At 33.5% G+C, this 532,731-nt stretch overlaps 9 protein-coding genes across 10 annotated transcripts; 5 read left to right on the forward strand and 4 right to left on the reverse strand.

Moving 5' to 3' along the window:
• Positions 1–252: 252 nt before the first annotated feature.
• On the reverse strand, positions 253–23,553 carry LOC149419494 (pyridoxal-dependent decarboxylase domain-containing protein 1). Its single transcript, XM_089638336.1, has 13 exons — positions 23,456–23,553; positions 22,990–23,351; positions 21,553–21,659; positions 18,567–18,701; positions 14,157–14,383; positions 12,366–12,437; positions 9,167–9,400; positions 7,763–7,834; positions 5,468–5,611; positions 4,091–4,500; positions 3,581–3,702; positions 3,133–3,322; positions 253–2,122 (listed from the first exon to the last, which is right to left on the reverse strand). The coding sequence occupies exons 1-13, from the start codon at positions 23,531–23,533 to the stop codon at positions 1,792–1,794; spliced, it is 2,484 nt and encodes an 827-aa protein (XP_089494462.1). The 5' UTR covers positions 23,534–23,553; the 3' UTR covers positions 253–1,791.
• A 177-nt stretch (positions 23,554–23,730) lies between these two features.
• not (ubiquitin carboxyl-terminal hydrolase nonstop) lies at positions 23,731–33,101 on the forward strand. 2 transcript variants are annotated; one of them, XM_089637856.1, is made up of 6 exons: positions 23,731–23,978; positions 24,272–24,507; positions 28,401–28,584; positions 29,659–29,775; positions 29,860–30,686; positions 30,769–33,101. In XM_089637856.1, the coding sequence occupies exons 1-6, from the start codon at positions 23,835–23,837 to the stop codon at positions 30,821–30,823; spliced, it is 1,563 nt and encodes a 520-aa protein (XP_089493982.1). In that variant the 5' UTR covers positions 23,731–23,834; the 3' UTR covers positions 30,824–33,101. The 2 variants fall into 2 exon arrangements, with proteins under 2 accessions (XP_089493982.1, XP_089493984.1); XM_089637858.1 differs by having other exon boundaries at positions 28,419–28,584; positions 30,769–33,100.
• A 384-nt stretch (positions 33,102–33,485) lies between these two features.
• Positions 33,486–34,385, reverse strand: LOC149419496 (uncharacterized). Its single transcript, XM_089637859.1, has 2 exons — positions 34,234–34,385; positions 33,486–34,033 (listed from the first exon to the last, which is right to left on the reverse strand). The coding sequence occupies exons 1-2, from the start codon at positions 34,287–34,289 to the stop codon at positions 33,631–33,633; spliced, it is 459 nt and encodes a 152-aa protein (XP_089493985.1). The 5' UTR covers positions 34,290–34,385; the 3' UTR covers positions 33,486–33,630.
• A 7,307-nt stretch (positions 34,386–41,692) lies between these two features.
• On the forward strand, positions 41,693–45,509 carry LOC149419497 (uncharacterized). The gene is made up of 3 exons (XM_089637860.1): positions 41,693–41,882; positions 43,545–43,711; positions 44,321–45,509. Exons 1-3 carry the CDS (start codon positions 41,710–41,712, stop codon positions 45,013–45,015), a joined length of 1,035 nt encoding a protein of 344 aa, XP_089493986.1. The 5' UTR covers positions 41,693–41,709; the 3' UTR covers positions 45,016–45,509.
• A 10,428-nt stretch (positions 45,510–55,937) lies between these two features.
• Csas (CMP-sialic acid synthase) lies at positions 55,938–67,315 on the forward strand. The gene is made up of 5 exons (XM_089637596.1): positions 55,938–56,125; positions 58,893–59,122; positions 63,888–64,095; positions 64,235–64,402; positions 67,195–67,315. Exons 1-5 carry the CDS (start codon positions 56,022–56,024, stop codon positions 67,313–67,315), a joined length of 831 nt encoding a protein of 276 aa, XP_089493722.1. The 5' UTR covers positions 55,938–56,021.
• Positions 67,316–71,584: 4,269 nt separating this feature from the next.
• Positions 71,585–89,534, forward strand: LOC149419499 (sorting nexin-8-like). Its single transcript, XM_089637597.1, has 9 exons — positions 71,585–71,591; positions 71,941–72,198; positions 75,941–76,211; positions 78,286–78,529; positions 80,664–80,766; positions 84,122–84,275; positions 85,560–85,776; positions 86,102–86,290; positions 87,794–89,534. Exons 1-9 carry the CDS (start codon positions 71,585–71,587, stop codon positions 87,875–87,877), a joined length of 1,527 nt encoding a protein of 508 aa, XP_089493723.1. The 3' UTR covers positions 87,878–89,534.
• Positions 89,535–94,552: 5,018 nt separating this feature from the next.
• mRpL36 (mitochondrial ribosomal protein L36) lies at positions 94,553–96,074 on the reverse strand. Its single transcript, XM_089637861.1, has 2 exons — positions 95,960–96,074; positions 94,553–95,851 (listed from the first exon to the last, which is right to left on the reverse strand). The coding sequence occupies exon 2, from the start codon at positions 95,843–95,845 to the stop codon at positions 95,438–95,440; it is 408 nt and encodes a 135-aa protein (XP_089493987.1). The 5' UTR covers positions 95,846–95,851; positions 95,960–96,074; the 3' UTR covers positions 94,553–95,437.
• A 163-nt stretch (positions 96,075–96,237) lies between these two features.
• Vps8 (vacuolar protein sorting 8) lies at positions 96,238–128,028 on the forward strand. Its single transcript, XM_089638337.1, has 12 exons — positions 96,238–96,388; positions 96,539–96,787; positions 104,760–104,946; positions 105,512–105,756; positions 108,176–108,418; positions 109,234–109,446; positions 115,808–116,023; positions 117,616–117,761; positions 118,303–118,519; positions 120,729–120,974; positions 123,266–123,493; positions 123,648–128,028. The coding sequence occupies exons 1-12, from the start codon at positions 96,299–96,301 to the stop codon at positions 125,043–125,045; spliced, it is 3,678 nt and encodes a 1,225-aa protein (XP_089494463.1). The 5' UTR covers positions 96,238–96,298; the 3' UTR covers positions 125,046–128,028.
• A 552-nt stretch (positions 128,029–128,580) lies between these two features.
• Ggamma30A (guanine nucleotide-binding protein subunit gamma-e) lies at positions 128,581–474,172 on the reverse strand. The gene is made up of 3 exons (XM_089638338.1): positions 474,010–474,172; positions 416,041–416,264; positions 128,581–133,623 (listed from the first exon to the last, which is right to left on the reverse strand). Exons 2-3 carry the CDS (start codon positions 416,151–416,153, stop codon positions 133,518–133,520), a joined length of 219 nt encoding a protein of 72 aa, XP_089494464.1. The 5' UTR covers positions 416,154–416,264; positions 474,010–474,172; the 3' UTR covers positions 128,581–133,517.
• Between the last annotated feature and the right edge of the window lie 58,559 nt (positions 474,173–532,731).

Here is a 532,731-nt window from a genome sequence, read left to right on the forward strand (position 1 = left end):
TGAAACAAAACTAGTTTAAATAGGTAAGTTTTTAGATTCTCACGGCCAAAAGCATTTTTATTGTTTGTTTTTGGGGTGTTATGCCGTGTTGCGCTAACTCCTTCTTTAGCCGACGTTTCGGACAGCGTTGCAGTGTCCATCATCAGGGCAGATCCGGTAGATCTTCGCACATCTTCGGATCTACCGGATCTGCCCTGATGATGGACACTGCAACGCTGTCCGAAACGTCGGCTAAAGAAGGAGTTTGCGCAACACGGCATAACACCCCAAAAACAAACAATAAAAATAGTTTAAATAGGTTTCATAGGTAACTATTTAACCTAGTTTTTGCTTCATCACTTTTCATGACTTTATATCACTTTTTGTAGGTGTGTTGAACTGACATTTTGATGAGATACCCGGTCACCATCTCTCTTACACTTGCCTGAGATTGCATAGAAACACAGTTTTGTATGGAAACATATGCGCAAATTGAGCTTGTATTTGGATCACGAAACAAGCCCATAAGGCACTTCTTGTGTTATTCTTTATTTTATGACATACAACCTTTTGAGAATCCTTTCTTTCCGCCATAAATTACAATATCTAATGGTTCATAAGAAAGTCACCAGATGTCAAAATACTTTAAGTAAGAATATAATCTAAACAAAACAATATTACATATTACTACTTTAGCCCTAGAATAGTACAAATCTTATATCACAACAAAATACACTAATATTGTTATAACTGATATCTCAGAAGCTGATTTTAAGAAAGAAACAAAATTTAATGGCAACAGTAAAAAGATCAAATGATGATGTTTTTAAATTGAAAACTTGTGCAATTTTGAAATATACAGGCCTTAATGAATGCAGTATAAAATTTGTAGCGTCTAAAAATTACACAATTTATTTTAGACAATAAAATGGCACTGAATATTTTTCTGAAATTTACACTTAATTTGACACTACGTTAAGTTTACCGTGAATTGGAATTTGAAATTTAATTTCAACACAATTTGCAATAAATTATTAATTGAATTGGTAGTAAATAAATAACTTATTATTTGTGACAAGGACGTTGGCATTGCTTTCGCAGTTATCGCCTTAAAATTTTAGTTGACTTCTAAACTCAGCTTTTAAACTCGCTTTAAAAAATTATTTCTGATTCGCAAACTACTAAAACTGGTATTAAGAAACTTCCATCAAACTGGTATCAATTACTTGAATGGCAGTTAAATAATCTAATTAATAACTAAAGGCTGCAAAAAATACAAAGTTTTTTAGTTTTAATAAAATAAAGACACTCGACAATTTCCATAAAATATAAAATTTACCCCAGAAATGTTAACGTACACAAATTCCACAATATTTAGGTACATGCATATTGTTTTTAACATATGGATTTAAGTGAAAAAGAGATGTCACAGACTAGACGGCCAATAGCACAGGGCCGCTCAAATCCCACAGAGAGTAATATGTAATAGGACTTATTCCTCCTTAGAACAGGCCCATACTATAAAGCAAACATTATAATATGAATAAATTATCTAGCTATTGAAATAAATTGATTTCAAATTTATTACAACAAAACTACTAAAGTTGGTCATCGGTGCGATAGCGAGCAAACAATTTTTTTAAAACCAATAAACATTGTATTATTGGTAAAGCGACCATCTTTGTAACAACTGCCGCGGCCATATTAATAATAAGACAAGACTACCGAGGCAAACAAACCCGGGCGATCTAAATTGGAGTCATCCACTTTTACAGGGATTGTCGTATCACATAATTTAGTTAAGAATTGCACTTAGGTTTTGCCCGCCACCTTTGGATCTTCAATAGCCACAGCGGACGTAGCTTTGCCCAGAGCAGCTGTTGAATTGCTCGTAGCAGCTGTTGAATTCGACAGAGGAGCGGGTGAATTGGCTACGGCAGCTGTGGAGTTGCCCGTGGCAGCTGTAGCATTGGGAGCGGGCGGCGCGGTGGCAGTGGAACTGTGACTGGAGTTGCGTGAGTGTGTGTGGTCCATGCTCTCGGGTAGCTTGACTCCCTCCCCGATGGGGGTTTGCACCATGGCTGGAGGCGGTGCTTTGGACACACCGTGAGGAATGGTTCCACTCGGTATCTGCATGTGGTATCTGAAACAAAATGACAAAATCTAAATATTTCCTTAAAACACTTCAATTTCATAACAATTAAAACAATTTGCATCTCCAGTGCGATAGATAAGTAATGCCATGATTTATTACCCGTTCTACGGGCTTAATATATTATACATTGAGGGTCCTAAGACAAAAGGACGTTAGGGACATTTCAGTGTAAATGCGTTGTTTGCAGCATTAGGTTCGCAGATTTCTTATAAATTTTAGAGTAACTTTTTTTTTGTAGAGCGTAACTGATCACTTTGGAATGCTAAAAGGGTTTTAGTGGTAATGTAATATTTCTACTTGACTAAATTTAATCACACTCAATCATCCTCTACTTGACACTGCCACTACACTCCTGCGGGGCGAACTAGCGTATGTGATGAGGCGGTGAGGCTCGGTTAGCAGTCACGTATACACGATTTCCGGAAACTCGTAATACAAGCGGGAAACTGGTGAATCTAATCATATTTGGAGCCGATTTTGTTTGGTTTGAGCTTTTAAGCGAGTCCGAAGTTGGAATTTTGGAAAAAATCACTGCATAAATAAAACCATCACGCCGTTTACCGCAGGGGTAGGCATAGAGGACGGACCGCCAAACATCTCGGTCTTGGCATACACTCCATGTTTCTTTCACATTCATACATACTCTTCGGTTATTCTGACTCTTGACACGGCCCGACTGAAGTTGGTTCACTTGATCATGCCATCATTTCCTCAGGTGTCCCTGACTTTTTTACAACTCACGTATGTGAACAACTCACGTATGTAGGAGTATTCCTTACACTCTTTTCTTTGTTCATTCGCTCTACATACCCAAACCATCTAAGCGTCCCTTCCTTAATCTTACTCATAACGCTTGCATCAGCCTTTCAATTTACGTGAATCTCCACATTTCTCACATGGTTTTACCACACATACACCTCAGGTATCTCATTTCTAAAAAAATATATCGGTCACTAGACACTGAATATGATATGCTGGACATGTGTAAGAATACTTACTTGTAGATGTTCTCGGTGGACTCGATGGTGCCCTGGCGCAGGTTGAGCGAGCGACCCTTGACCCCCGTGGCGGCGGGGGGCGACCACCAGTCCACCACGCGGCCCACCACGGGCACGTGACGCAGCAAGCCCTCCTGCCACAGGCGCTCGCTGGTCTCCCGCTGTAGGTCCAAGGTGGCAGCCTGGATTCCTGAACACCATACAAATTTAGTGAAATGTTCATATCACTCTGTACATATTTCAACATTAAAGCAGACAATCCTTATGTTGAGATAGACTCGTGAAAGGAGAGTTCAGGGTCATGAAATTTGCACAGCTTTAATTGTCTAAAATTGGTAGATCCATTTAACTACCAAAATAAGGCAACATTTCATTAATTATGTATGTATTACGATTTTTTCAAGAATTTATTTTTAGATATTATGAAGCTAGATTGGTGGTTTCTTACCCTTTTTAACAATTTCAGTCATAGATTCAAGCACTTTGCTGTTCTCTTCAAAGTCTTTCCCAACGGACACTACGAGGTTGAGCAGTTCTTCCACATCAGTGTCGGCCGTCACCATACCAAACCTGGCAAAGGGATTAAAAATTAACAATTTCAAAAGACCAACTTAACCAAAATGAATAAATACATCACAATTTGAAATACATATACTTAAGTATTAAAATTTACATGGTACATATCATTCAAACAATTAAACAAAACCAATTACAAAATATACGGAGAAATGCGTGTCAGGGGATTATATGGCTTGCAAGCAAATGGAAGAAGTAATCAAGGCGCCCTAGAAAGACTTGGCACACGATTGTGAATCAAATATTTGATTTCAGTCATGCCGAAGAGTCCTTATGAAGCATAAAGCAAGGCGTGTGTGCCTCGTCTCTGCCGATCCTCGATCCTATCTGCTAGGATTGGTTGAAGTGAACATTTAGTACATATATTTTAGGTAATACCAACCTGACGCAGGCCATTCCGTCTGTCCCCTCGCCCAGCGAGAAGGCGGCGTCAGTGGCTCTCAAGCTCTCCACCAGCGACATGTTGAGGGAGTTAAGCTCCTCTTTGGTCTGGTCCGTGAGCAGGGCCTCCCAACCCTGGGGCACGTAGCGAACCCCCCCCAGGCCCGCCCAACCGGGCATGTCTACCAGACGCAGTGTGGGACTGGCCTCCAACAGGCGCTGGAAGGTCTCCTTGTGCTGCACGGTGGCCATGAGAATATCGAGCTGCTGCTCCAGACAGAGAGAGAGGCCTTCGAGGCGCTCAGTCATGGCGGCGCGCTCCTCCTGCGCCCACACGTCAGCCGGTGCCTCCAGCCCGCAGTAACGCAGTACCACGCCGTATGTCTCCGACTCGCATATCTCTATCATTATCTGCAATTTGACACAACTTAGGTTAGTGCAGTGCAAGTGCCATGACAGTAAATTTAAATAAGCTTGGATAAGGTTTCAATTTACCCATCCGCTGTAAAATAATTAGTAAAACAGCAACAATTCATTCGGCGTTCGGTTAAATTATTAAACAATAAAAAAGTGGGAATTACCCTGTGTAGGAAACTAATTTGTAGCATGCTGTAGCCTATAGCTGGGTATAATATCCGTGCGTCTAGAGTGAGGAGCTAGCGCGGTGGCCATGGCAGGTGCTAGATATCAAACTTATGAATTCGCCAATTGCGTCCGCAGTGATTGCATTCACTAGAATGTGGCGGGGCGCAAGGAGCGATGGTTCTATAGCGCTCGTTGCGGCCACACTGACAGGCCTAGCTAGCGCGCAACATATCTCTACTGGCGGGGGAAACAAACCAGGTTGGTCTTGTCGCCTGGCGTATGCGCTCTTCCGATCAATAATGTCCATCAATATGCAAAATTTTTTATCTGGTTTAGGCAAACCTTTACTCAAAATGTAGTCAAATGTTGACACAGCCATCCAAGTATACTCGGAGAATTTGGTAGGATACAATCTTAGTTCTTTATATAAAGTAAAGAATTTACTTTTTAACTCTCTATTTTTATATATATCGTGCACACAATCTCGTGTATTTAACTCCTTCAAATGCAATAGCCGACTGTCGAATAAAATTAGCAAATCTTCATCCATGCTTTGCAACCACTGGGAACACATGGCTGAAACAACTGAACAACTGTGGCCAGCTACAAGCTCCCTCCACCGCGTCAGCACTCGCACAAGTCGCCGCACGTTCACTGTGGACGTGCACTAAGTTTTCCGTCTAGGATTCCTTTAGCATTTGTGTGACCGCAGTTGGATAGTATGCGAGCATTGGATAGTGTACATTGTACATGCACATGGAAAGGTATGCAATAAAGAGTGTGAATGTTTTACCTGATCAGTGTCACGTTGCAGTATTTGTCCCAACCAGGAGTTAAGCTTATCGTAGTAGGCGGGCACTCTTCCCAGAACCGTTCCCTCGGGCACTTCGGGAATAAATTGGAATACTACACAGGACACTGCTACTTCGAAAATCGTCTGAAATATAATAAATATTTGTAGAAATAGAAATCCTACAATTATTTTATGAAAGTGTTAGCGGTTGGTTTTATGGGTACATTTTTAGTTACTTTACCTACAGTTTGAATGAAAACTAAAATACAAACTATCAAGCCTTTTGCGGTGACTTGATCCTTGGGATACCTGACTGTGCGCTTGTTGACTTTATCCTAATTGCTCACTTGTTTTTATATAATTATCAAAATGGTTTGTTTATAGTAATAAGTGGTTTTCAAAGAATAGCTGACCAACAAGTTAACGGATGATGACATCAAGCAGAGGTGAGCAATAAGTGTAAAATCAAATATGTTTTGATTTCAACAGAAGATTTCAGCTCTGCAGCTCACAGATGAAAAGCACGCTCTTCTCAGCCTTCTATACTAACGTGTACACATTCAAGCTCTGGGCCAACTACACAACTAGAACCATGGAAAGGCTTCGGGTGCAATATAATAATATACTATAGTTACTATCATTACAGAACTTATTCTATCCAGAGATGTGCTTTATTTCAAATAAATCCATTTCAAATGGAAATGCAAAATGGGTATTTTCCATTTAGCATTTTAAATGCTTTTCTAAAAACCATTTTGCATTTTAAATGCTTTTCTCAATGCATTTTCCATTTTAAATGCTTTTTGAAACATTCTTCCTACTTTCTCCACTCATCTTTTTTTCATAAGCCCCAAATATCAGTCGGTCCTCAACCTCGCTATGAGAGATAATTTACATTTGTCAAGTTGCTCCCTGGTAGGAGCCCTGGCAATTGAGTGATACCATTACAAAAAAATACTGATTCAAATACTGAACACGGCCATGACGCTGTAATATTAAATGTTAGATAGCAGTTTCTATGTTTTTACGTTGGCAACATTAGTCCCGCGCAAATGTTTTGTGGTTTCATAATCTGTAGTCGTGGTGTTTTTGGATTCACCATCATGTAATATGTTCGACTTTGTTAAATGACAAAATTGTTTAAAAATTCTATAATTATTTTAATTGTTTGACCTAAGAAACCATTTTGCATTTTCAATGCATTTTGAAAATAGGTATTTTGCATTTGAAATGCTTTTCTAAAAACCATTTTGCATTTTCAATGCATTTTGAAAATAGGTATTTTGCATTTGAAATGCTTTTCTAAAAACCATTTTGCATTTTCAAATGGAAAAGTTTTGACCCATTTCCATTTTGCATTTCAAATGGTTTTGGGTACTCATTTTGCACATCTCTGATTCTATCACATTTAAGGTGTGAATAGCACAAAAACATGATGATTAAATTAATTGTACCTTATATTATCTTTAAATTGCTAATTTATTATTTTTTTAATTTCAGTTGTACGGTAACATTCCCTCATCCCTTTCCTCCCCCATCCCACTCCAACGCCAAAACCTATTTCCCACTCTATCCATCCTGTATATGTATTTATAAACACATTTTCTTGTATAATGCATTATATAGTTTTATTACATTTGCTCTACCTCCATTTTTATAGACTTGGTTACTTAGTTTGGCTTTTAAATTTGTTACTTAGTTCTGCTTTTTATATTTTAGTCATTCACTAAGTTGTATATTACGAATTCAACCATATGTGAACATTTATAATTGGTCTGTTTCTTTTCCATCCTCCGCTGTATATTAAATTAATATTGTTTATGTTCCTTAAAATAAATAAATGCACATTGCATGCTGTTTGGACTTGCTAGTGCCTCCTCTAGTTTGCGGAAGGATGAGTTTACGGATTTGCAGCCTTAATGCGAACAAGGGTTGCAGGAGTGAGGAAAAGGATCTATAACTGAACAATTACCATCATCATGAATGATCCCATCATAGTTCGGGGTCGAGTATTGAAGCAAATTGGAGACTGGTATTGGCCCCAATAATCTTCAATCTCATAAATCAATAGCGACAAAGATTAATGATTTCCTTATTTACATTTATTTCTATTTATAATATTAAGAAACCTTATGAAAATGTGATGCTGGATGACGTAAGGCTGCGCACGATTTGAATCCATCGTGCATGGTAAAGATGTAATTTCAGGCTTTGTAATTTAATACGGTTGTATAAAATAAGGTTATTTGGCACAACTCTGTTGTAGGTGTACGGGATCACTGAATAAGAAATTACCGTTGTGTTCAGAGGTTTGGTAGTCAGATCGGTGATGGAGTAGGCGCCTCCTTCCCCGCCAGGCTGTTTACTCTGCAAATAAAGTGCAACATTCAGATAATAATTCTAATAATATACATTATCTAGCATTTGAAATACCTTCCGTTATGAAAAATAATTATACACCCGAGCATGGCGGGCGAAAAATACATGAAAAATGTTCAACAACCGTTATTTATTAACACCCTTTTTAGGGGCTTTTACATATGAATACAATAGAACCACATTAATTAAAAAAACATGTAATTCGAAATTTTGGCCAAAAAAATATACGGGGAAAATATTTTAATTAGAAATATGTTAATTCATAATTCAAAATTTATAAATTTTTCGCCCATAAATTTTTTTCATGTAATTCAAAATAATTCAAGTTATGCGAAAATAAAAAATAAAATTTCGAATATCTGAATCTGAAAGCCGTGGCGGTAAAATGCAGAATCCTAATTAGTATCATTATTTTGTAAATCGATTTACACTGGAATGTTGTATTTCTTCCAATTTTCTTTCTAATATCCGAGTTTGAAGGACCGAGAAAATTTGTTTTACGAATTTACTCTAAATATCTGAATTTCGGTCGGTCGCGATGGAAATTGGCAGCGAACTATCGATTTACGCGTAAATATATTGTATTATTATGAATTTACTTTGAATAACTGAACTTGAAGGGCCAATCGCGGCAGTAATCGGCTGCGAAAATTCGATTTACACGGGAATAATTCGTATTATTACTTATTTGAAGGGGCAGCCGAGGGAACCCATTTTCGGCGTTTTTTTTTTTTCATTAAATTTTGAACTACGTGGGAATTTGTTAATAACGAGGTTCTACTGTAGTAAAAATTATACAGTATTTATTACACATAACTGAACTGCCTCAGTAACAACATTTTGTATTTGTTTAGTGATAAATGGAAGATGTCCACTGATTCAGTATAATTATTTCCCTCCATGAGTATTCTGGTCAAAAAGGAATACATATGGTAGTTAATCCTAGAGTTTATGCACTGGAATAAGGGCTTCTAGTATTACGTAGTGGAATCCGAAAGCTTATCAATGCAAGCAATTCTGGACTATCTAATGCATCATTTAGAATTTTATATAGAAATATCAAGTCCTTATATTTCAATGAATAGAAAAGAGAATTTGATGTAGTATCCATGTATTTTCTGCTTTATCTCGCCACGGATAAGCTAGTGAAAAGAAGCGAGGCGGCGCCGATCCAATGCGGAACTGATATTGGTGCAATAACTTTTACCTATCTTTTTTTTAATCATCTTGGTGTTCCTATTAAAAACAATTTTAACGATTGCAGCGTCCTTCATTTATTTGTAAGACCGTGAAATGATTTGATTATAATAGAATAGTTACCAATATCCTGATGCAGGGCATCTTGGCAACTTCATTCCAAACAAGCCAGACGCTATTGAAGGCGGCGGTGATGCGCGTGACAACGGCGTCTCGGCCCGCCGCCTTCAGGGCCGTCCACAGCGGCAGGGCGCCCAGCCGCCGCGCCGAGTGGTCCGACGTTAGCCCGGCCAGCAGCGGCAGGGCACCCTCCCGGCCCCGTGCACCCGCTCCCGAGTCCAGCAGGCGGTACAGGGTCTACTCGCTGGTTAAGGAGATATTGCATTGCTTGCAAACAGCACATTTTTATTCCATCAAAATTTAAAATAAGTTATTCTTTAAATGGTATAAAATATAGTCGCTATCATCATCTGTCTGTTTGTGCGCTTAGTTCTTTTAAACTATGCAACGGATTGTGATAGGGTTTTCCACTATTATTTAGAGAATTTCTTCCGGAAGGTTTATATATATATAATACATGCACATGTATTTTACTTATAGAAAGTAGAGAAAAGTCGATGTTTTGTGAACAAGTTGCAAAAAATATATTACGTATTAAGGAATTGTATATCTTGAAAAGGTCTACAGAGAAGTCTGTGATGGTGTATGTCTATCTCCTAAAGTTAACCTTGTATATCTTGAAAAGGTCTACAGAGAAGTCTGTGATGGTGTATGTCTATCTCCTAAAGTTAACCTTGTATATCTTGAAAAGGTCTACAGAGAAGTCTGTGATGGTGTATGTCTATCTCCTAAAGTTAACCTTGTATATCTTGAAAAGGTCTACAGAGAAGTCTGTGATGGTGTATGTCTATCTCCTAAAGTTAACCTTGTATATCTTGAAAAGGTCTACAGAGAAGTCTGTGATGGTGTATGTCTATCTCCTAAAGTTAACCTTGTATATCTTGAAAAGGTCTACAGAGAAGTCTGTGATGGTGTATGTCTATCTCCTAAAGTTAACCTTGTATATCTTGAAAAGGTCTACAGAGAAGTCTGTGATGGTGTATGTCTATCTCCTAAAGTTAACCTTGTATATCTTGAAAAGGTCTACAGAGAAGTCTGTGATGGTGTATGTCTATCTCCTAAAGTTAACCTTGTATATCTTGAAAAGGTCTACAGAGAAGTCTGTGATGGTGTATGTCTATCTCCTAAAGTTAACCTTGTATATCTTGAAAAGGTCTACAGAGAAGTCTGTGATGGTGTATGTCTATCTCCTAAAGTTAACCTTGTATATCTTGAAAAGGTCTACAGAGAAGTCTGTGATGGTGTATGTCTATCTCCTAAAGTTAACCTTGTATATCTTGAAAAGGTCTACAGAGAAGTCTGTGATGGTGTATGTCTATCTCCTAAAGTTAACCTTGTATATCTTGAAAAGGTCTACAGAGAAGTCTGTGATGGTGTATGTCTATCTCCTAAAGTTAACCTTGTATATCTTGAAAAGGTCTACAGAGAAGTCTGTGATGGTGTATGTCTATCTCCTAAAGTTAACCTTGTATATCTTGAAAAGGTCTACAGAGAAGTCTGTGATGGTGTATGTCTATCTCCTAAAGTTAACCTTGTATATCTTGAAAAGGTCTACAGAGAAGTCTGTGATGGTGTATGTCTATCTCCTAAAGTTAACCTTGTATATCTTGAAAAGGTCTACAGAGAAGTCTGTGATGGTGTATGTCTATCTCCTAAAGTTAACCTTGTATATCTTGAAAAGGTCTACAGAGAAGTCTGTGATGGTGTATGTCTATCTCCTAAAGTTAACCTTGTATATCTTGAAAAGGTCTACAGAGAAGTCTGTGATGGTGTATGTCTATCTCCTAAAGTTAACCTTGTATATCTTGAAAAGGTCTACAGAGAAGTCTGTGATGGTGTATGTCTATCTCCTAAAGTTAACCTTGTATATCTTGAAAAGGTCTACAGAGAAGTCTGTGATGGTGTATGTCTATCTCCTAAAGTTAACCTTGTATATCTTGAAAAGGTCTACAGAGAAGTCTGTGATGGTGTATGTCTATCTCCTAAAGTTAACCTTGTATATCTTGAAAAGGTCTACAGAGAAGTCTGTGATGGTGTATGTCTATCTCCTAAAGTTAACCTTGTATATCTTGAAAAGGTCTACAGAGAAGTCTGTGATGGTGTATGTCTATCTCCTAAAGTTAACCTTGTATATCTTGAAAAGGTCTACAGAGAAGTCTGTGATGGTGTATGTCTATCTCCTAAAGTTAACCTTGTATATCTTGAAAAGGTCTACAGAGAAGTCTGTGATGGTGTATGTCTATCTCCTAAAGTTAACCTTGTATATCTTGAAAAGGTCTACAGAGAAGTCTGTGATGGTGTATGTCTATCTCCTAAAGTTAACCTTGTATATCTTGAAAAGGTCTACAGAGAAGTCTGTGATGGTGTATGTCTATCTCCTAAAGTTAACCCCCAGCAACGCCAGGTACACATCAGTTAGTTTTTAATATATTTTTTTTTATTATTTTAATATAGATCATATGGGTTACATGAATACATACATATTTTGCAAAATATAATATTAAGGTTCATAATTGGTCATGTATACCTTATCAGAAAAGAGGAGCTCTTGTGCCTGATAAGGGAGCCACGATTCTTACTTAGATTCAATGTTATAATATTATGTTATGTGCATATAAAATTATAATATACTGGAAAACATTTAGGATGGTTTCACAGAATTTGAATAAATCATCAGATTATTTTGAAAAATAAATCAGTTCTGTGAAAGTCCAATTCAAGTTCTGTTATTAATTACTGTGAATGATGAATAATGGCCCATGATGAAATAATTGAGGACTTGAATAGCACTTTGACAGAACTTGAATTTTAACTTTAAAATTAAATGAATTCTGTGAAACAATCAGTTCTTAAAATATTTAAATTTGATCAAGATATTATATGCCTTTTATAGCTAAAAACAATAAGTAGGCATAAACATGGCAAGAGGCTGTTTCTCAGATATGTTTAGCAAGGACATCATTGGTGAAAGTGCATAGATATTTTACAATATCAGATATTTTTTTCCATTTTTCTATTGAAATTCTCCTAAGTCACATTCTTTTTCAAACATCAAGTTTAGTTTTAAACAAAAAAGAGATCGGTGCTGTGAGGCTTTGGCACAGTCTAGGTTCGCCCAAAGAACAGTACTGCTACCCATATTAAAGACGAACGTGTACACATATCTATTAAAATTTGTATTGAATTCTCATATAAAGGATACAACATTTGGAAGGCCAGGAATACCAAGCCACGTCCCCAGCGGCAATGTAACTGAGTCGGAAATTCTGGGAGGCTGAAAGAAACAAAAACATTTAAAATATTATTAAAAGAAACCTTAAAATAATTCAATACAAACTGAGTGAGCCGCTGTGTTAAAATTTTACTAAAATGCAAGATCACAGTGTCACCAACGAAAGCTGAACTGAAAAATTGCATGAAATCTACACAGTGCTAAGCGTTGAACTATCATTGTTACTTTGGATAGATTTTAGTATCAGCTGCACTTATGGTTGAGTCAAAATCATCAAGTATATAATGAAAATAGTTAGGGCCAGTTATGTGAATGACCGTCATATTTGACATTGTTGTAAATCAACTATCAGCGCCATTTTGAATATTTTGACTTTTGAGTCAAAAGTCTAAATTCAAATTAGCATTTGCCAAGTTTTGATGCTTGAAAGTGGCCTTTATAATATTTAAAGTTGTCAGAAGAAAAGCGTTAGGTGTGATTAAACATTCAACAAATGCGATCTTTAATTAAGAATGAATAAAGAATTAATTTCGTTGATGTGTACTTGGCACATTTAAAAAGCATTTCATAAAAGTGTATACAGGTTGATAACATAATAATGATATGATGACAATAAAAATGTCAAGCTATGTAAAATGAAAAGCATTATTTGCCAGTGCACTCTCATACATATTACATACTTATTCAATCTGCATTTCAAAATTGTGTATTTTCCTTGGTTATCTAAATCCAAAGTAATTCAACATCCAGTAATAGAAACAGTTTATCAGTGTAATGCGAAATTTACCCTTTCCATTATAAAAAAACTGAGAGTTCTGGTGTAAAAACAATAACACAAAAACTTCTGTTACAAAATTTGTGGTAAACCTAACTGATTTCAGCTCGTTCCACCACATGCAAAGGTGTGCATTCCTTATAGACATATAAGTACCGCCTACCTTACCTTACACAAGAAATAATATAAAAACGTTTTAATTAATTGCAATAAATCAATCTATCCTTTCAAAAATATGTGCCCAGTTCCATCTACGAATCTACGCGCTTCCGACCGCCTTACTATATAATATATCATGTCAAAAGCAGGAACTAAGTACGCAAAATGACGCATGTGTCATATTCAAATGTTGACTGTATTCTACACAAAAAAGTATGTGTGCGCGAAATGCACATTTAATGGGAAGACTCGTTTGTGTTAGTGTGGATAAAGGCTGTGCCTATTGGTACAAATCATAAATGTAGTAATAAGTGCCATCTGTTGTTACTTCTATTAATTAGTACAACTTTACAAACAAAATGACAATCTTATTATATTGGATTTCTATGGAAAAATGGAAATTTATATACCCTGATTAAAAACTATGTGAACGCCACTTTATATATCCTTTTAGCTGTAAAAAGAAATGCTACATTCAATAATAAAATACATTTCGAAAGAAATTCTTCCCCATAGGAAAAACTAAACCCTTCCACACACTTTTCCACAAATGATCATCTATCTTTCGTAATCCTATATGTATTTAAAATGACTGATTTTCGCATTTTTATATATAAATTCTTTGATAGATCTAATACGCCTAAATTTTGAATGAGGGAGCTAGGTATAATGCCAGTAGCCGAAATAACTATATTATTATTTCTATTTTGTGTTATTTTCTAGTGAGACAAACTGAAATGAATTGAATTCCTCCTATTTCCAATGATAGTGGAGATGGCTAGCAGAGAAATAAACCCATAATGCCGGGGTATGTAGTAATATCTTACAATAGTGGTATTTCCGTTGGTGATGGCGAGGGCGGCAAGCGTGTTGCCGCGCAGGTGCAGCCAGCAGTCGTGCAGGCGGCACAGGTCATGCAGGCGGGAGATGTTGTCGCAGTGGCCCACGATGGCTGTTCCTGCATCGGCCAGCACCATCAGCGGCATCCGCCCCGCCCCCACGTCCTCCGCAATCATACGCTGCAGGGCCGACACGTCCATCGTCTGGTTGGACCCTGAAATACCGATTATAATTACTAGACATTGGATTACAAAAAGAATTTGCGTTTTGCATATTTCAGCCATTTTATTCCTCTGAGCATAATTTTTTCAAGGTTCTGCAGTTTACTACCGTGTTAATCTTCGAAAATCAGCTAAACATGTATTCCCCGTGGGTTGGTGGTCATGATGGGAATTGCCAATTTTATTTTTCTGTATGCAACACCAACCTATCTAGAAATCAAAAAATTGGCAGAATTCAGCTGTAAACCAATTGCGGGGGTAACTAGAGAGGATCAAACGCAAGACAACTACTCTGTCTTGGCAAACACTCTTTCCTTTATTGATACAATGCTCTAGTGTTATTTCGTTACAAGTATATGATTCACTTGACGGTGCCATCATTTGCTAAAGATTAAATCTGAACAATAATTGTCCAATCTTTATATTTAAGTAAAAAAGAGTATCATGGAGTATTTTTTAGACAAATCCACAATTTTATTCCGAGATTGATGAAATTTTCAACAATTGACCTTGAAAACAAGATGAAGGTCAAAATAAGACAAAAATTACTGTCTGCAAACACTTTTAAAAACTTTGCGTAAAGCCCGAGCAATACCGGGAACTTAACTAGTTTGTATTAGTGATCGATGTCAGTATTAAGCAATGAGTCATGACTCATTTTATAAAGAGCTGGAGCCCCGGTACCAGCTCAATATTTTCGTATTGCTCAAAGGGTCGATTCAATTGAACGGGAGCTGTGAGCTCAGAGCGTATGAGCAATGAGCATACTGTACTCGCCGTTCCGGTACCGCTCCCACGATGCGGCTCGAAGCTCCCAGCATATGAATCTATACGCCACTCGAACCACAAGTAAAATAAGATGCTAGGTACATATGTCCAAGTCTATATGTTGGACTGTCAGACGTTGTTTACGTCTCTGAGCATGTAATATTGAATGGTGCTATTTTTCTAAAATATCTCGTGATAAAAAAGAGTAAACATTCAATTGAGCCATGATACGGTTTGGGAGTCGTACGAATAAGGCCTATCAAAAAGAGCTACTTCAATTGTGTGACTCGCTCCTGAACCTTTCATCACTAGTCAGTATGTCACCCAAAATATTTATTTAGTAAGGCATCTTCTAGTAAAATGTTTTGTAGCAACCAATGATAAAAGTATTATCATATAAGCACGCCATAAAACTGCTGTTTGCTTCTGACATTGTACCGATCAGATAAAGAGTATATTTATTGCAATATGTGTATTGTGTAACCAGATTAACATTGAAGCTAAAGCATCACACTTTGAGTTTCACTCTTCCAAATGTCTCATAGTCAATATCTACAGTTTAAACTGCTGTGTGTTTTAGATTAGGACAATATAACATTGACAGTGCGTGTAATATTGTTTGGATTGGGTTTTAATTATGAGTCATGAAGCAATACTGGTTTAGGTAATGTGACAGACACCACTTTATATGCAAAGGAGGCTGTTTCATTTCAAGCTAAGATAAGAATACATTATAAGTATGCTTCCTCATGGAATTATTACTATCAAGTTGATAAGCCCTGGTGTATATAGCACGGTCGATCGATTAAACCCTATATCAATATGATATTGACTAAATTCATCATCTATGGTCATTAAGCGATATTTGCGAGCACAGTCAGCATATGATCCAGAGAGTCGGTAGACAAAAGTCAGTTAAACTTCGGTTAACTGTCAATGTGCACAACTTTCTGAATAATATTGTTCGTTATGAAAAATAACTGGCTTATTGATGAATGGAGGTGAACTAACGAAGGTCTCACAAATGATTTCAATTGTATACGCTATCCATAGATTAAATTAATTTATCTAGGACGCGATCAATTGATTTCGTTTCAGCTTGGAGAAACGAAAGTTGTTAAAATATCCTCGTTATGACTAAACACTCCATTCCTTTGCCGTTTAGGAATGTCAATCCATAAACACATTGGCCAGTGTTGCTACCGTATAACAATTTCTTATTTATTTCATCACAATATCGGTTCTAGGTGATATATATTCTATAAATGACCGTGCTAGGGAAATCGATATAAAACCTTGGGTAGTTGAGCCTATCAATCCAATATTGTTAATTTCAATTTGATCATACTAGACCCCCCGGGGAAGTTTATAAAACTTTATTGCTTTTGACCTGAGTTAAATGTAGGAACTTATGTATGTGTGTTATTTCTCGGTGACCGGGTATCTCACCAAAATGACAATTCAACACACCTACACAAAGTGATATAAAGTCATGAAAAGTTATGAAACAAAAAGTTTATGTTTTATCACTTTTAATGAGTCTATATCACTTTCTAAAGGTGCGTTGAATTTTGATTTTGATGAAATATCATGGAACCGTTATTTCTCATACCATTTAAATGAAGAAATATAGTATCATACATATTTACAACTGATTCCAAGGAATCGACTCTCCAATAGCGATCAAGAGATATTCATTATGCGCCATCTACAAATGAAAAATTACCCGTCTTCTTGACAAACTTTGTCGAATATTTCATTTATGTGTATACTTGAATGTCGAAGATAGTTTGAAATGTCAAAAAAAAAAACAAAACAAAACATCACTGCATTATTTTTGTACACACCTTAGTTTCGACATCTAGAGCTGAAGAACAGGATGAGGGTGTTATGAATGGAGACACAATGACTTTGTTAAGCCTAAAATTCCTGAAAGTCTTGGTCTGTCAAATTAGCGAAAAAATCGAGCCTCTGGCGGAATGTTCTTGTTGGTCTCAAAGCAGCTGCTTCTATTGTGTATTGCAGCCAACATCGCCGGTAAATCAGTCATTATATGGGACCTTAAAACAAATTTGGTGTCGACTGGTTCAACCCACTCATTTTTTGCGTGGAATGACTTTTGACATTTGGTATGCATGTATCTTCGACAAGACTCGAGAATAAGAAAGTCGACCAACTTATATACTTTCGATGGTGATTGCGAGCGGCCTGATTGGAGAATCGAGCCCCCAAATAAAATGTTGAGAGATGTCTGGTGAGAGACCACCAATCAGATTCAAAAGTTGGATGAAATGGCTTATCCCTTTAGTGGGTATCAAAGATATTAGAAGAACGAGATATGCTATGTTGGCCGCCGGACCGTAGGCGGAGTACTACCTAATTAGGGTACTTTGAATACTATCGGGACGTGTACGCACAGAAATCTGTTCTATGTATTAGTGCGGATACCTTAGCGTAAGCGAAGGTGTGCAGTAGTGTTGGTGAACAAAACCGGCGACACTGGGCAAAACAATTCCACACAGTATGAACTGCTCATAGCACATCTCGTTCTTCTAATATCTTTGGTGGGTATAGATGACACTTATAATAATAATATTTGGCTGATTTATATAGTGTTGATTTTGTGAAAAATCAATAAAAAATTGGCTTCCAATTAAGATTTACAATTCAGAAACTTACATCGAAGTCTTATTGCTACTGACTTACGACGAAGACTTATAACTAATGACTTAAAACTAGTAACTTAATGACATACATATTTACAACTGTGGCTTAAAGTTAGAGACTTACAGCTTACATATTTACATTTAAACATAAATGTTTCGTGTTATCTCAATTTATAAAAAAAGCATAGAACATAGTCTAAGTATTGATATCTTAAGTGAATGAAATGTAATGAACTGAATGGATAAAAGTAATCGTCAATATTCACCGATTCATCGCTCAACATTAAACAGATTGAGGAGTTAGGAGGAGGCTCCCACTGACAACTGTCCATTGGTAGGTAAATCAATACCACTTTAAATTTATCAATTTTTCGAAGAAAATTTCTTCTGAAAGCTTCTCACTTAGTGATGTCATTATTTATTAGAATATTCTATTGAGTATTATTCTAATTAAATTTATCATGAGTAGTAGTGGGGAATTTTTTTGCGGACATCAACAATTAAAAAGTATATAAAAGGACAAAGAAAATACCAATGTGTGAGTAGAATTTATGGGAATAAATGTCTGAAAAGGTGAGTTTTTAGTTTGCATCTAAATTCTGTTGATTTGGTTATACATCTCAATTACACAGGAAGTTTATTCCAAGCCTCGGGGACGAATAATCAAAATTCACAATCACCAAACTGTGTTCTTCTGTTGGGTGTTCTGTGGGGTATTTAACTGTTATGCAATACTACTTACCAAAGACAGTGTTTACAAGAACTGGTCTGATGCAGGCCAGCGGCAACCCCAGCTGGCGGCACAGGTGCTGCACCACCCCCAGGGGGCTGCTCACCGAACTGTAGATGCACGGCAACTGGTTTAACAGGGCACCACCTGAAACACCAAACAACCGACAAACACATGACACAGGAGACTCTTAGATGATCATTCAAATAGACACAAGAGTGTATTGATTCTTGGCTCGTTTCAGCTATTGATCAAATGACAGCAAAATCGAGCCCATTCATAGACCTCCCAAGTAAAAGACTTGCCCTAACATAAAATCCTGGAATTATTTTGACGAGCTGGTGGCAAACCAAGTGACCATATTTTTGGCACCACAAGGGTTCAAGAATGCTTTCAACAAACTATGATGTCGTATGTTGACCGCCGAAGAACGCACATTGAAATAACTAGACCCTGAGCAGAAAAGAAAAGTTCCCTAAAGTAAGGCAACGGTTTGCAGCGCAGTCCATTGTGGGACTTTTATGCGCATTAACCGAACCGCCTACAAATCAGGTAGCGTAGCGACATGAAAATGAGTCTGGTGAGTAAATTATAACACATTTGTTAAAGTGTCTAACTAAACAGTTAGAATCTGCACATTTGATTTCTCCCTGATGGGATGGTCTATTAATTTGGGTGTCTATGAGCTCATTGTTAATTTAAATACAGAAAAGAAAAAAAATTTGGTTGTGACTGAGAATCCAACTTAAAACCTATTACTTGCAAGGGTTACCGCTCTACCGGTTGTGGTACAATCGGATAAGAGAATATTGGGAAAACGTCCCAACTGATGAAAAAAAATATAAGATGTGTTCAATAAAACTAACCATTGCATTAAAATGATGTTTACGAAAAAATTAAGTCTAAGAAACCAAAAGCACTTGGAAAATACGATATGCATAGATGTATTAGACGGAGCTGCAAAAGAATTAGCAAGCATAATGCATAATAAGCCGATTCTCAACAGTAATTATTGTTTACACGGCATAAAATTTGTGACTGAAAATATGATTATAGCCTTTTTTAATCAATAAACAAAGCTTATTCTAAGGAATCATTTTGCATTCTTTTCCATTGGGAGGTTAATATTTTAAGAAAGGCCATTAAATTTATGACACCATTAAGTGTTATCAGCAAAAATGGAAACGACAGGTTTTAACAGATATTCATTTTCGATTTGGTTTGCTAGTATTGTAAAATTAGTAAAAAAAAAAACCTTTTATACTGACAATTCTTTTTTAATATAAGCCTTCATCCATCCATCTTCCGATGAACCTGAACTGTCATTAAGTGCAAATGCCTACAACCACCTCCATCTTTATTAATACAGGCCGTGCTGTAGAAAATGAACTGACAGTTAAAAGAGACCTGTTTTTGGACTTTTGCACTGGGTTTAGCAGGGTTTGGTACTAATCCCTGCTACTAACCTATATTCTACAATATATACTAATCCAGATCAAAAATCCGAAAACAGGTCTCTTTAAAACCTAAGACAAACTACGCTATATGATTATTTGGGAGTGGCCATTGCAGATTATATGTTGAAGTGTCACACTATGCTATGATCTTCCACAAGGGAGAGGGTCAAATCAATTGGGGAACTGCCGTGGAATATCATTTCTTTGTATGAAATCTGTCAAAATGTCACCTTGACGGATGATAGCCGCACGATCACGGCTCTCCGTAAATTGATCTGACCTACGGCAGGAAAGGGGGTCGCATCATTTTTAAATATCGCCTGGGTAGCAGATTACGGCGTATCATCGTAGCCACACCCACACTTATAACGCATCAACTGTCAGGTGTTACAGGTCTGTATAGGATTGCATGGCGAGTGATATGGAGTTATATAAAACGCTTTGATGCGTAAAGCGTTATCTGTCGCCCTCATAACTTCAGTCATTTCATTTTCTACAGCACGGCCTTTATTAATAAAAGATGGCGGTGCTACAACTGATAATGTCTTCACAGCACATTTTTGACATTGTGTTCAGGTAGATCTTTAGCTAAGCTTGCTATGAAATAAAATAATTTAAATTAATTATTTTATAAGTTCTGAACCAAAAGTTTATATTTCGTTTATTATGAATACATATAATTTAAACTTTAAAAGAAATTGACGCATTACTCCTACGGAATGTACATCTTGACATGAAAAACTTTGCAGTCTATATTTAGCGCTAACATAATTTTCTATTTGGTTTCCGCAAATAATATTTTTTTTTTGTTAATGCCATAAAGCGATACAAATCAAAAAATTTGTGAAAAATGATTCACAAAACATTTTTCAATTTGCATTACAGACTTTGGAAATCAATAAAAAAGAACTGATGATTCCAGTGTTAGGAAGAGCCAGAGAAACAGTTTTTATTTTTTTCTTGCTTAGTGTTGATACTAAGCTAGGCTCATTATTTTTAATAAAACGGCAACACAGAACAACAAATAAAATAATAATAAATTATAAATAAGAGAACTTTTAACTCGTCAGGCTAATTTGTTCAGTTTTGGGAACAAACAGTTAGTACCCGTAGAATAAATTTGTTTGCTTTTTGAACAACTCATATGGTATCATAGAAATCATTGTCTCCCTTACCGTCATAGTTAGAAATATGAACTAAACAATGTTAAAAAGAGATAACACCAAGTTTTATTCAAATATGGAAGTTAACCACAGAAAATTCTGGGAATTATTTTGTACATTAAAATATGTGTTTTTGAGAAGTGGAAGTATACACAAATTCTGACAGGATCTTTAAGAATTATATCAGGCAATATTTCAGAGGCCTGAAAGGTTAAAGCAATGGACATCTTACAATGTAAAACAGAACCAACGCAAAATCAACAGCTTATTGAAATATTTTAAAGTTAAATGAGATGTGGCTTTTGTATATCATAGTTATCATCCGCACTGAGAGGGATTACTGTTTTCACATATATTAGAAAGATGAATAACTTTTACCTCCTTCTTCTAAATATCTTGGATATTTATAATGGAGCATCAGTCTCGTCACTTTGACTAATCCCTCCAGTTGGTCGTGGTGGTAGCAGGCATTGCAGTCTACGAACCTGAAAGATTAAAATGTACATTTTAATAACTTATTCAAATTCTCAACAATAAGGAAGTTGAGTGAAAAATATTTTGACTTATAAAAAATATGTTCATGTAGATCAAAAAATATCGATTCTAAATATATAAATATATTTCTATATTATTATTCTTACAATTAGTTAAACGTTCTTGAAAAAGCATTCAATAGCAATATACTGTATACGCTCCACGATTGGTCGAAAGAATTCTGTCGTCACATGTGTCGTGACTTGTACGTACAACGGAACACCTATGGTGCATCTCTTTCTATTACATGAGAGATGGTCGATTTAGATGAGAGAGGTGTATAGGCCAAAGGTTTATTTGGGTTTGTCAAATATATGTACGTATTTGTTATTATTATTATATGAAATGGATTTCTAAAGATACATATTCGTATAGTGCTTTATAATAATATGTTGTTTATTGCATAACTTAGATGTTTTTATTATTATACATGTCACAAAGCATGTGATACACTTCAGGCCGCCGGCCGCTCAGAAAAGTCTCACAGTGAACTGGGCTGTAAACCGTTATTTTACTTTTGGTCTCTACTTTTCTGCGCGGTGGTCCTGAATTCGCGCGGGGAACGTCAACAAGTAGCGACGGCGATACCGTACAAGTACCGTATCGGGCGTGAAAAGCAAATATTCTAACTTAAAATATTAATTTAACTATGAAATCTTAATCAATTTTCTTTTTTTTTTAATAACATCAATTATAATAGACGGTTAACATTGGTAAAAAATTACTGGAATTCCTTGTTGAAGAATTAAATTTTTTTCCATACATAATGCTTAAGCGACGTGGTTTTCACAGTTCTAATGACGTCACACTACACCCCGCCTGTTACCGCTCGGATTCCGCTCGTTTTGGCGGGCTTAATAAAATTTAAACTTTGAGAATTAATTTAACTATGAAAACAAACTTAAAAAAAAAAAAAAAAATACCAGTATTTAAGTTTGAATGCGAACATTGATAAAAAAAAAAAAAAAAAATATACTCAACTTCCTTATTCTATTATTATATTCAATTTAAAAACAAAAGCTTTTCATTTGAAAAGAAAGTGGATTACATAAATAATAAACTACCAATAAAATTAAAATAAATTTTTCACTATTATTTATTCAATAGTGCATGCCGCAAATACAATATTATGTTTAAACGGGGATATTGAAGTTTGTGATTGGTAAAGGCTAACAGGAAGATGTCAATGAATTATAATTAAACAATGTACGCAGACGTACACCATGTATAATGATTTACAAAAGTGAGAGAATTGTTGTTCAATGACAACAAGCAACGTACCTGAACAAATGACTGAGCCATCGCGTTGTGTCTGTATTGATGCGAGCACTTAACTTCTGGAGGTGACTTCTTTCCAGGCTACCGGCGTAGGCAGCTATGCTATGCGACATTACGGATATCTTGGCTATGTGGTTGAGAGTTGGGAGAGGCCAGGCGACATCTTCATCGTTGGGATCACTCCTGAAAATTAAGTCTTCGATTGTTTTGATGATGTCTTCCAGGGGCGTTTCTTCCGGGCCCAGAAAGCCGGTACTCTGTTTGCGCAGGGCCACCGGAGACCTCTCGCCCAAACCTGCCCCAGCTTCTAGCCTTTCTATCACCTGTGACACCTGAAATTCTATTTCACCGAGCGGCCGGCGCTCCTGCAACAAATTGACAAGGGTTAAAATAAACATTGATCATAACTTGTATATGCCGACGTAATAATAATTGTGCAATTGTTTATATTGTAAATTAGGTATCCTACCTTGTCTTTATCGCATTCGGAGGCGATATTTTCCATTATAAGCGTGTTTTTATTAGCTAAAACAGAATCCTCCGCCATCGTGGCAGTACTTGAAATTGTAAACGTCACTGAAAAGTGAAACCGAATGTTTGTCAAATAGTAAATAAAAGAAGAAAGAGAAAGATAGTGGGACGTGTGTCGGCTACATCAGCGCAAAGAATCAGCTGATTTTGTTCGACGGCCATTATGGCGTTGCCAACACAACAAGCGGAATATTCGCCTTTGTGTTTCTTGAAAGGACGGGAGCCGCAGCCGGTGTGCACTCGTTCCTAGCGTTATTGAGTTTCTGTCAGATTTCGCCCCGAGTTGGCGGAGCCCGTCCCGTCAACTTTGCACCCGTATGTTGCACAAAGAGCCGGAGAAGATGAACGACGCGGGCTGTTTACATCTAAACAATTTTAAGGCAGCTAAAGGCACCCAGCCTTATAAAATCGTGCATGCGTTCTTCGTAGCGTGTACATCCTACGAAGCGAGACGATATAAGGTAAAATCATTTATTTTTGTATTATTGTTTCTTGTTTTTTTGTGTTTTTCTCCAAAAAAATGTGCAATCTATCAAAATACGCAGGCGGATAGAAATTATTTTGAGTGAAAACGAGAGAATCTCGATATTTCGGAGCGCTTGCAATCGGGCCCGGAAAACAGCTGATGCGAATGTTTTGATGTGCGTCAATAGCGAGCAATCCCTGACATAATATTATTTTGGTGACCGTGACGATGTTACTGGATATTTAGATGATAAAGAGGGTTGATTAAAACGAGGGAATTTGTTTGTAGGCCACATCATGCATGTGCTTCACGTGCAACCAGTCGGGGCCGAGGCTGCACTCATGTCTCCATTGCATTTTCTTCGGTTGCTATGCCGGACACATTCAGGACCACTCTAAGCAGAAGAAGCATTTCCTCTACGTTGACCTGTCCCACGGGAACGTGTATTGCGCGCAATGCCAGGATTACATTTACGACAGGGAGCTGACAGAAATAGGCAATACGAATAAAGTTCAGGAGTCAAAGTAAGTAAATCTACCCTTGAAATTTGATTGATTTCTGATTCTGATTGCATCCTCCCGTCATTCATACTCGTGCAGCTTGTTTATTTGAATGATTACATGTTTTCGGCCGCGGATTTGTTTACAAAATAACTGTCATCATTTTATTATAATGTGTGAGGTGTTCAAAATTCAGTGATAAATATCCATATTGTACTAACAATTTATTTTTTTTGTAGCCCACTTCATAATAGTGAATTTACACGCCAATTCCGAAACTTATGTTTTTATATATTATATTGACATCATCTAAGTTTTTGATTGTTGTGTCAATTATTGAATTGAATTTGAATGTTTTGAATTGAATCATGTTTTTGCAACTTGAGCCATAATTTTGTGCAATAGTAATCAGTGACGGTTCGTGGTCTAAATCACTAAATCAGGGAGTTCAACATTAAAGCGATTTAAAAAAGCAAAGAAAATCAGCTTTTCACGAACAGCTTTTTTTCTTCATTGAATGTATGGAGTTACATCATTTTAAAAGACTACAGATCTTGGAGACTATATTATGAAAAGATTTAGTATATTTTATTTTAGCTTATTTGTTTAAGAAGTTTAAAAATAATCTAAAAAAATATCAGTAAGTGCCTACATTGGAGACTTGAAATAATATATCAATTGAACGGTTTGAGAATATGTGGCATTGAATAAAATAATTTAAAAAACGTTTACCTACTTGAAATCGGTGCAACAAATAATTGTTGAAAAGCAGAAAAAAGTATGTAAAATACATAATCATTTACTTGACAACAATAAAGCAGATATTGATATGCGCGTAAAGGTGAATATATATATCTGCGTAAGTTCCTATGTTCGAAGCCTAACAGAATGGATATTGTTCTATGTTCAAAGCCCACAGACGCAGAGGATAATATGTCACCCGAACGCATGTTTTCGTTAATGTTTGGTTCCATTTCGAGTCCAACAAAGCGATCGACGCACTCGAATAACATACTTTGGTCCTTAGATGCCTACCAGCACCGTTTGGAACAGACTTTATGTTGTATACCATAGGTTTTTAGCTTCCTTGTACGTTCTGGGCTCTGCATCAGGTTTCTCATTGGTGGATTTTTTTACTATGGAGTTGTGGCGGGGTGTTCATTCGTACAGGTGGATTTTTTTTTACTATGGAGTAGTGGCGCGCTGTTCAAATTGTAGTAATATTATAATCAATGTTAGTCTTGTTTGGCATTAGAGAAAACCGCCACTGATAGTAATTGAAAATTAATGTGAAAATTTTTTTAAAACTTTCCAATCTCAAGTGTATATATTATGTTTATAAGTGCTCAGTAAACTTTAGTTAAATTCGCGAAAGGCCAACCCGAAAAGCTTTTATTGTATCAATGTTTGCATGTTCTACTGCTTCCAATACAGTTTATTGTATTGTTTATATTCAAATTGAATATAGGGTGACCATACGTATCATTTTGCATGGTCAACTGATAGTTTTCACTGGATTCTTCAATTTATTTAAAATTAGCTTTTTTTGAGGATTTTTCTGTTTAGAATTAATTACCAGCAAATTTTTTCCAGAAGAAAAAAATTACTTTTTACATTAAGACAGTATGCATATGGAAAGTAATTTGTAAAACATTATGCAGCTTATAAACAGGCCAAAATTTCCACGAGCCTAGCCGCGAATTATGGAAGAGGATTGAATCAAATGGTGCAAAACAACGCTTGTGGTTGCTTTGTTCCATTTCTGTAATTCGTGGCTCAGCTCGTGGAAATTTTGTTCTGTTTATATGCACCCTTAGTAAGAAAAAATAAAGAAAATGTTTCTGGGATGACCTGTTCAAAATGTCGCATATTTTATTTTTAATTTTTGCAGTCTTGTGTAAAGTGAAAACTTATGTACCTTTGTGAGTAGGTAAACAACTATGGAAATTATTTTGGACGTGTAGATTCACAGAGTTTGAACAATTCTTTTAAAAAGAATCAAAAGTAAATTTTCAAGTTCTATTTAAGTTTGGTTAACATTTCTATTTTATAAAGCAACTTTCCCATAATTAAATAATAACAACTTGAATATAACTTCCACAGAACTTTGAAAAATTTACTATGAAATTTTATGAATTGTTCAAATTTTTTGAAACAACCCGTCCTAAGAAAACCTGAAGGACAGGTTGTTTTTCAGAATTTGAATAATTCATCTAATTTTAAAGTTGATATTAAAGTTCTGTGAAAATCCTTTTCAAGTTTTATTACTATCCATGTACATGTGACGAAATAAAAACAGAACTTGAAATTTGATGAATTGTTCAAATTCTGTGAAACAACCCGTCCTGAACGTTCCCGCCAAACTATTGAAAAACCAAACAAAAACCCTATACTATAAAAAAAAATAATAAGTTTACAAAAACAGTTTATTTAAACAAGTTCTGGTGTGTAATTATTATTACGCGTGTTAGCTGTTTGGCCTTCTATTTTATTTTATTTATTTGGGAAAACCAACAGATTTTTTCATTGTTAAATAATCAACTTATAAATAATACAAATAATATCTAATGATAGGTTTTCACACATAAAATTATACAATTTTTTTGGATGGCTTCAATGCGCTTTACTTAAATATTATATTGACGATTCCATATGGCAGAAGCAAATTCAAGATGACTGCGAACAGAAGAAAAATACAATATTTTAAGTGTTTGAATATTATTGAATTCTTTTCCAATAAGGAATAAGAATCCTAACATTCTAAGGGCTTTCTTCACAATCATATCAACATGCGCTTCGAATGACAAGCAGAAAACCTAGGTCACGAATTTGTGTAACCTTTTTAAGTACTTGGCTGGCTATGTAGTGGTTATTTTATTTTGTTTCTAGTGAAGATAATAACATAAGAAATTGAGGTGTTCATGTTGAGATGATTGATAATACAGTAGTCATCAAGTCTATAATCTTCTTGTAATTTATAACAGTCAATAATAGAATTAATAGGAAGGAATATTTTCATTTCGTCGGCGAAGAGTAGAATATTTGCATAATTAAAGCATTTTATAATGTCGTTGATGAAAATTGTAAACAGCAACGGTCCCAGGTGAGATCCTTGGGGCACACCTGAAGGTATATTTACAATCTCAGATATGAAGCCATTAATAGTTACTCCTTGAGTGCGCCCATTGAGGTAGGAGACCAACCATCGGTACAAATACAAAGCTAGTAGTTTAGATAAAAGAAGACTGTGATTTTGATGAATTTTATCAAATGCTTTAGAGAAGTCTCTATAGATTACGTCAACTTGGATTTGATCATCCATAGATTTAGAAATATTTTCAGTGAAAATTGCAAGATTAGAGACAACTGATTTTTTTTTACGAATCCATTTTGGTTAGCAATTATTACAGACTGAACACAGTCATACAGTTATTCATGAACAATTTTTTCAAATATCTTACTGAATATCGGTAATTTAGACATTGAACAATAGTTCCGGACTTCATTTTTTGCAACAAACTTAAATACTGGTGTAATATGAGCACAACACATTATCAAACTGCCTTCAGAAGGCCCAACAGCTGTCAGGCGTAATAATAATTACACAGCAGAACTTATTTATAAATTGAATAATATTATTGAATATATAAAGAAAAACTTAAAATTAAAATGAAGTTCTGCAAATTAAATTTGATGACGATAAATAAATAATAAAAAGGATTAATCTCACATGACAAACAATTTCTCTGCATGATTCCTTATGTTTTCTAATATTATTATTTTTTTTACATTGATATTTGTTCCATTATTTTGTACGACTATCCCTGTTTTTTTTTTACTTAAATATTTTAGAAATGGTCACCCTAAATTTGCTTTGTTTCCAACCCTGGGCGGAGTTAATTTCATCAGCGGAAAAGTGTATTGCAAATGTTCAGGTCCCTGGGAATGTGCGCCCCCTTCATGCCTTGGGTGCCCACGCCTGTGGAGGTGGCGGCCCTGCGCCGGCTCAGGAAGCGCCGCGTCATCAGCCCTGTCACCACTATAGGCCTACGCGGCCTGCAGAACCTCGGCTCCACCTGTTTCATGAACTGCATCGTTCAGGTACTCCCCTCCCTAACTAGTGTTTTTATCATTTAGATTAATTACCAAGCTTTGGTTAAATAGAACGTGGAGAAAGGATGTTTTTGAAAAATCCCATAGACATCCAAATTGATAGGCTCGCCATAACATGAAATCTGGGTATCAATTCGACAAGCTTAAGGCGAAGCACGTATCAATTCGACAAGCTTAAGGCAAAGCACGTATCAATTCGACAACCTTAAGGCAAAGCACTTGACCATATTTTTGGCACCAGGAGGGTTGGAGAATGCTTTGAATAAACTACGACAGCAGTCGTAAATTGACCACCGAAGATCGTACTTTGAAATAACGAAAACCCTGCGCAGAAAAGTAAAGTTCGCCAAAGAAAGGCAACGGTTTGTAGCGCACTCCATTGTAAGATTTTCCTGCAGGATTTGAATGTTTGTTTTCCAACTGAACCGCCTTCAAATCAGGTTGGGTAGCGTCGCTAAAAATGATTGAGGTGGGTAAATAATAACTCATTTGTAAAAGTAACAAATTATTCAGTTTTGGAAACAAAGCCGTATTTTAGTTAAGTTTTTTACGTAGCCAGCAATTTAGCAATTTGCGCGCCATTAATAGTGATATTACATTGCGAGATGCAGTATACTGTCAGATTCATTTATTGACAAATTACAGAAAGGGTAACGGTCACACCCCCTGCATGCTCCGCGCAACTTGGTTTGTTTACCCTTTCCTGATGGGCTAGTCTATCAATTTGGATGTATATGGAACAAGAATGTCGCCAACAACCACAAGGTATCGTGTTATTTTATTGCTAGATGAAGTAAGTTACCGAACGAACAACCCTAACAATGTCACGATTTAATTTCTCCATTCCAAAGTTGAATCATTCCTCAACTAAACAAATGAAGGCAAATTGAAGCCAATTAAACAAGCAACTTGCAAATATGAGGATTTCAAAGTATGCTTTTATTCAATGCCTATTGAAACATTTTTAATTGCCTTTTTGTACAAGTATAACCCTTTCAAGGAATATTTTCTGTAACATGTTTAAGTTTAGCAATAATGGTTTCTATTGTTGTACATTTTTAGGCTTTGATCCACACTCCCCTTCTTAGGGACTATTTCCTCGGTGAGAAACACAAGTGCAAAATTCCAGCCGGCGGACCGGGGAAGTGCTTAGTTTGCGAAGTTTCCAAGCTTTTCCAGGTAAATACTTGTCTTTCGTATGGCGACATTACTTCATATTATATGCTAATTAGTATTCTATTATTTTATTTTTCAACTTTTCAGGAATTTTATTCAGGCTCTAAGACTCCGTTGATTCTTCACCGTTTGCTTCACCTCATCTGGACTCACGCTCGCCACCTGGCGGGATATGAACAACAGGATGCTCACGAATTCTTCATCGCGACCTTGGACGTGTTGCACAGACATTGTCGCAACGGTATGGATGAACCCGTGCCAAAGAAAGAGGGTAACAATCGCTGTGACTGCATCATCGATCAGATCTTCACGGGAGGTTTACAAAGTGACGTGGTCTGCCAATCCTGCAGCGGCGTCTCCACGACCATCGATCCTTTCTGGGATATATCTCTGGATGTAGGCGGGCCCGGCTCCCTGCAGGGCTGTCTGGAGAGGTTCACGCGCGCGGAACATCTCGGCTCCGGTGCCAAGATCAAGTGCTCCAACTGCCGAGTTTACCAGGAGTCCACCAAACAACTGACTCTGGAGACTCTCCCCATCGTCGCTAGCTTTCACCTCAAACGCTTCGAGCATTCCAGCCAAATCGACAGAAAGATCTCCACTTTCATATCCTTCCCGGCCGAGCTGGACATGACTCCGTTCATGTCAAGTCACCGGCGACAGCAGGCGGCGGAGGTCAGAACTCGCCACCATAACAACAACAACAATGCTGAGAGTTCTGCCATCCAGGAGGCGGATCCGTCCCAAGAGTTCGCAGATAATCGATATTCACTGTTTGCCGTGGTGAACCATTTGGGCTCGCTGGATGCCGGACATTACACGGCCTACGTGAGACAGATGCAGGGGTGCTGGTTCAAGTGTGACGATCACATGATCACTCGTGCCTCACTAAGGGAGGTTCTAGATAGCGAAGGGTAAATTCATTATTCTTTTAAATGTTGTTACTGCTTATATAATATAATGATGCCATGTTGACACTATAACTTTTGTTTTCAGGTATCTCCTTTTCTACCACAAGACCGTCCTGGAATATGACTGTGATGTAGAGTAGACTGCGCCGATTGGCTTATGGTAGACCCGACTAGGAATCTCCCTAAAGGTATATTATTATCAGTGAAGGCGAATGAGCTTGTTCCACGCGGCTCTACTTCACTTACACTGATCACTATTGTTTCGTTGGATAGTAAAAATATTAATAAACGTGTACTATGTGTATTCCCCTTGTGCATATATTATCCCCACATATAAAGTTACTTGTATGTACATAAAACTAAGTATAAGTAATATGGTAAGATTCTAATCATATTCTGTATGTGATATAATGTTTTTTCTATTTGTTTCCGAGGATCACTTAATTTATTTTAATTCTTTGCGTATTTTTTTAATATTTCTTTTAGTTGATTCGCAGTCACTCGTACACAGTTGTACATATTACGAATACATAGTTTCTTTATTTTTCGATGACGACTGGTGACTGATGTCAATTTTATATGAATATTGAATCGTTTTCATTAGCTCTGACTGTTCTAATTTATGCGGAAGTGGCCATGTTCTCGGGTTGAGAAGTTCAGTATTAAAGGAGTGACAGTGACTGAGCGAATGTAGACAGGTTGAAATGATTACATATATATAAACTCTATTGGTAGTTGGTACGTATATCTATTAAGGATATGCTTTTGACGTAACGAGAGACGGATGCTGAATCGTTGATGATATTTTTTAATGTAGAAAGACTGCGAATAAGCCTTTGTAGAAAGCACCTCGTTTTATATCAGAGAAGGCATTACACCAGCGATGAGCATAATCCACATTTCCATCTTAAAGTGATGAAACATTTCAAGAATCGACACTGATGAATAGTTGTAACCTTTGAAGCTAACGATGCATAGTCAGTCAGTCAAAAGGTAGTCAGTGTCAGAATAAGTTCCCTAAACACAGTAAGGGAGATGTTTGGTGGCATATTAATTAGATTGTTGAAATGTTTGAAATCATCAATTTGTATTGTTTGTATTATGCTTGTCACTACATTAGACTGTTAATAATTTATAAATATAGTTTCACTGACTCTGTTGAATACATACATGGTATACATGGGCAGTGCTTTTATTTCTGTTGTGATGTTTTTATAAAGGCCGGTATTTAGTCGCTGGCTTTATATTGGACACAAAATGGTTCTGACAAATAGCTTTATGAAAAAGTGAGCGAGAGATTTGACACATTATTCTTGAAACATAATTTTGATCAAATATATGATAGCAAAATAATGTTTTCACATCTGTAAATTTGTGTAAAGTATTTTTTGTATGTGTGAAATAATACTAAGTATTCTTTAAGTTCCATAATATTATACTGTGTATTTTTTTCTTCCGTTTACTGTGATATAGATCTGATATCAAAATATGATTTCTTGTAATGAATGTAACATATTATATTCTTTTATTACACAAAAGACATTGTTTAAAGTTCCCCGATGTTGAATTGACGTTAACCGCACTTCTAACTTGCTGTATTACGTTAATGTTTACATATCCGACAGATTAATGTTGTAAAATAATAACTTCTTTCTTGCATCTTGCTATTCTACTGACTCCGGATACTTCTTTGTGACAAACTGCGCATATCGTTGTGTTGGTATATTATACGATACGCTGTGCAAAGGGAAATCTCATTCTTTTAATTGAATCAATGGTCATTATCCATCATTTTACTAAGATTTTTCATGAATCATTTATGCTTCAGCATTTGCTGTCTTAGTATGCCCGCATTATGTAAATTTTTTTGAGAATTTCAAAGAATATCGATATTATACTGGCAGCTAAATTGTAAAACTTTTTGAATAGTAGTAATATAATAAAGTTATGTTTTACTTTTTTTTTAAATTTTGGACTATGCATTGATCATTGGAATTATTATATTTATCATTTATAAGAAATCGCGGGCATGATTGATTTTACATCATTATGAAGCTGCAAAAGTAATCTAAATGTCAAAACCGTTGATTACAAATATTATATCATGATAGTATTATTTGAGACGGATTGTATGTTTGTTTACATGTCGGTGTATTGTCTTAACTTAACTAAATAAACCATAATCACCATTGGGATCAGTGTCTACAGATATATTCAACTTAACTCATGTATTTAAAACAATGAGCTTCACATAAAATTGGATGTTAATAAAAATATAAGCAGTGACATTCTTTGTTTTAATTTATCTCCTTGACAGTAAATTTGGATTTGTAGACAGTGTTTTTTTCCAATCCAGTTTTAATGCAATTCAGTCCCAAACTACAACACATTCCGAGTGCCATCATCATAGTGTTACTTTCCCCGATCCTTCACCATTCGCCTCCAATACTCAGGACTTCCATCCTGCTCCAACTCTCTTCCGCGCAGTCAGCTTCAAGTGAAAATTCCTCAAAATAACTAATTGCACCACAGTAACCTGACTTAGGAATGAAAGTCCAAAATGAAAACATTATTTTATATTATCTGTGCAAATCCAGCAGCATGAAAGTCATTCTAAAAAAGATGTGATAAAAAAATGGGGGCAATAGTTTCAGTCTAAAAGAAATTAAATCAGATTTTACAACATATGGGGATGGTCCTGCAACGATAATAGTGTGTAGTGTTTAGTATAATAAATTAATGGTGACCAATTACGACTTCTGTGGAGATGGATTTGCATAGACAATATATTGTTGTACATTATTTACTATACATTATTTTATTTCAAATAAACTTAAACAACTCGTTTTTTACAAAGAGTAATAAATAATACTACATAACTGTTACTTATAAAAAGTTAACGTTTTTGTCATTTTTAACTAAAATATACGTTAAAGTTGGGATCAATTTATTTCTTCAATTGATTAGGCACGACAGATACAGGGTTTTGCAATTCGTACTTTTCAATTTCCTTCAGTCTGGCTTCTAGATCTGTTGTGTCTAATCCATTTTCCTTGTTGTACTTATATGCGACGAGGATTGTGGACTTTTCTAATTGGGGGGCAGCGACGTACAATGGATTTCCGATCTTCTCGTCAAGGTCGTTTTCTTCGCGCAGGATGCAGAAGTATATCATGAAAATGGCAGTACTTAAGGAGACAACATAAGGCTGAAACCAAGGAATATCCTTATCTGGGCCTCTGCGATTATTTTCGGCCTTCCATTTCGAAGCTTCGCTGCCGATGTACTCTGGTGGCTTCTCATCTACTACAACCTTTGATGACATGTATCGCAGGGAGGCTACATTATTCCTAAAACAAAACACGAAAAGTATAAATCTAAATACCGCTGTGAACAGTGTGATAAACATTATGTAGACGCCTGGGGAGCTGTCAATGGTTGTGGTTGGTAGGTACGATTAAAATGTAGTTTCTATCTGATGCCTCAAGTTCATCCCCATCATATTACAAAACAATGATTGATGGTGAAGAATTATGTTTAGTTGTTTTACCTGAATGAAGAATTCAGACAACGTAGAATAACTTGGCCCGGCACTCTTAGAAGCATTTTTAATCAATTATATAAGAAAACTAGGGTAATAACAAGTTATTACGCGCCGATAATATCATTAACCTCTAATAAAAGTGACAGTTCTCGAGTTTTTGGTATTGACCATAGATAAATGGTTTTGGTTGAAAATCGCAAGGGCACCAACACTGCCAACGAATTTCATGGAAAATAAATAAAATACGTTTATTTATGTAAAATATGTACCTTAATGTGTCCGTCGTCCACCGTATCTACGGGAAAAATCATAACAAAAACAACATCATGTTTATTAATTCTGTCATTTTGGTAGTGAAAATAAGCAAATCAAGATTGATCTTAACAAATATATTTATGGAATAATGTCAATGACTAAAGAAAATTCCCTAAGAGACGTGATGTGGTAAATATACAAATGCATTGGACACATTAAATAATACTCATTTTAAGTAATAATATTTTTCACTGGCGTTCCTGATTGCCTGCCTAAGTAAATAAATCGTGTGTCTAGAATGTAATAAAAAATGTATAATCCCAATAATAAAGTAGGTAAGTACTCAATTTTCTATCCCCCCGAAAAATTTTAGTAGTTTGATACACGATCAAGGTCTAAACAGCCAGGTAATTTCCAAACTCCATCTCCTTCCTCTCCCCTCGTCCTTCAACCTCACAAAATCAGGAAGTTACAAAGCCACTGAATTCGGGCAGTTGGAATTGTAGGTAGGTACCTACCTTCTACCTACTAATAAGAAACTCTAATGAAATCATAGACATATGAATATTAGTAGACCTGCCCTAAGTGATTAAAAGCGTATTATCCCCACTCCCCATACCGGTTCCATTGGAGCCGGCTGTGCTCGCGTATGGCCTCAAGTGAAATTTGAAAACGTGACGTCATCATTCTTGTGCGAACTATGGTCGAGGCATCATCGGTTCATTTTACGAAATAACACGGCAAAATGTTGACTTGTACTATGAAAACTTGTAAAAATAGATGTGAAAAAGAGAATAAACCCAATTGTCGTATTACATTCCATATATAAGCATTATTTTACTTTATTTTAAGCATATTCACATCGTATAATATAGATCAGTTTTAGAAACATATACTATCACATCGAGAAACGTCTGGACGCGAAACACAAAGCTGGTTGGTTGCTGGGAAGTAAATTATGAACATTTATAAAAGTGTCTTAACTAAATACTTAAACGAAATATTCGACTCTGAAAATAGAACCGATTTTTTTTGCTGAATTTGGACTTCGCAAATTTGTTCATAACGTGGCGAGTAATTTGCGCTCCCATGTAAAAATGTCTATTCATTCAAAAGCAGGTTTTACTTTTAAGAAGTAAATGGTGATATTATAATGCGAGATGCCTATTTACTGTCAGATTGATTTATTGACGAATCACAGTCAGCCTTACTCCCTTCGTTCTTCAACAGTTGATTTTACCCCTCGCCATTATCTTCTCGTCTATTAATTCCTATGTCTGTGAATGAAATATATTATGGCATAAAAATATATTCATATGGATCAGTCTTTCTCAAAGTGGATGATAACACCCCACTGTGGGAGTTGGAGGCTTTTAGGGGAGCAGTAGAAGGGTGAAAGAAAATTAGGGGGCGTTAAGGAAATCTGCACGGGCGACGTCTGAAAACTATCCATAAACATTCGACGGATTCTAGCTGAATTAAATTAAAAACAGCTTGGTTTTACTTCCTTATAACAAAAAATTTGTTGGAACTGAGTATTCGCCACATTGTTAGTTAGTTTTTAAATTAAATAAAATACCAATGGTTCACCGTTATTGATTCCTCAAAGTTTATATGAAAAACAGTATCGGATTATCCACCATCAGATCGATATTAAAAAATGAAATTTGTTGGAATTTAAAAGATTTCATTGTTATTGTTTCACTTTGTTGACAGAATTGAAAAATAATTTAGGCTCGTAATAATTAAAACCTGATCGGAAAATTACGCAAATCGGTTACATTCGAAGTTATTCGGATAATCTTCCAATAGTTGACAAGTACAAGTTTTTTTGCGACTGGTTCGATTTGAAGAGGCCCGAAAAATTAAAACTTTGAAAATTATTTTTACTTTTAAAACTAAGTATAACGATAAAACAAATATACTAGTTATATATAGGTTAGAAGGACATTATTGTTTAAAATAAATAAAAATGGTTCGTAAAAAAATATATATAAATGTTCAAGAATAATATGTTCAAGAATTCTTTTTCTCTGCAACGAAGGGAATGTGAAAAAATGCAAATACTGCAAAATAAACCAACGCGAGTAATACTCAAGGACAACATATAGGTACACACGGATAAGAGACATGTCAAATGAGCTAAATTTTATTACGGTAAAACAAACTATATATTTTAATGTACTTATTTTTATACATAAAATTAAAATAGGGATGATGTCTAAGGAACTGAATAGAAAAATAGGTTCCATGATAACTCAACACAGTGACAATTCAACACACTTGAAAACACACGATGAAATTTTTTTTAACCTAACCTAACCTAATCTACATAACCCAGTAAATGAAGTTTTTGTTTCATCACTTTCCATGACTTTATATAACTTTTTAAAGATGTGATGAATTATAATTGTGATGATTTATCCGGTTACCGAAAAATAAATTACAACCACGAGATACACGGACAACGGACGAGAAATGCAAGGAAAATCAGATTGCCAACAAGAAAAAAATCAAACACCCAGAAATATCTCATGTACCAGGCCGTCCAACTGTATAATAAAATCCCGGATGAAGTTACTGAGATTGAGAATTGAGAAAACATATTTTAATCAAACATAGATTTTTTTTTTCTTTTTTGTGACATAATATATGCTTACATTTAATTATTTAAAGATCCATTGTTTGCCAATTACTGTAATTGTTTATGTTTCTAAAACTATTAGCACACACAACGATGTAAGCTATCTTAAGATTAATCAATAAATATTTTTTCTCGAGTGGAGTTCCTTATTTACGAACTTTACGAATGACTCGAACGATTCAAATCTCAAATGGAACGGACTAGTTTAGGTACTTACTTGTATCCATAAATAAACCATTCTCTCTATGCACATGTGTATATTTAAAATATCGATTCGTTGCTATGGGAATAATAACAACCCCAGTCAAATAAAATATTAATAATTTACTACCGGGTCGCTGCTTTAATAATTTTAACGAGAATATTATAAAAAAAATAATCTGTAGTTCAGAAAACTGGATAATGGACGAAAATGGATACATCGAGGCCCAGTGGCCGAGTAAAAGAATTGCCCAGGGGGGGCTATTTCATCAACCCATAGTTGAATACACGCCAGAGACACAGAAAATGTTGAAAGGTAAATAATGGTAGCCAAAGACGTTTCAACACATCATACTATAATATTGTAACATCATTCATGGTTCGCATAGAAGTGAATTCATTAATCTTGTCGAATTCCGCTGCACGCCTAATACGCAAAATATAAACAGCACTGGATTTTAACTCAATTACTACAAGAATTAACTATTTATGTGGTGGGAGATGGCAAAATTTTTTCTCAGGTTAATATTCGGGATCGCTGGCCACAACTAATACGAACTGTTTTTAAATAAAACCTTTTGATTCACCTTAATTACTATAAAAGGAATCTGATTGCATTTGGGAAATTTTTGATTTTAGCATTTTAATTTTAAATTAGGTAAAATGAAAATTCGCTTTCGTTGTATGGGTTGTTTTTTTAATGCAGTGGAGTTTGACAAGTTTGCCTATGGAATGGAGACAACTATTTAAGTCGAGTGTTTAAGGCGAAGCTTAATGCTAGGTCACTAGTTTGATTAATCTTTATAATGAATTGGTGTACATTATGAATACCAAAAACATGCTTTAGATAAATTAAAGGTTTTCCTATCGTTTCGCTTGAGTAGAATACAAATAAAATAATAAATTACGCAGCAAAAAATATAAATGTAAACTACTAAAAAAATTTTTTTTCAATAGAAATGTATGAACGCGTAAAGGAAACAACTTTAAAAAATACAGTATTCTAGCTAAGATTAGCTGTGACAGTTTCACTTGATTAACTTTTTTGCATTCTTATAAAATTATTTACAAAATAAATAAAAAAAAACAGTTTTTTGCTTGAAATCGAACGTTTCTAGACTCCGCACACTGGGGCCAAATACCAGAAGTTGATACAATAAACAGAAAAAAATAATTCAATAATACGATGTCGCTTCATTTGTTTTGAGGTACCTTGATAGTTGTAGCATTATTATATAGCAGGTAGAAACCCTTGACCATACCCTTCTACCTGTGACACCGCTCAGTAGAGAGCGAACACTCGTGCAGATAATACGCCGTTTACAAGTGCCAGCATAAACCTCAAGTTCAAGTATTTATTTCGGAAGACACCAATTACGAATCCGAAAAGTGAGTATGGAACCATCATGTTCAGGTATTTATCTTATTTTGTCACATTATATTTTGAACATTATTAATTATTTTGATAGATAAAATTGTATATCAAATATATACAAAAATATAGTAGTGATTTTTAGAAAAATGATATTCTTTTAGAGATTAGTTGAGCTCCGGGCACCTCCGGGCTATCATTCAAACACTTTTAGGACCAGTAACTATTGTTATTTACGAATCATTTTTAAACTTTTGCACATATGTACACTTTTTTAAGTAATGAATTATTTTAATGTGATCGGTAGCTATAATTAAAATGAACAGTTTTTTTTAAAACTCGATATCAGACAATTTAATATCATGTGAGTTACAAAACCTGTCAGAATAGAGATTTATTTCAAAATAATCATTACTGACATTCAATTTCCATTTTTTGGACGTAAGGTGGTAAAGTGTAACTCAAAGATAAAACTTCATGTCTCCCTTCCTAAAACTGTTTATACCACATATCTGGTCATAAAAGAACAAAGATAGAACGCGTTTTTTGAGAGACATTATGTCGTGTCAGTTGGTGACAGATATAGCACGACGCAATTCAGCGTTTTTTTATGCCTCGTGACAAATACAGCACTACGTGAACCGAGCGGAGAAATTTATTAATTTCCTTTTTTTCACACGGGTGTGAATTCTGATACCTTATTCATGACAAGACGACAATTATTCACAATAATGAAGAACTCTGGACACGTACACATTTGAGATCAGCTAAATTCGCTGCAAAAGGAAATGGAGTTGAGGACAGGATTCATCGGTGATCCCAGAAAACATATTTCGAGAAGGATAAATCGCCTCAAATCGGAACACTATTCACGATGGGTAGCAGCGCACCGGATTAAAGTAAGATTTCTGGAGAAAAATAAAACATTGCTGGATTCATCAATTTATTTTCCTAATCTTACATCAAAACACGGTGGTCCCGGTCGCCCGAAAATCACCTTTGATCAGAGTACAAAACGAAAGAAACGACAAAAGACTCTGGATTTGAGAAAGTCTACTCTTCAAACTGAATTAATTTATGCCACACAAATCGAACTTAGAACTACAGGACAAACAGGGGCGTCTTTAGCAATCACTGATATTTTATCTGATTCAACAAGTCCCAGTAAATATTTAAAAGCTTATAGAAATTCTCTTGAAACTGTTACTATGTCAGAAGAGGATGCTGTAGCACTCGTAGTGGAAGCGGAATTATCTCGACACCAATACAATGTAATAAGATCAAATGCTCCAAAACTTTACCCGTCTTTTAAAATTGTACAGGCCGCAAAAAGGGAATGTTACCCAGTGACTGCAAAAATCAATTTTAGATACTTCAGTTCATGTTGATTTGCAGACAATGCTCAATCTTACCATTAAGCGTTTGGTCTTCGCTCAGGGCGATGTAATGCGTACACTCAACTCTAAGGAATTATAAAATATGTTTTCAGTTTGTTGTTTTTGTCATCAGATCCTCTGATAACGAGCAAAAGGAAACAGCCATAAAAAAGTTGACCACACTCCCCATAGAAGCGGTAAAACTGCTAATGCTCCATCATTACAGCCGACAGGTGCAAATTATTCAAGTACTCAGGATGATGATGATGATAGTGACGATTACGATTATTATGATGATCGTGATGGTGATGATGATAGTGATTTTGACTCAAACAAGTCGGATAAAGAGAATTGATTTTTTTTGTTATTTTTTTATTTAAATCGTGTATATATAATATTTACACAATAAAGTTTATATATATTATGTATTTAAAATTTTTGTTTTTTTATACACTTCCTTTCCACATTCAAATTTTCTCTTAAAAACGTCCCTGTGAATAAAGGGCGTTTTTCATCAATCTTGCCCCAGTGTGCTCCGTTTGTCAAGCGATTTTAATGCCTATTATCTACAATATAAGGTATACCAAGAATATGCACATTTTTGGCTTGTAGCTTCCTCTTAAGTAAAGATACACAAAATAGGTTTCTAGGTTGTAAGTTTAGATTATTTTAATAATTTATGCGTATTTCCTAACAAATTATCTATTAATTCTATTCACCCCCGCCCAATCTATTGTTACAAATACTTTCTCAGTAAATCTGTTTAACCGGTAATAAATCATTTTAGACATAAAATTGAAATTGAAATAAAATCATATAGGTATATAAGTCGTCTCAACGTGGCCTAGCCACCGTTTGAACGCCGAAACAGCTGTCACGATAATAAAAAAAAACTAAATTACTTGCAGAACTTAATAATAACATTATTTAAATACTTTTTTATATACTTTCCCGCGATTTTTCATATGTTTGCGCTAGTTTAGTATAAATTATTTATTTAGGTACATTGGCTGATTTTTTCATCATATTGCTTTGTGCTAGAAGCCGACTGACATTGTTACTAAAAATACGGAAATATCGACCCATTATTTAATACTAGCTGTAGTCCCCGCCAATGCCCGGGCTTTCCGTAGAGTGCTTTGAAATCGGATGTAGACAGTAATAATCCTCTTATTGTGAACATCAAGTGTTTAAAATTTCATCTCGAAGTAGCTATCGAGATCTCATGTAGACAGTTACCTTCCTCTTTTTTTGAAGGTCAATGTGCATAAATCTCGGAATAAAACTGAAAATTTGTATACAAATCAAATCCACGATGTCCGCCCGCCACAGACGCTCTTCTTAATATAAATATATAATTTATTTTTATCATTTCATATGAATAATTAAAAAAAAATGAAGGACAGGGAAACAGATAGGACGACCGTATCTTTTTCTAATATTTCTGTTTCAATTTTCGTTTGGGAATCGCTAAAATTGTCTTCAATAATTCAATATTACAATTTGAAATTTTACTCATTAAGTTATTAAAAAAAATACAAACAATATATTATGGAGGTACATACCTGATAAAAATACAACATTCTTAATAATTTGATTGATCAGTGCTAATGGAAGAGGCAAAGCTAACTCTGATGCAGAGAAAGCAGATGGACTGGTGTTTGAGGTCCGGCAAATCCCTGGTGGATTTATCCAAGGAAGAGGAGAGAGGAAGGAGCGCGCAGAACCCTATACTCATCAGACCCAAAACCTCGCGAAGGAGGTCCTACTCAGTGATCAAGGACTCCGGGGACTTGGAAAGGGAAATGTAGGTTTGGTGGGGAAATCCACATTATTTTGTTTATAGGTATTCCTATTTCATTACAAGCAGAATCTTAGTTTGTGATGTCTGACCTGATCAAATCGTGGATCAGCACATTTATTTTTAATTTTAATCTGTAATACCCGTTGACCCGTTTCAGCCGTTGATCAATTTTTAACCAGTCGTCAGAATGACCGTTATGCTAGACGACTAAACAATTAATTTATTAGGTAGGTAGGTATGCAATATTTAACCAGTCGTCAGAATGACCGTTATGCTAGACGACTAAACGAATAATTTATTAGGTAGGTAGGTAGGTATGCAATTTTTAACCACTCGTCAGAATGACCGTTATGCTAGACGACTAAACGAATAATTTATTAGGTAGGTAGGTATGCAATTTTTAACCAGTCGTCAGAATGACCGTTATGCTAGACGACTAAACGAATAATTTATTAGGTAGGTAGGTATGCAATTTTTAACCAGTCGTCAGAATGACCGTTATGCTAAACGACTAAACGAATAATTTATTAGGTAGGTAGGTATGCAATTTTTAACCAGTTGTCAGAATGACCGTTATGCTAGACGAATAAACGAATAATTTATTAGGTAGGTACGTATGCAATTTTTAACCAGTCGTCAGAATGACCGTTATGCTAGACGACTAAACGAATAATTTATTAGGTAGGTAGGTATGCAATTTTTAACCAGTCGTCAGAATGACCGTTATGCTAGACAACTAAACAATTAATTTATTAGGTAGGTAGGTATGCAATTTTTAACCAGTCGTCAGAATGACCGTTATGCTAAACGACTAAACAATTAATTTATTAGGTAGGTAGGTATGCAATTTTGCAAATGCGAATAATTCAATGTCAACTTATAAACAGTCTTAAATTAATATCCGATTCCGATTGATTTTAGAACTTGCTAGCCTATTTTGTTTCAATTATTTATCACCTGATATCGTTTATAAAGAAAATGTAAATCTTACAGAAAGTACAAGATTTAGTCAAAGTGAAGGAATGCCATACCAATTACAAATTAAAATGGGCAACGAACATTCACTTATCTTGTATACCTACTATATTTAATACGATGCCAACGCATATAAAAAGCGAATCAAATTGCATCACTGAACTTAAAGAATGCTGAAAAAAATGTTTAGATCAAGATTTTTAAAATATTAATATTGTCTCTAAGCTCCTAAAGATTTATTAGGCTCTATTTATTTTATGTAGGTTTGTAATCTTATGGTACGTATACGTTTGCGAACCGAAACGCAAACCTAGACACGGAATACGGGAAAGGAACGAAGCAACTGCAAGCGGCGGCGTTTCGCGCCCTTTGCGGTCGCTTTGTTCCTTTCCTGTAAGTTTAGGTTCAGTTCGGCAGTTCGGCTCGCGTATTTGAGTATTTTTGAGTATGTCGTGTGATTTTGAATGTGTGTATGCCTATGAGTATGCTGGCTGTATTATATCTACTTTTCTGTGTATTTTATTGTATTGTAGTCACTTGTAATGTTATTTTTCCATCTCTATTTTCTATATTGTGGTTTGTCGTTATATTTGAAATTTTCCTGTTGACAAACTACTTTGGCAGAGTAGCGGGTGTATATAATGTTGAATTAAAAAAAACGATCTCTCCCAAATCAATATTTTTGCACAGATTTAGACCATCAATGAGGGCGGAAGATCGAGAAGTCGTCAAAAAGCATTTGCAGCATATTATGGAGTTCGGCAACGAAGATGGACGCCCTCCAACTGTCAAACTGAAGATATCAAAACCCGTCGAGAAAAACGAATTGCCAACAAAAATTGATATGTTACATGAACGTGAGTACCTACGGCACATGTACCTTATTTATTTGGTCATCGCTTATATCTACCTTAATATTAAACCTTTAGAATAGTTTTGCTATCGTGTAAGTACCTATATAAATTAGGATCTACAAACAGATCGTAAGTTGAATGTATTTGTCGAAAATATTGCAATGGTTTCAAAATACTTCTTACCTGGTCCTATTGTACTAAAATGGGTAATTTGAATATTTTCATCCACAATTTGATTTGAAAAACCGCACATTCTGAAACGGTTCCAACTGGCTACAACGTCATTATGTCATAGAATACTCCACTGGCTGGTAAGATGGTCGTCAAAAACGTTGCCCGGTGTCGCCGCCGAATTCACGAATAAAAAAACGAGCATGTCGTTTTTGCGGCAATTGCGGAAAATAATTTGCCAACACAAAAATAAAATAATAACACCTTAATTATCGTTTTTTACAGCACAAAAAAAGAGAAAAACCTCTATTATGGTGCAATGGGCCCTCATTTTTTAAACCTCTTGCTTACATGCTTTTTATTATTATTTTATATACCTACGATTTGCTTTATAATTGTGGGGTCTTCATTATGTATTTATAATATTTTTTTGTATTTCAGTTCTCACTCAAATCCAAGAACGTGAAGAGTGGCTGCGGGAAATGGAAGATCTCGGAGAAGGTGTCAAACATCGTGAAGTCATAAGTGATCAGATTGCGGAAAGAATAAGAAGAATTGAAGCCTTGAAAATCTTGGATATAAGAGAAGATGACACAGATAATAACGCAGAAAAGAATCGAGGAGAAGGAGATCACAAATCGGCATCATCTTCAATCAAAAACCAAACTAATCCACCGAGGAGACGGGAAACAAAAACTCCAAATAACCATGATTTCATCTCTGTAGGGACGAATTCAAATCATTCAGAAAATGTAACCGATTATCAAGGAAGGGTGAATAGCAACTATATCAACAAGCTCAGGTCTGCCGCTAATTCAGATAGATCAAAACAATCTGGAACGACCTCAAGTAAATCCAAATACTCTGCAAAAAATGTTAATAAATATAAAGTCGAGAACAAAATAGACGAAGAAACCAGAAAGGAAGAAATTAAAAATAGAGAATTAAAAATTGACAGATTGAAAGAAAAGATTGACAAGATGAACAAGGAAGATGGTTTAGGTGAACAACATCTGATAGGGTTCTCTCTGGACGGTTCCCCCTGCACGCCTTTGGAGCGCTGTATCAAGCCAAAGATTAATTCAGGAAGAATTCAGTCAAAAACTTCTAGTGCAAAAAATGAGAAAAGTAAATAGCGAAAATTTTTTGTCGAAATTTTGCTAGTCTTAAATTTTTAACTCTTTCTCGTACCCGCACGCTTATTTCCTTTTCCGTCTTCAATGGGAGGCAGTACTAGAGTTTATAAAGAGAATTAATCTAACAAACCTTTGTGAGTTTCAAGGCAGTACTCCCGTATTGCCTCCTATTGAACATGGAAAGGAATTACGCTACCCGCACTCGTTGGTACACAAACGCACCTTATTGGCTGATTCTGAAGCAAAATTGATATTATGTTAGTTGAATAATCGAAAACAATATTTTCATCTTCTTAATAGAGCATAAGGCCCCGGAATTGGTAGACACCCAATCAAAATAAATTTATTTATTTACAACATCAAATTGCCTACGTAGTGTGTTCAGTAAATATGTACATGTCGTAGTGCAAATGTGAAAAAAAGTAACGCGAAGATTGTAACAATATCTGGAAATTGGATTGTTGGATCAATTTATACAATTTTGTGTCGTTCAAGATGACTCCACAAAAAATGCCCCAGCTAAAAAGATCAGAGAGCAATCCATTCTAAGTCGTTACACAGATACATTTCCAAACGCTACAGAATTGGTTTGAAAGTTTTCTAAACTAGTTGCTAGTATTATTAGTATTTTTTATTTATTTTTCTAATCACTGAACATAAAACTGCTTTCTTTTATTTACATAATCTAATCAATCTTCTTTCACATTGTCTCGAATATCGAATAAAACATTTTACTACGAAACTATATATATATTGCTTTCTTTGATTTCCTGATAGTACGAATCCTGCCATGTAAAATGTAAACGTCTCCACAACATTGGAAAATATAATCGCTTGATATCTATGTCCAGATATCAATCAGAACATAACTAAAAAATAAAACAATTATGTTTGTATGTACATTTTTAACGTTTTTTTTTGTATTCTTCAATATATCTATGGTCAGATAAAATTATCGTTTATTTTGATATAAGTACCTACCGTGTTGAGAAGGGTTGAAAGTTGAGTGAGCAGCAGTATGTCGTGGAGATAGCTACTGCAGAGAGCACACAAGTTCTGTTGTAATGTACATTCAGGATACCTGACACCTGCCTAAAAAGAATGATTAAATAAATACTTTCCTATAGCAATATTATCAGAGATGTGCAAAATGGGTACCCAAAACCATTTGAAATGCAAAATGGAAATGGGTCAAAACTTTTCCATTTGAAAATGCAAAATGCAAAATGGTTTTTAGAAAAGCATTCAAATGCAAAATGCAAAATACCTATTTTCAAAATGCATTGAAAATGCAAAATGGTTTCTCAGGTCAAACTATTAAAATAGGTAATTATAGAATTTTTAAACAATTTCGTCATTTAATAATGGAAATCAATGTAGAACAAACATATTACACGATGGTAAATCCAAAAACACCACGACTACAGATTATGAAACCACAAAAAATTTGCGCGGGACTAATGTCGCCAACGTAAAAACATAGAAATCTTACATTTAATATTACAGCGTCATGGCCCCATGTTCAGTATTTGAATCAGTATTTTTTGTAATGGTATCACTCAATTGCCAGGGCTCCTACCAGGGAGCAACTTGACAAATGAAAATTATCTCTCATAGCGAGGTTGAGGACCGACTGATATTTGGGGCTTATGAAAAAAGATGAGTGGTGATAGTAGGAAGAATGTTGCAAAAACCCATTTAAAATGGAAAATGCACTGAGAAAAGCATTTAAAATGCAAAATGCAAAATGGTTTTTAGAAAAGCATTTAAAATGCAAAATGGAAAATACCCATTTTGCATTTTGCATTTCCATTTGAAATGGATTTATTTGAAATAAAGCACATCTCTGAATATTATAAATTTGTACTCGGCTTCAAAAGACAGACGTAAGAAATTAAATTTTTACGCAAAACTCGACAGTGAGAGTCAGTGGAATCTCAAATGAATGAGTTAATTAATTGAACGGCTGACAAATTACAAATGCAGATTTTAATGATAATAAAGAAATATAGAGCTTTTTTTCTAAGACTGGGTGGGTGGCGCAATACCCAATTTGCCATATTACACGACAGACAATTATGGTATATTAAAAAAAAAACAATAATATAAAATCTACCACAGTCCGCCTAAGAACAGAAATCCATAGTGAGAAGGACTGAAAAACTGTGACGTTATTCATAAACATATTTTCTTTATAAGATACACAACTTACTGTACCACTTATGTGCAAACGTAGCTTAAATAGAAACTAATTAAAAAAACTTCGATTCCAATGTCTACAAAACATCCCCCTACCCTATCCGGGAGACTTCAGGCGTCATCGAGCGTTATATTTTCTTCGCCTGAAAGTACCTATATCGAAGGAAGCTCCAACCGAGCTTGGTGCCTGTGATAGACGATAGACCATGCCATAATCTCGTGGCTTGGCACGCAATTTTCAATCCATGTCCATGTTCCTACCCGGCGATAAAGGTCAACTTTATACAACCATGAAAATGTAAATGTATTGATAAATAAATAAATGCACAAATTGTTTATAAATCATCAACTGCTGTAACCATACAAATTTCTATCCCCTTTTACCCCTATGAATTCTGTTGTCTTGTTATTATGTCTCTCTTGTTAGTATAGTAATAAAAAGACATGAATTAAAATTGTGAGACAGCTCAATAAATACTTCTAGAATTAAATGAAAAAAAAGAGTTTTGTGTAAATACGTGGCAATGATAAACCAAAACATTTTATGTGAAACGCATTTAAAAAAATACAAAAAACATTTGCCAAATCTGTCGAAAACAGCATGCCTGTTTGAAATTGATGTTGAGGCAAAAAATGTGTGCCCAGACCGAGTTATTTGGCGGTCCGTCCTCTCTGCTTACCCCTGCGGGGAAAAGGCGTGATGGTGAGTTAGTTAGTTAGTAAATCTATGCGAATCCCGAATTACGAGTCTTTGCAAGATATCTAAGTACCTACATACTTGTCTTTCAAACTTATCTATCATGAAAAACTGCTTACTAACTTTACTTTTATTTTCTTCTTATATAATTGTGTTCAACTTTATATATAGCGCCGTTTAGTGATTATGTTCTTCACCCCAATGTTTTTAACATCTCCTCTCCATCATAAAATTGTCATAATATATATTTTTTTGCATCTTAATTGTTTCTATGTAAACACTCGTTAATCAAAATCATTATTGTATGTATCACCTGTTTCATGTTTTACCTTCCGCTGAACTATCATAACACCTTCATACAAACGTTAATGTTCCTGAACGATTGTATCAGACGTAATCGTGTGACACACAAGACTGTAAATGGGGCCGGTGATCCCAATCTGTGGAGGCGTGAGATGTCGTCCTTCAGTGGCGTGGAGGGGTAGAACGGGGCCGTCTCTGTAGCCGCTGTAGAGCTGGTCCGATCGCTTGTCGCTTGTTCTTGAGCTGATTCCGAGTCTGGTCCGAAGGGGTAGGCAAGTCCGTGGTCCAGGGTGAGGCGGGGGTCAGAGTGAAAGAAGGCGAGTAGAAGCAGAAGTCGGAGCGAGGTAGAGGGCAGAGCAGAGAGAGAGTTGTAGAGCTGGTGGTGGTTTCTGGAGATCTCACGTTCGAGGGGGTGTTTCACGTTTTATAGGCCACCGGCGGGCGCACGACGCTCACAAGGGGCTCACTTTCTCTTTGATTCCTGGAATCCGTGAGCCGTTGCGACGCTATCGCGGCGCCCCGCCGGGCCGTCTACCGCCGCTCGGCCGGTAGTTTCGGGCCGTGGTCGAACGTGACCACGGCCTTCCTTTATTTGGGCACGATCCTCAGAAACGTGCCCGTGGGACGTAATGACGGCGTACCACCGGTCATTTGTGACGCCATGACGGCGCATGGCGCACGGCACGGCTTCCCACTACGTTTTGGCTCGGTTCTAACAATCGTGCCCGAATTAAAATATGATTATGATTTTACCAGCTCTCACAATACTTCTCTGCCCGTATACCTCTAGCCAAGCTCCGACGATTCGTTTATTGTTTTAACATTTTACATTACATTTTCATTTTTACATAATTTAGGGTTTACAGGTTAATTTTACATACATTTACAGGCAGTTTATTCAATTTAAGAACAGGCAAAGTTAAGGCAAATAGCCTTTAATAGATTTTTAGACAATAGATTTTAATATGGGGCGACCGCGTCCGATACCGGAGCAGTACGTCCGTTACAACGATATATAAATACACCGTATAAAAATATGGGTAAATAGGTACATACTTTTTACTTTTTTTGTTTACTATAGCTCCAAATGAAAATACCACGTAATCTTTGGAGATGCTTCGCAGGAGACCTAGACAAACCTGATTCCATGAACCCTGTCTCCCCTGCTAAGTCACCAAACATAGCAAACCACATGGGGTGACCTATGGTAGAGGTGTTGGTTCCCGGGGTGGCGGAACCCGCACCGCCTCCCAAATTGAATTATATAATCATAGATCAAACACTGATCAAAGGTGCAATGAAAAGATTTTCGTGGCACGCCGAGATTTATGGGTATTACATCATTCTATCATATAGCAACTGAGCGATGGGATATTCTATTAATAAAACAAGCATCAGTTCTATTGATTTATTACACCGTAGCACGCTGCAATATGATTGGCTGCATTTTCCGAAGTTTTCCGAGCGCACCCGAACGGGGAGTACTTTCGGCTCGATGTTTGCTCTAATCACGACCTTCAACCTTTCCATCCACCATCGACGCGGATTACACTAGATGAGTTTTCTAAATGAGAAGTAAATAAGTAGTTTCCGCTTCGTCTTAATTTGAAGGAGAAATTAGGAACCTTGAATGGACGATTCTCGATAAAAAGTGTTCCTTTTATATAGAGTTTTCCAATAAGAGGTGTTATTTTGAATAGCCCGTTATTTCGGTAGATGTTACTTTTGAAACTGTCATTTTTTAACATTTGACAAGTAGAAACTACGCCATTAATTAAAATGGAACGATACACGCTTCAACAACGCATTGAAATGAATAAAATTCACTTGAGTGAATAAAATGCAAATCATCTTGAGTGATGAGGCCCATTTCCACCTCGGTGGCTTCGTCAATTGTTGCTTCGTTTATTTTCAAAAAGACGGCGCTACGTGCCACACAAGCAACGAAGCCATTGATCTTTTACGATTGAATATCAAAATAACACCTCTTATTGGAAAACCCTGTAAATGTCTACATCTTCCGTGTCTTCATTCTCAATTAGTTGATAAATTCCGCTTAATTAATTCGTCGCTTTATTTAAAACGTCGAGTTGCGTCCGGTATCTTATTTTCTGAAACGTTGTTTTCAATATCTTTTCCCTCCACACTTCTTTCAGCCTTTAAATAAGGGCCACTGGGTGCGTATTTCCTCTTTCGTGTTCAAAAGGAGTCAGTACAAAAGTTTAGAAAGAGAATTAGCGTAACAAACCCGTGCGTGTTTCAAGGGTGCGGTACTGTCTCCTATTGAACACGCAAAAGGAAATATGCCCCTGGCAATACTGAGTTTTTAATGTTTCCGTTCCACGCGTGCCCTTAGGGTACGCGTAGAAAATGTGTATTGCTGATTTATTTAAAACGGGATTTCAGGCTGTTTCCTAATAAACTTTTGGTACATTCATAGTATTCATGCACCTGTTTTCTTAATAATATACAATGACGAAGTGCAAAAATATTGGAATTTTTTTATTAACACGTGTTTCGGCATCGCAATAACACATTCGTGTTTACTAAAAGTTTACTATTAAACCTATAAATTCACTCTTTAAAGGTCTGCAATCCCGTTTTTAACCGGAGTATGAATAATTTGAGAAGATTCTTAATAAACCAGGAACATATTTTACATCAGTAAGTTTTCACAGTGTAATAAACAGCTATATCCGAAATTGGGAACGCCGTAGTCACACTACAATAATGCATCATTGGCACAGATGTGATCAATATCATAGCGAGTTTGTCGGGGTTTCCAGGAAGGAAGTGCACGAGGCACGAGCCTGGGTGGGGTGGAGTGGGGTGGGGAGGGGTCAGGGCAGGGCCTTCATTGAGGCTTCTCTGACCCTGCCATTTCCGCACACTTCGGGGAAATAGATAGGGTGCATGTGGCATGATAAAAATAATGAATTAACCACCCCCTCCCCCACTGCTACCCAACCCCTCTGTTGTGCAACATTCTGTGACCTTTACGGAAGCACGTAACTATTTCATGGCAATGATAGATCAAATCCCTTCCTCTTTGGAAAATTTATTGAGTCCATCCGATGGAAATAAAAATAAATAAATCATATTGTAGAGATAGCTCATTCGTTAAGTTAGGTTAGGTTATTTATATAAATCAAATTATGCACGGAGAAAACTCTGTGATATGAAACAAAGTTAAAAATCTGGTAAATGTATTCGTATTCCGGTTAAAAACGGGACTGCAGGCCTTTAATCTGTGGAACGTCGATGGGTCTCGGGAGAACATTCGAGCATTCTAATATGATTCTTATTAGAATAATTTGCGATGCAATTTTGACCTTAATGCATCGAAAAATTTATGAAAACAAATCAGCATCGTTTGGGCTAATAAAAAGTTAGGTTCCACTAATATTTTTCTGTTTTATAAATAAAAATAGGTTAACAAGTGAATTGACAGATTTCCTAATATACTATCAGTAAAACACGAATGTGTTATGATGATGTCGGAACACGTGTTCATAATTTTTTTACTATTTTTCAGGATACGCGCAGCCGCTTTTTTTAAATTTTTTTTTTTATAGTGAATACCTCACAAGAGTCCCAACTGCTCCCGTCTGGAGCCAGTGAGACTATGGCATCCCCAATTGGGGGATGTTGTGAGGCTGTAGGTACGTGGGGAAGGGAAAGAGGAAGGTGGGGAAGTACCTGGCTATTCAGATCTAGTCACTAAACACGGCTAAAGCCATTTGGAGCAACGTTTCAATTCTGAATGGTGGTCTTACACCAGGGCGATACTGGTAGTATCTTCCACTCTGGAACGTGCCGCAAATATACTATATATTATTTTAATTAATTAATTGTGAAATAACACAAATTAATCAAATAAAATTTATTTGCGCACGCCGGGTTCGAACCCGCGACCTTCGGAATGGCAGTCCAATGCGTTACCACTGGACTATGCCGGCCGTCATTAATACGTGTTCCGATATATTCTGACCTTACTAATATTTTATTAGGAAATGGCCTGCCATCACATTTTTAATCGGATTTTAATAAATCAGCCACACTCATTTTTCTGTTCTCGCGTTGGTCTAATACCTACACACAATGTTTATATTTCATGAAAATAACATTGATATTTTCGAACAAAGGAAGTGACGTTGAGCCCTTACTTGAAATATTAATATTAGTAAGGTTTTATACAATATACATAAGTATTGGAGAAAAGCCTGTTTTATTAGATGAGTAAAAAACTGCCGCTTATGTTTTAAATAACCCCAAAACAATCACGTGTATTTCTTGAGATGTCCAGTAAAAATTACTTATTCGGTTGCATGACGAAATTACATTGGCGGAAATTACACATGCAAGCAATTACAAACCACACATTTAATCGTGTGAAAAAAATAAAACTAACATTCTACTATAACACATAAATACTTGTCACACTTAATCACAAACACGTTAACACCTCAGCACAGGTTCTCCTAGTGAGGTGTTCACGTAACATACAATATTACCCACACACAGTTTTACTTATATTAACCATTGATGTAAACCACCGTAATCATTTGTAAAATGTGTATTCAAGAATAGACATAAATAAATAATAAAATAAGAATATAACGAATAGATCTAAGCCATAAATCGCAAAAAAATCCAACATAATATGTAGCTTCGATACGCTAACATAAGTAGATATGCACGTTTTATGCAACATAACATGTAGCCTTGATACCCTAACATAAGAAGCTATACACTTTTATCTAACATAATATGTAGCCTTGATACCCTAACATACTCGTAAGTAGGTATACACTTTTATCTAACATAATAATGTAGCCTTGATACCCTAACATAAGTAGCTATACACTTTTATCAAACATAATATGTAGCCTTGATACCCTAAAATAAGTAGCTATACACTTTTATCAAACATAATATGTAGCCTTGATACCCTAACATAAGTAGCTATACACTTTTATCAAACATAACATGTAGCCTTGATACCCTAACATAAGTAGGTATACACTTTTATCTAACATAATAAGTAGCCTTGATACCCTAACATAAGTAGGTATACACTTTTATCTAACATAATATGTAGCCTTGATACCCTAACATACTCGTAAGTAGATATACACTTTTATCTAACATAATAATGTAGCCTTGATACCCTAACATAAAACCCTACCAAAAGTGTATACCTACTTACGATGGTAAGTGCTGTTTCACCCTGTATAATATTAAGCTTTGAGTGCGGCTCTGAACCAAACGACTGGTGCGAATACAATTTTGGCACCCCTGGTCAAAACTGGTTGATGCCTAGGTACTTGATCAATGTAATCAATAATTTTTGACTGATGTGAATTTTGTGTAGCGCCGTCTTTATAAAAAATAATCTCACGGGCTTTGTGTAAGGACTGTTAGGATGGGTTGTTTCGGAGAACTTGAACAATTCTTCAAATTTCAAAGTTAATTTTCAAGTTCTGTGAAAGATATTTTGAAGTTCTGTTTTTATTTCAGTTCTGTTAAGCAACTAGCCTATAATGATATAATAACAGAATTTGAATAGGACTTTCACAGAACCCGTAAATGAACGTTGAAATTTGATGAATTGTTCAAATTCTCCGAAACAACCCGTCCTAAGTTATTGTTATTGTTGAATAGATCCGGTCCTGTTGTTAACCTAACATAAGTAGGTGTATACATTTTTTATCGATTCCATGTTTAAAATTCGCTAATTATGAACATTTTACTTCAGTTGTCTCTCACAAACTTACATTGTACATTGATATAATCTATTTCATGAAATCCCATGCATTCAACAGGCAAGGCCTCTTCACTCGAAACTCGTGTAGGTACGTGTACAGAAAGTATAAACTACAGAGCAAAGCGTGTAACGAGTTGGTGTAATCGTTTGTAATCGTAGGGTCGATGGAGCGATATGGAGATTATATTATTATGTAAGTAGTTGCTCGTCAGTCGTTGAGTTTATTACTCACCGACATTTTATTTATAATTTGACATTTCCTCCACCCGTGTTACATTATGGTACGTATCCTTTTGCGAACCGAAACACGAACCGAGCCACGAATTACGGGAGGTTAAATTAAGTTGAGGTTCAGCTCGGCAGTTCGGCTCGCGTGTGTATACATAGCATAAATAATAAAATAATAGACAGCCCTGATTTATTAAGTCTAATTACCTTCCATATACCTGCAAGAACTAGTCGATCCAAAACTCTTTTAAACTGCAATTAAAATATCAGGACTGAGGCATTTAGATACTCGCTTGTACCTGTAATCTACTCTACCTAGATTGCATGCAGTTGGCAATGTTTTCTCAGAAGTAGTAGATGTGTTCAACTGCACGGAATATAGTTACAAGAAGGCTATAATAACATACCTCAGTAATAATAACAATTAAGTTTAGCATAATACAATTCTTCTGTATGGGTTCTGTATAATTTTAAATGCAAATTTTAATATTAATTACTGTTTCACTGAATTATTATGTTAATATTATCAAATGTTTGTAAAAGCTCTTATGGGCGTAAAATACATAAATAAAAATATATTTGATAAACCTTTGATAAAAGGTCCTATGGCTCCGCCGGACCATAAACCGCGCCGAACAGTCACGCGTTGAGGATAGAGAGGCTTTTCAACGATAACTCTTGGGTTTTACGAGCCCCAGATGCGACAATTTTGCTTGTTGACGAAGCCACCGAGGTGGAAATGGGCCTCATCACTCAAGATGATTTGCATTTGATTCAATCGAGTGAATTTGAATAATTTCAATACGTTGTTGAAGCCTGTATCGTTCCATTTTTATTAATGGCGTAGTTTCTACTTGCCAAATGTCAAAAAATGACAGCTTCAAAAGTAACATCTACCGAAATAGCGGGCTATTCAAAATAACACCTCTTATTGAAAAACCCTGTACGTAAAGTGACTATTATAAGTAGTAGGTATGTGTGCTCACCGTACTATCCTGTTTAGGGCTTGCAATCCCTCAATCCCGCAATCCCGCGGGATTTCAGCAATATTTGATCCCGCGGTTTTGCGGGATTTTCACGGGATATAAAACAATACGAAATTTGCACCAAAAAACATGTAATTCATCTAAGCCAAAATACGCTGAAACGATGCGGAAACTTCAAACCTGGAATTGATTTCGAAGAAAAAGATGTCGTGATTTTGTGTTTGTGTATTTTACCCTGAAATTGATTTTTAACCCACATATTTAGTAAATACAGTAATACTTTGAAGTCATAGAAAAATACTATGTGCATAGATTCATTCATTCACCGCTGAAGATAGTTTTCCTTTATTCTATGGATTCATAAGTCCAATATAGATCGAACCTGGCATGGAAAAACTCAGCTTGCAAATAACCCCTGGTCAAAGCGCAAGGCACGCTACTGATGCAAGTGGTAATTATACTATCCTATTTGACTGCCATTTTGTTTGATCTATGATGATATATAGTTAATATTTTGGTAATATAACATTATCCCAAACATATTTATGAATTTTACAAAATATCGTCACCAGTTATTCAAGAAAGTTGTGTGATTAGGTAAATCTCCATGACCACAGGGTTGGGCGCTATACAAATAACGGGTTTGACTTTGTTTAATCCACATCTATACATGTAATATTATATTCTTCCAACAATGTAACACACCTACGTCCGTTTAGTCCAATTCATTCGTCAGAAAAGTTTCGCCGACGAGTCGTTTAGAGTTCAGATAAGCTTGAAGTGATTTCAATTTTCAATATTAAATATTTATTCGAGTGGAATAAGAATGATTTGTGCAACCGGTGCATACATATTATGCATATTTATTTTGTTTCAAATAATAACTTGCGGATTCACTTTACTGAAAGTTTGCAGAACTGATGAGGAAAGGTATGAACACATTATTAAATATATAATATCTTCAAGTTGAAAATTTTTGGATTTCGAAATAATGAAATGTGAAATACATGAGGTGTTTCTTGGTACCTATCTACAGAATTTAAAGGTGGGAATTAAATTAGAAAATTTTGTTTTTATGTGATACTCGACTATTATAATTCATATTTAATAACGCTTCTACGACAACTCAAAAAATGACAATTACACACATCTTTTAAACGTGATATAAAGTCATTAACACGTAAACCTAACATATTTTATCTAGTTTTTGTTTCATCACTTTTCATAACTTTATATCACTTTTTAAAGGTGTGTTAATTTGTTATTTTGATGAGTTATCCGGTCACCTTTGATAATACAACTGAATACTTTTTGAAGTTTTCAGGAAAATGCCGATATTTTCTAAAAATACTGTACGCAGTTCACGAATATAAATGAGAATTGATAATTTATTAAGAATCTCCTAGTCATCTTGGTAAATTATTTGTAATCCGAATAAAAATGGGAATGCAGTCCGTTTCCTGATAAACTTTTAGTAAGTTCGTAATAATATCGGAACACGTATTCATGCGACATGCGAAAATGTTAGGATTTTTATGAACACGTGTTCCAACATCGTGACAATACATTGGCATTTTACTAAAAGTTTATCATTTATCAATTCATTCGTTAAGGGCCTGCAAGAGATGTGAAGAGATTATTAATAAATTAGAAATATTTTTTATCAGTAATTTTTCTTTGTGTTTCGTGATAATTAATATGTTTGCATGAGTAAGTACCTATATTATTTGAAGATTTATGTAAATAAAAACATCCAACAAGACTCTTGATAATATTATTTTTATTTTTTCTTTGATCTTTTTATTGCCCTTTGTCTTTATTACGAGAATGAATGGTAAAAACAAAATGTCAATCATAATATTAGAAATTCCGGAAGAGTCAGGGCCGGCCCTGGGCGGGCGGAACTGTCCGCTCCGGGCGCTGACTTGCCAAGGCGTCAAAGAGTATTTAAGGATTTTAAGGATTTTACTAGAGCCGGGCGCCGTTTGGCTCAGTGCCGGTCCCGGGAAGAACAAAATATAATATAGCATTCTCAAACTGACGTACATTTTACCTCGAATGTTAGCCAAAACTATAGTGTGAGTTTTTTAGAGTTGATTCATAATAAAACAGCGCCTTTGAGGTTTTTTTTCCACAAAAACGGCGCTATAGAAATCATCCAAATATTATTATTATTAAAAGGTATTTTAGATACCCGTTTTGGCATATATTTTTTAGTAACCACACATTAAATTAAAAAAAGGCAATTTTTTTCTTCATTTTATATTAAAAAAATCAACTATGAATGCCTTTTTATTTTTTTATTTTTTTATTAAGGTGAAAAAACAGATACAGATATCAATTGACAAAAATATATACGAAACATCAACTAGAGAATTCACCTGCATCCAAACTATTTCTCACGAATTAACTTAAACAGCAGAAAACATTTACAAATATTTTCACTTATAAATAGGGGAAAAATATATACATAAGAATATTATTTTACAAATAGAGATATGAAAGAAATAACATTGCAAAGGCAGATACTAATTATATGAAAGTGTTAAGGCCCCGTAGTAAGCGTTCAAAGATGGTTTGTAAGGTAGATAATATATGTAAATACGAATGTTAGAGGGAGCGTGCTAATGTAAAAAAAAACGATGATAATTAAGCAAAAATGGTGAAAATATTTAATAAAACAAGACTCGTTTGAAGTAGAGCAAAAATCTCTCGACAAATGCTTTAGTTGCATTTAAAGACACCTTGTTTTTTCATGCCTATAACATATTAAATAACAGAATAAAACGTGTTTTAAATAATTTTTGGAGCTTACTTTGCGATGTTTTTCTATCGAGGGAATTTCACGTAATTAACGTTTCGGCATAAAAATATATAGATATTATCTTAAAAAATAACACATTATTTTTTTGGAACTTATAAACTTAAAGAGTTAACGAGAAACTTGTTATAAATCGGTTTAAATTGAGTATGCGGGAGCTTAAGGCGAAGCTTAATGCCAAATCACTATTTTGATTAATCTTTATAACGAATTGGTATACATTATGAATACCAAAAAAATATGCTTATATAGATAAATTGAAGGTTTTCCTATCGTTTCGCTTGAGTAGAATACAAATAAAAAAAATTACTCTATAAAAAATATAAATGTCAACTACTAAAAAATATTTTTTTTTCTATAGAAATGTATAAACGCATAAAGGAATCTAATTTTTAAAAATAAGATATTATAGCTAAAATTATCTGTGACAGTTTCACATGATTATCTTTTATGCTTTCGTATAAAATTATTTTCAAAATAAATAAAAACCAGTTTTGTGCTTGAAATCGAACGTTTCTAGACTCCGTTTGTCAAGCGATTTTAATGCCTATTACCTACAATATAAGGTAGGTATACCAAGAATATACATATTTTTGGCTTGTAGCTTCCTCTTAAGCCATTATTTATTTATTTTAAAAGTTTTCACTTTTTGATAGCGGTCCATTCATTTAAAAAAAAAACTTAAATAACTGTGATTATTAAGCAACTATCACTAAAAATAGTCGGTACCTACCTACCATCAAAATTATAACTGAACTAGAGTGAACTTATATACTTCAATGCTTGTAATGATGATGCTTATGCAGATTTTTTTTAACACTTAAAATGAACATGATTAGAAATATAACTATATCGACTACAATAATTTGTTGACAGGTCGACTAATAAATCGCGGGAAAAGTGCTCCGGAGACTTGGCCGAACTTCACGTCGCTGCTTTGGTTCTGGCCAGGGGTGGCTCCAAGGGTATCACGCTGAAGAACATCGCCCGTGTGGGCGGAGTTCCCCTGCTTAGGCGTTCTCTAGACGCTATACACCAGGCCGAAGTTTTTGACTCCATTTGGGTTTCTACAGATCACGATTTGATTGCTGAGGAAGCAGAGAAGGGTAATGTTTTTTTTTAATATCTTAGTACATCTAATGTTGTTTTTACGTGAACACTAACTTACCCAGGTTTTTTCAACGTTTATTGTAAGGTAGGCATGTCTTTTTTTCGACTTTTCCGCGTGTTCTGTAATATCGATCTAGGTACACAAGTTATTTTCGTTTCATGACCACTCTCTCCGGTTTATTCCCGCAGCCCATTTTTACTTCACCCTTCACAATATCCTTCATCGATCCAGGGCCGGCCCTGAGCCAAGCGGCGCCTGGCGGTATTATCGGCGCCTTAGATCCTTGACTCCCTGGCGCCTTGGTAAGGCGGTGTTTGGAGCGAACTGTTCCAATTGCGCCTACACAGGGGCGGCCCTGCACCGATGGAGTAGCTACCGCGGAAGAAAGAATCTATTTTTCCTTATCCGCCTACACACCACACAATGTTGTTTTCTTAGAAATGTAGTTATTGTTCTTTTTAATGTAGAAAGTACACGAGTTCTCATGCTGTGTGATAAAGTCAACACAAACATAAATATTCTATTCTTATCACGTAGATGCACTCCATGTCACAATGTTGTTAATACTGAAAAATTGTTAGCAATGTGAAGGTACCTACCAGTACCTACATTGTGTTTACGTAGATATATATTCTAGTTGGATCTCATGAACGAAATGGTAGAATTTTTTATTATTAAATCTTAATGGTTGTAAGTAAACTTTTTTTGTGCAGTCGGTAGTGATATGAAAAATAGTTTTCTTGGATCTTTCGCCTGGGAATTGTAAGATAGTTGGAAATTTCTATAATGACAATGTTTAAATAATCTAGGAAAAGAAAAGCAAGAGTTTCAAAACTTTGTTAAAATGTTGTTCAATAAATAAATAATAATCGAATCTACTCCTTTCCTTGATTAACATCTATTTACAATAATGATTTACCTATACAGGGTGTCCGGGGGTAGGGTGCATAAACTTCGGGACATGAAAGTACAAATAAAAAAGATTAATACATTTTTAGAAATTTAAACATTTTAATGTAGTTTTCAGTTAGTTTTTACGAAAGTTGAATTGTTTGCATAGAGCAATTGATATTCTTCTATGGAAAAATATTTTTGTATAAAATAAAAACAAAAATACGATTTAAAAAAAAATCTTTTTCACTTCTACCATCATGTAGAATCACCCCCCGAAGTTTGTGTACTTTACCCCCGGACACACCCTATATACGGTTGAATTTCAATCCCTGAATGTTGAATAAATAACTAAAGAACAAGTTACGTACATACGGCCATTGAATTTTAATTATTGTGTCAAGGTAAGTAGAAAGGATAATTTATTTATTTATTTTAATATCAACGGTATAAAATATACCACATACAGTAAATTATAAACAGTGACATCAGAAAATACACAATTAACAGAAACTCTAGATTGATATAAAACGTTAGAGATACAAGTACATGCAAAACTTATAGGTAGACTAGGTTAGATTAGTATTGATTGAAATATATGATAGTATAGATACATGATATAATATATAACAATAGCTAAAATGTATGCATTCATATTCAGGTTTTGGTTGAATGTAGTTAAGTGCCAATCAAGCTGTTGGTTCACCTTATTGACTATGTTTATTGCCCCAAGTTTCCTCAGTTGCCCCAGGCAGTTAATTTTATATACATATTTATTTGACTTTTTACGTAAGTATGACAATGTATGATAATGCAGGTAACGATAACAACTAACAGTTAATTGATGTCCATGCCCCGGGTCCACATATTATGTATCATTTTACCGTATCTCGGTATACCGTATCGGGGTCCAGCCCAAAGAAATCGATAACTTTACGATATTGGATCGATAGGCGTAACTACCGATGATTTTATACCGATTTGCTGAGCATAGTCGCGATGATTGATATCCAGACCGATTTTGGTAACGTAATAAATCAGAATCGATATACACTGGCAACTGGCACATCTCTCTATGAATTGACGTGAGTGGAATTGACATTCCTATATAAGCGCATAAATCTGCCTAAGCGTCAGACTGCTATGTAAACGTTGAAAATACTAATATAAAACGTCGAATTGAAATATTAAATTCATTGGCAGTCCGCATGTATTTTTGACATTAAAAAGGAAAATAATTAGTTCATGATGTCATTAGCCATAACTAAGAATTTTTGTTTATCGAAGCTGGAACGGAATCAATTGATCGCCTCTTAGGTAAATTAATTTTTTTTTTTTTTTTTTTTTTTTTATTATCAATATAAAGTTTCTTTTACAGGTTTTTTTTTTCGATGTCTGTCTCACTAGGATAAACCTGTGTCGAGACAGACGTATTTGATACATTAAAAATGTTTACATATTTTTTGATACATTAAATATTTCACTACATTAAATGACATTGTGAAAAAGATAGAAAATAATAAATAATAATAATAAATGATACATTTGTTAATCAGCATCTAGTTGGAGTACATACTTATGTAGGGATTTTTATAAAAAAATTTATCATGGATCTGTCTTGGCTGATGATCCAAGATTTGATGTCTGTTTTATATTTCAGAAAAAATTCGTTCAGTCTAATGGCTAGTGGGAGAGCATTATATAGCCTTGTTGCAAAATATCTAAAATTTCTCTGGCCAAAAGTTGTTTTAGCGAAAGGGATTTGTAAGAAATTATGTCCTTTTGTTCTAGTATCACGAGCAGTTTGGATATTGTCAAAAGTAGTTTTGTGTTTGAAGAGGTATGTTAGTATGTTTTTGGCATAAAGTTGCCTAATGTCCATAACACAGATTTTCCTAAAGATTTCATCCGAACTGCTTGTGATTGGTAGTTTGAGGATAATCTTTATTATAAGTTTCTGAGCTTTAGATATTGGATCAATGGCGGCAGCGTTTGCTCCTCCCCATGCTATGATACCATACTCTATTAAAGATTGACAAAGTGCATAGTAGATTGTTTTGAGCTGGCTTAGGTTGAGAAAGTTGCGAGTTTGTCTAAAAAAATAAATGAATTTTCTAAGTTTGTTTGCTGTAGAGGTTATATGTTCTTTCCACTTTAAATTGCTATCAAAAATAATACCTAAGTATTTAATTTTAGTTACCTGTTCTAAATAAGGACAATCACATATTATCGGATTTGTCAGGTTGCAAGCACAAATTTTAATTTGATTTTCTGGGTTTCTTAAGGAAGGATTAATACTAAATTCAATGTATTTAGTTTTGGTCACATTCATTGTAAGTGTATTATTGTTTAACCATCTTTTAACCACAGTTATGCCCCTGTTAGCTTTTATGTATACATCATTCCAATTGCTTGATTTGAAGAGGAGAATCGTATCATCAGCGAAACTTACAATTTTGGCATCTATTTGAAGATTACATAATTCATTTATGTATATTAAGAACAGGGTAGGACCTAAAACACTTCCTTGAGGCACGCCGTAGCTAATTGGTAATTGATTGCTATTGCAGTTGTTGATTTTCACACTTTGCTTTCGGTTTGACAGGTAATCACTAATAATAGTAAGTTCATCACCATTTATACCAATATTAGATAGTTTTTGTAAAAGTTTAGAGTGAGAGATAGTATCGAATGCTTTGCACAGGTCTAAGAATATTGATATGCATTTTGATCCCTTGTCTAAGTTTTCATTTAGAAAATCGGTAACTGTTGCCAGGGCTTCGGAGGTGCCTTTATTTTTCCTGAATCCAAACTGGTTGAGTGATAGTATGTTATTTTGTTCAAGGTATTCAATTAGTTGATTATTAATAGTTTTTTCAAAGACTTTAGATAGTGAATTTAGTAATGTAATTGGACGATAGTTCGTTATGTCCGCTCTAGAGCCTCCTTTATGTATTGGGATTATGATTCCGTGTTTTAGATTGTCGGGAAATCGGCCTTTTAGGATGCTTAGGTTAATAAGATTTGTTAAGGGAGTGGCTATTTCTGATACAAGTTTTTTTAAGGCAATATTTGATATATCGTCCAAGCCAGTTGAAGACGATTATGTCTATGGATCGTGTAAACGACTTCTTTCAATTCTAAGAGCTTAGTTAGTTCACCCCCATTCATTAATAAGCCAGCTTTGCATAACGAACGACTTTATCCAAAAATTTGTGCAAATTGACAACTTAAATCCGATACCTTGGAGGCCGCGCTAAAGTAGTGACTTTTGTCAACCGACTGTCGGAATCATTATTCTGATTGTGCTCGAAAATATCGCTAACTGACCATAGATGTCATAATTCGTCAATATCGTATTGACATAGGGACTTTATTGATCGTTCTTGCTGGACCTCCAAATCACCGTAACCGTATCATGATCGTATCACCAAACGCGTATCATGATGGCAAGTGTGAATTATCAAAAAAGATACGGATAAAATGTAGGTATGACGGGTGTAGCGTTCACAACTTGACGCGGGGATTGACACGATACGGTGATACGATACGGCAAAGATATTAGAAGAACGAGATGTGCTATGAGCAGTTCATACTGAGCGGAATTGTTTTGCCCAATGTCGCCGGTTTTGTTCACCAATACTACTGCACACCTTCGCTTACGCTAAGGTATCCGCACTAATACATAGAACAGATTTCTGTGCGTACACGTCCCGATAGTATTCAAAGTTCCCTAATTAGGTAGTACTCCGCCTACGGTCCGGCGGCTAACATAGCATATCTCGTTCTTCTAATATCTTTGCGATACGGTGATCTGATACGTTAAAATGATACATAATATGTTGACCCAACTTTATAATACTATGAAGGTGGAGCGCTTGTCCACCGGCGTTCTCCTGAGAGCGCAACGGATACGGCGACTTCCATATTCGCGGTGCAGGAATTCCTCCATCACCACGGAGAAGTGGACATCCTAGCTCTAATTCAATGCACTTCTCCGTTCATCAAACACGATTATTTGAGGGCTGCCTACGAACTCATCAACACCAAAACACATTGCTCTTTTTCAGCCACAAGGTAAAAGTTATTATTTTAATGCCAAATTTTTAAATACATTTATTCGAATTTCCATTTACAAATGATACACACGAGTACGTCATGATTATGCAAAATATTAACTATGTCATTAAAAATTACCTAATAATATGTTTTTTAGAAGTTTTAAACTACGCTGGAAAGAGGTGGAGTCAGGAATCGTACCAATTAATTTTGATCCGACGCAGCGGCCGAGGCGCCAAGACTGGAGCGGAGAACTCATAGAGAGTGGAATGTTTTATTTTGCCAATGTTCAGCTGCTGGGTAGTGGATGTTTTCAAGATAACAGGTTCGTCATGGTGAATATATATATATATATTCTTTAAAACTAGGCATCTTGTTAAAGGACAAAATAGATACCTATTCAGTCATCACATTTTTTGTGATCGGTTTGTTCCATACACAAAATTTTTGCTATTCATAATTTCGAACACCCGAAACTAAAGGTACCCGAAATTGAGGTCGGCGGCAGATTGCAAACTGCAGTAGCAGAACGCAGACAGGGCCGGTCCTGTCCAGGTGCAATTGGGGCAGTCCGCTCCGGGCGCCGACTTGCCAAGGGGCTAAGGGCCAAGGTGCATAGGCGCTGATAATACCTATAACCTAACAAAGCGCCTTTGAGGTTTTTACCCGCAAAATAAATACTAATAATTATTATAACATTTAAAATTTAGTCTGCGATCTGTCGCTTCGCATTGTAGTCTGCCGCCGACCTCTGGAATCGTACATTAACTGCCTCACGTTGATACGCCAAAACACACGGTATCCGGAAACTCGCAGTACTAGCGCAAAACTGGTGAATCGACATATCCAATAGAGAACCCAAAAATATTTTTTTCTGTAATAGCATTTCAATTTTTTCGTCATCAATCATTTCATTTTCAATTAACCTCCTAGCGACAGATTTACTACGGACACGATTTACTTAAAAACGAAATCTCAAATCAAAATAGTTATGCTACATCGACTTCAAATGTGTTGAAAAATTCTCTAGATTTCTCGCTTGTACTTCGAATTTCCAGACACAGTGCATGTGTGTGCCAGGCATTCCCTCAAATATACCAGCGAGCTGGTATTTTTCTGGGTATTCTTTCAAATGCTTTGTAGAAGAGCCGGCTCTGTGCAGGCACAATTGGAGCAGTCCACTCCGGGCGCCGACTTGCCAAGGCGCCAAGACGCCAAGGCGCCAAGGAACCGATAATGTTTATCACCTAATACAGCGCCCTTGAGGTTTTTACTTGCGCCAGGCAGCCACCACGTGCCGTTGGCTTAGGGCCGGCCCTGGGTAGTAGGCAGGTACCATCAAATAATGTAAAACCTACTTACTAAACTCAAAACAACCGAATTTTTACTTGCCAGGATGCAGGGGCATTTAACTAAGCTTTGGCCTTGAAACTCATTTGAAACCGCCACGCCCACCTCAAAATTCTTATAGAAAACGAATAATATGGCTAAAAGCTTAGATCTCATTGGTGAGAACAGAACGATTGGTTTGATCTCTCGCTCTCTACCATAATGACTCGTGTAACAGAAAGAGATGACGGAATTTTGCCGTTTATCAGTTTCAAATCATTCAAACAAAATGAGAGTGGTTTATTTATACACGCGGGTTGTCATTTTCTGCCGAAATACTATCATTTCCGTCGAAAATATTGCGTGTTAAAGTTGTTCGTGATAAAAATACAATATAAGCCAGTATAGTGTTAGCGAGTTACAAACATATTATATTCAACCTACCTACGTAAGTTCAAGTTTAAAGTGAATTAACAGTTTTAGGTTATTCGTTCGGTTTTTTGAACAATGCTTGATACTTGACATATGTCTTCCTCCACAACGTATAAATGTTATTTATTATATCGATAAACTTATTCATGTTATTGATTAGTGTTATCCTGTATTATCTTATTGTTTTGGTGAAATTAAAGATTTTTAAACATATGTAACCATGAGTTCATGAGGCTGAAAAATGTCGGAATTTTTCGTCGTACTGTCGGACAATCATGTTTTGGAAATTTTCTTCAGTGTTTTTGCAAATTTCTTGTCATTTTGGGTTACTTCTTCTCAGATTAACAAGTTTCATCTTAAGGAAATGCACTGTAAAAGTTTATTTTCTTAGTCAGATGAACCTTGCCCTTGGAAAACATTTCGACATTTTTCTGCTTCAAGGACATTTTTATTTTTATAATAGTTTTTTTGGGCTAGTGAATGAATAGAGTAGGCTGAGAGCAATTATGTTGTCTATGGTCGCATCTTTTTTTAAATGGCCTTGAGTTTCCTCTACCTTGTCTACTGCTCTGCTCCGCACGGTAGGTACTGCTTGTATATCTGTGGTTAAGTACTGTATAATTCTGTTGGATACAAAAAGCCGGAAGATATCGATCTAGAGAGTGGTATATTTATGCCAGGATGGTAGCGGGAGTGCGATTGCGCAAGTGGTTTATTTATGATTGCGCAGTAAGTAATAAATAAACGTAGTAAGTACCTATGTATCCAAGTACCATCTAGGTACATAATGCAATATAAAGACAAATTAAATATTTGCTTGTCATTAACTTGTTTCTTCATTATAAACAGGTTATGGTTATAGAATAATAATGCAAAGTAGTTTATATACCTTTTGTTTTTAGTACTCTCGAGAATCGTGATTGAAGCACTTTATTTTTATTAGCTGAAAATAAAAAGGTGACCAATCCCTGAATAATACATTTCAAAATTTGACAGCTGTGCTTGTCAAAAATATCTACCTGAGGAAAAAACTCGAGAATCAAGAAGTTCTGTCAAATGCAAAAAAGTTCTTAATTACATAATCGAAAGCAGTGTTATCGCCGTATATGTAATGAAACCGAGCAAAAAATAACTGATAACCATTATTTCAAACAGTGACGTAAAACACTTGATTCCCGCCTCTATTCCTATTCCGATGAAAATGTCATCGCGTCATTTGTCCACATTCGTGCAATTCGTGTAGTAGTGCGCAAGCGAGCCGGGAGTGTTTAAAAACTATTCTCAACCGACTAAATCATGTAGTTTAGTTTCGAACTAGTTTTATGTTATCATTTGTGTTTGTTTATTGTTTTTAAGTTGTGGCTTCGTGGAGATTCCGACCCGAGACAGTTTGGAAGTGGACGACTATTTTGATTTGGAAGTGGCCAATACGATGTATGACGTTGCTTCTGGTTTAGCTGCCAAAAGTTCCCGCTAGCCGATACTAGTTACTTTGCTTCTAGACACTATACGACTTTCACAACAAAACAATGAGTACAGACATGACTGTAGGTTAGTATCGTAACTATCTTGTTTTTATCTAACTTTTTGTTTGCAAACAAATGCTAATTAAGCACAGATTATCACACTGATTTCAACTGTTTGTTGTCTGCTGACAACATTTTTAAAATACTAACTTTTGAATCTTTCCAAGGTTTAAAATTATATATAATTATTATCTCTCCTCAGCTTAGTGGTCTATGTGTTTGACTTTGAGTTTGGAGACTGTGGATTCCCGATCGATTCCCGCACATTGCCATCATGGTTTTTCAATTAATATTATTATAAATGCTGCCAGCTCTGGGTGTTGTATTGTTGATTGTAAGTTTTATGAATCTTCTCAACAGTAGACCTTGTGTCCAAAAAAGGATGTTTCTAATTTTCTCTATAAATAAAAACCCATGAAATTATGAAATCATAAAATTTGTAATTAGGTTCTTAAATACCTACTTACTTAATATTATAAACCATATATTTTTGCAGCGTTTAAAAAAATTCAAACAAATAATTACCTATACAATTTGTCAAAAAAAACTTCACAATCCTAATGAAAATTCTTTTTTTAATCTTTCTTCATGCAGGTAGGTACCATAATATTGAAAAAAATGCAAATACGAAAATCCAAATAAACCCAACAAGTTCACATTTGTAAAAAGAATCTTTACTGAACTAAATGACTGAGGGCCCGTTCCCACTTCCGTTTTCAAATCGGAGGCGGGTCCCGTTTTAAAAACGGACGGCCAATGGCCCTGTTCACACTACCGTTTTAAAAACGGATCCGTTTTAAAAACGGACCATACTCTACGAAAAAAAATAATTGTCGATTCAACAAAAACATGTTATTTGCTCATTATTCAGTAATGGTGCGCAATGGACGACGATGAAGCTCTTGTTGTCATGTGGTACTTATTAAATAGAAGGAAAAAAGTGAAAAGAAAATTTTGAGTACACCCAATCATAGCCGAATGATTTTCTGTAGGAATTTTCCAAGTGTTAATTGGTGAGTTAAGAAGTGATGAACTAAAGTTCTTTAATTATTTTAGAATAATAATGAATGGATTATTTATATAGCGCCGTTTTCACCATGAAAAATCACCTCAAGGGCGCTTAATGGCTTAAGAGAATGTCTATCACTTCCTTTAACCATCTACTGGAATGAGTTTCAGAGAGCTTAACATATCAAAATACAAAATTGAGAAAGTGCATTTGTCCTGAAGAAAGGCTATCGATATTTTAAAGTAAGAAAACAATAAACACTCAAATATTTTTTATTATGTGTTTATTTAACTAATACGCTCTTCCGTGCATCTCATTAAAGCTTTAAAATTTAAAAAAAAGTAAACTTAAATAAAATAAAATAAAAATTTTGATGTACAAAAGTTGTGTACACCAAGTGTTTTGTTTTTATTTAGTTAAAGATAAAATATTACCATACTCTTTCTTCGACCAGTGGTATTAAATTTTCGGGATTTATTTCCTTATCCATTATTGTAGTTTTGATTTATTTACTTAACAAAATAACCAAATACAAGCACGCAGCGTGCCTGCTTCCTTGCGACAGGGAGCGGGCGGGGAGGGGTCGGGGTTTGGCGGGGACTCTGCCGGAACGACTGGACGACAAGTGTGAACAGCTCCATACAACACTATGAGCGAGCGTGTGCCGACACGATTTGAAAACGGACGCGCTGCGTAGGCGAGCCATCCGACAAAAAATGTCGGATCCGTTTTCAAATCGTGTCGGACAAGTGTGAACAGCTCCATACATCCACTACAGCCACTAGGGCATCCGATTTTAAAACGGGACCTGCCCCCGATTTGAAAACGGAAGTGGGAACGGGCCCTGAGTGGTTTATTTATGGCCACCATCTTGAAACGGAAACGGAAAGTTATGCGATTATGGGCTTTCAAAAAAGTTACTTTTGAGCTTATATATCATAGCATTGGTTTGTCAGATGAAACATTGTTATTCCAAATGGATCCATATGCATTGTTGATTTAATTGTTTATTTTTAATGTTGCTAGAACACATTAATGTACGTCGCCTGGCATAAAATATTATTTTTTTAATAAAATCTTGTTTGATTCTTTTACACGTCACAATTAGGTTTATTCAAAGGACAAATTTTATTTCTATTTTAATTAACGCCATCCGCATTAGTAGTTGGCTAAATGTTTTGCCGGTGGACTGCTAGATGGATAGGTGTGACAATTTTATATCTGCCCACAAACCCCGTGTACCTCGTACTTCCTTACAGCAAGCTGGTGACAAAAGTCTTGTAGAAAATGTTCTTATTGCCATCTCCTCTCTTTTCTTACCTGCATAGTTTGATTGTTAAAATCAATGACATTACAAACTATAGACATGTTGAAGAAATCTCAAAAGTGGTAAGTGAAAGATATGTTAATTTTCGTACTTTCGATTTAGGGGTTTTAGTACTAAACTGTCACACGTAGCCTAGTAAAAGCCAAGGAATAACATTTCATTCGTAAATATGCACATATTATTTATTATTATAAATAATACAATTATTTCAACTGCTTCTTGAAAATTTTTAGCGTCATTAGAGAAAGTGTGATGGCGAACGTAGCAGCGCATATAACGAGAACGTAACGATACTGGCAGTAGGTCGTCTCATACACATCTTGTCATCTCAGTCACACCCGTGATGTAGAAGTATATTTTTTTAATGTCTTTCTTTGTCGTAAGTGAACAACTTTTGAATTAAGCATTAACTTGAAACGAAAGAGTGTTTCTTACGTGCCGTTGTCTTAATTTTTTGTCAAGTCAATAGCGGGTCTAGATGTATTGTAATGTCATTGGGTAAAAATGATCGTACGTGTCTAAAAAGCAAATATTAGTCCTGTATTTTGCATTGCTTGGTGTTCCCTGTATCATTGGTTCGTCCCAATACACGCAGAACATATTAATAACCGGTTTTATGATAAATAAGAAGGCACTCTTAGAGCATAATGGATTAATATTTTCTCAAGAACTTATGCATCCATTTTAATGTATTCTTAATTACAGTGTTATTCATTTTAAATTACAGTATTATCTCAAGTTTATTATATATATTTTTTCCTTAAGCATTCAAGCCGAATGAAAACATTGCTTGAAATTACTTTAGACATGTTTGGTGACCAGATCTGAATAGCCAGGTACTCCCCCACCTTCCTCTTCCCCATCTCCTTGCCCTCCCCACAACCCTCAGCCTCACAACATATCCAAGGTATCATGGAAAAACTTACAAAACTTATATATTTCTTTAAAAATCTAAGAAATGTGATAAATAAAAAGGACATGCAATATCTATTACGCCTTATGTCATTCTCATATTGAATATGGAATTATAGGATGGGGATCTGCTGTATCTAAGTATATACATAACCTTAACAGAATTTAAAAAGGAATCATAAAGACTATACTGAAAGTACGCATAAGAACGCCTTCAATGTTTTGATGTACCAAATGTGCAACAAATATATGCTAAAAATATACTATTGAAACTATTCAAAAATACCGAATCTTCTACAATACCGTGTATTCATCAAACAAGGTCAATCACAATGACATAAAAAATATTCCAGGTCATAAAACCACATTCGGAAAATGAAATTATATTTATTTTGCGACGAAACTCCACTACATCCTTCCCCCTGATATAAAGCGAATAGAAAATTTGAATGATTTCAAATTAAGAATAAAATCTTGCTGAAAGAGATTAATGAAAAAACCCTGAAAAAAAACATTAAAAACAACATAGAAAACTAATAATAAAACAGAAATGAATAACTTTAGTCCGCCTCAGCACAGGTCACCCTAGTGAGGAGGACTAAGAAACACAATTTACTGTACATATATTTAACATCATATTTTGTATGTATTTTAAATAGTCGCGATAATGAAAAAAAAAAAACATACCCCAATTGGGGATGCCATAGTCTCACTGGCTCACAGACAATTGGGAGCAGTTGGGGACTCTTGTGCAGTATTCATGTAAAAAAAAGAAAAAAAATTAAACCCTTTTATATAGATATATTTTATTTAGATGCTGGAGTTATTTTGCCGCCAACATTTGCATTTTTTACACCAATGGCGATGTTTTTAGCGACTGTATAATTGGCTAACCTTATTTTCTTAGAATACAACAAAGTTCATCAATCATTAAATTGTTTCTAAACCTTAACCTGATTTGTTCGCTAAATTATGACTCGTAAGCCACATTTGCATTTACTCACACGAGGAGAGTAAAAGCATTTTTGATGGCAAAAAGAGTTTTTGTTATTGGATTTGGCATTCGGTCATTCACACAGACGGTTGCCACTTTTTGTTACAAATTTATTACACTAAAAACTCCTTTTCTTATTGACGCTAGAAACTTCCAACTGCCTCTTAGTGCTTATCTTGAAATACTAACTACAATTGTACTCCGTACTTAAGACAGAATCCTGTTGCAGATAGTAGCAATAAAACATTTACGAGAAGTGGCTGACTGTGTTCACATCACATGAGTGGTCACATCATTTCTAATATCATAACACTATTTTTTATTGTTTGCATAGGTTCCGTGCCCTCGTACTACCGCGACATCTTCGACCTGTGCTCTCCGTCGGGGGCGGGGGTGTCGCGGGACGTGTTTCAAACGCTGCTGAGGCTGTCGGGGCTGGAGTCATCTGTTCTGGAGCGCATCTGGGAGCTGGCGGGGCCCGGTCATGGGCCCGTGTCGCGCCCTAATCTCTTCAAGTGCCTTGCGCTGGTGGCGTGGGCGCAACAAGGCAAGGACCCTTCCCGGAAACTGCTGGACAACTTTGCCGGACAAGGTTTTTATAATATATTGCTTAAGAATTTCAACTATCCGGAGCCATTGGGAGGTATTTTAGGTTCTAGATTGGGAGGTATCTAGAATATAGAACTTGAATTTTGTCTTAATTTCACAGTCTCTGTACGACAGGAATAAAGGAATGACTCAAAATAAGTTCCAATGAAATGAATAGACTCAACCTTACTGTGTTTTTCAAATATTTTATTGAATCTTTAATTTTATTATTTTATGTTTTATATTCGCATAAAATCTTTCCTTTCTTTTTGCACGTAGAAATGTGCATTATCGAAATTATGTACTATAGAACTTCATTGGCTCCGATATCAACATTTTACACATTATTACAAATTCTTGAAATGACTCGGAAACAGGTGGATAAGTTTCAATGTCTGTAAAATAAAATCGTGGCAATGATTTGAAATAGTTGCGTAAGATTGTTGTGTCTTCTATTTGACCCACTCTGTATTGCCAGAGTCAACCTCCTTACTTATTATCCCACACTAACTAAATTTCATAAAAAAGTAACAATATGCCCTAATGATTATGCCTCGATTCCATTACACGGCAAAAACTAGAAAAAGCCAAGAAATAACATTTCATTTGTAAATATATGCAAATATTTTATTATTATAAAAGAAAAGAAACGCAAGAGTGTTTTTTTACTTGCCACATTTTGTCTTAATTTTCTGAGTCAATAACAGGTCTAGATGTATTGTAATGTCATTGCTTTCAACAAGAAGAATTGTCTCAAAACGCCTTTTCAACCATAAAGCTAATGCTTCTTTACTTCTTACTAATTTCACATCTATGCATAAATAGGATTAAATTATTATAGTGCATATTTTCAATTTCAACAACAGATTTCGGGATAAGCCTTTATGTACCTTGCAAAAACATGTCAAAACATTTAAGCTTACAAATACATATTTTGCACAGTTTGTCTAGAAAATAGCATAAAAGTATTATGTATGAATGCTTGGCCTGCATTGGGACTTGTTTGCTTTATGTCTGAGTAATCTCACTGCTATTTATTCAGTTTGAAACAAAGTTGACTAATAACAACTACTTAAATACCTACCATTAAATGAAGGAGTGCATTTTCCAATAATTTTCTTTAACACTGTGTTTGTGGGTGTTTTTTTTTATCAATTCACTCCATAAAGCAGGTACGTTTCACAATGATAGATATTTTTTATGAAATTCCTAATATTATTAACGTCTTGGACCAAAGAATACCGCTACAACAGTGAAGAAATGTAAAGATGAAAATGAAATACATTTATATTATTGTATTTCAAGTGCATATTTGATGACCACAGTCTGCAAACCGGCAATAAGTCTACGAATTCAATAATGCAGTAATTCTAGAAATTGCCGAGTGCCTAGTAAACGTCTCACGAGATCTGGCACCTAATTTTTACTTCACAGAATAACAACACCTTTTGGCGCTTCCCACCGTCTAGCAATAGCACGAAAATAAAAAAAAAATGCTTTTAAGCGTCTCTTGCTCTGTGCCAACAGTACGCAAAAGATGTGTTTAAGCGTCTCTTGCTCTCTACCAACAGTGCGCAAAAGACGTGTTTAAGCGTCTCTTGCTCTCTACCAACAGTACGCAAAAGACGTGTTTAAGCGTCTCCTGCAAGCATTGTGTTAATAACTTTCCAACTAACATAATATTTCTCTACAAGTCTCTTCAATGACTTGTTCACATGGAATCATACAAAATGTATTTTGCTGTTATGTATTTGTAATTGTACTACAATTTTAATCTGTCATTTACACTATCCATCCTAACACCACATCTTTCAGTAAAAATTAAACCTGTAATTAAAGAATAATGCTTCATAACAGGTTTTTTTGGATAGCAGAATGCTACTGAGGCCTTTATGATTCATACATTCAGGTGATTTTTCACATAAAAATGGCATTAAAAAAATTAGATTCCAAATATTAATGTTACGCAAATAGATTGGCACTCTGAGGCTAAGGACGGGTTGTTTCATAGAATTTTAATAATTCATCAAATTTTGTAAAGTTCTGTGAAGGTCCTATTCAAGTTCTGTTATATCAGGGAGTTAATTTGCTTTTTGAACTGTTCATATTTCAAAGTTAATTTAATTTTGTTTTTGGACATTGATATATTGTACCATTTCACACCTAAATACAAGTAGTGGTGTTGAGCCGTGGTCGTTCTTATCATTGGGATGGCTATTAGGCCCTTTGTTGTGAATCTATTGCTTATGCTATCTACAGGGTGAATTTTATTGATAAAATATTCTTTATAAATTGATATAAGATGTTTTTTTTTATACAATTCTGTGATAGTTGGTCCATTAAATTCCCGAAATATCTCTAAAGTTGGGAAGTCGCATCCAAGTATGTACTGTGAAAATAATAACAGAACTTGAATTTTGACTTTAAATTTAATGAATAATTATTATAATCCATGTTGCTTGGTGATAGTGATTAATATTTATTGACATTTAGCTAGTAAAAAGAGGTAGATTAAGTCCAATATTATTAGCGTGATATTTATTTAAACATTTGAATAATGACTATCTCTAGTCTATAACTCATCCGGTGGTATTTACCGTGTTTGGTTTTCCTTAATGGCTATCTAATTAATTCCCTGTTGAATATTGCATAAAACGTGATCATGACCTATAATGTACTGCAATGGATACGGTGTGCTGCCCACTCATCATTCACTATCAGACTCAATTATAATAATATTAAATAAGAGAGTGATTAATACAATCACACTCACTTTTAAAACATTTCCACTGGAAAATATTATAAATACATTGTACGAAATTTGCAACAATCGAAAGTTCATGTTTCGAGTCAACTTTTCTATTCTTTTTTAGCTGAATCAATTCACCAGCTTATTCACTTCGCTGAACTTCGTGTTTCAGAATGAAACAAGTTGATTTCAATTGAAAAATATTTTATTGCTCTTTTTTGTAACTGTATAAGAGTTTTTGCTGCTCAGTCAAATAGACAGATCGATGGATTGAATATTTTTCTTACCCCCATTGTTTAGAGTTGATCTTCTCTGTATCGTCCTCGTGAATGATCCTTCTCGTTCGTCTATGTGTTTCGCCTCATATCATTCCTCAATATTGGGGTTTCACTAGACAGTTGATACTCTTTTGCGATTAACACATTTCAAGCTGTCAAATGTATTGAATATTGCAATGTTTTTATCATTAACTAAAGCGCAAACCAAAATAAACATGTCCCATTTTACAGATAAATAAAAATGTTTTGTCAAATTTGTAATTTGATAACGATGTTGTTGCTCTCCAACAAACATAATGAAAATGCCATTAGAAGAATAATTGATGTGATAAAAATGTGATTGCTAGAATCGCACTGAATTTAGTCTTGCTAAGGTAAAATGAAACATTCAAAAGACTCATACTGATGTAGGCTTAGCTATGAGATTAATTGAATTTAGTCTTGCTAAGGTAAAATGAAACATTCAAAAGACTCACCCTGATGTAGGCTTAGCTATGAGATTAATTGAATTTAGTCTTGCTAAGGTAAAATGAAACATTCAAAAGACTCACCCTGATGTAGGCTTAGCTATGAGATTAATTGAATTTAGTCTTGCTAAGGTAAAATGAAACATTCAAAAGACTCACCCTGATGTAGGCTTAGCTATAAGAGTAATTGAGGGGTCTTAATCGTCATAATGCTTAGTATTCTTACACATGGTTTGTTTCTCCCCATTCCAGAACTGCCGATTCCATCAATCTCCAACCTCTCAGTCATAAAGGACATGATGAAGACTCAAGCCAAATCGGACCCCACTAAACTGAATCTCACATACACAGAAATGAAGCAATTAGACACCATCTCTATAGACCTCGTTCCTGAGAGGATTGGCATCATACTGAAGCATTCTGAGTATCTGGTCACCTCGCAGAGGTTCAAAACCACAGTGAGAAGAAGATACAATGACTTTGTGGCGCTACACGAATTATTGCTTGCCAGGTTCCCCTATAGGTATGTTTTAAAGTTTTTATTTAATATTAATTCTCTTCTATCGAAGGTTGGTTATCATTAGGGCTTCCTTTGCCCTACAGGCTGCAACCCGAAACAACTCAGCGGAACTGCACTAGTACCAGAAACGTAGATTACCAACCCACTACACTGCCGTGGTAAGTAAAAATAAAATGTCGTCCTTGAGTGTATCAAGGAAGACACAGTGTTCTTACTTACCACGGAAGTACGGGTTTTTCTCTGTTTTATCATAATTATTGAAACACTTGGACAATTACTTATTAACCCATCGGCATACTAATTTTTATTTCTGACATCTGCGCATACTTGAGAAGGATTATTACTGTGCAGTATTGCACCCCATATTTCTCCAAATTAAACACTTTTATATAGATTATAATTTTATTGTGAATTATCTAAGTATTTGGGAAAAGTTTTAGTTGCCTTAATGAGATGGGCAATATGCCGATGCGAAAAAAGTGCAGCCCACCAATCGTGGCGGCAGGTATGCCGATGGGTTAAAAAATATGACTTCTTCAATAGACGCAAATGAACTTTGTGGCTTCATTTACATTTAATGAAAATAATATACTTTGTATACACCACTATAATCGACATGTTTTGAAACAAACGGTTTCTTCAATGGATTGTTTTTTGGTTAAAAATATGATGTTGATTTTTGTAGTTTGTACAGTTCTCAATAAATTATAATTTTTTTTTAATAGAATCCTCAGAGCATGTTATGTAAGCACGCAGTGTTATTTTTTTTACATGTTTTATGTTATTAAAAATTGTCAAAATTATATTATTCTAATAAATTTTATGGCATCTTCTAGCAAGATAGCATTCAGATAAAAATAGAAAAATGTAGGTTGTAGTTTTATGATAATACACATTATGTAATTGTTTTGGTAAAGAGAATTTATTTGTTGTAATTTGCCGCCATACTGACAAGTGAATTATGGAATTTGAGCCTGTTAAAATGTTTTTAATTTCATTGCAATAATAATAAATTGCAAAACTTTTGTTTTTGACACAATCCATAATAGAGTTCACTTTTGCCAAAAGAATGTAACGAATTTCCGCTTTCTTTAGCAAAAACAAGTCCGCGCGTAGACCGCCTAAAAAGTATATATTTTTTGTTGAAATTTTTCAATGCCAGTATGCAGTATGGGATTAATTTAATATATATAATGAAAGCTGTTATTTTGTTAAATCCTTTGGTACGTAAATTAACTAGTTGTCCAGTTACAATTTCCCTTTTCGATGTGTAAAGATTGACTATTGAGCGTGAAAATCTACTGGAGAAGTCACCAATTGATGAAGCCATTGGCAAGTTTGGTTAAATGCACTTTTTGTAGTGTTAAATAGTGTTAAAGGGAAAAAAATATAGAAAAGAGAGAAAACGAACAGGAGAAATGAATATTTGATCTTCTCGAAGTGTGGAGTTTGTGAATTAACTCTTAGGACGGGTTATTTCATAGAATATGAATAATTCATCAAATTTTTGTAAGTCCTATACAAGTTCTGTTACTATCCAAGTACTGTGAAACAACTAGCCGATGATGAAATAATATCAGAACTTTTCGGAACATGAGTTTTATGTTTGAAATTTGATGAATTGTTCAAATTATGTGAAACACCTTAGGACGGGTTGTTTCGGAGAATTTGAACAATTCATCAAATTTCAACGATCATTTTCAGGTTCTGTGAAAGTCCTTTTCAAGTTCTGTTATAGTATATTGTTATATATAGGCTATTTGCTTGAGAGAACTGAAATAATATTGAAAAAATCTTACACAGAACTTGAAAATTAACTGAATTGTTCAAATTCTCTGAAACAACCCGTCCTTAGAGTGCCGATGCAAAAATCTCACCGTCCGCCAGCTGATCGTAACAACTTATTTGTTTTTGTAAATATTACTGTCTTACCAGATAAGGTGTTTATATATTGATAAAAATAGTATAATAATAGTAATCTACCTTAAGTAATTTCCAAGGAATAGCTCAGAAAAACGATTTTTATTTTATTTTGCTGGCTGATGTTAAAAAGTGTTTGTTCATTGAATATTTGCAGATTAATCCCCCGCCTGCCCCCCAAGAAGATAATAGTGTCGGAGGACGCTCACTTCCTAGAGGCACGGCGCAAGGGGCTGCTGCGCTGGCTGTCCCTGGTGGCCCGCCACCCCGTAGTGTCTCGGGACGCACTGGTCTCGTACTTCCTGCGCGATCAGGGACACGACGTCCAGCACAAGATCCGAGAGCTGTTCCGGAGGGCACCGGATGAGTTCACCACCAGCGAGCTGGCGGCCCGAGCCAAGGTTTGTCACGTGTCTAGTAACTGAGAAACTTGTTTTTTCTAGTAAATATTTATATTGACTGGTTAGTAGCTGAGTTGTCCAAGGCATCTGGTTCCCACCCAGGCATTATGGGTTAAGTCATCTGCTAACTAAGTCTTCCATCATTGCACAAGGAATATTTTTTGTAGTGATTATAGTACAAGGGTATCTATTCCCCAGTCTCGATCGCTCGCAATTTCCGCCGAACGTACATACACTGGTAGAGTTTGTTATTCTTGAGTCTCACCGAAAGTACATACTACACGCCATACGTCAAAATTCATTCGACTTAAACAACGAGTGGGTCGAAGCAGTAGAGATCGGCAAAACTGTCAAAATCTCATTGCATCCTGGTGAATTGCCTTATACAAAAAAAAAAAAGATCATTTCCCGCGCGCAGATTTGCCAGACATCAACTCTGCGTCTGCACCAACCAGCTCTATTAAAAGATTTTTCTGGCATTTCGATATGTATCCACCACCGCCATTCATTTCAGAAAAAGTGCAGTAGCAAATAAAAACGTTGACAGAACGACGCGGCAACGGTTTGTTTTTGACATTTCAAATTAACTCCATAGAAACCTCAAACACATCAGAAACATAGAAAATATTTACAGGGTTGCCAACACAGTCATCTCTTCAACCGTGCGACACTCAAGAATGTATAAATATAGAACTTATGACAAAAGTCGTAGAGATTTTCGTTCGTAGATGGCGCATAGCGAGTAATTCGTGGTACAGACTCTGGAATAGATATCAAGGTCTTCAAATATTGTCAGGTTATTCATAACCTATCATCTTAATACATAAAATTCAGTCTGCGTATGTTTGTGCTTGCAAAACTCGAAGAGCAGTCGGCTGATATCGCCGAAAATTACAAAGATTATTGTTATTACTGACAGGAGTGTTTAACCTTTCCGGGAGTAAGTTACGTAATGCTGGCCGTGCTCTGGGGAGTGAGTTTTTTTTACATAAATAAAAAAATATATTTTTTGATAAAATTTTATTATAGTATGCAAAATAAATAACAGCCGATATCTCTGTCGATAATGATGTAAAATTGGTGTTAAGTTACAGGAATATGTCCATAGATGGTAATACGATGCATAGTTACAGAATATGCATCGAATATGAATATGCGACCCCTGTCGTCCATAGCCGTTCATACTCCTTTGGCGAAAGAGTGTACCGTCGTACATTAGCGTCCATACTCCCGGAAAGGTTAAAGATGTTTAAATGGTAGAAGAATTCGAGGACGCCCGAGGAATACTTAACGCAATATCTCTGCACCGTAATGAGAATCCATGTTGAAGTCGTATGGAATCGAATTGAAATGAAAAAATTACATTGGTGGAAGAAAAAAGACAGGATCCCCATATTGTATTATGTTGTGTGTGTTTGATAATTTGAATGAAATACTTGGTTCCTTGAACATTTTGGGAGCACGAATGTAGGTCAACACCAGAATTTTTAATTACAGCAAAACAAGAATTTTTATAATTTTATCATCTGATCTGATTCTAACATTAAAACCGTTATGAAATGTCTGTTTTTGAATAAGCAATTCTGCATTTTTCACTAATTTTATAAATAGTGTATGTGCTCATTAACAATCAAAACATGTGTTAATATAAATGTGTCACTGTAAAATAAACCTATAGCCAGTTGAACAATGGCTACCACCCATATTTATCTGCCTAAATTAAGACATTTGAAAACATAAATTATTTTGATATTCCTGCGAACAGCTCAATTATGAAACCTAAAAATATGGTATAAATTATGAAATATAGGTGAATTCATTGGCTTTAAACCACAGTAAGCAGTTTATTTGTTTCCATCTTAATATCGGAGGCATGATTTTTTTTTAATGAGCGTGACTGAAATCTAAACCGAATGCACGGAAATCTCTATCGCTTGTGGCATTTATCTTGTAAATACCCCATCACTCTAGTGAATAAAGCGAACATCTGATTATCTCAAGCATCAGCATCTCTGGATGTACTGTGATAACATTATTAGTTTATGTCAATTGATTGATAATGTGAACCTACTTAATTATCTTCTTTATAAAGTTTGCATAGTCACCATTTTCAAAAATATTTAATTTGTTACAGGAATTGGTTCCTGCAGAAACGAGTACAGAATTTTCATCAAGTAGAGAACAAATCAGAGTCATCTGCCTCGGGGTGTCTAAACTTAAACAAATATTTGATCTGGGTAAGTAATAATAAATATGTATAGACCTACCGCTGATAGATCCATTGTAACATCTCCTATTCTCATAAATGATTACGACCTCCGTGATCGAGGGGTGAGGCTCTGCAATTCGGAGACCGCGGGTTAAAATAGACCACCATTCAGAATTCAAACGTTGCTTGAAATGACTTTAGCCATGTTTGGTGACCAGATCCGAATAGCCATGTACTTCCCCACCGTCCTCTTCCCCATCTTCTTCCCCTCCCCAGTACCTTCAGCCTCACAACATACCCCAATTGGGGATGCTATAGTCTCACTGGCGCCCGACGGTTGGTAGCAGTCAGAACTTTCGTGCGGTATTCACATAAAATTTTTTTAAAAATGTACAGAAAATGGCTCGGGTCATGATAGCAATACGTTAAAAACCCTTTTCTCTAAATGCCATTTAATGGTACGTATATATTTGCGAACCGAAACGCGAACCGAGCCACGAATTACAAGAAAGGCGGCGTTTCGCGCCATTTGCGATTGATTCGTTCCTTTCCCATAAGTTGAGGTTCAGTTTGTCAGTTCGGCTCGCAAATTTATATGTAGAATTATACGCTTAAGTTTCTTTATTATTCTGAATGCTGCAATGCCTACAAGAATGTAAATGTTAATATTATTAGCCAATTCCATTATTTTCTCACTGAAATGTAGGTTATCTTGTGAATATGCACATGCCATTTAAAACCACTCACCTTGCATTGTAGTGCCGTTTGTGTCAATCTAGCATGTTTATTTGCTTTTGTTAGAGAATTTACTTATAGTTACTTGAATAAATTTGCACTTGTGACAATGTAACACCACTTTTTGGTCACCTTTCTCTAGAAATATCTCATTTTCATTAAAATCTATGCCTTCCCCTTTCAACATTACATTGGGATATTTCAACCTCTGATTGATGATCAAATCGACTAATGCCATTTTGATTTTTTTAAGGTCTTTTTAACAGTCAAATGTGGTTCCATGATAACTCAACACAGTGACAATTCAACACATCTTTAAAAAGTAATATAAAGTCATTAGAAACGATGAAAAAAAAAAAAAATTTAAACCTAACCTAACCTAACCTTCTTAACCCAGTTAATAAGGTTTTTGTTTCATCACTTTCCATTACTTTATATAACTTTTTAAAGATGTGATGAATTATGATTTTGATGATTTATCCGGTCACCGTCGAATTTAGATTCTCAGTCCATTTCAGTTTTTGATCAAATTGTGATTTTTTTTCCTGCAACCTATATTTTTTAAAATATTTCTATAATAATAATAATAATAAGATGACTTGTATAGTGCCATTTTTCTGCAAAATCACCTCAAGGGCGCTGTACAAATTTATAATACATTTCTACAGTAATCTATGTTATTACTAACTATTTATGGAGATAATATACATTACAATTCTTACCTGGTAGGTCATTTGAGATTAACACTTAATTAACATTATCTAATTGTTTATTGCTAATTTAATATTAACCGTTTCAGTTCCAAAAAAAATCATACAGTTGCTTGTAAAATGCCACCAAAAAAACATTATTTTTTATGAAACTATATATTTTTTTAAAACCCCATAAATTCTTTGAATTTTCAAGGATTTCGATGATTTTTTTGGTGTTTTATTAAAGAATATTGGTTTAGAATCACGCGGAGGAGGATCCCGAAGTCCAGGCGTTTCGAAAAAATGAGAATTTTACGTACCGACGTACGCGCGAATCAGAACACGACTGACGCAATCGACGGAAATCGACGATCGGCAATCTTCGTTAAAACACGAATCGACGAAAATCGACGATTGGCACTCAAACGGTTAATATTCTGTCAGAATTTGTGTGTATTTCCGCTTTTCGATATAATCAATACTTTTTTAAATGCATGCGACAGCTAAAAACTGTTTTTGAAAGGTGTTGAAACGAAATGAAAATATATTTTTTTAAATATAAATATTTTTAATGCAAACATAAAAAAAGTTTTAAAAATGCTCACCTTACGTTTTTTCATCTAAACACTGAATTAAAATTACTGATAATGGAAAAAAACACACATTTTATTGGACAAATGTATTATAAACATTATTTTCACCTTACTTTTTTTTTCTTGTTTCATATAAAAAGTTTTCAGAAGTTGCAGTTGGCATCTTTGGTTTCATAGAGGTGTACATTTTTATTCTTCTGTCGTTAAATATGAATATAAATTTTATTTATTCATGTATTTAACGCCCAGAGGGCTTTTACATGGTTGGTAGTATAATTTTAATTTGACAGATACTTTGAAACATAAAAAATAAGAATAAAATTACATTTGATAAAAGCTATGCAACAAGTCATACAAACAGAACATTACAGCTATTTGTAGGTTTACATGATGTGTTTAGGAGTATTGTTGAAATAAATGTTTTAAATGATCCACAAAACTTGCCAAGTTGGTATTGAATATGTCAACATCACCCAAGTAATGATTTCCCATGGTGTGAACTCGTTGTATCGGAGAGTGGGCAATGTAGTTACGCTTATGTGTGCTGCTGTATGTCGTGTTGTTACTGTGGGTGTATGTATGTTTATAAGTTGCAGGAGTTCACAACAGTCGAATTTAGAGTTAAGTATTTTGAATAAGAACGTTAAATCGTTTATTTTACGTCTATCTTCTAATGTATTTATTTTTAGAGTATTTAATAAGAAATTGTATTTTAAGTCTTCGACAGGGATATTTAATTTAAAATTTATAAAACGTAGAATTTTTTTGTATTCGTTCAATGTTGTTAATGTGAAATTTGTAAGATGGAGACCAAACTACTGAGTTATATTCAATTAAACTTCTTACTAGAGATACGTATACATAATAGTTTAATGGCTTGTAAAGAATTAAAGTTTTTAGTTGTTCTTAATACGAAGCCTAGTGTTTTCATACCTTTGTTCACAATTTGATGGATATGATTGGTGAAACTTAGTTTTTCATCCAAAATAATGGTCTAGACTTGAATATACATCTTTTGTTTTTTCTGTTTTCTTTTTCTAATACTGTTTCGATCATATTTCTGACCATGACAGTAAGCGAGGCACTTAGCCTGAACGATTATTGTAAGAAAGGTTTTAGGTGGTACGCCTGCTTTTTGAATGTGTAAGAGCGAGATGACAGATCGAGGTATAAAAGATGACGGATGCATCTGCTCGCTCTCTTTTCCCAACCGACAGCTCAGAAGATAGAAGTAGTCAATCCGTACTAAATTGTTAATAAACATTATATCCGAACACGCGTTCTATTATTGAGATCCTACAGTACCACCAAGTCTGTATATAACAGTTGCATTTCATGGTAAAATTTGCTCTTTATTTATTAGGTGCGGCAAGAAATGAGGCATACGCAGCGGACATGAAAGACCTGGGGGCGCAGCTGGCCGCGCTGGGAGGGGAGCCCCTCCCCCACTCTGACTGGGCATCGGGGGGCAACATGGTGTGGCAGCGAATCAAGCGAGGGTTCAATAATATTTCCAAGTAAGTTTACTTTTAATGCCTTGTGACTTTCGTGTGACGTAATCACGAGCAATGATCACCAGGCTTAGCAGGACCATATGAAAAACCAAGCTGTCAATGTTAGTTTAACAATATTGCTAGAACGCCCGTCATTGCTTAATATGTACATGTATCGATATTATTATCACGGACACATTTTACTTTTCGACCACTTACATATAATTTGTTTGTTGTGTCACGTCTGATGAGCATGGACCCTTGTCAATCACCAGGGCTATGATGGGGCTAAGGCAAGGAGGCAGAATGTGTGAAAGCATTGAAGAACCTTGATCATGTTGTCATGTCTGAAGGTGTTTGGAGAGTCCGCCAGCGGTGAGCAGGACGATAGGTCCCCGCGAAATCCGTATGAGTTAGCTCCGAGTAGAGATTCGTGGGAAGGAGTGCGCGAGGCAATCCTCAATTAATCAGCATCCATTGAACGTTTGGAAGGCTACGCTGGGACAATGATGATTCATCTTTGTGTCACCCCGACAGCATGCTTGGTAATCCAGTGTAGTCTCCAAGGAGTTACACTTCAAAAACACTCACAAATAAAACTATTTTATAATCCAAATAACTGATTTTATATTTTAATCTCACCAAACAACAACACTGGAACAAAAAACCGGCTGATCTCGCGCAGGAGTCAAAACGTTTGTTTTATGTTTGGTTAGTTTACACGGAAACTCTGTATCGTTCATTCTCCGAAGGTTCATGGTATCTGCGCTCTCTTTTTCATTTTTTGTCCTCTGTATTGTCACCCCGACCTTCCTACCCGCGTTATCTAGCCTGCCCCGTACCACCGATCGCAGGGCAGCCACTCAAAAAACTCTCAACAAAACAATAATCGGGCACTACCCTGGCAATCCAAACTTGCACAATTCTATAACGTTACAGTTGTTTTGAAAGAAACAGTTATTTTAAGCGTTTACTGATTGTCAATAACTTCCTGCACTGGTGTACCTTGCAAAACTTATTTTCTTTATCCCTTGTTTACTCTTATTTTAAATGTTATTAATTTTCTTCTGAATATTATTATGCATACAATTTGAATAAAAATCATCATTTTGTGTATTAACCTTATTCTTGCGGCTGTCGCTTATGTGATCCTTCAGCGGCTAACCCCGTACCCACATGATCAATGAAGATGTGGTGGGATAGATTCCGTTGGAAAGGCCAGCATTGAAAAGGTTTAACTAAATTCATAATACTATACATAACCTCATTCCTCAACAGCCTGCATAACTTTAAATGTTTCTTTTCCAGTGAGTTTTCGTCTCTGTCGTCCCGTGCGGCTCGTCACTCCGCCCTGTTTGAGGAGCGCGTGACGTCCTCGCTTGCGGGCATCTTGGACGTGCTGGGCGCTCACCAGGACATGTGTGACCGCCTCGAGCGGGGCGTGGTCAACGACCACCACACGGCGCTCAACAAGATGCTGGCGCTCAAGAAGCGGAGGATCAAGGGCGTCATAAGGGGACAAGATGTTAGATATTTTATTATTATTTCTTTTATTTGAGATGGGCTGGCGATTTGATGTGTGAAATGTAATCAGGGCTGGGCCTGTGCAGGTGCAATTGGCCGATTTTTCAAGGCACCAAAGAGCCAAGATGTGATAATACCTAACACAGCGCCTTTGAGGTTTTTACTAGCGCCAGGCGCGGTTTGGCTCAGGTCCGGCCCTATATCTAATTCACCATCACATACCTAAAGATTGCTGAATATATATTATGTTTATCAAAGGGACATTATAATTCCTGTGGTTTTCTAAACTTCTAACCTCTAAATGACTTAATAATTTAATCTCCCAGGCTGAGTCAGTGGACAGCCTGGAGCAGCGCATGCTGGAACAGGAGGCAGCGATATCTTCGCTGGAATTGCGCCATGCCTATAGTCTGTACTGCGCACAGCTGGAAACGCAACTGGTGCACCTTCATCTCACAGAGCTGGCTGCTGTCTTCAACGCCCTGGCCGCTGTCAACCTTCAAGCTCACACCGAGGTACGCATTACGCTATCATTTCCTCTTGGTCTCATAGTGCCGTTCTATCATTGCTGCATGCCTTTATATTAACTTTCATATCCATATAAATAAAAAAAGTTAATGTTCCTTTGTTCAAAATCTTAAATCTCCGAAAGTTCTTCAATGATTGCTTGCAAATTTTGACATAATGTTGCATTAGAATACGTGTGTGTTTTTAGGTAAAAACGGGCTTTTTTTTAAAACAGCGCCATCATTTCGACAAACATGCTTTTTTCCAAAAAACAGTGCCATTTATTGGACTTAAAAGCAACACTCGCTATTGTTTATCTATCTGCACAGACTGAGCCACAGCAATGCGTGGCGGGGTACAGCTAGTAATATATAAAAATGAATGTTTCTTTGTTAGTGTCATATAGACTCCAAAAACACCGGACCGATTTTGCTGTTAATTTGAAAGTTTGTTCTTATTAGTGCCAGGATTGTTTGACGCCCGAGGAAGACTTAACTCTTATTTCTGCACCGGAATGAGATGTGGAGTCAAATTATAGGCGATGTAATATAGTTTTTTAACTATAAAAATGTGGATTTCATGATATTACGTGAAGTGAACAGTAGAAAAGACACAAATCAAATAATTATTTGTGGTAAAATGAGGCGTACGTGATGAACGACGAAAGAGGTGTGAGAACAATGTATGACTTGAAAGTGAATGGTTGAAGAAGTCGAGGATGCCCAAGGAAGACATTTGAAAATAAATGTATTGGGACAGACATAGGAATTAATAGACGAGAAGATAATGGCGAGGAGTAAAATCAACTGTTGAAGAACGAAGGGCGTAAGACTGACTGTGATTCGTCAATAAATCAATCTGACAGTAAATAGGCATCTCGCATTATAATATCACCATTTACTTCTTAAAAGTAAAATCTGCTTTTGAATGAATAGACATTTTTACATGGGAGCGCAAATTACCCGCCACGTTATGAACAAATTTGCGAAGTCCAAATTCGGCAAAAAAATTCGGTTCTATTTTCAGAGTCGAATATTTCGTTTAAGTATTTAGTTAAGACACTTTTATAAATGTTCATAATTTACTTCCCAGCAACCAACCAGCTTTGTGTTTCGCGTCCAGACGTTTCTCGATGTGATAGTATATGTTTCTAAAACTGATCTATATTATACTATGTGAATATGCTTAAAATAAAGTAAAATAATGCTTATATATGGAATGTAATACGACAATTGGGTTTATTCTCTTTTTCACATCTATTTTTACAAGTTTTCATAGTACAAGTCAACATTTTGCCGTGTTATTTCGTAAAATGAACCGATGATGCCTCGACCATAGTTCGCACAAGAATGATGACGTCACGTTTTCAAATTTCACTTGAGGCCATACGCGAGCCCAGCCGGCTCCAATGGAACCGGTATGGGGAGTGGGGATAATACGCTTTTAATCACTTAGGGCAGGTCTACTAATATTCATATGTCTATGTTATTGAATTTTTTTTTGACCAACAGATGGCAGATATTTGGCGGCAGATTCAGCCCACGGTGGGCAAGTTCCTACCCGAGCAGTCCGACTCCACCAACGGAAACTCCTAGAAAATTGTCTCCTTTGAATCTTCATTCTCGCAATAATAATGTTATTGGTCATAATAAAATGGTGCGTAATAAAATTTAATATTTTAATTACATTTATAATACTAAGGAAGAAAAATCCTCATAACAATGATAAAAATTATTTGTTAAAGTTGTTTCCATAATATATTTTATTTAAGTTGTTTTTACATTTATAACATTGTCAGAAGTAATTGAATATTTATTAAAAATTATAAAACAATATTATCAATGACGTTACAATACATCTAGACTTGTTATTGTCTCACTAAATTAAGATAAAATGAGGCAAGTAAGAAACACTCTTACATTTCCAGTAAATGCTATATTTAAACATTGTTCATTTATGACGTAGAAACATTAAAAAAACAGATGTGTACGAACGAAATAAATGATTATGCGTGGAATACTACCTCAAGGTCAACTAGAGTACAGGCCTTGGTGCCTAACAGATTTTGAGGTGTCAAGTGATCAACTCAGTTCCACGCCATAATAGAGCAAAGACAGTTTGCAAATGGTGGCGATTGTTGATACACAATATTACTGCTATTGCATATTTACAGATCAAATGTTATTCCTTGGCTTTTAATAGTGTTTGCCAAGTAATTAAAACCCTTTCTCATCACACACGAGGGCATATTGGCAAGTTTTTAATGCTTTATAGAGAGAGCACACAACCTTACGCGACGCATGACAGTTTAGTACTAAAAGTACGAAATCGAAAACACTACAATAGACATACTTTTTGCTTGCCACTTTAAGATTTTTACAGCGCATCTTTATATATTGTAACGTCATTGGATATTATGTACATAGTTACCAAATGCTCAAAAGACATTTTGTAATATTTATGATGATTTTAGTGAATTTTATATTTTATGAAACCCATTTATTCATGTTTAATGTATTTTATAAGAGAACTGTAAAATTTATAACATTTCTAGTTTATTTGCGTGAAATTATTAAATACATAATGTATGTTATTTTTATGATTTTGACAGGGGTAAATGATTTTCATATAATTCCAAAACCACGGAAGTGTGCATTGAAGTATGGTCTGGTGTGCCCCAAGGGAAATGTAAAATGTTATCAAATTTTTCAAATGCATGTCAATATTCTTTCTTGAAGAGATTTTATTAGAAATGATTTATTTTTGGAATAATTTTACCTCAAATTGTAATATTTAATTATTGAAGACACAATATATTAAAAAAATATATATTCTAGACTTGCAGAAAAGTCAATAGATGTCACACATTAAAATAAAAATAGGATATATTTATCCAAGACACTACCTAGATTGCATTTAGCTCAAGATGAATCACAATCATACATAAAGATAGCAGCCATAAAAATGTGAATTGAGAAAATGAAGATAATGTTGGTAGTTCTTATTCTAAGTATGATACACATAAGTATGACCGAAGAAAATAGGGTTCCATTAGCTCAGTTGTTAAGCAGCGCTCTGGCAAGTCGAAGGTCCCGGGTACAAGTCCTAGATGTGAACACACCTTTTTCTGATTTTCTGTTTCAAATTTGCATGTAAAAATCGCCAATACTGTCTTCAGTAATTAGAAATGAATTAATTTATTTAGAAAATATATTTATTGCCTTGTCTGGGGAGTGGGAATCCAAAGGTTTTATGATATCAGTTTTCTTTCAAATTAGGTTTCATCGCACTTCTAGGGATTATCTGTCCAGTGCTCAAATCATATAATTTTTATGATGATTATGGGTAGTTTAAAATATGATTTTTTTGTATATTAAGGGAACTACATAAGTAATATATTAAGTTTATATAAAGGTGTCTGGGGTAAAGTGCACTAACTTCGGGAGGTAATTAAATATGATGGTAGAAGTTAAAAAGATTAAGAAATTTTATTGATTTTTTTTAATGCATACAATCCAACTTCTTTTATCTGAAAACTACCTTAAAATATTGGAATTCTAAAAAGTTTTTTTTTTTTTTACTTGTACATACTATCATGAAGAATAACTTACTAGGTAGTATTTCACCAACCTCTCGATAGGCTCAAGTCTTAAGTCAAAATAACTATCCATTTTAGTAAATAAATTCTCTCAACTGGTAGAAAACTCTGCTAATTTATCCGATGTATAGCTGCTACTCATATGTTCGAGTACCGAATGGTAAACTCGAACTTTATAAATAAATCGCAAGGGGGTATTTCATCATTCTCTTGATAGCTAGCATGCTTATTCATGGAAGAGTGTATATTTTCGATTTATTTATTTATAAAATCCGAGTTTACTATTCGGTACTCAAGACTATATATCGGATAAGTTACCCGGGTTTTCTACCTATTGCAAGTGTTGATTTGTTTATTTATTAATACATATACTTTATCCTATAGATAAGCTATCAAGAGAATGGTGAAACATCCCCTAAGTGCACTTTATCCCCGGACACCTTGAAGGCAATGTTCCCTCTAATTTTTTCATTGTATGTGCGGTCCATTACTTCATTTGTGCAAGATATCAAATAAAGAAAGAGGCAAGTGCGCAAATATGTATATTTGTGCGTAGAAAAAACTGTTTTCTTATAATAATGTTCTTTTATATTGGAGTCGAGTAGGTAGATACATTGTTATTAGTTAACAATGATTATTTGTGTAGTTACTGTTATATAATATTTATTTATTCCAGTTTATGTCGATTTCTCACTGGCGCGTGAGGGAGCGTGGTAATGCTAACAAACTTAGGCTGTTGAATTTTTCTTGTAATTATGTATCGCCTCGGAAGGATTTGCATTGTTTCTTAGGTTACACAACAATTAAACAATTGCAGCAAAAGAAAAAGTACCTCTGCATATACTTCTTCAAATAAAATAACACAAATACCTTCAAACAAACAAGGGATAATTCATCAAGTTTTTGTTCAAAAATACGCAACACATGGTGTGAACACTGCGAACCCATCATAAAATATCATTTATTTTTGTGTATACTTGCGCAAAACAAAACTCTGGTGAAATTCTCCTTTCTTAAAGATATATGCAGAAGATGAAAACATGTGTGCGGACAATTTTTAACAATGCGGCAGCACACACGTAAATCTTAGAGGGAACCATTGCTTGTAGGTGTATATTATTATCATTGAAGTTATTAATTTGTGAGATATTTTACTAAACATTCCAAACGGTGTATATTATTATCATTGAAGTTATTAATTTGTGAGATATTTTACTAAACATTCCAAACTTTGTGATTATAAGATATTAAAACAAATTTGTACAAAATATCCAGAACTGTTTAGAATAAATAGCTTTAAAAGCAGAATTGTCGCAATTGATTCTACTAATATTTAAATACATAAATATTGAATTTTTTACAAAATATTTCATCCCTTTTGTTTTTAATGTTTTATGGTTTGTTTTTAAGACCAATGAAGTGTTACGAATTTGAGTTGATATAATTGTATTACATACATCACATTTAGCTACAAATGAGAAGCCATAAATCAAAAGTACCATAATGTAAAGCCCACTAAAATGCAAAATGTTTTAAGAAAGCCATTGTTTAAAGTTATACTTTTTATGACAAAGTAAATTAGATATAAAAATCTCATTTAGAAATTATTTTTCACAATTAAAGGCCCCCCTCAATATATTCATGAACAGAGTAATATTATATATTCCTAGTGGAGGTTGTCTATCATCGGAGCAATCTTCACTTTGCCGACTGCAGTCCGAAATAAACTATATACCAATGGAAGAAGTTCATTAAATATTTGCCATCACATTTATTTATCATTTTTTACATGGTTTACAATTATTTTGGTTTTTTACCTAAAAACCTAGATATTTTAAAATCTATTTTTGTAAGCATAATAATAATTAATAGTGCCTTATAATTTGTGACTGTTTGACTTTTTGGTCATTATTATGAAAACATAATCTCTGTACTCATTGTTTTGAATTTAATATATTTTGTTGTTGATATTAAAATAGGCACATAAAAATGTGAAATGTGTATAATATACATATTGTACTTTTATAATAAATCAACAGTATTTTTGGACAAGTTTGTTTTCATTGCTACTAATAATAGGTTTAGTGGTTTTCTACGTTTGTGACTTAGCAGGGGTGCCCGGGTTCATGGGGTGAAGTTTGTCTAGGTCTTAGCGGCGGATGCATTTACCCACCTACTGCGTGGCGGGCCGGGTCGGGAGAGACGGGTTGAGGGCAGCGGCGTAGCTACCTAGGGGCTACGCGGGGCAGTGCCCCGGGGCCCTCAAGCTCAGGGGGCCCTCGAATCCTAAGTCAAAAAGTCCCGAAGTCAAAATTCACTGGCGAAGCGGACACCACTCTAAAAAAACTAAATCCGACTAGATGGTCCAGTAGGGTCAATACGATATCTGCAATAAAACTTCGTTATTTTGATATTATCAAAGCATTATCAGAAATATTTCTAAAGAGTCCTAATAAAGATGAGCGTAGTGAAGTAGAGAGTATTCAAACAAAAATGCTAAATTTCGAGTTCGTGTTGCTTTGCGAATTCATGCACAGTGTATTGAACGACATCAATTATGCATCCAAAACTTTACAAAAATGCGACATCAATTTGGGCGAGGAGAATAAAGTTTTAGCAGAGACCAAAGCAAAGTTGCAAATTTATAGAAATGATTTGAAATTATTCAAGTGCAAAGCCAGTGAAACTGCAAGAAAATATGGTATTGATACCCATTTTCAAGAAAAAAGGCAAAGAAAAGTTAAAAACATTTTGATGAATTAGCTGCTGATCACCGATTTCCAAACCGAGAAAAAATATTTAAAATTAAGATGTTCAATAATGTACTAGACACAGTAATATCTCAATTAGATGCACGTTTTATTGGTATGAGTGCAGTCTGTAATATATTCGATTTTCTAACACCAACATTTTTATTACATGTTGATGAAGCAACTTTATTACAAAAGTGTGACGAATTCCAAAGAAAATATTCAGATATAATAGGCCCTAGTTCTTCACTTCAATTTATTAATATTTACCATCTAGTTTTACCTCAACTAACTCAAGCATGGACTGTTCACCAATTATGTAAGGAAATAATGAACAAATATGGAGTGCTAGAATGCGACATAACGGAAGTATTTACAGCAATGTTATTATTCTTTACAATTCCTGTCACTTCTGCAGCAGCTGAAAGGTCATTTAGCAAATTAAAAATAATAAAAAATTATTTAAGAAATAAGATGGGCCAAACTCGACTCCGACATTTATCGCTAATATCAATTGAAAACAAAACCGCATCAAGTCTGGATTTAAACGAAGTCATTGATTCTCTTGCGAAAACTAAAGCTAGGAAAAAATTGTAAAAATAATTGTTATTTAGTCAGTTGGTAGGCCCGACCTTTATATAATAAACCCTTGAATCTTCTCTATTTCGTTTTATTAGCCAAACCTACACCAAGTATTAATTGTAATTTATGTTGTTTCTGTTTAATATTTTTATTACCTACCCTGCAGTCTGCAGTGCACAAAAAAGAGCTTAAGTAGCTTAGCATTTTTAAAGTGTTTGTATATTTCATATTTTTATTTGATAAAACCTAATCAGTTTACATAGCAGTGGGGCCCCATTTTTTAATTTGCCCCAGGGCCCTTGGTTACCTAGCTACGCCACTGGTTGAGGGAGACCTTTTGACTTCTCCAGCCTGACTCTTTCGACCCACCGCAGTGGGAGGGATGGATTCCCATGTCTGACACACCTGGACATATTGACCTCCAGTTTCCTACCCACCCCTCGTACCTTTCCTTCCCAGAACTTACTCTCCTTCCTTTCCTTTCCTTTCCATAATCCCAAATCCCTAAACATGAGATAGGCCTTGAGGGAATTTTTTACCTCAGGGCCCCCCGTGTGGAGCTAATGTAAAAAAAATTATATATAAGTATACGAATTATATTTTTTGTAACAAATTTGGCATGGGTAGGTACTGTATTTTTTTCAGATTTTTTCCGCATATTTGAACTATTTTTTGAACTCCAGTGAAAAATATTATATCTTAAAAATATATATATTTATGTAGATCAATAAACGCTGATTCTGAATATTCTACGTATAATAAGTTTTATTAAATAGTGAATTTAAAAATCGTCAGTTAAAAACCATCATATTAAATCGCACTGTTTGGTTGGTACGACTTAATCTGTTGATGCTGGTATCACCAGTCATGGAATCATAAATAAACCACTCACTAGATCGATATCTTCGGGCTTTTTGTATGATACAAATTGTTCCTAAAGTTGCATAGATATGCCAATATATAGACAGTAAAATTCTCATTCGGAGCCTACTTATTATACTATACACCAACGAAAAACTCTGAAAGTTTATTCCATAGACCTTGAGAGTTTTTCTTTGGTGGATATAGCTAGGCAATTATATGACGTCACAATATTTCGGTTCCAATTTTCGATCGGAGTTATACCCCCCTGCACTGAACTCAGTCCACAAGTCAACATTTTGTTGTGGTTTTTCTTAATTCGAGGATATTAATCAGCATACAAAGAGAACAGGTAAGTAGATTTTTTTTTTAAACAAAGTTTTACATGCTTGAAGTAAAAAAGTAAGTCCTACACGAAGACGAAGCAGAGGGAAAAAGCTGGGGGAAAAACGGTGTAAAAAAATACTGGGTTTAAACTACAAGCATATTATAAGCTTTATTATGACATTGATACATAAAACAGCATTTCATAATATATTATAAACCTTAAACTACCTTATATTTACCAACAAAATATACAAAGTAAAATCATTGTAGGTATGTATTCATTTACAATAACAAATTTTAACAATGTGTAGAACTTTTACAGTAAGAAGTCTGATGGATTTTTACTTACAAATATTTACATACTCATTGCGAATGATGGTGGGTAAGATTTCAACTATTGAGCTATACAATTGGAAGCACTATTGCGTACTAACATCTCGTAACATGTCCCACTACTAGAATGCAATAATCAGTGCGCGTGGACCGGATTTTGTAGTTTCCGGTCATTAATTGTCAGAGCTTTGGAAGCCAAATCATACTAATTGGACATACAGAAGTGGAACCAATTTTTTTTGCTTCATGGCTCATCTAAATGTAATAAATCAATGATTGCGACTGAGCAATGTTAATAAATTTAACAGTAATGCAGATGCAATTTTAGAATATTTCTGAAAAAGTAAGAACGATTAAAATAACAAATAGTAGGAAACTTAGAATTTTTCAAAAAAATAGTGTTAAAAAAATAGCATTGGATTTTTTGTACTATAAATTTAAGTTTTTCAGGATAATGTATTACAAAACTAGGTAAAAATAAACTTTTCAGTTCATTCAAAAGTAACGAAAATTCTCTACATATCTATGAATCGAGTGAATTATGTAAGAATGAAAAACATATGTTGTGCAAATTGAAAACAAATTCATTTAATAGGTTCACAGAGGACATAAAAGTACTAAATCTGAACTGTGGAAGCGAACAAGTTAAACTATCAGACTTCTCATTGTGTAAGAATTATGGAGGCTTCCAAACCAGCTGTAGACTACCACGGTCTCTTCTTCCCCTGGGTGGCGTGCGTCAGTATCCAGGTGTTGTGGGGTTTCTCTACCATCGCCATCTGCTTGTGACGACCGTGCGTGGGGCAGATCACGTACATGCGCTCGTGGCGGGTAACGAAGTAACAATCCTTGCACCTTCTCTTCAGAACTGCCTTCACCTTGAAGCTGGCGAGCTGATTCATTAACGGTACAGAAGAACTCAGTAGTGGGGTCGGTTGGCCGAGTGCGCTCGAAATAGTGTTATTGAGTAAGCTAAATAATCTTTTGGATGTAATATCAGGCCCTTGGTTACTAGAAGGCATCAACGAGCTGGATAACACGTTATTAGAAGTGACTGGATTTACCGATAATTTGGGTATTTGGCATAAGAACCTTCTCAGAACGGCCTGCATATTGAACTGGAAATAATATAGTAAATATAAAAAAAATACCGCAAAATTAGTTATATATATTCAAATCTAGTTGTAATTTACGAAAAAAACAATTTTGATCATCGATTAACATACCCTTTGCGATCAAACAACCCGAAAAAGAATTGTGATAGATTGTAGAAGTGCAGAAGCTCAAATAAATTATTATTGTTCAAAGAAGAAAAATAACCTCAAAACAACTGTCAACTCGTAGTTGCCATAACATAAAAATGTAATCCCATCATTGATATTAAATTATTATTTTAGTACTGTTGGTAGTGTGTTATTTGGGAAAAAATGTTGTCTTTGCCGGGTTTATTAATGGTAACATTGTATCTAATGTCAAATTATCTTCAAACGTCAAAATGGTTTTAGGGGGTGTGATTGCCGTGACTACTTTTAAGTAGGTTGTGCAAAGAAGTGTATTATTTCAATATGGATTTGTTAAAGGCGCCATCCAAACAATCTCTGGTAGATTCAGACGTCGGCTCCATCGACAGCTTTCAGCCTTATGATATTGAAGAGGTAAGTTGATTGAATTTTTCATGATTTACGATGATTTAAAGTCACATCACTGTAACTTCTCCCCATTTCTCAAAACTACGCATGTAATAACAACAGGGAATATAATGAAGCAATTGTAATGTGTATTATTATATGTATTATATTTTGTAGTTGAATGACGAGGAGTATGGCATACCAGCAGTGAATGAGTTGCCTTCCTTGGAGAGTGTTCTGGCTCTAGATGAGGGTCTCCCCGAGGAATGGGAGACGGCCACTCTGGAGGACGGTCACTCCTCTCTGCCTACCCCTTCCCCGTCTCCGACACCGAAGAAGAACGCCCTGGAAACATCTTCAACGGGAGGATCTCTGCTGAAATATGTATTTCTTCAAGGAATTTCACAGCAAATCACAACAGCTTCCGTAAGTAATATTATATATTTCATAGTCTATCTTATATAGTGGATACACTGGCAAAAAACGTTTGTAAATATACAGAAAATAGTAACGTTCTTAATAGTGAGAAGTAAGTATTTTAGTTTCTGTAAATGGAAAATAATGTCTTTTGTAGCTATTTCGTTAAAAAACGGAGAGTTTGATGTCTTTTCTTCACGCCGTGTTAACCTTCAATTAATTCTGCTAGATTAAAATGCTAATAGCTTCAATTTAACAAAACCTTCAAACGAACCGACACTTAAACATACATTTTACAGCAAAAATAAGGTTTTTCGAAATTATTTCAACATAATATTTTAAAATGGTTTTTAGGCTAGTTTTTTAAATTTTATTTTTAATGGAACCCAAACTAAGAACCTAAAAACCTATTTTAGGATCATAGGTTCATATTCTGGGTTAAATAACAGAACAAAAAAAATTACCCTAAAACATTCACATCAATAACAATGGCCACCAAGTGAACACTTGATTTTAATTTTAACAAAATAACTAATAACATTCATTTTAACATAACTTAGTGTATTCTGCTGGTTTATAGAGTGCAAATAACTTCATAATGCTGCATTATTAAGTCAAATTGCCAATTATTTTTTCTGCCTTTACTCACAATATAATCATTTGCGGGGTATAGCCCTGTGGGTACGATAACAACCGGCCATGTGCAGGTGCAATTGGAGCAGTCTGCCCTTGCGCCAACTTGCCAAGGTGCAAGGAACCATTGCGCTGACAATACCTAACACCTAATTGATGGCCTTTGAGTTTTTACTGGCGCCAGGCGCCGTTTGGCTCTGGGCCGACCCTGGGTTGGATGCCTGGCTAGCAGTTGGACGGATCATGTTTGGTATTTACAGCTCACATCAGGTGACAATTTACATCTTTTTCAAAACAACATATGCTTAATGAAAAAGGTCTGTCCTATAAATCTTATGGTTTATAACTGCTTTTAAAAAGTAAAAAAAAAACTGAATCGAAAATAAAACATTGAAAACAGATATAGATTTTGAAAATGCTTTGTAATAAATCATTTTGATTTATCGAAATGTAAAATAAGCAATTTCTACAAATTATAAAAAATTAGACTTTGAAGTAAGAGAAGTATTATTTTACGAATATGCAAAAATTTTCAATGTAAATATTTTCACTCAAGCGCCAGGTGTAAAAGCGATTTCTGGATTTATAAATAAGTCACTTTGAACCATATGTCTTATCTTATTATTTGCTGAGAAAATTATTTATAAACAAATCTAATCTTTACGCATTGGGTGGTTTTTCCTTAGCCAGCTGATTGGCAGCTATTCAATTATTCAGCTGTATTACATATATCCAAGATTTGACTTCTGTGGTACACCAGAAGTTACAACTATGGGAGATGATTTGTATCCATTAATAAGTACTAGTCGTCTTATAAAGGGTGGTTACAAAGTTCCCGTGGTTTAAGATTCATTAAAAATAATAAAAGGCGGTAAACATAAAGAATCTGCACAGTAACTGACAAAGAATTTTACCAGGTTCAGGGCCTCGATTCTCGACAAAGTCATTCCAATCGAACGAATGGTTCCACCCACTTTTTGTTCAAGTGAAATGACTTTTGGCATGTGGAAGTACGTAACTTCGACGAGACTTAAAAATAAGAATATCCACAAATGTATACACTTATGACGGCGATTGAGAGCGGCCTGGATTGGAGAATCGATACCCAGGACCTTTACAACAAAAAACATTTATGTATTTTACTATTTCGGTTGTGTTCAGTTGTGTTTGGCATTTAATAATTAGTAGGTGATTCCGACTTGGTATAAACAGATGAAAAAAATTTAGAGAATATGTTTGCTATGTGTTCTTTATCATTTCCGGAAATATCATCAAATGCATTACTTTAAGAATATTTATGCGTCCTCGAAGAAAGAAATATCATTTGAAAATAATCTTAGGCACAGCAATCCATGGGTTATTGAAGAAATTAAGAACATGATTAAAAAAAAAGATTATCTTTACCGAAAATGTAAGAATAGCCCAAATAACCCGGTATTTCGTTTAGAATATACTCGATATAGAAACAAAACAAACAAACATATTAATATTACTAAAAACGCATTCCACAAAAATGTAATAAATAGCTTAAACGGAAACCCGAGGAAACTCTGGGACGAAAGAAACAATCTAATAGGAAAACCTAAACAAAATCTAGATAAAATAATCCATCAACATATGGGAAATCAAGGAGACACAACATTTTTATGCGATAAATTTGCTACATCATTCGTAAATGAAATAAAAGACATGAGACACAATTGTACTACAAAATTCTTAGATCGTAACATGTATACAACTCCTGTTATTATGTCAATGAGATTTAGACCTGTAACAGAAAAAGATGTAAAAAAAATAATTAATGATATGGATGTTAAAAAGTCAGAAGGCAACGACCAAATAAGAATTAAAGACCTGAAGTTAATTGCTGATAATATAATTCCAGTCCTTGATAAATTAATTAACCTTTGTGTAAGTAAAAGCATCATGCCTGACGAACTTAAAACATCCATCATCAGACCTATTTATAAATCAGGAAATCACAAAGATTTCACAAACTATCGACCAATTGCGATTCTCTCGTGTATTGATAAAATTATTGAAAGAGCTATCTATAATCAAATACAATTTTTTACAGAAAAAACAGAATCATAAATCCCATACAGTATGGATTTCAAAAATAAAAAAGTACTACACAATTACTTTCTAATTTCACTGACCATATAAATTGTTATTTAAATGAAAAATATTACGTTGGTATAATTTTTATAGACTTTGAAAAGGCCTTTGACAAGGACAAAGACACATTGAACCATCAAACATTACTAAAGGCAATGGAAGAATGTGGTATTAGAGGTCCTTTAAATAATATGTTTAAAAATTATCTGTTAAATAGAAAAATTAAAGTTAAAATTGGCGGAATTTTCAGTGATGAAATGTTAACAGACAGTGGAGTAGCAACGGGGTCGATATCGGGACCTACGTATTATATAATGCAAGTAAACAGTTTACCTAACGTAATAAAACATTTCATTTAAAAAATTTCCTAAAATTGATATCAGGCAAAAAAAAATACAATTATGTGAAGGCGATTATAAAAAAATGTTCTCTTTGTGTAATGTGCTCTCTATACATAGTAGGGTAGATTACCAACTAACGCTAGAGGAATTCTGGAACACAGAATACAAAAAACCTGTAAACCATAACTACCCTACTAGGCATAGAGAAGGACAAATGTTTATTATTAAAATATCGCAAAATATATACGGAGATAGAACAAAAAGACATAAAATTCTGGAATTATTTAACGCATTACCTGAAGACATTAAAAATGAGACATCATATTCAAAAATCAAAATGAAAATTAGGTCATTCTACCTCCGTGAAACATGAAAACAAATAATATTGAAGATAAATACCTAGATCTGTGAAAACCAAGTATGTAATATCAAAAACAAATAATATTGTGAAAAATACCTAGAACTGTTAACCATTGTTAAAAATAAAACAATTACTATCGTACATTATGATCATAAGCATTATAATAATTAGAGAGTATTTTCATATTAGATATATACTATTAAGAAAATATTATGTATTACGCATCAAGATATCAAGTTGAGATTTAAATATATTATTATAAGCAAATAAATAGGAAAAGTGAGAGATTTCTTACAATCAAACTGATTGATCAGTTTTGTAGGATTTAAGTAAGATAAAATATTACAAAAAAAAAGGAATACAATTGGTTTTTCATAATGATTTTGAGTATGACCAGAACACTTCTTTATGATGCAGACTTGATGCACTTTGCATTTTCCTTAAATTAAAAAATTCTCTATAATATGACTCGTTAGTTACTATATTTTTTTACCTTAAGTCTAACTTTATTTTGTTTCTTAAAAGCAATCAATTACTGGTTAAATCAGACAGGATTGGTTACTACTTAATTTTGGTTTAGTAACATAGTTTTTAAAATTTTTCACAATTATTTCCCACATTTTTTCATAAAACAAGAGAACTATGCAATTCACATTTTCATTTTTAAAAAGAGTTGTCCAATTAATGAACAATATATCCTGTCAATATTAATCATAGTTTCCCTTACTGAAGTCATATTTTGAATAATTTTTATTAACCCATTGGCCTCCGAATTGTTTAGCTAAAAAATTGTCCTTCACATCCGAATTAATTTTGTACCAAAGTTTTAAATCTGCAGTGGTGTATTAAATCTTACATAACTTTTAAACTAAACATGCAAACGAAACAATTTTTTTAAATTTACTTGTGCATTGAATTAAGGTATGTAAAAAATATATGCAGTTTTAAAAAAAAAAATAATAATATGATTAAACGAGGATATAAAAATATTTTTTTTATAAAAACCGTTTTTTTTCTTCTTTTTTTTATAATTGGATTAAGAAAAGTTTTACATTTATCATACTTATTACCATGATATATATTTTTTCAATTTGGGCTGATGTTAGCCGCCCACCACGCGTTTTACGAACAAGCTTGTCAATTTCCGAACCACACGCCATTTTGAAAAAATTCATTGACGCTGAAATATAACAAAATTTCAATCATAAATTTGAGGAAAAAACTGTACCAACAGAGTCCTGCCAATTACTACAAAATGAATGCTTAATTATCTACAGAGCGATTGGCATTTAAAATTTTAAACACAGTTGTCAATAATGTATCCCTTTTTCGTTTTTAAGCCGACTGATATCAGACCCGCCGGGACGGCGTCGTTTGATTTTAAGACACATCGCCGTACACACGCCGGGACGGCTTCGTTTGAGGCCAATGGGTTAATTTATTTGGGAAACTGTTCTATCCTCTAATAGTATTGATCTATGTTCGCTTAATTTTGAATTAATCCTAAATAAGCATATCAAATCATCATCTTCTATTGTCACATTCACCTCAAAGTCTAAATTTAGAAAATTAAAACCGTGAATCACACATGGAATCATAATATCTATTAGACTTTGAAAAAAAAGATATAAAGAGCTTAAAAAATTCCCTAATAACTATAAACTGTACAAATATTAAAAAAAAATCACAAATAAATTATGCTACATTATCCGGAAGGCCAAAGAAAACTTACATAAAGAAAAAAATAAATATTGCTGGAAACAATAACAAAAAGGTGTGGAAGACAATCAATGAAATTATTAACAAAAATCCAAAAAAAATCTTATGTACACAAAATTACGGATGTCGATAACACAATTTACAATGTAAACACGGACCAATGAAATGTGCTAATATTTTTAATAATTATTTTGGACGTGTTGGAAAAAACTTAGCGCTTAAAATAAGAAACAACAATATTATGATCTTAATACACCACCTTCTAATCCTAGTAAAATCTTAACACAATTACAAAGAACTAGCACCGGTGAAGTTAAACAGATTATTTTGAATTAAAAGTTAATTCTACCCCTGGATATGACAATATATCCGTGGAAATACTTAAACAAAATTCTAACTCACTTTGCAAACTACTGGCATACATCATTAACACTAGCCTCGAAAATGGCAACTTTCCGGTAAATTACAAAAAAACTATTATTACTCCTATATTTAATTCTGGTGACCCCAATTTAAGCACTAATTACAGACCAATTTCTCTTACCTCAAACATTGCCAAAATATTAAAAAAATTGTAAAAAAACAGTTGTTCAAATTTATCAAAGATAATAACATATTAAATGCACATCAATATGGGTTTAGAGAAAATATGAGCACTCAAGATGCTATCGTAGATTTAACATCTGAAATATATAAAGCATTAAATAGTAAAAAAAAATGCATCGGAATATTTGTCGACCTAAGAAAAGCATTTGACAGTATATCACATTCTAATCTTATATCAAAACTAGCGAAAATTGGAATAACTAATAATGCTTTAACGTGGATCAAAAATTACCTATGTAACAGAGAGCAATTTGTCAAGTTAAATGGCTTTCTCAGCGATTCACAGACCACGGATTTTGGCATCCCGCAGGGAACTGTACTGGGACCTATTCTTTTTATTATTTATGTCAATGATATTTTTACAATACCTATCACATCTAAACTTATCTCATATGCTATTGACACAGATTTATTAGCTGAGGGTTTAACCTGTTTTGAAACTCAAAGAAAGGTCGAACTAGATATAAACTTAATAAAAAAATGGTTCGACCAAAATTTATTATCATTAACTCTTTGCACGCGGCCGTATCAACTGTTGTTACGGCAAAAAGTCTATACTCACACGCGGCTGTATCAACAGTTGATACGGAAACTTTGACGGCCGATATTCCAGCGCTCTTTCGTCATAAATGTATTTCTTGCTCACTTGGACATTCGTAGAAATATCACAATGCTGACATCTACAAGAATATCTCAAAAATAAAATTGTATTTCATAAAAAAAGATCGATAATCAAGTGCGTCTCTTCGCGCCTTTTAGTCCTTTAGTTTACATTTTTGTCAACGGATGGCGTTAGTACTAGTATGTCATTCACAACTTTTCATAACTAAACATGATAAGTGATCATGGTGTCCCACTTGTGTCTATCAACGCAGTGGCCTAAGTACACACACGCCGAGTGAATGGCGGGACCACATTCAAAATATACGGTACGTCTTTGTATGAAATTTTATGTTTTTATTTTTATAAACATCTAAGAGTGTTAACACACGAGGATTTGTTTTCATATTGTGGAGAATAATCTGTTCTGTCTATATAGTCCAATAAATCATGCCAGAATGCTATAGTTTGACATTTAATTGCGTGCATAGGTATTTGAAAATATGTACCGGTTACGGGTATAGACAAAACGGAGCAAATTAACGCGTTCAAAAGGTTAAATACTGACAAAACTTTTGTAATACCTTTCACTCTCAATAAAATTGTTATCCCTGAGAATTTAAACATATGTATACACTTATATAACTGTTATATCAATTCACATCTATGTAAACCTGACTGCTCTCTACTTACAGTTAAAACTAATGTTAAATACCTTGGTGTAATTGTAGACAGTAACATAAAGTGGAAATTACAAATCAATGCGACAGTAGAAAGGTTAAGAAAATTAATGTACATTTTTATTAGAATATGAAACATTTTAAATCTTTAACTATTATGAACCATATATTTTTCACTAATTCTATCTGTATTGCAATATGGGATTGTTGGCTGGGGTGCTGCATTCAAAACTTCTCTCTTGCCTTTAGAAATCATCCAGAGAATATTAATAAAAATAATTTTAAATAAGCCATGCGATTATCCCACCATCAGATTATTTAAAGTCCCTTCTCTGCTAATCATTTATGAAAAAACATCACTTCTACAAATTCACAAAGATTCTTTCAACAACGAAAACCAAACACTTTTTTCGAACAGCAACAGACCGAATGTGCATGGTTCTATAACCACCCCGTGCTGCAACACCACCACAGCCCGACAATTTTATAAATATAGTGGAGTGAAATGGTTTAACCTATCTCTAGATGTAAGATTACAAAAAAATTACGTTAAATTCAAAAACACTATTAAAAATATAATAGTAGAATTTCTTCATTTATTACACTTTTAAAATAATACCGTAATGCTCTAAAATAATATTATATATAATTTTTTTCCGCTTTCTTCTTTTTTTCTCTCCTCCTTTTTTTCTATTAATTTTTCACAACAGTTGTTTGTAAATTTTATTTTATTTTTCTTTGCTTAAAATAATAATTTGTTAAAATAGTAATTAATTACGTTTCTCCGCCTTTTTAACATGAGCGTTTATTAAAAAATTAAAAAAAAAAAATTGTATTATGCATTAATTGTTATTGTACATCTTTAAACCAATAAAGAAAAAAAAACTATGATTTTGCAATGCTATAACTGTTCAATGTTTTAGGAACGCATTGGGGCAGGGACGGGCAGTGCTGTGGCCGCGCATGGCGAGCGTGTGGCCATCGGCACCTCCCACGGCCTGGTGATGGCCTTTGCCGCCCAGGCGCTGCGCTGGTGCTGCCAGCAACACAGGGACCAGGCCGCTGTAACGTCGCTAGATTATAACGAGGAAGGCACCAGATTGCTGGCTGGTGAGTTTCTTTAGGAGTCAGTACAATGACCACGGTGAATGTTTTGCTATCTGCACCCTGGCACTACTGTATTGAAGATAGACCCAGGATGTTTGGCTCTCAAATTAGTTTTAATCATGAATAATATACAAATATATATTTTTTTCATATTAATTTGCTGTTGGCAAAATTTTGGATAGCCTTAACATTGGTGTTATTGATCCTGAAATGGACACACTTTGTGTGCAAAATTTAGAAATTTTTTGATTGATGTTGGTTTCACTTTTAAGGAGAAAAACAAACATACATTTTAAAGGTGTTAATTAAACCAAAAACCGATTGATCTATAGATTTTTCTGTGCACAAAATATACAGTACTTGTATGTACCTACATATTTAAAAAAAAAAAAATTCTTAAAAAGTAAAAAAATATTTAAAACTTTTAGCCCAGTCTGCAAAAATGTAGATTGTTTGCAGATCTTTAATTGTTTCTTAAAACTAAGGGTTCAATGAGAAAAGTTGTCCACAAGTTCGAAACATTTCATGAATAGAACTATTAATCATTAGCTAACTTTCTTTATTTTAGGCTTCGCTCGCGGGATAGTGGTAATGTACGAGTCAACAGAGGGCACCGTGCTCCGGCTGGTGGAGGCGTGCGGCGGGGGCCCCTGGGGGGTGCTGGCAGTGAGCTGGGCGCCCCCCTCGGGCGGGGTTGCCGCCTCGGCCGTTGTGGCCGACACCGGGGGCTCTGTGTGGCTGCTTCGCTTCACCCGCATATTAGGCGTGAGAGGCACTAAGGTGTCTTGCCTCTTCTCGGGGGCTAGAGGAGAGGTTTGTTATTTTTATAATATTATTCAGTCAGTCAAACGAATTTACATGATCTAAAATCTAAACACAGATATTGCCATCTCGCCTAGCCAATTAACCAATGGAGAGTTCATTAGGTAAGTGATAGTAATTGGAATGCCTGAAACGCCGTGGCCCTCTTTCAGAATCACTGAGATTTAAGTCTTGGAATGAGTCGTTGTCGATGGAGTCCAGATCATCAGGATCCTGTTCATCCCCTCCATCTTGCCCGGTATCAGCGTCAGTATCTCCGCAATCCTCACAATCTGTTGGGTCTCGCGCTCGTACACATAGCTCTTATAGTATTTGCCCATCATTTCGTGAAGGGTTAAATCATCATCACTGGAGCGCTGGCTGCCCGAGGAGCTTGAAGAAGCGGCCACCTTGTTGAGGCGGCGTGGGGACCATGTAACTGAGGGAGCCCTGGACAAAAAATTACATATTATTAAAGTTTTCTCGGTGTTTTCCAGCGGCGGCTCTTCTAAGAAGGTCATTTGTTAAATGACCTCCCAAAAATATACTGCAATAGTATTAATATTAAAAAAAAGGATTTAACAAACTACCCGATTATTAATTTAGTTTTTATTCATGCAGATTCGTAAGTTTTTTCGATTTGTTCGAGTGCCACCTAGCGTCCAAATGAGAAGCCATGGTATGTACCTACCGTGGGTCACTTTAAATTTTGTCCCAAACCAATCTCCTTTCTCTTTGCTATAGAGACAAATGAGGTAAACACTATCATGTGTGACATATGCTTAGTATCATACAAAATGTATTTTTAAAGTGTTTTCAGACATGTCCACAGTGAGATAGAGATATCTACGACCTAGGATTATTAAGGTACTAGAGGGAGATGTGAAAAAATGTTTGTCGAAAGTTTTTTGCGTGATAAACGACAGCCATCTTGAACTTGAATATTAGTTCGCGAAATTATGTTTATCATTGATGACGTAATTTGCATAGAATAATTTTAAATATCAAATTATGTGGATATCGTATTGAAAGAAATTGCAAACAATTCATAGAAACATGACAAATGTTTTCAAATAAAGTGACAATTAGTTTATGTTACAACCAACACCCGTAGGCATAGAATAAAGAAGAATACAAGAAATGCCACGTGGGCATGTTTCGTGATTCAAAAGTCTAGACAATCAGGCATTAATAATTAATACAACAGCAGAATATTTTTTCTGAATCCGTATAAATTATCGATGAAAATGTCTACTTCAGCACACTCTATTTTATTATATTATAGTCGACACATTTGGGTCAGAGGGCTGAAATAGGCGATATTATTTTTAAATGTATTCAGGTGAAACATGCTATGGCATCTTAAACAATAGTAATTGTTAACATTTATTTCAATATTGCTAAGACATAATGTATTTTCAAGATATCACTAACAATAAACCAGTTATTGAGTCTGTTGAGATCGTTTTGAAGCAGTTGATGATCGGAAACAGACTTAATTAATTTCCAATACAAAACTGTGTTTCATCATTATGAAATTCAAATGGGATGGCGATATACAATGTCAGGCAAGTGTAAAAGAGACAGAGCGTGCAAAATGGTCCAGTACATTTGTTTCCATTCAAATTTGTATGGAAGGCACTTCTGGTCTTCTTTTTTATTGTATGCCTCCAGGCATCTCTAAATTGTCCAAATAAATTGAAGAATCTCATTGAGTAAAGAATTCACTAGGAAAAAGCAACAAAGATAGCTAATACAAATGACTGAATTCAGAAATGGATTCAAATTACTATGGTTATCCAGGGCTGGCATAGGCCGGCCGGGTCGCATATGGAGCAGTTTGTTCCGGGCCCCGACTTGCCAAGGCGTCAGGGAAACAGATTCAAGGCGCTGATGATACCTAACAGCTAACACAGCACCCTTGACGTTTTTACTAGCACCAGGCGTCATTTGTTTTTGGTTATCTCTAGTTACTGTGGGATTTTTTTTATGTGCATTTAGGCTCTAATCTGCCAGTTAAATGTAGAAAGGAGTAATTCCCAACTTTCACTTTGCGGGAGACGTAAGTTTTCCATGATTTATTTGGATTCTTCATTTTTAGATTTAAAGTTGTACTAGATCTCAGTCATGTTTATAGTAGCTGCAGCCTGGTATTCCTCCTGTCCTATTTGGGTGCGGAATCCATAGTTGGACAAGAAGCCTCCAGGCATTCCTGTCATTACTGTCTCCTGTCTAGTTCAGGCAGTACTACTACTGGACCACTACTTCCACAGCCTCTAAAGCTATAGATTGTCACGTGCTTGTCGAAATAATACCCAGATTTTGCATTAGGGCATGTCTACCTTTTCTAATGTCAGTGGCGAATACCGACTTTAAATGTAGATAACATTAAGTATGTATATAAATATATAAGAAAGTAACATATTTACAGGTGTGCGCAGTATCCCCGCTTGCGCTGGCTCCCGATGGTTGGGGCTTGGTGCTGGCTCTGGCCACTTTGACGCGCGTGGCTGTGGTGTGTGTGGGGGGCCCGGGTGGGGTGCGCGGTGGCGGGGGTGCGGGGGCTCCGCTACGGGGGCCCCCTGAGGCCCTGCCCCTGCTGGCTTGGCAGCCCGCCCGCAGGCCCGACCCCGTGCTGTGCTCTGCCAGGGGGTCTCAGGTGCAGTTTCATCAGGTAACGCAACCGGCTGGTAAGGTCCTTCCACTGTAACGTCTCTTCCTGTTACATGGGTGTTTTATAAGATACAGGAAAATGTTGCTTTGAATGCATTTAGTAATGGTCTGCTGTATGTAATCTGAATCTTCGTAAGGGCCTTGAATGCCGAAACAGATGTCACAATAATAAAAACTAAAATACTTGCAGAACAATTAAATTTGTTTAACTTTAATTTTAAAAGAAAATAGTCTGAATCTTTCTATATTTTCTTTAAAAAGTTATAAAGATTTTTAAACAAAAAAGTCATACTGAATAATTCTACCTCGAAAAGCTATCAAATAATTATTTTTTACACAAATAACTAGCGTAATTTATACAGGCAATATTTATGAATAAAGTTATTTCTTGAAACACTATTCATGTGTATTCACAAATAACTAGCCTAATTTATACAGGCAATATTTATGAATAAAGTTATTTCTTGAAACACTATTCATGTGTAATTCATGGTTGTTTACAGGTGGGAAAAATATAAAAAAACAGTAATTGTTGATTGAGGTACTAGTACATGTTGAATTATTTGGCGGGTTGGAAATAAGTCGACGTAGCTCATTGGTTCAGAGCACCTGACCGGACATCAGAAGGTACGGGTTCCCGTTGGCGGCATTTATTTTTACTCGGGAGATATTTTCAATTTGTATTGATATTTCAGGCGACTAATTATTGCTTATAATTATTAAATATAATATATTCACTATAGCTAACCATTTTATTTGTGGTGGAGTTGGTAAATATTCAGGATAAATTGGCATTCAGATGTTATATATTTGAAGATCCGCTGGGGCCCTGGAGGGTTGGAGGCTCTGCCCTTGAAGCGGGCGGCCCTGTCGCACAACCTGTCCTGGCTTGGGTGGCTGGGAGCCCGGCGCCTGGCCCTGGTGGACTCGCGCGAGGAGCTGCACCTCTGGGACGTGGCTTCCGCTGACACTCTTGAGTCCCTCAACCTCTCCGACGCCCAGCTCATCTATGCCAATGCACATTTTAAAGTAAGAAACTCTTTTAAAGATGGCTACTAAAAATATGGTAAAAATGAGTTCATAGTATTTTTAATTTTAATTTTAATTATGAGATTGACAAAAATGACGTAAAAAAATTAGGTCACAATGGCCGAGTGGATTGAAGCATTGTACCGGGAAGACAGAGATCCTGAGTTTGATTCCCAGTTAGGATTGCCAGATGCTCCAGATAAAAAAACTGAACATTATTTAATTTGTCGAAAATCAAAGGGTCCTTTGATAATTATAAACCCCTTTGATTTTGGCCAAAACAAGCAGAGAAAATTACCGAAAATTTCTGAGGGTGAACGCAATGAAACACTTAGTAAACATTAAAACTTGTATTTATTATGTATTTCTATTGGTAAGCAAAAAATCACTTTTTAACATATTTGGAACTAATTGCTACTGCTTTAAATAATCGTTTATTGCCTGAAACTGTATCTTTAAATATAGTGCAATTGAGATTTAAATTAAAGAAAACACATAACTCGCTTTTTATGGTATTCACACCTAGTCAATTTTTTTCGTCAGTCCATACATTACCCTTTACACTAAAAACTCTTTCTACGAAGGCATTGGAAACGGGAACATTGAACACATACTGTTCCATTTTCAACAGAGTTGAGCAAGTCTTGCAACCACCCGCCAGAATCACTCACGGCTTTTGCTCTGTAAATTATCTCGTGAGTTAGGTATATATATGTCGCATATTTTCAAAAAAACCGGACATATTTCAGTTTTCCAAAATTTTCTAGACCGGACAGCCGTTCAAAAAACAGTACTGTCCGGTCCAAAAGCGGACATATGGCAACCCTATGACGGCCGGCATAGTCCAGTGGTAACGCATTGGACTGCCATTCCGAAGGTCGCGGGTTCGAACCCGGCGTGCGCAAATAAATTTTATTTAATTAATTTGTGTTATTTCACAATTAATTAATTAAAATTAAAATAATATATAGTATATTTGCGGCACGTTCCAGAGTGGAAGATACTACCAGTATCGCCCTGGTGTAAGACCACCATTCAGAATTGAAACGTTGCTCCAAATGGCTTTAGCCGTGTTTAGTGACTAGATCTGAATAGCCAGGTACTTCCCCCACCTTCCTCTTTCCCTTCCCCACTTACCTTCAGCCTCACAACACCCCCCAATTGGGGATGCCATAGTCTCACTGGCTCCAGACGGGAGCAGTTGGGACTCTTGTGAGGCATTCACTATAAAAAAAAAATAAAAAAAAACCCTATTCCCAGTTGCGACTGTTACACTTTTATTTTCTGTTCGATCTGTTTAATGTTTCCTTTAGATTTATTAGTATTGTCTTTTAATTCAATGATTGCGCTCTGTTCAAAATGTCTCACAATAACCGGCTAAAGTTTTGACATTGGCGACTTTAACAAAAAAATGCCATTTTAAAAAAGAAAACAGTCGGGCTTTTGGCCAATCAGAAATCAGCCAATCATAGACTAGCACTGTAGTCATTGCATTGATGGGTACATATAACCTTCAAAAGTTAATAAGTTTTTTCTGACAAAATTGAATACTCATTATAGTTTAATTTTCATATTTTAAATATACATGATTTTATTTACATTATTTGACTATTTAAAAATAATTTTGCTGTTTAATCTATTTATATAAATAATAGTGTCTGTGGCAGGCGGGCACGCGGCATCTTAAGTTTTAATCCGAGATTGATGAAATTGTTAGCACACTTGTCCATCAAAACAATAGGAAGGTCACTGTCTACATTAGATTTCGAAATATTTAAAAGATTAGTAGTCAATAAAAAATTCTTTTCATAATTTGTAAAATTTGCTGAGAATATTTAAAAAAATAAATACTTAAAAATCCTTACCAAGGAATTAAAAAATAACAACATTGGCAAGCGACGAATTAAAAAAAACTTTAGGTTGAAATTCTATGTAACGAGGTATTAATTTATAACATAGTAAATAAAACCCCAATTATTGAGATAAGAATATTTATTTATTGTATAAAACACATGCGAGGTTATCTACAAACTCATAACATAACATATTTATGTATCAATCTTCCAATGTTAAAGTGCTAGTTCAGTCTATAATCAGGATTAAGTAAATAAATAAATAGGACAAAATGTGGATGGTTTGCATGTTTTTCCTATTATTTTACACCTATTTAATTTTTTACATCTTCTAGCCTTTTTTTAATGATTTTTAGGTATAATAATACAATCCTTAGAATCAAAATAAAGTTAGGTTATTCTTACGTCTTACATTGTATACTAACCAATATTTACAGATTATTTTTCCTTTACTCGACACAACGGGTCACAGGGGTTCATTAGTAACGCAGGTAAAATTTTGTTTATTGTTATTTATATGTACGGTTATATCAAAATTGTATTTTTTATGTGATTACATCGCACAAGAGCCCCGATTCCATTGACCGGAGAGCGAAACGAGATGCAAAAGAGGAAGAAGATTCGATCACTAAATGAATGACATTTTAAGCAATATTTCGATTTTGAATTGTGCTCTTTCAACAGAGCGATACTGAGATACTGTTCTAACTTGTAGTGTTTATGTCATAGTAAACTGAAGCTATTTATGTAATTCTACACTTTATGTCATTCAAAGTCTGCGCAAAATGGCAAAGGATGTAATACCTTCAGAGGTGCTAGGTCTTGAGAAGTTGGCTACCGGTCGAGATTCATGAGAATGGACCGTTTTTTTTGTGACAGTTGGCAGCTACTCACCACGGGGGCCTGCAACACTGTTGACTGCTTAAATGGCTCTTTTTAATTTTTTTTTAAATTTGCTAATTTTTCACACTTTCAGGCAACTAAACATGAATCTTTGTACTAATTATTTATAATATTTAGCAACTTTCATTATAATATTTTAAAATGATTTTCGTGTAGTTGAGAAATTCAATTCCCGATACATTGAAAAAAGTCCATATAAGGGAATAGTTATCAAACTGTTTGATAATGCCTTTAGAGGGCGAAAAAGCTGTCACGCGTAATAATAATTACACAGCAGAACTTGTTTAAAAATAAACTGTTTTTATAAACCCAATAACAATATTATTGAATTTATAAAAAATAAAAAAAATAAAATGGAGTTCTACAAATTAAACTTAATAACAATAAATGAATTTTATAAAATATATTATGATAAAACTATACTAACAGACCGAACGATTAGTCATAATAGACCCGATATAGTTTTACATGACAAAATTAAAAAAATAACTTATATCATTGATGTCGCTATTCCAAATTCCTGTAATATTCAAAAATCTGTTAATGAAAAAATAAGAAAATACACAGATTTAGGAAATGAAATAAAAAGAATTTGGCATTCTCAGACTATAATAATATTACCATTCGTTATTTCGGCTACTGGCATTATACCTAGCTCTCTCATTAAAAATTTAGGCGTATTAGATCTATCAAAAAAATTATATATAAAGATGCAAAAGATGGTCATTTTGAATACATGTAGGATAACGAAAGATTTTTTAAATATTTATGTTGAGGGATCAGTAGGATTTATAGGCCCTGTTAGAAGTTCTACCGAGCCGAACCCTCTGATATGAAAATATCTGGAGTCGGTGAATTATTTTCCCATTTGATCTCTGGTGAGTTGACGTGTTGTTCTTGTATTGTTTTGTATTTATTTTGCTTATATAATGCACTTGCATAGTGTTGATTGACTAGATGATCATTTGTGGAAAAGTGAGTGGAAGGGTTTAGTTTTTCCTATGGAGAAGATTTAACCCGGACATAAAATCGGAAGTAGATATTTGGATGATTTCTATAACTCCGTTTTTGTGCAAAATCACCTCAAGGGCGCTGTAAGTGTAAGATGTAAGTGTAATGAGTAAGATTAAGATATGGACGCTTAGATGGTTTGGGCATGTAGAGCGAATGAACGAAGAAAGGAGTGTAAAGAGAAAATATGACGCAAATGTGAATGGTAGCAGAATTCGGGGATGCCCGAGGAAAACACGGCACGGCCAAGTGAATCAGATACTTAAGCGGACCATGTCAAGAGTCAGAATAATAGAAAAGTATGTATAAGACGATGTATGAATGTGAATGAAGCAAGAAGCGTATGCAAAAGCGGTCCGTCCTCTCTGCCTACCCCTGCGGAGAAACGGCGTGATGGTTAGTTAGTTATTTAGTTAATATATAAATTAAATCTCAGTCCTATCCAATTTGGATTTGGCTTAGGTGTTAGCGCCGTTAGCGGTGTTTACTTATTTTAGTCAGTCCCTGGGAAGGAAGGTTCAATCTTAAGTCAATCTGGCTCAAGAGACGGCGCAACTATGTTGAAAATTGAAAAAAGATGTATTACAGTAATAATTTTGTTTTTGTTTTGTGGTTTATTTTTTTCACTGACTTGTACATATTTGTATTTTATGTATTGCAATATAAAATTCTAAATAATGCTTTTGATAGTCCATCGTTGTATTCTATTCTTTTAATAGTATCCCAAACACATTAATACCGAAAAAAATTGTTGGCATTGATAAGCTTTTGGATTTTACTTCATAATACTAGAAGTCGGAATATTAAGTACTTCTCATTGCCCAGAATACTGATGGATGGAAATAATTATGCTAGTCAGTGGACATCTTCAATTTATCACTAAATAAATAAATAAGTTTCTTACTGGCTAATTCAATTATGTATAAAAATGTGTGTTTTTGTAAACCTATATTATGTAAATATGGTTACATACAACATGGCTTTTGTTCAAATAAATCTACTTTAACTAATTTACTAATATACGAAAACTTCATATCCAATTCTTTAGCAAACAGATGCCAGGTTGACTCAATATACACTGACTTTAGCAAGGCCTTTGAAGGTGTGTCACAAAATATTAATTAATAAATTAGCCACACTTGGAGTTTATGGTAGTTTATTAAATTGGTTTATTAGTTATTTGTCCAAAAGAAATCTTAGTGTGAAAATAAATGGCACAAATTCTTACACATTTATAGCCACAAGTGGAGTGCCACAAGGCTCTCATTTAGGGCCCATTTTGTTTATTATATTCATAAATGACATTGTTGATATATTAACTAACATAAAAGTATTACTTTTTGCAGATGATTTGAAACTTTATAAAGATATTAATAACATAAATGATTGCATTATATTACAAACTAATTTGAGAAATCTTTTTGAATGGTGCTCTATCAACAAACTTGCATTGAACATAAAGAAATGTCAGTTCATTAATTTTTACAGAATAAATAATCCAATATTTTTTCAATATACATTAAATGATAAAAACTTAAACTGCGTCAGTGAAATTATTGACCTAGGTATATTGTTCTATAGCAAACTAACTTTTGTGTATCATATTAATGACATTATCAATAAGGCTCTTAAGACTCTTGGATTTGTTTTGAGAGTTTCCAAAGACTTCAATAATTTAGGCACATTTATCATGTTGTACAAAACCCTTGTTAGATGCCAACTAGAGTATAACTCTACGTTATGGTCTCCCTTTTACAATATTCATTTCGATAACATTGAAAAGATTCAACATAAGTTCCTAAAGTATATAAACTATAAATTGCATATTCCTGTAGAAAACATTGATTATACATAACTACTTACTAGATAAATTGTACCTATTAAAACTTTCAGAAAGGAGAATAAACACAGATTTAATAGTACTACATAAAATACTTCATTACAAAATTGACTGTCCTGAGTTACTCCAATTAATCAGCATCCACATACCCAAAAGATCTTGCCGAAATTTACTACCCTTTTATTTTTACAACACCAGGACACTGTCTTATCAAAATTCCCCGATTCCAAGACTTCACAGTCTTGGAAATAAATATTCTGATCTGGGAGATATATTTCATCTTAAAAATAATCAATATAAATATTGTTTATTTCAATTCTTTTATATATCGAGACACAAATAGAAATCTATAATTTCCGCAATATATATATTTTTATTTTTATTTTGAATATCTATTTATGTGAGACTTCGTATCATTTTTACTAATGTATCTTATTTTATTATATGCTTTTGTTGTAACATTTAATATTTTTTCTTTTTTCGTTGTATTATGTTTCCTTTATTGTTTTAATTTTGTAGAATTTATAATAACTCTGATACTCAACTATTAAACCTTGTAGTGTGTAAAAGCGCATTAGGGCGTGTAATAATAAATAAATGATTTTTTTGAAAAAACAGCGCCATCTGTTGGACGTAAAAGCAAAACGTGCTATTGTTTCTCTATCTGCACAGACAGATTGAGCCTCAGCAACACGTGGCGGGGTACAGCTAGTCAATTAAATAAATATTTAATGACCCTTATGTATGATTGCAGGGCGTGGCAACAGGGGGTAAGGTGTCTGCTGCGTTGGCGGCAGCGGGCGGCTCGGCGCTGGGCGGGGCGTGTGCGGGGCAGGCGGGGGCGCTGCTGCTGCTCGGCCGCGCTGGTCTGCGCCGGGTCTCGGCTCGCGCAGCCCACGCAGCCGCACACCACCACGCCGATATGGGCCGCTGGACGCAGGCTGTCCACACACTGGCTAATGAATATAAGGTTTGTCTGTTCGACTACTTTTAATTTGATATATTGTTTGCTTTTTGCAATTTGTATTGAAGGCCATCAGATAAGCAATGTTGTATACATTCTTGGCCCTTAAGCCTGTGACAGCCCACGCTATAGGCACGCTATATTCTCGTGGCTTGGCCTATTCAAGCCCAATGGGAATGTATGGCGAGCGATATGCTGTAATAGGCCAAGCCATGATCTGTCAGCCCCATTAGTGCCAAAAAGGGGCGGCTCGTGACATGAGTGTGATAGAGTGCTAAGTTTGAAAACTTCGACATTATTGATGTTGTTTAGTTCAAATTGTTTTTTAATTTTATTTTAAGGAAATTTCAGTTTTGCAACGTATGGTACCATCTAAGGAGATGGTATCCTATATGGCACTGTATGGTATATGGTACTATCTAAGGAGAAGAAGTAAACCCTGGTTTTAAAGACACTAGCAAGCATTTGTTTCCAAACTGTGTGTCGGTGTTGGAGGAAACAATAAAACTAGGTCTTTGGAGCACTGTTCACTGAAACTTCAATAAAATAAGCATTCCTATCTATGTTTCAAAAATTGTTCAAAATGCCCGCTTTTTCAGTTCCACTTGTTTATTTTTACCATAGACATCCAAATTAATAGGCGTGCCAATCGGGAAAAGGGGAACAAACCAACTTACGCAGACCGCGGGAGGCGCCGTGACTGTCCCACTTTCTGTGATTTGTCAATAACTGAATCTGACAGCACACAGGCAACTCGCACTGTAATAACTCTAGTAGGTCCTTGAAAATAAAATCTGCTTACGAATTAATGGTCCTTTTTACAATTACATTCATTATACAATATAATATACATTCAATACAATTAAAACTTAACTACATATCGCAAATCAGGTAAACTGAATTTTATATTTTGTTAAACTATTTAATGTGTTATTATTTAGCCACCTCACTCAATTTTGAGAACTAACCATTCAGATCCTGCGCAGAAAAGTCCCGCAATGAACCTGCAGCGCTGCAAACCTTTGCTTTACTTTAGCGAACTTTACTTTTCTGCGCATGGTATGGTTATTTCAATGTGCTCTCTTCGGTGGTCAATCTACGACTGATGTCTGAGTTTATTCAAAGCATTCTCGAACCCTCCTGGTCCCAAAATATATGAAATATGGTAACGTCTGCCTCATGCTCATTGAAATTAGTTTGGATGTCTATGATTTTTGACAAAAATAACTTTGTTTACGTCACTATATTATATACAACCTCTACATGTTTCGTGAACAAAGTTCACCTCATCAGGAGTAAGCATACACTGAAGGCAAAAATTAAATATAGATTACAATTGGAAAGGAGAAGTGGAAGGAGGGGGAGGGTTAAGAGTGGGCGGAGTTTATCAGAATTAGGAATTACATATTGTTAGATGGGAAAGACCAGTGAAGTGGGAAAATATTAAAAAGAGGGTTCATAAAAATGTTTATATTTGTTATTTGGTAGTTTCTAATCATGGCGTGCTAAATAGAAAATCTCTGAACTTATTTACCATCCAGTTATTAATTAATATTATTTATTAGTAAGTAACCACTTTTTTTAATGCAATATTTCAGTCACTAGAGGGCAGGTCCAGCCGGCAGGCCTTGTCCCGCCAGCGGGCAGAGGGGTTGCTGACTCGTCTCGCCACGGATCCTCGGCACCTTGGGGACTCCACCACTGCGCTCGCTGCACTCGACCTCTGCATTCAGATGCAGCTCTTGTGAGTTCTCGCTGCTTTACTTATTTGTTTCTTTTGCTTACAGACTTATTAACCTATAATAATACAGCATATAACACGCACATATTACAGAAGTCTCGTGTTTGACGAGAAATAATTTCTCAAGTGAGTTGATTTAAATTATTATTTAAGAACTAGGAAAATAATATTTTACAAAAACAAATTATAAAACATATTTGACTTTCATATATATAAACCATAATAGAAATGAAAAATTCAAATTAAACTCAATGAAAAAAAAAAGATTTTCTGAAGAAAATATAAATTGAAAATCTAAATATGTATTAGAAAATAAGATTATACTAATTATTTTGTATAATTTTTTTTTTTATTGCCGTCCGTATAGAAAAGTAAATGTCTATGGTAACATTGACACATTTGAATTTTGAGATATGAAAAAAAATTGGATAAAGATGGAATGATAGAGAATTAGGAACTCATGTATTTTTTAAGTTTAGGGAACTGAATGCGTCACGACATCACAATAATGGTTTATATAATTAAAACCCCTCAATAATTCCAGTGACACCCTGTGGTCAGTCCTATGGGAGGCGGCGTGTAACTCGGGTGTGGAGGCGGCCCTGCTAGCAGCCCTGGCGCGGCGCACGGCGCAGGGCCGCCTCCCACGACTTCCACCCGCCGCCGCACAGATGCTGGTAGCATCGCTGGCCGCCAGCGACCCCCAGGGCCTGCAGAGTGCACTCATGCACATGCCCATAGACTGCCTGGATCTTCATCAGGTATGTTATCATATATTCTGCTGATTGCTGGATTGCCGACTATTGCTGAATCCGATCTTTGGCTATTTCCACCGATTTGGTCCACCTTCGTGGACTAGTATTGGCGAGCAGCGCATATATATATATATTTTTTTAAATTTATTTATTTTTATTTTTATTTTATATTTTTTTTTTTTATTTTTTATTTATTTTTTTGTGTATACAGACTGTGTGTCCATTTACAATACACATGTAACATTAACTACATATAGATGATACGAAACAATGAAGGAAAAAAGAATAGAAATAACAAGTTATAAATAGTGATTTTTGGCATTGACATGCCTCTTGAATTCTTCAAGGCTATTATTAAATATAACGATAGTCTTGGAGGCGTTGTTTAACAGCGCCATACCTCGTGTCATGCTATGCCGAGCCAGTACGTCCGTTCTGCCACGTGGGATACATAGCAGATCATGGTGCCGTCCCTGGTACGCCGTTACTACAAGGGCCCCACTCCTCCTCGAGTGGAGACTTTGGTAGCGCGTTTCGGCAAGCAAAATGCTCTCCGTGCATTCTCAAATACATGTATCTCAAAAACTTTTTTTGAATCTGTTCTAACTTTTCTATGTATTTTTGTTGGTATGGGGCCCATACAGCAGAGGCGTATTCAATTTTAGACCTTATAATGCAGTTGTACAAAGTCATCATTGCCTCGGGATTGGAAAATTGTTTGCAGAGTCAAATCCGAGAAGCTTGTAGCATGATGTCGTCAACTGCAATATATGGTCGGAAAACGTTAGTTTGGGATCAAAGACTACCCCAAGGTCCTTGATGGATTTTACTTTTGACAATATATCATTTTTGATGCAATAATCGAATTTGATAGGGTTTCTCGAACGTGTATACGACATAGCGACACATTTTTTTGTATTAAAAAATAATTTATTTTCATCAGCCCATGATGAAATTGAATCTAAATTAGTTTGCAATTTGACACAATCTTGACCATCACAAATTAATTATTGATTGGTGCTTTAAGGCATCTTTGTATGAGGTCAATTTTCACTTCAAATTATTCCGAAATCTTACCGTTTTAAAGCTCTACTACTTTGTTTATGCAGGGATGCCATTCCTTTTACCAGTCTAATTTAATTTCACACTATGTAGTATTCTACGTAACATCCTTTCAGGGAGTCTAGCATGATCAAATTGATAACTTAACAAAATCAGATCGATAGACTTAACTTCTGACGATTTTATATCGATATTCCAAGCATGGTTGCGCTGCCAATAGCCGAACCGATATTGACATGAAACTAATATTTACAATGGCTACATTAAAATATGATTAAATTAACAATGTTGAATTGAAATACTAACTTTAATATGCATTGGCTGTCCACATGCACTTTCTGACATTAAAAAGACTGTTAATTAGTTAACGAACCACAACTTGTTATATTTGAACAAGTTTCGTTTCTCCAAGCCCGAACAAATGATACATCCATTGGGCTGAACGGAATCAACAATAATCGAAAGAATATAACTTCTTTCAATTCTAAGAGCTTTGTTACAAACAAATTGTAAAAAGATAGAATGATAGAGTAGTCATTCATTAATAAGTCAGTGATTTTGTAAAAAGATAGAATGATAGAGTATTCGTTCATTAATAAGTCAGTAATTTTGTAAAAAGATAGAATGATAGAGTATTCGTTCATTAATAAGTCAGTAATTTTGCACAACGAATGATGTTATTCTAAAAGACGTCTATATTGACAGTTAACCAAAGCTTAACTGACACTTTAGAGGCCGCGCTAAAATTTCTATATCGGTCGTCGGAATGTTTCTTATAAATAAATGTTGACCGTGCTCGCAAATATCGCTAACTGACCATAGATTACGGATTTAGTCAATATCGTATTGATGTAGGGTTTTATAGATCGACCATGCTAGATACCCTGGTCCTCTTTTTTAACCCCTAGGAGCCGGAACCCTACAATCACAGTGTTGAAGTATTGTGCCCACGCACGTCATGAAGCACTGCAATTGGAAATCTACCTTTTACATTCATTGTACATTACTTACTTCTAATGATAATACTAAAATTTTATTTGAATTTATTGAATATTCCTGCCAGCTCTTAGGGGTATGCTATGGTATGCATAGCTATGTTTAACTTCTTATAGCTTATAACTACTAGTATTATATGTGAATCCACCCGTTCCAGGTGTTGAGCGAGTGCCGCCGCCTGTGTCTGTGGCAGGGGTGGATCCGCGTGACAGCGGGGGCGCTGCGGGTCCCGGTGCTGCCACTGCGTGAGCTGCTGCCCCTCGTGGGGCCCCCATGTCGGGTGGCCCAGCACCCCCCGTGCCCGGGGGACGCACTGCTGGTCTACGTGGCCGACTGCCTGGCTGGCCGGGACTACCCCCGGGGGCTGCTTCCAGCACAGGATAGGCCCACCATCAGACATGAGGTAATATTATTAATTATTGAGCCTGATGATGTGCTCATATCTAATTTCACAATAAGTTTAATAATAACCGAGTTAATTTAAATTTTAAAATAAGTCAATGCTTTCTTCTCTCCAAATGAGAATCCAATCAAGCTTTAAATTATCGTAATTTATTTTTGGGGTATTATGCCATTTTATGCTACTTGATCCTTAGATAACGTTTTGGACAGGGTTCTGGTGTACAGGGCAGATGTGTAATGAATGCCCTGATGATGGGCACTGTATCACTCTCCGAAATGTTGGCTAAAGAAGACTGTAGCGCACCACGGCATAATACCCCAAAATAATGGATGATAATATTTTTAGTTGTGAATATCTCAAATCATATCCGAGCTTCAAATTGATTTATATTTGTAGCATCGAAGACACATTGAGGAAGTTTGTTCCATGCTTCTAATACTCTATTGGCAAGGAAGTGTTTTCTGGGATTGGATGCAAAAGGTGTTTTGTCCACGGAGATTTACATTTGTGTTGGTAGTGGAGATTTCATAAATACCAGGGCAATAAGTCTCAATCAAGTCTCTTCTTACTTTTAGTGTTGGTAATTTTAGTTCCTTGAGTCTCTCTCTTCAAATTGCCGATCTTATGGTCTATGTCTTTCAAAGCTCTAGGTATTTTATGAATCGTCATTATACAGGGTGTCCGAGGGTAAAGCGCACTACTTTCGGGAGTTGATTCCAGAGGCGATTCCTTGGTACGTGCATTTGTGGATTGCACTGCTTGTCTTGAGTCTTCACATAACAACTTACAACGATACCTATGCCACAGTCATCGATGTAAGAAAGTACGCTTTAGTCGTAATTCCCGAGAGGTCATTATTTGATTTATCTTCTAGTACAGGACTCCCGCGCAAGAGCAAGCGGGCCGTGCATACCATACTATTAAAACAGCATCGGGCGGTATCGAGGTATCGAACATTGGAATTTCGAAAAAAGTTATTATCTTTTTTACTTGTACTATAATGGAGAATCACCCCCTGAAGATAGCGCACTTTACCCGGGACATCTGTATATGTGAAGTGTGTTAAAACAAAGACAGCATTCTCCACTTATTTTCGTTTTGAGTAAAACGCAATAAACATTTTTTTTAGTACCTTTCCCACACTTTAAATTAAAATATAATTATTGTTAGTAAGTGTTTCATTAAGTTCCACTCTATTTATTTTTATTGCGATTAATTGGTAAATTATTGAGTTATGTTCAATTAATAGATGGAGATTACCGCTTTTGCTATGTAGAGATTGAATATTGCCGGTTTTGTTGCAAACACATGCTGATTTTGCCGGTATTGTTAGGAACTGAAAAAGCCATTTTTTTTTAGGTTCACACACTTTGTATGGGGCGGCCATGTTGAATATATATATTTCTGGATCTCTGATTAGCCCAAACAAATACTGGCGTTTTTGTTCTGTAAGCTGAAGGAGATTGCTGTTGTTGCAGAAGTAAATACTATAATTCAAAAATATATGAGATACTGTCATGCCCGCAAAGCTTTGTAGCTGCCAATGGTATTTTTGATTCTCTATCCATTGCCAAATATAACTCATTTCAGATCAATGGTGGAGATTGTCGTCTTTGTTTTAACATGCCTCATGTATTGATTTTCTTGTATTTTGGTAATAAATTAACAATATGAACCACACAGTTGGAATACTTTTTTGAGTTGTATTAATGTTGTGTATTTTGTATTAAATTGTTGTAACTTACCGTAATCTATCTAACCTTTGCACCTTATTTGTTTAATTTATTCATATGTTGTACTGTGAAACCCATTAATAAGTTTTCATGCTTTAAGAGCGTTTATTCCATTCTCTTGGACAACCTTATAAGAGAGCTTGTCTATGGATGTAATCATCTATTATTGTGCAGGTCATAAATTTTACTTGAAAAGACGAGCATAATGATGGATTTATGGATTATTTGTGCTTTATATTGTGAAGGGTTTAGCAGTAAATAGGTTAACTCAAACTTTAGATTTCTGATAAATTTTTTGTTTGCAATTTTTTATTCAACTGTATCAAGGATTGTACGTTGTTGACATCATTGTCAGGTTAAATTTGAACAGATTTATTATATTATTTAGTTTTCACCTGCCAATTTCAATAATAGAGTTAGAACATTATAAGAGGTGGATAAAGTGCGCAGTGGTGGAGGGCCAGAGGCATATGGCGAGGGACTGCAGCCAGTTGATCACATTTGTTGATGATGCCAAAACTTGTTTTTTAATCCTCACCACCAAGCTATGTATTTCAGATTCTCAGTTGCCTCCTGTTTGAGGGGGACGAGTCTACTGGCGGCACCCCTCCTCTCCCGCACCTGCGCGCGCTGCTGCTTCACGACACGGGCTCGTGCCTGCGTATGCTGGGCATGGCCTACGCCGAGCCCCCCTTCATGGGGCCCATGGGCAAACTTAACCGACTCAAGATGACGCAGTCACTCCATAACGTCATTCAGACAGCAACAGAACCTAACTTATTCACGGTAATTATTGTTTGTATGGTGCTGTATATTATTTCCATAGATTAATAGCGCAGTACCACTTTTTTAACATTAATAATCTCACATTCTTAACATTTTAGTGGGTTTGAAAATAATGTAAAGCTTATGATCTAATAGAGAATTGTACATTTTTCAGGAAGAAGAACTTGCCGAAGTGGTTTTGTTTTCCGCCAACCATTTGGCTTGCGGAACTTTACCTGCAGATATTCACTTGATAAACAATCTTAAAACATATTTCGCCAAACCGTCGTCTTCTCCGGAAGCCAATAGATTAATAGAGAGAGCGTGGCTGAGCCTCTTGACGTGCATGAACAATTCGGCCAACCATCTGCCGCACATTGAGATGATAGAAATGGCGCAGAAAACTGGACGCTTAAAAGTAGAGAGATATCTCATGGAGAGGGCGGGAAAGTACGAAAACATATTAGAGACATTTTTGAATGACGCCGGCTCGGAGAATGACATGTTTGCATATTTAGAAAAATATGCTTCACGAGAAGAACGATTCGTCACAAAGCAAGTTTTGGAGTTCGGGAACAAATTAGCCAAACAATGGCCGGAGAAAACTGCAAAGTTTCTCGTAGCGGATTTGCCCAATCTTATCCCCGATGTTTTAGCCTCATTGGGCGATGTGTCGGACCAATTAGCATTTACTGATAATATTCACGCTTTAGGGGCCCTAGATGCCGATACTTCTGTCAAGCATTTAGATTTCCTTTGCAGACTTCGCCAGGAAACTGTTTTAAGTTTTTTGACCGATGCGCCTTCTACCTTATTACCTGAAGCAGCTCTCCAAGTTATCAGGAAGTACAATATCAAGGAGGCCGAACCCAGCTGTTTGGAATCTTGCGGAGATTTGTCAGGTGCTCTTAAATCATCTATAGAATTGATGCTCGCGGCTGAAGACAGAGACAATAGAGAGAAGCTGGCTGGAGAAGCTTGCGCTCTTTGTACCCGTGCAACTAAGTTATCTAGTCATTTGGAAGCTGAATCGTTGTGGAGACAGCTTGTAGAAGGGGTAGCAAAGCTGGCGGAACCTCCCAGTGCACCTTTGCCGGCGTTGTTACTAGAAGGAGCGGCCAATTATCTGCCGCTGCCGTGGCTAGTGGCGCAACTGTGCGGAGGCGGCGGCCATGCCGGCGCTTTACGAGGAGCGCTAACGGGACTGCTGGAAGCCGCGAGAGGAGGAGCAGAAGCTGCAAGTGCCGCCGCTAGACTAACAGGCAGCGAACTTCATGCCGCTTTGGCTTCGTCGCTCCGAGGGAAGCGTATTCTCCCTGTTCCCACAGCCACATGCGGTACTTGTCACAACCCCCTACACCTGCACAACATGGTTCGAGCGTACAGCTGTGGGCATGCCTTCCACCTGGAGTGCGACCCGGTAGCGGGGCGGTGCGGGCGCTGCGGCCAGACGGCAACAGAAATACGCCTCGCCCGCAACACCAATACTAAATCTAAAGTTCAAGAAGCTACACAACAGTTTCCCCTCTGTATTGTGGCACCTCCAAGGCCTGATCTAGAAGGGGTTATCTAAATTATTTCATAATTGATATTATAATAATTTAAAACCACTTTTAGATTATTTTGATTCTTGTCTTTTAGAAGTATTACTAGGGATACCGATTATTATCATTCCTTTACAATATTATCTTTTCTTAATCTTCTTCTTCTTTCGTATGGGGGGGGGGGGATCAGAGGGGGACATCTAGGTCTGCGAGCCATTCTAGGGCCTCAGGCGTCGCCGTGTGAACCACATCAATCCCGCCGAGGAATGAATGGAGCGGGCATTTGTTGACCACATGTTCGGTGGTCTGTACCGCACCACATTCACACATCGCCGACTCTTTAAGGCCCCATCTGTGCATTATGTGGGTACAGTGGGTATGGGAGCACCTATTGATGGCGGACCAGGTTTTGCGGTCTCTCGGTGGGGTCGTGTATGAGATGGATCTAAAACTAAACTATGGATCTTTTCTCAATAAACCCAGCGTTTAACTGATATGCAAATTTATCTGTTTAGGTGGCCAAAAAAGTAACTACACCAGGTAGGCGGCCATAAGAGAAACTGACAAACGAACAGTAGTTAATCTATAGTAACAATCAGTGGCGGCCGGTGGTCAAAATATGTGGGGGTTCACCGGATTACAACATTAAGTCATAAAATAAATTAAATAAAGGTACATACCTATTTATAAAGAAGTTCTATTCTCTGTTCATTTTGTTTAGCAAAGACCTCTATCAATGCTTAACACTGATAGTGCGTTCAGTCTGTCCTGGCTCTACGTGTTAAAAGATTTTATTCTTTTTAACGTTGAGAAACATCTTTAGCTTTCAACTGAGGTCATTCCAAAGGTCACGAATGGTGCACAAAAGTTTTAGTAATTTCACAGTCTCGGGAAAGTCTTCTAATAAACAAGTACTATAAAAAAGTTGTAAAATTGATAAAGCGCCGTTAGCTTTTGAAAAATCGTCGCGGGCGTAAATTGCACAGAGTTTACCTTTTAGGTACTGAACTTTATTAAGGAAGTCATACGTTTTAAGCGTCACGTTGAAATCATGTTCTGGGAAATTTGACCTGTATCGATTTTTATTAAATAGCTCATTATGGTGTTTACCTTAGGCACGGTAGCCTGAATCCAATTGCATTCTGATGTCAACTTTTCCTAAAACCTTTAAGCTCAAAACTTTTTGTAAATGTAAATGATAAGAATTATGTTTTTTGATTTTTTCAGAAAGGTGAGTTACATCAGTAACACCGCTGATTGTCCAAACTGAATCAACATCGTAAATTAAACACGTAAAACAAAATAAACTATTCAATTGATCACATGCACAGAGCTACAAGCTTTGTTATACATTGTTTTGTTAAATGATCGAGTAAACTTGTTCGATCCAGATTTGCACTCTTATTTTATTATCAGTTCAGGTTTTAGGTGGACCGGCATTTTTTATTATCACTTTGTTTTCAAAACTCGACCTATTATTCTTAATGTATTCCACATTCAAACTCACTCTTAATTTATACGTTGAACAAACACAAAAGTAATCATAAATTAGTATAACATGCAATTGATATGCCTTATTAATAATTGATATACAAGATCGATATAACCTGCAATTAAACTTCAAAACTTTCTCAGAGTAAGAAAAGTTTTAAATTCAAGATACAATGCCTGGCAACGGCGAGTACTGACTGAACTGATAATAAGTAATCTGACCATCACTCATCTCTTAATGACAAGTTTTATCCTGTATGCTTGTATCGAAGAAGCGTAACATTCGCTGAAAAATAGCAGATGGTAAATTGAAACAACGATATCGACAATAATATCAAACATACGCGTTTTAGTTTAACTTTCTACTGAATAAACCGTTCCTTCTGATGTGGTGGTAAAACTCCGAACGCCGTTCTTGATATGGTATTATTTGCAAAGAATAGTATGTAATGGTATGGACCCACGCTTTCGACTGTTCCACAGAATATGCGACAAAGCAGTTAAATTTTGGATCGCAATCGAAAACGAACTGCTACGAACATAGGCACAAGTCAAAGTCGGTCTGCAAGTTAAGCGCGCTTAATAAGTAGGTACCTTTTGAATGAGATATTATAACCGAACCGAGTTTCGTATTGTGATTAGCCATGTCGGAAATTTTGTTGGTTGTTCGGCGCTCGGGAGCACATATTAGCTGGCCGCCACTGGTAACAATGCCGCTGACTGTAAGTTTGTATGCCTTGTGGAACTTGCAAATTAATAAATTACTTAAATTCAACTATTTTGTTTTGTAAAACTATTTACTCAATTATTGTTGCTCTTCAGTAAAGTTATACCTACTTATTTACTACTCTGGGAAAGTTCAATGTGCCATTTACCCACTCGAGCGATAGCTACCCAAATTTAGGTACTTGATTTTCATGATTTATAATTTTTTTTTTTTTATAAAACCTAAAAATATGGGATGGATGGTGAAATTTAGGTGGGTTCGTTGGCTTATAAACCGCAGTTCATATTTGGATGTATGATATTAATCAAATTGAATAGCCGAATCAATAACCGAACCCCAGGAAATCTCCATGACATCAGCTTACAGCATGCTTACAGGTAGTAAAATGTGTGGCGAGCGCATTATTCACACCTTTAGTTTGTTCTGGCACTTTATTTGTGTGACAATAATGTTGACAGTCCGCCTGACACTGACTACGTTGTGCAATACAGAACGACATGGTGACTTTATTGGTCATTTAGGTACTAAGTTTGTATTTATGATTAAATTTTCCAGAAAGAATATCAAAATCAAAAATTAACTCTTTAAACGTGTGCGTTTCGATGCTAGGTGCCCCGTGTACGCGGCAATTTCCATTTATATGTGTTTGCTAAAACACTATTTTGACGTCCACGTAAGGGGGACGGCCGCTTGCAACCCAAATGCTGTGACGTCTGCTTATAACGGCTTGAAAATCACAACCATTTTTATATAGGCATTATATTTTTTGAAAAATAAATATATTTTACAATAAACATCTTGTGGATATTTATTCAATTCTATTAATATTTTTGAAATACAATGATAATTATGTATTTTTGCTTTAATCTTTGTCTGACATTATTTATTTTATTTAGTTTTAGTTTAAATATTTATGTTTTGCAATATACTTTTGTTCTATGAAAGTATTTACATCAATGATGTTATTTTTATTTTTATGTAGATTTAAATTAAAATGTAGTTATGTATTTACAAAAAAAAATATCAAAATGAATTTACATGCTTTAGGTAAATAATTATATAAATTAAATAAACACAGCACATGATTTTTTCTTTGCCAATTTGTTTTTCTCCTTTGTAGTACTTTTTTTGAAAGTGTTAAATGTATCATTTATATAAAAAATAAATTGTTGTATTTTGATTCTACAAAATGTAGTTCCTTGTTGGTGGGTGTTTTATGTATAAACAAAACATATGTGGCAAATGAAATGAATAAATTAAAAAGTTCCAATATGTCCTTTCGGACATTTGGATTCATCAAGTGTATAAAATGTGAAAATAAAACAAGTGTTGTATATTTTTTATGTTTATTTGTTTTTTATTAATTAACATACATTTGTTGATCTTATGTTTATGAAATAGATACACTATGAGTATAGACTACACATGGGAAAGACATTACAAACTATCTTCCATTACGTCTCTGCTAGGGTCTGTTTGAGTTGAGAAGGTGTCTGTTACCAACCCGGCCATTCCACAAACACTTCATCCCGGTGGAGGACTTGCCGGGTCAAACTGAGTCTCGTTCAGGCAATTAGTGAAAATAAACTATCTATCGAGTGAGCTAGGTCTGTTTGTTAGTCATGAAGTGAGGGACATAACATTATTGTTGTAAATTAACTTTAGAGAGAGTGACAAGTGGAAGATTAAAAGTCTTAATGAACATAATACATCTAAACTTTATTGACAGCTACTAATATTTTCTTTGGCCATTAAATAAAGGACTGGCATAACAAATTCACACGAAACAGAAGCAAAATGAAAACTCTATACACAATTATGTAATATTAATGCCATTAGAAGGATTCATTCAATTTTAGATTTTTTATAGCTATTAATTAATAATGATACGTGGGATTGACCTAACGGGATCTTGAAATGAATTAAAAAGTATACAAGCTTCTATTATAAAATGTTTTCAATACTAACGCAATGACAACTCATTAGTTTTATTAATTTATTATTAGTATCATCCATGGATTGTTCTTTGTTTATTTTTTATTAATTTTGTTGTTAAATATCGTATTCCACTTCTGCGAAGCGACTACGATCCATCTTTAACAACCGCCTTTTAACGAGCTGGTGTTTTTCGTTTACAAATATTTATTTTGGTCTAATTTCTATGAAACTATCTACCATTGCTGGCAGGATCTATTTAACGCTCTATAGTTTAACATGTGTGGTAACAACTGAGTACAAATGAAGCTAGTTTAAAATCTTATATTACTTAATATTGTATAACGTATTGCCCAAAGTTTAGTTTTTCTAAGACGGCAAGCGCGAGATTAGTTGATTGAGAAATGCGGTCAGCGAGTATTAGTACTACCATCTACTTTTACATTTATAGAGGAAACTCCCTAACATTTTAATGCGCAATTTTAGATTAAGTTTTAATCATAGTAACGTTGACATTCTATTAAGCGTGTCAATGTTAGTATTTTATTATTCTAGTGGGAAAGTGTAAGTTCTGTTTAGGTTTGAGATTATTGTAACAGAAGAGTCAATGTTTAGTTAAATTCAGTGGATGTTATAAATATATTCCATTACTTTTGAAGGGCTCTCAACGTATGTTGTATTGTTTATAAAAAAACGTATAAAAGTAATATACATACATCATACCTATATATTATATTTTCAGTTCATTTGGGTTTGTCCTATTCGTAAGCTAATACTTTCCCACTAGTTACTTTAATATTTGTTTTTTTTTAACAAGAATGGAAACCATTCTGTGATTTTATAGTAATATATTTTTTAACACATTTTTTATGAATCTTTCTGTGTCTGCGAATGCTCTAAAGGCAATCGGCTATTTGCTATGCTTTTCCAAATGTTTAAATAGAAGGGAATATATTCTGATTTTAAGCTATTGAATCTTTTAATATTTGTACAATCCAAGTAGATAATTATTTAAATATTTTAGCAAGAACAGCTACTGAATGTAAGATTAGTTCACCTCTTGGGTTCACTTGTGATATTCTGCAGCTGTTTTCATAAAACATATAATTGAAGCTAAAATTGACAAAGTCAGCACTCTATTTGAGAATGTGTGAAGAATTGTTATAGAAGGTAAGATTTACGAAGGAAAATTGACTTTATTCGATACAAAAAGGAAATATAATATAATAATGCGAATTCACTAAATCACCGTTATATTGTCTCATTTTCAGACAGTTTAGAACTAGGAAGTAAGAAGAATGGAAGAATCATTGGAATAACTCGCCAAGGTTTGATTTTTGTGATACGTAGTTACTTATGTTAAGTTATGATTTGCAAAATCTATTTAATTCTTTATTTTAATCCTTATCTTTTAGTTTATTCGTATTTACTATATCATCTCTCTCCGACAGAGCATTGCTTGTTCACAGGTTTACTGGAGTTGTGTGAAGCCGATCTGCAGGTGTAAGCTGCGCGCATGTGATACACCCACGGGCCGAGCTTCTAATGCTGTGAACAACGGCGCTGTCTGTCAGAATACCAATCTTTAAATTACTATCGTCTAGTTATTAACATTACTTTTATTATTTATTTTACTTATTTTATTTTATCTCAATTATTTTAGAATATCTACTTCTTTTCCTTTTTGATGACAGACTGAGCAGACCCTTCCCGCATTTTCCATGGGGCACAAAAAATACAAAAGCTTCATCTAGACAAGATAGCCGAAAATTCTACGAGAGTTTGAAATCTCTAAATACAAAGAAGACGTCAGTCCGCCGAGGCAAGTGACGGGAGAAGTGGGAAGAATGCATCACTTCAATAATATACTCAAAGAAATACTGTGACTGGATTCAAATACATTGAAGAAATAAGATGGAATTTGGAAGTTGCTCTTTGAATGCATTTGAATGAAGTCATCCTTTTTCTGAAGGTGTTCACCCATCGATTGTTAGCTCCGCACCAATCATCTCGCCAGACTGACTTTAACAGGAGACTAGAGTATTCTAAAGACATTAAGATTCAGCGACTTTAAAATAACTCAATCAATTTAATATTAAACTTTCTTAATTTATTTTAGGTCGTGAGACGAGATGCATTTTAAATATTGTATTTTATCTCCATTTTATTTTATTTATTATTATTTATTTTAATTATTTATCTTTAATCATTTATTTTAGTTTTTTTTATTTTAAATGTAACAATGTATTTAATACATTTGCTACAATATTTTTTAGTACTTGTATTTTAGTTTTTTATTTATTTTAAATAATTTTATTCGTCATTGACCATTACATAGGTTTCTATGTAATCCGTTAGTATTGAAAACATTCATATAGCTGTGAGATTCGTGCATTTTGGAAATTCAAACAGATTTTCAATTAATTTGTATCATTTCAAGCAGAATTTTTTAAATGTTGTTTTCTGATAAATAGTAAAAAAACTTAATTTTCATTATCTCTCAATTCGCAAGTATTTTGTTTGGAGATGAGAAAGAAAGGAAAGTAGTTGAATTAACTGCAGATACCATTATTTTAGAGAAGAGTTTTGAATAAATATAATGATCGCTTATAATTATTAATTAATTATGAATAAAATTTACTAGAAAATTATTTTACCAAACTATTCATACATAATATTTAGGGAAATTACTCTGATATACTTTAATATGAAAATCTCACAATCCTCAATGCCAAGATGATAATAATTAGTCAAGAGTTAATACTCTTTTTTAAATATCAAATTCATTTTACCAACGCAGCGTTTTTAGTTTCAAGTATTTTTGAAAACATAAGAATTATAAGCGATAAATTATTCAATAAATCATTCACCTCCATTGTGGCCACTTCGTAGTCCTTGTTCATAAACTTAGCATTCATGAATTAGATTCCTTATTAATTTATGTTCTTATTTCTTGTTTTTCTTTTATTCCTACACTATTCTTTCCTACATTTTCTCATAAAAAACACCAGAGGTTTCATTTTGATTCCAATCAAATATATTTGTCATTTCATGAACACAATAATTCAGTATTCTGACCATAGATAAATCTGACTTTCTCTTTATTTCTTATGTAAGTATGTATTGCGTTATTTATTAAATAGTACAAATATTAGTGGAAATATTGCAAAGCTCCCGGCAGACTGCATTTGGTTTGCATACAAAAATGCAACAAATTAAATATATTTTTGGTGCAAAGCTTTCATTTGGTTTGTTAGCGTTTTCTGTAATTAATATTGGTGGGCTATGTGGCAAATCCATTTTGTTTTACATGTAATAAATAGCTTTTTAGAATTTGACGCCTGTTGAATATTTGTATGGTTGAATGCGAAACTATTGAAGTAAGTTGACAGCATGCAGATTGTTAGTATCAGTGGCGATGTGGGAACAGTTTATACTTGGTTTGGACTAAATGAGTATTGTTAGTAAATACTTTATGGAATGTTCTCGTAACCACATTAAATTCTACAGAGCATTAATATACTTGAGTATGAAGAAAGTATGTATATGTATAATGTACTGATAAAAGAAGTATGATGTTATATAAGCGTGTGGGATATTTAAGATATTACATAAATAAAAATTAAATTACTACTAAAGCAAAGGTTTGAAGATATTTATTTAAATCTATGACTGAATGTTATAATGATTAAATGACATACATACATGTAGAGGTACATTATAATAACACAAGAGATCGACATGATGGTTGGTTGGCAAGCAAAGGAGGCAACTGTTGGTTGGTGGCTAGTTAGGTAGGCCTCAAGGCTAATGGACCAACTGGGTCTGTACTGTACCGTACTGTACTGTAATGTACTGTACTGTACTGTACTAGGCAGTGGGCAGTGGCAGCGGGCACGGGCAGGCAGCAGGCCGCAACTGCACAAACACTTCACTTCAGTTAACAATATCATCATAAGACTTATGACCGCTCATTATTCTATCCTCGTTTAACTAGAATTTAGTCAGAAATGAATTTATTACGACTCATTACAAAGCTTCGGATACAAAACTTTTAAAATTAATTTTATCACACATTCAAACATGACTGTCTGCTAGCAGCACGTGGCATCGCTGTTTGATGGTGGCTGGTGGGGTGGTGACTTGGAGACGTGCTATATGCTCAGGTGTCAGGGTCAGTACTAGACTTGCCACCACCAGGGGAAGAACTTCTGAGCAGTGAATGAGTTCATTTTTTTCACGAAAGGTAATATTTTTCACATTTTTTTTATAAAAATTTTGACAGCCGTATTATCCCGCATGGTGAAATTCAAATTCTCCGCCTTCGCCGCCTCTCCTTGCCCTCCCCTTACATGATGACGCACTTTCCCTTTTCCGCCCACGGATTGCTCTTCTTGTCGGGGGCGTGGATGAGGGGGTCGTTCTTCTCGTTTTCTTCCACGTACTCCCGCATCCTGAAACAACCAAACAACAACCAGTTATCACGTTAGACAAACCAAGGGATGCACAAATCACCTACTTTTTATACACATTATTGTCAGGGACCGTCATCAAAAGGTTGTCACCAAACATTAGTTTACAGGGCAAACGAGTGGGACAAGCGGATTCCTACTGACACAATACATCTTGACTTTGAGAAAGCCTTCGATAATGTTCCAACCAATAGACTGTTGGCTAAACTTAAATTTCTAGACGACTTTTCAAATGGATTAAATCCTTCCTCACTGAGAGAAAATTACAAGTTCCAATTAGCAATCAACTGTCAACTGAGCTAAATGTGACCTGTGGTGTCCCTCAAGGATCAGTTCTGGGTCCAGTTCTGTTTATTTTGTACACAACAAATCTGCATAACATAATAAAATTAGACTTCAGCTGTTTCGCTGATACAAAATTCTTTTCAAACCAATATATACTTGAAGGTATATACATCACCACTAACTCGTAAACCTCATAGTGATTTATGTTTGTGATATTATGCTGTATATAGACAATTTACCACACTTTAGGACAACGTTCGATTACACATCTGCCCTGATGATCGACACTGTAATGCTGTTAAAAACGTTGGCTAAAGAAGGAGGTGACGCAACAGGGCTATTCTATTATTATTATTATTATTCTATTCTCCAGGTTGTCTATTTTAATATTATCGATACTCTGCTATTTATAAAAATACGAAACAAAATAATAATAATTGTTTAACAGTTCAGCTCTTTGGCATATTATGCCAAGTTTGCAAAAAGTTTTAAGCGATCACTTGCCATTATGTGCTAAATTTATAGAACCTAAAAACATGTGAAAGATTGTGAAATCTAGGTGGATTTATTGGCTTTAAACCGTAGTTATCAGAATAATATTTTTCCATAATAATATTTTCAGGAATTGTATTAATGAAATAATATGGTAAATGTATATGACACCAATCGTTCGAGTGGTTAAACTTTGTGTAAATTTACTACATTCTTTACTGGAAAACTCAAAGTAAAACCATCTCTGTGAGATTCACGATCTAAACCTAGAGAGAGTTTCTCTGAATATCTTTCCAAGTACAGGGTTTTCCAACAAGAGGTATTATTTTAAACAGCCCGCTATTTCGATAGATGTTACTTTTGAAGATGTCATTTTTTGACATTTGACAAGTAGAAACTACGCTATTAAAAATGGAACGATACACGCTTCAACAACGAATTGAAATTATTAAAATTCACTTGAGTGAATTAAATTTAAATCATCTTGAGTGATTTGTCCCATTTCCACCTCGGTGGCTTCGTCAACAAGCAAAATTGTCTCATCTGGGGCTCGGAAAACCCAAGAGTTATTGTTGAAAAGCCTCCTTATCCTCAACGTGTGACTGTTTGGTGTGGTTTATGGTCCGGCGGAGTCATTGGACCTTAATTTTTCGAAAATGAGGCTGGAGCAACAGTTACGGTGAATGGATTGCGCTATCGAGAAATGATTAATGATTTTTTATGGCCGGAATTGGATGGTATTGATCTGGACAACGTTTAATTTCAACAAGACGGCGCTACGTGCCACACAAGCAACGAAACCATTGATCTTTTACGATTGAATATCAAAATAACACCTCTTATTGAAAAACCCTGTAAATAACCAAAGGCAATTTCGTGTGACATTTATTCTAAATCTTCGTAATTCCGACGAATTCAATTTAAAAAATCTTTTATTGAAAGAAATAAATTAATAATAAGCCTCAGTCGCGGTTTGTCCAGCCTTTATCCGTATGCGTGTATCCGTAGCATTTTCAATAATGAATCCGAGACGACTCCGATAGAATGAGATTGCTTTTGAATAATAAATACCGTTTCCTGTTCTTGTTGAGCGCGCAAGCCTTCATTTTTTTTGCTTCGTTTACTTTCTGATTAGATCGCGTTCTTCCGAGGCAAATGTTTTCTTGGGAATTTTCAAAAAGGACTCCCATTATACAGGCATTGTTAAAACATTTTTTGGAAAACCAACTCATATTTCGCCGGATTATTTAGCTGGATTTTGGTTTGGCCCTTCTTGGCAAGAGAGTTTTTTTAGAAATTTTCCCATAGAAAGCAAACATTTTTAAAGTGACTTGATGATATGTGTGAGCCGATAAAACAATAAACTTTTTTTATGTGACACCTCACAAGAGCGCCCCTGTCTGTACAGTGTAAAGGCAGGGGAGCCATGTCACTCTCCGGTTGGGCAGCGTTGTGAGGCGGGTTAAGGTATGGGCTGTAGGAATAGATTTATTAATGCGAGTCTTAAAGGAGCCACGATTATATGAAGGAGGGAAAACAGAACAGTCTGTTAACAGTGGATTTTCAATTAGACGGACCGCCCTCCAAGAATAAACCGCACAGAACCAAGTAGGTTCATCAAGTATTGAGCTTCTCCAGCCCAAAGGTGGCTCACATATTCAATTGTTGGGCTTACTGCACTATTGCCAATTTCGCTCAAATAATCTGCAAAATACGTGCATTTGATTTTATCTAAATCCAATTTTAAAACCCTCCAATCTGGCAAAATATTTTCTATAAAAAGTGTTTCCAATTTTTCAAAATCATTGCAGTATGTTTTCTAAAATAAACGATCTGAAATGCTGGCGTTAATTACCGCAAACACAGACGTATTGTTTTAGGATTTTCTCTACAAAGAAAGCAATCCATTGCTGTCGAGTCAAAAACATGTTTTGTTTATTAAAAAATCAACATGCCGACGAATTACTTCAATATGCTTGTCCATTATTTGTTATATTGCTGAAAAAAAGAATAATAAATACGATAGTTATTATAGACGTTAATTTCGTCCCACTCTCGGTTCGGAGAGGCATTCTCCCGGTTGTGTGAAATAATTATTGAAACTGAAATAGCCTCCGCCATTTATACGCGGCGGGACTTAAATGTCAGGGGCGAGTCAGTAGGTAGGTAGGTACTACGCTCTTTATGCCGCGTGACATTCGAACTTTGAATCCACAGTAGGCTTCAAGTCAATGCTGGGTTGCCAACCGAAAAAAAATCTAGTACAGTTCGTATGATGTTTTTTTAAATGTGAAACCGCACAATAGTGGTGCTCCCAAATATGTGGTGCCAGAGAGACTATGGCATCCCCAATTGGGGTATGTTGTGAGGCTGAAGGTAGTGGGGGGAGATGATGGGAAGAGGATCTCCTGTGTAGGGTTAATGTAAAAAATATTATTTTAAATGAGTAAATTGTAAAATAACACAAATAAAATTAAATTCACGCCAGTAGCAAAAATAACCGACCGGTGGAGTCTGGCGTCATGAAATAAGCACAATATTTTGTCTGGAATTGTTAAATTAACACAATTGTTAAACTAACGAAAAAGTTGTACAATTTTCCCATATAATATTTTTTCACAAAGAGGGTTCACCTCTGTTTCGCAAACAGATTAATTAATATAGGATGTTAAATTCAAATATTCATATATATATATATATATATATATTAATTTTCATAGATAATTTAAATTAAAATGGATTATCAACTATTTTTATAACCTTTCTCGTACCCTCCACATCTACAATATGTTTTAGATGCCTACTTAGATCTGATAAATTAAATTAAAAAGCTTAAAAAAATATAACGTTAAATATTTACCCTTTTTCTGTTCAAAACTAATGAAGATACGAAATAAACAGAAATTAACAACCATTCATAAATTCGTGATAAACAGAATTCTCTGAAAATGCGTTCTTCACTCAGAATGTTGTAAAATGGCTAATTTATTAATAATGTAACCTAACCAAAGTTAAGTTGACCCGACATAACTTAACTAATTAGTAAAGTAACGAGGCTCTACAGCAACTTAAAGCTTTTTAGGTAAATACATAAAGGCTCGTTGGGGATTTCTGGTTCCAAGGAATCTGTGAGCAGGTACCTACTTCAATAGCAGGACCGCGTTTAGATTTCAAGCCGCCCTAGGCAGTTTAATTATGTCATCAATATCATCATCAATGCAGCACAAGGTAAGCGACTAAAAAAATATTTTTTTGATTTGACTGTTTACCACATATATTATGTTTTATCCGGTTCCATGACAACTTAAAACACCTTTAACCTTTCCCTTACTGTGCTAAAAAAATCCACGCGTTCCGGTGTAGTGTAGTCAATACACATCTCAAAATAAGCGATTTAATATCGGAAAAATTTGAATATTCATAGCTAATCGCTTATTATATTTTATATATACAGTGAAAATAATTGTAATTCATTTGCTGAAAACATGAAAAAACCATCGGCAGATGCTTAAAAAACGCGCATATCTAACGACGGCCCGCGACCGACTGGCAAAATAGGCGCTGGATGGGCGCTGGACGCACACACACAGATATGCGGTCGTAGGTATAGATGGTCTAAATCAAAATACAACTGCGGACGTGTGGATTTCTCACGTTCCCGCGTAGCGAACTAAAGCGGGACATCAATAGCTTGTCATTTCCTCGCACACTCTTCGCGTAGCATTGTCACACGGTTGATTGTTTTGGTGTATTTGTTCCCAATTTTTAACAATAATCTCTGATTTTTAATTAAATTTGAAACTATGTAAAATATTATTTTTTAATTCAGTGCATAAATGTATAACGGATGAATACCTAAAATCTGAACCAAGAAATTATTATATTTATAGAGTTGTTAAAGTTATTGGAAGCAATGTGTAGTAAATACACACCACAGATGAGGAAAGGTTAAAAAGCGATATAAAGTCATCATAACTAATTCATAAACCTAACCCACGTAACCTTTTTAAACTAGTTTTTTTTCCACCACTTAATATCACTTTTCCAAGGTGTGTTGAATTGTCATTTTGATCAGTTATTGGGTCACCGTTTTAACCATTTTCGTGTACTATAAACAAAGAAACTGTCCTGTAAACTGTCCACATAATACGATACGCATCGTACTATCCCGAGAGTTAGGTAGTAGATGACCTAGTGATATTCCCCATCCATGAAAAAAAAACAGTGCGAAACAAGTCGAGAAAAATGTACAAAATTCACGGAAAGAGTATTCATTGAAAAAGCTCCCGAAAAAGGGCATTGCAAGTGAAAGTAAAACCTTTGTAATAAGGTTGAGCGAGTTGAACATATTCGACAACTGGATAACAACGATAACTACTTCCTCTATCATCGCTTAATGTTTTGAATACCATTCAGACATATTACTTGCATTATCCTATGAATGGCAGTGATGAGTTACCTTGTTACCTTATGATCGCAATTTGGATCGAGCTTATTTTTAATCATGTATAATTTTGGGCAAAATATAAAAACTATACAGTCCGTAGAACAATGCTGCCCTCTTGAAGCTGCCTAGATTGCCTTGACATAAATACAGCCCTGTTCAGTAGGGCAAGTACTTTAGCTCCATTTGCCTAATGTTAGGGTTACTCTCACCACTGGTCCAGGCCTTAAGATGCTTGCAAACCCTCGGAGCTCAAACTGTGGTTCAGTTGTTGGTCTTCATTAATCAACTGGGCTTTATAGAAACTGGAGAAAATACTCTACTATTATAGTGGACATAAAAGAGAATTGTGCCATTCTACCGACGAAAACTTCGTCATGTTCTATTATTTTTCCAAAATAGTATGTATTATTGTTTCGGAGAATTTGAACAATTCATCAAATTTCAACGTTCATTTTCGGGTTCTGTGAAAGTCCTATTCAAGTTCTGTTACTATATCATTGTAGGCTAGTTGCTTGACAAAACTGAAATAAAAACAGAACTTGAAAAAATCTTTCACAGAACTTGAAAATGAACGTTGAAATTTTATGAATTGTTCAAATTCTCCGAAACAACCCGTCCTAATATAACATACGCGGATTCATGTCATTGAAGAGATTAATCGAAATAATATATTTTTGTTGTGAGCATGGTACAAGTGAGCAAACCTTTTAAAAGATTTATTTTAGCCATTTGTACATGAAGTTTACAAATATCTAATTTATTATAACTTAAATGCGTATATTATTACATTTTCTTTTGATTAATATAGCTCCTACAATCCAGCTTAAATATGTCATTATGATATAGCATTCCAATTTCTTGAATTTGTAAAAGTAGAACTGTTTTGTGTATTGGCTTTGTCCTTTTTTGATACTTCAATTTCATTTCAATGAACGTTCTTGTGTTATGTCTGTGAATGTCTTCGCTATATATAATTTTGTATGAAGAGTATTTTGCTAATGTTGTATATTATTTTATGTATAAATATCATCGCGTTCATGGTCAGCAGCATGGTTAACACATCTATTTCGTCTAAGTATATTGCTCTATTTCGGAAAATTCTCAACATATTTTGTTATCTGTCGTTATGTAATAAACAATAGAATCATTGAGCAGTAGTTAATGGCATAGTGAATGTAGTAGTTTTTCTGAAAATTTATTGACCTCTTCTTTTGTGTATACTCAGCATGCTAAGGGTTAGTTTAGAATCCAATGTAACTACTAAGTATTTCATTTTTGTAACACCATCAACTTTATTGTTGCTTTCACTGCATGTGTTCATAAGTCCAATTATCATACTTCTTGTAATTAATTTAAGCTTATTTATTTTTGGACATCTTGATACATTATCTTAAAATATTTTGTATATTAATTAAAGAATTGCAAAATTTCAATTTATTAAAATATCGAAATTCCTTATGGAACATATTATCAATTTCATCGGCTGTCTGGGAATTAGGAGTGGAAAATTAATTAAGTGAATCATTGACGAAATCAGTTTTCAGATTCACTTTATAATCCCTTAGTCTAATAGAAACAGGGAGGAGAAAGGAATATGGATGACAAAAAGGATCAAAAACCAGAAGAAGCGAAATTAAAATTGCTCGGTTTTCATGAATCCACACTTATATTAAAAAAATAATGTTTCTTTTTTTGTCCGCCGATTTCGCTGAAAATGTCAAAATTTGTTCTTATTAGTTCCAGGAGTGTTTAGAAGGTGGTTTGAATGGTAGAATAAGTCAGGGACGCCCGAGAAAGACTTAACGCATTACCTCTGCACTGGCATGGGATTCTGTAGTTTTTTTTAACAGTAAAAATGTGGATTTTCAGGTTACTACATGAAGTGAATGGTATAAAAAGTCAGAAATACCCGAAGAAGACATGAATCAAATAATTATACGTCACGAACGATGAAAGAGGTGTAAGGAAGATGTATGAATTGAATGGATGCCCGTGGAAGACATGGCACGACCATGTGAAACGAATATTTATTACAATAGAATAATATTATTTCCACCTTAAAAATGCATCCAGTTGTCAGTTACTCTAGACTTCACGATCTCGAAACTTTACCTCAAACCATTTATAAGTCCCCGAGCAACGCTGGCTACACATCAGCTAGAAAGCAATAAAAAATAAATCAGATCCACTCATTTTGTTGTGACACATTATTCACTTTTGATTATCTCCGTGCTCTCACAATCTTGTCTCTACAATCGTTAAAAATAATACGATCAACAAAATCTTTCCGTAATAGAGTATGGTTGTTTACACATTACGCTATATTATTCGCACATAATTTAGGCGAGGCACATACGTATTATCTGTTGGGGTGACACAATATGCTGTAATATTCGGGGTCAGATCAATTGGGGAACTGCCGCAGAATATCATTTCTTTGTATGGGATCTGTCACTTTGACCGATGACAGCCGCGTAATTACGGCGCTCCGTAAATTGTTCTGACCCATAGACAGACATATGAATATTAGTAGACCTGCCCTAAGTGATTAAAAGCGTATTATCCCCACTCCCCATACCGGTTCCATTGGAGCCGGCTGTGCTCGCGTATGGCCTCAAGTGAAATTTGAAAACGTGACGTCATCATTCTTGTGCGAACTATGGTCGAGGCATCATCGGTTCATTTTACGAAATAACACGGCAAAATGTTGACTTGTACTATGAAAACTTGTAAAAATAGATGTGAAAAAGAGAATAAACCCAATTGTCGTATTACATTCCATATATAAGCCTTATTTTACTTTATTTTAAGCATATTCACATCATATAATATAGATCAGTTTTAGAAACATATACTATCACATCGAGAAACGTCTGGACGCGAAACACAAAGCTGGTTGGTTGCTGGGAAGTAAATTATGAACATTTATAAAAGTGTCTTAACTAAATACTTAAACGAAATATTCGACTCTGAAAATAGAACCGAATTTTTTTGCCGAATTTGGACTTCGCAAATTTGTTCATAACGTGGCGAGTAATTTGCGCTCCCATGTAAAAATGTCTATTCATTCAAAAGCAGGTTTTACTTTTAAGAAGTAAATGGTGATATTATAATGCGAGATGCCTATTTACTGTCAGATTGATTTATTGACGAATCACAGTCAGCCTTACTCCCTTCGTTCTTCAACAGTTGATTTTACCCCTCGCCATTATCTTCTCGTCTATTAATTCCTATGTCTGTGCACATTACGCTATATTATGCGCACATAATTTAGGCGAGGCACATACGTATTATCTGTTGGGGTGACACAATACGCTATAATATTCGGGGTCAGATCAATTGGGGAACTGCCGCAGAATATCATTTCTTTGTATGGGATCTGTCACTTTGACCGATGACAGCCGCGTAATTACGGCGCTCCGTAAATTGTTCTGACCCCTTTTCCTGCCGTAGATAGGCATAATTTATAATATATCCTGGCTAGCAGATTGCAGCGCATGTCGTTGCCACGCCCACACTTATAACGCATGATCTTTTTAGGTATGAACAGGGCTTGTATGGCAAGCAATATAGAGTTATGTAAAACGCTATGAACTTATTGCGTAATCTGTCACCCCTTTAAAACGATCTGGATGGGCAATAATGACAATGGGTTTGAGCGATAAGTCTCTTGTGACTTGTAACGTATTCAATTTGAATGTATATTCCATGTATATGTATGTAGGTCAAGACCACGTAAGATTAAGAATAAGTACATACATTTCAGCGATGGGTCTCTTGTGACTTGTGACATATTCAATTTAAATGTATATTCCATGTATATGTATGTAGGCCAAGACCACGTAAGATTAAGAATAAGTACATACATTTCAGCGATGGGTCTCTTGTGACTTGTGACATATTCAATTTAAATGTATATTCCATTTATATGTATGTAGGCCAAGACCACGTGAGATTAAGAATAAGTAGATACATTTCAGGGATGGGTCTCTTGTGACTTGTGACGTATTCAATTTAAATGTACATTACCAAGACCACGTAAGATTAAGATAAGTAGATATATATAATTTGAAAAGTAAAAAAAGATTTTGTAATTTTCATACGGACAAGATTAAATACATGTTTCATCGAATTTGTAAAAGTAGATTGTACCGGATGTACGAAGTCCCTACGATGGAAGTTATATTAATAGGCTCACAAAGCCTTGCATTATTAAGCCGGTGTAATTTGATTGCCCGAAGGATTTGTCAGAAAATTAAAAGTACTAAATATGTGCTCCTTTGGTAATTTAACTTTCATTATTCTGCAAAACGTTGTCTGCCTAGAGAATTTTTTCTACATATAAGTAATTTTAGAAGAATAATGGCTAAAATAATTTTTTATATTTATATCAATTAAAAAGGGTGTTAATCTAAATAAATAAAAACGTAAAGGTTCGTTTGTTCAAAATCTTAAATTTCCGATAGCTTTGATTGCTTTGAAATTTTGACACAATGTTGCATTCAAATATGCGTGAGTTTTTATAAAACTATATTATATAGATGTCAACTGAGACAGGCAAAAAGAGGATTTTGTTTTAAAAAGTCGCATCTATTGGACGTAAGAGCAACACGCGCTATTGTTTTTTTATCTGCACAGTCAGACTGAGCCACTAGTAAGTAAATAAATGAATACTTTAATCAGTTCTCTTATGACATCTGTGCTGAACCACTCCTCGTGACTCCTGATGCCGTCAGCTAAATAACCTCAACGTCCCACGGGTAAAGAGTTAACAAAATATTATTAAATGTTACATGGCTTTAAACATTTTATTATGTAAGTCATAAATACATTAATCTCCCCCCTTGACTCACCCTACTTCAAACGACCGCCACTGTTAACTTTCGAAAGCTTTGCAAAGTAAATATAAGCTCTATTAAAATGGATTATTTTGTTTGGCACTTAAAAGGTTGCCATATTTCAAATTTATATTCGATCTGCGAACTAACGATAGTAAAGAAACGAACAAATATTTTATTTAAGGCGATGCACTACGTCGTGTAATATTTTAAATCGAGCCGATATCAATAACACCCTTACGTCCGTAGATGGCGATAAGGTTTAAATTCCCGTTTAACACCATCTGCCTGTTTTAATTTATGCAAGAAAAAAACATGGCCAAAAAGTGCCTTTTATTTTATTTTGTGGATGTTCAGGCATAAATATTTAATTTTTTCCCACCATTTTATAAATAACTTAGTTTGCCACATTATAAAATAAATTCATAACTGAAAATGGGTTCGTAAGTAGAAGATTTTGAACTTTAAATCAGTTTTCATACGCCTGATACATTTTTTTTCTGGGCTTATAAAAAGACTTACCTACCTAAAAAACACTCGATTATTTCAAAAACCAAGATGTGTTCTACTCGCAGTATTTAATTGAAGCGTCTAAAAGAAACCAAAAACACGTGATTTTGCATTACTAGGTAGTGCATCGCCTTAAAATATAACTGCAATGGAATTTGTAAGAATAAATATTTTCCTGGTGGGTTTTTAAATCAAAATAATTTAGCTGAATTGAAAAATACTAAATACATAAATTATACCTACATTATTCTAATTGGCAGAAAATCAAATACAAATAGAATGATTTTCACATAAAAAACAATAGCCAATAGGATAAAGTGCTACTAAAGAAAAAGGTTGGAATTACATACTAGCTAAGGTGTACCCGGCGTTGGTCGGAGGTATGAATGGTTGAAAATCTCCTACTACCACCATTGTAAGCGGAAAATGTTACTTGTGTTGTGATGGAAGACTTAGTCAGTCAAGGAATTGAACACACTACGCCTGGGTAGGACACAAACGCGATGTCAAATCAGCTTATCATGACAGATTATATATCATATATCGAATACTTTACGCTATTTTTTTTATTGGTACACTTTGAAAACATAAATATTGATATTATTATTAAAAATTTGGAAATAAGAACTATTAATGAATTCGTGATGTAACATCACAATATCTTGTTGTCATGGAAATGAAAAACACAAACATTAATTTGCAATCTGTCATGTCAGATTTATAGTTAAAAGTTGACATTTAGACTTCACATTTTGTTGATTTGTTGATGTTGCCATGGTAACTTTAAAAAACGCGCGTTCCATAAAGTGCGATTTAAACACGCTAGAGCGTACTTTAAATGAGTAAAAAAGGGCACCAATAAATAAAAAAAGATATTAAAACTTTAGTGTCTGAATTACCAAAATCAGAATGTAAAATTATTTTAATATTTTTTTATTGCCAATATTCGAATGTAAACATTTTCACAGCCCCGATGAATCAAAGTTCTAAAAAATGTTTAGATATTCCACCCAAGGCAACAGCCGCAGCATTGTCGGCCGGTTAGAAAATAATGGCTTCTCGGATTCAAGGAGAGATGTAAATGTTTATTGCCGAATTATAAACAAACAAGTACCGGGTTATGGCCGAATATTGGGCCGAGTAGGGGACGTTCACCCACTTCTTTTCATTAGGCAAACTGTACACTCAAATAGTCACATTGTATCGTACGTCCATAAAGCAGCGGTCTCTTTTGAAACTGCGGGCACGATTCCGTCAGTAATAAGTAATAAAACCTATTACTAAAGCGTCACTTATCATAAATAATGACAGATTTATTAAACACGCCAACAAATAATACAGTTTTATTTCATTTAAAAGTATTACGACTTCATTAATTTGCACAATCTCTTTAGATTTTATAACAGGGGTTGATTTAGCATGTTTTTATATTAACTCGTTTGATTAAAGAAATTGAAGTTCTTCAAACGAAACATAAAATGATAAGTACTTAATCATCGAAGACAATATTAACGATTCTTAAACACAATAACAATATTTGAAACAGAAAAAGATTCCGTTGCATCTAGGAAACCCGGGACATCAGATTTTGTTTTGTTTTTGTTTTTAAAGAAAGACAAACATTCCCGACAAATATTTAAATCTCCTACTACCACCACATTAAGCAGGAAATGTTTCTTGTGTTGTGATGGAAGACTTAACCAGCCGAGAAATTGAATACATACGCCTGGGTGGGACCCAAAAAGGATGTCAACTTAGCCACCGACCGGTTAAAATCGGTCGATGCCTTGCTTTACCACTGAGCTAATCCGACCCTATCCCCTTCGGTCATATTAAACTTTTTTTTTTATATTAACTCCACACAGAAGGCCCTGAAGAAAACAATTTCCCTCAGGGCCTAAGTCATCTTTGGGGATGCTGTGTGGAGGGTCTTTTTGTGGAGAAGAAGGAGTGAACATGGGTCTTGAAGAGTCCCATGTTGTAGGAGGGAGGAAACACAGAGGCCGGCAGCTCGTTCCACAGCCGAGCTGTTGAACTTAAGAACGAATCGTAGAAGCGACCCGTTCTCATGTGACAAATGTCAACTGTGTACAAATCTTGGGCGCGCGTTTGGCGTGTATCCCGACTACGCACCGGTGCCGAAGGGATCATTGACGCTAGTTCCTCAGAGCATCTTCCATTGTACTGGATCTTAACTGGATCTTATTTCGACTAAGAACTACCAATACCATCTTTTATTGGCTGCTATATGTATGATTGCAAGATTCTTTCAGAACTAACTGCAATCTAGATAGTTTCTTGAATAAATATATCCATTTTTATTTATATGAAAATTAAATACTTTGTATACACCACTTTTAATAAATTAAAATCTAAATGTTTAAAAGCATATATTAAAATAATATATATTTAATATTATACTTATTAAGTTATTAAAAAAAGAATTTATATTATTTTTTATCTGCGAAACATCTAGCCCAGCTGAATATTATATCCAAGAAGTACTTAATACACAAATTAACTTGTCTCAGGGCTAGAGGTACTTTTCCCCAACTTTCAAAGTTACAAATTTTCCCCTTCCAATATAAAGGCTTCATTGAAATGCTTGGGGTAAGTATTTCAGACCAGCTCAAGAATTGGTGCTCTACAGAATCTCAGATTTAAGGAGAATGGTTTTCAAGAAACTGGGCGTCTTGTAGCTGATTCTTCAGTAGTAACTAGCTGCCAACTCTGTACAAATCTCAACAATTGAATCTGGAAATCACCTCTGGGCTGGAAGTCCCAAATGAGTTGTCCGATTGACAATCCGTTATTAACAGACCGATTGTCATCTCTAATGCAGAAGCAATGCAGGTATGCCGAGTCTATTCTACAGATATTTCTAGCAGCGTTGATCCTTGAACGTGCGTGAAATCAATGGACACGAGTGAAACGCCCGATCTTGTTGATTGAGAATAGGTCTTTTGGATCACTTGTTTTTATATAAAAGTCGTCTCGTATGCGAACGAGCTATCAATATCTGTCTTTCCTCCTACATTTAATCCGGGCTTCCTCCTCCTAACCTGCCTTACAACATTGTCCAATCGGGTGGCGATATACGATAGTTCCTATATGTGAGCGCAGCAAAAATAAATAAAAATATCTCAGATTTTCCAAAATATTGATCATGCATCTTATTATTTTGTAGATAATTTGAAATTGCTCGATTTAAAATTAGGCTAAGTGTCAGAGTTTAATTGAATTTATAAAATTATTTGTTTCCAACTCAAACTGTGGCGAATTCTTCCATTCTCGTCCCGTTTCGGGGGTAACTTTTTTGGCAATCTTCCACAACAATAAGTTAAGGTACTACGTCGGGACTGGGACACATATCTGACATTATATTACCAAGGACAACACCAATGTTTTTACGAAACTGATACCAACTATAATAAATCTTTTAAATTAATTTATATGGTAGAGAGCATCTCTCTATTATTTGTTATTATTCATCTTCGACGAAACAAGACAGCGATGCGTGACATCACCAAATGTATTATAATCATATGTATATATATATAATTTATTGACGATCAAGTATAAGGGACCTACTATAACCAGTGTTGCCAACTCGATTTTCAAAATAAAGCCAGATATCACACCCGGAAAGGAGTTAAAAAGAGCCTTGTATGGCCTATGTTGGGACCGAAAATTCACCATGGAAATTCAGAAATTTTCGTTTGGGGGGAAGGAGGTGGCGGCGGCTAAAGATTTTCTGAGGAAAACATAAGATTTCAACACAAAAATAATGGGATCCTATAGAAATATCTCTTAAATTGTCAATTTTGTTGATGAGTTTTGTATAAACAAGGAGCTAGATTATCTGAAAAAGAGCTAAGACGCTAAACCACTTTTTGGGAGTTGACGGCCTCAATTTAGAGCTAAATCTTGATCTAAAGGAACTGAGCTGGCAACACTGACTATAAAGTTAGGCATACTATTATTCTTATATACTTTAAGATGTGGCGACTTTAACCATCGCATATATCTGCATAATTCTCTCTACCACATAAAATCAAATAATTTATAGTATAAGTAAATAAAAAAAAAAAACCACATTTATAATTTCATCGACGATTATAATAGTTATGTTCAATTTATATTGTAAAATACATCAGTAACTACCGGTATGATATAATGTAATTTCTTGAATATTTCTTGAATAGATTGGCGTATCGTTATAATAAGCTTATAAGAATGGTATATCAAAATTAAAACATAGCAACTATATCAAAGGTAATTTTTTTACAAACGAAAAAGTTCTTTGTTTAAAATCACTTTTTTTACACACGTCTCCCGGTCTCGGTTGATCTCAACATTCATAAGAACAAAAAACATATATACTGAAACCGGTCGACGTGTACTTGTATAATTCAAATAAAGTGAATTAAAACAAATAACTTTTTTCATTTGTATAATGTCAAGCCACAAAGTGTTTGCTTTCTTCGATAAGTTATTTTTTTTATTTATGGTTCATGGTTTAAAAATAGTATCTCGTTATACTGCAATATATAATATACAGTTTTTCAACAGGATGTTAAATTTAAATAAAAATATAATATTATTACTACACTAATAAACACGAAAAAAACTGACTGATATAAAATATTACTAATTAATTAAAATTTTGGTCAAATTAATCGTAATCCTGTTGAAAACGGGACTGCAGGCCTTCAGATAATGAATTTAAAGGTTTCCCAGCAATCTGTCAGTAAAACACGAACATGTTATAAGGATGTCGGTACACGTGTTCATAAAAATTCTAATAATGTAAAATTTCGTAACTTTATTTATTAGGCAAAGGACACATGCATGAAAACGTGTTTAGATATATTCTGAGTAGACTAATATTTGATTGGAGTGCAATCACGTTTTTAACAGGATTTCAATTTTTTTTTCAATTTTCAGCCAATCTCATTTTTCTCCGTGTAAATAAACATATTATTATAGTTGAAATTCAAGACAATCTAAAATAATAATAAATCTACTTGCGACATCCTTTACAAAAAAATAAACTAACAAATGCGAAAACAATCTGATTTCGTATCAAACTACAGGGCTTTCCAATGAGAGGTGTTATTTTGATATTCAATCGTAAAAGATCAATGGTTTCGTTGCTTGTGTGGCACGTAGCGCCGTCTTGTTGAAAGTAAACGCTGTCCTGATCAATACCATCCAATTCCGGCCATAAAAAAATCATTAACCATCTCTCAATAGCGCAATCCATTCACCGTAACTGTTGCTCCAGCCTCATTTTCGAAAAAGTAAGGTCCAATGACTCCGCCGGACCATAAGCCGCACCAAACAGTCACACGTTGAGGATAAAGAAGCTTTTCAACAATAACTCTTGGGTTTTTCGAGCCCCAGAGAGGTGGAAATGGGCCTCATCACTCAAGATGATTTGCATTTGATTCACTCAAGTGAATTTTAATAATTTAAATGCGTTGTTGAAGCAATATCGTTCCATTTTTATTAATGACGTAGTTTCTGCTTGTCAAATGTCAAAAAAAGACAGCTTCAAAAGTAAAATCTACCGAAATAGCAGGCTATTCAAAATAATACCTCTTATTGGAAAACCCTGTATAAGTCTTGCCGTTTTTTTAAATATGTTTGTTTTGTGTGCACAGCAACATGTTCAGAATAAGTCTTCAATTATTTGTAACATTCAAATTACATAAACTATAAAGTTCCAGAGCTCTCAATCAGTTGATCCATTTAGCCAGCCTCCGCGACATTTAAATGGATCTAAGTGATATATTCCTGCCATTATCGAAGCTTTTCTTAATTTAATGTCATTTGTTTAGAAGGCGCACTGCGTCTTGGATCGTTTAAAAAGAAGAAAAATACAATTTAGGACGTGGACTCTTCCGTTCTCGAAAGCCTCTCGATTAGTTATGTCTGCGGCTGCGGTCGGCTGTTTGGGCTCGGAGGTAAGCGCTGTTTATTGTTGTCGTTTCGGAAAAATCCGCTAGAAAAATTGGTAGACTCTCGAGAAAACAGATTCTCTCGAAAAGGGTTTTTGAAACTGACAGAATCGTTTTATAAGTGCTTTAGGCCTCGTCCTGCTTTAAAAAGATAATTTATTTGGTCTTACATATCTTGTAAAGATGAAAATATTATAATTAACGACCTAAGTGAAAAAAATTATGTCGCTATAAATAGAAAAAAAAAATTGTGTGTATAATTGTTTCATTTCTTAAAATTTGTTTCCTGAAAATTTTTTTGTAAGTTCCCAATATATCTGAACACGTGTTTATGCACCTGCAGTAATCTTGATAATTATATAATGAATTTATATAATGAGGAAATTGGAAAATATTAGGATTTATATGAACACGTGTTCCGACATCGTGATAACACTTTCATACTTTGCTAAAAGTTTTTCAGGGAAACTATCAATTCATTCGTTAAGGGCCTGCAATCCTGTTTTTAACTGATTAAGAATAAATTGAAGATATTCTTAATAAATTAGCAATACTCATTTTTCTCCGTGTTGGTTTAACTGGATGGATTTATTTGTATTATATTTTGATAATTAGTAACTAGTGTTAATTAGTGTGATCTATTTACTAATAATTTCTCAAATTTTTCATCTTCTTATAATTCTCTAACTTCTCCATTCTCTTCTTGCAACCCAAACTAGCTTTACATTATTTTTATTATTTTTCTTTTTCATATTATAGTAATGTAGATATTCTGCACAAACTGTAAAATTCACCCGCCATAACACAGGGTCATCCCTAGCATGGAGGGTGAAATATCACAAAAACCGTATATACCCTCTAAATCATGTATTGATAAAATAAATAAAAAAAATTTATAATATTTTATGTATGGGTTCGTTTGGATGAAATATTGCTAACTTTTCAAAGTTACTTTTATTGAAGGATTAACTTGAATTTCTTCGCTTCATGCTAAGCAAGCTTCAAGTAAATTCGATTTCAATCAAAATTTTCAAGCCGTTTGAAAAGCATCGCGCAATTTGCAATTTGTATTCTTCAAAACATGGAGATTTTATTTCTTATTCAAAATATGGAAATTCAGTTTTTCTTTTCGTTCTTAAGAAGGCGCGCCCAGTCCCGTGTAGTTCAATTGATGTCTCACCCTCACCACTTTCTATGATATATTATGGAAGTTACTTAGAACGAGACGATTGTTGGAAATTTCCACACTTCCAAAGAAAAGACTACCGCGAACACCGATAAAGTATACAAAGATCGGCCTCTATGGCAGGGAATAAATCCCGGGTCTGAAAATACATCAGTCTTTTAAAGTGTGTAGACAAGATTGCTAAGTCATCATTCCACATAGTTTCTACTTATAAATAGTGCGAACAACAATTGTTATAAAAAGCAGAAAGCGTCAAATTTCGACAGGGATTACCCAAAATATAATGTATCAAATGGAGGAGGGATTGAGCAAATCTCCACTTTAGAATGTGTAAGTGATGTACACCTCTTTATTGAATTTTATTCTGCATTAGCTGACGTGTACCCGGTGTTGCTCGGAGTTATGAATGATTTGGAGTAAAGTTTTGAGGTTATGAATTGTAGGGTACCTGAAAACTGGGTATAGTTTCAACATTAAAATAATATTATTCTAAAGAATTATAATAAGTTTACTTTTAATAAGTTTTTGTTTCACTTGATCCTATCATCTCTTCCTCGGGCCTTACCGACTTCCAACATTCACTTATGTATACCACATTTTACTATTGAATACCACATTGTTACTGTTGAATACCACATTGTTATTATTGAATCCACATTGTTACTATTGAATACCACATTGTTACTATTGTATACCACATTGTTACTATTGAATACCACATTGTTACTATTGAATACTACATTGTTACTATTGTATACCAAATTGTTACTATTCTATGCCATATTGTTACTATTGAATACCACATTGTTACTATTGAATACCACATTGTTACTATTGAATACTACATTGTTACTATTGTATACCAAATTGTTACTATTCTAAACCACATTGTTACTATTGAATACCACATTGTTATCATTGAATCCACATTGTTACTATTGAATAACGACATTGTTACTATTGAATACCACATTGTTATTATTGAATACCACATTGTTACTATTGAATACGACATTGTTACTATTGAATACCACATTGTTACTATTGAGTACGACATTGTTACTATTGAATACCACATTGTTATTATTGAATACACATTGTTACCATTGAATACCACATTGTTACTATTGAATACGACATTGTTACTATTGAATACCACATTGTTACTATTGAATACCACATTGTTACTATTGAATACGACTTTGTTACTATTGAATACCACATTGTTACTATTGTTTACCACATTGTTACTATTGAATACCACATTGTTACTATTGAATACCACATTGTTACTATTGAATACTACATTGTTACTATTGTATACCAAATTGTAACTATTGTATACCATATTGTTACTATTGTATACCACATTGTTAATATTGTATACCACATTGTTACTATTGAATACCACATTGTTACTATTGTATACCACATTGTTACTATTGTATACCACATTGTTACTATTGTATACCACATTGTTACTATTGTATACCACATTGTTACTATTGTATACCACATTGTTACTATTGTATACCACATTGTTACTATTGTATACCACATTGTTACTATTGTATACCACATTGTTACTATTGTATACCACATTGTTACTATTGTATACCACATTGTTACTATTGTTACTGTTCGAGCGTCTCGAACTTTTTCTGCCATTCAAACCACTCTCTAAACACTCCTGATACCAATAAGAACAAACTTTGTAGTTTTTGAGTCTATATGAGACAAATAACAAACAATCATTTATGTGTATACACTTATATTTAGATATATAAAAAATCGGCCAGCGTATGTTTGAGCTTGCAAAACTCGAAAAGTAGTCGTCCGATATCACTGAAAATTTCAAAATTTGTTCTTATTAGTGCGAGGAGTCTTTAAAGAGTAGTTTGAATGGTGAAAGTAGTCGGGGACACCCGATGAATACTTAACGCAATATCTCTGCAGCGGAATGATATACCGAGTCGAATTAAAGTCTATGTGATGTAATTTTTTAACAGTAACATTGTGGTATACAGTAGTGAATGGTTAAGGAGTCAGAAACGCCAGAAAAATAAAATGAGTCCGCTAGTATATAGATAAGAAACAACAAATACTATCCGAAATTTAAATATTTTAATATCCAATTTTTTTAGTTGAAACTATTGTAAAAAATATTCTATTAGTAAATATTTAAAAAAAATTTAATAATAACAAACGTTCAAGTATTTTTTTAAATATAATTGATATAAACGAAGCCCATCTCTTTTACTCACATAAGTCTTGTGGGAAATCCGCCTAGAGTAATTTATATCAGTGACTGCATAAAATGTGTGTTATGAAATGTCATGAAACTTTGGAGATTTCTTTTCCATTTTTTGATAAGAGACGATGTGACGCCTCGCGTCGGGGAAACATAAAAAACATTCTCAAATACGGAAAAAACGAATACGTTCGTCCTCAAATAGTATTTATGATTCACTCGATGTTCCACTAGCAAATAAACATCCGGGAAACGCGGATTCTAATTGATTTTGTGGGGAGCGTGAATGTAGGCATTGCGAACGTGCGAGGGAAATCTCTTAGAAAACGTAGGCTTGGGATTATTTTGGGGTTTTAAGCTGTATTTTTTAACCTCCTGTCAAAGTTTTGGAAAGCTTTTTCATCTTTCTGTCTTAACAATTATGATAATGAAAACGATACATAAAAAACTCAATATTTACTTCCTTTTTTATTGTTTTTTAAAGTTTTGTCAACAGGATGTACAATGTACATGTTCAATTACAATGTAAATATGTATACATAATATTATAATTAATTATAAATATACATAATATTGTTGCTACTTATAAGATATTTAGATTTATTTTGTAACATTGTGCTCCAACCATGTAACAACCTCCCCTCGCAAGAAATATTTTGTTACAATTTTTTAATGTTTATTTTCTTATTTTATATTTTGTGTGGCCTACATATTGATTGCAAAAAATTGTGTAAAAAAAGTGTTTTTCATTTTTGTAACAGCAAGCCCCGCCTTCCCCTAACTACCTACCTATTTTTAAGTTATTTATTTCTTTAACCCTTTCAATACCAGTGTGCTTCCTCAGGAACATGAAGAAACAATTAATATATCTTGATTTTAACGATGATTGTAACGCTTGTGAAGGATATTCCGGATGCAAGGTTGCAAGCTTTTCTCCATCGAGAAACACCGTAAGTATAATGACAGATTTTGGCTGTTTTGCTTGGAGTGGAATTCATTATAAATCTTGTTTTTTTAAATGTCATCTTTATATTTGTGCATGGTAAGGCGTAAATTTATATAAAAAACTATTGTTTGTGTTATAGGTTTTATGCCTTACCAATAAAAAATAACCCCTTTGGTACAAAAAACATCAAAATCAAATAACAAAAAAATCAGAATTAGAAATAATTTTTAATAAAGTTGTCATCAAGCACAAAAAAAGTGCGGTGCTGAAAGTTTTATAAGACGAATAAGACCAGATTTAGTAATGTAAGTTGACACGAAACGTCTTTTTCTATTGAATAAAGAAAATTTTAATAAATAAAAGCCGTTTCGGAAGTTTTGTATGCAGACTTATCCCGTAACGTTTCGGCAATAAATAATACCTAAAGAAGAAATGCGGGACGGGACGGAATGGGTTAGGGCACACGCACGAGCCTTTGCGGTAAAGAATACTCGAGTACAATGGAGATGTCAACCGCTGAATAAAAAATAAGTAGAAGGATTATATAAATGTGACATTTTGAGATTATTGTGGCTAAACTGCTTAAGCTTGTGTATTTTATTATAAAAACGAATTCTTTCGCAGGTTAAATAACGATTCATGTTAAAAAGATTCAAATTTTTCATTTACGAATAGCATTCTTTTTTCCACCCACTCACATAAATACAGTTTTTTTATGGGGGTACATCTTTAAATTAAAATATAGATATATAATAATGGGGTATTTTTACAAAATATTGATAATTTACGTTAAAAAAGTCTGGAAGATTTAAACTTTATTTTTCTTATTATGATTGTCGTACTAAAATTTTTTTCATTTATAATTAATGGTTTATAAAATGTCGTTTTGGTGGCAAATCGAAAATGGCGGATTTAAATCGATTTAGAAAATTTATGTGTCCACATTAAAAATAAATTAAAAAATACCCTCATTATATTTTTATTTCATTTTTAATTTAATATATTAAAAAAGTTAAAATACACTAATATCCTAAAAATGACAATTACTCCGCAAATAATGTTGAAATTTTTTAATAAAAACATTTCAGAAAACTACATTTTACTGCCACTATTTTGATATACCTATTGTTATATAATACGCAGTAATTGTTGATTGAAGTACTAGTACATATTGAATTATTTATCGTGTTGGGAATAAGCCGACGTAGCTCAGTGGTCCAGGGTACCTGAACGGACATCAGAAGGTGCGGGTTCAATTCCCTTCGGCGGCATTTATTTTTACTCGGGAGATATTTTCAATTTGTATGAATATTTCAGGCGACTAATTATTGCTTATAATAATTGGTTATTATTGTAATTTTTTCAGTGAAATCTGTCCTTAAGACTAACACGATACCAAAAGGAAAAAGAAAACGGGCGATAAGTAAAATGAAATTCAGTAATTGTTCTATGTAAACATAATGATAAATTTGATATCACGGTAGACGAATTATAAAAAAACTCACATTATTACGGAGCAGAAGTCAAGAAATTGACATTTTCCTGAAAACTCTACCAGGGGTTCGGAAAAATCAGCAGGTAGTATTATTACAAATGTCAGCACGTCACGTTTAACGTCCTACGTCGAACAAACGGAGAATGCAGAGTCATCAAATTGCGGCCATTATTAAAGAGAGAGAGAGCGATCGTTTGCATTTTATCAGTGTCATATTTCATAGTTTAAAATAATTTTGGTGTTAAACATGAAGTATTATCAAAGCTTCCTTATATTATTGCTGAACATTATGTTGAAGTTTAACCAGAAATTCTAGACAGCAAAAGGAGTGTAAATTTTCTCTGGCCAGAACACACCTCTTTTCATATTAAAAGTTTTAAAATCAGATAAACTATTTTTTCAAGACAGTTATTACTAGATACAATATCATAGGATAAGTTTTACTAGCTTGGGTGAAAATGTGAGTCGTTTTATTTTACGATTGTTAAAAGCATTCATGGTTTTTACTGTTAAACCAATAACAATGTTTTTTTTACAAAAAACCTATTACCGATGTGCATTTCAAATGAGCATTTATTTATTTTGAATTTAACGCCCAGCTGGACTTTAACATGTTTATTATTTTTTTTAACTCAGTTAACATTTTGACGGCCTCCGTGGTTGAGGGGTAAGGCTCTCGATTAGCAAGCAGAATGTTGCGGGTTCATATCCTGGCGTGCGCAAGTAAAATCAGTATCACCCTGTAAGACCAACAATTAAAAATTTGTTTGAAATGGCTTTAGCCATGTTTGGTTACCAGATCTGAATAGCCAGGTACTCTTCCACGTTCCTCTTCTCCATCTCCTTCTCCCCTCCACTACCTTCAGCATCACAACATACCCCATGACATCAGATAAAAAATACTCCACAATGTAAGATCGAAAAAAATAGTAGATTGTGAATACAGTACAATAAATAAATGATTTAAGTTGAATCAGAGTTACGCCGGGCTATTGAGAGATTTTTATATTACAGCCTTTTTTGTGCTTAGTTTTAGAAATATTGTTTAAGACTCACGACGTAACAACGTTATGAATCTAAAAACTATCGCCACAGGGTTTAAAGGAATTTGCAAAGGTAATATTCACTGTAGTAAAATGTCTTGCATTTTAACTAAAGATACAAAATAATTCAATAAGATTTCTCCAGCGATGGAACTTCCAAATAATAACCATTTTTATCCTTCCGGGTTTAGGCAAATGTTAATTAGCACTTAGTTCGCGGTTAAAAATACTTCAATTAAAATTTCATTAGCGGCGCAATCAAAAGCGGATCTACTTTGTCAGCGAAGAGGTTGGCAGGTCGGCCGAGAACAGAGAAGCTATTGGAAATTTGATTTTAGCTTGACGAAAATTAACGGAAAATTGACAGAATACCTCCGAAGTAATTCATTCTCCTGACAGCTATTTGAATGAATAATTAATGTTGACTTTGAGCGCTAGGTGGTGCCTTGTGACCTGCGTATTCAATCCAACTATTCTTTAGTCTACGTTAAAACAAAATGAGATTAAGCTATTGTATAAAGATGAATGGATGGAGAGGTGGCTGTTAAGTAAAATGTTTCCAATTGTAATTTTAGATGGAATGATATAATTTGCAAACTTGGTAGTAATTTAAAAAATAATACTCAGCTTATGTTATCAAAAAAAAGGAATTTTAGTAGGTAGGTGGGACGTTCGGCTAGCTATCGAACGGATAAAGTTTATTATTCACGGCAGATTTTCAGTTATGTTAATTGAAAATGTCTTTCTCTAACGTCAAAAATAACGTTTTGCATTACTTCGTAGGAAAAGGCATTTTTCCTACGAAGTAATGCAAAATCATATTTGGTTTGAAAATTCGATCGCATATACATATTTCAGATACATTCTGATTATGCGAGCAGAAAACATTTTGGTCTTTAAAGTATTGGAGCAGATTTTAACAAGTCTTTTTCGACCGTTTGTCTTGCGCCGCAGCTGGAGGGATATATTTATACGTCACTCCTGGACACATTTAGATTAGCTACCCCTAATATCTTTTCCTTCCCCTCCACACAGCATCCCCAAAGATGACATAGGCTTTGAGGGAAATTATTTTCATCCTTGCCTCCTGTGTGGGGTTAATGTAAAAAAAGTTTGAATACAAATCATTTCAAAAGTTTGTCATTCAAGATGGCTGCCAGCCAATTTCCCATCGCCCTAGATTTGGCTTCAATGCCATCCAGGGTTTTTCAGGTCTACGATAGGAATATGAGTACCCTTTAGTACTTTCATCACGTGTGTCCTACAATGTTTTCTACCTATTTCAAATGCGCTATTTACATCTTATTTTATAATTTTCCTTAAAAACAAGTAATGTTTTAGAAACTAGATAAAATCATATTTCCGATGGATGCATTTAAAATAAACATTAGTATTTCTAAATAATAAATTTTTAATATCAAACGTGAAAAATTTTGTCAAAAACGCTTACCTGATTTTACTTAATTTTTTACCCCAATCTTAGAAAAATTGAGAGAACTCAATATTTAAAAAAACACATTCGTTTTGTTTGGGGAATTTGTAAGAAAAATGTACGTTCACTTTTATCTTGTTCACATAATAAAAAAAAAAAAATTTTTAAAGTTTAATCCATTGTTACGATATCGGCGCGAAATATGAATTATTGATTTTGGCTATTTTTAGGAACTTATTAGTAAGTATAAAACCATTAATACGTTCTTAATGGTAATGTCATATTATTTAAAAACTTAATTTATTTATTAATTAATAATTAAGTATTTATTTATTAAATAATTAATTTTATTATTTTAAATAAGAAATAATAAACTGGAAAGAATTATTAACGTCAAAAAAATAAGTATTTCCGCATAACAGAAAAAATATGAAAATAATTTTATAAAATATGGACGCCGGTCATATATGACCCTAAAATGCTGGAGGGGTTAATCACATTTATTGTTATAGAATCTTCTTTTTCATGTTCATACAAGACGTGTTGCGGGAGGGGAAATTTTTATGAACGACTCTTAGGACGATCGTCGATGACGTGATACGATCTCTCTCTGGAACTAGTATATGTGGGTTATTAATTATGAAAAAAGCTTTTAGTTCAAAAATGTTTCAAAACACCACGCAGTGCACATTACAGAAACAACGTTAATATTTTTCACATGCCCAAACGAGGGTTGATGGGCTGCTGATGTAAAAACAAAAAAACTTTAACTTTATGGGCAAACTTTATTTTTTCCCCAAAACTGAGAGTTATAAAGCCACAGAAATGGGTAATAATTATTTATAAAGAAAAACTTTGAATTTTCAACATTATAATGATGAATATTGATATCATCGAAATCACAGTTTGTGAAGTTAAAAGATCATATTATTTTTACGACTATAGCTTTGTGTTTTCCGTTTCTCTCTGAGTAAATTATAAACATAAGATTAATTAATGTGAAAAATAATACACTATTTTTTTTATTAAATGAAACAACCAATTTCTTTTGAACAACCATTTTTTTAAAATTTAGCAACCGGTTTCGCTCGGCTTATGCATACAGTTTAGTTTAATTTGTCGTCTAGATGAAGCTTATGCCAAGTGAACCCTTTTTGTAAATTTCAATAAATTTATGATTTAAAAAAAAAATGTTTTATTTAATAATAAACCGCAAAATGATTGGTTTCTACGCAAATTTTGATGTCAGAAATACAATTTATTTCATTTTCTTATTTATTTCATTTCATTATTTTATTTTCGAATTATTTTGTAAGCAAATTCAAATGAACACCGATACTGGACTTCCGTTTAAATTTCCAATCAAAATTTAACAAAAATATTTATTATTATAACACGAAACCATTTTTTTGCCGACTTTGAAAACAATTATTTCTTTTTAGATTTAACAGTTATAAGATCTTTATCGTGAATAATATCATTACCAAAAGTAAGGTGAAATGATTTTATAAACATTGATATCAAAGGTTATCTGAAATTTATATAGTAAATAATAGATAAATAATATCGGCCTACCTCGTTGGGAGTTCAATCAGAGATTTAATAGGGGAAAAAAAATCCTCAGTTGTACCAAAAATCATATGCTGTTTTTTTTCTCCATAATATGTTTATTTTCCTTAGATCTAAAGGAATTTCATCAAATCACTCACTCAACCAGAGATTAGCAATTTCGCAACAATATACAATTCTGCGATTCATTAAAACGTACATTCTGTGGCTTAATAATATGATGTAGGTAACAATTTTTTTTAAATACGAAAATCACATTCACGATGAAAAAGTAACATCTTAAATAGTTAAATTATATAAAAAATAACTAAAAACGTGATAATATTAGAAAAAAATTGATTCTTTCAATATGCTAATCCATAGGTACTCATAGGTACTTCGCACTCGGGCAGCTAGTAGATTCCCAAGATTTGGAGGACTGCCGCTCTGGCGCTACTAGTATGTTTTTTATGTTCCTAAAAATATGACGAACGGTTCATAAGTGCTGGTATTCGTAACGCACCTATGGAATGTGCGATTTATTTCCGACTCGCGAAAATAGGAATTATTCGTTTTGGCTATTTTTATGAATTTATTAATGGATTCTACTATAAATATTTGAAGCAAGCTGGAAAAAATATTATTTTTACTTTTTAAGTCATTTAAAAAAAAAAAATATTATAATAGTATAACGCACGGTCATATATGACTCTAAAACGCTGGAGAAGTTTAAGACATTTTATGTTCTAGTATCTTCTGTCTTTTTCATTTTCATACAAGAAGTGTTGTGGGAGGGAAAAATTGACTCTTGGGCAGTACGAGTGTCATTCGGACGGATGGATTTTTTAGCACTGAAAAACCGTTCGTGCACCAATGACAAGAATTTTTTCCAGCCAACACATCGATCGTGCGCTCGTTGCATTGGAATTTCGCCCTAGCTGGAATTTTTTGATATGCGATTTAAACCTATATGCAGAGAGAAAGTTTATTGAAAAAATTGAACAGAATCGCTTGCATTTTAAACACTTTAGAGTTCATTTTTAATTTCACGTATCTACCCCCTCAAAAATGGTCTGGTGTTCCAAAGGTTAAAATTATAATACAAGTTTGTATTACTAGCGTATAATTTTTAAGGGAGTTTACTGCACAAACACAATTTGAAGAAATCCGCAACTGATAAGTAATCAGACATAATTTAAGATTCTCTATTGAATGAAAAAGACCTAAGCGGATCTTCTAACGAGCTTTTAAATCAATAATCTCAAATAAATAATTGATTCCCAATTTTCTGAACAGAGAGCTATAAAAAACGGTTTGAAAGTAAAGTCGGGGGCTTTAATTCGTCTTTAGCGGAGCAAAGTAAAATTAAAATAAGTTGGGATCGTAGATTCAATCCATCTTATTCAAATAATATAATAACGCAGAGAACCATGATATTTTTATTTTTTTATTTTTTTTTATTTGGTACATTATTTTGTTACAATTTATGTTTTCCAGTAATGTAGGCCTCACTAGGTGGCTTGCCCGTGCTGAGGCCTTCATTTTATAATATGAAAATCTAATCTACATATTACATTTAAAGAGAAGATAATAAATTTGAAAAGAAAATAATAAATTTAAAATTAAAAATACGAAATACATAATAATACATTTAAAATTAAAAAATAATACAATGAAAATAATCTTGTGTGTTTGTGAGTGATGTGTGTTTATGTTGGTTTTGTGTGTGACGTGTAGGTTTTATTTTTATTTTATGCTATGAAATTTTGGTAATATGGTCTTTTTTGTTCTTTAATCCATTTTGTAATTTTGTGTGTGAATTTATTTTTATTTTCCTCAATTTTAATTTCAAGTTTTAAACTGTTGAAAGCTTTTATAGCATGGTATTGGTAGTGTCTTGGTCCAAAGCTTGAATTTACTGTCGGAGTTTTTATGTTTTCTTTGTACGCTTGTCTAATTTTGTAACCAAGTCTTTCATAAAACTAAAAATAATTAGTTAATCAACTGTTTCCTTTATAAAAATAAAATATTATATTATTTATTAATATGAAGGCAAACTTATGTTAACAAGACAAAGTTTTTTATGCAAAGCAGAAAGGATAACAAATTATTACAAGCAATAATTATTAGCATAAAACAAAAATAAAATAAAAAAAAAATCTTCCAAAAAAAAAAAAAAATTATTGTAAGATTTTTTCAATTTATATTTTTATTTCAGGCTAGTAATTATTGAATATAATAATTTTTTATTACATCATTTTGAAATCATTGTTGTTTGCTGCTTGCCGCATTAAGATTTTTAACCTAAAAGCATCCAAAACGAATGCTTTGATTAACGTTATCTGAAATATTGTTCCTCGGTTTCGATCTGTTAGAGTTCTGTTAAAGCGTTGATACACGAAGGAAAGCATTACTTGCGAGTTTTCTTAAGAATTTGAAACCCGTTCGCCTGGAAAGATAATTTTTTATTACGGCCATCTCTTTACCCGTACACTGGTCATTGGGCTTTGGAACGTTTAAGGTTTTTCAATCTGTATGTAACACATTTTTTCGCATAATAACGTCATCTTTTTTTTAGAATTCAACCTCACGGAGAGACAATAACTTAAATTTATAGTTACATTATACATAGTGTAGTATTTGGTGACTAAAATAACCATGCATTTTAAAAATTAGTTCTTCCTTTGGCCGCCAGCAATGTTAGCTGCATAAAACTGTGCCAGAAGTGGTAAAATTTTCTGCAAGGATTCGAGCATTGGTTAAATCAATAATATTTCCGTTAAAACAATTATTAAAATATTCTAGGAGCATTATTAAATTTATTATCTGACATAAAATTCCATCAGCGGAAACAAAATTGGGATATTCCTAACGCACCGCGCTACCTAAATGGGGGAGTATTTCATTTGAAATGGGGGGGGTAGCTTCCTGTGGTGATGTTCGTGGTTAGCAGTTAACTTGTTTATACTGTGTAGATATTTAGAGTGTTGTCATTTTCTACGTGATGCGAGATACACAAACTCGTAAGGGTTTTTAAAATTGTGCAGCTAAAAATAAAACATACAGGAATTTCAAGCCGGTTAACCTCAGCTGCTAAAAAATTGATTTTATTAACAATGAATAATAGTAGGGTATGCATGAGACGATGTATGAAAGTGAATGAAGCAAGTAGTGTGTGTCAAGTCTAATTTGTCGGGCTGTCCTTTCTGCCTACCCCTGTGGAAACGGTGTGACAGTTAGTGACCAGATCTTACTAACCAAGTATTTATCAATATTCCTTCTCTTCATCTCCTTCGCCACCCCAGTTGTTGTATATATACATTGTGCGCGTACGGTGTAAGTACATACCTTTTCCTACGTTATGTAGATACGTGTATGAAAAGAAACTGTAGAGATTTTAGACTTCCAAAAACAAATTTGTCGGGAACCCTAAATAATCTCTATTTTAAAGGATTTTAGCTTTTTAATGAGCTACCGACAGATGTTAAAGAAGCTAAAAGCTTGCTACTTTTCGTGGGTTATACCTAAATACTACAAAGAATAAGTATTAGATATACTGTAGTGTCCTTAATGTCATAGAAATAAGTTGTCAAAAGGTTTATACTAGATATAAAAAGTTTATTTTTTTATAACTAAATAAAAACATACAAAGAAAAAAAAGATAGACACCTATATATACATTGTACGCGGTGTAGTTACATACCATAACATACGTTGTGCGCGTGTGGTATAGATACACACCATTACATACGTTGTGCGCGTATGGTGTTGATACATACCATTACTTACATTATGCGAATTTGGTGTAGGTACATACCTTTACATACGTTGTGCGCGTATGGTGTAGATACATACCATTACATACGTTGTGCGACTTTGGTGTAGCTACATATCTTTACATACGTTGTGCGCGTTCGGTGTAGGTACATAGCTTTTCACAATATTAATTATGAAAGAAGTTTGTTTTTGTTTAACATGTCGGAATTTGATAGAACTCGTGTTTGATTAATGATTCAACTATTTAATCAAGGAGTTCTTAAAATATTCAAATTCAGTTCGTAAATTATGAGTGCTGCGTGTTTGGAAGTTATGTGGAACTTTCTCTATGGGACAGTGGTGTGAATAAGTCAGGATTGAACCTGACTATTTATTTCAACTGGTTGCACTTGCACTTTTGCATACCATTTTGAAATACCACCAATGGACCGTATATTGTAACAGATAATTTATCACAGAAACGGCAATTTTTACAAAAAATTAAATATTTTAATTTTTTTTCTAAAACCCTTAAAACTGTGCACGTAAGATCAAGTCATTGAAAATATTTAACAATCATTGAAGAATATTAACATCTCTCAAACTAAAAATGTGATCAGAAAAATCCGAAAAAGATCGCATCTAAGAAACACAAGACCTTAGCCTTCCCGGTGATTTGCTCTGACCATTAAGCTAATCCGACCTTATCTCCTTCGGTCATTTTTAACTGTATCATATTTCGACTAAGAACTACAAATATTATCATAATTTTTTAAACATGATTGCAAGATTCAGCCCGAATTTAATTGCAACCTAATTGCAACCCGATGAATATTCAAACATTTTATAATGGAATTATTCAGTCAGTAAAACCTCTAATTGCAATATTTCATCATTGAAGATAATATAAACAACTTTCAAACGAAACAGAAAAAGGAAATATAAGAAAATAATTTTAAAAACATATGATTTTTACTTATCATTTAAAAGATATTTTAATTATGTCATTCTCATTTAATAGATAAAAAGGGGTTAATTTGGATAAAGCTTGTGACAGATCACGCCATAAGCGCGCTTTATTATCATGGCTTGGCCTATTTCAGGCCAAGCCATGGTGTGTATTGCGTAATCCATCAGCCCCATAATAATAGCATTTAACGTACTTATATGCAATGAAAATTGTTAACATGTTTTGGAAAATAAATTTGAGGAAGAAATTGTGAGGGCGAAGGATTTTGAAAGCGTTGAAGTGGGGCATGACGTAAATAAGGTTGAAAATTCTTTATTAAGCCGTGGTTAGTTTATTACACTTGGCACGTTCCAGATATATTTACACTACCGTAGGACACTACCCTCTGAATAGAATAGGTCCTAGGTAAATTTCTGCAATTTTCGTCAATATCGAAGGACGCCGTTAGTTCCTGCTCAGCCACATTCCATACATCCCCCCTTATCACCATCCCCTCGAATGTATTGTGGAAACACAGCCCTATTCTTTAATTAAACAAAATAAAGAGAATTAAAAAATCTTTTTTATTTATTATAAACACTTTAAAATGGGTTATTATGGTTTATGGGTTATTTTGAAAATTTCAAGGTTTGGCTTCATCTATCGTTTACTTTAAAAACAACCAATTGATACATAAAACGTGCCTATACAAATGTATGGTGATAGAGTATCCCGTTATATAGAGTTAACCTGTTTCCATTTCTTTTATTTTTTGATACATAGCCTTTTCAATGTACAAAATTTTTATTTACTATCATCGTACTTCTGTAACATCGAGGAAAAATCGTTTTTTACAAAACATAAATAAGAAAATGTAAATGTAGTAGATAAGTAATGGCCGCAATTTTATCTCTAGGAAACTTTAACCGAAAGATAGCTAAGAATGGATCGATAATTGACAGATCGCCATTAGTTATTCCCATTGATTTTCAATGCCCTAGATGGCTACCAGTTGATAATAATTTGAAAGTGCAAGGAAGAAAGCTACCGAAAGCTTTCACGATCCAACAAAAAACATACGTCACTTGGAACTTAGGTACAAGTTTAAATATTATACATACGTATGGGGTTGAGTTATTTTATTATGATCACGGAGGATAATGTATACAGAATATCTCCTATTCTCCCTTCAGTTCTTTATACCTAAACAAATAGTGTTTCCCCCATAAAGTTCAGTGCGATATTCTTTAAGTCTCCCTGTTTCATTCTTTTTCATGTATTATTATTACGAGACCTCTGTGGTGGTCTGTTATCTGTTGTGCTGGGTACATATCTGTGAGCCGTACCACAAATCATGGGAAATGATCTTCTCCCGTGAATCGCGGTTCGGTTCGCAAGTGAATACCCAATATTATAATACATCTTATCGTCGATATATGCTCCTTACCGAACTTCATAAATATTTTTATTGACAATTCTTCAAAACGATGGTGGAATTCGTGGTTGTACATAATTCGCCAGAAAAAATGTTCTCGCACGATCACAGAGTTTTCTCTTAAAGATTTTACTGCCAAATATGTCCTGCATAATAAGTTATATGTATACAAAATTTGGGTATAAAAGCTTCCTATACTATGGTACTAAACTCGAAATATCTTAACTAAAGCTTAAAAAAAGCAGGATACAAAAAATAGGGAGATCAAAAATAGATAATATACTGACCACAAATACAATCTAGATACTGAATGCACTCAACTGAACAAAAAACACCATGTTTGACTGGTCGGTGGCTGAGTTGACATCGCGTTTGGGTCTTACTAACCCGGGAACGGTTATCTTTGTTTTTTTAAAAAAAGAATTGATATATTTATAATTATTTTTAAAAAACACTTTCATTCCATTTATAATTAATTATTGAAGACAACATTAGCGATTCTCAAACGAAAATTTGACACAGAAAAAGATACGGTCACATCCATGATATGAACCCACGACGTTTTGCCAAGACGCCGCTCTACCAACTGAGCTAATGGGAGCCTATTTCCTTCGGTCATATTTAACTGTATCATACTTCGACTAAGAACTACCAACATTGTCTTCTTTTTCTCATCGCACATTTATAATTACTATTACTACTAGGAGAGGTATCTTTTACTAAAAAAGGACTTAGAAATTTTATGAATTGATAAAATTCCGTGAAACAAAACATCCTAAGATAATAAAACATTATATATATTATACGTAGTAGTTTTGCATAATATTAATAAAAACATAACATTTATATAGCACAGGTTAGTGTTATTTCACTTCAATATGCAATAATGTGTAAAAAACCCATTTTAGTGAATTCTAGCACAGTTTAGTGTTATTTCACTTCAATATGCAATAATGTGTAAAAAACCCATTCTAGTGTATTTAGTATCGATGCGTATTTCTCATATTCGAAGGGGTGATTTTAATATCTGGGGGAAATAAAAGAACATATATTTCACGCAGTAAAAGGATTTTTTTTAACCACATTCGAAGTGTCAGAGGAGCAATATTTCAGTTGGAAACAGCCACAGCAGGCGATGTTCTTTACTGCTTGCCATTGATTGTAATCAAAAGTTTATGGAGCGGTTTTTCTTAAAGCTTCACAAGTTCCAAATCTCAGAAATACATCTCCACAGACTGTAACAAACATGGCCATTTTCGAGCGGAGAAATTCACGTAGTAACTCCGATTAGGCCGCTATCAGTAAATTGGTCTGGATTCAGACCAACGTAGTGTCATTGCAGGAAGTATTTATGTCTTTTGTTCATTTAATTATAAAATAATTGTTTTTTTCAATCTTTCACAAAATCTAAACGCTATTACGGCAGGAATCAACAATTATTTCACACAATTTATAATATTGTTGTTCTTCATGTGGCATACCCACTGTTTGACGCTAAATGACTTTTAACATTGATTGAACTCGTACGTAAGTGAAAAAGCGAAGATCAATTGATCGTGTTTACAATCATTAGCAATACAAGGAGAGAAGTAAAGACACCTTACCTCGTGATTTTGAGAAAGCCTATTAGAGTCCAGCTGGTTTCTCGAAAAGGTGTACACCTTATACAATCACCATTTATGTCATATTTTCAATACACGACTCTATTCACAAGATTAAACTTGGAGATAAAAAATTGTATTATTTAATGGCATTTTAATAACATATACTCTCACGATAGGATTCAAATAAAAAAAAACACAAATGACATGTGTTAATAACAATTGAATATCACTGGCTTGGACCTTCTCTCTTCCATTCTTCTCAGGTAAGATATTTAGGAAAGCAAAGGAACAAAGAAAATTATAATTGAACAGGACATTGGGATGTGGAATAATAAAAGTTTCACTATTAAACACTTACCATAATTAAAATTGATCATCCAAAAACTTTTTTAACACTTTCCCCATGTCAACAAAAATTGAATTGACAGTTAAAATGTATGAAGTACTCTAAAATTATTTTCATAAAGTTACTTTAGTATGTTTGCTTTTTATAAATACGTTTGCTTTCATTTTATTTAATTTATTCACGTAAGTATTGTCAGCATGCAGTAACTAGAATTCAAGGGAAATATTTCTCATAAGATAATCATTTGGAGGCTGCAATATTGAATTATCCACATTGATTAGATCACCCTTGGTTTTCATTGTCTACAGTCTACGGAAATGTGATGTCAGCCTTTCAAGACCCATAAGAACGTTAGGATAGATTAGGTAAGTTTTGTTTGGAAACATTTTAGAATTTTTTTCCTTTAGTGCAGTGTCTGCCAAACTGTGTAGCGCGTAAACTGTGTAGGAAAAAGCTCACAATTTGTTCATTTTACATAATACTCCATTTAAAAAAAATTCAAATAAATATTTTTCACGTTCGTACATAGTGGTAGACTCGACACAGAAATACAGTTTAGCTGATATATACGCAGCGTAATGAGCGCGAGTGAGTGTGAGTGAGTGAGTACGCATACCCGATACGTTGTACCGATACGAGGCTTGAGTTGGGTAGTTTGACTTTGTTTTAATAGGGTGGTTTTCGGCCACTTGTATATACCTACGCGTCGTGCATAAAATACATTTAATTAGATTAAGTTTTGATTCGTTTAAACACAAAAAAGTTTTGGCAGAATTCTTTCCAAAAATCAATCCCATCCTTCTCACTCACAATATTATTACCACATATATGTTGATAAATATATATTTTTTGTTACCTACACCATGATTTCCTTTATTCATATTAATAAAGTACATTTACGTTTTAAGCCAGTTGTAATTCGTGTGCGCGGAACAAATCACATTCACGAGTGTGCCGACGAAGTAAAAAAAGTTTGGCAGACATTGCTGTAGAGGGTAGGTTATAATGAGTGACATTTATAATTTTTGTTGACTTAAAGCAACGGTTTCCAAAGGAAAGAAAATTTAGAAAAAAACTATTATCTATTTACAATAGAGAATATTTTAGTCATAAATCTTCAAATCATTTTGAACAGATGTTTTTTACTTTATTCTCCATTGAAAAAACTTCATTTCGTTTCTTCTTTAACTGGGCATAGCGCTATTCTCCGTCCGACAAAAGCCGATTGTTAGCCAAATTGAAACTATTTCCAGCCATCAAAAGGCAGGTAGGCCGGCTAAAGGTAGCAGTCTAGAGGAAGGTATGTCAAATGATTAAAAACCGCAAATGTCTATAATTTATCTCCCGTGGAGGTCAACTCTTATTTTTGGAAAACACTGCTGGATAAAAAGACAAAAGTTTCCCTAGCAAAACGCCGATTATATTCTGCTTGCGGTGGAGATTTGAGATAAACGTTGTAATTTCGGGAATTCTTTTGTGCGTCAGCCGTATATCACTTGGGGCTATTTAACATGGTGATATGATCTATTTTATTAATCGAATTTTCTATTACGTGAACCGTGATGACCGGTCATGGGACGTATATAATACTGCGACGACCTTGTCCTTATAGCCATAGCTAGGCTATTCCTACCCCAATTAGATTTGTGTTATGGTCTATGGATAAGGCTGGGTTTATTAATTCAAATAATGAAATCAATGGTTTTATTATGCGCCTTCGCTCGACAAATAAATTGCAAGATGTAAGGTGAACAGATAAGTCAGCTTCTTCTATTATTTTTTTAGTGTTTAATAATTGATCCATAGCTTAAGATGAATATAAATTGCGAGCTGAAAATCAGTTGTATTCAATGAAAAAAAACACATTGTAATACATCACTTAAACATTAAAAAAGGTGGTGTATTACAAAGTGTGTTTTTTTCATTTAATACATGTAACACTCCAAAATATATGCGTCCTTCGAAAAAAAAATTACATTTGATCTATAAATACCTACAGAAAAGCTGTGCGTTTTTAGTTTTTGAAACTTGAGTTGTCATACTAAAATATATATATATCTACTCAATCCCCGCAATGCTTCGCTATAACTGATGTATTTCTCGTGCGTCACCGACTTCTCCTACCATTTAAACATTTTCAAACACTCCTGGTACTAATAACAAACAACTTTGAAATTTTCAGCGATATCAGTCGACTACTTTTCGAGTTTTGCGGGCCGATTCTTACCAGTTAGAAGATAACTTAACCATTTGGAATGCATTTTATAATATAAGACGTTTTCCTGCCACAGACCGCCTTCTATGTAGGGAAGTCAAATTTTGTCGTTGAATGTATTTTTGGATGAAAATTCTGAAAAAAAATCGAGATTCAAAATATTTCATTGGAATCGGTTGGGCGGTTTCGGAGATTAGCGTGTACGAACACAGTGACACGTGATTTTTATAGATTAATATTTTTCATTTTTATATCGCTAATAGAAATGGCTCTGTGTGCTTATAAAATCTTTTGCACAGTTTTTTAATCACCATTTTATTTAATTTAGATGTGTTTTTAACGAATGAAATAATAATAGAATATAATATTCGAAAATCTGTTAATGAAAAAACAAGAAAATACACTGATTTAGGAAATGAGATAAAAATAATTTGGCATTCTCAGACTAGACAAATATTACCATTTGTTATTTCGGCTACTAGCATTATACCTAGCTCTCTCATTAAAAATTTAGGCGTATTAGATCTATAAAAAAAAATATATATATAAAAATGCAAAAATCAGTCATTTTTAATACATGTAGGATTAGATTTTCTTAAATATTTATGTTGAGTTAATAATTGTATCCCCAGAACCGTATTTTCACAATTCTTGTGTTCCCGTTCAGTTGCTATGAAATATCTAATAGAAAAATAAATGGAAAATTTTACAAGTTACGCCGCGGCGAAGCCATTTTAGTGGGTAGAAATGATATTCGCCGAAGCCGACCATAGTTTTACAGGAAAAGGCTTTTATGGCTATTGGATTTCTTTTCAGAAGAGAACTGCAAACTAATAGGAAAAATTCGGGAGGCGCAACGAGGGATGAATATTGAATAATACAGCCTTCTGAAAATGGGCGAACTTCGAAATTACGATAAAAGTGAATTAATAAGTTTAACGAAAGAGGAAACATAATGGTATTTTGGAAACCACTCGTAATTGAAAGCCTCCTTTTCGGGGTGATTGGTATAAATTATTTATTTGTAAAGTTTCGATAGACAGAAAGTTTCACAAATTGACAGTTGTTAATGTTGGATATTTCTAGAATAACCATGAAAATTAATAACATGCGACTTCTTTCAATTTTTACAAATATATCGGCTTTATTACGCTTACTGATTTATAAAATCCCTAATTTATTAAAAATCTCTTCAAATTATTAGTAAACCAGTTAAAAAAATGGACTGCAGGCCTTTGTAGGGTAAATTATAAGGAGTTTATATCTCCCGAAAATAATAACAACATTACTTTTACCCACATTCACGTGAGACTGGTATCACTGTGTGCCTGCGCGCGATACCTCGCGCGGAAAATATTTCATTCTCTCTCCAGTGGTCTAGCCGCCGGTTTAGCTCTAAATCTCCTCTAACGCACGCGATCTGTTTTGTTCATAAAATTATTGTAACGTGAGTTTTTTTATAACAAAAACTAAATTGAAAATTTCGAATTCTAATTTTTACACACCGAGAGTAATCACGAAACCTTGGTTTCTGCAGATTGGAGAACCACAGAATCCAGATCCAGAAAAATCCAGAAAGCCAACAACCCATTTAAATTGGCGATAATTACAATCCTCCAAACCTTTAATGAATGAATTGATAGGTTTCCTAATAAACTTTTAGTAAAATACGAATGTATAATCACGATGTCGGAACACGTATTCATAAAAATCCTGCATCATAATATATTATTAAGGCAAACACAGGTGCATGAACACGTTTTAAGATATATTATTGTACTAAGTTTACTAGGAAACTGCCTGCAATCCCGTTTAAACCGGATAAATCAGTGTATAAAACAGAAATTTTGTTCAACAGTAAAAAAAACATTCATATTATTTTGTCCTCCTGGATTTCTACATTAAAATAACAATTTCAGCTCGCTGCTCAAAATTAACTGAAAATAAGTTTCCAAAAAATATATTATGGTGTTTGATTGTCAACTTGTTCAAAAACAAAAAAAAAATAGTGTTTCAACTCAGATACAAAGTTTTTGTTTTTGTTTTCAATAAATTATAAAAGTTCCGTTTATGATTCTAATTGATTGAACATTAAAGACCTTGCCTTTGTTTTGGTTTAAGAGGCCCACATAGTTATTTCACATATTGTGAGGAAAAATAATGGGAGAAGAGACAGAGAGAAAAACAAGCATTTATTATTTGTTTATCTGATCTTCTGACCTTTGCTCTTCGTCCCTTTGTTTTCGTATCTTTTAATCAACCAAACAATCAACTCATGTAATAGGAAAAGAGGTTTTCTATGATACCCAGCTAAGTCGTATAAAATCGTTTGGTTGTTAAGGCTTGTACTAAATTTACTATCGTACTTATTAGTCCCAGAATCCAACATTTTTTAGTAGTAATAATGAGTCATAATAAGATGCTTAACCTCTCAGGCTAATTTGTTCTCTTTCAGGAACAGATCATACACGGAAATCGTTGCCTGCCTCATTTTCATATTGAGAAATAAGATCTAAACGATGTTAAAAAGAGAAAACACCACACTTTATATTCAAATATAGAATAATTAAATTATACACCTCTTTAAAACCAAAGGTTTGGCCTGCAATTTGAGAAAATGTTATGAAACTTGGTTAGTTTTTTATTTGTTATTTTTATTTGAAACGACAAAAAGCGTCACCAGTTTAAATTGTTACCCCGATGAAGCTTTAGCCAAGCGAAACCGGTTAGTGAATTGTAAAGTTAATAAATAAAATTGTGATTGAAAGCAAAGTGGTTTTATTTAAATCTTAAACTACGAGTAAAATAATAATATTTAATTGAAGAAGTAGACAATACTAATAAATCTAAACAAAACATGAAACAGAAAAAGACTAACAATCTAACCACTCGGTCATTGCAACCTAATTATTTATTTTAAATTAAGAATTAACAATATTATCTTGCAAATAATTTTTGTTTATATTTTTGGCATCTATCTTGGTGAATGATATTAAAAGTCAAAATGAATATTCTATTATTTAGTATTATATTCTTCTTCAATGACATATTACACTGATAAATGTAAGTAACCTTCAAAAGTTATTTCAATATATATATTGTTTTTAACGTTTGATAACAGCATAGTGGTAAAACAATATTTTGATACTAGATAAAAACGAAGCAGAAAAAAGCTAGAGGCGTGGTGGAAAGAACATAGGAAATATCAAAAACGTTGAAATAATTCCGATCGCCTCCTTGCGGGTTGCAGCGATTTTAATATTGAGGGTACCATAAAACTTTGTGAAATAAAAAAGTTGTTGGGAAGAGTCACCGCAGAGGTGTAAGGAGAAAAAGGTTTCAAGACTCGAGAGTGAATAATTAATTCACGTTAACAGGAAACAGTGAAAACTCTGTCCAAAAGTTAACGCGAATCTTTCATAAGCAGTGCGGTGTTCATTTTACCCTTTGTCCAAAGTTTGTCACGTCATTGTTGAGGTATTCATTTCAGAGACGAGCATTCTTCAACTAAATAGACAGCTTGTGACATGGTGCTTTGCCTTGAGTGGCTTTTTGTACCTTCTTGTTATTTGGGGAAGTAGGAAAAGGTTTTGACACCCCTTGTTGTTTTCGTAAAAAGAATCCCCATTTATAAACATTTCCCAGATACAAAGGGGCACTTTAACAAAGAACGTTTATAAAAAGGGAGACAAAAAATGATCTTCGCTTAGTTTTTTCAAACTCCCACTAGGGTCGCCTATTATTTACAAATAGTTTCAAACTTAACCCTCTGAAATCGAAATATAAAATAATAAAATTTTGCTATAAAACTCATTTTTGAACAGGAGGAATTTAGAAATCATAAGTGGGAAGTAATAGAGAAAATAAAAATGATAAGTTTTCAGGTAATTAACGTTAAAAAACTTAATTTAATAAACAAAGACATAGGTACATATAAGCAGAAATTTATAAAAAGCAACATTTGATGAAAGCATGATATAATATACAGTGGGTGACCAAATTATTTATTAAACATGAAAAAATCATATTATTTTCGTTTGGAAGCTGTGTGATATGTATAACTCATGAGATTTTATACTTTTATTTGTTTTTTAAGGTAAATTAAGAATTTATTGTATAATTTAAAAATATATATTTTAAATAATAATACATATTTGAGAAAAAGCAAAATACAAAATGTTTGGAAAAATCTCTTAGGACGGGTTGTTTCAGAGAATTTGAACAATTCATCAAATTTCAGCGATTTCTCAATTTTAAATCATTCAACATATACAACTTTTTTTCAGTCCCAACTGCTCCCGTCTGGAGCCAGTGAGACTATGGCATCCCCAATTGGGGGATGTTGTGAGGCTGAAGGTAAGTGGGGACGGGAAAGAGGAAGGTGGGGAAGTACCTGGCTATTCAGATCTAGTCACTAAACACGGCTAAAGCCATTTGGAGCAACGTTTCAATTCTGAATGGTGGTCTTACACCAGGGCGATACTGGTAGAAAATAATAATAAATAAATAATAAAACTCTTACGATGAAATCGAGGAATGTTTTAAAATCACGAAACTACTCAACAGGAGGCTTATCGGTGATCAGATAGATGCTCCTTTACAAAATTATTAACTCAAAAGTTGATTGCCCGGAGTTGGTAAACAAAATAAATGTCCACGCACCGCTTCGATACGGCAGACAGAAAACTCTTTTCTGTATTGCAGTAAATGCAATACCAACTCCAATCAAAACAAATTTGTGAACAAAACCTGCAGTTGGTACAACATAAAACTTGCAAATACAGACATACATGCTGACATATTCACCGCTAGTTACTATCGTTACAGAAGTTCATTGTATCACATTTTAGGTATGAAAAGCACAAATTCATAATGATAAAATTAATTGTACCGTATTTTATCTTTAAATTGCTAATTTATTAATTTTTTAATTTCAGTTGCTCGGCAACATTTCCTCATCCCTTTCCTCCCCCATCCCGATACAACGCCAAAACCTGTCTTCCACTCCCACATCTGTTCTGTATACTTAAAAACATAAAAACTTATAATGAATTATACAGCTTATTAAATTTGTTCTAATTCCATTTTTGTTACTTAGTTTTAAAATTTAGGCCTTAAAATTTGTTACTTTGCTTTTTATATTTTACTCTACATTCACTAAATACTTATTATTACCAAATCAACCATCTGTGAACATTTATATTATAATTGGTCTGTTTCTTTTCATCCTCATTTGTATATTAAGTTTAAAGACTGTTTATGTTCCTTAAAACAAATAAATAAAATTTCACAGTAAATTTTCAAGGACTGTGAAAGTTCTATTATTATTTCGGTTCTGTGAAGCAACTGGCCCATTTTGATATAATAACAGAACTTCAAATGGATTGTAAAGTGGCTTTATGTTAATAATTATTTTTATAAGCAATAATTGTTCGCCTGAAACACTCATCCACATTGAAAAAATATCCTGATAAAAAATACATGACGCCAACGGGACTCGAACCCGTGTCCATTCGATTTCTGGTCGAAAGCTCTGACCACTGAGCTTTGGGGGCTTATTTCTTACCCGCGAAATTATTCAATATATGCTAGTGTTTCATTCAACAATTACTGCTTGTTACATTTTTTTTTTTCACCTGAGAACAACCAACTTTATTTTATATGAGAAAGGCATTGTAAGTGCTAAATCTCTCACTAGATGGCGTTGAGACAAATTTGTCTACATTTTTAGGTGAAATACTTGAACTTGTCAAATATCAATTATTATTTTTTTGATAAATTAATGTTTTTAATACAAGATTTTATTTATGCATAGCACAAAGGATAACAATTATTTTTATAAGAAATAATTGTTCGCCTGAAACACTCATCCACATTGAAAAAATATCCTGATAAAAAATACATGACGCCAACGGGACTCGAACCCGTGTCCATTCGATTTCCGGTCGAAAGCTCTGACCACTGAGCTATGGGGGCTATTATTATTATTTATTACTATTATCCTTTGTGCTATGCATAAATAAAATCTTGTCTTAAAAACATTAATTTATCAAAAAAATAATAATTGGCTTTATATTAGTATGTTTTGATTGTTGACTAATTTGTAGGATGGTGCTTGTGATTTTATGTTTGGACAGGATTATGATTGGAAACTGAACAGATGTTCCTGACATGAGTGTCCAATGGAAGACTACTAACTTTGCTGAAAGCTTGGATTTGGACCACCTGCAGATCAGCTATTAGTTTCTTTGAGGCGAAGCCCCAGATATAACGGATGGAATTAATATATTATGGCGTGGTGAACTGAAGTTAGTGTAGAAATATGGAGTAATCCCCGAAGGCTGTACAATCAAAAAAAATATATCACAGTTTTAAAAAGAAAATTATGAACGGGTAATTAATTTAAAAACTTTTTTTTTTGAAATTCAGCAAACAATTTATATCATAATTATAATACTTTGTTTTAATACCAATTTATTGTATGTATTTTAAATATATAAAACCAACCGGTTTCGGTTCACTCAGAACCTTCGTCACGGTTATATAAAAACATATTATAAAAATGAATAAGTTAAATAAATACACGAGGTCCAGGGTGAACAGAAACCGAATCGTTTTATATATTTAAAATATAAATAATAATGTGGTATTAAAAACAAAGTTATTTTATTGTAATTATTATAAGTTTAAGTTTAAAGATAACTTGTTAAGGGATAGTGAAGCACATGGTTGTGAATGAAAATAAAGTAGGTGTAAGCAATAACATTTTTAAAATAATTTCTACCCACTGACTTTGATAAAACTAAATTTTTAAATTGGTTCTGTTACTCCAAGCTCCAAAAAACCTTCAAGCAATAACTTCTACTTACTCTCATATATTTTCCGATCTACAATAGTCTTAGAAGAAGCCATATTGAATATTATTTTCCACCAGAGTTATCGAATCTTCCGCGTGTATTTGATCAAAGTCTTATCGACACCAGGACAATTTTGCTAGGCATGGCGCATGGAAGGTGATATTCCAAAAATTAGCCCCCTTACTAATAAACGTGATTTAAGTTTTGAACCAACACAATTTGATTTATTATTTGCATTAGTGATTGTTTATTATTTCCTACGTGTTTTTCCGCTATTTGTAACAGTTATTTCTTTCACGCCTAATTTAGATTCCATCACCAAAAAAACATTTTTTCAAAACATAATCGTCAAATAGAAAGTCGTAAATAGCGTAATATTTTAGGCTTCAAAGATTAAAAGAAGCATTTACTGAAATATAAATATAATCACGCTGAAGTAACATGGTATATTATTGTCAACCAACGTAATTTATTGGTGTAGAGAAATGTAGTGTTAAAATTTGGTTGTATTTTCGATACCGCTCACCAGATGTCGGTAGAGTGTATAGATCTAAGTTATTATTATCCAGTTAACGTAGTTTTAAGGGTTTTACATAGATGGCGGTACTTGCACCATCTGACAGAGATAGCATGTCGGTTGTATCTGAATAGTTACGAGTACAGCCGATTTCTGGGAAGTGAACTCACTCTAGTTGAGTTCCACGTTAGAATAACTTATAGAAATAATAACTGCTAGAGATTGAAAGCATTTATTTGATACTTCCAAGCTCATGTGTATTTCATACTAAGAAGATAATTATACAGTACACCAAAAAGATAATCTGATATTAATCAAAATGGTAGGCAATAATTTGGGAGTCGAGTTTGGTTACCGCCGCCCCGGGAACCATTTATTAAATAACCAACACCTCTGCCATAGGTCACCCCAAGTGGCTCGCTACGTTTGGTGATTTAGAAGGTGTGCCCGGGTTCATCGGGTGAGGTGTGTTCAGCGTGCGCTTACCCACCAGCTGTGTGGCGTGCCAGATCGGGAGAGGCTGGTTTAGGGAGACCCTTTGACCTCTCCAACTGAGCTGTCTGTATGTTTGCCTCAGATAATAATTAACCTAGGTCATCTTTGGGGATGTTGTGTGGAGGGTCTTTTTAAGGAGAGGAAGTATAGGAATTTCTGGGAAGGAAAAAGGTATGAGGGGTGGGTAGGAATCTAGGGATCAGTATGTCCAGGTCAATTTAAAAAAAAATCTTCTAACCGAAGTAGATAACTAATAATATTGCCAGTCCACAAAACGCATTTTACTATGACTACGTTATTGTTGTTTTATTTTGTATTACTACATGGTTTTCCAATAAGAGGTGTTATTTTGAATAGCCCGCTATTTCAGTAGATGTTACTTTTGAAGCTGTCATTTTTTGACATTTGACAAGTAAAAACTACGCCATTAATAAAAATTGAACGATACGCACTTCAACAACGCATTGAAATGATTAAAATTCACTTGAGTGAATCAAATGCAAATTATCTTGAGTGATGAGGCCCATTTTGACCTCGGTGGCTTCGTCAACAAGCAAAATTGTCGTATCTGGGGCTCGAGAAACCCAAGAGTTATTGTTGAAAAGCCTCTCTATCCTCAACGTGTGACTCTTTGGTGCGGTTTATGGTCTGGCGGAGTCATTGTACCTTACTTTTTCGAAAATGAGGCTGGAGCAACAGTTACGGTGAATGGATTGCGCTATCGAAATAATGTTTTTTTATGGCCGTAATTGGATGGTATTGATCTGGACAACGTTTACTTTCAACAAGACGGCACGATTGAATATCAAAATAACACCTCTTATTGGAAAACCCTTTATTTATTAAATTTTTCTTCAAATTTAATCAATTTCGTAAGTTTTTCTTAAGATATCGACGTGTTTTTTTTTTTAAAACATAAATTTGTAGTTCGCTAAATAGAAAATAATTTTTCTTGTTCCTTTTGTTGAGAACTAAGTTCACGTCTCCCCCGCATGCATTATCATTTCCATTTGCCAACAACTTTGAACTCATTTGACGTTGATGTAAAAAGTCCTGAACTTTCACGTGCACCGATGGCGGTAAGTCTACTTTATTGCAAAGCGACGCGACGGGAGAAAATCTCAAATCTTCCCAAAACCAAGCACGACATTTACGGATGAAGATCGGTAGAACCTTTCGCCACTGCCACCGGATTATCTTTAGATGCAACTCTGAGTGCTTTTATAGTTTATAAGGTTGCTCCATGTCTGATGGATATTGGTGTACCTACTAAGATATTATTTACATAATATAATAACTTCGTGTTTAAGGTTAAACGCAACGCTCGTTGTATTCTACGTGTTCACAGATGGCGTTAATTAATTAATTTTGTTTAAATACGCTTTTGCAAGGTATTGCTTTACAGTATTAAGACAAATTATTTGTTTGCGCCCTCATACACGCAATATGAATATGAATAAATAGTTTTGTCCATATAACAATTAATATATAATAATGTCCATATAATAATTCTATCGAGAAAGGCATACAAATACAATATTGGATTGAATCATCGGTAAAATATTGTATTTGTGTGCCTTTCTCGAAAGAATTAAGTCTTTAAACGAACAAAACTATTGATTCATATTCATATTGCGTATATAAGGGCGCAAACAAATGATTTGTCTTAATATTGTAAAGCAATACCTTGCAAAAGCGTATTTAAACAAAATTAATTAATTAACGCCATCTGTGAACACGTAGAATACAACGAAGAGAGAATACATACACTTGGCTATGCATTAATAGATGTCACTGATGTCTTAATTTTGAATTTTGACACATTTAAAGTCAAATTAACTCAGCACTTTTTGTATGTACATTATGAGTTATCATATGCTTGAGTTTTCACTGTATGAAAGTATTTTTTATTTTCTTACTCTTTATTTGAAGGTTTCTTTAGTAAGCGTGATACTAACTTAACAGGTATATTGCATTTCATTTTTTATATTTATTTTTGGTATTTTTTTATTTATTTTATACTGTTTTTTTTTAATTTAATTTATAAACGTATTTTTAAAGACCAATAGGGCGTTAATAAAATAAAATATTGTTATTTTTTTAAAAGGTAGGATAGTAGATAGTAGATAGGCCGCGCCCCTTCCGAATTTGAAGGACATCTGGAATATGAAATCGTCTTAACGATTTTTTTTCTTAACCTATGTTACCTGTTTTTTTAAATAAAAAATCTTCATTTAAAAAATTAATATTAACTTAGGACGGGTTGTTTCACTTCAAATTACAAATTATTTTCAAGTTCTGTGAAGGTTCTATTCAAGTTCTGTTTAAATGTTTTTGGCTATTGTCAAAATACTAATTCTCTAAATTTGTGTGTATTGAATTATGTTTGTAGTTAATTTGAAGATATAATTATGTTGATTTGTTTATTGAATTACGTTTGTAGTTATTTAATAAGACTTTGAAAATTGTTTACATGTTACCTTTTAAGCATTATTTTCTACTTGAATATACTTAGTCCTCTCATAAACACGAGCTACTGGAGCTAACTTTATAAAAATTGCATAGTGTTATAATTTGAAATTTTGTATTATTTGTAATAAATAAATAAACGACAAATATATGCAATCATGATCATAACACAGACCACTAATTAATTTGAGTCAGTCAATTAATAATCAGATTGTCAGTTTATTATTAGATATTAAAATATGAACGACGTTGTCGATGCTAAAAGTGATTATCCCTCGAAGTCTTATTTAAGAGTTTGTTGTAAAATTATGAATGACATTAACGTGAATGCTGTAAAATTTTCATTATGCTGAGGCTCTCGATAATGCTGTCGCCTTAGGTCATGGAATCCATTGAAGCTTAAGTTATGTTGGGATTTAAATTGATGAAAATGTCTGACAATTGTTGCGGTAACACATAATACTAACATGAACTATTCATAGGATATTTCAAAACACTAATAACAACACAAATTAATAACCATACATTATGGACTAAAATGACATAGATTTCATGGTCATCTTCTTATAGAAGTCTGACAATTGTTGCGGTAACACATAATACTAACATGAACTATTCATCAGTTGGTTCAAAATACGAAGAACAGCACAAATGAATTACTATATAATATGGACTAAAATGACGCAGTTTTCATGGACACCCTCTAATAGAAGTCTGACAATTGTTGCGGTAATACATAATACTAACATGAACTATTCATCGGATGGTTCATAACACGAAGAACAGCACAAATAAATTACTATTCATCAGATGGTTCAAAACACGAAGAACAGCACAAATGAATAACTATATAATATGGACTAAAATGACATGGACTTCATGGACAAATACTTATAGAAGTCAGACAATTGTTGCGGTAACACATAATACTAACATGAACTATTCATCGAATAGTTTAAAACACGAAGGACAGCACCAATTACTAAAATGGTAGAAACTTCAAGGATATCTCTTATAAAAATCTGACAATGTTGTCAAACAAGTTAAGGAAAGAAAACGGGGCAAAATATTTACCTTCGTAGATCGGCAAGGTAAGGTTATTTGACAAACCAGAAAAACTTTAAAAATTCTCGGAATTCTCTCCATAAAGTGGAAAATTAACAAAGTTTGTACCTTGTAACCGTAATGCGTAAAATATTCCATCTCATAATGTACCTTCAAGGGCATAACGCAGAAACAGGCCGGTCATTCGCAAAAAGGTCTACGTAAAATCACCAGAGTTTAAATTAAATACTAATAAGGTTGTGCCTTTGATCAAAAAGGTCATTATTTGTTTTCCATTAGGGAAATTTCTTGATTTTAGCGACCGGCAAAGCTCAGAATGTTACCGACGACGAATTTCAAATATGTATAATAATTTGAAATATTCTACAATAATGGCCACAGCATGACAGAGTTGGTGAATGTGGTTTAAGCCTATGAAACACGCGATAAAGTGATCTTAAATATTTAGAATTGACATTCGTGAGCATTTATGATATATTGAATTAATTAAAAAAAAATTCCACTTCTTTATAATATATTATTTTAGTATTTATTTTATACCCTCTTATAAATAAATTTTCCGGCCTTGTAGGATAACAATTACATTTAATGAATTTGAATTCAATATCCTTCGGGAGAACTTCAAAGTGAGCGATGGAAAACTGGCTGAAGGATGTATTACAAATACATGCATCAAGATTGATGAGCGGGATAAATAATTATTCCAGTTACAATACTTTACCAAGAAACTTAATCAATAACTTGTGTACAGTTTTAATTGATCTGCAATTACTTATTTTAACGAAGGACATTAATAATTGTAGTAAAATGGAGAGATATGAGATTATCCTTGATACTATTTAAAACAAATGTGAAACGGAAATTTGAGTTATAGCTTTACGTTGTTAACTCTGTTTGCTGATTTTATTATTTTATATATTTTGAAAAATTGTCTCCACAAATATCTTCGAAGATTTAAAACACTTCTGGGGACAGAAAAATCGATAAAATCTTACAATTAAAGCGAGGAAAAGTTTCACATAAATTAGTAGTAATGTTAACAGTAAACATCACGTCCAAAAAAGAACATTTCTAATCTTCTCTTATTTAGGACGGGGTACGTTGATTTTCAAGTTTTGTGAAGGTTCTATTAAATTTCTTTCATCATTTCAGTTTTGTGAAACAACTGGTCAATAATGATATAACAACAGAACTTGAAAATAACCTTCACAGAACTTGAAAATCAACTTTAAAATTTGATGACTTGTTGAATTTCTGCGAAGCAATCCGTCCTTAATAAATAAATTGAAATCATAAGATTTGTAAATAGATACCTTCTTAAGTACCTACCTACTTAATTATAACCTATACATTTATGTTACATTTAAAAAAATTGAAAAAAATAATTATTTGTAGAAAAAAAAAGTCATCATTAAAATCAAATTATTTTTTATACTTTTCTTGGACAGGTAGATACGTATCATAATATTGAGTAAAAAATTCTAATTATAAAGTCCTAACATTAACGACGATTTCATATAAAATTAATCTTTACTGAAATATAAAAACAGCCAACACCTTGAAATGGAACCCATAAATAAATTTACGGACAGACGAAATGCAAAAAAGTCGAATTAAAACAGGATTTCGCTACGTTCAGTTAATTAAATATTATAAAAGTGGAAAAGCAAAGATTGAGATTTAATAAAAAGGCACGACACCTTTTGTGATATTGCCATGAAATAACAGAATTTGAATATTCAAGGCCACCTGTTGAAGACCAGGCTGTGTTTGGAAAGAAAGAACCCGCCTACCTGCATATTTTCTAATAACACTAAAGTTTCTCAGGAAATGATGGAAAGTTCTTAGAAACTTTAGACGTAACTCCTTATCTACTTGCCAAAGACACGAGATTCCGTGAAAATGTTTGAAAATCTTTTACCTGTCAAAACTTTGGGTGTTTAAGTAAATATAAATATTAATTTAATTACTTTACTTACCATTTCTTTGACAGTTTTCAATAAATAAAACTAGGTATATTATGGATGACATGAAACTTACCTGTAACAAAAAGAAAATAACAACATTAGTCATAAAAATCTAGGTAAACATTGGTAATTCATTGATAAATATAAATGGCAGAAGTTTTATGAAAATCAATTCATATCGTTGACCCTTAATTCCTTCAAGCCTCTTTATACCGTTCTATTTCAATTTCTTAATAAACTAAACAAATTGTTAATTGCTGGACGTATTCGAAAACATAAAACTTTTTTTTGGAAGGTGATGAAATACGCGTTCAAATTTTATTATTTGAATTAAAAATATTTTTTCAAAACTAAAATTTTTAATTCAAGCAAATAGTTTAAAAAATAGCCCAAGTTACGGTTTTTCACTGAACTAAAAAGAAGATGTATTATAAACATTACTGTCAAATATTTTTTTTGCTGTTTCATATAAAACTATTGAATTTAAAATTCACAAGTTACAGAATTTTTGGCTAATTGCGGTCGGAACTTTAAGTTTCATAGAGGGATGCATTTTAATTCTTTTGTGGTTAACTTCTGGGATTGAGTTTAAAGTGTGGATTTTTCTCTTCCTAACATCGGTTATTTCATTTTTCACCATGACAGTAAGGGAGATACAACATTTTCCACGAGACCATATGATCTGGATGAGGCCCACCACTTCCCCGCCCTGTTTTAGGTACTGATGGTACCCCTTCAGAGCTCTCGCAAGGATTTCGAAACCATATGATCTGTTCCGAAAAGCGATCAATTTAACATTTCTCCCCAAAACCGAACAAATTAGCCTGAGGGGTTAACAAGTACTTTTATTAATATTAGCCAGATGAAATGAACCAGCCAAAAACATAATAACAAACAAAGACATTTTTTCACAGAGCTAAAATATTTTGAAACTGCAGATTGATTCTCCAAATACTTAAAATTTCTACGTAAAACAAACGATAATTTGATTTATTATCAAAATCGGTATGTTAATATTTCAAAAGCTGTCACCAGCTGTAAAAAGGTTAAGAGCTTTGATATAAAGAGTTTACAATTATTATTCAAGAACGAAAAATCAATACAGATATAAAATATCCAGATTTGTGTAATGGTGCAAAATTAAAATATTATATTAAGGCGATGCATCACGTCTTGTAACATTTTGAATCGGACCGCTAACAGTAACAATCCTTACTAGCCAACGTTTACCCGGCGTTGCTGGGTGTTATCCTTAAGAAATAGACGTATATCATAACAGACTTTTCTGTAGGCCTTTTTAAGATTAACATTTCTGTAGAACATTAATTTGATTTATCTCATAAGGTTTAGCCAGCGTTGGTAATGTAAGCGCACAAAAATATTTTTTTACAACTTGGTTACAAAACTTATATAATAATAATATGTATAAACCTTCCGCAAAAAAAATTCTAAATGATAGTGAAAATCCTATCAAAATCCGTTGTGTAGTTTAGAAGAACTAAGCGCACAAACAGACAGACTACTATTTAGATTTAGAGATGTAGATTGCGATAAGGTTTAAATTCCCGCTTTCTTCACCAGTGGTCTGTTTTGATGTACGCAAGAAAACAACATCGCCATTGTGTTTTATTCAAGTGAAGTTCAAGCAAAAAAGTTGTCTAGAACTAAGTCTGACACATTATACAATAAGAACGTAACAGAAAAAGGGTTCTTAAGTAGGAGATTTTGAACTTTAAAGCAGTTTTTATAGGTCTGATACTTTATTTTTTTCTGGGCCTATTAAAGCACTTATTTCAAAGGCCCGAGATGTATTCTACATGCAGTATTTAATGTAATTATATTTAATATTTCCATGCCATCAAATTTAACCAAAAACACATGATTTTACATTCCTTCTTAGTGCTTCGCCTTAAGTACAAATGTTTTGAGTAGGTATGTAAGAAATTGGGTCTAGTTCTATTATTTGCTCATATTTGCATAATAAATCTCTTATGCTCTTTCATATATTTTAATTATAACTGACATTGAAAAAATATTTAAGGGATTAATTGTTATTATGACCAATTTAACTTCGTGGGTACCGTTTATCTTGCTTTGACTGACATTGTTCTCGTTTTAAAATTACCCGCAATTAATTTTCTGGCAACCCCCCCCCCCCTCCTATGCATCATTGCGAGCGAAACTTTTTGAATTACTGCTGGCAAAGGTGTTTCCGTCAGGAAATAATCCTGGTAATTTTTTAACGACTTGTTTGGTAATTTTTTTAACCCCCGGACCAAGTTTAGTCGTAGATTAGGGGAAGTTTTATTGCGCCTTCATTATTTTGTCTGTGCGGAAAATTTTTTTAAACGTTAAATTTATGCCGTAAATAACGTGTACGTTTTGACTGTCGGTAATACCTAATTTATGCTATATATTTCAAACAAACAGCATGTAATAAGTGAAGATTTCAGGTTTGAAGATCGATTTTGCGATGTAAAACGGTTAAAGACGTAAAATAAGTTTTGTTATTTTTTAATGATAAAGTAATGTTTACAAGACTAGGTTTTTATGCATAGCGCTAAGGATAACAATTTATTATAATCAATAATTATTATCCCGATCTCCCCATATAAATTGAAAAATCTCCCGAGATAAAATACATGCCGCCGACGGGCATCGAGCCCGCAGTCTTCTGATTACCGGTCAGCTGCTCCAACCATTAAGCTAGATCGACTTATTCCGAACCCGTTAAATAATTTAATATGTACTAGTATTTTTCATTCAACAAGTATTCATTATTATTACATCTCAGGTGATTTTTTCCATTATATTGTGTTATCAACTAGCTGACGTGTACCCGGCGTTTTTCGACTTTTAACTACTTTCAATCAATGTAATATAGATGTATTATATATTTAAACCTTCCGGAAGAAATTCTCTAAGTGATAGTGAAAACCCTATCAAACTCCGTTGCATAGTTTAAAAGAACTTGGCGCACAAACAGACATACGCGGATAGTGACTTTGTTTTATACTATTTAGAGATGTATCTCATGTAATATGTATATACTATAATCAATATTTTATGTACACATGTGGGTACATCAATCAAATTGTTTCTGTTGTGTACATATATGTATTTGAAAAATTTAAGAATTTGAATCCGAGTGTGGTTCGTAGATTTAACTGATTTCCTTACAAGAAAGAAGAGAAAGGGGTGACTTGATCGAGACTTTCAAAATTTTATCTGGACATTACAGTTGCCCTGGCATCCAAGAAATCTTCACTACTAATAAAAATATAAATCTCCGTGGACACTCAAAAAAAATTACCAAAAACGCCTTTTGCATCTAATCCTAGAAAACACTTCCTTGCAAATAGATTAGTGGATGCTTGGAACAAACTCTCACAACATGTCATCGATGCAACAAATATAAATCAATTCAAAGCTCAATTGGATTCACATTTGGAGAGAAGAAAGGACTTAGTTCAAACTTAAAAAAACTCAATTACTGTCAAACTTGTTGTGAAATCAGATATGAGCGCATCAGCAGAATGCTGCCTGCTCATTAAATAATAATAATAATAATAATAACTATGATAAAGCATTTTTCTGATTTCTCCTTAACTTTTGAAGCGAATCCTTAATCAATTTACTTATATTTATTATTAAAAACGTAGTTATCTTTCCAGGATACGTAGTTATCTTACCAGTTCAATTTTTTAGACTTAAAAACTATTTATTTACTAACTTATTTTTTCTTGCAAAAAAAACAGGCGGCTTGTGTTAAACAGGAATTTAAACCTCAGTTACATTTATATAAGGAGTGTTATTGTTAGCAGCCCGATTCATCACCTTAACAGAAATTATATTTTTGTACCTAACTAAATATGTAAAATAAGTATACAATTCTTGGTTATATTTTGTACTATGTTTTTAAAGCATGGCTTAATTTTTATATAATATTTTACTCGTATATATATAGTGCATTACTTATATTGTAATATATGTACTAATTTTGTCAATTGACTTGTCCTAAAACGGGAATTTTAAATGTCAATGTTTCAATTTACTGTTAAATAATTTATAACCTTAAAAAATGTTGACCTGGATCACTATTAGTACTAGGATATTGGATGTCACGTGTCACCCCTTGAAATAATGCGCCCCTGTTTTACACTTTAATATGTTTCCCGTAAAACGGGCAGGTACCCAACAACCTTTTTTAATCTATGCGCAATTACGAAAAAGGGCTATCGCGGGAGCGGCAACACCGAATTTGCATTTTGACAAGACATCTTTTTGGCTGCGGATAAAGGCGGGAAAAGTGACAGCAAATTAAAAGATGGCGGATTCGCTAATCCCGTCACGCTCTGACCTTATTTTCAAATCGCTGTTATGCGATTATTATAATATATTAGATTTTATCATCTCGGCAATATAATTTTATGAAAATTTTAACCAATTACCTGGAATTGGACGGAATTTGAAATTATATCACAACGGTTAAGCAGTAGACACACATGTTAGTAGCTCGCTTAAAAGCATGCTAGTAGCGGTATCTCTTACGTCATTCAATCGCACGGCGTTTGATTATTCGTACGCCAGTGGCAAGCTTTGTCTGAATGCGCTTTACCAGTAGCTGGCAGAGTGAAAACGTACGTGCGCTGTTTTGTTGCTTTTTTGAAAGTTGAGTTTTTCAGAAATGGCTCGATGGGGCGATTAAAAGACTGAAATTCATTATGCCTGATGTTTCACTAACACGTGTACCCGCGGGATCGTAATAATAGTATAATTAACAAAAGGAACGTAGTATAGTTTCACGGGATTAGTCGACTTCGATGTTATCTGGCAGGGATTACCGTGTTTTGTTTACTGATGAGGTCTGGCTATAGTGGCAAACAATACAAACTAAGTATGATTATTTTGAGCATTGATTTGTATTTGAATTGAACGTGATATTACTTATCGAATCGGATATCACCTCAAACCCGCAAGTCACAGTCACAGTCACAAAAATATATAACCTTTGAATATAGGCTTGCCATATATCCTAGATTTCAATAGATGTCCTCAGTAAGCTCAAGACTTCAAATATTTTCAGTAGCTGCATTGAATTAATAAATAAACCACCATTACGTAGAAAATTATCATCTTTAGAGAATTTTAAATGGGCAATAAATTCCACGAGGAACATGGTAAATATTTTTATGGTTAAAATTTTATAAAAATTTCAATGATTTTCAAAGAATTACGGCAAAACTAGTTAGGTATTATAATATAAAGTTTAAATATTTTAAATTTCCGAAAATAGAACAACAAAGATTTTTTATTCAAAGAAATTTAAAAAATAACACAAAAAGGCCCGATAAACTATTTTTCGGCAGTTTATCAAAATTCGCATTATTTATAAGTATTTTCTGGTTAATATAAAGAAAAGTGTGATACAGTTAATAGGCACTTTTCATTTAATAAAACTTTGTATGAGTTAGATAAAAATGAGATTATTTCAGTAAGCGAAAATAATGCATTTTAAAAGGTATTTCATTAAAAAAACTGATAATTTCACGTCTTTTCTTCACGTCACGTTTTGATATAATATTGAAATATATTTTTGGATTTCTAAAATATTTTTTTAATTAAACCAAAACATTATTTTAGGTTCTCGGGCTCATATTTTCTGTTTTGAGGGAAGAAAAGAATAGCCGACATAACTGACATCAATAAAAATGGCGCCAAGAGAACGATCGATTTTAATTTAAACGAATAAACTATTAAAATACAATATTAGCAAACATGACTTTAGCTATGTTTGGTGAACGGATCGTCATAAACTTCCTCTTTTTCCATCTCCCCTCCTCACCCTTTTCAGCATCACACATCACTTCAAAATGGGAATCCCATAGTCCTACTGGCTCCGGGCAGTTGGGAATCTTCTGCGGAAGCAATATAAAAAAAATCTTTTTTCAAATTTTATTGAGTAGTCTGTAATAGAAAAAAAATATTCGGGCCAATCGTAAGACCCATAAGTAAATAACAGAGATCCTTGAAAACCCAAAAATAAATGCGAATCTCTTAAAATAATTTATAATCCGGTTAAAAAAAGGATTGCAGGCCATAAAGTATGAATTAAAAGGTTTCCTTATAAACTTTAAGTAAATGACTATTATCGCGATGTTTGAACTCCTTTTCATGAAAATCTTAATATTTTCGCAATTCGTCATTATATATTTATTATCAAGGCAAATGCACGATCTTGAACATGTGTTTCGGTGAATTAGGAATTTACTAAAAGATTATCAAGAAGCTGCCTGAAATCCCGTTTTTAAACGGAGACTCTTAATAAATTAACAATAATCATTTTTTCGTGTATTTTGTATTGCAAATGTAATATTTTGAAGAGAAAATTAAGTGCAGAAAAAAAATGTCTCATTACGAGTATTGATATTGTATATCGGAATATTTTGTCCTTGTAATGTTTTGAACAAGATGCGCCATCTGTAGGTGCCTTTGTAGATGGAGTTTCCGATGCAGAAGTAATTGATTTGCGCTGGAAAAGTTGTAAAGTCTGCCTTCTGGTTGGGATCGGATGGCGTCGCTAACACGTCCTTTGAGGGCCCGATGAGGAAACCTATTTAGCATGGCGAAGGAGGCAATCGCATTCGGCTCGCTAATGAGGGTTGTTCAGTTAATACACAATTATATTAATGAGATTTTATAAAATATCTCATGAAAACGGTTTGATTGTTCAATATGCTTTTTATTTGTGACCGTGAAGGACTAAAATATACAGTAACCAAATTATTGCGGTATTGCTGTAAAGATTAATTGAGAAATGATTTTTTAAAAGGAACAATTTGTGATTTTTTTTCGTTCTTTATTTCTAACTCACGTGTACCCAGCGTTGCTGGGAGTAATCTTTATGGGATAGACATGTAGCATCTCGGAATTTTCTGTGGGACTTTTTAAGCTATATAATTCCGTAGTACATTATTTTGATGTATCTCATAAGGTTTAGCCAGCGTTAGCAATGTAAGCGCCCAAAAATATTTTTTACGACTTTTTTACAAAACATCGACTTAACGCGTATTATATATATAAACCTTCTGGGAAAAATTCCCTAAATGAAAATGAAAACCCTATCAAAATTAAATGTATGGTTTTGAAGAACTAAGCGCACAACATACAGACGCGGATAGCGACCTTATTTTATACTATTTTTCCTAATTATAGAAAAACAGAAAGAAGAATTCCACTATACCAAACAAAAATCAGCTAAAGCATCTAAAAAGGAGATTTTTTACGAAGTTTTACCAAAAACTGACCACAAATTTTGCATATATTTAATACACTAAACATGGTTAAATTTTTTTATGCAATTCAAAAATATTAATTGTGAATTCACAATTGATATGGTGATAAAGTAACCGGAAAACTCAACACAGTAACAAATAAACACTCTTTTGAAAAGTGATTCAGTCATCAAAAGTGATTCAGTCATGAAAAGTGATTCAGTCATGAAAAGTGGATTCAGTCATGAAAAGTGACGAAAAAAAATAAATTATTTGTGAATTTTCAAATGATATGGTAGTAACTAAACAGTAACTGGACAACTTAAAAAAGTGACAAATCAATACACTTTTCAAAAGTTATACAAAGTCATGAAAATCGATGGAATAAAACTAGACTCAATAGGTTGGGTTAGGTTTACAGGCATTTTTATCACTTTTAATGACGTTACATGATATTTCAAAGGTGTGTTAATTTGCCAATATGTTGAGTTTTCACGGAACCGGTGATAGAAAAAATGACCATCTGTTTTGAATATGTAGTATAAAAAATGGTTAAAAATGTTAAAAATGGAAAAAAATAAATTAATTGTGAATTTTCAAATATGGCGAAACAGTAACTTGTAATGATCTGCCCTTTCTACTTCAAACTTTTCCTTCTCTTCTTCCTACGATAATTTTCCTTAAGTCCCGTAGGTAACTTTTCCATAAGGCTTTGGTTATATATATATCCGGGGTAGGAAGGTCCTCCCTGCCGTCTTTTCTTTATTACACACCCCTTCAAGTGTGTACATACTAGTTTGTCTACGTGACGTACGACCTTGAACGTACTCATTTCACGTGACGGTTCAGTATAAAAAGGCTTCACCGAACGTTGTGTTGGGTTTTTGTTTCTCGGTTTAGAAACCTAGTTATTTATGTATGTGTGGTATCCCTTGGTTCTTTTGAGATAGAGTGAGTTGAATCCATTACCGCTGTGTTTTAAAACCATTTTATAAACCTTATCTTCTAAGTCGCCTGCTCCCCCCCCACTAGCTACTCGATTCTACCTATCGTAGGGTAATGTGAATATAATAAAGTGTTAGATTTTATATATGTGATATACATACGATAAGTTTATGGTGTTAGTTGTCGGCGCCATCCATGTATATATTTTGGGAGGGGAAGGAGAGGAAAGGAAATGAATTTTTTTCAAGCTAAGATTGACTCCTCCTCTTACCAAACAAAACTGATGGATGATAATTTGAGCAAGGCGATCGATATCTGCGTGTCTGGATATCACAACCGGCCGGGTCTCCCCTTGTTCCAAATCGGCAACCTTCACGCCAGAATAAAGAAAACCAGGTCTCATCACCAATTTCAGAATTGCCCCAATCTCAAACACCTCCAGGAAAATCTACTTTACTGAGTGTAGAAGGGGAAAACCATGACATCCCTTGTCACGAATCTAGTCGCGAAAATGTGACACGCAAGGTCCTAAGTTACGTGCCACCTCCAGAAAACGTTGTAACTCCCACGCCGTCGGGGATTTACATCCCTTTCTAGGTCAATACATAGGTAACACACGACGATCTTGTCGACATTTAGCCAGCTTTTTAACGATAGGTTGTGTGCCTACCCATTCAGCCAATTATCATGTGAGATATATGTAAGGTCTACTCGAAATGCCAAATTTAGGATGAGGACTGTCTGTATTTTTATATTCGGTTCTAGTAATTATTTTATGAGGTTACTAGCATCCTCGTGTATTAGGTATGGGTAACTCCTACTGAATACCTATCCTCTCAGGTAGGTATAAACGGATAATTGGTTTGATTTTTGCATTTAATTTAAAGAGGCTGCCTACCTCTCGAAAGGTACCTGTTGAGAAAAGTTGTTCGGTTGGTAGTTTTATTTCGGAGATTTCCATCTCCCTCTTTCGACTTTAGATTTGTTTTTGTGCATCCTAATTCGTAACTTAGAAAGTCAAACAATAGATGAAAAGTATTAAATTAGAAAGTCAAATAACAGAAGAAAAGTTTTCATTTTGTTCCGTCTGGTTGCATCCGATCGCTTTCAATTTGGGACGGCATACGCTAGCAAAACTTCCCCTTTGACTGACTGTACCTGCGTCTTGTCCTATATATGAAAAGGTCGTTGACTCGTCTCTCGCTCACAGCTGATTGACGGTTCGCCTAGCACATCCCTGTTAATGATAACATTATTTGGGCGGCAGGTGTCGTAAACTTAGTTCCTGTACCTCGGTTGTATCCGTCTTTTAAAAGGGGTCCTCTGGAATTTAATAAATAATATAAAAAAACTCACCCAGTTGGTCACCTCTCATTCTCAGCGTGAAGCTTACCTGGTTACACTATATAGCTAAATCACTTTAATTTTCGACCTCCTCCCTACGCTTATAAAAGGGTAATTAAGTATTCCTGTAAATAAAATTGTACCTCCCTAATCTGTTAGGATTCGAACCCACAGTTAATAATCTATTTGATTCTCTGGTTTTCGGTCTCCGTGGATAGAATGCCATCTCGCCAAATCAATAACTTAGCCCGATTAAACACTTCCTGCCTTTAAGTACATTCACTCTGTTTTAAAAACGCAATCAATATTTTTATTATTTTCATGTTTTTAAGACAAGCAATCTAGTTCGAACTGTATACGAAATCACGTTTAAATCAACACAACTTTATAACACAATCGCGATTGCACAACACCTGGCGCCCCTGAGGTGGGTTTTTACAAAACGGCGCTCTACAAATTATCCAATTATTATTATTGTCATTATTATTAATTGTTTTCCCACTGAGTCGAACCACTTTCACTTCACACAAACACCGGATCAATAATCTTTCACTTTAATTCAATATTCCACAATATTCTCTAATACCATTTGAATTCAATAATTAACTGTAATTTCAAACAACACTTCTGATTTGTATCCATTTCTCGGGGCTGTCAATGCACCCAAGTTCAAAACTCCACTGTCCCTCCGGTCTCTCCTTTCCCGTGGGAATCTGTTTACTCCAGGCCTGTCTGTCAATAAATCTTCCGTCGTTGTCTAAACAAAAAATTTTTTTGAGCACGTTCGTTTATTATTTATCGTTTATTTTTGTGGATATTCAAAACATCACAAACTGGACAACTCAACACAGAGACAAATCAATACACTTTTGAAAAGTGATACAAAGTCATGAAAAGCGATGGAATAAAACTAGGTTAAATAGTTTAGGTTACGTTTATAGGCTTTTTTTCATCACTTTTAATGACTTTATTAATATGTGTTTATTTGCCATTGTATTGAGTTGTCACCGGCGACACGTATTTTAGAATGTGAAAGGAAATTGAAATTGCTGAACAGCTATAAGTAAATATCCTTAAAAACTAAACATTTCAAATAAGGTTTACTGACATTTAAAAGGGGAAAAACTCGTAAAAATCGCACGGAAGTATTCTGCAGAATAAAACAGCAAATCTTCATAATACTGAATTTTTGTGTTCCCTTTAACTTAAATTTATTGAGTACCTCGCGCCTTTGTACTTATGATAAAAGTCTTGTAATTATTTTAAACCATTATCTTACGAGGAACAAAGCACACCTAAATAGGTACTAAAAAAACTGGCTGACAGGTGATTTAGTAAGCAATTTAGAGCTACCAGAGCTACTGTATGAAATTTGAATACAATTGTGACTGGTGCATGATATGAAATATTTAAAGAAGAAAAGCTAATAATTGTTGTCTGAAAATGAAATAATTTGTATACACCACTTTTAATAAATAATAATAATTTGAAGAAGTAATAATTATTGTTTATTATAATTTGTTATCCTTTGTGCTTTGCATATAAACTTTGTCTTGTAAACACAAGTTTATCTTTTAAAAAAATAATACATTTATTCACATTATAATTTACAAAATATTATATTTACGAGCATTTTTGGTCATATACCTTATCAGAAAAGATAAACTCTTGTGCCTGATAAGGGAGCCACGATGAGTAGTCCCAACTATTGTAGCGCCCTTCGTGGCAGCAGGACGCGTCCTAACGCTTCCTCCAACCGCTTTGTGTTTTTTTAGTATTTTCAAGGGAAATGAGGCAACATCCCTTTGAAATTATTTTTAAAATCAATCAATCAACATTTGAACTTAAATAAAAATAAACTTAATAATTATTAGAACTTTATAATATGTGATTTGAGTGCAGTGTTTTAAAGTGAATATTCTGAAATTTGCTCAAAAATATCAGACTTTCGAAACGAACGGCGACCGGTAAATACACTCCAGATGTTTTCAACAAAATTCTCGGAAACTGGGCAAGCTTGGACACTGGTTTTTTACTAAGCCCAGGGCAATTTATTACCCAACCGTCGCTTTTTTTTATTGCGGACAGAATGCACCACTTCAACAATTACCAGGAACAGGATTACATGGAGATAAATGATGGACTTGCCAAACGTCACAGCGGTGCTGCCAGGGTCTCTTATCTATGTGAGGTGTCAGCGCTTTATTAGCAGCAGATACATACCTGGACGCTGTTGTTGGACGCGGTGGACTCTCTTACTGCAGCAGCTGGTCCAGTTCCTTCACCACTTAGGATTCTTGCTGCAGAGTCTCCATCTTCTATCTTCGTAGAACGTCACAGCGGTGCTGCCAAGGTCTGGTATCTGTGAGAGGATAGTGTGTCAGCGCTTTATTAGCAGCAGACACATACCTGGACGGATGACGAACCTCGTGCTGGCACTGTTGGTGGACGCGGTGGACTCTTTCGCTGCAGCAGCTGGACCAGTTTCTTCACCACCTGGGATTCTTGCTGCAGAGTCTCCATCTTCTATCTTCGTGTCACCTGTTCCTTTACTTCATTTTACTTAACTTAACTTCACTCTATTTTTGTAATATTTATATTTTCTGTAATACCTGCATCAACTGTAAAGCGCCCCTGAGGTGATATCTCACAAAAGCGGCGCTATACAAATTATCCAATAATAAATAAATAAATAAACTACTCCCAACCGTCTGGAGCCAGTGAGACTATAGCATACCCAATTGGAGTGTATTGTGAGGCTGAAGCTAGTGGGGAATGGAAGGAGACGGGGAAGAGGAAGGTGGAGAAGTGCCTGGCTGTTCAGATCTAATCACCAAACACGTCTAAACCGCTGACGTGTACCCGGCGTTATGAATGGTTTAGAGTTTTGAGGTTGTGAAATCTAATGTATCTGAAAACTGGGGGCAATTTTAAGGTAAAACTAATATAATAAAAGAATAAAGAAAGTACCTACACTTTAGTACCTTGCTATCCCTTGTTATTGTTAAAATTGTTACATTATTTCGAATTTAAATCGACACCGTATCTCATTTCAGCGCAGAGTTATCTCTTCAGTGCGGACTTTTTCTTTTATTCATTACTATATCTTATTCCACAGTCTTCCTCGGGCGTGCTCGACTTCTTCCATTCAAATTCAGGCACACTCTTACGGACTTATCTTTTATTTATATAGATTTACATATTATGTACTTAGAAATGTCGCAATATGTATTGAATATTAAGAAATATTGTTATTTTTTTGATGATAAACTAACGTTTATAAGACAAGGTTTTATGCATAGCATCCCGTTGGCGGCATTTATTTTCACTCGGGAGATGTTTTCAATTTGTATTAGTATTTCGGATGACTAATTATTGCTTATAATTATAAGAAATATTGATTTGGTATAACCTAGAGACAAGTTTTCGTATGAATAATTGTAATAAATAATAATCATGTAATTTTAATGTTTGTTCAGTAAATTAATATTTTTATGAATAAATTGAAAAATTGTGATTGGTCAGTACAGCGCAATTCAGTAGGGAGATTCGAGTACTTTTTTGAATTGAAAAATATAATGGTTTTGCATTTTGGTCCTTGTAAAATTAATTAGGTCTTATAAATTGGTTTCCATTTCTCATAAGCTTGTAGTATTCGTGATTTTCTTTGAGATTTCTTTTATTTACAGTCTCATATGTATTTCACAATTATTACGCATCGAGTATCAGTTACTCTGTATAGTTTCGTTTACAAAATGATATTTCTCAGCGCTTAAAAAAGTAAAAACAAATAATTGCGGCAATGAAACAAGGATCACCATTATTTTAATTCCATAAGGGATAAAACCTTAAATCTTCGTTTGTGTTGCTTGTTGTAAGATCTGTGGTGTTCCTGTTATTAATTTAATAGAAGAGAATGTGAGATTTAAGCGATAAAGTGAAGCCGCCGATAAAAAAACTTTACGATAGTTATTGCAAAAAGATCTGAAAATGTTGCCATCCCGATAATTTATCATCACAAGTTTCATGAAACATTAACTTGGGCGATAAAGAATATCTTCGCAAACCGTTGACATAGAGTTTACTAAGTGTACCATTACATATTATTATAGAATAACAGACCCATGAAAAATACGGGAAATTATATTTGTAGCATTATAAGCTGAACATTTTTCAATATTCATTCAGATAAAATTGAAAAGACTCAACGGAAGTTTCTATGGTTTATAAACCATAAATTGCATATTCCTATACAAAAATTTGATTACAATTACCTCCCGGATAAAATGTCTCTATTGAAACTTTCAGAAAGAAGAATAAGCACAGATTTAATTCTGTTACAGAGAATACAACATTTTAAAATTGACTGTCCCGAATTACTTCAATTTATCAATATCCATGTTCCCGTGTTTACTTCAATAACTCCAGGATAGTAGCTTACCAAAATTCTCCGATTCCGAGACTTCACAGTCTCGGAAACAAATATTCTGATCTGGGTGATATATTTCATCTTAAAACTAATCAGTATAAATGTTGTATATTCTATCACTTTTATTCTTCTAGACACAAATAGACCTATGTACCCATATAACTTCTTCGCTTCTACTATTATGTTGTTGTTTCATTTAAATTCAATTATTTGCATGAGAATTCTTAGTTCCTGTTCACATTTTTAACTATGAATTTTGTTTTTTGATATTTTCTTTATTATATTAATTTTAATTATTTACTTTGATACAAATAGCTTGTAATTTTATTTTAAGAAAAGCTCACTAGGGCGAGTAATAAATAAATAAATATTTCTAAAATATTTGTGTAAGGATCAATTATTTATGAGAAATTTACTTTTCGAATGAAAATCGTTAGAAAACATGAAAAATCATAAAATCTGATTAGAAAACTGTCAAAAATTTAAACAGAAGAAATACACATTTCAGAGATTATTTCAAAGGCCCATCCCAAGGTTTTCTATATCAATGCTAGCTACTGGCAATGAACTTAGTCATATTTCGCTCTGCCCCCCAAATAATATATAAATCTGAGGAAACTTTCGACGGCCACTTGGCGACATTTTAACAAATGACAAACTGATTGTCCTTGAAGTTTGAACGGTCGCAGATGTCGTTTTTTTGTTTCCTTACAAAAATCTCGTTTTCTTTCGATCGTAAAAACAACTAGTGTTCCTTTGAAACTTGTCCGATTTGACAAAAAATAGTTTCCCCGATTGTGTAGAAGCGGCAGAGTTATTCCGAGAAAATGTTCGTTACAATGTCGGGGAGGAAAATTATTCGTGGAAGAGGAAACGCGTACAAGGAAAGGGATTCCAACATACGTGATTTTATTCAAATATGAATTGGTAAATTATGTATTACGTGAACCCAGCTGTATTAAAATGAACCAGAAGGTAACATTTCCCAGATTTGTACATGTTGAAAACGTTTTTTGCTTGCTAACTAGATCTAAATAGTCAAGGATTTATTCCAATCCATTCTTTTATTGAAATTTCCACAAATTAACGGTTTATTTTCTTTGTTCATCACACTTAGTATTATACAAAAACACTGTTATATAATTCATTCACAAACAGTGTTTACTTTTTAATTAATAATATTGATAAATATGGAACAAAATGGTGTCTTGTCTTACTTGACAGTAAATGGATTTTATACAAATACAATGGGATTATAATTAAGAAAGTTAATTGAATATTATTAAAGACCAAATTATTATTAAAAACCAAACCAAGATCCAAAAAGAGGCATGAAACTGGCACATAAGGGTGAAAATAGACTAAATGCTTTAGAAATGAGATCTTTGAGGCGAATGTGTGGTAAAACCATGTACGATTGTGTGAGAAATGTGGAGATCCGCAAAGAGTGCAAGGCTGATAACGTAATGAGTAAGATCAAGAAAGAGACCCTTAGATGGTTTGGGCATGTAGAGCGAATGAGCTAAGAAAGGAGTGTAAGGAGTATATACGATGCAAATGTGAATGGTAGCAGAAGTCGGGGACGCCCGAGGAAGACATGGCACGACCAAGTCAATCAGATACTTGAGTAGGGCCATGTCAAGAGTCAGAATAAATCAAGAGTATGTATGAGACGATGTATGAATGTGAATGAGGCAAGAAGTGTGTGCCAAGACAGAGTTGTTTGGCGGTCCATCCTCTCTGCCTACCCCTGCGGGGAAACGGCGTGATGGTTAGTTAGTTAATTAGTTAAAAACTTTTTTTTTTTAAATACTTCTAAATTTATTTTAACATTAATAACTGTTATTCATAATAGTTTTTTTTGTTCTTTAGACACCTCGGTTGCTCATTGATTCTATTGTTATAGTTTAAAAAAAATGGTTTGATAATATGAATATAATATTTATTTTATAATGATTATATTTATTTTTAAATAAATAAAACAATCAAAAACTAATTAATTATCTTCTCCCACCGCTCATTGTTATATTTTAATCCATATGTACTTATTTGTCTAATTCTATGCGTCTTATTTTTTGTATTCTGACGAAGAGTATTAAATAACGGTAAAAACAATATTTGTAATTTCATTAATAATTCCGAATTATTTCGTGGCATCAAAATAGTGGTGTAAACAGAGTTCATTATTTTTATTTTATTTAAAATTTGTTTTTATTTAGTTGAAGTAAACAGCTACAATATCGGTAGCTGAAAATAGAATGCGAACTGAAAATTTAAAGTTGATTTCAAGAAAAATAAAATAAATTTTCACAATTAAGCTAAACAGAATTTGATTTCCATCTGCTACTATCTATATTAGGGGAAAATGATTCTTGTGCAATAATGAAGAACTTCGCTGATTGGGACCTCTGGACGGGAAACTGACGTTTTGGACCACTCGGCCACGAAACGATGTTTCATTCTATTACTATACCCGGCGGCTTAAACCTATTAAACCATAAGAAACATCGGAAACAGTCGGTAGCTTAATGGAAATCCATTTCAGACGTAACAACCATTCGTAAAAAATATCGCAGTCCTTATAAAATAAAGATCATGTGATTAAACAAAGCTTTTGGGGTTGCCAGTGTTGCCAACGAAGGAAGGAAAAAATCTCGCTCGCCATTCAAATTCGCTGTCACCGTTTTGATTTAAATCATCGGATTTTAGGCCATTAGCGTTCCATTTTTAGCGCAGATTTTCAAAAGCTCGTTTCTTTTCTTGTTCCAGGAAAAGGATTCAACATAATTATCATATCAGTTTAATATTTCAGTGTTGCCCTACTAGGAATTAAAAACAGATTGTACCGATGATTGGGATAATAATTACTAGTTGAACTGAACTTAGCCATGTCTTTTAATTCGCAAATTAATGACATCTTTAGGAAGATTTTTGATTTTGGTACACCGAAAAAACTTACTGATATAACATATTGCTAATTTATCAAAAATCTGGTTAAAATATACTGTTTTCGGTTAAAAATAAGACTGCAGGCCTTTAACGAAGAATTGACAGATTTCCTAAAAAAAGTCATCAAAATCAGTGAAAAAATAATGTGTTATGAGGATGCCGGAATACGTGTTCATAAAATTTATAATCTTTTCGCATTTTGTCGTTACATTTATTAGGATGAGCGTAGCTGCAAGAACACGTGTCCTGGTATATTTTGAATTTACTGATATTTTGTTGGGAAATGACGTGCTGGGAAATCATGTTCTTAATAGGATTTAAATAAATTTGCAGTATTCATTTTTCTCCGTGTGACCAAAATAATATGTTTCTGAATAAAATTTTACTTTTCACGTATTTAAATTGTGAATAAGCAAAATGAAAATGTGAAAAGTGATGTACAGATTTCTTAGAATACAAAACGTTTTGATATATGAAGTTGGCGAAAAATATTGATAAATTCCAACGGAAACGTTTACTGTCAAGATTTTCACATTGACGTGTTTTGGAGTTTCGTCAGTGACAATTTATTGATCTTTGAAATACCACTTCAATCAAAATAAAGGTTTTGTATTGTGTGGATATCTCGAAAGAAAATGATTTTTACTGGAATAGCGGATAAGTGGCGGATTCTAAAAGCACGAGGAAAATAACAAACTAATAATTCAGACTGGTCGGTGGCTGATTTGAAATCATGTCGGATACCCACCCAGGAGTGTCGTTTAATTTAATTTTTAAGTTTAATTTTTACAATTATTTTACTAATTCGTCCATCACGACACAAGCAACATTTACAGCTAAGGCTGGCCGCATACATACGTTTTCCGTATTCGATTTCCGAATTCGTTTTCCGTATTCGGACATCCGAATGCACGGAATCAGTAGAAAATACATTAACTGCCGCACACGTTCGTTTTAGTTCCGAACGGAACAAATTCCTTACGCACGTTCCGAATCGGCTAGAGAATTTCGGGACATGATGATTTAAAATTGATGTTTTTGAAGTAGCTTAATTGGCGACCAGCCGCCTTTTAGATTTTTTCGGCGCCGATTCTCGCTCTGAATAGCCTAAATGGCGATATATCGCCCTTGTTGGCAACACTGGTACTGACATTTATACATTCCGAATGAAGAAAAACGAACGTTTGCGCTAGTCTCACGGAATTCCGAATACGGAAAACGAATTCGGAAATCGAATACGGAAAACGTATGTATGAGGCCAGCCTAAGTGTGATGATAGTAGGAGATTAAAAAAATATATTGTCAGGTTATTCGTATCAGCGTGATATCTTCTATGATTTCTTTTAAAAGATAAATTCAATGGTTAAAAAATCGTCGATTCTTTAACGTGACTTAATAATTATATTATTCTGGTTATAGTTGCTAATCCACAGGATCGGCAGTTCTTGGGCTCCCCGCACTTAATAAATGGAATAAAATTGCTTCCCCTTCTGATTTCAAAGTACATTAACATTAATCTCGTTAAATCCGAGAAGCAACGAGAAAATTTAAAAAAAAATTCTTTCTATCATTTTTTTAAATCTTTTAATTCAGTGAAGCCTTGCACAGAAATGTTTGAAAAAATACAATTAATTTAAACGGAGTTAAAATAAGATTACAAAGTTTGTCTTACAAGTTACTTAAGAAAGGTTTAAATGGTTTTTTAAGAAAATATTTTCTGTTCATTATCAGAACTTTTGTTAAAGATGTAGAAACTAATTTACTTTCAACGTTTTACGTAGAATGGGATTGTAACTTTAATGAGTCGTTAGGGATTTTTGGTTGGTTGGAGGTTATTTTATTAAGAATAAGAATAATAGGGTGAGATCGGTAAGGGATGATAATGAGCCCTTGTGGAGCCTACGAATAGTTGGTTTCATTTGCTGAGTAATGAAAAGAGGTGGTTTTATAAAAAAAGTAAATACAAGCGTAATGAAATAGCATAATGGCACCTCTGTTAATTTGAAAACAGTGAAAAAATCATGCTAAAGGAGGGTATGAATAAGTTCATAGAGTCTCTAAGGAATAATAAGCCGGGATATGAAGATCGTGCGTCCTGTGACTGCAGGGACGGGGGCAAGGTCACCCCGTCGTCGGGCAGTAGGCTTCCCTCAATGGTTCAAGGGATGGAGAACTATTTTTACTTTTAGAGATGTTTTCGAATCTCCCTTGTCAGAAAAATGTTGTCTTCCTCCCAGGAACTTGCAGGAAGCGGCGGCAATATGTTATTTGCAGGTAAATTTCCGTATGCCGTCGGTAAGACTACCCAAGAAAGTATGAACATCCGATGAGGGGGTTTTTGAGATGAACAAACGCAGCCATTTTACAATCGACATATAACTAAACAATAACTAAAAATATGCAGAATTCGGGATCCCTATCCTCGGGAAGTCATACTGCTAGACCAGCATGCACAAATGACGAATACGTTCTTTAATGACATTTCTGAAAATATTCATACATTTTAATCAACTGTTTTCTAATTTCCTACTCCTAGCTCTTACTCCCTACCAGGTATAAATAAAATATTACCATGTGCATATTTAACATATTTATAGTTAAAACAGCAAAAAAATCACAATCAACATATGTCTATAGATAACTATATGATGGCAGTATCCACTCAGTTTTCGTACATTCCAACTAATCCCACAGGAAGTCATTTGTGAGCACCAATCCGCCATTACCGCTTCTGTTGCGTGGGCGGCCGCAGGGGGCGGTGGCGCTAGTAGCCGCATCTACCGCCCCCCTGGCCCGCCCTCGCTGACGAGGAAATTGGATTGCTTATCCGGTTAGACGTGTGACCCGGTGGATTGGTGGAAAAAACTACGGAGCTAAGGGATCGGACGGTTAAAAGTTCATTTGGTTAATGCCATCGTCAGAATGGGTCATTAACTCAATCGGTCGGATTACCTGTACACTTACTTCACAAGATTTTCAGGTGAGAATGAGACAAAATTTCAAGAGGACCTAACCAGACTACATTTCAAATCTCCACACTCTCTTCTTAATGGTGTAGTAATCCCAACTTCCGTTGAAATGGAAACTTCGCTTTGCAAAATAATGTACCCGATGCTTTTGACCACAAACTGATAATATCATTTTTATTTTCGTGACGAATCTTCTTAATAAAATTTCCTCAACAATGGTAAAATTGTACAAATATAAATGTAATTTTGCTGATTTTATTTTTGTTACTTTTATGAGTATACACGACTTTATGATATAATGTTGTTAATATTTGATTTCTCTGACAAAGAACCCAAAATATGGTGATTGCATAGACATATGAATATTAGTAGACCTGCCCTAAGTGATTAAAAGCGTGTTATCCCCACTCCCCATACCGGTTCCATTGAGCCGGCTGGGCTCGCATATGGCCTCAAGTGAAATTTGAAAAAGTGACGTCATCATTCTTGTGCGAACTATGGTCGAGGCATCATCGGTTCATTTTACGAAATAACACGGCAAAATGTTGACTTGTACTATGAAAACTTGTAAAAATAGATGTGAAAAAGAGAATAAACCCAATTGTCGTATTACATTCCATATGAGTCGTGTAATTTCTATACCCGCTATATCAACTTTCATTGATTTGGAGAAAACCGCAAAAAACTGTCACATCTCTAGCGTACATAAGTAAATGCATTAAATTTTTTTATATAATGAATTGGAGTAATAAAATTTCGAAAAGCATTTATTTTTCTATATATGTCTAGCAATAATTAAGTAATTTCGATAAATAAAATGGATATAGCGGATTTTGATACTCACTTCGTGATTTTGAAAGTCAACTGAGGCGACATGGCGGGTTTAGAAACTCACGCGTAGATCATTTTGACACACTAGCGTGGCGTCAGAGCGGCGGCCATATTGTATTTTGGCAAAATAACTGCTTGTGATTCGTTGAATCCGATATAGCGGGTTTTGATAGTGACTTTCTGTATGATATAGCGGATTTGGTTTCTCACTCGCAGTTTTAACATGGTTTTTGGTCATGATAAGGAGGGTTTGGAAACTCAATTTTAGGCTCCTCTTGTTGCTCGCAAAAATGTGAACAAGATGTCATACTCAGATCATTTTGTCAAAAAATCAGATATAGCGGGTATAGAAATTATAGGATTCATTATATAAGCATTATTTTACTTTATTTTAAGCATATTCACATCGTATAATATGAATCAGTTGTTACTATCACATCGAGAAACGTCTGGACGCGAAACACAAAGCTGGTGGGTTGCTGGGAAGTAAATTATGAACATTTATAAAAGTGTCTTAACTAAATACTCTGAAACTAACTACGACTCTGCAAACAGAAGAAATTTACTTTGCCGAATTTGGACTTCGCAAATTAGTTCATAACGTGGCGAGTAATTTGCGCTCCCATGTAAAAATGTCTATTCATTCAAAGGCAGATTTTACTTTTAAGAACTAAATGGTGATATTATAATGCGAGATGCCTATTTACTGTCAGATTGATTTATTGACGAATCACAGTCAGCTTAACCCCCTTCGTTCTTCAACAGTTGATTTTACCCCTCGCTATTATCTTCTCGTCTATTAATTCCTATGTCTGTGGGTGATTGTCAATAAAAATAAATCCGGGATAAAAAACAGCGATGGTATTTTTTGTAGATCAATCATCCATTGAAATCTGTTATTTGTGGCCACAGAGTGATGTTAGCAATGCTCGGAAATTTTAAAAACTAAAATAATTACAATCCTATGTTATCAGATAACATGGAGACGAATTAATTATTCCTGAATTTTACAATAATGATTTATTAGGCGTTCAGGTTTCAGTGAGGTTTCGGCCATCGATTCAAAGTTTTTTTTTAAATATATTTTTGCATTTTAATTTTTTTTGTACAAACATATGTATATCTTTATGGGACGAGTGGGATCGCACTAGCCTCCCCACATCCTGGAATAAAAAATATTACATTATATTATTAAAGATGCGAAGAAAAAATATATTTGGGACTCAGTAGAGAATCTTATTTAATGATATGAAAAAGCTTGACATTTCACAGGACTTTTTTAACCCGTCAAGCCTCTGGCATATTGACCGTTATATTTCTTAAAGATGCTGTTAAATGTTCGGGGAATTTGTTTGTAGTTCCGTTTTCCAATAAAATAAAAATAATGGAGTATTTTTGAACGTATCTGAAAACTAAAAACTGTTTTTAAAAGGTGATAAAATACGCGTTTTAATGTATTGTTAGAAATAAACATATAATTTAATAAAATTTTGAAAAAAATCAGAAATCCTCACCTGAAGTTTTATCGTCCAAACAATGAATTAAAATTACTAATAACAAAAAACACACGTTTTATTCCACAAATGTATTATAATCATTACTGTCCTATAAATTTTATTAGTTTCAAATAAAAATAATTTATAAAAAGTTTATACTGAGCTTTTGTTTTTATAGAGGTGTAGATTTCATTTTTTACGGTTAAATTCTAGATTTGAATAGAAAGCGTCGAGTTTTTATTTCTAACACAGCTTAAATAATATAGTAACACCGTAAGAGTAAGGGAGATACAACGACTTCTATTAGACCTATGAGCTGTTCCCAAAAACAAATTGGCTCAACGGATTATAGTTGTTTGTTCCCAAAATCGAGGGGTTAATTAATAAGCAGGATAATATAGGAAAATGTGATCGAAGGTTTTAACTTCAAAACTGCAATAAGTACAATTCCGGGAGTCAAACAATGAGTAGAAATAAAATCTGCGTTATTTATCTCTACAAAACTTCGCTTGTTAATTAAGTAACAATGTGTTTTACCTGTACAAGACATTAACAGGTACATATCCGGGCTGTAATGTATTTCCGATAAGCACAAATAGATTTGGGGTTAAAAAGACACTAAGTTGTTTCACGAAGTAGAGAGAGAGACGACAATAGATGAGCCTTCATATAGAGTAGTGCGATCTTAGTCAGTCTCTTTGTTAGACAGACCATGTTAGGCATTAGTTCGCCAGAATTCTATAAGAAGGAGTTTCAATTAAATAAACTAAATTAAAAGAAAAACAGAGTCTAAGGAATATTTGAATAACTCTTCATAAACCAAGTAACATACATCATGCTATGTAGTAAATATAATTAGCGCAACTGGTTGGATTTGTCAGTAGATTGTTAAATAAGGCAGATATGAATTACTCGATTGTTGATATTGAGGCAGCAGCAATTATTAAAACAAAAACACAAGTGAACCGATACTAAAAAACACAAGTCAGATCGAATCAATTGACAAATTTCGTAGACACGGTTTCGTAGGTCCCATAATATCTCACTCTCGATGGACCGCCTTACTCCCAGTTCACATTTTCAACCCGGACATAGACAAGATAGTTAGAGAGTTAGGCGGGCAGAAACTAGCGAAGACAGATGCAGACTGCCTGTTTACTAAATCTACCGTTTTGTCAACAACAACGTGGCCAGAATCATAGCTAAGCTACGGCTGATACGTTTGCCCAGGGCAAAGTTATAATAAGTACCGGGCTTTATCAAGTTAGACGATTAAGTGTGTGGTTATGGGGACTAAAACATCTGTTTAATAATTATATAATTATCGACTAAGAATACATTAAAAAAAACGATTAGGTGCAATGGCGGCTCGTTTGAGGGTGATAAAGTTTGAAAAGTACGACATTATTGAAGTTGTTTACAAAAAAACTGAAATTTCCTGAAAATCTTCATACAAAAAATAAAACTTTCAAAATACAAAAATAAGGGGGCCGACAGACGTAGCTATAAAAGATCAAAAGTTATTTGGCTTGGCGTATTTCGGCATATCGCTCGCCATACATTTCAATTGGAAATGTACGGCGAGCGATATGCCGAAATACGCCAAGCCAAATATCTTTTGATCTTTTATAGCTACGTCTGTCGGCACCATAAGATGTTTTCAGCTATAACAACATCGATAAAGCCCTTTTTGTAATATTTACACTCTATTACTCCCAAAATTCACGAGTTGTCACCACCTAATAGGTAGGTAGAGAAATCTCTGGAGAATACGACATTTAAAGTAACTGGTTAAGTTAGGTATAAACAATATCCAATAAATGTTGTAATATAGTACTAGTATCTAGTAACGCGTACATTGATTTATCTATTTAGTTGGGTGATCTTGTTAAAAAGGTGTGTTTTCATAACTAACTAGCAGCTATTACGCAGTTTCTTCGTAGAGGTAGGCAGAAAAGATGGACCGTCAAACAATTTGGTCTTGGCACACACTCCTTGCTTCGTTCTCATTTATACATCGTCTCATATATACTCTTCTATTATTCAGACTTTTGACATGGCCTGACTCAAGTATCTGGCTAACTTGATCGTGCCATGTCTTCCTCAAGCGTCCCCGACTTCCTCTACCATTCACATTCTGATTTCTCCTTACACTACTTTCTTCGTTCATTTGCTTTACATGCCCAAACCATCTAAGCGTCCCTCGATCATACAAGTTATACCACACATACGCGTCAGGGATCTCATTTCAACAGCATTTAATCTGCTTTCGTCCTTCCTCTGCCAGTTTCATGCACCACTGCCATACATCCGGGTAAGTACCAGCACTTCATTGTGGACTGCTAGCTTCGCTTCTTTGGACAAATTTTTGCTGGCGTCAACAGCGTTCAGTCATCCATTAACAAAGTTTCCTGCATTTACCCTTCTTTCAATATCGCTGTCAGCCTTCCCATATCTCGTAAACATACTTCCTAAATACACAAACTCATCCACCTGCTCCAAGTATTTATGATTCTCAGCCATATTGCACAATGTTTTCGTACTCTCGTTATATTTTCTTGATTATCTACGTAGTTATTTACCGTATTTTCTTCAACTAAGTTATTTTTAAATCTATTATAAGTAGTATAAAAAATAATTGAGAAAAGCTGATTACTTTGGGCAAATGGCAAGCGCCATCTTTAATCAGTGGCATTTGAAGAAATTTTGATATTTTTACATCGGATCAGCTCCATTCAGGTCCAAACGAATTACGCCCATAAATAAGACGGGAAAGGGTTGCCGGGAACTAGCAGGCAGCAGTCAAATGGTTTCAACTGAGAACTTCCAGTTCACCCCGTAAAGTTACACTCGAACATTAAATTAAGTAGGTAACCTAAGTAAAAGTGTACCCTGCGAAGTTAGGTAGGTACCATAGAAAAGAGATTTGGAAGGCAATTAAAATAAAATGCCTAAGTAAGTACGTACTTCATTTGCTGAAGTAAAAATTGCTTGCTTTCATATATGATATTAAACCGTTTTGCCATTAGCATTATTTTTGATGACTCAAATTTCTGATCACTTTGGGATTACTATGGGTTGTTTGGGGTATTCATAATACATTTTATGAATGTGATTTCATGGTATTAACGAGCGTAAATTTACGCTTGACGTAAATCTGCGTTAAAAGATTATCTTTCTAATTATTAACGGACTGTGATTCTGCCGCACGGAACAAAATATCATTTTAAGACAACACAATACCCTGGAATATTGTCGGAATCTTAACGAAGTAAGTGCAGAAGACGTGTACAAAAATATGAGACGCGCGGTTGCATTGTATTAGACGGATTTATGGTCGAAAGTGCCCTAGCAAATATTCTAAAATAAAATGGGAAACTTCTTGGAACAAAAATATACAGACCAACGGTCGTATTTGCCCTAGCAGGCCTAGAAAATTGACCTTTCCGCGATGTTTATTTTGATTAATTCTGATTAACGTATTACTCAAATCTCAGATGTTTCTAACTGAATACCCCAGGAAGTTACGAATTAATCTTTTGGAAGAAGATCTGTGCTTCTCTGGTGAAAATAGTGCTTACCACAAATTTTTTACTTGAAAAACGTTTATAAATTTTTTAAAACGTAATTTTTTAATGATACTGTTTGTATTAATCTTAAATATAACTAACATGTATCGGTCTAAAAAAAATTGTTATTACTAATTTGTCCGATATGCGAAAAATATTACCGTTTCTTACTTTAATGATCAATGTCTGTTAATACAGTTGTGAAGTAATTTTTGGGACAAACATGATTATCAATTCACAATACACAAACTGACAGCATGAGTAGTTAGAAAGAAACCCTAAAGATTTTCCCTTAGCGGAACGTAGAATGGCTGAAGCCAACAAAAGGTGGAAATCTACCTGTTTACGCCAAATAATGGCTAATTGTCGTGTCATTGCGAATTGTTTATGGCAATGAATTTTGTTCCTGAACCCCGTTTTCCTCTCCTTCATACCTCTCCTCTTTGTCCGGGAATCAGTCAGTGCAAAACCAACAGCCGTGACGCGAAGGGAACATCATTACCCATAACGTATCTTATCGCAAGAAACAATCAAAATCATCAACGCATCGCAATAAAAGTAATTTCGCTAATATCAAAATTACAGTGGAATCCAAGTGAATCAGTGAATCCCAACAAGTGAATGTTCCTCTACCTCCGTAAGTACCCTTATACCCTTATAAATTCATTGCCAAAAGAATAATTGATTATTATAAAAGGTCCACAGCTTAAACATTTGGTCAATTCGAGCCGGATACATTATTATGTAGAGATATGAACCAGCGCATCACGTAATTATAATACGTATTTACGCATTTATCCACGATATTGTGTTTCATTGTTAAATACTTGTCGAATTATTTATGTGGGTAGGGTAGATAGTTTTGTACAGTAAGATCTCGCATTATTTATTTAAATTAAACGATTTATTGTTTTTATATTATTTATCGTAAAAATGACTAACGAAACGTCAAATGTAGAAATTAATAGAGAAATTAAGTTATTGGAAGCTCGTCAAAATTCATTCTTTTCAAGAGCTCAGAGAATATTTGATAGCATGAAAAATTTGAAGACGACATCGTCAAAAAACACTTTTTGCGCAAACGCCACATTGTTACCAGAGATTAGGAAGGAATTTTCGGAAATGGTTAATAAAATAAACATGCTGAACCTTACAATAAATCCGGAATATATTCCCAATTTTCAAATGGAACAATCATTTGACGAACTTTACGCCATTATTCAACTAACCGCGCGGCAAGTGAATAATGAAAATATGAATCAGTCGTCATCTACTTCCCAACCAAAACATAATCTAAAGTTACCAAAGTTAACGCTACCCGGCTTTAATGGGAATTTAATGAACTGGAAAATTTATTATGAAACGTTTAAAAATATTATTCACGAAAACACAGATCTCTCTAACGCAGAAAAAGTACAATATTTGGTCGGTTCATTGTCTGATAAAGCATTAAATATTTGTGTTGGGATTCCAACAACAGCTGATAATTATGAAATTATTTGGAATGCTTTAATAGAGAAATATGAAGATAATCGAGCACACGCAGCGTATTATTTCGATCAAATTTTAAACATTAAACAAATAACTATTCCAACAGCATCCCATTTAGAAGCGTTTATAGATAAGTTTCATTCCTCAATTTCGGCGTTACAACAATTAAATATTCCAAATTTATTACAATATTTCTTCCTTTATATAGGAACTCAAAAATTAGATAAGGAAACAGCTATGGCATTCGAATCGTCAGTAAGGAGATCTGAGACACCTTCATATGAAGAGTTCGTGATTTTTTTGCGTGAGCACGCAAAAATATTACAACGAACATCTGCATTACCGGAATGCAAATCGCAACAGCGCATGGAGAAAAACTCACTTAAGAAGCAATATAGCCAAGCATTTGTTAGTGTAACAAACATCAAAATAAAACAATACGAGTGCGCTGTATGTAACCTATCAGATCATACATCAATTTATAAATGCCCAACATTTTTAAAAGCATCTCCTAAGAATAGATTTGAAATTGATCAAAAACAAAATCTATGCAGAAATTGTCTTAGTAAAATGCACTTTGCTAATAAATGTAAATCGGAACACCGATGCAAATATTGTAATCAAAATCATCACTCTCTATTACATTTTAATACAACAGAATCCGACTCTTCTCACTCTAATGAGCAAGATTTAGCGGAAAATTCCGAGCGTGAATCTGAAAATCTATCCGATAATGTCACATTGTGCACTCTGAATAATGGAGATGCAGACGTTTTTTCTCCGAATCAAACCATACTATTAGGGACCGCATCCATTAATGTTCTTGATTTTAGGAATAATTATCAGAAAATACGTGTCCTAATCGATAGCGCATCGCAAAACGATTTCATTACAACGGAATGTTGCCAACGCCTTGGCTTACATTTATTCCCAAATCGCAATCACGCCACGATTAGAGGAATAGGGGATGTTGCTCAACGCGTTAAAGGAGTCACTAATTTGAGGTTTGAGTCTCGTTACAACAATAAAGTATCTTTCTCCATTCGACCTTTGGTCGTAGATCGCATCACAACTCAGCTGCCAGCATCATCGCTAAATCTAAACGCTTTATCTTATTTAAATGAATTACCACTTGCCGATGACGAATTCCACACCCCAGGGGTCATAGATGCAATCATCGGAGCCAATTTATTTGGCCAAATAATATTACCCGGTAAGGTAAAAGGCACACGGTTATTACCAAGTGCCATTGAGACAAGTTTAGGATATATAATAATAGGAAATGCACCTACCATCGAAAGTTCTCATTCACTTGGGAACTCATTTTGCACAACGACAGAACCATCGGTTGAAGAACTTATTGCCATTATTCAACTAACCTTACCACTTGCCTTACCACTTGAATTACCACTTGCCGATGACGAATTCCACACCCCAGGGGTCATAGATGCAATCATCGGAGCCAATTTATTTGGCCAAATAATATTACCCGGTAAGGTAAAAGGCACACGGTTATTACCAAGTGCCATTGAGACAAGTTTAGGATATATAATAATAGGAAATGCACCTACCATCGAAAGTTCTCATTCACTTGGGAACTCATTTTGCACAACGACAGAACCATCGGTTGAAGAACTTATTGCAAAATTCTGTCAATTGGAAAAGGTCACAGAGTGTGAATCACAATCACCGGAAAAAAATGTCCATGATGCAATTTATGTTCAATCTACCATCAGAGATCCGTCAGGTAGATGTATAGTTAACATCCCATTTAAGGATCCTCCAGAAATGCAAGGAGAATCTTATCAAGTAGCTTTACGTCATCTTTTGATACTAGAAAAAGGATCACACCGCACCGCGTCGCATCGCATCGCAACAACATGCATCACATCGCACCGCATCGCATCGCATCGCATCAACATTAATCACATCGCACCGCATCGCATCGCTTCGCATCAACAAGCATCACATCGCACCGCATCGCATCGCATCGCATCAACACGCATCACATCGCACCGTATCGCATCGCATCGCATCAACATTAATCACATCGCACCGCATCGCATCGCTTCGCATCAACAAGCATCACATCGCACCGCATCGCATCGCATCGCATCAACACGCATCGTATCGCACCGCAACGCAACGCAAAGCAACGCATCGCATCGCATCACATCGCATGGCAGCGCACCGCAACGTAACGCAATGAAACGCAACGCAACGCAACGAAACGCAACGCAACTCATCGTATCTCATCGCAAAAAACTCAAAATAACATCAAATCATTTAGAAGTTGCAGAGAGGGCCATACTATGTGATGTACAAGTAGTTCATTTTGAGAATGACCTAAAGAATTTACAAAAGCAATGTTACTTAGCCCCTGCATTAAGAAAATTAAGACTATTTTTAGACATTATTCTTATTCGTGTTGGAGGCAGATTGAAAAATTCTGATCTGAACTACAATTCTCAACATCCGATCTTGTTGCCAAGTAAGGAACACGTCACGACCATCCTCATCGATTATCACCATGAGAAATATCTATATGCTGGACCACAGCTTTTAATATCTTTGCTACGTCAAAAATATTGGATACTTTCCGCTAGGAACTTGATTAGAAAACGTGTACACCTGTGCAACACCTGCTTCAAAACCAACCCAAAAGCCAATTTTCCGATTATGGGAGACTTGCCTGAGTGCCGGGTGAAACAATCAAAATCATTTTTACATACGGGCGTAGACCATGCAGCATCCATCGCAATCACAATGAATCAACAAAGAGGAACTCGTCGCTTAAAGGCTTACATGGGTTTATTCATATGTCCCGTCACTAAAGCCGTGCATATTGAACTTGTTTCTGATCTCAGCACAGATTGCTTTCTAAACGCCTTTAAACGTTTTATTTTACGACGAAGACCTTGCAGTACATTATATTCGGATAATGGAATTGCTTTCATCGGTGCCAAATCATATTTAGATGATTTGTATCATTTACTGAGTTCTGAACAATTTAAAGACGCATTTTCACATACCCTATCAGAACATCGAGTCCACTGGAAATTAAACCCACCTAGTGCCCCTCATTTCGGTGGTAGTTGGGAAGCCAATGTCCGAAGTGTGAAAACACACTTATACCGAGTAATAGGAGAGCAGCTCCTTATCTACGAAGAATTGTCCACTATCTTAGCTCAGATTGAAGCTTTATTAAACTTTCGTCCTCGGTCTCAAATGAGTTCTGATCCATTGGAACCGTTGGCACTTAACCCAGCGCATTTCCTCACATTAACCTATTTAACTGCATTGCCTTCTGCAGACGTGTCCCAAGAACCAGTCGGATTACTTAAAAGAAAATCTATGTTAGATCACATGGTTCAGAACTATTGGAGACGTTGGAAGATAGAGTACTTGAATTCTTTACAAACTAGGTTAAAATGGAACACTCCAGTTAATCCTGTACAAAAGGGTACGCTATTAAAGGCTGACAACGCACCACCTCTGCACTGGCCATTAGGTATTATAGATGAAGTTTATCCAGGCAAGGATGGTATTGTTCGAGTGGTACTTGTCCGAACCAAGGCAGGATCTTACAAGCGTCCTGTGGTAAAGGTTCGCCCTTTACCAAATCCATAAGCCTTTATTTTTCATTAGTTAGCCTAGTTATTTTAGAAATATGCACCCATTCATCTGATTGTTATTTTTCTAATTACTTTATTTCTTATTTTTTTACATTATTATATTTTTTACTCGCAATAGACACACGTCTTGAACAGTGAAACACCATGTTGTTCTAGAGCGGTTATTTATTTTGTTTTTGTTATCGTATGTTGGTTTGTTTTGACCATTCTGTCAAGGCGGGGAGCATGTTTACGCCAAATAATGGCTAATTGTCGTGTCATTGCGAATTGTTTATGGCAATGAATTTTGTTCCTGAACCCCGTTTTCCTCTCCTTCATACCTCTCCTCTTTGTCCGGGAATCAGTCAGTGCAAAACCAACAGCCGTGACGCGAAGGGAACATCATTACCCATAACGTATCTTATCGCAAGAAACAATCAAAATCATCAACGCATCGCAATAAAAGTAATTTCGCTAATATCAAAATTACAGTGGAATCCAAGTGAATCAGTGAATCCCAACAAGTGAATGTTCCTCTACCTCCGTAAGTACCCTTATACCCTTATAAATTCATTGCCAAAAGAATAATTGATTATTATAAAAGGTCCACAGCTTAAACACTACCTTTTTCTCTTAAGGCAATGCATTACGTCGTGTAATATTTTAAATTGAGCCGCTATCAATAACAACCCCCACGTAGATGGCGATAAGGTTTAAATTCCCGCTTAACACCATACGACTGTTTTGATTTATGCAAGAAAACAACATGGCCAAAAGTGCCTTTTATTTTATTTTGTGGATGTTCAGGCATAAGTATTTTATTTTTTTATCATTTTATAAATAACTTAATTTTCCACACTATACAATAAAATTATAACCGAAAATGGGTTCGTAAATAGGAGATTTTGAACTTTAAAACAGTTTTCATGGGCCTTTACATAATGTATAAGCTGTATGAGATAAAATAATAGATAGAAATTATTATAATAATTATATAATCACTTTCACCAAATCCTGATTGGATGGTACCGACATTTATTTCGTATATTAAACTCCTGTAAAGTTATAAAATTTCAGAGAAATGCGTAATATTTGCGTGTGTATGTGTGATTGCCATCAAATATTGATAGTCATGGACAACGAGTCTATCTGCCGGGGTAAAGCTCGATCAGATGTCGGGAAGTGGGTTAATTTCAACTTCCAAGATACCATTTCTTTCAAGAAAACAAAATTTAAATTCAAATACATGTATTTGAAAAGCAAAAGAAGAAGGAAAATATGATTTGCACTCATACAAACATAACTCAAAATGATAATATAACGTATTCGTATACCCAATATAAACTTCATTAATTTATATTCATTAAAGATTTTCGTTTCATCTCAGACGTCTTCAATGTTACTGCCGACTTGAAGTACGAAAATAATAAATCAACGACTCACTAGGGCCTTACATTTTAAATTAATTGAATGTTTTCAAATTCGAGACTAAAAAAGTTTCCTTTTGGCGTCCTAGGGCTAAAGCTAAATGCTTGTTAGCTATTCGGATTCCAGAACTTTACTTTGATTCTCAAACTTCTTAGGAATTCCTTAAGAAAATTCTTTGAATTAAAAAAACTTTCAAGTTTTTATTGTATCTAACATCTTAGTAATGGAAGGAATCTGGAGATAACATAACATCAAAATGATTTTTTTTTAAATATCCCTTAAAATACTATGATTTTCAAGTTTTTATAGCTTTTCTTTCAAATAGATATTACGTACAAATTTTTCAATTATGTTATGGAGAGAGTAACTAGATTGGAAAATAAACTAATAGATCGCGCTGATAACTCGATTTGAATTCCGACACATTCTAAACAAAATGAATTAAGCATTTTTTAGTTAGTGTAAATAACGAGTAATAATAATGTATGGATATGCTTAATTAACCATGAATGTGAAAAAATATTACATATACTAATTAGCAATATCTTTTTAATTTTTTTTATTACTAGTACACATGTTTCAAAGTTTCTTTTAAGTTAGTGTGATGATAACTTAACAAATATATTGTATCGTATGCTTTCTTTTTGAAATCTTTTTTTATTTATGTTATACTGTTGTTTTCAATTAAATTTATAAACGTTATGTAAAAAACCAATGTGGCGTTAGTAAATAATTAAATGATTCTTTATTCCCGAAGCATTTTGTTAAAAAAGCAGAATCTTAACTTCGCCCACTCAAACTATTTTACTAAATAAGTTCCTTTTGTTTTTTAACAGAATAAGAACCCCGACATTCTCAATCCCTACCCCGTGCCCGATATAATGGCAAAGGGATATAGATCTGCAGAGAACATAGATACCAAACACTGTAGACATCTAGCGGCGTCTCCCGAAATCTTTGTTTTCGCATATCCTCCCTTAAGCCCAGTCTGAGATCTCACAACAACAAACCATAAATAAACTATTGGATACTAAACGAATCAAGTAACGAGTAACTGGGGTAGTGTACACTGCTGTCAAAAAGTGTAAATATTAAATAATTATTGTGAATATATTTTTTTTAAGATCGTGAAAAGCAACATTTCAGAATGGCCACTTCGCTTACTTTATTTATTTATTTATTTATTTTGTAAGAAACAAACAGCTTTTATATAATATGCAGTGATAGATATAAATATACAAGTTAATTGAAGTCAAGCCACAGAAGTTTATTATGTTAAAGTGCATTAGAAATGAAGTTTTAGTTTCTTAAAATTAATTTGGTGTTAAAGGAAGGGGAGAGGAAGAGGAAAATAGGAAGAGGATAGGAGATGCTGCCGATACATTCCATACTGTCATATTAATAATCGATCGTACGCATTACTTCATATCGATATTTCTTTAGGTTATTACCAAAAATGTCAATGCTGTAAAATTTTTTATTATATTGTGCACATATACGAGGAATTGGGGATTTTTTCGAATGTTTGTTCTACACGAGGGTAGATAAAATAAATCAGATTGTCGGGTTGATCTAGACGGAATATGAAAATTTATTAAATTGGTAAGTTCTGGTGAGTCCAGACCATTATTTAGGATTTTAAATAATAGGATTTGATCAAAAATTAGACGTCGTGTTTGGAGGGAGTTAAAATTATGAAATTTAATGGATTCGGTATAATTTGAGAAGTGTAAGTTTAGATTATAATTTATGTGTTTAAAATTTTTTTTTTGAATTCTTTTGCACTAGCCATGTTTAGTGTCAAGATTTATCAACTTCTCAACCTTTATCTACCCTTGAACTACTTACGGTTGTGCTTCTTATATGGTATTTACGTAAAAAAGAAGTTAGGACAGTATCCATAATCAGGGAAAATACGTACCTAGTCCTAAAGCATGACTTGCCACACCGGGTTTTCTGAGATACTGTCTTAAGAAGAAGATGGAATCCAACATCACTTATGTTTAATAATGAAACTGTTGTGTAATTTTTCCACATCAATTAATATTCAAATAGTATTTTTCTTTTGTTTTTTTTTCCTTCCTAAAAGTCTTGCCTTGGAAGAAACAAGAATTGAATAAAGAATACAGACGAAAGTTTCTTGTTTTACGATTTGAATTTTCGTCGTAGTTGAGAGTGCGTATTATTTCGCTTCACATTGTCGCGTGGTGAATGTAAACAGAGTTCGTGTTGTAAAAATCTAACATTAATATTGATTATCAGGAACCTAGAAACTATAAGTGAGAGATAGAATCTTCAAAACCTGCAGGACTCCAAATGAAACCAATATCATCCAGGTAAAGACTTCATTTCCTCTCTAATCGAATGTAATTGTGATAATAACACAAGAGATTAATTTTTTCTTTTCATTTACATACAGTTCAGTTTAAATACCAATCGAGTATCAAACATTGCACATTGAAAACAACCAACAAAATGTATGCAAAGTATGCAAAGTATGTATGCAAAGTATGTATGCAAAGTATGTATTAAAGTATGCAAAATATTCTTCTTGAAAATGAATTGAATTCGCGGGTATCCAACATAGCGCTATATTAGTAGGAACATCATTATTTTATAAAGGTTTATGGCAATAATTTAGCTTTTGAACTTGAGCTATAAATCTAAAACAATTCCCAAAATCACGCCTTTATGAGAAATTATTCACAAAATCACGCCCGATAAATAAATTCCTAATCATTTAAATACTGTGTTTTCTACTAAAACTATAGCCAAAGTGCCCTTGAGGCGCGTTCTATATTCCTCTGGCGAAAAGTGGAAGACAAGTGAAGACTTTATTTCTTCCTCATAGACTTATATGTCGGGATTCCCCGAGAAAAAAGAAAATGGCGGCCACACACTATGCTGAAGATTTTAGAGGGAACCCGTGCCTAAAAATCAACTTCAGTTTAACGTCTCGGAGCCGGATGTTCGCTGTCAGCCATGTCTGTTTTATTTTGCGGGAATCAATGCGAATAAAACTTACCATTTGGAGTGATTGATGCCATTCGATATCACGGGGCCGGATTGCAGGTGACTTGAGTGTCTATTTGATGTAATTTCCACAAATCGAAAAGATTTTATCGTTCTTCAAATGTCGTTTATTCATTCCGCTATTATAGAAAGCTTCCAGCTTGTTGCGCGTTATAAAAATATATATTTTATGTGTGAAAGGTTGTCTTTGACAAGCAGTGTTGATATTGTCATTTGAAAAAATTTAAAATGATTTAATAAAACAAATTAACAAACAGTGAAGATATTAAAAGTGTTAAAGATATGTATATATTAGTATTAATAAAATGTTATATATGTTTTCGATTTCGTGAAAACTTTTACTTTTAAAATGCACAATCGTCATCATTCAAATAAATTATATTAGATTTTTGGTTTTGGGTTAACCGTTATTTCGTTTCTGTGCAGAAACGGGAGGTCTGTTTGATAAATTCCCCTGTCTCAACAAAGGGATTGCAATCTTTAGAACACAGCTGTGAGTTAGGTATGCTGTCCTTGTTCTACTGGTATTTCAATGGAAGATGCTCCGGAAACTGGCGTCATTGATCCCTTCGGCACCGGTGCACAGTCGGGAAACACGCCAAACGTGCGCCTAACATATTTACACAGTTCATATTTGTCAAATGAGAACGGGTCGCTTCTACGACTCGTTCTTGAATTCAACAGCTAGGCTGTGGAACGATTTGTCGGCCTGTTTGTTTCCTCCTTCCTACAACATGGGTATCTTCAAGACACATGTTATCTCCTTCATTTCCCCTAAAATACCCTTACACAGCATCCCCAAAGATGACATAGGCCCCAAGAGAAATTATCTTCCTCAGGGCTTCCTGTGTGGAGCTAATGTATATAATAAAAATAATCCTATTATTTATATATAACTACTATTTCTGCCAATATCGTACTGCTTTTCAGAATTTTGTTTTTATTCGAAATTATTGTAAAACTTTTTCAAATTTCCCAAGGCATATTTATTAACCATATAATATATTTTCTTAGGTGAATAAGAAAATGTTGTCAAAAAACCCGATCGCTTGGAACATTTGATTGATTATAGTGAAAACAACACCAATATTTCCCAAAGAAATTAATCCATCAAACATCACGTTCCTGCCATAACTCATGACCAAATGTGTTTCGCAAATAAATAATCGGACATATTTCAGCGGATTATATAAATGTAGGAAATGTCAAGCAACAAACGACACTACGTAATCATCAAAAAATGTCAGCCATATTGTCCAAGGGGTAATCAGGAAGATGACTTCTTCCGCTTCCAGTTTGGCCCCAAATAAACCACATTTTCCATAATTACATTTTCACTTACCAGGAGCGCATAAAATTGAAAGAGGTGTGCCGAGCTAATAATGAATACCTTTCCCCTGTCAGACTTCCTAACTTAATATGCATATTAAGGCTCGCGGCGTATCTCCTACGAAGGAAGGAGGTCAACCCCACCTTACCGGGTCGGTTCATTGTTATGGTTGGTCTTCATCGGTCAAAATAACAAAGAAAATGTTCCCACAAATAAAAAAAGCGGAACAATAGCACTGTGCCACAATTTAGTTAATACAATTTTTATTCGGTGGACTGGTTCGAGACTGATTGGTTTATTTGAAATCTAATTTGGTATAATGTGATCATATTAGTATGTCGTCACACGCGCGTTGTCAGAAAAAACACTTGCAACTTATTATGCGTCATGTTTGTTACGTAAAACCCTCTTTCATTGAACATACAACATCTTTCAAAAACATGCTAACATAAAGGAGGAAATTCTAAGGCGAAAAGTATTAGGTCATTAGTCAGAAAAAATCAACCCTTAAAACCAAAGTTTTTTTTAATATAAACCTTTCTTCACAGGAACTGTAGTCAACAACTTTACCAACCTCACCAAATGCCGATCGTGTAGGACCGATATTTATTTCGTATGTTAACTGCTGTAATTTCATCCGATTACATATAAAGGCGTACATTTCCGTGAAAGTGTACGTGATTGCAACTTAAATGTTGATGGGATACTGTGATGTACATCACAGAAATCTGCAAGTAAAGCAGAGATATAACAGATACATTGTCATCGACAACTGACTGGTGAGTTTGAACTCGATCAGTTGTCGGGAAGTGAGTTAATTTCCGCAATTCAAATACATGTATTTAACAAGTTTATTCATTTCACCCCGCATTCCGAATTTCTATCGATTTAAAACATACTTTCCTTGGACACATTTTTGAGCAAGATTTGAAGCTCTTAAAATATTCGTTATTTAAAAAATACATAATTTCTATACATTGGCTGAGTCTCTATACAGCTGCTGTCATCTGTCAAAGTGACAGATCCCGTACAAAGAAATGATATTTCGCGGCAGTTCCCTAATTGATCTGACCCCTCTCCTGAGGAAGATTATATCGTGTTTGTCATACCAATATATAATAAGTATATGCCACGCCCAAATTATGCGCGCATAATAAAGCGTAATGTGTCTAAGGCTTATAGATTCAAAATAATAGTTTAATATAAAATAAGTTTTTGTGAAAGTACTATTAAGTTGGTTTCATAATAATGCACTGTTTTACCGTGGGAAAAATACAAACGTATAAACTAACGTATAGATGTTACACATTCGATCATTGTCTGTCGATTGTTAGTACGATTATTGTAATAATATCAAGGAAAAGGAACGTGATTAATTTTTAATTTATTTTTTGATTTATTTATATTTATTTTTAATAATTTTTTTACAAAAGCCAAAAAATGTGACCTTACTGGGATTAATTCCCACATAGTGTATTTGTCTTTATACTTATAATAAACGTGAGGCCTGTGATGCCCATGCTTAACTATGAAGAACTGCATCACTTCAGCGGTTGGTGCAACAACCCGTGAAAACTGATAAAACTCTGAAAATGCAATTTTACATTTGCCATAAATTTTATGACTGTTGTTTCGATTTCGTTTCGCAGTCAAGTTACAACCATTACTGCTCCGAGACACAATGCCGGATCAAATCAATACTCTCGAATTCCTTCTATAATGTTCTAGGTTCGTTCTGTATCCTGTTATATCGTGAAATTTCCGCTGTGTTGTGTCCCTAGTTTTATTACGCTCTCAAAAGCGATAGCTTTCTTTCAAGTGGACAAACAATGAAACGGACAGAAACATTTCCGGATCCAATACTTAGTTTCTTGGAGCAAGATACAAATGTACGCATTGTAGGATTAGGGTAGACGTTTCAAATAAAAGCATGATGGATCTGAAGAACGAATATCGTAGTTTTTTTTATGAAATAACACACATTTACTGCCTCCGTAGTCGAGGGGTAAAGCTGTCGACTAGCAATTCGAAGGTCTCGGGTTCAAATCCCGGTGTGCGTAAGCAAATAATATGTGAATAGTATACTGTGACACGTTCCAGAGTGGAAGATACTTTCGGTATCACTCTGGTGTAAGACCACGATTCAGAACTGAAACGTTGCTTGAAATGGCTTTAGCCATGTTAAGTGACCAGATCTAAATAGCCAGGTACTTCCACACCTTCATCTTTGCCATCTCCTCCCCCTCTCCATGACCTTCAGTTTCACAACATACCTCAATTGAGGATGCCATAGTGTCACTGGCTCCCGACGATTGGAAGCAGTTGTATCTTGGAAAATTTGCTTGAAATGGCTTTGGCCGTGTTTAGTGACCAGATCTGAATAGCCAGGTACTTCCCAGCCTTCAATTTTTGCCATCTCCTCCCCCTCTCCATGACTTTCAGCCTTACAACATACCTCGATTGAGGATGCCTTAGTGTCACTGGCTCCAAATGATTAGGAGCAGTTGAATCTTTTGTGCGGTATTCATATAAAAAAAATATTTTTAACATAATTTGGTAAAAATAAGTACTTACAGTAGCTACACATATCTGTACTAATATTCATAATTGAATTAAATAACCATTTTTTATTATCAAGCTAAAGCGGTGCCTTTTAAAATTTTCATTTTTAAAAATATGATGTACCTTTAAAGTTTTAGTGGCGTCGTGAATCTATCAACACATAGTTAAAATTTATGAAAACCTTTAGGAGTTCAACATTTTTTGATGATACTTAAAGCTGTTACTACCAAAGGTATTAGAAGAACGAGATGTGCTATGCTCATAGCAGCTCATGCTGTGTGGAATTGTTTTGGCCAGTGTCGCCGGTTTTGTTCACCAATACTACTGCACACCTTCGCTTACGCTAAGGTATCCGCACTAATAAATAGAACAGATTTCTGTGCGTACACGTCCCGATAGTATTCAAAGTACCCTAATTAGGTAGTACTCCGCCTACGGTCCGCCGGAGAACATAGCATATCTCGTTTTTCTAATATCATTGGTTACTACACATTGATTTCGTGATAAGTATTCAATTAAGGCGTTGTGATATTAATAAGTTTAAAGCACTATTTTTGGTTAAGTGCTTTAAACTTATTAAGTGGTCATTTTTAAAAATAGTTTTGTTCACTTTTGATGTAAGGAAAGACTAGTAGATAAGAAGCAGTAGAAATGCAAATAATGAAATCGTTAGGTATGTGCATTCGATACGATACGGAGAACGACTGCATTTCAAAGAATTATGAATTCATTCATTGCCCATTTATGATATCAGGTAGAAGGTAGAACATATTTCCTCTTTCAGGAATGATAATAAAACCTTTTCGGCTTTCAGCGCCATGGCGGCCCCGTGACCAACTACCCAATACTAACTTCCGGGGTTTGGCGGGAACGGTCGTTTAAATTTTAAAATGTCCACTATCGGGAGCCGGGAACATACGACTGGCGAGCTCGTAGAAGTAAATTCGAGAATAATAGCTAGGGACCATTCCAACAGTCCGTTTATTGAAATATAAATTTTAAAGGAGCAGCGACTGTTTGCTCTGTAGAAGATATTAAAGAACTCGACAGTAGCTATAGTTGTGCATTGTTCAGAAGACCATTACAACGGAGTTGATATTAAATGCTGTGGAATTTTAGTATTAAATATCAAATTGCACTTAATAACACAATTTTATTGCTCCGTTTGCATTCCCTGTGGTGTTGAAAATATCTGATTATTTTTTTACGATAAATCACTCGTATAATAGGTACCTCTTACATAATTTTATAAGTTATTGCACTATTGTTTGTGATAAAACCTTACTTTAGCGCTGTCGAGAACGTAATATACCTGAGTACTAACAAATCTTTGGAATCCAACTTGATACGATAATAGGGTATTATCAAATGAGGCAGTGCAACGATAATGTTCTTAAATCACTAATTAAAACCCAAAAAGGCATAGTGAAAATTATTCTAAAAGTACCTGTAAAAACTAGAACTAACAAAATCTTCAACAATTTTAATTATACTGAAAGTCCCTGTAAGAAATAACACTGACGAAATCTTCAACAATCTAATCATACTGAAAGTCCCTGAAAGAAATATTACTGACGAAATCTTTAACATTCTTAATGATACTGAAAGTCCCTGAAAGAACTATTACTGATGAAATCTTCAACATTCTTAATGATACTGAAAGTCCCTGAAAGAACTATTACTGATGAAATCTTCAACATTCTTAATGATACTGAAAGTCCCTGAAAGAACTATTACTGATGAAATCTTCAACATTCTTAATGATACTGAAAGTCCCTGAAAGAACTATTACTGACGAAATCTTCAACAATCATGTCAATGAAACAACTCTATTTTAAAACAAAACTCCTTTATATTCATAAATACAAAAAACATTCTTAATGATACTGAAAGTCCCTGAAAGAACTATTACTGATGAAATCTTCAACATTCTTAATGATACTGAAAGTCCCTGAAAGAACTATTACTGATGAAATCTTCAACATTCTTAATGATACTGAAAGTCCCTGAAAGAACTATTACTGATGAAATCTTCAACATTCTTAATGATACTGAAAGTCCCTGAAAGAACTATTACTGATGAAATCTTCAACATTCTTAATGATACTGAAAGTCCCTGAAAGAACTATTACTGACGAAATCTTCAACAATCATGTCAATGAAACAACTCTATTTTAAAACAAAACTCCTTTATATTCATAAATACAAAAAACACAACAAATAACAAGTAGCACGTATATAGAAAACCCTAGATCTATGGGATAAAAACATACCCAAAAAGCAACTACAAACACAAAATTTGAAAAAAAAAGCTTCTTATACTATGGTACTAAACTCTACAGCCAAATCCCACTCTATACAGTATGGGTGTATAATTATTTCAGAAAAAAAGTTCAAAATATATTTATAATTACTTCATTTTATCCATTATACTAATTAATAATAATATTTAATTGAAATCCTCAAAAAAATCCCAACGACTCAAAAAGGAAAATAATAAAATATTTATTATTATTATTAGTAAATAAGAGGGAGTTGTTAAGTTAAGTTGGTGATACGACGATGGTTAAGATAATCTCTAGTTTGACGACCCGTTGTTTTTTAATGACATTTTTTATCATAGACCATTCTCGCAATAATGAATCTACACTCTAAAGAACTTGTTTTTAAAAATGATTGTATACGAATATATGGACACAACTTTCATTTATTTTTTACCGAAGTTACCGCATTGAAACAATGATTCTGTTACTGAACTAGTACGTTGCATTCAGTATTATTGTAGCTGAAACAAAACAAAAAAAGAAGCAACGCTGTGCACAAATGTTTTTTATTGCATAAATTCCTGCTGGGTTTTAACGTTTCCCGCCAAAATAAAACAGTACCGGATTTTACGATTAGCAAATATTGACAATTCTCATTTGAATAAGGGAACCAAATTGGGGTCAATTATATTTATTGCTGTTTCCCTGTTTTTTCGAAGTCTGGACACGTTTGAATTTGGAATATTAAGGAAATTGTAGTCACAGCCTGCCATCTAACGGTCGTAGAGCGAGGTATAATGAATTCCCTAATTGCTTCCTTACTTAAATATTTGAATTTTTATATAACCTTGCGATAAGTGGTGTATAGATGACACTAGAATATAAATGAGCGATTACATACTTTTTCGATAATCGCAAATTCACTTTGTGGCCTCAATTCAATTTAATGAAAATAAATAACTTTCATACCATTATTCAATAAAATAATGGAGATGTCAAAACAAATTAAACAAAGTATACATTTAGATAACTTTGAAAATTTAGACAATAGAAAAAGTTTTAGTCACATAAATAATTATGAAAATATCCATCTTTTAAATTTATTTTTCACATTTTGACGGTCTCCATTGTCGAGGGGTAAGGCTCTCGACTAGCAAGCTGGAGGTCACGGGTAAAAATCTCGGCGTGCGCAAGTAAATTTTTATTTGTATTCTTTCACAAAATACTCATTTAAAATAATATCTAAGTAGTATAGTTGAAGCACGTTTCAGAATGAAAGATACTCTCAGTATAGCCCTGGTGTAAGACCACCATTCAGAATTTGAAACGTGAGTTGGAATGGATTTGGCCAAATCTGAATTGCCATGCACTTCTCAACCTTCTTCTTCCCCATATCCTCCCCTCTCCACGACAGCATCACAAAATATCCAATTGAGGATACCGTCGAGTCACTGGCTCCAGATGGTTGGGAGCAGTTGGGACTTAGACATCTTAGTCAATCCTTAATTCTGTTGTGTTTATTTATAAAAGTTTATTATATGTACAATACAATTATTACCAATTTTCAAAAAAATTTTATATGGTTTTTTATAGTTATAACTAATTAATCACAGCTCATTGTAATGATTTTGTCTATATGTATTTATTTGTCTAACTCTGGTCTGAAATGTTCATAAATAAAAGAAAATATACTATGTTATGGGGTTATGGTTATGTAGATGGTATTTTGGTTTCCGGTGACACATTTTTTTGTTAACAAAAAACTCAGTCGTTATTGGACAGTTAGGGTCGGGTTGTGGGCTGAGAGGTTACTCGCTGAGTGACCAGTGACAAGATAAAAACTCAGTCGTTATTGTACAGTTAGGGTCGGGCTGTGGGCTGAGAGGTTACTCGCTGAGTGACCAGTGAAAACATAAAAACTCAGTCGTTATTGGACAGTTAGGGTCGGGTTGTGGGCTGAGAGGTTACTCGCTGAGTGACCAGTGACAACATAAAAACTCAGTCGTTATTGGACAGTTAGGGTCGGGCTGTGGGCTGAGAGGTTACTCGCTGAGTGACCAGTGAAAACATAAAAACTCAGTCGTTATTGGACAGTTAGGGTCGGGTTGTGGGCTGAGAGGTTACTCGCTGAGTGACCAGTGACAACATAAAAACTCAGTCGTTATTGGACAGTTAGGGTCGGGCTTGTGGGCTGAGAGGTTACTCGCTGAGTGACCAGTGAAAACATAAAAACTCAGTCGTTATTGGACAGTTAGGGTCGGGCTGTGGGCTGAGAGGTTACTCGCTGAGTGACCAGTGAAAACATAAAAACTCAGTCGTTATTGGACAGTTAGGGTCGGGCTGTGGGCTGAGAGGTTACTCGCTAAGTGACCAGTGAAAACATAAAAACTCAGTCGTTATTGGACAGTTAGGGTCGGGTTGTGGGCTGAGAGGTTACTCGCTGAGTGACCAGTGACAACATAAAAACTCAGTCGTTATTGGACAGTTAGGGTCGGGCTGTAGGCTGAGAGGTTACTCGCTGAGTGACCAGTGAAAACATAAAAACTCAGTTGTTATTGGACAGTTAGGGTCGGGCTGTGGGCTGAGAGGTTACTCGCTGAGTTACCAGTGACAACATAAAAACTCAGTCGTTATTGGACAGTTAGGGTCGGGCTGTGGGCTGAGAGGTTACTCGCTGAGTGACCAGTGACAACATAAAAACTCAGTCGTTATTGGACAGTTAGGGTCGGGCTGTGGGCTGAGAGGTTACTCGCTGAGTTACCAGTGACAACATAAAAACTCAGTGGTTATTGGACAGTTAGGGTCGGGCTGTGGGCTGAGAGGTTACTCGCTGAGTGACTAGTGACAACATAAAAACTCAGTCGTTATTGGACAGTTAGGGTCGGGCTGTGGGCTGAGAGGTTACTCGCTGAGTGACCAGTGAAAACATAAAAACTCAGTCGTTGTTGGACAGTTAGGGTCGGGCTGTGGGCTGAGAGGTTACTCGCTGAGTGACCAGTGACAAAATAAAAAAAATGATTTTTTGTTTGAATTAGAAAAAAAATCAGCGGTCTTTTTTTTACTACAAAGAAGCTCAGGAATCTCTGATTAAAGTTTGTCAGCTACGTCCTGGTACCCTGTATATGACAATACGTCCTGGCACACCCTGTATATGAAATTGGTTTCTTAATAAAATGGTTACTCTCCGGCTTTGCCCAAATAACCTTCTTCTTCGAATATTCCTTTCATTCTGAACACTTGAATACAAAATATGATGTCTATTATTTTCACAGTTAAATGGATATTCCAAAGGTTCATACTATTATTATCTTTAAGATAGAAATAAAGTTGAGAGCTAAAATTGAATTTAGTTTGTTCAAGTAGTTGTTTAGGTTTAATAACACGGTAACTCACCGTTCGAGAGTATTACTGTTTCATGTCCGAATAAATTCGCGCAATAAGATTTTCCAATGTGTAGTTGAATTGACTGACATTTGAATCTCTAAATAGTATAAAATAGAGTCGCTATCCGCTTCTGTCAGTTTGTGAGCTTAATTTTTATAAACTACGCAACGGATTTTGATCAATTTTTTACTATCGTTTAGAGAATTTTTTCCGGAAGGGTTACATATATGATAAATGAAAATTATATTTATAGAAAGTAGAAAAAAGTTGATGTTTTATAATCAAGTCATGTAAATATATTTTTGGGCACTACATTGCTCACGCTGGCTAAACCTCATGAGATACATCAAAATAATGTAGTACGGAATAGTATATCTTAAAAATGCTTGCAGAAAAGTCCACGATAGAATATGTCTATCTCCTAAGGATAACTCCCAGCAACGCCGGGTTGCCAGCTAGTTTACTTATAAAAAAACATTACCATTGAGAACGAACCAAATGTTAAGAAAATTGTAAATAACGCCGAGGAAACGAACCAGAAATATAAAGCAGCATCTTCGCAAGATTAAAAGAATTTTTTTAACATGCTAAAAAATAATTGGAAAAAAACTTATTATGCGCTTCACTGTACAGTGAAATGGGTCTAATTCGGATAATGGAATTACAATACTTTTAAGTCTTCGCAGCTCGCTGTTACTAGGATCGCGGTATCTACCTACGTAATATAATTGTAGGTGTGCGCGGAAAATGAAACCGCCGCGCCCTTAATTGGTTTATACATATAACGTGTCCTGGCCTAAGGGTGGAATGGGTACGGAATGTACTAAGTAGACCGAGTAGGTTCTGGGATTTTTTAATTGACTTTAATGACATGTTGCCAGCTGGAAAAATCGCATGATGTCGCGTAATCTGATTATTTTATCTGGCTCCGCTTTCAGAGGACTGGTACGAGAGAACGTGATTCGTAACTTCGTATACGAGCACTGAAAAAAACGTAACGAGGTTGTAGTTTTAGTTCTTGTGTGTCGGGGAACAGAAAATCGTGATTGAATAATGCAACGAGCCGTGTTGGATTTCTCTTGAATGACTGCAGTTGTAATACGAGTATTTCATCTAATAGTCTAATTTTTACATCTGCACTTTTAGGTGCTAATAAATACATCAATAATGACCGAACATTGCACTATAAACTACAATCTCTGACAGTCAGACGTAAACTTTCTGATTTGCTGCTTCTTTATAGAATTATACATGCATCATTTGATACACCAAACATTTTATACCAAATTTAGAACAAGAAAATCAACAAAGAGTACAACATTTTCAATATTACAGCCTACCACATAAATAATATTTCTCCCATGTACCGCGAATAAAAATAACACTAAACACTGCTCAATTAATGAAATAGACCTTTTAAACGAATAATTTAAATACATAAAAATGTTTTACCATTAATCACACAGAGCTGATATTGTGATGAAGCCATTTAATTAAAGACAGGCAATATTGTATCTACCAAATCAGTATCTCATCAACACAGGGACATTGATAAATGATATAACTTTTACTTAATCTACCTTTTACTAATTCTCGTTTGCCATATTACTTTTAAATATTTAGTAATTATTTTTATAAGGAACAACTTTCTTTCGTTAAAGTTTCTTGAAGGTTATTCCTATCAATGTAATATTAAATTGGAGGGGAAGATAAAACTACCAAATCTAAATGCAACATGAAACAGAACAAGACATAGTTCCTTGAGTTCCTTTTTATCCTATAATCCAATCTGGGCTTTTCTTATATTTGAGAAGCCCAGGTTTAAACATTGAGGAATACTGTCTATCAAGCTTAGTGGATGCATTACAAATAAATAATCCTGAATAACATTGCAATTAGCATAGTTCTGGGACGGGTCTTTCGTGTGTGTTGCATAGGGCTTATTTCAGCAACACCAACTAATATAGTGGAATCGCAGGTAGCTGCCAAAAATATAGAAAAATTAGTTGCAAGATGATATTGTTAATTCTGAATATAAAATATGAGATCGACAAATATGACGTTTAATAACTAGGTCACAATTGTCGAGTGGTTAAAACGCTGTTCCGGTAAGACTACAAATCCTGGATTCGTTCCTAGTTGTGACCATTATCTTTTTATTTTCTGTGTCTTGTTCTGTTTCATGTTTTGTTTAGAGTTCTTAGTATTATCTTCTTCTTCAATTATTTTTGTTATTATTTTATTTTTTGTTATTACTATATATTAAAACATATATGTATGTATTTTTTTGGGCATCGTTCCTGTTTTATGTACTAATAAAATAAAATAAAATATTAAATTACACTCCATTATTTGGGGGTGCTGTGTGGAGAGGAATGGAAGGAGTCAACCTTGTGAGTGAAACACACACCCGGCATAAACATGGCAACATTTTACTTCAAAACAAGGGGTTTCACAAGATTCAGACTTATTTTAGGGAACGTATTATTGATCAGAGTAGAAGATACTCTTAGGATCTTTTTATGTGATTACCGCACAAAAGTCCCAACTGCGTCCAACCGTATGAAGCTAGTGAGACTATTATTCACACCATCACGTGCATCATGCCACACACAGGAGCTGTCACATTATTTAAATTTTTTAAATTTTTAAATTTAGTTACTTTTTTAAATAATTAGGTACATTTTTGTATGGCACATGAAATAAAATATATATATATAAAATTAAAACAGATCATTGAAGTCCTCCTCACTAGGAGATCCTGTGCTGAGGGGGACTATATATATATATATATATATATATATATATATATATATATATATATATATATATTTTAAATGATTAAATTGTGGAGTAGAACAAATTAATCAAATAAAATTTATTTTTGGACGCCGAAATATGAACCCGTGACCTCCGTGTGGCTAGTCGAGAGCCTCACCCTTTGATAATGAAGGCGTGGTGTAGAATTAAAACGTTGCTCGAAATGGCTTTAGCAGTGTTTAATAATCAGATCTTAATAGCCAAGTACTTACCCGGCTTCTTTTGCTCATCTCCTCCCTCTCTCGGCTTCAAAATTGGGGATGCCATAGTCTCACTGGCTCTAGACGATTGGGACTCTTGTACGGTATTTAGTTCTCTTCTTTGTAAATAGTATTTCTGATTTATTTGTCACTATTTACACTAACTGTTCAAAAAAAAATTATACTTAAGAAGAGACAATACCCTAAAAGAAAGCCAGAATCTTAACGACGTAAGTAAAGAAGCCATGCACAAAAATATACGACTTGAATTTGCCTTTTCAAATCTCTAAAAAAAGGGAATCCATAAGTGATGAAGTCGTGTAAAACAATATTCGGCGAGCGGCCCGGCTAATGACCGTATCTACGGTGGACTTTGTCCTAGCAGTCCTAGAAAATCGTTCTTTCCGAGGGGTTTATTTTTTATTATTTCTGATGAACCTATTACTAAATTCTCAAATGTTTCTAAAGGGATCCCTCGGGAAATTACTATTCCATCGTCTAGTAAAATTAAATCTGGTGCTTATGGCTAATTTTACGGTTCAAAAACGTTATTTAAAATTTACAAATCGTTTTACATAAAATATTTTAATGGTAAGGAACGGTTTTTATTAATTTCAAATATAAATAATTTACATCCGCAGGGACCCCTTCAGAGAAATTTGAGATTTTCGTAATACGTTCATCAGAAATAATTAAAATGTGAGCGTCGAGCAAACCCCCGTCTTATATCGCCTTCAAGGTGACCAATATTGCCCTCTGTAGTGCTACTTTGGGGAACGACTGTAAGCACAGGTTCTGTCAGTTTTTGTTATTGTATTGTAGTTATATATGCTCGCTGATTGTAATTATAACTTTGGTTTTTTTTTTTTTAAATATAATGAGCTCCATTAAAATTCACATCGTTCTGGGTAGAGATTAAAATAGTGCAAGTCATCATGTAAATTGTTTTATTGTAAATAAACTCAAACGAATATTATTAAACCGGAGTATGTTTTTCTTTACTGAAGTGACCTGCAATGTTAACACCAAAATTTATCATATACTCGTATTTGAATTTCTGTTACACAATATTATGGAAGTATTTATCTCGAGTAACCGACCACACCACCTCTCACAAGACTGTATGATAAGGGATGTTCACATTCCTTTGCTTTTATTTACCGTTTGAACCGTTTTACCCTAAATATTTGCGAGGGTCTAACTTAATAGAGCATGCTTGAATTATCTTTTATCTGTCATGCCATAGAAGCCGCTGGAGGTATTCGTGTCAGGGGGTTTAAGTCACCCTGCGACTAATGGATGTGTTGTGGCGGATGTGTGAGTGGGGTCGCCTCGCAAGGAGGCTGTATTATATATGGGGTTTGATTATCCGTACGAGATTTTAATTCTAAGATAGGCCTAAATCATCAACCTTTCTCTTCCAGGCTTGAGGCTTTTGTGCTGCTCAATGAGGCACAATGGCGAAGATTATGCCATAATACGAAAAGTATCTTGTAAAGAGGCCATCAAACTTAAACGTAGAGTCATAATTATTCTACACTCTTTATTACTTTTAAGTTTTTATATTTTTTTTATTAATTTTATTTTAGACATTTGTACATCCTAGTTTACAAAAGTCTAATATATCAATACTCACGTACGTATACTATTACATTTTATTTTTATTACTATAGCTCCTAGAATCCAGATTGAATCTATCAATTGGTGCAGCCTTTATAGTTTCCGGCATTATAATATTACATTCATAATTTTGTTTATAGGCTTTGTCGTTTTTTTGTAGCCTAATTTCATTGTACGTTCTTGTGTTATGCCTGCGAATGTCCTTATTATATATATATATATTTTTTTTTTTTTTTTTTTTTTTTTTTTTTTTTTTTTTAATTTGTGTATTACAGACTTGTGTCCATTTACAATACACATGTAACATTAACTACACAATGTAAAGAATAATAAGTAAATGATACGAAACAATAAAAGAAAAAGAATAGGAATAACAAGTTATAAATAGTGATTTTTTACATTCATATGCCTCTTGAATTCTTCAAGGCTACTATTAAAAATATCGATAGTCTTGGAGGCGTTGTTTAACAGCACCATACCTCGTGTCATGCTATGCCGAGCCAGTACGTCCGTTCTGCCACGTGGGATACATAGCAGATCATGGTGCCGTCCCTGGCTGTAGTTGTTCGGTACGTATAACTTATAGCATTCCAGAAGGTATGGGCTATCTATTAAATTATTAAGAATTTTGTACGCCGTTACTGCAAGGGCCCCACTCCTCCTCGAGTGGAGACTTTGGTAGCGCGTTTCGGCAAGCAATTTTTCGTGATGCATGAATCGCGGGTACTCTCCGTGCATTCTCAAATACATGTATCTCAAAAACTTTTTTTGAATCTGTTCTAATTTTTCAATGTATTTTTGTTGGTATGGGGCCCATACAGCGGAGGCGTATTCAATTTTAGATCTTATAATGCAGTTGTACAAAGTCATCATTGCCTCGGGATTGGAAAATTGTTTGCAGAGTCTTATGACAAATCCGAGAAGCTTGTAGCATGATGTCGTCAACTGCAATATATGGTCCGAAAACGTAAGTTTGGGATCAAAGACTACCCCAAGGTCCTTGATGGATTTTACTTTTGACAATATATCATTTTTGATGCAATAATCGAATTTGATAGGGTTTCTCGAACGTGTATACGACATAGCGACACATTTTTTTGTATTAAAAAATAATTTATTTTCATCAGCCCATGATGAAATTGAATCTAAATCAGTTTGCAATTCGACACAATCTTGACCATCACAAATTCTCTTAAGTAATTTTAGATCGTCAGCAAAAAGCAGGCAAGTGGAATGTTTGATGCATTCTTGAATGTCATCAATTAAGATTATAAATAGTAGAGGCCCTAGGTTTGACCCCTGTGGCACTCCAGAGAATGCAGAAAATTCTCTAGACCTGTATCCGTCGATGCAAACATATTGTTTCCTATTCCTTAAATACGTGACAAAAAAATTTAGGAGGGGTTTGTCGAAACCAATTCTATGTATTTTTCGTAGCAGTACGTCATGATCTACTCGGTCGAACGCCTTGGCAAAATCCGTGTAGATCACATCAGTTTGATGTTGAGCATCTAATCCTCTTGCTACTCTCTGTGAGAGTTCTAGAAGATTAGAGACGGTGGACTTATTTGATAGAAATCCATGTTGGTTTCCCCAAAGAAACGGTTTAATTTGTTTGTTTAGCTTTTCGCAAATTATTGTTTCAAATATTTTTGGGAGTATTGACAGAACCGCTACTGGTCTATAGTTCTGGACTTCCGTTTTTGTTCCAGATTTATGTATCGGGCTAACCTTGGTAAGTTTCCAGGATTGAGGAAAAGTGGAAGTTGAAATGCTGAGGTTGAAGATAAAGCATATCGGGTTAAACAAATGTTCTTCCAACATGATAATGATATGAGGTGGGATTCCATCTGGCCCCGTGGCCTTGTTGGGCTTTTGTTCCCGAATACACGCTTTGACTTCCTCTGGCTTAATTTGTTCCAGAGATATTGAACCTGTGTTTCTAGGCACCTCAGCCCGGAGACTTTCTACATCTAGGTGAGGGCTCATATGGTTGTATACCGACTGGAAATAGTCCGCGAATCTCTCTGAAACTTGTTGGGGACATTGGATTATTTTATCGACATTCATACGTCCAATAGGAGTACCCCTACCTGCTTTTTGTGATCTAATATATTGCCAGAAATTTTTGGGGTCTTCTTTGATCCCATTTTCAATATCGGATAAATATTTGTTCTTTTTTAGAGACATCTCTTTTTTGAGATCGGATCTCTTTGCAGAAAATAATAAATAGTCTGATTTATTATTAGTAGCTTTGTACTTCCTGCGAAGAGATTCCTTACATTTGATTTTTTCTATAATATTTTTATCGAACCAAACTGGGTAGCTAACATTTGCTTTCGATAATTTTTTTAAAGGTACACATAATTCAAATATACTAAATAATACAGAGTAAAAATATTCCACAGCTTCGTTGACAGATTTCATGTTGTATAAATATATCCAGTTGAAGTGTGAGAATATTTTTAGACATAGATTAATATTAACGTGTTTAAAATTAAATTTGTTAAAGTTCGAATATAAGTTTCGTCCCGTTTGATGATGGTTTGCACGCATTCCACGCCTACTGTATTGTGTCCTCGCCAGAGTGGCCGAGATGGCCAGTGTAGGATGGTGGTGATCTTCTCTAACCAATGCTTCATCGCTGTACGTCACCTCACATATATTTAAATTACTTAGCACTAAATCAAGCATGTTATTGTACTTGTTTACAACTGTACTATGTTGCGTTAGTCCATTGGAGTTTATAAAACATATGTGATCAAGTATGACATCTTCAGGTTTGTTATGCAAATTGAAATCTCCCATAATAATAACATTTTTGTTGGATAATAGGTTGGCCTTATTATTGAGATGTTCATAAAACTTCGTGCGGATATCTCTGTCGTCTGTACAGTAGAAATATGCCACACATACCAGCGCAGTGAAATTCGTTTTTGTAATTTTGATCCAGATGTTTTCGCCCTCTGTTTCAAGTTCAGTTAATCTTTGTGACATAATCGGTTTGCGTACAGCAATGCATACCCCACCGCCGCGCGAGGCGTTCCTACTGCCGCTACGGCTGGCAGCGAGTGCACTTGTAGTAGTAATATTACTATCGCATCTATCACGGCGATGTACTTCATACCTATTATCAAACAGTTCGTTGTCATAGACAGAGGTGCTCAACCATGTCTCTGTCAACCCAATTATTTCATTGTTTTGAGATAGCAAATTTGTTGTAAATTCGTTTATTTTGGAGTTTACACCCCTAACATTCTGATAAAGGAGTTTTAGACGCGCCATTAAGCTGAGGGGTCTTTGTCTGATTTGATTTCAAAAATGGGAATTTGAATTTGTTTACCGAAATACCTGCGGGCCAGACTTCGGGGTTTAGAAACTTTTCCTTATCTTGTTCGGCAATCCCGATTTTAAAAGAGCTGTAGTTCCCGCGGGCTTGAAGCTTTACGACTTCGACGGTGTCTTGTGCGACACCTTCCAGGAATTCTTTAATGTTGTTAACTTCTGTGTTGGGACAGAATGGCCAAGCGTGAATGTAGAACTTGCGCTCTACTGCGCGTAGGGTCGTGTCGGCCTTTGTCCCTTTGACGATAGGAACAGGTTTACGGACACGCGGTTTCCGGGTTTGAAGCACCCAGCCACTATCAATATCCTCGACGTCGTCTTGTGACGATGTCTGCGGATCTAATTTTGAAGGATTAGTTGTAGAATTAGCCTCCGTTTTCTTATTTTTCTTGTTTTTGTCTTTTGTTATGCGCGGGCCTTCTGTGGGCGCGGTTCGTGGCTCCACGGTTGTGGGCCCCGGTAGCGGCGTACTACGCCCGGCTGCTTCGAGTGAAGCTACCTTAGCGCACAACTTGGCAATAGTGTTATTTTGGTAGGATAATTCGGATTTTTGCTCACCAATTATTGCCTTTAGATCGGACACCGTTGTTGTGAGCACGTCGATTTTCCTGATCAGCTCCACGACGTTTTGATTTATAGATTCCCACGCTTGGTTTGATCGCTTAGCCATATTAATTTTATTTGTTTAGAGCGTTTGAAAACACGACTTCACTGATGTAGTATAATTGTTACCCTTATATAATTTTCTTTGAAAAGTATTTTGGTAAGAGTTTATTTATTATTTTATGCATAAATATCTTCGCGTTCAAGGTCCGAATGTATTTCATTGTCAACCAATTTAGTTCCTATAACAATTTATTGATTGTTGTTTTTCTGGAATTTTTAGAAAAATCTAAAAGAGACGTGAATGCAATTTTTTTATACTACTCTACATAAAATACGTTAACTCAAATAGCCACAAATGTGGGGATCCTTGCTTTATTGCTTAAGGCGACAGAAATGTCACAACCGACGGGTGACAAAATGAGTCTTCAATAACTTATAACGAGCCGTTATCTCACATCAAGCGCCTAATCAACTCATTCGAAAGATCCCTCATCGCAAACTTCACGTTAGATCGAATTTTGAACTAACTTACCACCTCCTTTTCCGGGTAGGTAAAGAGGATTGACCACCTTATAACTCCGCCTTGGCGCCTGCTCCTTGCATCATTCTCAACTTATGCCTCCGCATACCAAATTTCTACCGATTTATAACAAGTTTCTCGTTAACTTTTAAAGTTTTTAAGTTCAAAAAAAAAAGTTATTTTTGAAGATAATATCCATACATTTGTTATGCCCAAACGTTGATAATATGAAATTCCCTCGATAGAAAAAAATCGCAAAGTAAGCTTCGGAAATGATTGAAAACGCTTTTTTTAATATGTTATGGACATAAAATTAAAGGGTATCTTTAAAAGCAACTAAAGCATTTGTCGAGAAATTTTTTCTATATTTCAAACTGGTAGTCTTTTATTAAATATTTTCACCATTTTCGCTTAATTATTATCGTTTTTAATATTAACGCGCTCCCTATAACATTCGTATTTACATATCTCCCTTTCAAAACACCTTTGAACGCTTACTACGGGGCCTTAAGGACTATAGTTTAAATGAGTGTGTGAAGAAACCAGAGAACTTTAGACTCGATTCTCTCACTGTGGTGGAACCTTAAAGTTACAATCCAATTTCTTGAATTTAGAAAAAAAGGAAATACGAAGCCATGTTAAATTTATTGTTCTTCGAAACAACCTGCTCTAGTATTATTGTAATGTAAATATTAGCTTCGAAATATTGTCGAATTAGAACTCTGCAAAAATCACGAGCATGTAAATTTGAATAACAGTAATTTGTATCGGTCGGTGTGCTATTGACAAATTCGTCACAAAGCACTCTCAGCAATACGGGAATATTTAAATCCCGGCGCTGGCTGCGCACATCGCTAAATTAAATCCCGGCGCTGGTTGCGCAGATCGCTAAATCAAACGTGTCTATGGCACTAAATGTGAACACGCCTGTGATATGAAATACTGTGGAGATTGTATCTACGGGATATATACACGTATATTTATGTATATTTGTGAAAATATGCCAAAGTAGGCCGCTTTAAATCATTCCGGCGATTGGGATCGTTTGTATAAAAAGTTCGAGCTACCAGCATCACCAGCGGCCATTTAGCGAATATATTCTAGGTCTTCACTATATTATTTGTTTTATGGCCTGAATACTGAACGGTTTTCGGAGAAATTTTCACCGCATTTTTTTCTCAAGCAGTACAACACATGCGTTCATTCTGCTTAACGGTACGAAATGAGAAATACTTGCTTCAAAATTTCAACTGTTGTATACTTTTCCTACTTTTTCAATATTAATTTGACCTGTTTTCAATTATTACAAACATTTCGTACATTTGTTAATTTAAAACATGTGTTATTCTTTCTATTAGTTTTCATTTTGAGTTTTTGAGCCATTTAGGTCACCGCATACCCAATTTTTACCGATTTACAACAAGTTTCTCATTAACGTTTTAAATTAAATTAAATTTTTTAATTTCCAAAAAAAAATATAGATAATATTTATACATTTTTAATGCCGTAACGTTAATTATTATATTAAATTCCCTCTATAGAAAAAAATCGTAAAGTGTGCTCAGAAAATGATTAAAAACACATTTTTCTGTTATTTAATATGTTATAGGCATGAAACATTCACAGTGTATCTTTAAATGCAACTAAATCATTTATCGACAGATTTTTACTCTATTTCAAATGAGTCATGTTTTATTAAATATTTTCACATTTTTCGCATAATTATTATCGTTTTTTAATATCAGCGCGCTCCCTCTAACATTCGTATTTACATATCTCCCTTTCAAACCATCTTTGAACGCTTACTACGGGGCCTTAAATAAATGATTTAGACTATTGTTTCCTTAAATCAGGGAAAAAGACATATCCTTACAATTAGTGTAAATAACAGTGTGTGTAAATGTCGAGTAGTATTAGTATGTCACGAGAACACGAATAGGATAGTTCAGGTACTTCATTATGTACCTATTCGTCATAACTTTTGTCGTTCAATGTAATCCTGTATACAGGATTGTTATTAGTAATTCAGTCGAAATGCTCAATTCACTGACTTTAATACAGTAGCATCTCAAAAATATATCTTCGGGGCTCTTAATATTGGTGGCGAATACAATATTCAGACAAAGGTCCTGTTTAAATTGTCAGGGTATCATTTATACACGAAGGCTCCGCTGGAACTTTATTTGATCCGGTAAAAATGATGAGTTTTGAACCATTTTATTCAGGACTCCTTCGCAATGAACCGAACAAAGCAAAGTCTTCATTTGCCGGAGTTTTTCCTTTCCAGGCAATTAAAGTTAACTCAGAACGTGAAATTTTTTACTTCGGTTGGTGTTTTGTTAACGTTTTTTACGCTTAAGCGCTTCTATCATTCTTAGCTTTGATAGGAGATTATTAAGTGGAGCAGTCATATTGTGGAATGGATTTTAAAACGAAGATTAAGTAGGTGATGCGAATTTTTAGGTATCACGCAATATAAAATATTAAAATTTTTGATCATTGCACTTATCGCAGTGTATTATGAGTTTCACAAAAAAATACTTTCGAGAGATTTTGTCAAAGAAATATTTTTGCTAAAGATCGCAGCATTTTACGACACAAAATCTCTTGAAAGTAGTTTCTTGTGAAATTCATTATACACTGCGATAAGTGGGTGATGAGATTTTTAAGTAGTAGTCATATCACGCAATATATTATATTTAAATTTTTGATTGTTTTTGGTGATATATTTATTATTGCACAAGATCGCAGTGTATTATGACTTTCACGGAAAAATACTTTCGAGAGATTTTGTGGAAGACATATTATTGCCCAATATCGGAGCGTTTTACGACTTTCACAAAATCTCTTGAAAGTATTTTTTGTGAAAGTCATAATACACTGCGATAAGTGGGTGATGCGATTTTTATGTAGATTTTTTCATACTACGCAATATAATTTATTTAAAATTTTTATTTAGTTTGGTGATTTACTTATTATTGCACAAGATCGCAGTGTATTAAGACTTTCACAAAAAATACTTTCGAGAAATTTTGTCCAACTTATGGCTTTGCCCTTTGAATTTATTTATGTCATTTCAATTTATTTATGTCAGCTTTTTGGAAGAAGAACCTTATGGATGTCGGAAGAGTAAGCATAAACGATGATCAGGCAGTAAAATACGAGTTATGAGAGGAGCAGGAAGGTTAGGCAAATCTAATATATGAGAATGAAAACCATAAATACTGGCGTGCTCCTAAGCCGTTGTACCGTTGGCCCAGAAAACGTTGGATGGCCTATTCCTAAGTACGAAATATTATATTTTTTATTTATTTTTGAATTTAACATTTTACAATATTACCGTGGTTCTACCGACCACCATTATGGTAGTCGAAAATAAATTATGGAATGCAATACTTAGATTAACAAAACTTAGACGTCCAGGCTGTCGCCCAGTCGCAGGGTGCGCCCCTACACCACATATGGACAATTTACCTCAAACCACCGTAGTACAAGCCTTAAGTGTTATTTAAAAAAAAATCTTGTATTTAATTTTATATAATTCATTTATATTAATGTATTGCACTCACTTCTCTGTTCAGCTGAATTAAATTAATATTATAATAATCAATATTAATAAAAAAACGCTTTTCTTAACCTAACATAGTGAGATGAAATAATGATAACATATTTTTTTAAACATGTTTATATTATAGACCCAAAATTACTGGACCGATTTCACAATTTTATTTTTGTTTTTATAGGTGCCAGGAATGTTTAGAGAGTGGTTTGAACGGTAGAAAAAGTCGGGGACAACCGAGGAAGACTTAAAGCATTTTCTCTGCACTGAGGTACGAAGTCAGATTAAAGCAAAACCTCCTAGATCACAAAGCCGGGACTTCCAGAGGTACTCATTTAGGAACATCTGAGATTTAAGTACTACATTCATGTAGTACATTACATTGCATTGATTAAAATAAACCCTGCGGAAAGATCAATTTTCTAGGCCTACTAGAGCAAAATCGACCCTAGGTCCATTCAATACGCCGCGCGCCGGGGCTGCGCGTCGAATATTGTTTTTACACGACTTCTTCACTTACGTCGTTAAGGTTCCCACTTTATTTTAGAGTATTTGCTAGGGCAATTTCGACCGTAGGTCTGTCCAATATACCAGGGTCGCTCGTCGCATATTTTTGTATACGGCTTCTTCAGTTAACAGGTTTCAGGGTATTGTGTCGTCTAACCCTCATTTAAGACATTCGAACGTTAAAAAAACACATTTATTCGGTCAAATAATATTTTTCTACGTTCCTTACTTTACTGATTGATTCTGTTTATTTCAGAAACGTGTTGGTCAAATTTGTGTAATCTTTATCCACGTTACTAGTAAAGCCTATTCCTGGAGGGAGTCGACAGGAGATGACATTTGGCAACTGAATGAATTCTATAATATCAACGGGGATAGATTTACCTTTAACCAATTTTCTACATCTGAACCTGCTATTTTATTTATAGACCTAATCTATCAGAAGCTGGATGTACTGTAAAGGGCCCGAAGATACTTTAATAGTACATAACTGCTGATCCTATACAATCCCATCCCATACACCCCATTGTTGAATTTGGTATCCATTTCTGGTCTGTCTCATCATCTTCACAAACCGATTTCAATCTTTAGAGTAAAGTTGTCAGGTAGATATGCTGTCCTTGTTCTACCAGTATTACAATGGAAGGTGCTCCAAGGAACTAGCGCCATTGATCCCTTCGGCACAGGTGCACAATCGTAAAATATCCCAAACGCGTCCCAAATGTACTCCGTTATCATTTGTCACATGTACACACTACGCTGATAATGGTTCCGCTCAATACAGCGACAATTCAACACACTTTTAAAAAGTGATATAAAATCATTAGAATCGATGAAAAAAAATTAATACTTACCTAACCTACTTAACCCAGTTAATTAAGTTTTTGTTTCATCACTTTCCATGACTTTATATAACTTTTTAAAGATGTGATGAATTATCATTATGATGATATATCCGGTCACCGCTGATTATAATATGCTGATTTATTAAGATGCCGTTAAAAACGGGAGAGCATGCCGTTTCCTAATAAACTTTTAGCACATTCACAATGATGTGTTGCGTTTGTCCTGATGGTACCTAATGACGAAATAAAAATTTAATGAACACGTGTTCCGACATCGCAATAACACATTAGTGTTTTACTGATGTTAATAAGGAAATCTGTCAATTCTTTCTCTAAAGGCCTACAAGTCCCGCTTTTAACCGGAAAACGAATAATTTGAAAAGATTTTTAATAAATAATCAACATTTTATAAAAAAAATCTATTCATTCATTCAATCAATGTAGAAAAAGTTAAGTCATATATTATTTTGACCGCAAATATAATATGCATGTAGATATTCTGATGCGGCCTAGTTATCTTAATTAGAAACTCATGAAGCTTTCAAGTTGCATCAAGTGATGCAAATCGACGCAGATTGTGAGGAATTAATCAGTTCAGTTTGAACTAGCCCGCTTGAGCGACTAAAGTAATTCTATCATACAGGGTGCGGCAAAACAGACAGTGCTGCTTTGAACGGCTATTCAAAATCGACTTTTAAGCTGTTTTATAATTTTGTTAAAGACTTTAAAAAAAATTTATTTGTACAATATTTTATCTTACTTAAATCCTACAAAACTGATCAATCAGTTTGATTGTAAGAAATCTCTCACTTTTCCTATTTATTTGCTTATAATAATATATTTAAATCTCAACTTGATATTTTGATGCGTAATACATAATATTTACTTAATAGTATATATCTTATATAAAAATACTTACTTATTATTATAATGCTTATGATCATAGTGGAAGATAGTAATTGTTTTATTTTTAACAATGGTTAACATGATTTTTAACAATGGTGATCTATGTATTTATCCTAAATGTTATTTGTTTACATGTTTCACGAAGGTAGAACGATCTAATTTTCGTTTTGATTTTAGAATAAGATGTCTCATTTTTAATATCTTCAGGTAATGCGTTCAATAATTCCGGAACTTTATGTCTTTTTGTTCTATCTCCGTATACATTTTGCGATATTTTAATAATAAACGTTGTCCCGGAAGACAGAGTTCCTGGGTTCGATTCCCAGTTGCGGCCGTTATGTTTTTAATTTTCTGTTTTATGTTTCGTTTAGATTTATTAATATTATCTTCTTCTTTAACGAAAATTTTAATGATTGTAAAAATGTTAAAATGAACTTTACCCTTTTTCAAAATGCTCCATGGCTCCATACCGCACAAATCAAAACTCAAGCAATAAATCACATTTTTCTCTGGACTGTCCTTTACATTTCCGTTTTCATCTCCGCGTTCAAATTTTCAAACAAATAAGAGCAATTAATAAAAACGGAGAAGTCTCCACTAGGTGGTACTCTACACTCGATGTCTGCACCACTTTTACAGAACTCCAGCCGAATGACAAGAAGCGTCGAGAGTATATTCCGACAAGAGAGAGGGAGAACAAATAATTCAGACGCTAGACTTTTCATTACGGTGGCCAGATGTGCGCAAACTTTTGTGAAAATGTGACACTCTTCATTCAATCATATGTAAATGTGAAGGAAATGGAATAATTATTCAGACCCCTTTTGAGAACTGAAACAATTCAACATCCTAGAAAAAAACATTGAGAATTTTAGATAAATTATGACAGAAGGCAAAATGTCTATATTTGGTAGAAACATTAGGTAGTGACACATTACGCTGTACGCATCATTGCCACAAATATATAGCGCGCTTATAGCGTGGTCTGTCACAGGCTTTAATTTCATACATAGAGATGTTTGTGAGTTTACTGTAAAAAGCATGTACCTGTAGGTGTTTCCTATTAGATATTTAATAATATATTTTTAATATAACTAACCTTATCTATGTTGAGTTATTTGCTTTTGTAAAGTACATTACTGACGCGAAAATAGTTTTTGGTTCAAGCGTAATTTATAGTTCAAACGGTAGTGTAACAAAAATCCCCTGTGGCAGCTTCAGAAATTTCGTTGAAGACGACTTGCTCTTTTCCACAGCTCAATTATTATGAATGTTTCCTGTACTAAATAAGTCATTTTGTATCAAGGATGGCAAAAAAATCATGATGAAGCTAACAACGCACAAATATGAAAGTAACAAGGTCCGATAAATTAAGTAATTGATTAATTATTTAAAATATTTTCTTGTAAATATATATCATACTTAACGCAACAATCAAGTACACCGCAAATAATTAATATAGTATAATGTTTCGTGAACACCTAACAAGCAGAACCTGTGTTGAGGTGTTTACATGGATTTATACAGTATTATGTTTCGTGAACACCTCGCTAGGAGAATTTGTCCTGAGGTGTTCACATGGATTTATATAGTATAATGTTTCGCGAACACCTCAATAGGAGGCTGAGGTGTTCACATGATATAGCATTGTTGTGATTTGATAATATTAATAGGTTAAATAATATTATACGAAATATAAACAAAAAATCATATTGATGATGTGTAAGAATGCTGATATTTACGTACTGTAGATGAATTAACGTTTCGCGAACACCTCGCCTGGAGAACCCGTGGTGAGGTATTCATGAGTTTTTCAAAACAGTTAGGTACACAGTTATTATTGAAAGGTATGTTTTGTGAAAATCTTGAAAAATATGAAGATACCTGTTAATAGGGAAAACATAAGTGTATTGTACAGAAATAAAAGAGACAGAGTAATAATGTATTGAATAAAGTGAATACTTTGATTTTTGATCCTTTTTTGATATTTTTTGTAGTTGTTTCAGTGTGGTGGGCGCTCTATTTTTGAAAGTACTTAAAGGGGGTGACAGATTATTCTATAAGTTTAAAACGTTTTATGTAACCCATACAGACCTGTCACACCTAAAAATATGATGTGTTATAAGTGTGAGTGTGGCTAAAATATGCGCTGTGATCTGCTAGCCAAACTATATTTGAAAATATACCGTAGATAGGAGAAGGGATCAGAACAATTTACGGAATTGAATTATGCTGCTGAATTACCTAATTCCTGAATTACGTAGCTGTCATCTGTCAAAGTGACAGATCCCAAACAAAAAAAAGATATTCCGCGGCAGTCCTACAATTGATCTGACCCCCTCTCCTGAGAAAGATTATAGCGTAGTGTGTCAGCCCAACATATAATACGTACATGCCACACCCAATTTATGCGCGCATAATATAGCGTAACATGTCTAAGTTTCTTTATACGTGTGAGGTGTGTGTTATAGGTATATTAAGATATTATTGGTTTTATTTGCTATCATTCGTCAGTTATTAATTTTAGTATAATTAATGTACACATGGTATTTTGGTCACATTTTGACCTTTCAATAAGTTCATCGAATGGTAGCTATGTATACAATAATAATAATACTAAAAAATAAATAAATTATTATTAAATATCCACTATACAATATAAAATTAATGCTTGGTTTTAAATTTTTATTATATTTGTAAAGTATCATATATATTATTAAATATCCCACTAGAAGACTTACAATATCATTTCTTATTAAATACTCTAAAAATACTCACATTGGAGGACAGGCGTAAAATAAACGACTTAACTTTTTTTATTCAAGATTCTAAACTCTAAATTCGACTGTTGCGAACTTCTGCAACTCATAAACTTACGAATACCAACAATAACAACACGACAAATTACTCTATTCCACTGCAACACACATAAGCGCAATTATATTACGAACTCCCCAGTACAACGGTTTCACACTATGGGAAACCAATACTTAGGTGATGTCGATATAATTTATATTAACTTTTCGAACTTTGTGGATCATGTAAAAGACTTATTTCAACACTATTTATAAATGGAAGTTATATTTTTATAAACCAGTCAAATCGCTGTATTTTTTAAATTTATGTTCATGTTATTTTTAATTTTGTTTCTCGCATACATTATTTTTTAATGTAATTTTATTTTTATTATTTCTGTATCATGTTTCAAAACTGTCTGTCATCAAAATTGTACCACCTACATGTAAAAGCCCTCTGGGCGTAAAATAAAAAAATAACAAATAAATAAAAATAAAATAAAGTTCTTTTCTTATCATTTTTATTTTAGCAACCATATTTACACTTTGCACCTATCCAGCGTGCCATAGTTTCTGTACCTCTGCCACAGGTTTTATAAAACTGAATTTCAGCCTTACTTTCAGCTTTATTTTCAGCCCCTATTACTGGAGCTAATGGTGATGAATCGGCACAATGGTATCCTTCACTTAAACAGAGCTCTATTAAAGTTTTAATTTGTCCCGTTATCTAGTTTGAGGAATTTTAAGCATATTCAATGAACACTTGTTTCGCGCGGATTATTGTTGAACGTACAGAAATCCATAATTTCATTATCTATATATTTTTATTTTTTACATTTTTCGTCAGACAGACTGCTAACTCCTTTGGACGGGGAAATAGCTCTTTACATATGTCTAAATTATGTATTTTTATTTGGTTCAAAATTTTAACCTTGATGAAACTTGAGCCGAACGAAACCGGTTAGTAAATAAATAAGTGGTTAAAACCAAATTAATTGTTTCATTTAATTTAATATTACGATTTCGTAAATATATTTTTTACGATAAACTATCTGAAAAGATCTTTAGAAGAATTTATCGAAAAATTATTTATGTTTGCAGAGTATCATAATTTGCTCCTCAATGATTATATTAAAATTTACTCATTTAATTATTCCAATATAAAAATATTTATAGAAGGCTTATAGAAAAAAACAATGGATGTCGCACATCAAAATAAAAATGGAAATATTTATCCAAGACCCCATCTTGATTGAGTTTATTTCGGGTATAATCTTAAAATCATACATATTAGCAGCAAAATATACGCGTTGATAAAATAAAGATAATATTGGTAGCTCTCAGTCGAAGTTATGATACAGTTAAAAATAACGTAAATTGATGTAATGTGAAAGGTTTGAATTCCCAGATGCGACTGAATCCTTTTCTATTTGACATATTTCGTTTGAGAATCGTCAATATTGTCCTAAATGATTAAATATACTTTGAATCCATCAATTTATTGAAATATTTATCGCCTAATGGTTTGGCTTATGAACAAGCTTTTTTAATTACGTGTTATTAGTCAGTACGTTAGAATTATTGAATTATTCCTTTAAAAAACATTGTTTTAAAAATACTTCTAAACCTTATAAACAACTAACAAAAGAACCAAATAGAGATATTACCATACCGAGATTACATGTTTCCAAAACTCTTGTAAATATCTTTTCTGATTTAGTATAAGTGTTGAGAAAATCTGCGTACAAAATAGAAAGACTTTTCGGGCATTGTTGTTCCATATTACAGTTCACTTAGAAAGTAATATTTCATAGCCCACGCCATCAAGGAGAATCGGACGATATTCATGTTTATCAACCCTGTTTCTACCCTCTCAACTACCTCGAGATAGGGCTTGCACAACTACTTAGAATTAGCGTCACCGGTAAAAGAAGTTACTACTGGCTTAGCGGTATTTATGTAAGTATTGAAATGTGGGAATGAATACAACAATTTCAGTAGTAACTATTAAGCAAGCAATAATTGTCACAATACCGTGGTAAAAACCCAAAATTATCAAAAACTATTTTAATTTTTTTTTTAATTTTACTGAAATTTTGGTTATTACATTTGATGATACACTTTACAAAAAAAATACATATAGGAATATGAACAAACATATAACATGAAATCACACTGCCATAAAAGGATAAAGCCAATTCACAAGTTAATGTATTATAAAGTTATTAATAGTTTACTGTACAAAGGAATAAAATATTATAATGCGCAGCCAGAAACCATAAATGCAACGATTGATGGATTTAATGAAATAATAATAATAATAATAACAACACAGCATTTATATAGCGCAGTTTAGTGTCATTTCACTTCAAGTGCGCTTTACTATAACAAGCTTAGAAACGGTAATTTAGTACAAGCGATTCAAGAGAAAGATTATTATTAATTAATTAAAATTCATACTAATAAATAAAAATCTGTTAATGAAAAAATAAGAAAATACACAGATCTAGGAAATGAAATAAAAATAATTTGGCATTCTCAAACTATAAAAATATTACCATTTGTTATTTCGACTACTGGCATTATACCTAGCTCTCTCATTAAAAATTTAGGCGTATTAGATCTATCAAAAAAATTATATATAAGATGCAAAAGTCGGTCATTTTGACTACATGTAGGATAATGAAAGATTTTTTAAATATTTATGTTGAGGGATCAGTAGGATTCATAGGCCCTGTTAGGAGTTCTACCTAGCCGAACCCTCTGATATGAAAATATCTGGAGTTGGTGAATTATTTTCCCATTTGATCTCTGGTGAGTTGACGTGTTGTTCTTGTATTGTTTTATATTTATTTTGCTTATATAATGCACTTGCATAATATTGATTGACTAGATGATCATTTGTGGAAAAGTGTGTGAAAGGGTTTAGTTTTTCCTGTGGGGAAGATTTAACCCGGACATAAAATCGGAAGTTTTAAATTATAATAAATTATAATGTAATTAATTGTAAATTGATTCTCAAATAGCTAAAAAAATAATGATAATAATAAATATAATAATTGTCCGGTCGGTGGCCGAGTTGACATCGCGTTTGGATCCCACCCAGGCGTAGTGTGATCAATTCTTCGGCTGGCTATGTCCTCCATCACAACACAAGCAACATTTTCAGCTTACTGTGGTGGTAGTAGGAAATTTTCAAATATTGTCAGGTTATTCGTAACCCGGGAATGTTTGTTTTCTTTATAACAAAAAAACAAATAATTACCATGTATTAGAATTTATCAATTTTTCCGGTAAACCGGTTTACCAAAAACCGGTAGTGAAAGCCCTAGTTCGAGTATTCTTACGCCCACCCTCTCAGCGCGAAGAGTTGGAAGGCCGCCAATCGACACAATGCTGATTAAGTATTCTCTGATATAAGTCATTCGGGGAAAACAAATTATTGTACCATGCTTCGTCTTCATACTTCGTGACGCCCCGAGACGTGTCGTGGTGTTATGATGGGAACTGGGAACTGCGGAGAGCACTTTGCTAACTGCTTTGGAAATGTGTACATTGCTGTACTTTGGCTTATCGGGTGACTTATAGCCTGATGGAGTCAAACCTCAACGAAACTACCTCCTTGTGGAAGCTTTTAGCTGTTTGGTTTTGAAATAATTAGTAGGTAACCTAACCATCTTGACTTACTTTATACACGTAGAAAATTAACTTATATAATATATGGAAAATTTATTAAGAATCTCTTCAAATTATTTGTCCTACTCTAAAATTGTTTGCAGGCCTTTAACGAATGAATTGATAGGTTTCCTAATAAACTTTCAGTAAAACACGAATGTGTTATTGCGACTTCGTAACACGTGTTATATTGCATACAACACGTAAAATATTATTGCATTTCGTCATTATAATAATAATAATAATAAAATGGCATTTATATAGGAAACTTAAAAACGGTAATATAGTATTAGTGGTCATGTTCTTAAAATTATTCCCAGTCTGCCTTACCCAATACAGATCTAATATTATAACACTAAATATACTTTTTATACAAAGTTATGACAAAATAAAAACAATAACAGCAGGACAGGACAAAATAAGAATATAAAAACTAAAAAAATATTATAATACAGGGGGTAGTTAATGCTCAGAAGTGGGAATTTTCTTAGCAGACATTTTAAAAGGTACAATAAGGAGGCAACCGAAACCAAACAATTACCGGAAGTTTTAGAATATGGCTTTTTATAAAATATCGAAAAGAAGTTACGATTTATTAAGAAGGCAAGATTTTTTAATAAGTTTGTTTTTTAAGCCTGTTTAAATCCAGTAAAATTCTGGAGATTAGTAAGAGCTGAGGGAAGTCTATTTCAGATAAGCGGGCCTGTTACAAGAAAAGAGCGATCATAGTAAACGGATCGATTTGACCTAGAAAGTTTGATCAGAAGATTACTAACATCTAGATCTGCTGACCTTGGAGTAAGCTGTCTATTGCTTAAGTTTTGTCGGACACATAGTTCCGATATATAGGCTGGCGTCATTCCTTACAATGCTTTGAAGGTCATTAAGCATATCTTAAACTCATTGTATATTATAAGGACAAACGCAGGTGAATGAACACGTTTTCCGATATATTATGCAATCCCGTTCTTAACAGGAATTTAAAAAATCAGAAATACTCATTTTTCTCCGTGTGTTATGGCGCAATACAAACATCGTCAGTGGGTTGACCACCAAAATTGTGCATATTTGGTTAAAATACCTAACAAAACTTATATTTTTTATTTCATGCATATTATATAACTCGTGTTATAGAGGAAAAATAAACTAATCTACTTATTATATTCGGTTCTTGTGGCGTGACAATATAATATGAAACTTATCGAAACACGCAATCTGGGAATTAAGTACTAATTTAGGGATATAAATGGCGCAAACACTAATGAACACTCCCTAATGCATATATTTGAAACAAAAATGCAAATTTAATAATAATAATAGCCACTGAATAAAAATAAAAATAAATTATAAATTTTACCCTTTCAGCCCAGTGTTAATTCAAGTTAATATTCACGAATTTTGTGATTTTTTTCCGTAACGGTATCAATTTAGAAAAGCTATGTTTTGGTTTTCTTATAGCTTGTCATCTTTTCTGTGGCGTCTTTTTTTTCCGCTCGGTCGAAATCCTCATTCCGCCACAAAAACGATAAATATTATGACATCTGCTGATTGTGAGTTTCATTGATTTTCTGCCGTCATTGATTACTTCATTTAAGGTGAGATATCTATATTTTTTACTTGAATTACAAACATTTTAACGTATAAAGATGTGTTCCATAATAATAACATCAGTTCAATTCACTGTTCACAGTCATTTGCCAGAATATCGTAAATGAATTTCAATGAACATTCAAATTAACACTGGTAGTGACTGACATATTTTCGACTAGTATGGCGAATTTTTAAAGATTTATCCTAGATTATTTCTTTATTTCTGAATGAATTTTAGTTAAAATGTTATTTGTTTCAAACCTTAGAGATGATCACTACATTATAAATGTGCATTTTTGACATGAAACAGTTATTTGTATTACTTTTGTGTTATGTTTATTTTACCTTACAATTTAAAAAATACCCTCTGACGTCCAATACCAAATTAACGTAGCATAAATTAAAAACAAAACAAACATTAAATACCAATAATTTTCTAATAATTTTCTGAGGTATTATAAAGCACTACTTATTTTATATATGTGGAAGAAATAATGCGGATGTGAAAGGGTTAACTTAAGAGACTGGTTGGGTTCAATCCTCCCCGTCTTTTAACAATGACAATTGCGTTTCTTCAAATATCAAATACTACGCTACAAGTGTTTCTTCAAATAATAATACTACGCTATTAAACCACCGTTCCTTTAAAGAGATATTTTTCAGTCAAATCTCTGTGACTTCAAAATTAGAGTAGGTGTTTTTTTACACGAGGCTGCATTGCAACTGATATAATTAATGTATGTGATTGGATAATGTACATATGTAATTAATTCTTACAAGTATGATATTAATTTTAAATGTTATAAATTGTGACTGGGATCACTGTTTTTCACAATAAATCATATTTATTTTTTTATAGTAACTCCACACTCAGGAGATCCTGGGGAAATAGAGGCAGTTCGGAGAAGGAAAATGGTATGATGGGTGAGAAGGAATCGGGGGTCAGTGGGTATGTATATGTATACAGATGTATGAATCCATCCCTCCCCTGCGGTACAAGGCAATTGGGTCGAGTGAGTCATGCTGGTGAGTTCAAATGGTCTCATTCAACCACTCTCTCCCGTTCCGGCCCGCCATGCAGTAAGTGGGCAGACGCGTCGGCCACAAAAAACTTAACCCCATGAACAATCACACCCCGGCTAAGCCACCAAACGAAGCGAATAGCTTGGTTTCCGGGGCGGCGGTAATGATACCCGCCCTTCAAATAAATTTACTAACACATCCTGTACTAGGCGATCATCACATTCCCATTGTAATTTAATTTATGAAGATGAGCAATAAAAAATCATGTATTTTATTTTGAACTAAACTTTTATCTCAAATCTTAGGGAAAGTAAATTTACTTTCGCTATGCCTACCCTTCTTGTTTCGAGGGAAGGTAGATACAAGAGAAACAATATCCACTTATTTTTTATGGAAATGGTAGGAATAGATACGACGCAAAACATTGTATTTACGAAATATTATATCGTTACCCATTTTCGTAATTGTATTTGCACGGATCCAATCTTTGTGTGAACAGGTCGGAATGTTTTTATCAGCCAATTCATACGATATTGGCCGTGATACTAACAATATTGACTGAGTATTTCAGCCACAACATATTTTTTATTCCCGAAAGCTAAATAAAAGGAACACAACTTACACGAAATCCAGGAAACCTTTATTTTTTTTTATTCTTCGACAACATGTTGAAGGTAGGATAAATTCTAATCTAATTCATTTTCGTATATATTGCATGGTTCTATTTGTTTCGCAAGGAGTGCGTTGGCCTATTATCACTAAAATCAGTACCAACTCCCTTTAAATCATTACCCCCACAACGGAGATGTGCGCCTTCTATTCGTGTATACCAAGCAAGTTTTAAGATTGCACCCATAAAATCCACAACACGAAAGAACAATCGTGTTGGTGTGATGATATAATTATATAACTTGCTCAAAATACCTTCTGAATGTTGTGGTGTACGCATTTGACTGTGAACGAGACACAGACATATAGTCATAATTTCACATAATTTTAAATATATGTAAGATGTACCACCATAATAAAGCTAGGCTTGTGTGTTTGGGGTATGTGTTATTTGATTTTTATTTTAAAGTAAAAGTATTCAGTTTATATATTCAGTGTGTTTATCATTGCCATAAGTCACTCTAAGTGAATTGCTACGTTTGGTGACTTAACAGGGGTGCACGGGTTCATGGGGTGAGGTTTGTCTCGGTCTTGGTGGTGGATACGTCTTCCAACCAATTGCGCGGGGGGTGGATCGGGGGAGACTGGTCGAAGGAGACCATTTAAAACCCATCGCAGTGGGAGGGGTGGGTTCATACGTCAGTCATTCCTGGACCTACTCACTCCAGATTCCTACCGACCCTTTATACTCTTTTCGTTCTCAAAACTTCTTTTCTTTCTTATTCTCAAATAGATCCACAAAGACGGGAAAAATTATTTTCTTCAGGGCCTCTCCTGTGAAACTTATATAAGTAAAGAAATACTAATGTAATATTTCGTTCCGTCACGTTTGGGTGTTATACCGTTGATTATCAATTTGTTGATACTTGGATAATGGATTTTTTGGATATTTGCAGTAATAGATAAAAAGCCGTAAAATGAATCGATTGTCATCAAAAACAAAATTACCATTGAATTCTTAAGTAATACGCACAAAAGTAACACAACTCATTAACTTTTTGTAATAAAATCTCAGCGGAAAGCAATGAACCCGTCTATTAAACGACTACCAGAGTAGCTATTTTTAATTAATAAGGGCTTCATATTTTATTATTAAAACCAAGAGATATGAATAATGTGTAAGGCTAGATATTAATAATTGACTTACTATTTAATATTTTCATTGAGAGTTGCTGATATTATCGTCTTTAAAGATAAAATATTACAATAATGTTTAAGATTCAATAACTTATCTATATATATGCACGGATCCAATAAATAACGGATCCAATAAAGTCTATTATATATATATATATATATATATATATATATATATATATATACAGGGTGTCCGGAAACTCGTAGTACAAGCGGGAAACTGGTGAATCTACATCACATTTGGAGTCGATTTTGTAGTATATTTTTTTTTTTTTTGAGCTTTCGTTATCGAGTAAATCGAGTTAGAAGTTGATTTTTTTTTTTTTTAATCAAATTCTTATAAATTATTACTGAAGATCAAAGTACCCAACTAATTAAGACTATTTGAAAGTAAAACAAATGAAGAAACTCGGATTTGAAGCATTATTTTGAAATCACCCTTCATTTAATCCGGTGTAATCATAAAATATTTCTGCTCTGCAGGGTTAAAACATCTGTTGTTCAACCCTAAACACCAGAAAAAACTTTAACCCTAAAATAGCCGAAAAATATTTTTTTTTGTTTTTTTTTTTTTGTTAAAATGCTCAAATCAAAAAACTTTATGTTTATTTGGGTTCCCCATGTGGTGTAGATTCTCCAGTTTCCCGCTTGTACTACGAGTTTCCGGACACCGTGTATATATATATATATATATATAGATAATATGAAAATGAATGTTTTTTTGTTTGTCCAGTACGCGTTCCTATGCCGTTCATCCGATTATTTTGCTGAAAATGTCAAAGTTTGTTTTTATTAGTGTTGAATAAGTTGGGGACACCCGAGAAAGACTATGTACTAGAATGAGAGACGGAGTCGAATTAATGTTGACAAAATGTAGTTTTTTAACAGTTTCTAAGTGGATTTCATGCTAATCAAATAATTATTTGTGGAACGATCATATCAGTGGCTGAGTTGGCATCGCGTTTGGATTCTACCCGTTTGTTCGTTCAATTCTTTTCCGTTCATGAAGGTGGTAGTAGAAGATTTTCAAATATTGTCAGGTTATTCGTAACTCAGTAATGTTTGTATTTCTTTAAAAATAAACGACGAAAGAGGTGTAAGGAGGACGTATTAATTGGAAGTGAATGGCAGAGGTCGGAAGACGCCCGAGGAAAACATGGCACGATTAAGTGAAACAAATACTTATTATAATATGAAAATGGGAGCGTATAAAAAGGGTAAACCAAACAAAATACCTAGGGGTCATTATTGATTTACACTTACGCTGGACTGACCACATTACTTTCATTACTAATAAACTAAAAAGAGTCATGCAGCCAATAAAGTCCACTAAAAACATTTTCTCACATTCAATACTTAGATCTATATATTTTGCACTCTGTCAATCGATTGTCTTATATGGCATACTGGCTTGTGCAACACAAAACACTGCAATCGACCCAATACAAAAAATTTAAAAGGCAATAATTAAAATCATCTTGCAAGTACCAGTCTACACAAATTCAAGCGAAATTTTCAAAAAATTAGACGTCATGTGAATAAGACAACTTTATGCCAAATCTGCACTACTAAATTTCCTCCAACAGAAACTACACATTCCAATGCCACCTCAAACAATAATAAAAACAAGGTCGTCAACAAAAAATACCCTGAACATACCGATAACATACACCACACACGGACAAAGACACTTCCAGAATTACGCTACAAAACCCTTTAATTGTATGCCCACCACTCTGAAACTACTACGGAAAATATATACACAAAAATTCACAAAAAACTGATCACAGCCTGGATCAAAAAACAAGATATCCACTTTATACAAAACATTATTTCACCAAACTAACTCCTAACATAATAATCTAATCCTAACTCTAATCCTATCTTATCCTAATCCTAACATGGATTTTAAGAACAGAATTATCCAGTGAGCTATCGTAAATTATATATTTTTTCTTTTTAAAGTATGATGTAACAGTAAAATGATATACTGACTATGAAACAATATTAGTAAAAAATAACACGAAATAATATAGAAACTAGAAAAATGCTGCATATAAGACAACATACTAAAACTAATTTACCAACGCTACTATGATTTGTGGGAACAAAGTGCTGGTATAGATTACGCCTAATTCTATAAATACAGTCAATAAATATATCAATAGTACCCACAAACTTGTTGCTCAGAACATGCATCCTATTGGTTTTTGATTGTGTCTGATAGTTGGTTGTGTGTGTATTGCATAATAATGTTATATTTTGTCTTGTGTTCCTAGTAAGCACAACGATTAACCTGTAAATTTGCAAACACACCAAAAAATATAGAAAATAATTGAAGACACACGGAGAAAATTGAGTACGATGGATTTATTAAAATCTTGTTTAAAACGCTAAAAACCATTTTACTATTAAATTATTACATTCAGAATATATCGAAACACGTATTAATGCAGCTGCCCATATCCTGATAAATGTAATGACGATATTTTTCATAAATTAGCAAAATTTTATATCAATAAGATTTCTCCGTGTAATAATAGTAAGTATTAAAGGATTATGGCATTTGGAAAGAATACATTATGGATATGTATATGTTATTTGAAAAAAAATATATTTGAAGAGTAGCAAAACATTCACGGTTGAATTGATATCTTGTTATGAAAGGAAAAATGTCAAAAACAATTCAGGAAATAAAACCCCAGCCCGGGAAGATATCGCCATACACTTCAAAAGCATTTTGTAAAACACAGAATATTTAATTTTGCGCTGACAAACATGAAACGCACAGCCAAACCACGTGGATTATAGAGATGTCGAAGATTATATACATGCTTGAAAACATTGGACAAAGCTTTTTAACATGAACAAATGGATCGCCCAAGACGGTTACATCTCAGTATAAATAAAAAAACCAAACCCTGCTACACTCGGTGAAATATGGTTTCAAAACTTTAGAAAAGTTTGAGTTAACAAAAGAGAAAAAAAATCATTGGAAGATGATGCGGTTGTTTGCAACACCTCATGGGTCTGAGAAAGGGGATGGATTGATTCTCCTCTCTGCCTAATGAACGCATGTGATTCCCTGTGCAGGTCTGGTTCCACACAAAAGTAGAGAAAATACACAATAAAACGTAAACAACGCAGCAGGTTTTTTGGTGATGGTTCAGTGGGACCGACACTATAGTTGTTTTGCACTATTATACAGGTGTCAGATCATAAGAACGTTAGAACACTTTTCACGGCGGTAACGTCAAACTGTATGGCCGAACACGACCAATTCAGGGCAAGAGGTTCTTGGTTACTTTTCTACAGAGATCACATAGAACTGTCACATCGAGATAGAACAAAACGTACTTGAACACTCGTCAAAAGCGGCAATCAAATACTCATTGTGGAGATTAAAATTTTAATTCTGGCTCTGTGATTGGCGAAGAATAAAACAAAGCCATCAGGAACCAATGGCGTCATTAAACAAAATGAAGTGTGAAATATGGTTTCAAAACATAAGAAAAGTTTGCATTACAAAATTTTTACAGAACGTACGTAGAAGAACATAATATAACATAACAGAATCTACGAAACAATCCAAAAAAATACCTAAATTATATTGAGAATTTCTTTTTACAATGGTTTTTATCGCGGTCATAATAGTATATTTTTTTTGTCGAACTTGATAATACCATTGTTAAAAATGATTTAGTTAAGTTTAGTTTTTTTTTATATTAAACACAAAGATAATACAATAAACACAAGATGATAAATTAAACACAAAGATAATAAATCATGTTTAATAATAACCTAAAGAGGGCCATGGATCAGAATGAGTTATTTTTGCTCTTTATATTATTTTTTTATGTAAAAAATAGAAAAATAACTAATTAAAAAAATATTGATACCACATCCTCCGTTATTCTTTGAAAGTTTTACCCAAAAAAAAATACTGAAACGACTCAATATTTTATAGGCATATTTGTACAACTTTCGAAATGTTCAACATAGTCTGCAAATGTTTATTATAATGTGGGCATGTGTAACATATTCACATGCATATGCCGCATAAGCGATATGCGTATGTGAAGAAGTGAATATAAAAAGGAAAATTCGTTTTAAAGGCAAACCTCAAAGCTAAGTGGAAAAATAAATTTACGCCGAGAAAAAATATGAGTACTTAAGTAAAATATATTGCTTGTTTTGCCCTTCGCCAAATATTCTTAAAGACTTGATTCAATTAAGATAAATTTGAGGTCATAAATACTTTCTCTAAAATTTCATTAAAAATTTTTTTTTCTAAAAGCATGTCATTTAAAATAAATAAGTGAGTAATAGCTATATACTTCGTTGGCTCTGTATATAACGAAATGTTAATCATTATAAAGTTTGATGAATTGAACAAGATATCGGTAAAATATTTTCAAGTGTTGAAAAAAAATTAACAGTATGATTTATTTTCACATCGAAAAGATATAAACGCAAGAACTTACTGGGTGCCCAGGTAACTCAAAAAATTGACAATTCACAACACCTTTTGAAAAGTGATATAAAGTCGTGAAAAGTGATGAAACTGCAACTAGGATTGTAGCAGTTCAATTTTGCCTAGCTACAGAGATCCTAACACCTGTCAAGACCTTGCAATTGTTGACGTGTCACAAGCGGTATGGCAACACTGCTCGACACTGGATTGCGGAAACACAATACCATCGCCACAACTTCAGTATCAGGGGGGTATAACTCCGACACTTTTTTGGTTTTTTGATGACGTCAGTTCCAGACTATCCAATGAAAAGCCGTCCTGGTTTGATCTCTCACTCTCTCCCGTGTAACAGAGAGAGAGAGGCTACGCTCCATTTCCCCCGGAAACAATGTGACCAATGTGACGCCATTATTGCGTCATGGTTGCGTCCTTCTGACAGATTCAAATTGTTTGCGTGGTTTATTTATGTTGTTTGCTTTCGTGAATTCATGAGTTGTTGTTGTGTGAAAATGTCTAAAATTATGAAGCTGTGTTGTGTGTACAGACAGACAGACCACTCGTCATAAATACCCAAAATACGGAAGTTACAAAAGAAACAAAAATGCCAAATGGATCCCTTCGAAGATGCGCACTGCTGACTTTAAATCTACCCAGCATTGGTAGTTATGCAGATTTAAGACAGTATCGAACCCGTTATGACGAAAATACAGGTGTGAATATCCCTTTGTTTGTCTTCAGTGTTCCATGTAATGTGTAACTTAATTTCACCTAAGAATTGAATTTACTTTTAGACCCCGTCCGCGTTCCACCAGGACGGTGTGATGTCATAAAAGACCATAATTACTTGCAATATGATATGTTTAGTTCAGGAACTTTGGTTAACCCGATAAATATGTTTATTTCAGAGCTTGATAACATCTTACCGGGTACCAGCGGTGTGTTCCTTCTGCCAAAAAATCATGGAATATTACAAAGGTAAATCTGTTCTATGTTACTTGTTATCCAATATGCAGATCTTTTCTTCCTTTCCTCTTACCACTAAGATCATTTTGTTTTCAGACATCAGTGTTCCTGTTCCTGTGGAACCCAGCGGCAGTAATTCAGCCGTTACACGGAAACACAATGCTCCTCTGCGTAAGAATATTTATAGTTTTTTGTACACATTTAAGATGTGTTTTGTGCTCATGAATTCTGTAAGCATATTATTTTTTGAATAACTTCATGACTAAATCCTCAAATTGAAATATTTAATAATTTAAAACAATATTAGCGACTCGAATGAATATTTAAATCAGAAAAAGATTTAGTCGCAGATTTGGTACAAATTTAAGATGTGTTTTGTGCTCATGTTTTCTGTATTCATATTATTTTTTGAATAACTTCATGACTAAATCCTCAAATTGAAATATTTAATAATTTAAAACAATATTAGCGACTCGAATGAATATTTAAATCAGAAAAAGATTTAGTCGCAGACTTGGTACAAATTTAAGATGTGTTTTGTGCTCATGTTTTCTGTATTCATATTATTTTTTGAATAACTTCATGACTAAATCCTCAAATTGAAATATTTAATAATTTAAAACAATATTAGCGACTCGAATGAATATTTAAATCAGAAAAAGATTTAGTCGCAGACTTGGTACAAATTTAAGATGTGTTTTGTGCTCATGTTTTCTGTATTCATATTATTTTTTGAATAACTTCATGACTAAATCCTCAAATTGAAATATTTAATAATTTAAAACAATATTAGCGACTCAAATGAATATTTAAACCAGAAAAAGCTTCAGTCGCAGACTTCGTAAACATTTAAAATGTGTTTTGTGCTTATAAATTTATTTGTTTCTTTCTGTTATCTTACTGAAATAAAATAAAAAATACTTTACAACATGTAACAAAGTTTTTCATTTTTCTTACAAAGCGCCGTCCTGAGAAAATGTGCCGTAAGGAAAGATACCTTATAGCTCATTTTCGCAGGACCGCACTTTGTGAGTTAGAGCCTTGTCGTCCTGAGAGAATCTGTTAACATTTCTAAAATTTATTTTTAAAATAATATTTTAGGCTGATGAATAGCACAATATTGTCTTCCCTGGGTGCCTACCTAGGTAAGATCATATTGTCTATGGCCGCGCTTTTTTTTTTTAAGTTTCCTCTACTTTGCTGAGTGGTTTGTTTATGCCTCAATTCTGGATGTGACGTCATCGTGGACAAAATTTCTCCCCACTAAAGGCCGAAGTTATCAATCTAGTGATTGGTTTATTTATGTTCAGTATTCTACGGGCAGCCAGCTGGGGACGTTGTGTCTACAGGAAGATACGAGCGAGCACTCGAGTCGACAAATCTTACGTGCAGCGATGACGCCGTCAGCTAGTAGATTTTCTACCTTGGTCATCGTTCGCTCTGTTTTATAAATTTAACAACGCTTGATGCGTAGTTTGGCGCCATTCACACGATAATTCAGGTCAGATAATTTATGTCACCACACTATTGTCACACTTCAATGTAATTTTAAATTCCACCTGTGCGCTCAGTTCTTCGGACTGGCCGCTCACCCCTGAGATATAATAATAATGTTTAATAGAGTTCTCTTGTTCTATAAGTTGTAGGAATAAATGTAATTTTGAAAACCTTTTATCCCTTTTATTCTTACATACTTAGCAAATCCCCAATGTTGGTTCCTCTAGCCTTGTCAATGGCAGCCCACACGCGGCTGGTTTAGAGATTTTATTTGAGAATGAACTCATTATTTGTAAGTATTTCAACAGTGGTTTAATCATTCCGTTTCAGGATAAATAGGTTACGCAGGTGAGGTTCATATGTTACTTTTTTCATCACTTTTATTGAAATTTAATTTTTAAAGGTGAATTGAATTCTCACTGTTGAATTCTCATTGTGTTGAGTTATCATGGAACCCACTTACTGTTAGGTCACTATGGTATACTTGAAAATGCGTAAGAAATGCCTTGCAGTATATGAATTGACGATTTTTCATAATTATTCACACAACTTTCTCTGATCATTGCCTTGCACCGAAGTGGGAGGGATGGATTAGAACTTCCGTCACTCCTGGACACACTGACGCTCAGATTACTAACCTACCCTCATACCTTTTCCCTTACGAGAACTTTCTTTCAAAGATGACATGGGTCCTGAAGGAACTTTTTTCCTCAGTGCCTCCCGCGGGGAGTTAATTTTAAAAAAGTCAAACAAACATAATTTGCAAACAATATATTGTATCAAGTAAAATATTTGCGGTACAGAAAAAAAAACATCTTGGAAATTGATTATTCTTTTACAAGCAAGAATAAAGGATTTCCAGATTCTGTCTTACAAGCTCTTTAAGATTTTCAGTTATAAATTGCAGCATAGGAAAAAAATCTTTTCAGGTGAAATGGTGAATCAAAGGAGTTTTCTGAAATTCGGAGCACGAACTAAAATAATATGCGGTAACAAGAAAGATAATAATATGACTATGTATCATGAGTTTCTTTCAAAAAGTTTCCCTGGCGAGTTTATCTCATGCGCAGACAGATACCTCTTGGCACAGTGGTATAATTCTTAAGTAAATTTGGCACAAATTCAGCACTTAGTTTGTTCCCTGGTTTGGGTTTTTTACTAGACGGCACTTTGCGAAACTGGCCACTTTTTGCTTGATAACTAATTGCCGTTCGCTGCAAAAAGAGAGCTTAGTTTGGTGGATAGCAAAACATACCCTTAAGTCAAAAGTTTGCAAGAAAAGATATTTTCATAAAATATGTGACGTTAATCTTTGGTCTCTTTTTATGGAGACAATCTCTGTGACTGTAACTTTTATCTCCGTGGCTTTTTCAACCAGCGTCTGCTGACAATTTTGATATAAGAATTTCTTGCCATAATAATTAAATTTTTGTGCGGAATTTTCAAATCTCTTTTAAAGTGAAACGTTAATCGTTGTTACAAGTGTAGTAGGTACAAAAACATTTTATTTGCAAACATCGCATTTAAAAGATTACCAGTCACAAAACTTGAGAGCGTTTGAAGTAAGATCTACGCAAGAAATGTGAAAGGAAATAAGCTCTACAGTAAAATAGCAAATTAATCTACGTTATATTTTATTCTGATTTTGTGACTGTCTATTTATTTATTTGAGACGCAAACAGAACATTTATGTTATTTATTTATTTTATGAGAAGGCACCGTTTTACTGATGTGCTCATACATGATTTTACAAAAAAAATAACTGTGATTGAGTTGTTTTAAATTTAAAAATAAGTTAATCCTTTCTTCTCTCCAAATGAGAATCCAATCGAGCTGCAAACTGGTATATTATATTAGTAGCACCGAAGACATATTGTTGAAGTTTGTTCCACGCATCCACTACTCTATTTGCTAGAAAGTGTTTCATAGGATTGCATGCAAAAGATGTTTTGTTAATTTTCCTGAGGGAAATCATAGTTCCTTCTGTAAAACATGTTTGTAGGTAATGAAAATATATTACTAATCAAATAAAAATGTACCTAGACTAATGGGTTTGTAGCATTCACATTATTACTATCACAAAGATTATTTAACGTAAAAGTAATGAAAGTTAAAAAATGTTAGCTGAAAAAATGTTATTATTTTTAAATATTAATTTCTGCGCATGACCTTCAGTCATGTATGATGTTTGAATTTAACGATTGTAGATTAATCACAAGGTGAACTTGGAAAAGTTTTTCATACGCTGTACACTTGAAAATTGACTTGAAATTGCCTCTTGAGTGATGGTAATTATACTTGGATAAAAAAAATATAAAATATCTTTGGTAGTAACGCAGAGCTAGCTATTTTTCTGATATTCTTGGGCTTCACATATTCAGGTACTTACTTTCAACAATTTAGAATAATACACATAACGAAAAGATAAACGTCCCAATAAACGACCTTGTAGTAGTTTGTCAATGGTATACTTGAAGCAGTTTTCGCACGTCTGGCACTGAGTTTTTTCAGTCAATTCAAGTCAGTCCAAAAACAGGTCTCTTTTAACTGTCAGTGCATTTTCTACAGCACGGCTTATATTAATAATGGCGGTGCTGGAGGCACATTTCATATTTAAAAAAACGTCAAAATTATAATTATTATTATATATTATTTTAGTTTGGGGTTGAAAATCCCTATTCCACCAATAATCCATCGCTTAAACGTGTTTATTATAAACAAATGAGCAGCAACCATTTCAATGGGTGTTGGCAAAGGGCATTTCGAGGGTTATATAATCCATACTGCATAATTCTGCTAGAAAAATTAATGGGTTATATTGTTTGTGGAAGAGCGCATAGCCTTTGTTAACAAACGTGTTGTCGGAATGATCCGGTAAACTATTACACTATTACCCTTATCTGGCGCGGAAGGCTTTGAACATTACATTTCGTAGCTAGTTGGGCCATTACTCTACGAGCGTCTAGAAAGTTGCACTGTTCAGAGAAACAGCGGTGGATTCTGCAATTTTCAGTCTTCAAGTTGCAATCTGAAGACTATGAAAAATAAAACTTAGTAGTTATAAAATTAAAGGTATAATTCCGTGCATAAATTCACAAACATAATCAAAAAATCAAAAACCATTTACACAAACCTGCAGGTTCATTTAAAACCTCTCAACTTATTTATAATTCTCAAATGTTCTTAGAATAGTTATTTTAAGTCATAAAATAATAATTATTATATCTCCTCTTTTTGGGGGTCGTCTGCTACGAGTCAAGAAATGAGTAGCAGTAATTTCGCTACTGATTTTTTTTCTCATTTGCACCGGCCATCACTCTTTAGTATGCGAGTGTGCTTGCCTCAAACTAACAGCAACCACCATCAGTATTTCATAGATAATACTAACCTTGTGACTGGTGGGGCGGGGAAGGAGTAAGGGAGGTTTGTTTATCAAATTACGTTCCCCGAAGCCGCTGCCGCCTCCCTCAGCCTCCGCCAGGCGGGAGAAGGATATTTCACACTGATAACATCACCCAATTAAAGCAATCTCCCCCCAAGAATACCAGGTAACTATCACTCAGTCTTTTCAAGGAAAGGTAAATTGGAGACGAAGCTACAGGTATTTTGAGTATACGTGGTTTACGTTCTTATAATATCGACGATATAATATACATGTAGATGAATTCCATTAATTCTGTCCTTCGATATTTTTGAGATTGAATTAAAAAATGTATAAACTCTAACGGAATTGTTGAAAATGTGACTGACACTGATCACCGAATAAATAATAAATAAACCACTCACCTGTGCGCCTTGCTTTCGGTTGTTGTGAGATCTCGTGATCTGCGTTCACTCTAACATGGTAAAAATAATAAATTGTTAAACAACTCTTTGATCCAGTTATTGCCACAAGTCACATATTTATATGGAAAAAAAAACAAACTAAAATTGAATGCAGAGTGATCTTTCAAACATCCATTGGGTAGAAAGCAAATAATCCCTTGATAACCAAAATAATATCTTACTGTCGTCATTTAAAAAAAAAAAAAATTAATGTGAATGCCGCACAAGAGTCCCCACAGCTCCCAACCGTTTAGAGCTAGTGAGATTATGGCATCCCCGATTGGGGTATGTTGTGAGGTTGAAGGTTGGGGGAGTATCTGCCTGTTCAGACCTGGTCGTCAAACATGGCTAAAGCCATTTCAAGCAAAGTTTCAATTCTTAATGGCGGTCTTACACCATGGCGATAAGAGAGTATCTTCTACTCTGGAATGTGCCGCAAGTAAACTAAATATTATTTTGAAATTAATAAATTTTGAAATAAAATAAAATTTGCTTGCGCACGCCAGGATTTGAACCTGTGACCTTCGGATTGCTGGTCTTGAGCCTAACTATATTTAGGTTCCATGATAACTCAACACAGTGACAATTCAACACACTTTTAAAAAGTGATATAAAGTCATTAGAAACGATGAATTTTTTTTTAACCTAACCTGACCTACTTAACCCAGTTAATAAAGTTTTGGTTTAATTACTTTTCTTGACTTTATATAACATTTTAAAGATGTGATGAATTATCATTGTGATGATTTATCCTGTCACTTATATTTAAACTGTCTTACTAAGTAGATTCTTAAACGTTCGTTCAACGTCAGTGGTAAAGCCGGCCTCGACCTTGGTTTAAGACCATTTTAACCAAACAAACGCTATAGTAACGTCAAGTATATCCTCGTTCTGACCTTACGCGCTGCGTAATATTTAAACCACGTTTTCTAGTACATCTGAAAATATTTTATCTGAATTATACGTTTTTTCATTAATCGTTGGTATATGGTTGGAATTATGCTTCATATATCATATAAGAAAGCAGTGATTGATTTTTATTCAGATTTTTATTTTTTATAGTTAGTGATTTTTAAATGATTTATTTAGAAAAGTACTTAAGACGAGACAGTACCCTAAATTAGAGCCAGAATCTTAATGACGTAAGTGAAGCAACCGTGCACAAAAATAAGCGACGCGCGGCCTTATGCCCTATAAAAAATCTAAAATTAAATGCATCTTAACGACATATGTGATGAAGTCGTGTAAAAACTATATTCCCTCTAGAAATATTAAACATTTTAGTAATGAGTTCATCAGAAATAATTAAAATGTTATGCCTTAATATTGTAGAAAATTGAGCGCAGTGGGAAAATCAAAAGCGGCATAGGCGCAGCTAAAGGTTATAGTGGTTTATACGAATTATTTATCCACTGCAGGTATTGTTGGTAGGTTAAAGTATTCCAGTCATGTGACTGAATAATAATTAAAATGAATAACAAACTAGATGAATATGAATGAATGCATTATGGATGGACATTTGAAATGTGATTAATTATTAATTTCACTGAACGCATAATGCCAAAATGCTCCAAATCTCTGAAATTGCAAAACAACGGGAGCAATCAGTTTGAAATACAGATTCACAATAATAATTTTCAATGCATTGTCATTATGGAGCAATCCATAAATAAATTATTTGGGAAGTACATTATTTTCATCAAGAGATGGTTTTAAAACAAATTGTGTTTATTTATTTGTTGTTGTTGTTTTACAGATGATCTCACTAACCTGAGAACAATCCAATTATAAAATCTCAGTTAATACATAAATAGGTAGGTAAAATTATAAAATCTACTAAGATATAGAACTCATTAATTTGCATAAATCTAAATAAAGATTCTAAAACAAACAAAAATACAAAATTATGTAAACTCCCTCTCAAAAGAAAAGAAAACAATGTAAACAACCATGAAATTAAATAAACGCCCGGGTTGCCGGCACTGAAACTGAAACTGAAAAAAATGATAATTAGTAGAAAGAAAGGTAATAGAAAAATGAGATAGATAGAGTATCAAGTAATATACTTAATATAATTAGCGGTATATCGATTACTTCAACGGAATTTATGCCAGCCTTCCAAAATATCAAATTGACAAACTTCAATCAGTGTTTAATGCAGCAACAAGGCTCATACCCGGGTTTAAAAATATTCGAACATTTCAGAACACCTTCGTAACCTTCACTGGATCAAGTGCCCTGAAAGAATCCAGCACAAACTGTGCTGGATGGTGTTTAAATCCATCAATGAAATGGCCCCACCCTACATCTCTGAACAATGCGTCCCGGTCTGACACTGGTCTGAGGCAGTCAACTCTTAGATCAGCAACATCATCAGCTGTAGGCAGACTGATAGAACCTAAGCGCAAGCCAAATACTAAGTTTGGTGATCGCGCTTTCGGATCTCTAGGCCGAAGGCTTGGAATAAACTCTCTCCGAAACTAAGATCCATAACAAGTTCAACAGAATGCAGGTCTAAACTAAAAACTTATCTTTTTAAGCTGTCGTACCCTTAAATTAAATATACCATTCCTGAGAGAAAGCCCAGTTATATTTAATTTTCTAATTATGTCCTAAATCCTGTATCTAAATTTCGCTAATAAACAATTATATAATTTTAATTAAGTGTTAATCTCAAGTGACCTGTCAGGTAAGTATTGTACTCTATATTATCTCCATAAATAGTTAGTAATAACATAGATCACTGTAGAAATGTATAATAAATTTGTACAGCGCCCTTGAGGTGATTTTGCACAAACACGGCGCTATACAAGTCATCCAATTATTATTATTATTATATATGTTTTTAGCAATAGCAGATATTTTTCTGAATCCATATAAATTATCGACAAAAATGTCTACTTCAGCACACTATATCTTATTACATAGTCGATACATTTGGGTCAGAGGGCTAAAATAGCGATATTATTTTTAATTGTATTTAGGTGAACGTGCTATAGCGCCTTAAACAATCGGAATTAGGAACATTCATTTGAATATTGCTAAGACATAATGTAGAATCAAGATGGCCGTGAATTATTTAGTGTAAACATATTATTAGATTAGTCAGTTGCTTTCTTATTTTAAGTGTATTCATCTTGAAGTTAAATCGTAGAAATTCCTACCATGCATACAAGACGTTTTTAATATAATTTATTTTAATTTTATTCTTTGACGCCTTCAGTCGTAGATTTTTAAAATAATGCTAACAAATAAGTTTTGAAAATATCACGTTCAAAACATTTCTTCGATTTTGGTATCGGATGATCTAACAGAACAAACGTTTTCAAGAAAATAAATGCTTAAAAAATATTTTTTGTTTACAATAAATAATAGATTTACTGAACGCAGCAAAGTCCTGTTTTAACTCGACCGTTTTGCATTTCATCTGTATGTAAATTTGTCCGTACGTTTTGTTTCCATTTAAAGATGTTGGCTGGTTGGGTTGAGTAAAGATGGTTGAGTAAAGGTAATTTTAAAATGCACCTATTTGAATTTAACTTTTGTTTTCGGTAATGAATGCACGCAGATCTTGACAGCGGAAATAAACTACATTCCGATAGAGCTGAAACTCGGCATATAGACTCGTTGTCAATGACAAAGCTTTTTATCAACTTTTGGTGGCAATCACATACACACGTAGACATAGACGCATTTCTCTGAAGTCGGATGACATTACAGCTTTTTTTGTTTGTTTTGTTTTTTTTATTTATTTGGTACAATATTTTTTACATTTCAAAGTTTTCCAGGAATGTTGGCCTTACTGGGTGGCTTGCCCGTGCTGAAGCCTTCATTTTATAATATGAAAGTATAATCTAAATACAATCTACAATATAAGATAAAATAATACATTTAATATATAATCTTGTGTGTTTGTGAGTGATGTGTGTTTATATTGGTTTTGTGTGTTACGTGTAGGTTTTATTTTTATTTTATGCTATGACATTTTAGTAATATTGTCTTTTTTGTTCTTTAATCCATTTTGTAATTTTGTGTGTGAATTTATTTTTACTTTCCTCAATTTAAATTTCAATTTTTTGACTGTTGAAAGCTTTTATAGCATGGTATTGGTAGTGTCTTTGTCCAAAGCTTGAATTTACTGTCGGAGTTTTTATGTTTTCTTTGTACGCTTTTCTAACTGGTCTGTTAGTAAAGTAATTATTAATTTTCTTTTAATATATTAAATAAGTGTCGGCGCTATCCGATCGGCAATTGGCTACAGTTGCCGACTCAAGTTCCCCCTCCAGTTCAATTATCAGTCAAACCGTTTTATCAAAATTTTAAAAGACATTTTAAAATAGATGAATTATAGTTATATAGGCCCAATATAAATAATAATAATACATTTTTTAATGTCTTCCATTTTTATAATAAATTAGGATAGTGATATCCTCACTGGGATCACCCGTTCTGAGGATATAAGTTACATATTAGTAAAATTTTGTAAGTTGTTTTAGTGCAGTTGAGCGGTATCGGTTTGAGTTTGTTTTAGGTGTCAGTTTATTTTCTATTTCTCGATCTCCCTATGTTATGTATCCAGCTTTTCCATTGATATTTAAATGTTATAAAATTGTTGTGAGTTTTGAGTGAGAATTTGTTCTAGGGTTAATAACATAGTATAGGAAGCTTTTCTGCACAAATTTGTATTTCTAGTTGTTTGTTTGATATGTTTTTGACTCTATGATCTAGTATTTATAACATACGATTTAATATATGTTGAGATTTAAATGTTACAATATTGTTACGAATTTTGAATGAGAGTACCATAGTAAGAAGATTTTTGTGGAAGATTTTTTGCCCAAATGTGTATTTGTAGTTGTTTGAGATTTTTGACTCTGATATAGGGTTGATAAAAGTCAAACATTCCTGGGTTAAGAATAACCAGACAATATAATTAAAATCTCTGACTAACTCCTCAGAAAGTGTAAAATGTTGCTTGTTTTATGATGGAGGACTTAGCCAGCCGAGGAATCGAACACGCGACGCCTGGGTGGGACCCAAACCTGATGTCAAATCAGCCACAGACCAGCCATTAAAATTTGTACCATAGTAGATATAGGAAGCTTTTTCCCAAAAATGTTGTATTTGTAGTTGCTTGTTCTATATGTTTTTGACCCTGAGATCCAGTTTTTCTAATATAAATTTCTAATATATATATTTATAAATAGCACTTACCTCTACAATCAATAATGTTTCTTTGAAGTAATAATATTGATTAAAATATATGATTTGGCAGGTTAGGCGGATAACGCTATTAAGCATTGCCATTAGTGCTTAGGTTAATAAATTTATGACCTAACATTTTCACGACGAAAATATAAACGTAATGCTTTTGAACCTTTTGTACCGAATTCTCGTCTAATTCCTTTGGGAAAGCGGGCATAAAATACCTCCATTGAGCTCGCAGTGCGGAAATGGCAATGGAATCGGTTTACCCCTTTGGAGAACGGGAAATCCCAGCGAAGCCCCGGCCCTGGGAGGTAATGGAATAGAGGCAGTATAACTGTGCGGTGCGGTGCGGTGTAGGCAGTACGGTGGCGGTATAGCGGCGCAGTTGAATTTAAAGGAATTAATAAGTCAGGGGTAAAAGGTACAGGGAAAAATGAGTATCATTGTAATCAATGCACGGTGTTTGGAAACTCATACTGTAATCGGGAAAAAGCATTTAATTTTATTTGTTATTGTTTTTTCGGCAACCAGAGAGTTTTTTTTTTCATTTTAAAATATAATAAACAGCTGATATTATCCCCCCTAACAACCGATCACTAATCCGGTTCCCGTGCACCGGTTCTCGCGTTCTAATAATGGAACGCGTTTCAACTAGATATTACTAAGCAGTAATGCCTTAAATTGTAGATCTACGGCTAGACGTGCCTTCCAAATCATTTTTTTTTTATTTTTAACGAAGCCAAGACTTACTAAACTTTGATTCTAGCCCATTTAGCATACACGCTCTGCCCCTCTTACACTGCCTGAAATCGTATTCATCGCCATCCCATTTGGTCGTAATGATGGTTAAACATATAACCGCATTAGGTATTCGAGGAAATAATGGTCAGTCAGCCTTTAGAAGACGAAACACGCTCACATTGATTTTTTTGTGTTCTCTCTATTCTGTAATTTTGATACACATACGTAAGCGATTTTACTTTTACGGCATTCTGTCAAAGTTTATCACTAAAAATTGAGAGTTAATATAATAGAATATGAGTAAGTGCTAAAGATTCTAAAGATGATAAAAGAAAACACACTGTTTCCTTAAAATTGGAGTATAGAGTATCAGGGAATGGCACCTGCCTATGCATTGGAACTAAGTGTCTGATAAGACCTAAGTGATAGATAGCTTACCTTGAGGTCAGCATATCTAAATGCTGCTAACCGACTTACAAAACAAGCAATGGCACCAGCTTATCTATCAGAACTATGAGTCTGACAAGATCTAAGTGATAGTCAGCTTATCCTGAGGTTAGCATATGTCAATAGTGTTAACCGACTTAGAAATCAGGGGATGGCACCAGCCTATGCATTGGAACTAAGTGTCTGACAAGACCTAGGTGATCGTTAGCTTACCTCGAGGTCAGTATATTCTAATGCTGCTAACCAACTTACAGAGTAGGTAATGGCACCAGCTTATATATCAGAACTAAGTGTCTGACAAGACTTAGTCAGCTTACCTTGAGTCAGAAAATCTTAAAGCCTATGAATTGAAATTATGTGTATGAAAAGACCTAATTGATAGATAGCTTACCTTGATGTCAGCATTTCTTAATGCTGCTAACCTATAGGTTGAACCCATTTGGTCAAATAAACCCATCTACTACGGTTGGGCTTTTCGTATATACGTCCCGATCATCTGGAATAAGCTTAAATGATCCAAAATTTATCAGAGTTCCAGCGGGTCTTAAAAACCAAATTGTTACATCGTTTTTAATCTACATTATGTAAAGAACACTGTAGGAAAAGTTTAAAGAACGGGTCCACTGAATGGGGTTACTAAATCGTTATAAATTTACTATAGTAAAGCGCCCTTGAAGTGAAAAAACAAGGGAAATGCTCTCGACTAGAAAGAAATTTTTATTTGATGTATTTGTGTTATATCATAATTAATTAATTAAAAATAATATATATTATACTTGAAGCACGTTTCAGAGTTAAACATATTCTCAGTAACGCCCTGGTGTATGACTACAGCAATTGAGAATTGAAAAAAAATCAAAATCCATTTCAAGCATATTCAGATATGGTTTGGTGACCAGATCTGACTAGCCATGTACTCCACCAACGTCCTCTTTCCCATCTCTCTCCCTTCACCACTACCTTCAGAGTCACAATATAACCCAATTATTAGGGATGCGATAGTCTCCCCTATTCCAGATGGTTGGGAGCAGTTGGGACTCTTAACTTAAAAAAAATGTGTGAAAAAATGTTAAGTATGTTATTATTATGTTATTATTATTAAAAATTTGAATTGATTATTGATTTCCCTAGTTTTTAATTTTCGTCAAAATGACGCTATACAGATTATCCAATAATTATTATTAATATTTAAATACATCCCAATCCGATAATATATAAACAAACATTGTCACATACGCATATCTATTATTCGTATAATTGAATACACCATAATTTACAGGTAGTATTTCCCCATATCTTGATAAAGGCGCTGTAAATCCGCCACCATAATCCATGGGTTATATATTATAAATGCTGAATGATTATATAATATTATATGTGTACTCAAACCCATATCATGAACAATAAAGCAACCCCTATTGGAAGTGTGAAGGGGTCAGGGGTGCTGTCAAGGGCAGTCGAAGGCTTGATTTCCCCCAGGAGTAGGTAACCATCAGACGTGTCGTACACAATTTGACGTTTACCCATCTAACTAGTCAAGGCCTACATTCAGTGATCGATAACCATTGGTGGCGAGCGCCAGATACCTCAATATAAAAAATTCAGCCTGGGTATGTTTGTGCTCGCAAAACTCGAAAAGTAGTCGACCGATATCGCTGAAAATTTCAAAGTTTGTTTTTATTAGTTCCATAAGTGTTTATAGGGTAAGTAGGAAGTCTGGGAAGTCCTACGAATACTAAACGCAAGATCTCTGCACCGGAATGAGTAGAATTAAATTAGATGTAGGTAATGTAGTTTTTTTTAACAGTAACATTGTCGTATATAGTAATGAATGATGGAAGTTGGAGACGCTCGAGAAAGACATTAGCAATAGCGATGCATTGTGGGCTCCACTAGTATTTAATAATCCGAGAGAAATTTTATCTGCGATCTTGAGACAGAAACAAAAAAAATATCCTAATCGGTGAGCTCTGGCATTATGAAATACAATATTTTACAGTTGTTTCCGTCTGGTAATCCGTTTAGTTTAAGAGCTATGAAACATTAATTAAATTCTAAGAAAACAAACAGGACGTCATTTAATTTATTTCTTTTCATATGTTCAAATTAGTGCATTAAGATAAATAAGATATTTTTTAAAAATTAAACGAAAAAAAAAAAAAATACCTACTAAATTATCTACTTTGTGACTTGCCATAAATTATAACAACATAAACTGGTTTTTACACTTATAAATAAAATGATTTATAAGAAATGCATGTGTTTATATTGTAAAACAGTTGTTTTTGCACTCGTAAACGTAAATATATTTTAGTGATCGCCGATTTCAAACGTTGACTACCCCTGAATATAGGTAACACGTGTTTAAGACAAGAGACGCAGAGTAAACTCACGTGAGTGTGGAAGCGACATAATGATGATAAATTACCACCCCCCATTATTTACCCCTGGAAAACACACTTATTTTAAGTGAAAACGTGTTATAAAATAATCAAAACAAACGACGGTAGCGTAGAGATTAATTTTCTCGTTAAATTTAATTGTTTAAGTTATGTTTGGGAATACAATCAACCAATCTCTTATACACCTCGTTTCTACCTGACTCCTCATACTAGTGGTTTTGTTTCAATATTTCACTTTTCGTAATTTTGTAACCTTCATTATACAATGTAAAACATGATAACGTATGGAGCAGTACAGTATATACAGAAATTATAAATAACTAGCAGTTAAAAACCCGCTCCGCGGGTTTTTTTTCTGCTAGGCCCTGCGGGCGGCTCTTAGTTGGGCTTCGCTTGTTTTAAGTGATATTAACAACAGTTACATTTAATAGATAGATATTAGGACATTCACAGAGAGAGGGTGAGTATATATATTGTTAAAACACGGAACAGGAAGGAGTTAATTAATAATAACATGCTAAATTTACGCATAATAAGAATGACAGTTGTTTGAATAAATGAAATTTTACGTTTATTTTTTTATTTTTCGGAATAACTTTATTGAGTAAAACCTCAAATTGTAATATTTAAATATTGAAGACAATATTAGTGATTTCTAAACGAAAATCTGAAACAGAAAAATCAGAAAAGGAAACGGTCACATCGAGTCCGAGTCCCAGATGTGACCGTTTCCTTTTCTGATTTTTCTGTTTCAGATTTTCGTTTAGAAATCACTAATATTGTCTTCAATATTTGAAATTTTACGTATTTGTGATGGATTATTTCAAATGAAACACTATTATTGACTACATGTCTACAACTGATATTAACTGTTATCGTACCTAATATAATTAGCTCATAGAAGACTTGCTGTGCTTAAATATGTGTTACAACCGTCAATGTCTATAAGTTGAATCAATATCGTTTAGTTTGTCACAATTAAAGATAGTTTTAACAAAGTTGACTTAAATAATAGATTATTACATATTGATTAATTGTACCCGTGTTTATGAATAAAAGGAGGGTAATTGTGCGATGACATTAGCAGTCGGTTTAATTAAAAGGTGTTAATTTTACTCCAACTGGTGGTAATTCTTTACCTACAACTGTTACTGTATCTAATAAAGTGTAAAGCTAGATTATATATACACCTTCATCAGGAGAGTAAAAATCTATATATAAAGGTAGATTATTACAATATAGCGCCCCTGAGGTGATATCTCACAAAAGCGGCGCTATGCAAATTGTCCAATAAATAAATAAATATAATGTTTACGTTTTATTGTGTATACACCGAAGTCAAAAATTAAATATAGATTGCAATTGGGAAAGAAGAAGTGGAAGGAGGGGGGAGGGGTAAGAGTAGGCTGGGTTTATAATAATTAGGAATTACAATATCGTTAGACGGGAAAGACCAGTTGAGTGGGAAAATATTTAAAAGAGAGTTTATAAAAAAAATCTTGTTAATTATATCTGCTTTTATATTAATATGTTTCCTCATTTCTAAAATTTCAAAATTATTTATAGTGAAGTATTTTAAGACCTGAAAAAAACAAATAGCATATAACCATAAAACAATATATTCATAAGACAAATAGCATTTAATAACGGTTATTCTAATAAATTGATAGTTGAAATACTAAATAAAAAAAATTAAACACATTCTCTTCAAACGGTCTTTCTAAAGATAGAAATAAACAATGGCGTAGAATTCTGTTTGTGGATAACGATACTTCTAAAATTATATATATAAACAATTCTGGTACCATTCAAATGGCGTTTTACACTAATAACAATGAAGAAATATATTCTTAATAATAAAGATAGCAAAATTCAAACAAAAAAATCAGGAGTTTAAAAACTCAATTGAGATGATTGTAATTTCTTTTACAAAGGTAGAACCAATAGAAACTTTGAAGTCAGAACTAAAGAATATCGCAGGGCTATAAATGGAAATAGTGAATCTGAGTTTGCAAATAATCTTTTGAATAATGACCACACTTTCGATAAAAATTCAGGTCTTAAAATACTTCACTCAGGATATAAAGCATCGCAAATAAATAATTTTGAAATTTTAGAAATTAGAAAACATGCCAATATAAAATCAGATATAATTAATAAGAAAAAAAAATATAAATAATAATGATAAATGCCATTACAAAGTGATAAGCTTCCAGAAGAAATCTTCTTATAAAACGCTTGTTAATGGTAAGTAGTCAAGTATTGTGAGCTGCATATTTAAATATTCGCGCCAGGCATTTGGTTCGTTTTTAAACCGCCAGAGGTGCGCTCTGTCGGCCATCTTGAAGAAACGCGTGAATTTTTATAAACGTCAAACATAATCACGTAACTGTGGAGAATTTTCATTGTAATGTAATTAATCCAATGGATTATGAACTTTCTAAAACATATTTTCTTCGATATTATCCAAAAATTATATGAGCAGAAACGATGCTTTTGAAGAAATCTCGTATTATTATGAGGCGATCCTATTTTAGTATGGAATCGTGTCTTAATATTCAAGTTACCCGAAACATTTTAATTTGACCAATCAGAGGGCCTACATCGTCCAAACGCTGGGACAATAATACTATCAGAAAATCAAAAGTGTACATTCGGAAACATAATTAAGTCATAACCTGAAAAAGGCTTGGGTGGAGTTAAAAATCAAATAGGCTTACACCAAAAAAATTAAGCCTTCTTGAGTTGACATGTATAAATGCTTCAGATAATAAATAAAGGTTTCCGCAATTTGTAAAGAGTTAATGAGTAAATAAAGTATTTCAAAGTTTACAGGAAGATATTTAATTGCAACAAATAACGTAAGTCAATAATACAGTTAATAATTTTTATATTAAAAAAATTAAAACATTTTTCAATTTCATCACACAAGTAATCGTCCACATCTATAACCCTAATTTCCAAGCAATATTTTTATATGATGCGCCTATGTTTATCAACTGGTACATTATACCAAATAGACAATTTTTTGTACTATTCTAGTGCTAAAATAGTACGAGCGCAGTAGTTAACATATCCAAGAGGATGAAGGTCTTTTGAAAATCCCGAAGGTATCTAACAATTTCCAGCAAAATAGATTTTGCACCTAACGTTATTTCAGATAGTTTCACGTAATATTTGTACATACTACATACAAAGATAACAAGGCAATTTGATAAAATAGTATATCGGACCTTTTCGTTGCACCAATAACTGCACGTCAGGAAATGAAATTGCACTTACCTGCAAAAAAGAAAAACACAGTATTAGCGCATAGGAAGGAAGCATTCAGTAACACATGGAAAATTAGTCTTTGCCGTCGTTTCAAATAACAAAGTTTTAAATAATATAAAATAGAAGGTATTTCACACAGATATTTACAGAATTTTGTGTAGGTATACATGCCCTTATTTATCCTCAATAGAAAATTTAATTTAAATATGCCAGCTGTTTCGTCTTCCGATGGAATTATCATGCGTAAGACAAAATCATTCATATTTAAGAGAATAAATACTATTATATTAATAATTATTGTGTGTATTAGTTTATCCAACCAATAAATATAGTAGACTCAAAGCGTTTCTATATTCTTTGATTCCAAAATAACGGTCTTACTAATAAACGTTGTTTAAATTGTATATAATCGATAAATAACCGCGAAAGTGAAAACCTTACTAATAAACTAAAATTGATCTGAACTGATATTTAGCAGCCAGAAAAGTAATACACATTGTTCATACAGCGGATTAGGGTAGTTTATTTTACGTATAAAATTTTAAATTCTCATTGAATTTCGGGATATTTCTAATGTGCTGTATACGTCGTCTTTTTGAAGATTTTGTAAAACCAAGTTCCATTTTTAGAAAAAAATGTACAATTATCTTTTTAATTTTTGTATTTGAAATATACTTTAACGCATTAATAAATTGGAATATTTTTATATCAATCATGAAAAAAGTTGAAAAAAAAAACACACATATTTTTACTCCAAGCCTCGAAAATTTGTGGAGAATACGAAATTTTGAAAACCCTCACCTTTTATCTCGTTTATACAATAAATAATAAAATATTAATTCACACAGAAAAACCAAAAACTAGCATTTCGGATTCATTGTTAGCATAATATAAACGTTGATAATTTATATTAACCTACACATGCATAAGGCATTTATGTAATTAAAAAACATCACTTTTATGGAATCCTTGTTGAAATAACGCGGTAACAGTTAACCTTACATGTCACTCCGATAAAATGAAACGTTGCCAGCTCTTTTGCAGCCAGTTAAAGACATAGTTATTTGTTAAAAAGTTCGGAACAGAAACTGTACAGTATTTATTCAATGTGCAACTTCCAATTTCAAATCAGATTAATGTATTAGCTGAACAACCGTTTTATCAGTATAAAAACACAGAATTCACCGAAAGCTGACGCTTGAAAATATCTCCAACAATTTATTCTCAGAAGAATCTTCGTTTACCTGCACGTCGTATTTTCATGCATAAATTCAGATTACTATTGTAATTTATACAGCATCCCACGGAATTCAGCAGGAACGGAAGATAATATTATGAAATACAGAAGGGAAGATTAGGTTGTTTTGCATACGGACGCCACACGGCGGTAGTTGAGCGAACTACAACACGGAAACTAATATTATGCATTGTTCACTATGATATTATGAACTAATCCATGACAAAGAAAGACTGCTACTAAACAAGTTGTATTGTTGAAATATTTATGGTTTAAAATGCAACTTGGTAAATTATTATCGGCAACTACTAACTATCTACATGTGTGATCTTCACTGTAAATAATATCCACTCACAAAATCACAGGCAGGAGAGTTATTCAGATAACTGAAGCAATATTTATATATTTTTAAATTGGCTCCACACAGGAGGCTCTGAGTGGTATAATAATTTCCCTCAGGACCTATGTCATCTTAGGGGATGCTCTGTGGGGGGGCTTTAAGGAAAGGAAGGAGAGGGCTGTTTGGGAAGGAAAGAGGTATGAAGGGCGGGTAGAATTGATAGTATGTGGGGTGAATCTGGCTTCAGTGTGTCCAGGAGTGACGAACGTTTGAATTCATACCTCCCACTGCGGTGTAGGGCGATAAGTCGAGAGAGTCCTGCTGGTAAGGTAAAAAGATCTCACTCAACCTGCCTCTCCAAATCCGCCACATAGTAGGTGTGCAGACGCATCCACCACCAAGACCTATATAGACAATCCACACCCAATATCTATGTAGACAATCCGCAACCAAGACCTATGTAGAAAATCCTTACCCAATGAGCCTGGTGTTATTTGTAAAAGGCATACTTACTAAAATATCACACGGCAGAACAGATGTTCTAGTACAACGAAGATGACAAGAGAAATTGTGTTATTCTATTAAATTACTTAAACAGAAGATGCATTTAAATAACATTAAAACTTTTTTGTATAGGTATCTATTTGCACATCTTCCAAAATGTTAAAAATATAAATCTTGTACTGTAAATGGATAATAATTATTAATGTGTCGTACAAAACAAAGAGTAATTTTGAAAAGCGAAAAAAAAGTTTGTGTAAATATTGCTTTCACAGCGAGACTTGTCATCGAATTTCAGTGAAATAACTATCATTTTAACAGTCAGTGGTAGGTTCACTTGTCCAATTGCCAATCTTTATTTGTATGGGTTTTGGGTTTTTCCAAGCTTTTAATGGAAAAATCAACTGTAATTGCTAACGGAATTTGTTACGGCAGTAATTTAGATTTCGACAGTTTGCTGAGCACCTGCAAATGTCAGTTCATTAGAGATTTTTCAAGCGGTCTGTTGCCAAGCGGTTAGCGAATGGTAAAGTTTCAAACTAAGCCTCATATTGACCCTCGAACGTGCTCTCTCGTTAACCGACCAAATTTGATATCCGTGCGTAAGGGCGGAATATCACACTGACAAAATAACTTCTAGCAAACTTTTTACACTCGGATCAGTTTTAACTTTTTACTAGCTGTACGCAGAGTCTTTAGAAATTACAGAAATTATTCCACCCAAATTAAAGCGGAAATTGTGATATTCTTTGTGTATAAGCTCACCCATAGATGGCACTAGATTAGTCTATTAGATTAGCCATAGATTTCATTAGCTGTCGAGTATTGAAGGTCAACAGGAGAACCTCAAGGTCAGTGTCGATATTATTATAACCGCTTGCAAATTGAGATATCCGAGCCCATTATCAACCTATTACATTCAATTGTTGATGCTGGACTTTTATTGAATCAAAGGTTTATTAGAAAACCCTGGAGACATAAGAGAAACATAGTTTTTACAACTCATTCATCTTTGTATTAGCTGGAGCACCCGGGCTTTACGCAGAGTGAAGAAGCTTCATTTAACCCTTCGGTACTTTCAACACATTTGTTCAGTTTGCAACGTATTTTTGCATGTATTTTTTTAATTTTCCATATAAAAAAATACTGGTTTAAAACTAGATAAAATTATCTTTTCCGGTGTATGCATTTAAAATAAATATTACTATGTCTAAATAATAAAATTTGAACATCAAATGTGAAAAATGTTGTCAAAAACGCTAATCACGATTTTAATTATTTTTTTACTACAATCGTAGAAAAATTGAGAGAACTCGATATTTCCAAAAGACTGTAACTTCACTTTTATCTCGTTCTCATAATAAAAAAATAAGGAATAGTTAAGCCTATGCCTATAAGCCTAAGCCTATATAATTAACTATGAATTCACAACCAATTAATATAAACCTGCTTGAATCCGTGCAAAGGAGAGCGATCCGTCTGATTGACAATCCGTCGTTAACAGACCGATTGCCTTCTCTAATGCATAGACGCAATGTAGGCATGCTGTGTCTGTTCTACAGGTATTTCAATGGAGCCTGCTCCAAGGAGCTAGCAGGCATTGATTCCTGATGCACCGGTGCACGTGCGCGAAACTCGACGGACACGAGCTGAACACCCGTTCACGGTTGACGTTGGCTTCATGAGAACGGGCCGTTTTTACGACTCGTTTTTGTGTAAATCGGCTCGTATGTGGAACGAGCTACCGGCATCTGTTTTTCCTCCCTCCTATAATCCAAGCCTCTTCAAGGCCCGCATTAACAAATCCCTTCCTACAGCCCCTACCTTATTCCGCCTCACCACGCCGCCCAACCGGGTGGTGACATAGTTCCCCTGTCTGTACACTGCACAGGCAGGGACGCTCTTGTGAGGTGTCACATAAAAAAAGCCGATTGTTACGATAGCGGCGCTAAATAGGAATTATTCATTTTGGGTATTTTTAGGGTTTTATTAATGGTATCCAGTATACATATTTTAGGCAAACTGGAAATAATTGTTATTTATCTTTCTAATGTCAAAAAATGATAGAAAAATATTTTTTTATTTTTTTTTTTATTATTTTTTTAGTTAGTTACATTTTTTATATTATAATTTTACTGGTCTTCCATTAAAAGCCTTAGCTTGTGGATGGAAGAAGAGTTAACATTTCACATATTATGTACAAATAAAGTCACGTGTACAGTTAATACAATGCAGTTAATACAGTTAATACATTTCATATAATTATAATTACTATTCACTATAATCATGTATTTCAATATATATGTATGTGTAGGTAATATAGACACATGGCAATCAGACCCGTTAACTAAAATATGTAAACATATATGTATTCAGTAAGAAGAAAAACAAGTAAGATTTTTAGTGTGACATTCTCTAAAATACTTTTTGATGGAGTTCAACAATTGAATTTTGTTCCTAATGCTATATATATAAATACTTTTACAAAATATGGACGCCCGGTCATATACGACCCTAAAACGCTGGAGGCGTTAAGGGGATAGTGGTATTTTTTCAAACTCTCAGGTACGCAGTGCGCAAAATATCAAAAAGTAACAACATTATGCTTTAAGGTGCGGGAAAGGCAGATTGTGGGTTTTGACGGTGACCTTCCTGTTAATATTTTTTTCTATATCGTAATAAAACTATAGATTTGTATTTAAAAAAGTTACGCTGCCCCATACAAAAAGTGTTTGTTGGAATGTATCTATATATAAAGAAGAGTGTCTGTGACCGGCGGCGTACATTTGACTTATATACAAATCTGCAATTTTAATACAAACCTGAGGATATTTAACACATTCGACCTTCAAAACTAAAGAAAGGTGACCTTCTACATTTCTAAAAACTTTGAGTAAATCTCGGGCAGCTAGTTATATAATCCAAGCTACACGTATTTCGTTTAATTATTTTACCACGAAATGTATATCAGATTACTACTATCACTGTTTTGTTATAATTTTATTCAATACTGGGTACCTCCTTTCTGGTCTTACAAAAATAGTTTATTTTTATTTTTATAAACGCCCTATTTGGCTTTTACATAAAGATTATATATTAAATTTCAACAAGAGTATCTCTCATCTCTAAATAATATAAAATAAAGTCACTCTCCGCGTCTGTCTGTTTGTACGCTTAGTTCTTCTAAACTACGCAACGGATTTTGATAGGGTTTGTCGTTAAGAGATTATTTTTCTGGAATGTTTATATAATACATGCATATTATTATATTCATTGAGAAAAGTCGATGTTTTGTAATCAAGTAGTGAAAAAAATATTTTCGGGGGCTTACATTGCTAACGCTGGCTAAACCTTATGAGATACATCAAAATAATGTATGACGGAATTGTACATCTTAAAAAGGCCTACAGAAAAGTGTAAGATGGTATATGTCTATCTCCTAAGGATAACCCCCAGTAAAGCCGGGTACATATCTGCTAGTAATACTAATAAAAAATATTAAAAAAAAACAGAGCATAAAATACAATACTTCAATACGTTTAAATTTATTATTACATAAACTTAAAAAAAACCCTTGACATTAATATACTAGTAAAAAAATGAAAGATATTGTGAATTGTGTACATTAACTAAGAAGTGCTGAACTAATTTGGCTTTGAATGTGTCAACATATAAACCGAAAATTTTAGCAACATGTTGTTCATTACCCAGTCCATGTATTCTCTCAATAACAGAATTGAACCCTAAGTTTTTGTTGTGAAATAATATTTTCCATCTAGCATGTTTCGAAGGTACATATAAAGATATACATATACAATATATAAATAAATACTGAAAGAAAATATTACAAAAATTAATTGGTGACAATCTAAATTCTTAAACTTACAAAGCATTTTTATCTCAAAGAATTTGCACAATGTGTGAGGTAATTTACTAAATAATTCAATGAAAAAAAGCCATTAAGGTAACTTAGCGAAAGAAAAAATGTTATTTAAGTTCTTTGGACATTTAGAATCTAATTTAGTGGGCAAAGGATGCAAGAAAGAGTGCAGTAATAAGCTTAAAGAGGAAGTTAATTGAAGCTACCAAATGTCCCGGCACTTATTACTTCCGCATGAAATGCTTTCAAAGAAAAATAACCGCTTTCAGAAGTCTCTTTCAAGGAAAAAGGGGAGTTTTGTAGCGACTACGTTTGTAAAAATATTGGCTGGCATCAAAGCCAGGGCCTCCCCTATTTTATCAATCTTCTTACAAAATGTCGGATATTTACCAAATAATATTATTGGCTTGCGTATCAAATATTGCGGGACATAAAAATGACACATTTCTATGAAGCTGATTTTTTGTACGGTCGTTGGGTTAAATATTTGAATAACAATACTTTTGTTACACATAACTTTGAGTGACTTAAATGTTCTTGGGAACAAAAGATCTGAAACTTTTCCACATATAGCGAATTTTCCTTAAAACATTCTTTAATTTCTCATAATTTAAAAATAAAAATCAACCAGTAAAATACTTACTTCTTAGACAAGCTGAGGGTTGAACCTTCCACTCTAGGGATTGGTTCTTAAACTGCCATGAAATATTAAAATGTTTTTAAAACTTAAAAAAGGGTTTTGACTGAAGATTGAACCTTCCTTTCCAGAAAGTGATAGATCCCATACAAATAAATGATATTCGGCAGCAGTTCCCCAATTGGCCAGACCGCCTCTCCTGAGTAAGTTTATGGCGTAGTGTATCATCAACTGTACCAAATCCCGATTGGGTAGGACCAACATGTATTTTGTATATTAACTGCTGTAATGTCATCCGATTTCAGAGAATGCGTATATGCGGAACTTAAAATCGTTTTCAATTTTTTTTTTTTTTTTTTTTACTTTATTTATTTTCATTTCTTTACACATATTATACATATGAATAGATAGTATAAAATAACATAATATATAATACCAAATAGTTTACAAAAGAAATGAAAACCCACTAAGGCACTGACTGCCTGAGTGTGGGTAATATAAAACGATTACTATGTTTCAAGTACCTAAAGTATAATATACATTAGTAGAAAAAGTTTTTTTTGTTTATAGTTATTATAAAAAGTAAAGAGAAAAACATTATGTACAATAATTTATAAAATTTCAGCAAGTGAGTTGTAGAAAGGATAAATAAATTTATAGTAAAAGCGTTTCAATATCTGCGTCAATCAGCCATAATTTTACCTCTTTAATATATTCTATCTTTTTATTTATCATTTGAATTTGTAGTGGTAGAAGGTTAAATGTACGAGGACCAATGAAACTGCTATGCGTCTGCATTAATTTAGTATTGGTTTGGGGGGTGTAAAATATATTATTTGTTCTTTTGCTCATTCTGTTTTCATTTATTTTGAAATTGTTTTTGTTTTTAAATAGATATTTCATAGTTTGTAATATAAATAATTTACGAATGTTAAATAATTTAGATTCCTTGTATAATAGGTCGGTCGAAAATGTTTTATTTTTGTTATATATGACTTTAATTATGTGCTTTTGAATTATTTGTAGAGGCTTAATAAATGTATCAGGTGCACCACCCCATCCTATTATGCCATAAGTGATTGCAGATTGCACCAGGGAGAAGTAGATCATTTTCAATTTTTCAGCGTTTAAAATTTCCTTGAGTCTATAAAATATGTAGGTTAGATATCTTAGTTTAGAAGTGGTTTGATTAATATGAGATTTCCAATTAAGATTAATATCTATTGATACTCCTAAATATTTTATATTTTTGACATTAGCGAGTTCGTTGCACAGGAAGCACATTTCTTGATTGCAAGTTGTATTATGGATTCTAATTTTAAGGTTGTCTTTTGGTTTGTTTTTGATGTTTTTATAAAAAGGTAAGTAAAATGTTTTGCTGTAGTTTAAGACAAGTTTGTTGTATTTTAACCATTTTGAAACAAGTGAAATACATACAGTTGCATTCGAAAAAGTTTCTGTCCAATTATTACCATCCACCATTTAGAATCTAATTTAGTGGGCAAAGGATGCAAGAAAGAGTGCAGTAATAAGCTTGAAGAGTCGTTTTCAAAATTGGAACTAATTCTATAAATAATAGACAAGCGATAGTATACAGTCATTTTTGTTATATTTATCTATTTCATTATTCTGTTAAAAAAATGCTACTAATTTTGTAAAAAGATATTTTTTTAAATAACAAAATACGTCCACTATTATTGTACGTAGGTTATTGATTTTATAATTTTGTAATTCTGTACTGTTTATGCTAAGTATGTTACGTTATGTTTATTTATGTTGTATCTGTATATTTATTTACACTCATTTGCTGTAATTGTTTATACATACTGTAGTTTTGTTTTAAAAAAGTTACTATTTAAAAAAAAAAGTTAACTTTGTATGGCCAAGATCACCCTTAATGGGTGAAAGCCATACAAATAATGTTAAGTATCCGCCTATTTACAAAAAAGCGATAAAATACTATAATATCATTGTTATATTTTTTTCAAGAATTTTTTTTTAATTTCATATTTAAGTCGAGTATTTCTTTTGTTTAAATGTCTTAACAGTTAATAAGTCGGGTCAGAATTCGTGATTTTTTAGTGTCTGTGCTTTTTTTCCGTTTTGAAGAAAGCGCTATTATTTACAAGATTTTATATCTAGATTTGACAACATATTATCTCGTGATTTCTCACTAGTCTGCGATAGTTATTTTTTTTTAAATTTTTATGTGACAACTCACAAGAGCACCCCTTTCTGTAAGGACAGAAGAGAACTATGTCACGGCCCGACTGGGCAGCTTTGTGAAGCGGCTTAAGGTAGGGGCTGTAGGAAGTGAAATGTGAACGTCAAATAACGTGTTAGAGCAGTGCAGATATATATTCACCCCGTGCATTATCGCCTCGGTGGCGAGTGAATTTCGCAAAACGTTGATCATACGTAATACAATGAGTCTGGAATGTATTTGCTTAGAAATACTAAAGTACGACGTTAGCGCAACAACATTCACACATTGGAACTCTTGCGCGGTGAATTCAAACGGTTTAGCTATATTTTCAACTATGAATTGGGTGTCCTTTACTCTCAAGATAAATTTTGGAAAAGCTGAAGTAGCAATATTATTTAATCAATTAGCTTACAAATATAACTTAGTAGATATAATGAATTGCAGTAGTAACCCCATTCATTAATTTGCTTCACCTACATTGCACACCTGATACATTTTAAAAGTGAAATGCACTGCTGGCAATTTCAGTCACGGGCCGCCTCTAGTACTTAGGAATGAGATGAATCTCCAAGCTACAAATAATGTTGATTTGTGTGCTTCGCGTAGCAAATATCAAACATGCTAATTTCGGTTGAAATCTGGTTCAATGAACTCAAAACTGTTTTGAATTTAAGTACCATTTTCAAAAGTGGAAGTGTTTGGAGAATGCAGACAAGCGATGTAGTACCTACCTAAATAATATTTTTTTCAGAAAATAATTTTACTCACCATTTTTATAATTGGAACTGATTTGTCGCGAATTCAGACTATCCTTAATTTTTCACGGACCTGCGCTTGACATTTTATAAATTAAATAAACGTCAAAACGTGATAGCGTGACAGGAACAAAATACCAGGAGCACAGAAATGTCAAGGGGTTATTTGTGTTAATTTACGCAGTGGCGCTAATGTCACAATTTATATTTATTAGTACAAAATAATAATAAACTTTAGAACGTGAATCAGCCGACAGGAACAAAATACAAGGAGTACAGAAATATGATTGGGTATTTCCTCCATGGGTATTTATTTCCATTTGGTTATTTTTAAAAACATTTATTGCTCAGTGACAGTCGTTGTGAAAAATACACATAATAGGAATAACATTTATATATTTAATTGTTTTTTTCGTAGGTTTTCGTGGGTTTGTGCAAATAAAACATTAGATTTCACTTAGTTGTACAGATCACGTTAGTACAGTTCGAATATCATAAATGCAACTGACGAGTCTATTTCCAGCGCTACGACTCGAAATACCACTAAATCTATCTGTTCAACCAACTAGAAATGTCTGCTACCACTCGGGGGGTAGCTATCGAGCTGTAGTTATTACGGAGCAGAAGGCACGCTCAGAGGGAATTGTTAAACAGCTCTACATTCCATGATCAAGTGCAATTATCACAGTAAATAATATTATCACTGTGAATTAGCTTGGGTGTTCACTATCAGTACTAGTTTGTATCTTTGACTATTGATCTATCCCCATTAAACGTTTCTGAGACCGTTTGATGTTTTTTGTTGATCAGTTGTCAAGCAAAATGGCGATGATTGTTGTTTTTTCATCAATCAAATGTGGCGGAAGTTGAAACGCCCCAACCGTAGTACAGGAGTTGAGGGTTTAAATAGTTGAAGGTTGACCGGTCCCACCCAGGCGTAGTGTGTTCAATTCTAAGCTGGCTAACTCCTCCATTACAACACAAGCAACATTTTCCGCTTGCAGTGGTGGTAGTAGGAGATTTTAATATTTTCAGGTTATTCGTAACCCGGGAATATTTGTCTTTCTTAAAAAAAATAATAATCATTTTATGACAAAAATTTAATATTAGAAGTAGGTATTTATTTATCAATTGTCTGAATTCTCCATACAGACACATACAATTTTTAAAATGGCACTTAATTTCTTGGCGGTTTTGGGTTCACTGAACCAGATTGCAGGTAAGGTTAACGTTCATCACAGACAACCGGAATTAGTTTGTTTTATTCAGCAGATTAAATTATTTGTAGTTTGGCGATAGTCGGGGCCGAAGGTCGCGGGTTCAAATCCTGGAGTGCGCAAGTAAATTTTATTTGATTAATTTGTGTTAATTCTCAATCAACTCAATTAAAATAATGTGAAGAGTATTTGCGGCACTTTCCAGAGGGTAAGATACTCTCAGTATTGCCCTGCTGAAAGACCACCATTCAGAATTGAAACGTTTTTGGCCGTGTTTGGTGATCAGATCTGAACAGCCAGGTACTTCACCAAAATTAATGTAGAAATATTTTTATTCGAAATTATGTCGTTTTTTTTTAATTTTTAAAAAGTTGTAACTTTTTTACTTGTACTATCAAGTAGATTCACATCCTGGAGTTAGAGCACTTTAGCCTGTGCACCTTGTATTTATATAAATAGTAAGAGTGTCTGAGTGTTTGTTTGTTTAATACAAATCTACAGTTTTATTTTAAGATCGTTTGAAAATATGCACACTTAACCTTCAAAACGAGGAGAAGTTCACTGTGTAGAGTGTGAGATTTAGAAAAACCACCCGATCCCCTTTTCAGAATTAGCACAATTTTGAAACTTTTTGATGAAATTTTGCACACTTGACGTTTTAAATAAGAGGAAAATAATTACTGTATACCTGAGAGTTACAAAGCCTCTCCACTGTGCGTAAAGCCCGGGTAACGATGGATTTTTCAGCTTGTCGAAAAATTTCTCATTCTCACCCTGAAGCCCTGGTGAAACAACCATTTAGGATCTAGGTGGCTTTGCAAATGTTAAGTTATTAACAGTCTGAATAGTCAGGTATTTCCTATCCATCCCACCCCCACCTACTCCTTCTCAATTTCATGAAAGCACCCCCATAATCCCCGTGACTCCGGATTGTGGATGAGCAGGAAGGCTTTGCAATTAAAACAATATCACTTTGTAAAAAGAGAACGGTTTAATTTGAGTAATTTTTAATTACGTTTTCAGTGAAACGTGATCTTTTTGTAAAAGCCATTGTTCTGTGTGATTTATTTGTGTAGGGAATACACATCTGGTATTCTTGGCTGGATGCGTCAGTGGAAGTTTAGCTAAATAAAGGACAAATCGAGGCGAGATTAAATCAATACACGCTCTGGGCACTAAGTAACAAAGCAATATTTATAAAAAAAAAAAAAAAAAAGTGGGTGTGTCAAGCCTACGCAAGACAGAAGTGAAACTTCTAGTATTCCTCTCTCTCTCAAATTTTTATTTTGCTGCTGCCTTATTGAATTCTGGTGAATATTGTCGGGTTTTGGCATGGAATGTTGGTTATGTATTTGTGCTGCATGTAGGACGTATTCTGGACCATCATTGGGACTCAATAAATTCGCAGTACACGTAGAATTTGGAACGATTTTCCGTTTTTTTTATGGAACTGGAGCAGGTGTTATAGCTTCAGCTACCGCAGATTGCCGAAGTTTTTGACGGTCTCTGTATGCTTTACAACGTTCTGCTGCCGTTTTAGCTTGAGGTTTGGGAGGCTTTAATTCTTTTTTCCGCTGTCTGTACCGCCTGTTGGCCATTGCTTTGATTGTAACGACATTTCTACATCATATTTCACTGTTAATATAATCTCGCCAATATATTAAACAATCCTATTCCAACAATACTACTATATTGTGAAATATTTATCAACTCTTATAGGTTATATTTACCTTATGTTAATGTCATCACTGTGTGAATCAGACTCTCCTCTTCTTTGGTGATTCTCAGGGGATATTTCCTCTTGTGCCACTGATGTGTTCATCACCTCTATCTCGTCACTACTCATTTTTAACACTGAAATTCTGTACCAAACCGTATGAACCACAATCAATTACGTATTTCACTCGTATTACACTCACGACGCAGTATACTAACCAAGCAGCTGATGCTTGGCGTGGCGCAGTTCGCTGGTGTCTGAGAGAGAGGAAAGAAGAGAAGAGAGAGAACGTTCGTGAGCGGCTCCCCCACCTCAACAAGCGCATATGGTGAGAGAGGGACAGTGAACGGTGAGCGGTGGTGGGGGTACCCGCATTTTCGTGTCGATCCTGACTCGGTTTTACTCCGTCCCCGAACATTACGCGCCTAAAGAAGTTTCACTTCAATAATGTTTTTCACGAAGTCATCATCAACCCTTTTGACGTAACCCATTTTTATTTTGGTAACCGGATAACTCGGGGCAGTGTCAATTCAACACACGTCTTCACATTTTTGAAAAGTGATATAAAGTCATGAGAAAAAACAAGATTAAATATGTTACGATAGGTTTACGGATTTTTATTTTCATCACTTTTAATGACTTTATATATCTTTTCAACTGTCCCGAGTTGCCATTGAACCTGTGGGACAACAAAGTCAGATGTTTGTTTTCATTACTTTCAATGCAATATCTATTTTCAACTGTACCGAGTTTTGCCATTGAACCTGTGGGACAACAAAGTCAGATGTTTGTTTTCATTACTTTCAATGCAATATCTATTTTCAACTGTACCGAGTTTTGCCATTGAACCTGTGGGACAACAAAGTCAGATGTTTGTTTTCATTACTTTCAATGCAATATCTATTTTCAACTGTACCGAGTTTTGCCATTGAACCTGTGGGACAATAAAGTACGATATTTGACTCAGTGTAGAGTGAGACAGATATATTATAGTAGTATAAAAGCCCGTGTATTAGTTTAATTTCTCTCTCACATCCCAGCCAGCAACTAGATCCGTAATCTCTGAACTTATTTAACAATAAACTAAGTAAACAATCATTGTACGAATAAACTCAGAATATAATAATAATAGTAGCCAATAACCACATTACAGAACTTTTATTTTATTTCTAGATAATAAAAATACTATTTCCCGTAGGATTCTACCTCGAAAAGTTTTCAAGAAGATCATAAACCGCAAAGTAATGAATATCAATTGAGGCTAGAGGTCCAATAAGTTCTCAGTCAAGAGGTTTGCTTTCCGCAATCATTACTTTTCAAGCAAATCTTTACCCGCGTTATAAGCACAAGCGCTTCAAATTTTAATTTATTTTTATACCAGACCTTTATCACATCTTACGTTCGAACTATTTCAACAAACGTAGCGAACCACTTGGATCAACCTGTGGCATAGGTGTTGCTTATCCAATAAATGGTGCCCAGGGCGGCGGTATCCATACCTGCATCCCAAATTGTACAAAAATACATGTTTTCGGAAATAAAAAGGTTTATTTATGAAGACACTTTATAATATCAGCAAACGGTTTCAAGAAGACCGCTACATCCTACCAAATGGATGGAAGAAAAGGTCGCGTACATACTGGGAAGTTATATTAAATACTTGAGCCTGGCGTTCTAAAAAAAATTATTGAAACATATATATCGTATGAATGCATATAAAGCGAAGAGTTCTTGTCAGAAAAGAGTTTATTGGTGCTCCAACCGCTCTGCCAACCTCTCCGGGGACATAAAGTGATGGTAAGTTAGTCAGTTAGTCTGACATTTTACGTCAAGTTCTTTATTGGCTTTGCGATGACACGTTTCCCCCTGATATGTATCACCCTTCGATTTTAATTACCATTTTCTATATATATCACGCACTGAACAGGCAAATCTAAGAAATGTGATCAATACTGAATTGAAAGAAAACTGTTGTCGACAATTTAAACATGACCGACACTCAGATCTCAGAAAGGCTAAGCAAATAACAGACTTTGTCTAGTGAGGAGGGTAATGAAAAAAAAACACATCTGTACAGAACTAACCTTAAATAAACGCCCGGGTTGCCGGCACTGAAACTGAAATTTGTTAATGGTTCAAGAAAGAATTTAGACATATGATTTTATATCAATTTCTCCGTAAGTAAAGAAAAATCGCTTTGGGCACACAGACACATCCACGTCATACAACTGTCGCTTTATCTCTACAGTGACACAACATAACACATTTGAAAAGGCGGAAATTATCTCCCGCAAACTCATCTCTCTGCAATATCTTACCGCAGATAAGTGCAGACTTATTTCGCCTCCGCAAATCTAAATCCGTATAAGTCTAAGATGTGGCCGCACCGAGACATCTATATCTCTCCTGATGCGAAAGGGAGAGAGCCGACGTGTCACGTACACGGGTACTTGTTCATCCCATTCCCGGCATTACACGGGACATTAACACCGAAACGAACGGCAGTACCGCTGCCAGAATAATGCTGCAACAGCTCAAGGGAGCTTTGCAACACACAGGACCGAATTGATCAATTAAATTAAGTAAACAACAACATTTTCTTGACGCAATTTAACATTTCTGTGCTTGGTAAAAAGAACAACAAATCTCAAGAGAACCTTTTGACATTTCAACTAAATTTATTATTGTAAATCAAAAAATACAAAGTTTCACTCGTTTGTTAGGTATTGAGTGCAAGAATTAGAGTTATTCTAGTTAGGTTAGGTTTTTTAATCTCCGTCACATTTGATTAATGATAAAAACCTAATTAGCCTAATAGATCTAACGCAATATCGATTTTTTGACAACTGAACAGTCCCCGTTAAACGTCGTTACTCGGCCTGTTTGGTAATTTGATAAAATCAGCTGTCAAGTATCATGGCTACGCTTTAATACTTGACGGATGATTACATCAAAACCTGAAACGAATAAAAAATGGCGTGAATAAATAAATATTGTGCTAATCTTTGATTTGATAGGCAGTCAAATATTACGAAAGAGGAAATATAGGAGATTCTGAAAAATAACATTTTTCTTGTTGTTTAATTTGTATTTTATCCTAAAACCATTTGAATATTTACCGAAGAAGTATTTTTTCAATTGTCCTCAACTTTATTTATCTTTTATTATTTTAACCTTCTAAAGACCGGTTTCATGCGTGAAATAGGTAGATAAAATGATGGTTATTATTTACATGGGAAAGGGATGAAATTCGCCAATGGTTTCAGTTAAACACGTAGACCAGAGCGCTAGCATCCATTCCTGTAAGGGTAGCCATTCCGTTAGGGTGCTGACGTGTAAATTAATTACTCTAAGACCCCTTTTGTTTCTGAAATCCGGGTATCCGGCAACCCGCGTTAAGGTTTTCTACAATTTACCACAACTTCCATTTTAAAACAAACATCTGCACGTTAGACAAGAACCTAGAACGTGGAATCCACGTCTCTCGTATCGCAGCGGTGGGTAATTAAAAGGTTTCCCAGCAGAAAAACGTCAGCCCTTTGTCTTGGTTTGCAAATCATTGAATTAAAGTGTTCCAATTACTTCTGAAGAGGGCTGAAGTCTAATTCCAAATTTATAGCCAATTTACGCAGGCATTTTTTCAGGTCTGCGGTGAGATGAAAACACTAATATATATGTTAAAACGCATCTCTGACCGGTGGATGAAAGAATTTGATCTGTTCAACATTCGGCAGAACGTACTAGTTATCAAAACAGAACATATGAAGTGATTTTCAAAACCCTGATTTTTCCTAAATAATAAAATTCAGGATTTGCGCAGATACCAACCAGAACACCATGAAAGAAACTTCCAATAGGCAGAATAAGAAGAGTACGAAGATAGCGGCAGATGACGTGGAGATGGCACTAATGAAAATGGCCCATGAGCTTTAAAAGGAACGCTGCCAGAGGAACAAAGAACGAATTGCTAAGTGTAAGTTATGGCGCCGTAAAAACTGTTAAAGCGAATGTAATTTTGTGTCGTGTAAAGTTAGCGTGGAGGATTAGACGGATGAAGGAAAGATAAACTCGGTAAGACAGGGAAAGAGAGAGTCAGACTCTTAAAGGAAGAATGAAAACGAATTAAATGTAAGGAGTATTACTAGACAGTACTGTTTCCACCCGTCAAATAAAGGCGGAGGTGCTGAGTGCAGGGAAACGGGGTCACGGGAAAGAATTTTACATTTCAATGAAACTGGAAAATACGAAACTGGAAAGTGACTCGGGGAAGACTTAGAAAAGCGAAATGAAATATTTACTCACACAGATAATACGCGTTGAACTTATCTAAATGTTTTAACAGATAAACGACAGTAAAATACATTTCTCGGGAAGACAGAATTTTCTTTATTCTCAGTATCCCGATATATTAATGTGTTTTCTGTTCAAGATTTATAATACATACAAAGACACAAGTACATACTTCCTCTCGAATCTCTAATGCATCGCTTTGTGTTGTATGGAATGTGAGGAGATCTTTATTCAAGGATTAAGACGTTGTTATTTTTAACGACCTCTCCTAATCCTTAAAAGGGAAGAAATTCAAGTTATTCGAAAGTCAAGATGAAAAACGTGATACAAATTTTATTTTTAATCCATGTGATTTCTACCAAAAAATTGAATTATTTATATGATGCGAATATCTTCGGACCGACAAATGCTACCTAGCACTTTTTTAATGATCTTTTGAAAGCAGTATATATACTTTGTTGTGTTATCAACTGGTAAGCTGAAGCACCTATGTACATTAGGGTGGATCGTCATTGTATGGAATTTTTTATTTTTTATAAATTAGTTTTCGCGGGGTGCGTAATAGATGCTCTAGGTACATACAATTAAGCATACAAAATATCAATTTAAAATTTTGATAGCAAGTACTGCCCCAAAGCAGTTGAATTATTTAAAATCTGGTAAAAAATTGTCCCTTTATAAAACAGTTTTGTGTCAATATTAATACTTTAATTTTTACTTTTACATTTCATAATGAATAAATATTGCCGCGCCTTATTTAATAATATTAAAAAAATGTGATAATATTTATTTTTCCACGAAAATTTGACAAATTGCCGAGTCCACTTTCTCGCGCCTCGCTCACGCACCGCGCATCTTTAGATCAACCGTCCATATCTCGCAGTACACTTTCAAGTTTTACTAACGTTGATCTTCCAACTGACCAACATTACTTTGCTTCATCTACTCCTTCTTCTTTTGTTATAAATCCAACAGACAGTGGACTATCTGTTGTATCCAGAACATTGGATCGATACAGTATTTCTGATCAGGCAGGTGCTGCCATCGTCTGCGCTACATTGCAAGATATTGGATTAGTGACAACAGATAATCTAACAAACGTGATCGATCGTAATAAGATTCGACGTGCTCGTGCCAAAACTAGGACCACACTGACTGCCATCCACCAGCCCCATTTTGATTTGTGCATTTGCATATCGTTTGACGGTCAAAGGATAAAACATTAATCATGGAGGATGGACGCAGAAAAGTTGTGATAGAAAAACATATCAGTCTTTTGAAAGAACCTAGCTCACAATAAATTGGCCACATGGGCGTTAAGTTTGGTGAAGCTAAAACAATAGCTCACAAATTGTTTGCATATTTTGTGGCAAAATCCATTGATTTAGCGTGCATCGTGGCTATCGGATGTGATGGAACAACAGTTAATACTGGAACTAAGTCTGGCATTATTCGACTTGTTGAAGGAAAGCTCCATCGTCCACTTCAGTGGTTGGTCTGTCAGTTACATGCTAATGAGTTAAGTTTGAGACACCTTTTCGAATACCTTGATGGAACGACAACAGGTCTTAGAAGCTTTAGCGGCCAACTAGGAAAGTTACTCAAGAACTGTGAACATCTTCCTGTGATAGAATTTCAAGCGATAGAATGCAACTTACCTATGAACCTTACTTGTAAAATTACAAAATCCCGTGACGACCTTAGCACAGACCAGCTTTATTTATTGGAAATGTTCCGAGCAATCGCAGAAGGACAATGTAATGAAAACTTAACGAAAAGAAACCTGGGTAAAATCTGTCATTTGCGTTGGTTAACAACAGCCAATACTATTCTCCGACTTTACACATCAACCAAAAATCCGACAGAAATCAGGTGATATTGACTGAATTTGTGCTAAGAGTGTAGGCTCCTAGAGGTGGTTTAAAATAAAAACACAGCCTTCGAGATAACCAAGAGCAGACTTCAACCGGCGAGACACCTCCACGAAACCATAAAATTGTATCGTTACCTACCAGAGCATTTGAAAAAGGTGGTAGATCCCGTAATTCAACGCAACGGGTATTTTGGCCAAGCGAAAATATACTTATTAGTATGTTAAACGACGAACGAAGACAGATTAGAGAGTTGGCTCTCAGACGGATTCTAAGTATCCGAGAACGTACGTTGGGGTTCTCTCCAATAAGGGTATTTAAGCTACATACTTTTAATTTCAACTCAGAAGACTATATTGACTTGATCTACTGGGAAAAAACATCAGAAGCACCTCTTACAAAACTGATATCTAGCGAGACAATAATTGATGCCATTGCAGACCACGAAATTATCGAATCCAACATTTTGTGTAAGTTCCGATTGATGCCCTGTCACACGCAAGCCACGGAAAGATGCATCAAAGTGGTAACGGCATCTTGTTCTGCTGTTTGCGGCCCTGAAAGACGTGAAGGGTGGATACAAAACAAGCTAGAATCTTGTCGTATAATGTCAGTATTGAATTCGAAGAAGGACTATAAAATACAATAATTTTTATGATTTTTTAACAGTGTTTGTGATTTTTTGTGTAGCAATGGTACTTTTATTGTTTCTTGATTAGTAGATAATATTATTAGTAAATGAAAAGTAATTTTTTTTATATTTTAACCTCTTTTATTGATCAAAGATTAAACCCTTTTTTTTCTAGTTTCACGCTATTTTTTTAAAATTTGAATTGACTTGGGGCAGTACTTGCACTCAAAATATCTTAATGCTGTCATAACGACTTTTAAAGGTATCCCCATAGAGCATCCATTCCACACCCCGCTGCTAAGAAAAACATAAAAACAAAAAATCGATCCACCCTAATGTACATATATTTAAATCAATGTTTAAATAGAAAGCAAGGTTGTGAGTGTAACTATAGTCAGTTTTAAAATAACGGGTAGTAGGCGCCATCCTTTTTTTTAAGAAAAGGAAACTAAATAACCTTTGAGAAATCTTACCTCAGGTCGTGTACCTATTAGTAGATAACTTATTGATAATGGCACTGCATATTAGGTATCATATTGAGAGGAAATTTTTCTATCAGCAAACAGATACACTGCGAATAAGTTATAAAAACATATAATCAACAATCTACAACCTTTACTGAATATGGCTATACCGGGGTTTAATTTACGAACACAAAAGAACAAACAGGGTAGATACTTCGGGTTCCTTCTAGAATGCTAGATGTGCAACAGTCATTATTGCATGTTTAGACAAATTATCTTGGTGATCCTCTTTCCAAGATTTAAGCAGTGAATTGGCCTTGGTTCAGGCCAGAACCTTTTCACAGAAATGCTGCAAGTCCAGAGCAGCATGGGAATTCTCAAAATCACGATTTCACAAAATGTTGGAAAGAAACTGGAAATACGTCCTTTGCAGATTTATGATTATCTAATCATTCCGGGTAGAATTCGCCTCGCCGGGCTGTAAGAAACTCCGATTAATTCGGATTAGGATTGTCAACCACTTTTAAAATAAAATATCGCACGTTTATGAATTCGTGAAATTATGAACACACGAGGCGAGAGCTCCTTTGTCGTCTTGTATTTTGTTAAAGAATACTCTGTCCAAATCATAAACAAATATCATACCAGTGCATAAAAGCTACAAAGACAAGTTAATGACTGCGAATGTAGATGCCTATTAAAGTTGAATTTTTTATATGTAACAGGTATATATTTTCAAATTATAGTTTAGTTAGAACTATTAAACTAAGATATGAAAGCTTTAGATATTATTATTAACCACGTCTAAACTAACGAGAATGAAATGATATTAGATCGTTATTCAGAAGTGTAATGTAACAATAAATGATAAACGGAATCATATTATTCCCTATTTAAACATGTTAAATATTTGACATTACATTGTCAATATTAAACAGGCACGACAAATAATAACGACGTCGTAATTATATTTCTAAATATAGAAAATTGAATATTATTCAGTGATTTCTAAGTATTTGGTATTAACCTAACTTTCCAGCCAGATTCAGTTCAGTTGATCATTTTTATTTTATCTCTCATAATACTAGTATCTATATTGTTTCAAATTGAATTTGACAATTTTTTGAGACCTTTGTTTTCTTGTATTTTAGAACGATATTGTACATACCTATCAGGGAATACTCCTTTTTTTTGTACGAAGATAGTTTTTACAAATAAAAAGGTTGGGGGAAATATGTTCATTTTTGAATAATATATTTACATTGTTTTGATACTATTTATTATTATATTTTACTAGTTGAAACATACAAGACGTTGCTCGGAGCAAACATAAGCATTTTTTGTATGTTTTTTATTAAGTTGTAAAATTACATTTTTATATCTAGAATAAACCTTTTTAACATATTTCTATTACACGAGTACGACACTTTAAAATACATGTAAAACTTATTCTTTATCGCATTTAGGCATGACCCATTTTACTGTACATAAGTATTTGTTTTACTCGATCCCCGACTTCTTCGGCCATTTTCTCCCAGATCATACATTCTTCTTCAACGTCTTTATTTGTTCATGACTTACGTCTAATTTAACCACAAATAATTATTTAATTTGTGTCTTTCTTGTCAATACACTTTTGTGTACCACATTACTTTAGAAAAACAACATTATATTCGACTCTGTATCTAATTCGTACAGAGATGATGCTTTAGTAGTCTTTCTTGGGCGTCCTCGACACCTTCTTCCATTCATACTGCTCTTTAAATACTCCTGGCACTAATAAAAACAAACTTTGAAAACTCCAGCAAAATCGGTCCAGTAGTTTTGGAATATATAAGGTACAAACAAAGAAACAACAATTTTTACACACACATATATATATATAGAAAAATATTACATTCGAGATTTAAATCAAAGATATTCAAAAAATCACGAGAACAATAATTTTACACCTCCCATATATTATATTCCCTCAAATTTGATATTCCTACCAACGAGCGAATGTTCTGCCCGAGAATTGCCAGTAAAACATTATTTAATGTAAAACACCAGATTTCCTACCACCACTAGTTAAACTATTCAAGAATAATGGGAGGTTATGTGAACTCAACTTCCCTTGTTTTATATAAGTAAGCACCCCCAGTGGTGCCATTTATGTGAAATGAAAAAGTAACACGAAAACAGAATAATTCAAAAAATGTATTTTGGGTTATAGAGTGTGTAGGTATTTGAATATTCCAAGATATACGAGTCATTCGAGGGTTGTATTAACGAACGATTGTATTAAATCATCAAATTATTCGTAATCCGGTTGAAAACTGGATTGTAGGCCAATTGAATGAATTGGAAGGTTTTCTCATAAAGTTTTAATAACACACCAATATATGCAGGAACACGTGTTCCTACATTATCGCATCTTGTCATTACAAATGGAGTTTTTCTTATAAAGCTCTGATTTATAATATGTTAGGTGAAAATATAAAAACTATGGGCTCGTTGAATCTATTCAAGAAAACGGAAAAAAATACCGTACTGGCTGACAGTGGTGATTTTGGATTGCCTATTTCGTGGCTTCTGTCAGGAATCACCTTAGGAGCCCCATTTTCGATGTGATCTATATGTGTATGTGTTATGTGATTTACTTATTTGATTGAATATAATTGTAAAACTGCTCATCTCGACACAGGAATTTCCTAGTGAGATGAGCAGCGGAGGAAAAAAATAAAATACTATCGAGACAAAAGCAGGTTCATGAACACGTCTTCCGATAAACAAGGAATTTAATAAAAGTTTACCAGGAAACGCTCTGCAATCTAGTTTTTCACTGATTACCAATAATTTGAAGAAATTCTTAATAAATTGGTAAAACTCATTTCTTTTCGTTTGCAGCGAATAGATAGGTATTTATAAACAATGTCAATACAAAGAATCTTTATCTATTAATCATTTCTCAGCATTTTATTAGTTCAGTGGCGCAACTTGATTAAATTTTGGAAAAGTCTTTTTTCTGGGGTTAATAGACTGGAAACTTAATAACGGAAATTTAAAAAGCCAGAATCTGTAAAAAATATATCAGCGCTTGAAGTCGACGTTATTTAAATTTCAGCGTTAGATATATTATGGGGATTTGATTGTCATAGTAAATCAACAAACAAATATGAGAACATTCGTCAAAATAATCATTTCATCAAAAGAAAAAAAACTTCGCATTTAAAATTTTCCCCTTGGTTTTGACAAGTTTAAACACTTTTGACAATGGAAAGGTTTTTACGTTAACATGTTTATTTATCGATTTTTATGTTCAGTGTGGTTTGAAATCGTTTTATCCTCTGCCTCTTGTTTATTGTTTGTTTTATTGTTTATTGTTAATTGTTCATTGTTCAATGTTTATGGTTTTTGTTTATTGTTTAATGTTTATTTATATACGAACACTTTGTCAAATACTACAAATTAGAGTAGCGTTGGTAAATTAGTTTTAATGATTTGTCTTATATGAAGTGTTGTTGTAATTTCTTTTTTACTTTATGTTACTCTTACGTTTTACTAATATTGTTACATACCTATTTAGTTTTTTTAAAATTATTTCTTAATACTTTCTCATTATACTTGTAATCACAATTTTACAATTGTGTGTTTTTTAAATTCTTTACAATGGATTACATGTATTTACTGTCAGTATCTCCTGAATAATACAGATATTCTCCTAAGTACACTGCATCATGTATCACTTCTATGTAAAAGCCTTTTTAGGCGTATATATAAATAAATAAATTTACTCTTGTTCATGATTCATTGTTAATTGTTAATTGTTCATGGTTTATTGTTTATTGTGTATTGTTTTTTTGTTTATTGTTTATGGTTTATGGTTTATTTTTTAATGTTTATTGCTCACTCTTCATTGTTCACTGTTAACTGTTTACTGTTTATTGTTTATTTTATTTTTTATTGTTTATAGTTTATTGTTTATTGTTTATTGTTTAATGTTTATTGTTTATTGTTCACTTTTCATGGTTTATTTTTTACTGTTTATTTTCATTGTATCATGTAAACATTAGAATTTATCTTGTAAAGGTAAAATAAGTGATTAATTTTATTTTCATTCTGTATGCGATCCAAATAATAATTTTCCCTCAAAATGTGTATTGTTATTTATAGTTTTTTTTTTTGGTTCGTTGGACAGTTTTCTTGGGATAATAAGCCTTAATTAAAAGTTTGAAGTGGCCAAACTTAGTTGTTTCAAGTCTGTCTCGAGATATATGTTAATATTTGGTTAATGATATTCAACATTGTTTATTTTTAAAAGAAATCCTATTTACAAAAATAGAACCGGTAACACAAGAACAACGACAAATAACTATTTTTTTTTTTTAATATTGGAATCACTTTTCTTTTAACTTTTGATGGTAATATTTATGTCATAGAAAAAAATACTAATAAATCTTCACGAAACACGATAAAGAGTAAGACAGAAAAATATATGTTTTTCCGAGACACTAACTAGGTATAAAACTTGGTGACAATCAAAAAGATAGCAGCCAAAAATTAGTTGCTGATAATATTGTTAATTCAGTATTTGAAATGTGAGATCGATAAAAATAATTAGGTCCCAATGGCCGAGTGGTTAAAGTCGTTGCCCCGGTAAGACAAAGATCCAAGGGTTCGATTTCCAGTTGATATCGTTACGTTTTTTATTTTCTTATGTCTTGTTCTTTTTCATGTTTCGCTCAGATTTATTAGTATTATCTTCTTCTTCAATAACTTCTTTTCAATTTGTTTCGCAAGGAGTGGCAATCAAAGAATAATCATACTTGAGCATTGATCAAATATCGCGAAAAGGATATCATTATCCCGTAGCGTAGTAATTACTTTTAAAATTGAATTTATAAACGAATCGTATTTTCATTTAATATTTTGTTAAACATTTCAACTGCGAAGGCGCTCTTCTAGGAAACAATAAAAAATGTATATTCGTTTGTGAGAGGGAACCCAAAAGGAAACGGAAAGTGTTTCTTGCGTGGTAACGGAACATGTTATAAATATTCTATTATTTTTTCTATGGAGAGAATGGAGTATTTGAAGGGTAAAAATACAATTTATTCAGATTTGAATGTTAGAAAAAAATCTCAATTTTTATCACACGAAATAAAATTATTTCCAGTATCATTCCTAGAAAAAATATGAAAAAAACTCACTTGGGTTTGTATAATGCAAGGAACACATTGTTTTAATATTTTTTCTACAGTTATTGAAATAATTATTTTACAAATTTAATAGAAATTACAATATTTTGCGCTATTCGAAATTGTGTACTTAAAATAAAGAAAATAATTTATATTCTAAATTGCTTAATTTTTTTGTATTTTTCTTTTGAATTTGAATTTAAGCAATTATAATGGATACCGTGTTGTTGAAAGCATAAATTTAGACAACGCTTATTTTACTAATGCTGAGTGGGTACTTTCTTTTTCTTGTCCAAGTTAATATTAAATAAACCGTATTAGTCATCCTACTTCTAAAATAAACCCAAAAATTTGATTTTTTTTTAAGATTACAAATGTTTAGTAAATATTCTTTGCGCCAACTAAAAAAATAATATATTTTTGAAAAAGAGAAATGATAAGACAAGCCAAAACAACACGAGGCATGTAATAAAATGAAAATATTATAAAAGGAAAGTTTTATTTTACGTTCCTCTTTGCAGAATGATCCATTCCGTTGGAATTATTATAATTTTACCAAAAAAATTTGTGAGTGAGCACAACATTTTACTTCATGCATTATGCATGTCAACACGTAATTGGATTTTGCAATTTGAACAATATTTCTTCGGATAATTTAACGGCGAAGTTTAAATTAGAATCTTTAATATTATCTGATTTAGGAGACCTTAAAACTTCCCATATTTTAATACCAAATTCCACAAATACATAGAAATACATTCCACAAATACATAGACGTCTATGTATTTGTGGAATTTGGTATTAAAATATGGGAAGTTTTAAGGTCTCCTAAATCAGATAATATTAAAGATTCTAATTTAAACTTCGCCGTTAAATTATCCGAAGAAATATTGTTCAAATTGCAAAATCCAATTACGTGTTGACATGCATAATGCATGAAGTAAAATGTTGTGCTCACTCACAAATTTTTTTGGTAAAATTATAATAATTCCAACGAAACAAGAGGCTGCGATGGATACATCTATATTATCCAGCGGCGGATCTTTCAATCTCCCGGGAGGAGAAACTAACTTCAGCGGACGTTTCGTGTTGCTAAGATAACATGGCAAATACGAGATGAGAATTCACGAGTTGGAAAGTTGGACAAAATAAACAGGTGGTTCATTTGATACCTGAAGCTTTGATTAAATTGACCTCCTTATATCACTTGTGTGCTTGGCTCTCCACGCAGTGCAGAATAGAGAGGAGCAGAGGAGCTGACGGTTGCGCGCCCCTTTTCATACTAAACTTAAATTTAAATTTGAGGCCAAAGCTCTTAACCAAACTGAATGGTTATTTTTTAAATTAAAAGGCATAGCAAATAGTATGGATATGTGCCACTTTATTTATTTGAGTATTGAAATTTAAATAAAAATATAGGAAAATTCAATTTTCATGATTTTATAGGAAATTATAATTTTTTTATGAGATAATTGTAATCTTGTCTAATGTGTGTGTATAAAATATCATAAAAAGGCGACTTTTGGGTAGAAATTAAAAATTTATATACGAAAAATGTATAAACGACAAATTTGTGTTCCAACGTAAATCGGTAGTTTGTAATTAAAATTTAAACCCATCAAAATGCTTTTTTAATCATTCTTATTTTTTCATTTTATATTTAGGACTACCTACTAAGGTCGGGCAAGATTCATTTTTTAATAATTACAATAACATCGCGAAAAATGTCAAAGTTGACTCTAAAAATCATGAAAAATTTAATTCTTTAATGACTATATATTATCATAATCTAAAACACAAATAAATAAAGCACACGTATCCGTAGTAGACATTTTGTATACGATTTGAAATAAATATTTCTTTCAGTTTGGATATTTTGGCCTCAAATTCACATTTAAGTTTTGTTTGTAAAAGACAATGCAGCCGTTCCTCTCAAGAAGAAAGGACGTAATAGAGAAATGTCGTGTATTGTTTTTAGCGAAGTTATCCATAATGCCATAAGCAACGTTTCCACTTAGTATGATGGTTGTAGGCATTTTTTTGCAAAACATTGTCAGGATACGAATAACTAATAATAATTGACTTTCAAACGTGGATTGATCAGTTTCTTCCTTTTTTGAAACAAACTGAGATAATGATATCCTCACTGGGATCATTCGTGTTGAGGATTTTATTTGTTCAAAACATTGAAGGGGTCAGGGGTGTATTATCCAACCAGGAACACGTCAATTAAACGGCTCACTACTGGCATCTGCTCGAGTTCCGCGTTTTGTACTGCTACTAGCATAGACAAAGTTGGTTAATAAACTGGGCAGAGGTGTGCAGTCGGGTTAAAAGGTTCTCCGTCGTTTGCTGTAAAAAAAGTTGTTTTAATAATATTTTCAATTTGGTAATGGACTCACTGTAGAATGTCCAGTTGGTCACTCTAGGTCAAGTTGTAAAGGCTTTGTGATGAGAGATTAGGCCAGCAATGAACCTTGGTTACCGAAGTGAGTTGGGTTATTGACTCTTGCAGAAGAGATGAATATTTTTAACCCTTGAAGACTAGTTATAATATTTTTTATACGTTGATGCCAATAACTTGTCAATTTGTCTAACAGTACTGTCAACCATCAAAATAAATGTTTTTGTTTACGAAATGTGACTAGTCAAGCATGCATTTTATCTTTTAAAAGGTATTGTTATCCTTATCCTTTTATAGATCAAAATAAGCGGTGATGATAATAATGTTCGTAGTTTTGAATGAGAGTGAAATTTCACTGTAGAGTTCAGTACCATAGAGTAGGAAGCTTTTTTGCTCAAATGTTGTATATTTAGTTTCTTTTTGGATATGTTTTAACCCTGAGGTTTAGTATTTCCAATAAAGTTGTAATTTCTTGTATATTTATTATCATCATACATTCGATGCATTTTCTTAACACTATGGTAAATGATTTTACGAATTTTTTATTTGATTTTCTTTGACATAAAAAAATAGTTCGCATTACCTGCAAGACTCTGTTAATAAAAATGTTAAATACTGTTCTGAGTAAATAAGACAATTTGAATGTAAGTTGTATTGTCTTTGACAGAGATTTTATTAAAAGCAAATTATTATTTTAAAAGTGGATTACATCAATCTTCGTTTGTGTCTCTACATAATGGCAGATATCTCTTATAGTCAACTTGGTGACAGAGTGACGCTTTGAAAGATACGGTTCTACACTTTAGTTTGCGATTTGCAAGTTTGTTGTGAGGGGAGGTTGTAATTTTTGTTTGTCCACCAATTAATGATATATTTTTTAATAAATCAACACCTTCGCCGGTTGATGCCATCACACATAGGAAAAATGATTATTTACTATTATACATCTATTTTCATAAATAACTTTTTTTGTTTTATAGAGGATTGGACCTTCCTCCCAAAGGGCTGGGGTTAACAACGCTAATAACTGAACCAAGTCCCGATTGAGTAGGACCCAAAATTTATTTCATATATTAACCGGTGTAATGTAAACCAATTAAAGAATAATGATTATATGTTTTTGACCGGTAGGTGGCTGAGTTGGAATCACGTTTAGGTTCCTCAGCTGGCTAAGTCCTCCATCACAACACAAGCAACATTTTTCGCTTACTGTGGTGGTAGTAAGAGATCTTCAAATATTTTCAAGTATTCGTAACCTGACAAAAGAAGTTAAAAAGTTGGTTGATTTCCACTTTCAAGATTTGCATTTGTTCATTCTTGAAAACAAAATTAAAATTCAATTAGATTTATTTAAAAAAAAAACGTATAAAAAATATTAGGTACTTTTGTTCATAAACGAATGACTTGTATGCTCATGTCCTTAATTTACTCTTAATAAAACACTCCAATGATTTTTCCAATCAATCAATGGCCGGAATTTAGAATGACTTGACTAGTGAAATACGCTGTAACTTATTATTAAGTGAGGGGTATTTTTGTAAAACTGACTTATCACAATTTGTATATTATTATATTTTTATGTAAGACTGCTCGTAAGTGGAACGAGTTACCGGCATCTGTTTTTCTTCCTTCATATAATCCGGGCTTCTTCAAGACCTGCATTAATAAATCCCTAAGCAGGGGCTGTAGGGAGGGATTTATTAGGAGGGAGGTATCTTAATTCGCTTCACAACGCTGTTCAACCGGGTGGCGATATAGCTCTTCTGCCTTGTCAGGGACGCTCTTGCGATGTGTCACAAAAAAAATTTATTCATATAATAACATACCCTAATTTCCCGACATTGAGCGTCTTATTTTTTCCGTTGTATTATTATTAAAGGCCCTTCATAAACCTTTCAACCGACTCTCTTCGTCCCTACCCTAACTGACCCATCAAAACGCCCCATTCTTAATCTGATCATGTATTCTCTCTTTATATTTCCCCGACGACGCGTCGCGTTTCCCACTTGCTTATTCTCTGGGTGACCGCAATTTCATTGGATTCAATGTACCATCTTGCCTTCAATCTCCACTTGTGCTTGTAAGTCTTCGGCCCACACCAGGCCCGGGGCAAAGGTGGGGAGATTAGGGAACTAGCCTCAGGCGCAAAATCCAGTATATCCACCCACCATAAGAAATAAGGAAAATGAGTTACTGAAGGTTTTTATATTTGTTTGAAATATATGGTAGCGTATTGCAAACCCACACTGAGCCTTGTTGAGATAAAACCTTGTTTTGATTGATACATGATTATCCTAGTAGGTACTCATGTTCTAGTGTTGAGAGATTTCGGATTTGACTACTGCTTAGTGTAAAAAAATCTGAATATGCATTTATTGTCTTGGGCTGCGAAGTGACTATTTGAGCTGAATGTAGTTTATTTTTCCAGGAAGGCTATGATTTTGTTTTCTGTTATTTTCATATAAAAATGGATTTTTAGAACAAAATTTTCAGATATAAAAACACCTATTGAATTTTTTATTAATTAGATTATTGCGATAAGTTTTTGCTGCCGCAAAGTTTGAATGTTGGCTTTAGATTGGTATTATAATTATTATAATACCAATCTATAATTGTTATTATTAGTGCTGTGATGAACTAGCAGCACTGTAATAGTTGATTATTGAAGTTCCTGAAAAATAATATTGTGTCTTTGGGTTATTACAAGTTAATCTCAAAGATAAGAATGGATGGTTTTTTTACCTAATGAAAACTCCCTAATGTGAAAGCCAAAAGATTTATAAAAATGGTTAAGATTATGAGTCTCATCCCACTGGTCGGTAAGGAATCGACAAAAATCAAGTGCGGTGTACCGAAATCTCACCGATCTACATATTTGTATTGGGGCCTGCAAACAAGGCAAACGGGTCGGGGGCGAGAGGGTGCGATGCGGTATACTTCTCGTATACAGCTAGCGGTACCAGACTTCACATTTATTTTATTTAAAAACGATGAATAAAAATGAAAATAAATTGAATTGAATTATTACTTAGGCATATCATAATTTCACAAAAAATTCCACAAGCTTGTCGTCACTCGGTAACTGACTTGATTCACAATAGTTTATTATTGTTTACATGTTTACATGCAATTTGGCCGTGTCTTAAATCTCTTGTCAATTTACAAGTGATATTAATATATTACATTACCTGTTACAATATTATTCTTATAATAGTATCCGTGAGTGAATTTGACGATGTTAAGATAATGACGTTCTGCGTAAAGGCGGTAAAGAGTGAAAACAGAAATCTGCAATACCGACGGTTTTCTAAGGTTCAAGCTACCACAAGATCGTGCAAAACACATCGCGCAACATTTCTCTCGTCTTTACAGCAAATCCTCCCATTATTTCCTGAATTGGTTTTTTTCGATTCCTCACCGACACGTAGGATGACTGCCTAAGATTGCAGGAAGCAAAAATTAAATTAAGGGCGCACTCATTAGGCTGAAAATTTAAAAGTACCTTTATTACCTTTTTATGAAAGTGCTAATAAGAACAGAGAAAATAATACAAAGACCTTATTAGGGGGCATGTTTTTGAATAGGGCGTTAAAATACACTGTGCGGTCCTGTTTCCAGGTCTTCCGCTACGTCACTCGAGTCGAAATAGCTCACTGTTCACTGTTCGCTGTGTTCACTGTTCACGGGGAATCACGCGTCGCGTCGTCGCCCTCTGGCTAAAAATATGAGAATTTCCATTCTTTCTACTTCGCTTCCACTTTCACCGCCCGAATTGGGAAATAATTTAAAGGGATGTGGCACTTTCATAGGCAACCCAATTCTGTTTCATAAAGAGGTGGCCATTTTAAGATACGCATGTTTATAGTTATTGCTGCAGGAAGGAATCTCTTGGCGCAATCGTAAAACTTCTACACTATGCGGTACCAAGGAGACTGGAGACTGTGTAAATAGAGTATAATATTTTTTTTGTTAGAGTACTTTTAAGTCTAATTATTTTCAAAGAAATTTTAGTAACAAAATAAATGCTTTAACTCGATTTTTGAATAGTTATTACCTGCTATTTCTACCATTCGATTGCTGTTCTAAATTTTGGGATAAAATTCCGGCGTGCGCAAGTAAATTTTACATAAATTTTTGTTTTACACAAATTACTCATTGAACATAAGATATAGTATATTTGTAGCACCTTCTAGAGTGAAAGATACCATCAGTACCGCCTTAGTGTAAGACTACTGCTTTAGCTTATTTTGGTGACCCGATCTAAATAGCCAGGTCCCCATCGTTCCCTTCCCCATATTCTTCCCCTCCTCACCACTACAACATACAATAATTCGGGATGCCATAGTCTCACTGGATCTAGACGGTTGGGAACAGTTGGGAATCTTGCGCGGTTCCACATTTAAAAAATCTGAAATGCATGCAATGTGTAGCCAGCGATCAAATATCGATGGGCGCAGGACCTCAAATATTAAGAATATCACATAGGAGAGAAAAAATTTGTTGCCTTTCTTCCAATTATATCTCATTGAATCATCGTAACTTCCTAATGCCAACATCATTAAATAATATATTTGGACCACTTTTTCTGCCCTGTTCGTCCATCAAACAAGCTAAACTTCCACCAAACTATTACAGAACTTTTCCATCAGCGCCATTAATATGAATTGTTGCAGCATTATTGAATGAAACACATTAGGTACTTTAGACTTTGTTGAAGAACTGAGACTAATGAACTGCAACTTTAAATAAGTGTTATATTCAATGATGAGGAAAAAGCAAAGGAGTCTAGAATTCCATAATATTATTCATAGATTACCTACTTGGCGCATGTTCACTTGACAGTTAGTAATACGTCTCCACGAACGTCTTTGTAATTCTTTATTTCTGAATAAATATAATAATATAAAACAAAAGTAAGTAATAGGAACTCATTAATAAGGCTCATCTGTAAATTATCTATGTAATCGAAACCTCATTTGAATCTAATCTGTAAATTATATATTTAATCGGAACCTCATCTGAATCTCATCTGTAAACTATGTATGTAATCGAAACCTCATCTGAATCTCATCTGTAAACTAGGTGTGTAATTGAAGGAGTGCATAAAGTAGATAAGTGTGCAAAGGAAAAAAGTACTCACCAATGTATTTTGACAAGGGGCACTCGTAAAAAACGGGCGGCAAACTTATTAGACGATAGTTTGTTTGCGGAAAGGTCATGGACGAGTTTACGTGTTGTCATGTGACACGTGTAAGAGAGAGAGAGAAAGGCGAAAGTACTGAACTCGTGGTGAGAGGTGAAGTGAAAAGGAAGGCAGGAGACAAGGTATTTTGCAAATTATGGAAAAATACAACAATACCATCTTCAAAGTACAGCGGTCTTATCTCTATATATGTTATGTAAATGTGATTTAGTAAATGGTGTATCCAAAGGCACTGCCTGTGTGTGAGTAATATGTATAGCCAAAATTATCATGATATAGGATCAGGTTAAAATACAAAATTACGTGAATTTATTAATACACGATGAGAACAATTCATAAATGTTTTGTACATAATACGTAGAATTATTTTTTAAATTAAATAAAATGCTATTGTATAACAACAAGAAAGTATTTCTTAATATATAAAAATAACGTGTCACTGTGTACATGCTAATTTCTGAAAACGCCCAACCGATTTCAATGAATTTTGTGAATGTGAAAAGTTGGTATAAAATACATAAAACCAAAATTTTTAACTTCCCTTCATAGAAGGCGGTCTGTGGCAGGACAACGTCGGCCCGGGCCCGCTAGTATAATATACAATTTAAGTTACTGTATAATATTATATATGTATTGAAAAATTGGAATATAAAAGTTTCTTTATTTAATTTAATTTTAAATACAATAAAAAGCAAGTATATGATGTAAATTTTCATGTTACAGAAAACAGAATAAGTTAGGTATATTGTAGCAGAAAAAGAAACATTAAGATTCATCAAAAAAAATAGGAATAGTGTTTATGCGAAATTTAAATAATTCGACTATAAATGTATTAATTTTTTTTGTAGTATGATATTATTAGTCATTTTAATTTGTTTTGGTAGGATATTAAATACTGTAACAGGATAGTAAAAACTGCAAAATGTTTCTTTGCAATCATTTTGTTTTGGTTTGGAGGGTGTAAAATACATTATTAGTCCTTTTGCTAATTCTATTTGCATTGAATCTTGGAAGTGATCTTGTAGAACGTTTTAAGTATTCATAGAAAGGGAAATACAACACGCGTACCTTTTTTAGAAATTTATGTTTGACCGATTGAGATACGAAGACATATAGATATATTAAGGGAGACGGCAAATCCCAGAGTAGCCGAGGTGCCTTATACCTTACTTAAATTAAATAACACCTCACACACCTGACACGCACCCGACACGCACCTCACATATTGTACGAGGATAAAATACTTTCTCAGAGTAGATCAAAATAGACTGGATTAAGATGTGATGGAATGGAATAATAACGTATACGTAAATGTGAAATAAAAGAAAATGTTTGGGAAATGTCAAGGTCAGCAGCCATTCTGAGAGCATTACATTGTCGGAAGAAGAAAACATATTGTGATAAATTTTTTCAGCAACTAGCCTCCGGAATCTGAATCCCACAAACAAAATTTTCTTAATGCATATTTTATAATTGTGAAAAATTGAGTTATTTTCAATTTAAAACATATTTTTTACAGAAATAACCACCTTCCAACCTCGGTGCATCTGTATGTATTTATTTACCAGCTTTCGTTGGTTCGCTAGGCGAATAACTTCGTTGTTTGGAAATTTAAAGACATCTTATACTACTGCGCAAGTGCGTCGATATTTTACAAAATAGCGATAAAAGTGTTTATTGTAATTAAAATTGAATAATTATTATTTTAATGAATAATTAAGGATTTAAACTAAATAAATTTCCGAACGAATTACTTTGAATGGAATATTTATTAGTCAAAATAAGGTTACAATTATTAATATACCCAAAAAGCAAAAACACTTAAATAATTGAAGACAATATTATGGACTAATGGATCAAAAATTGGAAACAGAAAAATCAGAATAATTTATTATAAACATTATCTTCAACTTATCAGCGCATACTTTATTGTGTGCTATCTTTGATAGTAAGATTCTTTTGGATAAATTTATTCATTAAAATGTACAACATCTCTTGACTCTTCTACAAGCCTAGGATGATTAATTTTACTCTTGCTAAAACTTATTTAGCAAAAACCTCAAATTGTTAATTTCAATTTGCGGTTTACTCATTATATTATTCCAAAAATCAAAATCTTTTTTATCGTTGATTTGGGCGAGTAAAAATTATAAACAGCTAAGATCTAAAATATCCAAAACAAATCCCACTTTACGCTATTTTGTGCCTACGTATCTTCATCAAAGAAAACTTAACTTAAAATGAGTTCTGATGCGAATAATCACTTGAACAGGTGGTTCTTTGGTTCGTCTTAAGATAATGACTTGAAAGGAATTGCCTCGAAAGTTGATAAATACGTTTTATGTAATTAAGACAGGACTAACATTAAGATTGATAAGAACCACATTTTCGATTATGAGATATGGATCCTTATTATGGTTTAGTAATCACTATTATACACATATACAAGTCCATTGTACAATTATCGATATATTATCATGATATCTTTCATACTTCTTCATGTGCACCTTTTATCGCTGTATTAATTTAGTTCTGTTCTAAACACCCAATTTGGCGTAATAAGGGTTTGCTAAATACAAAAATGCTTTATAACCAACTGTTCATGTTAATTTTTATAAATATCAACAAAGTTACTTCACATTTTATATAAGATAAGATTATCGAGCCCCTTTGTGCAACAAACTATCATATTGTTTTTGCTAAAATCGTTTATACTCAATATATACAGAGTAGTGAAAAACTTGACTTATTAACATTGCTCTTGTTTGGTTAAAGTTAAAATAGGCTCGATGCCGGCTTTAATGTATAATTGCATGTAAGAATCTAATTGGTAAGACTGTTATTATTTTACTCCTGAACAACTTAGATATTACAATATATACATGTAAAAGCCTTCAAGGCGTTAGAAAGAAATAAAACGCAGAAAAAACAAAACTTTTGGATATTTTCAGTAACTACCTACATGACATATTGGCAATTCTTAGTACCCGTATTAAGATAATACCAAAAAATGTGTTCTCATGTTTCGAGAAAGCTTTGATCAAATAGCTAAAAAAGCTTTAGAACTTTCAAATAAACAAAACAAACAACAGCGTTGCACTAATTAGCCTACAGAAAAAAAACACTGCATTTCTTTTAGCTCTTTGTTTTAATTTACCATTACAGAAGTCTTTACATTGTTTACAGTTCTCTTTTCTTCAAAAGGGAACTAATTCATTGTTTCCTGTTTAATATGGTGGCCTCTTTAGAGTAAAAGTTTTCTTACATTGTTTGGTCTAACTTTAATCTCCGTCTCTGGGGATTATTTCGCAGCCAACTTAACTGTGGGGAGGCTAATAAACACGGCGGTCTACAATTTTAAATTAATTCAAAACATGAACGCTCTCTTTTTTATGTAAAGGGATTACAAATTAACGTGATTAAATTTTCACCCTCAGATAAAGAGCATTAAATGTTGTGTATGTTCACAATCAACAGATACAAGTTAAATTATTAAGATAAATTACTAGTACTAGTTCTGTAAATAGTAGACCTAGCTTTTAAAAAGGTATTAAAGGTACAAATAGTCACTATCTCTGTGACTATTAATTAAATATCATATTAAAAATTTGTTTCGGCAGGTAGGTACCTATAATATTGAAATAATGCAAATAAGAAGTCCAAATAAACAAGAAAATTTCACATTTGTAAAACAATCTTAACTGAACTATTAAAAAGGCCACTATCTTGAAACGGAAACGGAATGTACAAACAAGTTTAAATCATATGAAATGCAAATGGTCGAGTTAAATAGTATAGGAGAGCAACGCTCATTTTATTAAAATATTATACTCGGCGTCACAAAAATCGCACCTTTTGCAAAATCTGTTTCTATCGGATGTGCAGCGTCATCGCCCTGATTCACGCCTCCAGATGAAGTCACCAGTCTCATGAAACCGTTGGAAAACCCTTCGAACGGCTAAGTTTAGTTGTCGAGCAACATCGCACTGTCGAATCCCTGATTGCAGTAGTGCCACCACTTCAGCGGCCTCGTCCACAGTGGTGTCCATTTTAAGGAGCTGTTTTCTAGCGCTAATTAATCGTGTGAGTCCTCTTCAACGTTCGGATACATAATGAACTACATTTCACTTAAACTATAACCCAGGAAGATGACAAAAGTTTTGGCACCTGTGAAGAGTGTCTACGCAACATTTTTTTAACGACCCGTACTTGGAAAATTTACATTTTTTATGAAATTAAGCTACTGTCTGATGAGAGGTCGTTAATCGTATTGTGATATCAATATAGTATGGGTTAGATTGAGTGTATATAGCTGCTCATAGTTAATTCGAGATTATAATAAAATTTGTTTCCAATGGCTCTCCTTACTAAAGACTCTAATAGTGTACGTGCAATGTACAACCAGCGTAATCGTATATCGCCGCTAAGTTGATGGACGTTGACAAGCGGTTGGAAATGGATTTTGGAAAGTAATATGTTGATGTGGTATTTTTTTTAATCCCTTTATTTTTCCAAACTTTTACATTAAGTATATACAAATATTATAAAATTCAATAAAAATAATGGGAACCCACTAAGGCGCAGCCTGTGCGTGGGTAATATAGTTAAATACATTATGTTATTGTACCTACAAAGAAACAAACTGTGGGCATGTAAAACAAAAACAAAAAATTACAATTTGACTAAGGTTTGTATAAAAAGTGTTTACTATAGTGAAGTATAATTGTTAAGTGTAATATTAAGTGTATAGTTTGCGAGAAACATGAGTGATAATATTTAAATAAAAAAGTTTTAAAAAGTTGTTACTGAAACAGAGAAATCGATCACTTTAGAACTACCGATGATTTTATACCGATCCAAAAAGCCGTCAATACGATATTGACAAAAGCCGTAATCTTTGGTCAGTTTGCAATGTAAAATATTATTAAGACAGTCGGTAGACAAAAGCCGCTGCTTTTGGCGAGGCCTCGAAGGTGTCGGATAAGCTGACAATATACACGACTTTTTGGATAATGCCGGTCGTTATGCAAAATAACTGGCTAATTAATTAATGAACGTTAACTAACCAAGCTTTTAGGATTGAAAAATATTTTATACACGGTCCATGGACGGTCGAGACGCAATCAATTGATTCTGTTCCAACTTGGAGGAACAAAAGTTGTTAGGCACAACTAAAGACTTCATAAACTAATTAACTCCCTTTTAAGTTATTATTGAAGTTACTATTTCAATTCGATATTTATCAATTTATTAGTATTTTTTTTTTACTTTTACATAGCCGTCTCAAGTAAATTCACAGACATACGTGCCAGTATTGCCAGCGTATGTCGATTTCCATTACTAATACCGGTCTTATCAATAGTACGACTGTGCTAAGGCGATTGATAAAAAATTGTCGGTAGTTCCGTCGATTGATCTAATATTGTAAAGTTATTTATACATACTGGCAACACTCGAGGAATTTGAACTATATGTAGTTACATAAAAATCCTTATAAATTTGGAATATTGCATTGAAATACTATCGTAAATATGCGTTGGCAGTCCGTATTTACTGTTTAGCTCTAATAAATGAGTTAATTAATTAATGTGGTCTTTATTCGCAACTTTTTAGGTGAAAAAAAAATCGTTTCTAAGCCCGAATGGTCATAATACGCCCATAGGGTCATTGGCCCGAACGAACTCGTCGCGCATTTGAATTCTTTCAATTAATAAGCCAGTAATTCTATTAGAGTATTTTGTAAACTTTTAAAGTGTGTAAAGTTGCGATTTAATTGACAGCCAGGGAGCTGCGTTCGATTTGGCGGGCTTTTTGTCTGCCGTCGTTCACCGTGCTCGCAAATATTGCTAACTGACCACAGATCACAAATTCAATCCATATAGTATTGACATAGGACTTTATCTATCGTTCGTGCTAGACCTCCAGGTCTGGATTAAATGCCGGTAGCTCTAATCACATGCGTACAGTTCTAAAGGAATGTGTCGGAGTCACGACTCGTTCTCATACCACCGACACCAAAAAGAAAGTTCTACTATTTTCGCTGAGAATATTTTTCTTACTGATTGGTTATATTTTACGGTGCAAATGAGGTGGTTGTCTTAAAAGAAAACTGTCGGCTTTGACCGGGAGAGAGCCAGTACAGGCTTATGTGCAAAGCTGGACGGCAGAACGCTAATGATGATGACGATGAAGAAACTTTTTGTTTATTTATTTCGGGAATTAACTAACACTATACGGTGACCAAAGCGTGGTAAAATAAGAAAACTACAACATAGATTTCACGCCATTGGTATATGAAATTCGGAATCACAATAGTAATTTTAAAACTTTTAATAATAGTCGATTAGAATTTGTGAGCACCACACATATTCTTAATGATTCCTAATCATTTTTTCTCTTGATTTCACCAAAGAAATTCTTCATGATTTATTTTTTTCTCTTCATTTGACCACACAAATTCTTCACGATTAAATTTTTTTTTCTTCATTTCTGCACACAAATTCTTACGGATTTGAAATTTTTCTCTTCATCTCTCCACATATGATCTTATTATTAAGTATTTTTTGTTATGATAACTCATACCTGCATCATAAGTAACGATTAAGAACAATAAATTTCATCCCACACAGAAAAAAATGGTTATTGTTAATTCATTAAAAATCTCTTGGTAATCCGGTTAAAACGGGAATCAGGTCATTAACAAATGCATTTCAGTTTCCTGTTAAAATTTTAGAAAAATACTAATATAATATAACGATGTAGGAACACGTGTACATAAAAAACCATTTTCGCATTTCGTAATTACATACTATCCGATATATTAGGAATTTACAAAAAGTTCATTAAGAAACGGCCTGCAATCCGGATTTTAACCGGATTACTAATTACTTAAATAGCGATAGTTATTTTTCTCCGTGCAGACGAAATTAACGAGACATTTTAAGGACACACGTAACAAATCAATTAACTATGCATAATATAATATTTAGTACCTTATAACTTGTAGTAAAATGTACTGTGAATGTACAAAAAATAAACGGATTGTTTTTAATTGAATGACTTTGCATTATGCAGCACCCTCGAGGTGATTTTTCCACGAAAACGGCGCTAAACAAATAATCCAATCATTATTATTTTATCTAGATTTCATTAAATCTAATATAAACCATAATCAATGGGCACGTAATAATGAATCTTCTCTGATTGATTATTACGTTATTATTAAATATCAGCCTTATCAAACCACGTTGTAAAGGTGCTCTTTATTGCACTGGTGCTCCAAATTAACGTAACGCTGTTGGTTTCACTATGTGATCTCTATAACCAGTCAGAGATATTGTAAGGCAGTTTTTAGAAATTTTCCAGACGTTGGCTATACACTCAAATATGATAGTCAGGGTAGTTTAACTTGAAATATCCAGTAATTAAGGTTCTCTCCGGATTATTTGACGGCCTCCGTGGTCGAGGGGTAAAGCACTTTACTAACAAGCCGAAGGTGGCGGGTTCAAATCCTGGCGAGCGCAAGTAAATTTTATTTCATTAATTTGTGTTATTTTAAAATTTATTCATTTTAAATAATATATAGTATACGTTCCTTAGTGGAAGACACTCTCAGTATCACCTTGGAGTAATAAGACCTAGATTCACAATTGAAAATTTGCTTGAAATGCCTTTAGCCATGTATGGTTACCAGATCAGAACAGCCAGGTACTCCCCCACGTTCCTCTTCCCCATCACATTCTACTCTCCACTATCTTAAGCCTCACAACATACCCCAATTAGGGATGCCATAGTCTCACTGACACCAGACGGTTGGGAGCAGTTGGGGCTCTTGTGCGGTATTCACATAAAAAAATTAACCAGTTATGCGAAAAATACTTAATAAAATATGTAAAATTAAAAAATCTTCAATGGTGAATTTTGGCGTAAATCTAAAAATATATTTATTTCTGAAGCACTGAAGAGAAAACCGAGTGTACTTTGTGTCCAAAATGAGGTAATTTTTAATCAATTCGGGTGAAATTGATCAAATGTTTTCAAATATAGAAATTTTTTCTTGGTGCGCAGGAATCAAAAATAATTAAGTGATTTTCAATAATTTAGCTTCAAAATATAAATTTCGTGTTAAAAATTACAAGAAAATTTTTATAGTTCAACGTTTTTTGTTCCAAAAATGTTCAAAAACCTGAAAAGATTTTAAACTAATAACATATTTTCTTGAGGATAGCCAACTAATTAACTACTTTGAAGAGTTGCACAAAGAAAAATGAGTATTGCTGATTTATTGCAGGCGGTTTTCTATCAAAATTTCAATAAATTCTGAACATATCAGAACACGTGTTTATGCACCTGCATTTTTGTCCTGATAATATACAATGCGAAAATAGTGGAATTTTTATCAACACCCTTTCCGATATCACGATAACATATTCGTGTTTTACTGAAGGTTTATCAGGAAACCCATCGATTTATTCGCTAAGAGCCTGCACTCTTGTTTTTAACTGGATTACGAATAATATGAAGAGATTCTTAATAAACAATCTTTCTTTAATAGCAATATTTTATATTAGTAAGTTTTCTAAGCATTTAAAACTAAAAAAATATTATTTTTTAATGATAAACTAATGTTTATGATACAAAGTTTTTATGCATAACACAAAGGATAACAAATTATTAAAAGCAATACCCATACAAATTGAAAAAAGCTCCCGAGAAAGAATAAATGCCGCCGACGGGAATTGAACCCGCAGCATTCTGATTGACCAGCAATAATAATGCAAAATACATGGGTTCTGCGAAAATCGACCATGTTCTTACCACTCTGATAAATGACATGTTTATAAACAAAAAATCGTGTTAATGATTCCACAATAAATTTCCAAATTTAACTAACTAACTAACTAACCATCACGCCGTTTCCCCGCAGGGGTAGGCAGAGAGGACGGACCGCCAAACAACTCGGTCTTGGCACACACTCCTTGCCTCATTCACATTCATACATCGTCTCATACATACTCTTCTATTATTCTGACTCTTGACATGGCCCGACTCGAGTATCTGATTCACTTGATCGTGCCATGTCTTCCTCGGGCGTCCCCGACTTCTGCTACCATTCACATTTGCATCATATATCCTCCTTACACTCCTATCTTCGCTCATTCGCTCTACATGCCCAAACCATCTAAGCGTCCCTTTCTTAATCTTACTCATTACGCTTACATCAGCCTTGCACTCTTTGCGGATCTCCACATTCCTCACACGATCAAACATGGTTTTACCACACATACGCCTCAGGGATCTCATTTCAACAGCATTTAATCTACTTTCATCTAATTTATCCAAATCTAATCCAAATTTAATTTTCCAAAACTAATTTTTCAAGGAACTAAAAAAAGCCTGAAGACTATTTCAAAGTACTCAATTCCAGTGTGTATGCTTTATAATAAAGAACCTACGTATTGTTGTAAGAGGTAGTCTAAAGTTTGTTCAAGAAGCTGCTTCTTACGATAGTGAAAATAGCTGATAATCTTGAACAAAAGATAAAAATACACCGTACGAGAAATTGAATGGATAAACAACCAATTTTTTTTCATTCCACCCTAGCAAAATATAATTCGAATAATATATCCAATGCACTGGAACAAAACTGAGAAACGATAATTAGGTTGTTTGCATAAATGGGGTTCACAAAAACCTGAGTGAAATAGCAACGAAAATCCTTGAATTAATTTTTTCCTTTTTCATTGCCCAGATGTCGCATTCAAGTGAAATGATTTCGGGGATATTTTCATTTTTTTTAACGCACAAAAATTAAATGATGTATTTGGTATTTCCGTTTGCTGTTTGGAAGCACGTGATGCGATTTCGGAATCAGTCGAGTTCAGGCATAAAAATTGTATAAGTAATAAATTTTTCGTGCCAATGGAAAGGTAATCCATAATTTAACGTGTGCAATTATTTATCTATCGACTTCGTTTTAATGCAAAATTCAGGCTATTCATGATATATTTACGTAACAAGTACCTGCAAAAAATAATTTAAGAACTAACAACAGAGGGGGTTTTATTTATATCATAGCGGCGGTGATAAACAACGAATATTTACGCATTGAAGAAAATACTAATTAATCTAAACAAAACATGAAACCGAACAAGACGCAGAAAAATTAAAAAAAAGGTCATGGTCTCAATTGGGAATCGAACCCAGGATTTTTGTTTTATCGGTATGACGCCTCTAACCTCTCGGCCATTGGTACCTAATAAACTATTATTTTTGCCCATATTTTTGGCTGCTGTCTTTTTGAATGATAACAAAATTCTAAATAACTTATTTGTAAACTAGATAGTGTCTCGGATAAACAGATCTGAATTTTATTTATATGGGACACCTGTGGACTTTTTCTAAATGTTTAAATGAATATTCAATTTTATTGGAATAACTTTTGAAGGTTATACCCATCAATGTAATATATCACCGAAGAATGAGAAAAAAAGTATAAATCTAAATGAAACATTAAACGGAACAAGACAAGGAAATATAAAAGGTTACGGTCTCAGCTAGGAATCGAACCCAGGATCTCTGTCTTACCTTTCGTGTTATTGATAAGTATAAACTTTAAGGTTATTTTTTTTTATTTTTTATTATTATTTCAGTAGTTTGTCGATGGCAACTTTTCACATAAAAAATATTAAAAAAGATAAAACTTATTTTACTTAATGACAAAAGTGATAACAATAAAAAATAACAATTTGTTTTAAAATATAAAAAACATATACACAACAGTGATAGTATCTACCAATAGTTTGTATTAGACTCTAATACTCGTACAAACTATTTCTTTCAGCGAGCCAATTTTTTTACCATAATATTTGTTTTTACATTTTTTTATTTCAGCAGGTAACATATTTAAGCAACTAGGTATCATGTAGTCCAGTGTTCTTTGTCCATATTTGTTTAAATGCTTAGGTACAATTAGTCCTTCATTTATCGTAAAACGAGTGTTGTAAGTGTGGTCCAGTCTATTTATGTAAATAGGGCTATTCATATGCTGAAATATAATTTTATACCACAGAATTGATCTTACTGAGAAAATTTTAAGATTCTGATAAAGGTATGGAACATTATGCCTTTGTTCGTATAAACTTTTATGAACTAATAATTTAATTAGTGAATTTTGAACTGATTGAACATGGTTTATATTTGTTTTACATGAAAGTCCCCAAGCTGTGATTCCATACCTTATAATAGATTCAGCTAGTGATAAATAAATTATTCAATAATTTATAAGTGTACGTATTGGAAAATAAAATTTTAATTGATATAATCTATTAACAATAGATCTCAGACGTTCACAGACTTTATTTATTTGTAAGTCCCATTTGAAAAAACAATCAATAATAATACCTAAATATTGTTTATTGTTTATTGTTTATTGTTGTTGTTATACGCCCATAGGGGCTTTTACATAGATTATAAATAAGTTTAACATAAGTTATCGAGTTAGAATTTATACTAAGAGTTATAAAAGTGAAGAATTTAAAAAAAATATACAAGTAGTTTTTGAAGAATATGGCGTAAAGAAACATTTTAAACAACATAATATTTAACAATAACAAAGAACAAAATATAATATAAAACATTACAATAACATATCTAATCGTTAAATCTATTACAATAATTTGTATGATTCCACAAAGTGTTGGTTTAATTTGAATTTAAGATTATAAAGGGAATCATGGAATATATCTATAATACCACCAAACTTGTTGCCCAAATCATGCATCCTATTGGTAAGTGAGTTTGACTGATAGTTGGTTTTATATGTGTCGCAAAAGAATGTTGTATTTTGTCTAGTATTTCTTGTCGGTACATAGAGTTTAATAGCAGCAACGATGGCAGGGCTGTCAATAAGGTTGTTCATGACTCTGTATAATAAAATTAGGTCTGAAATGGTTCTTCTGTCAGACAGCGTAATTAAATTAAGTCCATTCATCAAATTTACATAATTAATGTTTTCTATTGGAATTTTAAGCTTGAAATTTAAGTACCTAAGAAATTTGTGTTGAACCCGTTCTAATTTGTTAGAGTGTACTTTATAGAAAGGAGACCAAATAGGTGAATTATATTCCACTTGGCTTCTAACTAGTGAAATGTAGAGTGTTTTCATGCAATCCAATGACTTAAAATCAGTTAGGGTTCTACAAAGGAAGCCAAGAATCTTTAAAGCCTTATTAGTTATATCATCTATATGCGCTGTGAATGTTAAGTTTGATTCGAATATAACTCCCAAGTCACGAATTTGTGATACTGGTGTTAATTTAACATTATTTAAATTATATTCATGTAAGATATGAGAATGAGTTCTGGAAAATCGTATTACTTGACATTTCTCAATGTTCAAAAATAACATATTTTGTTCGCACCATTTAAAAAATTTATCTAAATTAGCTTGTAAAATTAGGCAATCATATATATTTCGTATTCTTTTAAACAATTTTAGATCATCTGCAAAAAGTAGGACTTGTACATCTTTAAATATGTTTACAATGTCATTAATGAATATTAAGAATAATATTGGGCCAAGGTGGGACCCTTGCGGGACACCACTTGTGGCCTCGAATACATAGGATTCTATAAAATTAATCCTGACACAAAGAACTCTATTACTGAGGTAACTAATAATCCATGTCAATAAACTACCTTTGATGCCTAACAGTCGGAGTTTGGATATAAGAATATGATGTCGAACCTTATCAAATGCTTTACTGAAATCGGTGTATATAGAATCCACTTGTTGTTTCAGACTGAGCGATTCAGATATGTAATTATTGTAGATAGTTAAATTACTTAAGGTAGATCGACCTCTGATAAAGCCATGTTGGTTAGGAACAATAATATTGTTGATAGGTTTTACAATGGTATCTAATACTAATGACTCGAAAAGTTTGGGTAAAGCAGACATAATACAAATAGGTCTGTAGTTAGATATATCGCTTTTGTCGCCTTTTTTATGAATGGGCGTTAAATAACTCTTTTTCACATACTCTGTGACCAGTTCAATATTTTCACATGTACATATTGCGGGAATACCAATTCAAACAAAATTTAATGATAGTGATTATTTGTAAGACTTATTTCATCTACGGTTTTCTAGAAATAACATACCTAATAAAATGCCAACATAAATAAAATTACTATACCATGTTGTACTTTGAAGATTTTGAAATCTTCAAATGTGGATATATACAAGTGTTTTATGTATTTAATACCCACATTTGAACTGGTATACAACATAGTGCTTAATTTTGAATACATACAACATAGAGTTTTTTTAATATGATAATTTAATTGCCACCTTTGAATACACAACATAGAATGTAAATTTTTAACAGAAAAAAATGTGATCAGATATTTGAGGTAAAAAAAACTGTGCCAACCCATACAATTTTCTTGAAGTGAGAGCTCACCAATAAAAAGTTTTTAGCTTTTGCAGACATTCACATTTCACAGGATTATTCCAGGTTGAACATATCGGTTGATGGTTTTTTCTTGAAGTAACCACATTGGTTTCAATTTTTTTATGGTTGATGATTTTACGTAAGATGTTAATAATTCAAAATCATTCACTGCGCTGTTCACAACGATTACCTTATGGAAAACCTTCATTTCCACTGCATAGTAGGAAACACACGATTAAACCACATCAAACTATTCCATATCTAAAAAACTAGCTACGCACATTTATTTTTCAGAAGGATATGCACAAAATACAATAATATCTTTTCAGACGCTGATATTTTCCAGGCACTTACAAAATGTATATTGAAAAAAATTACATTAAATTGTCAATTTATCAATAATATAAACTATCCCAGCTGTTTGTAAGATATTTAAATTATTTCTTCATTTCTGTTATGTTGCCTTTCTTTATTTATTTTTTTTATCTTTGAACATTATTTTATGATGTAAGTATGCATTTTTCTTATATAGTAATCAGTTTACATTATCTATATTTAAACTTTAAATCTATGTTTTTTTTCCTTTTTCCTGACAAATCCACTCTGTTGCTCATTATTATTTTTTTTTGTAAATAATATGAATTTTATGTGGAAAATTTACTTGTTCATGTAACTATGTGATATGCAATTACATAAAAAAAAAACAGGTGTACTGTTTGTGTCCCTAGTAAACTACAATCTAAATATTCTCTAAGTAAATAAAAATCTTCACTGATTACTTTGAAATTTTGACACAATGTTGCAATCAAATACGCGTGTGTTTTTATATACCTATATTATATATATGTCACATGTGACAGGTAAAAACATATGTTTTTTGAAAAACAGCGCCATTTCTTGGACGTAAAAGCAAAACGCGATGTTTTTTCTCCATCTGCATAGATAAACTGAGCCATAGCAACGTTTGGATGGGTACAGCTAGTATAAAAACATAATTAAGCCTTGACACATTTTTCAATCATGGAAAAGTTTCTTCTAGTAATCAAAACAATCAACAGTGAACCAAAGTTTTCATTCAAAGCTTTTCCATATTTACAATATCCTTTTAGTTTTGTAGCAGGAACACAGGGGTTTTATATATTATAATATAGATTGTAAAGGATGTTTAACTTTATACCCTAGTAAGGATAAGCCAAACTGACTGCTTTTCGTTGTTTCATTAATTAAATCCCGGTAACAATTTCCGCATAGTGATTAATGGTTTATTTATTAGGTCTTAATTTCACGGGAGAACGATTCCATGTCGTTTTTGAAAACTTTAATTGAATCGCGCTTATAATATTAAATAATTCATTAATCTAAAACTTTGTCGTAATGACGGTATTATGAATTAATCATTCACATTATAAATTACTCCTGTCCGAATGTTGAGGTTTAGGCAATAAAAATACGTAGAATATATTTTTTTAATGCCCAAAAAAATCATTCAAATAACTGAAAGTCTGTTTGTATTTTTATGGTGGCTGTAATCAATGTTTGACACAACTTTTGGTGTAGCTGTGGTTAATTACTATTGGTCTTCTCAATCTATAATATGAATTTGAGGGATTCTGAGTGGTCATCGCTGCACAATTTTCCGTTACAAGTTCGAATTAAACACACCCAGGATCACTTAACGTGTACACTGCACAGGTTTCCTTAACATACTGATTAGGTACTCCACACTGTCAGACAGGGACAGGTAATTGGGTAACAATTTGTGTGGGAGAATGAAGAATAGTTGCGTCAGCAGAACATTAGAAATATGATGAAAAAACTATACAGCTTTTTGAAGTTTCTAGTCGTACTAAAATTCATTTTAACTTCTTTCGCTTACTTGGCTAATAATATATTAAGTACATAATTATAGTAGTTTCATAATGCATTTAATTGCTTTAGGAATTAAGTATGGTAGTGGTAATTGCTATATTATGCTCGATTGCGGTATGGTACATTACATTAACTTTGGAAGGCTCAATTTAATGTCTGTTTATTTTCATAGAGATTAAAACAATTTAAGTAGTACTATTCAAAGAAGTGTGACCTTTACAGATCTGAAAGAAATTATATAAAATTGATCACATTGTTTAGTCAAGTCCCAAAACATTTGGTTCTGTCGCTAGTTGCTAACAATTGAAAGTAGCTACCGACACTAACAAAAGGTAAATTTTTGTTTTACGTGTGATCATTTTTGCTTTCTATTTCTTCTTCTTCCGTATGATGGGGGGTCAGAGGGGAACATCTAGGACCTAGATTCTAGGTCATTGAGCCAGTCTGGCGTCACCCTTGTGAGCTTCGTCAATTCCGATGGGGAATGAATGCAGCGGGCATTCGTTGACCATGGAGCTGCACTCTTTAAAGTCCCTTTAAGACTTTTTAAAGTCCCACCTGTGCATCATATAGGAACAGATCTAGGAGGACTTTTACCTATTGATTGCCACTCAAGTTTTCATCTTCTGGAGTGAGAGGTAATCGATGGAGCTTCTCTCCTTCCATCCAGAAGGATTTTCGGGACTTTAAGCGGCATTATCGTGCAATGCTATTGCGTTTTTTTGCAGCACCTTGTTGTATTACCTCATTGTTGCATTCTCTCGCCTGATCTTTGGCATGGTTACTTTTCGTAGTACCGTAGTAGTAGCCAAGGGGGAGGTTTCCTAGTAAATTTTTCTCTTTTCACTAACTTCTGCAAGGAGTAACACCTCTATATAAGACTTCAGATCTAAAACCTTTCGTTCTTGTTGGAAATTAAATTATCACAAGTTTATTAATTGTAAAGGAAGAATGGAATGAAATAAATACGATTAAAATAGTGATATTACAATACGACCAAAATAGTTAAAGTATTTTAATTGATAGGGATTAGCCCATTGCATTAGTAAAAGTTTGTAATGTCTAAAAATCTTCACAACTATGATTGGACCACAGGAAGCCAGAAAATTCTTTTGAATTTTACAAAGACCTTTCTATTTCTAGGCCTCAGACCGGTAAATTTATTATCTGTTAAAAAAAAGTTTACGATTTCTTACTTCAGATTGCTTGATCAATTTCAACAGAAATATTGAAAAAAAATAGTATATCCTTTTAAAAAACGACACATCCATAACGTATACTATCAGAATTTCCCCAAATATTATAACGATAAACCACACAAAATATCACAATGTAGACATTCTCAATAGCCTCCAGAAATATCGAACAGAAGTAGCGCTCACGATTGTAAATTAATATGTGGGCTTGGAATGTCTTGGGAACATCTCTTATCCTTATCTTACATTCCTTTCCCTCTCCCCCTTACCTAAAATTAGATTAAAGACACAGTCAAACTCCACCTGTAAGCAACTTAAGCATATAGCTCTTTTTGCTTGACTTCATTTGGATATTTATATATATTTGTAATATACGCTGTTTTGTTTCTTACAAATGAATACATGTTTTCAGTGGTGTTAAAAACTTGGTATGTTGTAATATGTGGTCCGAGAAAGTCAGTTTGGGATCAAAGACGATACCGAGATCTTTAATGCTATTGACTCGGCGTACTGTTTACCCTTTAATTCTGTACTAAAAAAACACGAGCTTCTGGGAGCGGGTATAGGTCATTGTTACGTATTTTTAATATTAAATGCTCACATATTTTTTCTGACATTTCTGCTACGGTATCAAGGTCAGATTGTGTTTTTAAGCAGTCTTGGTAAGAGATTATTTCCATCAGATGTTTGAAGTCATCCGCAAATAGAAGACATCTGCATTATCTACACAAACCTGGATGTCGCATATACGTATGAGGAATAACAGAGGACCAAGCTTTGACTCTTGGGGAATACTTGTAAGGATTTTTTTAGATTTATGTCTTTTTAATAACACAAATTCGCTTCTGGATTTGAATTAGTTTGTTGATCGAAGCTAAGTTAGTACATTTTGAGTAAGGTATTATTAGTAATGAAGTTTGATATTTTGTCACAAGGTAAAAACCAACTTTATTTGGTCAAATTGTAAAAACGCACGGAAAGGGTAAAAGGTTCCAACAAATTATACCAAACTCCCTAAAAGTAATTTAAGTAATACCCAGAGTTGAAATATACGCGATGTGCGTGCCGATTACTGGCAATATTCGACATGCTCGGGTTGTTTCGGCCATTTTTTGTGCTGTTACGTAATGAGCAACGTAAGAAACATTACGATTCATTTGTTGATTAATAATAACATTGATGACGAAGCCCTACTCTCGGTATTCGGAGGTAACAAATTTAATTTAAAATGTAATGTACTTACTTAACGAGTATTTAGGGATGATCAATAAAATGTATAAGAAATGGAAGGGAAACGTAAACATTATTTAAATTTGTGAATATCTGACGGCATAAAATTCAACTTCTTTGAAATACATAAATGATTAGGATATCATAATCCAGAAAACATACTCATATACCCTCTGCAAAGGTGACCTCATTAATTATATTTATTGTGGGGGCGATTAGAATAAATTTGATTTATTTATTCTCTGAAATGGTAGTATAAAATTGTCAAATACCGTAAGAATCAATAATTTAATTTGACGTGCTGTAATGTCTGAACTGCTTTTATCATTATTTTGTCCGAAAACTGGTTAAAGGTTTTTTCTACTTAACTAATTTTATACAATATATATGTCTACTTTTTGTAATTACCGTATTAAGAAAAATACTCTCTAAAGGATCGACCCGTAAAAGACAAAGATTTGTTTCCTTGAATACATCTATTTTCAAACGACTTATTATTAATATTTATTTTTAGTTTGGTTGAAAATTGAACCTTCCTACCCATGAGTTATAGTAATCGACATCTCTACCAACCTCGCCAAAATTCCGATCGGATAGGATCGCCACTTATTTCACACATTAACTTCTGTAATGTCATCCAATTTCAAAGAAATGCATAAGTCATGTAAATCATAATGCATATAAGTTCGCAGATGTCATCGACAACGAATCTATCTGCCGAGTTTCAGCTCGATCGTATGTCGAGAAGTGGTTAAAGCTTCCAAGATTTGCATTAATTCATTCCCGCAAACAAAAGCTAAATCAAAAAACACGCAGTAAAAAAATTGAACACACGTACTTAACCAACACCATAAACATTCTCTTTCACATTGGAAAATTTTATAATGTGGCATTATATTCCCCACATTACTTAACAAAACATTCTGATGAAATTTTACCAACTTATCTAAGTACCCTAGTTACAATTAATAACATTTGACACTTTCCTTAGAAACTCTATACGGTATTCGCATTAAGAATTCACCGACAATATGTTACTTTATCCTTTGCAAAATTGCTCTGCGTAAAGTTTGGTCTCCATAGTATTCCGACGTCATACGAACTTAGCAATGTCACTACAAGGATTAGTCAGGACTTGATAATGTATACCTACAAAACTGAACCTTCGGGGATCAAATCAAATCTTCAGTGGAATAAATGGGACATGACTTGGAGGAATTTCTCGAAAGTATTTGTAGAAGCTAAAGTTTATTCGCAAAGTGTGTGGAAATGGTCGTGTTTTAAAAGATTCAAGTTGAATAAGAGCTTTGATTCTGAAAGATACCATTGAAAAGTTTGTCTATCGTGTTCCGATCCGGGTATATAATATATTAACTAAATTTTCAGAACATTTTCAAGTTATTTTCAGGCAAAACTTTATACACGCAAATTGAAGAATGTTCAGTGTTCTACTGAATATGGCTTCTGGAATTTTTATTTTTCGGTGAATTTGGGCGTGACATGGCAATACTGTTTTTATATATTTTTTTAATTGACTCCACACAAGGGGCTCCGAGAAAAAAAAATTCGCTCAGGGTCCATATTATCTTTGGGAACGCTGTCTTTTTGAGGGATGGAAGGAGTGAATCGGGTCTTGAAGAGACCCTTGTAGCAGAAGGTAGGAAACACATAGACCGGCAAATCATTCCAAAGCTGAGCTGTTTAACTCACGAACTAGTGGTAAAACCGTGTGCAGATATTGAGTGTGCCTGTAAATAACTCAATTTCAAAATCTGCACCTATCTGGAAATGTAATTAATTTTTACAGTACCTGCTATCATCAGATAAGATGTAAATTACACTAAAATATTCACTTAACATTCCCATAAAGTATTCTAACGGAATTTCCAACAACATTTTACTTTTATTGAAAATTTATTGCTTTAGTCAGTAATGCAAGTAAGTTTAAATTTTACGTAGCGTACCTTCGAATATATTTTTAACAATTTTATTTCCCAATTTAGTGAAGAAATTTTTTTATTATTTTATTTCATGGAATGGAACCATAATTCATTTTAATTCTTCTCACACATGATAATCAATACTGACATTTTAAAAAGTGATACATTTATTGTATAATACCTATTTAGAGCATTAATCTAAATAACTTATATTGCAAGACAGCAATTATTCGTTCGTGCTTAAACCAGTTTATTTTATATCATTGAAACATAATAAATTATAAACCTTATTTAAAATAACCTTAGTTTACTTGACAGAAATTAAATTGAATTAGGGTATATTGACTAAGTAGGATTTATTTCCCTATTATGTGGATAAAGGACAGCTGTTTACATCCCGCCCACAGGATTAAGGAACATTCTATATTGACAACCAACCCCAGCCGTCTCTTGGAACATAAGACGCAAATAAATAATGTTACTCGGCCAGGAATTAAAAAAGGTACGTTGTTTCCGATTACCATTTAAATACAGATTAATACTAATTTTAACATTGGATCATATCAAGATATAATTAATGATAGAACAAAACTGAAAAGCTCAAACCAAATGTTTAGAATATATGTATTCATGGTATATTATCATTTTTAACGATTGAATTTACAAGCTTTACTAAGCTAACTTAGTTAAGTTAGTATTTTCATTTATTTATAAATTGATAGCTACTGGCAACACGCGAGTGTGGCGCGCGCAGCTTAGAATGGTTCCGAACCTGTCCGGACATAGCCGATCGTGGCTACGGATCGCCACTTGCCAAGCGGCAGCTCGTAAAATAACTTAGATACTCACTAGAACAGAACGTCAGTCCTTACGATAATACTATTGTAAATCTTATCGTAAATAAAGCAACATGTAATCTCGACGAACCACGTTTATATTATTAAAGACGCAAGTGATTACCTACACAAAAGAATACTAAGTATGAGTTGTAATTAAAAGACATTACACTAAGAATAAAGAGTACAAGTCAAAAATAACAATTTTTCAAGAGAGCGATTTCAATTTCATAAGCTGTGATAACTTATATCGGGTGATTAAATAACAAATGCCCATTTTTATTGGAAGCAATTTTTGAGAATTTTCTATTTGATACCATGTGAAGAAATTCTCGAAGACTTTACTTTTTTCACTTATTCTCTTTATACCAAGCATGATTGAAATATCAACTATACTTTTGCACCTAATATTCTAATAAATGTACTATCAATATAAAAAGAGTAATAGGGTAAATTTGTAAATGTAAAACTTCTTCACACTTTATATTTCTAATAAAAGTGTGTTTATCTGAAGTGACCTACCAGGTAAGTGTATTATGTATCTGTTTTGAAATAGTAAATTTAGATAGAGCCGAGGAACTTATAAATAAATTGTACTGCGCTCATGAGATGATTTTTTCACAAAATCGGCGTTATACAAAATTTTCAATTATAATTTTTATAAAAATGAGGTTTATTAGCTTTAATAAGTTATTCCTAATAAATTTACTTTGAAAAAAGTAAGACTTTCGGACTTGTGTCGTATTTGGCAACTGTCACTTGGCATGCACATAAAGCAGCACCCTTGAGGTAAAACTTTTGGACTTGTGACATGTCTGGCAACTGTCACATGGCGTGCACATAAAGCAGCACGCTTGAGGTAAAACTTTCAGACTTGTGACATGTCTGACAACTGTCACTTGGCGTGCACATAAAGCAGCACCCTTGAGGTAAAACTTTTGGACTTGTGACGTGTCTGGCAACTGTCACTTGGCGTTCTCATAAAGCAGCATCCTTGAGGTAATTTTCCTAAAAATAACCTACCGCTCTATCATGGAGGTTTTATGCCAGTGGTGATTCGGCAAGGACTATCATCGCATTGTGAAATTATGAATTTTACTTAGACATATTTTTTTTTTTTTTTTTTTTTTTTAAAAAGAAAGACAAACATTCCCGGGTTACGAATAACCCAACAATGTTTGAAAATCTCCTACTACCACCACAGAAAGCCGAAAATGTTGCTTGTGTTGTGATGGAGGACTTAGCCAGCCGAGGAATCGAACACGCGACGCTCGGGTGAGACCCAGGCGCTATGCCCACTCAACCACTGACCGGTCAATATGTACATAACATTATCGGAAAAATGATTGAAAAACGATATGGACAGTAATTGTATTCAATATCTCAACAAAGATAATTAAAGAAGTAAAAAAAAACATTTGAAATTCCTTTCTTATAGAATTAACAACATAATGGTAGATTGGTACGCAAAACATTCTTTAAATGAAATTAAAATATTTGGTTCATTATTCGGAGAACACGAAAGGGTGACATTACTTTAAATTAATTTGGAGTGTTCATTAATTAACGCCAGAGTTGGGCACGGATAAATAAAATAAAAGTGTCACAAAGTGCAGTCACTTTGTAACAACCTGGAAGTTTTCACCACCTAACCACACTGTAGAGACCTTTACAGGGTGGTTAGACGGTGAAAAGGGAGATCTTTTCCTTTCAGAGAAGTGCTGCAAGGTGAGGTTTGAAAAATAAAACTCTTACAATATAAATGAAATCAGTCTTCTGTCAACTGTTCAGCATCTTCTTGAATGTATTTAACTTTTATTGATCATATAAAATTTAAAATATAACAATTCCCTTGAGTTCACAATCAAAGTTAATTTCTAAAAGCTAAGTGGGCTTTAAAATAAAAAAAAAACGATATTTATAATTCTTTCCAGCGTAAGCCTATTATTAGCGATGATTTTTTTCACAAACTTGTTTCATCAGTTCTAAGAATGTTTATTTATAAATTAAACCAGAAGTCTCAGGAATTGGCCGGGTTTTATATGGAGTTTTTCAAAATCAGACATACCTCTTGTTTAAAGGAAAGTTTGCAAAATTTCATCAATCGGGGAATAAAACTACACATTTGTACAAAACTACGTACAATCTGAATCTTTATATAAATAAATAAATAATCTAAAGAAATTTGTTCATAAAATTATTGATTTTCTAAGGCATTAGAAGATTTTACACGGAGGAAAAGCTTTAAAAACAAAGTTGAATTGTTTGTTTTGAAAATTTTCTACGCTTTAACGAAATGATATTTGGTGTATCTAGGATAAAACGTTTTAAACTGTACTGATTGTGTACATTACAGGTGTGAACATAGTATAAGTTACAAGTTTTAAGGTTTATACATATGAAATAACTGGAATATTAGTTAAAACGTTCAAAAATACGTATACTTCGTTTATAAAACTATGTATTTAAAGACATTTTAGTAAGTATTTCGTAGCATTTAAAAAATTACAGTTTGAGGGTTGTTGTCACTGGACCCCTTGGCATTTTCATAACTACCCGTGTAGATTATACAGATTATACAGATAGTAACCAAGAAAGTGATGTTCATTGTTCAGAGCCACTTTTGGGTGCTGAACCTTAAGGAAGACAAAATTCCAAGACTACCCAACCTAAAACAAGGGAAAAAATTATAGAAAATTCGGACAGACTCTGCATCGCAGGTCTTAATTAAATCGTACGCATACTGGCAAAAAAGTCAGAAATTTCACATTTTTATTTGATAAAGCAGTATTATTAAGTTATCTACACTTTAGACTGGCAGAATACAATAAATCGTATTAAGTTTAAACTTTCTACAGTAAAAAAAATAAATTCTTTAACTCGGAAACGAATAATTTTATACTGAATTTTTTTTAAAATCGATATGCCTTATATTATGCCTGGAGGTGCACTTGTATATCTGCCCATATCATTTCTAGCAGAAAATTTTAACTCAACTTAATTGCTTTTGGGTGCTAACATTTTGCGTGTCTGTACCTTCTGTAAGAGTCACATATATTATTTCATGTTTTTGATTTTGTTCGACAGTTCTCTTCACCCTGTAAATATTCACATCTATGTCCCCGACTGCTCCAGTGATAATTGTGCCAGGAGACAATGTGACGCGGCGGGTGAAGTAATAATAATAGCACCAGCTATCTCCGCCCCCCCCCCCGGGCCACCCCTGCCCTTCTGGCCACCCTCCGGGGACAATGGACAATTGTTCTCTGGAGATGGCTCCTGCAGGATGATGCATGAGAGGTGACCACGTGAATATTCCAGAAAAAATACATATTTTCGGAATTGGCATTAAAATTTACCAGAATTTATTATCATGTAAGAATATAACCCTTAACAAAATGATATATAAATTATCGAAGGAAGCAAACACTTTGTGGCTTGACATTATTACACAAATGAAAGAATATCTTTGTTTTAAACCACTCTATAATAATAATAATAATAATAACAATGTAGTGGTTTAAAACAAAGATATTCTTTCATTTGTGTAAAATGATATATGTTCAGACTACGGTGTCCAAAGCTTGTACGAGGAATTTTAGATAAGCGTACTCTTCAGTTTTTTTAACTTAATTTAATTTTCTATTTAATTTTTAATTTATTAATCTCTTTTTATTTATTTTACTATATGTAAATATTATTTGTACTTATATCCTCTATGGGATGTGTGGGATTGCACTAACCTCCCCACATCCTGGAATAAAGAATTTATTATTATTATTATTATTTTTAGATTTGGTTCTAAACAGTCATCTATGAAATATTATCAATCTAAGATAACAGTAACCCGTGTCAACTGTACGTCAAAGTTTATTTTTGAAATTTTGTACTGGGATCCTAAAGGGTAACTTCTCAAAATGTTGAATAATGAAATTTATTAACACAATTTTGTTCGATATATTATAAGTTTTTTTAATATCCTAATTACAGCAAAAAATACTAAAGGGGATATTTTATATTCATTGATTCTTTTTTGTGCTTCTTCACACAACGTAAGAAAAACTGTTTTTAAAAAAGTTGCATCAACTTATCGGCCTTATATTGCGTACAGCCTTAGCCCCTGCATTCCAAATTTCTGTTGATTTATATTATATTTCTCTTGAACACTTTTGAAGTTTTAGGAAAACTTAGGATCTCTCATAGAAACGTCGAAAACTGATGTAGATTGTAGATTCCCAGCAATCGTGGAATCTCCACATGATAAATGAAGGAGAAAATTACCTCGATAACTGGTGTACTATATAAGCTTCAAAGATTACTACCTATTCATACACTTACTTCGGTGTATTATGCCATGGTACATTCACACCTATCCTATCTCTGCTGTATCTGAAGCTTTGCCTCGAAGAAACTGATAGCTGACCTGCAGGTGGTCCAAAACCGAGTTTTAAGTAATGTTCTTGGTCTTCCATGGGATACAGATATCAATTTCAGGTATCCTTCCAATCAAAATCCTTCCAAAACATGAAATCACAAACACCATCCTATTAATTACCCAATAATCAAACCACACTAACATCAAGCTAATTTACAACCACAATACTTGGAATAACAATAAAATCCGCATTCCTCTAATACACTACGAAATATGGAATAAAATCTCTTGGCTGAATTGCCTACAGTTACCCAATAAATCATCAAAATGATAATTCATCACATCTTTAAAAAGTTATATAAAGTCGTGGAAAGTGATGAAACTAAAACTTTATTAAATGGGTTAAGTAGGTAAGGTTAGGTTTTTTTTTTAACGTTTTTAATTACTTTATATCACTTTTTAAAGGTGTGTTGAATAGTCACTGTGTTGAGTTAGCATGGAACCAAAACAATCGAAATAAATTAAATTCCGAGTTGCCGGCACTCAAATTAAACAGAATTCTTGACGTGTCCCACTTTTTAAGGAATTGAGCAATTCAATAATGCCAATATTCTCGGGGTGTCTTTTACTCCGTCTACCATTTACTTTCGCGTTATATGCATTACGAGCTGATCGATAGTCCGGCGGGTAGGAAGTTTGTTCGTCCGCCCATTTCAAAACAACTTAGTTATTCTTTGTAAAAAGGTCTACAAATCATTCATAGCTTTTGGAACATTTTTTTTTCTATTTTTTGAGACCAGGTTTTTTTATGAAGAGCACAAAGGATAACAAATTATTAGTAAAAAAATTTCGAAAAAAAATAAATGCTGCTGATGGGAATTGAACCCGTAGGCTTCTGATGCGGGTTCAACATTGATGTATTATACTAGATTAGCCCTGTCTAGTTAAATTCATTTTAAAAATGACACCACATAGCGTACGTCACAAATATGGAGATGAACTTAACAATCCAACTCTATTTAAACTCCCTGTACAAGCGTTCAAACTCGTAAGCGAAACCAAGGAACAGCGTTCATTTTGTTACCGCGTTGTTGTTGTAATTTGAATACAAAGCCGTCACCAAACTAACATTTTTTGCTAAACCAGGTCTGAATCAGGTGAAGGACTAATAAATAACACAAAATGATTTTTATTTTCTCATTTTAAGTTTTGGATTCTGTACACTACATATTGAATCAATACGGGAAACGTACACATATTTACTATTGAGTAGAAGTTTTATGAATTTACAAAATTATCTATATAAATATAAAATAGTATATAATTATCAAAGAAAGCGTTTACTTTGTGGCTTGACAGTTGAATCAAATGAAAAGTTATTTTGTTTTTAACGACTTTGTTAGGTTTATAAGACAGCATTATAAAAAACTAGTCTAGGTACAAACTTTAATAAGGTATAAAATATAAAACTAACTAACTAACCATCACGCCGTTTCCCCGCAGGGGTAAGCAAAGAGGACGGACCGCCAAACAACTCGGTCTTGGCACACACCCCTTGCCTCATTCACATTCATACATCGTCTCATACATATCACATTTGCATCGTATATTCTCCTTACACTCCTTTCTTCGTGTAAGGAGAATAAAATATAATATTAAAATAAAGCGAGAGAAATCATATTAGACGAGGACAGAGCTTCAGAGAGGTTGTGGTGGGGTGGGACAAGGGAGGATGGGAGTTACATGGTTATAATATCAATTTATTTAAGCCCATTAAATAAGCTTTTACATTTTTACATTGAGTTATTCTCCTTTTTTCGAAAATGGGCACAACATTACATATCTACGGAAAAAAATATGATTGTACCTTCCTTCCCGAGGATTGGAGTGAACCGCGCCAATAACTTTGCCAAATGCATGCCGATCGGGTAGGACTGACATTTATTTCGTATATTAACTGCTGTAATATCATACGATTTCAGAGAAATGCCTATTCGGTTTATTTTTGTATTGCCATTTTTGTGAAATATATAGATGGTGCTTAATCACAGCTAGAAAATAACAACCATTAATTAAAATAACCTTTCTCAGATTAAGCAAAGATACCTAATTTGTGGGTATATTACATTCTCTCCTCAACACAGCATGTACAAAGATTATAAAGGACCTGAAGGAAATTGCAGTCTAAACGTTTGGGATGAAAATGATTTGAGCAATAAGCTTTTTTTAAATAAATTAGCCAATACTCTTTTTTTCCGTATTTGTAAATATTCAATATATAATAAATATTACCCAGTTATTTTCACATAATTGAATCCGGATTGCTTATATCCGTTTCTTAATTTTTTCTCGGTTTGTGGGGAATCCTAAGCGAAAAAAAGACATTTTAAGAATAATTATCGGAATGTATATAGAAAATATTTATTCTTATACCTAACATTTTAAGCCTACATGAACGTTCCTTTTCGTGTAACATATCTTCCCCCACCTTCATCACCTCTATAGCAGTAGTTATAATTATATAAATAAATATGACAAAAAACAACACATTTTTATTATAATACAACATCGCTTGTCACTAATAGCTGTTGCGCTGATTAAGGTAACATTTAAAAAATCTCTCAATATATAATCAAAAATGTTAGTTTAATATATATATAAATACTTTGTAATAATTATTTTTTCAATGAAAAGAAAAATGTAATTAACATAGTACACACAAAATAAATTACACAACGACGCGATTATTTTGTATAATTTAACACGCAAATAACTGTGGACTTAATACAACCCTGAATTAGAGACAAGCCCAAAAAAAACCGATACTTCTAAAGTTTTTTGCGAGTTTTAAGTGAAAATGCGTGATTTTAACCAACAATCAATAATTATCATGTGCCAGGCTCGTGCCATGTCGTATAGTTTATATGTATTCGTTAAAAGTTTATCACACACTGCATGACGACATGATTGTGACTAAATGTGTCTAGTCTTTGCTGAGATTGTCTCAGGATCCATTTCTTAGTACCTACAATTTTGTGGAGTTTAAGTAAAATAAAATAATAATTAGGTGTCTTTATTTCTCCTAACGCTTTCAACAAAAATGTCAGCATGTCAAATTCGAATTAATATCACATACAGACACTGAGTCATATATAGTCATATCTGAGTAATATATATATAGGTAGTCTACATTCTTTGAAAAATCAGTCTAAAATATTTTTCCCACGCGGGAAGTAGAAGGGGGGATGTGGTGGCTGTCGATGTCGCCCGAACCCTTCCGAACGCAACCGAACTTAACTAACTGTGTCGCAAATGACCGCCCGCCACGCCATGGCACGGAGTATTTGGGTTACCGGCGAACTTTAAAAATACAAATTACATGACTACTGATTATGCTAAAACCTTATTTACCAATGCTTTCAATATTTTCCAGTTCTACTTGTCATTGGACATTCGGGGGCTTTTATAATCATATAATAGTGGCTTCATTTAAAAAAAAGTAATGTCTTGACGTGAGAACCGATAGAGGTGCCCATCTGGTCATTAAAACGGTTCGGGAAAGGGGTGCGTACCCTCGACTGTACATGTCGGAATTTCGAAGTTATTGCTGGAGACCTGTGCCCATACTTTGAACGCCAATGTAAGCTCTATCTATATCAACCAATGCATAAAGGTACGCAAAATATGCTCAAATCATTTCTAACACAAACTTTTACTAAGCTGCCAATGTGGAATACGGGTAAATTGCCCATACAACCTTGAACCTGTCTTACCCAGAACTCAGAGCAATCTTAAAACAAGAACTTACTTAGGTTTTTATTAATCGTTAATATTCCCGACAGAATGAAGAAATAATTCAGAAACTTTATCGTAAAACTTCATTTCATTGGGCCGTAACTTGCTTTTTTTTATGTGTCTATACGTAAAAAAAACTTTAAAATCGGATCCGACTAAATTTGGAATAAAAATACAGAATTCAGAATAATAAGCACGAAAGTAATCGAGACATTTCATTCGTAAAAGATAACTTTTTCCGACGGAAAGCGTAAAATAAGCATTTTATTGTTAAAAGCGTCGTAAAAAACGTCTTTGGTAGTCAGGATAAGGCCATAACCTTTTTAAATGTATCGGAGTCAAGTTTTTGGTACATTTAGGAAATGTAAATACAATGGATGAACATCCAAACCGAACCATCATAAAACGACTGTCGTTATTAGTATTAATATTATTTCAATTGCAGATATTGGTAGCCGTACTTAATGTTTTATTTGAACTACAACGCAGAATATAATGTGTGGTGACTGCTGATACAATAAAAAACTATTAAATGGTGAGGAGACGTCGAGAAAGTTGCACAGATCTTAATGTCTGGAATATCTAATAAGTCAGAATGATTTCTATGAATTATAAAAATTCCATTTTGCCCTCGAAAATAAGACAAGACGCCATGTTGCTTAATATTTCTTATTTAATTTTTTTAAGAATCGATAAAAAGGAGAATCGAAATAAGTATTAATACTGAAGGAACGTTGAAGAATACGTCACAAATTTGGTTTGGGACTTGTTTGGACTATGTAACGAAATGAATCTCCAGCGAAATCGGGTAGTAAACGCATCTTAATCACATTATATATTATTATTTTAATACATTTATTTGTATTCGTAATTGATAATTTATGCCTACCGTCATTAAACATATTTCAAATAATTGATATTTGCAACTTATCATAATGGTGGTTAACTTTACTTTGTAGGTGTAAAATATCTAAATACAGGGTGTCCGGGGGTAAAGTGCACTAACTTCGGGAGGTGATTCTACATGATGGTTAAGTAAAAAAAAATTTAAAAAAATCGAAATTACAACTTTTTTTCCCTACTAAAATATATTTCCATAGAAGAATGTTCATCTTTTTTACATAAAAATTACCTAAAAACGTTGGAAATACTAAATAAATTATTTTTCTTTTTTACTTCTAAAATCACGTATAATTATCTCCCTTAGTTAGGGCACTTTACATAATCTTGATTTGTTTATATCACTGAAAAAGATTTTTATAAAGATGGTAGGTTCGTAAAACTGATGAACAACTAAAGTTCGACAGACTTGAGTGAAACTTTTTTGGCAATGAGGAACGAAGATTGCGTCCCACCTGACGTAAATACCTGGTCACCTGCACGTGATTGGACTCTAAAGGCGTACGGGGAATGCAAGGAGGCGAGCAGCGAGCAGGAGAATGCCAGGAGAGAAGAAAGGAAAGGGAGAAGGATGGAACGAGATGAGGAGTGCAGTGAGATATGTGATGTCTCCAAATAACTCCTAGACGGTAAAACCTACGTAGAGAATATTATTGGCGTCTTCACCGTTGCGTAAATCGTAAGATACATTTTCTGGGAAAATAATCTTGACTTTAGATTTATAAATAACAAAATCTATTTAAATTAATTTATAATAATGTTTTACTCATACATGGTTAATATATCATGTAAATTTATGTATTTTTATTGTTTAATATTTGTATTTTTTACCATAAATAAAGATCTTTTTACACGTTACGCAGTGTGATAAAGAAAAAAATATATTTACCTTTCCTAATGATCTAGAGACAAAACTTTCCTGTTTCTCGTCATCATTTGAATCAATAATAAGAAACTTAATTAGACGATCTCGTACAAGCCGGAGGTTGCGGGTAAAATCTTTTCATCCACAAGTAATCAATTTGTGTTATATCACAATTTACTCATATAAAATAATACAATAGTATATTTGCAGCACTTTCTAGAGTGAAAAATACCCTCAGAATCGCCGTGGTGTAAGACCATTCAGAATTGAAACCTTGCTTGAAATGGCTTTGGCCGTGTTTGGTGACCAGATCTGAATAGCCAGGTACGTCCCACCTTACTCTTCACCATCTTCATTCCCTTCCCGCTACCTTTTGCCAACAGAACATACCCCAAATGGGGATGCCATAGTCTCACTGGCATCAAACAATTGGTAACAGTTGAGACTACATTGCGTTTCTAAATAAAAAAATATTCTAAAACTAAATTTATATTCAATAAAGTTATATAATCGTATAATTTTACAATAACACTTAGGTATCAACTCTTTTTTATTTGTATGTTAGACAGTATTTTTTACTTGTATGTTGGACACTATTTTTTACATATATGTTAGACAGTTAGTACTGTATTAAATAAAATTCAGGAGATCCTCATAACTAAAATAAAAGAGATTTATAAAATGACAAATTTAATAAGAAATACACTTTTTCGATCATTTACGTAGAACTATTTTTGCGAAATATCAGCCAAAGGGCGCTTTACATACGTATAGGCTTAAATACTTAAAATTCACATCTACCCAAACTAAACATAGCAGAATATTTTTTTGCCTCTAATATATATTTTTATTGATTGATTGATTGGCGTGTAAAAAAAGCAACGCTATCGAAGTTCAGCAAGAGGAAAATCCCAAAATAAGTCATCGTTTCAAGCAGAGAAAAATCAAACACAGTTCTCTTATTCAATTCAAAAGGATCTCTCCCCACAGAATATTCTCTTTCCATAAATAATATCGGAGCGGCCGGCGCTAAATAAATATTCAGGCAGGAGGTATTTCCGGGAAATGGTATTTTTCCCGCCAAGGAACCGGATGCGCCACCGGACAGGCAAGTCTGGAGGCGGCTGCTTCGCGGGACTCGTTAGGAGAAATGCCTCACTGCCTGCGCTAGTCTAATGATCGAGACTCGTTAGGAGAAATGCCTAATTGCCTGCATTAGTCTAATGATCGGGAATCGTTAGGAGAGATGCCTCATTGCCTGCACTAGTCTTATGATCGGGACTCGTTAGGAGAATAGCCTCATTGCCTGCACTCTTCTTATGATCGGGACTCTTTAGGAGACATGCCGCATTGCGTGCACTAGTCTAATTATCGGGACTCGTTCGGAGAAATGCCTCATTGCCTCCACTATTCTAATGGTACATTCGTCAGGTGGTTAGTAAATTCAATAAAATAAAACTGAAGAAAAAATCCTGTTAATAACGGGAAAGCATGCCGTTTCCTAATAAACTTTTAGTACATTTATAAAATAGTTTAATTCCTCAGGAACTTATCTACATCACTTTTTAAAATATTGTTTTTCTGGTAAAATTATTAAGGAATCAGCACGTAATTAATGTTTACTTCATTTGATGCGACCTTTATATAATACCATAATAACTCATTCAATTCCACAGAAATATAGTATCGCGTAATGTCTATTGTAATATAATTAAATATATTCCGCATTCTAGAATCTTCTGTCTTTTTAGTTTTCATATAAGACGTGTAAAAATTAAACGATTTTTACGGCTTTTAGGACGATCGTCGATGATTTGCATTCAATTTCTGCCTGGGACTAGTTAAGGGTAAACGTGTATAAGAGTATATAGATAACGATAATTGAATTATTTTGTGATAATACACCTTTTGTAAATTATGCTTTCAAATGGACGAATTAATGTTTACGCCGGTACATTTGTCATATAAATAAATAGTTTAGTCGGTAAAAAAACTAAATTCTTTGAAGGAAGGCGTAAAAAACAATATTGTATCGGTAATTCAATCCATTTTTATTACGTTACGTTTACCCATAATTCATTGAGTTGATTTTTTTGTAAATTGTTTAACGCGTTAATAAATTCACCTTAATATGTTTTTTTTTAAAAGAAAGACAAACATTCCCGGGTTACGAATAACCTGACAATATTTGAAAATCTCCTACTACCACCACAGTAAGCTGAAAATGTTGCTTGTGTTGTGATGGAGGACTTAGCCAGCCGAGGAATTGAACACACTACACCTGAGTGGGACCCAAGCGCGATGTCAACTCGGCCACCGACCGGTCGAAAAAAGGTTAATTTACATAATATGTTTCTATCGTTCTTAAAAGTTTCTTAAATATTCACGTTTACAGCTCATAAGAAAGTTTGTTAAGATGTTTATATAAAGTTATAAAACAATTTCAGCTAATTTAACAAATTAGCAAGAAAATACACTATTCAAGAAAACATTTCCATGTACGTCGACAATTATTTTGATGTTTTACACATATCATTAAATGTAAGTTGGCTTACCAATGAGTTGAGCAGAGTAGTTCTATAACAGGTATTGGAAACTAAAGGCGTACCACAGACAGCTACATTATGACTTCTTAATTGGAATTCGTAGTAATGAAAATATTGGGACACTTACCTGAAACAAAGAAATAGTGATTTATTAGTTTTTAAATTACGGTATATAAATGCATAAATTCTAATTTATAAAAATATGGGTATCATTCAATAACAATATGCATCGTTTCCAAGAAAAAACAAATCTTTAAGGTTACCTTGATGATGATTGGAGTAATATTTCAAGGAGAGAAAAATGATTTAACTATCCGAACGTCCTAGCTAAGAAAGAAATAGGTACTACAAGGTGTTAAAATACGTACTTGTTTTACTTTAAACAGTGATTTCTGACATTATTTGGAGTAAAAATGAAATTTTGGTCTCCGGCAACTTATTTAATGTTATTTTTTCAAAAACTATTTTAAAAAAAATCCACATGTCGATACTGGTCACTCAGTTATAACTGTCCAATTTCTACTGATTTTCTATGTTTTTTTTTTTTTAAACATAAATAAAGTCTTTTTACTCCAAATAATGCCAGGAATCACTGGTTAAGGTATGTTAAGTAATTCCCTTAACATCCTGTATTGATTTCACCCGACAGTAATGGAAAATACCAAGTATGTTATTGAAAGGGTAGAATTGTTTTTTAAATTTTTTATGTGAATATCGCATAAGAGTCTCAACTGCTTCCAACCGCCAGGTGACAGTGAGACCACGGCGTCCCCAATATGGGGGTATGTTATGAGGCTGAAGGTAGTGGTAATGAAAGTGCATGGCTATTCAGATCTAATCAAAAAACATGGCTAAAGCCATTTCAAGCTATTGAGATACTTAGAGTATCTTCCGCTCTGTAATGTACCACAAATAAACCACATTATTTTTTTTATCGAAGGAAGCAAAAACTTTGTGATGTGACTTTATATATTAAATGAAAAAATACACTTTGTAAAACACCACTTTTATTATGAATTAATATTAACAGCCAACCAGGTTTCGCTTAGCTCAAGCTTCGTCAGGGCTTATTATCTCTTTCACTCGTGTTTGTTATTTTATTTCTATCTCCTTCACTCATTGTTTTATTTTCTTCTATATATATGTGTCTGTATGAAAATAACTTTAGTTGATATAATAAGCCCTGACGAAGCTTGAGCTAAGCGAAACATGGTTGGCTGTTAATATTTATTCATAATAAAATTGGTGTTTAACAAAGTGTATTTTTTCATTCAATGCATATTATTTTTAATTGTTTATATTGTGAAATGACAAAAATCATTAAAACATATTTGAACCTGCGAACTCCAGATGGTTAGTCGAGAGTCTTATGCCTCGATTACGGGGTGTTTTCTTTGTGTTCGTTAATTTTTTTTCCAAATATGATCTGTGTACCTTCACAAAATCAACAATGGATGAGATTCACAACCTTTTCCCTAATTATTACGAATTATTAAACTAAATATTTTGATCTGAAATAATTTGAAGCTTTTATACATTTAACTATTTCAGCTTATCACTGCTGGTAATAACAAAACTATTAATTATTATTTTTTTGGTAAACTAATGTTTAAGACAAGATTTTTTATGCATAGCACAAAGGGTAACAATTATTTTACAAGCAATAATTATTAGCCTGAAACACTCATCCACATTGAAAAATCTCCTGATAAAAGATACATGACGCCAACGGGACTTGAACCCGTGTCCTTTCGATTTCCGGTCGACAGCTCTGACCACTGAGCTATGGCGGCTTATCTCTTATCCGCGAAATAATTCAATATATACTATGTGTTTCATTCAACAATTACTGCTTGTTACATTTAAGTATTTGTTAAGTTATTTTGTGTCTTGTTCTGTTTTATGTTTCCTTTAGATTTGTTAATATTATTTTCTTCTTCAAAAATGTAATTTAAGTCCAATCATTGTTCATCTATCCTGATATCGTAAAAGTTGTAGATAAACGATAGTTTGAGGAAACGTTGTACCAGTTTTTAAGACAGCCGTGATATGCTGAAAATAGTAACGGACAAAAATAAATGTTTTAAATTGTTTTAGTAAAAACCATTTTATGGAATTCCACCGCCAATTATTGTCAGCATCTAAAATAAAAATATTTTGTTTGGTAAGAACATCTCCTTTTATGTACACTTTTAAAATGGAATACATTTTAAAAAAATGTCGAATATGCACGATTTTGCTACGATATTAAAAAAAAGAGAGTTTCTTTTCTCTCTTACTCTTGAAGGGTGAATGGCTAGTAAAAGTTTCCATCTATCGCGGTACAGCATCCATTTTATTCGCATCCCGTGCCAGAATGTAGACGGAAGGACATAAAGCAGCATACGTTACGGCCGACGACCCGCAGCTCCGAGAAGACGGTTCCTATTATTATTTTACCTGTTGTATAAGATACATGGACTACCTAGTACAATATATAAGAATTCTAGCTACGTTGGATGTCTGCCTTCTACGGGGCAGGTGTACACACATGTTCACGTATTGATGGGGGCTTACACGAGATGCTGGTTGGGATCTGAATTTTGCTTCGTGGAAAGGTAAACGGTATTTTAACGATCTTTCATGCACAACAATTTTTATAACGCCGTTTAGTAAAAAACATCACGTCTATAGCGTTAAGCTATCTTGTTTTATTTTGCCACACTAAATATAAAATCTAAAATGCAACAAAAATCAACATTCAATTATTCATTCAAAAGGGCGAAATCTATCTAAATCAACATAAGTTACATTTTGAAAAAAAAAACTTTTCATCAAAATCCGCTTATCACATACACGTAAAAAAAGGCACAAAACCTTACCATTCAGCCAAAAAACGCATATTATTCAAAATAAAATACGGCATTTCATGTATGGTGATATGCTTTACGTATTATGTAGGAAATAAATTGGTTTTCAGTTAGTTTAACTATTCAAATGCAAAAGTTAAATGATTTATTAATACAAAAATAAACATTTAAAAGCTTTCATAACGTTAACATTTGTCGCCGCTACTCCAGACGGGCCGCAGAAAGCATGTTAGCCGCTTTCTAATTATAAAGCATCTGATAGAATTATTCTCTTAGTGACTGTACAGTTTAGGATTATTGTAAATGGAAGTGGCGCCCTCTGTTATTTTCAAAAAGAACCGTTGAAGTTTTCAAACCGCGAAAATGGGTTTTTATCTACAAGTGTCAATTAATACTCGAACATTGTTGTGAAGGCCCAAATACACTATTATAATCACAATTAATTACACTTTACTTTGCATTTTTGACAGCTTAATTATTTGTAGCTAGATGGGTGCGGCGCACGTGCACTGTGTTGCCCGAGACAATAAATAAAGTACCACGGAATATATTCAACGATTTAAAACATGTTTAATCTTTAGGCGGATTAAACATGACCGGATGAAAAATAGCGGATTAAAAATGACAATTTTTTATGCGGTTCTTCCACATGCTCAAAATATTTAAACGTTAATTTTACTACGGATAACTTATCGAAACCTATAAAGAACTCACTAAAGCGACAAGACGCCAGACTCCAATACCGGGGATTTGCTCGGGGCTCACATTTTAATTAATTCTATAATTTTAATAATCTTTTTTTTTTCAGACAGATACCCACGGATGTAAGTTATTTATTTTTGTCAGTACCTTGACTTTAAAATATTTTCTATTAAGCGGTTTGAAAATTTGAGCATTTGCACTTGGTATATCGGATCTAATCCTGTACTTTGTTGTGTGTCACATTTTTCCCCCAATTTGGTAACAACTAGCCCCTTTTAACACATTTCACATTTTTTTTAATATTAACTCCACACAGGAGGCCCTGAAGAAAATAATTTCCCTCAGGGCCTATGTCATCTTTGGGGATGCTGTGTGGAGGGTCTTTTTGTGGAGAGCAAGAAGTAAACATGAGTCTTGAAGAGTCCCATGTTGTAGGAGGGAGGAAACACAGAGGCCGGCAGCTCGTTCCACAGCCGAGCTGTTGAACTTAAGAACGAATCGTAGAAGCGACCCGTTCTCATGTGACAAATGTCAACCGTGTACAAATGTTGGGCGCGCGTTTGGCGTGTAGCACCTGTGCAGAAAGGATCATTGACGCTAGTTCCTCAGAGCATCTTCCATTGTAATACCGATAGAACAAGGACAGCATACCTACCTGACGCCTGTGCTCTAAAGATTGCAGTCCGTTTGTTAAGATTGGGGAATCTATCAAACGGACCGCCCGTTTCTGCACATAGTCAAGGGTTTTTTTCAGGTATTTTGTGGCTCCAGACCAGAGATGGCTACCGAATTCGACAGTAGGGCGCACTTTCGATTTGTACAGGGTCAGCAGTTGTGTATTATTAAAGTATCTGCGGGCCCTGTACAGTACGCCCAGCTTCTGAGAGGCCAACTTTACTCTGGCTTCGATGGAGCCCCCGTACCTGAGCTGGTCACTTAAAGTTACACCAAGCATATCAATGGAAGGCCTGTTCGGATTATTAAAAGCGTTATATCGTTTACACGGAAATAAGGCGACAAAGACGAATAACGGGGGTTTTCTCGATAATTGAAAATTTTATAAAACATTTTTCAACAGTAAAATTAGCAGTAAGCATTAGATTTTATTTTTCTAGACGATGAATTAGTAACTTCCCGAGGTATTCAGTAAGAAACATTTGAGATTTTAGTAATACGTTTATCAGAATTAATTAAAATAAACCCCGGGGAAAGATCAATATTCAAGGCAAGCTAGAGAAAAATTCGACCGTAGGTCTTGTCGAATGCTTTTTTACACGACTTCTTTACTTACGTCGTTAAGGTTCTCAGTTTATTTTAGAGTATTTGCTCAGGTCAATTCGTTGGTCTCTCCAATACCGTGGCCGTGCGTCACATATTTTTGTACACGTCTTCTTCACTTACGACGTTAAGATTCCAACCTTATTTTAAGATATTGGGTCGTCTCAAGACTATGGGGATCTGTGAAGACTGTGTCTGTTTCATATTTTCATTGAAAGTTGTTGATATTATCTTCGTCAATGATTGTAATATATTTGAAGTGCCGGAAGTGTTAAAGCAATCATGATCTGCTAATAAGTGCCAAGTATTCACAAAGAGCGGAATTCATCTGTTCCAACATCAAACGAAAAGCATCCAAAATTAGGATTCTATTTACCCATCTATTTACCACCACCAGTATATTGTAGCGCCGATAGAACACACTTGACTCTGAACGTTTAGTAAGAATTTTCTGTTTCAAAATCAGAAATTTTTGTAACTAATTTACAAAACAAGAAGATACCCTACGATTAATATTTAATAAAATATAGCCGCAACGAGAAGCCTGGCACAAGTAAAACATCAAAATTGATTTTTATTGGAGGAAGTGAAAATGAAAGTAAACAAATCAATTAATTAATAATTAATATTTTTCGATACTAAAACAGTTCTTTTTTCCTTATTAAAATATACAGACAGAAATATGTTCGTTTGTTAAAAATCTTAAATATCGGAAAGTTTTTCACCGGTTCCTTTAAGCGTGTGTTTTTTATACCTACATATAATTATATAGTTATCACCTGTGATATCTATTTATCTGTTGGACATAAAATCAACTAACGCTATTGTTTCGCTATCAATCGGTACAGACAGAATGAGCCACAGCAATGCGTAGCGGGGTACAGCTGGTTAAAATAAATAAGTTTGTACAATGTGGATAAGTTGTACCTTCCGTTATTTCGAATGAAGAATTAAGGCCTATCCGCACACAACAGTACCGGCACGTGACAGTTCCGTACCGTACAGTACCGTGACGTGCTATTCGTACATGTCAGTACCGACACGGCACGACACGGCGACGCGCAGTGAATGGCGCAGTGATTAGTAGGTACTCTACGCAGCTTCAAGATCACAATTAGCAGCGATTGCTTTAATATTAGATGAAGACGAAGAAATTAATGTGAGAAGAAAGCATTGGGTTCATAATTCGTGGAGGAAAAGAGAAGAAGAAGGAGAGTTCGCCACCCTATATAAACATCTGATAGATGATGAATCAAAGTTTTTCGAGTATTTCAATATTGTTCCACATGTTTGATTTAAAATTAAGGTCCATGTATTTTCTATGTGAAAGGTCATAAATTGCAGAATGTACACGGACCAATTCAATCAACTGTTCGTCGTCCATCTTGAAATACTGCGACCGTGTCAGTGAAAATATTGTCCGCTAGAAATTTACGTCCCGTCACGGCGAGCGTCGGCGCAGCACTGACATCACTGAACGTCACTGTCACTGACGAGTACGGATAGTGCCGTACAAAATGTATGCCACAATATCATTTTTCACTGACACTGATGGATACGTCACGTGTCGGCACGTGTCGGCACGTGTCGGCACTGTGCCGGCACTGTTGTGTGCGGATAGGCCTTAACCGTCGTTCCGTCACACCATACAAGAATCGGTCTTCCTCGTACAGAGTTATGACGTGGCTGATTGAATGAAACGAGGTTCCATGCAAGAGCGTCGTCCCGCCTTGCCACGCTCGCTACGAAAACGTCAGTTTACGCCCAGAGGCATTTTTTTCACATGAAAAATACAAATCATAAAGAGACGTCTACTAAGAAATAATCCTATCTCAATTTCTTTACATGATGTTGAACCATATCATTAGTTTGATTTATTTACGTGACATTGACAAAATAATATTAATAATAGGTATAAACTGTTTACCGGGACCTACCTTCTACCATTACGTACCTTATAAGTACATTTATTTTTATTTCTTATCTTTTCCAAGTTTAATAACTATTACATAATTTAAGTTAGATATTTTCTACTTTTTAAGTTTGTAATTATCTTTCTTCTAATAATATTTGTATTAAATTCATTATTTAAGTATTTTAAAAATTTATGTTTGTAATTGATTATCTTTCTGTTTGGCACTGATATTAGTATAACGTCATCCACCGATGTTAATTATTTTAAATTTATTATATTTTTATTCTGTTTTTATACAGATTAGTTAACAACATACTGCGTTATTTAAATTTATCATCTAGGTTAATTGAGTTGTGTAGTTTAAAAAAAATAACCATTTTTCGCGATTTACTTCGAAATATCTGTATTTTGTAAATGATTGTAATATGTGTTTACATTAAATAAAAAAAAAATTTAAAAAAATCATCCACTGTGTCGCAAAGTACTGGCCAAATTATTAACTTCTAAAGATGCAAAGCTATGAGATAAGTACGAATCGTTAGTAAATAAGGTATACTATCACATTGGACCGTCACCATTGCTAAAGACCAACTTTGAATTTATTCTCTCCCAAAACAATTCTCTGGCGAGAAACGATTAATGGCGAAAACCAGAGATATTTTATTTGTGCCCGCCGACTGCGACAATAAATTCAGATTCATGTGCTTTCTATTAGATTCCAGCAACACGAGATTATTTTGTTTTCCTTCTCGATAAATTCAATACATTAGTGCCTTGTCGATTCCAACTCGTGTTACAATAAACATGATTATAGAAAAAAAAACTCTTGAAATTTGAGAACTTATTTTGGTATTCGCCAAAGCAAGCAATGAAGTATTATTCAAATTTCCTGAAAACTTGCATAGTGGTTTTAAAGTGAAATAGCTATGTTCTAGTAATAGTAGTTCTTTACGGGGCAATCTTAAAAACGGGTACCCACCTAAAATAAGGTTATATTTCATGATATACGCTCGGAAACATGATCCTTATATTATGTTTAATACTTTACCTATAAATGCGCAAACAGCATAGACGTGCGAAGTTGGAGCGGACATCGGAGGAATATGTTTGTACAAGAAACATGTCAGTGTTATTAGGGACGTATGTGCTATTTGGAGGTTAAGGATCATGACATTCCATTTTTGCAGTGCGTGCTCTTGAGTCATCTCAATTAATTAAAAATCTATGAACAATTAAGATAAAAAAATTGTGTATTAAAGATAATATGTCTACTGTCTACACAACCTACTGTCCGATGTTTTTTTTGTACAGTTATAATACCAGCGATAACTTCCCTAAACGGTTATGGGGACGTATGTGCCATGTGAAGGTTAAGAATAATGACATATGAACTTTTCAGTGTGTGCTCTTGAGTCACGTTTATTAATTTTAAAATCTATGAATTATAAAGTTGAAAAAATAATGTATTTAAATTTAATAAATCCATACAATTTTTGGCCCAATGTCTTTTCTGACACAATTATGATACCAGCCATAATGTTCCTGAACGTTAAATGGGAACAGATTTCTCCACCTGGACACATGAATATTAAAAAAAATGATTTGCCCTATAAAGGGATTTGTGAAAATTTTACGAAAATAATCGTGATTGATCGCCAGAGTGTTGTAAATTTTAAGAAGTTTAATTAATTAATTTAACAATCTAAGAAAATCTGGAGGCATGAAAGTAGTAAATTAGTGAACTAATTAAGTTAAGAGTTTTCTGAAAACCGGAAAGCAGACATTATAATAATTTCACGGTTCAAATACAGCTTTAGTCTAAACTTTGGAAGCGTTTTGTAAGGCAACGCGAAATGAAGACCTATTTTGAAACAAAGATCATTATTTAATTATATATTTATTTTGTCAAATTTTCTCTGTCTCGCAGATTATACGGTTATATTATATACAGATTTTACGGTTGGGTAAATAAATCTTCTCAAAAATTTGTTCATTTTGCTAAAGCAAACTTTTGTTACAAATATTTAAATTTAAAAAAAAAACATAAAAATATTTTCCTTAAGTATAAAATTAATTGCGCTCCAGAAAAAAAGCAAAAGATAAAAAACATTCCTATTTCAATTTTAGTGGCAATTACCACATAAACCTTTTTTAATTTTTCAGAAATGTAAAGCAAAAACGTTATTTCAACTTTCATTGTTCTGAGGCGGAATTCCCTGCTTGGAGCTTGCGTAGAGTGTGGAGAATGGACTGAATATGTTTTAACAAGCCCTGGGCGTTGGATAATTTTTCATTCCCACTTTAGTGGGAAAACAAACAAAAAGGGTTTTGTCGACTTTTCGCCTGGAGCCGTTCGTTGAGCTGAGCACACAAGTATAAATATGCTTTATTGAATTTAAATACATAAAACCACTTATGTGCTTTTGAATCGCTTACTTCCCATTTTATAAGTAGCTAAGATTAGTAGGTGTTTTTGAAACCATTTTATTTATTTGATAGTATTATTATCTTAATGACTGTGCAATTAAGGATTGTTGTAAACGAAAGTGGCGCACTCTGTTGTTTTAAAAAATAACTGTCGAAGTTTTCAAAGCAAAAGCAGAGACCCGTGAGAAATAACGGGAAAGTTATTTATTTGTTCATGTTGTCCATAAGACGGTTATATACCAATATATTACGGAGAAGATTACAAATTTGAGGTATATTTAAGTATAAAAGGTCATGGAGGCAGTTTGACTTTTGTGCAATAGGTCAAAAAATAGTTGCTGAGCTGTTTGTGAGTGACATAAAAAATATCTATTACATAAAATGTCGACCGGTCAGTGGCTGAGTTGACTTCGCGTTTGGGTTCCACCCAGGCGTGGTGTGTTCGATCGTCGACTGGCTAAGTCCTCCATCACAACACAAGCAACATTTTCCGCTTATTGTGATGGTAGTAGGAGATTTAATAATATTGTCAGGTTATTCGTAATCCTCGAATGTTTATCTTTCTTGTAAGAGTGAAAAAAATTAAAACAAATCAAATTAATACGTTGGAAAATAAAATAAAATAATTTGCGGATGTAAACCCGCGACCTTCGAATTGCTAGTCGAGAGCCTGATCTCTCGCCCATTGAGGTCTTCGTATGAATTTAAATAACATAACAAAATGTCGATCCTTTTGATTAAATAGTAATGTAAACAAAGTATTTTAATTTCATTTTATTTATTTATTTACGACTAGCTGTATCCCACAACACATTGCTGTGGCTCAGTCTATCTGTTCAGATAGAGAAACAATAGCGAGTGTTTTTTTTACGCCCAACAGAGGGCACTGCTTAAAAAAAGCATGTTTTTTACCTGTCACAGGTGACATCTATATAAAATACGTATATAAAAACATACTATGTTCGAATGCAACGATGAGTCAACATTTCAAAGCTATCGGCGAAGATCTTTCGGAGATTTAAGATGTTGAACAAACGAAAATTTACATTTTTATTTATAAACATAGATAGATTATTTAAGTTTATCGTTTACCGTACCCATTGAATAAATATACCATACGACTAGGCTTTTACAGAGTGTCGCGTCTTTAACTTTGAATCGGGATGTTGCGGTTTCGATTCTTGCCCCAAAGCATCTAAAAACAATATTGACATTACGATATCGTCTTTATAGTCTATTATAGGTGCCGTTCGGGTGTGATGTTGTGTTTTGTTATGATCGAACAACTGTTTTAGGGGAGATTGATTTAGAATAAACGCATCCGTTTGATTCCACAGATGTAAAACACATGTAAGTTGTTGTAGAATTGCATACAAATCAAATCCATGCCGCCCGCCCGCCAGCCCGTCAGCCCGCTACCCTGTCACAAAAAGACACTCTCCTTTATATATTAGAGGAAGAAGAAGAAGATAGATAGATTATTGGCGGAAATTCTCGTACAATCATTTTTCAGTCATGAGGGTGAACAAAAGTATTATTTTAATGAAATTGGAATGATTGGCTTGATAGGTAAATTTAGAGAAGACGAAATAAAAGGTACGGAACTTCAGAACGCATTTTGACGTCTTTGTTTGAGTGTGAATTTCACCTTGTAAAGCCTTAATGAGACTGATGGGTAAGGCTCTCAACTAGCAATCCGGAGTTTTAGGTTCAAACCCCAGCGTGCGCAAGTTCATTTCATTTAATTAGTTTGTGTTGTTTCACAAATAATTCATTAAAAATAAAACCAGAAAAGTATAGTAATATGAAAATGAAAGAGAAACTCCTGAATGGAAGATACTTTCAGTATCGTCTCGGTGAAAGACCACCATTCACAATTGAAACGTTGCTTTAAATGGCTTTAGTCATGTTTTGTTACCAGATAAGAAGAGCCAATTACTTCTCACCATCCTACCCCCTATTACCCTCATGTTCCTGCTACCTTCAGCCTTATAACATACCCCAATGGGGTATTTTCATACCGTTAAAAATGTGTGGAATATTTCAATTTTTTTTCTGATTCTGATCATTGAACTAAAAATTGGTAATTTTAAAATTTTCATTCATAATTATTAATTGAATTAATTGAAAAATCGCACATTTCGAAACGATTCCAACTGGATACATCGTCATTATGAAGTAGAAACCGTCGCTGGCTGGTGAGACAGTGGTCGACGCCACCGAAATCGAAAATGGCACATTTTACATAGTTATAGAAAATGTCATATTATACATAGTTATAGAAAATGGCACATGTTACATAGTTATAGAAAATGTCACATTATACATAGTTATAGAAAATGTCACATTATACATAGTTATAGAAAATGGCACATGTTACATAGTTATAGAAAATGTCATATTATACATAGTTATAGAAAATGGCACATTATACATAGTTTTAGAAAATTTCTTCGTAAATGTAAAAATACCTTCAATGTTAAAATTAAATATTCAAGGTATTTTATTCTAATTAAATAAAGTATTTTTTCTCTTTTTTTTTCTAGAATACAAAAACTTTGAAAATACCCTATTGGGGATGCCAAAGTCTCACTGGTTTCAGGCAGTTGGGAGGAGCTGGGTATAAAGTTATCAAAATAAAAAATACCATAGAATATAAAGAATACGTGAGATCGTCCAACCATGTACGAAATCGCGGTTGCCTCCATTTTGAAATAATTCAAGAATCGATTCGATTAAGATCTCATAAATACAAGGTTCAGCAGATTTGTTAACAATTGGTAATCTAGTTTACCGCACATATGTAGAGTGCAGCCATCATTCGGGGGTGGAACGAGCCTGTTTCGGGGAATTATTCAATTTGATATCCCTAATGTCAATGGCTGTGTTCGGAGAATATCTGAGAAATAACAGGCATTGCTGGGATATTTCAACCATTTTTCACGTGAATACCGTATTTGTGTTTTTATTCGGTTTTCAAATTTACTGAAAAAAGTATTGCCGTCACGTCTCATTTTTAACGAAAAAAGTAAGATTAAAAATTTTATCGTATTTCTTAACTTTGTTAGAAGTCAACTTGAATACAATTCTCCCGTCTGAAACCCATATTATAATATTCATGTACAAGCTATTGAAAAAAAAATATATTACACGTTTTAAAATGGGTTTTCCAGCAAATTAAAAATGCTTAAATTGTCCGACACAATGTTATTCATTGGCTTGGTATTTCTACAAAAAAAATCTAAATGATTAATTTGATTGCTTGCATTTCGAAAAAATAAGTTAGATTTTTTTTAGCTCAGCAACAAACTGTAACGTTATAACTGTAAGGCAAAAAAAGCCTTGTTTTTAATAGATGAAATAATTATTCCCCGCTTAGAGAGTTCTCCCACCAAACGAATTTATGGTAATTGACTAAAATCCAATTTAACTTTTAATGAAGAATTGTTCCAGTCAAACGGCGATACTCTCCTTGTAGAATTTCACTTGTTTTATTTGAGAGAATTTCACAATCGCTCCCAGGGTGTTTCTGCTCTGAAAGTTTTCAACTATCTCCTGCTCTGCTTTCCGTAGGATGTGCGAAGAACGCAGACAATACAACGTATACCGGTCATGGGACATCCGCCCCTACAAACAAGTCCGGAAATTTCGAGACAAGAACTCTGATTTAATACGTTATTCACATTTTTTCATCCGCGGTACTTGTGAACACAAGCGATGTAGTCAGTAGTCAGCCGGGATTCTAGAGGTTGGATGTTACCATATTATAAAATATAATAAAAAACGTTAGAAATAAATTTAAATGTAAACCTTGTAAGTCAACATGTAAAAACCGAAATTTTTTTCATTGAGATCATGATAAAAATTGATTGTTTACGAGAAAATTTTATATCAGTTAAGCTAGTTTCTTAAAAGAAAACGAAAATGATTTTTGATTCGATGAAGTGTTTTCAGGGTAGGTGCTTTTTCAGGATATAGGCCTGAATGTTCATTTTATAAAGAGTATTTCTGTTGCGTCCAAAACTGCTTATAAATTACAGGTGAACATTAAAGTAGGCTGTAAATAATTTAAACAAGACAATATGAAATGGTGGTTGTTGGAATTGGGTGCTAGTATGTGTAGGCATGAACAAGGTATGGAATAAGAGAGAACGGGATATCTCCGCAAAGGAGCACACAACACAATCACAATATAGTGAATTCCACCGCCGTTCCTCGTGGTAATTATGGCCAAAACAAAACGAACGAATACTTGAAACGATCTTAAGCACTTCCAAGATAGTTTATTTCCTTCTTATTATTATTCAAAGTGATTATTTGCCCGAAAAACACAAACGGCATGCTTCCAATTTAGTTCCAATCTCTTTTCTCTTTTCAAAACAAATGCACCCGAATTTGCACTATTTTTCTTGCCATCGTTCCAAAATTCAAATACTTTTCCAGTAAAGCGATGTTAACGGTTAGGTAAGAACTGGATAAATGATATCCCGGTAGGGACAAAGCATATTCTCATTTCAAACACCAAACAACCTACATTTTTTGAAAAAGCTTAAAGAATGTCAATAGTTTAATTTTTCCACCGTTTAGTACCAGCTCAGCCTAGTTTAGTATTGATCTAATAAAGAAATTATTTAAATTTAGTATAAACTTTTAGCTAGTAGTTGTTTATTTAGCTAGTAGTTGTTTTTCTTCGTAATTATCTTCAATGGATCACCGTGTTATATCAAATTTTCTAATCTTCCCGTTATAACCAGGTCGAAAATTCTAGAAACTTACACTGTATCAGCTTTTATAATATTAATACAGGTCCAAAGGGAGCACGTACTAAGACTAGTAGATGCATGCAGGGATTATGCAGCGAACTGCTATATAAATTCAGCTTAACGTTCCTTAATCTCCTATCCATTCTTCAGTACGAATATTTCCGTCGCAAGCGGGATACATTGATGTTCATTAGTATTGGATATTTTAAAATTATTTCCTCCCATAAATAATGCTAAATGGGAGTAAATCCAGGATCTTGAAAGCATTTTCGGAAAGTAAGTAATCTGATTTTTTCATTGAGGCCAGGGTCAGAGTAATAAACCTTCTAGAGTCAAATAGATTTTGTGAGATCTGACGTCGAGAAAGTTGAATAGCTTTTTCGGTTTGGAATTTCGTTTTCGATTCGGTACGGTTACATCAAGAGTTTTCAAATCTATCTGAATAGAACAGTTATAATTCTAATTGTAATTATCAAAAATAAGATCAAAACCCCGTCTTTTATGGTTAAAAAAATTCAAGGCATATATTAAAAAAAAATCTATAATAGGTGTTATTATTAGCGTTGTAATTTAGAGATTATGGCAGCCCTGATTGGGGTATGTTGTGTGCCTGAAGGTGCTGGGGAGGGGAAGGAGATGGGAAAGAGGTAGGTGGGAAAGTATCTGGCTATTCAGATGTAGTCACCAAACACGGCCAAAGCCATTTCAAGCAACGTTTCAATTCTGAATTGTGGTATTATATTACCTGGAAAATACCTCAATAAGAAATAACACAAATTTATCAAATAAAAATTTACTTCTCGCACGCCGCGCTTTGAAACCGCGACCTCCAGCTTGCTAGTCGAGAGCCGTGAAATCATATTTGATATGTTTTAAAATTATCAAGGTAATTTAGCAAAATTTTATTTAAAATATTGTTTAGTTGAATTTCTTGCAAAACTGTTGACCATAATATATTTTTTATTTTGTTTTGGTAACCTTCGAAAATCCATCATGAACGACCGTTCTTGATGAAATTCGTTGTTCAGTAATTATTTATAGTAGAGTTACCACAGCAAAATACATAACGGATCGAAAATTTTAATTCCTCTTTACTTTTTAGGCTTTATTATCACATGAATTGTAATTCTCGAACGCAGTTTCTTGGAGTTGAGTTGAATTGAGTTGAAGTTAAGTAAAATACGACAAGAAGTAGAATAATAATGTAATAAAAGTATTGAAACTTATGTTGAATTATTTTTTACTGAAAGAAATGAGAAGTAGAAATTTATTCTTGTAATTTACCACAGTGGTGTTGAAACAAGTTTTTTATGGATTCAACTCTAGTCAAGAGATGTACATACTTTGCAAGGCGTTAGGGATGTGGACTTATCGTTATATTCCCTCGTTTCCTGTGGCAACAATTCGTTAGTGCGTATCACACGGGATACGAGATAACTTATTTGAAGAAATTACTTACACATATGTGCTAAACGTTTTCAAGGTTGTAAATAACCTTATTTTAATAAAAAAAAATTCTACAATTTTTCTTTTGTTTGTTCAATAATATTTTATCTTATCTTATCTTTGTTCCAATCTGGGTTTGTCTTTTGTTCCGGAAGCCAATATTTATTATATCTACGGATACTGTCCATCACATTGAGGCGAAACAAAAGTATACATTTGAGCTGCGCTCAAACTTAATTTTGTGGGTACTATGCCGCTTAGTCAACTTTTCGGACAGCATTACAGTGTCTAACATCAAGGCAGATTTGTGAACACTGTATTGCTGGCGAAACGGTTGGCTAAAGAAAGGGATAAAGCAACACAGTGTCCATTATCAGAGTAGATGTGTGAACACTGTAGTGCTGTCCGAAAAGTTGATTAAAAAAGGAGGCAACGCAACACGGCATAATATCCCAAAAATAAATCCCTATAATACTTTTTGCTCTGATAATCTCAAACCATATCTTTTATAGCTCATCTAAAAAAAGCACAAAAATGGTAAAATGTTTCATCAACAAGCAACGGACAAGATATTCCTCCATTCGACTCTTCAATATAAGTCTTCTACTACTATACTACTCCGTCTAAGCCTATTTAAGCTAACACATTTATTGTACAGATACAACCAAAGAACACTCTTACAACACAATCATCACTAGAACTATAACCAACCGACACTACAATTATCTAAACTAAATACATCAGCGAAAAGATAATTCTTCTAGCTAGCTCCTAAAATCTTTAACCTTCTCTCTGATAACTTGAAAACCGAAACCCAACTCGATACGTTCAAAATACAAAACTCTATGGCCTAACATCATGTAAATTTCAATCATAACACTTAATCTACATTCATAGATTTCTCACATTCGTTATCGAATCTTTTAAAATAATGTAGTTATAAATGTATTAAATAAATCACTTAATTTATGTATAACTAAATTTGAAAGGAGATTATAAAGTCATGAAAAAACCCTGGATTAAGTATGTTAGTTTTTTTATGGTTTTTAATGAATTTATATCACTTTGAATTGTCACTGTATCGAGTTATCATGTACCCTCAATTAAAATAGGATGATTTTCTGAAATTAATCATTAATAAGCAACTCAAAATCTACCTTCGTGGTCGGTAATAAAGTTAATTAGCACCTATTATAAAAATCTGTATTTTAGTAAAACTGTGACTTTGCTAACTGTAGATCATCGGCTCAATTTGGGAGGCGGTTTTGTGATTTAGTAGGGGTGCAAGGGTTCAGGATGAGCCTGCCCACCAGCTGTGTGCCAGTTAGGGAGAGGCTGGTTAGAAGAGACCCTTTCACCTCTCCAACTGGTCTCATCGCCTTGCGCCGCAGTGGGACGGATACATTCGTATGTCCGTCACTTCTGGACGTACTGATCCCTAGATTCCTACTTAACCCTCATACCTTTTACCTTTCCAGAACTATCTATCTTTCTTTTCCTTAAAAAAGACCATCCACGCAGCATTCCAAGAGGTGAAATAGGCCCTGAAGGAAATTATTTTCTTCACGGCTTCCTGTGTGGGGCTAGTGTAAAAAAAAGCTAAGACGCTGTAACTAAATTGATGATAACACAATATTTTACCTATCTACTGTAATTAACTTGTAATACTATGTAAATACCTTAGACATCAAATAGTTACGACGTTAAATATGTTATGCAGCGCGGAATGAAAGGGGGTCTAAGTGGCTCAGCCGCCCCTTCCTCTTTGCCCTACAACCCCGCCCTGCCTGTAATGGGGGAAATCTTTCATTATTATTATTTTATTTAACGCTCGTTTCCTCGGCGGTTGACAAACCCAATAATTAGCGTTGACGATGCGCTACTTTAACGGTGACACGACAATTATAATTGAAGTTTACAATTTTGTCAAGAATTATTCATATTTATTGTAGACATTTTCATTTTATGACTCCAAAATACCCACTTAAAAAGTCGAATGAAGGTCCTTTTGAGACAACCTTTTTTGATTTTCTTCGTTTTTAACATTCCATACAGAAGGCACTGTGGAAAATAATTACACTTATGGTCATCTTTGGGGATGATGTGTGGATGGTCTTTATAATGTCGGTGACCGAGTTGATATCGCGTTTGGGTCCCACACAGGCGTAGAGTGTTCAATTCATCGGTTGGCTAAGTCTTCCATCACAACACAAGCAACATTTTAAGCTTACTGTGGTGGTAGTAAGAGAATTTCAAATATTGTCAGGTTATTCGTAACCCGGGAATGTTTGTCTTTTAAAAAATAAATAAATAAATAAAGGTGAATAAGTCCTGGGAAGGAAGCAGGTAGTAATCTGGGGACTTGTGACCAGGAGTGACGGATGTATCAATCCATTTTTCCCACTGCAGTGCAAGGCGAAGTTTCGATGAAGTCCTGCTGGAGAAGTCAATAGATCTCCCTCAAACAGTGTTTCCCGATCCGGATTGCCGCGCAGTAGATATAGAGCCAGACAAACCTCTCCTCATAAACCCGGGCACCCCTGCTAAGACATAAAATGTGGCGAACCACTTGATGACTTGATGACCTATGGCAGAGTTGTTATTATCAAAAAAATTATTCCCTTGCGGTACCTACACCCGCCTCCAAAATTGTAATCTCTATGCATATTTTAATAATAATTCTTTTTGACGCTGTTCCAAGTATAGGAATAAGAATAACAATACATTTTCGTCCCGTTATAACAGTTTTTAATTTGTATTTATTTTCAATCCTTGCGAAATTCTCCGGTTAAATTATTAGCTGAAAAAAAATTATAAAAAGAATGGCATAATATTCCATACTTCTATCAGAGTCTCAAAATTCTTTCAGTGATAGCAATTCTGTGGTACAAAATTATATTTCAGCACATAAATAACTCCTTATATATATAAACAGGCTAGAACACAATCATAATACTCGTTTTAACTTTAATGAAAGACTTATTGTACTTAAGCATACGATTAAATATGGACAAAGAACGTTAAACTATATGATTTCCAGTTGTTTTAATGTGTTACCTGCTGAAATTTAGAACTGTGCCCAAAACAAACAATTAGTGAACATACTGAAGACTTGGCTTACTGAAAGAATTAATTTGTATTAGCTTACAATGATTTATTATTCTAAAGACTTTTAAAATTATTATTTATGTTTTTCATAATTTTCTTTTGCTATATTTCTGTAAAATTTGTAATTTTTTGTTTAATATATATAATTGTAAAAATGTAACTGCAAACTCACAAAAATTAGATTTATAAAGTAAAGAACCCAAGACAAACTGCTAAAAAGCAGGTTATCGGGATTTTTTGCCTTTTTTATTTAAGTGTGTAAAAATATATCTTTATTTTAATTTGTATTTATTTAAATTTGTATTTATTTAAATTTTTATTTATTTTAAGAACGTAGTTCCGTGAAAATTTACATATTTTATGATTCCTTTTTTTTAAAGACATTTAAATATTTATTCGTCATTATATTATATTACAGGTAGCTACCTAAATTATTGATTGTCTGAATTATTCTTCATACAATCAGTTCATTAAACGTGAATGGGAATAACTAACGAACATCACAAACAACCGAAATTAGAGGCAAATAATAAGCTTTAAAAAATAAGCTAACACACAAACCCTGCCAAAGTAGTCACTAATCACCTTAAAGCGTCGTTTTTTCAACGGTGAAAATTCGTGCTTTCATGTTTTAAAAAATAATGAAAAGAAACTCGCCTTATTTATTATTTTAATATGTAATAATATACAACGCGAATTAACATAGCTTGTACGAGTTACCCACACTATCAATTTATTGTAAGAACACTTGGGGCCAGTTGTTTTACAGAAATTCATATGCAACTCCGTCATTAAGGCAACATAAGACTCTAATAACGGGGGTTTGCTCGACGCTCATATTTAAATTATTTCTGATGAACGTATTACTAAAATCTCAAATGTTTCTAGAGGGATCACTACGGATGTAAGTTAGTTATATTTAAGATTAATAAAAAGGGACCTTACCATTAAAATATTTTATGTAAGCGGTTTGAAATTTTTTTTAAATGCTTTTAAACTATGAAATTAGCGGTAAGCACCAGATTTTATTTTTTTAGACGATGAATTAGTAACTTCCTGAGGCATCCCTCTAGAAAACTTAGAGATTTTAGTAATACGTTCAACAGAAATAATTAAAATAAACCCCACGGAAAGATCGATTTTCTAGGCCTGCTAGGGCAAAGTCTTTATTTTTGCGATTTGATTGGGCAAATTCAACCACAGGTCAATAACAACCAACCAATACACCATGGCCGCGCGTCGCATATTTTTGTGCACGGCTGCTTCACTTACGTCGTTAAGATTTTCGCTTTATTTTAGGGTATAGTCTTGTCTTAAACGGCAATTCAGCGCCATTCTATTTTTAGACAGATTAAAGTTTCCCGCTAAATGTCGATTATATGTCGGTTTCAGCTTCGGAAGAAATTGTGACCAGCAGAAGAGGATAAAAATCATGTTGTTAAAATTGTCAGATTTTTACAATTCAATGGAAAACAGAAACGCACCTGAAGAATCTAATGCCGGCATGAGTAAGTAAATTTGATTTGATGAATTTATGTTACTTCTCAATTGATTAATTTTAAATAATATATAGCTATACTTGCAGCATGTTCCACGTTCAACGGAAAATAATTTCAGTATTGCCGTGGTCTAAGAACACCATTAAAAATTGAAACGTTGCTTGAAATGGCTTAAGTTATGTTTGTTGACCTAAATATCTCCCTTATCTTCCTCTTCCCCGTCTCCTTCCCCTTCCTACTACCTCCAGCCTCACAACATACCTCGAATGAGGATGCCATAGTCTCACTTACTCCAGGCAGCCGAGACTCTGGTGCGGTATTCACATTGAAAATTTTTTTTTAGCCATTTGATGATAATGTTACATTTGAATTTCTTCGAAACAATCGGGCCTTAGGTTTATTATTGTGATTTAGGTTATTTCGTACCAGGCAACATAAAATATTATTATTTAAGATTATGTGTCCTTGTTCATTTATGGAATTGATAACATAATCTGTGTTTTCATCAAACATCAGAGCTAACCAAAGAAATTCCGTACCACCAGAAGTACATTGAAATGATAGAGCAAATCCAGAAGAAATTCCTCAGGTATGTCTATATGCGGACGCATGGAACCTATCCCAGGTTCATGCACCATATCGACTTACTTGAGGAAACCAATTCTGTGAGTCTGGAAACTAGGCGGAAAGCAAGCCTAGCCACTATATCTTTCAAAATTTGGAACAATTTTATTGATAGCCCATTCCTCTTGGGATGCTATGATTTATATGTACCAGACCACTACAGCCGAAGTCGATACCATGACTTATTTAGAGTACCAAATGGCAAAACCGACGTCTTGGCAAAGCATAGCATGACGAGGGGAGTGGTGCTGTTGAACGAATTAGCAAAGAATTTGGATGTAAATGACTGTTCTTTAAACGACCTAAAACAATTTTTGAAGAGTCACTTACCCAAATGCTGATATGATGTAAAATTATACTGTTTGTAAAATTGTATTGAATTTTTTGTAAAATTGTATTGAATTTGTTTTAAATTATACTGTTTGTAAAATTGTACTGTAACTGGAACGAATGTTCTGTTGTACAATAATAAAAAAAAAAAAAAAAAAAAAAAAAAAAAAAATAAAAAAATTCCCATACACGTCTTTTCATTCGTTTCATTCCTCGAAGAAGATTTCAATTAGTCTTTGACAACATTTGGGAGTTATAAGTAGACATGATTCAAATATAGCAAAGAGAACGTGTATATCTCGCAATTTGCCTGCAAATAGAATAACGCCCACTAGATTTTAGACCATGTTATGGCCACATAATTTAAGGTGATGCACTACGTCATGTAATATTTTAAATTGAGCCGCTATCAATAACAACCCTTACGTAGATGGCGATAAGGTTTAAATTCCCGCTTAACACCATCCGCCTGTTTTGATTTATGCAAGAAAAAAACATGGCCAAAAAGTGCCTTTTATTTTATTTTGTGGATGTTCAGGCATAAATATTTAATTTTTTTTCGATCATTTTATAAATAACTTAATTTGCCACATTATACAATAAAATCATAACCGAAAATGGGTTCGTAAGTAGGAGATTTTGAACTTAAAAGCAGTTTTCATAGGCCTTATACATTTTTTTTTTTTGGGCTTATGAAAAGACTTATATAAAAAACACTCGATTATTTTAAAGGCCAAGATGTATTCTACCCGCAGTATTTAATTAAAGCATCTGAAACATTTTTAGGCGACAAAATTTTCAAACGAAAAATACATCGATTTTGCATTACTACTTATGGCATCGCCTTAATAGAGAATGTATTTTATTTAGTCATTGATCAACATAATTAGTAGATAGGTTATTAAAAAAACAACTTATTAAGTAGAGATAGAACTAAGCTGGAAACTAATTGTTCCAAAAAATTTTTTTTTTAAATAGAACTAAGTTCTGCAACTGTTTTGAGTGTTTATTATTGTGACAGCTGTTTAGCGTTCAAGGCCATTTTCAAACAGTAGTTAGGTCACGTTTTTATATGATTCTATTATATAGTATGAGAAAGTATTTGTGAAAATAGATTTTCTATTCTGTGTATCTAGTAAAGGTATTGTGAAAAACAGATTTCAAAATACCCCCAAAAATCCAATATAAACATTTAATCATCCTATTTTATTTTCGCGAATGAATGAATGAAATGGAATCTTGAGCGTGAAAATTAACCAATTTCCTGACATCCGATCGAACTGAAACTCGGCAGAACGAGTCGTTGTCGGTGACCATGCATTTTATCAAATTTTGGTGGCAATCATCAGTGCACACGTGGACAAATATTTATAAATGCATACCTCTGAAATTGGATGAGATTACAGCAGTTAACATACGAAATAATTGTCGGTTCTACTCAATCGGGATTTGGTGCAGTTGTTAGCGTGGTTCACTAAAGTCCCTCGGGAGGAAGATTCAATCCTCAGTCAATCCAATTTTTTTCATAGATATTGGTTATTAGCCGACCCAAGAGGTGGCGCAACCAGGTCGAAAATTGGAAAAAGATGTACATATTATAGAAAAAAAGAGTTTTGACTGTTTGATCTTTTACTACCTTTGTATGAAACATCAAAGTAGCAATGCATTTGTATTATTTTATGTACATATAAATTCAAACAATAATTCAATGTGAAGTAACAATAAACTTGAAGATAATTTCCAATCGAAATGTAAGTGCACAAACCTAATGATTTGCTTTATTTTAATTTAAAAACACTAATTTATGATATTATTTCATTGAAATATTTTATTTAGAGCACAAAAAAGAAAAAAATATTATAAGCAATAATTATTAGCCTAAAACACAAATATAAATTGAAAAAATCTTCCAATAAAAAAAATATGTGGCCGACGGAAATTGAACCCGCACCTTCTGATTGCCGGTCAGAATATTCTATCTTACTTTCTAAAATAATAATTTTTCTTTTTTTTTTGCTAAGATTTTTTTAATATCTTTTTGAAGCGATCTAATATTACAATGAAATGATTGTTATGAATGTCTACAATATCTCCATCATGATGGGACGTGAGTATTATAAATGATGTTTATTTTATTTGTTTGACTTGAAAAGAGGTGATCACTCATTCAGACTGGACGTGGTTTAGAAATATTTTTTCAGAAATAAATCTCATGAATATGATAATCGAATTACTTCATGTTAGTGGCTTTCAGTTCTCTTTTACTTTTTCATTGAATTAAGGTTTCAGAACTTGTTAGTGAAAACTTTAAACACATGTTAGTTTCCACTGCGTTGATGAGTTCAACTTGTGCTCAACTTAACTTAACCTAACTAGAACTCACAAGTTGAAAGGAAATACTTGAATAATGTCAACGTGAGTTTACTTGGAAGCAAAATATCTAAATTTATACACTCAAAGTACTAAAACATTTCAATTCAAAACTTAGAAGGAATTAAACAATGAGTCAATGTTGCCCGAAGCAAGACACGAAAACAGCTAGAGATCGTTACGACAAAATAACATCTTAGTTTTTGTATCAACCCCTTGTAATTATTTTATTTTAATTTAAACACATCCATTAGCCTGAAGAATTTAATTGCGTAGGATGCTATGAAGACGTCGAAGCGGAGACAACGTTAATTATTGCATTCGCTAGTTTTCCCGCATTGAAGGGGTGTGTATTTATACAAACAGAAGAGAGGAAGGAAAACTTAATTAATAATGTTGACTGTGAATGCATTATCTTACCAGTAATGGTGCTATATAACGTGTTATGAGTGAATATATTATACTGTGTTTTAAAATTCTTGATGAAAAAAATAATAATCTTTAAAAAAACAGGAACGGTTCAAAATGAAATAAGTAGTTTGATAATGAAATGAGCGCATTATATCTAAACGTTTGATTTGTTAAAGTAAAGCATTTGTTCATCTAAATTTAAATGATGAAAACATCGATTTTTTACTAAATTCTGAACAAAATATAACGTTAACCCTCCAGGGCCCTGGCATATTCTAGGAGTATTTTCGCTTTGCAATAAAATGAAACAAATAGAACATTCTGAAATTATTCTATAACTAAAAATTGTTTAAGAAAGGTGAAGTATGTTTTCAACTTTTATTATTAAAAATAAATATTTTAATGCAAAAGTAAAAAAAGTTTTCAAAATGCCTACCCTTAAGGAAAAAAAACCTCACACATTTTTGTAGACAAAAGCATTAAAAACCTCATTTTCGTCTCACTTTTTCATCGTTTCACATAAAAATCACAAAGTTTTATACATTTTTCTGAAATTGTGTTCGGAGCATTTAATATTTTAATTATTCTGTGGTTAACTTCTGGATTTGAATATAAAGCGTGATATTTCTAACCACGACAGTAAGTGAGACTTTCTATGAGTTCTCAAAAAAACGAACGAATTAACCAGAGGGGTTAAGAAATGATTGATATTTTTTCTGAAAAAAATAATTATACTGCATTAATTTTTTTTTCTCAGGTTACACCAATATAAATCAAGTTTATTCATGATTAATGGTCACGATCTCCATCACTCGGGAAATAAAATTTCCTCTCAATATGGTTTAAAACGTGTTATTTTAAGTGACGCGTTCCAAGTAGACGCTTTCCAATTTATCAAGTTTCTATGTGTTAAAATACCACTCATGTTTCAGAAATCTGAAAATCGCAACCTTAAAATATGCTTTATACTATAAATCTTTCAGTGGAGTAATGGAAACTTCCGGAAAATCACAATGCACAAAACATTGAAAAAAACCACACCAGATGGGCAGCCGCATTCTGCGATTCCAAGCAAACACCATCTTTCCGCATAAGAGCATCATTCATTGCCAGGAAATTCTAAAAAAACATCGTTAACTAGTGTAAGATAAATAATAATGTACAAAACCATTAAAAAATCTTCAGAATTTTTTGTTAGATGTCAAACATTGCCTCTTTTACACAATTCAACGTAAATGAACAGGGTTCATTCGTTTTTGAAATATTTTCACGCATGCTGTTTTACGAAATAAATAAAATTAAAATTGTTGCCGAAAACAAGAAAATACATGGAAATTTTTTCAAACGTAAATAAGAACATTTTACTTTTATTTTAGATGTGTTTTTCAATACAATATTCGACATATTTTCAATTAGGGTTCGAAATATGAGGCATCACATGGTGGCACCATGCATCTGAGGAAAGTCTATGATAACTCTCACGGGAGTACTTACTATAATTAATTAGTTGTTCAATTGAATTATGACACCTTTCTATCTATTTAAAAAAATATATGTAAAATTAAGACATCATCCCAAATTATGAAAATTGAATTCCCTGTACACGGAGAAAAATGAGTAATGATAGTTTATAGAGAATCTCTTAAAATTATTGGTAATCTGGTTAAAAATGGAATTGCAGGAATTCCAGATAAAGTTTTAGTAAATTAGGAATATTATTACGATGTCGAAAAAAGTGTTCATAAAATCCAACGGCTTTCAATCAACGTATTACTTTATATAAAACGTAAATTAAGTTTTTTTAAAAAGTCTTTGTTGACCGACGAATTACAAAGTAGAATTTTTTCACACATGCGAAATGATCGATAAAGTGACATATTTGCATGAAAATCCACATAGGTAAGTGTATCTAGTTAATTCTATTTCACAGGGCCAAGCCATTCCAGACTTGAAGCTTGATGGCGGTGACATAAGAAAAGGCGTTAGCTTTCACGCTCAAGTGTCGAGTTGTTCTTTGGTATCGACACTTTGTAAGCGGGTGGGAGGGATGGGGGAGGAATGAGATAGGGTGGGGGGACACACTCAAGATGTGCTCATCCACAGAACCTTCAATGTGCGTATAAAACTCTATGTAACGATTGGCAGGTCGTATTGGCTTTTAGTAAGGGGAGGAATCGAAAGAATAAATTTGGAATATAACAATATTTTGGGAAAGCTTTTATTCAATGATGTAAACTTCGGTCGTTTGTTAGAAGCTAGAGATGATTGCAAACTACCACTATTAGAAATGTTGCATACAATGTATAATGTATGTACAATGTTTTTGTTAATTGTTTAAGCTTAGCTTAAACAATCGACTATTATTATTGCTGCATCCCAATGGCATAAGCTAAAAGTCGCTTACAATAATGCTTATCGCCGACTATTCCGCCTTCCGAGATACTGCAGCCCCATGGAAATGTTCCTGGAGAGACCAGTACACTCTTTCAGAGCGCTTCTCCGTCATCACAAGGGAAGCTTATGGCGCAGACTACGCCAATCAAGTAACAAAATCATCACTGCCATGATTACCAGGATGGAGTCCTCTCTGATGGCCCTCTGGAGACGGGAGATGTCGAAATATCCTCCAAAAACGGTTTCTTACACTCATTTTTGTGTTTATATTCTATCTTTTTTCACTTAAATTCCGCTTTTTGTACCTGTCGGAATCACCTATGTATTATTATTATTTTTCTTACTCTAATTATGTACATTACTTAATATGGAATGTATTGCATTGCACTACCCCTGCATATATTCTGGAATAAATTCTTTACTTTTTTATTATTATTATTACTGACGAGATTTATTTATATTCATAAAACGAGGTTTTACTCCTGGAGTTTAGAATGTTTGTGTGAAAAACCAAACCAAAAAAATCTCACTTCCTGTAAAAATAAAATAAAATAAAATGAGGAAACCCTGATTTGCAAAAAAATTAATAGATGTCTCACATTAAAATAAAACAAAAACATATATATTTATCAAAGAACCTCTAGATTGAATTTAGTTCCGGAAGAATCTTGACATCATGCATAAAAATATGCTATAAGAAAATGAAGATAATGTTGGTAATTCTTACTCGAAGTATGATACAGTTAGATATGTCCGAAGGAAATATGGTCGGTTTAGCTCAGTGGTAGAGCAGAATCCCGATATAGCTAAGGTTCTTGGTTCAATTCCCAGATGTCACTGTATCTTTTTCTATTTTTTCTGTTTCAAGTTTTCGTTTCAGAATCGCTAATATTGAATGAAACATTTTTTCCGGGATTTACTTTAGGTATCCAAGTGGTGCTTTTAAGTTTTACCTTCCACAATATTCGTAGATTAATTAATTAATTGACCGGTCGGTGGCTTAGTTGACTTCGCGTTTGGGTCCCACCCAGGCGTAGTGTGTTCAAGTCCTCATATACAAGCAACATTTTCCGCTTACTGTGATGGTAGTAGGAAAATTTCAAATATTGTCATGTTATCTGTAACCCGAAAATGTTTGTCTTTCTTTAAAAAACAATGTTATGATAAGGTGGATAGTATGATTAAAGTTGTTGTGTAGATTGTGTTTGTATTTAATGAGATATATTATTTAGACAGAACAAAAAAAGCTATTGCTTATATTCCTAACAGGTATTGCATAAAAATTCCTTTGCAATAGTTATTATTTTTCAATAGTCTGCTTCCAAGGAATAATCGAAATGAATAAGACTCCTTCTGAGAAAGATGCCAAGGATCAATTGGACCAAATACTTTGGGAGGTAAATGTGAAGAAACATTACTAAGGAAGTATATATTTTTTCATATAAAATAACCTTGTCTTTATATATATTTTTAATTTCTTTGGCTAAACTTACAGTTGTTTCCACATTTTAACTGTTGAATATTTATTTACCGCTAGTATTATGCATTTTTAGGTTGTATTTATCTTGTAGTTATGTTACGAGAATCATTTAATTTATTGTTATTTATTTATAGGTTTACAAAAAAAACATTAAAGCAATATATTTTTACATCTATTTTCAATTTTCGATCTCTTGGTAGAGAGTTTGCTAAAAGCTGATATGAAAGTTATTTTTGGTTTTACTGAGGATTGAACCTTCCTCCCCAGGGACTGACTTTTTAAGTGATATAAACTTTTATAATAAATAGTAATAAAAATATACATGTGTTACGTTTTTTTCGTATATTAACTGCAGTAATGTCTCCAATATCAGAGAAATATGTGAATGTCCGCGCGTGTGTGTAATGGCAGCAAAAATATTATTATTACTATTTATACTATATATCAACTTTATAGTGCAGTGCTTAAAATACTGTTCAATCAAATTGTTTGCAGATGACACTTTTGTATTTATAACAGGAAATAATTTTGAAGAAACAGTACGAACTCGATCAAAAATGTACGTTGTTAAAGTAAATTATTTGAAATAAATTTTACAAAAAGTAAATACATGGTAATGGGTAGCATTCAACGGACTCAAATTATCATAGACAACGAAGAAATAGAGGAAATCAAATACTTGGGCATTATAATAGACAATCAACTCAAATTTAACTCTAACTTTGAATTATTAGATCCGAAAATGGCAAAAAGGTACTCTTTAAGAGGAAACTACAAGCCAAAAATGTGTATATTCTTGGTGGTGACCGGATAAATCATCAATTTGATAATTTATCACATCTTTAAAAAGTTATATAAAGTCATGGAAAATGATGACACAAAAACTTTATTAACTGGGTTAAGTAGGTTAGGTTAGGTTAATTTTTTTTCATCGTTTTTAATGATTTTATATCAATTTTTAAAAGTGTGTTGAATAGTCACTGTGTTGAGTTATCATGGAACCATAGTGTAAAGTGTGCCTAAATGTCATAGAAATAAGTTGTTAGTATTTAGTTAGGGTTCAAAATAGATATAAAAATGTATTTTTTTATAAGGAAATTTAAAAATTAAAAAAAAATAAGTCTATCTACTGAGTATTAGCTCGATATGATGTCGGGAAGTAGGTTAATTTTAATTTCCAAGATTTGCGTTTACTCACTCACAAAAACTAAATCGAAATTCAAATAGGTGTAGGTATTCAATTTTTTTTAGCTACCAACCTAATTTAATATGTAATAAAATTATACATTAAAAAAATCTTTAAACTCAGACATATATTTAAAAAGTATTAAAGACAAAGATCGTGTATTCGATTCTCAGTTGAGACCGATACATTAAAGACAAAGATCGTGTATACGATTCTCAGTTGAGACCGATACATTAAAGACAAAGATCGTGTATTTGATTCTCAGTTGAGACCGATACATTAAAGACAAAGATCGTTTATTCGATTCTCAGTTAAAACCGATACATTTAAGACATAGATCGTGTATTCGATTCTCAGTTGAGACCGATACATTAAAGACAAAGATCGTGTATTCGATTCTCAGTTGAGACCGATACATTAAAGATAAAGATCGTGTATTCGATTCTCAGTTGAGACCGATACATTAAAGACAAAGATCGTGTATTCGATTATCAGTTGAGACCGATACATTTAAGACAAAGATCGTGTATTCCATTCTCAGTTGAGACCGATACATTAAAGACAAAGATCGTGTATTCGATTCTCAGTTGAGACCGATACATTAAAGACAAAGATCGTGTATTCGATTCTCAGTTGAGGCCGATACATTAAAGACAAAGATCGTGTAAGTATTCGATTCTCAGTTGAGACCGATACATTAAAGACAAAGATCGTGTATTCGATTCTCAGTTGAGACCGATACATTTTTTTCGGTTTTATGTTTCGTTTAGATTTATTAGTATCATCTTCTTCTTCAATAAATTAATTTTGAATCTCGGCAACACCTTTTTTGAGGTTTTTTTTTTATGCGTGCTGTTTGAATATTTTTGGGTAATTTAACTTCAGCGTAATACTTATAAATTATAACAATAAGTCAATACATGGTTATAAAATGAACAAAACGTAATCTGTAATAATCTTAATTTATTAAGGATAATTTATCTATGATGAGATATCATAAGGCAATAATTATTATTTTCTCATTTCCCGTAATATTTGTCCGCCGATGGGAACACACGGAGCATTATACTCCATTATTCCAGCGCGGCTTGGAGGGTCCTTTGTCTGCCGCCAACACCACACCCTCCCCCTTCTCCACCGGTACCACCCCCAGTCACCAGCCCTCCCCCCCGCCCCGAGCGGCACTTGCAACTCGTTAAGTTTTCTAATAATCAACCCCGACTGCTTCTCATTCCACTTCAGAGGAGCTTTATTTTTAGCGAAAATTAAAACCGTTTTGCATTTGCCTTTCGTTTTGTGCTAAGCAATTGAAGGTTATTTTTAAACCATGATTATTTATTTGTTTGTTTAACTCGCTGTACCTCGTTACGCGTTGCTGTGGCTCAGTCTTTTTGTGCAGATCGAAAAACAATAGCGCGTGTTGCTTTAAGTTCAACAGATGGCGCTGTTTTTTTTGTTTTTTTTTCAAAAAAAAATGTTTTTACTTTACATCTATATAATTATATAACCACACGTGCGTATTCGAATGCAATGTTGTGTCAAAATTTCAAAGAATTTTTTATAGTAAAACAGGATAAAGACTGTAATATGTAAAATGAGAATTGCGTTTGTAATAAACAGTTAACAATATAAGGAATGTGTATAAATAATTAAGCAAACAATAAGATCGTGTAAGTAATACAATTGAAATTATAAAACAATTAATAAGTATAATTAACTTAATGAAAATAAGGTACATAGTAAATAGTTACAGGAGGGTAGGAATATAATAAATAAAATATGTTTCACATGAAGATGTCGAAATAAGCATTGCATAAGCAATACTCGTTTAAAATACAAAGTATAGAAAATAGAAGATTATAATATGTTTAAATAACAAAACAAAATATGAGGTCTGCGATTAGAAAATTGCCATGAAAAAAACAGATAATATATGTAACCAACATACGATAAAGATGAAGCACATACTAAATATTGGTAATTATTAACTTGAAGTATATCACAGATAAAATAAATGAAAAAATGTGTAAATAATAAAGCAAAAATACCGCCTATTGAATGTACCTAAATAAAATAAACAAATTACTGTAGAAAGGAATACCTAAAAATAATAATAAAAATACCTAAATAAAGTTATAATTATGTAAAAATTTGCAGATAAACTGTTGTTTGACTGGTTAAAGTTAGAGATATATTTTTTATTGTGTTAATCTCAAGTCAATTTGATATTTTTTTGCAAAAAAAAACATGAGTCTTGGGATGTTGGTTAAAGATATCGTAAGATCGTAATACTCACGACATCATAAGACTAGGTAGGTTGCTTTTATAGTCTCTATTCATTTGAGAACAATAACAAGAATCTGAGAATTTTCGATTGTCACGATCTCAAAGAGAAAGAAGAATTATACCTAATATTTACGTTAGAAATAAGTATTCAACATTGAACGCTCGAAATGGTTCACATGATGGCGAAGGATGCAAGGTATAAAAATTAAGAATACTACTATACTGAAATAAATTATGCATGTTCTAAAAATTATATTTTACAACAGGTCAGCAACTGCCAATTCATCACGAAGGTGTTTTGAACAAACGGCTTATTCAACTAAAGCTCACACCCATAGAAACTAATAACCACTGTCAATGTGTAAGATAGAACAATTCGACGAAGGTCATCCATTCCATGCGACATATTCAGACATTTTCAAATCTAACGTGTGACCGCGGACATTACATCAAGAGACACGGACGATCGATGAAGCCCTGTGACAATACGATATTGACGAAATCTGTCATGTATACACGATCCGTAGACGTAAATCATCTCAGACGCGATCATTTGATTTCGTTCTAACTTGGCGAATCAAAAGTTTTTAGTTATGACTAATGTCTTCATGAACTAATTTGTATATGTATGTGTATATTAAAGTTCATGTTTCAATTCTACATTGTCAATTTATTATTATTCTTAACTTTTACGTAACTGTCTGACGTTTAGGAATGTCAATACATAGACAGATACGCCAGTGTTGCCAGCGTATTTTGCATTATCAATATCGATCTGGCCATCAACAGCGTGACCGTGCTTGGGAAATCAGTATTAAATCATCGGCAGTTACGCCTGTCAATCCGATATTGTACAGTTATCGATTTAACTTTGCTAGACCCACAAGGCAGTTTAAAAAAGGCACTGATTTTATTAACATACGTGTATACACATTCTCTACGAGACTTTCGTATTAGAAAATAGTATTTATATTTTTGAAATAACATTCGAAAAAATGTTCTATTCATCTCCCACAAAACATGAATTTAAAACATAATATTTTTAATGATCTTGAACTTGCTTTTGTTAAAAAAAAAAAATGTATAACCTAAATGATTATTATTACGACTACTCTGCTAACAATGTACTCGTCTTGTTCACTTCATCTTCTGAAAAAAGTACAGGGACCTTGAACTCTTCAGTAACTTATTAGAATTTTTAAAACTTTTGTTGTACCTAAGTGAAAACAAAGTAGTAAAGTTCTTGACATGGGCAATAAAGCACGGGAGAAGTAAATTCTCCGCGACTTCAATTTCGAAAATAAATTGCCCATTTTACTTCTTGAAAGAAAATATATATTACTATGTTGATCAGGTGTGTGATGTATTAAAAGCATTGAAGGTTCCTTTACCTTTAATGTATTGGGCATAGTATAATATAAGAGCAAAGGTAGGGACATTAATCTAACTGACAACGAAGCTTTGTCAAAGGGAAGATATTCGGTCCGAAATTGTAGCAAAAATAGATTTTAAATGTATAAACCTAGCACGACAAAGAAACCACTTAAAAAGTCAGTATTTTAGAAAGATTGTCATATCAATTATTTAAAAGCGTGGCCTCTGTAGTACAAAAAATCGTATGGAGGCTTCGCAAAAGTTAATGTTTCCGGTATTTAAAGTGGATAGTAAAGCGAGATTCTTCTCCGCGCTTTCGAGAGTAATGAATTCGAAAATTTTGTCATTAACTGTAATGTATTAATTTAAAGACTGTAATAGTCGTAACGACTTTTTAACTATGTCATTATTTTGATATTTTATAACACTGTTGGAGTACATTGAGAGCTTTCGTATGGTAAATACAATAAAATGAGGTATATTAATTAACCTTGAAAGAGATAAAATAAGTACTAGCAGTTAAGGAAAAAATGTAGAAACTTCGAACGATCAATCTCAGGCTCCGATCAGCTTAGTGATTTGTTCAGTAACGTTCGATTTGCTTTTTTTCTATCATCTTTACAGTAGTACTTTCATAGACAATAAAATCACATCAACGTAAAAACCAATAAAATGCAAAATTAATATTGACGAATGGGATGGTCCGATGCTCTGTAGAAATCCGCTTGCACAGCGCGGGTGTAAACTGTGCACCCTAAAGTTTACGTTTAGACTTACGGAATTCAATTATTGTATTTATACTGTAATTCATAAACTGATATTTTACATTTTTTCAAACAAAATATGTGATATATTGGAAAATAAAGTAATGGATTGACTTTAATGCCACCGTGTCTTGGCTTCAGGAATATTTTTCACTCTGTCGACACTTTTTATAGCTAGTCATTTACCGAGGCAAACTTAATCCAGTAGTATAGCTTCCTTAAATTATTTGTTGGCTCAGTCATCACCTTTTCGTTAGAAAGAGCGTAGTTGTGCGTTTGAGCAGTGTTGAGCCAAAATTTCGGCTCAACAGTTGATCAGTAGAATTGGGAACAACGGTCGCTAGTGCTCAGGGTGTTAGCTTGGTTCGCTAGTAAAATCAATCAAATATTCTAGACGTTCAATTCCTAATAAAGGTTGAATATTATTAACCACACATGAAACATCACTCTTGATGCTTTCATACACTTGGGACTTATTTATCCAGTCCTAAAGTATTTTATAAAATGTCAAGCATTGTAAGTAGGTCGTCCCATCGTCATAAATTGAAGACACAGCGCAAAAAAGCCCCACAAGGCTGCGCTGCAAGCCTTAGCAAATTAAATCACCTCTGCTTCGGACTGCTGCATTAAAATAATATTGGATATCATTCTTTCAACCCTCTCTCAGCCCTCAGCGAACCAGATAAGCTCATCTACACCTTAACCTGCTGGCGCTCGGCAATCACTTAACTTCAAAAATATATAAGCATCTTTCAGGAATTTTTATCAAATTTATTCCCCATGCTATTCGTAAGTTACACATTGATTTGCTTGAATTGAAGTACATTGTGCATCGTAATTTCTCTCCAATTGAACACCAAGTGGCAGTCATCGAGTTTTTTAAATCATAAGTTTCGAAAATTGCAACAAAGCCAATCGCTAAATTGATGAAGGCGAAGAAGTACAGTTCTTATAAGTGTTTTACTGTCATCAATTTTAGTAGTTTCTATCTTAAGGTTTCTAGGTTTAAAATATTTTTGCTTTTTTATTATCTCAAGTTTATTTATCAATAGAGTATTTTAAAGTTATTTTACGGGTTTATTTACAATATTATGAGTTTAAAATGCTTATATGAAGTATTTTTTATTGAGTTCTATAATTTACCCAAAAGTTTAAATATTCGTACAAAATTAAGTCAAATTGCACTGTGTAAACACCATTGCGCGAGGGCCAGCGATTTTATAAAATACGCGATAACCTGGAAGTTTTATGCCCCATCCACTGACGAATGTTCATAGGTCAAGAAAATATTATACGCCCTCCATTACTTTCAGTTTTCCACTACTTCTTTCATGGTATTTTGGTATGTAACACTTGTTGCTTCATAGTGTATATTTATCCGTGTTGTGCCTTTTTGAGTTTCTGTATATTTTTCAGAAGCTTTCTTGCCTTGTTAAATCTTTTTAGTACTTTCTCATTTGTTGTTGGTACCGTTCATAGTGTCCAAGATACATTGGAAATCTCCAGGGTAACTTCAATCTTGTTCAGTAAGGTTTCTTTCCACATCTAAGTCTCGAAAATACACAGAAAATTTTCGAATACGGAACAAAGTGACATCGGACTGTTCACCACCCGAGGGAACCAAAAGACACAACAAGGAGTGCATCTTGATAAGAGCTTCTCTGGCCATCTCTACTGTTAAATTAATCTTATTTCAGGATCCTTGTTTTCAAGCTTCTGACTATTCACAATTTATACCAATTCCATTGTATAAACTATACTCCTCACATAACACGACGTTTTGAAGATGTATCTTTGTAAATATAAACTATACACTTAATAAATAGAACAAGGCAAATAAATTAAATAAGTAACGCACGTAACTGTAAAAAGGTCTCATTTTCAGGACCCAATAGATGGCTAAAGTGTTGTCCCGGTAAGACAAAAGTTCTGGGTTCGATTCCCAGTTGCGACCGTTACCTTTTTTAATTTCTGTGCCTTGTTCTGTTTCATATTTTGTATAAATTTATTAATATTGTCTTCTTCAGTGATTAAATAATATTTATAATGATATGTATATATATATATATATATATATATATATATATATTGATGTTTATAATCTTCAAATGTTATTCTAATAAATAGTAATCTTAATAAGATATAATATAGTATATAATCTTAAAACACACGGAAAAAACTTACTGTTTTAAAATATTGCTTATTTATTTAAAACCTCTTAATTTTTTCGAAATAGGCTGAAAACGGGATTGCAGGCCTTTAAAAAATAAATTGACAGGTTTTTTAGTACACTTTCAGTAAAACACAGTAACAGTGTTATTGTGAACAAATTACGAAGACGGTAATGATTTTTTTAATAAAATCCGTTAAGATTTATATTTTTCTATTATATTACTAACGCTTACCCGTGAAGTATCATGGAGTATTATTAAAGATTTGCGAAACTGAAAGAATTGACAAAAAAATATTTTCCTAAGGATTGCCTTTAAAAACAAACATTGTGAATTTCAGAGACGATAATTTAATTTACAATTAACACATTTAGTAAGTTAAAAAAATACGACAAATGTTAAAAAAGAACACAAATACTTTAAACATAGAATAATTAATTGAAGTAAAGCGATTTTGGCAACTAATTGATCGCTTCCTTGAATATTGTTGAGTACGGGCAATTCCACTTTTAAAAATCAAATCAAATCCAAGTTCTAGTGTTCATTGAACCGAAATTACAGACATACTCTTAAAACCCGAAATTATTGTTTGTTTTGTCAGAATCATTTTATTTGATAATAAAACCGAATAATATATTTTATTAAAATAAATAATAAATCGTTTCTGTTATTATTCTTTTTGATAACAGTGCAATAAGAACAAAAAAAAATCGTTAAAATAAATGTTTCGTAAATCTGAATTTTGATACGCAGTTTCATAAAAAAATACAGAAGATTAAATATGCATCATTTTGGATAGAATCACTAATAACGATTGATAAGTTATTAATATTTTGGTTTTTTCAGCTTGTTTACTGAATTTTTATTTTATTTGAATGATTTTCACAATCTGGACCATAAGTAGGTACCAACATAACACAAGAAGTTAATTTTAAGATGTAAATGAAGATATAAATTATTTGGTGTAGAATATTATCTGAATAGACAGACATTTTGTACATGAATATATAATGTTATTCGGGTTATTAATTTAACTGAAAGCTGTTTGACGAGTGACATTAAACACAGCGCGTTTTCCGGAAATCCAAATAAAGCTCTCTGAATCATTATATAGACACTAAACTCAATAAATACTGTACAGAAACGTTACTAATATAATTGCGTCAAAAAATCAGTTATAATATTGTTAAAAACGGGATTACAGGCCCTTAACGAATGAATTGATAGGTTTCCTGAAAAAATTTAGTAAAATATGTCGGAACACGTGTTCGTAAAAATCATAACATTTTCGCATTTCTTCACTACATATTATTAAGGCAAACGCAAAGGCTGGTTTGGGAAGACCCTTTGACCTCTCCAACAGGGCTCTCGACCCATCGCCTTCCGCCTCAGTGGAAGGGATATATTCATATGTTCGTCACTTCTGGAAGGTGGAAACACTAATCCCTAGATTCCTACCCAACCCTCATACCTTTTACCTTGCAGCACTTAAACAGACAAAAACGATGTTGTGCTAATCAAAATAAAAGAAATTAATCCTCAATATGTAAACTTATTAATTAGCAGCTTAAAATTATACAACAATGTTTAGTAATTATTTTTTATTACAGTACTTACACGATATCTGTGGTACAATTTAGAACTTCACAGAAAAACTTGAAACAAAGAGAATATGGAACTCCGAGTTGGACCCATGTTTGGAATTGCTAGTTAAGCTCATACATTGACTTTTTGCCTGTAAGGCTAGTGTGTTACGATGTTACAAGTTATTAATGTTACTTGTACCAACCCACGGTATATTTTAATGTCGTTTCCATTGAAAACCGACCGGAGTAATTTGTGTAAGAAATTTAAGGGTAGTTAGGCAAAAAGCGTGGAATGGATTGTCACTCCGCCCATCGGCTGTCTACATAGAGAAACTCTACCCCTTTGCCAATTCGGGATGAAATATATCTGTCTTGTCTACTTGGCATATTAATTTAAGATCATTTGACAAAGTCTCTAGAAATGACTTTATGTACTCGAAATATGAATTATTTAATTCGATAAGCGTTTCTTAAACTTTTGACTAAGAACCCGTTGATAGCTTATTTAAAAATAATATTTAGTGTTTCTGTGACACGTTTACAGTTTCTGAGAGTATCGGTCTAGTGAAAGACTACTATTCAGTATCGAAACATTAATTGAAATTACTTTAATCAAATGAAGTGAATCGATTTGAATACCCAGGAACTTCCCAACAATACTCTTTCTCAAATCCCTACCAAATTTCATTCTACTTAACAAACCTCTATCGGGGAAGCCATAGTCCCAATGGTTCCGATTAGTTAGGACTATTGTGCTGTATTTAAATTGAAAAAAAAAAACAGTTTTTGGGAAGAGAAATTAAAAATGAGTTTGTAACTTTTGTACTCCTAAGTACTTCTAGATTACAATGTAGCATTTTTTATAGAATGAATACTGTTAAAAACACTTAAATATAATTCTAAGATCTCTTTTTTCATACAAATTGCATTAATCGGCATAAAAAGTTAAGATCCTGTCTCAATTTTTATAAAACGCCTTTAGATTTTACAGCCACAAATAAAAAGCTTGCAGATATTCCAGCCCGGGATTCCCGGAGCTGCAATTGGTTCCTTGCGAAGTGGTTGCTAAATATGTGCGTCGTTAAAGGAATTGCTTAGTTTTCCATTAGGGCAAAGTAGTCCCCGAATACCTACAGCCATAAGCAAGGCTCCACCAGTACCGTGCCGCGGCACCACTTGAAGCTTGTATTACTTCCCGTGTAGCATTGGAGAAATGTTTCTGGGACATTATTTCACGGATCTTTTGTCTTCATAGTCTTCTTCGTTTATAAATCATGGAAAGTCTGAATTGGTGCAGATAGTGTATTTTCTGCAACTACAGTGCCACTAAGTTCACCACGGACAGTTGATAAAGCTCTATGTCTGTAATCTATGCGTAGTTAGTGATATTTGCGAACACGGTCAGAATATGATTCAAATAGTCAGTAGTCAAAAGCCGCTGCTTTTAGCGCGGTCTCCAAGATATCAGATATGATGTCGACATGCACAACTTTCTGGATAATATCGTTCGTTATGGAAAATAACTGGCTTATGTAGGTGAACTACCTAAGCTCTTAGAATTGAAAAAAAAATCATAAACACGATCTACAGACTTAACGAATTCCGTTTCAACTTGAAAAAACAAAAGTTGTTAAAAACAATAATTTATTAGTATTTTTAACTTTTACGTAGCTGTCTGACGTTGGAGAATGTAAATTCATAGACAGACCGGTGTAGTAAGCGTATATCGATTTGTATTATCAATATCGGTTTGGCTATCAACAGCGCAACCGTGTTCGGGAAATCGGTAGTTACGCCTGTCGATCCGATATTGTAAAGTAATCGATTTCACTGTACACCCCCGTGATACACTTCTTTCTTCGGTCCCTTGCAGGCCGCATTTAAAAGGTAACAATATTTTTACAACTCTCCTGCACATAATGTACGAAATATGCATTATACAAATTGACTTAAATATGCAGTCGGTACCCTTAGCTCTCCAACTAGCGTAGATTTTATAGATGAAAACCTATGGAGTTCAAAAATAGTTACTCTTTTGGCACACTTCGATGATAAGCGTCATGTTGTATAAAATGTGACTTCAATAAAATATACTAAGGTGAGATGGTTGCTCATCTGAGAAGTGAGAAGAATAAGTCTTTCAAACTTTTGAACTAGTCGGGGCCATAAGAGCTATGTTACTAAACTACTCTTCACTTACAAGCACAATAACATAATCCATCATGCACTAATTTAAGCCACTAGCCCTACACTTTCAATTCTGTTCAGCGTGCTAACATTTTTATACGAGATCAAACTGTGAAAGCCGAACAATTCCAAAATAATAAAAGAGTTTAAGCTTTTTTATTAGTATTCAGGAAACAAAGTAACTTCTGTTGATAAATTTACACGAAGATTAACTTGAATCGGTTTACAGGTGTTGGTAAGTTATCTCAAGCATTACCTGGCTTTGTTCATTAATTTACATCTCATATTCCAACCTTCACTAAAACCATTTCCAGAAATTGTTGGTTTGATGAGAGAGCAACCGACGCAAATCTAATTCGTTCCATATTTATCATCCACGATAACCGAACGCAGAAGAAATGAGATCCCTGAGGAATGTAAGTAAAACTATTTTAATGCGTGACATTGTAATGAAAAGTTGTATAAATTCAAGGCTGTTATTCAGTCGGTCTGCCTATTCATCCAATGCACTAATACAGTAATGAATATTAAGAAAAGGTTGCTAATATGATTTGCATATATACACTATACAGCAGATAGAGAGGTATCCCTAATCGGAAGCCACGTTGTGAAACGGAAGTGGAAGAGAAAGCAAATGAGAAAGAGGAAATTAGAAAAATACCTGGCTTTTCAGATCTGGTCACAAAGCCATGGAAGAAGAAAGAAGTACGCATCACGAACAAAAAAAACGAATATTCGTTTGCAAGAATCAGAATAATATTAAAGCAGCTTTGTATATTCATTATACTAATAATACAACATTTCTAATTTTAACAGTATGCAAAATAAATTGATATTTTAATAATTATTCTACAACTACATAAGTTCAGGAGCTCGTGTTTATGGGATGAGTATTTACATGTGGGGGTTGTGTGATTCTAAATAATTTAAGCAAAAAATATGAACTCCATCCTCTCTGCCTAATCATGTTGAGAAACGCTGTAATGGTTAAGGAGTTAGTTATCAATGTTATCATGCATGATTCAAAGAGTGCTGCCTTCTACTTCTTGTTAAAAGCCTTTAATTTTTCAATCAATGCCATAATTTGACATCCTAATACTCAATGTTAGATCCTAGATATGGTAAATAACAGCTTGGTTTAGATGTGCCTTTTCTGAAATACGAATATTATATGATACTGGCATGGCTAAAATATTAGTCCTTCTGCTTTAGAGATGGGATATTCTAGTATTTTCCATGGTAGTCAAAGTAGGGATAATGATATTAAGTAGATGTCAACTGCGTAGAAAGCGTATATCATTGTATAAGCATTCGTGGTCAATGTAACCTTTCATGCTATAAGATTTAATAACCGTGAGGATTTCAAGCTCGGCATAGTTTAAGTATGCAAATTAGGCTAACGGAGGGAAATCTTTAAGTTCAGTTGATATCGACCGTGAAAAGCCAGAAGGTAGTCATAATAATGATGAGCAAAGCTTTTTGGGTAAATAGCCCTTTGCTTCATAATATTCTCTTTGACAAAATAATCAACCCGGTAATAGGATACAATCCGCAAACTCTGATAACTAATCAAGTTTATTATTGCAAGAAATTGTTCATTGCTAGAAGCTATTTTAAAACTCGTTTTACAGTTTGGAATTGACGAACAATATGTCTCCCAAAAAATAATTATGTCTTACGACACAAACACGTCACGTGTTAATAGTAAAGAGGAACAGAATGGACGGCCTACATGGTGCAGGGTGAGACATACGTCCAGCAATCCGGAGGCCGGGAGTTCAAATCCCGGCGTGCGCAACTTAATTTTATTTGTATAATTATTATCATTTCACAACTTATTCATTAAAAATGATAGTTTTTTTGTGACGCATTCCGGAGTTAAAGATACCTTCAGTATCGCACTGGTGTAAGACTATGCATCCACAGTTAAAAAGTTGCTTGAAATGGCCTCACAACACACTCCAATCAGGTATGCCAGAGTCTCGCTGGACGGTGAGACGGAGAATAATAAGCATTTATTAAGAATCTCTCAAATTGTTGGAAATACAGTTTTAAACGGGATTGCAGGCCTTTAACGAATGAATCAACAGGTTTCTTGATAAACTTTTACTAACTGTGAATATATTAGAACGAAGTCGGAACACGTGTTTGAACACGGATTCTCCTAAAAATATAGTAAATTAAAATTATCAATTACCTTACTAAAAATTGGTTTCACAGAAATATTCTTAAATTTTATATCATTGGAGCTTACAATTATTCTCTTAAATCCGACTAACCCATTTTATTACTATTCTAACATTTTATAATTTATACAAACAATGAAATGGGTGATGCAATAAATATCTACAGTTTTCGTCATAACATAATATATGAGAAAATGAAAATAGCATCAAAACTAGGCTAATGATTATTGATTACCTTGGGCCAACATTGGGTGTCACCCAGTAAGCTGGAACGTGCTAAAGCGGAGATAATATTATAGAACAGGACTAATGAAACTTATCTTCATGGAAATATTCTGCTACTTATCAGTAACTATTTACTTGAATCTACTAATAATCAGCTATTCATTTATAAATACAACATATTCTATAGATCATTTTTAATTTTACAACAGAATATTAGGTCAGCCGTCAAAAAGACGGCTTAAATCTGGAGGACGATTTTGATTAATTTTTGTTGTTTCACAATTTACTAATTTAATAAAAATAAAATAATATGTAATATATTTGCGGCACGTTCCAGAGTGGAATATACTATCAGTATCGCCTTAGTGTAAAAAACCGTTTAGTGACCATACCTGAGTAGCCAGATACTTTCTTACCTTCTTTTTCCCTATCTCCTTCTTTCTCCCATTACTTTCAGCCACACAACATACCCCGATTGGGGTTGCCATAGTCTTAATGGCTCTAGACGTTTGGGAACAGTTGGAATTTTTGTGCGGTATTCACATAAAAAAGCCCACATAACGATGTTTTGGTGGCTTGAAGGAGTAGAAGCCAACGCTGCTTCCTAGAGCATAGGAAACTATAGAAGTGCTTCTGAAGCTTCTAGTACACGTTGAGTGCCAACCCGCCAACGTGTGAACACATTAAAAAAAGCTAGAATACTTTCAAAACTTTATTTCAAAAAGTGTTTTTTAACGGCCGTTTTGCTGTCTTAAAATCCTTTATTTTATGAAATGAGCACATTATCTAGTCTATTTTTTAAGCATTACGTAATAATTAGACAGAGTACTTCATCAAAAACACTATTATTTTCGGGCTTATCGCCCCCCTCTAATTATAATGTAGTGGTAATCAAATGACTATTAACACGCTTTTACACGGTATTTCAATTTAAACATTGCCTTGTCAAGTCCATAAAATATTTATCGATACTATAAAACTGAAAGGGTAATAGCAGGGCCATGTGACATTTTATTTCAAAAGCGATAAATCAGTGCAAACTTTCGAAGTTTACAATGTGTTTTGGTTAATGACCGAACTCAGTTCCAACGTAAAACGTACGCAAGTCCATATCTATGTATGTAGATTTGATGCCAATGAAGTTTCAAACCTTGTTTCATAGCAATCCTGCAAAATCTGTATTCTATAATAAACGTAATAAAGTTTTTATCCCCAATATGATTCCCAGTGGATTAGTGTTATTTCTAATTAGAAACAGTTAATTCACGGTGAATTCCATTTTAGTAGAGAAAAATTTTTAGAGGTTTTGGATTTTCAAGTAAAGTTAACACTTTTGTCTTTATGGTTAGTTCTTTTTAACACTTTACAATATTTATTTAATTACTTGTTTATTCATTTATTAACGGACTATTAAAACTCACTGATATAAAATATTGCAAATTTAAAATCTGGTCGAGTCATCCGTTTTCTTGTAATAAGATTGAAGGTCTTTAAATAATGAATTGACAGATTTCATAACAAAATCTCACTAAAACACGGATGTGTAATGAAGATGTCGGAACACGTGATCATAAAAATTCTAATACTGTCGCATTTCGTTGTTATGGTTATTAGGAAAATCGCAGCTGCATGAACACGTGCTATATATATTCTGAATGTACTAATGTAATACAGCTTTGACAAAAAAGTTCACAAAAATCAAGCGAATGTCAAGTCAAGTTAAGGCAGGAACAGAAATTATGGAGATTTCGACTTCTGCCACAACAATACAAAATACTTGGCTTACTTGCGTAATGACTGACAAAATAATTGGAATACTTGCGTAGTGACTGACAAAATAATTGAAATACGTGCGTAATGACCGACAAAATACTTGAATTACTTGCGTAATGATTGACAAAATACTTGGATTACTTGCGTAATGACTGACAAAGTAGTATGATTACTTACGTAATGACTGACAAAATACTTAGATTGCTTTGATTCGGCCTCTGTGGTCGAGGGGTGAGGCTCTCGACTAGCAATTCGAATGTCGCGGGTTCAAATACCAGGGTGCGCAAGTAAATTTTATTGGATGAATTAGTTCATTTGTTCATATTTAGAAATAAAATTTATTCATATAACATAATATATAGCATACTTGCGGCACGTTCCAGAGCGAAAATACTCTCAGAATCGCTCCGGTATAAAACACCGTTCAAAATTGAAACGTTGCTTGAAATGGCTTTAGCCGTGTTTGGTGACCAGATATGAATAACCAGGTAGTTCCCCGCCTTTCTCTTCTTCATTTCCTTCCCCTCCCCACTATTTTCATCCTCACAACATACCCCGATTGGGGATGCCATAGTCTCACTGGTTCCAGACGGTTGGGAGCAGTTGGGACTCTTGTGCGGTATTCACATTAAAATCTTTTCTATTATTATTTTACAGCGTGCACTAAAACGATTTACCTACGATATAAGTAACCATTTTCACATAATATTAGTAGGGTATAAAATAGCACGTTTTAATATCAGAAAACCCCATGCTAGCTATTAATTATAACTTTCGTTAAAAAAAAAACTATCAACCATGATTACGATTTAAACGTTAATTATCCCCCAGCGCCCATAACCAACACCTTCCCGTTATGAATCATGATCTCCCCATAAAACCGCTGGAATATTAACTGCACTCATCGAAAACCGTCGGCCAGTTTACTGGGTAAATAATGAGACCGGCCATTCAATAAACTCGTCACGAGGTTAATGAAAATGAGATCAAATCTAATTATTTTTCAAAAACTCCCCTAAAAAACACCTCGAGTGATTTACTGCCGTTGGTAGGGATTATTATTATTCAAGCACCACTTTATCCGTTTAATTATTCTGAAAACTATTAATAATGGATTTGGATAAAAAAGGAATTAGCATTTATTTATAACGTCGGTACATTTGCCGTAACACATACACACACATAAAATATATATATATTTATTTTTTAATTTTTTTTTATACGAAAGACAAACAAACTGGTTAAGAATAACCTGAAAATATTTGAAAATCTTCTACTACAACCAAAATAGCGGAAAATGTTGTGTTTTGATGGAGGACTTAGCCAGCCGAGGAATTGAACTAACCATTCCTGGGTGGGACCCAAACGCTTTTATGTCAACCCACCCGTTTCACGGGATTTTCCTACATTTAAAAAATAAAACAGTATTTTGTTTTAATTTTATATATTGGTTAGTTATTTATATTGTAAACGCGAACCTCACTAAATTCATAACATTCTTAAAGAAATAACATTTAGAATCTTTTTTTTTTCATCACAATTCCTTCTTTTTTCCTGTTCAGCTTCCAGTTTGAACAGCAGAATAACAGAGGTTTTAATTGAATAACATCAATTTCTCTCGTTATTGATACCTACTCCATGTTTAAATGTAAACCTAGAAAATATTTAAAAAAAACCTGCTTTATATTTAAGTACACTTTATCTGAACTGCTTATAATATGGTTATGTATCTTTCTTTTTTTTAAATTTGGTCTTAATTTTTAATGTCGTTATTTAAATTCCAAATACTGTAACACATGCATGTATTAATATATAAAACAATGTGTCCAGGTGTGGGTTTGTATTTAAAACAAAAAAAAATAGTTTTAATAGTTTATATTCTATGAGAATTTGTTTATTTTTCCGTTTTGCAATAAAATCCAAGCAATTGGAATATTTTTCAACGTATCCAAAAACAAAAACTGTTTTAGAAACGCGATGAAATATGCTTTCAAATTTTATTATTAGAAAAACATGCATACTTTTTAAAATATTGACTGTTGAATGCAAGCATCAAAAAGTTTTAAAAATGGCTTTAAAATTTTTTTGATCAAATACTAAATTAAAATTACTGATTAGGAAAAAACCTAACATATTTTTGTAGAGCTTTTCGTTATTTCATACACAAATAATTAATAACAAATTCACGAAGTTTCATAAATTTTTCCCAAATTGCGGTCAGAACCTTTGTTTTCATAGAGGTGTACATTTGAAATCTTCCGCAGTTATCTTCTAGATTTGAATATAAAGCATGGGGGTTTCACTTTTTAACACCGTTTAAGTCATATTTCTCACCATAACAGTAAGTGAGACACAACGATTCCTATGAGACCATACGAGCTGTTCCTAAAAGCGAACAAATTAACCTAAAGATTTAGAGCATAATTTTGATACTTCATGATGAAATTTTGCACACTTGTTGCACAAAATAAGAGAAAAATTACCGTCTAAATTTAATTTCTAAAAACTCTTTGTAAAGTCGGGGCAACGCTGGGGGCTTCAGCTAGTTGTTAATAAACTTGAAATGAAATGAAATAAATGTGAAATGTACTACACGCATATATTGAAAAATGATCTTTATTAATTATCATTTTTAAGTCCGTAACCAATCTAGTGTTGACCTTAATTACCTAACGATATAGTTATCAAAGATGGTAATATCATTCGATAAGTCTGTGTGAAGTGAGGCTTGGCCTACAGTCGAAGAAGACGAAGACATGGAAGTCTGGAGGTGCCTTATCGAAACGATAGGTCACCTACCCAAATAAGGTGAAAAATATGAGATGTCACCATAAAGAGATAGTAGATGACTCCCTGATTAACACAAATTATATTTAAATCTAAGAGTTTTAACCGCGAATTACTTATCATGTGTTTCATTAAACTACAAATAAACAAAATTAATAACTCGCCCCATCCCAGTATATGTATAAATAAACAATATTTCAAAAGTATATTAGGAGTTGAAAACATTTTTCGGGCTGCTGATGCCAAATAAACAAAGCATAGTGTTGATCCAGCAGAAATATTTATAGCTATCAATTAGTAAGAGAACATTGGCTGATTGTTGGTGGACGTGATAATGCTTTTAGGGCTTTGCTAATATTACTTCATTTGAAAAATTGCGACGTTTACCCGTTACTGAACGTGGTGAAAAGTAAAGAAGATTAAACGCTAAGCCGAAAATTTGGGAGAGTTTTGCTAAAACCATTAAATATATTTTACTATTTATTAAAATATATTAATAAGTTCTGCGAATTAAGAGTTCTAAAAATTAAACACGAAAATCATAATTTAAGTTGAATGAAACAGCACGTCGTGAGGAAGACAATGATTGCTTTTATTTATTGTTATTAAGTTTAATTTACAATGATTGCTACCGACTCAAACATTTGCTACAAAAGCAATCAAATAGTTGGATATGCAGACGACCTTAACATTGTCGGAAGATCCTTACAGGCTGTAAGAGAGGTGTTTGACCCTTTGGAGACTGCAGCAAGAGAGGTGGGCTTGCAAATCAATGAGAACAAAACTAAAATCATGATGCAAACCAGAACCCCACACCGCAGAATAAAAGATAAAGTGAATTTTAAAAACTCCTATAACTTTGAAGTGGTCGAAGAGTTTGCCTACCTGGGCTCCATCATAACGCAGGACAACGAAGACCCAGTAGAAGTAAGAAAGCGCATCACAGCCGCTAACAACACTTTTTCGCGTTGCTGCCAGTGTTCAAATCCCGAAAGGTCCATAGGAAAACCAAAATAACCCTGTATAAAACAATTATTAGAACGGTCTTGGCCTATGAATGTGAGGCGGGAACACTGACAGCAAAGTCTGCGGAACGGCTGGACACCTCCGAAAGAAAGGTACTTCGAAGAATCTTAGGAGCGGTGCGAGAGAGAGAGGCATGGAGAATCCGCCACAATAAGGAGCTATATGACATCTACCAAGCTCCCAGACTCTACTCATTTACGGCTCCAAAGACTAAGATGGGCCGGACATGTGCACCGAATGCCAAGCACACGTGTACCAAAGAAGGTTCTAACAGGACACCCGGGAGGCAAACGAAAGGCGGGCAGACCTAGGCTGAGATGGGAGGACGATGTCAAGAAAGATGCCAGAGGACTACTCCATGTTGCAGATTGGAAGACGACGGCCGAGGACAGAGGGCGGTGGAGGCTCATGTTAAAGGAGGCCAAGGCTCGAAATGGGCTGTAGCGCCATTGAAGAAGAAGAAGAAGAAACAAACACTTTGTTCTAAACCATTATTTTAAATTAGTGGTTTAAAACAATGTGTTTCTTTCATTTAATAATATGTCCAACCACGAAGTGATTGCTTTTAAATGTATCAACTATTTTAAATAGTAACTTTTACTCCTAGAGACTCTATATTTTGCAAAGTTTTTTCTAAACGAACTCTCAAGTTGCGGACTACGTGGGAAATATTTTCAATTCAAGTTAAATTCGCTATTAATAATATATATATTCGATAAAAAAAGAAATTAAACAAAAAAACCAGTTATTCATATTAATAAATGTGTTTTTAAAAAAACTATAATAAGTGTAAGTTTTCAAATTTTTCCTTTTAAATAAGTGAAGCGTGAAATACACTATTTTGAAATTCACTCAAAAGCTTTACACGACACCAAAAACTTTTGCATTCTGTAAGTTATTCAAAGTTCTGAAAGTTATTTTTTTTCCCGAAAAACTTTAAAAAAAGAACTTAAGTTTATCAAACTTCCCACGTTTTCATATAATTTAATGCGAGTTCCAAACGCACCTACAGTTTTACGACACCGTAAACTTGTTATTCAGTGCTGCTGAAATTCGCTGAATGGTTCGTATGTTTAATGACAGTGTATATATCTGTCATAAAAAATATACTTGTTTTTTGACAGAATATATCAGCAAGTAAAATGTGTAATTTTTATAAATTAGAAATAATATCTCCATTTTATTTATTCTACACGAATGTAAGTCATTTTAAAAGGTTTTTCCAAAGAAACTTGAATATTATCTCAATATGTGCAGTTTTTTGAGAAAAATTACCTTAAGGGCACTGAATCAATATTTGAAAAATATATGAAAAAATTCAAGTTGTCGAAGCGATATAAAACTTTAAAAAAGCAACTTGGAATTAATTATAAAAAAAATCACCTTAATAGAATTTGAAATAACGAAAAGGTTAAAGGAGCATTTTAGTTTTATAAGAAAACATGGTTTATTCATAGTTGTTACTATAAAGTGCCACATAAGAAGGTGGGGGGGGGGAGTGAAGGAAACCTATTCAAGGAATAATTTTAAGGGATGATAGTTGGCTTACAGAATAATTCTGGATAAAAAGGTTTCCCGGGTTTCAGAGGATCTCGCTTAACTTAAAAATAAAAACAGTTTAAATCTAACGGCTAAGAGTAATATATAAAAATAATTAGATATTTTGTATAGCGCCGTTTTTGGACTATGTGAATTTATATTTTTGATAATGATCTGTGGACGAATTCCATTACAATGATATTATACGAACATTTTTAATTAAGATATTATACGAACATTTTTAAACAATTAAACGTTTTTTACCGTTACCGGTTTCAGTCCGTCACAGATATCTTCCAAAGATATTAGAAGAACTCTTCAGACCAGTTATTTGGCACCAGTACTTATTTACCAGTTACTTAGTACCAATCTGAAGATCGTCGTGATAAGCTGGAACCGGTAACTTTAAAATAAAAAAAAACTTAAATTGTTTTAATAAAGCATTATATAATCACAATTTGTGATTATATAATTGCAAGTCAGGTGTTTGACTCCGTCAATGTGGGAAAGCGAGAGGGAGATATTATAGTAGTATAATAAAACATGAATTAGTTTGATCTCAGATGGAAAATGATTTTCTACCCCTTTGGAGGGGTAGAAAATCACCCCATGTGGCCTGGCCAGGCCATATAACAGAAGTGGGCTGTCAAACTAGTTTTAGATAAAGGCAGGTGTGCAAGTAGTGTGTATGAACGGGTTAATGTGTTGTATATATGTACAAAATATTGACAAGTTCACCATCAGAATTTCGGCCGAGTATTGTAAATAAGTTATTGCACTATACTGTTCTGTCGATATAGTTATATTTGTCAAATAAATTCAACACCACCCGTGCACCTTGATTCATTTCACCATCAGAATCAACATTTGGAAGTGGACGGGAAAAATCGAAAAACAATTTTGAAAATCAAATAACGACCAAGTATAATTATAAAACAAGATCAGTGACATCATTGTTCTGAAAATTGAATAGATGTGAAAGGGTTAATACTGTCGCTTCCATTTATACTTTTTGTTATGATTCGTACAAAAAAGCACTCTTACTAACAAAAAACTTTTCTGAGTTATAATTCAGTTAGAAAAAGACGAACGTAAGTGTTTTTATCTTATCGTTGGTTCCCTCCCGCCCCCATTACCCATTAGCACCATTCATAGGAATGTTTCTTTGAGCTTTCGTGAAAATATTTACAAATTTCAGCAATGAATGGCTCGTTCTTCGGTTAGCTCCGAAATTACCAATGAAACTCCTCTCAGAATTTATATGGTACAATTATTTACTCTTGGCAATATACAGCGAACGGAACGTGTTTATCTCGGGCTTTTACAAAGTTTTATTTTTATTGCCTAGATACGTGTAAAGGATCGGTGGATTGGTGTGCAGATTGAGATAGTTTAAAATAGGAAAATAAGTCTCAACGATGTGTTCAAAATTAGAAAAATGAGGAAATTTCGAATAATCCTTGGTGAATTGTTACATAATACATAAAACTTGCTTGAGCCACTAAGGGGATTCACTGTGAAGTAATGCATAATCACGTGTTCGTGGTTTGACTTCGCTTAGTAATATTATAGACGCTTTAACTATTAAATGCTGCAAGTAGAACGCTTCTTGGCCTTTGCTATATTTTTTTTGGTAGGGTACATTAGAGTGATCCGTCGATGTTTGAATGTGTGTGTGACTTTATCTACTCTTCTATCAGGGATATAAAAAGTTGCGCGTGATTATTGCCATAAATATTATAATGCAATCTTTTGTCCTCTACCGAGGTTTGAAATCGGATCAAAAATATTATTTTTTTGTTATTTAATACATAAAAATAATTTCCTTCAGTACCTACGTTACCTTTGGGGATACTTTACTATACTCTATTGTTTGTTTTATTTGTTTAATGTAAAAAAGGAAGTTCTGGGAAGGAAATATGAATGACAAGTTTGTAGGAATCTGGGGTGAGTCTGTCAAGGAGTGACAGACGTAGTCCGCCCTCTCCAATACAAAGCAATTGGAGTGATTTCGTGAAAACTTTTTAAATTTAAAAATGTTTTAAACAGCAGGTTTCCACCAATTTTCCAAAGTTCAGCATACAAAATAATTATATATCACTTCAGTACTAAAATAACACTCTAACATATATGTTGGGAAATTTTTTAGTTTTAAATGAAGATTGAGTTATTTACAAATTTTATCTTCCACGTAGAATGCACACATTCTGTACAATGCAATTTAAATTTATCAATAAAACAGAACCTGTCTCATTTATAGCCTTCTCTTTAAATTTTATTGATGCAAAATCGTATCGAAATTTGCTGCAAAATAGAATTACTTAATGCGCACACGACATCTCAACTTCCATATAACAAAATAATAATAAAATATCAAACAACACAATTTCGGATGTGCGTACGTAATACATATTTACAGCATATTATAAAATAACTTTATGTCGCCGTTCTAACAATAGCCCTTGGTGGCGTAATGGTTAACATTCTTGTATTCCAAGCAGTTGATTGGGCTTCTTTTCGTTACGTGGGAATTTTCGATTAGAATTTTTTATTTCTAAAAAAACATTGTTTAAAAATGAAATACAATAAAGATTACGCGAAGTTTTTTTCTATGGGTCTACTTTAGTTTAAAATTAATTATATGACATCCAATGAAAACTTATATGTTTCAATTTTTACATGAGCAAAATTAATACACATGTCCGACATAAGTGTAGTCGACAACTTTAACTCTTAGCCTACAATTGATATCGAATTATCGGTTATCGGTTACGAGGTTAGCACGAAGATTAATACCAATTTGAATAAACAATTTCAGCCCACTTCGCTTGAAACTCATCTTAAACCGGAATACATACTCCAACAGTATAATAATTGAATTAGATATTCTGAGAATGGGAAGGACTTCAAGGAAGCAGCCACCCCAAAGATGAAATATTATGTCCGAGCTCTGGAGTTATATTCAGACAATTTGAAGCTGAAGTAACTGGACTGAATTGAAAACGAATCCTTCAGATGTTAAATGATTAGACTCTCAAAGAAAATCCCTCATTTCAAAGGGCATCCGCAATTAGTCAAAGTTATGTAATCAACCCTGATGAATACATCTAATAAGATAGAAAACCTGATGTAGAAGACTAAATGCTCTAGAAATGAGATCCCTGAAAATCATTTGTGATTGTGTAAGCAATGAAAGGCTGATGTAAACGTTATAAATAAGATTTAGAAATACTCACGTAGATGGATTGTGCATGTTGAACGAACGAAATAAGTGTAAGAATGAGTGAATGTCAATGAATGTCAGAAGAAGTTAGGGACGTCCAAAAATATATGGCAGTATCAAGTGAATATAATACTTGAGTCAGGCCATGTCAAGAGTAAAAAAAAACGGCGTGATGGTTGGTTAGTTAATTAGTAAGCAGTATGGTGGAGTCACAATTTGATATGAGGTTCCTCAATCGGAAAGTCGACGGTAAAACGACTCACTTATTATGCTCAGATCGCCTGCAGAAAACTGACGGGAGTGGCCATTCTTCTACGATATATTTTTTTAGTTTGTAAGTCAGAATCCTTAAAAGGTCCTTAAAAAAAAGCGGAATATTTTTTTGTAAAAATTGTACTAACTAGCCCGCCACACGTTTCTTTATCGTTTTCCACACCTCTGAATGAAAAAAAGCGGGGACAATTCTGTATTGAAAATCACATTACCTCGATAATTCAATGAATTCATACATTCCATTCTCTTTTATTATCTCAACATAAGATATCGCCCGATTCGAGTATTTGATTTCCACGTATTATTCATTCCTTTGACGTTTTTGACTTCTTCCACAGTACATCATATGTTTACTACATTCTAGTCACTTTTTTCATATTTATTTTAAAACCCATCATTGTGCATCATACTTTTTGTGCAAGAATTAATAAAATCAGATTTATGAGTAACGTTATAGTGACACTTTCAAAATATTATATTTGATCGTTTTCTTATAAACAATAAACGGAACGAGGCTAAAGAAGTGGTAGCTGATTTATAGAACAACTATCCTGGAGTTGCAAGGGTAGCGCACGTGCTTCTCCTGAGGGGTGTGGATGTGGCGGGTGCGAGTTCACACCCCACCCCCATTCCTCTACCCTCCATACCACTCACTCCCTCCACCCTCAGCCCTCCAGCTCTTCGTATGGAGGTACGGAGGGCTATTCTGCGGTGATATTTCCACAACCCTTCAAACAAACAAGAGTCCGACCAACCCTTACTCAGGCGTGTGTTGGGTTGTTGGAAAGTTCATTTAAATTTCAAATAGTATCACTAGAAACTATTGTTCATACCGGGGAATAGTGTAGATTCCTTAGATCACAGGAAACTATTTCCATCTTACCTCCGTTTACCAAATTATTAATGTTACATTGAATAAGTTACTATCCATTTTAACTGTTGCTTAAAATTTGAAAAGAAATATTATATTTTCGATTCCTTGTATTATATTTCATTGAACAATATATTCTACTTATATTTGTTTGCCAATATGTAACTTTATAGTAAACAAATAAAATCTGTTGTATGTCTCTTTAAAACCGCACGAACAATGACGTCTGTTAGCATGCAGTTTCCACGTTTTTGTCTAAAATTTACACATTATAACTATCTTTAGTTACCAATCTTATTTTGGACATGAACTATGTAGCAAAAAATAATTTAGACGTAGTGTTGAATGAGAGTAATTTTCAAGGATTCAAATATTTTTTTCGGTGAAATAGAGTTTCTATTTTTATATAAGTATCAGATGTAGCATCTATATTACTATTACTAATCCCTGATGTAACACTAACATAGCCCAATATTCTTATATATCTATTTAACTCCAATATATTTATCGGATTTTTGGGCTATGGTGGTGTTACAGCACGGGATATAATTATCAGGTGTACCATCTATATTAACGTCTATATAACTGTTACTATCCCTTGATGTAACACTATCATAGCCCAATAATCTTATAATTATATTGGAGTTAAATGGTTTAACCAATTACCAGTTAAAACAGCGACCAATAGTTATTCGAAATTCGAAAGAACAGTTAAAAAAACTTTTTCCATGATATTTCTCAATATACTCGTACAAGCACTTTACCTGAAAAGTTTTTGAAAACTTTATATTAAAACTTTATTTTCCTTTCGTTTCTTCGTTTTTTGGGACGAGCGTTGCTATCAAAAATGGCTGTAACTCAACGTGTTATTACACAAAGAAATTGTATATTTTATCTTTGATTTGTATCATATTAAGATTAATAAAGGAATTTAAAAATATATTTCAAAACACCCATGTAAACACGAGCAAATCATGGAACAGTAAACTTATAAAAAAACTACAAATATTGTTACAGGTAACCAAACAACGCAGAACAGTAACCATTCAACACACTTTTGGAAAGTGATATAAATTCACGATTAGTTATGAAAAAAACAGGTTAAATAGGTAAGGTTAGTGAAGGTTAGATATGATTTGAGATTTTCACGACCAAAAGTATAGTAGTGATTTATTTGTGGTGTATTATGCTGTGTTGGTCTCCCAACACTAAGTGTAATTGGCACAAGATTGTGTTGAAGTGCGTGCCTACTTAAGAAGATGCGATTAAATGATTACTGATTACACGCCTTCGATAACACATCTGCTCTGATGATGGACATTTTTATGATGTCTAAAATGTTGGCTAAAGAAGGATGTAGCCAAACACGGCACAATACCCTAAAAAATCACTATAAGGATCTATAATAGCTTGAGCTCAGCTCAAATTTGATGGTCAGTATTCCTAGGTATAAGAAATCTTGGCTTCCGGTAGGTTAGATACGGTTAGGTTAGATTACGTTAGGTAAGGTTAGGTTAGGTAAGGTTAGGTTAGGTTAGGTTAGGTAAGGTTAAGTTAGGTTAGGTTAGGTTAGGTTAGGTAAAGTTAGGTTAGGTTTATAGGCTGTTTTTTTATCATCACTTTTAATGATTTTAACTTTCAAAAGTTTGTGTTTTTTAACATTTTTCTGAGTTGTCATGGAACCATTATTACACTATACGGGCATCGAACACGTGACCTAGTTATCGTGCTACTTGCAAACAATCACCTCGGAAACGTGCACAAGTGGCTCAGTGGAGAGCGGTGAGCACTATTGCTTACGATCTCAGAGCTTGGGGGGTTAAAGCACCAGCAAGCGAGCTTCGCGCAACAAAGTAATAGCGCACTCTGCGGTTTTTTTCAATATGTGTGAAGTACGGAATAAAAGAGTATTACAAAATTCTTGTATGTGAAAGAGTCGTCAGAGATAGAATGAAGTAGTCGGTTGCATTGCGTTAGATATCTCTGAGGTGCAAGTAGGTACTGTTAAAATAAATGACATAGAAATGAATGAAAAACAAATGGAAGCAAGATGAATATAATTTTTTTGGGGAAGCTTATCTGATTTTTCTGTCCAAAGAGGTTATTAGAAAAATGGGTTATTTTGAGTGCATGTGCAGTGGGTAGACAGACTTTTTTAAATCTATTGTAGCTATTGTTAATATCTTTCTCGGGCGTCTCTCACGCCATTTACAACTGTAAACCACAATGTTATTGTTAAAAACACATTACGTCATTCCGGTTCAGAGATATTGCGTTAACTATTCCTCGGGCGTTCTCTACTTCTTCTACCATTTAAACCACACCCTAAACACTCCAGGAACTAATAATAGTAATGTTTGAAATTTTCAGTGATATCGGCCGAATACTTTTCGAGTTTTGCGAGCACAAACACAAGCATGCAAATTTTTTTATATATATTTAATTATTTATCAACTCATTTAGGGCTTTTACATAAACAAGTCTAAATACATTACATAAGCACAATTACCATAAAAATTATTGAAATGATAATATTTTTATATCCAGCTACAGGAATGCGATATGCAATTTAATTTATCCGCATTAGCACAACAGCAAACACCATAATATAAATAAATAATATAGGAACAAAATGAATCAAAGCCATACTAAGTAAAACAAATATAAAAAAGAGAGAAACAAAAGGTATTGATACCAGCATAGAAAAGTTTGGTAGGAGGGTTTGGGTACCGCAGCCCCGGGAACCATTTATTGGATAACCAACAAATCTGTTATAAGTCACCCCAAGTGGTTCGCTATGTTTGATGATTTTGCAGAGGAGACCTTTTGATCTCTCCAACTGGTCTTTCGACCCATTCATTGCCTTGCGCCGCAAAAGGGATATATTATATGAGACATATCTCCTTCCTACAACACCCCTCATACTCTTTTCCTTGCTAGAACTTTCTCTACTTCCTTTCTTTAAAAATACCTTCTACATAGCACATCCAAAGATGACATAGGCCCTGAGAAAAATCATTTCCTGTGTATGGTTAATGTAAAAAAAAACTTCGTATTAAAATATTATTTTACAGTACATTGAAAACTTTGACTATCCAACTAGGAAACTCCCGTTTTAGGATAGTTCCTATTTGTCACATAATATTATTTATGAAAAAAAAACATGACATAAAAGTAAATTTTGTACGTGTTGTTTTCAGTTAAGTATTTCAGAATTCAGAATCTCGCTAGGAAGAGATTTAAGATCTGTCTTAAGGGATGTTTTCTGCAAATATTAAACAATTTACGATGCTTTGTTTACCTGCACAAGGCGAGAGGGAAACGTTTCGTAAAAGTATCTTGGTTGAAAATGCCCATAGAAAACACCTTGCTATGCTTTCTTTTTTTTGTAGAATTTTTAAGATGTAGGGGCTTGTATAACGTCACAATGTGTTTAGATTTAAAACAAAATGAATTTTGTTTTTTAAAAACAAATTATTTAAGCAATAATTACTTGCCTGAAATATTCATACAAATTGAAAATATCTTCCAAGTAAAAATGAATTACGCCGATGGGAATTGACCCCGCACTCTGAACCACTAAGCTACGTCGGCTTATTCCCATCCCGACAAATAATTCAATCCTACTAGTATTTCAATCAACAATTATTGCTTATTATATTTTTCACCTGTAAACAACTAAGTTATATATTTGTAGGCAAGGCTTTGTTAGTGCTAAATTTCCCATAAGATGGCGTTGAGACATTAAATCTACAAGTGTAGGTGAAATATTTTGACTTGTCAAATATTATTATTTTTTTAATGATAAACTACTATTTATAAGAAAAGTTTAATAATTTGTTATCTTTTGTGTAATGCATAAAAAAACTTGTCTTATAAACAATAGTTCAATCATTAAAAAATTGTTTGTTTTTGATGCCTAGGAAGGATTTTTTCCACAAAAATAAAATATTTTTAAGGACTTATTTTATCGTCTCATATAAATAAATCATTTATAAATTATTCTGATTCTATTATATGGTTCACTTAATCATGCCATGACTTCCTTGGGCTTCCAATACTATTTCTACCATTCACATTTGTGTCATATATATTCTGCTTTCACTACTTTCTTCGTTGATTCGTTATACACGCCTAAACCATCATACTTACTCATTGTGATTTTATTTACTATATCCGCCAGGCAAAATCGTTTCACTGCGATGTCTTTGACTCACGTTGTATTCAATCATCCCTAAGCTTGAATAAAAATTAGGGGATAAACACAAAAAAAAATCTTGGAATATTTGATGTATCCACTGAACAAATGATCCCAGAAGAGTGATCTTCCCTGGTTTCAAGTGATATCCCATATTTACATTAAAAAAAACTTTTAACTAATGGGGAATGTAATTGACGATCTGCATAAGAAATGATGTTCATATTATGAAAATAGCAAACGGTAATGCCCACGCTATACATTTTTTTCAGACAAACTCGTGGATGTAGATTGTTTTATCTCCCAGCCAAGCTTGCAGGACTGACTTGCCAATGGTCATGACGGTTAGGAGAGCAACCATGCTGATTTTAAATGACAAGTTTTGTTGCTTTTTATCGCTTTATATATGTTAATTTAAAAACGCCTAAATGGATGATTTGCGGATTCCATCGGCTTATCTGACTGGTATCTCTATAACTGCAACAATCTAAAATAAAATTGTTATGTATGAAGAATCATACGTAGGTATGACGAACGAATAAGCACTAGACCTTTGAGACAGTCACATGTGAAATCTTTTAACATCCCAGTTTTTCAAACCTCCTACGGGAAAAAAATAAATTCAATGCTATTAAGGACGGGTTGTTTCGGAGAATTTGAACAATTCATCAAATTTCAACGTTCTTTTCCGGGTTCTGTGAAAGTCCTATTCAAGTTCTGTTATTATATCATTATAGGCTAGTTGCTTGAAAGAACTGAAATAAAAACAGAATTTGAAAAAATATTTCACAGAACTTGAAAATGAACTTTGAAATTTGATGAATTGTTCAAATTCTCCGAAACAACCCGTCCTAAGCTATTCAATTCTTTACCTACTGACATTAGAAACACACACCAAAACTTCATTTAAAAGTAAAATCCTTGATTTCCTCCAATAAATATATACATTAGAAGTATTTCATAACATATTAAAAAAATTGTGCCTACTGTGTATATACTCGTATATGTATACTATGCCTTTTGGTCAAACTGAAATTTTATTAATTAATTACTTAAAATTATTCACGCTTCCTCTTCATCTTCTACATTAATTCTTGAATTGTATAATTTTAAAATAAAATAAAATACTGATTTTATTTTATCTGGCATTTTCATAATATTGTGTAAACAAAAACCTAGTTAACAAACCACTCTGTAAATTGCCATCTCAACACAGGCGTTACACACTTAGTGAGATGGGCAATACGTCATTATTTTAATTAAATGTAATATTCAAATAATTAAATATAGAAAAAATATTCTCGAAAAATCACGAGGTTTAGACAGCCTTCACGTGAACCTATAAAACCGGCATAATTTTATAATTTTTTTTTCTCAATAGAGAGATAAAGTTTCCCGTGAAGGACCAATAGATTTTTAACACAATTTTGGGCTGTGAGACCCCGCCCCAACCCTTTCAGCGTCCTACTCCGAGTGTCCCTCTGACGGGGTGACGGGGGTCTGAGAAAAAAGTGACAAGCCTTGTGAGGATCGGACTCATTGTTACATGAATGGTAGTCAGAGAATTAATTGCCTTTGTGGTTGGTGTAAAAAGGGCGTCAAAAAGTTCCATCCATTTGGGTTAATTTTGATTCATAGACTTAACCCCTAGGACGATGTCAATCTTGTGATGAATCGGCTCAGTTTTCAAATAATATAAAGTGATTTTTGTCATATCAAATATGAAAAAGACAACGTTATATTAAATCATGCGATCTCAAAAAAATGTAAAACTTTTTTCGAAATAAGATTCACATTAAAATCCTGTTGAAAATGGGATTGCATTGTTAAAATTTGAGTACATTCCTAATAAATCGGAAAATGTGTTCATGCACCTATATTTGTCTTGATAATATGAAATGAAAAAATGCAAAAAAATATAATTTTTATGAACGCGTGTTTCGAAATCGAGATAACACATTGTTGTTTTACTAAAAGTGTATTAGGATCAATTTGTTTCGTTAAAGGCTTGCAATCTCGTTTTTAATCAGATTTATCTGAAGAAATTCTTAATAAATTAACAATTTCTATAATTTTTTCTGTACTTCTAAGAATTTAATCCAGGACCTCTTCCTTGTCAAAGAAGTGCTCTGACCACTGAGCTATTTCGACCATATCAACTTATGTCATTTTTTAACTGTATTATACTTTTACTGAGAGCTATCAACATTATTTTCATTTGCATAACGCATAATTATTGGCTGGTAGCTTTATGAATGACTAAAAGATTTTATTTCTTTTAACGTGTGACAAATGTTTACGTTTTGTTTTAGTTTTTTTTACGTCTAAGATGAAAAAAAAGGTTTAATGACCGATAGACCAGCTTTAAGAAACGTATGAAAAGTCAATATTGGCAAGATTCGTTGAACTGTGTTGGCTCCAATGGGCTAAAAACGCAGGGTGTGTGGAACATATACCTGACTAGGAAAGAGGCTTCTTTTATTAAAACTCTTCTTCTCTCTATGGCCTCCGTGGTCGAGGTGTAAGGCTCTCGATTAGCAAGCCGAAGATCTCGGATTAAAGTCCTGGCGTGCGTAAGTAAATTTTATTTAAATAATTTGCATTATTATACAATTTATTCATTAAAAATAATATGTAGTATATTTGCGGCGCGTTCCATAGTTGAAGACACTATTATTTAAGATCACCATTCGGAATCGAAACATTGCTTGAATTGGCTTTTGCCATGTTTGATGACCAGATTTGAATAGCCTGGTACTTCCCCTCCCCATTACCTTCAGCCTCAAAACATACCCCAATTGGTCTCACTGGCTCCACACGGTTGGAAGCAGTTGGGACTTTTGTACGGTATTTACATAAAATGCCAACAGAACGGTGTTTTGGTGGCTTGAAGGAGTTGAAGCCAACACTGCTTCCTAGAGCATAAGAAACTAAAGGAATGTTTTTGAAGCCCCTAGTACACGTTGGGTGCCGAGCCGCAAACGTGTGAATGCTGTTACCGAGTTGGCGCTAAGATCATTTGATGTGTGCATGAACAACCTACAGTAATCGAGATGGCCGTCAAACGTTGTCGGCCAACGCTTGCCAAGGCCAATATTTATTTATTTATTTACGCCCTAATGGGCTTTTACAAAAGAAGTTAACAAATAATACAGTTGTGTTACATAGTTTAAAATATATTATGTTTTTTGATTGAATGGTAAATTCAAATTAATAGTGTGGATTACAGAAAGCTAAATATGTATTAAGGAACATATAAATATAAAAACAAAAGTATATTCACTACGGAGTTGTGAATTCATACATCTCAGTAAAATGATTAAAAAGATTTCGTTTTTTAACTAACACGGAATCTTTAAACATGTCTACAATATTTAAAAATTTATTGCCAAAATGATGTAGTCCATGTATAGGTGTATGAGCTTCATAGTTGGTTTTAAAATTGTCTCAGAAAAATGTAGCACTTTGCCTCGTTTATCTAGTCGGTACGTAAAATTTTATTTTGGCGAGAATTTCAGGGTTGTCAATGGAATTATTAATAATTTTATTTAAAAGTACAAGGTCTGAGATGATCCGCCTATCTGATTATGCGTTATTAAGTTAAGTTGTTTCATCAAAATAACATAGTTAATATTTTGAATTGATTCAGTTTAAAGTTAATAAATCTTAGAAACTTGTTTATAATTTTATACGCTAAGTGGTTCTTTACACGTTGGGCCAGCGCATTGGCCCAAGTACTGGTAGCAATAGATGTGACAGGGAATCATAATAGTTAGAAGAAGTAACTCAAATAGTAGGTACAGCAATAAGAGTTTATAATAATATATTAATCTTTCGTTTAGCATTTCTAATAAGGTTTCGCTCCCAAAACTTAGCTGTTGTTACGTTGCTCTATATATTTCCAATTCCACTCAAGTTTAGCTAGTTACATTAGCGTTTATCCTCAAGGAAGTGCTGCCAACATCAATTATTATTCCCAACATACAAAGTAATAAATCACTGATTCAAGACTGTTGCTTACTTCTAATGTACAATGGATATATTCTTGTATCGAAACTAAGGAACTGATTCTGCATTATAATTATTTTTGGGATGGAATTGGAGTTAGCTAAGACGGCAACGCCCACTTTAGTTTGTTTTAAGAGGAAGCTACAAGTCAAAAGTGTGTACATATATTATTGGTATAACTTATACTGTAGGTAATAAGCATTAAAATCGCTTGACAAACAGAGTCTAGAAACATTCGATTTCAAGCAGAAAACTGGTTTTTATTTTTTTTGTAAAAAATTTTATAAGAAAGCAAAAAAGTTAATCAAGTTAAACTGTTACAGATAATATTATCTATAATATTGTATTTTTAAAATTTGTTTCCTTTACGCGTTCATACATTTCTATTGAAAAAATATTTTTTTAGTAGTTAACATTTATATTTTTTATTGAGTAAATTATTATTTTTTATTTTTTTTATTTGTATTCTACTCAAGCGAAACGATAAGAAAAACTTAAATTAATCTAAACTAATTTTTTTGGTATTCATAATGTACACCAACTCGTTATAAAGATTAATCAAAATAGTGATTTAGCATTAAGCTTCGACTTAAAACAGCACAAGACAAGATCGTTATCACAAATGAAAGTTTTTAAGTTGACCGGAAATTATGATTCTAACTAGAAGATTTTTTTATAATTTTCATAAAATTGTTAATTATTTTCCTGGGTTCCACGATAACTTAACACAGTGACAATTCAAAACACTTTTAAAAAGTGATATAAAGTCATATGAAACGATGAAATTTTTTTTTTCTTAACCTAACCTAACCTAATCTACTTAAGCCAGTTAATAAAGTTTTTGTTTCATCACTTTCCACGACTTTATATAACTTTTTAAAGATGTGATGAATTATCATTGTGATGATTTATCCGGTCACCGTTTTCCTGACAACATGTCACAAAAGTAAATAAAAAAAGATTTCTCAATCTGGTTTTATTTTAATATTATGAGTGTCGTCGTTGTTTAATTGTGTGTTACACAAATTAAAAAAGTTGTCATTCAACTTATTAAAGTGTCTGTAAAGAAAAAACGTTTATCACGTCGACTCCGTTGGGTCTAAACAAATCACAAGCAGTGGAGATAAAATAATTCTTGTTTTGTTAGAACGAGCGAGACGTGTGTGTAAATTTAACTAGCGGTGGTTCTCGTTTTCGCGTGTTTTTATATACAATTTCACTTATCACTCACACAAAACGTCCGATTATATTAATTTTAATCTCAAATTTTGCATACATATTTAGTATAAAAATTACACTAAAGGAAATCAGCCTCAATAAAATGCATATGTTGTAAATATTGTTTTTGAAAACACTGGGTCATTTCTGGAGTTCACGTGTTAATCTGAAAAATAACGTATGGTCAACACGATGCTTGAGATATATATTTTTTGCAAAAGGTGTCATAAGTTTATTAGAAAGAATAATTGATTACCGATCATTCTAATATCACTTGGTTCATGTTTTATAACTTCGACAAATATACGCAAAGAGAAAAACTGACAAATGAAAATGTTGTTTTGTTTTAGAAGGAGGTAACGCAACATCATACCCCAAAAGGCATAAAACCCCAAAAATAAAAATATTAAATTATAATTTTGTTTATCTTACAATTTTTTTTTTTAAATAGGTAAATGCTATTACAACATCCAGACAAACAGTGTTCAAACATGTCGAAGATCAAAATAAGTATATATATATTTTTTGATTTTACTGATTCTGTAACAAGAAAAAAAGTACAAGAAAAATAAAAAAATCATTTGAACGAAGTAAAAATTCAACCAAAAGTATTTAATTTCTCAATACTTGGAACATAAGTATATAATTTGAAATTCTTTTCTTACTCCTCAGAAACGTTGTGTGAAGATAAAAGAAAATATGTTGGCTGACAACAGCAGAACCCTCGGTGTTTTGTTTTCGAAAGAAACCTTTAGATAAGCCATAGGGGACTTTATTTTCAGGTAGCCGAAATATTTTTGTGGTTCTCTTTTGTCGGAGAAAGGGACTAATAGAATGAATACCTTTTGTCTTTGTATATGAGACTTGAACCAAACCCTGTGGCGAACAATCAATTACATATTAAAACATTTCTTAGTCGCATGACACAATGAAAATTAAGAACAGTATGTTTTATCAAACGTTCGTTATAAATACACAGTACAGGTTTTGGTTTTTTTAGCGCTCTTATTTCTAATAGAAACTCTTTTATATTATATTCCTAGAAATATTTGTATAAATACTACCACATAAACGGTATGTTTTAACGGAATTATGTTTGATTCATTTATAATTTGTGAGCAACAAATATTTCAATTTGTTGTTTTGACCATTTATTTAATTTTACTTTGTGTCATCTTCGAATCACTTAAAGTGAACTTTTGTTATTCCCAATTGTATTACTTTTAAACTGTATTTTCGCGCTGTATTTCTAAGCGGTTTTACTGTGGAAGCCATTAGCCAAAAATTACAAAATAAATAATATTTTCGTCCGCACAAAGGTCAAAGTTAAAAGCAAAGTTAATTTGATAAAGGAAAGAAAAGCCTAAAAAAATAATCTCAGTAAACTAGTGTAAAATGAAAAAAAAACACGTTATTATTTTCACTTTTATCACTTCACAAACACTCTTTATGACGGGAATATTTGCTTTGACAGCTTTGTCGTTTTTCCATGAAAAGTTGGAAGCTCTTTCATCCGGATTCCAGAATGGCGATTCTGAAAACACCGCCAGAGCCTTCCCACAACAACCATGTTGGGCGGCTTCAAAGCTTTGTACTGTGAAGTGCGGAGCTTAAAGCTTCGTGCATTTTCGACGTCTTTGACGAAGGTATCCAGGTAAAAGTTTCTGACTAAATCTCAGGATTATGGGGTTTCTGACACAAACCTCACTATTTTAATCATAGATTATAAATGAAAGCGATGTTACAAGTTGTTACAAGGTGTTACAAGGTGTTACAAGGCGGTGATAACGTATTCATTTATTCCTATTGGCGGCACGTATATATTATGGAAACCAATATCTCGGCAAAGAGTTCCCATTCACATAAAATAAATAAAATAATCTAATCAGCGGTGGCTAAGTAACGTGTACTATTAATTAGTTACCCAATAAATGCGGCAGCGTACTTACATGAGTACGTCGCGTATTTCAGTTAAATCATATTAAGTTGTTCTGGTAAAACTTGAGGTAAAACGTGCTTGAGGTGTTGTTCGTTCCGCGGTTGGTCACTGAGTGACTGCTGCCCGAACTTTTCTACCCCCTCCCCCATCTTGATAGGGGCGGGAAAAGTGTCGTCTGCCTACAATGTATTTTTCAATGTTAAGTTGTAGAATTTGAGGGATTTTTTTTGCATTCCTCCATATCATTTTATATTGGCTTTCACATGAGAGAATGAAATAAATAATAATTTAAAGAATACTGGTTTTAAAAAATCACTCGATTTAATGGAAAATTTTTATTAAAACACATTTCTCTGTAATGACGTCACAACTGGATTGAACTCTTCGTGATTTTTAAAAGAAAATTCGTTAGAATTTTTTTATTGCTATTCTGTTTATTTCGTCGAAATTCGTGTATTTTTTAGAAAATTGGAAGTAAATCGTATTTAAACATGTTTAGTATTACAAAATTCTGTCAGTATTTTAGTTTTTTCTTAGACAGCTGTTTCGGCGTTCAAGGTCATTAACAAAATGTGGTTATGTCACATTGAGACACACATTATTTAAATGATTTCATTTAACCCTACCTTATTAATTCTAAGTTCTATGATGTTTCTAGTGATTTAGTAATATTTTCTCTGATTTTCAGTGATTCTTTAAAAATTAATAAATCACTTAAAAATCTCTCAAAATAAAATGAAAAATGAGTAGTGGCAAATAAAATGATGTAAATAATTCGTCATAGTGTGGTTTAATCACATATTGATAATTGTCCTGAATGCCGAAACAGCTGTCACAAAAATAAAACACTAAAATACTTGCAGAACTCAACATTATTGAATTTCATTTATATTAAATTTAAAAATAAACCATTTTTACACTTACTCTTCTTACTAACAACTGCTGATGAGCCGTGACAGAAATTAAACAGGAAGATTTTAAATAAAACTTTGCATTGTTGACGAAATCTTCTCGTGTACATGGTTTGTATTTAAGTCAGTTTACTATTATTTCTCTCAATACATATAATGTTCTACCGTTGGCTAGGCTCTTCATAACAAAACAGAGAAATGTTTGGAATTTATGAATTGCACAACCAAATACGCACTATCAAGATGATAGTAAATAACTTCAAACATAAACATATTAAACCCTTGTACAAATATTCTTTAAATTTCTCGTGTAAATATTATTCTTTCCGCATTTATGAGAGTCTATGTTTATAAAGAAAATCGACTATCCCATTGACCTCAAAACGGAGATATTAGCCTGCAAGTAGTTAACTGTGTTAACTACTTGCTTTACTCAAAAAACACTTTTTTTAAGTTCCACAAAATAATTTGCACTCATAAGTGGGGAGATAATAAACTTTAATGGACTCAAATTACGATCATCAATCAATCACTCATCATCAAACGGTGAGTCTGTCTGTGAGTGATTAAAACTCTGGTCAATTAACTTGAAATTGTTGTGAACTTAAGTGTCATTTTGAAAATTGGAACAGATTGTGTCAAGAAATTCAACAAGCCATCATATGATTTTTAACATAAAAATAATTTGAATTGTTTATTTAAAAATTGGAACCGATATTTCTAGAATTAAAAAAGCGAATAAGTACCTACCTGTAATATAATTTTTTATTGCAATAAAATTATTTTATTTCTGTTTTTCAAAAGTTTTTTATTTTGTTTAAATTTTTCAGAGTGATTTCAATGGTCATTTTCAAGAAAGCATTATGTACTGACTAGATTTTCCAGCACGACATTCCAGATATAAATTTTTTTAATGTCATTTTCTTAATTTTATCTCGATTTACTTTCGATTCACATTCCTCCAAAAACTGACGTATCTTGATTTTATACACTGAATAGATAAAATGATGGAATTTCGTTGTGGGCGTGTCTATGTGCCCGAAGATATATCATTTTTTCGTTACTTTCAATGAAATTGACGAATTATTTTTAAATACCGAAAAACTTTCCCGTTATAAAAGAAAATCAATTTCATTTTCTTCTCCAAGTGTTTATGAGCCTCATTTAAATTTTCGGCTTCAGTTTTCTTTCAAATCCGTCGGTATATATGACACTTTTAATTTTTATCCGTCTATATTTTACTTCATACTCGCACATATTATGTTTGTTTCATGTTAAGTATTTACTACGCTAATATAAACATAATATGATGACGCAACAGCTGAATTTTTACTACCAGTTATTCAGAATGGATGAATATAAATAACTTTAGTTGCTAATGACTTATTACCATGATCTATATTTGGGACAGTAAACAGAACTAGTGTGAAATTATTACAACAGAGTGCCAAATTGATTGATCATCGTAAAAACAACTAGATTCTTCCATTAGATATTAATTGAAAGTTTATTGACTGTTCTTTATCGAAAACTAACTGAACTAGAGGAGTAATTTCTTTGATTGAGAAGCGTTTTCACAAAGAGAGATATCTACGAAAAGTTTTCTTTTTTATGAGACAATTTTAAGTAAATAATCACTCGGGGTTAAAATTTTCTGTTAGGCAAGATTAATAATTTTAAAAAACTCAACTAATTTATAAAGCCATTTTTATATAAAAAGAACACGAAAATTGCGAATTTTGACAAGAGAAAAATATCTACGTATTTGTAAAAAAAGATTTCGCTAAGCGAAAGATCAATTCATTTTAGTTCTACAATAAATAACTGTTTTTAATAAAAAAATAGTGTGTTTGCTTTATCTTAGAACCCAATTCCACTTTTTTTAAAAGATTTAAAATATAACACTCACCGTTGACAAAAATAAACCGTTTTGGGTTTCTTTGTGAAAATGCTCCTGAATTATTTTGCTTGTAAAATAGACAAATTCAATATTAACAAACAAGAAATTAATTCACCTTAAATTTAAAAAATGACGATAAAATGGCACCGATGAATCTAATTAAAAAAAAGAAGAAAAATCTGTATCAATAAAAATGTTCGTTTGTTCAAAATCTTACATCTCCAAAAGTTCTTCACCGATTGCTTTGAAATTTTGACAAAAAAAAAATGTGTTTTTTTTTTTAACATCGCAATCTGTTGGACAAACATGCTTTTATTGTAAAAGCAAACACCCGCTATTATTCCTCTATCTGCACTAAAAGACTTATCCAAAGCAACGCGTGGTGGGATACAGCTAGTATTTCAAATTAATTTAATATTTTAGAATAGCTATACTTTTCAAACCCACATTAGGTTTTTATTTTACAACTCGTCGTAGTAATTTATTGTACTTATCAAAATGCTAAATTAAGCCAGCAAAAAAGAGAACATTCTAAAATTATAATTAAAAATTTTAGCCCTTTTGAACTCATAATTCTGGTATTAAATTATGAAACTCATCTCAACATTAACATGTTTTAAACTTTTATTTTTAGAGCACATAATCGGAAACCAAACAAAATGAAATATAATGAATTTCAACAATAGCTGTAAAAATGTTTTGTAGTCTGTTTACAATCTATCATAGAAAAAATTGTATTATAAAGGGTGTCGGGGGGTAAAGCGCACTAACTTTGGGAGGTGATTCTACATGATTTTAGAAGTGAAAAAAATAAATAACTTTTATAGAAATTCCAATGTTTTAAGATAGACTTTAGGTAAAAATGTTGAATTGTTGGTATGCGAAAATAAATATTCTTCTAAGGAAAATATCTTTGAATGGGAAAATCAACATTAAAATAGAAGTGTGTTGTTGGCGTGTCCGTGTACCAGAGTAAAAAATGCTCAAATACTTTCAAGTTTTCAAATTATTTAATTGAAAAAAATATATAATTCATTGTAAATTGGTGACATCCGGATTCTTTCTAACAGGAATAGATCACACTCCTTGAGATTATCTGTTCTGTGGCATTATACAACCCTTAAGTACGATTGAAATTAATGATTCAGACGATCCTGAGAAAATTTATAAGGAAGACACTGGGGGTTGTTAAATCGCAGAAATATTCACACATCAACCCTCCTGGGGTTGAGATAGGGTATCTACGCAGGAATATATCATACAGATATGGGCGGCAAATGCGAATGATAAATGAAGTCGTGGATGACTATCATTAATCTCGTGCTATGGGGGGCAAAAGTTGACATCAGAAGTCGAAACAATTGAACAAAATATATATGGAGCAAAAAACTGGCAACTCTCGGGACTAATATAAAATAACGTTATCAGCTTGTTATTTCTCTCTACTCAAAGACTAACCAAAATACGCTACAAGGTTTCATTATAATAAATGTATATCTTATTTCGTCGACAATAGAAATAATGAAAATATATTTTAGACTCTCTGGCATGGAGAAAACTTACTGACATAAAATATTGCTAATTTATTAAGAATCTCCTCAAATTATTCGTTATCTAGTTAAAAACAGGACTGCAGGCCCTTAACAACTGAATTTATAGATTTCCTGTTAAGTTTTTAGTAAAAAAAGAAAGTAGCACCGCGATGTCCGAACACGTGTTCATTAAAAAAAAAAAATATTTTTGGATGGGATTGGATTCTGTCATTATATATTTTCAAGGCATTGTACAGGTGCATGAACACGTTTTCCGATGTATTAGGCACGTACTAAAAGTTTAACAGGAAACGGCCTGAAATCCCGTTTTTAACAGTATTACGAATAATTTGAAGAAATTTTCAATAGATCAGCAAAATCATATTAAATTGACATAATTTTTTCTAAAATCATCATCGACATATTTTCGGGATATTTTGATATATTTAAGAACTCCCAGGAAAATAACTTGTGAACTGAAAAGTATCGAGAAAAAATTTCATACGTACTGACTGTTTCTTTCTCCATATTCATAATTTCAACACATATGGGAGCAAGCGTGTAATTGATTTAATTCCGCAATATTTAAAGCGTCAGATTACGGCCAAGAAGGCGACATGAGCAGGATACGACCCCACGCGCTATTGATTTTTCTTTGTTTGGGGCCTTTACAAGCTCAACTACTCATGACCGGCGAGCACCAAGCACCGGCAGTGAGAGGTGGACACCCGACTCCCAAGTCTTTGAGCGGTCTTCACTGAGTCTTGGGATACAGGGTAGGAACTTCATAGGGGTGGAGACATGGCCATACGTGACACGGACAATATATTCATAAATTAATATTAATATTTGCCGCAGGAATATTATGGCATGTATTCGTTCGTGCAGGCAAATACGGCTATATATCATAACCGATAATAGTGGAGAATCATTGTTTGAGAAACACTATCGTTTTTAACTTTTATATTTATTTACAACGAATAAATGATACATACACATAATGTAAATTTTTGTTAAGCGTAATTTCTTGATTATCTTGGAAGATAAGTTAAAATTTATGAAATCTCAAAGTAGGCGTATCTTTTAAGTATATTTGACTTTGAGTTATTGAGCTTTATTATACACTATAGTAAAAAATATTCATGAAATGTGAATACGATAATAATAAGGTTACTTCATAAAAATGGAATAAAGGGAACATGCTAGATAACTTGGAGGCACTAGAGTTATGGACAGCCAAAAACATTAATGGTAAAGTCATCAACAATCAAATCAACCTAAATAAAATAATTGGATATATTTGGTGAAGTAGGTAAAATAAAAAGGAAAAAGTGGAAGGCTGTGAAAGATCTATTCGATTGTATTGACCGTTACGACCCTGCAGTAATTGGGTAGGAACTCAAAGTAGTCTGTAAAAAAGGTTGTAATATAATTTGTTAGAGATGTTAATCTCAACGTACACCTGCCGAACTTCCATATAGTAAAATTTTATGCAGATAAATGAAAATGCTTTTGATTTTAATTTTACTCCGTACAAAAAGGAAATTTTTAGAATCAATTCATTATGCACCTAAAAAAGATCGGAAAAATTGCAAATGCCCACAATATTTAATTTTTGGCATCAGTAAAATTCATAATTATTTACCCATCGTTTGCCTAAGCGATATATTTAAAAAACGCAATTATAGTTTATTTATTACTATGATAATAAATAAAAATAATAAATTGCTCTAAGTTATTTTATTTCTTAAATGTTATGAAGCACTTATGATAATGATTTCTTATTAGTGAATATAACAAATTGAATTTTTAACGTGTCCTCTACCCCCTACACCCTGCAGAAATATGAATGGCAACATACAATCGTAAATATTAGTATATATAGTATTATAATAACGTATCACATTAAAAAAACATGAGCGACAATTTCAGACATTTTAATAAATGAAAGTGTAATACAATTTACAAGTCGTAACCAAATTTGCATTCAAGTTAATTCTTAATTAACTGGTGCAGGCTAACAATTAGTTACCTGTATCATACCGGTAGCATTGTTTCCAGTGTGCGTATTTTAAATGTATCCATGTTCAAAGGTAAACAAACTAGTATTCGTGAATTCTGCGTGCAGTGCAAATATTTATCCAATATCATAATATTATTAACATTTAACGAGTGTACAATGTTGTCACTGCGTTTTATTCTGGAACCCGCCTTAATGGAATCAACAGGAAAATTGTTTGCAACAATAATAATTTAGTAACTTCAAAACTGAATTACTTTTTTAGCAATGAAAAAAACTGTTTACAATTAATTTTGGCAAAAACACACTTCATTGTTAATATTTTTTAAAGAATGTTTGGTGTATTCATCCCTATACGGGGTGAAATTGATTTTTGCCTTCACAATTAATGAACAGGCTTTATTAATACAAAATTAATTTAAATTTTTTTATCGATTAGCATTGATAATATTCGTATATAATGACGATATAGAGAATTTTCGTTGTAATGCAAAAATATTCAAATTTTCTTGAACCCGTGTTTCGACAGCATGATCATATATAAGTTAAAATAAAAATTTATCAGGAAAACTGTTAATTCATTAGTGAGTTCTGTAATCCCGTTTTTAACCGCAATTAACAATAATTTGAAAAGATTCTCAATAAATTAGCAATAATCATTTTTTATGCCTTATTATTTTTAGCAACTGAAAAATATTGGGATTTTTTTGCTGATGCATTCCTAGTTAAATAATGTTACATATCTAATAATATATTGACACCGTTTACCATATAACATTATTTCAATAGAAAAAAGCCGGCTGTATGTCATTATTTCGATGAATAATATAAATTTAAAATATTAATGTTTTTTTCTGAAATTACGACAGATTAGTGAAATCATTCAAACCAAATGTGTTTCGATGTATAGGAATTAATAAAACGACAGATTAGTGAAATCATTCAAACCAAATATGTTTCGATGTATAGAAATCATTCAAACCTAATTAGTTTCGATGTATAGAAATCATTCAAACCTAATACGTTTCGATGTATAGAAATCATTCAAACTTAATACGTTTCGATGTATAGAAATCATTCAAACCTAATATGTTTCGATGTATAATTATTTATACTTTATTTAATTTGTTATAAGCATAAGTTACTATTTTTTAATTAAAAATCAAAATAAATAAAGTAGTGGAAAAATGGTACGAAACAGAGGCATCACATTTATTCAGATAAAAAGTGGATTATTATGATTATTTCAAGATTTTTTTGGTCGATGGTAGGAAAGGATGATTTGTGGATTAATATTTTTATCTATCAGTAACATACCTGGGTAAATAATATACACGCAGCTAGTGACAATCGAGTACGTATCAAATAGATTATTTTTGAGCTTAACTTATTATGATCAAGTAGCCGTAAATATTAGATACGCTAAATAAGTCAAATGGCAAAGATAACCATAACATTTCGTATATTAAAATAACTTAAAGATAACAATAATTCTCATATTAAAATATGAGTTTAGTAAAAATAAATAGCTTTGGTAAACATTATAATTTAATAAAAAAATAATCGATATGTTTCAAAACTAATTAATACATTATAAGTTTATCCGGAGGAAGAAACCATTGGGATCGAAACATGTCGATTATTTTGATTATATATTGGTGTTTACAAAGGTATTTTTTTAATTAATTAAAAGAACTTCACAGAGTAAATTTGCGATTATTAAAGCAGTGAAAAAATAAATGTAATTATTTCAGATTAAAACACTTATCATTTTCTAAAAAAATTGTCAAATCTAATAAGATGTCTCGGCATATGTAAATATGATATTATTATTACAATTTAGTTACACTTTGGAAAAGATTTTTTATATAAAATATGTTGTACAGTACATTTTTAAATCTTTGGACGAATCACTTAATAAATTAATACAAAATAATTCACCAACAGAAAGAAGCGACACATTTTCCAGTAATGTGAAATAAAGCGTAAATCCGATAAAATTTAAAATAACAACGATAAAAGCGATTCGTTCTCGTCGTTATTTTAATGAAGTTACCCGTATGCATAAAAACGATTCGCAGCGAAACACACAAACGAGGAAATCCAATTTTCTACTTGACACAAAAACACGACAAACTCAGCACAGTTTTCTTCACAATAAAACACAAAACGTAACACACAAAAAATAGAGATTTGCAAGGTTTTCATATAAGTTTTGAAGATTTTTTGTGAGTTTTGTTTTCTAACCTCAAAAACGTCAAAAAGGAAATTGTTGACGCTCGCGCGGCGGGTGAGACAATCGATCGAGGAAACGTGGAAATTGTTTTCTCTTTATTAGAAAAGTGTGATGAATTAGTCGTACTTGATGGATAATATATAATAGTAAAGGAATGTGGGTTGGTACTCACGCTGCTATGGACTTGGAGAGTGGCCAGCGCTCCATCGAGGCTTGGTACTTCATGTTCTCGATCTGTTTTTTCAGTGCGTCTTTATCCATGGCTGCTAAGGTACTGGCGTCCATGGCGCAGGCCCGGGGCGGCGGTGCGCGTGCGCGGGGAGGGCCGCGGGGCGCGGGGTCTGCGGGGGCGGTGGGCGGTGGGCGGCCGGCGGACGGGGGCTCCCTGCGTAATCCCTGCAAGAGAAAACTCCCATTCAGATGGCAGGATGCGGAACGCAATGCATTTTTTTATCTGAAATTAATGCCGGCGCACTCGACACTCGATATTCAAATATTCAGGCGCAACTTTTAAAAATAGAACGGAAATTTGAATTTTAGGTTTTGTGCGTCGTTTGACATCATTCCTTTGTTTTTAAAAAAAAAATTCAAACCTATTATTTATGTAAAGCTATGAAAATCGTGTTTTGAATACAAAAACGTAATCTTTTTATTTATTTATTTTACGCCATAAAATGCCTTTAAATAAGCGTGATACATTTTTTTTAAAAGTAAGACATACAATCCTGTGTTATGAATAACATCACAATATTTGAAAATATCCTACTACCTTCACAGTAAGCGGAAAATGTTGCTAATGTTGTGATGCGGGACTTAGCCAGCCGAGGAATTGAACACGCCTTGGTAGGACCCAAACGCGATGCCAACTTAGCCACTCTCTGGCAATGTCATCATAAGTATCCAGTCTACACATGAGAATATCAGTATTATATAGGATATGTTAATAAAGAACCATGAGGTTTTTTTTTTAAATTTATGTGAAACCACATAAGAGTCCCATGTCAGTGAGACTATGGCATTAATAATCGAGGCATGTTGTGAGCCTGAAGGTAGTGGGGAGGAGATAGGGAAGAGGGCGATGGGAAAGTACCTAGCTATTCAGATCTGGTCACCAAACACGGCTATAGCCAATATAATTAGTTGTGAATATAACTGATGTGTTTCTGCATTATGTTTGTAAATGAATTGAATGTATGGATGTGTATTGTATATTTAGACATAGGTATAACACGGCCAAAGAACGGTTATTTGAAATAACCAAAATAAATCATATAAATTTTACTGGCGCACGCCGAGATTTAAACCCGCGACCTGATTACTAGTTGAGAGCCTTACCCCTTGACTACGGAGGTCGTGAAAATGGTACAAATTTTTCCTAAGCTATCGTAATATACTTGGAGAAAATACATATTATTCTTTATCTCCTTCCCCTCCCCACTACTTTCAGTCTCAGAACATACCCCAATTGGGAGTAGTTTGGGACATAAAAAAATTATAAAATAGTCAGAAGATGGCTGTGCTAGACAATGAAAGTAGATATATGTTTTAAATCATTTAAACCACTAAACATCTAACTATCTTATTTTATAAAAATTCATTAATTCCTCGTATATGTGCACAATATAATACAAAATTTTACAGCATTGACTTTTTTTGATAATAACCTAAAAAAATATCGATATGAAGTAATGCGTACGATCAATTATTAATATGAGAGTATGGAATGTATCGGGAGCATCTCCTATCCTCTTCCTATTTTCCTCTTCCTCTCCCCTTCCTTTAACACCAAATTGATTTTAAGATATTAAAACTTCATTTCCAATGAACTTTAACATAAGAAACTTCTGTGGCTTGACTTCAGTTAACTTGTATATTTATATCTATCATTGTATATTATATAAAATCTCTTTGTTTCTTACAAAATAAATAAATAATATTTTTTTAATTTAATTTCAGTTCATAATAAACATATTAATATTTTTTTTAATTATGCAAATAAATCATATAATTTTTCATAAACCTCCTCACTAGAGGTTCCTGTGCTGAGGCGGACTAGGTTTTGCTTAAGGCCTCGCATACCCAATTTCTACCGACTTAAAACAAATTTCTCTTTATGTTTTTGAGTTCCAAAAAAAAAGTTATTTTTGAAGATAATATCTATACGCTTGTTTTGCCGAAACATTAATTATACGAAATTCCCTCGACAGAAAAAAAATCGAGAAGTAAGCACCGAAAATTATTTAAAGCTGAAAATGAGTTGTGTTTTATTAAATATTTTTACCATTTTGGCTTAATTATTTTCGTTTTTTTAATGTATAAAATACATTCATTAATGTATAAAATACATAAATACATTTGTATTTATAAATCTCCCTTTCAAACCATCTTTGAACTCTTACTACGTGGCCTTAAATACTGTTTATTTCAAATCCTACGATATTTTTTTCAAAATGTTGCATAAATTCCTCTTCTTTGATTTCTTTTCCAGGTGTTGAGTTGTTTTTTTTTTATAATCGTTTGCATTGTACGTTGTGTTTATTGTTGTTGGAAATTAATTATTGACCTCACGTATATGTAGTTACTTCATCCGAAAGGAGTTTTAAATTTAAGTATATTCACTTTTTTATACTTCTGGACTACTGCCTATTAGAACGCACCAATCAACAGAGCGATTATCAGACTCAACTGCTTAACGATTCTGCATTGACCATCGATATTTTAAACTTCACTTATAGACAGTTCAGCAATTATCTTTTGACGCAAGTCACAACATAGTAAAACTGGATCCATGAATTTTTATTCTTACGTGTACCTTAAGATTACCTCTGTCATTTGTAATTTTCTCCGTTATATATTTTTGCATAATATTTTTATAAAGAACATGTATCAATCTGGTACCTCATGTTGTGAAACTGTGTTCTCTTCATCTTTTTTTTTCATTCTTGGTATAGATATTTTGAATTTTTAGGACTCCAAATAACTCTGAATACTTAGAATTTTTTCAGGAGTTGTCAGAAATGTTGAAAAGCCTTACTAATTAGTTTTAACATTCTTTCTTCCAATAAAACTAATATATTGCCTCATTCGTACTAGTGAGTATTTTATTGTTATGATTCCACGTCTTCCTAGGGCATCCCAACTTATTTACCCATTTGCTAACAGATCAAATATTTTTACGGTACCTAGCTGTTCACACCTCGTCACACTAATCCCATTTCATGGAACTTTTCAAATGTGAACGGTACCAGAGCGATACTAAGAGTATGTACATCCACCCCGAATTGACTCCCATCTCTCCAATCCACTAAGCATGCGTCAACTATTTAAGCGTCCCTTTCTAATAATTATTATAATAACATTAATAATCTTTATATAATTTATGTCGCTATTCCAAATTCCTGTAATATTCAAAAATCTGTTAATGAAAAAATAAGAAAATACACAGATTTAGGAAATGAGATAAAAAGAATTTGGCATTCTCAGACTATAAAAATATTACCATTTGTTATTTCGACTACTGGCATTATACCTAGTTCTCTCATTAAAAATTTAGGCGTATTAGATTTATCAAAAAAATTATAGATAAAAATGCAAAAATCATTCATTTTAAATACATGTAGGATTACGAAAGATTTTTTAAAATATTTATGTTGAGGGATCAATGGGATTTATAGGCCCTGTTAGGAGTTCTACCGAGCTGAACCCTTTGATATGAAAATATCTGGAATCGGTGAATTATTTTCCCATTTGATCTCTAGTGAGTTGACGTGTTTAAATTAAATATTTTAAATTTTTAAAAAGAAAGACAACATTCCCGGGTTAGAATAACCTGACAATATTTAAAAATCTGCTACTACCACCACAGTAAGCTGAAAATTTGGCTTGTGTTGTGATGGAGGACTTAGCCAGCCGAGGAATTGAACTAACCATTCCTGGGTGGGACCCAAACGCTTTTATATCAACCCACCCATTTCACGGGATTTTCCTACATTTAAAAAATAATACAGTATTTTGTTTTAATTTTATATATTGGTTAGTTATTTATATTGTAAACCGAGCCAGCCGAGGAATTGAACAAACTACGCCTGTGTGGGACCCAAGCGCGATGTCAACTCGGCCACCGACTGGTCTTTTGTTCTTGTATTTTGTATTTATTTTACTTATATAATGGACTTGCATAATGTGGATTGACTAGATGATCATTTGTGGAAAAGTGTGTGGAAGGGTTTAGTTTTTCCTATAGGGAAGATTTAACCCGGACATAAAGTCGGAAAATATGAAAAATTCCAGGATGTGGAGAGGTGAGTGCAATTCCACACATCCCATAGAGAGTAATCCTGTTCATCATATTTACGTTACCAGACGTGTAATCTCTTGATTTCTACGTTTGTAATAAAGTCGTACACATATTTTTCTTAAATAACAGAATTTATATAACTAATCATTAAAGAAGTAATGACTGTTTCAAATCTGAAAACATTTCAGCGTTAATTTCAGCTGAAACTTCTCTGCAGCAGTTCAGTTCAGGAGTGGTAATTTATTTCGCCATAAATTTTCTTCGTGCATTGTTCAAATGCGACGGCAGCGCCTCTGGCGGCGGATGTGAGAGTGAGGAAAATGACGCCATTAAAAAAATGGCCACCGTCGCCAGAAACGGCGGGAAAATATGTAACATTAAGAACTGCGTTCGAGCGATCTATCAAGTACCAGCAACAAACTGATACCTTGATATAGACTATGTATGATGGGCTCTTCGGCTACATACCTTCTCATAAAATGAAGATACCGTCTATGTTTTCCTTATATTAATAACATGATAACAGAAGCTTATAACTAGGAAATGTCACATAACTAACTAGAAGCTCGTTCTTCAACTTGACGAGGGACTTAAGATGATTAAAACAATCAGAGCCGAAAAAAGTTGGGGGCAACTTGGGTACTGGTCCCAAGCGCTATTCTGCCAAAAAAAGATACAAATAAAAAACATATGTTTTCACATGAAGCAGATACTTTGTGATGTGACATTATAATTTATAGTGAAACACTAACTTTGTACACACTACTTTTATTTTCCTGTGTTTTTTGGTCGGCAATAGGTATATAAATAAAAGTGATGTTTACCAAGTTATTGTTTTCAATTTACAAAATAATTACCATTTCAACTATTTTAACAACGAATAGTTACTACTACAATTACCACGGATAACTATTTTAACTATAAAATATACTATTACTTGTACTACTGCAAATTCCAAAATTAATTTTTCGAGCGCTAAGGCTCTCGATAAGCAATCCAGAGGTAGTGGGTTCAAATCCTGCCTTGGGCAAGTAAATTTTATTCATTTATTCTGTGTTTTTTCAGTATTTGGTTATAAAAAAATATTAATTAGTTTATTTACTATACATTATTACTATTGCTTTTTACTCCAGATAACTATTTCAATCAAACAACCAAAATAACTTCTTCTGTTATAAGGGATAACCATTTAAACCAGAAAAAAATATAACTATGACAACGGATTACTAAACTTACCAAAAATTTAAATGAGAAAATAAATATTATTACCTTTTTTCTTACTAAGTTGATAGTCTCTATCTGTTTTTTTTCTCTTATTGGTTAATTTATGTTAATAAAAAACAATTGTCGTTTCTTTTTATGGACACTTCGGAAATGGGTACTGCAATAGAATATCAAAAAACGCGATTTTGCGTTGACATAGAATTTTAGTCGGAAAAACCTTTATGAAATCATAGTTTTATTTATGAAATATTTACTGCTTGCCTCGTGTAATCTGATTTCTGTTTCATACCTAAGTAAGTTTTTCTTGCATAAATATAAATCCAGAACACAAAAAATATAAAGTTACTTTATATTTGGTTATTTTCGGCCTTAGTTGAATCACCTTCCTGTACCACTGATTACTGCCTGTCGTGAGGACTGCCTGTGGCTTGTCAGAAGCTGTAGATAGTGAAACAGATGATGATCTTGAACGCGATGATATTTATACATAATATAATAAACAACCTACTACAACAATATTCTTCAAAGAAAATTAAACACATTACGGATGACAGAACAGACAATAAAATTAGGCTACCAAAACGGACAAAGCCAATACACAAAATAGTTTACTATACAAAGAAATACAGAGGAACTGCATACAGTCTGCATCAATTGACAGATAAAATAAAATTAACAATTTTTTTTTTTTAATAATATTCTTGTGTTGTACGCTCTATGTGAAGGATTTAGTTTTTCGTTTCTATTTCCTTTGTTGTATGTATAAATGTTGTCTCTCTACTATCTATATAGGGAGAGTTGGAGGCTTTTATAATCGCGTAGATTCGTTTAAAAGAAAAAAAGTTGAGTCTGACAGGAGAACCGATAGAAGAATGCAAATCCTTAAAACGGTTAGGGAAAGTGGTCAGTGTCCTCGACTGGCCTTAATTGGACTCACCGTGTTTGGAAAGTGATGAGGAGGAACAAATAAACCATATCACCCACTCAATAATCCCATAACGTTAACAGTGTTTGTTTGATTGACTGCTCTTAAATCATATATCTTCTAAATACCTCGTTCCGACTCTGATCCCAACACTCAGTTACAAGTTACGAAGAAAGCAATGAAGAACATTTAATAAGTGAAATGATAGCATTGCTTAGCAACCGAAAAAAGGTTGGTGCAAAGCAATAACTAGTGTTGACACAACATTAGTAACATATTAAATAAATGTGTGATGTTTCAATTTACATCTAGTGTTTGCTTTACCATTGGTACCATGGTACATGTATTCATTTCATATGTTGTGAGAAATTTATGCCGTGTAATCGATTATCAACGGTATGATTTTATATTGGAGGCATTAGCGGAATGAATGGGTGTCAAGATAACCTCCAGTGTATGAATAATGTATCGTGCTAAAATATACAAATTTATTATATGTGATCCATGGATATTGAATCATCGATCATGACAGGAAAGGTGGTAAATATTATATAACCGGGTCAAAATGAAGGTAGGTTTCGCAAGAGGATATCAAGTAAACAGTGGCAAAGTCAATTTCTTTAAGGGTTCATGGCCAAGTCACGGTAAGCGTGGATATTATTTTGTTAATTTTGAATATTGAAACAGTTTTGTGATTATTCCAAATCCCAGTTCCTACTCAAATTGCCCTTTCCCTTGTTTTTGTTCCCATTCCCATAAGTCTTACCTTGGAAGTAAGCAAGAAAAAGATTTGAATAAACGGACCAACGCGAGTGTTATTTTGTTTTACATATGTTCGAATTTTCATCGTAGCAGTAGTTGCATATTATTTTTCGTCTCGTAATAATTAATCTCGTGAAAAATTCGTAAAATGGTGCAAATTATCATCCCCAAGTAAAATACATTAAATAGTGTCGTGTGGTGATTGTAAAAGTGTTTGTATTGTAGAAATCTCTAACATTGACAGTGCTTATAGGATGTACATCTATGAACTATAAGTGACTAGGGAATCTTCCAGAAACCAGCAGAACTCCAAAAGAAACAACAAATATCAACAGCTAAATACCATCCTTTCCTCACTCCTAGGACATACTCCCCCACCATCCTTCTCCTCCCTAATACGTACCTTCAGCTTCACAAAGTACCCCAATTGGGGGAGCCATAGTCTCACTGGCTACAGACGGTTTTGAGCAGTTTGGGAGCAGTTGTGCGGTATTTACAAATGCCCATTTCAAGTGCCAATCGTCGCGTCAGTACTAAACAGAATCTTATTTGACATGACATAATGTGTATCATAGATACAAGAGTAATAAAAGTTAATTTGGAATATTGAAAACACCTAATTAACTAATTAACTATCAAGCCGTTTTCCAGGAGGGGTAGGCATCAAGGAAGGTCCGCCACAAACCTCTGTCTGCACACACGCTCCTTGCTCCATCATATAAATGTTTCCCGTTATTTTGACTCTTGACATAACCCGACCCGAGAATTTTATTCACCTGGTCGTGCCATGTATTTCTTGGGCATTCTCGCTTTCTTTTCATTATTATTATTACATAATATTATGCTCAATCAAATGGAGATTTTTTTACTGAAGCTTTGTAGTTATATTCTGTCTGAGGTCAGAATATTTCTACTTTGCAAAAAAACCCAAAAAATTGAATAATTCTGAACGTTTTCAAGAATCAAAACCTGTTTTTGAAAGGAGATAAAATACGCTTTCAATTTTTTTTATTTGAAATAACCAAATAAATGAATTTTTTAAATATTATAATTTTGAATGCAAACGTCCAAAAAGTTTTTTTAGTCGAAACACTAAAATTACTGATAAGGAAAAAACACAAATGTATTATAAATATCATATTCCTCTCACTTTATCATTTCATTTAAAAATTGTTCATAAAAAATTCAAGAAATTTCATAAATTTCTCTTTCTAACACCGTTTACATCATATTTCTATCCATGATAGTAAGGGAGACGCAATGCTTTTTATGAGCACTTCCCAAAAGCAAACAAATTAAAATAAAATACGAAAATCATTTTTATAAGTTGCAAATAAACATTTTAAATAGCAAGCAAAGGGCAAAGTGACTCGATCAGTCTTCGTGGAGGCATTATGAAAGGTAAATTAATTCTCTATCAATGATTGATGAAGGATCTGTGCCTATGTTTTACGTCAGAATGATATATTTTTATTATAAGTTCTTCGTTACGTTAGGATAACTTATTAATTTTCTCTTATTTGGAAATGCAGCTACTTATAAACATTTTTTTTCGGTTGAGTATCTATCTCGTGTAACTATGGCTTGCTATCGTTCAATGAATTCTGAATAAATGTGTTATTTTCAAAATTGGAACGAATTGTGCGAGTAATTCAGACAAGTGATAAAGTACCTACCTACTAATTTAATATTTGAACAGAAAATAAGTATTGTCATTTTCAAAATTGGAACTAATTGTTCTAATATTTTAGACATGTGATAAAGTACATACCTACTAATTTAATATTTCAACAAAAAATATTCATTGTCATTTTCAAAATTTATTTAATTGATATAGAAATATTATAATTTATATATATGGCCAAATAATGTATATACATGGATGTTGGATAAGCGTACAATGAAATATAATAATACGACAAGTACAATGTAAATAATACTACAGTAAATAGTATCGTTAGATTAGCTAAATTGGAACGGATGTACATTTTCGTGAAGATATTTTAGGTCATTCTGCAGCAATTGACCTTGTTTTGATAGGTTCTTTACACAAACTTTCAGCTTCGAAAATTCAGAAATTACTTACAATATCTCGTGATTACAAAAAAACACCCTTAAAACAGATATAAATAATACATGCTACTAATAATGTGATAGATAAACGTGCACAAATGAAAATTTCGTTTACAAAGAAAATCGTACATTATTATTTTAACTAGCGCAAACCCCTAAAAAATCACGAGAATAGCCTGAATTCTTGACCTTTTACTACTTTATCGCTTGTCTGAATTTTGTATATGGCCAGTTCCAATTTTTAAAATACTTACACTAAAAAAAAAATCCGAGTTCATTGAACAGTAGTTACAATCATTGAGACATATAGATACAGAATTAAAATACGCAAAGAGTATATTTGATACAGTCAAGCATGATTCGGAAATACACAAAATTTTCCAGTATTTAAATTCTAATTTGTAACATGTTCAAGCTTATTCTTGTTACTCTACCTCCGCAATACGTCACCCCTCTGTGCTTTTGTCAAGGGGTGAAACAGTGGGTAACAGTACCATAGCATAGGCGTGTTAAATGGGGGCATCAACCCTCTGCTCCAGCCACCCTCCCTTCCCCTTCACCCGACTGTCCATACATCAATAAATAAAACCACCCCTAAGCGGGAGGGTTGTCATTAGAATGAAACAGATTACTTTTAGAGTGTCTCAATACTTTCAGTGTGTTTAATTATTAATAATTTATTTATTTATTAATTTAAGCGCACTGATGAGCTTTTACATGACGTTTAGACGTTCTTTGATGCTAATGAACTACTGATAACGTTTTCTGGGTTTAAGAATACATTTAGACGATTTAAACAATTTTTTAAATGTTTTTTACAATCAAAATACAGCTTCAAATCGCTTTTGATATTTACAATCAAAATATAGCTTCAAATCGTTCATGTGAATTACAATCAATGTCGCTTATTCAAATCGTTTATGTGATTTACAATCAATATGTTGCTTCAAATCGTTTATTTGATTAACAATCAAAATGTAGCTTCAAATCGTTTATGTGAATTACAATCAATATGTCGCTTGTTCAAATCGCTTATGTGATTTACAATCAATATGCAGTTTCAAATCTTTTATTTAATTTACAGTCAAAATGTAGCTTCAAATCGTTTAGATGATTTACAATCAATATGAACCTTCAAATCGTTTGTGATTGTTGGTTCATAAGTCATTAGTACCTACCGATTAATAGATAATGATATTAAAAAAAAAATTATTTGTCGTTTTCAACATTGGAACTGATGTGTTAAGAATTTAGATAAGCCATGAAGTACCTGTATTTAATTATAGATAAGAGATATTTTTTAACAGAATTTTTTTTAATTGTATTTTTGAAATGTTTATTAATTTTGGTTTAAATTTCTTAGTGTTAATGTTGACGAAGAAAGTCAGATTTTGTGATTTTTCAAGGGTCTGCGCTTTTCAGCTATCACGAATCATAATATAATATAATATACAGTGATTTTTACTGGTCTGCGCTAAATACTATACATAATTCCACTAGATGTGATTTGAGATTTCAATGGCCAAAAGTAAAAATAAGCCGTGTCCTTAGTCCAAATCTCCCCTAATTATTAACCAAACGTTGGCTGAAACACGGCATAAAACCCCAAAAATAATCGCGATAATAATTCCACTGGTTAAGCGGAGATTTTATGTAATGAAATGATGTTAATTTAAAAAAATACAAATTAATGTTGATCCAGTTTATTTAATTTTTGTTGTTAATCTGCCATTGAGTATTTTTTTTCAAAATGATCATATAAAATTACCATGAAAAGTTTGAATAAAATGCGTGTAAAATTCTAGATACTTCTATAATAATAATAATAACATGACATTTATATAGCGCAGTTTAGTGTCATTTCACTTCAAGTGCGCTTAACTACTCGTATAACAAACTTTAAAAAAATGGTAATTCAGTATTAGTGGTTCTTAAAATTATTCCTACAGTGTGCCTTACCCAAATACAGATCTAATATTATAACATTAAATACACTGTTTATACAAAGTGATGACAAAATTTAGAATAACAACAACAGCAGGATAGGACAAACACGAATATTAAAACTAAAACATAATATAAAACAGGAGGCAGTTTATGCTCAGAAATGAGAATTTTCTGAGCAGACACTTTAAAAAGGTACAATAAGGAGACAACCGAAACCAAACAATTACCGGACGTTTTAGAATATGGCTTATTATAAAATATTGATAAGAAGTTAAAATTTATGAATGGTAAGATTTTTTAAATAATTTTGTTTTTAAAGCCCGTTTAAATTCAAGTACATTTTCCCAAATTCGTATAGAAAATGAAAAAAAAAATTACCTTCACACAGGATTGAACTAAAAGCGTTGTACCCCGATAAGCGCAATAACTACTAGGTCAGACTTCTCACACTCCGCGTTAAGTTGGCAGCGAAATGAATAATTAACGAGTGTGTACCGAGTAGGTACTCGACTAATTGCACTTTAAACAGAACAGGGCAGATGGCACCATCTCTGTCTCACGTCATTTACAAGAAGTTGTCAGGAGTCAGGACTTCACTCCTCGTGTTTAACGAGCGAAGAACGATTAACTCGGCCGGGCGAACTAAAGTTGTGTGTAGGTATAAATTATTGCACTAGTCATTTTTTGGCTAAAATTAGTTGAGTTTATTTAGGTTTCATGATATTTCATCAAAATGAAAATTAAACACACATTTAAAAAGTGATATAGAGTCATTAAAAGTGATAAAACAAAAAATAGTTTTGATAGTTACCTATGTAACCTATTTAACCTAGTTTTTGTTTCATCACTTTTCTGAACTTTATATCACTTTTTGTAGGTGTGTTGAATTGTTATTTTGATGAGATACTCGGTCAGGTTATGGTACAGAGTATCCACTACGCTTCCTCTCTTACTATTAAACGTAAATTTATGGGAGTTAATCAGTTGCGTAATCGTGATGGAGGACTTATAAATTGAATTCACGATGCCTAGTCGTTTAAAACACGTTTATTTGTAAGGCCCTAAATTTTTACGCAAAATGTTGAGCCGAAAACTTTCTACTATCTTCTTATGATTTGAGATTTTCGCGACCAAAAGAATTGTCGTGATTATTTTTCTCATTCTTTCTACATATATTTATTTTATTTTATTTTAATTTTAAGAAAAATCTGAACTTCATGTGGCCATGAAATTGCTTGAATTATTAGGACGCGACGGACCAATAGAACTGAGACATTGTCCTCGAGATAGACATGCAAGCTATCTCCGTAGGACAATGTCTTACCATCCCACCGCGTCCGGCAGCATTGTCCCCGTGTAAACGCGCTTGGACAAGACAGTAGGATAATAGCCAGTCGCTCCATGCAAACGCATCTCGGCTCTCGGCGTTCTGATCTTTCTCGGCTTAAAAATGTCGCGTAAATGGAACAATGCAATATATCTTGGTATATAAGACTAATCTAATGTTGTTCGTGAATTCACTCATAATGCGCTTCGTCGTGTATCCACTTTTGCAGCTTTCCGCGTTTGAATTACGGTCGAATTGTTATATTGTCCTAATCCCATTCTGCGCGGTCGCAGTGACGGAGCTGGGACAAGACAATATTTTATTGTCTTCTGTATTGTCCTCGTGTGAACTCGGCAACAGAGTTTTGTTTAAAGTGCATTCGTAATTCGAATACGTCCGTTCTTTAAAATGTCAAAAAAATTATAATTTATAAAAAATATCTTGAACATTTCTATTTTTCACTTTCGCGCTACGTACCTAATATCATTATCAAGTACTAGTTAAATTGGAAAAAAAAACTATTAGCTCTTTCGTTTACATTATTATAATATTTTATTATATTTCATTACATTACTAAAATATTTTACTTTATTGTTTTACAAAACTATAATATTTTATTCTTTTGTATTACATTACTTTACTATTTAATTATATTGTATAACAGATAAACTTTCTGTTTGGTTATTTGGTCTGAGTGGTTATGGAATATAAAAAAAGATAAATAAATGTATGTATGATCACCACTATCACCAGTATACTATCGGGACTTAATGGGACTCTGGAACTTGATTATTATTCTGTACTTTGAAACAACAAATAATATTTATTTGAACAAACATATATTTTTAATTAAGTTGAAAGTAATGATGATATTATTTATCTATGAAATACATGTCAACTTCTGAAAATGTAAAACAAAGGTGTATAGTGTAACGAATAACAAATCAGCTTAAATTTACGGTTATAATGATATTATAAAGTAACTGTTTACATTTAAAATATAAATATAAACAAAACTTTCAACTTTGGCTTGCACAACTATGAAGTACGAAATTTTCATTAAAAGGGAGAATCAATTGTCATACAAGATAATTGTAAATAAAGGATTTTTCTCATTTGACGTATGTTTACGAACGCCAAACAATATAATATATTATTGCTATAATTATATCATTCGTATCACAAGTCTAAGAATATTATTTTTAATTACATGTTTGTCACCTTCGAACACTTTAGTGGTACATTTGATTTTTATGCTCAGTATTTTCTGTAGGGGTGACATCTAGCGGTGAAACACCAAACTAAAGTTAACTCTCACAAATCGGTAAAACAGGTTTCTTTGGTGAAAGCTTCGAGAATCGGGTAAATCCTGAAAACTGAATTTCAGCCAGTCATTCGCAATAAAGTATTATAGATAATTCTGAAACTGCACGTAATTGCAACTAAATAGCTAAATAAAATCCTATTTTACGGGAAGATGTTCATTATTTTAATTGATTATCTAACCTACATGTTAATAATTGTGTTATTTGATAAGTTTGTCCAACATGGTAAAGAAAAATATAAATAAAACAACGGAAAAGATAATTTATTGGTAGGTAAATGATTCAATGGTTAATTTAAACTGTTATGTGTTCATTTTAAAAGGGAAAATTAACCAATAAAACGACAATATTTATTGTTCCGAACAAAATACGTTTAGCATCTTCAGGATAGTTGTTTACCGAAATTTAAAAGAAAAAAAATACAACGTTAATAAAAATTAATTACACAAATATTTCTCGCGTCTAAAATAGTATATTTATAATTTTCTTATTTTTAAATCAAAACCAAAATTTTCTATGATATCAGAAGATTTTTAAGTAGCCACATAAATTAAGGCACTTAATATTAAAACACAAATGTCTATGTATACGTCTTTTTTATAATGATACTATTTGTCAAAAGAAATATTACCCAAGTTTCTCACAATAATTTTATGAATCTTGAACTTCACCATCTTAATGATAATTCTTTTTTCAAACTTTCTTCAGGCCGGTATGTACCGTAATATTGATTATACCCATACGAAAGCTCGTACCACAACTATCCCAACTTTGGAAACCATCTTGAATCGGAGCCGGAGCGTAGCGAAAAATTTATTAAAATCCCTTCAATATTAACGAATGAATTAACAGGGTTCCTGATAAACTTTAGTAAACTGCGAATATATCATCATAATTTCGGTACACTTGTTCGTAATTTATAAAGTTTTTAAGAACCATTTTTTGGTTATTTGTTTTTGGGATGTTATGCCGTGTTGCGCTAACTAACCTGTTAGTTACTTCGTCGAAGGTCTGAAATCCCGTTATTAACCTGAGTACTAATAATTTTAATAGATTTTTAATAAATTAGTAAGACTCATTTTTATCCCTGTATGCTCAGTCAATGAAAAATAGTTTACACCGGTAAAAAACATTTGTCGACAAAATAAAACAGTTTTGGATATTTTTCACGGCCAAAAGTATTATAGTATATACATATATATATTTTAGTTTGTGAATTTAAACTAGGTGCATAATAGGTAATTAATTTAAACCTGTTTAAAAGTGTTTTTTTTTGGGTATTTTGCCGTGTTGCGCTACCCCGTTCTTTAGCCAACGTTTTGGACAGCATTACAGTGCCATCATCAGGACAGATGTGTAATCTCTGCTCTGATTGCAAATCTGCCCTGATGATGGACATTGTTAATCTTTCCAAAACGTTAGCTAAAAGAGGTAGCGCAACACGTCATAATACACCAAAAATAAAAAGCACTATTAAACAGGTTTGAAATAATTACTAATTATGTACCTAGATGAAATCCACAAACTAAAATAAGTAAATAAAAACACATTTTGTTTTATTATAATGGAAGTTGTTTATTTTTCAAATACAAGTGATGTCGAATATCACTTAAATGAATCAACAAGTAGAATATCAAAATTGAGCTGGCGACTGCACTAATAAGCGTAGCAAATTGGGACGAATTTGTAATTTGTATAAGGGTCAGAATTCAGTAGGGCAAATATAATAAAAATCGTACATCAATGGTGATGTCATGGACTATGGACAGCGCCATAATTACTTTGTCGATTTCAGCAACCGAAACAGATTAAACAAACCGACAAAATCTGAAAAAAAATTATGTGCGATTTTGACTCTTATGTATAAGGAATTTTTATGAAGAACAAGGTCACAATCGCTTGGGCTATTCTCGTTCTTTACGCAGCAAATACCGGAATGACTTCTAGCTTTTCAGATTTTTTACAAAGAATTTTTCTGTGGAATGCCAACGAAATATTTGCCGCGTTTTTAGTGTCAAAGCGTCTTCTTTCATTATTTTTGAAATAAATTGACTGTGGAAATAATAGATTTGAGGTATCATCAGAAAGATAGTTTTATCTACATTATTTTGATGTAATTTTTATAATATTTCACCCAAGACAAGTGATGAAAATTAACTTCGTAAGAAATGTCAAAATTTTTACGTCATAATGAATAATTATATTTGTAGCATTATTTATTTACAGGTTTCTTGTACAAAATAATATTATTAGTAGCAACAGTTGTATAAACTACCGAAATCTGGAAGAATTGTTATCATATACTTACTTAATGCGACACAAAAAAAATTTAAAAGTGGACACTTGACGTTTGATTTTGGAATTAAATTGAGCTTGGAATTTCCTGGCACACCACAGGTTAGAATACTGTATGTTGATGCATATAACCAATATGAACACAGCGCTGGCTTAAAAATGTAAATTTCGGAGACAGGTATGGCTATAATGAACCATTTATTGGATAGCCAACTTCTCTGTCATAGATCACCCCAAGTGGTTCGCTACTTTCGGTGACTTAGCAGAGTTGCCCAGTTTCTCTAGGTCTCGGCGGCGGATTCGTCAGCCCACTTATTGCGTAGCTCGTCGGATCGGGAGAGGCTGTTTGAGGGAGACTACTTGACCTCTTCAGCAGGACTCTCCTGATCGACTGACCCCCCCAGATTCCTTTCTTAAAAGAGACCTTCTACATAGCATCTGACAGGGCCTCCTGTGGCGAGCTAATGTATAAACAACAACAAAAATTGTTAAGGATAAGCACATAATTCCAGTTCTAAAGAATCGTTCCAGTTCAATGTGATAAATGATTTATAAATACCAAAAATATTTTATCGAGCATTTAACACTATTCAAAATTTACTAAAATTTTGAAGTTTTGTTGCGCTATATTTCGCTCAATATATGTTTAAATTGTCAATATCTATATAATATCATTGACAAAGTTTTTCTTGTAATTTAATGTGTTAATTACATACTAAAATATGAAATCATTTTCTTGTTGACAAACTTATATAATTTTACTGCTTAAATGCAGTAAAATGACAAGAACAATAAACAAATCTTCACATCGACGAATTCATTACTTAATCGACAATCTTAATATTATCACATCGATTATAATAAATTCGCGATATCCATAGAAAAATAAAGAAAGTGTGAATTTTATAAATATTAACTTGAAACCTAATGAATCACATTTGCGACAGTTGCATGGAGCACAGAGAGACACATTGGCGTTTGTCAGAACTTACCTGCGTACTCTTTTTGTAGTTCTGCAAAACCAATCAATTCACTTCACAAAACTGTCATCCTTGAATAGTTCTAAAATGATGTAAAAACTTCAAGAGATTATTTTGTCTAAAACACTTTTTTTACATAGAATGGAATGATCGGAATTCAAAAATTCATTTTTGCACTATCCCATTACGAAAAGAATACTCAGTTTTATTTTAATTACACACGCGTATAACAATCTTTCTCCTCGCACAAACCGACCTGCACTAAGATTTGAACTACACTGTACACCCGGTTCTCTAAACAGTGGGGCCCGCCAGATTGTTTCCTCCTATACTTGACTGCACTGCTGTCATTAGAGCAGCAGACGAGCTGCTTGTCCCGTACTGTAGGTACAGACTATATGTAGCTATTCGGTAGATGCTAGCCCATTAAATGCTTCTGGAGACGAAAGAATGAACAATTAACGCAAGGGCGTCTCGTGAAAATAATAATATTTTTTGACAAATGAAATGTTGAAATTCAGCAATTTTTAAGTCTGAAACTAAATTTAATACCTGTACGAAAACATGTTGATGCGTAATTCACTTAAAGCTTCGTGTCTTAAAAGTTGTAAATAAACGAAATTTACTCGAATTATAATGTTAATTCAGACCCAGATATATAATCATGATTTTGCTTGGAAGAAATATCATGTGCCTGTGGACAACTTTTGAAAACGCGCGTCGCAATATTTGTCGATGGGTATCAAATGTCGTTAAGTAGGTACATAGAATGACAACATTAAGTACATTGATTGAGATAAACGACTGTTATTTGGAACTCTGTATTCTGTTGGACTTTGTTGCGCCAGGAGACACTAGTGCACTTCTCAGTAGGTCTTCACTACGGAGTAATGGCGGCCATGATAAGACAATTCTTGTCTCTGATTGGCCGAAAGAGACTTTCTTGAATTTGATTCCAATCAACGACTTAACTTTGTTTGAAAAAAATTCAAATATTTAAAAAAATATTTTCTTATTAAAATAAATGACATTTGGAGGTTTGAAAAATGTCAACGTTTGCAGAATTCAATTAAATCAAATATAATATCTCATTTTTTTGGTCTCTGGACTTAACGAAGATTGATATACATCGACACATACATTGTTTGATATTTTTTAATTTATTGTTAAAAGCCTTGTGAAATTGTCGACATCGGGGAAATATAAATAATATTTTTTTATGTGAATACCGAAAAAGAGTTTTAACTGTTCCCAACCTTTTGGAGCCAGTGAGACTATGGTATACCCAATTGGTGTACGTGAAGCTGAAAGTAGTGGGGATGAGAAGGAGATGTTGAAAAGGAAGATGGGAAAGTATCTGGCTATTCAAATCTGGTCACCAAACACGGCCAAAACCATTTCAAGCAACGTTGCAATACCGAGTGGTGGTCTGACACCAGGGCGATACTGAAAGCATCTTGCACTCTGGAACGTGTCGCAAGTGCACCATATATTATTTTTAATTAATAAATTGTGAAGTAACAAAAATTCATCAAATAAAATTTACTTTCGCACACCGGGGCCTTCGTATCGCTAGTTAAGAGCCTTGCCCCTAGACCACGTAGCATTTTACAGCATGGATATCGTTTTTTGTGACATTAAACTTTTTTTCGAAATATCGTTATTATATTTTCATAGCGATTGTTTAAATATTATATTTAATAAACTATCTAACTATTGAAAATAAGTTGATTATTAATTTTTATTAATTTTGAATAGGTATCAAAAAAAGTCAATTTTCTTAGAGGATTAAGAAATAAACTAAATGGAAACACTACAGAACTCATTTATAAAACTATAGTTGCTCCACATTTAGATTATTGCTCTACTATGTTATATTTGGACAATGATGGAAATTTGAACAAACAAGATGCTATACAGAATAGAGCTATGAGATGTTTACTGGGAAAAGTTAAAATGAGAGAGCAGCTAAATTGGATTCCAATAAAAAAGAGACTGTTATTTAATGTGTTAATTTTTGTACATAAAGTCATGAACAACCAAATGCCAAAATATTTTAAGGATGAAATTGTTTTAAATAGAGATGTTCATAATTACGAAACCAGAAATGTAAATAAAATTAGATTGCCATATATGAAGAAATCTAAATAACAGAACTGCCTAATGTACAAAGGACTAAAGACGTATGATGAAACTCCTGAAAGTCTGAAGAATGAATGTATTTAAAAAGAATTGTTATGTTTATTGTAAAAATATTTGTGACAAAATGAAATATTATTATCTTGTTTATATTCAAATGTTGTATAAAGTAAATCCATAAATAATAAAAATAAAAATATTTCTCTATTCCACGTTGCATAAATAGAACAAAGTGCTTACTACACTGTCACACGCATTCACAAATCAATAAATTAGTAGGTAACCAGGTAATCCATAAGTGACAAATAAAATACTCGTAGTTGGATGTTATCGAATCCCCCACAGACATCACTAAAATCCAAATAGATAATTCAGTAAACTAACAATGACCGTAGTAAATTTATACAGAAGACATTGTAGTAATTCGTAAACTAATATACGTTGGATGTAACTCGTGCGCCAATGCATTTGACCTTACCCCGATCTGCCTGTTTAGTGTCAATGGGCGTCGCCTGCGTTACTAACACTTCACAGTGTATATTTTGATGCTAAATAGTGGTTGGCACTTTGTAAAGGGGAACATCCATTATTTTATGTTTACAGGGTGTCCGGAGGTATGGTGTGCTAATTCCTGAAGATGATTCTACATGATGGTAGAAGTAAAAAAAAAACTTTCAAAATTTTAATGTTTATTTTACAATACAAATAATGAATAAAATTTACCTATAAACTACCTTAAAACATTTTGACAAAAGTTTTTAATCTTTTTTACTTCTGAACTCATGTATAATCATCACCGTGCACGAACACCGTGTGTATATTTTACAGTAATCATTTTATTTACTTAAATTATATTGTTTATGATAACGGTTATTTGAATATTTTTTAGTAATATTTGGATGATTTATACACGGTGTCCGGAAACTCGTAGTACAAGCGGGAAACTGGAGAATCTACACCACATGGGGAACCCAAAAAAACATAAAGTTTTTTGATTTGAGCATTTAAAAAAAAAAAAAAAAAAACCAAAAAAAATATTTTTCGGCTATTTTAGGGTTAAAGTTTTTTCTGGTGTTTAGGGTTGAATAACAGATGTTTTAACCCTGCAGAGCAGAAATATTTTATGATTACACCGGGTTAAATGAAGGGTGATTTCAAAATAATGCTTCAAATCCGAGTTTCTTCATTTGTTTTACTTTCAAATAGTTTTAATTAGTTGGGTACTTTGATCTTCAGTAATAATTTATAAGAATTTGATTAAAAAAAAAAAAAAAAAAATCAACTTCAAACTCGATTTACTCGATAACGAAAGCTCAAATAAAAAAAAAATATATTACAAAATCGACTCCAAATGTGATGTAGATTCACCAGTTTCCCGCTTGTACTACGAGTTTCCGGACACCCTGTATAGCGCCTTTTTAGTACAAAATCAACCCAAGAGCGCTAAATAGAGTGTAAGTGGATGGAACTGCAAAGGTGATACTGAGAATGGAAAATGGTGTTTTGGATTTTGCACGGTTTGATGATTTCACCAATTTCAGGAGATCAAAAAAATATAATGCTTTCGATTTGTGAATTCTTTTCTTGTGCATAGTGGAACAATTTGCGAAGGTATATATATCGTAATTTATGTTAAGTAGGTAGATACATAAATAAACTACAAATATGTAATAAAATTTCTGCTGTCTTTTGTCCTTTTGCAGCGAGCTTTTCTGTTAGCATCCAAAACATTCCAACTTGCCAAGTGAATACGTTTGACAAAGACCAGCTATTACGATGTCTAGGGAAAACATCGTAAGAGTAAATAATTATTATAAGTAGTGTAAAACAACACAATGCCAGGAATTAGCAACAGTGGGTTCATAATTAGACGAGAATTTTTCAAATAACGCTGCAAGTGTCCTTTGGGAGATTTAAACAAATAAGTGTGCGGGCAGACCCGCCAGTCCTGCAACTTGCCCGCCCGGCGGCAACCGGCCTGTTATTTCAATGAACTGCCGGGTGTTACCGTACGTATCGTGCTTCCGCGGCTATTGTAGAAATCGATTGTGCGTTCGCGCTCAAATTTTAACACATGCAATAGAATATTGAATGTTTTCTAATGTCCTAAAGTTATCCGTTTACGATGAATAATAAATAATAAGAAAAGAAAAAAATCATGTGCCTGAGAATATCGATCCTTCCTGATGAGAAACTAGCCATCAAAATAATTTTAATATTTAAAAGAGATCAAATTTTACTAACATTAATTGTTCACTTTTAAACGGAGTATGAATACGTTCGTAATCATGCATAATTTACTTTTGCCAATGGCTTAGTGGATAAGTACCTTTTTGTAATTTCCTACCTTGACTTTGTGCTTATATGTGTTTGTTTATTTTTTGTTTTAACTTGTTTGTTCTACTTAACCTCCCCCTTTCTCTTTATGTACTGTATTGTATGGGATATTAATAACTTTGATATCAAAATTAATTTCTGAAATTGTACCTATTAAATCCCACATGTATATTATAAGTTCCTCCCGTTCCAAATTGAGTTTTGTAACTCATCGGGATTGATCTGGTAATAATTAAAAATATATACATATATGAAAAAGTGGTAATAATTTATTGTCGTTTATTTTTAACAAGTTTATTGAAATAAAATTATGCCATCTTTCATCATTATTTTGAATAGGATATTATATTTTTATACAATTTATTGTTTTCAAATTAATTGTCATTTTATCAGCACATGACACCTGATTTTTTAAAGTTACAACGTCTTCCCGCTACCGCCACCAACCGGCTCTAATGCTCCTGGTTGGAGTAATATTGCCACGACAGTTCCTGGCTGGGGCCCGTATAAGTACCTATTATTGCCATGCAAATAAACACCGGTCGAAGAAAACCGGCGAGTCTGCCAGCACGCTTACACAGCAACAAGCGTGTTCACGATCATGTGAAAACTTTTGTTACTTTAAAGTTAACAATGATTTCATATTTTATAATTGTAAGCATTATGTAGACAGGCAGTGGGGTTGTGGAGAACTCTCAGGCCCCCGGGCAAGATTATAAACCGAAACCGAATCCATTAATGTATTAACTAACAATATAAACGAAATATTTCAACAATTGAAAATTTTTGTATTTTATGAAAACAAGAAATCTAGTGTCTACTAGCATGGAAATAATAAAATAGAATACTGCTGTTGACCAAAAAAATTTAACGTATTTTGAAAAATCTTATAAAACCTTTGGAAGTGTGAATAATGTACAACACAGAATAAAAAAGAAAACAAAAAAAATATGTATGATGGAGAAGGGAAAAAAATTACCAGTCATTTTTTAACATGGAACGTTTTGCATTTCGTCTGTCTGTAATTTTTTCCATATTGGATAATAACTTTTTATACTCCTACTATACTACTATAATTCCCTTACTATTTATTTTATTTATTTATTTATTTATTCAAAATGCAGTTTTTAATATAAACAACATACTCTGCACATATCACTAGGGCATTCCTGTATCCAGATGTGCAGCTTTACAATTACATCATTAAATTCATTACAATTACAATTACTATACTACCATACTTCCCTTACTATACTACTATACTAGAGTTCCCGTGATCGTGTTTCCGACTACGATCTGTCAACCCGGAATAATCAGTATAATGGTAAATACCGGCCTGAAAAAAAAAATTTGAAAAAAAAGATTGTCATTAAGACGGCGAATTTTCAAAAAAAAATTTAATAATTTTTCCCTTAACAACCTGTACATATGGATTATATCGGTATAATCGTGTGGATTATATTTAAGGCGATGCCATACGTAGTAATGCAAAATCATGTGTTTTTGGTTTGAAAATTTGGTCGCCTAGAAATGTTTCAGATGCTTTAATTAAATACTGCGAGTAGAATACATCTTGACTTTTGAAATAATCGAGTAGTTTTTAGATAAGTCTTTTTATAAGCCCAGAAAAAAATAGTGTATAGGCCTATGAAAACTGCTTTAAAGTTCAAAATCTCCTACTTATGAACCCATTTTTGGTTATGAATTTATTGTATAATGTGGCAAATTAAGTTATTTATAAAATGATCGAAAAACATTTAAATATTTATGCCTGTACATCCACAAAATAAAATAAAAGGCACTTTTTGGCCATGTTTTTTTCTTGCATAAATCAAAACAGGCGGATGGTGTTAAGCGGGAAATTAAAACTTATCGCCATCTACGTAAGGGGTGTTATTGATAGCGGCTCGATTTAAAATATTACACGACGTAGTGCATCGCCTTAAGTACCTACTTACAAGAATTACGATTTCAGAGGAACTTTTGATTTTGATTTATTAAATAAAAATAAATTAGAAACAAGCTTTATGGACGCGAGGTTGAAGTTCTATGTGTTATCTATTCAAATCTTAACTCTTCAGTACTTTCATTACTTTTTTCAGTTAAAAATGTCTTCTGTGTATTTGAAATGCGCTATATACATCTATTTTTTTTTTAATTTTCCGTAAAAACAAATACTGTTTTAGAAATTAAATAAAATTATCTCTCCGGTTAGACATTAAAAATAAACATTAAGATTTCTAAATAATAAAATATTAAAATTTAAAATGAACAATGTTGTCAAAACGCTAACAACATTTGTACTTCGTTTTTTACTCCAATTGTAGAAAATATTAAAGAACTCGATATTTCGAAAACACATTCGTTTTGTTTAGGGAATTAATAAGAAAACTATGACTTCACTGTTATCTCGTTCTTATAATAAAAAAATCATTTTAAAGATTCATTTTGGCTAGTTTTTAATATTTTATTAATGGCATCCGGTATAAATATTTGAGGCAAACTGGAAAGAATTATTATTTCTCTTTCTTAAGTTAAAAAGTTAAGTATTTTCGCATGATTAAAAAATATTTTTGTAAAATATGGACGTCCGGTCATATATGACCCTCAAACGCTAGAGTGGTTAAGAATGACATATATTTACCATTTCTCCATTACGATATAACGTAGGTACTTTCATAATCATTTGATTTCAGCCAACTTGAGGTTCCAACACACCAGAGTACACATTGCACGTGGCCGCTGCCCCCTTTGAATTTGCTCGTGTTATTATCATAAATAATAAGTAATGTATTCGGGCCTTGAATGAAGCGCGTGTCACATGTTTTTCCAGCGGTGGAAATATAAAAGGTGTAATAATTACAAATAATGGGTAAACAAACATGGAGACGGAGACATGGCAGCCTTTCATTTTGTGATGTCATTATTTCGATGGGTTTTGTAATTAATTATTTATCGGCAATATGCGTACGTAATTTGTTTTGACGGCTTCCTTAGCGTTGTTCGAAAATAAGTCAGAAAAAGTGATGTTTTTTGACGTAGTAAAGTTCATCAGAATTGTCATTGGGTATGGATTCATCAAAAATTTCTAACAAGGGCTTATAAGTGTATTAAACTGTTATATTTTGCCTTGGTTATGTTACGTATACATACGCCAGCCGAACTGCCAAGCTGAACCTCAACTTATGGGAAAGGAACGAAGTAACCATAATCGGCGAGTTCGCAAATGTATACGCACCAATAGAAGTCAACTTGAGTACAATTCTGCTGTCTGGAACCCACCTTACAATATTTATGTACAAGCTATTGAAATAATTCAAAATAAATTCTTACGTTTACCATGTTTTAAATTGGGCATTCCAGCAATAAATTTTGTTGAACTACAAAACTCTTTTAAACGAAATGAATATGCTGAAATTGTCAGATATGAAAATTTTTACTGACTTGGTATTTTTATATAAAATTCTAAATTATGCATTTGATAGCCCAGAATTGCTTGCATTGCCACTGGAGCGATTGTTGGCGTATTAAGCCAAGTTTGCAAAAACGTTTTGAGCGATCACTTGTCATAGTGTGCCATATTTATAGAACCTAAAAATATGGTTTGAACGGCGAAATTTAGGTGAATTAATTAGCTTTAAACTGTAGTAAGCAGTTTAAGATGTTTCAATATTAATATTTTGAGTTAAATAAAAAGAAAAATGTATATAAATATATGACGCCAATCGCTCGAGTGGCAATGCAAGCAATTCGTAATACTAGTCGGGATTTATTTCAGTGCAGAAATTCCGGGAATTCCTACCACATGTATTCCTCATTTCTCAGAAAACTTAAGAAGGGCAATAATTATACCGAGTCAGTGGACACCTTACATGTATAATTTCACAAATACAAAATATGGTTACTGCGGCAGATTAGCGACTTAAAATAAAAACTGCATAATTTTTACTATTCATACTATGTAAAATCCCTTAAAAAGGTCGTAAATAAATAAATAAATTTCAACCTACTATCTGATACTGTTTTCCCAACAAGATCATCGTATACACAGAAAATTTAATTTTCGATAAACGAAAAGAAATTAGGTACGTATAGGGAATGCAATCCCGCAAGAAAATGTCAATCCAGGTATTTGCGGGACTGAACAATTTTAGTCCCGCTAGATCCAGGTATTTGCGGGATCCAGCAGAGACTTAGATATCTAATCAATAGTATAACAAAGACCTAATACCTCGATCTACCAACCTTTTTTTTAGAGTTTTACATTTATACCTATAATAAAATAAGTTCTTTGGGACATTTTAAATGATTTATTAATAGGTATACCTTTAGTTAGACATAGGTAAAGTATAAGTCATAAATTGGCAAAGAATAAGATAAGACAAAAATTTACATAACGTACCCGCCTCGGAACAGACTTTGTCTAGTGAGGTGGGTAGAAGAAATCTATGTACACAAATGAAAATAAAATAAACGCCCGGATTGCCGGCACTGAAACTGAAACTGAACTGAAACTTAAATTTAAATAATTCATGTTCACACGATAAACAATATTCTTGTACAATAAGAATCATAAGTTTAATTAAACATTATTTTGGAAATAGCTTCGTAAAAAAGTTAAAGTATTAATTGTGTCATCTGATAAACGGCTTCTGATATTGGACACAAGGTAGCCAGCGGCTGAAAAAGCTCGTTCAGCTTCCACGCTGGTTGGCACAATAGTCATTAGCGCATTGTAAGTGAATTGAAGGTATGTGCCTTTTAATCCACCGGACTCGAAGTAATTGAGGGTAAATCTATAGTTGCTCTCTTTCAACTTTAAAAGATCTTGAATAACCATCATTTTTAGTGTCTTGCCGTAATTTATAACCATTCATTTGATAGAATTAGACGATGTTGGTAAGTTAAAACACCCGGTTTTAAAAAGATCTCGCAAATCCGACGAGGTACAGAAAACTCGGAATGGTAAACCATCTTTATACACCATTCGTGATACCCTCTTTTCGACGGTATTGTTTTTGCTTGAAAAATGGCCAGTGATTTTATTTGTTGGTGGTTGAGATTCACAATGAGCCGATGTGGAAGAACTGGACGGCGATGCAGTTGTAGAAGCTTCTTTGTAATCCCGCCAGTCCAGCGGGATCCCGCAAAATTTTCGACCGAGATTAGTCCCGCAAAATGTCTGCGGGATCTCGGTATTTCGGGATCCCGGTATACCGGGATTGCATTCCCTTGGTACGTATAATCGGGTGTCGGAATGTTTAGAATAATTACACTTCGTCTATAAACTGAGATTAATCCACGCAAGTCACTTTTATTACCAAACGTTTTTTAAATTTTACACAATTGTTACACAACTATGTAAGATACATTAATGGTTGTTTATCAGTTGTGCAAAATTTAAAACACATTTATTAGTAATGCCCGTAGTCGGCAAAGGCGTTTAAGTCTAAATACTGATATACCTGAAATACTTTAACCATTCCTTAGGTTATTTGGAGATATAAAATGTAGATAACATTTTGATTTTTGGTGACTTTTTTAATATCACAAATTACTAAGTCAGGTAACGTCTCTTAACGCGCTGTGTATCTTATATTTAAAAAAAATGAATGCAACATTAATGAACTTAACATAACTATATATTCACTATGCATAGTATGCGTAGATAATTATTCAACATACGGAATTGATACATCTCCACGGTAGTTATTTCTGGGCTAGATGTTTTGTATCAATTTCTATCAGTGGGAGAAATTTCTCCATCCGAATGAACATGGTCACACGACTGCTTCTGTGAGAGAACACTTGAGAACCAAAACACTCTCGTAACAAGTAATAAGGTCCATACCCGTATTTTATGTTGGTAGCAGGTGGCTTGTCAGTATAATACGATCCCAAACAATCCTAATAAAGAAAATGATCCAAGGCACTGGTAATACGAGTGCAATCACTTTTCCAGGGTGATAATTTTTATACATTGTAGTGTTACATAAGTAGTTTCAATGCCGCTCAACAGATTTAGATTATGTTGCTTTAAGGTGTCTCCATAGGTGTAAGTAGTAGTAGTAACACACGAAAGAGTTAACTGTCGGACGTTTGGGGCCAATACTCGAATGGTTACGAAGATCGCCGATGTTAGCCGATCTACAGTCGAGCATCTTCTGTCAGTATCTCTCTCGCTTTAGTATAACATAGAGCATCCTATAGAACGGACGTGAATCCAGTTAGATATTCCTTGTAATACGACATAATAATAAACAAAACCGTAATGTCAGACGAACCGAAGAAATCTCACGATCATCTCAAGTGAATTGCTAAATTGAAAGGTACACAACAATATGTGCAGATACGAGTTGATGCATGTTATTTTATGCTTTCACTCGATGCGAAGTGGAAGCAATTTTCCCTTTACTAACTAGGTAACCATTGTCATAAGTTTTAATCACGAGAACTTCATTGGATTAACTCTTTATGATACATGCATAGTTTGTGTTAAAGAAGGAGTAGTTACAAAGAAGCTAACATTGACATATCAATTCGTCAGCGTGCAGTCAGGACCCCATGATCGAAGGAGGTGAAAATAATCTAATGAGGTGATGGAGACAAATGCAGCAAATCCCATAGGATTAATTCTCCTAGAGAACCTGACAACAAGTATATCGATTCATTGTATCATCGTGAAGAAAATTCTAGAGCGTTATAAAAGGTCACCTCATCAGGAAAGATTTTAGTAAAAAATCTCGACGATATTTAACCCAATGGAAGATATCAAATATCAAAAATCAAATAAGGGCTAGGCAGAACAGATAAATATTAACATTAGTTGCTTGTTTTACGCAATATAAAGCATTGTTTGAATAAGCAATCTAAACTAAAACGTGTTCGATGTAAGCTCTATCCTGTCAGTTGACCCCTCATTCTTGTTGAAAAATGTATCTAATCTGTAATTCTAATAAATAAATACTTTACATAATATGCAAGGTAACAAGTATCCCCGCTGTTACTGTGCATTAGATATTCTAATAGATAGGAACTGTTGCCTTTCAGTGTAGGTAAGTACCTAGAAAAAATGTTAACAAACTCCTGGTGCCACAGGGTGCGCGGAAATAGGGGAGGACTAATCAATGCAGATACATAGTACTTTACAATATGAAAGACATTTTTTGTTTTTGAAGCCTAAAATTTTTTTTCTTAGCTGATGAAAGATAATTTCAAATAAAAATAAAAACCAGAAAACAAAGTTTTTTTTTTACTAGAATACATTTATTTACTTTCTATTTTCGGACAATCTCTTAGGCAGACCATTAGCCAATTTCAGAGAAATATAAAAGGATGAACGCGTGTGTATGTGTACGATAGAATGCATTGTCATCAACAACGAGACTATCTGCCGAGTTTTAGCTCAAACAGTAAAAAAAAACAAATTGTAGAAATATAATATGTGTCCTTTTAAAATCAATTATTAACTTATGTAATTTATTGTTTGTTCCTTGTCCGTTCAATCCTGTCACGATGGTAGCCGTGTTGGATAGTACCTTTTTACTCCACCAGAGTTTGCATGAGCGTTGCGAACTATCACATCGGAATTAGGGCCACAGAACAACTAGTAAATATATTACAAAATAATAGAACTTTCACAGACCTTGAATATTGACTTTGAAATTTTATGAATTGTTTAAGTTATGTGAATCAACTGGTCCTTAGAATTGATAAATTGACTTTTTCCAAACATGCTTACATTTATGTTGAATCCAGTTCACTTCTGTATGGCGTATGACGTATTGGTTAAACCAAATATTGTTGATTTTCTTTATTATATAATTATATTTCTTTGATGACTAATAAGAAAGGCGTCAGAAATTTAGCTTTCGAAAGAACTGTTAGAAATTTAAAAAATTGTTTCAAAAATTTCAAAAATTGTTTCAAAAATTTCAAAAATTGTTTCAAAAATTTCCAAATTTTTAATGTGAAACCGCACAAGAGACTTAACTGAGACTATGGCATCCCCGATTGGGGTATGTTGTGAAGCTCAAGGTAGGGGGAGGGGAATCAAATGTGGAAGAGGAAGGTGGGGAAGTACCTGGCTATTCAGATCTGGTCACCAAACACGGCCAAAGCCATTTCAAGCAACGTTTCAATTCTGAATAGTGTTCTTACACCAGGGCGATACTGAGAGAATTTTCCACTTCGGAACGTGCCACTAATATACTATATTTTATTTTAAATGAGGAAATTTGTGAAATAATATAATTGGGCACGCGCGCCGGGTTAATTAAACATAAATAACAAATTTGAAATAAAGAATTCTAAATTAATTAATTAAAGAAAAATGAAACGTGGAATTTACTTCATCGCTTGTCTAAATTGTTCCCATAATCAGTTCCAATTTTGAAAGTTAAAATTTCGATGAAAGGGAATCATTTCGCGCGCGAATATTTAGCATCACATAACTTTAACCGAAATTACGATATTTGATGATAATATTATACAGAGATTTTTCATCAAATTTATTAATTGAGCGACATTGTAATAATATATATTAAGTTTCCCAACTCAAACACGAACAAAAAATTGTCGATTGAGTTGGGCAGTTTCGTTAAAAAAATATCGTTTTTTCGCAATCAGCCTCGAAATATCTACATTTGTAAATTATTGTAATGTGTTTTTATATTTATAAAAAAATTATTTTATGGTACCTAACCTAACCTAACCTAAAGCAAATTTATTTGTTTGTTGTCTACGGCTAAATTGATTAAAATTAACACATTGATTCTTAATAGCGGTATGTCACCAGGGTGATACTGAGAGTATCTAATGGTATAATAAATAATAAAGTGTATATTAAAACATGTTTAGGAATCACTGTATTTGAGGATTTACACCGCTTATAAGTATAATTGTATGGGACCTCCCGCTACGAGAATTAAGCCATTGAACGCTGAGAATCTACGAACAGGTAGGTAACGTTCTCTTAAGCCCCATTCAGACCAGAGTGAAGTGTTCGGCGCTGAGACTTTCAAAGGTACATTCACCTACGTGGCGTTTGGAAACTCGCAAACGTTTTTCCTTTTTTACTAAACGCTTCTTCGTCGGTTTAAAGATTTAGTTAATAGCACGCACGATGCTTACTTTTTAAAATTGGATGCCTGATCAAGGGAAAGTTAATTAAAAGATCGTAATTTTACATTCATCTTCAAAAAACCTTAGTGTAAGCGACACAGGAAAATACCGATGAAGAGGTGGACTGATCATGCAAAACAAGATCACAGCACAGTTCAAAGAATCGAATTGTTAGGAACTGAAAAAAAAACATTGTAGGAAAAGGCCGAATCCCACCCTTGTGGTGTTAATGACTCAATTAAATATGTTTATCATTTAATGATGTCAGTGAAGCTGATGTTAATATATATCTGAAGCAAACATAAGACATACATTTTTGCTGACGATATTTTTTTGAAACATGTTTCAGGAAAATCCAATGTGAAAAATCGGATTTTTACAACTCTGTTGCCCACATTTTGTCAGATTTCAGACAAAATTAGAATGGTGATAATGATAGCGCTAAAAGACTACAAGTGTGAATAAGGCTTTATGTTTAAATCAAACAGAAAAATCTACTTATACAAATAGCAGATTACCATTGTTATTTTTATAGATCTTATAAATTTTTAAACAAAGAGGTTCCGTTTTAATCGCATACATTTTTCCAGAAACTTTTTCTGATTTTCTTTTCCATTCCACACATGTCGTGATTTTGTTATTTCACGGAATTTTCAACTAAACGTTTGATTGTTATTTTAGGTTGTACATGCAATAGAGGTCAGAATAAAAAATTTAATTGTCAGACGTTCTAATGTGTGCATAATTGTCTTCAATATATTTTCTACTTCTCATTCATTGTTACCGTATCTATGATCAAAGCTGTATTAGTTCCGGTCGCTTTATAAAGTGTAATTGGTTTAAATTAATACCGATCATTTTAGGCCCTGCAGTTTCTTAAATAAGCATACGTCTAAATAATGATAAGTTGCAAACAAATAACAGTTTCACCAAGATACAGATTTCTGCCCAGGATGTTAAGTAACTTACTGTATTAGCGACACGAACGCTATGCACATTTTTGCATTGTTTATGTTAACGATTAATTTCAGCAAATCATGCTGTTTCTTTAATACACCGAAGGAGTTAACTAACTAACTAACTAACCATCACGCCGTTTCCCCGCAGGGGTAGGCAGATATGACCGACCACAAACAACTCGGTCTTGGCACACACTTCTTGCCTCATTTACATTCATACATCGTCTCATACATTCTCTTCTATTATTGTGACTCTTGACATGGCCCAACTTGAGTATCTAATTCACTTGATCGTGCCATGTCTTCCTCGGGCATCATATATCCTCCTTACACTCCTATCTTAGCTCATTCGCTCTACATACTCAAACCATCTAAGCATCCCTTTCTTAATTTTACTCATTACGTTTACATCAGAGTTGCACTCTTTGCGGATCTCTACATTCCTCACACGATCAAACATAGTTTTACCACACATTCGCCTCAGGGATCTCATTTCAACAGCATTACTTTCATCCTTTCTTTGCCAGTTCCATGCCTCACTTCCATACATCAGGGTAGGTGAGAGCACTCCATTGTGGACTGCTAACTTCGCTTCTTTGGACAATTTTTTGTTAGCGCCAACTGCGTTCAGTCCTCCATTAATGGAGTTACCTGCATTTACCCTTCTTTAAATATCTCTGTCAGCCTTCCCATCTCTTACTAAATATACAAACTAATCAACCTGCTCCAAGTGTTCCTCATTCACAACTATATTGCACACTGTTACATTTTATGAACATCCTTCCTTCAGAATAACACTCAGTTAGTATACCTCTAAAACTTATATCAGGATTGTAAAATATTATGCACAAGTGAATAAAACAATGCTATCTGAAATTAAAACAGTTTTTTATACTGCGACAAGCGAGTAGACCAGAAAATCTTCATCTGCTGACAAAACTTAAAGAGCCTAAAAAGGAACAGTCATTATTTTTTTTTTAATTTGCTTACCGTGGTGATTCACTTGACGAAGATCCTCTGGATATTATACAGTTGGAACTCTTACACCTAAGTTTTCTCATTCTTCGGCCTTGTTGGAGGTTAGCTACCATCTGGGTAATCTTCATTCAACATACTGTAACCGGGAACTTCTCAGCGGAACTGTACATAACATGTAACCCAAACCATATCATGTTACAGCGGATCAATGCGAGATACGTAAGTGTGCATATATTCCTTGCAAATACGGATCAGATTTCAGTGATTATACATTAAACGTTAAGCAACTGGGCACTGATTTTAATTCGACATGCACGTCGCACAGTGGACCATTTATACTTGTTCAGAATAACGAAATAATTATTTTTTAATTTATTCTTTTCATATGGGGCATTAAAAAATTACCTCATTCTTTTAGCAGAATGCATTTGAGTGAAACCAGATGCAATTTGAAGGGGAAGTGCACTGCCCTCTCGCGGGACTTCTATCCTTTCTGAGCTCGACGGGGAAGTGACTTAGATGAAAGGAAGACGGTAGATGAAAGGAAAATGATGTTACACAAAATAGCTCTGTGGACTGTGGAAGATTGATAGAGTTATTTATTATTGTGGGCGCTTAGGGGATAGCATACTATTTTGACTATAGAAGCAACGTTTCCAATGCCGATATAACGAAACAAGAATAAACTATAAGTTTATTGGAAGAATTGCGTTAATTTCCACACAAGTGATTGAAATTACAATTATTTTAATTTAGAAATATTTTTTACCACAACATAATAAAATCCTCAAATTAAAATTAATAAAGAGAACAATATAAGTTTTAGCTATCCCTCTAATATATATTTCATAAAAATGTTTAACCCTTTCACACCCGCATTATTGTTTCCACGTATATAAAATACGCAATGCTTGATTTTGAAAATCAAAATTTTTGGAATTTTTTTTTATAGAATTTATTCAACGTTAATTTGGCTTAACATTTGTATTTTTTAAATAGTAAGGTAAAATAAGCAAAACAAAAAAGTAATACAAATAACTGTTTTATGTCAAAAATGCACATTTACAATGTTGTGATAATCTCTAAGGTTTGAAACAAATAAAATTTTAACTAAAATTCATTCCGAAATAAAAATCTTTGAAAATTCTCCATACTAGTCGAAAATATGTGCGTCCCTCCAAGTGTTAATTTGAATGAACATTTAAATTTATTTACAATATTCTGGCAAATGACCGTGAACAGTGAATTGAACTGGTGTTATTATTGTAGAATACATCTTTATGCTTTGAAATATTTGTAATTCGAGTAGAAAATATTGATATCTCAGCTTAAATTAAGTCATCGATGACGGCAGAAATTCGATGAAACTCACAATCAGCAGATGTCAAAATATTTATCGTTTTTGTGGCGGGAATAAGGATTTCAAACGAGCGGAAAAAATAGACGCCACAGAAAAGATTACAAGCTATGAGAAAACATAAACATGGCCTTTCCAAATCGCTACCGTTACGGTAAAAAAATCTCAAATTTCGTGTTAATTTGAATTAACCCTGGGGATGAAAGTGTTAATGTAGTAATTGATACGATGTATATAGTAATCATTTCACATAATATTGTATATAAGATGTCCACCATAATAAATACAGGCTTGTATATGTGGGGGATGTGTTATTTTGTATATGGGGGATTTGTTATTATGTTATTTTTTTCTATTGTATTATAGTATTCAGTTTATATTTACGGTGTCTACATCTAATAAAATAAAGATTCAAAATTACATAATTATAAGATTTAAATATTACAATATCTGTATCAATTATATTTGTATATTGTATTTAAAATAACAAATTTCTTGCAAAAAAATATTAATACTAAAGTGAAACACTGTACGTCAAACTTTGGCGGCGTATACATCTGACGGCAATGATTTTAACCATGAATAATGTCTGTGCTATGGCTTATCCTTCACAAAGTTTTTTCGGGAAATATGATGTGACGTTTTATTATTATTTATTAGGCGATGAAAACTCTATGGTAGTAATTCGTCCTTATTTATTAATGAAAAATATAACAAAAAAAATTTTGCTAACTCTATTTTGAGATAGATATGTAGGGAAAACATTCTTAAATCGTTCATCTTTTATTTAAAATCGGGGATATTTTCATTTGGAAGCATTTTTTAAAGTGATTGACTCATGTTAAATATAACAGTTCTGGGTTGTATCTATGGTTTTAAAATTTGAAAAAAAATATTTTGGAAAAGTCAATTTGTGAAAAATCAGGGGATATTTTAATTTTAGGATTTGTGAAACTGAATAATAAAATATAAGTATATATTTTTTTTCCGCACGATCACTGCCTTTGAAAAGACGATGAGAAATTTAACTTTCGAATAAAGATAATTTTGACATCTGTCAAAAATTAGTCAAAAGTTAAAAAACAAAAAATTAAAATAGTTTTGACACGCTTCTTTATCACTTTAAAATATGGGATCCATATTATCCATGATTTTTTACCGATTTTTCAAGCACGGTCACGCTGTTTATAGCCAGACCGATATTGATAATGCGATAAATCGGAAAAAGATATACGCTAGCAACACTGGCGCATCTGTCTTTGAACTGACATTATTAAACGTCAGAAGGAAACGTAAATGTAAAAAAATACTTATAAATTTACAATTTCGTATTGAAATATTAACTTTAATATACATTGGCAATCCGCATGTACTTTTTGACACAAAAATGGAGTTAATTAGTTCATGATTTCATTAGTCATAACTAAAAAAAATAGTTTCTCCATGTTGGAACGGAATGAATTGATCTGTCGATCGGAATGAATTGATTAAGTCTACGGATCGTGTACACGATTTCTTTCAGTTCTAAGAGCTTAGTTAGTTCACCCCCATTCATTAGTTAGCCTGTTATTTTGCATAACTAACGACATTATCAAAAACGTTCTTCATAGTGACAGCTTATCCGACACCTTGGGGGCCGCGCTAAAAGCAGTGACTTTTGTCTACCTACTGTCGGAATTATATTCGGACCGTGCTCGCAAATATCGCTAACTGACCATAGATGACGGATTTCTTCAATAATTGACACTGGGCTTTATCGATCGTCCGTGATAGACATCCAGGTAGTTACAATTCTTCAAATTAGTCGATCTTAGCATAAGTTTAATGAAATGATATCATTTTCTCATTCTATATGCTATATTAATAATGTTTAACTGTCGTTTTTTTAACATAAAAGTATCGTGAATATATTGCAGTAAATACAAAAGTTCTGCCACTGTTAGTTTACCCTTCCATTTACCACCGAAACCTCTAAACATGTGACAGTCTTTCATTAAATATGTATGAAGGGTCTGAAATAAAACAGACCCTATTAGGCATACATATTATCTGTACAGGGCGCTGGGACAAAGAACAGAGGGCAGAGGTGTCGGTGGACGGGCACAAAAATAAATTACAACCGTTTTTATATTGAACCCTCAGAAGTTCCTGGAGTTTTTCGACCTAAGTTGTAGACAGCAATAATTTTCATCTTATTTTGAACTTCGAATTTCACCAAGAAGTATAAAAAAATCTGCTTTTAGGGGTGAGAAAGGAGGAAGTTTTTTTGAAATTTCACGTAGACAGTGATATGTGTGCAAAAATTCATCAATATCGGAAGAAAACTGTGGATTTGCATATAAATCAAATCCACGCCACTCTCCACAGAAATTCTTCTTTATATAAATAGATAGACTAATATGTATAAATGAATGTTTCTTTGTTTGGCCTGTACGCATTGCCAAACCGTTTATCCGATGTCGCTGAAAATTTCAAAGTTTAATCTTGTTAGTGACATTATTCAAAAAGTGGTTTGAATAACGGTAACAATAATATGGCTCCCGTGATACTAAATATGTGAATGGAATGAATCAAAAAATTATTTGTGGAAAAATGAGATGAAAGTAATGAACGAAGAAAAAAGTGTAATGAGAATGTGTGACTTGCAAGTAAATTGTTGAAGAGGAAAACATGACACGATCAAGTGAAATAAAGACTTATTACAATAAAATAATATTATTTCAACCTTATAAATGCACCCGGTTGTTAAGTACTCTAGAATTCACAATCTCAAAATTTACCACAAATCATTTATGTCTTTGAGCAACGCCGGGCACACTACAGCTAGTATAAACCAATGTAGGTATATATGTATGTATGACATAAAAATATAAAATAATATTTTATGCTTTTTGGCACATTATGGCACGCAACGCGAACTTACCATAATATGCCAAAAAACGTTCATGTTTGTATAAAAAAAGTTAATAATATGCCAAAAATCATTTGAGTGGGTTTTAAATAAAATTAATAATGTTTGATGATTTGAGCACATTATGGCAAGCGATGCAAGCATGCCATAACATGCCAAAAATCATTTAAGTGGGTTTTAAATAAAGTTAATAATGTTTGATGATTTGAGCACATTATGGAAAGCGATGCAAGCTTGCCATAACATGCCACAAATCATTTGAGTGGGTTTTAAATAAAGTTAATAATGTTTGATGATTTGAGCACATTATGGCAAGCGATGCAAGCTTGCCGTAACATGCCAAAAATCATTTGAATTAAATATAGAAAGTTACTAATTTTTTAATCAAATTTGTTGTTTTAAAAATCAATTGTTATTTTTCAGGAAAAGAGGCGAAGGAGTCACCTCTGAAGGTCAAAGAGGTCAAAAACAAAGAGGTGCCAAAGAAGAATTTTGCCGACCATTATTTAACACCGTCAACTATTTTGAACGGCGGCATAAAAATGTTAATATATATTTAGAAATTAAATGAGAGAACGATATAAATATGAAGATTCGGCATTTTACAAAATCAACATCATTTATGAAGTGAGCGAATTGGGAAAAGGCGTGACATGTAGATTTTGTAGATACGCCGATGAAACAAGTCCCGCACATGTACCGTACAGAACAAACGTGGCGCTTTACTATTTAATGACGCAGTTTAACTAATCGTACTTGTTCATTCGTTTGCCAACCCGCATATATCTATATATAACATTGTGTCTAATTAGGTTTAAGTACACAAGGTAATCTTATAAGGTGAAATTACATACATATTCCGTAAAATTATATAATAATCTTTAATCGAATTCTAAAATATCATCGGTTCTGTAATTTATGTACATCTATTTTTATAGATAATTATTTTTTTAAATAATGTTTTTTTGTTGAATGAGGATTGAATCTTCCGCTCCAGGGACTGGTGTCAAAAACGCTAATACCTTAGCCAAATTCTGATTGTACAGTACCCACATTTATTTTGTTTATTAACTGCTGATTTTTTAAAATTATTAAATAAAATTTCATCCAATTTTAGAAAAATTCGCGTGTGCATGTGTGCCAACAAAATTTAACAGAATGCATTGTCATCGACAACGAGTCGGATAAGGTGAGGCAGGATAATTTCAGCTTTCAAGATTCCAATTCATTAATTCATTCATTTTACCAAGAAAAAAATTAATATTAAAAAAAAAAGAAAGACAAATATTCCCGGGTTACGAATAACCTGACAATATTTAAAAATCTCCTACTACCACCACAGTAAGCTGAAAATGTTGCTTGTGTTGTGATGGAGGACTTAGTCAGCCGAGGAATTGAACACACTACGCCCGAGTGTTATTACCAACTTATTCTAGAAGCGAAATTCGCAAAGAGGACCATATAATGCGAAAAATATTGTTGCGGCGTGAATGGACTGTAATTGCGGTATTTTGTGATATTGTTTGATCGACTTACCAATATCTCCAAACTGTCGGCACCTTCCACTTTGCTCTGCTTTAATCACCGGTGGGGGTAATTGTTAGTATTGGAGGAGGTCAAGGAAAGGGAATAGTGATATTGGATTTTGCGAAATGGTTCAATGCGTTATAGATTGCTATTTTTATGCACTATTTCAGCGCGATATTTGCGGTATAACATTTGCCGTTTTTAGCGCGGCGCGGTGGTTTTAATAACTCAAGATAGGTTATGCGGAAAGCGGTTGTACTTGCGGGCGGCGCGATACTATAACAACTGACGCATGTAGGTGCAAGGCGCGGAACGCGGGTGGGAAACAACTCGAACCAAATACTATGCAACAATAACTGGCCCGAGCATGCCCCCCGCCTTGACCAATGGTCAAAGTAACTAATACAACAAAGAAAAAAAAATGAAAAACAAAAACACGTTATGAAAGGATTCAATAAACAATACTGAACCCGCGGTAGAACTAAATTCTAAATTAACTAAATCTAAGATAACGTTAAAGTTATTGTGTAGGCAGGGGACAGAGTTTAACGACTGCCCTGCGATATGTTCCGGAGTTAGTCTTAACGTCCGCAACGCGGATCACCCCATCAACGCCGGGGTGGACGTTTACCACTACGCCAATAGGCCATTGTAGTGGTGCGATATTGTCACTCTTAATTATTACCACGATGCCTTTCGTTATTGGATTCGAATTTGTATTCCATTTCTGACGCGATTGCAGCGTGTTCAGATACTCCATTCGCCATCGATTCCAGAAAGTCTGGACGAGACGATCGACAAGATGTTTTCGTTGCAGCAAATTTACTGGCGCATCTGACAAATCAGCAGAAAAAATCCCAGAGGAATGGCAAATAAGCATAATATGCCCAATTCACAAGAAAGGTGACAAATTAAAATGCGAAAATCATAGAGGAATATCACTTCTATGCACAGCATATAAAATCTACACCATGATACTGAAACAAAGAATTGATAAATATGCAGAAAACCTACTGGGAGAGTATCAGGCAGGCTTCCGCACCGGTAGATCCACAACAGACCAACTGTTCACCGTCAGACAGATCTTGGCAAAGTGCTGGGAATTTGACATAGACATACACCAACTATTCATTGATTTCAAGCAAGCATATGATAGCATAGATCGGGAGTGTCTATATGACATACTACTACAATTCCAGATTCCACCTAAATTGGTTAGGCTCATAAAAGCCACAATGTCAGACTCAAGATGTCAGGTCAAAATAGACGGAGAATTGTCGGAAGAATTTACAGTATCACAGGGACTTAAACAGGGGGACAGTCTGGCTCCCACTCTCTTCAACATTGTGCTCGAACATGTAATACGAAAAACACTAATAGACACTGGCTCCAATATTTGTTTCAAGAGCAGTCAAGTTGTCGGATATGCGGATGACATCAACATTGTCGGAAGATCAATTTCAGCCATTAAGGAGGTCTTCGACCCTTTAGAAACAGCGGCGCGGGAAGTAGGACTGCGAGTTAATGGTGACAAAACAAAAATGATGGTACAGAGCAGGAACCCCTCACACAGAAGAAGAAGTAGTGCACTATTTAAAGACAACTACTCATATGAAGTGGTCGATCAATTCACCTACCTGGGCTCCAGCCTGACAGAGAACAATGAGGATCCAGCAGAAATCAGAAGGAGAATCACAGCAGCCAACAAAACATACTTCTCTTTGCTGCCAGTGTTTAAGTCACGTAGTGTCCACAGAAAAACCAAAATAACCATATATAAGACCATTGTAAGAACTGTATTGGCATATGGATGTGAGGCGCTGACACTGACGGTAAAGATGGCTGAAATGCTGGATACTTTTGAAAGAAAGGTGCTGAGAAGAATATGTGGACCCGTGAAAGAGGGCGAACAGTGGCGTATCCGGCACAATATAGAATTGTACGATATATATAAGGCCCCTAGCATCTCTGCACACATGAGACTCCTCAGGCTGAGATGGGCCGGGCATGTACAGAGAATGCCGGATACACGCGTCCCAAAAAGAATTCTGACTGGTCACCCAGGTGGAAAGAGAAAAGTGGGAAGACCCAGACTGAGGTGGGAAGATGAGGTAAGAGGGGATGCAGCACAGTTTCTCCAGGTGACAAACTGGAAGTCAGCCGCTGAGGACAGGAGGAGTTGGAGGCGACTGTTGCAGGAGGCCAAAGCTCGATATGGGCTGTAGCGCCATCGAAGAAGAAGAAGAAGAATCTGACAAATCAGCAGCGGGTAAAGATTGTAATGGAGTGAGCGTTAAAAAATGCGCAGGTGTTAAAGGCAATGGAGCCGAAACATCGGTAACGCTGAGCACTGATAATGGGCGTGAATTTAGAATAGCTTCAATCTGATGAAGAACCGTTTGCATCTCTTCGTACGTGAGAAGAGATGTACCCACAACTTTATTTAAGTAACATTTAATGCACTTAATGTTACTCTCCCAGATCCCACCGAAGTGGGGTGCTTGTGGAGGATTCATCTTCCACTCGATACGGTTTTCCAACAAATTTTCTGAGAATTCTTTCTTGTAGTCCGGTGACTCTAAAAGTTCTAATAAAGCCTTCAAATGCGATTTAGCTCCTACGAAATTTGTCCCATTATCAGAATACATTACATTTACAGGCCCTCGACGGGATAGAAAACGTTTGAACGCGTTGAGAAAGACTTCGGTCGAGAGGTCTGAAGCGAGTTCAATGTGAACCGCGCGGGTCACCAGACAGATAAATAAGCAAATGTATGCCTTTTGGCTTCTAACACCCCGACGTCTATGCGGGATTATTTGAAGCGGCCCAGCGTAGTCGACCCCCGTGTGCAGAAAGGCCTTAGCTTCGCGGACGCGGCAAGCGGGTAAATCTCCCATTATTGGGAATTGCGGTTTGGGATTGACTCTAAAGCATGTATTGCACTGATGCACGCGTTTCCGAATCAAATTGCGCGAAGAAAGTATCCAAAACCTTTGCCTCAACAGAGACATAAGTAAGGTGGGTCCCGTATGCAAGTTCTTAGTGTGGTAATAATCTACTATTAAATCAACTATATGATCATGAGCGGGTAATAAAATAGGATGACGACTATCAAATTCGAGTTGTTTCTCAATCTGCCTCCTACTCTTAGGAAACCGTCCTGAATAAATGGATTTAATTTAGCAAGAACTTGCCGTACTTTCTTGCCGTCGTTCACTGACTTCATATCATCGGAAAAATGTACTTGCTGAACTGCCTTTATAATAGCGATTTCTGCAATGTCAATATGGCTTAACTCAAATTTACGCGGCAATTTCCTAATGAAGCGAAACACGTAAATGACAATTCGAATTAATTTCGACCACGAATGAATGCGAGAAGCCAATGTGCATAATAAAGGTGACACGATTGTCTTGAGGCGATTATCGGTTTTAGGTTTCATTTCGGGTGGATCAGCTAAACGAGAGCACAAGCCAAAAGTAGTTGGCTGTTCATACTGATTGGGTTTCAATTCCGGTAACTGTTCTGAATTTGCGTGCTTAAATGGTGAAATAGGCCACTCGAAATTCGGCTGGCAAAGCCATTTTGGACCATTCCACCAAATGTCATTTGCTATCAATTGCGATGGTAGCATACCTCTTGACAGGCAGTCGCTAGGGTTATCAGCACCTGCGACATGATAAAAATGACTACTGTTTAAATTTTCGTGTATTTTTGCTACACGATTGGCAACAAAGGTTTGCCAGCGGTGAGGTGATGAATGAATCCAACTTAAAGTTACAGTCGAATCAGAAAAGGCAAATGTTGAATGAATAGTAAACCTAGCGGAGTAATTATCAATTACCTTTTTTAACAGGTGCGATAACAATAATGCAGCGCATAATTCTAGGCGTGCTAAGGAGACGATTTTTAGCGGCGCTACCTTTGATTTTGCGCAAACTAATTGAACCTTAATTCGGTTATCAGGAGTGGTCACATGAGCGTATACCACTCCTCCATATGCCTTTTCGCTGGCATCCGCAAATCCAACAAGTATTAACGTGCATCCTTCAGTGACTCCTATATGACGTGGAATACGAATCGACGATATTGACGGCAATTCCGCGTTGAACTGCTGCCACTGTTGTGATATCCTTGCGGGTGGGATTTCGTCCCAATCGATTTTTAAATTCCACAGCTCCTTTATTAGAAGCTTGGCTTGTACAATTATAGGTGCTACCAGACCCATCACGTCAAAGAGTCTAGCGACAGATGATAAAATATTGCGTTTCGTACAAGTTCGATTGTCTGGAGTAACTTCAAATGCGAAAATGTCATCCGAAGGATGCCATCGTAGCCCAAGGATTTTTAGCGATGCAACATTATCGAAAGTTACACTTTGCGACAGGCGAAGTTCCAATGGAACGTTTTCTAAAACTGTGCTGGAATTGGATGCCCACTTAGCGAGTTGAAAACCTCCTGACTGGAAGAGCTCAATCAACTCTTCAGCCGCGCGGATAGCTTCTTGCTCATTTAAAGCAGAGCTAGCGATGTCGTCTACATAAACATCTCTATTAATAATATCCTTTGCAAGAGGGAAGCGAGCGCCTTCATCTAACATTAATTGTTTGATTGCTCGAAGGGCTAAGAACGGACTACATTTAAGACCGAATGTTACGCGATTGTATTGGTAAGCCTGAAGCGGCTTTTGCGGATCGAATCTATATAAAATTCGTTGATAACGACGATCTTCTTTGCGAACATTTATACATAAATACATTTGACGAACGTCTGCGGATATTGCGATAGGAAAAAGGCGTAAATTCAGAAGAATGCAAAATAAATCATTCTGTAGGCTTGGTCCCGTGTGTAAAATATCGTTCAAAGATAAACCAGTTTTTGTCTTTGCGCTTGCGTCCAGAACCACTCTCACCTTTGTTGTCAATTTATCTTCACGCCTAACTGCGTGATGCGGGATGTAGTATGCGTTTTCTGACGGTAAGGCTTCCACCTGGGACAGATAACCTTTATGAATATGTTCTCTTATTACTTCATCATAAAGCGGTTTTAGTTCTGGCAGATGATTAAATTTTCTTTCTAGTGAGTAAAACCGATTTTGCGCAGCTTGCAATGAATCACCTAAGTCACAAGGGTTGCTTTTGAATGGCAAAGCCACTTCATAAGAACCGTCCTCGAGGCGAGTTGTGGTGCCTTTAAAAATGTCTTCAGCTTCTTTTTCTTCGATGCTGTGAACTGGTTCCGAACCAATATCTTCGATTTCCCAGAATTTTTGCATTAAGTTCTCAATTTCGTGCGTAGCGCAGAAAGTGAATGCGGTGTTTGGTTGAGAATTTACTGGGGCGTCACCCATAAAAACATAACCTAATGTGGTTTGAATCGCGACTGGAAAACCGGGGGTGATTATCTTATTTGGTAGCAACAGTTGAGAGAACAGACTGACGCCAATTAGCAAATCGATTGGGCCTGGTATTGCCCAGGTGTCGTCTGCCAGCGGAACATTTATAAATTTATATGACGTCAAGTCCACCTTGCAAGTAGGTAAATGAGCGGTAATTTTTTCTAAAACTAGAGCGGTTATGGAGTATTTGAAGTAGGGATCAATCCTAGATTGAATTGTCAATGTGACACTTCCTCTTATTGATTGCGTTTTGCCACCTAAACCCTGGACTGCGAAGCGCGTTCCTGAACTGACTGCCAGGCCTAATTTTTCACAACATTGTGAAGTTATATAATGTTTTTGTGAGCCTGGGTCTAGAAGACAGCGGACGGTATTCTCTTCACCGTTTCGATCAACAGTGTGAACTTTGGCGGTAGCAAGAACTTCAGTGGTTGCCCCTTGTCGCGTGGTTGCTGACATAGTACATATCGGCGGTTCTGCATCGTTAGGTTGAGTTTCTCCATTGGATGTAGAGGCGTTTGCTTGACTGGGTTTATCAAAATGAAGAAAAGTATGGTGCTTGCCATGACACTTATGACAAGTGCCTTTTGATTTACATTTTGTAGATGTATGTTGCGGGCTCAAGCAATTAAAACACAAAGATTTTTCCTTTGCGAAGGAAAACCTTTCCTTTGGTGATAATTTTAAAAATTGTGTACAAGTGTACAGTTGCGTGTGGTTCTCATTTTGACAATAAAGGCATTTTGATTGCGTACTCGTGTAAGTATGATGTGTGCGGAGTTGAGCTGTGCGACCAGTTCCCCCGGAACTGGTTGAATGTGTGTTGGCGGTGTTAGGTCCACGAGTTGTTGAAGTTCGTTGCAGAATTTTGACCTGATCTTGCACAAACGACACCAATTGCTTGCAGGTGGGAATCTCAATTTCTCGAACTGAGAGCTCAAAAGCTTGTGCAGTTTGCGACTCTAACTTCTGCAAAGCGCATTGTAGTAATATAAAATCCGAAAGGTCTTCTATTCCCAATTGTTTTAGTGCGGCGATAGATGCTGAATATTTTTCTATAAAAACTGTCAGATTGTTTGCGTTGTGAGCTACGGTTTTTGAATGAAATATGTTATTCAGGTAATAAGTGGCAAGAGATCGCTTATCTTGATATTTATTGACTAGCGTATCCCAGATTATTTTATATGTGTCTCCAGTTGGCACTAAACCTGACGTAACATTTTTCGCGGTTCCAGTTAATTTTCCAATTAAATATTGTACGCGTTGCGAATCAGATAGTTGTGAATTTAAATGAACATTTGTTTTGAATGTTTCATAAAATAGGTGCCAATTTTCCATCCGTCCATCAAACGTAGGTAATTCTATAGCGGGTAACTTAATAAAATTATTATTATTAGTCGTAGCAGCACATGCAGATGTAGATGTTTGCGGTTTTGTAGCTAAATTTGGTTTTAAATTATTTCGTGCGCGAATAATACGTGTGTATAATTCTTCAAACTGTTCCCAGCTTGAATAATCTGGTTCAGAATTCGGGTCTGACGTAAGAGTATTCTCGTTAATTTGATCAATAATTAATTCAAATTTATTTTTAATTTCTAAAATACTTTCAGATTCTGACATAAACGCCTCACCTGAGCGTGACGCTTCGAAATTAATTGGCAAATTATTTGCAAGCAAAACTAAATTTTGAACCCTTTTTAGAATAATATCTCTTTTACCTTTTAGTAAAACTAATTGTCTTTTTAGTTTGTCTTCCATTTTTAGAATTATTTGCAAACTAAAAGTTTAATTATTTATAAAATAATGCGCAAGAAACACAAGTGTACTGGGCGACAATTTGTACTGACGAATTATAGTGGAGAAGTTATTTTCCAAATAATTAAATATATTGTGCCATAAACTCAAGCGATGTTTACGTACGTACTTAGGTTGGCATTAATACATAGACGAATATATTACGCTGGAATATCTTTGCGATTTGCACCGAATAAATTTGCTACAACAACATCGATAAATAATTTAATTATCCAAAATATCAAAGAGTACCTATACCTAGGCATGTAATTTCAAATAGCGGGCGAGTATTGCTAACTGAATTCTTACACAAAATGAATGCGATTTGCGATTGAATAGGAACAAATGGTTCTAGAATTACCAAAATGTAATTCTCAATTTAAATAATGCGGCTCGAATAGGACCAAATGTTGCGGCGTGAATGGACTGTAATTGCGGTATTTTGTGATATTGTTTGATCGACTTACCAATATCTCCAAACTGTCGGCACCTTCCACTTTGCTCTGCTTTAATCACCGGTGGGGGTAATTGTTAGTATTGGAGGAGGTCAAGGAAAGGGAATAGTGATATTGGATTTTGCGAAATGGTTCAATGCGTTATAGATTGCTATTTTTATGCACTATTTCACGGCGATATTTGCGGTATAACATTTGCCGTTTTTAGCGCGGCGCGGTGGTTTTAATAACTCAAGATAGGTTATGCGGAAAGCGGTTGTACTTGCGGGCGGCGCGATACTATAACAACTGACGCATGTAGGTGCAAGGCGCGGAACGCGGGTGGGAAACAACTCGAACCAAATACTATGCAACAATAACTGGCCCGAGCAAATATAAAGGTTTTTTTTAATACATCCAAATATTAATACTCAAACTTACAAATACTTACTGTGGCTTAAAGCCAATGAATTCACCTATAATATCTTCGTTTATCTTACATTTGAGGATTTTATAATTGAGCTGAATTCAAAAATATATTTGAAAAAAAAGTCTACCTAACTTTAGGCACGAATCGCTCAAGGTCTGGAGCGACGAGACCTAAATATGGGTAGCCATTAGCAGACTGGTGAAAGGAATATTAAAAGGTATAGTAATAGGAAGCTTTGATAAGGTTGCTTAAAACTGAAATAACCATGTTATATAGTTATAGATAACTTGTATTTCAACGACTGCCAACAGGTGTATATTTTTTCTTTGTATCTTCAACAAAAATGAAATAAAGCTTTAAGCCTCCGCTTACCTAATTTATACGGATTTATAACAAGTTTCTGGTTAACTCTTTAAGTTTTTAAGTTTTAAAAAACATGAGTTATTTTTTAAGATAATGTCTATACATTTGTTATGTCAAAACGTTAATTATATGAAATTTCCTCCATTGAAAAAAATCGCAAAGTAAGCTCCAAGAATGATTTAAAACGTGTTTTGTTCTGTTATTAAATATGTTATAGGCATGAAAAAATGCACAGTGTATCTTTAAATGCAAGTAAAGCATTTGTCGAGAGATTTTTTTTCTATTTAAAACGAGTCGTGTTTTATTAAATATTTTCACAATTTTCGCATAATTATGATCGTTTTTTTTAAATATTAGCGCGCTCCTTCACAATCGTATTTACATATATCGCTTTAAAACCATCTTTGAACGCTTACTACTGGGTCTTAATTAGTAATCTGTAAATTCTAGTAAAAGGAAGTCTCGTGCGAATATGTATACATATTCCCAATGCTTAAATGTCAAACTGAGCAAAAAGAACAAAGCGCTTGGTTTAAATTGCGAAGCGCCAACTGACACGCTATAAAAGTCACAGCGTCAAATATTGTACTCCCTTCTGAATAGTGTCTTAAAGGGCAAACGAAGAGAGAGTTGCAATAAAAAGAGCATAAAGTCACCAAACGGGACAGACAAACAAATTGGTAAAAGTTAAAACTTTATAGTTTTGTTTACGAATGTTTAAAACTGATAATCAACCCAACAACCCTAAAATATTGATTTATATGAATAAATGCTTCTTAATGACTAAATTGATGTAAGTCCTAAGGCTAATTTATTCGGTTTTGGGAATAAACAGCCGTACAGTCAACATATTTGCTTTACAGAACATCTCATAGAAATCCTTGTGGCTGTCATAATTAGAAATATGAACTAAACAGTGTTAGAAAAAAAAAACACAAAAATTTATATTCAAATATAATAACAACAGAATATTTGAAATGTACACCTCTATGAAAGCAAAGATTCCGACCGCAATTTAACAAAATTTTGTGATTTTTTTTACAAATTATTTTTATATGAAACAATAAAAAAAGGTAACATTAATGTTTATCATATATTTTTCAATAAAATATATGTTATTTTTGTTTTCACTAATTTAAGATCAATGTTTAGACGAAAATTTAATTATTCAAAAAATATATATTTATATATATATTCCTAATAATTAATTTAGGAAGCATATTTTATCATCTTTCATAAAAATTTTCTAGTTTACAGATACGCTCAGAAATATCCATTTTTTACTGAGGAGCAGAAATACACACAAATTCTATGACGTTCTGGCAGCATCTTTAAGGCGAAGCTTAGTGCCAACTCACTATTTTAATTAATCTTTATAACGAATTGGTGTACATTATGAGTACCAAAAAATATGTTTTAGATAAATTGAAGGGTTTCCTATCGTTTCGTTTGAGTAGAATACAAATAAAATAACAAATTACTCAGTAAAAAATATAAATGTAAACTACTAAAAATAATATATTTTTTAAGAGAAATATATGAACGCATCAGTTTTTTGCTTGAAATCGAACGATTCTAGACTTTTTTTGCCTATTACCTACAATATAAGATATACCTAGAATATACACATTTTTGGCTTGTAGTTTCGGAACGCGAACGGTCAATATGCCAGAAGCCTGAAGGATCAAACTATCAACTATTTAAAAATAATCTCTTTCAGAATGGATTGCATATCCAAGAAAAGAAATAAAAAAATAATATACGTAACTATTTAAGGAAAAATATCGCTGCTAAGAAATATTATAAAAGCTGTCTCATTTCTTAATAAGCTCAGCCTCTAAATCGTCAACCTTTCTGTATTATGAGCTTATTTAATCTAATTATGAAAGCCCCAATGTAACTACTATTAACGAGCACGCTAATACACTAATAATTAAAAATAATCACGTTACTTATTCCACGTGGTAACATCCATTAAATAGGTCTGAACAAATGTAGATACTGTCGTACTAAGCGCAAATGGATTTTTCTTAAATCTTAATTATTTTTCAGTTGGTTTCTTTTTTTTTTTTAATCATATTATCATATAAAATATTTATGAAAAAGTTATTACATATATATTTTAATTTTTTTAATTTTTTTATTTAACAATTTTTTATATAAGATAATGTGTCCTTACTGGGGTACCCCGTTCTAAGGTCACATTGTACATGGTTATATGTTTGAAATAGTATAAGTACAAATATATATGAATATTATAAATAATTTTAATCTGTAAACTTCAACCGCCATAACACAGGGGCATCTCTAGCATGGCGGGTGAAAAAACACAAAAGATTATCTTTTAACTTTAATTTTTTTGTTGAAATAAAATTTTAAAGAAAATCTACAATTTGTTAATAATTCTACGGTTTTTTTAACATATTAATACAATTTCCATGACAATTTTCGTAACGATATTGTAAGATGTAAAGTCCATATGTTTATACCAGATAATACGTTTTATAATCTCCACAGAAAAGATTCTCTAGAAGGATTTTAGAAACCTGGAAATATATAAACACCAAAGCCAGGCTAAGAGACAACAATGATTATAAAAACGAAACATTTTCTTGTGTTGTTTCAATGTTTAATTTGGGAGGCGAATTTTGGTACCGCCGCCCCGGAAATCATTTATTGGTTAACCTACACACCTATGCTATAGATCACCCCAAGTGGTTCGCTACGTTTGGTAATTTAGCAGGGGTTCCCGGTTCATCGGGGACTGGTTTGGGGACACTTTTTGATCTCTCCAACTGGTCTCTCGACATGGGAGGGATATGTTATGTCCGTCACTCCTGGACATACTGATCCCTAGATTCCTACCCAACCCTCCAAATACCTTTTACCTTTCCAGATGTTCCTCCCCTTCATTTCCTTAAAAAAACCCAACACGCAGCATTCTCAAATATGACAGGCCGCGAGGGAAATTATTTTCCTCAGGGCCTACTGAGTGGGTTTAATGCAAAAAAATGGCTATGACAAGGGTTGCTAGTTTTTCGAAGCACCAATAATGAAATGCCGTCAGAATTTTAATTAGGTACGGAAAAACGATCGTTGTGTCAAAAGAGAACTAAAATATAGTTGACCTCATTTGTGGTTATTACAACAGTATATTCCAACGGGGGGTCCCACAAGGCTGCCGAAACGATCGCGTGATTAAACGTCGGTTCTCTTACGTGGCTTTTCGGTTTCATTTTCATTATTAAACACGAAATGATCGAGAACACTTTAATAAATGTCATTCCTGTGCCGTATTTGATGTATAGGACCGTCGTGCCGGCTTGGTAGGTGCTCCTTACTCAAGTTTTGTTCACTGCGCTGAGGGATAACAATATTAAGGGAATATTTATTATTTTATAAGACGCGTGGCCTGCACATAGAAGTTTATCGAACGGGACGCAATTTTAGGCAGTTTTGTTGGATTTTGAACGTAAGGGTTATAATTCAATCGACGTCGCTTAGGAAACGTTTGACCTGGCAACACAAACTATCGGAAAAAAACACGTAGTGTAGAGCTTTTTCACTACAGTGATATTAATTATGAGAATTTTTTATTTATTTATATATTTTTGAAAAATATATCAAATTATCATACATGTACAAAATTACACTAACATAACGAAATACATAATAGTAACACAATTACATAATAGTAACAATATCTTGTTGAATAATATGACAATAATATAAGAAAAATAAAAAATGGGTGAAATCAAAAATTTGAGAGAAAATAAGTATGTAAAAGGGAAGATACAACTAGGCGTTCGTGATAAATAATTATCAGATTATATTTTTTAGTAATATTTCGGAGTCAGTCCTGCCTAGATCTAATAACCATTTTGTTATTTTTGGACTGAAGGATGACAATGAACCATACTTTCTATTATTCAAAAAAATGATCACTTCTGGATTACGAATAACCTAATAATAATTGATTTTCTTCTGTTTCCATCATTGTAAGAGGAAAATATTGCTAGTTGAATGATGGATGCTTTGAATCGCTCTGCGCGCGACCGGGTAGAAACAAAAACCATAAATTTTATGTTAGAAAATAGCGACTGAAGTCTCAATATTGTACGCGAAAAGGTTTGTGGTTTTTTGGTAGACTATAATCAATATTTGACACAACTACTGGGTTAGTTTTTGTTAACAGTTAAAATTGGAGAGGATTCTGACTTACTTTTGGTCTTTTCGATCGATATCATAGGCTTGAGGGAAACTACGTGGTTATCGCTGCATAAGATCCACAATAGACTCGAATTAAATGCATTAAAATAACATGTTCAAATTGACGATGCATGAGTAAATATTACTGAAGTAGGTACTTCACACTGTCAGACAAGGACAGGTAATTGATAAAAGGTCAGGAGAGGGAATGCAGGAAAATATTTATTTATTTACATATTCTACGCCTGGGCTTTTAAAATCATTTGAAATACATAGTAGTTTAGTGCAACAGTTATCGAGTTTGCTATCAGGTATACAGAAATTCAATTCAGAAGGTATTATGCTTAGCTTAGTTAATAATATAATACGTTGAGCACATATAAAATTTCTAGATTATTGTCAACTGCATGTAATCTAGGTACAAGCAAGTACCTCAATGACTCGGTCCTAATATTATTGTTGTAATTAAAAATAATTTTCGATCGAGTAGTACCAGTTGGTATGTTGAAGGTAATTAGGCTCAAACATTAGGGCTGACTATAATTCTTAATAATACGTTAGAGTATAATATAGTTGCGTCAACCGCTACTGGGCTTCTGATTTTTGAAACCTTGTGATGCGACGTTGTTTATCGGAACTGAAGAGATTTTTTTATTGTCTTACCACTTATACGTGCTGATGACTCCTTACATTTTAGGTAAGGTTAGGTATTTTGTGTTTTGTTGACGTCTTTAGTTCCAAATTTAACGAACTTAGGGAACTTTAAGGGACTTTGTTTACTTTTGTGTGGCCTTCAGTCATTAATTTGACTTTGACATTTACTCGTACAAACAGAACCAGAAATGCTATACTGAGACCACCATAGAACCACCTACTTTTTTGTGACCTTTGAAAGTATAAAAAATGTTTTCTTTATTCGCCATTCGAAACGAACGTCGATCGCTAAATGCACCCCAGATGTTTTCAACGGAATTCTCGGAAACTCTGAAGGCAAGTGTTGGCAAGTGTTTTGCTAAGCCCTGGGTAATTTATTATCCCGACCGTCACTTTTTATTGCGGGCAGAATGCACCACTTCAACAATCACCAGGAACAGGATTACGTGAAGATGAATGACGGACTTGCCGAACGTTACGGCAGTGCTGCCAGGGTCTCTTATCTATGTGAGGTGTCAGCGCTTTATTAGCAGCAGATAAACACCTGGACGGATGACAAACTTTGTGCTGGCACTGTTGGTGGACGCGGTGGACTCTCTTGCTGCAGCAGCTGGTTCAGTTTCTTCACCACCTAGGATTCTTACTGCAGAATCTCCATTTTCTATCTTCGTTGAACGTCACAGCGGTGCTGCCAAGGTCTGGTATCTGTGAGAGGATATTGTGTCAGCACTTTGTTAGCAGCAGACACATACCTGGACGGATGACGAACCTCGTGCTGGCACTGTTGGTGGACGCGGTGTTCTCTTTCGCTTCAGCAGCTGGACCAGTTTCCTCACCACCTAGGATTCTTACTGCAGAGTCTCCATCTTATATCTTCGTGTCACCTATTCCTGTAATTCTTTTTACTTAAGTTAACTTCACTTTATTTTTGCAATATTTATATTTTTTGTAATACCTGCATCAATTGTAAACCGCCCCTCAGGTGATATCTCACAAAAGCGGCGCTATACAAATTGTCCAATAAATAAATACAGTTATGTTTTTTCTCCCACCATGCTAGGGGTATGCCCGTATTATGGTTGTTCCCTGTAAAACCTTCCAAAGGTAAAGTATAGGTACCAACATTAAGCACAATTGATTACCATAAGAGTCCAATATATTATAGACAATGTTTCGGTTACCGAGGTAATGTTTAAATCGGATGGAGTAAATTGTTTTTATGCTGCTATGAGGCAAAACGGCTAACTCTCATTGCAAGTTATTGGCTTCCCGAAATGCTCTTATAAAAGTCCCAATCGGTTGATTAAAAAACCATCAAAGGAACTTACGATGTAATATTATCATAATTTAACTAAAATTTTCTTTTTAATTGTTAATTCGGTTTAAAACGGGATTGACGGCCATTTCCCGATAAAATTTTAGTAAGTTCTTAATATATTGGAACACGCGTTTATGTACCTGCATTCGCCTTGATTTTTTTTTAAATTTCTTTTATATGACGAAATACGAAAATATTACTATTTTCATAAATAATCCAACATAAGGAGACCTATAAATTCATTTGTTGATGGCCTGAAATTCTGTTTTTTATCGGATTACGAATAATTTGAAGAGATTTTTAATAAATAAGTAATAATCATTTTTCTCCGTTCAGGGCGAATTTAAGTTCTTGACAAACTATTAACTGGTTGACAGATTGGTTTGGTTTATGTTTATCAAATATTTGACAGTACCTAATGACTGGCCATCAATTACAATTTACTATGGAACATGTAACGCCCGAACGAGGTGTTATTCTTATGTAAAAAATACATTATATATCTATAATTATACTATCAAAATGGAACTCGGTCGTGAAAACGCGAAGTGCCTGTACTTACCAACACTAATACATAAATGTTGCGACGTTCGCACACTATCAACTCACTCAGTCTTTGTCTTGTCTATCACTGCCACTGAAGAGATAAATAGAGGTGTATTGTAGGCGTGTCCTTGTCTGTGGGATTGATCACACCTTTTCAAACCAATATATTTTTTTAAAATTATAATTATTTATTTACGGTCTAGTGGGTTCTTACTTGCAATAAATATATTAGAGTTGTGTTAACTATTTGTTGGAGTTACAGTGCTACCACCGTTTAATAAATAATATGAATAAATAAATAAATGATAATTGATGTATAACATAAGTAAAAAGGCAAAAATAACGCATGAGTCAAACACATGTGAAATCACAAAGAAAATCACACGCCTTTTAAAAATTAAAAATAATATTAGTATATAATATATGAAAACAATCTAAAATCTATTTCTATAAAGAAGAATGTCTGTAGCGGGCGGGCGGTGTGGATTAGAATTTTATAAAAATCTACTATTTTTTCCGTTAAATTTTGTGTACTCGATCTTCAAAACAAAGGTAATGTCTATATTAGATTTAGAAAAAAACTCATTGCAGAGACTGAATCCCCTAATGCTGGGGATTTTAGCTAATATAAGATAAAACATGAGTAGAAAAATAAAATAGGAAAATACAGAGAAAATTCACCATTGGGACAAACTCGTATATTTTGGCGAAGTACATATATAACACTTACTTATATAAATTATTGATATTTTACTGAGAGTCTTCAATGAAAGAATTGATATGTTTTCTAATAAACTTCCAGTAAAACGCGAATGTGTTATGATGTCGGAACGTGTTCATAAATATTCTAATATTTTCGCATTTCGTCATCGTACATATATTATTAAGATAAACGCAGGTGCATGAACACGTTCTCATATATACAGGTTGTATCGGCACGTACCTGACAAACTTTAACCAGCTATTCCTTAGCATATTTAGAGTAAAAAATCTTATGTGCACTTTGCTGTCCGGTAACGTTTTTTTTTAATAAAAAAATTATTATTCATATTTTCACCACATGTCACCACTGTTTTATCCTTTGTCAAAGTTTAAAAACCCATCTGGCAATATTTTATTCGAATTCCGTTGAATAATGTACGTGTGTACCTATATTGGCGCGCTTTTACAATCACAACGAAATGGCACGGCACCATTCGTCTCATTTTTAACTATTATTATTTAGTGTGTGCGAAAGAGCGAAGACGCTTGTCGACATACTTGCTTATAACAGCTGTTGAACACGAAAAGCAATGCCAATGACAGTGATTTAGTGTGGAAATTTTTTGTTTTTAATTGAAAAAAAAATGCTACCGGACAGCAAAGTACCCATAACATTTTTTACTCCAAATGTGCTAAGGAATAGCTGGTTAAAGTTTGTCGGGTACTTGCCGATACAGAAAATCGATTTAATTGACTTAGCTGCTACCTAAGAATCAAAATGTCTTATTATCTTAATTGGTGATATACGTTTTCATTGAGATCAGAATAAATCACAATTTTAAGTATAATCTCTGTTCAGTTTTCAGTGACTAGGTACTGAAAACGAAGTTCAAAAAATTCTCACTGTACCTGCGCAGTATGTTTCACTTGCAACATATGATGTAAAATCCACCTTATGGCTACATTAGCGTTCATATCTATACGATGTAGGTAACTGCGCTAGCCTAGATTAGTTTGCACGTTCCACGTAGCAGGTACCCTGTCTAGTTGGTAACGGGATTAAATTAGTGAAATTGGTTGCACATGATGCACCCAACATCGCTTATTGAGCCAATGCAATTTGGAGGGTAGTTCCTGCCCACGCTATTGACTATGGTCGCTCTGCCGAAAATCGTAGATTGAAAAGCTGTATCGGTTTTAAATGTTAACTATGAAAACGTAGGGATATCTTTGATAAATACCTTCACAAAGTAAGGACACCTTCACTTAACTTTTCTGAACACTGAATTTGAAGTATTTAAATTGCGCTAGGCCAGTGGAACATGGTGTCGCCATTTTAGACCACATTTGAATTTAGAACACTAAAACACCAAAAAAACCGTTGACTCTGTGCAGAAGCGGTAAGTACTTGATCGTTTTGGTATATTTGATAGGTTCGATGGATTTTCCTATAGTAATAAACGGTGTGTAATCTTTAGAGCACTGGCGTTGGGCTTAAATTCCGTTCTTGTTCTATCGCTATTTCAATGGAAGACGCTCCAATTAACTAGTTAGTGTCATTGATCCATTCAGCACCATTGCACAGTCACGAAACATGCCAAAACGCGCCCAATATTTATATTTACACACTAAATATAATTTGTCACGTCATAAAGGGCGGTTTGTACGACTCCTTCTTGAGTTCAACAGCTTGACTATTGAATTGTTTAACGGACTCTGTGTCTCCTCGCCCCTATGACATGGGTTTCTTCAAGACCCAAGTTCACTCCTTCCTTTCCTTAGAATGACTCTTCACACAGCATCCCTAAAGATGACACAGGTCCTAAGGGAATTTATTTTCTTCGGGGTCTCTTGTGTGGCGTTAATATGAAAAATGGAAATGTTGTGAGGCTTAAGTGAAGGAAGTGAAAGATTAGAGAAAGTGGAAGGTTGGGAAGTACCCAGCTATTCAGATCAGGTCACCAACTTAACATATTATATTTAGATGAAGACGTTTCAAGTACCAGTTAGTTAAAGTTTCAGATAATGTACCCATAATTTTGTTTATTTTCTTTTTAAATGTCGTATAATGTTTATTTATCTCCTTCCTTATACAAATAATTATAAGCAATAATTAATCATCTGAAATACTAATACAAATTGAAAATATCTCCAATATTGAGATATTTTCAATTTGTATTAGTATTTCGGATGACTAATTATTGCTTATAATTATTTGTTATCCCTTTTGCTATGCATAAAACCTTGTCTTATAAACGTTAGTTAATCATTAAAAAATAATAATATTTGACAAGTCAAAATTATTTCACCAATAAATGAAGATATCATATGTCTCGACGCCATCTAGTGAGAAATTTAGCACTAACAAAGCCTTTCCTACAAAAATAAAGTTGGTTGTTTACAGGTGAAAAAATATAGTAAGCAGTAATTGTTGATTGAGGTACTAGTACATATTGAATCATTTGGCGAGTTGGAAATAAGCCGACATAGCTTAGTGAATACAGAGTACCTGACCGGACATCAGAAGGCACGGGTTCATTTCCCGTTGGCGGCATTTATTTTTACTCGGGAGATATTTTCAATTTGTATTAGTATTTCGGATCCCTAATTATTGCTTATAATTATTTGTTATCCTTTATGCTATGCATAAAACCTTGTCTTATAAACGTTAGTTTATCATTAAAAAATAATTATTTTATTAGTTAGTAGTTGATTTTGAAAGTTGATTCTCACCAGGGCTAAGATATAAGAATATATTACTATCCACTGTGTCAGAACCTGAAAATTTTCAATACTTATTTATTATTTCTAATATGGGCCAAAGCATTTATACTTATGATGTTAGAAGAAAGTGGGTACACTCTAAGAAGACATTGCACAATTAAGTGAACCAAAATTTGAGTAGGACCATGTCAAGAGTCAATAACAGAATGGTGTGTATGAAACGTGAATGGAGTAAAGAGTGTCTGTTAACACCGAATTGTTTTGCGATCCATCCATTCTGCCTACCCTTGCATAGAAAATTGCTGTTAGTTAATTACATATCTATTTTTCTACTCTATACATGCAAAGCCTGTTTCCATACTTTTAACAACTTCCAATAATTCTTTTTAGATTTTTGGTTTTATGATTACTATGTACATTCAATTGTAACAATATCCAATTATTCTTTTAGCTATTTTGTTTTGTCACTATTTAAATTCCATGATAACCTCTTAGCAACTACCAATAATTCTTACAAGATCTTTGGTTTTATGACACTATGTACACTCTATGTCAACCTTTTAGCAATTGCCAATATTTGTTTTAGATTTTAGGATTTATGATTACCTTATAACATTTTCCAATAATTTTATTTATACTTTGTATACTTATGTTTTTTTATGATTATGTGCATGCATGAGTATACGTATGTGATTGTATATGTGTATGTATGTGTTGTATATATAAGGAATTATAAATATATGCTTACGTACGTATGTATGTGTATATGTAAGTATATATATACCCGCCTCAGAACAGAAATCTTCCAGTGAGGCGGGTTACTTACTTGTTTTTATATGATAATGTTATTTCAATAAACGCACAGGTTGCCGGCAATAAAAAAAATACTAGAGGATTTTGGTGAATTCCCCTACTAACTTACCTACCCAGTAATATAATGCATATATATTATTTATATACTCGTATATGTAGTAAGGAACATATAACATAAGAACCAACATTCCTAAAATAACTGCTCTAAAATATGAACTACGAAATGTAAACAGTAAAAAATAACCTAATTTAAAGTAGGTAGGTACTTACAAATGTTTCACTTACACGATGACGTCCTCGGATCGTAATCAAGAACTTTTATTTTAAATTTGATCCGCCCTACACTATTTTAATTAAATAATTTAAGTACGTCACGCGACCCGAACACTACTTCGGCACTTCGAGTCTTTCCGGTAGTTTCCGGCGCCGGATTCAAATTCGGAATTCGGCAAACTGTTGCACAGAAAAAGCGCCACGTCTCGAGGAAAGTTAGAAGTATTATTTTTTTGAATAATTTTGTTTTGGAGATATCATTCGATTCTTCGTGCAATCAATACTGACAGAGTAGTGTCATGCAACGTAGTCGAATGTTGAAGGTAGACTGAGCCGTTGACTGTTTGTTTTCCCGAGGGAAGGGGTACATTAGGTGGTCGCTAGTCGACACTCGGTACATATGCACTGAGTCAGGGGACATAAACATTATCAGGTACACATTAAATTAGATATATTTTTAAACTTAATATTTATCTTTTCGTTTTATATCGCTTCGTTTGTCGGGTGAAGTTGACATCACAAACCGAAGAATAACGGATAACTGGAAACATAAAGAAAGGACATATGATAATAATGTTTATCTACATCAATTTTTAGTCAAAAGTGTTAAAAATACAGATATTATAACTCCAGTTAAAAATTTTCACAGCATTCGTATTTCAATGTTTAATTTTCACTAGGTGGAGATGCTACTAGTGAATAAACAGATATAATAATAAGCATTATAAAATATAATACATAGTAAGTATATAGCACAGAGACAGAGAAGAAATAAAGAAAAAATAATAAAGTATAATAAAGCAATTACAAAATTTTAGTTCAATTACTTCTATTTACCATGACGATTTTAGTTCAGTTACTTTTATTTAACATGAGAATTTTAGTTCAATTACTTTTATGACATCATATTAGCTTATATATCTATATAAATACAAATGTTAATGTTAGTTTGTTTGCTTTGAAATTTTGACACAGCGTGGCATGCGAAAACGCGTATGTTTTTATCTACCTATTTTATATAGATGTCACCCGGGAAAAGTAAAAACACCGCCATCTAATGGACGTCAAAGCAACACGCGCTATTGTTTCTCTATCTGCACAGATAGACTGAGCCACAGCAATGGGTGGCGGGGTAAATCTAGTAGCAAATAAAATCAGAACATTTTTTTTAAGATGTCTATATCGTCACATTCTACGGCATTATACAATCTACACATTCGAGACAATTGATTAAAATAGGCAATATTGTTATTAAATAAACTCAGGATGAAATAAAATAATGGCAGCCATTTTACAAAAATTTCCGAATCTAACTGTTTGAAAGGAATAAATGCAATTAATTATATTGTCTTGGCAAATGAAAATATTTGAAAATAAACATATATCATATATGTACATCTTACATCGGATTTTTATACCGACTTTATTTAATTATTCGCCATAGATATTAATTCCGATTTGCTAAGTATTTATTTCTATTTTTGATGGACATAAATATTGAAACAATATTTGTCAAAACTTGTAAATATATAGTCTAATAACTACATATCTCATAAAACCAAATATTTTTGTGGACAATAGTAATTGTATGGTGAAGTTGATATTTTAGTCAAAACTATGTAGGTATAGAAATTTTCAATCAAGGATCTGAATCGAAAACCAAATAAATAACCAGACAAAGAAATCGTCCAGTGGCTTGTGTTCTTAATCAATTAAAGTTTCAAGCGTTACGTAATTATTGTTGCAGGAAAGTTATAAGTAAAAAGTTTACATTTTCAGTTTTTTGGTAAAGGCTGTTTTCAAAATACAAAATAATTGATGAAGATATTCTTATTTCCATCATCAGTACCGACTTATCATTGTACCATGCAGATAAGGTTTTTAAACACATACCATAAATTTAATTTAAATGTAGTTTGATCACGAATGAAATGGCCATTACTCTCGCTGGTTGTGAACTCGACTATTTCCTGAATAGAATATGTGCCGTAAATTGGGGGGGGAGCTGTAACAAATCAAAATAGGGGTTGAAAATGAAATATCTAACATGCTCATTTTGGTTACTCGATGGGAGGGTATCTTCTTGATAATGACAGGGCGTTTAAATGATCAGTTATTTGGTATTGAACACGATTTTTTTTTCAATACGTTTACCATGCTAATAAGCAAGAAAAAACAAATTATGCAAACGGATTTAAAATTTTATCTTATTCCAAATCAGGCAGCAAAAGTTTGCTGAGCTTTAACGTCATAAAACTTGGATAAGTTTTCTGTTTAAAATTTGTAAGTGGGCTCAAATATTTTCAGATATCAGGCATATTTTTAGCGCGAGTTATAGAATTTTGACTAGGTGTCAAAAATGTGTAAATTATGTTTGATCCATATCGGTCAATAAGAAAACAGATTTTTTTATTTTTTTTTATTTCTCCATAAATTTTATTTCAACATAATAACATTGATATATATTATATTTCACGCATTCTTACGATAAAGCAGATGCTTGTGCTTAGGAAATGAGAACTAAAACATTTCAACTACGTGTGTGTATACTGTTACAACATGAAATTTTTTAAAGTGAATTTGTAAAGTGATAATTTTCAAAGCGACGTTCAAAGTTTAAAGTTACAAAGTGAAAGGTTACAGTGTGAAGATAAGTGAAAATATATTATTGTGTAAAGAGTCACATAATGAAAAAATTTATAATGATTATTTTTAAACCGAAGTTTAAAGTTTAAAGTTACAAAGTAAAATTTTAAAGTTTTAAAATGTCGATAATACAGTGTTGAAACTTGAAAAAATATTTTTGTGTGTTTAATTTTCATTTTGATTCCAACAGAATGGCAGCCAGTTCAAATTGTGACTTTACGTTTGCTCTATCTGTGGTTTGTTTTAAACAAGAAATTGGTCAAATAAGTAGTAACAATAATTCCACGTTCCTCCGTTTAATCGCTCCATTACTTGCTGTCACTAATTCTCTATCTGTCTACAGCATAATAATCAAAGCAGAATGACATTTGATGCCATTTACAAAAATTATGGCACATTCACATTATGTTATTAGTTTCGCCCCACCATGTACTAATTGCCAACCCACAAATTATCTAAACATGCGGTCAATTTGATATCTTAATGAAAATAGCTACTATGTGGGAGAAGCCGTGAAACAATTTAACCATTTCAAGCAATTTATTATATAATTTATTCAGCTCAACACTGTATCCTGAGAAAATTGTCGTAAATGATTAATTGTTAGCACTTCTAATTTAATAGAGATTCATTAACCTAATTCAATTTATTCAGCCATAAATTTCATCTAGTCGCCATTTAGTGTAGTAATTAAAAAAAAAGGTGAAATGTCTTCTTTGGATTTTAATAGATGATGTTTACTTGCAGATGAACCGTGATACATTTAAAAAGCATAGTTTAAAAATATCTATTATAAAATAGAGTATCTGTGGTGGTGTGGCTTTGGTTTTTTTTTAATAAAAATCTAACGTTTTATTCTGAGATAGTTGAAATTTTGCACAGTCGTCACAGTGGGATTTAGAAAAACCATCCACCAGCAAGAAATAAATTAAAATTTTGATACTTCTTGGTGAAATTTTGCACACTATACGTAAAAAGTAAAATAAAAAATATTGCTTGCATTCGATTTCGAAAAACTTTGTGTAAAAACCGGGCAACGCCGGGGATTTCAGCTTGTATATCATATTATATTATACGAATAGCATGTCACTTCCATGCAAACTTAGATAAGTTGAAATTAAAGCGACACAATAGGTACTCGAATAATGAGGGCTCGCTTGATGCTAACATTTCAATTAATTCTGACGAATTCGTAACTATAATTTATTTTTTTCTTAGCACCGATATTTACAGATATTATTTATATCTATGATTAATAAAAACAGTACCTTATCACTCAAATATTAATACTTAAAAATTTTTTCTGGGCGATGAAAAAGTAACTTCCCGAGGGATTCAATTAGAAATATCAGAGATTTAGTAATACGTTTATCAGAAATAATTAAAATAAACCAAGCAGAAAGATCAATTTTCTAGGCCTGCTAGAGCAAATTCGGCCCTAGGTCCCTACAATACGCCTGACCGCGCGCCGAATATTTGTGCACACCTCTTCTTCACTTACGTCGTAAACCAAAACCAAATTTAATTGCAATGGTTCTTTCCCTCTGGCATACATTTTTATTTTATTATATTTGTAACTATATTAGTAGTAATTTATATGTTTATCTTCTCTAACTACTTTTCTCATTTTTAATTAATCCGTTACATATTTTTTTATTCCAACACAAAATACGTACGTGCGAATAATATCGATATTATTTCATTAGCTTTTTCATTTTGTAATATAAACCAGAAGGTTTTTCTGCACCGTGCAGAGCATGTAAGGTTATTGCTTTAATTTGTAAGGCTGCTCATAAATGGAAAGAAGTCATACAAATTTCTCCGGCTTTACATAACTCCGTATTGGAACGAGCCTGATTCCCGCTGGAAGTATTCAGGCATTCAGTTGTTAGTTACTAGTCATGCAGGTTTCAAAAATAATCTGATCAGCTTATTTGAAATATTACTTGAAAAGTTAATTGATTAAAAAGGATTTATAAATGAATTGGTTAATAATGCCAAGAACAGATTAAGATAACGATGAAGATTGAATTTGAGAAGTTATCATTATAACAAATTTTAAAATCAAAAGTACTTCGCATGACGTAACCTTGCAATTCTCTAGCGAAAACACAATTATACCGTTTTTTTAAAAATATTTTTTGTACAAAAAACAACATTTTTAAAACTGTAAAACAAACCGGTTTTTTACAGTTTAAATGATATTGTCAAGAATCGGTAATTGTGAACATTGCTGTTTTTTACATTAACCCCGCACAGGGAGGCCCTAAAAAAATTGTTTTTCTCAAGGCCTATGTTATCTTTGGGGATGCTGTGTGGAGAGTCTTTTTAAAGAAAGAAAAGAGCGGAAGTTCTGGGAAGTAAAAAGGTACGAGGGTGGTTAGGATTCTAGGGGTCAGTACGTCAAAACGATGGATCGAGAGAAAAAAACTGAAGAGGTCAAAGGGTCTCTCCAAACCAGCCTCTCCTGATCCGGCTTTAGTTGGTACTAAGATCCAAACACACCTCTCCCAATGAACCCGGGCACTTCGCTAAGTCACCAAACTTAGCAAACCACTTGGGGTGACCTATGGCATAGGTGTTGGTTATTCAATAAATGAATGGTTGTTAAATAACACAAATTAATCAAATAAAATTCAAGCACCCTGGGATTTGAATTCGCTACGTCCGGATTGCTAGTGGAGAGCCTTACGACCAGAGACCACGGAGGCCGTCAATTAAAAAGCTGTGTAAATTTAACCACGCCAGAACTCGTTTGTTGACCCGTCTATAGTTATTTATAAAAACTGTAACATCACAAGAGATGTAGGTAATTCTAATATTTGTTTGACACATCTGGTTCTAATAATAATATAATTTATGTTTACAAAATGCCCCCGTTAATATAGTCAAGATTTGACAATACAAGGTAGCAGAGGCTGGTAGCAGGTAGCAGGTACAAACTACAGAACACAGAACAGGCAGACGCTCGGAGAACAATAGCTAAGTATCGGCAAGCGACGGAAGTATCCGCCGTTGGCAATTCTCTTAAGATGCTGTATCTCTTCACATAGAATGTCCTCAGCGTTGCCGGGGCTTTACACAGACTTTTTAAAAATCAGATGTTGAGAGTAAATTTTCTTCTCTTTTTTACAAAAAGTGTGCAAAATTTTAAAATATTAAAATAAATTCCATGTATTGTAGTTTTTTAACAGTAAAATTGTGGTATACAGGAGTGAATTGCAGAAAAAAGTCGGAGAAGATCGAGAAAGACATTAGCCATAAAGACTAGTGATAAAAAATAATAAAATTAAAAACATAATGAGTAGGTACCTAAGACAACATATTTTTTTTTTAAATAACCTTCCTCGTTTTCTTTACATTAGGTAAAAAAGTAAAATTAAACAGAAAACAAAATCAAAATTAAAGGATCGTCCATCAGAGAGGTTGCCGCATCATCTGCACCCATTGCTCATTGAGTGGAGAGCTGAGCAACTCGGATCCAGCCACGACAATGGCGTTGTTTGATTTCCGTATCCAGAAGCTGGCTGGTTGGCGGAGAAGTAAGGCGTGGAATGAGTGCACCCTACCTTATTTGAACATCGTGGAGGCACTGCAGAACCTTGGTAGTTGCATTAGTTGCCTGTAAGCATTGTTCAATTAAAATTATTTTATTTATTCAGCTTAAATTAATTTCAAAAATTTGATAGGACCAATTCTAACAGTAAAATCTGTTGCGTATAAAAGCAAAGTCTGTTGTTGTGATCTATGAGGTTTGGATGAAAGCGACTTGGTTGATAATCATAAATATATTTTTTTTACTGTACATATTGCACTCGTAGTCAAATTGACTACACGTTTGACTGTTGCTTAGATTAAACAAGTCTACATTTTTATTCCGAGAATGATTAAATCTTGATACACTGGACCTTCAAACAGAAAAAAGGTCATTGTTTAGATGAGATTTGGAAAAACCAATCCCACTCCCTTTTATCACTAACGTCAACATCACAAAACAGCAACGGGCATAATTTTATATCGTGCAAGAATTGCATCAACATAGCAAACGTATTAGTAATATCAAATTTTTACTATGAGTGCAATTTTTACAATATTAAAAAACACCACATTGGGCTTTATGTTTGTATGGGTTCTACTAAAAAATTATTCCGAATTTTCATTGGAAAAATCCATAGTATAATGTTTATGTTTGCAGATGTCTTTTTTCATCAAATCTTGCACCCGAAACTGCTTATGAATTATAGTTTCGGAAGAATGCGGACTGTAAATAAATTAAACAACATGAATTGGTATTTACTGGAATCGGTTGATAGTATGCGAAGGAATAAACAATGTATGGAGGGAAGGAAAACAGGTTGACCAATCACTTCCCAATGTATCCCTGCGAAAGAGCACACAACACAATCACAACATAGTGAGTTCCACTGCGATACCTCGAGGTAATTATCGCCACAAAAAAACGAATGACTACTCAAAACGATATTATGGACTTTCAAGATAGTCAACTTTCAATGAGATTATGTACACGAAAAGTACCAACAACTTGCTTCCGAGGTATTACCAATCCATCATCTGTTTTCAAAATAGATGCTCTTGAATTTGCACTATGTTCTTGCCATTGTTCCAAATTTCAAATACTTTTCCAGCAAACTGATGGTTAGGGAAAGGAACGGAATAAATGACATCCCGGTAGGAAATAAGTATATTTTAATTTCCAAACCAAATATCAAATAACACCAAAAATAAATTACACGCATCTTTTAAAAATGCTAAAGGTACAATCAAACTCCGGACTATTAATTGAAGATCAAAACCAGTTATTATATATGTTTTTATTGATGCATTAGAATATTTTTTTTTATATAATATTATTTGGTAATGTGAGCCTCACTGGGTGCTTTACCCGTGCTGAGGCCCTTGCTATTGTATTGTGAAATAGCTTTGTTTGCTTATAAGGTTTTTTATAGAGCACACATGGAGGCATTGTCAATAAAACAGATCGCAATTAAAACAGATCGCAATTAAAACAATTAATTGGAAACGTGTTCGGTACAATGCATTAGTAAATGCGTAGCGCGCGCCGTCTGCGTACACATCGAGAGCGAATTTTCAACATAAATTACTCGCGAATTTGTTGGATTAACCATCTTCTGCCCGTATTTGAAAAAAGTCTTATCATTTTGTAATTATGTATGAGTTTTGATGCCGATTAGTTGTAAGGCAGCGAGACAACTGGTAGAGTATTGACTAAAATCAACTGATCGCAGTAGTTCTTGAGGCGCAATTGAGGTAAAATCTTTTTACGACATGTACGACAGTACTACTATAAATGTATTTATTTGTTCGAACAATAATTTTCTTTCTTATTTCAACTAGTATAACGAGACAACAAATATAATAATATTAAAAGATAAAAACTGCTTTAGTAATAAACATAACAGAAACGTTTAAATTCTGAATGTTGGTCTTACACCATGGCGATACTGAGAGTATATTCCACTCTGAATATGCATTGAATGTTATATAAATCATCAACGAGTACCTCGGTATGAATGTGAATGATGCAAGGAGTGCATTTTAAAATAGAATAGTGTGACATTCTATCCTAATCTCCTCTAATTAACCCTTTGAGAAAATTATGAAGACTTAATGATTACAACGTTAAAATATTCTGTCTGGCCTTCGTGGTACTTAGCTTCATTTGAACTTATGAAGACTTAATGATTACTACGGTAAAATGGTCTGTCTGGCTGTCGTGGTATTAATCTTCATTTGAACTTATGAAAACTTAATGATTACTCCGTTAAAGTGTTCTGTCTGGCTATGAAGACTTAATGATTACCACGCTAAAATTTTCTGTCTGGCCGTCGTGGTATTAAGCTTCATTTGAACTTATGAAGACTTAAAGATTACTGCGTTAAAATGTTCTGTCTGGCCTTCGTGGTATTTAGCTTTATTTGAACTTATGAAAACATAATGATTACTACATTAAAATGTTCTTTTCTCCTTCGTTGTAATTAGCTTCATTTGAACTTTTTTTGGTAAGCGTATACTTACTTGAAATAATAATATATTTGTAAACACCACTTGTAAAACAAACAACTGGGCGGCTGCTTATTAACAAAAGCAAATAACGAATTGCCAAGGGAAATTATGTAAAAACGGGACTTGAACGAAGCAATTAAAAGTTGTGAAAGGAGTTTTTTCGTGATTTCAGAGACAAATTATTTTATTGATTGTTAAAAATGGCTCATAAAAAATTGTGTTGTTGTTTTACTCTTTATATTCAAGTAGGTTTAGGGGTAAAAATTAGTAGAAGCTTTCAAAATTGTCGAGTGAAGGTCGGTAAGCCAGTTTACTTATAAAAACGTTCGTTCTCAAGGTGGAAAGAGTCTGAATGGAATATTTAAACAAAAAAAAAATTGATATTCACCTCCAGTGTTATGGTGATTTATTTTTGGGGTATTATGCCGTGTTGCGCTACCTCCTTCTTTGGCCAAAGTTTTAGACAGGATTATAGTATCCATCATAAGCCCCGTCGTCTTCTGTTTTATGCTTTGTTTAAATTTATAAGTATTTTCTTCATTACTTATTTTTTAATTGATTTAAAATTTCACAATAAGAACCAACATTTTGTATCTCGTATTTTCCATTTCCCTGGTGTGGCCATAATGGAATGCTTACTTGTATGGGACCAAATGGAATGCTAGAAAATTGCTTACCTCCCAGGGGTCCAGTTTTTTCCATCGATTTTTGCATCATACGTCGAGGGAGGATGCGCGAGTCCCATCATATTGCAATAGAATATAAACGTATGTATGCGTACATACAGTTTGTAAACTATACGATATAACGCCATATGTGACATAATAGTATGCTTAGAGTTTAAGATACGTTCCAGTTACAGTTACAACCCGTAAAGTTCAAAGGTGTCGACGTGGAAAAATAAGAATGTTACTCTCGTAAAAAATGTCACGAAGCAGGGCAAAAATAAGGTTTATAGCAACATCATTCAATGTTATCAAAATCTATTACAGGAAAAAAAATTTCACACCCATCACCAATACTTTTTAATTCAGGTCAAAAATACGTCAGAAAATCAAATATCATACTAAAAAACTTCGTTTTCAAGACTCTCAATAATAGTATGACGTTACACATTGACATAAATACAAAAACGCGTAACGTACATACTAATTAAACCAAAAATATAGCACATTCCTATTTATAGATTGAAACCGAAAAATGAAACGAACGAGAAAATAATAGCCACAACGAATATATGTGAATGAATGAAATGGCTACAAATAACATCATTCACAGTTAAATGGAACATAACGCATTAGAAAGAGACAGCCATTTAAAGAAAATGTGTACGTGTGAAGTACCTTAACTATTATGAACACGAGCGAGCAGAGTAGTAGAATACGACGTACGTACTGTCACTAGGTTGTCTTGCATACACTTATCCGTTTTTGCGTTCTCTGTCCCACTTTATTTTATTTGACGTTGAACGTATACGGGAAGCCAAAAGCATTCTGAATAATTGAAATAATAAGTAATTTTCGAGTACAGGCGAATGCAAAGAAACACCATCATATTTGGCTTTTGCTCGACAGGGATTTGTGTATATGTCAAAAGCACAGGAAGGCATTTTTCACAATAAATGAGCCCAGAGCGACGCGTTTTTGGCAGCCCGTGATAGTTTGTCTGACCGACGGACTTATGTGAAATACTAAACGCAGTAAATCACAAGTTCGTCCTCTGAACCGAGTTTAATGAAACTAAGCGCATTGTCTCTTATTATAAGTAAACTTATTTCCCATTTTAATTCAGGGTAAATATTCGGAATCGCTGGACAAGGGTTATATGAAATATTTATATATAAAACCTTCTGATTTACCTTAATTTACTATAAAAGGAATCTGACTGCATTTGGGATATTTTTAATTTTAGCATTTTAATTTTTAATTACGTAAATCGAAAATTCACTTTCGTTGTATGGAATGACAGCTGGAATGGTTTCTGTTGATAAAATTTTCTTTTGTTTGTATTCCTGATACGAGTAGCTAGAATTTGAATCATTTCAGAATGCAAATTCTAGTTAGGTACTGTTTTTGCCAAACTCGAAAAATAAAATATTTTTATGTTACTTAAAAAACTTAAATTATTTATATTTAGGTATTATTATAATTATTGTTTTATTTAACCTAAACTATAGTAACCTAACCTATAATAATCAAACCTAAACTAAACTAACCTATATCCTAACCTAACCCAAAATAATCCAACCTAACCTAACCTATAATAATCCAACCTTACCTAACCTAACCTATATCCTAATAATAATCGAACCTAACCTATAATAATCGAACCTAACCTACAATTATCCAACCTAACCTAACCTTAATCCTAATAATAAACCGACCTAACCTATAATAATCCAACCTAACCTAACCTATAATAATCTAACCTAACCTAACCTATAATAATCCAACCTAACCTAACCTATAATAATCCAACCTAACCTAACCTATAATAATCCAACCTAAACTAACCTAACCTATGTCCTAATAATAATCCAACCTAACCTATAATAATCCAACCTAACCTTTAATAATCCAACCTAACCTAACCTAAAATAATCCAACCTAACCTAACCTAACCTATAATAATCCAACCTAACCTAACCTAACCTATAATAATCCAACCTAACCTAACCTATAATAATCCAACCTAACTTAACCTATAAATGTTGGGGAACCTTTAATAACGCCTGCTCGCGTCCCCTTTAGAGTTATATACCAGTTTTCAAGTAGTTTGTGGGCTACGCTAGGTTTGTATAGACTGGTTTGTGATTTCATTCTACCTAATCCAACCTAACCTAACCTAACCTATATCCTAATAATAATCCAACCTAACCTATAATAATCCAACCTAACCTATATCCTAATAATAATCATACCTAACCTATAATAATCCAACCTTACCTATAATATCCAATCTATCCTAACCTAAATCCTAATAATAAACCAACCTAACCTAAAATTATCCAACCTAACCTATAATAACATCACCTTTTTTAATTTTTCTATTTTATAAAACATACCTAAATATCTTTATTTTATTTTTCGAGTTTGGCTAAAATAGTACCTACCTAGTATTTGCACATGGTAAAAAATAAAGCCACTCGTATCAGGAATACAAACAAAAGAAAATTTTTACAACAGAAACCATTCCAGCTGTCATCCCATACAACGAGAGTGAATTTTCGATTTACGTAATTAAAAATTAAAATGCTAAAATTAAAAATATCCCAAATGCAGTCAGATTCCTTTTATAGTAAATTAATGTAAATCAGAAGGTTTTATGTATAAATATTTCATAAAACCCTTGTCCAGCGATTCCGAATAATTACCTAATTCAGCAAAAGTTTTCTAAAGAAAAACCTTCAATTGCGGTGTGATTTTATGAAACAAATTATCTCTAACAAGATATTAGGTACAATTTTTTGTATGTTGTATGACAATACCAAATATTGTAATTACACGGCAAAGTTTGAATTCTTGACAAATCGGTTCCAATTTTGAAATAAATATATTTATTTAAAAATATTATATCATGGATAGGTACCTACGTACTCTATTGCTTGTCTAAAATATTTACACAAGCTGTTCCAATTTTGAACATGACACTAACATTCAAAGAAAATTTGAGTCCGTTAAATCAGATTTCACGCAGGACTAACGCATAGGGCAGACAACCGAAATTAGTATATTTGATTAATTTTTTTAAGGCGATGCACTACGTCGTGTAATATTTTAAATCGAGCCGATATCAATAATACCCCTTACGTAAATGGTGATAAGGTTTAAATTCCCGTTTAACACCATCCGCCTGTTTTGATTTATGCAAGAAAAAAACGTGGCCAAAAAGTGCCTTTTATTTTATTTTGTGGATGTTCAGGCATAAATATTTTTTTTTTTTAGATCATTTTATAAATAACCTTATTTGCAACATTATAAAATAAAATCATAACCGAAAATGGGTTCGTAAGTAGGAGATTTTGAACTTTAAAGCAGTTTTCATAGGCCTTATACATTATTTTTTTCTGGGCTTATAAAAAGTCTTATCTAAAAATACTCGATTATTTTAAAGGCCAAGATGTATTCTACTCGCAGTATTTAATTAAAGCATCTGAAACATTTCTAGGCGACCAAATTTTCAAACCAAAAAAACATGATTTTGCATTACTACGTATTGCATCGCCTTAATTCGCACTCACCGATACTCGAAAGTTCTTTTTTTAGCGGTTTTTGAGTGTTCGCAAGTTTAAAATATTCCAATTTCATGTTTTTCGAAATTATAAAGTAACGGATTTTTTACGATTCCTTTCGATGCTGGGCTCTAAGTCACACTTTTTGGGGGATTTTATATTTCACACATTATCATATGAGCGACAAACACCACAAATTGGAAGAATATATTGCTCTTAAAAATGTTTCATTTTTGGGATAGGTGTTTTCAAGAGAGAAAAAATAAGATATTTATAAAAGCCTTCGCAAAAACACAACTAAATCTAAAATATTTTTTGCTTATTCCTTTGAACCAACATTTAGGATAGTGCTACAGTGTTTGTCAAAAGGGCAAACTAATCGGTTGCGCAAGAAGCACGAAGAAGCGAATAGATACTCAAAACCCCAGATTTCAACCTCGTAGCTACCTACGTAATAAACCACCATCATGGATACCATGAAGGTAATCTAGTGTCAATAAAACCTGACATTTTTCCTATTGTTACATTGTATACTGCTGCCACGGGACATTATATTGTTTTCGAACGGCAAAAGAAAACTTTTTGAAAAAGCTTGAAAACAAAAGCACATTATTATGACTGCCTATTCAAACTTGGAACAAAACAAAGCGTCCGAGTTTCTAAACGGGCGGACGTCATAACTTTGTGAAATGAAAGCACTGTATATGTTAGTAGTTGTTTTATATTTGAACACTGTTACATCATCAACTAGTTATTAAAATATCACTGATCCAAATAAATGCTGAAAAACTGTACCTATCACAAGGAAAACAAACCATATTTTTTATTTAAGAAATGTATATTTTCGGAGTTTTACCTGCCGTTAAAACTCTCATTATGTTGCTTTCCTTATGAGATAGCATCTCTGTTTCTACCCGATTTCGGCTTCTCCTCTCATGTTTCAGTGTTTAAATCTCGCGCCGTTTGTCGCGCCAACAGCTCGGCGTAAAAAATAATAATAAAAAATATTGGATGACTTGCATAGCGCCGTTTTTGTTCAAAATCACCTCAAGGGCGCTGTACAAACTTATAATACATTTCTACAGTGATCTATGTTATTACTTAACTATTTATGGAGATAATATACAGTATAATACTTACCTGGTAGGTCACTTGAGATTTCAACAGAATAATATTTATTTTCCCAAACAAACACAACTTTTTTACATAAAACTAACAAAACCATCACCCCCCAAAGATAATGCACTTTACCCCCAGACAACCTGTACAGATAGATGGCTTGGTCAAAAACGAGCTAGGTCAATCTACTATCTTTATATTATACTGTACTAAATGACGTGTACCCAGAGTTGCTCGTGGACTTATACATTTTGTGCGTAACGTTTTGAGGTTGTGAGACCTTTTTAAGGTATACAATTCCGTATTGTATTTATTTTGATTTATCTCGTAAGGTTTAGCCAGCGGTAGCAATGTAAGCGTCCGAAAAAAAATTTTCGATTTCAAAACATCAATTTTTCTCTACATAATATGATTATAGTCTGCATGTATTATAAATATATAAACCTTCCGGGAGAAATTCTTTAAATGATAGTGAAAACCTTATCAAAATCAGTTGCGTAGTATAGAAGAACTAAGTGCACAAACAGACGGACGCCGATAGCGACATTATTTTATACTATTTTACTGTAGGTATTTTGCATAAATTGCAAGTTGCATTCCTAGTGAGGCAGCACGAATATATCTTGTGAAATGAGGAACTAACTAATACCACTTAGTTGTACTTAGTTATGGCATAAACTAATCAAAACTGTATGCAAATCACATAAAATTTTTGAACACGACTAATATTTACCTCGTCAATTCAACGCGCACCGTCTAGCGTACTCTGTGGACACCTAATGAAAGCGACACTCAATACCTCCAATGAGAGGCCGTCATGAGTTTTATCATTTTGTTGAATACTTCGTCGGTAGATGGGGTCAATAAAATAAACTTGCTAACGGAATTCTCGAAATTTTTATTCTAATGAACACCTATTACTGTTTGATGCCTACTCATCAAACAATATTCTGTTTTGTAATTTTACCCATACAGCACACAACCATGCAGTCATAAAAAGTTAACTTTATTAGGTTAGATTCGATTTTTTTTCATTTTCAAAACTTTTCAAAAGGGTTCTGTTAAGTAACTGTTCTGTTTTATCATGGAACCCCAAATAAATGACTTATAATACTTTTATAATGCAATTAATGGTTAATATTTACATTGAAGTCGGCAGGAGAGGGCAATGGGGTGGCTGCCCCCCCCCCTAGACTAATTGGTGAACAAAGTACAATTAAGGGATAAAAAAATACATATTTAAACCATACGTAACATATATATATTTTATTAAATTAGGAATTATAAAATTTGTCCAAAGAAACGTCACGATATCAATTACAATTATATTATCAAGCCTTGCGATGCTGAAGCGAACTCTGGTACATAGTTAAACTATGTACCAGAGTGAACTTTAGCAAATGAATATATCAATGATATTGATTTTTTTAATCAATTAATTAATTTATTTAAATATACATTTATTCACGCCATGAAGGCTTTTACATGTAAACAATATTTAAGGTAAGCTGATCAGGAGTACAATAATATGTGTATAATATTACATAGCAAAGTACACTACTAGTTGTGCATTCGAGTAGTAGTTGTTCGATAAATAATAATAAGCGTACAAGATAGGTACTTACTGTTGGTAAAAATTCTCGAATCATGGCACCGTCAGCAAGAAAACCTTGTAAAGTGGAAAGACGGATTCTCAGAACCCTATTTCTTGAAAAGCGGGGTCAGACAGGGAGGATGTATGTCCCCAGTACTGTTTAACCTATACATGGACGAATTAACCCACAGATTAAACAATGCTGGAGTGGGCTGCCACATCGGAGGTCTATGTGTTAATAATATGAGCTACGCAGATGATATGGTTCTGATGGCACCGTCAATACGGGGATTGAGAATTCTCCTGAAAATCTGTGAAGAATTTGCTCACGAAACCAACATGATCTATAATGCGAAAAAAACAGCACTGTTGGTCATAAAACACGGAGAAGGCCCAAAAAACATCCCCCCTGTCTTTTTGAATGGTGAGATTCTGAAAACAGTAGAAACCACAAAATATCTAGGACATGTCATCAACAACAAGTTAACGGATGATGAAGATATTGACAGGCAGAGGCGTGTACTGAGTATAAAATGTAACATGCTCAGTAGAAGATTTGGGCTCTGTAGTCCACGAGTGAAAAGGACGCTCTTCATAGCATTTTGCACCACCCTGTACACATGCGAGCTCTGGGCTAATTTCAAGAAAAGAACAATGGAAAGGCTTCGGGTGCAATATAACAACGCTTACCGATTGATGTTCGGACTCCCCAGGCACTGCAGTGCCTCCTATATGTTTACAGAAGGGCGAGTTCCAGGATTTGCAGCTCTGTTAAGAACCAGGATTGCAGGACTGAGGGGAAGGATAAACCATTCCAGAAACATTCTTATCATAGAATCCCGTCTGACTTCAGGATCGAGCATTGAAGACAATTGGAGAAAGATACTTGCTCCCACAATCTTAGATCCGATGGATTCCCGTGTCTCTCTGGTTTAATTTCATCTTTAATTTAATTTTTAATTTTTAATCCCTTTTTATTTATTTTACTATATGTAAATATTATCTGTACTTATATCCTCTATGGGATGTGTGGGATTGCACTAACCTCCCCACATCCTGGAATAAAGAATTTATTATTATTATTATTATTATGTACTATGAAAGTAGCAGCGGAACAATATTTAATAACAATGTTGTTAGTAAAATAAATATGAAATGCTTATTGTTCACCATGTTAGTATTTAGAAACCTTTATGACGCCAGATTTGGTATTATAGAGAACTTACCTTAACATTTTTTTTTATTTTTTTTTTTTTATTAATATCAATAGCAAAATTTGTACATTATGTAAGTTTAAAGTATAATATAAGTATATTTTTTGTATTTTTTTCACAGTCCTCCTCACTAGGGTTTCCTGTTCTGAGGCGGCCTGTAGTTTTTCTTAAATTTTTGTATTTAGTTTTGAATTGTCTTTACATTGTCTTCATAATGTTTGTAAGTTGATTATTACTTTGATCTCTAAGCCATGTTTTGACTTTTGTTTTAAATATACTCATTTCGTTTATTTTTTGGTTTCATTTGGTAGAGCATTGAACAATTTTATAGCATGGAATTTATTATTTCTCTGTCCAAAGGATGTGTTCAAACTGGGAGTAATCAGGATATTTTCGCTTTTTGCCCTGGTTGTGTATTTATGTTGGGCAGTGGAGTATTCGGATATGTTTTTTTTTCAGTTTAAATAAAATATTTTTTGAATATAGTTTCTGTACATTGTAAACATTGAAGTTTTTGAATATTTCTTCTGTCGGAGTTCTAAGCGGAACTTTCAGTATAGTCTTTAATACTCCTTTTTGTGCTATATTGAGCCGCTCTGTGTGAGTGCTCAAGGCAGACCCCCATCCAGTTATTCCGTACTCTATTTGTGATTGACACAAAGCATAGTATACTTTTTTAATATCGTTTATATTGAGAATATTGCGAATGTTTCTAAAGAAGTATATGTACCTGGTTAGTTTTTTTGTAATTACATCTATATGTGAGTTCCAACGGAGATTATCATCAATTTCAATTCCAAGATATTTGATGCTTTTGGAGTGTGCTATAGTGGGACAGAGGCATGATAAGCCTTGATTCATTAGTATAGGAATTAACAAGAACGTTTTGACGTTAAGCAAATTTATAATCAACAAACATTTATTATGCCCGATTGGGTGTTTTACGGAAAATAGAAAAATTTATACAAAGATAAATGGTGAAAGTAAGAAAAAAGATATTTTGTGGATCAGTTGACCAGATCTGAATAGCAAGGTACCACCTCAGCTTCACCGGCCTCACAGCATACCCTAATTGGGGATGCCATAGTGTCACTAGCTCCAGACGGTTGGGCGTTGCAAAAACAAAAAAACGATTGATGATTAGATTAGGCAAATATTTGGATCACCAAACTCGTCCACAAGAAACTTCTTGTGTTATTCTTTATTTCATGGACAAAAATCATTGTCCAAGCAGTACTAGTCACATTTGGCGAAGAAACATTGACAGTGCTAAAAAAAACTACCTACAATGTTGTTGCAACAGATAGTCTACGTGAATTTTAATGTTGAATTAAATTGTGTTACGGGGTGTGCAAGTGCTGATTCATCACAAAAATATCAATTTCGGTTGTGTGTTTGTCTGTAACTCTGGTTCAATGAACGCTAGAACTTTGAGTTGCTTTGAATTAGAGTGTTATTTTCAAAAATGGAAGTAACTATGTGAAAAATTCAGACAAGCGTTAATGTAGGTACCTATCTATGTATGATGTAATATTTGAACAAAAATTAACGTACTGGTATTTTAAAAAAATTATAATATCTCTTGATTTTTACGTCAAATTATTTAGTCAAAATACTAATTTCGGTTGACTGTGCATCCTTCATAACTTTTGTTTAATGCGGTTAAATTTGCTCTTAATTTAAGTGTTATTTTCAATATTGGAACTGATTTTTTGAAGAATTCAGACGAGCGATAAAGTATCTACCTATATAGTTATAATCTTACGCTCGTAACGGCAGCCCGCACGGTACTGTCTTCGCGCTCTCGTTAAACCGCAACGTAACACTTTCATGACGGTAGAAGAGTTGTTGAGTACGCTAAAAAATGAAGTTCAAAAAATACAAACCGTTAAAGACTCGAAAACCAAAACTAATATCGAAAAAATTATTATTGATCTTGACAATGAAGCGAAATCTGAAATATTAAAAATGCAACAACAAATAATTCAACTACAAGACAAACTTATCGAAAGGAGGTTCTGCCCCTGGTTTTGATGGGGTCACAATACAAACACTGAAATGTATAAAATCACAAGTATCAAAACCATTAACTCATATAATCAATACAAGTTTTCAAAGCGGAGTTTTTCCATCCATGTACAAACAATCTGTAATTATACCAATATTTAAAACCGGCAATCCGGAAGAACCAACCAATTACCGCCCTATTTCTTTACTATCAAACATTGCAAAAATATTTGAAAAAATTGCCAAAAAAAGAATAACTTAGTTCATAAAGATTAATAATATAATTCACGAAAACCAGTTTGGATTCATGGAAAACAAAAGCAGAAAAGACGCCATTGCTAAATTATCTAGTACCATACAAGACGCTTTAGACAAATCATTAAAATGTGTTGGTATTTTTGTTGATCTCCAAAAAGCCTTCGACAGCATATCTCATGTCAAACTAATACAAAAATTAAAGATCGTAGGTTTTAATGACACAGCATTAAGTTGGCTAGAAAGTTATCTTCACCAAAGAACATAAAAGTTGTAAAAATTAATCACGCATCTAGTCTACCACTCACAAGTGATTTTGGGATACCACAAGGTACTGTTTTGGGTCCATTACTTTTTATCATGTACGTAAACGATATATTTAAACAAAACCTCAGTGGAACAGTTATACCTTACGCAGATGATACAATTATCATAATTAAGGGTAATGACTGAAAAATTGTAAATGAAAATGCAAATAATGACATCCAAATCCTAAAAAACTGGTTCGATACAAATCTACTTACAATTAACGCAAAAAAAACAGTTTATATACCATTCACAATAAATAAATTCAAAACTTACCCCAACATTCATATAATAATACACAACAAAAAATGTAATAAAGATGTTTGTAATAAATCATGTACCATACTAAACCAAACAACTGAAATAAAGTACCTCGGTGTAATTGTAGACCAACATATGAAATGGAACATACACATATGTGAACTTGTTAAGCGCATTAGAAAATGTATCTATATATTCATTAGATTAAGAAATGTTCTCAAGCTAAACAACCTGAAAAAAGTCTATTACGCACTAGTTCAATCATTACTTCAGTATGGAATCATTGGGTGGGGAGGTGCATATGAAAAAAATTTAAGCTCTGTAAAAGTGGTACAAAAACTAATTATTAAAGTAATTTTGAAAAAACAACCAACATTCTCTTCAGCATCATTGTTCAAAATTTTCGAAGTACCAAAAATTGAAGACCTCTATAAAAAAGATGCGATATTACAAATATATAAAGAAACTGTAATAAAAAAACTTAAATTTAACTCATCCTTAAGGCATAATTTTAACATCCAAATTCCTCTATTTTCAACTCAACAAATGCACAATAATTACATTTACAAAGGCATAAGATATTTTAATAGTCTTCCCGAAGAAGTGAAAAAAATACCAGATTTAATTTTATTAAAAAAAGGTCAAATTTATATTTAAAAAAAATTAATATCACCTTTCAAATGTTATAACTTCAATTCATGTTACAACCAAAATTAACGTCACAATCCTCTTTGAAGTTTATATTTATTGTACTGTATTTATGTTAATTACCGATATAAACATGAAATAATTGTAAAATAACTCCTACGCCAAGCTCAAGAGCTAGAGCACTCTTCATTGGAGTAGAAATTCAAAAAAATATTTTTCACTATTACCTATTATTACCTAATTTTATGTACAGTGTAACAATGTTATAAGTTAAACAATAAAAAATAAAAAAATATTGATATTTTTAGATAAAATTAACGTGTCATTTTAAAACTTGATTTATTATCATTTTAAACTGATTTGTCAAGACTTCAGATCATAACTTTTCACGGATCTGCGCTAGTTCATGTAATATTTCTCAGTAAATTATATTCGCTGAGTTAATGATTTTGGAATTTTGAACATGACTCGCGAAACTAACTGTATTATGATTCATCGTCTCTGAAAGATAACTCCGGAAATCTTTGCATTACCCCGTAAAAGTAATGACTAATTCTGAGTAAGAATCCGGAAGCATATTTACTACAGAGAAGTAGTAAAAAAATACGCTTTACTCAAAAATTTGTAACGATTAATGTGACTAAGTCAATTTAATCAGATTACTGCCCAGTTGTTTCGCAGAAATTCACGTGTGACAATGTCATTGAATCAACTCAATTTTTTTTACAGTTTTCAACTTTACCTTTTTTTAAATATTAAAGGTTCCCGTTAAATGCCGATTATAAGCCCGTTTCAGCTTTTAAACAAATTATGATCAGCTGAAGAAGACAACTGTCATATTACAACAAAAAACAAAATGACGTTGAATGGCTATTTGATGACAATGTTACATTTGGATTTCTGCCAAACAGTTCTGAGCCTAAATATTTATCCAAGAAACGATGATTTTTTGGGTTATTATGCTGTGTTGTGCTTCCTCCTGTTGTGTTTATCATGTCTGACATGATAAACACAACGGCTGTCCGAAACTTTGGCTTACGAAGGAGGAAGCACAACACAGCATAGTAACTCAAAAATTAATCATGATTGTATAAATCTTTTGGCTGTCAAGATATCAAATCATATCCAATTCTACCATTAACGATTTTGTCAATACATCAGATTTTATTAAGTGTTTACATTTATTTTACTCAAAAATGCAAGATGTTTCTGAACAATACTGTAATGTTATGTATATTTGAGTACAATAACTACAATATTTTGGGATATTCGGTAAGACTCAAAAACGTTTGGTAGAGTCAATTTACTGAGGTTGCAATTTAGTATTATTTGTATGATAGAGAACTAGCGTTTAATGTAGTAAAATTATTTATTTTTTATAAAATTCATTACACTTTATGCAAGGAAGCTTTTGAAAGCTCTGTCTTAGGAAACTAGGAAGGTTTCCCGTTTTCGGACAGTTGAATTAACAGGTTTCAAATTATCTTAGAGGAATACAGGATTTAAGAATATAGAAAATAAGTATTTAAAAGCGAAGATGCAAACTAGACGTTCGTGATAAATAACTATCAGATGACATTTTTTAGTAATATTTCGGAATCAGTCCTGCCTAGATCTAATAATCATTTTGTTATTTTTGGACCGAAAGATGACAATTCACACAGTTTCAGCTGTGAGGGGATTTTGTTATATATTTTAGGACCGAGGTATGAGAATAGTTTTTGATAAGCCGCTCTGTTGCTTATTGGAACGGAAAAGTCATTTCTTCTCTTACTTCTGGTTTCATGTTTGTGTTCGGCTGTTTTCATTATGTTTTTATTTTTATGAATATGGATTACTATTTTTTATACAATACTCTCGGACATCTAGTACATTAAATTCCTTGAAGAAAGGAATCGTCGCTCGAATATCTGAAAGTTTTCTACATAATAACATGTAAAATAGATTTCTGTGCCTTCAATAACGGGTTTGTTCTTCCTGTACCTCCCCACCTAATCACCCAATGCACCCGTAGGTTATGATTGAGTTACACGGCCCGTAGTATATGTTTTTTAAGTCTTGCTTTTTTTTAAATTTCGCGTAGTTAAATAAATATGTGAATTTTAGTTATATTTTCAATCTGGTTAATAATAGCATAATAAAATATATAATAGTATTTAATTGGTTACGAGCCGCTTCATGGAGCAATTGGTTGCATGTCTAAAAGAAAGGTATGTGGATTCTAAGACACGTTAACGTGAACAATTCTCTGATATCTGATATGCGAGTGGAACAGTGCATTTCACTGACGTATGGGCGGTGATCTTTTCGATTTTACCGTTTCTTCAATAAACTACGGTAACTTATTACTATTAAATCAAATGTGAGTCCATCTCAATCCAAGTTCTTCGCTACGTTTAGTCTCCTAGCAAGGCGTCCCGGGTTCATGAGGCAAGATTTGTTCAGTCTTAGTGGCGAATGCTTCTGTCCACCAGATGCATGATGCGATGGATCGGGAAAGGACGGTTTGACCGTCCAGCCGAACTCGCAGTCGGAGGGATGGATTCATACCTCACTCTTAGACATACTGACCCCCAGTTTCCTATCCACCCCTCGTACATTTTTCCTTTCCAGAAATTCCTCTCCTTACTCTGCCTTCTACTGCTTTCTACTTTAACCATAAGAGTTGTTAGGATTGAGTTTTCAATTTAGTGAGCGATGTGTTGAATAACCCACGGTGGACAGCTTATTTATAAACGTATGCAAATTATTCAACAATATCGAATTTTTTACTTTCTTAAAACCATGTTTTTATTTGGCGTTTACAACATGGTGTGAATGTAAATAAATGTACATGGTGTCTGGAAACTAGTGAAGCTGGTAAATATACAACACATTTGAAGTTGTTTTTCTAGTAGGTTAATTTTTTTGGATTTTAACTTTCATTTTTAAGTCAGCTCGAAGTTTAATAATTTTTAGGTCAAATTTGAAAAAAGGTGGTTGCTAGAAAGATAATATTTAATTTCATCTACTTAATTTTTTGTTTGAATTCGTTGAAGCACAGTCTCGACTTATTCAAATTTTGAAATTCTTTAGTTGCCGAAAAAAAAGGTGAAAGTAAAAAAAAATCGAAATGCTCGGGTCAGGTTTTTTGGATGTAATGTAGATTCACCAGTTTCCCGCTTCTACCACTAATTTCCGGATGCCGTGTATAAATATATAGAGTAACTAAATCTTTGGTGACCGGATAACTCGTTAAAATGACAATTCAACACACCCATAAAAAACTGTTATAAAGTTATGAAAAGTGATGAAACAAAAACTAGGTTAAATAGTTTACATACGTAACTAGTTTTTGTTTTATCACTTTTAATGACTTTATATCACCTTTTAAACTTAAAATACGTATAAATGGCTTTAATCCAGTATTTTTATTGTTCTTAAGAAGTACATAATTAAATCCTAGCCATCAAGCTGTGCACCAAATTTTTGCAGTTTTTTTTTAGTAATTTATTTCTTGGTTATGATGTCATAATTGAACCAGTAGCTCAGTGAATGGTTATCTTTTTTTTCAATTTTTTCTTCGCAATGACCATAGATTTTCAATAGGGTTCATATCAGGGCTATTTCCAGGCCTATAAACATTGGTATTCGCACATCTTGAACATATATTTGTGGACAACTTGGCATTTATGGCAGCGAGACTTGTCATGTATAAATGTTATATCACTATTTGAGAACCATGGTTGCCATATTGATAGTCATCGATCTCCATAGAATCCTGAACATTACTGAGCAATCTTCGACAAAAAATCATCTCGAGGGCGTCTTCTTTAGAAAACCGTGGTTGCCATACAAAAAAACACTGTTTTCATATAAAAAACATGGTTGCCATATAAAAAATCCATGGTTGCCATATAAAAAAACTTGGTTGCCATGTAAAAAAACATGGTTGCCATATAAAAAACACAGTTGTCATATAAAAAAACTTAGTTGCCATGTTAAAAAAAAACAAAGGAGATACCTTATAAGATGAAAAACATGTGAATTTGTGTTTGGGTCTAATAATCTGTACACGACTGAAAAATGCATAATTCCTCTAGAATCGATAGATTGATAGCCATCGATCTCTATAGAATCCTGAACATTACTGAGCAATCTTCGACAAAAAACCATCTCGAGTGCGTCCATGCTCTTCCTTTTGCAGAAAGGTCATCGTTTATTCACATCAAACAAAAATACAGGGAGGATCAGAGATCAAACGAGTCTCGTTTTGTTGTTCTTTATACTTTTAATGTTTGAATTTTTGTAATTGCATTTTAGATTTGTAATGAAAATTCTTCATACACCTCTGTTTTGCAGTCTCCTCGCAAATATTGTAGAAAAACCGTTCAAAACAGTTCATCAGAGATCGTTTTCATGAAGGTTTTATATTTTTTTATCTGATAACCCCCAGATTTTGCATTTTTTCAGTTAGTTTAGATTACGACTTTCCTTGAAATTTTGTAGTTTCTTTCGTTCTTTGGGAGAAACGATGGATGTTGTTTCATTTCAGGTAGAGAGATTCTGTCGCCACTAAAATTTGTACCATCTTTCTATCATCGGTTTGTGTTGAGAATTTAAAAAATTTTCACAAAAAAAAACACTCTCTCTTTTTTTAGACTAAAAATACTTAATCAGGAAAGTGTGTGTGGGACGGTTTGGAGGCTAATGTCTTCTCTTTTTGCTTTCATAATCTCTCTTCTAAACCTCACGGTTCCCTTTACGTTTGTATCCAAAGTGGAGGGGCGACCCTTTATCCTACCGACATCTGTAGCATAACTCTATTACCTCTGAGAGCTATCTACACTAAAGCCATCTATGTATTTTAGATCGAACTATCACACTTTCTAATAGTATATTCGAGATAAAGCATCCCTATTGTACAGACCGACCCCATTATTATACCTATTAAGAGATTTTGATCTTTGATTATTTAATATCGAAGTAATAATTGACATGAGATGTGAATTGAAGAAAATTAATAATAAAGTATGTACAAACTTATGTTTCTTAACGAACGATTTAAAAAATGTTATATTTCAGTGGGTAATAAGTGTTTGATGTGAGTTTTCATGTGCATAATTTAAGTTTAAAACTATGAATCAATATAAATCCTACTCAAAGCATGATTTTATCTATTAAACACTGTTGCCTTCAATAAATGGGCGTCGTACGAGCAACTTTATATAATCTGTAGCAAGGTTACCGGGGCCAACCAGTTTCATTACCTGAGGACAACGGATACTCTCAGTTTTCATCAAGGACATGTAACTTCAGTCCTCAGTATGTTATTAATACTAGCTTGATTTTGTGTCAAACATTGTTCTAGGAATTTGACCGTCCAAGAACTCAGTAGGCAAGTGTTCATGGTCGATTAAATTCCCAATGAAAAATCATTCAAACTTCGAATGTTAAACAAATATTATTTTACTTGATTATGGCAGCTCGTAATATAAGTAGGTACTACAAACGAATGGGAAAAAACAGTATGTGCTTAACCCAGTGTGAATTTATTGACATAAACTAACCATGTTGATATAGGTATTCATAAAACCTAATAAGCATGATTATACATAGACTAAGGTCGGGATTTTTTAACCTAACACATAATGGTGTCATTTTATTTTTTTTCTTCACTATAAGTACTGGCTAAACTGAGAAAGCAGTTTGTCAGCAGGTCAATTTCATAATATTAATTATAGCACTAAAGCAGATAGTGATCTAAGAGTACTAGAAGCGATAATATATAAAAAAAAGTTACTCAAGAATATCATTTCAATAATATATATAGCACGGTCAACACACTCAAAGCATACAACATACAAAACAATTATAGGCATACTAATATAATTACATGCATAAAATCAATGGATACTAATATCAATATAAAAAAGCTTTATATATTAGAATTTTTTTCAATATTTGTTCTGTCGTGCAATTTGGTTGTCTTTTTATATGTATTGGCATTTAATATACGAGGTACAAGATATATGAATAATCGTTGCCCTGCATTTATTTTTTAATTTTTGGAACGGACACACGTTAAATTTGACTTAAGCTTGAGTTGTGTGTATAATCAACTTTTTTTGTATATAAAATCCGACAATAGGTTTTGGTATACAATTTTAAGTCATAATATCCATCGATCAGGTAATATATTAAGTTACACATATAATAATTTTGACAATCAAATCGACGATAAGCGTCACTTTGAAATTTTGTCAGTACGTTCAACACCATGATCATTATGCTTGACTGGTCAAAATTCGACCACACTCTGAAACGGGCATTGGAAGGGTCCTATTTATTAATAAAATAAAATACTTTTTTGTTTTAAAACCACGATATTTATTAATTTAAGAACCGACCGGTTTCGCTTTACTTAAGCATCATCAGGGTACAAATTAATACTAAACAAGAAGTACATAATGTGTGTATATATATAACAAAATATAGAGGGAGACAACATGATACAAATATAAGCAACACAAAGACGGTCATAAAATACATTAACATAAGTGCACAAGTAATGGAAAAACCGCTAGATAATTATGTACACTAATGGGTTTTATCAATAAATCGGGAGAAACAAAGCATCAACTGGCATGGTGGTAAGGAGGTAAGGAGAACTGGGATTTTTTTATGGGTTTATTGGAAACAGACCTAATATTGGACTACTTGATATGTCTAATTGATTATTAAGTATCTGACTTTTGGTTTTTACAGCTTTTTTAATTTCTAGTGCCTCTAAGTTGTTTAGTCTGTTACCATGCCCGTTTTTATGTAAGATGTTAGCACCGGTGCTATGACAGAATGTATGATCTTTATCGATCAAATGATTTGCGAATTCGGAAAACCCGTTATTATTGAGGCAACGAAGATGCTCCTTTATCCTAATATTAACATTACGTGATGATTACGTGATTAACATCACGTAATGTTAATATTAGGATAAAGGAGCATCTTTGTTGCCTCAATAATAACGGGTTTTCTGAATTCGCAAATCATTTGATCGATAAAGATCATACATTCTGTCATAGCACCGGTGCTAACATCTTACATAAAAACGGGCATGGTAACAGACTAAACAACTTAGAGGCACTAGAAATTAAAAAAGCTGTAAAAACCAAAAGTCAGATACTTAATAATCAATTAGACATATCAAGTAGTCCAATATTAGGTCTGTTTCCAATAAACCCATAAAAAAATCCCAGTTCTCCTTACCTCCTTACCACCATGCCAGTTGATGCTTTGTTTCTCCCGATTTATTGATAAAACCCATTAGTGTACATAATTATCTAGCGGTTTTTCCATTACTTGTGCACTTATGTTAATGTATTTTATGACCGTCTTTGTGTTGCTTATATTTGTATCATGTTGTCTCCCTCTATATTTTGTTATATATATACACACATTATGTACTTCTTGTTTAGTATTAATTTGTACCCTGATGATGCTTAAGTAAAGCGAAACCGGTCGGTTCTTAAATTAATAAATATCGTGGTTTTAAAACAAAAAAGTATTTTATTTTATTAAATATGTCAAACCACAAAGTGATTGCTTTCTACAATAAGTCCTATTTATTACCCAACTACGGAATAAAAAACTGAGTTTACATACTTCGTCCTACACGTGAATATTTTATTGTGTTATTAAAGGAAGCTACATTTAATGATTATGACCTACTGTAGATCCTCCAGTGTTAGTGTTAGTGTTAGTATACATATTTACTCGTACACTCAACTACAAAAAATATTCAGCGTTTATTTTAAAAGACAATTTCTTCTCGCTAGATTTGCTGGATCTAAAGTGAAGCATAAAACGAAAAAAAAGGTTTTTAGAAATATAAATTTATTTTTTATTTACGGTACCTACTAGTATCTACCTTTAAATACGGAATAAAATATTTTTTTCAAGAAAACGGATTACAAAATAATTATGCTCGTTAGTTGTAAACAATTGTCACATGATAAATAAATTGTATAACTAAAATTTACGATCAGGCTATAGAAAAAAAATGTTAACTGATAGCTATTTTCAAAAAATATTTTTTAAGCTTTTTTAAAATTTTATATATCAGCTGTGTATAATAAAGTGTACATATGAGTTAATAAATTAATTATTGTTATTGACGTTATTATTGCAATGAAAGATATTTTTAGTTCGTGTGACTATATTAGGAACATGAAATGAAATCAATTGCATTTTAATGAAATGAAATCATTGCTAATAAAGGGATTCATGATTTTAAAAAGAAAAATCTTAACAAATACCAATCTTCTGTCGGACAGTAATTTTAGATTTTTCATTAGACAGTTATAGTTTAAATTTTTAACAAAAGTATTAAGTTTATTTTTCATAAATATGTCGTAAAAAATTGTGCTAATTTTTTTCAACACAATCCGAGAATAGTATTTCGGAACACATGTAACGTTAAGTTTTAACTGACAAGTACATTTTTATAGGTAATTATGACTTTGGGATATAAAGTAGTTACATCAATAAACAATATGCTGTAAAATACACCTTTATGAAATTCATGACGTAAGAGTTCTCCGTTCGAGAGTTTATTCTTGCATTTAAATAGGTGAGATACAAATTCACATCGAATTTATAGATAAAAAATAGTTTATTTCACTGATGTTTGACCCCTCTCACTCTTTTATTATAGATTCGAAGCAGCAGATGTTATTTGAAATGACTTTGTAAAAAAATGGGCTGTCCTTGCAGTCATTAACCCGGTCGCAGATTTGGTAATCGTATTAGTTTAAAAACAGGCTTTTTCGGCCAGCCTTGGACAGAGCCATTCAAATCAAGAGTGCAAATATTTTAAACACTGTAACAAAATTGACGTATCTAATAATAATAATAATAATAAGCAACACAGTATGCAAGTTTTATAAAGATTGTTCAACTAAAAAATATATTAATAACAGACAACACAGTATGCAAGTTTTATAAAGATTGTTCAACTAAAAAATATATTAATAACAGACAACACAGTATGCAAGTTTTATAAAGATTGTTCCACACAAAAATATATTAATAACAGGCAACACAGTATGCAAGTTTTATAAAGATTTTTCCACTCAAAAATATATTAATAACAGACAACACAGAATGAAAGTTCTATAAAAATTGTTCCAATAGAAAAAAATAATTGGCAACACAGTATGCAAGTTCTATAAAGATTGATCCACTAAAAAATAATAGGCAAAATAGTACACAAGTTCTATAAAGATTGTTCTACTAAAAAAATAATTAAGTTATAGGTTGGTACTACGATACACTTTATATTCCTATCTTTGTACTAAATAACCTTAATTACATTAGGTATCGATATATTTTACGAGATAACCATTAGTAATATCTTAATTTTTTTTAAACCTTAAATGCCTTCTTGCAATTGTATAAATTATCTTCTCTTTTCAAATCTATCAATTGCAGTGGGAAGCTTTTAACCGACAAAGTTTGACAGAGTATTCACAGCTGTCGAATTAGTTTAGTAGCTTAGTGGCAGGATCAAACCGTATATCGTATCCCGGCTTGTAAAATTTTATCCAGTTGGATTCTATATGTATATTCAGACGATGCATACTTTTGTAGATAATAGGAGGAAAGGCTGTGCGGCCACTTTCACGTAAAGCTTAATTTTTATGCCAAAATACTGCAAATAACACCTCTGATTTTTTTATAAATCGTAATTCAATGAAAATATCTAGTACGGATGTGAGCTATTTTTATTTATTTGTGTTTTAAATTATACATTACAGGCCAAAAATCCATTAAATAATTGGATGTTTCGTGATTTTAGAGGTAACTTTGGCAATTATTTTTAGTTTTATGACAATAGTTTAAATATATAATGTTGCTCCACCGACTATGTCAAAAGATGCAACCTAACGAATTTGATCGGCTTAAATTTTAAATACAGATGACCAATTTAATCTGGAATTCAAACTTGTCGTATTTAAATTAAAATTTCGACTTAAACTCTTATTAAAAAAACTTTAATTATTAAAACATTATTTTAATAATTAATTAATAATTTTTCTAGACTTCAGTCTCCGACGTTGCTCGGGCTTTACACTGAGTTTTTGAAATCAGACTTAGATCGTGACCTTTCTCTTATTTTGAATGTTGAGTGTGCAAAATTTCAACGATCTCGGAATAAAACTCTAGATATTTTTAAAAAAACAAATCCGCCATGCGGCCGCCCGCCCGCCAAATATTTTGTTTATTTTATAAAAAATAATTAGTTAATACTTATGTATAGATAGTCTATTAACACAATAGGTTAGGCAATATTTAAAAAATAATAACAGTCACAAAAAATTCCACGCCATTGCCATGACTCGAAAATCATGAAATATCGAATGCTTTCATGGCCTTAATTTAATATATTTAAACACAAATTAATCAAAAAGGTCACTCTTGTACTAGATATTTGCTTTACTTAAGTATCGTTAAAAATCAATTTTGCACAAAAGTGCCTCAAATTCAAAATTAAGTTTTATAAGAAAAAGGCCGCGCAGCCGTTCCTCTTAAATGCCCCAAAAAAACTTTACATTAAATACAACCTGAATGACAAAAAAAATTTGACATCCGTAAATAATATTATGATGATATGACCGTTGTTATGGTTGCCTGCACCTGTTGGTCGGGGCCGGGCGATCGCAGACTCAGAAGAGAGTGAAAGTAGCGGAGTAGGTACCCACCAGTGGTACCTACCTGTAGTACCACCTGTGGCCGCCGCCGCTTTAAAAGACAACTACTATACGTTACCTGCCACCAGCAGGCTATCTACTATCTGGTACCTGCTTACGTAATACCGCCTGAAAAATTGCCGTCTGCGTCTACCGCCCTTAGTATTTACGATACGAGTATCAATTCCATATTCAAAACCGTAAAAACAGTGTATTTTTATGTTTAATGTCGGATCCCACCTGTTTCATAGAATCCATCAAATAGATCAGTGAGAAAAGGTTTTCTATACGATTGAAACTGAAGACTTCAACTATCGTTAAATGAAAAAGACCATAGAATATACAAGATGGAAGCGAGCATTACATCATGCTGAAAGCGTTATACTAATAATACATGTATATCTAGTAGTTTCATAAAGAGTGTATAAGAACGAACTTAAATCAGTGATTTTTGAGCTTATTTGGAGTGAAAAAATATTCTTTGCATTTTGGTCTCAGGTGATTTTTTCTTCGGTTTAAAATGATTTTTTTTTATAAAATTCAAATGGTCATCAAAAATCACCGGTCAGTGGTTGAGTTGACATCGCGTTTGGGTCCCACCCAGGCGTCGTACGTTTAATTCCTCGACTGGATAAGACCTGCATTATTATTATGCATTAGTACAGTCTGTTCTGCAATATGCCATTATAAGTTTGGGCGCAGCTTAGAAATGTAGCCTGACCCCCATAGAAATTGTTCAAAAAGTCATAATAAAAATAACATTAAAAAACCTTCAGACTTCCCCACTGAACGCGTATTCGAAGAATTCAAAGTTCCTACATTTAAACACTTATTTATGAAAAATTTAATTATTCAAATTATAAAATAAAAAGATAAATAAATACTCATTCATAGCTGAAAATCGAACCAGACTTAAATATATATTTGCATGCCCTAAACTACACACTTCTTTTGCCCAGCACCATTATACCCACCAAGGAAAACATTTCTTTAGTAAATTACAAGAAGAAATTAGAAGGATTAATGATAAAAAACAAATATTGAACTGTATAAAAAATATTTTAGAGAAATCGTTAACACAAAAACTGATTCCCCTAGTTTACAAATTATCCCACTATACTCTATTTATCCTCCATAATATATATTTTTTCTTCCTTCCAAATACAATAATTTGTATGGATTTTAATTTATTTTTTTTACAAAACCTAATTTTTTTATAACCTAGTTATATTAATTTTTCCCAAATGTAAACTCCTCTTCCATCAACAAGAAAATACTTTTAATGGGATTGTAGTATAAATTAAAACAGTATGACTTCTAAACATTGTATATTTATTGTAAAAAACACAAATAATAAACAAATACAAAAAAAAAATTACACGTGAAAATTTTTCCGTTTACTGTGGTGGTAGTAGGAGATTTTCAAATATCGTCAGGTTATTCTTAACTCGGAAATGTTTGTCTTTCTTTATTTTTTTTTAAATTAATTAAAAAAAATTATATTAAATGTGGTCACTAGTCTACTCAGCCAAGTAACCGTCCAAGCAATACATTAGTTTTTTATGATTTTAGTACAAAAAAGTCACCGGAGACCAAAATTGAATCTGCTGTTTTTACTTCAAATAAGCCCAGGAATCGCTAGTAAAAATTTTCAGGTACGTCCTGGGAGTCTAACACAATGGATCGATAGGCATAAATACAGATGATTTTTTCGCGCTGTTGATAGCCAGACCGATATTGATAGCGCAATAAATCATAAATCGGCATGCGCTAGCAATACTGGAGATATTCACTGACATTCCAAATCGTCAAACGTGATACAGTTACGTAAAAATATTAAAAAATTGGCAATGTTGAATAAAAATACTACCCTAAATATGCATTGGCAGTCCGCATTTACTTTTAACACTAAAAATGGAGTTAAGTAGTTAATTGTGTCTTCACAAATCGTTATGTGAAGAATTTTTTTTTAATTTGATTTGTATCAAATTAAAAAAAAAAAATAATGGAGATCTACAATTTAAAACAAAAACAATAAAAAAGAAAAAAAAAACACACACAAATTTTGTTTCAGCAAGCCCGAACCAATGTAGCGTCATTGGACCGAACGGATTTAACTTACCGCGTATATGAATTGTTTCAATTCTAAGAGCTTCGTTATTTCAACTGTGAAAGAAGAAGGAAGAAAGCTTGTTATTTTGTGTAACAAACGACGTTATTAAAAAAATGTGTATAATGATAGTTAACCGAAGCTTATCTGATCTTGTAGGGGTCGCGCTAAAATCGTCGGTCGGAATATATCTTATCGATCGCTGACCGTGCTCGCAAATATCGTTAATTAATAAAAATAAAAATCATGATATTTGGTTAATTTATATACCACTTTTTTCGTGAAAAATTACCTCAAGGGCGCTGTAATTGATCGTTGATAACGAATATAGTTAATATCTTATTCACATAGGACTTTATCTTTGTTCTTCACTTATTCTACACTTTGCACAATTTTCATAGATAGTAAAATATTATGTGTGTTATTGTCTATGATCTCTGGATTCTATATAAGACAAGATCTGTCAATTAATATATGAAGAAAGATCTGTGGCTCGTCGGATGAGTTTTTCAGACACGTCCTGCCAAAGAGCTTATTGCGTATTGTATTGCGATATTTCATTTTAAATTACAATACGGTGCTTACTCATATTAATACGGTATTAGGGTAGATTTCATATAAAATTTTATGATATTTAAAATCGTTATCGATTCGATCTAAAAAGGCTTTCCGCGTTGAGACAAATAGTGACCCAGATAATTTTAATACATCGACTGTGAAATTGCAAGGAATTTCGTATAAACGCGTTACCTGTCTGGGCGTTGGTTGATAAGTTCAATCAACCTTACAAAAATGGTTTTACAGCTGTCGCAAGGAATTTAATTTGATACGAATTCATGATTAGAAAATAAAGGGTCTGGTTAAAAAATATGCCACTTTGTCAGTAAGATAGTCAGATCAAATAAGTCATGCTGATTAATACAAAATTATTCTGATAAGCTTTTCATTTCAATGTATCTTTTACTGGTAGGTAATACAGACGATTAAAAATTATAAATATTTTAAAGGTTTTCCTGCAATTGAAGATTAATGTCATAATTTTACTAACAAATTTGTAGTAAATTTAAAATAAATGAATTCTGTAAACTAAATTTATTTCTTAAGATATTAATTTATTGAAAATTAGACATTTGTATGAATATTATAAATGCCTTTTTATCTAGAAAACACAATATGAACTTATTCGCACGAGCACAACATTTATAAAAACGTAACAAGTACACGAACACTATATAAAACAACATAATAAATTGTTCACTAAAAGACTGAGAGTGGTAAGAGATGTATAGGCTATGAGGGTATACAGTATACACATTTACAATCTTCTTCCTGATAGCCTGAATACGGAGAATAAGCTTTTCAATCTTAAGATAAGTAAAGAAAGAATAAGTAGATAATAAGACAAGATATTATGTATTATTGTTATATTATGTAAAATTGTTCTTGTTATGTGCTTTATATTATATAGCTTATATTTATGTAGTTAGTTATTAAGTGAAAAATATATATTCTTAAATTTTAAAAATAATTTTTAAAATTTAATAATTAAAATTAATAAATCATCTGCAAGTTAAATAAATAAACCCGTTGTCTTTTATTAAACATACCTATTTCGATTCTATGTCTGTAACTCTGATTCAATGAATTCTAGAACTCGGATTTGCTTTGAATTAAAGTGTCATTTTTTTTTGAAAATTCAGACTCATGATAAAGTACCTACCTATATTATAATATTTTTAACAGAAAAATATTTAAATTGCTATTTTCAATATTTGAACTGATTTGTGTTGAGTTTATATAACGTAAACCTATTTAAACAACCACTCCTGTAAACTTTTTAAAATCTCTTGAGATGGGCAATGATATGTCACAGCCATTTAAAATATTTGTAATTAAATATGTCGTGTATAAAAGCTTAGGTATTCACGAATACACGAACAGCTGATCTATTTAAAAACACACAAAACAATAATTTGCAAGTGTTAATCCGGTAAATCAAACCACAATTTACACACAAACACAACCGAGACGATAAAATCTGACGGTCATAAGAACCAAGAATAATTCATGGAAAAGTGTGTACAACGCCCCTCCGCCGCCAGTTGACCTTGGGCGAATTTCCCTTTCACCTGGTCGCAGATCAATTTAAACTAATTATACTCGGACTTTAGATTTATTCTGTACAGACACCGTTGCAAAGTAGTTTATCACAATAAGTCGTATTATAAAAATATAGACACGATATTTTTATGTGTTGAAAGTGTTAGCTTACAAACGAATATCGACTGTGTCTTTTGTTTTGAACACGGAACGTGTGAATACATTATTTATTGTGTATATGATAGCAACGTTCTGTATTAACTCGACTGCTTGGCATTTCATATTTATATTTGAAAATTTGTTTGTACGCTCTGTTTCCGGTTTCTGAAATCTGTTGCATCCACTTTATTATTCAAGCAAGCTTTACTTGGACTAGATGGCTAACTTTGACTGAGCTCTTTAATATTATAGGAAGTTTTGTAGAGAATTGTCATCGAGATTGAGACGTTTTTTTGGACAAATGATATGATTCATATTTAGAAAAAAAAACACGCTTAATAAAATATTACATACTTTATAATTAAGTAGGTACGTAGTTAAATACTTATTTACAAATTTTGGATTTGATTTATTTCCTATCTCAAATCTACTAGTAAATATGGATTTGGTTACAGTGTAACAAAATTTAAAGCATTCATTAGATAGAAAGGATGTTTTAAGCTGATGAAATTGTAATTATTTTGTTTTCTTCTAATATTTTTGCGAATACTTCGTTCCATTCCCATAATTCGTGGATCGGCTCGCACTTTGGTTCACACGTTATCCTTAACATGTATTATGAACACGTCATCACACAGGCACAGACAAGAAAATCATCATGGGAAAAATAAAGGGCTTGTTAAAAATTATAAGTGTAGTAAAGAGTCTTTACAAAAACATTGTTACGCATGAAAAAAAACAGTTTGTTTCTAACTTTGGTCAACAATGAATTATTATTTCGATATAGTCTTTCGTTGATATAATCTAAGATAAGTATTTGATTCAGAGTTTCGTGCCATGTCTTGATGGATCTTCCACGATATCTTATACTTAATCACTTGCGAATCATATTACTCGTATATTATTATCTACGCATGACTGCTTTCACTATCCATTCGCTTTACAGGTTAAATCAATAAGTCTCTTTCTTAACCTTTCAGGCTTCTGGCATATTTGCTGTTATATTTCTTAAATATGCTGTCAGAAAATCGGACAAGTTGCGTATATTTCAACTCCTCAATAAAAGACAAATAAATTAAATACTTCTGAACGTATCTAAAAACAAAAATCTGTTTTTTAAAAATGATGATATACTCTTTGAATTTTTATTATTAGAAATAAATATATCATTTTTGAAATGTTAAAATGTTTAAATCAAACTTAAAAATGGGTCACCTTACATTTTTCGTTAAAAGAAGTGAACTCAAATTATTGATAACGGAATTATAAACTTTTTCCACCCCACTTTTTTTGTCGTTTCATATAAAAATTATTTTTATTTTCATATTAAAAAAGTTTCATGAATTTTTCTTAAATTGCGGTAGGAACTTTTGTTTTCGAAGATGAGTACATTTTAATTATTATATGACAGTAAATAAATGAAAAATGTGTGTTCTTATATTTCATGCAATATTAAAGAAAAATTTACGAATATTGTATGTTTTCTCACATACAATCGCCATAACGTATGAAAACGTAATTTCACGCTCTGATAATTATTTAAAAGTTGTTAGTCTTCAATTTTTCTCGCATAAAACTAGCCAATACATAAAAAAGACTGACCGGTGATGCAAAAATTGCCATTCTTTGAAACACGTATTTAATTTTTTAATTTGTAATTTAATATGTTTTTTTGGTAATTATTAAGTTCTAGTGGTTTTAAAACGTATTAAGATTGTGTTAGAAAAAATTAAAGCAAAGTAAGAAAATTACATTTTTATCACATCAATATCTCCACTGGGTGATACTAGAAGTCGGGATTCATTTCAGTGCAGAAATCTGGTACTAACTACCGTATTCCTCGTTGTCCTGAATAGTTATAGATGGAAATATTTACGAGGATATCGAGTCAGTGGACATCTTTAGTTTATCACTTAAAAAATACAAAAGATTGTTACTGAGACATTTTAGTTATGTATAGTAAATGTGATTTGTATTAATATATATTTTTAGTATTCATATGTAAAAGCCCCTAAAAAGGGCGATAGTAAAGTAATAAATACATAATTCATTTCTCCGATGTGGAAACTACTGAAAGAACTACTCGTTGATTTATTGTTCTGGCTAGTAACTTGTTTCTAAAATATTCCACTATGTTGTCGCAAATACTAGAACCTAAGAAAACAATTGAATATTCTCACTCCTTCTAATAGTTCATAAAAGTCATCAAACAAAAGATGAAGAACTTGGAAAATTATTATTTTAATTGTTTTTCATATATTAATGTATGAATGTAGCATTTTGTCGGAATCGTTATTTTATTGGCGTGAATCAGACAATTTCATAAACGTCCAATGTGTCAGCGTTGACTGTGCCATAAGCAAATACATATCTTGCTGCAAGCATTCTCCATGATAGCGATCTGAACAGCTTCGACTCTCCGTTATTGCCCATCAACACGCCCGGTGCGATGCGCGGTCAGGTGAGCAGGTGAGCAGGTGAGCCAGGCCCAATTAGGCAGAGAAAGGAAGAGATGGAATCATGTAAGAAATGCGAAGAAATTTACGCAAATTATCTGAACATATCTCACGACGAGTGAATTTAGATGCAGAAATAATGCCTAAAATTGCACTATGGTTTGGAGTTAAAACGTGGTTTTTACGTTGAAAACTATGCAAAAGATAACTTATATAATTGCGCAATGTAGACATTTGTGATATGCTTTTAAAAGGGCCCATGTCAGTTATCCATTCATACTTTTTTGCAATTGTCTGTATACTTTTTTGTGTGACTGTCTATATACTGTTTTTAGCGATTTTGCAGTAAAATTCTTACCGAATTATACGAGAAACTTTGAATTTTATTTCGACAGTGGATTTTTCGTTGTCGGGGGTTATTGCTACATTAAAATGAAAACTTGCCAACAAAAACAAATTCTACATAGGCCTCGCTTCAAATTTGAAAACTGCCATTGGCCCTTTTAGAAGCAAGCCATTGGTATTGCATTTGGGATTATTGGGACGGCCTCCGTAGTCGATGGGTAAGGCTTTGACTAGCAATCCGAAGGTCGCGGGTTCAAATCCCGGCGTGCCCAAGTAAATTTTATTTTATCAATTTCTGTTATTGCATGATTAATTCATTTAAAATAATATATAGTATACATGCAGCACGATCCAGAGTGGAAGATACTCTCAGTATCGCTCTTGTGTAAGACCACCATACAGAATTGAAACTTTGCTTGAAATGGCTTTAGACGTGTTTGGTGACCAGATCTGAATAGGTATTTCCCCATATTCCTCTTTACCATCTATTTTCCCTCTGCACTACCTTCTGCCTCACAGCATACCCCAATTGGTGATGCTATGGTCTCACTGGCTCCAGACAGTTGGGAGCAGTTGGGACTTTTGTGCAGGATTCCCATTAAAATAATTATAAATCAATTACAATTGGCTTTAAACTCACATGAATTGGTATTTAAAAAGGCGTATTTTTAATTACATCACGTTAGGCTCCGTAACCGGTTGCGGTTGCTTCGTTCCTTTTCCATAATTCGTGACTCGGCTCGCGGAAATTTTGCTGTATTTATGCTTAGCATTGTATATTATCTACTGCAGTGGCAAGGTTCCGCACACATTTAGCGATAGCCCCCCTAACCTAACCCTAACCTTACAAAATTTCTTGTATCTTTTGTTTTAATTTGATTACGCTCGACTCAAACTTGTGCTCGACTAAAATGTTTCTTGTTTTTTGTTTCGTTGTTTGTTGTTTGTAGTAGTTGGTGATGTTGTTGTTGTTGATTGTTTTATGTTGACGTATTGTTGTACACTGTTATTGGAAGATTATTAGTTATTCTTTGTCCTTTTTTACGTTAACCCTTCAGGTTTCGGAAAGATATTACGAGCCACAAACATATAATATTCCTCTTCTAGAGGCTCTGAAAAACAGATCTGACCGGGGAGTCCATATATAATAAACTATTTTTATCTTTTTTTTCTATAAAGCTTAGATATGTTATTTTTTTGACATTGGTAAATTGACAAAGATAAATTATTATATTTTTCAGTTTGTCTAAAATATATATTCATGTTTTTATGTATAAAATCCAAAAAAATGTTAATGATAAAGGTTACAAGTTATATAAGATTTTTTATTGACAATCGAAACATCAAAAATTATTAATATTTTTTAGTATACAAATGTAACAAAAAAATAAGTTAGAGTTTTCTTACTAACTTACTACAAAAAGGAACGTATTTATCGAATAAATTTAATATCGAATTTATCGTTTTTTATCGTTTTTTTATCGTTTCGAGTCAAATTGTTTCGGTAAGTTTTTTGTCAAAATTTACATGTTTTATATTAATTTTTTTTTTTTATAAATGTCGTTTTGGTATTTCGAATACAAATATTTAAAAAATAATTTTATCGAGTTTCTGAAACGGTATTTATTTTTACGTCAACTTCAAAAATAAGAAATATGTAACACATATCAGATACCTCGGGAGCATTCCCAAATTCCATCAAATTTTATGTTGTAGTTAGGACTTGAAAAGTAAAAATATTATAAAACCTAAAGGGTTAACTCTTTGTTAGTCTTGTACATTAATAAATTAATAAAATATAAAATAAACCTATATATAAATTTACCATTTATTTACTTTTTCTTCCATCGATTTTTTGGTTCCGATGATGATAAAAACCTATCCGAGTAAGTTGTGTGCATGTGTTAGTGCCAGAAAAATACTCAATTATTGATTCTCTAATGGAGAAAATTATTAAACATACTATATAATCAAACTGTAGGCATGAATAAAAAATAAAAAAAAACATAAAAAATTTTGGTACCTAAAGATCCCATATAGCACTATTAGGCAGTGTGTAAATATTTTTTTTTGATAGAGATAGTATTGATTACATTAACGTTGATTGAATTATTTGCGAAAATTATTACTTGTGACTTACTATCGACTAAATAACTAAGATTTATAATTAGTGACTTACAACAAAAAATTTTAGCTAGCAACTAGCTACTGAGTTTTATAACTACTGACTTACATCTAAGGCTTACGTGGCTAGTGACTTGCAACTTAGACCTAATATAAATTACTGTGATTTAATACTAACACATATTTATGACAAAGCAGGTCTTACCCCTCAGGCCTCTGGCGTATTGACAGTTATATTTCAGAAGTGCGGAGAATTGTGTGTTTTTCCCTTTTGCAATAAAATCCAAATAAATGGAATATTTCTTAATGTATCCCAAAACTAAACACCATTTTTGAAAAGTGGTGGATATACCGCTTAAAAAAAATAATTATAAATATACATTTAATATTCTAAATATATTTTTTAATGCAAACATAAAGTTTTTTTTAAATTACAGATAATGAAAAAAAATTTGAAAACAATAAATTTTACTTCGCTTTTTTACCGTTTCATACAAAAATAATTAGTAAAGAAATTCACAAAGTTTCATAAATTTTAGAGATACAACAATTTCTATGAGACCATAAGAGCTGTTCCCAATAGGCAAACAAATTGACTCTACGGGTTTGTGTTTGTTCCCAAATCCGAAAAAATCAGCCTGAGGGGTTAATACAAAATACGGCTATAGTAATACTATTATAATTTTATATTATTATGAAATTACTTGATAAAGGCGGAAGTAAGTACCTTCTACGTAAGAACTAATTGTACAAGTTATTATTGCTTATTTTCTAACGAAATTATGATTTGAAATAGTCAAAGTTTTATAACATGATTCCACGATGTTACTAGCTATTCAATAATAATAATAGTGTCGCTACCACTACCGGTATTTCAACCATCTTACATCGTGGTAATTTACATTAATTAGTAATTATTTTTAACAGTGCGTTTGCTTTCGTGTCTCGAAATCGAATAAGTTATCTCCTCCTGTTTTCTTTCGTAATATATTTAGCTGCGATATTTTGTAGGTAAACAGATTACATGATTTACGAGATGACATTTATTTGACTTGCTGGTCAGACTGAGTGTTTCTATCGCAGATATGTAAGTAAAATAACAGATTCAACGAATAAAAATACAGATTTTCATTTTGTAAAAATATACAATCTTTCAAACAAATTAATGCAAACATGGTTAATACAATACATTTCTAAGTTACTTACGACTGCAATGTCGAATTAATTTAATATCATAATTCTTGAAATAAATTTTATCACCGCTGTTGAAATTATTTGTTCTTTTACCCTTCATCTCTACTTCCTTTCAAAGTTCTCAAGAAGACCCAAGAAAAGAAAAGCCAAGAAGAAACTAGGAGAGACAAGAAGGGGTGGTAAGAAGAAGGAATATGCATGAAGAAAAAAAGGTGTAAGAAGACGCAAAAATAGCTAAGGCGAGCCAAGAAAAGCCAAAAGAAACTAGAAGAAACAAAAAGAGACAAGAAGAGCCAAGAAGAGACTAGGAGAGATGAGAAGAGGTGTAAAAAAGTCGGAATATGCAAGAAAAGATAAGACGAGCCAAGAAGGGGTGAGAAGATGCAAACAGAGCTTAGGTGAGCCAAGAAGAGTCAGGAGAATCTAGAAGAAATAAAAAGTGACCAGAAGATACAAAAAAGGCAAAAAACGGAAAATGAACCGGGAAGAGCTTAAAGAAGGCAAAGATATGTAAGAAGACTTAAAGAAGAAAAACAACGCACAATCCATAATTCCTTTATTGCTGCCGGCCCTAAATTCTAATATTGACTTATTAAGTGTGTTGCAAGAGTGCTCCTGGCTGAGGTTGTACAATCGTATCGTATCGATACTTAAGTGAACGCACCTAAATGGAAACTATACGTGTACTGTAAAGTAAATAAATAGTCACTTAGGTCATTTTACAGACAAATTTCACAAAATTATTCCAATATATTATTTCATTCCCCTAATCCCCGATATGAAAAATAGAGAAGAAATAAAACCACGCATATTAATAATACATTAGAATAACGAGGTGGCGATCATTGAAAACTCCCCCACGTCGAAAAATGTCGAGTGCCTAGCAGAAATTTGATTTACCAGGTAGGAAATATACTAAATAGCTTGTAAACTGTGATGAAAGGCTTTAAATCACAGTGAAAGAAAAAACAGATAAACCATAGCTGCAAGAAAATATGCAAATTATTTATGAAAACGGACATGCTAAAGACATCTGGCGGAGAAAGAATTGATCCAGCTTGCTTGCAGTAGACACCTGTAATAGTTGGAATTAAATCAAGATTCCGGGACGAAAGCAGAGAGGTCGTAAAATCGTCTAGGACGACTGGTACTTCCCCTTTCTAGGCCTAAAAATAAATATTGAAGGTTGTCGACCAATTAGATCTGAACAAAGAGCTATAAAATTTTGAGTAACCAATCAGTGAACGGGGGGGCGTATGTCTACGAAAGACAAAGGAATGAACTATGGACCCGACATTAAAATAGATAATTAACGACATTTCGATTCTCACAGAAATTAGAGGTGAACGCACTTTAGGGTCAACATCGACTTTCAAGGTGACAAACTCCTGGGAATGTTTACAATAACTGAGACATTTATGGGGTATCGAACCATTGAAATCGAGGGCTTTGGAAGTTTTACAAGTTGTAAAGCGCACACACAAAAATGCAATGAAAACAATTATAAACGTGATAGTATAAAAAAAGGACGGGAGAAGCGAAGGAAAGTTACTGGCGGATTTTCAACTGTAGTGCAATTATTTATGATAGAAGTAGGGTGTCGAGTTCGAAAAAATCGTACTAAAGAGAGGAGTGAGTGTTGGAAACAATGGAAATTAATCGTTATCAATTTAAGATGAAACGGACATATTGGTAAATCAATTTTGAATGAAAAATCTCGCAAAAAAATACACATTTTAGAAAAGTGCGGCGACCGAATGGAAGGATAATACAGAGATTTTGAACTGCTACGAAGGTACTAGGGACGTGAAAATTGAGTATCAGAAGAAGACAGTAAAACTAAACATATAGCGATAGATTAGATTCAGGAAAAGTAGACATTTTACATAATTATCATGGTAGATAGATATTAGAGTTACGCAAGATTACAGAGGGATCGAAACAAGATAAAAGGTTGACAGTCTCATGTGTATTTTAGGAGGTAAACAATCGAAATCCGAACATGATTTTTATTTACGTTAAGGTGATAAGCCATTAGAAAATCGATTAACTTTAACGTTGGGCTTATGAGATATTTAGATTAGGCAAAAGAGATTAAAATTAATAGGTTTGAAATTAAATAAAATTTACGAGTCTAGTACCAAAATTTGGAACGTAAACAGATGTCCAGACGTATAATATATGTGAAATCTTGTAAGTAAGAGATAGGAGATGGGGCGGAGATCAAGTAAGACAATAAAAGTGACAGATATCCCAGAGTCAAATTAGGTATATCTCCCATAGAAGTGTGGAAAAATATATATTAATTAATAATAAATGAAGTATGAAATTTCCCAGGAGACCACACACATCGGGAAAAGTGAAGAAAAGATAAAAGGAAGGGTAAAGAACGGAGATAGGAAATGATCCATGTGGAGAAAAGCGATACAATTCGAATTTATCCGTGAAATTAATAAATACGACTTGGAAAATGAGTAATTATAAGAGTTATGAGAAATGACATAAGAATCAAGAAGAATTTGTGCAAGAAAACGTCGCGGATAAAAATAAAATTCAAAGATAAAGGAAAAATTCAAATCTGCGACATGGAGATAGAAGGTACGGGTGGAAATGGAAAAGCTCATATGGGAGACAATAAAATTAAGTAGAATTTAGACAAATCGAAATTCAAAAATGCGTAGTAAAGATTTCAGCATGGATTTAAACAATTTTCGCACGAGATGCATAAAATTGAGATCTATATATATGTTATTGAGGGTGGACCTATCGCGAATTGAGAAAAAAAAGGAACACAAAATCATGAGATTTTAACTACATATTGTATGGACCGTAGCACAAAGGGGAACCGGGCATTTAACGCAGGCTCACCCGATTCGAACCCTATTAAGTTAGCGACGTGAGATAAAAATTGACCGCCACCCAAAGCCGGACAACAGAAGATCGTATGTAGGAACGATCGAAATTAGGGGAAGGGATGTTCGGATTTGCGAGTTGTTAAAAGATAGAATTGATTACCAAAGGAAATTCAGATACGTCTTTTGGAATCTGAGAAGGGTATAAAATAAATGTACACACCAGTTTTGGGACAGTCGCGCCGAGGATTTGAAAAGTTGTTACGTGGCAGTACTACGTCTATTGGTAAAATTCTAGTGAAATAATCTAAGTGTTAAATTTTGAACAAGTCTAAGTTTAAATTCTGAACAAGTCCCTGGACTTAGAAAGTTTTGTAAAAAGTCTTAAATTCAGTTTCAAAATTCCTTTGAAAACCCCACCAGTGAAGTTTTGTTAAATCAGTTTAATTTGGTTAAACAGTGAAAATAAATATAATTTAAACTCAGTGCTTAAAAGTGTTAAGTGAAGTGCAGAAAGTGATTACGGAATCAAGAATTTAATTAAAATTTAAAAATAATTATTTCATTCAAAGTGAAAACATTCAAATTAAATTTAAAAGTTTGTTATCGTTAAATTAAAGTGGATGTGCTCGTGAATTGATATTTAAAAATAGATTATAATTTTGTTTAAAATTATTAATAGTAAATACTTCATCTTAGGTTAAAAGAAACACAAAAACAAAAATGAAGGTAATTAAAATCCTATATCATAAATCAAAAAAATTACACAACGTTTGATGGAATTTAATTACGATATAAATACGGAAATATTTGCGTTCAAGTTCGTAAATAACGTATTAATTAGTTAAGTACATATGTCTATAAAGATATATAGTACAAGAGAGCTTTAAGTAGCTTTCTGTAGATATCAAAGAAAAGGGCCCAATTTTCATGGAGGCTTATGTGTTGTAGGGGAGGAATTTTCCATCCCTGCGAACACATATGCAAAGCCTTAGAAAAAAATTTAAATATCGGTCATAGCCAAGAGAGAAGAAAATTTTATATTGTTTTAAACAAAGTAAAAGAAAATGGTGAAAAGAGGCGAAAATATTACAATATTAGATTATTTGATACCTCTTTTCGTCGTACTTTCTTTAGCATTATCATTCATAAGTCATAACCGATAGTATTTGCAAACGATGTAACAGCAACACGATCGATATCCGATAACCAAGTTAGCTGGTATGAGGTATGACAGAAGTCAAATATTTAGAGCAGGTAAAACTGAGCTGAGTGCACGTTACATAGCCGCTGGCATTTTGTCAGAATGTCTGCTGAAAGCGACCTTCCGTTAACTCTACTCAGGGCTGGCCTTACTTCTATCACTTTACAATGACAGATTGAAACAGCTTAAATAAGAGAACAAAGTGTGATAGTTCATTGACATGGATTTAGTTACGTCAAGGTCTATATGCTACGGAAACCACTACCAACTGCCCAGAATCAGTAGGACTGGCTGGAGGTGGGGATTGCAACCCCGAAATTGGGGTGTTTTATGGGGCTTACGTTAGGAATAAAAAGAGATATGAAAGCGGAAGTCTAGTGAATATTATAGGGACTCTTTCACCATCTGGTTGATAAGGAATGAAAAAAGACGAATGCAGTTACTTAGTTCCACGTGCATTCAGTTTTAAAATACACGAGTCGATTCTGCCGAGCTTGGTTGTGAACTTTTTCAAATACTTCAATTTGAATTTCAATTTAATTTTTAGGAATAAATGAATAAATGCAAAACTCGGAAGCGGAAATTTACTCATTTTTTGACACCTGTTCGAGCTAAAACTCGGCAGAAAAACTCGTTGTGGGTGACAAAGCTTTTTATTAATTTTGGTGGCAATTGCATAATCACACACCGATACATACGATTTTCTATAAAATCGGAAGGAATTACAGCAGTCTTCCCAATCGAGGTATGTTGTGAGGCTGGAGGTAGTCGAGAGGGGAAAGAGATGAGTTAAAGTAAGGTAGAAAAGTACCTGGCTATTCAGATCTGATCACCAAACAAGGCTCAAACCTTTTCAAGCCACGTTTTAATTCTGAATGATGGTTTTGTACACGGGTGATGCTGAAAGAATCTTCCACACTGAAACGTTCCGCACATGTATACTACACATATTTTTTTAATTAATAAATCATGAAATAACACAAATAAATTAAATAAAATTTACCACAATCACGAAATTGCCGTTGAGATGCAAAATCCTAACTTATGAGGGTAGTTACGTCGTATATCATAAAAGTTTGTCATCTACAATTCCTGTCACTAAGTCACGGCTCCTTTCAAAAGAAACAAATTTCCGTGTAAAGATTAATCACTTATTTAACAATTAGTACCTACCTGAACAGCTGTGTGTGATTTGATTGTTTCTGGCAACCCTGAGCTCCAGTTAACCATGTACGAGCCTAATCACCTTCAGAGTTCTTTTCCGGAGTGTCTGCAATAAGTGAACCGGTGTTGCTAGCGTTCAAATTCCTCATGTCTTCGGTTCGTGCCGAACATTCCTCCATTTTTATTAATACCAAATATGCACAGCGCTAACATTATTCAAGTGCAACTTTCACTAATGCTAAGGGTAAACCAGCTTATTTTGTATCACTCGCTATATTATTAATTAAGTTTATGGCACCTACTTTGATATTTTAGCAATTTATAACATTTTGACAAAACTTGTAGGTACGTTATATAATAATAATATAAAAAGTGTTTTATTATCTTCTTGTTTTTTGTAATAAATAAGTATAATGATATCCTCACTGGGATCTTCCGTGCTGAGGATTTAATTTACACATTATTAAAATCCACGATGTTCGGTTCAGTAAAATGAGGAAAGGTTACACAAATATCAGATCTGTAAAAAGATAGACGATATATTAAATAAATAAGTTATTTATGAAAATATCTCATCACATGTCAGAGCTATGAAATTGTTTGCAGTTATCGTGAGATTTTATCTCAAGAATCTTACTTCGAAAGTTTAAAGACGAAATAACGCAGTTACACAAGTAGGTAGATTGATCGAGTCCAACACCAGCCCAGCGGCCGTAGATCATTGACAGTTTTTTAAACGCCTTGTATAAGAAGGAAGGTACCTACCTACGGAAATAATCTACCGGAAGTTCCGTTTACGAAAGAAGCCTCCGGGCTAGGACCGCCATATATTGGCCTACCAGTCAACCAGTTGTTCGTTACGTCCAGCCGTTATCCAATAGGCAGATAACTGATTGGTTATTTTTTATAAATGATTTAATTGGCACATCGTTTGAGCGTAGGCGCCGCCATCTGCTGTATGTTTGGCTGTGTTCTGCAGCTCTCACGGAGATAATTCGAAGAATTAATAATTAAGAAAAGCGTTACTCGACCACCCAGTAGCGTGGAGCAAATCGAAAGTGTTATAATTTATAATTTAATGACCAATTTAATAGTCTTTCTAAATGAAAATTATTAATCAATTCAATCTCGTGTCTTTTTTAGAACTTACAAAAGTATTTAAGTGTGCTAAAAAAACTAGCATACAATGGTTATAATTGCTGATTAGTAATTACCACTAATTATTCATGGCACTAGGCAATTAGCCTTTTTTCTTCTTAAAAACATAAACATATATCCCTTTTCTATTTAGACAAATTCAATACCAACTCTAATCAAAACGAATTTATGAACAGAACCTGCAATTGATTCAACAAAAAACTTGCAAATATAGACATACACTGATATTATTATTACACAAAATCATGATGGTTAAATTAATTGTTCCTTATTTTATCTTTGAATTGCGAATTTATTATTTTTTTAATTTCAGTTGCGCGGCAATATTCCCTCATCCCTTTCCTCCCCCATCCCGCTACAATGCCAAAACTTGACTCTCACTCTATCCGTCCTCTATACTTATAAACACATATATTATTTAAATCTTGAAGACAATATTAGTGATTTCTAAACGAAAATCTGAAACAGAAATGGGTCCTGGTCCTGGTCCTGGGTTCGAGTCCCAGATGTGACCGTTTCCTTTTCTGATTTAATTTCTGTTTCAGATTTTCGTTTAGAAATCACTAATATTGTCTTCAAGATTTAAATATTACAATTTGAGGTTTTACTCAATAAAAAAAGTTATTCCGAAAAATAAACATATATTATTGTATAATGCGTTATATAGGTTTATTACATTTGTTCTACTTCCATTTTTATACTTGATAATTAGTCCTGCTTTAATATTTTAGTCTACATTCACTAAATACTTTGTTATATATTACCGATTCAACCACCTGTGAATATTTATAATTGGTCTGTTTCTTTTCCATCCTCCTTTGTATGTTAAATAAAAATTAAGACGAATAAAAAAAAAAATATATATATATATATATATATATATTTTTAATTATTTATTGAATCCCGTCGAAATAACAATTTCATCTGGTACTAAACATTCTCCACAAACCCAAGAGTGACTAAATTACAACAGTTTTGTCGTATACACATATCATATTGATTGTGTTTTGATGACCAAACAATTGATGGCATAACTAGCCCCTTCAACCAGAAATAACTGAGAGTGAACTGTTTATGATACACTTGAAAAAATCATTTGTATCGTTTCCTTAGCTCGGCTCATACATACAGTTAACAAACTGAGTGGCGAAATAATTCTCATACTTATACCTATTATTGGCAAGGTAGCATTTAATTTTCCTTCAACGTCTATTGACGCCCCAGGAAGTATTTATTGGATAACTGACACCTTTGTCAAAGGTCATTCCAAGTGATTTGCTTCGTTTGATGATTTAGCAGGGGAGCTTGGGTTCATGGTCGTGGCGGCGGATGTACCGTCCATCTACTGTATGGCGGGCCGAATTGGGAGAGACTGGTTGAGGGAGACTATTTGACCTCTCCAGCAGAACTCTCTTGAACACCAACACCGCAGTGGAGGGGATGAATTCATACGTCACTCCTAGACACACTGATCAACAGATTCCTATCCACCCCTCATATCTTTTCCCTTCCCAGAACTTACTCTACTTTCATTTAAAGGAAAGGAACACGAAGAAGTTCTGGGAAGAGAAGTTTTGTGAACGAAGTTCTGGGAAGAAAAAGATACACAGCATCCCTAAATTTGGCATAGGCACTTAGGAAAGTTATTTTTTTAAGGGAATCCCATGTGGGATTATTTTAAAAAAATCAATCCTGTAGATTCGTCGCTAGCGTTATTGCTATTAAATCGTACAGTCTGAAATCTCACATCTCACAATAATAATGAAGTACATAATAAAAGCACATAATTAAGATGTTCCAAGCTGTGAGAATTTCACTATTTACATTAAACTTTCACTTAATATTTATGCGGCTTCTTGACAATTTGAAGAGTACAGAAGCAGTAAGAATATAACAAAGACATCACACAAAACTCCGTGTGAAACACCTGCTGCTTCTAGTAGCTTCGTTACTTTCTCAATACCTCTTACGCAATTGACTTTTTTCGTCCGATATATTTATTTTTTCTGTTCAATCGGTCTGGAAATAAATCAGGAGGTTAATTATATCTGATTGGATTGCCTGCATTAATTTCATTTATTCTTAAACTGATCGACCGTCGATTTAAACATGTATTGGCAATCGGAAATACATTATTAATAATTGTTCGGGTTTATGTAAATACTTCCGCACCTATTTCTGCCAGTACTAATTCAAATAAACTATTTAATAAATCAGCATTTTGAATGATGAAATATAAACCTGGTATTGAAATGTAATTGTGAATCATTAGACAAAATGAAAGAAACTAAGGGCAAAGTTTAAATTCTGTTAATAAATGTTAATGTACTTTCTGGTTATTCTTAGAATTGCAGAAATAAGTTTCTTATAATATAATGTCAATGTTTTTTTTGCATTTACTACATAGATAAAACAATTTACCTCAGGGTCATCTTTGAGGATGTTGTGTTTTGTAGGTCTTTTTGGGGAAAGAAAGGAGTGAACTTTGTAAGAAAACGTGTGTAGGATGAAACACAGAGGCCGACAAATCGTTCCACAGCCGAGCTGTTGAACTCATGAACCGGTGATAGAAACGATCCGTTCTCACATGAAATTTTTTTAAGTGTGTAATGTGAATTATCGGTAAAGAACAAGGTCAGCGTTACCAACTGACACATGTGTTCCATTTGTTAAGATAGGGTAATCTATGAAACGGACCGCCCGTTTCTGCACAGAGTCAAAAATTACGTACGTAATTAAGTACCTCGGGGCTCAGGGATAGGTTTTGTTATTCTTTCCACTGTACGGTTGATATGGTTTTTCCATTTAATATTTTAATCTATAAAGATTCCGAGATATTTAACATAAAATTTATGATTTAGTTAAGCGCAGTCCGTATTACATGTAATCATTTATACAATTTTTTGTATGAAAGATTATGTCAATTACATTTTATGGCACATCTTCTTTTAGAGAGAAGGGAATATAATACATTTTTTCTGTTTGAGTGGTAATGGATTGTTATCGAACCAATTTGATAACGTTCATATCTTGATTGGCTGTCTTGGTAATATCTTTCCATGTACTTTTTAGATAATTATCGCAGTGTCGTCAGCAAAAGATTTGAGTTTACCACGAAGTGATAGTTTAAACATTTGACTAACGTAAATTATAAATAAAATAGGTCCAATGACAGTCCCTTGCGGAATTCCTAAATCACAAATTTTATATTATTGTGTTATTTAATTTTACCTTTGGACCTCTTTGGGATAGATAGCTTTGTAACCAATACTTAACCTTGTCAATAATCATTAATCGATATCATTTATTTTATTATTTAGTTTTGTATGACTTGATAAATTATGGAGATTTATAAAGATGAGGGGAAATAAAATAATATAGTTCTATCATCAACCAAATTTTTGTCTCTTTAAAAATATCAACGTTAAAAAAATTGTCTAGAACCTATAATGTTACTGTAGGTATAGGTGATTTAATTTAAATATTTAAATAATGTATCGTTTTCAAAAGCATTACTGAACGAAGAGTCCAAGTTGCTCCGAACCGTCTGGAGCCAGTGAGACTATGGCATCCCCAATCGGGGTATGTTGTGAGGCTGAAGGTAGTAGAAGGGAAGAAAATGAGGGGAGAGGAAGGTTGGAAAATACCTGGATTTTCAGATCTGGTCAACAAACACGGCCAATTAATCAAATAAAATGTATTCGAACCCGCGACTAGTCGAGAGCCTTACACCTCGACCACGGCCTCCGTAAAGCTTCAGGGATAAGGTGGGTTTAAAAAAAATAATACTTAATACATTTACTCATTCAGTCTTTCGTTAAAAAAATCATCAGTCTTTCGTTAAAAAAACTATTACGAAAATCTTGTTGCAGCATGCGATAATACCTGTCGCAAAAATATATCTATCCTTGTGGAGCAGTTACTATACAAAAAAAAATTAATAGGTTAAAATGTTTTAGCTTCCATAATATTTATATAAATAGAACAATAACTAAGCAACTGCAAACTCAGTCGGTAACTTTATAATGCATTTCTAAATAACTATGTTATATTGTTAACCGGATACAAAGACTTGAATTACACGCATAACTGTAAATACAATCACACCAAGTGACAATTTGCTGTCATCAAAATCATTTATATATTTACAGATTCAATTTCCTAGAAATACCTTTGCACTACCTCAAATCCATTATTTCTGTTTATTTTCAAGATGCCACTTTACTAACCGACAGGCTGATTGTGATTATTTTTTCACGTAAAAGATTATTTCCTTCGTCGTTGATTATGGTATACAACATGCTTTTATATTGAGGAAATCTAATGCTTATTTGTATTGCTGTCATGTAGGTTTACCACACTGAATCACTTTGCAATCCGTCAAATGATCATTAAAAAGTATTTTTTCTTCGTCGTATATGTGAAAATGAAAGTAAAACAGATAAAGGTATTCCTATTAATATCTTTTAATCTGAGTGGGTACTGTAAAAACGATAAACGGTACGGAAAAACAGCAAATTGATTCTAATCAAAACTTTCGCTATTTTGGTTTAAAGTTTTCGTATTAAGTATTGCTAAAGTTATTTAACTGAAGTTAGTTTTGGGATTAATTATAAAATATTTACACAGTCCCTTCATTCATGCAAAATATGACAAGCTATTTAGAAGATATTTTATTTATAAACCGGAGACGGTTTACATAGAGTTCCCGTGAGCATTTTAAACCCGGTCCCTTTTATAAAATTCACCAGGTTTGTCATTGGATATGTGGCTATGTTTTCTGGTTCAGAAATGTCTTTCCAGGTCTCATTACTCCTCTCCAATCCCCCTTGGTTTCGTGAAGGTCCTACGACAGAAGAGTCCACTCCCCCTTGGTTCCCTAGTGGGCCCCACATGAGAGAAGTTCACGGTTGTGGCCTCATCATTCCTCTCCACTCCTCTTTAATTTCCCGAAGGTCCCAAGACGGAAGAGTCCACTCCTCCTGGAAGGCCCAGCGTGGGAAGAGGGTCTCATCTCTCCTCTCCACTTCACAGGATATTTAAAATGTTTAAACTTTTACGACGGCACAATAGCATAAAAGAAAGCCAAGACAAGCAACAAAACAAGATTTTTATGTTGTATTGAGGTGTAAACAGATGGCATTTATGATTTTTACTGAAAGGCGTGGCCTTTTTCGCCACCAACACAAACGAGTCTACCATTAAATGTGCACATATTTACATTTTGCTTTGTAAAATGCAGTCAAACTTTGAATTTGACCATATGTGTCATTTTTCATATTTAGTTACTGCTTTTGACACATTATAGTAGGGCGGGCGAGGGGCGCGCGGCACGGGCGCTGCTATTCGTAGCTGAACAATCGCTCGCATTTTTTAAAGTGATTTCTTGCAATATTTTTATAATTTTTAATATAATTTATATTTTTATGTTAGTAAGGTTGGGCAGGCAGTGCATAAGTGCCCATATGGATTGCACGCCTCTTCTTGTAATCATTATTACTGCTAAAGTTTAAATAACGGCAATATTCAACCTAAGTTTTTTCCAGAGAGGTACTCGTGTCGCAGTGGTGAAAGATCACCATTCAGAATCTTTATGTAGTTTGAAATTGTTTTAGCCGTGTTAAGTGACCAGATGTGAACAACCAAGTTATTTCCACCCTCTTCAGTCTCACAACATAACTAAATCGAAGATGTCATATTCCCAGCGTCTTCTGGCAGTGCAGACTCTTGTGTGATATTGAAATGGTGAACGTTTTTATGTGACTTTTCCTCTTTTCAAAACAACTTCATAATCTCCTGAATGTTCACACTTCAGGGTTTATGAAGAATATTATGAAAATTAAAAAAATATATATCAAAAATCCCAGCAATGTTCTTTTTAATTTACGTTCATTGCTATCAACAGAAGCACTTAAAACTCGAAAATAAATTACATCATTTTCATATTATTCAGCGTTGATGCAATCAAATGTTTTTGAAGTTGATTGTATCTTTATTTGCTAAACACGATTCAATTAAATTTTGCTAAATGCATCGTTGGTGAAGATGCACCGGAAATATGAATTTCAGTACGATTACAATAAATATGTTGTTTACATAAATTGGCACTTACATCGCATCCGTATTTTGTGGGATTATCCGGAAGCGAGGGATTATTTCGTTCAATTTGTTTCGTTTGTGAGAAATTATTTTTACCGATGTTTTATTCTTGTATTTATAAACACTTTGAATGCGTTATTTGAATACTGGCGACGGAATATAAATGAGCAAGTCTTCCCAATTATCAATTTTACAGATTACAAGCCTGTTTTCAATTCTACTGCAAAACTTATCAACCGCGTATCTAAGTATACATACAATATTTCAGAGCATCTCGAAAATCTTCACTGGTTCAAGCTTTGCTGTATGACATTTAAGTCCAGTAAAGGAATTGCACTGGTTTATTGATTGGAACTGTACATTTCTGAAGATACCAATTCACGACATTCAACTGTTATCAGTGACGTCATCAGCTGTCAGAAATATGAACGTATCAAAACACACACCACATACTCAGTGGGGCTTCTATCGGAGTTTAAAGTCTGGTATAAACTGACACACGATTTAAGAATTATTATTAAAGACTCAGACATAATTCAGAATCCTCTTAAAGTCACTTAAATAATATTATATTAATCTAAATAATATTATGCAATAGTGTAAAAACGCTACTAACTACTTTTTTTACTTTAAAAAAAATAAATGATAACCGCATAAGAGTCCCAACTGTTCCCAAATGTCTGAAGCTAGTGAGCATCCCCAATTGGGGGATGTTGTAAGGCTGAAGGTGACGGAGAGGGGTAGGAGATCGGTAAGAGGAAGGTCACCAAACACGGTTCAAGTAATTTAAAAGTAACGTTTCAACTTTGAATGGTGGTCTTACACCAGGGCGATACTGAGAGTATTTTCCACTCTGGAACGTGCCGCAAATATACGAAGAATTATTTTGAATGTGTAAGATGTAAAAATTACACAAAAAAAAATTACTTGCGCACGCCAAGATTTGAACCCGCGACCTTAAGCTCGTTAGTCGAGAGCCTTACCCCTCGACCACGGAGGCCATTATAAGAACAGTACAACAGTAATTCCATGAGAAGCTTATGGCGCAGACTTTTTTTACATTAGCTCCACACAGGAGGCCCTGAGGAAAATAATTTCACTTGAGGCCTATGTTGTATTAGGGGATGTTGTAAAGAGGGTCGTTTTTAAGAAAATAAAGAAGAAGAAACTTTGAGAAGGAAACAGGTATGAGGGGTGGGTAGGAATCTGATGGTCAGTGTGTCCAGGAGTGACGGACGTATGAATCCATTTTTACCATTGCAGTGCAGGGAGATGGATTGACAAGGTCATATTGGAGAAGTCAAAGAGTCTCTCTCTTCGATCCCGCCTGCCATGCAGTATGTGGGCAGATGCATCCGCTGCCAAGTAGGTACTATAAAAACCTCACCACATGACCTCCATCCATCCATAGAATCCTTACCAAACTTGGGGTGACACGGCAGAGGTATTGTTTATCCAATAATCAGTTCCCGGGACAGCGGTACCCATTCCCGCCTCCAAAATTGAAATAAAACATTCCAAGAACACTATAACCATTGCCAGGGTTATCTGGATGGTTACCTGATGGCTATTTGGAGACGGGCGACGCTCAAATATCCTTCAAAAACGGCTATTTGCATAATTTATTGTATTTAATATTTTTCACTTCTTTTCTGCTTTTATTCTACCTAGGTACATTTTATGTATTTGTTGTTATTTTGTCTAATTGATTTTTCATTATTTAGGAATATGGAATGCATTGCATTGTACTGCACCTAATATATTATACCATCAATTTTCATTCTTACACTCTTCTGTTATTCCTTGATTCACTCATGTTACCAAATACTCCACTGTTGTTCCTTAATTAACTCATGTTACCAAATACTCTTCTGTTATTCATTGATTAACTCATGTTACCAAATACTCTTATGTTATTTATTTTTCGGAAGAACTTTATTGAGTAAAACCTCAAATTGTAATATTTAAATATTGAAGACAATATTAGTGATTTCTAAACGAAAATCTGAAACAGAAAAATCAGAAAAGGAAACGGTCACATCTGGGACATCTTATGTTATTCCTTGATTAACTCATGTTACCAAATACTCTTACGTTATTCCTTGATTAACTCACGTTACAAAATACTCTTATGTTATTCCTTGATTAACTAATGTTACCAAATACTCTCCTGTTATTCCAAATTTTTGTTGGAATCGACTAAAGTATTCGTTTTATTCGGTCGTGCTATTTCAATGTGCATTATAAGATGCAAGCTGGAGTATGCTATTGGTGTATGGAATCCGCATCAAACTAGGTACGTAAAAATATGTTATTTTATATTTGTACAAATTCAGTTTATGAAAATGATTTTCTCTCGGTAAACAGAGGAATTTTTTGTCTTTGTTATATTACGAAATGGTGATTGAATAACGGTAGTTCATTTAAAAAATGTGCCAGTGAACGTACATATTAGTGTTTATTAAAGTGGATGTTGTTAATATTCAAACGGTTTAATATAAATATAAGTACTTCTCATACACACACCTGTGACTGTCCTTGTAATTTTTTTGCGTGGACAATAAATTCGGAGAACCTATCAAATGTTTTTTTTTTAAATTAAATTTACATTAAGTATTGCAACACTGTTCAATGGTATTTTTATCAAATCATATGGTGGGATTGGTGGGTATTAAAAAAAAACACAAACACATTTTTTGCGGTAACGTTGAGCTTGCATTAATGCTTGAATAATCCAAGTACTATATACGTTTATTTCTTACATTTAAATACTTCACAATGCGAATGGACGCCAATAATTATATAGCTACCAATTCCTATAATTAATATTGCCTATCCAAAAAGAAACCACATTTATGTAAATAATAAGTTTTATGTTCTCATGTTTAAAAACGCAAGAAACATTTATGTAATTTATCTGTAATGTAAGCAATCTTGTGGCATTCTTGATTGATTGGTTCTAGCAGCATCAGATTGTTTAATAGGCAGATCGAAAATAAAAATATGTAGGAAAGATATTTTTTTGTTTGAGGTTACTATATTTAAAAATATATTTCTTTGTTTAGTAGCAATTCATTTAAATGTTTAGAAATTTGGTATCTTAAAACATTGTAATTGCATTAAAATGACATTGAAAAATAATACCAAAAGTATCAAGAGTAGAATTATCACGATGCCACGAGATCACCTTCAAGTAGAATAAAATATAATATTTTATCGTTGATGAAAAAAATAATAATATTCATTCAAAACGAAACATGAAACAGAACAAGACACAGAAAAATAAAACGATAATGGTCTCAACTGGGTAATCGAACCCAGGATCTATGTCTTACCGGGAAATAGCCTCTAACCACTCGCATGGTCTAGTAACTCCCTTGAAGTATAAATAAAATATAAATGAATAAAAATCAGATTTGAAATGACGTAAAATAATTAGGTCCCAATAGCCGAGTGGTAAGAGGCGTTGACCCAGTAAGACAAAGGTCCTGGGTTCGATTCCCAGCTGAGACCGTTACCTTTTTAGCTTATTAGTTTCTTGTTCTGTTCTATGTTTCATTTAGATTAATTAGTATTATCTTCTTCTTCAATTATATATTACATTGATGGGAATAACCTAATAAAAACGTCTACTTCATGACTCAAAATAATACAACTGTGAAACTGATTTTCGTCAGGTATGAGGGCTAATACACTTTTTTCTCCATCATCAAAAGTATTTTTTATGACAGAGTATAAACAATAAAAGTGATATCGTAGGTATCACTGTTATTAATTGCAGCATGTCAATTAGTAGAACCCCGCACACGGGGCGCTGTTTGGCCTCCCCTGATGCAACGCCTCGCATATCTTCACTGAGAGAATGGTGCATGGATTTGCTGAATAATATAATAAATATAGCCCCACGATACGTAAACCTAAATGATTCTGTTCGAAGAAGGGCGGTCCGTCTGATTGAAAATCCGTTGTAACAGATCGATCGACAGATGCAATGTGTACGTGCTGAGTCTGTTCATGTTAGCTTCATGAGAACACGTCTTTTCTTCGACTTGTTTTTGTGTACATAGAAGTCAGCTCGTATGTGGATTGTGGAAGGAGCTACCAAAATTTGTTTTTCCTCCTTCATATAATACGGGCTTCTACAGCTCCTACCTTAAACCGCCTCACAACGCTGCCCAACCGGATGGCGACATAGTTCCTCTGCCTTTACACAGTATAAAAATGGGCGCTCTTGTGAGGAAACACATTTCGAGTGTCGATTTTCCGATTTGTTTTAGGTACGTATTTTGTGGCTTAGAGAATAACAAGTGGATACCGGATACATTTTTTGTATTCCTGCTTATCTAAGCATGTTTATACACCTATAGTTGAAATTAAACATTTCATAATTGACCTATTTATAGGTTTGTTGATGAAATTGTTGATGAGTTGTAAATTATGGTGTTTTGAAGCAAATTTAGCCATTTTACAAATGAATTTGTAATAATTTTGCCAGACGAATAATTTTTCTAAGTTATAGTAGTTTAACCACTCTCATGAGCAATAAGTTATAAGGTTTATAAGAGTAAAGTATAGTGGTTGAACTTCAAATGCCCTGGAAAGTTAGCACTGGAAGGGACACGCAAGCTTTCAAATGAAACAAGATTTCCAATAATTCTATTTGAAAGTATTGAAAGGCTAGTGCTGACTTTACTAAGAAGC

This window comes from Hesperophylax consimilis, chromosome 12, assembly GCF_061612785.1.
Source record: "Hesperophylax consimilis isolate HC1 chromosome 12, BYU_Hcon_1.0, whole genome shotgun sequence".
In the NCBI taxonomy this organism is placed as follows: domain Eukaryota; kingdom Metazoa; phylum Arthropoda; class Insecta; order Trichoptera; family Limnephilidae; genus Hesperophylax; species Hesperophylax consimilis.

Bases quoted from the DNA above. Each gene is read 5' to 3' on its own strand.
- LOC149419496 (XM_089637859.1), bottom strand. From the start codon at position 34,289: ATGCTTCTAAGAGTGCCGGGCCAAGTTATTCTACGTTGTCTGAATTCT. The intron at 34,034-34,233 runs GTAAAACAACTA...GTTTTGTTTTAG, and splicing joins TGTCTGAATTCTTCATTCAG to GAATAATGTAGCCTCCCTGC.
- LOC149419497 (XM_089637860.1), top strand. From the start codon at position 41,710: ATGCAGAGAAAGCAGATGGACTGGTGTTTGAGGTCCGGCAAATCCCTG. The intron at 41,883-43,544 runs GTAGGTTTGGTG...ATTTTTGCACAG, and splicing joins GGGGACTTGGAAAGGGAAAT to ATTTAGACCATCAATGAGGG. The intron at 43,712-44,320 runs GTGAGTACCTAC...TTTGTATTTCAG, and splicing joins AATTGATATGTTACATGAAC to TTCTCACTCAAATCCAAGAA.
- mRpL36 (XM_089637861.1), bottom strand. From the start codon at position 95,845: ATGCAGGCCGTTCTGAGAAGGTTCTTATGCCAAATACCCAAATTATCG.
- not (XM_089637856.1), top strand. From the start codon at position 23,835: ATGTTGCACAAAGAGCCGGAGAAGATGAACGACGCGGGCTGTTTACAT. The intron at 28,585-29,658 runs GTACTCCCCTCC...GTACATTTTTAG, and splicing joins TCATGAACTGCATCGTTCAG to GCTTTGATCCACACTCCCCT. The intron at 29,776-29,859 runs GTAAATACTTGT...TCAACTTTTCAG, and splicing joins AAGTTTCCAAGCTTTTCCAG to GAATTTTATTCAGGCTCTAA.
- Ggamma30A (XM_089638338.1), bottom strand. From the start codon at position 416,153: ATGGACGCCAGTACCTTAGCAGCCATGGATAAAGACGCACTGAAAAAA. The intron at 133,624-416,040 runs GTGAGTACCAAC...TGGTTGTTTCAG, and splicing joins CTCTCCAAGTCCATAGCAGC to GATGCGGGAGTACGTGGAAG.
- LOC149419499 (XM_089637597.1), top strand. The intron at 85,777-86,101 runs GTTAGATATTTT...TTAATCTCCCAG, and splicing joins GCGTCATAAGGGGACAAGAT to GCTGAGTCAGTGGACAGCCT. The intron at 86,291-87,793 runs GTACGCATTACG...TTTGACCAACAG, and splicing joins ACCTTCAAGCTCACACCGAG to ATGGCAGATATTTGGCGGCA.
- LOC149419494 (XM_089638336.1), bottom strand. From the start codon at position 23,533: ATGGCGGAGGATTCTGTTTTAGCTAATAAAAACACGCTTATAATGGAA. The intron at 23,352-23,455 runs GTAGGATACCTA...AATTTGTTGCAG, and splicing joins CCGAATGCGATAAAGACAAG to GAGCGCCGGCCGCTCGGTGA. The intron at 3,323-3,580 runs GTAAGAAACCAC...TATGGTGTTCAG, and splicing joins GACTGAAATTGTTAAAAAGG to GAATCCAGGCTGCCACCTTG.
- Vps8 (XM_089638337.1), top strand. From the start codon at position 96,299: ATGGATTTGTTAAAGGCGCCATCCAAACAATCTCTGGTAGATTCAGAC. The intron at 96,389-96,538 runs GTAAGTTGATTG...TATATTTTGTAG, and splicing joins AGCCTTATGATATTGAAGAG to TTGAATGACGAGGAGTATGG. The intron at 96,788-104,759 runs GTAAGTAATATT...TCAATGTTTTAG, and splicing joins AGCAAATCACAACAGCTTCC to GAACGCATTGGGGCAGGGAC.
- Csas (XM_089637596.1), top strand. From the start codon at position 56,022: ATGATTTGTGCAACCGGTGCATACATATTATGCATATTTATTTTGTTT. The intron at 64,096-64,234 runs GTAAAAGTTATT...TATGTTTTTTAG, and splicing joins TGCTCTTTTTCAGCCACAAG to AAGTTTTAAACTACGCTGGA. The intron at 64,403-67,194 runs GTTCGTCATGGT...ATTGTTTTTAAG, and splicing joins GGATGTTTTCAAGATAACAG to TTGTGGCTTCGTGGAGATTC.